This window comes from Saccopteryx leptura, chromosome 13 (genome assembly GCF_036850995.1).
Source record: "Saccopteryx leptura isolate mSacLep1 chromosome 13, mSacLep1_pri_phased_curated, whole genome shotgun sequence".
NCBI lineage: Eukaryota > Metazoa > Chordata > Mammalia > Chiroptera > Emballonuridae > Saccopteryx > Saccopteryx leptura.
The window spans coordinates 23,413,099-23,963,634 of NC_089515.1; the positions used below are offsets into that span (position 1 = coordinate 23,413,099).

The window sequence follows — 550,536 nt, forward strand, 5'->3', positions numbered from 1 at the left end:
TTGTTTCTATTAAAAAAAAAAAAAGTTAAGAGCTCAACAGCCTACAATGCTCCTGGATTAAAAAATGACATGTTGCCTGACCTGTGGTGGCGCAGTGGATCAAGCGTTGACCTGGAATGCTGAGGTCACGGGTTCAAAACCCTGGGCTTGCCTGGTCAAGACACATGTGGGAGTTGATGCTTCCTGCTTCTCGCCCCCTTTCTCTCTCTCTCTGTCTCTCTTAACTGAATAAAGAAAGATTTTTTTAAAAAAATGACATGTGCCCTGGCTGGTTGGCTCAGTGGTAGAGCATCAGCCTTGCATGTGGATTTCCCGGGTTTGATTCCTGGTCAGGGCACACAAGAGAAGCGCCCACCTCCTCCACCCCTCCCCCTCTTGCTTCTCTCTCTCTCTTCCCCTCCTGCAGCCATGGCATGGCTAGACTGGAGCAAGTTGGCCCCTGGTGCTGAGGATGGCTCCATGGCCTCTGCCTTAGGCACTAAAAGCTTGGTTGCTGAGCAATGGAGTAGCCCCAGATGGGCAGAGCATTGCTCTCTAGTGGTCTTGCCGGGTGGATCCCCCTCCAGCCAAACCAACACTTGCCAAATGATGCTGCCGAGTGTCTACCAACCATATCAATGACAAAAAGAGGTTATTTTTTTTTTTTAGCAAAAGTGAGGTCATATGGCTTGTGAAATGCTTGGTGAGGTAAAGAATCCACCCCAAGGGAAAAAAAGAAAAAATACATACATATGCGTATGTTGGTGGAAATATTTAAAGCACCTCTAACAAGTCTGAAAGGGTCAGAAGTCCTAAAGGACTACAAGTGTGAAAATATCACTAGGACCAAAAAAACAAAAAAAGCTGCACAATGTTCTCATGCATGACAATCCAGTTTCAACAGTTATCAATAAAAGACTGCTTCTCCAAATAGATTAAGAAATAACTTTATTTTTCATTTGTCAATCACATGATTGAAAAGACACGCTGCTCCCAAGTAGACAAGAGGCATAATCTGAAACAAAATTCTTTCTGAAAATTTAGCTTGTTATTACACTGCAAATCAAGAGGATCACAAAAAGCTGCAGCCAACATTTAAAACTGTGTAACATTCTATCCGAAGCTTAGTAGCAGAAATTTTAAAGCTATATCAAACCATGTCAGCCACAGAAAAGGAACAATAGAGGCATTAACTGTTGTGCCTTCAACTTAAGAAAAGCATTTAAAATATCCCATTTCCTATAAAAGATCGTTTCCCAGAAAAGAACTGATTTATTTAATCAGAAGACTATTAGAACTAGAACTAACTCTCCTCTTTCATTTCAGTTCTAGGTTTTCCTTTAATCAACACTATCTCTAGCTAATCATTTGACAGAATTTGGCTTCTCTGAAGACTTTGTCATTTAAGCATAGTGTGGAATAGGGGAAAAGTGTGTAGTTACAAGGGAACTTAGAAGAGTACAAAAGACAGTCACTTTTGAAACTCGCTGATGCTCAAGAAATCAGAGACCGTCCATTAAAGAGGGTCTCATATGCCTGAGAGCTTTGTGCTTGAGGAAACACTACTTAGAGGTAGCTCTGGTTCTGGTTTATATTTAATTACAATTTGCTGTATCCTGTCAGAAGAAAATTCTAATATTCTCAGCAACATAAAAGCACTCAATTTCCTCCTTCCCCACCCTATAGCTTCCCCACAGAAAAGCTTAATTGTGACTCGTACAGAATAGCAGCTAATTCAGCAATCAACACCCAACTCTGGATTGACAGGACTAGGAAAGGCAACCTGGTGCGACAGCTCTAGGAGCTAGACCTGCAGAAGTGTGGCGGTCTGGTGTATGCACAGCACGCAGGGAGAAGAGGGGCAGGTGAGTAATTAAGGTATACATAGATAAAGAATCTTTTATGCATTTCATAGCACATTCTGCCACAGCAACAACAATCAAATCAGAAATGGATTTGATTGTATTTTCTCATTTCAAAAAAGTCTGCACCCCTCCCCCACGCCCCACCTACACTTCATGCAAGACAGAAAGACCACTATCAACTACTTGAACAGAGGGCCTAAGAATAAGTGGGCAGGGATGGGTACAAATAGCATATTCTATAGTAAAAAAAATTGAAAAGATTTATGTAACTGTAAGTATTAAAATGAACGTTTCACCTCTATCCATGTGTCACTCTGTAGTCCTGCACTCACATGGATATGGCCATATTTGAAAGAGGACTCCAATATAAATACTGAATCCAAAGGGCAGTTTTGAGGGAGATGCAACAGTCGCAAAAAAACTTACCAGAGTGTCAATAGTTCTACTCTGAGCCTCTTTCCCTTACTCAGTACTCTGAATGTCAAGTTGAAAGGAATAAAAAGAATCAAATATTCAGACCAAATGAATTATGTGCCACAAACTAGCACACAAAAAATGTCCACTGCTTGAAGTATTAACTTTTTAAAAGCCAGTAAACTGAAAATTTCAAAGTGGTTTGACAACCTTCCTCCTCTCTCCCTCTTAAAATAAATCATTAAATACACTGAGTAACTTTATATTGTCATTTTTATCATAATATAAACAATTTCCATCATCATCCTGAATATTACTTTATAAAGATATATACTTTAAAAGGCTTTCAAAACATTTTCAACCCAACATTTGAGAATAAAGCATTACAGGAGCTTAGTATACAGTAACACATTCATGTGATAAGTGTATAAATTTACAACCATATATAATATATATGTATATATATATATTTATATAAAAAACAAACTTGGCCAGAACTTAAGGCTACCTACAAAGCTGTCCAAGTAAATTATACTTGTCAAAACAATTACAAAATGAAAATCATACATGCACTTTTAAACCATCAAAACCACTGGCAAAATAAGGTTCAGCAATCAAAATTTTCAAATTAACTATAAGAAAATGCTACAGACATTTACATTTTCTTAATGTGAATAAGTGTTCCCACAGTTACATTTAAAATTTTCACCAGCATCATATATATGTAACATAACAAAAACTGAAACTTGTACAATTTGGTACTTAGTACTCTTCAAAGAGAACAGGTTGCAAATGGCAGGCAGCAAGCATCACGTACAAATGTGCTCTCACACCACAACAGTACAGTTCATAATACTGTTTGACCTGACATGTGCTTGAAATTCTAAGCCTCAAGAGGGACTAAGAGTGAGCATTTCATTAATAATTACACATATCACTAATCACATGATAAAGGTTTCAGGCTTTTCCCACTCAAATCAAAGTAAATAATTTAAACATGGAACAAAATAAAACCAAAATATAAATGACTTTATTTCAAAACAACTAAATCATTTCCAACTTTTGCCTAAATATTTTATTTAATTTTTTAAAGTATTCTGAACAAATGCCTCTTTTAAGATCAATTTCAGAAAATACGTTTATAAATATAATTCAGAGCTATTAGGCCTCTGACAGTTTTCAATGAACAGAATTTGCTAAGATGGGAGAAGTCATTTAACTAGCACACGTACTATTTTAAAAAATAAGCTGGGATAGCTAAATCTATATTTCTTTTAATTTGCTGAGTTTTATATCTCCAATTTGGACATGCAAAAGCTACCTTTTCTTTCATGTTTTTAACTTTGTACATGTATGTTTTAGGATAAAAATTCCTATCAAGTGGTAATAGAAGGAAGATTTATAAAACAATAATGCTTTAATGCTAAGGACGGTTTGTTCCTGTTGAATCAAAACAGAAAATCCTATTTTAGTCTCAATTGAAATTTAGTGTTTTAGGCACTATCTTAATAAAATTAGCACCCTTTATTATTAGGTCATGCCTAAACAGGTAATTATTTCAAACAGATTATTGAAATAACTTTTCTCTTTTAAAAAAATGTGTTGCTATTTAAAGATTAAATAGATGTATTTAATGAATCAGTATCATGTTTTGAGCAACTTATACCTTTTTCATGACAGTTGATTCACCAAAAGGAAATTACTTCAACTCTACAGTAGTTTCATTGAGAATTCAGGCAATATTGAGAAAAAAGATATTTTTAATACTTAGTGATATAACAGGATTTTTTTTGTTTTTGCTTTTTTAGTAACTTTAACATTGTATTTTTAAGAGTTTTTTAGGTAACAGTGTCTCAAAAACACAATTCTCAAGATTAATATACAAAATCACCTTAGGGAATTACTGCAAGATGCTCTACACCAACATGGCCCAGCATCTGTCTTAGTTCCTTTCCCTTCATCTTTGCTAAACAAACAAGACAAACAAAAAACACCTAGAAGGTGAGGTGGGTGATTGTCTTCAAGCACTCTCTAATGTAGACTGTGGCAGAAGATGAAGAGAACAAAATGACATATTTTAAAAGCCAAACCAGACCACAGTACGCTTCCCATTGTTATGATCCGGTGGAATGCAAGCTAGGAATAGGATAGAATTTGGAAATTCGGCTCTGTGTTGATGGGTTAAGGCATTCAGACTCCCCAGTCATTTTGAAGAACACTTCCTGTTCCTGCAGTTTCCTGGCAAATTCTTCTTCCAGTGTCTTAAAAAGGAAGGGAAAAGTAAATTATGTACTGGTATTACAAATAGAATTTACTCTAACAGCCAAGAGAAAACTATTTGTCCCAAAGATTTTCTCTGCATATTATCCTACAGAAGACCAGACCACTCAACAGTTAAGATCAAAAGCTGTGCACAGCCCTAGGGTCAAGTCTTGGCTCAGCCATACTAACAGTGGACTTAGATCAATTAACTTAACTTCTTTATATTACAGAGTCATTTCATTCTTTTGTTATAAATAGGGATAACACCACTTACCTCACTGGGTTGCTATGTGAGGGTTAAATGTGATAATAATGTATTGAACACATACTAAGTGCTCAATAGATGGCACCTGTTATTAACTAGCATCTGTCACTCCCACATGAAACATAAACATTTTTTATTTTCTATTTTGATTAGTGATGTGCATGTCTTTTCTCCCATAATGGACTAGAAATTGTCAGAGGTAAAACCTAAACCAGATTCCTCTTTACATCCTCACAATACAAAGCAAATATAAGTGCTTGATAAGCATCTGAGCTTTGCGGACAAGTGATTCAGGAATGAGAGAAGACAGAAGGATTCAAGAAGATTTTTCAGAAGAAATGAACTATGAGCTTAGTCCTAAAGGAAAACTAAGAACCTGATAGACAGGATGGAGAAGCCATGCAAGACAAAGGGAACTGGAACAATACAGAGCAGGAACCTGCAAAGCCGCTGTGAGTATGTGATCATACCCAACACAGGGAACAAAGTGATTAGTGGGAGACAGAGCTGAAAAGGTTGACTGTGGCCAATGCATGGCACTATCAATGCGTAAAAGTCAGACTGAGGCATTTACACTTCTTTCTGATAGAATTAAAAATTTATCAATACCACTATGACAGTATCAGAGATGTTCTTGAAGATTAATACTCTGGTGATGGCCCTGGCCATCGGTTGGCTCAGCGGTAGAGCATCAGCCCAGTGTGTGGAAGTCCCAGGTTCTATTCCCAGCCAGGGCACATAGGAGAAGTGCCTATCTGCTTCTCCACCCTTCCCCCTCTCCTTTCTCTCTATCTCTCTCTTCCCTTCCCACAGCCAAGGCTCCATTGGAGCAAAATTGGCCTGGCCACTGAGGATGGCTCCATGGCCTCTGCCCCAGGCGCTACAATAACTCCGGCCACAACGGAGCATCACCCCCTGGTGGGCATGCCGGGTGGATCCTGGCTGGGCAAATACTGGAATCTATCTGACTGCTTCCCCACTAACTTTGGAAAAATACAAAAAAAAATACTCTGGTGATGGTAAGCAAATAGGGAACTCAAGACCAAAAAGCCTATTAGGATATTACTGAACAATTTTAAGCAAGGATGACAATATGGAAAAAAGAAATATTATCATTGAATGTGGGGTATCATGAAAATTAAAAATAATTCGTTTCTAACTTAGATGTCAATTAAGAGAAGACAAATATGGGGAGAACATCTGATGGAACTGGAGAGACGGAAAAGGTGAGATACACATGAAAAAGAAAAAGGATGCTGAGTTTAGTTTATCTCTACTGACTTTACTATCTATAGTCAACATTCAGTGGGTGTGTCACAATCATTTACAATGTGCAGGAACGATTCTAGAAGTTAGGTACATATCAGAGACCAAAGAGATAATGTCCCTTCTTTCAAGGAACATATTTCTTGGGAAAGAAGACAAACAGTAAACAAATGTATCTAGTGGTGATGAATGTTATAAAGGGACAGAGAGTGTTTGAGGTGGGCATGGAGTCTATTTTATATATAGTGATCAAAAAATGGAAACTTTGGATGGGATGGTACTAGAACAGAGGTCGGAATGCAATGAGGAATAGAATATCCAGGTAGAAAATAGGAGCTCTGCCCTGGCCGGTTGGCTCAGCGGTAGAGCGTCGGCCTAGCGTGCGGAGGACCCGGGTTCGATTCCCGGCCAGGGCACATAGGAGAAGCGCCCATTTGCTTCTCCACCCCTCCGCCGCGCTTTCCTCTCTGTCTCTCTCTTCCCCTCCCGCAGCCAAGGCTCCATTGGAGCAAAGATGGCCCGGGCGCTGGGGATGGCTCTGTGGCCTCTGCCTCAGGCGCTAGAGTGGCTCTGGTCGCAATATGGCGACGCCCAGGATGGGCAGAGCGTCGCCCCCTGGTGGGCAGAGCGTCGCCCCTGGTGGGCGTGCCGGGTGGATCCCGGTCGGGCGCATGCGGGAGTCTGTCTGACTGTCTCTCCCTGTTTCCAGCTTCAGAAAAAAGAAAAAAAAAAAAAAAAGAAAAAAAAGAAGAAAATAGGAGCTCAGAGAATGAACCAGTAATAATAAAATAAACAATAACAGCAATAGCAACTATTCACTGAACCCCGACCACATCCAAGTACTGAAACTACTGCTGTGCACACATCTCTTTTTTTTCCCTTTTTTTTTTTTTGAGAGAGACAGACAGAAGACAGAAAGGAAGAGACAGAGATAAGAAGCATCAACTCGCAGTTGCATCACTTTAGTTGTTCATTGATTGCTTCTCATATGTGCCTTGACCAGGGGCTCAAGTTGAGCCAATGACCTTGGGCTTCAAGCCAGTGACCTTGGGCTTCAAGCCAGTGACCTTTGGGCTTCAAGCCAGTGACCTCTGGGCTTCAAGCCAGTGCATGGGGTCATTTTGGTAATTCCATACTTAAGCTGGCAAGACTGCAGTCAAGATGGATGAGCCTACCCTCAAGTTGGCAACCAGCATCCCGGGTCAACACTCTACTCACTGTACCATCACCTGTCTCACCAGTCAGGCCACATCACTTCTTTTAACTGTCTTAACCTCATTAAGATATGTAGTATCATCCTTGTTTTACAAATTAAAACACTGAGCTTAGAAGCATTAAATGACAAAATTAATCAGTACTGGCACTGAGATTTGAACCCAGATCTGTTTACTCTAGAATTTGTCCTCTGTATAACTCCTACAAATTTTGGGATTGTTCTTAAATATGCAGCAGTTAAAGCTATAACCAGCTAAGAGATCATCAAGATAAAGAACACAGCTAAGCATGTAAAACTAGGAAATGTCTACATTTCAGGAGGCTGGAAGTTAAAGAAAAGGTGATAAAAGGCACAAAGGAGAGAATATGTCACAAGAGTCAGGCAAGAAGAAAATTTTAAGAAACAAGATTTTTAATGAGAACAGTTAGGTAATGCCATAGGATCTGGTTATTAACAACTTGCTTGTGACCCATTCAAGTTCAATTTGGGAGTGTGAGGTGAAAGCTAGATTGCAAAGTTAAAAGAAACTAGACAAAGGGACTTCTCACTGTTCACCCTTCCATACCTTTTAAATTCTGAACCACATACTCATGTGGTAATATATTCGTATTACCAATTCAAAAATGTAACAATAAATAAAATTTAAATTAAAAAGCCACACTATCAACTGAGTTGGTCACCTCACTTCCTCTAGAACCCTTTAACACATAGTAAGTGCTAAATACATATTTCTGTAATTGACTGACTGGAGGAATAGAAGAAAGGAATGGCTGAAATGTATAGCAGACAAGAAGCCCAAGAAAAAATAAAGGCTTAAGTTTGGGAGTGAACAAAGAGAGAGGATTGTATACTGATAGCAAAAACTGAAATGATCTATCAATTGGACCTGGCTAGCAGGGAGTCAACTGCAAATAAGGAAGATGGCTGGCTGGTTAAATTAGGAAGGGAAGCCATTCCTAGTTCATTAGACTGCCAATTTATAGAGCACACATGGCCTTGCAATCTGGCTCCCATCAGCCTGTCTAGAGTCTAGACCAAGCTGTCATTACTTCCTTCCTTCTCTCTCGCCCTAATGCCTTCACATAGGAATGCTCTCCCACGAATGCTCCAATGATGGGGGGCTACTTACAATTCCTCTACACATTCTCTTCTCTATATCCCACCCCAATCTGTCTGTCCACCTAGCAAGCTCTCACTCATCCTTTCAGCCTCGCTTGACTTACACATCACCTCCTCTCTAACACTTCCCTGACTCCCCCAGGAAGATTTAAGCACTCTTCCTCTTCTGCTTACACATTGTGCCCCTCTCCCCTGTACCTCGAACTCAGCTCCTTCAGAGCAATGGCCCTACTGCTCTGACACTGCTTGTCATCAGATTCTGAGCCTCTGGAAGACAGGGACTTTGTCCTCTCACCTCTGTACCTCCTGTACCTGACATATATTAAGTAAAGAGCCAACACGGGAGGATGGGTGGATGGGTAAATGGATAAAAAGAAAAATGGATGGCTAGATGAATGGATGAATGAATGGGACGTAAACATATTTTAAAGCTTTTAAAATTACCTTTTTCCTAGGTCTCAATTTCTCTCTCCATTCCTTTAATTCCTGGCTGTGTTCCTCATCTAATTCCTTTAGTTTCTGAGTCTCATGCTCAACCAATAGGTGGCATTTTTCATTCTGAAAATAAAGTTTGGGTTAAAAAACTTCAGATTAACAAAGCAATTTTTACAAATACAAATATCTTCCAAAATAATAAATTATTCATTAAACACTAGGCTATTACTGTGATTCAAATTCTCCTCTAAAAACCAAGGGCCACGAATTATAAAGTTAAGTCACAGGTTTATTTTTGCAAGTTTAGAAGCTAGGTCTATTACCACATGAAAAATACTTAAATAGAAAGAATTAGTTTGATCCTGTTTTTCCTTTCTAAGGTTTGCTCATAAAACTGACACTTTAGAAGGCACTTTGTATGCATTTTACCTGTTGATACCAGAATGTGGGATTCAGAATTCTTCCACTGTAATAAATTAAGCAAATATGTAGAGTATCTACACTGTATTCACTACTCTGAAATTTTAAACATTTTAGTTTATATACTAGATGAGCTGCATATTCCAATTAAGATCCCAAAACAGTCCCCTCTAAAGTAACCTTTCACTTCTTAGGAGAAAAATTCTCATGTTTAGTTTATCACCTTTTTCATAAACCTAGAAGAAAATGAACTATTTCTCCCTAAATGAAATTTCAAATTCAGAATTTAATAACAGAACTATCTATATCATTTTAAAAACTTCCTCATTTTTGCAAAATATACTAAAACTACTCAATTCTGCTTTGGAAAGACTCAACTACTTAGATTATAATTTAGCTTCACTTTATTAATCATAGTTATATAAAATCCCAGTGCCTATGATAATAAAGTGATCTGCATTCGGGTCTACGCAGGAAAGGAATCCCAGCCTTCTCAGGAAGGGTGTGCAGCCTGCTTGGGTTGGCTACCGTTTCCTCCCAGCCTGTGCTGCCCACCGCCGCCAGCCCAAGTCCGCGCCCGCAGCTGACCTGCAGCTGATGCAGCTCACGGACGTTGGCTTCACACTGCAACTGCAGATCCCGCATTTGATTTTCATGTTTTTGATGCTGAGCCAGTCTCTCATTTTTCTGCCTCTTTTCTTCTTGAGCAGCAAACTATACATAAGAAAAACAAAAGGAAATTTGGCTAACAATGTAATTATTGCATCTCCAAAGTATAACTAAGGAATCTAACAAAACATAGTACAATAAGTTAAAGCTGCAAGTAATATGCTGGGACTCGAAGCTGGAGCCTGGAGCCTATATCACAGGGAAAGGGAGACTTCTGATGAAAACCTTGTTCCTCTTATCTGCTTAGTGACCTCAGTAGTGTGTGTGTGGAATCTGTGATTGTAGAAATATAGTGAGGTCAGCCTGGTCTGTGGTAGCACAGTGGATAAAGCATTGACCTGGAAATGCTGAGGTCGCCAGTTCTAAACCCTGGGCTTGCCTGGTCAAGGCACATATGGGAGTTGATGCTTCCTGCTCCTCCCCCATTGTCTTTTTCTCTCCTCTCTAAAAAAAAAAAAAAAGAATAAAGACTTTAAAAAAATACTTAAAAAATAGGAAATATAGTGAGGCCATATTTTTTCACTTAAAAAGCTGTCCAAGTCACCTCATTCCCAGGGCTGGTCAGATGCTGGACCAGCCTAGGCCACCATCTGGTATGGGCATGGGAGGGAGGGAGGGCGCTGCCCGCTGTGGCCACCACTCTCAGCACACACCATACATCCAGCCCCAACCCACAGAGCCAGAGGGAACACCAACAGCGCAGGGTGGCTCTAAATTCAATGTGTACAACACAATTACAGGGCCTTTCTACAGGTCATTCAGATTTTATTAACCTCAAAGAGAAGAGAGTGATTTGCTTATTTACCTGTTTAATTTTTTCACGGTCCTGATCTGGTGTGGCTGTTGAGTTAATTCTCAAACTTTTCTTAAACATGGCCATTCGAGTCTTGGCTTCACTGCGCTGAATCTTAGGCAGCCTTGCTCTTTCTTGAGTCTGTCTGTTTTTCAATTCCTCAATAAGTCGCTGATTGTAACGCTGCATTTGTTCTGTTTCCTAAGAAAGTTTTAACAGAATTCAGTGATGTAGATGTCAGTAGCCACACATATGCTCAAACATGCCATTTTGCTGCTGTTTCCCAAAATTACTCTATCCCTTGTTGCATACAAACCAGCAAAAAATATTAGGCAAAAAAAATTTATAAAAAAAAAATAAGTCATAAGAGTTTTATGATAAAACTCTCTTTTACAAAGTATAGGGAATTCAAATTTTTATGATATTTGAACCATAAAAGGAGCCTCAATATGTACTTTGAGACCAAGATGAAGATTAGCAGAGGCCATTAAGCATTATAATTAGTTACTTTTGGAATTTGTATGAAATTTGCAATCATGATCAACATACAATTAATTACTCCAAACTTCATCAAAGGCATTTTAGCATAAAATTTAAAAATATGAAATGCATTCTTGAAGAAATATAAGTTCAAAAATGAAATTCTCAGTCTGCAAACTTTAAAATGAACAAAAAACTAAATAAATTTTTCTTTCATTAACCTTCTCATGGCGCTTAAGTAACTGATGTCGTTGCATAAAATACTGATCTTTAAGTTGCTGTTTGAGCAGCTGGTGTTTTTCTTGTAAGTGTCGTTCTTCAAGCTCCCAAATTGCAGCTTCTCGAGCTAAAAAAAGCAAATATCAAAATGTCACTTTGATCTTTTTGCTAATGTACTTTGATCTTCATTTTAAAAATTACACACATTTACATAAAAGTGTTCTATATACACTGACTTATACACATACTGACATTCTGAGCTATAAATACAGTGTGTCCGTAAAGTCATGGTGCACTTTTGGTCAGTCACAGGAAAGCAACAAAAGACGATAGAAATGTGAAATCTGCACCAAATAAAAGGAAAACCCTCCCAGTTTCTGTAGGCCACACCAGATCAGGACCGTGAAAAAATTAAACAGGTAAATAAGCAAATCACTCTCTTCTCTTTGAGGTTAATAAAATCTGAATGACCTGTAGAAAGGCCCTGTAATTGTGTTGTACACATTGAATTTAGAGCCACCCTGCGCTTGTTGATGTTCTCTCTGGCTCTGTGGGTTGGGGCTGGATGTAATGTGGCAGCATGTGCGCATGCGCAGATGATGATGTAACACCATGTATACAGCGGAGCAGCCCACGGCCATGCCAGTCAAGATGTAGACGGTACAGAGGAAAGTTCAGTGTGTTCTGTGGCTCGCTAAATTCGAATCCATGACCAAAATGCAACATGAATATTGGCACGTTTATAACGAAGCGCCACCACATAGGAATAACATTACTCGGTGGGATAAGCAGTTGAAGGAAACCGGCAGTTTGGTGGAGAAACCCCGTTCTGGTAGGCCATCAGTCAGTGATGAGTCTGTAGAGACTATACAGAATAGCTACCTAAGGAGCCCTAAAAAAATCTGTGCGTGAGCCCACATCGAACTGCACTGAATAGGTATGAAACTGGGCAAGTTTTCCTTAAATTTCGTAGAGATTTCACATTTCTATTGTCTTTTGTTCCTTTCCGGTGACCGGTCAAAATTGCACCATGATTTTACGGACACACTGTATTACCAATGTAAAGATATTATCTATTGCTACTTTCAGTTCTGTTCTCATGTCCTATAATAGAGAATGCCCACCCCATACAAAAATTCTTTTTAATCATCTTCATGAGAAATTAAAAAAAAATCTAAGCTATTTCTTAGAGAAAATAAGTGCTTAAAATACCATTCTATCATCTAGCCATTAAATATACCAACAATTATAAGACATAAAGAGTATATAAAATTACTCAGGTATATTATTAACATCATCTGAACAAAAAGATGTTTTAATGATTATATGTTTATATCATTTATACTGTCAAAAAGGAATTGTGTATTTCATAGTATTTTTTTTTATTCATTTTAATGGGGTGACACTGATAAATCAGGGTACATATGTTCAGAGAAAACATCTCTAGGTTATTTTGACATTTGATTATGCTGCATTCCCATCACCCAAAGTCCAATTGTCTTCCGTCACCTTCTAACTGGTTTTCTTTGTGCCACTCCCCTCCCCCAAACCCCTCCCTCCCCTCGCCCACACCCCGTAACCCCCACAATCTTGTCCATGTCTCTGAGTCTCATTTTTATGTCCCACCTATGAATGGAATCATATAGTTCGTAGTTTTTTCTGATTTACTTATTTCGCTCAGTATAATGTTATCAAGGTCCATTCATGTTGTAAATGATCTGATGTCATCATTTCTTATGGCTGAGTAGTATTCCATAGTATATATGTACCAAAGCTTTTTAATCCACTCGTCCTCTGACGGACACTTGGGCTGTTTCCAGATCTTCGCTATTGTGAACAATGCTGTCATAAACATGGGGGTGCATTTCTTCTTTTCAAACAGTGCTATGGTGTTCTTGGGGTATATTCCTAAAAGTGGGATAGCTGGGTCAAAAGAAAGTTCGATTTTTAATTTTTTGAGGAATCTCCATACTGTTTTCCACAAAGGCTGCACCAGTCTGCATTCCCACCAGCAGTGCAGGAGGGTTCCCTTTACTCCACATCCTCACCAGCACTTATTCTGTGTTTTGTTGATGAGCACCATTCTGACTGGTGTGAGGTGATATCTCATTGTGGTTTTAATTTGCATTTCTTTAATGATTAGTGATGTTGAGCATTTTTTCATATGCCTATTGGCCATCTGTATGTCCTCTTTGGAGAAGTGTCTATTCATTTCTTTCGCCCATTTTTTGATTGGATTGTCTTCCTGGTATTGAGTTTTACAAGTTCTTTATAAATTTTGGTTATTAACCCCTGATCAGATGTATTGTCGAATATGTTCTCCCATTGTGTAGTTTGTCTTTTTATTCTGTTCTTATTGTCTTTAGCTGCGCAAAAGCTTTTTAGTTTGATATAGTCCCATTTGTTTATCCTGTCTTTTGTTTCACTTGCCCGTGGAGATAAATCAGCAAATATATTGCTGCAAGAGATGTCGAAGAGCTTACTGCCTATGTTTTCTTCTAAGATGCTTATGGTTTCACGATTTACATTTAAGTCTTTTATCCATTTTGAGTTTATTTTTGTGAATGGTGTAAGCTGGTGGTCTAGTTTCATTTTTTTGCAGGTAGCTGTCCAATTTTCCCAACACCATTTGTTGAAGAGGCTGTCTTTACTCCATTATATGCTCTTACCTCCTTTGTCAAATATCAATTGTCCATAAAGGTGTGGGTTTATTTCTGGGTTCTCTATTCTGTTCCATTGATCTATATGCCTGTTCTTATGCCAGTACCAGGCTGTTTTGAGTACAATGGCCTTGTAATATAACTTGATATTCGGAAGTGTGATACCTCCCACTTTATTCTTCCTTTTCAAGATTGCTGAGGCTATTCATGTTCTCTTTTGGTTCCATATAAATTTTTGGAATATGTGTTCTATATCTTTGAAGTAAGCCATTGGTATTTTAATCAGTATTACATTGAAATTATAAATTGCTTTGTGTAATACAGATATTTTAATGATGTTTATTCTTCCTAGCCATGAGCACAGTATATGCTTCCACTTGTTTGTATCTTCCCTGATTTCTTTTATCAATGTTTTATAATTTTCCAAGTACAAGTCTTTAATCTCCCTGGTTAAATTTATTTCTAGGTATTTTATTTTTTTGGTTGCAATAGTGAAGGGGATTGCTTCCTTAATTTCTTTTTCTGACTGTTCATTGTTGGTGTATAAAAATGCCTCTGATTTCTGAGTATTAATTTTATATCCTGCCACCTTGCTGAATTCATTTATCAGGTCCAGTAGTTTTTTGACTGAGACTTTAGGGTTTTCTATATACAATATCATATCATCTGCAAATAATGATAGTTTTACTTCTTCTTTTCCAATTTGGATGCCTTTTATTTCTTTTTCTTATCTGATTGCTGTGGCTAGGACTTCCAGAACTATGTTGAATAAGAGTGGTGAGAAGGGGCAGCCCTGCCTTGTTCCTGATCTTAAGGGGATTGCTTTTAATTTTTGCCCATTGAGTATGATGTTGGCTGTGGGTTTGTCATAGATGGCCTTTATCATGTTGAGGTATGTTCCCTGTATTCTCACTTTGCTGAGAGTTTTGATCATGAATGGGTGCTGGATTTTATCAAATGCTTTTTCTGCATCTATTGAAATTATCATATGGTTTTTCTCCTTCCTTTTGTTTATGTGATGAATCACATTGATTGATTTGCGAATAGTGTACCAGCCTTGCCTCCAAGAATAAATCCCACTTGATCCTGGTGTATGATATTTTTCATATATTGCTGGATCCAGTTTGCTAATATTTTGATGAGAATTTTAGCATCTGAATTCATCAGGGGTATTGGCCTATAATTTTATTTCTTTGTGTTGTCTTTGCCTAGTTTTGGAATCAGAATTATGCTCACCTCATAAAAGGAGCTTGGAAGTCTTCCTTCCTCCTGAATTTTTTGAAATAGCTTGAGAAGGATAGTAGTTCTTCTTTGAATATTTGGTAGAATTCACTTGTGAAGCCATCAGGCCAGGACTTTTCTTTGTTGGGAGTTTTTCATAACTGTTTCTATCTCATTTGTTGTAATTGGTCTGTTTAGGTTTTCTGATTCTTCCAAATTAATTTTTGGAAGATTATATGTTTCAAGGAATTTGTCCATTTCATCTAGGTTGTCTAATTTTTTGGCATACAGTTCTTCATAGTATTTTCTTACAATATTTTGTATTTCTGTTGTGTCAGTTATTAGAAACTCTCATTTCTAATTTTTTTTTTTTTCATATTTCTGAAGCTGGAAACAGGGAGAGACAGTCAGACAGACTCCCGCATGCACCCGACCGGGATCCACCCGGCACGCCCACCATGGGGCGACGCTCTGCCCACCAGGGGGCGATGCTCTGCCCCTCCGGGGCGTCGCTCTGCCGCGACCAGAGCCACTCTAGCGCCTGGGCCATCTTTGCTCCAATGGAGCCTTGGCTGCGGGAGGGGAAGAGAGAGACAGAGAGGAAGGCGCGGCGGAGGGGTGGAGAAGCAAATGGGCGCTTCTCCTGTGTGCCCTGGCCGGAAATCGAACCCGGGTCCTCCGCACGCTAGGCCGACGCTCTACCGCTGAGCCAACCGGCCAGGGCTCGTTTCTAATTTTATTTGAGTCCTCTCTCTTTTTTTCTTGGTGAGTCTGGTTAAAGGTTCATCGATGTTGTTTACATTTCAAAGAACCGGCTCCTAGTTTCATTGATCCTCTGTATTGTTTCTTTAGCCTCTATGTCATTTATTTCTGTTCTGATCTTTATTATTTCCTTCCTTCTACTACCTATGGGCTTTACTTGTTGTTCTTTTTCTAGTTCTTTTAGATGCAGGGTCAAGTTGTTTATTTGAGCTTTTTCTAGCTTCTTAAGGTATGCCTGTAATGCTATGAACTTCCCTCTCAGGACTGCTTTTGCTGTGTCCTATAAATTTTGAATTGATGTTTGCTCATTATTGTTCGTTTCTAGGAATTTTTTTATTTCTTCTTTGATTTCATTGTTAATCCACTTGTTATTTAATAACATGCTATTTAGTTTCCATGTGTTTGAGTATTTTTCAGTTTTTCTGTTGTGATTTCTAGTTTCATTCCATTGTGATCAGAGAAAGTGCTCGATATGATTTCAATCTTCTTAAATTTGTTGAGACCTAACATGTGGTCTATCCTAGAGAATGTACCATGAGCACTTGAAAAGAATGTATATCCTGCTGCTTTAGGGTGAAAGGTTCTGAAGATATCTATTAAATCAAGTTGATCTAGTGTGCCCGTTAAGTCTGCTGTTTCTTTGTTAATTTTCTTTCTTGAGAATCTATCTAGTGATGTTAGTGGGGTATTGAAATCCCCTACTATTATAGTATTGCTGTTGATCTCACCCTTTAAATCCATCAAAGTCTGCTTTATATATTTAGGTGCTCCTATATTAGGTGCGTACATATTTATAACAGTTTTATCTTCCTGTTGGATTGCTCCCTTTATCATTATGCAGTGACCTTCTTTATCTCTTACTATAGCCTTTGTTTTAAAGTCCATTTTGTCTGCTATAAGTATTGCTACCCCAGCTTTTTTCTCATGTCCATTTGCGTGAAATATTTTTTTTCCATCCTTTTATCTTCAATTTATGTGCATCTTTTCTTTTAAGGTATGTCTCTTGTACACAGCATATGTATGGGTCCTGTTTTCTTATCCACACAGCTATCCTATGTCTTTTGATCGGATCATTTAATCCATTTACATTTAAGGTTATTATTGATATGTAGTTGTTTATTGCCATTTTATTCTTTAAAACTATATTCTTCTTTTGCTATATTCTTTTTCTCCTTTGATCTGTTTACAACAGGCCCCGTATCATTTCTTGCAGCATTGGTTTGGTTGTAGTGAATTCCTTGAGTTTCTTTTTGTCTGGAAACCTTTTTATTTCTCGTTCAATTTTAAATGATAACCCTGCTGGATAAAGTAGTCTTGGTTGTAGGTTCTCGTTCTGCATTACTTTAAATATGTCTTGTCATTCCCTTCTGGCCTCAAGTGTTTCTGTTGAGAAGTCGGAAGTCATCCTTATGGGGGCTCCTTTGTAGGTGATAGTCTTTTTATCTCTAGCAGCTTTTAATATTTTCTCTTTATCAGTAAGCTTTGGTATTTTAATTATGATGTGTCTTGGTGTTGATTTCTTTGGGTTTCTCTTTAATGGAGTTCTCTGTCCTTCTTGAACTTGTGAGATGTTTTCCTTCCTTGAGGGAAATTTTCAGCTAAGATATGTTTGAACAAAGTCTCTATCCCTTGTTCTTTCTCTTCTTCTTCAGGAACCCCTATGATGCGGATGTTATTTCTCTTCATGTGGTCACAAAGGTCTCTTAGAGTTTCCTCAGACCTTCTGAGTCTCTTTTCTTTTTTCTGCTCTGCTTCTGTGCCTTTATCTTGTCCTCTAACTCGCTGATTCAATTCTCAGCTTCATCCATCCTGCTTTTAATTCCTTCCATTGTGTTCTTCATTTCTGATATTGTATTTGTCATTTCTGACTGATTCTTTTTTATTATTTCAATGTCTTTTATATTTGCTATCTCATTATTTAGGTGTTTGTAATGACCATCTATTGTTGTCCTAAGATCTTTGAGCATCCTAACAATCGTTATTTTAAACTCTGCATCTGGTAATTTGGTTATATCTGACTCTTTCAGGTCCTTTTCTGGGGATATCTCTTGATTCATTTGTGTTGCACTTCACTGCCTTCTCATTTTGTCTGTGTAAAAGAAGGTTTTGGCCACTGGAGTCCACTGGGTGTGGCCTCTGTATTCCGTAGGCATGCTCTGTCTGCAGGCCCGCCACCCCCTCTGCTGTTGCTGCCTAGAGCGTTTGGGTATGGGCGTTGCCGGTGCCTGCCAACGGGGGCTGTTGCTGTGGTTTCCGCCTCTCCTTCACAAGAGTGGCTATGATCACATGCTCAGGTGTACAAGCCTTGGTGGCCTCAGCCTTTGCCCCACCACAGCGGGTGGTGTTATGCTCAGCCCTGAGGGCAGGGGTGAGCACCTTTGCTCAGCTGCTGGTCTCCGCCTGATTCCGGGCTTTCGCCCTGCCACTGCAGGAGGAGCCCGCTTGTGGAACAGCTGTAAGCCTTGGCTCCACTGGCCGAGTGGGACTGAGTACCCATGCTCAGTAGTGCGACTCCGCCTGTTCTGGGCTTTTGGCTCCACCCCCACGGGAGGAGCTGGCTCCTGCGTCAGGCCACAAGCCTCGGTTCCGCAGGTGGGACAAGGCTGTGCTCCTGCGCCCTTGCTCAAGGGCGGGTCTCTGCCCCTTCCAGGGCTCCTGCCCTTCCCCCGCAGGCTGGTTTGCAGGCGGCTCGCAGCTAGGCTTGACCACTTTAACATGTCCCCTCCTCCCCAGCCAGGCAAGACCAAGCTCACACCTATGGCCAGCTGGCTTCTGCCCTTGCCGACAGAACCGCGCTTCCGCGTCCTGCCAACGCCTGCCCTCGGCAAGCCCTCAGCCATGTGGGTGGGGGCACTGCAGCTCAGACCCTAAGACTCACTACTGTAGTCCCGAAAGCTCCCTCTTTCTAAGTGACTCTGCTCTGAGTGCCGCAGGAGAACTTGTTTGGCTGGTGTCCTGCTTCCCTTTGCTGGTATTGCTGTTTCCAGGGGAAATATTTACTTCAGATTTGGGAAGTGACTCGTCTCAGGGGATAGGGTGGCTGTTTCTCAAAGTGTTTCTTCCTGTGCCTCCTAGATTACACTCTCTTCCTGCTACTCCAGTCCTCTCCTCTCTCCCGATCCTCCGGAGCCCCAGGTGAGTGGTTGTGAGAGTTTTTCTGTGCGGTCCTTTAAGAAGAATCCTGGGTCTGAGAAATCAGTCTCTTTCTCACAAACAGTATCCTGTCTTGTTTCCAGCTAAATACTGTCCATACGCCTCTTCTAGGCTCTGGGGCTGCAGGCTGGAGCTTTGTTTCTGGGACTCAGGACCCTTCCCTCTCTGCTAAACTCACTTCCGCCATGCGAGTCTCTCCTGGCTGCCTTTCGCTCCAGGGAGCTGGGCAGCCCTCTCTGCGTTTCCGCTTTTCCTACCAGTCTGTGTGGCTTCTTCAGTATTCCTTGGTTGAAGAGTCCTCTTAGTTTAGTCCAAAGTTGGTTTTTCCAGATGATGGTTCTTTTTTTTTATTTTTTTTTTTATTTTTATTTTTTTTGTATTTTTCTGAAGCTGGAAACGGGGAGAGACAGTCAGACAGACTCCTGCATGCGCCCGACTGGGATCCACCCGGCACGCCCACCAGGGGGCGACACTCTGCCCATCAGGGGGCGATGCTCTGCCCCTCCGGGGCGTCGCTCTGTCGCAACCAGAGCCACTCTAGCACCTGGGGCAGAGGCCAAGGAGCCATCCCCAGTGCCCGGGCCATCTTTGCTCCAATGGAGCCTTGGCTGCGGGAGGGGAAGAGAGAGACAGAGAGGAAGGAGAGGGGGAGGGGTGGAGAAGCAGATGGGCGCTTCTCCTGTGTGCCCTGGCCGGGAATCAAACCCGGGACTTCTGCACGCCAGGCCGAGGCTCTACCACTGAGCCAACCGGCCAGGGCCCAGATGATGGTTCTTAAAATTAGTTTGTAATCCACTTTGGTTCTGGGAGGTGGAAGTTGGTATGTCTGACTACTCCAGCACCATCTTGTCTCTCTCTCATAGAATTTCTTAATTTTATTTTTACAATTATTTTCCTCTCATTTACCTCAACTTTCTTTCTCTTTCCCTCTACCATTCTAGCAAAGGAAAGCATTCACATGATTTTCAGGGTCTAGTTCAGCCATGTTTTTGAGATGTCATTTTACACACACACACACACACATGCAGCATAATCTCGTATACCTCTCCTGAGCTGCTGTTTGTTATTCAGGCACTCTCTTTCAATATTTGCGAGCTCTGCCTTCTGCTGCTGGATGATCTTCTTCAGAGAGCCATCTAATTCTTGCTGTTGCTTCTGAACAAACTCTTGTTCCTATTAGACAGAGTTAACCATCAGTTAATAAGTATTTACTGAGCAAAACATCCATTTATCTATATGACTGCATATATTAGTAGTTAACAAGATTTTTAAATCAAGTTTCTAAAGTTAAATTTTAAAAAACCAAAATTATATATCTAAATGTACTAGTAAAGTCCAGAAAAAAAGTTCTAGAATATATATTATTCTAAACTTATTAAGAATAATATCCATAAAAGCAGTCCATTATCCATTCATATTATAATTAAAATGCCTTGTTACACTGACATCTTTGGGAAAATAATAAATTTAAATCTTCTAAAACTGACTATCCATTCCACTTCAGCATAGATAAAACAAGGACAAGAAGAGCCTTTTAGAAAGCAAGGTGATAAAGAGCAAATAAGTAAAACAGGTGTCAGAATTTTAAACTATTTTTCTAAGAAATAAAGAGGAAAAAATACCATGCCTACACTGAGAAAGATTGTTTCTGCATCAACAACCTATACCTAAAAAAAAAATAATAGTTTGAGGATTTACTAATAGTGCATTGCTAGAGAAATGTGAACTAGTAACAAGAAAGTGAGCTACATTCTATTAATCTGTTATCAAAATTCCTTATAATCAGATACTCTACTAACATGTTTGAGATCTGTTCATTCATTCAACAAATATATTCTGAGTACTATTTGCCTAAATGCCAAATTTATGCTTTAAAAATATCCTTTGGTTAATGTGTAAGAAAGGAAATGTTAAAAGTGACCTTTGACCTTTATGCTAGAATGTACATTTACAGAAGAAAAGAAACAATATCCAAATTGAAGAAGGGTAAATTTTGCCAGGAAATGTTTGGGTTTCCATCCCTCTCTTGGCAGCTATGGTAGTTTATGATTAGCTCAAGAGACATCTGATCAATTTGAGTGTGAATGTAAAAACTTGGGAGTTGAAGTGCCACTCCACCTATAATGCCTCCTCTTGTGCATCCTAGAGAAGATAAAAACCCCAAGACCCTTTTGGAACTATTTTTAGGCCTCAGACCAAGTCCATAGGCTCTATATCACCACCGATCTAGCCCTCAGTGCACAAAGGATAGTCCAGCAGTGTTCCTCGAGATGGTTGCCTTAGTACTCTGTCCCTGGAGGCAAGGATCATGTCTTGCCATTCATGACATCCAGTTAAAGTAATTAGGAGTCATGAATGCTGCTGTATCATTTGCATCATAATTTATATTTTAGCATAAATACAAATATACAGCAGCAGAAAGACTAATGAATTACCTCTATAAAATACAATTGTCATTTTGACTACAAACACCTATACAACTTTATCACAACAAAATAATAAAACTAAGTGAATATTTAAATTCAACTATATAGCAATAATGCCTTTTGAGTTTTATTTAGAGATGCAAAATTTCTATGTCTATCTTTTAAGCAGTTACAACAAAAAAAGTTGTTCAAATTTCTTTGTCCTAAAATATCACTTGTAATAAAAATTAAATTGTTTCTCTAATTTCATTATAAAATTTTGATATGCAAACTTGTTAAATAAATTTACTATAATCTGCATATACATCAAAGAGTTTTCTTTTGTTCAACATTTTTACCATTTGTTTGCATAAAATAATTTTTTTAATTATCCATGTGGGCAAAAACAATGGGTTCCAGTTAACTAGCATAAATATAAATATTACATTTAGGCTAAAAGAAATCAGTGTAGCCTGACCAGGCAGTGGCACAGTGAATAGAACATTGGCCTGGGATGCTGAGGACCCAGGTTTGAAACCTCCAGGTACTGATTTCAGCACAAGCTCACCAGCTTAAGCATGAGATTGCTGGCTTGAGCATGGGATCATAGACATGACTCCATGGTCGCTGGCTTGAGCCCAAAAGTTCCTGGCTTGAGCCCAAGGTCAGTAGATTGAGCAAAGGGTCACTGGGTTAGGTGGAGCCCCCCAGTCAATGAACAACTAAAGTGTCCCAACTATGAATTGATGCTTATCTCCCTGTCTGTCTCTCTTGCTTAAAAAGAAAAAAAAAAGAAATCAAGTGCACGAGATGGGGCGAATAAATTTTTATGTAAAAATTAAAAAGGTAAATATAAGCCAATACCACCAAAAAATAAATGTATTTCTTGTTAGTACATTACTATATTTATATTTGGTCACATTACTATATTTATATCTAGATAAACAATAAAAGAATTCAATTCAAAGAAAGCCTTTATTAAGCACTTGGTCAATGCTGGGCAGTGTACTAGTTACAGGGTTACTAAAACTAATAAAAGACAATATTGTCTTCAAAGAGCTTCCATGCTATTGGACCCAAATTGGTTTGCAGTTCACATAGAGTAGTGGGCCCCTTTTCTTAGTGTTGCACTTTCAACAGTTCAAAACCACAAAAAACTCAAAGCTGGGAAGGGTCCAGAAACCAGCCTACACAATGAAGGACTAAAAGAGCTCCAGAAGCATGCCCTAAAGCAGCTAATAATAAACGAGGGGAAAAGAAGAGCTGAGACTGTTTACAGAAGCAGGCAGAACTAGCACTGCTCTACTCCAGAAGGGAAAATATGAACCATCAGCTAAGTCAAGGTAGGCAACGTATGGAAGTGCTTCCTAACAATAAGAGATAGCAAAGACACCAGCTACTTTACAGGGCTACAGGGTTAAATAATTAAGAGTCTGGATAATTACATGGTCAAGGATAATGCACCAATAATTTTTTAGATTAAAGCTAAAAATTACCTGATAGGTCCCGCACATACTACTTAGTATATGTTATCACCTCAAAAGAAATAAAAATTTAATACTATTGAGATTTCATTAAATTTCCTAACTTCAAAAGCCAAGTACAATGTGTTCAAAATGGATTTTTTAATTAAAAATTACCCACAGGATGTAAATGAAAAGTGATGTTACATTCCAAAAAGATTCTACCAATTACACTCATCCTATAAAAAAAACTAACAGATGAATCTGATCACTAGGAGTAACAAATATTTTTAAATAGACACATAAATTATAAAATGAGTGCCCTTTAAAAGCACGTTTGAATTCTGATAAGTAATTTTATTATATTAATCAGGTAACTACGAACATGAAAAATACAACACTGGGTTCTAGAAAACTGTTAAGGGTTTTGATATACCCTTATTTACCTATTTGATATACCCTTATATACCTATTTGCACAAAATTTGATCATTTTAACTCAAAAGAAAAGCTAAAAATGGTAATGATCAGAAAAGTGATCGTAATTCATAATTTCTCCCTCTCTTTAATAAAAGTAATGTTTTGCTTACTCTTTTAGAAAACTAGAGTCCAACAGCTGCCAATGATAAGAAAAATAAGTCTAATTTCTGGAGAGGGGAAGGAAGGGTTGAAATCAAGCTGTATTCTATCTACTCCAGTTGTGTAGCAAACATCACAGACAAAAATTACAGTGTTAGATGAGCTAGGCGCTTCCCTATAGAAACTGTGAGAAAGAATACAGCCTGGAATTCCAGACTTAATTTAAAACTACAATAAGGAAAATCGCAACTCACTATTCATTACAGACAATTTGAATAGTGAAAACTAGAGTTCAATGAAACTAAAGTCACCACTTTTAATATGGCTTTTCTGACCATATCCATAATTAAAACATCTAAAGAAACATATATGCAATCAAAATGTCACTTCACACAAAGATAAAAATCTAATCACAGCATTCAATTTCTCACATGTGCAAAGCTCATAAAATACTACTCGGAAGATATTTCTTGAAAAATATGGAAATCTCCAGCTAAAATTTGTGGGGTAGATAGAAAAAGAACACAATGTATTAGAAGTGTTCTAACTCCAACTCTACCGTCAATCTCTTTGTGACTTTAGGCAGATCACTTAGACTTCTGTGCCTGATTCCTTCATCTGTAAAATGAATCCACTCCATCCCTGTGTTAGGATGATGGCAGTGAGAATCAAATGTAAAAACACTGAAGAGTACTGTACTATAAAGATCATGTCAAGTTAATACTGTTATTGTCATTACTGACATTATCATCTATCAATCTTCTAAGATTTTAACAAATAAAGCTAACAAAAAGGCACATGTGAGCCAAAGAAAAAGCAGGGAAAACAGGAGAGGGCATCCTCCTACAGGCACGTGGGACTTACATCCTGCATTTGGGCGTTGAAGACTGCACAAGATGACAACTGAAAAGACTGAATCATGACCTGAGCAACACCCTGTGAATCAGAATACAATGCACCTCCCAGGTGAGAATATGGCTTAATGACTTTTTGTAAAGGGAAAAAATAATTATACAAACGTTGAGTTTCTTGATGCCTGGAACAGAGGAGCCTCTTTCTCCACTGTAAAATGAAAGATTTGAACTGGATCAATGGTTTCCAAACTTTAGATTGCTGGTGGTGGTTTTTGTTTTTGTTTTTAAACCAGTCAAACCCTTTTTTAAAAAACTCATCAAAAATATGCATAATTTATAAAAGTTTTAAAAAGTGGTGCTCCTTGACTTGAAGTGGAAGCAGGGGTCCACAGCCACCCAGTCTTCGCTTTTAGAAGAATTCTTGAGGTGCTTCTTCCAAACTCAAGAGCTCCTAAATGCACAACTTGAAAACCACTGGACTAGATGATCAAATACATTCTAGCTCCATAACTATATGGCTATTATCTATAAACTCTCAAAAGATTTTAAAATAGACTCTGCAAAGTTATCAAGTTTTAGCACCTTAAAGCAGTAAAGAGAAATGCTTTTGAAATTTGTTAGGCTACTAAATTCTCCATTAAATTTACAAAAATAAATTTATTGTTGCTTTCAGCTTTCTTGGAAAATACAGGCTAGGCAATCAAAATTATGTGAATAATCACCAACAAAGTTTTATTAAAGCATAGCATCATATAATCTAATATACTACATTTTAAAATTTAAAAAGTCTATATTCCTTTATAAGGTAAAACCATATTGTTATCTAGTTTGAAATCCAAATTATCCAAAAATGTATGTAGTCAGTAAGGACCTCCTCTCACCTAGGAACAAGACATGGCCAACAATTACTAAGCTACGCTGGTAAAAGTTTAGATTTGGCACAGAAAGGACAGCTTGAATATGGGCAGCAGCATGGTATGGTGGTTCAAGTGTATGAAATGTGGAGCCAAACTTGCCCAGGCAAGAATTCTGGTTTATCATTGACCAGACGTATCACCTTGGGAAAAGTCACTCAGTCTCCCTGGGCTTTTATTTCCCTCACTGTAGATCGGAGGTAACAAGAATAATTCCCTCAGACATTGTGCAGTTAAAATGAGTTTATACAGGTAAAGCATTTAAAACAGTGTTTGACACACAGTAAATGCATGTTTGCTATTTCGTGATCTCCACACCAGCCAAGACAAAATTTTTCACTGGCTCACAGCAAAAACTAAATTTATTAAAATAAGCTAATTTTATTAAAATTTTAAATTCTTCCCTGGCTGGTTGGCTCAGCAGTAGAGCATTGGCCCAGCATGTGGAAGTCTCGGGTTGGACTCCCAGTCACACAGGAGAATAGAAGTAACCATCTGCTTCTCTACCACCACCCCCTCACCCCCCAACCCCCGCAGCCATGGCTCATTTGAGCAAGTTGACCCCAGGCACTGAGGATGGCTCCATGGCCTCACTTCAGGCGCTAAAATAGCTTGGCTGCTGAGCAATGGAGCAATCGCCCCATAGGGGGCTTGTCAGGTAGATCCCAGATGGGGAGCACGCAGGAGTCTGTCTCTCTACCTCCCCACCTCTCACTTTAAAAAATATTTCTTTTAATTCCGAGCCTGACCAGTAGTAGTGTAGTAAGAGTGTTAACCTAGGACACTGAGGTCCTAGGTTCAAAACACCAACATCATCGGCTTGAGTGCAGGATCACTGACATAATCCCAGGATCGCTGTCTTGTGCTCAAAGGTCTGGCTTGAAGCTCAAAGTCACTGGCTTGAGCAAGGGGCCACTGGCTTAGCTAAGGCACATACGAGGAACACTCAATGAACAACTAACATGACACAACTACGAGTTGATGCTTCTCATCTCTCTTCCTTCCTGTCTCTCTCTCGAAAAAAAATTCTGTCATATTTTTCATGGTGTTAAAATAGTCTCCTTCAAAATGATGGTGACAAGTAAATGAAAGTTTTAAGATATCTTTACTTGGCAAAAACAAAAAAATTCTGACGGGCAATCCATTCATCTTGGTCCCCAATATTTTTTGTTATTTTTGTTTCTTTTCATGGGTCTGTAAAATTGAAAAGTCTGGAAACCACTTTTTAAGTTCTAAAAAACCACATTAAAAAGATAATATAAAGCAAGAGTTAATATATAATCCATGCCTCTTCTTCCTTTCATTGACATACATAACTATAAACTGAGCTTACTTTTCTTTGCTTCCAGGCTGAGTATACACTTAATTAAAAGAAAGAAGATTCCTAGGATAAAAAACTTTGTAGTCATGAGAAATAATTCCTGAAGAATATGTTGAAAATACTAATTTATCTAATTTTATAAAGAATTCATCCGTCTTTATTGGCTCAGCCTTAAAACCTAGAATCAAATTTATACAGAAAAAAACTATTTTTTAATTGCTATATTCTGAACCAAAAAGAAAAACACACTTAGTATTTAAAATTAGGTTTTAAGTTGCTTATGTTCTTGAGTTTAACAGTAATAAATGTTTGATCTACCATTTAATATTAATATTGACCATTTTTCTTTAAACTTTGAATTTTTTAGAAGTAACAGCCTTTTATTAGGCATCCTTTTCATACTCACCCTTCCATATTTTTCTGTCCTGGAAGTCTTTTATCAAACACTGACATTACTACTTAAATATGCAAACTTCCAAAACGATTAAAATAAGACTACACTGGATTGTACATTAACATACTTATTTATTTCATCTGGAGTCAGTTTTCTAAACATTCCACTTAACTTCATATTAACAACTTGAATGTCATCATTAGAGTGAATTTAGTACTACAGAAAGAATGCCCTGGGTACCTTTGTATGAGGAAAAGTCAGTATCATATAAATACAGTTAGAATTTACCCTTTCAACCATGGTTTATTGAGCTGTGAGAATAATGCTGCTTTCTGTTTTAGTAGCATTAAGCTGCTGCTGTTACCTGAGCATGCTGGCTTTGTGCAAGCTCCTCTTTCCTGCGTTTCATGAGCTCTTTTCTCAGCTCTTTGGGTGCTTTCTCCACTTCATTTATAACCTACAGTGTATAAGCATGCAGGAGGTGGGGAAATAATACTTTCTCCACAGCAAGCATTTATGTGAGCAGACAAGCTACAAGTCAAACATGAAAGCTGTTAAAAAGTTTAACATGCATTAGCATAGGTGTTAGTTTGGTGAAAAAGAATGAAAGGACAGAACATGCTTAATCTCAGTGCAGAAAAGGGACATTATACCATGTAGAAGTTAATTAGTTGCTTAATATCCCTATATAAAGATCTGATCTGAAGACAATCAGTAAAGGATTAGTTACAGCACTGATGCTGAAGTAAAGTTAATAAACTGAACTGACCTTCTTGAAAGATCATAAAATTATAAATACATCTATTGACATTGTTTGAAGTATCAAGCATAAGGAAAGCTAATGTCACTTTTAAAAGTAAAACAATTAATAATTGGCTTGATTAAACCAAAGAAATAATTTTAAGTAAAATTCACTGAGACCAAAAAAACCCGAAAAGGGTAAGTAAGCCTTAGAATACACAAAGGAGAAATATTGCATTTTCTTTTTTTTCATAAAACACACCTTTTTACACACAGTGTGATAAAAATAAACATATCTGATGATTTTGTGTTGGATTCAGATAACATTCTCCTTCGCTGATAATTTAAGCCAAACTTAATTGTCAAGTTTAAAATCAGTAATACACTCATAAAATAAGTTTAATATGCTATGATTTATTATACCAGATAAAACATATTATGAAACAAAGTCTTTTCAGAGCTCAATCTCTTAAATCATTTCAAAAATCTAGATATGTACTCCACCTAAAAAGAGACCTGTAATCCAACTATGAAAGACAATCATGTGTTTACAAGTAGAAGCACCAAAAGCAACCACAGATTCCGAATCACCACATGCTACTGATGGTCCGTGAAGGAGACCGATTTTGATTAAACATAGTGTATTTAAAATTTTCCATCAGTAATTCCTCATGAAACCAAATCACCATTAAAAGGAAGAGACTCCCCAAATGCAAGAAGTTTAGTGATAAGGAAAAAAATACATAGTATAATTATTTAAAATACACATATCATGATCTCAAACATATTCACTGTCTAAAACTCTGCTACCCAAAACAGTAACAATAACTGGAGACTTTTATATATTTAGGATTAAATCATATATTTACCTGTAAAATTTGTTTTATTTAATCTGATATTAAAAATAACTTCTAATAGTACCCATGGTTTCAAGAGAATTAACGTGTAGCCTCAGTAAAAGTCATACATCATGACATACAGAACCATTCTATATAAAATATAATCATGTGACAAAACAGTAATTTTTAGAAATGGTAGCCACATCAAATAAAATTATATACCATTTAAGTCATCTTTACCTAAAGCAATCATACAACACAGTATATTTATTAATGCTTGATTCTACCCTTTTTAAAGTAGATCTGCAAGTTCAGCAATATGATGTTCAATTTTCTGCATAATTTAAATGTTGAAGTCAATGAAATTGGGTACTGAAACTTACAAATGTAAAAATACATTCACTAGTTTGGTTGAGATATTTTGGTTCCAGTCTATTAGAAATAAATCATATTGCTGTCCCTGGGGTAAATCATGAAAAGGTAAATTCTCCTCCTACACTAAAGGTACAGATAATTTTCATAAAATTACCACTGAAAACTCTAATATATAAATAAATTTCTCTTAGGTTTATTTTACTTGGGGAGAAAAAGATACACTAATACAATATGTGAATCGTCTTTCTCAATTAATGACTATTTTTCACACCATAAACAGATTCTACCACAATATGGAACAGTTTCAGGAAAAATGAAAAAATTCATTCTATTCAAATGACTTTACAAATATTCTTCTACCTGTGATTCTTCAAAGTATCTCGCAATTTGATGAATTTATATATATTATTGCAAATTTCAGGTTACTCAGCTTTTGTTTTGGTACAATGTCCAAGAAAGGTAATTAAGCTAATAAAAAAAAATTTAAGTATGAATTAAATATTACAAATAAATAATAAGGGGAATTATTATTGCCACCTGAAAACAAAACATTGTAAATTTTCTTGAAAAAATATTTCTATAATATGCCTTAAATGCTGCATTAATAAAAGAAAAATGATAGTCTGGAAGGAAAATGAAGACTTGGTTCAATGTTTAGCTGGACATTTAATGGTAGTTTGTGAATGTGACTAGGCCATTAAAACTTCTTCTACTCCAGCCTCCTTGGCAGTAAATGGGTAACACCTGACCTAACTACTATCCCACATGACTGTTGGGAACGCCAAAAAAAAGAAAGAAAGAATGAGTGCTATCTTACTAGTATTATTATCAAGCTTTATTCCTAATCCCTTAGTCTTACATATACATTAAAAAAATAGCTCTAGTAATTAAAAACAGTAGTTAACACCTACCTCCTTTTTTCGGTTCTTCAACATACTCTGAAATTTGGACAACTCTTTCTCTTGTTCTCCTTTAATGCGTTTGGCTTCATCTCGCAAGCGATTTGTGTGTTCCTGTTCTAGACGTTCAATAGTCTGTTTCTGCTGTTTTTCTAGATTCTCAATTTCTTGGTCATACTGTCTCTTTTTGCTCTGTAAAACATATAGCTCAAGATCATTTAACTTTTCTATCAATCACATTCACTCATTATAATGAGGATGTTTACTAAGAGTACATAATTAGCATTTGAATATACATAACCTTGTAGTACTGAACAAGTCAAATGAATATATGAAATTTTTCAAAAAGATGAGCATTTCATTTTCTCTAACATGGAAAATAAATACAGTTGACCCCTGAATGGCTTTGAGCTACACAGGTCCATATATGTACAGAATTTTTTCAATAAATATACAGTTGGCCCTCTGGATCCCCAAGTTTCAAATCCGCAGATTCAATGAACCTCAAACGGGAAACTGCAGCTGGGAATCTGTGGATGCAGAGGGTTTACAGTCTGCATTGTTCTACACTGTGTTATATAAGGGGCTGGAACATCTGCAGATTTTGGTATCCATGGGGAGTCTTGACAGCAATTCCCCGTTGATACCAAAGGACAACTGTAGTTAAGTTTTTGTTTTTTGGGTTTCTTTTTTTGTATTTTTATGAAGTTGGAAACGGGGAGGCAGTCAGACAGACTCCTGCATGTGCCCGACCGGGATCCACGCGGCATGCCCACCAGGGGGCGATGCTCTGCCCATGTAGGGCATTGCTCTGTTGTGACCAGAGCCATTCTAGTGCCTGAGGCAGAGGCCATGGAGCCATCCTCAACGCCCGGGCCAACTTTGCTCCGATGGAGCCTTGGCTGTGGGAGGGGAAGAGAGAGACAGAGAGGAAGGAGAGGGGGAGGGGTGGAGAAGCAGATGGGCGCTTCTCCTGTGTGCCCTGGCCGGGAATCGAATCCGGGACTCCTGCACGCCAGGTCGATGCTCTACCACTGAGCCAAACGGCCAGGGCCTGTAGTTAAGTTTTTGTTTTTGAGGAGTTAAAACTTAAACATGGATTTTCTACTGTACCGGGTAGGGGGGACCCCCTATCCCCTGCATTACTCAAGAGTCAACTATACTTTTTTCTATTATACAAGTAGTAGAATGTTCAAAATTTTTAGACAATCCACAAGAATATCCAGTTGCTGTGAAGTACTAAAGGACATTTTCAATATTTATACAACAAAATGTTTGATATAGCAAAGGTCTTATCTGAAGTCTATTTTAATTATGTACCACTGTCATTTTCAGATTTGCTCTTCTTCATTAAGATTCTTAAAATAAACATATTATTTCATTGAAACAAATCTTTTGGAATTATAAATCTACACTTTCAACAAAAGATTGCTGCATACATAAAAAATGAGTAACATTGCAATTTTAGATAAAGATAAAGTTAAATATTTGTAATGGGTGTAAACAAATTAAAATGCAGAACATTCTGAAAAATATTTTAGGGGAAAACCTCCCCAACTTTTATAAGGTTCTAGAAAACAGAATATAAGTACTATAAAAATACTCAGTGAGAAAAAAAGAATTCTTAGGAATTCTCAGTTATAATCCAACAAATATAATCAACAATACCATACTTCTCACAAAACAATTCTTTTGTTTGTTTGTTTATTTTTATCCATTTTAGAGAGAGAAAGGGAGGGGGAGAGAGAGAGAAAGAAAGATAGAAACGTTGATCTGTTCCTGTAAGTGCCCTGACCGGGGATCAAACTGGCAACCTCTGTGTTTCAGGACAGTGCTCTAACCAACTGAGCCATCTGGCCAGGGCCACACAAAATGATTCTTAGCACATATAATTAAGAACTATGTTCAAAGTATAAACAGTATAATATTTCCAGTTATCTTTTTTCTAACCTACCTTATGCGAGATGTTCAACATAAGTTATCAAAATCTTATATGACATTACTAATTCCTCTTTTAACTTTGGATACAAGGAAAAAACCAAGACTCAGTTACAATTACCCTTGACTAGTCAGAACTAATTTCTCAAGAAGCTGTGAATAGGGTATGTGGAAGCTTAACTGTAGGAAACAAGAGAAGTGTCTTTTGAAAAAGCCCCCAAGAAGTTCTATTGTAATACTTAGCAGGGTTTAAAGATGACTGCTCTAGACTGGCTTAAAATCTTGCATTCCAAATCTGAGAGGTCAAATTGTAACACTGAAGAATTATGCAGCACCAGGCACACCAAAGGACTCTGTACACCACCTACTAGCTCTCATGATTCCAGGTTTCCTGACAGATTTTAATCAAAGAAAAATGAGGATGCCCATCACACTGTAAGTCAGTGACAGGAATTCTGAGATGGAAGACCCTTTTGGGCAAAGGGAAAAAAGAAAAGAAAAAGACATCCAGAACACCAAAGAGATAAAGGCCAGAAACACATTACAAAGCCAGAAAAATGTAGTCATCAGAGAACAAGTTGTAAAACCACTCATGGGTTTTTTTCTTAAAGCACCAAATTTCATAATTAGCAAAAAAGTACAAATATCTAAGACTTTACCATCATTTCCTGCTCAAAGCGCCGAAAAATTTGTTCTCGTTGCTGCTGCAGTTTGCTATTGAGCTGTTGTTGGGCTCTTTGCTCTTCTTTTTGAAGAAATCTTAATTCCCGAAGTTCCTGGCGTCTAATAAAATTATTATCAATGACAGAGAAAAATAAAAATTACACCTTTGAAGTAACTCTTTTTACTTTAAGATATTTTTCAAATGTAAAAGTAATAAAAGGATAATCCAAAATTAGCCAAGATTTCACTTGTTTCTCTAGTCTTTAGACTTTGCAGAGACTGAAAAGAAATCACAAAACCAGTTTTAAGTATCATATGTTGTTTCTCTACTCACCTAAGAAACCTCAATTCTTCAGTTTTGGAATCACTATCTGTAACTATCTTTGATGTTGTTACACTCACTTCTACACCATCAACAACAAATTTGCGTGTTTTCTTCAGTGTTTTCTTTTGTCTCCTTGTTTCCTGAGTGAGATTTTATTTTAGTTAGGTTTTATATATGGGCAATACAAGAGAGAAAACATTTTCTTATGTAAAAAAAGAAAAGAAAAAAACAAAAAATTGAATAGTCATGCAGTAAGACTCACCTGTGGAACCAGTTATATCATCTTCTCCTCTGACTTTCAGATGACTTTACAGATGAAATAAAAATTTTTTCAAGTGAAATTATGCCTTTTGATGATGTGCATGTATAATTTTTATACCACATCATAATCAGGCACAGTGGTGGAGTAATTGAAGGAGCAATTCACATACTAATATTCATTCACTAATTAGTATAACTTACATTTTAACTATTTTTTATTCCTTCTTTTCACCTTGGAGTTCCTTTGCTTTCAGTTTTAGACCCACTGACAGGACCAAAATGAATTCCTGGGGCTCATCTCTTAAAGAATTTAAAGCAATAGGTCTCAGGGCAGCTGGGAGAGTGTATTTTGAAAAGGCTCCGACATATTTTTTTTTTCTTCTTTTCCCAATGAGAACAGCGGAGACAGAGACAGATTCCCGCATGCGCCTCAACCGGGACCCACCTGGCAACCCCTGTCTGGGGCTGATGCTCTGCCAATCCAGGGCCCCAAAAGTAATTTTTAAGCACTTCCAGGACTGAATATCAAAATCTATTTCATTGGCAACAATATCAATAGTTCTCCATCTCAGGACCGGGGACAAACATGTGATTTTAGAGTGACTAGAAAGATAGCATACTGCACCTCAAAAGAACCATATCTGCCTGCTAGTTATTGCCTACAATTATTTATTAAGACCAGACTCTTCATTCCTCAACTGGTATCCAAATGCTTTTTAAAGTAAATAGAAAAAACAGAAGTATAACACTCCTACAAATACATCTGGTATTGAGAGCAGATAATCACTTGGTTTGGATATGGGGGGAAAGGTTAAAAAGCAGAAGAAGCCCTGGCCAGTTGGCTCAGTGGTAGAGCGTCGGCCTGGCGTGCAGAAGTCCCAGGTTCGATTCCCGGCCAGGACACACAGGAGAAGCGCCCATCTGCTTCTCCACCCCTCCCCCTCTCCTTCCTCTCTCTCTCTTCCCCTCCCACAGCCGAGGCTCCATTGGAGCAAAGATGGCCCGGGCGCTGGGGATGGCTCCTTGGCCTCTGCCCCAGGCGCTAGAGTGGCTCTGGTCGCAACAGAGCGATGCCCCGGAGGGGCAGAGCATCGCCCCCTGGTGGGCAGAGCGTTGCCCCCTGGTGGGCGTGCCGGGTGGATCCTGGTCGGGCGCATGCGGGAGTCTCTGACTGTCTCTCCCCGTTTCCAGCTTCAGAAAAATACAAAAAAAAAAAAAAAGGCAGAAGAAGCGGCCCTGGCCGGTTGGCTCAGTGGTAGAGAGTTGGCCTGGCATGCAGGAGTCCCAGGTTCGATTCCCGGCCAGGGCACACAGGAGAAGCACCCATCTGCTTCTCCACTCCTCCCCCTCTCCTTCCTCTCTGTCTCTCTCTTCCCCTCCCGCAGCCGAGGTTCCATTGGAACAAAGTTGGCCCAGGCACTGAGGATGGCTCCGTGGTCTCCGCCTCAGGCGCTAGAATGGCTCTGGTCGCAACAGACCAATGCCCCAGGTGGGCAGAGCATCGCCCCCTGGTGGGCATGCCGGGTGGATCCTGGTTGGGCGCATGCAGGAGTCTGTCTGACTGCCTCCCTGTTTCCAACTTCAGAAAAATACAAAAAAAAAAGCAGAAGAAGCAAAAGTAGAATGTGAAAAAATTAAATGCAAAATGCATTAGATTTTCAAGGTTGTCTTTGGCACTTTCCAGTCACCTTTCTGCATCTTCTTACTGTTCTATTCTGCAAGCTTCCGCCATCCCCACTGCTCTTCTGAAGCCTGGGACTGGGCACCCTATCCAGACTTCCTCTACAACCTCAAGTGGGCACACCCCCAAAATAGATCCACCTCCCATTACCTCCGATCTTTCTACTTTTTCAGTTACTACTAAAATATTCATGTAACATGATCTTACCTCTCATAGAAGTACTTGCATTTTAAAAAATAATAGTATATTTTTAGTGTAACTTAAAAGTTATGGCCCTGGCCGGTTGGCTCAGCGGTAGAGCGTCAGCCTGGTGTGCATAAGTCCTGGGTTCGATTCCTGGCCAGGGCAAACAGGAGAGGAACCCATTTGCTTCTCCACCCCTCCCCGTCTCCTTCCTCTCTGTCTCTCTCTTCCCCTCCCTCAGCGAGGCTCCATTGGAGCAAAGATGGCTGGGCCGGCCGCTGGGGATGGCTCTGTGGCCTCTGCCTCAGGTGCTAGAATGGCTCTGGATGCAACAGAGCAATGCCCCAGAGGGGCAGAGCATCGCCACCTGGTGGGCATGCCGGGTGGATCCCGGTCGGGCGCATGCGGGAGTCTGTCTGACTGCCTCCCTGTTTCCAGCTTCGGAAAAATGAAAAAAAAAAAAAAAGTTACTACACTAAGTCAATGAATAGACTTCAGATTAATCGAATTTCAGTCAATGAAACAAAAAAAAACTGAAGACAATCTAGACAAGACGCAATAATCTGGGGCAGATGGGCAGGCCGCTCAGTCATGTCCCAGAGTCCTGTCCCTAAGGTCGGTTTTCCTAAGTTGTTTCTGCTTTTCAATATTTTGCTGTAAACCCTGAATCTTTAGTCCAAGGCTCACCTGTATCAGAATTCAATGGGATCTTTTGTTACAAATACTGATTCTTGGGCCCCACCCCACACTTCTACAGAGCTCCCCCTGCTAACTTTTAAGCACACTCATATTTGAGAATTATTCTGTAGAAACTACAGTGTTCTGGGTTTTAGTTTTGGGTTTTGTCTATCTTCCCACAATGGTTCTCCTGGCAGCAGTGACGGCTGTGACTGAGAAAGCAACAGTGGTCATCTGTATGAGCCAGTGGTAAATCAAGGGCTATTTATCCCTAACATGCTTTAGAAATCATTCTTGCCTGACCAGGCGGTGGTGCAGTGGATAGTGTTGGACTGGGATGCGGAAGGACCCAGGTTCGAGACCCCGAGGTCTCCAGGCTTATCTGGCTTGAGCAAAGAGCTTGCCAGCTTGAACTCAAGGTCACTGGCTCGAGCAAGGGGTTACTTGGTCTGCTGAAGGCCCACGGTCAAGGCACATATGAGAAAGCAATCAATGAACAACTAAGGTGTTGCAACAAAAAAAAACTGATGATGGATGCTTCTCATCTTTCTGTTCCTGTCTGTCTGTCCCTATCTCTGACTCTCTCTCTCTGTCCCTATTAAAAAAAAAAAAAAAAGAAATCATTCTTTCAATTTCTCTATTCTCTCAGATCTTATTGATTCTTGTTAAAATCCTATCTAGATATGTACAGTAAGAGAACCCAAATCACACTAAGCAACTATACTATATTGTGCATAGCAGGTTGGCAAAAAATAAGTATGGCCTGACCAGGTGGTGGTGCAGTGGATAGAGTGTCGGACTGGGATGCGGAGGACCCAGGTTCAAGACCCCAAAGTCCCCAGCTTGAGTGCAGGTTCATCTGGTTTGAGCAAAGCTCACCAGCTTAGACACAGGTCGCTGGCTCAAGCAAGGCGTTACTCGGTCTGCTGAAGGCCCACGGTCAAGGCACACATGAGAAAGCAATCAATGAACAACTAAAGTGTTGCAACAAAAAACTAATGATTGATGCTTCTTATCTCTCCGTTCCTGTCTGTCTGTCCCTATCTGACTCTCTGTCTCTGTAAAAAAAAAAAAAAAAAAGTATGTACTACCAAAAAAATTAAAGGTCACATCCAGACCTCTCTCTTTGGTTCTTTTTCATTGATTGCCTACATAGGCTGTAAGAATTTTATGGGGATAATACTATACTAACTTAGTGCTGTTTTATTTTCAAGATATCAGTTTCACATAAATCCCCAAAATGACCAAGAAAAACCCAAACAAGGACCCACGTACACTTACTTGTAAAGATATTGATCCACTGTCTTTAGTTTTGTTTAGAAAACTAGAGATAGATAAATTCAAGTCAATGCTGCTATTGTCGGCAGTGGAACCAGTGCCCGAGTCAGTATCATTTTCCTTTTGGTTCTCAGATTCTGGTAACAACACGGTTTCAGTTTTTGATAAAGCACCTATTTCCCCTTTATTTTCTGCATCTTCAGAGTTGATATTAATACTAGGAATTGGAACAGGCTGAGGTTCACTAGGCTGTGAAGCAGTAGTAACATCAGGTTCCGTTTTAATTGGCACTTCACATGGAATTTCCTTCTGCTCTGTATCTGTCTGAGAAGTGGCTTCATGAGCATCCTGCGTCTCACTTCCTGAAGCCTCTTGGTCAGTATGAATCACTGCACTTTTGATCTCTATTTCTTCAGTGCTACATGACTCAGTAATTTCATCAACTTTGTTTGTCCTGGGTTCCTCATTGGTCTCCACTCTGTTCTCAGAACTCGTGATTAACTGTTTGTCACCTTTACCTTCTAAAGATTTCTGATCAATCGCCTTAGTTTCAACTATTTCTGTAACAGAAGCTTCTTCAGTACCATCAACCTCAGGGCCCTCCACGGGTTTACTTACTAATTCCTGGCCTATGTCAACCATTTCTTTCTCATCACTACTCTGAACATCCTTAGCATTGTTTTCAACTGCCTTCTGAGCAACATCTACTGCCTCATTTGTTCCCAATGCATTGCTTGTATCACTAACCACATCTTTCTGAGTTTTCTCATCTTTTCCCAAATTCTCTTGGGTGTCTTCCTTTGTAAGCTCAACTTCATTGTCAATTGTCTGAATATCTGCCTCTTTTTCTCCAGTCTCTTCAGAAACTAAATCCATTGTTTGAACAGCAGTATCTTTAACTTCTTCTTCAGATTTTATAACCTTATTTTCAAATACCTGTTGCTTTTCCTGGTCTCTTTCTTCCTCAGGTTTCTGTTCAATATTTGTTTCTAAAGTTATGATATTATTCTCTTTTTCTTCATTGACTGAATTCATGTCTACTATTTCTTGATCTTTGGAGTCAGGCAGATTATCAAGCTTGGGTCTCTTCTCCTCTCTCCCATTTTCCTTGATTGTTATTGTTCTGTGACGGAGTTCAGCCACAGCTTCTAAATGAGTATCATTATTATGTTCATCAATACCCTCCACAGCTTTTTCAGGCTCATTGGTAGTGGATTTTTCATTAAGAACTCTGCTGTTGAATTTATCTTCCGGAACATTACGTTCTGTTTTTTCAGAAACAGATCCCAAAATGCAAGCATTCTGTGAAAGTTTATCTTCTTCAGAGCTGGCAATACTAAGATCAGAGGAGGCACGTTTACTTGCAGGTATTGGCTAAAAAAGATTTTATACATTTTTTAGTGTTAAAATAAGATGGTGACCAAAGCAATATTTTGTTTATTTATATTTAAAAATTAGTTAATTCATGTATAATGTTTAAAACATTTATTCAGTAAATCTGATGAAGTTATAAAAATAATTTTAAAAACTGACAAATCTTCACATAATATAACAAAAATAGCAAGAGTAAACTTGCTATTAACTTTCACCTCTAAAATTAAAAGGTTTGTGCTGCTACCCAATAATTAATGCTTAAATACAGGTGCAATCACTCTTCAAAGCCTAATTCTAAAAATTACCTAAATAAAGTTTCCTTTCTACTAAATACTCACCAGAGAATTTTCTGTTTCTTCGTCCTCCTCCTCCTCTTTACCGTCTTCAACTTCTTCTGTTACTTCAGCCTTTGCCTCTGCAATCAACTCTCGGATTGGTCTGTTGGTATCCACAGTAACAAAAGGATGCTGTTTGGTCATTAAAAAGAGCATGCTCAATAACATCTGGAATGCTTGTTTATAAAGTTTCAAAAACGTAAAACACATTATTATATGGTAAAAATATGAATATATAGGTAGAAAAAAAAATACAAACAACGTGAAATAATGTTCCATCTGGGAAAGAAAGGAGGTAGAGGAGGCTGAGCAGGAGTGGGGCTGCCTACAACCCCCACTGTACCTTTTGTCAAGGATCTGAAGGAAACATGCCAGAAGTAATAACACATTATATCTGGACAGTAGCACGTACTTTTTCTGTTAGAAAATTTCGTAATCTAAAATTTAAACTTTTTTAATTTAAAGTAAGTTTCAAGTTAGGTTTACATTACCAGTTCTTAAAAAGTAATGATACATGTAAGTCCAGTATGAAGCTTTATGGTTCTGTTAAAAGTCTACAAACACCTGCTTTTTTGACACAGTTCTAATTTTCTTAAGAGTAAAAAGATACATTATACACTCAGCAGTGTCTGTCACAGACTAAGGCCTTCAAATGTAGGGTTGTAAAATAATAAAAGTGTGTCCCAGGGATATAGTTGTTGCCCAGAAAAAGGAAATTTTTCCTGCCTGCCTCCCTCATATAAATACATCAACCTAAAATACTATCCTGCAGGAGTTATACAGCAACTCAGCCTAATAGTAAGTACCTCAAGAGTTGCCATTTTTTTTTTGTTTACCTCTATGTTTATTATTTGACAAAGTTTTATTTTAAATATTATACACAGTTCCTGTTATAAAATAAAATTAGCCAATCACTTTAACACCATTTGTTAAAATCAGCAATATTTACTGAACATTTACCTTCAAGAACATAAAAAAATGCATTAGCTCGTCCCCTTGCCCCCAAAGTACACGCTTTCTGCTAACTGGAGAGAAAATGGAAGCAACTAACAAAGTGCAAAAAATTAACGAAATGAAAAGAACACAAACTGAATAAAAAAAAGAACAGGAGGAATGACATAAGTTAAATGCATTTTGGCAATGGCAGCACATGTTTGCAAAGCAAAGCAAATGTTAACTCCTACAATTATTCTGAGTTTCCACAGGGAAACGCAAGTGGAAAGAGAGCACAGTGAATAAATCTGAAATTGTATTCTTCTTAAAAAGATGTTTAAAAAATTATATGGTTTGTTGTTGTCATATTACTCTTATCTTACTTGCAGTAACTGAGATGTTGTCCACCTGGAATCCACATTTTTTTCCAAGCATTTCTTTAGAAAGTCCTTAAAATTTGAAGACCTTCAAAATAAAATTTTAACAATGATATTCTATTTTACTTTCTTGTTATTTTAAAACCAAACAAAACTCTGATAAATTATGCTTAAGTTTCATTATGTATGCCATTGTATTACTTCTACATAAGAAAACTAGTTAATGAAAATATTAAGATTTTATAAGCTTTTCATTTATAAACATGTTAGACATATATATATACATATGTAAGTAGGTTCACAGTTTTAACCATTGAGATAAAACTATATATTCACAAGTATGCCAAAAATTCTTCTATATCAAATTCCACAATATAGGTCAAACATATATGCCTCACTTTCTCATAGTACAGTAAATACCCATTTCATGTAGAACTCGATCACTGGTACTTTCAAATTCATGGGGAAAGTCAGTTATAAGAGTTTATATGCACTTAAGTCTTGAAAATATATCAAAAATTTGTATTCTACTTCATAGAGTTTTTGTACCATAAATTTAAATACCCTTGGAAAGTTGGAAGAATAAAGCTTCAAGTTTGCTTCTTAAAAAGCTTTGTTTAGAATATTTTACCGACCCTGGCCGGTTGGCTCAGCGGTAGAGTGTCAGCCTGGCGTGCGGGGGATCCGGGTTCGATTCCCGGCCAGGGCACATAGGAGAAGCGCCCATTTGCTTCTCCACCCCTATCCCCTCCTTCCTCTCTGTCTCTCTCTTCCCCTCCTGCACCCAAGGCTCCATTGGAGCAAAGATGGCCCGGGCGCTGGGGATGGCTCCTTGGCCTCTGCCCCACGCGCTAGAGTGGCTCTGGTCGCGGCAGAGCGACGCCCCAGAGGGGCAGAGCATCGCCCCCTGGTGGGCAGAGCATCGCCCCTGGTGGGCGTACCGGGTAGATCCCGGTTGGGCGCATGCGGGAGTCTGTCTGACTGTCTCTCCCCGTTTCCAGCTTTAGAAAAATAAAAAAATTTTAAAAAATTAAAAAAATTAAAAAAAAGAATATTTTACCATTTTGATGGCTGTGCTAACGTAGGGGGCTCAGATTTTGCTATTTTTAGCAGCACTCGCATTGGATTTAATTCATGATGAGGTGGTTCTATCTCAGCCATTTCTATTAAAGTGATACCCAGGGACCAAACATCCGCTTTGTAATCGTAAGGCCTGTCCTTCGATGTTTCACACATGACCACCTCAGGAGCCATCCTATGAAAACAGAGAATTAAAAGTTAAGATGTTTAACTTAAGAATAGAGCTTGCAAACTACATAAAAGAATATCCTCAATCATATAAACAAATAATAACTGCTGACATAACTAACACTGCAAATCCATAAATATGAATACATACCAATATGGTGTACCAATAAAGGAATCTCTTCTTTGAAGTGTCCTTGTGTTTTTAGCTGATACTCCAAAATCCGCTTGAAATAAATAATCATACAAAAGTGTTAGTGCTAGTTTTAATGTTGTCAACAAAGGGAAAAGCATATCAAGTCTTTCATAAGGCCATTCTTATTCAAGAGTAAGAAAAATAACTTGTCTACCATTCTAATTTTGACCACTCTCTTTCTATAATATCACACCCACCCCAAAAAATTGCCACAGAAAAGATTCCATCATTAATACACTTAATACCACCATCTTTAAACATCTTCAGATCACAAGTTCTCCAGAATTGAAGAAAAAATAGTAACTTTAAAAGATCAGTCTATCTACTTCAAAACAAATGCCAAAACAATAAACAAACACATATTATAATTAAATCAATAAACATTTTTTTCTATAGTGTGAGAAACAAATTATACCAAAGCAGCCTTTATGACAGCATATGGCTTACTTTCTTATAAAATTATATTACAAAGAAAAAAATTAGAAACCACGTTTTCTGATTTCAATATAGCTTTATCAAATGTTAAACCCCACCATTTAGGCCAACAGCTCAGACAAACAAAAACAGCAACATAAAACTGCTACTGCTACCTAAATTACCTCATGCCATACATACACATATCTTTCAAAGTTTCATGTTTGACATGCCACTTTTGAGAATTTTAAGTCTCAAAATTAAATCATTATAAAAAATCCAGCACTTAGTGCTCATGCCCCAAGACCTGGCATAGAATATATATACTCAGTAAATGGTAGCTACTATTATTAACCATATCTCTAATTCTAACCTTAGTGATATTTTGTTGGTAGAACTCTTAAAACTCATTAAATCCTGCCTTGTATTCTAATTGTTTGTGTTTACTATATGGCAGTGGTCCCCAACCTTTTTTGGGCCATGGACCGGTTTAATGTCAGAAAATATTTTCACAGACCGGCCTTTAGGGTGGGACGGATAAATGTATCACGTGTCCAAGACAAGCGTCAAGAGTGAGTCTTAGATGGATGTAACAGAGGGAATCTGGTCATTTTTTAAAAATAAAACATCGTTCAGACTTAAATATAAATAAAATGGAAATAATGTAAGTTCTTTCTCAGAATAAATGGCCCACAGACCGGTACCGGTCCAGGGGTTGGGGACCACTGCTATATGGTACTCTTTTTTCTTTTTGACCATGTAGTTCTGCTTAAACATAAATAGGCAGTTAGCTATTGCCTATGAAATGACGTTCAATCTTCCTAACGTGATATATAACACTCTTTATTATATTAGATATTTAATTTTTTGTAATTAAATGTTTTGTAATTAAATTTATAAATGACTAAGCAAACAAAACATCTATATTTGAAATATTTTATTTACAGAAGATACAACATAAACAGATTTACAGAACTCCCCACCCCTATTACCCATCTCCATGCCTCCTCTACTTACAATCTTCCCCTGTATTTCTGGAGGAAGGAGTTGGGATCACGATATGCAACTCCTGCCAGAAGAGGTTCTGTTCTCAGGTCAAGTCAGCTCATTACTTACTCTAGTGTTTTCAGAGGACCCATTAACACTATTCGTATTAACTTTCTCCCTTAGAACAGGACTGCAAAAGGAGGTCCAGAAACGGGCCTAAACAACTGTCTACTGTCAATATTCATACCTCTCTAAGCACTCTAATGAGCAGGAGTTAAACTAAACAGGGACAGAGGGCATCTTCATTTTCTGTGCAAAGGGGAAAACTGTTTGCTATCTGCTATGGGCTTTGAATTTCTACCTATAAAGATGTGGTATGTACACACTGGTTTGTTAAAATAGCCTTTTACATACTTATTTCCATCTGCTATGACATGATCCAATAAGATCATAAAAATTTGGGTCCAGTGGTCCCTCATCTATCATGAGGGTTAGGTTCCAGAACCCCCTGCAATAGGTAAAAATCCACAAAGTAGCCACCTTATTTTTATTTTATTATTTATATATTTTTAAGGCTTTATAAACCCTCCCCACTCTTATAAACCTTTCCCGCACTTATTTTGCTTATCTGACCGCAAAAACAATTAAAATAATAAATATATTAAAATACCTATATACTGCAAAATCCCACAATATAGTGAAAAATCCACGATACAAAATTAGATATATATAACTTAAAAATCCGTGATACAGGCCCTGGCTGGTTGGCTCAGTGGTAGAGTGTAAGCCTGGCATGCAGGAGTCCCAGGTTCGATTCCCAGCCAGGGCACACAGGAGAGGCGCCCATCTGCTTCTCCACCCCTCCCCCTCTCCTTCCTCTCTGTCTCTCTCTTCCCCTCCCGCAGCCTAGGCTCCATTGGAGTAAAGTGGGCCTGGGCACTGAGGATGGCTCCATGGCCTCTGCCTCAGGTGCTAGAATGGCTCTGGTTGCAACAGAGCAACGCCCCAGATGGGCAGAGCATCGCCCCCTGGTGGGCATTCCGGGTGGATCCCGGTCGGATATGGGAGTCTGTCTGACTGCCTCCCCGTTTCCAACTTCAGAAAAATACAAAAAAAAAAAAATAAATCCACGATACAGTGAGACCGCGAAAAGCGAACAATATGGCGAGGAATGACTGTATTCTAAGATGGTTCTCGAGGACAGTATGGTTCTAGACTTCTGTGTACACTTAAGAGGGTGTGAAAGAAATGGAAGGTTCTCTGTATTTACAAATTAATAAAACAAAACAAAAATGAATAAAACAGAGACTGAAACTATTTTAAATGTCAGCCAACTCAAAACTAGTATTTGGCATTCCTAAATATTCAAAAGTATACTGATATTGCCTGCCTGGTGGCGGTGCAACGGATAGAGCGTTGACCTGGGATACTTAGGTCCCAGGTTCGAAACCTTGAGGTCGCTGGCTTGAGTGTGGGCTCATCCAGCTTGAGCATGGGGTTGCTGGCCTGAGCTGGAATCATGCCTTCGAGGCACATATGAGAAGCAATCAATGAATAACTAAGGTGCCGCAACTACGAGTTGATGCTTTTCATCTCTCTCCCTACCTATCTCTCTGTTTCTCTCTCTGCCTCTCTCTTACTCTCTCTCTCAAAAAAATAAATATATTTTTAAAGTATACATTATTTTACACAAAAGTATGTTCCTGTATTAAAATAAGATTTTAACACATTTACAGAAAAGCACCAAAAATGGATCAAAATTATAATACACTATTTCAAAATGAGCTATGAGACTTCAAAAATGATGCAAGATATAAAGTAACATAAGTCCGGATTACAAAAACTCAGAAATAAGGTGGCATAACTCAAGAAAATTAGAAATAAAAGATCATTTTAGAAAAAAAGGACTAAACTAAAAGGAATGCAAGAACAGATAAACAGGCCTGACAGGCGGTGGTGGCGCAGTGGAGAGAGCATCAGCCCAGAGCATGGAGGGTGCCGGTTCAATCCCAGGGTAGCCTGCTCAGTCCCGAGGGCACCGGCTCAGAGGCAGCTGGTTCCAGCCCCCATCAGGGAACATGTAAGAAGTAGTCAATGGCACAAGTAGAACAATGAGTTGATGCTTCTCTCCCCCACACACACACCTCTTCTCTCTCAAAAAATAGTTTTGGATAGTGGTGACAGTTGTAAACAGACTTAATGGTGCAGAACTGCGCACTTAAAATGGTTAAACAGTAAATTTTGTTAAGTATATTTCACCATAATTTTTTAAATGAGGCTAAAAGAACTTGAGAGAAAGTTACAAATATTGATGACAGGCAAATCCCACAAGCAGATAAAAATACCTAAAGAGCTCAGTGGTAGAGTGTCAGCCTGGCGTGCAGGAGTCCCAGGTTCGATTCCCGGCCAGGGCACACAGGAGAAGCGCCCATCTGCTTCTCCACCCCTCCCCCTCTCCTTCCTCTCTGTCTCTCTCTTCCCCTCCCGCAGCCAGGGCTCCATTGGAGCAAAGTTGGCCCAGGCACTGAGGATGGCTCTATGGCCTCTGCCTCAGGCACTAGAATGGCTCTGGTTGCAACAGAGCAACACCCCAGATGGGCAGAGCATCACCCCCTGGTGGGCATGCCGGGTGGATCCCGGTTGGGCGCATGTGGGAGTCTGTCCGACTGCCTCCCTGTTTCCAACTTCAGAAAATACAAAAAAAAAATCCCTAAAGAAAAAAGTCAATGCAAGGGGGCAGAACAAATACTCAAATAACAAGGAAGCTATCCAAGACTAGACTCAGGTCAAAAAAATTAACAAGCCAAAAGAAACACCTCATGGATACGAATAACAGTGTGGTGCCTGCACTGGGTGGGGAGGTGGAAGAGGGTATGGGGCATAAGTGGTGATGGAGGGATCCCTAACGTGGGGATACCTAACGTGGGGATGAACACACAATACAGTGCACAGAGCTGTGTTGTAGGACTGGACACCTGCAACCTGTATAATTATATTAATCAGTGTCACCCCAATAAATTCAATTAAAAAAACAAGATGAACAAGCCAATGTGAAGAAGCTCCCTGTCACCAAAGATGGTCCAATGTGAGCTTCAATAAAGATAAAATTGCCTGACCAGGCAGCAGCACAGTGGATAGAGCTTTGGACTGAGATGCAGAGGACCCAGGTTCAAAACCCTGAGGTTGCTGGCTTGAGAGTGGGCTCATCTGGCTTGAGCACAGGGTTGCTGGCTTGAGCGTGCGATCATAGATATGACCCCATGGACAATGGCTTCAGCCCAAAGGTCACTGGCTTGAAACCCAAGTTCATTGGCTTGAGCCTAAGGTCTCTGGCTTCAGCAAGGGGTCACTCACTCTGTTGTAGCCCCTCAGTCAAGGTAATATGAGAAAGTAATCAGTGAACAACTAAGGTGCCGCGACAAGGCATTGATGCTTCTCATCTCTCTCCCTTCCTGTCTGTCCTTATCTGTCCCTCTCTCTGTCTCTGTTGCAAAAAAAAAAGAAGATAAAATTGTAATAAATTTGAAACCTATAAAGTAAAACTGAATTCATAAATTAACAATATTTTTTAAAATACTGGTCACCAACTGATGGTATGAGAACCAATTCATTGTCTTAAGCTAAGTTGTATGTGTTATTTTCTGTATCTATTTATTTCATAATAAGAAGGTTAAATTTTAGTACAGGGAGGTCCTCTGGTTACAACAATCTTGACATATGACGTTTTGAGTTTACAACAGCGGTTCTCAACCTATGGGTTGTGACCCACAGGTTGAGAACCGCTGGTTTACAACACTCACTCCCATAAAAATGTTAAAAAACTGAGCCACGAGTGTTTCGGCTTACACCATTAGCATCATACTTATGGACTATGTGGGTGAACTAGTTTGGATGCACGTGGCAGAAGAATACGCAGTAACGCAGCAAACAAGTGAGGGAGTTGGCTCCCCCAGCACACTTACCTACACCATTTCTGACTGTTCAAAGCACAAGTGTTCCGTTTGTGTTAGGCTAGGTTGTGTTTTGACTTACACCAAAATTTGGGTTACATCACTGTCATAGGAACAGAACTGTGTCATAACCCAAAAACCCCTTGTATATTAAATTATACCTGTTTAGATGTCATAACAAAGTAATGTGAAATTACTATAATCACTATGTTTTTTTAATATATTTTGTCCTTTTAATCTCCTTCCAAAATCTACAAATTTAGACATCATTAAATTTTTTTCTTAATTGATATCTTGGAAGTACTTAAAGAGAACTATATTTTCCATTTGTATATATCTTTATAAAATTAATTAATTTCCCATTTAAATCTACATCTATATATTTTTAGAAAGTGTATTTATTCCCTTTGTAAAAAACAAAAGTAAAAACTAGACTCCTTATATTTATTTTTGGCATCTTTTTAGACTTACTTTGTTTAGTCAAGATACCATATGAATAGAATAAGTATAAAACTAAATATGGGGAAAAAAATTCACTAGACACAAGTTTTAGAATTAAAAATGAAGTTAGCAGTTTTACATACTACATCATATTCTAAATGTATTATATTAATAAACATTAAGTCTACAGATAAAAACTTAAGGAAAAAAAGAATTATTCAGTTTTTAAAAGCTTGCCTTTTTAAAAATAAACATCCAGCCCTAACCAAATAGTTCAGTGGGTTAAACTGTTGTCCCATTATGCCAAGGTTGCAGGATCAATCCCCGGTCATGGCACATGCAAGAATCAACCAATAAATGTACAAATAAAGTAGAACAACAAATCAATGTTCCTTGTCCTGAAGTGCAGAGATGGCCAGTTTGATCCTCCGTCAGGGCCAATACAGAACAGCTTGATGTTCCTGTCTCTTCCTCTCTTTCTCAAAAAAATAAAAAATAAAAATAATAATAATAATAATTGTTTCTTTCTCTCTTGCCTCTCCTCTCTCCCTCTAAAATCAATAAATTTTTTAAAAATGAAAATAAATATTTATCCTTTCTTACTTTCTTTTTAAAATGTCTTTATACCAGATGACTATACTTAGGCATTCTGGAAGTTAATAATTATTTATCCAAGGAAGTACTTTAAAAATTAATGTAGAGTAATTCTCGTTTCACATATTTGAGTCAAATAACAAAAGAGTATTAAGTCACATACATACACAGAGAAATCTCAGAGCATAAATTCAAACGTTTTATTTAAGGGAATAAACTTACCCAACTTAATATCTCCATCTAGGGTAAAAAGAATGTTGCCAGCCTTTAGATCTCTGTGGATGATTTTATTATCATGTAAGTAGTTCAATGCCTCTAAAGTCTGTTTACAAACTACTTGTATTTGGGACTCAGTTAATGGTCTCTCAAGTTCTGTAAGGAAAAAGCAAGCAGGTCTGGAATTTTACAGTGATACATGTCAGCAAGCTCTTTACTTTTACATTATCATCAAGGATCACAATACAGTGAATTTATTTTAGAAGCACTAAATATCTAGAGAGATTACTTTCCTCACATATCATCCACAACATTTAATTTTAGAGTGTTCTTACAATTATCCAAGAATATAAAAATATTTAAGCTGATTTCTTGATTTGAACCTCACTTAACAATAAGACATGTGTATAAATGTTTGAAATCCAATGATTTTTATTAAGTGTAATTTAAGATATAAATAGAAGGGAAAAAAGGCATTTACCAAGCATCACAGCATCCACTGCTCCACCTGCACAAAATTCAATGAGGATCTGCGGGCAAATAAATACAACACTGAGTCTGAGTATTTCTTCTACAATTTAGCAAAAAAAGATAAAGAATAGCTATCAAATAACCTAGGCTATGGAAAGAGTATTATGTTAACCATAAAGATGTTCTTTGTCAAAAAGTGTTAGGAGTTTTAATCATAAACATTTTAGAAAGTACAAAGAGCCCAGACCTGTTAGCTCAGTTGGTTAGAGCTTAGTTGCTATACACCAAGGTTGCAGGTTCGATCCCTAAACACAGCACATAAAGAATCAACCAATGAATGCATAAATAAGTGAAACAGCAGATCTAAGTTTCTCTCTCTCTCTCAAATCAATTTTAAAAATATTTTTTTAACAAGCAAAAAAAGGGCCCTGGCCAGTTGGCTCAGTGTTTGAGTATCAGCCCAGCATGTGGATGTCCTGAGTTCAATTCCCAGTCAGAGCACACAGGAGGAATGACCAACTGCTTATCCACCCCTCCCCCTTCTGTCTGTCTTTCTCTCTCTCTCTCTCTCTCTCTTTCCTTCTTGCAGCCAAGGCTCAATTGGTTCAAGCAAGTTGGCCTCAGGTGCTGAGGATGGTTCTGTGGCCTCCACCTCAGGTGCTAAAAGCTGCCTTGGTTGCTTAGCATGGCCCCAGATGGGAAGAGCATCACCCCCTAGTGGGCTTGCCGGGTGAATTCCAGTTGGGGCACTGTCTCTCTGCCTCCCCTCCTCTCACTAAAATTAAAAAAAATAAGCAAAAAGAGAACATATTCTGGAAGTACTGCACATGCATTTTTGTTAATCACCATTTTTAGTGTCCCTGCTTCTCTAAAATAACCAGCCACAGAATTTTTCTTCAGGAAAGTATTATCCGTTTCATCACTACTAAATGATTTTATTACTCTCACTTTTAAGGTAACCATTGTGATTTAAGTGATCAAATGTATTTTTTAGCTTTATGTTTTTTGTTTGTTTGTTCTTAGCAAGAGAGACAGACAGAGAGACAGAGAGAAGGACAAACAGGGACAAACAGACAGGAAGGGAGAAAGGTGCAAAGCATCAATTCTTCGTGGGGGCATCTTAGTTGTTCATTGATTGCTTTCTCATATGTGCCTTGAACAGGTGGCTCCAGCTACACCAGTGATATCTTGCTCAAGTCAGCGACCTTGGGCTTCAAGCCAGCGACATTTGGGCTCAAGCCAGCGACCATGGGGTCATGTCTGTGATCCCACACTCAAACCAGCAACACCGTGCTCAAGCCAGCGACTTTAGGGTTTTGAACATGGGTCTTCTGAATCCCAGTCCGATACTCTATCCAGTGTGCCACCACCTATTCAGGCTAGCTTTATTGCTAATAAAAATAAATGCTGAAAATAGAGACCTTTCTGAGTTTAAAAAAAGAACAAACAGAAATATATACACAGAAGCTCCATATACTAGCTCAATCATCACGCTCTGCTGGATGCCTTCCCAGACCTCCCTGGTAGATATCACCAAGCACCTTCCTTTCTTAACCCTTATCACAGCTGTAATTTTATATTTACTATGACTCTTTGGTTAATTAGTATTTATATCTCCCACTAGACTGTCCCTTCACAGTAGTCTTTTTATTTTATAATATTCTCAAGTAAAGATCTTATCTATTTATTAAATTGTCTAGTTCATTTTCATTATTATCTTTGGAAACATTTTGCTAGAGACCAGAACAACTATATTAGAAGATACTATGCTAACAAATATAGGTAATTTTTTAAATTACATATCTTAACAAATTGTATAGCTTCCTGTTTTGTTTTCCCTCTATATAACACCTTATTTTTTTATAGATGCTTATGAATTACAAGTTGTTTCCATATACATTATATCATTTGAAAAATAATTTGGAAGGTAGGTCATTACTTATCCTATAAGTGAGTACACAGACCCTACCTAGCAACACCAAGATAAAAAAATGTAGGTCTTTTGGTTCCAAGTCAGTTCTACTTGTACCGTCTACTCTTCTCATAGCACTCTGCTCCTTCCTTTAAGGAGAAAAGCAAAAACTGCACTTCAAAAAGCCCTCTTGATTTAATTAGTGTTGGTGCAGAGCAAGTAATGATAATGAATACTAATATTTTATTTCTCATACATTGAGAGGAGGCCGACTGTTGTCCAGCAGAGAGACTAGATGAAGGAAGTGGAGGGATAGAACATAAAAGGATTAAAAAAACTCCTGGATATGGATCAACAGTGTGGAGACTGTGGGGGGTGGATATGGGATTACACACAGTGATGGATGACACCTGACTTGGAGGGGTGAACGCAATACGGTGTACAGAGATGTGTTGCAGAACTGGCCAACTGAAACCTGAATAATTATGTTAACCAGTGTCACTAAATTCAATTAAAAAAATTATTTCTGGATCTATTTTCTAAAAATGAACATAATTTATACACACAACCTGAGCCACTTCTATCTTGTACTAAAGTTCGGCCTGAGTATATAAGATGAAAATTTAACATTTCTAGAAAGCATTTTATTATTTATTACATGATCTAGAAAAAGTTTAGGGTAAGAAAATTACAAATAATTTCTAGAAAAACAAAAGAAACTTTTTAAAGATTTTTAAGTATTATAAATGCTTAAATTTAAATTGCGAATAAGAGAAGGCTATCTAATTTCATAATTTAGGCAATTTAATGTTTGTAACCAAGCTTCTCCATTTGGGTCCAATGTCAAACAATCATGAAATACAGATCTGAATACAGGGATGGGCAAAAGTGAGTTTACAGTTGTGAGTATGTGAAACATAAGAGTTAATAAAGCTACTGTAACAACCATAACCTACATGTCTTTTCTCATACTGTAAACCTACTTTTGCCGACCTCTGCATCCATTGAAGCCAAAGGTAATTACGTGTTCAAGACCCTCTCATCAGCAGATCAACTCAACACAAGTAACTAAACAAAAGAGGGTTATACATAAAATAGACGTTCACAACAACTTATAAACTTCTTTAGGACAATTAACTCATTTTGACTACTCCGAGAGCAGTAGAAAATACTTACCCAAAGATTGTTCTCATAATAGAAGGCATCTAGAAGCTTGACTATATTTGGGTGATCACAAGATGCTAAAATATCAATTTCAACCATGTAATCTTCCAGTTCTTCTTCAGATTTGGTGTCAATCACCTTTGCAGCAGCTAAAACATTGGTCTCTTTATTCTGGGCCTAAAAATGTAAGTGTCAAAAAATGTGCTGATGCATATTTGTTTTTTTTATTTTCTATTTTTTAATAAATTTCATTTTTCAGAATAGTTTTAGGTTCACAGTAAAGTTGAGCAGAAAATACATTCCCAGCTTCTACACATGCACAGCCTCCTCCACTATCAAGATTCTGCACCAGAACGGTACATTTATTTGTTCCAACTGCTGAGCTATACTGACACATCATTATCACCCACAGACCATAATTTACATTTGGACTGATTCTTGGTGTACAGTCTATGGGTTTTGACAAATGTATGATATAATATTATGATATTATACAGAACAGTTTCACTGCCCTAAAAACCCTATATGGTCTACCTATTCATCCCTCCCTTCTTTCTAACCCCTGGCAACCACTGATCTTTTACTTCATAGTTTTACTTTTCCAAAATGTCATATGGTTGGAATCAGATATTATGTAGCCTTTTCAGATTGACGTCTTTCACTCAATAACATTCATTTAAGATTCCTACCTGTCTTTTCATAGTTTGACAGCTCATTTCTTTTTAGCACTGCGTAATAAATAGTTCATTACCTGAATATGCCATTTATTTATCCATTCACCTACTGAAGGCATCCTGTTTTCAAGTTTCAGCAATTATGAATAAAGCCACTATAAACACACATGTGCAGGCTTTTGTGTGGACATAAGTTTTCAACTCCTTTGGGCAAATACCATAGAGCACAATTACTAGATCATATGGTAAGAATATGTTTAGTTTTGTAAGAAACTGTCAAACAGTCTCCCAAAGTGGCTGTTCCACTTTGTATTCCCACCAGCAATGAATGAGAGTCTCTGTTGTGCCACATCCTTGACAGCATTTGGTGTTCTAAGTGTTTTCGATTTTCACTATTCTAACATAGCTGTACAGTGCTATCTCCTTGTTTTAATTTGCTATTATTTTAATGACATATAATGTCAAGCAGCATCTATCTTTTCATATACTATACTCATTGACCATCTGTCAATCTTCTTTGGTGAAGTTTCTGCCCAGATCTTTTGCCCATTTTTAATCAGACTGTTGGTTTTCTAATTGTTAAGTTTTAAAAATTATTTATATATTTTGAATAACAGTCCTTTATGAGATATCTTTTGCAAATATTTTCTCTCAGTTAGTAGCTTGTCTTCTCATTATTTTGACATACTTATTTTAAAAGACAGTCTAGACAGGGGTCCCCAAACTTTTTACACAGGGGGCCAGTTCACTGTCCCTCAGACCGTTGGAGGGCCAGACAATAAAAAAAAACTATGAACAAATCCCTATTCACACTGCACATATCTTATTTTAAAGTAAAAAAACAAAACGGGAATACAATATTTAAAATAAAGAACAAGTAAATTTAAATCAACAAACTGACCAGTATTTCAATGGGAACTATGGACCTGCTTTTGGCTAATGAGATGGTCAATGTCCGGTTCCATATTTGTCACTGCTAGCCGTAACAAGAGATAGGACGCGCTTCCGGAGCAATGACATGTGCGTCCAGCGTCGCCGGAAGTAGTACTGTACGTGAGCGACACCGTGCTTTGCTGACCACCAATGAAAGAGGTGCCCCTTCCAGAAGTGCGGCGGGGGCCGTAGTTTGGGGACTCCTGGTCTAGACCCTGGTTGGTTATCTCAGTCAGTTAAGAGCGTCATCCCAGAACACCAAGGTTGCAGGCTCAATCCCTGGTCAGGGCACATACAGGAAGTGACCAAGAAATACACAACTAAACGGAACAACTAATGAATGCTTCTTTCTCTCTCTCTCTCTCCCCTTTCCTCTGTCTCTCTAAAACCAATCAATATAGACTAAATATTTAACTAATGCATTATGCTAAGTGTGTATCTTAATCAGATCTTACAATACTAATTAAGCTTTTTAAAGACATTTCAGTATTATATATGTTATCACTTCAGCAACATTACATCTACCTTTAAAAAAATAAAAACTGAAAAAAATACCAAACTTTTAAAAGCTACTAATAAGTGTTTCAATAAATAAATTTCCAATCTCACTTTTAAGAATTTGTCATAAGGAAGTAATTTTTCAAAATAAAAAATATGCATATATAAAAATATTAATCAAATCATTATTATAATAAGGAAAGAAAACTGAATCAACCTAAATATCCACTCATAAAAACCTGCTTAGATCATGCAATGTTAATTCTACAATGAAACATTATGCAGTCATTAAAATTAATTGACCAATTAATATTTCTTAAGATGAAATAGTAGCCATAACACATCAGTGAATAGGAAAAAAAACAACTTATTATACATGAGAGGTATATAATTTTATAGACACTACACATACATTTTCCCATTCGGATAGATGCATAAGAAGTATCTATACTGCTCATAAAAATTAGGGGATATTTTAAAATATAAAGGACTGTTATTCAAAATATATAAATAACTTTTAAAACTTAACAATTAGAAAACCAACAGTCTGATTAAAAATGGGCAAAAAAGGTCATCAAGCTAAAGCCTGCCAGACTTACATGCCTCTGCTGTGAGGAAACAGGGACACTGGAAGGTAGGCTTCCCCCTCGCTCCTCTAAGGGAGGGTTCAGTCTCTTCTAGCCCTGCTCCAGCCACCTATGACCTAACCTTGCCCAGAAAGCTGGGGTTTGCCACTGAAGGCTGAAGGTGCCCAGGGCCATCGGCCCCATCTACGACTCTGTGGACGAGCCTAGGGTATTTCTTCCAAGAAGCAGGTAAACTGATCTCATTTCCACAAGGGCCACCTAACTATGTTTTGCCTGAATAGTCAGGTTTTTTATTCTTCCCTCAAAGATCTCTGTTGAGGGTGTTGATAGTCCTATTTTCTGTTGCTTTGTTTAATATATAGTGTTTCCTTTATCCCTCCTACCTCAATGCCCCACTCATATTTCAGGCTGGGACCTACTCCTAATTTAGAGCTCTCTTTCCCTTTTGCCAACTTCTATTATGAATCTACCTTTGCCACCCAGCTTAGTGTATCCCAAAATTCTCTTTACCATGCTACAGTCGCAAAGCTCCAGGGAAAAGCAACCTGGTCTCATCTCTCCAGGCAGAGGAGAACAGAAGCTCCATATCCACACATGCTGCAGATGGCTTTTCCAGTCTACCTGAATCATTACCAGCTAGAAGCAGCGGTCATTGGGACTTGGACATGAGCTGCAAAGTATAGAATGGTGACAAAAATTCCAGTGCCATGCGGACTTTTCCTGTATGTGGGCTTTTCCTGGACTCCTGCTCCCTGTGACAATTCCTAACAGACTGAACTGTGGTTGGGTTGCATTTTTCAGGGAATGGCATGGTGATGGGGCCAACTTGGACTTGGTGAACATGTTAAGGACACTACTCTTTTATGGATTCTTGCTGTATTGGCCAAGAGTTTGCTTAAAGGCTTTAATCACTGTAAAAAAAAAAAATAGAAGACTAGATAAAGAAGATGAGGCACATATACACCATGGTATACTATTCAGCTAGAAGAAATGATGACATCAGATCACTTACAACAAAATGGTGGAATCTTGATAACATTATACGGAGTGAAATAAGTAAATCAGAAAAAAACAAGAACTGCAGGATTCCATACATTGGTGGGACATAAAAACGAGACTAAGAGACATGGACAAGAGTGTGGTGGTTGGGGGGGGGGGGGGAGGGAAAGAGGGAGAGGGGGAGGGGGAGGGGTACAAAGAAAACTAGATAGAAGGTGAAGGAGGATAATCTCTCTTTGGGTGATGGGTATGCAACAGAACTAAATGACAAGATAACCTGGACGTTTTCTTTGAATATATGTACCCTGATTTATTGATGTCACCCCATTAAAATAAAAATTTATTTATTTAAAAAAAATGGGCAAAAGATCTGGGCAGAAACCTCACCAAATATCCCCTAATTTTTGTGAGCAGTATAGAAAGACATTAGTGAGGATGGTGGAATTTCATGTGCTTTTGACTTTTTCTGTATTTCATATCAGATTGTTTGAACTTTTAAAAATGGACATGTATTGTCTTTACCGACACAATAAGGTATACTGCTCACAAAAATTAGGGGATATTTCAAAAATGAATATGAAACTATAAAATATTCCCTAATTTTTGTGAGCAGTATACTATAAAAATCAGTATATGGGAGATTTTTTAGTGATCTATTATCTAACCTTGGAAATGATAAAGAATAAACAAAGTATATGGAAATTTTTGTGAAGAGAAAAATTCCAATATGCCCTAAATTAAATTACAGTGGACAGAAGAGTGAGAGAAAGAGACTGGAATAATTAACCAATCCATAACTGTGAGCCAACTAACAAAAGACTGCTCACATTCCTGAATGTATGTTACAGCTGTGAATCAACCTCCAGGGTCTATTAGCCAACCACTAGACACAAATGCGTGAACTTTCAGGACTACTGCCTGGAACCAATCAAAACTAGTAAATCTTTCTTCCTTATAAATTGTGTAACTACCACAAAGCTGCCCCCACTTCACCTTTTCCCACCCCCCATTATCTGTAGCAAGTGTAAATTCTTCCAAAACAACTTACATTTTTCTTCCTCAAAACAGAATGTATGAAGCCAGCCCCTCAATGCCAGTATAGGACACACGCTTATCTTTTCCATCTAGCCATGCTGCTGGTGGTCTAGCCTTCAAGTCCCAGGACCTGGGCCTTTAAACACTTGGCTCAATAAAACATTCCTTTCAAAAAAACTTTCCTCTGTGAAGTCTTTTAACCTTTTCTAAGTACATTATTGCTATGTGTTCTATTTTCTTAGGGAAAAATAGGGGCAAAAATACTAATTTACTAATTAAGAAATCCTAATGTTTAGGATTCAGAGAATATGTTTTACACAAAAATAACAATACTGATCATCACTACCACTCTAGTAGAATATTCTAAACTACCATATTTTAACAAATCTACAATGCCTTTTAAGATATGCCCTAATTGCCCTGGCCGGATTAGAGCATCTTACTGAAGTGCAGAAGTTGCCAGTTTGGTCCCCAGTCAGGGCACAAACGGGAACAGATTGATATTTCTGTCTTTCTCTCTCCCCTCCTCTCTCTCTTAAAATCAATTTTAGGCTCTGGCCACTTGGCTCAGTGGTAGAGCGTCAGCCTGGCGTGTGGATGTCCTGGGTTCGATTCCTGGTCAGGGTACACAGGAGAAGTGCCCATCTATCTGCTTCTCCAACCTTCCTCCTCTCTTCTCACTCTCTCTCTTCCCCTCCCACAGCCAAGGCTCCACTGGAGCAAAGTTGGCCCGGGCACCGAGGACAGCTCCATGGCCTCTCCCTCAGGCGCTAGAATGCCTCCGGTTGCAATGCAGCAATGGCCCAGATGGGTACAGCAACACCTCTAGTGGGCAGGCCAGGTAGATCCCGGTTGGGTGTATGCAGGATTCTGTCTCTCTGCCTCCCTGCTTCTTACTTCAGAAAAATACAAAAAATAAAATTAATTAAAAAAAATTTTTTTTTAAGATATGCCCTTGGCCCCGGCCGGTTGGCTCAGTGGTAGAGCGTCGGCCTGATGTGCAGGAGTCCCGGGTTCAATTACCGGCCAGGTCACACAGGAGAAGCGCCCATCTGCTTCTCCACCCCTCCCCCTCTCCTTCCTCTCTGTCTCTCTCTTCCCCTCCTGCAGCCAGGGCTCCATTGGAGCAAGGTTGGCCCGGACGCTGGGGGTGGCTCTATGGCCTCTGCCTCAGGTGCTAGAATGGCTCTGGTTGCAACAGAGCAATGCCCCAAATGGGCAGAGCATTGCCCCCTGGTGGGCATGCCGAGTGGATCCCAGTTGGGCGTATGCGGGAGTCTGTGTGACTGCCTCCCCATTTCCAACTTCAGAAAAATACAAAAAAAAAAAAAGATATGCCCTTATTTTATTTCCACTACAGAAGAAAAACTTCCAACCAAACTGTAACAACACTATCATTAAAAATTTTTATATCTTTATTAAAGAATTCTTTTGGACATTTTTTTTTTTTTTTTTTTACAGGGACAAAGAGAGAGTCAGAGAGAGGGATAAACAGGGACAGACAGACAGGAACGGAGAGAGATGAGAAGCATCAATCATCAGTTTTTTGTTGTGAGACCTTTTGTTGCGAGTTGTTCATTGATTGCTTTCTCATATGTGCCTTGACCATGGGCCTTCAGCAGACCGAGTAACCCCTTGCTTGAGCTAGCGACCTTGGGTCCAAGCTGGTGAGCTTTTGCTCAAACCAGATGAGCCCGCGCTGAAGCTGGCGACCTCGGGGTCTCGAACCTGGGTCCTCTGCATCCCAGTCTGACGCTCTATCCACTGCACCACTGCCTGGTCAGGCCGAACATATTTAGACAAAAATTGTTACTGTATCTCTATTATTCTTGTTCATACATAAAAAAATGATACTTTATATTTAAGTTCTACTCTTTGGAATCACTTTTTCACTCAGAGTTATTTAATATCTGTGTTTTCCACACTATCATTCTCTTGCCATTAAAAGCTTTGGTGAGGGGAGGGGGAGGGGGAGAGGCACAAAGAAAACTAGATAGAAGGTGATGGAGGACAATCTGACTTTGGGTGATGGGTATGCAACAGAATTGAATGACAAAATAACCTGGACATGTTTTCTCTGAATATATGTACCCTGATTTATTGATGTCACCCCATTAAAATTAATAAAAATTTATTAAAAAAAAAAAAAAGCTTTGGTGATACAGCACTGCTCCTTAACTACTGCCTCAAAAATTTTCTGTGAAGCCACTCATTTCCCATTTTGCAATTATAACAATGATGCATACTACTTTCCTGACCTTACCACAGGTGCTGAAAGATTTTAGGTAACAACCAGGACTCACATTCTTTCTTCAAACACTCTTTAAATAGGTTATTCATTAAAAGGGATTGCAACTGCATGACACCAGGGATACAACAGTTTACTGATGTACATCATAACCTCTTCCTAGCCAATAATAATACTAAAACATCAAACAATAAGGGACTTATCCCAGTTTCAGAGACATTGAAAAGCAAAAAGTCTGTCATAATTGGTGAAAATACATTAAGTTGTATCTCTAAGAAAGATACTGCAGTTGAGCCAATAATAATTAGAACTCAGCCTCCCCTAAGTCAGAGGAAATAAGCCAGTGAGAGATAAGCCCTTCTCTCACCATAATAATGTAACATTTTCGGAAGAAAAGAGACTAGAGGAACTGTCTTTGAAGAGAACACTATAAAAATGTAAGCCCTGGTAAGAGACCAAGGATATTGTGAGTGAAGTTAAAAGGCATCCTACTTCTGCATGTTTCTACTAATGTCCTGAGAGATTTTAAAGATGTGTCTTTTACTTGTGGATGGAATAAAATGAATTGAGGGGGGCACTAGATAATCTCTAAAATTCTTTATAGTAACAAATTTCATTACTCAATTCCCCTGACATACTAATTAAATCAATAATGGTACCATTTGATTTAATAAATAAGTTACATTAGAAAATATAGTACCGCCTGACCAGGTGGTGGCACAGTGGATAGAGTGTCAGACTGGGATGCAGAAACCCCAAGGTCGCCAGCTTGAGTGCGGGCTCATCTGGTTTGAGCAAAAAGCCCACCAACTTGAACTCAAGGTCACTGGCTCCAGCAAGGGGTTACTCGGTCTGCTGAAGGCCCGCGGTCGGGGCACATATGGAGAAAGCAATCAAGGAACAACTAAGGTGTTGCAATGTGCAATGAAAAACTAATGATTGATGCTTCTCATCTCTCTCCGTTCCTGTTTGTCTGTCCCTATCTATCCCTCTCTCTGACTCACTTTCTGTCTCTGTAAAAAAATAATAAATAAATAAAATAAAATAAAATAAAGTAAGTATAGTAGCTCCTACATTTTTGCTTGAAAATAACTTGATTATTCATCAGGATTAGTTCCAAAGAACTCTGAAAATCAAAACTGAAATAGACATTGATAAGCATGCAATACTATACTTTAAACAAGTATAATGGACATTAGTGTTAAAAAGAAAGTCTCAGCCCTGGCCGGTTGGCTCAGTGGTAGAGCGTGCGGAAGTCCCGGGTTCGATTCCTGGCCAGGGCACACAGGAGAAGCGCCCATCTGCTTCTCCACCCCTCCCCCTCTCCTTCCTCTCTGTCTCTCTCTTCCCCTCCCGCAGCCGAGGCTCCACTGGAGCAAAGATGGCCCGGGCGCTGGGGATGGCTCCTCGGCCTCTGCCCCAGGCGCTAGAGTAGCTCTGGTTGCAACAGAGCGATGCCCCGGAGGGGCAGAGCATTGCCCCCTGGTGGGCGTGCCAGGTGGATCCCGGTGGGGCGCATGCGGGAGTCTGTCTTACCCTCTCTCCCCGTTTCCGGCTTCAGAAAAATACAGGGAAAAAAAAAAAAAAGTCTCACCTATCTACCACCTGAAATCATGAAAATTCTTCACATAAAGACAATGAAATAACTAATCAAATGTTAATAAAAGCAAAAATGGAATACATAGAGATGTTACTTTAAATTGATAATATGTTTTCAGAGATCAGTCATGATCACTTAAAAATAATTGTTTTGGCCCTGGCCGGTTGGCTCAGTGGTAGAGCGTCGGCCTGGCGTGCAGGAGTCCCGGGTTCGATTCCCGGCCAGGGCACACAGGAGAAACGCCCATCTGTTTCTCCACCCCTCCCCCTCTCCTTCCTCTCTGTCTCTCTCTTCCCCTCCCGCAGCTGAGGCTCCATTGGAGCAAAGTTTGCCCTGGCGCTGGGGATGGCTCTGTGGCCTCTGTCTCAGGCGCTAGGATGGCTCTGATTGCGGCAGAGCGATCCCCAAGATGGGCAGAGCATCGCCCCCTGGTGGGCATGCCGGGTGAATCCCAGTCGGGCACATGCGGGAGCCTGTCTGACTGCCTCCCCGTTTCCAACTTCGGAAAAAATACAAAATAAATAAATAAATAAATAAATAAATAAATAAAATAAAAACAATTGTTTTTATTTTCATAAATCATGAATAGAGCTTACCCACTTTACATAAACAAATAGAGGTCTACAGGGAAACATAATTTATTAAGTTTCCTGTACTGGTTTCATGTTCTAAACAAAGCAAAGTAAAAATTACATCCTCTTATATTACTCTTATTTCAACAGTGGATACTTTCCTGAGTGGTGAGGACACAAGTAATTTTTAGATTTTCATTAATTTTCTTCCTACATTTTCTAAGACTATATATATGAGTTTCATAATGGAAATGTATTTTAATAAAATTACCATCTGTAAAATGAAAGACCAGCACAGAATATATAGATGACTTTAGTACCACAGAGGTGTTAGTCAATCAAAAAAGGAAGAAAAAAAATAGGATAAATACAAGAAGAATCTAAACGAGATTAATTCAATCACTTCGATAATCACTGTGATTAGCCTGACCAAGCGGTTGCACAGTGGATAGAGCATCAGACGGGGATATGGAGGATCCAAGTTCCAGACCCCAAGGTCGCCAGCTTGAGCGTGGGCTCATCTAGTTTGAGCAAAGCTCACTAGCTTGAGCCCAATGTCGCTGGCTCGAGCAAAGGGTCACTCAGTCTTCTGAAGGCACATATGAGAAATCAATCAATGAACAACTAAGGTGTCGCAACAAAGAATTGATGTTTCTCATCTCTCTCTCCCCTCCTGTCTGTCTGTCCCTCTATCTCTCTCTGTCTCTGCCACAAATAAATAAATAAATAAATAATAAAAGTTTATTTAAAAAAAAATCATCACTGGGATTAATTATATTAATTTGGATGATTTATTTGATCTCATGGTTGAGAGCTCAAAGGTGCTCCTCCTCCCACCAAGACAAGAGGTCTCTTCTGTCCAATGTATAAAGACATCCAACCATCAGAAAATACAAAAACTAAACAAACCAAAGCATAGTTCACGAACATCTACTACATACAAGACATTAGTTGAAGCTATAGAAACATAAAGACAAACACAGCACCCCACAAAAATCTATTCTCAGAAAGAAAGGCAATATAAAAGTCTACTAAAGTATGCTCAAGAATTGGTCTGCTAAAATTCAACTCATTCTTTCAAGAAATATTGAGGACCTGTGGTGGCGCAGTGGATAAAGCGTCGACCTGGAAATGCTGAGGTCGCCGGTTCGAAACCCTGGGCTTGCCTGGTCAAGGCACATATGGGAGTTGATGCTTCCTGCTCCTCCCCCTCTTCTCTCTCTCTCTCTCTCCCCTTTCTAAAATGAATAAATAAAATAAAATTTAAAAAAAAAAAAAAAAAAAAAAAAAAGAAATATTGAGTATCTTCTATGTATGTCAGGCACTATACAATATTTTGATAATATTTAAAAATATACAAAATCCCTGTCTTTATGACACTTATAATTGTAGGGAGAGGACAGTCAAAAGGCAAAATTTTAAAATAGAGAGATTAGTGAATAGTACCATGGGAAAATATTAAGTAAAGTAATGAAAGACGAGGAAATGGGGAGGTACACAGGGAAGGAGTTAACAATTTAAATAGGATAGTTAAGTTAGACTTCACTGAGAAGGCTATATTTGAACAAATCAGTGTCAATAAAGTTTAATGATCATAATGATTTTTTTTGAGCTATGTTGTTAAATTGGAAATTTCAGTATTTTGCAAAGAAATGGGGTATAAAAATCTCAAATTTCAAGTATGCTTTTCTATATAATAGTATCCATTCTGCTATTAGATGATATTTTTCATTGAGCAATTACCTTGTGCTAACTATTTTCCGCACTCTCTGTTTATTAGCTTATTTAATCTTTGTACCAACCAAGGTCCAGCCAGGAGAAAGACATCATATTATTTTAATAGAGAGAATATAATACAAATAATTATTGACTCTGTTGTTAACTAGGTAACTGAAAGAATAAAGAGAGATGGTGAAGGGTCTGGCAGGTAACAGCTATAGGAAAAAGCGACTACCCAAGGACCAGTGAAGCCAAAGGAAGGGACTGGAATTATTAAAACTCAGAAGCTTGGAGGGAAAGTTCTCCAGAGCTGTAACAGATTCCTGAGGAGAGAGTGCTGCTCAGCTGCTGCTGTATCTCTGAGCTTGGAAGAGAGAGGGGTCTTACAGGACTAAGGGTACCTTGGAGGAAGAGGAGAGCAGTCAATGGCAGCTGGTGTTAGGAAAGCTATGAGGAGGCTAGCTCTGCGAGTCCTGTAAAAACACAAACGGGATTCAACTCCTGTTGGCTGGGTGAAGGATTTCCACTCTGATGAGGGCCAGAGTAACAGGAAAGCAGACAGGAAGTCCACAGGAAACAAAGAGAAAGGTGCAAGTCCTCTCTTCCTTGCAGCCTCCCCTCGTGCTCCATAACTGTGAAAACTGAAAGTGAGCAGCTGGCGAAGTAGAAAAGTGACCCACAAAATGGTTAAAATCTAGAATATACAACTAAACAAGAGAAAGACACCCAACAGGAACATGAACAAGAGACTTGAACACAAAAGAAATACAATTAAGCAATAAACCTATGAAAAGAATTACTTATTAGCAGTCAGAGAAAAATGAATTAAAACCACAATAAAAAATATAACATCAGATTGTCAAAACTGAGAAATTCTGACAATATCAAGTGTTGACAAGGATGCGGGGCAAGGACATTCTCATATGCTGCTGGTAGGAGCAGAAATTGGTATTGTTTGGTATCATCTAGTAAAATTAAAGATACACTCACTACCCTATAACCCAGCAATTCTACTCCTGAGTTAAGTCTTAGTGAAAATCATGCATATATGCATCAGTATTGTGTATAAAAGCCACAAACTGGAAACAATTGATATACCCATTAACAGTACAATGGTAAACAGGAGGTATAACCATATAATGGAATTCCATGCAATAATGAAAACAAAGTAACTACAGTTCTAGGTGATAACAAATATGAGCCCCACAAACATAATGCTGATTTTGAAAGAGGCAAGACAACTCAATATGATTCTATTCATATAAAGTTTAAGTGCATTTAAAACTAAATTATATTATTTAGGAATATAGATGGTAAGCTATAAAGAAAAGCAAAGAAATGAATGACTTAAAGATAGGATAAGTGCTTTTCTTTAAGAGGAAAAGAGAGAGGAATCAATTCAGAAGGGATGAGGGAGGTTTTCTGGGGTGCTGGCAGCGTTCCTTAACTCTAATGATTCATACAATACAGTGTGTCATGTCCGTAAAGTCATGGTGCACTTTTGACTGGTCACAGGAAAAACACGATAGAAATGTGAAATCTGCACCAAATAAAAGAAAAACTCTCCCAATTTCATACCTATTCAGTGCAGTTCAATGTGGGCTCACGCACATTTTTTAGGGCTCCTTAGGTAGCTATCCCGTATAGCCTCTACAGACTCGTCACTGACTGATGGCCTACCAGAACGGGGTTTCTCCACCAAACTGCCGGTTTCCTTCAACTGCTTATCCCACCGAGTAATGTTATTCCTATGTGGTGGCGCTTCGTTATAAACGCGCCGATATTCACGTTGCACTTTGGTCACGGATTCTAATTTAGCGAGCCACAGAACACACTGAACTTTCCTCTGTACCGTCCACATCTTGACTGTCATGGTCGTGGGCTGCTCCGCTGTATACACGGTGTTACGTCATCATCTGTTCATGCGCACATGCTGTCACATCATCCTACAGAAACTGGGAGGGTTTTCCTTTTTTATTTGGTGCAGATTTCACATTTCTATTGTCTTTTGTTGCTTTCCTGTGACCAGTCAAAAGTGCACTATGACTTTACGGACACACTGTATTTGCTAAATGTACAAGTATATTTTTATACTTTTCAATACAAAGATTACATATTTCACTATTTCTTTAAAAAGGTGCACACTCATCAGGGCCATAAAAAGAATCACTCTCACTCAGCACACAAGTCAGCTTCAATTCAATATATAATTTTATTTATTTATTTTTTTTTTTCTTTCATTTTTCTGAAGCTGGAAACAGGGAGAGACAGTCAGACAGACTCCCGCATGCGCCCGACCGGGATCCACCCGGCACGCCCACCAGGGGCGACGCTCTGCCCACCAGGGGGCGATGCTCTGCCCATCCTGGGCATCGCCATATTGCCACCAGAGCCACTCTAGCGCCTGAGGCAGAGGCCACAGAGCCATCCCCAGCGCCTGGGCCATCTTTGCTCCAATGGAGCCTTGGCTGCGGGAGGGGAAGAGAGAGACAGAGGGGAAAGCGCGGCAGAGGGGTGGAGAAGCAAATGGGCGCTTCTCCTGTGTGCCCTGGCTGGGAATCGAACCCGGGTCCTCCGCACGCTAGGCCGACGCTCTACCGCTGAGCCAACCGGCCAGGGCCTCAATATATAATTTTATATCACTTTTTTTTTTCTTTAAAAACAGCAAAAAACCGCCTGACCTGTGGTGGTGCAGTGGATAGTGTTGACCTGGAAACACTGAGGTCGCCAGTTCGAAACCCTGGGCTTGCCTGGTCAAGGCACATATGGGAGTTGATGCTTCCTGCTCCTCCTTTCTGTCTGTCTGTCTGTCTCTCTCTCTCTCTCTAAAATGAATAAATAAAAAATAAAAAAAAGGCCCGACCTGTGGTGGCGCAGTGGATAAAGCATCAACCTGGAAATGCTGAGGTTGCTGGTTCGAAACCCTGGGCTTGCCTGGTCAAGACACATATGGGAGTTGATGCTTCCTTCTCCTCCCCCCTTCTCTCTCTGTCTTTCTCCTCTCTCTTTCTCTCCCTCTCTGTCTCCTTTCTAAAATGAATAAATAAAATAAATAAATAAACAGCAAAAAGCTGCCTGACCAGGCGGTGGCGCAATGGATAGAGCGTCGGACTGGGATGCAGAGGACCCAGGTTCGAGACCTCCAGGTCACCAGCTTGAGTGCGGACTCATCTGGTTTGAGCAAAAGCCCACCAGCTTGAACCCAAGGTCGCTGACTCCAGAAAGGGGTTACTCGGTCTGCTGAAGGCCCTCGGTCAAGGCACATATGAGAAAGCAATCAATGAACAACTAAGGCGTTGCAACGCGCCATGAAAAACTAATGATTGATGCTTTTCATATCTCTCCGTTCCTGTCTGTCTGTCCCTGTCTATTCCTCTCTCTGTCTCTGTAAAAAATAAATAAATTAAAAAAAAAAAAAACAGCAAAAAAACAAATGTAAAAAAATTGTAAGGTATATTACATATTTTCATTCATATGTCAAGTACTACATGAAAAAAAGAAAACTTAAAAATAAAAAATAATCAGACTTAAAAAAGAGAAAATAGATTTAAAAACCTTTGAACCAAGAAAGTAACTGTTACAGAGCTGTGTAGTGCTGAACTGAGTGGAAAGAATACAACTCAATGATGGAAAAATGTTTCAAATAAACTAAGGACACAAGATGATTGCCTGCTTATAATTTAATCTTTGTAACAGTTACTAATTTCCATAAGCAAATGATAGAATCAATTTTAGAAATAGTTTTCTACTGCATACACTATTAAGGTTTAATAGCTTCTTCCCTCACACAGGAGGAAGTTTATAAGTTTAAAATTTCTAGAGTATCTTAGAAAACAAAAACTTTCAGGAAAAACAGGCTAGATAAGTTTACATTTTCTTTTAAAGAAATCTCAGTCTTGGAAGCATAGAATAATGAAATGAAAAGATGCAAAGAATTCATGCTCTTCAAAAAGCACACTGAAATAGTCATCAAGCCCACAAAAATATCCTTGACACAATTTTATAGTGTTCAACTACATGGAGTAAGTCTTATTTTTCAGAAAATTTTCAATTGCTGTCTCACTATAGAAAGGTATGTTACACTTTACAGAAAGAGTCATTAAATAATTAAATCACAGAGCATTAGCATGACCACACAATCATCCTGTGCCATGGAAAATAAGGAAATGGTTCACTATTTTAGTAGGTCCCTTTTCCTGTCCCATCCTATATTTTGCTTCTGAGTTCTAAATATAATAACAGTAATTTCTACCATTGACTGAGCTCTTTTTATGAGCCCTGTATTTACTATCTCCTTTAATTTTCACACACTGAGGATCAGGTCTTACTGATGAGGAAAGTGAGACATGGAACGATTAAGTAATTTGTCCAAGCTCACAGACTGCTATTGAATTAGCCAAGACATAGTACAACTCCGGAGCCAGGGTCTTAATGCAACAGAGTTCTTATTCAGTAAAACATATCATGAAAACTGCCCATAATCACCTCCCGCCCTCTAACCTCCAGATTCCAGATGCCTTGAGGATTTATTTTTGCCTTTCTTAGATAACTGCATGCCTACAAAACGTTAATGTGTGAAGAAATCTAAACAAACATTTGGGGAAATCACTGATTTTCCAACTAAGAAAATGGAGGTCCGGAGAAGTGTTCTAAGACCACAGAGCTGGTCTGTGACAGCCAGCACTGAAGCACAATTCCCAGGAGTGATTTTCCCACTGCACTAAAAGCCCTTCCTTCCTACCATACCTTTACACTGAAAGCTCTCCCTGAAACCCACTCTCTACCCTCCACACAAGGACTGAAGTTCACTTTGCCAACTTTCACAGCACACAATAACTTCAACAGCACTCCCATGTAGGTAACATACAGTCTTTCATCTCAACAAATATATAGAGAGATGCACTGTGTGCTAAGGCAACTGATGAACCCAAATGTATATCCTAGTTCTGGCCCTGGTTTTATCATAAAAACATAAACACAGCCCTGGCCGGTTGGCTCAGTGGTAGAGCGTCGGCCTGGCATGCAGGAGTCCCAGCTCGATTCCCAGCCAGGGCACACAGGAGAAGCGCCCATCTGCTTTTCCACCCCTCCCCCTCTCCTTCCTTTCTGTCTCTCTCTTCCCCTCCCGCAGCCAAGGCTCCATTGGAGTGAAGTTGGCCTGGGCGCTGAGGATGGCTCTATGGCCTCTGCCTCAGGCACTAGAATGGCCCTGGCTGCAACAGAACAATGCCCCAGATGGGCAGAGCAGTGCCCCCTGGTGGGCATGCCGGGTAGATCCCGGTCAGGCAACTGCGGGAGTCTGACTGCCTGCCTCCCCGTTTCCAACTTGAAAAATACAAAAAAAACAAACAAACCCATAAACACATTAACTATGATATGTAGCAGTGCCACGTGAACAATGTGATCTGAAAGCACACAGAGGAGTGGATACTTCAGCCTAAGGAAGGAAGAAGACAAGGGACTGTGAGATGCATCTAAGGTAGGGCAAACGCAGAAGTGTGATGGTGTTCAGAAAGAAAGGGAGAAAAAATCTATCGTTTTTACCAATGGACATCAAAGTAAAAAACAATACTAAATGTGGGGTCAGAAGACCTGAGTCCAAATCTAGACTGCGACTTATGTGACTTTGAACAATTTCTGAGTCTCAGTGTCCTCATCTGTGAAATGTAGATACTACTGACCTGTCTTCTTCAAAGGACTGTCGTGGAGCCAAATTATGTGAAAGTGTTTTAAAAACTGCAGGAAAGTCCTGCATTGGTTATTCAAGTTTTCAATTCTAGGCAACACCTTGGATCTTCCCCCTTAACCTGTGTTTCATAAAACCTTACTCTTCAGGATGAAAATATCCCAATGACATCATTCATATACCCTTTTGAGGTAGTAAACGGTTAACATCAATGCCTTCAGGTGGAAACATCAAGCCTCTCTGTACTGAAATACATATATACACATAAAATATGTGTGTGTGTTTTTAATTTCTTCAGCATTGGTACTGACGTCTAGTCAATGCTTACTCTGAAAACTAATACCAGATGTAGGTTTTCTTCTGAAAATTTCCTATCAGAAATTCACTCCATTTTATATTATGTTGTCAGGTAAACCAACTCATGAATAGTCTGCAAGAAGCAATCACTAGGCTCTCATCCCACGACACTGGCTATGTGTTAGCCACAGATAAAACCAAGCATACGCCCTGGACCCTAAAAACTAAACCGTTTTAGTACAATCACACATAATGGTTGCCAACAACTAGTGGACAAATATAAATCCACTGAAAAATATGAGTTTCTATAATACGTATAATGATTTTAAAATCCTTGAAGGAAACAACCTGATCTCTGACGTCCCCATTTCCTTTAAAGTTGGACAGAGTCGCTCGTGGTAACCTCGCCGCCCTTTAGCAATCACTCTTGAAACTACATCCAGGCCCCATTTTGGTCATCCTTCACCCCTACTGTCTTGGCTGCTCCTTGGATGATCGCCTAAAGTTCCAGTGTACGTTCACGAAGTCCAGAGACCGGCACGGTCAGGACACGGGCGGGGGGGAGAGGGGATCCTCTCGCTTCACCAGGACAGGGGCTGTTTGATCTTACACGGGCGACTTCCCGTTTTCTCCCTCTTACCTTGTACACTTTCCCAAAGGCTCCGTCACCCAATTCTCCTATAATTTCCCAAAACTCTTCGGGGTTCAGGTCCCTCTTCACGTGTTCGTACTGCTTCTTCTTCTTCTCGCTCCCCAACTTAAAGATCTTACGGAAATTGAAAAAGGACATTTTTCTTTCCCACGAAGTGTCTGGCACTTAAGGACTAAAACAACAATAAAAGGCAAAGTTTCTCCTCCCTGCTCTCCCGCGCGAGCCCGGCGGGCGGAGGGCGGCGGGCGGCGGCGGGCGCGGGCTCTCCTGGCTCCCGCCGCTCCGGCCGGGAGTCTCCGGAGAAGGCGGGGCGCGACTCGGGCTCCGACCCACGGGGTGGGGTGGGGGGCTGCGCGGGCGGTCCTTCCACCCAGCCCGGCCCGCGGGCCGCGCGGTGGGTGCCTGGCGCCCTTGGCCCTAGGGGGGGCGACACCTGCCCGGACTCTTGTCCCAACCCGGCCCGGCCCGACGGGTTCGAGCGGCCAGTCCGGATGCCTGCGATCGCTGCGGCTTAGGCCCGTGTCACTGCGTCTCCAGGGGCGGCGGCCACTCCGGGCAAGGGACGCGGCCGGCGACCTCGGAGGCCAGCAGTCGACAAGCCGAGCTCTGCCGCCTCGGCCCGCGTGCCCAGGGTCCCCTCCGCAGCTGTCCGCTCCCGCGGCTCGAGGCCCGCGCGTCCCCTCCGCTCCGGGGCGCCGCCACCGCCTCCTCTCCCTCCCCAGCCCACACAGCCTCGCTCTGGTGCGCGCGCGGGCGCCGACGCCGACGCCAGTGCCGCAGGGCGCCCGCGCGCTCCCCCGGTGGCGCGCTCCGCTCTCCGCGCACTCGCGCGGGGGCGTGCCCTCTGGCCCCGCGCACGCGCATTGGGCTCCGCTTGCTGGCGGCCTTCTGGGGCTCGCAGGCGTCCAGCGCGAGGTGCGACGTGAGCTCTTGTTATTGTCGCTCCTTGTCAATCGCGCCCGATTTGCCCTCTAAGCCCTAAAATCCTGTCAGCCCACGGCTTTGGTGGAGTTGCCTCCGCGGGCACGTCCCTCTTGGTGTTGCTTCCATTCTGGATCTGGTCAAATTTGTTAAAGACTGAAAGCTGAGCTGTCCGGATTGGGGCTCTCGAATGGGTCCAAAGAGAGGAGAGTATGTGTGGCAGCTAGCCTAGGAGCTTTTGAAGTCAGAGATTACCAGCTCTGTGACCTTGGGCGGTAGCCTCTGCCAGACTCAGTTTCTTCATTATGGAGAGGAGTAAATGAGGTGAAGATATAAGCCCTTGGCGCAGTGCATGTACCAGCGGACGCTCAATTTTCCTTCTTGCTGTTGTTACAAGTGTGCAGGTAAGACAGACACAGATATATACAAATCGTTTAAGCCCCCTTCTCGGGTGATGACCACTAAACCACACTGTGGGTAATCTACCTTCTCCTGGCCAGTTCCACAGCCTTATTTCCGGTGCCACCCTTCGTGATACCATCGGAACCACTTACTAAGGCCTTCGCTTCCTGATCTGCCTCCAGCCTCTTGGATGGCGCTAATGGAAGACTGCCTGAGCAATGTGGGTGTTGGCTGGAATTTATCCGATAGTGACCTACCTTCCTATCCTCCACCAAGGAGGAAGCACTTTCAGGGCAGTGGATTGTTGCTCATCATTGTATCTGAGTACCTGACAACATTCCTGGCATATGATAGGAAGGCAGATGCCTTGAATGAATGAAGGTTATCTGGAGCATAGGCCATATACTCCTATAGTGTTGATATCTATATAATGCTCAAACATTTTGCCCTCCACCTCCAAAATGATCTAACAAAACCCTTCTTCCAGTAACAGGATTAGAATGATTTTGTTTCTCCAGGTCCCTCTAATTTTTAACAGTTTTATTGAGGTATAATTGATATATAATAAACTGTACATATTCAACGAAATCTATTTTTAATTACTATCATTTATGTAGGTGGTAGTAGATGTAAAGGCAATACATACTCATTGTGAAAAATTAAGAAATTCACAAAGGATAAAATAAAAAGTACTTTAATTCTGCCACCCAGATATAACCATTTGTAAGATTGTATTATATTTCCAAACAGGACTTTTTGGATGTAGATTAACTTTTTTTTTTTTGTATTTTTCTGAAGTTGGAAAGGGGGAGGCAGTCAAACAGACTCCCGCATGCGCCCGACAGGATCCATCCCGCATGCCCACCAGGGGGCAATGCTCTGCCCATGTGGGGCGTCGCTCTGCCGCAATCAGAGCCATCCTAGCCCCTGAGGCAGAGGCCACAGAGCCATCCTCAGCGCCCCGACAAACTTTGCTCCAGTGGAGCCTTGGCTGCGGGAGGGGAAGAGAGAGACAGAGAGGAAGGAGAGGGGGAGGGGTGGAGAAGCAGATGGGCACTTCTCCTGTGTGCCCTGGCAGGGAATCGAACCTGGGACTCCTGCACACCAGGCCGACGCTCTACCACTGAGCCAACCGGCCAGGGCTAGATTAACTTTTTTTTACATGGATTAAATTATACTGCATGTAAACGTTTGCATCCTACACTTTTCATATCCCCATACCATTAGTATTTTTTGTTTGTTTTTTTGTTCAAACATGGAATATTTAGATTACATAGGACTTTTCTCTATTTTAAATAAAACATTGATAAATATCTCTTTTTACAAATCCTTTTCCACATATGTGATTATTTCCTTAGGCAAATTACCAGAAGTAAATTTGGGCCAAAGGGTTTAAATCTTCCCTTTTTTAATTCTTTTCAAATTAGAAAAACTTTTGCTTTTTTTTTCAAATTAAAATATATATATATATATATATATATATATATATATATATATATCCTGTTGTAAATTAATTCAAATAATACAGAAATGATAAAACTAGGAAACTGTAATTCTCCCCTTCTTCCTTCCTCCTACCCAACTTCTGCCCCAACCTAACCACTGTAAAAGTTAAGCCTATGAACATGAGGGAACTTTGAGGAGGTAACAAACAAAGTTCTAAAACTTGATTGTAGTAATGGTTGCACAGCTATATACATTTACTAAAAGTCATTGGATTGTATACTAAGAGTGGGTAAATTTTATGGTATGTAAATTACAGCACAATAAAGCCACTTTGAAAAAGTTAGATATAGATATATAGATACAGATGGTTAACATGATTTTTTTCTATGCATAAATTTTTTTTTATTGATTTTTAGAGAGAGGGGAGAGAGAAAGAGAGAGAGAGAGAGAAAGAAAGGGGAGGAGCAGGAAGCATCAGCTCCCATATGTGCCTTGACCAGGCAAGCCCAGGGTTTCGAACCGGCAACCTCAGTGTTCCAGGTCGATGCCTTATCCCACTGCGCCACCACAGGTCAGGCCTATGCATAAATTTTTTAAATATGAAAATGGTGGGCCTGGTCTGGTAGCTCATTTGCTTAGAGTGTTGTCCCAATATGCCAGTGGTTCTCAAAGTGTGCACCAGGGCGCACTGGTGTACCCTAGAAGATTTCCAGGTGCACCCTATGGTATTCCAGAGAAATATTTGCCTGTTGGGGACCAGAAAACCCAACAGGGTTTTTGGAGTTTAGATTTTTGGGGGACAGAGGTGTGGGGAATTGGCTGTAAGCTGATAGTCTGCCCAACCCCCCACCTCACTTGCCTACTTAGGTTGCAAAAGGCTGTTAAGCTGTGGTGCTGGATTGTTTACACTACCCTCCCATCCATGTTCCCTGGAAAGACTGGAGGCAAGTTTCTTCTATCCTTTGTTTGGTGTAAAGTTAAGATGACATGTATGGTGGGGGTTTTCTGCACTTAGTAAAATTCTTGGGTTGCCTTGGAAATGTGATCAGAGACCATTGATTTGCTAATGGTCTCACTTTGCCCTATAAATAAAGCAAGATACAGTTTTAGGGCATGCTTTGTTCTTGCCAGCAGCAATTACAGGGCCCTACCAACCCCGTATTTTTTTTTTTTTTTATAGAGACAGGGAGAGAGTCAGAGAGAGAGAGAGATAGGGACAGACAGGAAAGGAGAGAAATTAGAAGCATCAATCATCAGTATTTTGTTGCAACACCTTAGTTATTCATTGATTGCTTTCTCATATGTGCCTTTACGGAGGGCGGGGGGGGGGGGGGCTACAGCAGACCGAGTAACCCCTTTGCTCAAGCCAGCGACCTTGGGTCCAAACTGGTGAGCTTTGCTCAAACCAGATGAGCCCGCACTCAATCTGGTGACCTCAGGGTCTCGAACCTGGGTCCTCCGCATCCCAGTCTGATGCTCTATCCACTGCACCACCACCTGGTCAGGCCCATATTTTCTTAATTACATGTATTTTCTTAATTCCACACCGTTTCCACTTGGGACCTGAAATTACTAGCTGCACTGGTTCACAGCATGTGCCCAGATATAAAAATAAATATAGTTATTCTGCCCTGGCCAGTTGGCTCAGTGGTAGAGCGTCAGCCTGGCATGCAGGAGTGCCAGGTTCGATTCCTGGCCAGGGCACACAGGAGAAGCGCCCATCTGCTTCTCCACCCCTCCCCCTCTCCTTCCTCTCTGTCTCTCTCTTCCCCTCCTGCAGCCAGGGCTCCATTGGAGCAAGGTTGGCCCGGGCGCTGGGGATGGCTCTGTGGCCTCTGCCTCAGGAGCTAGAATGGCTCTGGTTGCAACAGAGCGTGCCTCAGATGGGCAGAACATTGCCCCCTCGTGGGCATGCCAGGTGGATCCTGGTCGGGTGCATGTGGGAGTCTGTCTGACTGCCTCCCCGTTTCCAACTTCAGAAAAATACAAAAAAATAAAAATAAAAAAATATATAGATATATAGTTATTCTATTATACCATTTCACTACCGAAATACCGCTTTTTTTGTTAACAAATCATTATTATATTTATTATTAACACATCATTATATTATTTATGTTTCTCATAAACACAAGAATGAAAAATCGTAACACATTCATGCCGGAACCTGCTGAGTTTACTAAATCTTACTAAGAATGTATCTATATATATAAAAAGATAACTTTTTTGTCTTTTTTTTATTTTTTAACCCCTCTTTTTTACAAATTCTAAAAAGCATAACAAAAAATGTAACATAAAAATGTTTTATAATGTCAGAATAAATTTAATTTTGTTGTATTTATTTCATTTAATTACCATAAAAGCATGTTTGGACTTTATATTTTTTTCTTTAATATTTGACTTAATTATAATAACATAGTTCTCAGAAATTTGTATATAGTGCGCCTACAATTATTTGTAGGATTTTAAATGTGCCCCAACTTCAAAAAGTTTGAGAACCATTGCAGTATGCCAAGGTTGCAGGTTTAATCCCAGGTCAGGGTACATACAAGAATCAACCAATGAATATATAAATAAGCGGACAACAAATCGATGTTTCTCTCTATCTCTCTCTCTCCCTTCCTCTATCTCTAAAAAAAATCAATAACGTAGGAAAAAAAAATTTTCAATCTAGATCATTGAAATCTTCCATGCCAGCACTAATAGAGCTAATCCTTTTTAACAGGTGCATGTGGTCCCAGGGTATAGCTCTACCATAATTTATTTAATCGTTTTTCTATTGGTAGGCATTTAGATGGTTCCCAATTTTTTGTCATCATAAACAACACCACAGTGAGCATGCGTATACTAGCATCTTTTTGTATTTGTCTGATTATATTTCCTTAAGATAAAATACAGGAAGTGGAGTTTCTGAGTCAAAGACTATATTCAGAAATTTTTACCTATATTGCCACATTGGCCTCTAGAAAGGTTATACTAATTTATACTCCTACTAGCAATATATGAGAGAGTCAGTTTCACCACACCCTCAATAGCACCAAGGTATTATCTCATCTTTTGAAGTTTTATCAAGCTGATAGCCCAAAATAACCTCTCATTTACAATTCTCTTATTATTAGTGATATAGCACCTTTTCTTTTTTTTTTTTTTTTACAGAGATAGACAGGGACAGACAGACAGGAACGGAGAGAGATGAGAAGCATCAATCATCAGTTTCTCGTTGCGCATTGCAACTTCTTAGTTGTTCATTGATTGCTCTCCCACATGTGCCTTGACCGCGGGCCTTCAGCAGACCGAGTAACCCCCTGCTGGAGCCAGCGACCTTGGGTCCAAGCTGGTGAGCTCTTTGCTCAAGCCAGATGAGCCCGCGCTCAAGCTGGCGACCTCGGGGTCTCGAACCTGGGTCCTTCCGCATCCCAGTCCGACGCTCTATCCACTGCGCCACCACCTGGTCAGGCGCACCTTTTCATATGTATATTGGGCACTTCTATTTTGTATTTTATAAATTGCCTCATCATATCAATAATATCAAATGGCATTGTTAGTATATAAGTGAGCTGATCAAGTCTAATGTACTTTGGTGAAATGATGATGGAGTTAATAGTAGCTTATACATTTTTTTCATGAATTTATAGCCACATAAACTATTAAATAATACCAGTGAAATGTCATTTATACAGATTCAGATTTTCCCAGTAATGACTCTGATATCTAGATGTTTGTGTTATTTGTAAATCATAGTTTGGCTTCCTTGGATTTTTTACACCTTTAAAAGTAAAGTTTAACCAGTAGCCATGTGTAATATTCACTTAACACACAATTTTTTTGGCTCCATTCACCTTAAAATAGTTTAAGACATTCTCATTAATAGCTTGGTGACGGGAGAAATATCTTCAAGATTTCCCAGGTAACTAACCTACAATGAAAATATTAAGGATATCATTAAAAATTAAAAATTGAATATGTATTGAGTGCTTACTACATGCCAACACTGTGCTAAGTGGTTTACATGCACATCTCATTTAAACCTCATATCAACCCTACGAGCGAGGTACGTACTATGGTATGATAGCCCCCATAGCGCAAGGAAAACTGAGACAGAGTTACTCAGAGATAGCTATGAACTGGAATCCAGATCTTGGTAAACCAAACTCCTTAGCACTGAACAACTAAGACTATCTCCTTAGCCTTAATAAGCTTCTGTAATAGTTTATCCCAGAGGATTGTTGCCACGCACTGCTGTTTCTTTCTCCTTTCCTTCTTTTTTTTTTCTTTTAAGATTTTATTCATTTTAAAGAGAGAGACACAGAGAGAGAAAGGGGGAAGGAGCAGAAAGCATCAACTCCCGTATGTGCCTTGACAGGGCAAACTCAGGGTTTCGAACCAGCAACCTCAGCGTTCCAGGTCGATGTTTTATCCACTACGCCACCACAGGTTAGGCTCTCCTTTCCTTCTTAAGTTGAAAATGTACTCTTCTGTCCAGGTTAGATAGCTCAGTTGGCTGGAGCGTCATGCTGAATGCACCAAGGTTGCAGGTTCGAACCCAGGTTGAGACACATACAAAAGTCAACCAATGAATGCATGGGTGAATGGAGCAGTAAATCAATGTTTCTCACTCTCTTTCTCCCTCTCTACAAAACAATTTTTTTTTAATTTAAGAAAATGTACTCTACTCATGTCTTTCCTTTGTTCGCTACCACGTGTGTACTTGTGTAAGTTAAGTGTATATGTGTAGGTCTATATATGCTTATGTGTTTATAAGTGAATTTGTATATGTATGTGTGTGTGGAAGTGTATGGGAGCATGTATGTTTGCGTATGAGCATGTGTGTATGTGTGTGCATATATGTGTATATTGGTATTTGCGGGTACACTTGTGTACAGGCATGTGTGTATCTGAGTATATGTATGAGGGTATTATATGTTTCTCCCTCTAGACCAGGGGTCTCAAACTCGCGGGCCGCATGCGGCCCGCCCACCAATTTTATGCGGCCCGCAGACTAATCAAACTTCGTGGATTAAGTTTAATTAGTCTGCGGGCCACACAAAATTGGTGGGCGGGCCGCATGGCCGCGAGTTTGAGACCCCTGCTCTAGACTGAGAGTACTTGGAGGACGGAGACTGTCTTGCTCATCCCTACACACCTTGCATCCAGCCCAGTATCTTTCTAGTCCATAAATTTGTTTTGAATAATGAATGAAAATGAAAGCACTTTATACCTACTAAAAGCAAATACATGTCAATTCCTTTCCCTTCCTTATGTCTAATTTAGGCAGCAAATTTACTAGTAAGTTCTTTAAATGCTACTGTGTAGGTTACATGGAAGTAATAAATTCCTTTGGTGTTCAAGGACTGCAGTGTCAATACATTTGTCTTCCTTGTGCAGTTATATTTTTAGAAAGAATTTTTTCAGGTATTTTTAAAAAGTAACCTGCCATCATGACAATCATTCTCCTAAAATAGGATTGTGTGTCATTCAGAAAATTCCAAATCGGATTTGTGGTCATTTTTTTTTTCCTACTTTAAAAGTAAACAAATCACCTGGTAAGCTATTTTTGTTTCAAAATGGGAATCTAAAAATATCCTCCCTTCTCCTTCATGCCCCTTTCTGCGTCATACAGAACTGTTACTCTCACACTCCCACCCTTCCCTCATCCCTAGCTGCTTCTGCTGAAATGAATCATAAACATTTGGCAGTGTAATGGCAAGTCTTAACATATTCAAATCTGAGGAAATTAAAAAATAACAACTGTACAAACATAACTACTTTTATAAGTGGCACTCACACTCCAGTTTAAAAATCTAGCTACTATAATATCTTTTGAACTTTAAAGATATTCAGACATTAACTAGCTGCACCATTCAGGCAGTGGATCCTTTGAGGTTCATAAAAACCTCTGTGCTATTCTGTTGCCCATACTTCTATATATTGCAGTTCTTCTAAGGCAAACAAGTTAGATGTGACAGTTTTGAGCACTGGCTTAAAATTATTTGTCTGCCCTTACCGCTGTGGCAAGTCACTACTCTGCACTTTGAGGCTCACACATGAGTTTCACTTTAAACAGAGGTGGCTTCAGAGATGAAACAAGTCAGTATGACCCAGAAAATAGAATAACTGCTAAGGTACAATTTTGGTAGTAGATTGCTTCATGTGTGTATGTGTGCGTGCGTGTGTGTGTGTGTGTGTGTGTGTGTGTGTGTGTGAGAGAGAGAGAGAGAGACAGAGAGACAGAGAGACAGAGAGAGAGACAGAGACAGAGAGGGACAGACAGACAGGAAGGGAGAGAGATGAGAAGCATCAATTCTTTGTTGCGGCACTGTAGTTGTTCATTGATTGCTTTATCATTTGTGCCTTGACCAGGGGGCTACAACAGACCGAGTGACCCCTTGCACAAGCCAGCAACCTTGGGCTCAAGCTGGTGAGCCTTGCTCAAACCAGATGAGCCGGCACTCAAGTCGGCGACCTTGGGGTTTCAAACCTGGGTCCTCCGCACCCTAGTCCGTCACTCTATCCACTGCGCCACTGCCTGGTCAGGCAGATTGCTTCTTTTAATTTATTTTTATTTTAATTTATTTTTTTTATGGGAGACAGAGAGAGGGACAGATAGGGACAGACACACAGGAAGGGAGAGAGATGAGAAGCATCAGTTCTTTATTGTAGCACCTTAGTTGTTTATTGATGGCCTTCTCGTATGTGCCTTGACCAGGGGGTTCCAGCCAAGCCAGTGATCCCTTGCTCAAGCCAGCAACCTTGGGCTTCAAGCCAGTGACCTTTGGGCTTGAGCCAGTAACAACAGGGTTATGTCTACAATCCCCGTGCTCAAGCCAGAGACCCCGCACTCAAGCAGGTAAGCCCACGACCTAGGGATTTCAAACCTGGGCCCTCTGCATCCCAGGCCCACGCTCTATCCACTGTACCACCGCCTAGTCAGGCTAGATTGCTTATTTAACATGATCTCTAAGAGCCCTTGCAACTATAAAATTCTGTTTTTATTGTGCCCCTAACTTTAATTGCCTTGTACATATACTAGTAAATGTGTCCATTTTTTCTGACACAATTATGACTGAAGAGTAAATAAATGCAGCTAGGAACTTCAAAAAGAAGCACTTGGCTATCAAAATTCATTGAGAATCCTGTTTCCACCCAAAACTATTCTTTGGATAACCCTTCAGAAATGTATCTGTTAAGATAGGAAAGCCTGCCACGTGCCTTGGGGAGTGGAGGGGATGTTTTCGAAGTAATGTCAGTGGCTATTTTCCAAAAGAAATGTTCAGGTTTTCTCTGTTAGGAAATCACAAGTTCTTAACTATTGTCTTCTTATCTTCTTCTCAAACTCTTCTAATCATTCAGAGCAGCAAGTTTTCAATGAAAACCTTATTAGTGTGCATTCCTGTTTCACAAAGCTGCCAGAACAACTAGAAACCAGAATTTCTGGCTCATTATAGTCATGAGACACTGCCTATTTGTCTGCAAAATCACAACCTTTTCTATTTCAGTGGCTCCTGTTTCATGCTGCTGCAGGAGGAAATTCACCAACATAGATTCCTATTAGAGCCGTGTCTATTTTCGAGTTTTTATCCACGTGAACTTTGTAAAATGGCCATTTCTAACAAAAATGAACCAATTATTTGTGATTGTAGGTTCAGCTGAATAAAAAATATGTATTACAGAGCTGACTCTTCAAATAACTATTTAGAATTGCCACCTTTTGTCCACTCCTTCCTTCAACAGATGGTCCCAATTTTCTACTCTGTGCTAGGCAATGTCCTGCAATATACCCCAGTAGGGCCAACTGGAGAATCAGTCAGACTCTAAACAGACCAAAAAAAACAAACAAAACACTGTAGCCTTTTGGAACTTATATTCTCTATGGTTAAGTGGGATGTAAACAAATAATAAAAGACTGATTTTTGCCAACCCCTCCCCCCCAGGATATTTGTCCATCTCTGCAGACTTTTTTGGTTGTCACATCTGTGGGTGCTATTGGTATTTGGTAGCTGGAGGCCAGGAATTCTGCTAAACATCTTGCAATGCACAAGACAGCTCCCCATCCCCACCTCCAACAAAGAACTATCCAGCTGAGGCTAAGAAACCCTGTTCTAATCTTTAGTATTTAGCGATCAGGATGTCTGTTACTCCTGAGAGAGGAATAACTGAAAGAGGACATAGCAGGAGACCTCTGGATGCTGATTACATGGGTGAGTTTATTATGCAAAAATTCACTAAACTTTACTCCTATGATTTGTCTGTTTTTCTGTATATGTAATTTTAACATATAGCCACTTCATTTTTTTTTAAAAACTACTCCTGTCAAGAGATGAGGGGGTTCTATGAACTCCCCCCCCCCTTGAATCTTGGAGCTATGACTACTTAGCCAATACAATATGGTAAAAGTGACCCAGCCAGTTTCCAGACCCATTTCTTAATAAATTGGTAGTTTCCACTCCCTGTCACTTAGGACACTTAGTCTTGGAAACCAGCTACCATGCCCTGAGAAAGCCCAAACACTCCATGAAGAGGCCCACGTGGAAAGACATGCACGGAAATGGACACAGGTCCCAGGCCTTCAGTTCTGGGTGAGCTCCCACCTAACGTTCAGCTTTAACTTTCCAGCCAAGTGAGTGAAGCATCTTGAAGCTCTCTTCCAGCCTCTGTCAAATTACCCCAGCTGACATCACTTGGAAAAGAGCTAAGCCTTCCCCACCCAGCCCTGCCCAAGTTGCAGATTTATAAACTAAAGAAGCAATTGCTGTTCGTTTGAGGCACTACATTTTAGGGAAGTTTGTAAAGCAACAATCTATACCTAAACAATGTTAAGTAATTCAAATTTTTACTTTAAAAAGGAGTACCGTATTATAGCCATATAACTTGGGGAAATTCTTGGTTAAGTAGTTTTAAAGTTTTTCTTTCTGCAGAACTTTTTTTTTTCCTGCAGAACTTTTAATGGACTAATGTATTTTGTGTTTCTGTACAAGTATCTGTATTTCTCAAACATTTTTAACCCCAGAATCTGTATTTTAAAATGCCGTCTAGCCTGACCTGTGGTGGCACAATGGGATAAAGCCATCGACCTGGAACACTGAGGTTGCCGGTTCGAAACCTTGGGCTTGCCTGGTCAAGGCACATATGGGAGTTGATGCTTCCTGCTCCTCCCCCTTCTCTCTCTCTCTCCCCTGTCTCTAAAAAAAAAATCAATAAATAAAATAAAAAATAAAAAAAATGCCGTCTTGCAAGATTGGTGTTAAATGGGCCAGACTTGAAGAAAACCAGACTAATCTTTCAGTTTCAGTAATTTAGTGAACTGAAATTTTAACCCTTAAAATTGCAGAATTAACATCAGGATAGTTTTAACTGGAAAATTCAAGTGTAATATAGTTGATCCAGATAATCAGGTGAGATATCTTAAGTTTGCCTAATGGAATTTTTCTTAATTATGAAAAGCTCTAATGGCACTTAAAAAATTTAGATGGCATCTCAGTGTTTATTTTAGCATCCCTGAGATCAATGGCTCCATAAGTTAAAAAACAAACCAAAAAAAAATTAAAACTGCCTGACCAGGCGGTGGCACAGTGGATAGAGCGTCAGACTGGGATATGGAGGACCCAGGTTCGAGACCCCGAGGGCACCAGCTTGAGTGTGGGCTCATCTGGTTTGAGCGAGGTTCACCAGCTTGCACCCAAGGACACTGGCTTGAGCAAGGGGTTACTTGGTCTGCTGTAGCCCCACGGTCAAGGCACGTATGAGAAAACAATCAATGAACAACTAAGGTGTCGCAATGAAAACCTAGTGATTGATGCTTCTCATCTCTCTCCGTTCCTGTCTGGCTGTCCCTGTCTATCCCTCTCTCTGACTCTCTGTCTCTGTAAAAAATAAAAAATTAAAAATTAGCCTGACCTGTGGTGGCGCAGTGGGTAAAGCCTCGCTCCACCTGGAAATGCTGGGGTTGCCGGTTCGAAGCCCTGGGCTTGCCCGGTCAAGGCACATATGGGAGTTGAAGCTTCCTGCTCCTCCCCCTTCTCTCCCTCTCTCTCTCTCTCTCTCCTCTAAAGTGAATAAATAAATAAAAATAATTAAAAAAAAATTAAAAAAAAAAAAAATTAAAAATTAAAAAAATTAAAACTTTTTACTTGGAAGGTAATAGAAGCAATGTATATTTAGATGTTGAGTGTTATAAAATGCTTTCTGTGTTTCCTTACAATCTCACTTGATCTTGCTGACCAGGCAGTGGTGCAGTGGATAGAGCATCAGACTGGGATGTGGAGGACCCAGTTTTGAAACCCCGAGGTCACTGGTTTGAGCATGGGCTCATCCAATTTGAGCATGGGCTCACCGGCTTGAGCATGGAATTGCTGGCTGGAGCATGGAATCATAGACATGTCATGGTCGCTGGTTTGAGCCTAAAGGTCGCTGGCTTGAGCAAGGGATCACTCGCTCTGCTGTAACCCCCCTTCCCCTGGTCAAAGCACATATGAGAAAGCAATCAATGAACAACTAAGGAGACTAAGGAGCCGTAATGAAGAATTGATGCTTCTCGTTCCCTTCCTGTCTGTCTGTCTCTATCTGTCCCTCTCTGTCTCTCTCTCTCTGTCAAAAAAAAAAAATCTCACATGATCTTAAACTGAACTACACAACATATTCTAATATATTGATACAAATTTATTTTGTAGCATATTTATTTGTCCGGGCTTTAAAAACAACATTGGACTGAAGTGGATAAATTGCAACCTTATATCCTATCTCATGTCTAGTGAAATTCAAGTTTATTGTTTATTGTCATTATCTAAAATCAAGTGGAGGTTTTGTTTTGATTTTCTTATTAAAGACCAATTCCCAGTCACCACTCCCCACACATTCAGTTCCCCTATGTCTCAGCTCAGACGCATCTCGTCAGCATGAGGCAGTTTTGGAATAAAAACCTCAGCATCCGCCTGATCAGGCGGTGGCGCAGTGGATAGACCATTGGACTGGGATGCGGAGGACCCAGGTCACTGGCTCGAGCAAGGGGTTACTCGGTCTGCTGAAGGCCCGTGGTCAAGGCACATATGAGAAACCAATCAATGAACAGCTAAGGTGTCGCAATGAGCAACGAAAAACTAATGATTGATGCTTCTCATCTCTCTGTCCCTGTCTATCCCTCTCTCTGACTCTCTCTCTGTCTCTGTAAAAAACACACACACACACACACACACACACACACACACACACACACACACACACACACACCTCGGCATCCAAGCACAGCATTATACAGACTAAGATGCTGACCAGTTCCCCAGATACCCCTCGTCATAATCCTCCTTTCAGATCCTCTCCTAGAGCCTGACCCCTGGACAGAGAGTTCTCCAGTCAGTCTTGTTTCCACTCTGGATATACCCCAAATCCACAGCACCCTGATTTCCATCCCATGATGCCACTGCCAAGTCCTATCTACCCTGATCTATGCCAGGTTGCTAGAAAAGTCATTTTCTGTTTGAACCTTTGTGTTCAAACTGTGCTGAGTCTATTCACGTCACTCCCCAAACAACCAAGTTGGGAATTCTGGCTTCTGGATTTCTCTTTGGCTTGTGGAAAGACCAGTTGTTTGGCTTTGCTCACCACACAAAAGCATACCCCTGAAGGGGTCAGGGGAGGCTGAAATTCAGTCCACATTTTGTTAACTAGGCTGAGAGCCTGTCAGTCTGTCTACCCAAAGAGACACCATTTTCTTGTTTTAACAAATGATTTATAAAGTAGTGGTAGTACTGGCCTCTGAATTAGACCTCAGTGTTGTCATTTATACTTCTGGGATGTTCTGTTTTCTATATTCCCTGTTGTCTTAGGTTCTGTCCTATTCCATGGCATTTATGACATGTCCTTTAAATTGGGGAGATCTCCCCCCTTTATATGACTCTTCCCATAGTATGGAAGCACTTGGGGGTTTTCTACCTGTGGTTAGCACCAGCAATTATCCTCAGATTTGTAAATCATTTTGCTTCTAATTGATACTCACTGAAGTGCTCAAAACGTAGGCTTCAAGTGGAACCCTGCAAGTCCTTTGCATCCATTGAGCCTTTCTGCCTCACTCAGGAGGCCATCCTAATTCTATTCTACAGCTTCGCCTTTCAAATGTTTGCTGGTTCACATAACAACAGGGATTAGGGAATTACTGAAGGATCAAGGCTGCTTTGAAGCCAAGTAATACTGCCGTCCAACCCCAGAACCAATTTCACTAAACCAACAAACTCAGAAGCACTAGCTCCCTCCCAGGGGCTTTCCTTTGTCTTCCCCTCAAACTGCATGATTTACTTTTCCAAAGGGAGGTTATGTTCCATTATGTTTTGATAGCATCCAGATTCTCCAGATAAACTCATTTACTATGTGGTGCACTCCTGTACACTAGGCCAACTGAATTATTTTCACATTACTCACCCTATTGAGCTGGCAGATTATTAATATAAAAGCACTATAAGGTGATGTGCTTCTTCAGCTTCAATAAAACGTCATCCTTATTAAAGAACTGGGTTGCTGAATAGTCAAAGTATTTCTTACTTGTATGCTACACAGAAGAGGGGAAAAAATCAGTATTCCCTTAATTCCCAAGAGGAGGCGGAAAATTAACCAGAGGATTTAAAATTACTTCACTGACTCTTAAACAATGAGAGGGTGGAAGCAGAATTAAAAACAAACAAAGAAAGGACAGTGAATATTGTGACAACTATATATGGTGCCAGGTGGCACTAGAAATATCAGGGGGAACACTTTGTAACATATGTCTAACTACTATGCTGTATACCTGAAACCAATAAAAATAATATTGAAAGAAAAAAAAGGAAACAGTGATGTTTCTGATATAGAAGAGACATTTTACCTTTTACAATTTACTTGACCTGTGAAGTTAAGCACTCAGGAGGATCAGCAGTTAAATGATATTGGTCTTTTTTTTTATTTTTTTATTTATTCATTAGAGAGAGAGAGAGAGAGAGAGAGAGAGGGAAAGAGAGAGAGAGAAGGGGGAGGAGCAGGAAGCATTAACTCCCATATGTGCCTTCACCAGGCAAGCCCAGGGTTTCGAACCAGTGACCTCAGCATTCCAGGTTGGTTGCTTTATCCACTGCGCCACCACAGGTCAGGCGATATTGGTCTTTTAGTATAAGAAGCCAGCGCTGAGGAGTGAGAGCCAAAGCCAGTACTGTTCTTAGCTGTATCAGTTATCATTGAGAGGGCTAACTGGGGTTTTATTGACAAATTGTAAGTGTCATTGAGCACAATGACAGAAAATGGGCTTTGCTACAGAAGTGATGCTAAATGTGCCACCCAGGACCCCCTTCAGGACTGAATGATTTATTTCCTCGGGTGATGGGAGACAGTCTTCTCCAGAAATGACTCAGCAAAAGAGTCCCCACTCCCCAGGTCACATCCTCTTCCGCATCCATTGACTAGTTGATGCCGGGGTACATCAAGGCCTGGCCTTCTTGCCCCGATGCAGGGCAACTCTGAAGGGTCATCCCAGCTCCAGAGATCCCAGCAGACTTAGTGGAGGCCTCTGCTGAGACTGTTTCACAGTCCACCTTCTCCCTGCCCAATCTTGCTTCCTTCCTTCTCTTTCCACAGGTATTGGACCCAACCATATTCTCCAAGTAATAAACTTTCAGGATGCTGATCTCAGTCTCAGAGATGACTTTCCCAAAATCTCCCCCCCCCCCCAGGCTTTTTAAAGATATGATTAACATATATAATATTGTGTAAGTTTGAGATGTACAGCGTGTAGATTTGATACATTTACATATTGCAAAATGATGATCATCAGAGCTCTTAGCTAACTGCATCATATCATATAGTTACCATATCATTTTTGAGGTGAGAACATTTAAGATCTACTCTATTAACAACTTTCAAGTATATAATACAATATTATTCACTATAACCACTATGCTATATATTAGATCCCCAGAATTTATAACTGGAAGTTTGTACCTTTTGACCAATCTCCTTCCTTAACCACCCCCCGCCCCCGCCTAGTCCCTGACAGCCACTATTTTAGTCTTTGTTTCTATGAATTTGGCTTTTGTAGAATCCACATATAAATAATATCATACAATATTTGTTTTTCTCTATGTGACTTATTTCATTTAGCATAATGCCCTCAAGGTCCACCCATGTTGTCACAAATGGCAGAACATCATCCTTTCTCACGGATGAATATTTCATTGTGGCCTGACCTGTGGTGGCGCAGTGGGATAAAGCGTCGACCTGGAACACTGAGGTTGCTGGTTCGAAACCTTGGGCTTGCCTGGTCAAGGCATATATGGGAGTTGATGCTTCCTGATCCTTCCCCTTCTCTCTCTCTCTCTTTCTCTCTCATTCCTCTCTCTCTAAAAAAAAAAAATCAATAAATGAATATTTCATTGTGTGTGTGTTTGTGTGTGTATCACGTCTGTATCCATTCATCCCTTGACAGACACTTAGGTTGTTTTCATATCTTGGCTGTAGTAAATAATGCTGCAGTGAACAAGGAAGCCAAAAATCTTTCATAAAAAACAGCTCCAACTTAAATTACAAAATTTCCCAAAAATCAATACAAAAAAATACCTCTTTCTTCACATCCTCACTAACTACATGTATAACAAAATGTTTTAATCTTTGCCAATAATAGATTGGAAATATTACTTCACAGGTCCCCTAGACACGTATACAGCCTTTGTGTGAATTTTTAAAAGGTGTCCCCTCTGGGTGAATAAATTTTAAGTTTCCTTTCTCACCCAATGCCCCCCACATACCACCTCGTACCTCTTCCTACCCCCACCCCACCCCTAATGATCTTCTAGGCAGAGAGAGGCCAGAACACAGAATTTGTCATTCAGCACTCGCCCGTTGGCCAGTACTCCTTACACAGTGCTTAACCTGAGCAACTAACTGCATGGCAGCTCTGGAAACTCACTGCTAGAAATTGCATTTCTTTATGAGTTAAGTCTATGTAACCCTTAATATTTATATTGGCTATTTGTTTTTCAATTTTTATTTATGAAAACCCCATCAAGACAATATTTTCATGAACTTGTATAATACCCCAGTAGTAGTAGTTGACAATATTATTTGGTAACAAATGAGTGAATAAATATTTGATCCTTTGATATCCCATTTAGCATACCTCCAGGAAACGGGGTCATGCAACAGGAAAGTGACAGTGGGACATTGTTTCTCAAAAGTTTCAAATACTGAACTCCTGGAAATGAGCATTCCTGCCCCTCGAGGGATAGGTAGTGAGCGAATATACCTACCAAGTGACAACTGTATAGATTAACATTACTTTAAGCTTAAATTCAAGTCATAAAGAAAAAACAAAAGGAAGGAAATATTTTTTTTTTACTCTCTGCTAGCTGCAGAATAAATTAATATGTTTAGAGAGAAGTCCCTTCTCTCCGCAATCTCTATGAAATAAAAGCTGTTTGGGCATATGTGAAGAGCAGTGTTTCAGATGCATACCACACCACCCCAGTATGTGGTAATTTAAAATATCAATGTTTTATTACATCTCACAATGCTATGTGTTGACAATCTGGGCTTCTTTTTCTCAGGCTCAACTGGGGTCACGTATGACCACCTGGCTGGAGCTAGAGGGTCCAAGATGGTCTCACATGTCTGGCAGTTTGTTCAGGGCACACAAGCGAAGCAATCATCTGCTTCTCTTCTCCTCACTCTACCCCTTCTCTCTCTCTTCCCCTCTCATAGCTGGAGGAGAGAGCCACCTCTCTCGTGGCTCAATTGGTTCAAGCGTTGGCCTCAGGCACTGAGGATAGCTCCGTTGATTCAGACATCAGCCCCAGATGGGGGTTGACAGGTGGATCCCTGTCAAGATCCATGTAGGAATCTATCTCTCTAGCTTCCCTCCTCTCAACTTAAAAAAACAACACAAAAAAACCACCAGGATAATAGGTAGAGGATATATGAACAGGCACTCACAGAAGAAGAACCTAAACAACAAACAACAATTTGAAAAGATGCCCAGTATCCCTAATAATCATAAGTAAAATACAAACTAAAACAATGATTTCAATCATTAAATTGGCAAAAAAGCTTTTAAGAGCTGAGAAAACTCAATGTTGATGAAGATGTAGATCAAGGGAGATTCTCAAACACTGATCCACTTAGAGATATAGGCTAATGGAGGTTCCAGAGCCTTCAGATACCACCATTTTAAAACATGGCTTCCATGGTCTCTGCAACAGAAGAAGAGTCAGTCGTTCTTCTGTACTTACCTTGGATATAATACAACACATCTGCTTATACCCATTGGCATAACAAATCTCATGGTAACAATCCAACCACAAAGTAGGCTGGGAGATGCAGTACTTTTGGGTGCCCAGGAAGAAGAAAGTCAAGTAGAAAAAGAAAAAAGCCTGACCAAGCAGTGGAGCAGTGGATAGAGCATCGGATTGGGATGCGGAGGACCCCGATACGAGACCCCAAGGTCGCCAGCTTGAGCGCGGGCTCATCTGGTTTAAGCAAAAGCTCACCAGCTTGGACCCAGGGTCACTAGCTTGAGCAAGGGGTTATACTCGGTCTGCTGAAGGCCCACAGTCAAGGCACATATGAGAAAGCAATCAATGAACAACTAAGGTGTCGCAACAAAAAATTGATGATTGATGCTTCTCATCTCTCTCCGTTTCTATCTGTCCCTATCTATCCCTCTCACTGATTCTCCCTCTGTCTCTGTAAAAATAAATAAATAAATAGATAGATAGATAGATAGATAGATAGATAGAATTAAAAAAAAGAAAAGTCTCTGTCACACTTGAAAAACTATTAAAATTTTATAAAAGTTGGTGGTAGATAGACATTAATTTTATTATTCTTTCCATTTGTCTGTATGTTTAAATTTTCATAATTGTTTTAAAATAGAGGAAATAAAAATAATTTAAGTGATCAGTTCAGTGTTACAGAGGTAAGTGGTGAATTTGATTGACTAGAGCGGTCTCTAAGAAACTCTCTTTCTTAAAGAGTCATATCCAAGTACTAATTTCATATTATTCATTTAAAAAAGATTTATTGAGTTCTTATTTTATCCTTGCCCTTGAGGAGGGCACAGTTCAGAGGAAGAAGAGACAGACATGTAAACAAATTATTATAATATATTACAGCTATCACAATGTATTATGAATAAAAGTATGTTGAATATGCTCCTGATCTTTGTAGCTTGGTGACATAATAACTGGAAACTTCTTTATGGTGGTCTTGAGTCCCAGAAAGTTTTAAAATGTACATGAGCAGTTCATGAGGTCAATGTTATCTTCAACTGTGAGAGCCAAACTTTCGTGGAGAGTTATTTCAGGAAATTCCTGAAGTAAAACTTTGCCATGAACTCCACCCTAGTCATGCTCAGCCTGTACAGACTTGTTAGGGTGGTGCTGCTAAAATAATATATATAGTCTTGTTCAACCTCATGTCTTCAAATAAGAAGTTCTTTGCTCTTCTGCACAAAAGAACAAAGAGAAGCAGATTCCCAATGGAAAGGAAAATTGTTCAACTTTACTAGTATTGAAGTCTTATGCCTCATTGGAACATCTAAGTGGACAACTCTGAACGCACACTTGTGGAGGTTGGAGACTAAAAAGACTTAGCATATTTTCTAGACCCGTGATGGCAAACCTATGACACGCATATCAGCACTGACACGCGTAGCCATTTTTAATGACATGTGGCCACATGCGGCTGCATACCAGAGAAGTATGGGGCCACATGTGGAGAAGGACGTTTCATCCTCAGCTCCTACATGGCCAGGTGCAGTAGCCGAGGATAAAACATTTGCTGTAGTGTAGACACTCTGTGCCGGAGGTCTGTAGGCCAAAACAACAGAACTCCGGCACAGAGCATCTAGTTCTGGGACTTCCGGTTAGGCCGTTAGGGGATCTTGACCTCACTTCCCTCTGGTGGAGCAGGGAGCAGCGGAACGCCACAGGGGACGTATCTCTGGGGGCCCTGTGATCGCCATTACCAGCAACCACATAACCACAGCAACCATCATCCAATCTATTGTTCTGGGGTGTTGTGGATTTCTAATTGACCATCATTACTGAGATAAATGAGGGGGAGGCTGAGAGAAGCGAGGGCCTGTGCTATGGATGCCGTTTCCTGCCATTAGAAATACCAGCAGCCATCTTAATTTACATAAGATGCAACTTGCAGAATTTCAAGACAGCATCTGGGCTCAGGTGTTTGTCAACTTGAGGTCAAAGCTTGAGAATCTGGAAAGGTGCCACTTGGAGAATCAAGAGGAGTGCCACTACAAACAGGAAATCTGGAGTGCCTGGAACCGATTACCAGACACTTTTAGCACCCTGAAAAATATAGCAATGACTTTACTCACAATTTTCCCCTCTACATACTTTTGTGAAACCTTATTCTCAGCATTAAATAATATCAAAACCAACAAAAGAAACAGATTGGCCTGACCTGTGGTGGCGCAGTGGGATAAAGCGTCGATCTGGAACACTGAAGTCGCCGGTTCGAAACCCTGGGCTTGCCTGGTCAAGGCATATATGGGAGTTGATGCTTCCTGCTCCTCCTTTTCTCTCTCTCTCTCTCTCTCTCTCTCTCCCTCCTCTCTGAAAATTGAATAAAGTCTTTAAAAAATTAATTTTAAAAAAGAAACAGATAGATGAAGTTAGTAGCGCTTGCTTGGGCTTGAAGTGTACAAAATACCAACCTTCAATTGAAAATTTAGCCAATGAAATTTAGCAACAAAAAAGTCACTAGCCTGGCCAGGCGATGGTGCAGTGGATAGAGCGTTGGACTGGGATGCCGAGAATCCAGATTCGAGACCTTGAGGTCGTCAGCTTGAGCGTGGGCTCATCTGGTTTGAGCAAAAAGCTCACCAGCTTGGACCCAAGGTCGCTGGCTTGAGCAACGGGTTACTCGGTCTGCTGTAGCCCCACGGTCAAGGCACATATGAGAAACCAATCAATGAACAACTAAGGTGTCACAATGCGCAATGAAAAACTCATGATTGATGCTTCTCATCTCTCCATTCCTGTCTGTCTGTCCCTGTCTATTCCTCTCTCTGACTCTCTCTCTTTCTCCGAAAAAAAAAAAAGTCACTAATAGGCGGGTTAGTTAAAGAATTCCCCCTCCCCCTCACTTATCTTAGTTCATGGCACCCCACACAAGTTAAATAATATCAAGACCAACAAAAGAAACTGACTGACAGATGAATAAATAAGTCACTAAGCAGGTAAGTTAAATAATTAGTTTTTGGTTTATTAAATACAGTTATATATTACAATTATACATTTTTGTTATTTAAACTATAAGTATCATAAAATTATGGTTTTTTTTCTCGAAGTGACAAATCACCTGAGTTATGCTGTTTTTTGGCAAATTTTGACACACCAAGCTCAAAAGATTGCCCATCACTGTTCTAGACCATCCTCCAAGACCAAGGTCGCAATTGCTTCAAATAGCTTATCTCCTATTCTTCTCAATCCAGTTTAAAACATAGTCCTGTTCCATATACAACTATGTTTCTCAGTGAGTTCCATAATCTAGTTAATTCAATCATTTAATACATATTTTTGAGTTGGGGATATAGTGCTTAGCAAACAGACATTGTTTCTGACCTCATGAAGCTTATAGTTCAGTTGGTGAAGCAGACATTAATCAAACAAGTACACCCGCAAAGATTTCATATATGGATAAGAGTTATAAAGAAAAATAAAAGATGCTGTGAAAGAGGATAGAGATCAGAGAGATAGAGATAGAAAATAGAGAAAGAGAATAGGGGTTCTCATTTAGAACGGAATGATTGGAATACCAGTCTGGTGGCATGGACTAGGGTAGTGGTAGGTGGAAGTCTTTATTTAATTAATTTATTTTTTACAGGGAAAGAAAGAAAGTCAGATAGAGGGATAGATAGAGACAGACAGGAACAGAGAGAGATGAGAAGCATCAATCAGTTTTTCGTTGTGACACCTTAGTTGTTCATTGATTGCTTCCTCATATGTGCCTTGACCGTGGACCTTCAGCAGACTGAGTAACCCCTTGCTTGAGCCAGCGACCTTGGGTCCAAGCTGGTGAGCTTTCTTTTTTGCTCAAGCCAGTTGAGCCCGCGCTCAAGCTGGCGACCTCAGGGTCTCGAACCTGGGTCTTCTGCATCCCAGTCTGACACTCTATCCACTGCGCCACCGCCTGGTCAGGCTGGAAGTCTTTATTTTTGTGACATCTCTTGGTGACCAAATTGATAGAATTTAATGATTCACAGATATGCAGATGGTGTGACCTGTTTTGGTGCAGTGGATAAAGCATCAACCTGGAATGCTGAGGTCGCTGGTTCAAAACCCTGGACTTTTCTAATCAAGGCAAATATGGAAGTTGATGTTTCCTGCTCCTTCCCCCTTCTCTCTCTCTCTCTCTTCTCTCCAAAATGAATAAATAAAATCTTTCTTAAGAAAGAAAAATATGCAGATGGAGGGAGATGGAGGTCCAAAGCCCAATGTTCAAGATAAATATTTCCTTCTTACTTTTAAAATGTTTTCTTTCATGCGGTTTTGCAAAAACACCTGTAGTCATCTATGTATTGCATTCCTTGCATAGGGGTTTGAGCCTTATTTTTTTATTTAATTTATTGGGATGACATTGGTTAATAAAATTATACAGGTTTCAGGTACACAATTCTACAATACATCATCTGGATATTGCATTGTGTGTTCACCACCTCAAGTCAAGTCTTCCTTCATCACATCTATCTCCCCTCTACACTTCTCCACCTCCCTTCACTGCCTTTCCCTCGGTGTTTGATCCTTAGACACAAATATATATTTCCTTATCTAGCAGGGGAATCATTGGGATATTAGCCACCTTTAACCCTCATTCGATGTCACTTCTTTTTATCTTGTATCCAGAAAGATGCTATATCCAGAGATACAGGGTTCTCATCCCCTTACTACTCTCTGCAATTATTTTATACTCTTTCAGGATTTTAAATTTACACTTAGTTTATTATATCACATTTACATGTACATTAACATGGTACAAAATTTCACAAGGACAAAGGGTGCACAATGAAAATAGATCTTCCACCCTGGCATCTCATTGTCTACCTACTCTCCTCAAAGTCAACCAGCATTATAAATTTCTTGAGTATCCTTCAAGGGATAATTTTTGTATGCGCAAGTAAAGATTTTGTAAATAAATGAAAGAAAGCTATGGTAGTTAGTTTGGGCTAAGGATCCGTGGATAGCTGGTAAACATTATTTCTGGGTGTGCCTGTGAATGTATTCCTAGAAAAAATTAGAGATTGAATCAATAGATTGAGTAAGGAAGGTATCCCTTACTAGTAAAAGTGGGCATCATCCAATCCTCCGAAGGTCCCAATAGAGCAAAAAGGCAGAAGAAAGGCCAATTCACTCCCTCGGCTTGAGCTGAGGCATCCATCTTTTCCTGCCCTCAGACATTGGTGCTTCTGGTTCTCAGGCCTTCAGATTTGGACTGGGACTTACACCATCAGCCCCCTAAGTTTCAGGCGTTTGCATTTGGACTTAACAGCATTGGCTTCCATGATTATCAAGCCTTCAAACTTAGACCGAACCACAACCAGCTTCCCTGGCAGATCTTGAGACTTCTAGGCTTCCATAATCCAGTGAGCCGGTTTTTTATAATTTTCTTCTATCATCTATCTATCTGTCTGACTATCTATCATCCATCCATCCATCCATCCATCCATCCATCCATCCATCTGGTTCTGTTTCTCTGGAAAACCCTGACCAATACCAGTACTATGGTTCTCTTCTGTACCTTGCATTCTTCACCTAATAAATCTGGAAGATGTTTTCATATAGTCTTTTTAATGATGGCATACAATTTAAATCTATTTCATTTAATTAGTGCAATGTACTCAATATGCCCCTCCTTTTTTTAAGTGAGAGGAAAGGAGATAGTAAGACAGACTCCTGCATGTGCCCTGACCGGGATCCACCTCGGCAGGTGCTCAAATCAACCGAACTAGTTTTAGCACCTGAGGCTGAGGCCAAGGTTCTGACCAACTGAGGTATCCTCAGTACCCGAGGCCAATACTTGAATCAATCGACTGTAGGAAGGGGAGAGGGAGAAAAGGGGGAAAGGGAGGAGTAGAGAAGCAGATGATCACTTCTCTTCTGTTCCTGAATGGAAATCAAACCCGGGATGTCCATATGCTGGGCAGACACTCTACCCACTGCACCAACTGGCCAGGTCCCAATCTGCTTTTTATGATAGATATTTATGTTGTTTCTAATTGTAGGCCATTACAATCAATGCTGTAGTAAACAATCTTTACATACTTCCTTCACACATATGTATGCTTTGTAGGAAAAATTCCTACAAATAGAATATAGAACCAAAAGGTGTGTGTATTTGTAACTTTGATAGCTATGGCCATAATTTTTTATTTTTTTTATTTTTACGAGAGAGAGTCAGAGGGATAGACAGACAGGAATGGAGAGAGATGAGAAGAATCAATCATCAGTTTTTCATTGTGACACCTTAGTTGTTCATTGATTGTTTTCTCATATGTGCCTTGACTGTGGGGCTACAGCAGACCCCTTGCTCAAGCCAGCGACCTTGGGTCTAAGCTGGTGAGCTTTGCTCAAACCAGATGAGCCCGCGCTCAAGCTGGCGACCTTGGGGTCTCAAACCTGGGTCTTCCGCATCCCAGTCCAACATTCTATCCACTGCGCCACCGCCTGGTCAGGCCATGGCCTTAATATTAAGGGAGACTCCAGTTTATATTTCTATCTGCACTATAGTGGAATCCCTGCTTTCCTTCATCCTCATCCACATATTATGTCTTTGACTCTGATCTTTGATAATCTGAGAAGTATAAATACTATTGCATAATTCTGATTTGCATTTCTTTTAGAGCAAGATTGAATGTCTTTTTCTATAGCTGTAACAGCCATAATATAAATATTTTACCTTTTCTGTGAACTTTTCACGTTACTTTATGTGAAAAATCGTTTCAAAATTAAAATAAATAAAAAGTGTTTTTGATAAACTATGAGTCAAACATCCTTTGACTATAAAGAAGCAAAGATAATTTTCATGAAGTCATTAGCCAATTTGCAGAAGTTAATGTTATTACTCAAAAGAAATGTTATTACTTATTACAGAAATAGAACTAGTTGAGAATGGTCCTTGATTTTTGTGGTCTTTTTTGCAAAAACCCACACACCACAATAACCATGAGAAAAATATCAGATGAATCCAAATTGAGAGACATTCTACAAAATATCTGACCAGTACTCCTCAAAACTGTCAAAATCATCAAAATTATCAAAAACAAGGAATGTCTGAGAAACTGTTACAGCTAAGAGCAGCCTAAGGAGATAAGACAACTAAAATGTAATGTGATAGCTTAGATGGGATTCTGGAATAGACAAAGGATAGTGTAGAAAAACTAAGGAAATCTGAATAAACTATAGAGTTTAGTTAATAAAAATGTATCAAGCCTGACCTGTGGTGGCACAGTGGATAAAGTGTTGACCTGGAATGCTGAGGTTGCTGGTTCAAAGCCCTGGGTTTGCCCGGACAAGGCACATATGAGAAGCAACTACAAGTTGATGCTTCCTGCTGCTCCATTCGGCGTTTTTTTTCTCTCTCTCTCCCCCTTCTTTCTCTCTCAAATCAATAAATAAAAGCTAAAATAAAAAGAATATAAGGAATTATATATTTTAAATGTATCAATATTGTTTCATTACTTATGACGAGTGTACCATATTAACATATGACATTAGCCTGACCAGGCAGTGCTGCAGTGGGTAGAGCATGGGCCTGGGATGCTAAGGACCCAGGTTTGAAACTCAAGGTTGCTGGCTTGAGTTAGGGCTCACCAGCTTGAGTGCAGGCTCACCAGCTTGAGCATGGGATCATAGACATGATCCCATGGTCACTGGCTTGAGCCCAAAGGTCACTGACGTGAAGCCCAAGGTTGCTGGCTTGAGCAAGGGGTCACTGACTCAGCTAGAACACCCCTCCCCCAGCCCATCAAGGCACATATGAGAAAGCAATCAATGAACAACTGAGATGCCACAACTATGAGTTGTTGTTTGTCCCCCCTCCTCTCCCTAAAAAAAAAAAAAAGAACAAAAAAAAAAATATGATGTTAATAATAGGAGAAACTGGGTGCCAGATTATGTGAAAACACTCTGTACTGTGTCTTTGTACCTTTTCTGTAAACGTAACAGTATTTTAAAATAGTTTATTTAAATATATAAAGTAGCCTGACCAGGCAGTGGCGCAATGGATAGAGCGTCGGACTGGGAAGTGGAGGACCCAGGTTCGAGACCTCAAAGTCGCCAATTTGAGCGCGAGCTTATCTGGTTTGAGCAAGACTCACCAGCTTGAGCCCAAGGTCACTGGCTCAAGCAAGGTGTCACTCAGTCTGCTGTAGCCCCCGGTCAAGGCACATGTGAGAAATCAATCAATGAACAACTAAGGAGCTGCAGCGAATTGATGTTTCTCATCTTTCTCCCTTCCTGTCTCTCTGTCTCTATCTGTCCCTCTCTCTGACTCTCTCTGTCTCTGCCACAAAATAAATATTGTAAATAAATACATAAAGTAAAATTGGTAGATGGATAGAGGAATGGATGAATGGGAAACTGTGACAAAGCCAATATAACAAAATATTACTGATTCAATCTAGATGCTGGACATATGTGTTCACTAAAATTTCTTCAACTTTGTTTGGTATATGTTTGAAAAATTCATAATAAAATGTTAGGGAAACTATATTCATGTAATTAAAACTAATTTTATTTATTTTTCCCTTTTTTGTATTGTAATTTTTTTTTTTTTTCTTATTTATTTAACTAGCATGATTATACATACAAAGTACAAAAAAGATAATATTCACTGTTATAATTCTCTTCTGGGCATTATCACTATTCATTTTGTCACATAATTAATATTGAAAACAATTCTATCCTCTGGAAGGGTGTTAAAATTATCCCCTCTGAGTATCAAATCACTAGAACTACCATTGCCAAGTACAAGTGAGTGTGGGAAAGTCCGTGATGGAGGGAGGTCAAGACCGTAAAGGCAGTTTGTCTGGATTTTCTGTGGGGTTTGGAGAGCGCTGAGGGCAGCAACTGTAGGGGCAGCCTGGGGGCTGGCAGCCTCCACAATGGAGTCCCTGCCTTGGGGCAGCCAGGTCCTCGGCAGGAGACATCGGGCACTTTGGGCCCAGGCGCTGGCTGCCTCAGACGCAGACAGAATCCTGGGGAGCAGGCGCTGAGCCGGAGGAGGAGAATGATGAAGCCACCTGGTATCTGGGGGAAGAGCCAGACAAACACAATGTTAGGTCAGGATCCCAATTTTATCCCCTTTCTGGGATAATCAGGAAACATGGTTAAAGCTTCAGCAATTGTTTTACATTTTTCTATGCAAATTGTTACAGAACAACTGTGAAAAGCATTAATATTTTATTGCCTTTTCTTACTCATCAGGCTCATTTTTAACAGCCCCTCGCTACTTTCCCAATTTGTATAATAATGAATTAGATGTGCCACCCAGTTGGCAGCTGGGGCTTTCCTGCCTGTCCCAAATCTGGCTCAGTTTCCATGGTTGTCCAAAAGTTTTAGGGTACTTAGTTTCTTTGTGGCCTGGGGCTTTACACTTCTGCATTAGAGTCTGTTTGGCAGCACAGGAGTCTGGACAACCAATTCCACCTCCTGTTGTGACCACAGTGGGGAGAGTTACCTCTTCACTGAAGATTTTAAAAGCGTGATAGAGGGGGGTTTACATGGCGATGCCAAAGATGCCAAAATCAGGGTTCGGGAACCTTTTGGTTTTAAAACACCACATATTTTAAAATGTAATTCCATGAGCACCATATAATATGTTTAACACTAAATACAAGTAAATGTGTGCATTTTATGTAAGACCAACACTTTTAAAGTACAATAAATCTCTGAATTCTTTTTAATAACGTTGTTATGCTGTTGCTAACCAATGATGAATAAAGTACTTCTTACCATTAATGCGACTTCTGGTGCTGCATGGTTTTGCTGATGGCTTTGTAGTCTGGTTGATACGTGGTGAGGTTAAGCTTGATGCAGGCGTTGAGACTTACATCTGTTAAACATGATCGTAGGTTGGTCTTAACGTTCTTTAGATGTGAGAAAGACTGCTCACAGGCATACGTAGAGCTGAACATTGTCAGTACAGCAATACTCACACGCTGCAGTGTGTGGTATGTGACAGGAAGCGTGTTCCAAGTTTTGACAATCAGCTGGTCTGTGGGTTGAAGTTTTTACATTTCTCCCCACTTGTGTTTGCTCGCCAACTCTGCTTGCTGTCGTGCAAGTCTTTCCAAATCTTCATTCAGTTACTTGAACTTATTCACCCACATGTCTGAGGCCTTCAGGACAGCAGCTTATAGCTCAAAATCTCTGATGGAGACACCAGGGATGTAACTCAGGTCGCTGTTGTTGTGTGGATGGGTGATAAACTTAAAAAGACGAGTGCGCTCACGAAATTCTCCAAAGTGCTCTTTGAATGACTGCAGGAGATTAGATGTGAAGTCTGCTAGCTGCTGGAGATCAAGATGTTGAGCAGGGTCACTTGCTGTGCATGCATCTTTAAACTCTCCCAGTTTTTCAAAGTGTAGTAAACGACCTGTTTCAGTGTCAGCAATGAAGAGCTCCATTTGTTTTCAAATGCAAACACTGCTTGTTGAAGGGATAAGACTGTATTTCCAATGCCTTGCAGTTTCACATTGAGCTGGTTCAGATGTTCAGTCATGTCCACGAGATAGCAGAACTTCAGGAGCCATTCAGTGTTAGCTAACTCAGGATGCTCAATGTTTTTCATTTCAAGAAAAGTTCAGATTTCGCTCAGACAAGCCGCAAAACGGCTGAGCACCTTCCCTTCCCTCTTGACAACCAACGCACATTGCTGTGCAGAAGCAGACCAGGATAATTATTCCCAACTTCATCCAGCGGTGTTTTAAACTGGTGATCATTTAAAGCTTGGGCAACAACAACAAAAAACAAAACAAAAAAACAAACAAACAAAAAAAGCTTGGGCAACAATAAAGTTGACCACCCAAATGACCAGCGACATCACCTCACCAAGCTGCTCGCCACACATCTGAGCACAAAGCGCCTTCTGATGTAGGATGCAGTGAAAACTTAGGATGGGTCTCCTTTCATGTTCACGAAGAAGCGCTATGAATTCTGTTTTTCCCCACCATGCACGGAGCACCATCAGTACACACTGAAATAAGTTTATCCATCAGTAGATTTTTTTCTTTGGTGAACTCAGAGAAAGACTTGAATAAATCCTCCTCTCTTGTTGTCTCTTTCATAGGCAAAACAGCAAGAATTTCCTCACACAGTGTGTCACCGACAGCATACCTTGCGATCACACTGAACTGGGATAAATGGCTTATGTCTGTTGACTCATCCAAAGCGAGAGAAAAGAATGGTGCTGCATTTATGTCCGTCACTTGTGTTGCCTCAATTTGATTTGCCATCATGATGGTACGATTGTGAACAGTTCTTGCCAACAGAGGCATGTCTTTTATTCGTTTGATTATCTTGTCTTTATCCGAAAAGTCGTCAAAAAGTTCATTGGCAACATCAAGCATGAATGTTTTGGCATACTCCCCATCTGTGAATGGCTTTCCGTTTCTCACAATTGCTAAAGCACCAGCAAAGCTAGCCTAATTCCAGTTACCTTGTTGAGTCCAAACACAGAGTTGCTGCTGACTACCTTGCACTCTGCACAGTAGCTCTTGACATGCTTTCTTCCTGCTGTCCCCCGCTGGATATTTCGATGCAAATGTAGTATGGCATGTGTTGAAGTGCTGCTGCTTTATATTTGACCGTTTCATCGATGCAGGTTTATCATTGCGTTTTAGACAAACTGCAGAACCACAAAAGCGAATTCTCTGTCCATTCCTGCTGAAAAGTACGATACTCCTCATCTTTTTTTCTTTTAGCCATCTTCTTTGTCAAAAGGGTTTCTGCAATTAGCTAGCTACTTGATTAAAAGGAGGGAAGTTTACTTCCTGACCTCACAACGACCCGTGTACATTATGCATTATCCAATAAAAATTTGGTGTTGTCCCGAAGGACAGCTGTGATTGGCTCCAGCCACCTGCAACTATAAACATGAGCCGTAGGAAATGAATGGATTGTAATACATGAGAATGTTTTATATTTTTAACGTGTTTTTTTTAATTAAAGATTTGTCTGCGAGCCAGATGCAGCCATCAAAAGAGTCATATCCGGCTCACTAGCCCTAGGTTCCCAACCCCTGCTTTAAATGCAAACGTGTGCTTGTTAGAAAGGCCCAAGTGTCAGGGCTGCTGTCACCACACCCTGGACTTGCTTCAAAGCACCATTCAGAGCCAGACATCTCAGTTATAGCCAAAGGGCTGAAAAAGTATTTGAGTGTGGAAAATGCCGCTGGCGGTACCCTAATTGCCTACCCGGCATTGTGCTTTCTTCTTAGTTGTGGAAAGCATGAAATGCAATGATTTGGTCTTTAGTTTGGAGGTATGTCCCAGTGTAGCCCAGCCTCTATACCCCTAAAAATTTACTACCGCAAAGTCTCTAAGTAACAGAGCCTTGACTGTTTGTAGGGTTAACTCCCACCCTCTGAAGCACAAGTGTCTTACCAAGGCCTTTAACATATTTGGTACTTCTTGCTTGCTACCTAGTGTGATTAATATAATATCATTGATGTGGCAGACCTATTTGATGTGATGTGTTTTTTTAAAAAAACATACAGTATTTATTTCAATTATTTATTTTTTAATTTTTTAATTTTTATTTATTCATTTTTTAGAGGAGAGAGAGAGAGAGGGAAAGAGAGAGAGACAGAGAGGAGAGAGAGACAGAGAGAGAGAAGGGGGGAGGAGCTGGAAGCATCAACTCCCATATGTGCCTTGACCAGGCAAGCCCAGGGTTTCGAACCAGCGACCTCAGCATTTCCAGGTTAATGCTTTATCCACTGCGCCACCACAGGTCAGGGTGATGTGATGTTTTCTCCAAGCTTCCAAGAGCCATCCTAGCAGTGTGATAGCACTGTCTCGTTGGGTCCTCGCTGGAGTGGACTCCTCTATCATAGGAGAAGTCTCTCTTATCAGTGAACTCTTTCTTTTTCAGCTTCTCATTCCCCCCACTCCCCCTCCCCTTCACCATGCATACTGAGGATCTATACTTTTCCAACTTCTGCCAATACAATTCCTTCAATAAATAGTCTCCTTTCTCCTTAGCAGGGTCATCACTTATCTTGCGACTTAACTGTAGTTATTGGTTTGTGGTAGGAAGTGGGAATGATGGAGTGAGTTACGATTCTTTGAGAGAATTTTCTTGCAAAGCAAAAAGCTCTGTATCAACTTCAGAAGCGGGGAGTACAAACTTTTAACCTGGAAAGTGGCTCCCTTCTGCAGCCCAGAGGGTTCGGAGGAAAACTGGGGAGTTAAGATTTACAAGAACATCGACCTCATCCCGTGTCACAGAAAGTCAGTCCTTCCCAATGAAGGCCTTGACTTTGACATGGCCGACTTGCTGGGATTGACAGTTCTGCCTCTCCTAGAGCTCTGCTACCTCCTGATTTAAGTGCTGTGCCTCAACCTCGGGAGGTCTGGTTTCTTTAATTAGTGGTTAATCACTCTCTGCCTTTCTTGTGTCTCTTAGAGCCATTAAGTTACTACTTTCCCTGAATCTCTGGGTGGCCCAGGCTGCTGCAGCCTGCAGCTCATTCTCTTCCATTGGCATCCCGTCCCAGTTTGCCACTGCTGCAAGTTTTACAGTCACACTGCAACCTCCTCAGGGACTCTGCCTACCCCGAGTGAGGGGTTCTTGTTATCTACCAGTCAGCAGGTAATCCAGCTCCGAAATCTTATTTTAGAATCTGTTTTCTAAGAGCACCCCATTCTTGCCTGACCAGGCAGTGGCACAGTGAATAGAGTGTTGAACTGGGATGCGGAGGATCCAGATTTGAAACCCTGAAGTCACAGGCTTGAGCGCGGGCCTATCCGGCTTGAGCAAGACACAGGCTTGAGCGCAGGCTTATCCGGCTTGAGCAAGTCACAGGCTTGAGCGCAGGCTTATCCGGCTTGAGCCCAAGGTCGCTCGATTGAAGCCCAAGGTCACTGGCTTGAGCAAGGGGTCACTCACTCTGCTGTAGCTCCTACCCTCACCCCCAGTCAAGACACATATGAGAAAGCAATCAATGAACAAGCAATCAACGAACAACTAAGATGCTGCAACAAAGAACTGATGCTTCTCATCTCTCTCCCTTCCTGTCTGTCTGTCCCTATCTGTCCCTCTCTCTGGCTCTCTCTGTCTCTGTCATAAAAAAAAAAGAGCACCCGGCCCTGGCCGGTTGGCTCAGTGGTAGAGCGTCGGCCTGGCATGCAGGAGTCCCAGATTCAATTCCCGGCCAGGGCACACAGGAGAAGCGCCCATCTGCTTCCCCACCCCTCCCCCTCTCCTTCCTTTCTGTCTCTCTCTTCCCCTCCCTCAGCCAAGGCTCCATTGGAGCAAAGTTGGCCCGGGCGCTGAGGATGGCTCCATGGCCTCTGCCTCAGGCGCTAGAATGGCCCTGGTTGCAACAGAGCAATGCCCCAGATGGGCAGAGCATCGCCCCCTGGTGGGCATGCCGGGTGGATCCTGGTCGGGCGCATGCTGGAGTCTGTCTGACTGCCTCCCCGTTTCCAACTTCAGAAAAATACAAAAAAAAAAAAGAGCACCCCACTCTTTTTCCAATTATTGGAGGTTAAGTTCATCCAGGCTCTTAGACTTTAGACATGCCTGCAAAGTATATTAGGGAGAGCTTTCAGGGGCTGCTCCTGTGAGGGATAAAGGAAGCAGGATTGGGTAGAGGGAGAAGCTGAATTGTAGGGCAGGTGTAACAGGCCTCAGCTGACCCTACAGGGATCTCTGAAGCTGAGATGGACAATCAGATGTGTCCTGAATTGAAGATTGGGGCTGCACCAATGGGTTAGTCACCTGGGGACAGGGCATAATTTTGAGTAAGGCAGTTTCCTGAGTAGGGTCTCGACTGTGACGTGATGCTACCAGCATCTGGTGAAAATAGTGCCTTGGTCCTGTAGTGGGTCTGGGTGGCATACTGTGACATCTACTACAGATAGGATGACCAGGGTCAACCAGGAGTGAGGGTAGCCCAGGACATGAGGATATCAGTGCTAAAACTGGAACAGTCCCAAGCAAACCAGAAGATTTGGTTGCCCTAGCAGCTCTGACCTCAAAATGCTAAAAGGAGCTGCAAATTTGCCAACTATTATTTTCTCAATAACAGTGAATATGTATTAGTAGAAATTACATCAGTATTTAAGAGGCTGGGCCATTGGATGAATATTCAAAGAGTAGCTTAACTAGAATATTTGTGACAGTATTTGACTTGCAGTGTTTAGTGGGTGAGTCATGAAACAGGAATACTAATATCTCTTAAGGCAGGTCCCTGACATAAAAACAGAGTGGAAATTTCTTAAGTAAGGCCACTATAGGAAATAAAAGAGTACATCAGAAAAACTAGAACAGTATAGATATCAGGTCAGCTAGCAACAGTGGCAGAATTACCTCGGGATCTTATTGCTAATGCAGAGTCCCACCAGCAGAAATACTGATTGGGCACGTAGAGGGTGAGGGTACTAGACAGTAGGTAACTGCCTTTTTAATAGGCTTCGTAGAGGATTCTGATGGAAGTGACAGCAGATCACAATCTAAGAGACATTGTGTTATTTCTACCATCCATTTCTCTTAGCCAATCACGTGTTTAAGTTTCTAGCAAGTCAGATTGGCAAATAAAATACAGGACACTCAGTTAAATTTGCATTTCATATAAACAATGTTTTTTAGTATAAATATGTGCCATAGGAACATATAATAAAATTATATAAATATAGAACATCAATATAATGTTAAAATAGTATACCTGAATAATAATATTATAAATTATATTATTAAATTAAAGGGTATAAAATATATGTGATTTTAATAAAATATAAATTATAACAAAATATAAATTATTAATAGCTAGAACTTATTGTTTATCTAAAATTCAAATTTGAGCCTGACCAGGCGGTGGCACACTAGTAGTGCGTTGGACTGGGATGCCGAGGACCCAGGTTCGAGACCCCGAGGTTGTCAGATTGAGCGCAGGCTCATCTGACTTGAGCAAGATAAAAAATGCTCACCAGCTTAGACCCAAGGTCGCTGGCTCAAGCAAGGGGTTACTCGGTCTGCTGAAGGCCCGCAGTTAAGGCACATATGAGAGCAATCAATGAACTAAGGAGCCACAACAAAAAACTGATGATTGATGCTTCTCATCTCTCTCCGTTCCTGTCTGTCTGCCCCTATCTATCCCTCTCTCTGACTCTCTCTCTCTGTCCCTGTAAAGAAAAATAAAATAAAATAAAATAAACTTACTTAAAATTCAAATTAAAAAATAAATAAGTAAATAATCAAATTTAACTGGGCATCTTGCATTTTTATTTGCTAAATCTGCCAACCCTGCTTTCAAGGGAATTTTTCAACACAAATAGAAAGAATAGTAGAATAAGTCTATATGTAAGCATTCTTTTGCTTAGACAATTATCAACATTTTGCCTCAGTTATTATTTTTTTTATTTTTGTTCTTACCAGTATGTTCCATAATATGGGAAATACATAAATAATTATGTCCTTAAGTAACTTTTCATCGAGTTGAGGAAACATAATAAACATTCAAGAATTAAGTGCTAAAGTGTGTAATGCTGACTGTAAGTTCTACTGGCATTCAGAGAGGGAAACATAGGTATTCACTGGAGTAGATGAAGTGAGCTTGGAGTTGAGGTTGGATAAGGCCTATGAAATCTGTGTTAGTTGAGCAGGCTTTGCAAGTAGGGTAACCAGCATGACCAGGTTGAATTCACTGGGTCTATAAACATCTCTCTCCATTTAAAAGCACTCACCTCCCCCCACCATGCTTCCCACTTTAATCATCAGGGCCCATAGCAGCTGTCACCCATCCAGGTAATACACATCAAGCTCTACTGCAAATTACATCATTCTAGACCGATTCGCTCTTGAGCATGTCAGCACAGTGGCTATTCAATCTTCTCTGGGTGACTTGTTAATTAACCTCTGCAATGTGCTGTCTTTGACATCATTGAGGAGTTCAATTTTTCCTTGATTGAAAGTAGCCCTGGGAAGAATTATAAACTGATAAGAGAAAACAAAATTCCATTTCGCTGGCCAGCTTTATGCTAATGCTTATGAAATGCCATGGCTACTTGAGCCTATTGGGATACATCAAATCATTAAGAAAAATACAGGATGATGCTATACCTTATCTCTTAAACTGCATTAACATTTAAAGTGGCCTATTTTTCTATGCAAGTGACAATGACAGAAAATATAGGGCTTTATACATTTAATAAGTTTTAACTTTCTAATTTCTCTCAACTCTAAAAGCAACTAATTCAAATACTAAGGATAAAAACTTGGAAAGTTATTTTATTGAAATATACTGTAATACAGTTACAGATCAAGAAACACTAAGTGTCCTTAGAAGCCTCTTTCATGCTTCCTATTCTTGGTTAACACCCTCAACTAAAGGGTGTTAACTATCCTGACTTCTACCACCATAAGATAGTTTTGCCTAGTTTTGCATTTTATGTAAATAGACTCGTACAATATGTGCTCTCTTATATGCCTGGCTTCTTTCACTCAGCATTACATTTGTGAGATTAAGGGGGTGCTGATTTTAAAATGACTTTTTTTTTTGTATTTTTCTGAAGTTGGAAACGGGGAGGCAGTCAGACAGACTCCCGCATGCACCCGACCAGGATCCACCCAGCATGCCCACCAGAGGGCGATGTTCTGCCCATCTGGGGCGCTGCTCCGTTGCAACCAGAGCCATTCTAGCACCTGAGGCAAAGGCCATAGAGCCATCCTCAGCGCCCGGGCCAACTTTGCTCCAATGGAGCCTCTGCTGCGGGAGGGGAAGAGAGAGAGAGGAAGGAGAAGGGGAGGGGTGGAGAAGCAGATGGGCGCTTCTCCTGTGTGCCCTGGCTGGGAATCAAGCCCGGGACTCCTGCATGCCAGGCTGACGCTCTACCACTGAGCCAACCAGCCAGGGCCATAAAATGACTTTTGTTGTTTAATAAGTAATAGATATTCAACATTATTTTAAAATTAGAAAAAAATCACCTGACCTGTGGTGGTGCAGTGGATAAAACGTCGACCTGGAACACTGAGGTCACCAGTTTCAAAACCTGGGCTTGCCCGGTCAAGACACATATGGGTGTTGGTGCTTCCTGCTTTCTCCCCTTCTATCTCTCTCTCTCTCTCTCTCTCTCTCTCTCTAATGAATAAAGTCTTTTTTAAAATGTTTAAATAATGTAAAATAAAATTAGAAAAAAAATCATAATTTTCAATTAGTTTCAAAATTGTATATATGTATATATATATGTACACAATTTATTTGATCAAGATTATAAACTTTTATAAAGGTCCTGCATAAAAATTAAAAAGTTCTCATTTTTAAAAATTATTTTTATTTATTTATTCATTTTAGAGAAGAGAGAGAGAGAAGGGGGGAGGGGCAGGAAGCATCAACTCCTATATGTGCCTTGACTGGGCAAACCCAGGGTTTTGAACCGGCGACCTCAGCATTCCAGGTCGATCCTTTATCCACTGCGCCACCACAGGTCAGGCATGTTCTCATTTTTTTTTTTTTTTTTACATTTTTATTAATATTTTTATTCTGGCCTAGCTTTATGACTATTAATCCCATTTCTCCAAAATTTAATTCTTAGTTACCACCAACTGCCTTATAATCTTTTTTGGCATCTTTATAATAAAAATAGAAAAAAAAATAGAAAAATAAGAATAAGACACAGATGTTTATTTTCAAGCTGCTGTGCTCACTGGTAGCTGGTGGTCCCTAGAGAAGCAGTATCTTTCCAGCTCTGCCTCTGTAAAGACACTTATCATAACAATACTCTGGGATTTTTCTCAGAAAAGTGAATATGCAACCAAGACTTGAGGTGAAGAAGCAAGGTATGATTGTTTCCACTCAGCTCACTATGAGCATGAATCCAATTCAAAACAGCCCACCTACAGCCCTGGTCAGTTAGTTCAGTCAGAGAGTCATCTTTTTTTTTATTTTATTTTACTTATTTATTTATTTTTTTACAGAGACAGAGAGTGAGTCAGAGAGAGGGATAGATAGGGACAGACAGACAGGAATGGAGAGATGAGAAGCATCAATCATTAGTTTTTCATTGCGCGTTGCAACACCTTAGTTGTTCATTGATTGCTTTCTCATATGTGCCTTGACCTCGGGCCTTCAGTAGACTGAATAACCCCTTGCTGGAGCCAGCGACCTTGGGTTCAAGCTGGTGAGCTTTGCTCAAACCAGATGAGCCCACGTTCAAGCTGGTGACCTCGGGGTCTCAAACCTGGGTCCTCTGCATCCCAGTCCGACGCTCTATCCACTGTGCCACCGCCTGGTCAGGCGAGAGTCATCTTGTAGAGACCAGGCCGTGGGTTTGCTCCCCAGTCAGGGCACACACAGGAAGCAACCAATGGATGAACGACTGAGTGGAACAATAAATGAATGCTTCCTTTCCCTTTCTCCTCTCTCTCCCTTCTTTCAGTCTCTCTAAAAATCAATCAGTAAATAAAAAATAAAGCCCTGGCTGGATACCTTGATGATCCTGTCTCTGTCTCTCTCTCCCTGCCTTTCTCTCGGGAAAAAAAAAAAAAAGTTCACCTATCTCATAAACTACGCACAAAAACCTCCACCCTTGGCAAGATACCAAGTGGATTTGTGTCCTAAATGACCAGGTGATAATGTGGCGCACAGGTGACTGTCACATAAGTTTGCATAGTGCAAACCACAAGCCATGTTCAGCATTGCCCTGAGATACAACTTTTTTTCTTTATAAAATACACATAACATAAAATTTACCATCTTAATCATTTTATTTTTTTTATTTCTTTTAGAATTCACCATTCTTTGTTTTATTTTAAATTTTTATTTCTTTATTCATTTTAGAGAGGAGAGAGAGAGAGAAAAAAAGAGAGAGAGGGGAGAAGGGAGGAGCAAGAAGCATCAACTCCCATATGTACCTTGACCAGGCAAGCTCAGGGTTTCGAAATGGCGACCTCAGTGTTCCAAGTTGACACTTTATCCACTGCGCCACCACTGGTCAGGCAATCTTAAGCATTTTTAAATGTACAGTCCAGTGGTAGTAAGTACATTCACATTGTTGTACAATCATCATCACCATTCATCTCTATAACTCTTTTCATCTTGCAAAACTGAAATTCTGTACCCATTAAACAATGACTGCATTTTCTCTTCTTCCCAGTCCCTGGCAACCACCATTTTTTCTTCAGGATACAGACTTGTAAAATTCAAAATGCAAAATTCTCCTCCCTGACCAGGCGGTGGCACAGTGAATAGAGCATCGAACTGGGAAGCGGAGGACCCAGGTTCAAAACTCCTAGGTGTCTGGCTTGAGCACAGGCTCACCAGTTTGAGTGTGGGGTTGCTGGCTTGAACATGGGATCATAGACACGAGCCCCTGGTCGCTGGCTTGAGCCCAAAGGTGGCTGGCTTGAAGCCAAAGGTCGCTGGCTTGAGTAAGAGCTCACTCGCTCTGCTGTAGCCCCCCCCCCTCAAGGCATGTATGAGAGAGCTATCAATGAACAACTAAGATGCCGCAGTGAAGAATTGATGCTTCTCATCTCTCTCCCTTCCTCTCTACCTGTCCCTATCTGTCCCTCTCTCTGACTCCGTCTCTGTCAAAAAAAAAAAAAAAAAAAAAAAAGCAAAATTCTTTTTCATGCACTCAATCAAAGCTGTTGGAAGACAAGTGTTCCTAATGAGAAAGTCATTCTCTGCTCTCCAAGTTGAACCCCAGCCCATTACCTCCTGTTCTCTTCATCTTTGAAAAGGTCCTCACCCTCATCTCTGGATCCCCTTTGATTAAATCAGACCATTCGGGCAATATTTAATTGATTTAAATATAGGGACCTAGAAAGTATATCACCCTCAGCCATCTCTTGATGTCATTTCTGATTCTTGTCATTCCAAGAAGTGCTCCAGCAAATTATACCCTGGTTCACACCATGCATTCTGCTGACTAGAAATTGTCTTAAAACCCCATGAGGCCTGGCTAATTAGCTGAATTGGTTAGACTTAGAGCACTATACCGATACACCAAGGTTGTGGGTTAAATCTCCAGTCAGGGCACACACAAGAGTCAATGAATGACTGCATAAATAAGTGGAACAACAAACTGATCTCTCTCTCCCTCTCTCTCTTTCTCATCAATAATAAAAAAAAAAAAAAAATGATTCCATGAAGCAGGATGGGCTGTAAATAACTTCTTTCTTCAGCTGGGTAATTTCTGTCCTTGTTCAATAATTCAGTCGATCACCCCTTATTTGTTAAACTAGCACATTATGCCTAACCAAATTGACCTACTGTTGTTAACTATAAGCCCTTCCATTAGAGACTTTTAGCCATAGCTGATTGAGAAGACCAGTAAATAATCTCCCTAAAATACAACCACAAAACTAGACAATATTGACCAAAACAACCATTTTAGTACACTGAGACAAGATCAATAGTACATAACAATCTGAAAAGCTTCTATGCTTGAAAAATAGCTGCATCACTGTGGTGCAGTGGATAGAGCGAAAGACTGGGATGTGGAGGACCCAGGTTCGAAACCCCAAGGTCCCTGGCTTGAGCGTGGGCTCACTGGTTTAAACATGGGATCATAGGCCTGACCTGTGGTGGCGCAGTGGATAAAGCGTCGACCTGGAAATGCTGAGGTCGCCGGTTCGAAACCCTGGGCTTGCCTGGTCAAGGCACATATGGGAGTTGATGCTTCCTGCTCCTCCCCCCTACTCTCTCCTCTCTCTCTCTCTCTCTCTCTCTCTCTCTCTCTCTCTCTCTCCCTCCCTCTCTCTCCTTTCTAAAAAAATGAATAAATAAAATAAAAATTTAAACATGGGATCATAGACATGACCCTATGGTTGCTAGCTTGAGCCCAAAGGTCACTGACTTGAAGCCCAAGGTCGCTAGCTTGAGCCCAAGGTCACTGGCTTGAGCAAGGGGTCACTCTCTCTGCTCTAGCCCCACCCCCCAGTCAAGGCACATACGAGAAAGCAATCAATGCACAACTAAGATGCTGCAGCAAAGAATCGATGCTTCTCATCTCTCTCCCTTCCTGTCTGTCTGTTCCTATCTGTTCCTCTGTCTGACTTTCTGCCTGTCAAAAATAAAAATTAAATTAAAAAATAAACAATAATATCTAATTTCTTTTTAAAAAAAAAGAAAAATAGCTGTACTTCAGGTAAGAACAATGGGATTCTGTTCATTCTGGCCTGGGGCTGGTCTCATTCCCCAGAGCCACTCCCAATCCCAGCTTGCCACACACCCACCAGTCCCAGCTTGGTCAATATAGATGTTCTGTCAGGGCAGGGCAGGCCATGAGTACCAACAATACCTCTGCCACAGTCCAAGGGGCTCATTCAGTTTGGAGCATCTATACCCACAGGGAGAAATGAATGGCACCAGAAATGAAAATGATATGGGCTAATATAAAACGATGATTATCTTTTTCTCATTTCTTACTTTTTCTAAAAGATATATGACTATAAAAATAAATAATTATAACATTATCTTGTTAGGTTTATAGCACATAGAGATGTAATATATATTATGATAATAGCATAAAGAAGGAATGGAATAGAGGTATATTGAAGCAAAGTTTCTATAACTTTCTAGAGTTAAATTAGTATTAACTAGAAATAGATTTTGTGATAAATTAAGATGAATATTGTAATTCTTAGATGATAAGCCTGAGAAACAACCAATTTCCCCCCAAAAAATCTAACAGTAATTTAAACGTCATACTGAAAATATTTACCATAAGAGAAGGCAAGTTGTGAGTGGTGGCCAGGCCACAAAAATCCTGGTATTAAATATTAAAAAATTTGAACTTTATTTTGCACATTATGTAAAGTCATTGACAGGTTTTAGATAAGGGAGTAATATTGTCTAATTTGCATGGTATAAGGATCATCTTGGCAACAGCATTGAAGAGAGGTCAAGCTAGAGGCAGAAGGACTCTTTGGAAGGCGGTAAGAATAATCCAGGCAATTAATGATGAAAGACCATGGCAACAGGAAGAGGGACTAAATTAAGAAAACATATTTAGGCCCTGGCTGGGTAGCTCAGTCAATTGGAGCGTCATACTAATACACCAAAGTTGCGGGTTCAATCCCTGGTAAGGGCACATACAAGAATTACAAGAATCACTCTCGATTCCTGAGATTAGCATTAGAGGAGAGAGCAGAGAGGAGAGCAGAGAGAGGCCATGAAAAGGAGGCCAGGAGAAGCGGCCAAGATGGTGGAGTGCTAAAAGAGAAGTCAGTTAATGCAGAGTTTGTGCAGAGAGAAGGAAGGAGATGTGGAACAAAGGAGAATAAAGCTGGTGAGGTAGAAACCTTTGATTCTAGGAAACTCGGATGAGTCAGTAGCTTTGTGAGCGCTGAATGAGTGGGTTTTGGAGCCCAGTGTGCGTTTTTACTTGCCCGCCGGGTGCAAGCTAGGATTAAAGATGATGGCCCACCAGTTTTTGGTTCCGTTGTTTCTTTACTGACTGTCCAAATCCAATGAGTGTAACAGCCACCGGGTACAAGAACAAACGTCGGAGACTTTCAGGAGTATAGATGTAACTTTATTGGCCAGTTTTACCTGCGCAGGGGCAAATTCCCGAGGTGTCTGGAGACACTGTACTCACAAGGAGCTGCAGATGGGAATCACACCTAGCGCTTACAGCTAAATCTTTTTATAAGCTAAGCAAGCAAGTCTAATACAGAAGCAGATGTGGCAGTAACCTATTTGCTAAGGGGCTGCACATAGCATAGCAACAGGGGCTGGGATCTAGCTCATTGGCGAATTCTAAACATAAACTTCTGATAAAGGTCTTTTAACCAATAGAATGCAAACGTTTGTCTTCTTTTTTTTTTTTTTTTTCTTCTCAGCCTCACAGGGTCCCTATCTGTCTCTGCTTCTTGAACGACCTTGGGCATGTTATTCCTAACAGAACAGGAGCAGGACCTGCCTGTAACCCTTAAGTTCCCTGTTCCATTAGTGCCTTGCCTATTTTCTGATCTTCTCTTGGTCCTTACAATGAGAACCTGCATGGATCAGGAGGCTGTGATGGTGACTGTGCCTACTGACTTTACATTTGGCGTAGTCTGTGGCAGAATTCAATATAGATCGGCAAGGAGCTACCACCGCCTTTGCGTGGTGGGGTAGAGGACTGGCTGCTGTTATGGTTCCCCATGGCTGTCCTTTTAGGGGCTGTAGGCTGGCTGACTTTTACAGCCATGCGTGAGGAAACCGAGAGCTCTGTGGAAGAGGCTGCCTGAGACCTGCAAACCGAGCAGTAGAAGGAGCTGGAGCAAACGTGAGAGAAAGAGATGCTGACCCTGGCGCTGGAGGAAGCGCTGGAGGAGGAGGCCAACCAGGTTTGTGAGATTCGCCTGGAAATGGAGCAGCTGCTGGAGAAGGATTCACAGGTTCATGAGTTGCAGATTGCCCTGAATGTTGTGGAGAGCCAGCAGCAGCGGGAGTCTGGGGCTGAGGCCGGAGCTGGGGCTGCAAGGCCTGCTGAGCTGAGCACAAGGTGGCAGTGGCCCGGGGCTCGAGCCCAGCAGTGGGAGCTGGTATTTGCAGTTCCTCTTTGGAGGATGAGGAGAATCAGACTGGAGTTGCAATCAGCAGTCTCCAGATGATGAGAGTCCAGCTGGATGGAACACCTACTACAGCCCTGGTAGGTCTGCGATTTTGGGACATAGGGGTAGATGCTTTCATGCTCTCCGGAGCAGAGATGGAAATGCTGACTGCCATTGCCACGTACTCCTCTTTGGGACAGTGTAAGACCTGCCAGGATGGCAGGAATGAGGGGGGTGGCTGACGTCCCATGTGCTTGGACTGATTCCTGTACTACAACCAGAGTGGGTACTGGCTCCTGTGTTGGATGGACTTACGGATTTTGGACAATGTGAAATACCCTGATTGGGGTGGGGGCAGCTTTGCTGGAAGCACTCCTCTGCCACAGGAAGCTTTTCCCGTGGCTAGAAAGAAGGCCGAGGACATTTTGTACTTTTGGCAAAGTGCTCAGAGACTGGTGAAATGTACCTTTGTAACTGTTGAAACTGTATGATTTGTGCTGTTGTAATTTGTGTAATGTGCTAATTTCCTTGCACAGGGATGCCGGTATTGTAGATTGTGGGTAGTAAAGTGAACATAGGGGAAGATAAAATATATTATCCTCACTTTGTTAAAGATGGCGCCGCCCACATGGAAGCCTGTCTCCCAGGTGATTGTTTGGGATGGGAGTGATTGTATTAATGTGTGTTGGGGGCGGGCTGTGGGCAGGCAGGATCCTTGTAGCCTGGGGCTTGGTTTTAGGATTAAGCCTTTCCCACCCTTTTTGATGTAGGGTGGTGCACTCATGAGGAATCCCGTCATGCTTCAGATAAGTGACTTTGTATCAGAGACTTCCTTATTTGTATATTAGATTAAAGGTTTTGATTTCTACACTATAAAATGGGGGCAGACCAGGAGCATTAGAGGAGAGAGCAGAGAGAGGCCATGTGGAGGAGACCAGGAGAAGCAGCCAAGATGGTGGAGTGCTGAAGAAGTCAGTTAATGCAGAGTTTGTGCAGAGAGAAGGAAGGAGATGTGGAACAAAGGAGAATAAAGCTGGTGAGGTTAGAAACCTTTGATTCTAGGACACTCGGATGAGTCAGTAGCGTTGTGAGCGCTGAATGAGTGGGTTTTGGAGCCCAGTGTGTGTTTTTACTTGCCTGCCAGGTGCAAGCTAGGATTAGAGATAATGGCCCACCAGTTTTTGGCTCCATTGTTTCTTTACCGGCTGTCCGAATCTAATGCGAACCTGCATAGGCTAGTCGGCTGTGATGGTGGCTGTGTATACTGGCTTTACAGGGATATTTTTGAATTGTGCTAAAATTGCTAGATGTTGCCTAGCTAAAGGGAGATCATAAATTTGCAACTTTCTTTTTGTCATTACTCCATTTCCCCAAACTTAAGAATTTTCCGAATAGCTTACTCTTTGCTTTATTAAAGTTTAATGAATTCTGTAAAAAAAAAAAAAAAAAAAGAATTACAAGAATCAACCAATGAATGCATAAATAAGTGAAACAACAAATTGATCCTCTCTCTCTCACTATCCCTTTCTCTCTAAAATCAATAAATATATTTTTAAAAGGAAGAAGAAAACATACTTAGGAAGCAGAATTGACAGGTCTTTGTGAGTAATTGCATCCAAGGATGAAAAAAGGGAGTGATCCATGAAACCTTCCAGTTTTCTGACTTAGACAACTGGTGGGTGGTGAGGACACTCATCTGACAGGAAAGAGAGAGACAGAATTGTGAGGGAAGACATTTAGCTTGAGGTATTCAGGAGGATCCAGTTCCAAATTCAGATGTGGAGCTCAGGGGAGACTTTCAGGTTAAACATGAACAGGTGAGGCCCTGGCCGGTTGGCTCAGTGGTAGAGCATCGGCCTGGCATGCAGGAGTCCCAGGTTTGATTCCCGGCCAGGGCACACAGGAGAAGCACCCATCTGCTTCTCCACCCTTACCCCTCTCCTTCCTCTCTGTCTCTCTCTTCCCCTCCTGCAGCCAAGGCTCCACTGGAGCAAAGTTGGCCCGGGCGCTGAGGATGGCTCCATGGCTTCTGCCTCAGGAGCTAGAGTGGCTCTGGTTGTGGCAGAGCGACGCCCCAGACGGGCAGAGCATCGCCCCCTGGTGGGCGTGCCTGGTGGATCCCGGTCGGGCGTATGCTGGAGTCTGTCTGACTGTCTCTCCCCGTTTCCAGCTTCAGAAAAATACAAAAAAAAAAAAAAGACCTTTTTTTTTATAAATAAATTTTTATTTTAATGGAGTGACATCAATAAATCAGGGTACATATATTCAAAGAAAACATGTCCAGGTTATCCTGACATTCAGTTCTGTTGCATACCCATCACCCAAAGAGAGATTGTCCTCCGTCACCTATCTAGTTTTCTTCGTACCCCTCCCCCTCCCCCTCCCCCTCCCCTTCCCCCTCTCCCTCTTTCCCTCCCCCCCGTAACCACCACACTCTTGTCCATGTCTCTTAGTCTCGTTTTTATGTCCCACCAATGTATGGAATCCTGCAGTTCTTGTTTTTTTCTGATTTACTTATTTCACTCTGTATAACGTTATCAAGATCCCACCATTTTGTTGTAAGTGATCCGATGTCATCATTTCTTTTTTTCTTTCTTTCTTTTCTTTTTTTTTTTTTTTACAGAGACACAGAGTCAGAGAGAGGGATACATAGATACAGACAGACAGGAATGGAGAGAGATGAGAAGCCGTCAATCATCAGTTTTTTGTTGTGACACCTTAGTTGTTCATTGATTGCTTTCTCATATGCGCTTTGACCGTGGGCCTTCAGCAGACCGAATAAACCCTTGCTTGAACCAGTGAACTTGGGTCCAAGCTGGTGAGCTTTGCTCAAACCAAATGAGCCCGTGCTCATGCTGGCGACCTCAAGGTCTTGAACCTGGGTCCTCCGCATCCCAGTCCAACGCTCTATCCACTGCGTCACCGCCTAGTCAGGCCGATGTCATCATTTCTTTTTTTTTTTTTTTTTTTTTTTTTTTTTTTGTATTTTTCGGTAGCTGGAAACGGGGAGAGACAGTCAGACAGACTCCCGCATGCACCCGACCGGGATCTACCCGGCACGCCCACCAGGGGCAATGCTCTGCCCACCAGGGGGCGATGCTCTGCCCCTCCAGGGCATCGCTCTACCTCGACCAGAGCCACTCTAGTGCCTGGGGCAGAGGCCAAGGAGCCATCCCCAGCCCGGGCCATCCCCGCTCCAATGGAGCCCTGGCTGCGGGAGGGGAAGAGAGAGACAGAGAGGAAGGAGGGGGTGGGGGTGGAGAAGCAAATGGGCGCTTCTCCTATGTGCCCTGGCCGGGAATCGAACCCGAGTCCCTCGCACGCCAGGCCGACGCTCTACCGCTGAGCCAACTGGCCAGGGCTTCATCATTTCTTAAAGACCTTTTGAATGTAGCTGAAATCCTAGTCTCTGGCTGTTTCCACTACAGCTGCCCTCTCAGGTCAACTGCTAAACATTGGCTTGCTCACCTGTCTTGTCTTCTTCTTACCCCCAGTGTCAGACAATGCTTGACAAATATATGGTATGAATGAATGAATGAACAACTCCTTCATAGTCTCAAACTTCAGTTTAAATTCCAGCTCCATAATTAATAATAATAATAGCTTTTATGTATTGAGAGCTTCCTTGCTCCAGTGGCTACATGTGTTATCTTATTGAATGATCCCCTGCCCCTGACTTTATCTCCTGTGACCCATATAGTAATTATTATCAAGGCCACACATTATGTATTTAATCACAATTTAGGCTCTAGCTTTGTTATTTATTATATTACATGTGTTACTCTTTTTGCTCCAGTGAAATAAAAATGCTCAGTGCTCCTCCACAGCACACGGAGAGTGCTCAAGGTACACCAAGTGACTAAAGATTGGTCCCCAGGGTTATAACTTTAACATCATAAGAATGTTGATAAGTTGTCTTTCTTACAAAGGTTGAAGACAAAATCTAATCTAACTTGCAAATGGGCAAACACTATTCTATCTGTAAAATGTCAGAAATGGTTCAGATGAGCTAGTTTAAGGTGCGAGATAGTTCAATCTCCTCATTTTCCAGATAAATTTGCAACTTTCTAGAAAGAATTGCCCAGGCTTGCAAAACAAAATTATTTCACATTGAGAAGCCATAAGAAAGGTTTCTAGCATTAAGTGTTGACTATTAGGTATCAGCTTTGCAGGGTTTTGAAAGCCCAAGCTGAAGAGCCCTCCAGCATTCATGGTTTTGGGAGTTCCTTTGCCCACCTCTAGGCAGTAGTTTGGAGAATTCTTCTAGATGCTTCTGCAGTCTGGAAATTCTGTTTCACATCTCACCTTAGGTTTCAGCTGCAAATGACTTCTTCATGTTTTGAGCTCAAATCAAAAGAAGCATTTCTAGACTCTAAGGAGCCTGGCCTTCCTGGTCAAAGATGATTTCAGGGTAGTCTGCTCTTCTCACCACCACCACTTCCTCCCACCCAGAGGTATGGCCCTCCCCAAGACTGGCAGTAAGCATAGAGCCCTCAAGGGCCCTTGTTTCTAGTACTCTGCCCCTGAGAGCCTTGAGTCATTCCAGATCTCCTCGGGCTCTGAGTGTACCCAACAGTGATTTTCTTCTTGGGTTCCACCCAGAGCAGATGTGTGTAGTCAGGAAAATATTACCCAAATGATCTCTCCCTATCTGACAGGTCAGCTGGAGGCACTGTCCTATGGGGCAGCCTCCTGTGTGTTGTTGCTGCAAGAGAGACTTCCCTACTACAAAAGGTGTCTTCTCTTCATTAAATCTTCAGTTCCACGGACCCATCTGTTCATTGCAGTAGAATCTAGGCAATATTGTACTTCACCAAGGATTCTGTTTTGTAGCTTCTTCAGTGGCCAGGGGTGTAATTAAATGCCATTGTTGTAATGACACACATTTTCCCGCCAGAGTGACCTGTACTTCTGCCATTTTAGTCCCTGTGTTGTAAAGTACCTCACTTCTCCAGGTTTACTTAGAGACACCAAGTCCAGTTGAGTTTTGAAGGGTTTTATTAAAAGGAGGAGATTTCTTAAACACGCTGGCTGCAAATGACTAACATGGGGCATTACAGACCCAAATCATGTGCATCAAATACATCTCAGAAGCTGGTTATATACCCTTTGACCACATACAGGTTGGGGAGAGCATGACATAATTATTAACAAGCTTATAACATTTGTAGAGGATCCATAAAAACATTAAAACTTTTAAGGTAATACAATCAAAGACATTTACAAATCTTTTAGTGTCTATCTTCCCTCCTTTGCCTAGAGGTACGTTACTTTCAGGATCCAGGAAGGGAGGAAGAGCCAAAATCAATGTAAGATGGTATATAAATTCTGTCTCCCACTGAAAGAGGAAAGAAGTTCCTCAGACAACCTATTATATAGTTAAAACTAAATGACCCTTTGTCCTTGTAAATCAGGAAGCTTCTACATTCTTCTCCCTCCCCTCCCCAAGGAAAGGATGGTACAGAAAGCCTGATCTTTCTTCCTAAAATATCAATATTAATTTTGCAACTTTTTGGTACCTTACCACACCTGTAAACTAGGAAGAACTCTTAACATCTCAAGTAATGTCATGATGTAACTTATTTATGAGAGTGGAATGTGGCTGTCTTTTCTCATTTTATTTACTTTTTATTTTTATTTTTTGTATTTTTCTGAAGTTGGAATCGGGGAGGCAGACAGACTCCCGCATGTGCCCGACCAGGATCCACCCGGCATGCCCACCAGGGGGCGATGCTCTGCCCATCTGGGGCGTTGCTCTGTTGCAACCAGAATCATTCTAGCTCCTGAGGCAGAGGCCATGGAGCCATCCTCAGCGCCTGGGCCAACTTTTGCTCCAATGGAGTCTTGGCTGCGGGAGGGGAAGAGAGAGACAGAGAGGAAGGAGAGGGGGAGGGGTGGAGAAGCAGATAGGCGCTTCTCCTGTGTGCCCTGGCCGGGAATCAAACCCAGGACTCCTGCATGCCAGGCTGATGCTCTACCACTGAGCCAACCGGCCAGGGCCTTGTCTTTTCTCATTTTAAATTAGGACTACTGGGCTTGACCAGGTAGTGGCATAGTAGATAGAGCATTGGCCTGGGACACTGAGGATGCAGGTTCAGAACCCAGAGGTCACCAGCCTGCGTACGTGTGGGATCGCCAGCTTGAATGTAGGATCATAGACATGACTCAAGTCACTGGCTTGAGCCCAAAGGTCCACTGGCTTGAAGCCCAAGGTCGCTGGCTTGAGCCCAAGGCTTCTGGCTTGAACAAGGGCTCACTGGCTCCACTGGAGCCTCCTAGTCAAGGCACGTATGATAAAGCAATCAATAAATAACTAAGGTGCTGCAACTATGAGTTGATGCTTCTCATCCCTCTCCCTTCCCATCTCTTTCTCTCTTAAAAAAAAGAAAAATAGGACTACTGGGAACAAGCACCATCAAGGTGGCCATAACTTAGCAAAATGCAGTTTTTCAGATATTCTTAAATGTATAACATCCCAGAATGCACAAAGTAAAAGGAGAACCTCACATTTACACAAGGGCTCAAATTTAGATACTGACAACTCCAAGAGACTAGAGTCCCAACTGATGTTAGATAATTTATCAAATGTAAATAAACATTTAAAATACGTCACAATATAATCCTGCTTTTGGTATTGCTTTATTTACTTCTTTTTTTTTTTTTTTTTTCAGAGACAGAGTGAGTCAGAGAGAGGGATAGACAGGGACAGACAGACAGGAACGGAGAGAGACGAGAAGCATCAATCATCAGTTTTTCATTGCATGTTGCAACACCTTAGTTGTTCATTGATTGCCCCCTCATATGTGCCTTGACCGCGGGCCTTCAGCAGACCGAGTGACCCCTTGCTGGAGCCAGCGACCTTGGGTTCAAGCTGGTGGGCATTTTTGCTCAAACCAGATGAGCCTGCGCTCAAGCTGGCGACCTCGGGGTCTCGAACCTTGGTCCTCTGCATCCCAGTCCGACGCTCTATCCACTGCGCCACCGCCTGGTCAGGCTTTATTTACTTCTTAATTTAATATATCAGGAATTCCTCTCCCCCTCCCCCCCCAAATTAATATGATAAATTAAAAAGTTGTCTGAATCAGTTCCAGCCTCTTGGAGGTCCTGGCTCAGGATCTCACCGCTAGAGGTATAGCGGGGAGTTAAGAAAGAGTGACGTGGCCTGGCCGGTTGGCTCAGCAGTAGAGCGTTGGCCTGGCGTGCGGGGGACCCGGGTTCGATTCCCGGCCAGGGCACATAGGAGAAGCGCCCATTTGCTTCTCCACCCCTCCCCCTCCTTCCTCTCTGTCTCTCTCTTCCCCTCCCGCAGCCGCAGCCGAGGCTCCATTGGAGCAGGGATGGCCGGGGCGCTGGGGATGGCTCCTTGGCCTCTGCCCCAGGCGCTAGAGTGGCTCTGGTCGCGGCAGAGCATCGCCCCTGGTGGGCGTGCCGCGTGGATCCCGGTCGGGCGCATGCGGGAGTCTGTCTGTCTCTCCCTGTTTCCAGCTTCAGAAAAATACAAAAAAAAAAAAAAGAAAGAAAGAGTGACGTGGAGCGTCGGGCTTATGTAGCAGAAATCAAGACCAGATCTCAAGGTCTCGGTGATTTGGACACTGCGTTCCCAGGAAGGCCCGCGGCATCTGGGCTGGTGCTGGGAACTGAACGCTGCCAGGGTCACACTAGAACCGCACAATCATCTGGACCCGCAGGGCACAGAATGGGCGTGGCCATCGGCAGGGCGGGGCATTATTTGGATGAGGCGGAGCCGCGGTGAAAAGAGGTGTGGCCACGGGCGGGTGGGGCGGAGCCGCGGGAGCGTGGAAGAAAGGCCTTCGCGCTGGGAGGAGTCGTTTTCCGCCGGAACTTCAGAGGGGAAGTTCCAATCCCGGAAGGGTCGGGTTTGCAGGCTCTGGGGACTTGAGGGCCAGCAATGCGGGTGCGGCGGGAGGGGCTACGAGCAAGACAGCTTTTCGGTCTTGCTTTTCGTTTCCGTTTTCCTCCTTTTCTCAGTCTCCTCCGGAAAACCGGAGTGTGCAGGAGCCCACCGGCCGACAGCCCCACCCACTGTGCCCCACCCGTGTATGGTCACGAGGGCGCCAGTTCCTCTCAGGGCTCCGCCCATTTAAAGCGGTTTCAGGGTACGCCTGTCTGGACCAATCTCCCAAAAGTGAAAATAAGGTGTTTAACTTTTGGGGAAGGAGACGCACCCCCGGGGGTCAGAGGAGAGGCCAGGGAGAGAGCCATAAGGAACTCACGTGTCCTCAGACGGAAACGCCTCTTAACTCAAGCCCGTGGCGTGCACTTTGACAGACCCTGGGCCCCTGGATTTACCCCTCGCAGAGTTCTGGATGCCCGTCCGGGAACAGCTGTGGGGCTATGCCAGTTTCACTCACTGTAACCGCCTTGCATCCTGGTTTTGTCTCCTTTTTAGATTCTCGACTCGGTGATGTGGATGTGAGACTTTGAGGGCTGGCTGAAGCCCCAACCCAGCCTCCTGATGCAGTCTGAATCCAGCCGGTGTGAAGAGGAGACCCCTTCCCTCTTGTGGGGTTTGAATCCTGTGTTTCTAGCCTTTGCAAAACTCTATATCAGGGATATCCTGGACTTGAAGGAGTCCCGCCAGGTGCCAGGTATGTGGCTGGTCGTCTGGTGGATGCCCTGTCCTGCACCTGCACCCCACTCTCTCCCAAAGCTGCAGAAATCTGGGGCTTCGGGGCTTTCAGGAAAGCCTTCCTTCTTGCACGCTTTTAAAATGACCTAGACTGGACCCTTTAATAAGTTCATTTCTATGCAAGTTAAAAACAGTCTAAATCTTTTTTTTAAGTGGATGTTTAGAGGAGTAACCTCTGTACTGATGAATTTTTTTATCAGGCTTTGAAGTCTTTCATATTGAAAAAGGCTCAGTTGTTTGTCCTGGGCCTGCTCTTGGTGGAAAGCTCACTGAATCCGGCACCTCTGGGCCTTGCTTCCTTTCCTAACTGTGCCGTTTTCCTGGCCTAAATGCGACTTAACTGTAAAGCTTCTCTCTAAACATGGGGATTAACCTGATTTTCATGTGGCATTTCATTTTGTTTTGAATTTATATCAAAATAATATAAACTCCCTGAGCAGAAGTGTATCATCTGCCTTGTTCACATGTGCCTGGCATGGGCCCCCAAGAATTAGTAACTGGGGCAACAAAACATTATAAGTGTAAAGTTAAATAAGTCACTTTTTTTTATTAGCTTGGTGGTCACTAAAGATAGGTTCTTCGTACCTAAAAATATAACAAATACAATGTAGGGTAGATTTAAATAATTCACATAGCTGTGGATGGATCTTCACATGTTTACTATGCTACAAGTTTGGTTAAACTCTCTTTGCCATTTTGAATGAATAACAAACTGAGTCAGAAGTAGTAAAGAATCTCTCAAGATTGTGGGTTCAATCCCAGGCACATACAATAAGCAACCAATGAATATGTAAATAAGTGGGACAACAAATTGATGTTTCTCTCTCTCTCTCTCCCTCGCCCTTCCTCTCTGTCTGAAAATTAATTAGAAGAAGAATCTTAAGCATGCACAGTTTTTTTTTTTTATTAGCATGCACAGTTTTAATGAGATGATGTGCGTGTTTCCAGTTCTGTGTACAAATATAATGTTTGGATGACCTTATTCTAAAGCCATTTGTACAGATTTTTCACCATACCTTTATTTCCTAATTGTTGGAAATGTTGTTGTTTTTTACCTTGGAAGGCAGCCATGCTCCCCATTTGTCCATTTTCCAGAACAGTCTGGTATTCTAAATAGTTCATCTCCTCAGGAAGAAATTAATTCACACCAAATGCCAGCCTTGCTTGAAGGTCTTGTGTAGATGCTCAAGGATCGATTGTCACTGGAAAGGGACCAGTCCCAGAGTGGGTCTGCCTCTGGCCAGCCTGTGATGTGTGCATTCTTGACTTGGTGCAGGGCTGTTTTGGCTCTCTAGAGATGTTACAGGAAAGAAGTGAGCCGGGGTGGGGCAGCTGTTAGCTCACTGAGGAGTAAAAGTCACAGTGACAGAAAGGAGCCAGGGCATGGCTGCTTTGGTTCACTGAAAAGTCAGAGAAAAGCGGGCCTTGGAGATAGGTTGCGGGGTACGGCCAGGATGAGCTGCTGCCGCTGCCATTGCTCCCCTACTTGCAAGTCTCCTGGGGATCTGTAGAGTTTAGAAGGAAGTTTACTGCAGAAGAAAGAAAAGACCTGGGTGGTCTTGATCTCTTTTTTTCCAGTGGGAATCTTAGGGGAGATCTCAGGTAAGGGTTTCAGAAGAATATTCCTTAACTTTTTGGATACAGTTGATGTACCAAAATGAGTGCATAGAGGGACTAGGGACATTTTCTGGTCAGCTTTGCCTCTCTCTTGTTTTTTTGTTATTTATTCCCCTGCCTTCATTTGTTCTTTGGTTTGGCTGGTATTAATGACACTAACTGGGTCTCTTATCTATCTCCCTGACCAGGGTGAGTTAAGCTCCATATTTACTCTTTGGTTAGGGAGGAGAGCTGTGAACCATTTGCTCTCAAGTGTCCTTGGTTAGGGAAGATAAGATTTTAGGATTTACTTGCTAGCTGTAAATTGCTTGACTTGTTTGGCCCTATTTGTCCTATGCTTCTTTTCATTTAGTTAGTCCTGGTTTGTATATTTTATTATAAAATCTGTGTCAGTTTCCCTTTTCCCACTTGTCAAAAAATTCTAACATCAAACTACCCTGCCTCAGTATCAGGGGCCTTAGGGGCCTCACTCTTCCTATGGGTGAAGGACTTTATGATGGATTAACAACAAACCAAATGTAAAGCCAGTAGCCAGGTCTACCATCACAGCCGCCTGGCCCATGTAGGTTCGCATTGGATTCGGACAGTCGGTAAAGAAACAACGGAGCCAAGAACTGATGGGCTGTCATCTTTAATCCTAGCTTGCACCTGGCGGGCAAGTAAAAACACACACTGAGCTCCAAAACCCACTCACATTCAGTGCTCACAAAGCTACTGACTTATCCGAGTTTCCTAGAATCAAAGGTTTCTACCTCACGAGACTTTATTCACCTCTGTACCCCATCTCCTTCCTTCTCCCTGCACAAATTGGCTTCTCACTCAGCACTCCGCCATCTTGGCTGCTTCTCCTGGCCTCCTCCACATGGCCTTTCTCTGCTCTTCTCCTGTCTAATGCTAATCTCAGGAACTAAGGGAGCAAGCTCCCGTTCTGCCCCCATTTTATAGTGTAGAGATCACAACCCTTAATCCAATATACAAAATAGGGAAGTGTCTAATACAAAATCACTTATCTGGGGCATGATGAGATTGCACCACCCCATAGCAAAAAGGGTGGGAAAGGCTTAGTCTAAAACCAAGCCCCAGGCTACAAGGATCCTGCCTGCCCACAGAGACACACATTATTACCTGGGCAACAGCCTCCACGTGGGCAGTGCCATCTTTTTTTTTTTTAATTTTTTTTATTTTTTCGAAGCTGGAAACGGGATGCAGTCAGACAGACTCCCACATGCGCCCAACTGGGATACACCCAGCATGCCCACCAGGGGGTGATGCTCTGCCCATCTTGGGGCGTTGCTCTGCCGCAATCAGAGCCATTCTAGCGCCTGAGGCAGAGGCCACAGAGCCATCCTCAGCGCCCCGGCAAACTTTGCTCCAGTGGATCCTTGGCTGTGGGAGGGGAAGAGAGAGACAGAGAGGAAGGAGAGGGGGAGGGGTGGAGAAGCAAATGGACGCTTCTCCTGTGTACCCTGGCCGGGAATTGAACCTGGGACTCCTGCACACCAGGCCGACGCTCTACCACTGAGCCAACCGGCCAGGGCCAGCAGCGCCATCTTTAACAAAGTGAGCATAATACATTTTATCTGCCCAACACCAAGGAGGTTGTTGGGCAGATAAAATGTATTATGCTCACTTTGTTAAAGATAACACGAGGAAGCCGTCGCCCAGGTGATATTAATGTGTGTTGGGGTGGGCTAAAGGCAGACGGAATCCTTGTAGCCTGGGGCTTGGTTTTGGGATTAAGCCTTTCCTACCCTTTTTGATGTGGGGTGGTGCAATCCAATCATGCCTCAGAAGGTGACTTTGGGTTGGAGACTTCCCTACTTTGTATATTGGATTAAAGGTTGTGAAGCTACACTATAAAATGGGGGCAAAACGGGACTTGGCTCTTGGTTCCTGAGATTAGCATGAGAGAGCAGAGAAAGTAGAGCCAGCAGCGGAAGGCGGCCACGTGGAGGAGGCCAGGAAAAGCAGCCAAGATGGTGGAGTGCTGAGTGAGATGCCAGTTTGTACAGAGTTTGTATCTGGGATAAGGCAGGAGATGGGGAACTGAGGAGAAGAAGGCTGGTGAGCTAGAAACCTTTGATTCTAGGAAACTCGGATAAGTCAGTGGCTTTGTGAGCACTGAGTGTGACTGGGTTTTGGAGCCCAGTGTATGTTTTTACTTGCCCGCCGGGTGCAAGGTAGGATTAAAGGCTATGGCCCACCAGTTTTTGGCTCCATGGTTTCTTTACCGACTGTCCGAATCAAATGCGAACCTGCATGGGCCAGAAGGCTGCTGTGATAGTGGCCCTGGCCACGGCTGCTGGCTTTACACTGGTCCAGGTAGTCTTTGCTCTATCACTGGTGATAATGTTTCAGATGTGGTTTTTAAAATGAAACCTCTTGGTTGAAGCAGATATCAACCTTAATTTCACGTAGTGATCTTTAGATTATACTGGAGGGTTCTAGGGGTGGGAAATGCCACTAGTCTAGGTTTTTATTTTTGTGTTATTTTTGTTATTGTTTTGGTTTGGTTTATGTTGGGCGGATAAAATGTATTATGCTCACTTTGTTAAAGATAACACGAGGAGGCAGTCGCCCAGGTGATATTAATGTGTGTTGGAGATCGTTGTAACCTGGGGCTTGGTTTTGGGATTAAGCCTTTCCCACCCTTTTTGCTGTAGGGCGGTACAATCCTATCATGCCTCAGAGAAGTGACTTTGTATTAGAGACTTCCCTATTATGTATATTGGATTAAGGGTTTGGATTTCTACACTATAAAAGGGAGGCAGAACGGGACTCGGCTCTTGGTTCCTGAGGTTAGCATGAGAGAGCAGAGAAAGTAGAGCCAGCAGCGGAAGGAGGCCACGTGGAGTAGGCCAGGAGAAGCATCCAAGATGGCGGAGTACTGAGTGAGATGCCAGTCTGTGTAGAGTTTGTATCTGGGATAAGGAAGAAAATGGGGAACTGAGGAGAATAAGGTTGGTGAGCTAGAAACCTTTGATTCTAGGAAACTCGGATAAGTCAGTGGCTTTGTGAGCACTGAGTGTGACTGGGTTTTGGAGCCCAGTGTGTATTTTTACTTGCCCGCCGGGTGCAAGGTAGGATTAAAGGTTATGGCCCACCAGTTTTTGGCTCCATGGTTTCTTTACCGACTGTCCGAATCCAATGCGAACCTGCATGGGCCGGGCGGCTGCTGTGATAGTGGCCCTGGCCTTGGCTGCTGGCTTTACAGTTTGCCATAAAGAAAAGACTCCTGTTTTTATTGCATAAAATTTAGAAATGTTTAATCAGCAAAGATGATCTTAAACAAAATTACGAAAGTTAACCAAAGAATGATAAAACAAGAAACAAATGTATAAGAATTTGCTTGGCCTTTTGTCTGGTTCCTGGGAGATCTTTGGATTTTGTGGAATGATTAGAGTGTCTTTTGTTATTCATGGTGGCCCCTTGAACCACGCCTGAGTTTATGCTAATGATGCCTCCTGCTGGGTCCCTGGGTAGTTTCAGGATGGGGGTTGGTAGTACCTGAAAGGGATAGGGACAGACAGAAAGGAACGGAGAGAGATGAGAAGCATCAATCATTAGTTTTTTGTTGTGCTTTGCAACACCTTAGTTGTTTATTGATTGCTTTCTCATATGTGCCTTGACCGCGGGCCTTCAGCAGAGCGAGTAACCCCTTGCTTGAGCCCAGCGACCTTGGGTCAAGCTGGTGAGCTTTGCTCAAACCAGATGAGCCCGCACTCAAGCTGGAGGCCTTGGCTTTTCGAACCTGGGTCCTTCTGCATCCCAGTCCGACGCTCTTATCCACTGTGCTATCTCTGGTCAGGCAGTTGGATTTTGAGCCATCACTTCAACCTGAGTTCTTGGGAGAGGAGGGGTGCTAGAGATTGAGTTGTCCTGTGGCCAGTAATTCAATCAGTCATGTCTATGTAATGAAATCCTAATAAAAGCTCTGGGCACTGAGGCTTGGGTGAGCTTTCATGGTTGGTAATCATACATAGATGTGTCCTGAGAACATAGAAGCTTTTTTTCTTGTGCTCTGCCAGACCATATCCTATGCATCTCTTTACTTGGCTTGTCCTAGTTTGTACACTTTATTATACAGTAAAATCATAGTTAAGGATAGCACCTTTCTGAGTTCTGTGTTCCATTTTGTGTGTGTGTGTGTGTGTGTGTGTGTGTGTGTGTGTGTGAGAGACAGACAGAGAGGGACAGACAGATTGGAAGGGAAAGAGATAAGAAGCATCAAGTCGGCTTGACCAGGTGGTGGCGCAGTGGATAGAGTATCGGACTGGGATGCGGAAGGACCCAGGTTCGAGACCCCAAGGTCACCAGCTTGAGCGCGGGCTCATCTGGCTTGAGCAAAAAAAGAAATAGCTCACCAGCTTGGACCCAAGGTCGCTGGCTCCAGCAAAGGGTTACTCGGTCTGCTGAAGGCCTGCGGTCAAGGCACATAGGAGAAAGCAATCAATAAACAACTAAGAAGTCGCAACGCGCAACGAAAAACTAATGATTGATGCTTCTCATCTCTCTCTCCGTTTCTGTCTGTCTGTCCCTGTCTATCTCTGCCTATGTAAAAAAAAAAGGAAGCATCAATTTGTTGTGGCACCTTTGTTGTTCATTGATTGCTTGCTCATATGTGCCTTGACCGGGGTGCTACAGCAGAGGGAGTGACCCCTTGCTTAAGCCAGCTACCTTGGGCTCAAGCTGGTGAGCCTTGCTCAAACCAGATGAGCCCGCGCTCAAACTGGCGATCTCGGGGTTTGGGCCCTCTGCATCCCAGTCTGAAGCTCTGTCCACTGCGCCACCGCCTGGTCAGGCCTATGTGCCATTTTAACAAATTATCAAACCTAATGGAATCATGGGAATTCCCGAATTCATAGCCAGTTGGTCAGGAGTGTGGGTGGCCTGAGGACCCCCAAATTTGGGGCTGGTGACTGAAGTGACATTAGTCTTGTGGGAGAGGTAAAATTTCACAGAATTGCTGTGCAAAATGGTTACAAAATGTTGACTCCTCTAAATTAACCTGTGATTTTGGGGTTAAACTAATAAAAATATTATGAAATTTGACTGTGGTGGTGGTGGTGGTGTTTATGTTCAGGGGGGTTTTACTGTTACAGTAATACAATGTTATAGTAATTAAATATATAGAAATATAGAGAATATATAGAAATAAGGATATAATATTAAAAGCGATTAAGGCAAGTGAATAAGGCTACACTCTCTGGGTGGGAGCTAATCTAGTGTGTAGAGATACGATAGGCAAGACTATGCCCTCTGCACAGGGCCCAGTTAGTGCGTGTGTGAAATTATATCAATACATAGATAAAAAGAGCTCCCTGAGAGGAACTCCCAGAAGTAGTTTGATTGATGATCTGGTAGATTAACATCTTTTAGAAGGCCAGAAAGGGTATTAAGCTGAGGTGGCTCCAGCTGCATTCAGTTGCCCAGACTCCAACATTGAATGTGGGTTGTCTCCACCTCACTCTGACCAAGGACAGCCGAGAGGAGCATGCCAACAGGTCCCCATTAAGCTGTACCTTGACATGCCTTAAGATCTGTGACTAATAAACTGCCTGTGTGATTCTTGCAACTAACTTGTGTGTCTTTCCTCCGGTGGCAATTGGTCTTGATACCAATAAGTAGAATCCTCAATAGCTGCCTCAAGAGTAGTCTCGAAGAGGACACCAGCCCTGCTGTTAAGCAGGAGTGTCCCACAGCATGAGGAAGTCAAATTGGGGATGCCTAATCGACGAACTCAGGCTCTACAGGAACACTTATTTTATTTTGTCTTTTTGTTTATAGCTCACAGCACACAGAAATGGTCTATTTTTCCAAATGTCTCTATCCATGTTAAACTTTAATGATAGGATAGTGACTTATTTATTTAAATCAAAATATAATGCTTATATTATCTAATTCTAGAGGGCCTAATGAAGTGGAAATGATGTATTCATAAGAATTTATAAACCTGACCAAGCTGTGGCACAGTGGATAGAGCATCAGACTGGGACGCGGAGGACCCATGTTCAAAACCCCGATGTCTCTGGCTTGAGCGTGGGCTCATCTGGCTTGAGCATGGGATCATAGACATGACCCCATGGTCACTGGCATAAGCAAGGGGTCACTTGCTCTGCTGTAGCCCCCCTCCCATCCAGGCACATATGAGAAAGCAATCAATGAACAACTAAGAGGCCACATGAAGAATTAATGCTTCTCATCTCTTTCCCTTCCTTTCTGTCTTTCCCTATCTGCCCCTCTTTCTGACTGTCAAAAAAAAAAAAAAAAAAAGAATCATAAGAATTATATTAAATAAATAAGTACTGTATTTAAAAATATTTTCTTAGGCATTTTAATGCTATCAAACTTCAATAAGAGCACTCGTAGCATCAATTAATTAACAGCAGTTAGACTACAAAGATGTAGGTTTAAACTACTTTTAAGAGAAGACACAACCCTTACTGGATAGCTCAGTTGGTTAGAGCAGTGGTCCCCAACCTTTTTTGGGCCACGGACTGGTTTAATGTCAGAAAATATTTTCATGGACCGGCCTTTAGGGTGGGACAGATAAATGTATCACGTGACCGAGACAAGCGTCAAGAGTGAGTCTTAGACAGATGTAACAGGGAATCTGGTCATTTTTTAAAAATAAAACATTGTTCAGACTTAAATATAAATAAAACGGAAATAATGTAAGTTATTTATTCTTTCTCTGCGGACTGGTACCGGTCCACAGCCCGGGGGTTGGGGACCACTGGGTTAGAGCATCGTCCCCACACACCATGGTTACAGGTTCGATCCTGGTCAGGCCACATACAAGAAGTGACCAATGAATGCATAAATAAGGGGAACAACAAATTGACGTTGTTCTCGCTCTCTTCCTGTCTAAAATCAATAAATAAAAATATTCTAAAAGAAAAAGAAACAGGCAAATGTTTGCTGTGATTGTGGCTTTTCAGGGGTTGGCTGCTATGAAAGCTCAGTCAGACTTGCCTGTGACCCTGGATTTGGAACCGTCCTGACCTGACCCTCCTTCTTCTAGGGGACCTAGTGATCCAGGGGTCCCCTAGTACATTTGGGCCTCTGGGCTGCATGTGGAACAAAAGGCAGCAGGAACAAAGGGGCCACTTGGGAAGGGCTGCAACTTTAATTCAACTTTAGCCAGTATCTGTTGTGGTTACTTTCTGTTCTCTCAGTCAACAGAGCTGCCATCCAATTTTCTTGAGCTCTTTCCCCAAAAAGGAGACCATGTGTTGATAGAAGGAAGTGGTTTTCTCCAATTCATTTTCCATGTCCTTGGCCATCTTCTTGTAGTGGTTGCACTTTTTTTTTTTTTGAGAGATTTATTGTTCCACTTATTTATGCATTCATTGGTTGACTCTTGTATGTGCCCTGAGCAGGGATCGAATACGCAACCTTGGCTTATCCGGGCAATACTCTAACCCAGTGGTCCCCAACCTTTTTTGGGCCATGGACCGGTTTAATGTCAGAAAATATTTCACAGACCGGCCTTTAGGGTGGGACGGATAAATGCACAAAATAAAATTATGCAGCCAGCCTGACTAGGCAGTGGCGCAGTGGATAGAGCATCGGACTGGGATGCGGAGGACCCAGGTTCGAGACCCCAAGGTCGCCAGCTTGAGTGCGCGCTCATCTGGTTTGAGCAAAAAAAGCTTGACAGCTTGGACCCAAGGTCCCTGGCTCAAGCAAGGGGTTACTCGGTCTGCTGAAGGCCCGCGGTCAAGGCACATATGAGAAGGCAATCAATGAACAACTAAGGTGTCGCAACAAAAAACTAATGATTGATGCTTCTCATCTCTTTCCGTTCCTGTCTGTCTGTCCCTGTCTATCCCTCTCTCTGACTTTCTCTCTGTCCCTGTAAAAAAAAACCAAAAAACACACACACAAAAATTATCCGGCCAGCGTAAAAACTGGGGTATTTTTAAATATAATTGTCGAACTTATGAGATAAGCGTCAGGAGTGAGTCTTAGATGTAACAGAGGGAATCTGGTCATTTTTTAAAAATAAAACATCGTTCAGACTTAAATATAAATAAAACGGAAATAATGTAAGTTATTTATTCTTTTTCTGCGGGCTGGTACCAAATGGCCCACGGACCGGTACCGGTCCGCGGCCTGGGGGTTGGGGACCACTGTTCTAACCAACTAAACTACCCTGCCAGGGAGAGGTTGCATTTTTTTTTTTTTTTCGTGGCAGAGGGAGAGAGAGGGACAGATAGGGACAGACAGACAGGAAGGGAGAGAGATGAGAAACATCAGTTCTTCGTTGCGGCTCCTTAGTTGTTCATTGATTGATTTCTCATATGTGCCTTGACTGGGGGGCTACAGCAGACCGAGTGACCCCTTGCTTGAGCCAGTGTCCTTGGGTTCAAGCTGGTGAGCCTTGCTCAAACCAGATGAGCCCGCGCTCAAGCCGGATAACCTGGGGGCTTCGAACCTGGGTCCTCCACATCCCAGTCTGACACGCGATCCACTGTGCCACCGCCTGGTCAGGCTGCACTTCTGATATGTATAGTTTATGTTTCTATACACTTTGGGAAATTTATTTCTATTCAGTGTATTTCATTTTCAGTTGATTTTCTCAGAGTGTTTCTATTCAACCCATCTGTTACTTTCTTCTAAATTTGTTCTCCATTGTTCTGCGATGCTTTTAAGATATTTTTCCATCAGTCACTTGGGATTGGAAGGACTTATTGCATCTTTGAGTGACTGTTCTTGAAGGTGAGCCATGGTGAGTTAATGAGATTAAAATTTAGCTCCCTTGCCTGACCAGGCAGTGGCGCAGTGGATAGAGCATCGGACTGGGATGCAGAAGACCCAGGTTCAAAACACCGAGGTTGCTGGTTTGAGCGTGGGGTCACTGGCTTGAGCAAGAGGTCACAGCTCTGCTGTAGCCCCCCCCCCCCTTAAGGCACATATGAATAAGCAGGTCAAAAGGTCATAATGCCTTTTGACTAGCTCTGTTTACCATTTTAAGTGTGTTGGCTGTTTACTACAACAACCACCATGGATAGCAACACATACCAAGGTGTCCCAAGGAAACTCCGAGTCCTGGGACTGTAAAGCTTTCAGACATCACCAGCAAAACACCCACTGTGGCTCTCACACCGACTGGGAAGACATTTTGGGGGCAGGCAGTAAGCTCGCTATAGGTCCAAAGGGTTCCCAACCCTGCTTCAGATTGTCAATGTCCTGTGGGCCACTACTAACCACAAGAAACCCTGTGGAGTGTTCCTGTTAATACAAACAGTTGCCCGGTAACCACGGCAGACCATGAGTTGGGCTTGGGAAGGGGGAGGCCAGTTAGGTTTTAGAAAACACTGCTCTCTAACTTTGCTGTGCTCAGTGCCCAACTAGACAGCAATTTTACCTATACAGTGCATTTAGGGAAGCAGAAAGGGCTGGCTCAGCCAAAGACCAGCCTGGAGCTCTGGCCACTCAGAGCCCCACCTGGCCCTATAACAAGCTTGGAGGTCCAGAGCAGTGCCGTGCCATATATAGCCCATCTCTGCACAGGAGCAGGGAAGGGCACAGTGAGGTAGACTTCACTGGAGGACTCCCATGTCCGTGGGTGAGGCTCATTCTTCTGATTTTAACTCTCTCCTGCAAGCAGAGAAGCAGGAAAGGTTGTCTGCAGAGATCCTACAGGGATACCCTCCTCTTTCCTTGGGTTTGGCCCTTGTAGGCACATAGTGGCAGAGAACTGAAGGTCTCACCACAGGTAGTAACTAAGACCTGGATTTTAATTATAAGAACTCAGAAGTCAATTTGAATTTGCTCTTAAAACTTCATGGATTTACTGTGAAGCCGATTTGTCCTTGTTCAATCCAAGTGTTCCTAGTTGAGGATGACACAGTGACCCTGGCTGTTTCCCTTGTGTAGCCCCCAAGGTTGCCCTGGGCACAGTTTCCAATCTACTAAGTATCTTTTGAAGCATGCCCCTAGGAGGCCCTTCTTTTGGCTAAATTTGTCACCTTTTCTTCAAACCACATCTCTTTCAGAATTTCTGGCTAACTGGGCTCAGAGCTTCCTTGCCTATTTCCTGGGACGCGGCTGGGAGTGACTCACCCCCAGCCCCTTTATCTGCATGGAAAACAAGAGTTGTCCGTGGGGGCCAGGCCAGTCTGGGTTTCTGAAGGGTGGTGGGGTTCAGGTCATGGTCCTCTGTGGATGTGGAAAAGAAAGGCCCTGACCAGACTTGAGGGTAGGGCGAGGTGGCCAAAGGCCTGAAGAGATAACTGATTCTCTGTTTAAAATTCCTATACAGTATAAACACACACACACACACAAAATATATAATACATATATATACACATTTACATATACATATATACATATATATTAAATGAAGGCAGCATTTAAAAGTTTATAGCTTTCTGAAAATAAAGAATTCATTCGTAGTGGAAAGAAAAAGAGGATTTCGCCAGGACTCAGCTGCAGTTGACGAACATTGCAAGTAGTTTGAGTAAGAACATGGGGTTGTACAGGACAGACTGGAACTGGGAGGAGCCAGGACAGCAGTGGGACCTGGGTCGAGTCAAGGGCTCTCGATTGCCAGGAGTCCCTCTGTTTGAGTCCAGTCTCTGAGTCCCAGAAAGGCCTCTGAGTGTCAGTGGGTCAGCTTATCCTCTCGGGTTTCTCCTCTGGCGAGAACCTACCTACTGGCATCTGTCATCTAGGTTTGAAAACAGTTTAAAAAATGTTTTGAATTGTAATGTGTAGGCCCCAAAGTGTAGTGTTTGGTGATCTAATTATCTTCTCCAAAATAAGGTCACTGCTCATTCATAGAAATGATGGCTGGTTTCCTAGAAAAGCACCAGTCAAAAAGCCAAAGAAGCCTTTCTCGTGGTTTCCTCGTTTTCCTTCTCCGTCCTTCACAATAGTGCTGTGTTTGGTTCCATAATGTAGTGACTGTGTTCAGGCCCCTAACAAGAATTGAACAGGGCGTTGCATTTCATTTTTACAAGTGGAAGGCAGATTAACCAAATCCAGTTAGGCAACATTAGTTTTCTTTACCCTGCACTAGAACAAGCTTCTTTAAAGCCAGGCTCTCCTTATGACCCTTGAGGAAAAGACATCTCATTTCTTGGGGCTTGGCATTTGTCAAGGGCCGATTCTTAAGTCTGGAATTTCAGCAAGCAGCATGCCACTGGTTTCTGACACCCCCATCCCCAGCCAACATTGACTGAAACTGAAAATGTAATCATAGTTATATGGACTTTGCTTTTTTTTCTAAATTTCAGGTATATTTTTTTACAATGGGCATCCAATAAAACAGGTCGATATCTTGGGAACTGTCATTGGAGTGAGAGAAAGAAATGCTTTCTACAGTTACGGAGGTAAGAACAATTGCGTCTGATGCTGAGTTTGAAACAACCCAGGCTTTCAGGGTAGCTTAGGACTCTCCCAGACCCCAGGCACTTTCATCTTTGGGAGCTGCTGACCTGGACTAAGTGTAAAATGAGGCAACAGGTAGGAATGATGCTGTGAATACTGGCCAGTGACAGCCGCTGCGGAATTAGGAGAAAGAAGAGTTAAAATACGGCAGTATGGGATCACTGGTTGATCAGAGACAGACACCCAAAACCTGAGGGCAGAGCTATAAATAGCAAGGGATGGTACTATGTGTCTGTGTTGAATCCTTTGAAAAGACAAGGCTAGATTGTTACAGTAGACCCTTTAAAAAGTCAGGGAGGTGTGAAAAATAATTTATAATTTATAAGATTTTTATCCAGAGAAGTTTAAAAAAAACCTTAATCAGAAAATTTTCCTTTCCTCATGATGATGGCAACGAAAGGGTTTCTATAGTTTGGATACCAGTGAATTGTTGGAAGATGATTTCAGTGTCAAGGGTCTTGATTTTTTTCATTGAGTTTAGTGTAAATATTTTAATACATTGCCTTGTGCAGCTGTAAGAGTCTTTGTAGTCAAGAAGCCCAGCTAGGTATTTTGTGGGAAGCCTGACTTTGAATTCCAAACCTCTGCTGTAATTGACATTGTCATTTTTTGTTGTGTTGCCTTAGATCCGTGTTCTTGCTCTACTTGGGGAATGACCGAGGCAGTCAAATTAGGTGACCAAGAAGATTTCATTGGTAGTCTGTGCATAATGGATAATTTTCAGATGCAGTTCTTCAACCTGTTTTCATTTTTCTGAGGAGGATTTGTCTAGTGGTTATAAAATAACATGTGAGATGAAATTTCTCATACCCTCTGCTTTTTACCAGCAGATATACATATATATATATTATATAATATATATATATGATTTTTGGGTTGTTTTTTTTGTTTGTTTGTATTTTTGTTGACAGACAGAGAGAGACAGATAGGGACAGACAGGAAGGGAGAGAGATGAGAAGCATCAATTCTTTGTTCTGGCACCTTAGTTGTTCATTGATTGCTTTCTCATATGTGCCTTGACTGGGGGTCTACAGCAGACTGAATAACCCCTTGCTCAAGCCAGTGACCTTAGGCACAAGCTGGTGAGCCTTGCTCAAACCAGATGAGCCTGCGCTTAAGCTGATGACCTCAGGGTTTCAAACCTGGGTCCTCCACATCCCAGTCCGATGCTCTATCCACTGTACCACCTCCTGGCCAGACTTGTTGGGTTTTTTTTTTGTTTGTTTGTATTTTTGTATTTTTCTGAAGCTGGAAACGGGGAGAGACAGTCAGACAGACTCCCGCATGCGCCCAACCGGGATCCACCCGGCACGCCCACCAGGGGGCGATGCTCTGCCCCTCTGGGGCGTCGCTCTGCCGCTTCCAGAGCCACTCTAGCACCTGGGGCAGAGGCCAAGGAGCCATCCCCAGCGCCCAGGTCATCTTTGCTCCAATGGAGCCTTGGCTGCGGGAGGGGAAGAGAGAGACAGAGAGGAAGGAGGGGGCGGGGGTGGAGAAGCAAATGGGCGCTTCTCTTGTGTGCCCTGGCCGGGAATCGAACCTGGGTCCCCCGCACGCCAGGCCGACGCTCTACCGCTGAGCCAACCGGCCAGGGCCTTGTTGGGTTTTTTTTTTAAGAGAGAAAGAGAAGGACAGACAGACAGGGACAAACAGACAGGAAGGGAGAGAGATGAGAGGTATCAACTCATAGTTGCGGCACCTTAGTTGTTCATTGATTGCTTCTCATATGTGTCTTGACTGGGGGTTCCAGCCAAGCCAGTGACCCTTGCTTAAGCTGTGACCATGGGGTCATGTCTACAATCCCATGCTCAAGCCAGCGAACTGGCGCTCAATACGGATAAGCCCGCACTCAAGCCTTGGGGTTTTGAACCTGGGTCCTCTGTTTTCTCAGTCTGATGCTCTATCCACTGCGCCACCACCTGGTCAAGCTAATTTTCTGTTTTTTTAAGTCAAATAAATGAGGCATTAGTACTGTCTCTAGAACTAGGCTAGATATTATTCCTGTGACCTAAAGGGGCATCACTAATCCCTTTTCCAATTATAAAAAGACAAAGGCATTATGTCTGAGTCTTCCCCAATACACATCCCCTTAGAGTAGATATCATAAGAGCATGACACCTCTGTGGGCTGTGGGAAAACAAAACGCATCTGAAGGCTGAAATAATTGAGATTTGAAATGCTTTCATGACTGGAATCCATGGGAGCCTTGTTCAAGGGAGAGCTGCCCTCTCTCTCCCTGCTGTCCTCAGGCCCAGCTTGGCTCTTGGGCCACCTGCCAGGTGACCACTCCTGCTGTTCTGGGTCCTTCTGCCTGACTCACTGCAGGCCTGTGCTGGGGCTGCTTCCTGCTCACTGACCTGTTGCATCGCTGAAACAAAAGGCCAGCAGCCGGCGCGGTCCTGCCCAGCTGGAAAGGACCTGGCACAACTCTGCAGGGATGCTCCCCTTCAGGGCATTCAGCAGCCAGACCTGAGGGCGCCAGGAGGGGGTCTGCAGTCAGAGGTTATAAACCAGGAAGGTCAAGGGTTTGGTGGCACTGCCTTGAGCACACAGAGCACCTGGCAGAAACTCAAGCTCAGACCTAGAATCCTGGGAGGTTATAGTCAAGATCAGAATGACCTCACATTTTCTAGAACAAATATTCACATGCTAACAATATGACTTTCTATTATAAACCAAGATTTTAAACTGGCCAGAGAGGTGGTATGCCTGGAGGTGTCATACATTTTTTAAAACTCAAAATGCCCTTATTAATTTTTTTGTTCTTTAAATGATACTTAACTCATTATAAGAGAAAATTAAAGCTAGAGAAATTTTTAGTAAGTACATAAAACTCCTGTGAAACCCTGTAAATCAGACAAAAAAAATGTCACTGAGTAAATATCCTTCCTAACATTTTTTAAAATTCATTTTAGAGAGGAGAGAGAGAGAGACAGAGAGAGAGAGAGACAGAGAGAGAGAGAGGAGAAGGTGGGGAGGAGCAGGAAGCATCAACTCCCATATGTGCCTTGACCAGGCAAGCCCAGGGTTTCGAACCGGCGACCTCAGCATTTCCAGGTCGACGCTTTATCCACTGCTCCACCACAGGTCAGGCCTCCTTCCTAACATTTTTAACATGTCCCTAATATTTAAGAATAATGCCTATTTCCTCATTACTATTATTCATATTTCTTTTATTAATAGTTCTGAAATTAGGTCCACAGTCCATGTATACATGGAATATTCCAAAAGAAACTGCTATTAACATTCTAATGTCTTAAAATCATTTCTGTGGAAATATACTATTTAATGTTTTATACAAATTAGATTATATATCAGATTACATGTACAATTTCTGTTTTACAATGAAGCATGAATATCTTTTTTTTTTTTTTTGCATGAATATCTTTTAACAGCAATAAACAATCTTCATTATAATTTATACTCATATGCTATGCCATTATAATTTGTTTAACCAATTCCATATTTGTAAATATTTAGTTTATTTCCAATTTCTAGTATTGTAAACTATTGCAATGAATTGGCTTATACAAGATACATATATCTGTGTATTCCTTCTATTTTCTCAGGATAAATTACTGGAAGGAAATGTTAAGTCACAAGATACACTGAATACATTTTAAAATTTGATACATATTTTAGAGTTTGCTATTTATAAATTTGATACAGATTTATAGTATCAGTAACAGCAAGCATATGAGGATAACAGTATTTTTAATATTTGTCATTCTAATACAGTGGTAGTTAACCTGGTCCCTACCACCTACTAGTGGGTGTTCCAGCTTTCATGGTGGGCGGTAGCACAGCAACCAAAGTATAAATAAAAAGATAGATTTAACTATAGTAAGTTGTTTTTTGGGTTTTTTTTGTATTTTTCCGAAGCTAGAAACAGGGAGGCAGTCAGACAGACTCCCGCATGCGCCCAACCAGGATCCACTCAGCAGGCCCACCAGGGGGCAATGCTCTGCCCATCCAGGGCGTTGCTATGTTGCAACCAGAGCCATTCTAGCGCCTGAGGCAGAGGCCATGGAGCCATCCTCAGCGCCCAGGCCAACTTTGCTCCAGTGGAGCCTTGGCTGCAGAAAGGGAAGAGAGAGACAGAGAGGAAGGAGAGGGGGAGGGGTGGAGAAGCAGATGGGCACTTCTCCTGTGTGCCCTGGCCGGGAATCGAACCTGGGACTCTGCACGCCAGGCCGACGCTCTACTACTGAGCCAACCGGCCAGGGCCTATAATAAGTTGTTTTATAAAGATTTATTCTGCCAAACTTAGTGAAATCCGACATAAGGTACTTGGTAAGTAATTATTATTATATGCTTTAACTTGCTATAACTCTGCTTTATAAATTTTATAAAGTAAAGTTACTTCCTTACTTTATAAATCACCATTACTGCCTGACCAGGCGATGGCGCAGTGGATAGAGCATCGGACTGGGATGCAGAAGGACTCAGGCTCGAGATTCTGAGGTCGCCAGCTTGAGCGTGGGCTCAACTGGCTTGAGGAAGAAAAAAAAAAAAAAAAAAAGCTCACCAGCTTGGACCCAAAGTCACTGGCTCAAGCAAGGGGTTATTCAGTCTGCTGAAGGCCCATGGTCAAGGCACATATGAGAAAGCAATCAATGAACAACTAAGGTGTCGCAACGAAAAACTAATGATTGATGCTTCTCATCTCTCTCCGTTCCTGTCTGTCTATCCCTCTCTCTGACTCTCTCTCTGTCCTTGTAAAAATAAAAAAAAAAAATTAAAAATCACCATTACTGTGGAACCGGTGGGTGGTTAGAAAATTTTACTGCTAACAGATACAAAAGTGGGCGATAGGTATAAAAAGGTTGACTACCCCTGTCCTAATAGTTGAGGAGATTATTTAAATTTGCTCCCTATTTTTCTGGTACAGTGAATTTAGTGTGCTGACATATGTTTACTGGCCATTTTTTTATCTTCCATGAATTGCATATACACTGCTCACAAACATTAGGGGATCAGGGAATGTGCAGATACTCCAGTACTTTTCAGCCTTTTGGATATGGTCGGCTAACTCATCAGTCAACAGAGCCAAATATCAACAGTACAATGATTGAAATTTTTTTTGAGAGCCAAATTTTTTAAACTTAAACTATATAGGTAGGTACATTCCTTATTGAGGTAGCGCCCGCACGTGGTATTTTGTGGAAGAGCCACACTCAAGGGGCCAAAGAGTCACAGTCTGACGACCAGGGGATGATAGTACATTTTCACCAATGAAATAAAAGTTGGTTTTGCATCTTATTTGCATAATTGAACAACTTTCTTTGACTTGTCATTTGCTTTTATGATGGTCTTGTTTAATTTAAAAAAATCAAATGCCTTTTTTATTCTTCATATTCATTTTGAAATACCCCTAATTTTTGTGAGCACTTTATGCCACTTATTTCCCTTGTGGCCTTTGTCTTTTCCTTTTGAATCTGTATGAACTCTTTATTAAGACACTAACCCCATAATTTGGAATGTTGCTATACAGTGTTAGTTTTTAGTTGGTCAAATATATCAGACTTTTAAAAATGAGTTCTGATTTTCAAGTCTGCTTAAAGAAGTCTCTCCTCACCAACTATATGCCAAGGTTAGAAAGTATTTACCCAGATTTTCTTCTCTTCTCAAGTTCATCTTTATTATACTTAGTAAAATAAAATCCATCTAGACTTTATTTTAGTATAAGAAGTATTCTTCTCAGTTTTAGCTTTAAACACAGATTTAAACCAGCAGTAAGAAAATTTTGCCTTACGTTTCTTATATAGTACTTGTGCTTTTTACAGCAGTATAGCTGGTGATTTTTAAAAAATCATTAAGCCCACTGACTCCATGTTTAGCAACCTCTGCTTTGCATTTGTCTGTAATTAAGCAGAAAGAAAACACCTATTCTCCCATAGCAAACACCTCCAAATACCTCAACAGCTGTAAATACAAGTGCAATGGGAAATCTTTGATTTTTTTTTTCATTAGGGATAAAATAAGCCAGACCAGTATTGTGTGCCCAAGATAGAACTATTTTTTACTATGTACTTAGCTTTCCTTATATCCCCTGCAGTGTAAGGACTGGGCAGAAGCTCTTTCAATGAGAAGCTCAGGCCCAAAGAGTGGGATGCTTTGTCCAGGTAAGTCAGCAAGTTAGTAGAAGAGCAAATGGTGACAGAAGGCTGTACCTGAAGTGCCTCTAACCACAGACCACGTGACACTCTTGTTGCAGGGCAGGAGAGCAAGGCTGATGTTCTGTGTTAGCAGTCATTGAGAGTTTTGCACTTCACTTCCCGAGGGTACCATTTGTAGGAGAGGCATAGACAAGAAGAATCATTAGTACTCTTGAAGTGTAGGGTAAGTGGGATGTGGACTACATTCCACTGGGCTCATGTATCACCTTGACATTGCAGACAAGGGTGAGAGATTATGTGTAAAGGCGGAAGGAGAATTTAATAAGGGATTTGCCCAACCAGACTTGGAAAAGGCCATCTTTCAGTATGGCCTAAATGCCATCACAATGGGCTAATTCACCTGCAATGTCTAAATCTGTTCTCCTCGCTCACACTTCTCTTGCAGTGGATGATAGCACTGGTGTTATAAACTGCATCTGCTGGAAAAAGTTGAACAATACCGAGTCTTCCTCAGGTAATTTCATTTGCAATGCCCCTTTGCTTTTCGGCTAACCAGTGGATTTTACTCAAGGGAGCTCATCAGAACAGCTGTAGGCCCAAATTGTCGCATTTACCATCTGATGAATTATATTGACCAGCTTGAAGCACTGGCCTCTGAGCTCTGGTTTCTCTGCAAACTGATACACCAAAGGGAAGACATTTGTTTCTCTTTCTCCCACCTCTTTGGTGCTCACTTCCTCCTAAGTCTACAGGAATGTGAGTGGGTTACCAAGAGTTCAGCGTTTCCCTTTTCCTGTGCAAGTTCAGATGTTTTAGCCTAGTTGCCAGTCAGGTCAGAATTCCCTTGCTCCAGGCATGTCACTTGACCGAAGAAGGTTTTGAAGACTTTTCTTCTAATGTGGTTGCCACAAACTTGATGCTACCATTCAGATCCAGATTTTTCTGAAATCTCTACATGTTCAACAGATATACCAAAAATTCTAAGATTGAGAAGGTGAGATAGGTTTCCTTGAAGTTAGCCATTAAGAAATATAAACTGAAAAAGAACTTTAAAATTATATGATATATTAAAGACTTTGACTATAACTGAAAACAGCATTTAGAATTTCTTGAGTATATTTTAATAGGTGGTTTTTTTGAGTTCATAATATTAAAAAATAGGGTACAATGTTGGTGATCATTTTTTTTATTACTGATGTTAGAGAGAGGAGAGAAAGATAGAGAAAGGCAGGGGGGAGGAGTGGGAAGGATCAGCTCATAGTTGCTTCCTGCATGTGCCTTGACCGAGCAAGCCCAGGGTTTTGAACTGGCAACCTCAGCGCTCCAGGTTGACGCTTTATCCACTGCGCCACCACAGGTCAGGCAGCGATCATTTGATTCTAAAGAAACTACAGGAAGTTGGACTGCCTGACTTGTGATGGCGCAGTGGATAAAGTGTCGACCTGGAACCCTGTGGTTGCCAGTTCAAAACCCTGGGCTTGCCCAGTCAAGGCACATATGGGAGTTGATGATTCCTGCTCCTCCCCCCTTCTCGCTCACTCTCTCACTCTCTCTTCTCTCTAAAATGAATAAAATCTAAAAAAATAAAATGAAGAAAGTAGGACCTTGTTTTCAGTCTGTTTTACGACACACACAGTGTGATACCATACACAGTGGGGTTGTATTTAGTATACAGTACATAGCCTGCTGTCAGATCTAACAGCTGGTATCTCTCTTGTGTTATACATGGTGAGAATGTAACACTTGGGATGATTTCTTTTTTCCTTTCTGCCATTTCCCTGTCAGAATCTCAAACCCCTACTTTGACTGTACTGACCAGTGAGTGCTCCTTTGCTTAGTTTTTTTGTTTGTTTTAGAGAGAGAGACAGACAGACAGGAAGGGAGAGAGATGAGAAGCATCAAGTTGTAGTTGCGGCACTTTAGTAGTTATTGTTTGCTCATACGTGTCTTGACCAGGATTCTCCAGTTGAGCCAGTGACCCCTTGCTCAAGCTGAGACCCTGGCCGTCAAGCCAGCAACCTTAGGGTTTCAAATCTGGGTCCTCTCCTGACCTGTGGTGGCACAGTGGATAAAGCGTCAGCCTGGAATGCTGAGGTCACTGGTTCAAAACCCTGTACTTGTCTGGTCAAGGCACATATGGGAGTTGATGCTTCCTGCTCCTCCGCCCCCCTCCTCTTTCTCTCCCTCTCTCTCTCTCATACTCTATACTCTCTCTCCTCTCTAAAATGAATAAATAAATAAAAAATCTGGGTACTCAGCATCTCAGGTTGATGCTCTATCCACTGTGCTACCACCTGGCCAGGCTCCTTTGCTTAGTTTTCTGATGTATTTACATTTAGAATTTAGCCATCATGTTCACATAACTTTTGTATTCCCATTTCCTAGTTTGGGAAAATCTAAATTAGTGGCACTGGAGGTTTGCTTAGGAAACTTTGTAGAATTAAAAAAAAATTAAGAGAGACAACAGGTTTTTATGCAGATACAGTATCTCATAGGCAAAAAATAAACCTATAAGACAATCAGATATTTGAATCCAGTGTATTAAAAGTCATTTGCAGATTTATGGTTGTTGTAATGTCATAATCTTCAGAAGGTGTAGTTTGAATATGTATGCTTGTCCCATACTGAGGGTCAGCAAATGTTTTCTGTACAGAACCAGATATTAAATGTTTTCTGCTTTGGGGGCTACATGGTCTGCGTCTCAACTATTCAGCACTGCCATGGTAACACAGAAGCAGCCACAGACTGTACATAAACAAAGAGGTATGGCTATGTCCCCATAAAACTTTATTTACAAAAAGAGGTGTGGATGTAATTGGGCCATGGGCCATAGTTTGCAGAACCCTGTTTGTTTTTTTTTAATTTTTAAAAAAATTTTTTTGTCTTTTTTTTTTTTTTTAAAGAAAGAGAGAAAGAGGGAATGCAGATGTTTTCTATGTACTGATTTGCAAAAGACTCCAAAATATATATTTAAAAAGCAAATGTAGAACAGTGTGTGTACATTATGCTCCCTTTTGTCAAAAATTTAAAAACAGAGGGAAGGGCTGAATAAGAACATATATTTGCATTTGCTGGTATATGCATAAAGAAATTGTGGAAGGATTCACCAGAAATAAAATTATTTACTCTTATTAGGGAGTGGGGTGGAGGAATGAGAAGGGAGACCTACTCCCTCCTTTTCGCTGTAAACTTTTTTTTTTAATTTTCCTTTTTTTTTCCTCCAAAGTTAGAAGCAGGGAGGTAGTCAGACAGAGTCCCGCATGTGCCCAACCAAGATCCACCCGGCATGCCCACCAGGGGGCAATGCTGTACCCATCTAGGGCATTGCTGCATTGCGACTGGAGCCATTTTAGTGCCTGAGGCGGAGGCCATGGAGCCATCCTCAGCACCCAGCCAACTTTGCTCCAATGGAGCCCTGGCTGCAGGAGGGGAAGAGAGAGATAGAGAGGAAGGAGAGGGGGAGGGGTGGAGAAGCAGATGGGCGCTCTCCTTTGTGCCCTGGCTGGGAATCGAACCCGGGACTGTCACATGCCAGGCCGATTGCAGAACCCTGTTTTTGACATTTTGTCAAAGCCAACTCTTTTTTAAAGAAATCACATCATCAGGAATATTATATAACTCTTTTAAAAAAATGTATTGATTGACTTTAGAGAAAGAGGAAGGGAGAGAGAGAGAAGGAAAAACACTGACTTAATTGTTTCACCTCTTCATGTATTCAGTGGTTGGTGCCTGCGTCTGCCATCACCGGGATGGAACCCACAACATTGGTGTGTCAGGATGACACTCCAGCCAACTGAGCTGCCCAGCTAGGGCTATCGTTGTTTTTTGGGATTTTTTAAAGATTTTTTGCCTGACCTGTGGTGGCACAGTGGATAAAGTGTTGACCTGGAATGCTGAGGTCACCAGTTCGAAACCCTGGGCTTGCCTGGTTAAGGCGCATATGGAAGTTGATGCTTCCTGCTCCTCCTCTCTTTTCTTTCTCTCTCTCTCTAAAATGAATAAACAAAATCTAAAATAAAGAAAAATAAATAAATCACTGGTTTCTTTAAAAAAAAATTTTTTTTTTAGCCCAACCTGTGGTGGTTCAATGGATAAAGCGTTAACGTGGAATGCTGAGGTTGCCTGTTTGAAACCCTGGACTTGCCCAGTCAAGAAACATACAGGAAGCAATTACTACAAGTTGATGCTTCCAGTTCCCCCAACCACCACTCCTCTCTCTAAAAATCAATAAATAGCCTGACCAGGCGATGGCTCAGTGGATGGTGCATCGGACTGGGATGCGGAGGACCCAGGTTCAAGACCCCTGAGGTCACCAGCTTTAGCGCGGGCTCATCTGGTTTGAGCAAAGCTCACCAGCTTGAACCCGAGGTTGCTGGCTTGAGCAAGGGGTTACTCGGTCTGCTGTAGCCCCATGGTCAAGGCACATATGAATAAGCAATCAATGAACAACTAAGATGCCGCAATGAAGAATTGATGCTTCTCATCTCTCTTCCTGTCTGTCTGTCCCTATCTATCCCTCTCTATGACTCTCTGTGTAAAAAAAAAAAAAATCAATAAATAAAATTCTAAAAAATAGAAAAAAAATAAAAAGATTTATTTATTAAGAGGAAGGGAGAGACAGAGAGACAGAGAGACAGAAACGTCAATCTGTTCCATGCCCTGACTGAGGTTCAAACCTGCAACCTCTATGTGTCGAGAGTATGCTCTAACCAACCTAGCTGTCTGGCCAGGGCTATAATTCAAATACTTAGTTGGTTTTTTTTTTTGTTGTTGTTGTTTTTTACAGAGACAGAGAGAGAGTCAGAGAGAGGGGGGACAGATAGGGACAGACAGACAGGAACAGAGAGAGATGAGAAGTATCAATCATCAGTTTTTCGTTGCGACACCTTAGTTGTTCATTGATTACTTTCTCATATGTGCCTTGAGCGGGCCTTCAGCAGACCGAGTAACCGTAACCTCTTGCTCAAGCCAGCGACCTTGGGTCCAAGCTGGTGAGCTTTGTTCAAACCAGATGAGCCCGTGCTCAAGCTGGCAATCTCGGAGTCTCGAACCTGGGTCCTCTGCATCCCAGTCCAACGTTCTATCCACTGCGCCACTGCCTGGTCAGGCTACTTAGTAATTTTTGAAGTAAAATGTCTATTAATATTGAGAGTGAGAGTTTAAAAAAATCTCTAAGTAGATGAATAGATGAATGATCGGGATGGATGGACTTAATTGAAAATTGCTTTGAGAGGGTGGGTGAACATATACAGTGTACAGAGATGCCTTATAGAATTGGGCACCTGAAACCTGTATAACTGTTAACCAGTGTCACTCCAATAAGTTGAATTTTAAAAAAATCAAAGATTTACAGTGTGACAAAAAGCAAAAAAAGAAAATTGCTTTGAGAATAAAAAGAGAGAGTGAGAGAACAAAGAGAAAGCCTGAAAACAATTCTCATCACATGATGTAAGAAGTGGTATCTTTAAATTGTTCCTGACCTGCCTGTTCTCTCCTTTAATTTAATTGCCCCAGTTTTAAAGCTTTCCGCTAGAAAATGGCCGATGAAGAATTTTTTTAAAAACAAAATTTTAGTCTGATTCAATCATGTTCCAGTCACTGGAGGTATAAGAATATGATATTAACTCTTGTAAATGTCACATTGAATGTACCATTTGGACTTAGCTTATGAGGAAAGTTAAAAAGCTTGGCTCTTGATATTAGAATTTTAAAGAGGGTTTATCTTTCAGCATGGAATTGGCTACTTAAACTAAAATTCTGTCAGGCTCCAGTCATCTCATTATATTCTTTAAATTACACAGCTTGAACCTTTTCTGGGGAGTTTCATACATCCTTTAAATGAAAGCTGGGCCTCTTTTTCTCAGACCAGCCGTCAGTCTGGTCATTTCAGCAGTGCTCTATGAAACATTTACCATCACCTATAATGTCTGAATAATGGCAGTGAAACTTATAAATACATTTAAAATTCAGGCTAAGTAGAAGACTTGGGAATAGGGACACAGATGGAAAACCTTTTAAATAGTAATACTTGGATATTTTCTGAAGAAACCCAGTAAGCTGAGTGACATTAATGCTGATTGTGTCTAGATTCCTATCTGTTGGTTACTGGATACACAGGCTTCTACACTTCTGAGGTTGCTGTTTCCCTTGGTATGGTAGATGTGTTAAAAGAAAAGTAATGTCTTTGCACATTATGAAGCCACAGTTATCTAAGCTGTATTAGCTTAAAGAGAATATTTTATTAATAGACCGAGAGATTCATTTCATTATAGGAAACCTACCATATGACAAACCAAAATAATACAATAGTAGGAAATAAATCAGCATTTAACAAATGTTGGTTCAGGTAGATAATGATATTAAAAAATAGATAATCTCCATCCCTACCTTGCAGCTTCTGTAAACTAGCCCCCAAAAGGTAGAATTGTGTATCTGTTCCATTAAAGAGGGGAGTATATACATTGAGGTCTCCTGAGTCTTTGTGTGTTTTTTTTTTTAATTTTATTTATTCATTTTAGAGAGGAGAGAGAAAGGGAGGGGGGGAGGAGAGAGAGGAGAGACAGAGAGAGAAGGTGGGGAGGAGCTGGAAGCATCAACTCCCATATGTGCCTTGACCAGGCAAGCCCAGAGTTTCGAACCGGCGACCTCAGCATTTCCAGGTCGACGCTTTATCTACAGGCTCCTGAGTCTTTGGGGTTTTTTTTGGGGGGGGGTTGTTTTTTTTTTTCCATTTTTCCCAAGCTGGAAACGGGGAGGCAGTCAGACAGACTCCAGCATGCGCGCGACCGGGATCCACCCGGCATGCCCACCAGGGGGCAATGTTCTGCCCCTCTGGGGCGTCGCTCTGTTGCATCCAGAGCCATTCAAGCACCTGAGGCAGAGGCCACAGAGCCATCCCCAGCACCCGGGGCCATCTTTGCTCCAATGGAGCCTTGGCTGCGGGAGGGGAAGAGAGACAGAGAGGAAGGAGAGGGGGAGGGGTGGAGAAGCAGATGGGCGCTTCTCCTGTGTGCCCTGGCTGGGAATCGAACCCGGGACTCCTGCACGCCAGGCCAACGCTCTACCACTGAGCCAACCGGCCAGGGCCTCCTGAGTCTTTGTTAAAGCACTGAAAGCTATCATCAGTGATAAGACTAAAAGATTTTTTCAAACTTTTATGTAATAAAATGAAAGAGAAGGCCCTGGCTGGTTGGCTCAGTGGTAGAGCATTATCCCAGTGTGTGGATGTCTTGGGGTTGATTCCTAGACAGAGCACACAGGAGAGGCACCCATCTGCTTCTCCACCCCTCCCCCTCTCATTTCTCTCTCTCGCTCTCTTTTTTCTTTTCTCCTCCCACAGCCATGGCTCGATTGGAGCAAGCTGGCCCTGGGTGCTGAGGATGGCTTCTCGGCCTCCACCTCAGGTGCTAAGAAGAGCTTGGTTGCTGAACAACAAAACAATGCCCCAGATGGGCAGAGCATCACCCCCTAGTGCAGTGATTTTCAACCTTTTTTTTCATGGCACAAACACACACTAATTACTAAGGTCATTGTCCCTGACTAAATACAACCATTTTCATCTCATGGCACAAATAAATTAGTTACTAAAGAAGAAGAGGTCAGGGCCCCTTTTTCTTTATTTATTTACAGAGACAGATGGATAGATAGGGACAGACAGACAGAAACGGAGAGAGATGAGAAGCATCATTCATCAGTTTTTTGTTGTTCATTGATTGCTTTCTCATACGTGCCTTGACCATGGGCCTTCAGCAGACTGAGTGACCCTTGCTAGGGCCAGCGACCTTGGGTTCAAGCTGGTGAGCTTTGCTCAAACCAGATGAGCCCTCACTCAAGCTGGCAACCTCGGGGTCTCGAACCTGGGTCCTCAGCATCCCAGTCCAGTGCTCTATCCACTGTGCCACCGCCCAGTCAGGCCAGATGTGGCTCTTTTGATGGCTGCATCTGGCTCGCAGACAAATGTTTAATAAAAATAATAATAACATTAAAAATACAAAACATTCTCATGTATTACAATCCATTCATTTCCTACCGCTCATGTTCATGGTTGCGGGTGGCTGGAGCCAATCACAGCTGTCCTCCGGTCGTTGTATGGTTCTCACGGGATTACATTTTAAAATATGTGGTGTTCAAGGCCCTGGCCAGTTGGCTCAGTGGTAGAGCGTCGGCCTGGCATGCAGGAGTCCTGGGTTCGATTCCCGGCCAGGGCACACAGGAGAAGTGCCCATCTGCTTCTCCACCCCTCCTCTTCTCCTTCCTCTCTGTCTCTCTCTACCCCTCCTGCAGCCAAGGCTCCATTGGAGCAAAGTAGGCCCGGGCGCTGAGGATGGCTCCATGGCCTCTGCCTCAGGCGCTAGAATGGCTCTGGTTGCAACAGAGCAATGCCCCAGATGGGCAGAGCATCGCCCCCTGGTGGGCATGCCGGGTGGATCCCAGTCGGGCGCATGCGGGAGTCTGTCTTGACTGCCTCCCCGTTTCCAACTTCAGAAAAATACAAAAAACAAACAAACAAAAAAAATTATATATGTGGCATTCATGACTCTCTCAGCCAAAAAGGTTCCCAACCCCTGCTTTTAAGTGTTATTGAGAGCTATTGCCACCAAACCCAGCTGAACCCATACAGAATTCAGCTCAGGACCACACAGAGCCCTTTGCACTAGACTCTGATCCCTTCACCACCCTGCTTTTTTTTTTTTTTTTAATTTTTTCTGAAGCTGGAAACGGGGAGGCAGTCAGACAAACTCCCGCATGCGCCCAACCGGGATCTACCCGGCACACCCACCAGGGGGCGATGCTCTGCCCATCCGGGGCATCACTCTGTCGCGACCAGAGCCACTCTAGCACCTGGGGCAGAGGCCAAGGAGCCATCCCCAGCTCCCGAGCTATCTTTTTGCTCCAATGGAGCCTCAGCTGCGGGAGGGGAAGAGAGAGAGGAAGGAGGGGGGTGGAGAAACAGATGAGCGCTTCTCCTGTGTGCCCTGGCCGGGAATCGAACCCAGGACTTCTGCACGCCAGGCTGACGCTCTACCACTGAGCCAACCGGCCAGGGCCTACCATCCTGCTTTTGAATAATTGCAGCTTAATGCCTTTTATTCAGTTGAGAATTTTAAGAGGTTATGCAGATTTCCTGTAGTAGAATAACTAACCCAAAGTAGAATAAATAAATGTCTTGTGTTGGCATTACCCAAAAACTATTTCACAAATGTGGTGGAGTGATCATGCTATGCATTTCTCCCTTTCCTTCTGGCCCTGACAACTACAGCTGCTCCAAGTGCAAGAGAACTGAGCTTAACTTCACAGCTTAAGAAGCTGCAAGAGACCATTGAGCTGAGAACAAAGATAGAAATTGGGGACATTATCCGGGTCAGAGGCTCCATCCGCACGTACAGAGAAGAGCGAGAAATTCATGCCACTACTTATTGTAAGCACAAGATATTTCTGCCAGATTGTTTCTTATTCTGGGTGTGTGTCTGGTAAACTTGTTTAACTAAAAGTCAAACTTCTAAAGTTCAAATAAAAAGATTAACTTTTTTTTTTTACGGAGACAGAGAGTGAGTCAGAGAGAGGGATATACAGGGACAGACAGACAGGATCAGAGAGAGACGAGAAGCGTCAATCATTAGCTCTTCATTGCACGTTGCAACAGTTTAGTTGTTCATTTATTGCTTTCTCATATGTGCCTTGACCATGGGCCCTCAGCAGACCAAACAACCCCTTGCTGGAGCCAGTGACCCTGGGTTCAAGCTGGTGGGCTTTTTGCTCAAACCAGATGAGCCCACGCTCAAGCTGGCGACCTCAGGGTCTCGAACCCAGGTCCTCCGCATCCCAGTCCGACGCTCTATCCACTGTACCACCGCCTGGTCAGGCAAGATTAACTTTTTAATGGAAGAAACTATATAACATGCTTTCTTTGGGAAAGTGTCATTTCTTGAATTTATTTTAAAAAGAGGTAACTATTATAACTAAATTGAGAAAAACAAATTATTTATTATGTTTAGCTGGAAAATTTATTTGGACACCATAGTAGTTTCTAATGTACTTTAAATTTCCAAGTGTGAATCCATTTCAGGCAGAGTGTTCATATTCTTCAAAAATAATGGAGATTTCTTGAGCACCATTATGTTCATTAACTTTGAAAGAAAACAGCTATTCACAGATGTACGATAGACCTGTGTCACCTGAGTGACGCCTTTGCTCTGCTTTGGCTGGCTTTTGCTTGGGAATCTCTAGGAGGACCCCCACTGCCCACCACTAACAAGATGAACGAATAAGTTGATGTGCTCGCCCTAGTCCCAGGCCACTCGGCCAGGCGTTGGCATGCATTCCCTTTGCATGATGACTAGAAACTATTGAGTTCATGTATTGTATGATTCCCGGACACCCACAGGGAAGGAGACCCTCTGAGTGCCTCATTTACTATCATACTAGTAGCAGTTTGGACATGGGAAAGGACTGATCGCCATGTAATTTCTGTGACGTGTTTTTCCCCGTTGGCTTCTTAGATAAAGTAGACGATCCAGTGTGCAACATTCAAATTGCAAGGATGCTTGAGCTGCCCGCTATCTATAGGAAAGTTTATGACCAGCCTTTCCACAGCCCAGCCCTAGAAAGAGAGGCACTAAGGTAAGTTGTGGCCAATCCCTGCTGAAGATGTAACCTCAGCAGGTAGGCCAAGCAAGGGGAGCCCAGATGCTGGCGTGGCCCTGGGTTCAAGTCCTGACATCATTATCTTACGTCTGCACACCCTTTGTGTACCTCAGTGTCCTCATCCATAAAGCAAAGAGGACAGCAGTACAGGTGGTATTGGGTTGTGGTGAGGAAATTAATGTGCATCTGGGAGGGGTCCCTGAAGGTATGGAGGGAGCGGAGAGAAAGTATTTGAAGAAATGATGACTGAAATTTTTCCAACTTTGGTAAAAAATTAGAAACAGATCCAAGAAACTTAAGCTCCAAGGCCAGAAACCCGAGGGAAACTGCAGCAAGGTGCATTATAATCAAAGTCTCTCAGCATGACACATCATAATGAAATACTACAAATGTGATGACTACTGTTCTCAACTAGGGCTGATTTTATTTTTTATGTGGGGGAAGAAAGGAGGAGTGAGATGAGATTATCTGCGTTATTTATTTATTTATTTATTTATTTTTGGTGAGCGAGACAAAGATAAGGACAGGTAGGGACAGACAGGAACTGAGAGAGATGAGAAGCACCAATTTTTTCATTGCAGCATCGTAGTTGTTCATTGATTGCTTTCGCATTTGTGCCTCGACTGGAGGGCTCCAGCCGAACCAGTGACCTCTTGCTCAAGCTAGTGGCCTTTGGGCCCAAGCCAGCAACCATGGGATTGTGTCTATTATCCCATGCTACAGCCAGCGACCCCTCGCTCAAGCTGTTGATCCCGCACTCAAGCCGCAACCTCAGGGTTTCGAACCTGGGTCCTCCACGTCCCAGTCTGACTCTCTACCCACGGTGTCACCACCTGGTCAGGCTCTGTGTTTTCTAGTATATGTGTACATCAAAGAACTCCAAGGGAAGACAGAATCAGTAGTAGTGGTTGCCAAGGGGGTGGGAACTGGGAGGAAGATAGAGTGGAGACTTCACTATGTACACTTTAATATTTTTTAATGTGTATATATGACTTTTTTTTAAGTGAGAGGAGGAGAGATAGACAAACTTCTGTATGCATCTCAGCTGGGATCCACCCAGCAATCCTTGTCTGAGGTCAATGCTTGAATCAACCAAGCTATTCTCAGTGCCCAGGGTTGACACTCAAACCAGTTGAGCCACTGGCTGCAGGAAGGGGAGAGGAAGAGACGGGGGAGAGAAGCAGATGGTCGCTTCTCATGTTTGTCCTGACTGGGGATCAAACCTGAGACATCTGCATACCAAGCGGATGCTCTATCCACTGAGCAAACCGGCCAGGGCCACATATTTTTGTAAATATTTTTAAAAACACCCCAAACTATAGACCTGTATAAAATAAAGGGTGAATTTCCTCCATTGTCCTGTCTCCCACTTCACAATTATACCCTGAGGTCACCGCTATCCATATGTTGGTGTGTATGTATGTACCCTTTTAGACATTTTTCTCTGTGCATACACAGCAGGAATATCATTTTGTGGGTTGTCATTTGCTTTTTGACAAAAATGGGATCATACCTTACATACCATTCTGCAGCTTGACTTTTTTTAAAAACTGTTATTAATATCTTAGTTCTTGTAGTTTTGCCTTATCCTTTCAAATAATCACACAGTGTTCGTAACGTGACTTGTCCTTTATGTCAGAAACAAATGTCAGTTTAGTGTTGTGTTTCCTAGCCAAGTTTCTGTTTTATGCTCACCAAAAAGGAACAGAGGTGATCGTTTTCTTCTTCTTTTTTTTTATTTTTTACAGAGACAGAGAGTGAGTCAGAGAGAGGGATAGACAGGGACAGACAGACGGGAATGGAGAGAGATGAGAAGCATCAATCATTAGTTTTTCATTGCGCGTTGCAACACCTTAGTTGTTCATTGATTGCTTTCTCATATGTGCCTTGACCGCGGGCCTTCAGCAGACTGAGTAGCCCCTTGCTGGAGCCAGCAACCTTGGGTTCAAGCTGGTGGGTTTTTGCTCACATCAGATGAGCCTGCGCTCAAGCTGGCGACCTCGGGGTCTTGAACCTGGGTCCTCCGCATCCCAGTCCGACACTCTATCCACTGCGCCACCGCCTGGTCAGGCGAGGTGATTGTTTTCTACAGGGCTTTTTAAAAACTTTCCCCAGCAAAAATCCAGGTGCCCTGGATCTTGCCAATCTCACATGTTTGCTAAGTGAGAAAGCCAAGGAATTCCTCACGAAGAACAGAGTGCAGACGTTTTACCAGCAGGAGTTGGAAACGGTGGAGTCTCTGCTGTCCCTGGCCAATCAGCCTGTGATTCACGGCGCCTGCTCCGAGCAAGTACGTTCAGCATGCCCACGTGAGGGGCGCAGTCCCCTGCCCCAAATCTGCAGCTGAAGGGTGTGAGCGAACCGACTCACAGGGCGGACCCAGCAAGTAGAGCTCATGGTTTTGTCACATGTCCTTTCTATTCAGGGAAGTCACTGACCTCTAAGAATTTGAACTGAGAAGGGATCTGCCCTTTTCTGCTCACTTAATCTCATTAAGCTCCATCTTTGGATAGAAAAAAATAATAGTCTAAGCTTCATAGTACTTAGAACTCACTGAAATGAGTAATCTCATAAGGAGCCAAATGTGGGGGGGAATGGATGAGAAGAGGTAACTAATTAATTATCCTTCCAAGATTGTTGAAGTTGAACAAAAGCTTCTTACTGACTTGCTGTCTCTTCTTTAGAGTAAGGTTAACCTATCATGTTTTAGGAGTTTGAATAAAGACCAAGTTGTATTCATTTGGGTTTATAAGTAGAAATTTCAAGGAACATTTTAAGTCATTTTTATTTCTCCTAGAAATAACTGTCCCCACTTTTCACCCCTAGTGTTACAGGTGAATGTAAGTGGTTGGTGTTTCCATATTCGCTTGGAATTCAGAATTATTTGAGTCTTTGGCATTGCAACTTCGTTGCAATTCTTGGGGTTTTTTTTGTTGTTGTAACATGACTGGTGTTGGTTTGTTTCATTTGTTCCACCGGAGGGTGATCTGTGCTTCAGTGTCACCTTCTTGCCTCCCTATCTGCTCTGAGAGCCACTTCCTCACTCTGTTATCACCCTGTTTTCGGATCTCATTATGTCACTGGTATTTATTTGTTTGCCAGCCTGTTCCTCCACCAGAATTTAAGTTCTCTCACAGCAGAGAGATTTTTTTTTTTTTTTTTTTTTTTTGACAGAGACAGAGAAAGAATCAGAAAGCGGGACAGACAGGAAGGGAGAGAGGTGAGAAGCATCAATTCTTTGTTGCGGCTCCTCAGTTGTTCATCATTTGCTTTCTTATTTGTGCCTTGACTGGGGGGGCTCCAGCAGAGTGAGTGACTCCTTGCTCACACCAGTGACCTTGGGTTCAAGCCAGCGACCTTGGGCTTTAAACCAGTGACCTTTGGGCTCAAGCCAGCGACCATGGGGTCATGTCTGTGATCTCACACTCAAGCTGGTGCAGAGCAGAGATCTTGTCTGTCTTATTCTCTGTTCTTTAGAACCAGGGCCTAGAACAAGTTTGTCATAAAGTAGATTTTTGTTAATTATTAGTTAGTTGAAGAATGAACGGTTTTAAAAAATTCAAATAGTCCCTGAAAATATCTAGTTAAAAGTAAGTTTCCTTACCATCCTTCCTTCCACCGCCTTTCTCCAGAGACAAGCACTGTTACGAGTGTCAGAAGTATCCTTCTGGACATGTCTGAGCATATAGAAACTGGAAGTAGTTGTATCCCCCTTTTTTACGCAGATGGTATTGTTTAAGCTAGCTAAACACTAGTCCATCCCTAGCTTTTCATTGAACAGTATGTCTTGTAGATCATTTCTTTTTTTTTTTTTTTTTTTTTTTTTTGTATTTTTCTGAAGTTGGAAACAGGGAGGCAGACAGACTCCCGCATGCGCCCAACCAGGATCCACCCGGCATGCCCACCAGGGGGCGATGCTCTGCCCATCTGGAGCGTTGCTCTGCTGCAACCAGAGCCATTCTAGCACCTGAGGCAGAGGCCACAGAGCCATCCTCAGCTCCCAGGACATCTTTGCTCCAATGGAGCCTTGGCTGTGGGAGGGGAAGAGAGAGACAGAGAGGAAGGAGAGGGAGAGGGGTGGAGAAGCAGATGGGCGCTTCTCCTGTGTGCCTTGGCCAAGAATCGAACTCAGGACTCCTGCACGCCAGGCCGACGCTCTACCACTGAGCCAACCGGCCAGGGCCTAGATCATTTCTTAGCATACATAGATTTGCCACTATCCAATAATGTTTTGTTACATGTACTATAATTTAAATAATTAGCCTTTTCATTCTTGGACTGTTCAGATGTCTTCTAGTCTTTTGCTATTATCAACAGGGCTTGCCCTTGTTAGGTAACATAAGTTGTTCTTCATGATTCTGTTAGAACAGATACCAGGTCCCCATCCAACTTCCTAGGCACGACCACTGCTTCTCAGTTTCATTCATGATTCTAATTATCTCTTCCTGGCACCAGGCTGTGTCCAGTGACCCATGATTTCATACAGAGAGATGAGGGATATTGTTTCAGGAAACACCAAGGTGGAGAGGGTCATGACTGGCCGCTTTGTCCTGTGCCATTGTCGCTTCTAAACAGTTGTAGCACTCCAGCTGTCCCCTGACAGCAAGATTGACCTTCCTCCATTTAATCACTTAGAGGGGGCTCAATGCCAAGTTAGCCTCCTGGGACTTCTGACCACTCTTGGCATGTCTGGAGGGAAACTTTGAACCTTAGCAAAGACCACATTCTTCCCGTGAACCAGATCTTCAGGGATGGCTCTGATGTAAGTAGAGAGACTTGAGGTCTCTGAGGACTCAAAGCGTTCTTCATTCAAAACCATGGAGAACTTTTGCCGTGTTACCTTTTTGAAAATGCTTAGAGCAGAAACGTGTGTCTCCCCAGTGCTGGATGTTTAAAAAGAAATGAATATGGCACTTTATTTGTTTTGTCTTTGGAAACTGTTTTTCCATCAATTATGAATTATTCCCTCACATGGCTCTGCTTGGGGAGGTCAGTGTCATTCAATTGAATCCTGCTTAATTGCGCCTGGGAGACCAAGGATGCTTTACAATGGTGGTGAAACCCTAGCTCTTTCCGTACTTTGTGTTGTCATACAGATGAAAGCTTCACAAGAAATCATTGTGATAGTGCTATAAGCAGAAGGAGAGGGCTACGAATGTTTTCCCCTTTCTTTATTTTCATCCTGGCCCTTAGCAAATCCAGAAACCTGATAAGCAGGCCTTGTGAAAGCATTGTTTCTTTGACAGCTGGATAAATGTTGAGTTTGTTTGGGAATGAAGACTATATATATTTCAGAGATCCACCCAGTTCCTGACCTGCCGCGAGAGAGGCCTGCTAAGGCTCAGCTCCTCCAGCCAGTCAGTTATTTCCTCTGAGCAATTTCGGTTTCCTACATCGGATGAGTGTGTCATTGCTCTTTAGAAAAAGACAAGAAAGACACAAATCCCAGAGCAGGAAGAGCTACTGGCTAGAAGAGATGATTAGAGGTTTTACCCTTGAGACTGTCTTTCTAACCAGCAGAGAGATACTATCCGGAGGTCAGCTGAGGAAATGTTTTTGGAAAGGAAGCTTCACATGTTGTTGATGTTTACAGAGAGCCTTTTCTGTTGGGTCTGCCTTGTTCACAGCTAAAACTGTGCCTTTAAGCTCGCAAGCCTAGCAGCCCCTTCTGCTGCTTGGTCTTCCTGAGATCCGGGAGGAGGACCAGGCTTTATGTATGGTCAGGGGATAACCAAGAGTCTTTTCCAATGACATGGATCATTCTGTAACAACACTTCTGGTTAGTTTCCAATTTAGTTCTATCTTGATAAAGGTGTAATAAACTCGACCCTTAGGATCTTTATATTTGACTAAAGAAGGCTAATCTCTTTAGGAATATGAAGAGTAAGTGGTTATAAAGTTTTGTGGAAGAGCCTATATTGGATTGTGTTTCCCCTAAGTAGGAGTACTCCTGTATGAAATTGAAACAACTTTGTTTGAAGGTCCTGAATAAAGAAGATGTGTGGTTGAGGATTGTTAGGTGAGGTGCTTATTCTAAACACACCCAGAAAACTTTTCTGCCTGGGGGAGTCGTCAAATATTTCTGAGCCTTATTCTCCCTTCAGAGAGTGGGTGCTGTCATAACCTAGAATGTTTGTCAGCTTTTAGGCCCTGATGTTTTAATGACCAGGTTCCCCAGCCTTTTTTGTTAATTCAGACTATAATTTCAGAGTCTCAGACTCGCCTCTGAGCCCAGGAGAGCACATTTGTGAAACATTTTCAGGATCTAGCAAATTGAAACAAAGCCTGTTTGGGCGGCCTCTTCTAGAAAGAGAAGGTTTCTTCAGGGATAGAATTGTCAACACTTGAGGCAATTGGGGGATCTCTTTCTTCTCCCTGTCTCTTTGAGGAAGTGTTGTGGGCAGATCTCAAATACGGTCTCTTTTTCAGCAGCTTTGGGTGCTGCCCCAGACAGCCTTCATAAGTGCCTTTCACTGCAGGTGGGAGTTTGCCTTCAAACCCTTTTTTGGACGCTTTGCCGTGTTTCTTTGGTGCTCTGATCTTTTTAATGTCTTGACAAAGTTGTGTCACATTAAAAATGGATCTGTACCTTGAAGGACAGTTGTTCACTTTCTTTGTTTTAGTAAAGAACTGATAAATCCCTAATGGAGTAATCAGAAGCATACAGCCTCTATAATAGTTCTTTGATTACATGAATGTTTTATTGATCACCCTCCATGTGCCAGGAAGAAGGTGGCCGGGATGAAGTGCAAAGGCTTCGACTCAAGAACCACACAGTCTAGTTGACCGTGGACATAGCGGAAAACTGAGCTTCCTTGGGAATGAGAAGTGGGATGAGCTGGTGACCTCTCTAGGCAAACCTGTCTCTTAGAGAAGGGAAGAAATACTGAGATTGAGGAGGCAGCCACCCGACAGCAGCTGAGTTCCTTCCATAGGGTGGTCTGGCTTTACCCCTGTCAACCTTTAGCCCACATACTCACCTTTGACAGGTCTCTGCAGACCTATTTGCTGTCATTGTTCTTTTAAAATTATTTTATTTTATTTTATTGACTCTAGAGAAAGGAAGAGAGAGAGCAGGAGAGAGACAGGAACAGTGGTTCCTGTATGAGCCCTGACCGGGGATCAAACTGGCAACCTCTGCGCTTTGGGATGGTGCTCTAACCACCTGAGCTATCCGGCCAGGGCCATTGTTCTTCATTTAAATTAAGGAGACTATTTAATACTTTCTACATGCTGGAATCCCTAACTTACTTCAATGTGTGTAAAAATTCTTTGAAGTCCTTAGGAAGAGATTGTATATAGCCATGATTTTAATTAACAAAAAATGGGGGAGGGGGGCTAATATGTACACAGTGTTTTATAGTTCTGTTTAAAAAATAATAATAAAGCTTGTCCTTTTGAGATGTCCAAAATATGGGACAGTTATCAGGCATGATCCTGCCAAAGCAAATTCCCAGTCCTCCTAAATACCACCCTGCTGGGCTGGTGCATCCTGGATCTTTTGACTCAGCAGATAAAAAGCTTGTTGGATGAACTCATAAACCAGTTGGTCTAGGGAGTTGCTCTCAGGTGCTGTAAGATGGGACTTACTTGTTTTTTTTTCTTTTCCTTTTTTTCTTCCCACAGGCTGATTTTCAGAATGACACCACTTCCAAGGCAATTCACAGTATATTTAAGAACGCTCTAAAGCTCCTGAAGGAAAAAGGATTCATTTACCAGAAAGATGGTGGTTTTGATAACCTCTTCTATGTAAGAGACTTGCAACTTAATGTTTTTCCTTCTTAGCTTTAATTACAAATATATTTATTTAAGAATACCTATTTTCTTCTTTTTAGATTTTTTCTAGTTATTCCTTTTTTTTTTTTTTTTTTTTTTTTGTCATTTTCTGAAGCTGGAAACGGGGAGAGACAGTCAGACAGACTCCTGCATGCGCCCGACCCGGGATCCACCCGGCACTCCCACCAGGGGGCGACGCTCTGCCCACCAGGGGGCAATGCTCTGCCTCTCCGTGGCGTCGCTCTGTTGCGACCAGAGCCACTCTAGCGCCTGGGGCAGAGGCCAAGGAGCCATCCCCAGCGCCCGGGCCATCTTTGCTCCAATGGACCCTCGGCTGCAGGAGGGGAAGAGAGAGACAGAGAGGAAGGAGAGGGGGAGGGGTGGAGAAGCAGATGGGCGCTTCTCCTGTGTGCTCTGGCTGGGAATCGAACCTGGGACTCCCGCACGCCAGACCAACGCTCTACCACTGAGCCAACTGGCCAGGGCCTCTAGTTATTCCTTTTTAGAGAGAGAGAGAGAGAGAGAGAAAGGGGTAGGAGCAGGAAGCATCAACTCCTATATGTGCCTTGACCAGGCAAGACCAGGGTTTCGAACAGGTGACCTCACTGCTCGAGGTCGATGCTTTACCCACTGCGCCACCACAAGTCAGGCCTCTATTTATTGTTTTTAAGAATCAGTCATTAAGAGATATATAAAATAAGTACCCCCAAGGTACCACTTTTAACAGTATATCCTTCTAGGCCAGGGATCGGAAACCTATGGCTCGCGAGCCAGATGTGGCTCTTTTGATGGCTGCATCTGGCTCACAAACAAATTAAAAAAAATAATGTTAAAAATATAAAACATTCTCGTCTGACCTGTGGTGGTGCAGTGGAAAAATATAAAACATTCTCATGTATTACAATCCATTCATTTCCTACCGCTCATGTTCATGGTTGTGGGTGGCTGGAGCCAATCACAGCTGTCCTCCGGGACAACACCAAATTTTTATGGGATAATGTGTAACATACATGGGTCGCTGTATGGCTCTCACGGGATTACATTTTAAAATATGTGGCGTTCATGGCTCTCTCAGCCAAAAAGGTTCCCGACCCCTGTTCTAGGCATTTATGCATTTACAAATACACACATATAAATAAATATTCCTTTGGCTTTTTCTGTTTTCCAAGAAAATGTGATCATTTTCTAAGTCAGGATTTCTCAGCTCACCACTGTTTGAGCTGGATAATTCTTTGTCATGGGGGCCGTGCTTTGCATTGTAGGATGTTTAGCAGCGTCCCTGGCCTTCACCCACTAGATACCAGTAGCAGCACCCTGGTTGTGACAAATAAAATGTCCCTAGACATTGCCAAGTGTCCCTTGGGACAGTTAAGAACCATTGCTCTAAATAATGCTTAAGAGCTTTTTTTGACACCAAAATCGCACATTATACCATCTTTCCATGTAAATACTTACAAATTCACCTCATTCTTTTTGACATCTGTATGATATTCCATTTTATGGGAACTTGCCATAAATGTTTTAACCCTTTCTCTCTGCTGGACATGTATGGTATTCCCAACTTTTGCTCTCACAAATTGTGTTGCTATGGGTATTTTTACACAACTATTTCTTTGAACTTATGTTAAGTATTTCTATAAGGTTGACTCTTAAAAGAGGAATTGCTGGAACAAAGGCATGTACCTTTAAGCTTTTAATCAACACAGTCTGACTGGTTGCCCAGCGTCTTGTCCCAGTCGTCACTCTCACTGGGGGTATAAGTGCCTGCTTGTCTTGTACCTTCGGAGTAGGTCACTGCTCCTTGCCCACCTCCAGGGATGTTAACATTGGAGGAACCAGTCTGGAGTCGGGCTCCTCATGACCATTGGTACCAGTAGCGTAGATGTGACTTCAGCTACAATAATTGTCCTGGAGACGGATCACAACTTGGAAGCATCCCAGAAGTCTCACTGTTTACAGGCATGATTCCTGAGGGAATGTTTCCCTTAATAGAACATTTTCTTTTTTTTACAGAGAGTCAGAGAGAGTCAGAGAGAGGGGTAGATAGGGACAGACAGGACCGAAGAGAGATGAGAAGCATCAATCATCAGTTTTTTGTTGCGACACCTTAGATGTTCATTGATTGCTTTCTCATATGTGCCTTGACCGTGGGCCTTCAGCAGACCGAGTAACCCCTTGCTCGAGCCAGCGACCTTGGGTCCAAGCTAGTGAGCTTTGCTCAAACCAGATGAGCCCGCACTCAAGCTGGCAACCTCGGGGTCTCGAACCTGGGTCTTCCGCATCCCAGTCCAACACTCTTTCCATTGCGCCACCGCCTGGTCAGGCAGAACATTTTCTTGATATTGACTTACTCTAGTGAGTCCCCATTTTAGAGCATTTTTTAAAATTAAGAGATTTTATTATTATTTTATTATTTTGATTTTAGAGAAAGAAAGGGGGGGGGAGGAGAGACAGAAACATCGATCTGTTCCTGTCTGTGCCCTGACCAGGGATTGTACTGAAAACCTCTGTGGTTCAGGACTATGCTCAAACCAACCGAGTAATCCGGCCAGGGTGAAAATTAAGAGACCTTTTAAATAATTTTTGAATAGTTTTTGAAAAGGGTATTCCAGCCTGTGCAAGGGTGAGTGCAGTCCACTCCCTCCCAGGATGGGAAGACTTAGTGGGAGTTGGTTGCCTCTTGTGGGATTGGAGAAGTTTGTGATAGGCAGCTCACATTAAGCTCGCCCCCACACACACCAGCACCCACCCACTCCCAGTCACATTGCCCCTGGCAGGCTCGGGGTTGGCCAACTGAATCTGTAGAAAGCAGCTCTTCCTGAGAAGCAGCAGGCCCACGGCTGAGGCGTGGCAGGGGTAGGGCACTTCCTCCAGTGAATCAGTATGAGCTGGAATGGGGTAATCAAGCAATAATTGCTGTCTTTTCCTCAGTAAAACCATTCTTCTTTCCTGACTTCACTCTTCCCCTTACAGCTTAGCTGCCTGGCCTTGTAGGTGTCTGTTTCCTGGAGGGTCTGGCCTGGTTGGCCTGGGTGATGGAGTGATCACAGGATGTAGGTACTTCTGTTTGTATAGCCCTTTCCAGCATTCCCCTGCCCTTGGCCCCATTACCTTATTACTCTTTACAATAACCTTGTGAAAAGGAGGGCGTTATCAGTGCCCATTCTTAAATCCAGTTACTCTCAAGTCCTATTAAACAAGCACTCCTGATATATGGGGCAGGGCAGAAGCAGGTTTACAGTTGTGAGTACGTGAAACACGGCGTTTATTCTTGTGTTTTTTGTTAATTATTGTATTATTTTTCATACAAACAACTCAACCTACTTTTGCCTCACCTTGTATGTGTTTGTTTGCATGCTTTTTTTGTACTTTCTTCCTCTTTTCCTTCCTTCCTTCCTTTTTTTCCATTTCTATTTTTTTGTTTGTTTTGTTGTTAGATTTACTACTGAACATGAAGGGGTCCCCAGTTGGTTGCTGCTGTGCTCTTACCTAAGCTGGTTGAGAAAGGAACTATTTAGGTTTGCCTTTGAAGACAGAAAGGGTCTCAAGGAATAGGCTAGATTTAGTCTCTTGCTAGCTTTTCCTTACAGTTTTATTTCTTTTGTTTTTTTCTCACGGTTAGGAGAAGGAATAAAACTGATCAAATGTGACCAGGTGTCAGAGCCCAGAGAAAAGAGTCCTGGGGTCAAGATCAGACATTGGTCACTTGTATCTCCCTCAAAAATACAACAAATAAGGGCCTGACCAGGCAGTGGCGCAGTGGATAGAGTGTCGGACTGGGATGCAGAGGACCCAGGTTTGAGATCCTGAGGTCACCAGCTTGAGCGCGGGCTCATCCGGTTTGAGCAAAGCTCACCAGCTTGGACCCAAGGTCGCTGACTCAAGCAAGGGGTTACTCGGTCTGCTGAAGACCCATGGTAAAGACACATACGAGAAAGCAATCAATGAACAACTAAGGTGTCACAACGAAAATCTGATGATTGATGCTTCTCATCTCTCTCCATTTCTGTCTGTCTGTTCCTATCTATCTCTCTCTGAGTCTATCTCTGTCTTTGTAAACAAACAACAAACAAACAAACAAACAAGGCCCTGGCCAGTTGGCTTAGCAGTAGAGCATTGGCCTGGTGTGTGGAAGTCCTGGGTTCAATTCCCGGCCAGGGCACACAGGAGAAGTGCCCATCTGCTTCTCCACCCCTCCCCCTCTCCTCCCTCTCTCTCTTCCCCTCCCACAGCCAGGGCTCCATTGGAGCAAAGTTGGCTTGGGCTCTGAGGACAACTCCATGGCCTCCGGCTGAGGAGTTAGAATGGCTCCAATTGCAGTGGAGCAACGCCCCAGAGGGGCCGAGCATCGCCCCCTGGTGGGCATGCTGGGTGGATCCTGGTCAGGCGCATGCAGGAGTCTGTCTGTCTGCCTCTTCCCCCTCCCCCCACCCTCCACTTCTCACTTCAGAAAAATACAAAAATAAATAAATAAAATTATATATATAACAAATAGAAATTTTATGAATGTGTTATGAATATTTAAGATGAAAGTTTTTCCTTAAAAGTATTACGTTCTCTTGCCCTGGCCTGATACCTCATCCCAAAGCACAGAAGTTACTGATTCGATCAATCCCTGCTCAGGGTATATGCAGGAATAGATTGATGTTCCTGTCTTTCTCTCTTTCCCTTTCTCTCTCTCTCTGAAATCAATAAAATGAACATTAAAATATATATATATTCCAGTTACTCTTCATATCATGGCCCCAGTGAACTGCCCCCTGAAGAACATACCTCTGAGTCGGTACAGAGCAGTGAGCTGCTGAGGGACAGAGCTGGTTTGACAACAGGCCAAGTATTAAAAACCACATTATTGGTGTAGGAATGATGATTGTTATGAAACTATCTTAAATACTAATTTAGGAGTCAGAGTGACACAACCTCCGTGTTCCTTAAGGACGCTTTCTCTCCGAACTTCTTTTCCTATTTAGGTAACCAGAGAAGACAAAGCACTGCACAGACAGATCCACCGCATCATTCAAGAAGACTGCCAGAAACCAAATCGTAAGTGGTGTGGGCGGGTGTCCTGCTGCCTTGGCAACAGAGGCGGAGCCGGGGCTTTCCCCAGTAGTGACTCAGAGTATGACTGGTGGAGACACCTGCCCCTCAGAGCCTCAGTTCCCTCCTCTCCAAAGTGAGTGTTAGGCTCATCTGGACGTTGGCTCCACATAAAATTCAACCTTGAAGGTTTTTTGAACATTCGGTGCTCAGATCCCACTTGTGGGGATGCTGCTTCATGGAGTTTGGGGGCACGACAGGTGAGCTCCTCAGGTGATCCTGATGGACTGAGGCCTGCCCCTGGGCGCAGGCTTTCTGATGTCCTGCTGGCTCTCACGTTCTCGCTGGTTTGTGGTGTTTCTTGTTCTACTCTTGCCCCTTGTCTTTAAACCAAAACCTGAAATTTCCTTCTCTTCTGACCTCAGGCCCTCAGTGTTGACAGGAATGGTTCTAGACATTACAGCTGGTGTAATTCAGTTGTCGTGAAACCAAATAATTTGCAAAAGAAATGGTTTAGAAAATAATTGGTTTTAGTGGAGCTAGATCAGCCCCTAGTGGTTAGAAACTCAAACTGTAGCTGGTCTAACACAGACATTAAGTCCTGTCTTTAAATCCTGTGTAAACTGATCAGTCTTTTTCTTTTTTTTTAAATGATCAGTCCTAAAGGTGCCATTTTATTTAAAAAAAAAAAATTTTTTTTTTTAGATTTTATTCATTTTAGAGACAGGAGACACACAGAGAGACAGAGAGAGAGGGGGGAGAAGCAGAAAGCATCAACTCCTATATGTGCCTTGACTAGGCAAGCCTGGGGTTTTGAACTGGCTACCTCAGCATTCCAGGTCAGCGCTTTACCCACTGCGCCACCACAGGCTAGGCCTAAAGGTGACGTTTTAAAGTCTGTCTTTTGCACACCACCTAATAACAAATGTTAGCGTATGTTAACAAATGACACTAGAAGAAAAGTGAAGAGCCTTGTTAATGACCACAAGTCTCCTCTTGCTTGCTTTCTCTCCGGAGAAGTCCACCTCCGGTCCTTTTGGCCCATATATCCTGGGGCCTGGACCAATTCCAGGCTGAGTCACTGGGTAGAGCTGGACCAGGTTTCTAGCCCGGGTGTTTGATATGCAGCCCTATTTAGCCTTTAAGAACTGATGAGGTGAGAGCCCAGAGTGCCATGATGACAGATCTTAAAATAAAGCAACCGGTTATTTGAATACAAGGTTTCTGGCTTTAGTTCACTGCATAAAGAACAGTAAGAACAAGTATCCTGTAGTTGGGTTAAATACCTGTCTACCCACAATTTAAGGAGCTTTTAAGAGCTGTGAAATGTGGGTTTTTCAACCAGAGAGACAAGAGGCTGCTCCCCGTGTGACACTCCTGTACTCTTCCCAGTCCCGGGCCACCTGTCAAATACTTATTTTGATCTGCATTAGGGACAGGATGAATTGAAATAATCCTGGGGCCTGGTAAAGTAAATGAAAGGAACTCACACTTCATTTCTGAGGAGAACCAAGCAGCCTCAGTGACATGAGGGTCTGTAAAGTGGCGGGTTTTATATCCACTTCTAATTCCCAGGCCAGCTCCTGCATTGGTGAGTGTGTGTGGCACAGCGGACAGTCTCTCACTCAGGCTCTAGGTGGGAACCTCTAACAGCCATAAACCAATTCCCTGGAACTAGTAAATTCCCAGGAGCTGAATTCTGGGGCTTGAGTAACTGACAAAACCAAGAAAAATACCTTGTAGGGACTGTCTGGGAGTCTACTGTGACCTTTCCTTCTCACAGGAAACATCTATGACATTAGAAAAATTATTCTGAATAATAATGTATGCACATGATGAAAAGTCAAGCAGTGTAAAACTACATGCAGAAACGTTCGACACCCTCTGTAAAGCCAGTAGCCACGGCCACCATCACAGCTGCCTGGCCCGTACAGGTTTGCATTTGATTCGGACAGATGGTAATGAAACAACAGAGCCAAGAACTGGTGGGCCATTAGCTTTAATCCTAGCTTGCGCCTGGCAAGCAAGTAAAAACACACACTGGGCCCCAAAACCCACTCATTCAGTGCTCACAAAGCTACTGACTTATCCGAGTTTCCTAGAATCAAGATTTCTAGCTCACCAGCCTTATTCACCTCTGTTTCCCATCTCCTTCTCTCTGCTCAAACTGGCTTCTCCTTCAGCACTCTGCCGTCTTAGCTGCTTCTCCTCTCCTCCACATGGCCTTTCTCTGCTCTCCTCTCTAATGCTAATCTCAGGAACCAAGAGAGCAAGCCCCGGTCTGCCCCATTTTATATTGTAGAAACCCAAACCATTAAGCCAATCTACAAATAAGAAAGTCTCTGATACAAAGCCACTTACCTAACGCATAAATGGGATTCCTCATAAGAGTGCATCACCCCTATCATGCAACAGTCAAGGGTGTGGGGAAAAGCTTAGTCTTAAAACTAAGCCTTAAGCTATAATGACCCTGCCTGCTTACAGCCTGTCCACCACACCCAATGCAAACTATAAGTGAGCAAACATATGTATCATATTTACAAACTTATTTGACCAACACCCTCCCAGCATGAGACCCAAGCTCTGTGTTCCCCTTTCCAAAGGCAATAATTGTTACTAGTTTCCTGCATATCTTTCTATAGCTGTTATATACACTAACAAACATATTTATATAGTTTATTTTTAAAAGCACAAGTTAAGATTAGCATGTAACAGTATTCTACACCTTGTATTTTAAATCTAACATTGGTTTCTAGAGGTCATCGGCAATAGTACATATAAAAGTATCTCAACCTTTTTAATAGCTGTACACATTCTATTGTACATATAAATAGATATTTGACCTTTATCTAACCATTATTCCTGGACCTTTTGTTCATTTCTAACCTTTCATACAGAATAGAGCATTCAGTTTTTCCTTGTCAAGGTGATTAGTGGCATACTTTAAAATCTTTAGTCATGTATAAGTATTTAAGCAAAGGTCAAAGCTACAATAACAAAAGGACTGTAAACCTGAGGCTTGTTTTAGGTCCCTAAAGCACCAGTACTGGGCTTATCTACAGACGTGCCCCAGCTTGCCTGGGGCCACCTTGCCTAGGTTTGAATCCTAGCTCTGCCACTTTGCTGCTGTTGACCTTGGATAAGTCCGTGCCTCTGTTTCTTTACATGTAAATGTGGATAATATTGCCTATATGATTGATTGTTATGAGGATTAAGTAAATTGGTGTTTTATAAAACTATTATGAAGATGGCAGAGTAGGAAGCACCAGGAAACTGTCTCCCCACTTTGGCAACAGTTGCATCTGTCTGATGTAACTATTTTGAAACTCTGAAGTTCACTGAAGGTTTGTAACTTCCAAGAGACAGTAAATTGGTGTTAATTTCAGTCAATTTTCAACTCTTAGTAACAGCTACCTATCCCTCACCCCAGCCATGTGCACTTGTGCCTGGAATAGCTTGCACAGAGATTGTGGGAGCTCAAATGGGCAAAAAGGAACCTGTCCTCAAAATATCAGGGATCTGTGTTCTGATCGCTGATTGCTGCTTCTCATTTCAGAGGAGCTGGCACAGAGGCACGTAGCCATTGTTGTTGCACCTCCTCCCAGTGTTGCAGCCCCCCCCCCCCCCCCCCCAGCTGAAGTGACTTCCAGGGAATTTAAAGTACTAATGCATACAAAGCTACTGCATGGATGGGAGAAATTAGAAAGTGATCACACATACCCAGGGAAAGGTGCCGGCTCAGAAAAAGACCTGAAAAGACCATAAATTTATATCTCAAGCTGATCTTTGGCACAGAGATAGCCTGCAACAATAAAAAAATAATAACATAAAACAGCAAGCCATGGGGATGGGGGAGAATCTGATCTCCAAAGTTACCACATTATTAGATTCAAATGTTTTTAATTAAAAATTATAATACATAGAAAGAAACAGCAAAGTATGGCCCATTCAAATGGAAAAATATATACATTAACATAATAATAATATAAAATAAATATATAAATTAATATAACATAATAATAATATAAAGTGTCCCTGAAAATACCTAATGGTATATGCTAGACAAACACTTTAAAGTAACTGTCTTAAAGATGCTCAGAGAAGTAAAGGCAGATCTGGAGAAAGTCAAGAAAATAATGAATGAACAAAATGGAAATATAAAGAGATAGAAAACCTAGAAAAAAATTAAAAATAAAAATTTGGAGCTAAAAGTACAAGAACTAACTTGAAGAATTTACTAGAGTGATTTAAAGTCAGATTTAGACAGGCAGAAGAATCAGCAAACTTACAGTGAAGAAAAGTGAACAGAACTTAATGGTCCAATGGGACACCATGAAGTGGACCAGCATATGCATTGTGTGAGTCCCAGAAGGCAATGAGAGAAAGGGGCAGAGAGAATATTTGAAGAAATAATGGCTGAAAAATTTCCTAATTTGATGAAAATCGTGAATATAAATATCCAAGAATTTCAGTGAACTCCAAGATGAACTCAAAAAGAAAACAGTGTCTGACCAAGCCGTGGTGCAGTGGAGAGAGCGTCAGACTGGCACGCGGAAGACCTAGGTTTGAAACCCTGAGGTTGCTGGCTTGAGCATGGAGTCTCTGGCTTGAGCTTGGGATCATGGTCATGACCCCACAATCACTGGCTTGAACCCAAGGGTGCTGGCTTGAGCAAGGGGTTACTCTGCTGTAGCCCCCTGGTCAAGGTACATATGAGAAAGCAATCAGTGAACAACTAAGGAGACTAAGGAGCCATACCGAAGAATTGATGCTTCTCATTTCTCTCCCTTCCTGTCTGTCTCTGTCTGTTCCTCTCTCTGTCTCTGTCAAAAAAAAAAGAATATATCAAGACATATAATAATCAAACCTTTGAAAGACAAAGAGAGAATCTTGAAAACAGGAAGATAGAGCAACTTGTCACATACAAGGGATCATCAATAAGACTGGCAGAAGATTTCTCATGAGGAACTCTCACTTCCCCTATCTCTCTCTCAAATCAATGGAAAAAAGTAAAGGAGAAATCAAGACATTCTACAGTAAACAAAAGCTAAGGGAGTTTGTTACCACTAGACCTGCTCTGCAAGAAATACTCAAGGAAACCCAGCAGGGTGAAATGAAAAGACACTGGACAGTAACACAGAGTCTTATGAAGAAATAAAGTTCTCAATAAAGGTCGATACTTGGGCGACTATAAAAGCTAGTATTATAACAATGGTTTGTAATTCCACTTTTTGTTTTATACCTAATTTTAGAGATTAACACAAATATTAGTCTAAAAACTTGTTATTGTGACTTAACTACACAGTTTATTTTCTTAAGCATAATTTAAGAGATTAATACATTTAAAAGAATTACTAGTTTATGTCTTAGGCTCACCATGTATAAAGATGTATTGCAGTTTTGTGGCATCAACTGAAAGGGGTAGGGACAGAGCTACAAAGGAACAATTTTGATATGTTATTGAAGTTAAGCTGAAATAAATTCAAATTAGGGTGTTAGAACTTGAGGGTGTTAAATATAATCCCCAGTAGATAGAAAATATATGCAAAGGGAAATGAGAAGGAACTTAAATGTTTCACTACAAAAAAACAACTAAACATAAAAGACAATAATGCAGGAAATGAGGGACAAAAGGATGTAAGACGTATAGAAAACAAATAGCAAAATGACAGAAGTAAGTCCTTTCTTATCAGTAATTATTTTAAATGCAGACAGATTAAACCCCCAATCAAAAGACAGAAATTGGCAGAAAGGTTAAAAACATGCTGCAACTATATGCTATCTATAAGAGACTCCCTTTAGAGCCAAGCACTAATAGATTGAAAGTGAAAGGATGGAAAAGAATGTCCAATGTCAATAGTAACCAAAAGAGAGTAGGGGTGGCTATATTAATATCAAATAAAATAGATTTTAAGTCACAAAACATTGTACATTAATGAAAGAGTCGATACTCCAAGAAGATATAGGAATTATGAACATTTATTTACCTAACAACAAACCATCAAAATATATGAAGCAAAAACTAACAGACTTGAAGGGAAAAATATAGACAGTTCTACAATAGTTGGAAACTTTCAGTACCCCACTTTCTAAAATGTATAGAACTACCAGACAGAAGATAAGGAAGGAAATAGAGAAATTTTCACAATAAATCAACTAGGCCTACCAGACGTATACAACACACTACCCAGTAACAGAATGCACATTCTTCTCAAGGGTACATGGGACATTATCCAGGATAGACAATATGTTAGGCCACTAATTAAGTCTCAATAGATTTTAAAAGATGGACATCATACAAAGTATCTTCTCTGACCACAACGGGATGAAGTTAGAAGTCAGTAACAGGAGTAAAACTGGAAAATTCACACAAATTGGTGGAAATTAAATAACACTTTTAAACAGCCAATAGATCAGAGAAAAATCACAAGGCAAATTAGAAAATATTTAGAGATGATTGAAAACGAAAACAGAACATATCAAAACTTGTGGACACAGCAAAAGAGGTGCTAAGAAGAGCTTTATAGCTATCCGCTTTAAAAAACAAGAAAGATCTCAACAACCTAACTTTACAATTTAAGGAACTAGACAAAGATGAACAAGTTAAATCCAAAGAGCAGAAGAGTGGAAATAATGATTAGAGCAAAGATAAATGAAACAGAATAGAAAAACAATAGAAAAAATCTTTGACACCAAAAATCGGTTCTCTGAAAAGATCAAAATTGCCAAACCTTTAGCTAGGTGGGCTAAGAAGTAAAAAGAGAAGACTCAAATACTAAAAGCAGAAATGAAAATGAAGACATTAGTACTGATTCTTCAATACTAAAATAAAAAGGACTATAAGGGAATACTGTGAACAAATGTACACCAGATGAAATGGACAGATTCCTAGAAACAAAACCCACCAAAACTAAATCATGGACAAACGGGAAATCTAAATAGATCTATAATTAGTAAGGAGATTGAATTGGTAATTTAAAATCTCCCAAGAAAGGAAAGCCCTGGACCTGATGGCTTCACTGGTGAATTCTATCAAACATTTGAAGAAGAACTAACTAGTTCTGTCTGTGTAACCAAAAGGACACTTAGTGAACAGCCTTACCAGACAATCTTAGGCAGCCAAATGGCCTTCCTGAAGAAATGGTTTAAGGCCTTTGGGAAGAGTTGAAGATTCTTTTGAGCAGGGACTAGGTTATGAGCATCTTCTTAGGTTATGGCTTTGATGATAGTCATGGTCGTGTAAGAAGCACCTAGCACAGGTCTCCTTTCATCCACACGACTACCAGTGAAGTAGGTGATTTTGTTCGCACTTTACAAATAAGGAAACTGACTGAGATGTGAACCACTTTGTCCCAGTCATAGAACCTGGACTTGATTTGCATCTGTTGGACTCCAGAGTCAGCTCTCCACCTGCACTCTTCTCTTTGTTTTGTTTTGTTTTAGTAGGAAAGAGACAGGAAAGAAGAGAGATGAGAAACATCAACTCATAGTTGTGGCACTTTAGTTGTTCATTGATAGTTTCTCATATGTGCCTTGACTGGAGGGCTCCAGCTGAGCCAGTGACCCCTTGCTCAAGCCAGTGACCTTTGGGCTTAAGCCAGCAACCATGGGTTTCCAACCTGGTCCTCAGTGTCCCAGGTCAACACTGTCCACTGCAGAAGCACCTGGTCAGCAGCTGCTCCCTTTATTTCGACACTACACACATAGTAGGTGTTCAGGAAATTGTTATCAAATGAATGTTGAAGAAACTGGAAATGTGGAGACAAGTGAAGATGACAAGTTTTCCAACAGTAATCCCAACTGGGAGGAATAATGAGTTGACAGAGCCACCAGAGGTCAGAATTTAGCAAATCTTTGTTAGCCCAGGCTGCTGCCTGGGATAGTCTCTGAGCCTTTGAGCTGGAAAAGACCTCACAGGTGCCCCCCACTCCCCAGCCTCCCTTTCTGTAGGTGAGAAAACTGAATCGTGAAGATACTATGACTTGCCCAAAGCCACAAAGGTACTACACCAACTCCCAAAACATGATTTAGCCAACAGCACAATACCTCTTTGGGCACCTTCCTGGAGCCCAAAACGTTTTGTCATTCAAAGACATTCAGTGACTGTGGAGAGTGAGAGGCTGAGCCTGGCCTTGCCATGGGGCCATAAAGGGAAAGTTGGGGAGGGTTTGTTTTTAGTAATGTGGTTTCACTTTGACTTGCAGTTACAGCATTTTTACATCATGACCCAAAAAGTTCTATCATTGTAGTATAACAAATAGATAGGTATAAATTACATACTTAGAAATAGATAGATAGGTGTAAATTATATACTTAGAAATAGTTTGGGCCCTGGCCAGTGGCTTAGTGGATAGAACATCGGCCCAGTATCTGGATGTCCAGGGTTTTTGAGTCCCAGTCAGGGCCCACAAGAGAAGCAATCATCTGCTTTTCCTCCTCTCCCTCTCCCCCTTCTCGCCCTTCTCTCCTGCAGCAACTGGTTCGATTGGCCCAGGCACTAAGGATAGCTCGGTTGGAGTGCTGCAGCCTCAGGCACAAAAATAGCTTCATACTTGAGCATCAGCCCAAGACGGGTTTCAGGGTGGATCCTGTTCGAGGCGCATGTGGGAGTCTGTCTCACTATCTTCCTCTCACCCAAAAAGAAAAAAATAAAATAAATAGTTTAACAAAATAAGATCTATCTGACCTATAATGCAGTACATTCTGTAATTTTCTAGTTTAGTCTGTTTGGTAAGAAAGGAATGCTAATCACAACCCACTAAATTGATTTCATGATCTTCTGATGGTCACAACTTGAGTGTGCATACTACTACTCTAAATCATTGATTTCAACTAGGAAAGAAGTCACTAACCCTGAACTTTTATCACTGTATATCAAATGGTCTTAGCTTTGAGTGGAGGGTAAGAGTTGACTAGAACTGTCACAAACCTTCTTGGAAGCCTATGCCAAGACTAATGAAACAGACCAAAGTTAGGAGTTCCTTCTTCTCGTAGCAATGCCATCAGCCAGGAGATAAGAGAGAACATGGAGGCTGTTATAAACTGGCTCTGCTGTCACAGTCTCAAGTGGGACCCACCTGGGAAGCTAGGGACTCTGCACAGAATACACGCACTTATACATGTAATGGCATTGGAGAAAAAAGACTATCAAGCAGTAAAAATCCATTTGATGCCTGACCAGGCGGTGGCGCAGTGGATAGAGTGCCGGATTGGGACATGGAGGACGCAGGTTCGATACCTCGAGGTCGCCAGCTTGAGCGCGGGCTCTTCTGGTTTGAGCAAGGCTCACCAGCTTGAGCCCAAGGTCTCTGGCTCGAGCAAGGGGCCACTGAGTCTGCTGTAGCCTCCCCTCCCCAGTCAAGGCACATACGAGAAATCAATGAACAACTAAGGAACCGCAACGAAGAATTGATGTTTCTCATCTCTCTCCCTTCATTTCTGTTTCTATCTGTCCCTCTCTCTGATTCTGTCTCTGCCACACATACACACACACACACACACACACACACACACAAAATCCATTTGATTATGGATATAAAATTGTTGATTGGGAATCCTTGCAAGTTGAAGGCCTGAGTCCCTGAGCAGTGGGTCCATTGACGGGCCTGAGAACAGGTTTTTTGTTTTGTTTTTGCTGATAATCTAGGCCAGTGCATCTCTGACTTTATGTGCATAAGAACCATCCAGAGATCTTATTAAGGTCCAGGTTCTGATTCAGCAGATATGGAGAAGGGCTTTGACTTTGAGGGAGAGAAGAGAGAGGAGGGTCTGACAGGAATGTCTGAGCTTAGCCAACTGCCTTTTACCTGCAGACATGGAGAAGGGCTGCCACTTCCTGCACATCTTGGCCTGCGCTCGTCTGAGCCTCAGCCCAGGCCTGAGTGAGCCCGTGCTGCAGCAGGTGCTGGAGCTGCTGGAGGACCAGAGCGACGTCGTCAGCACGATGGAGCAGTACTACATAGCCTTCTGAGTGCAGGCGCTGGCAGCCCGCTGTGGCTGGCCAGGGAGGAACACCAAGTGGTGCTTACTCCCAGGCCTGAGTGTGAACATTGTTCAGAAGCTTGTATGTTGGGAGGCAGTTATCTTACAATCAACTCTGAAGTATGGCCATTTGAGGAATGGAATTTGGCATACATTCTATAGGCTGCCTTCTACCTGCTGTATTCTTGGGATAAAATAACTTTAATCTCAGTCATGACATACAAGAAAACCCTCTCTGTTGACCTCCTGAGTGGACTGGGCATCCTTTGCAAAACAGAAGGGGAGGAGACAGTGTTGGTGGCTGAATTGGTGCGTGTGGATGGGGCTCTATCACAGTAAAGGGCCATCACGTGGTAAAGCAAACCCATGGCCGGTGGGAACTGAAGACCATGCAGCCAGACCACAGAGATCTAAAACTTTTTAAATCTTCAGACTATTGGGAACATTCTTATGGGTCTGCTTCAATGGTTAAGAACCCGGTATAGGGAACTAGCTCTCCCTGAATGAGTTTTGCTGAACTGCAATTGTCAGGGGTCAAGCAGCAGCAGCGGATCATGAAGCCTGGGGTGAATGCTTTTCACAGACCCGCCCAGAGAGTCAATAAACGGATCCAAGGCATGGCTTTGTCATTTTTTTTCCAAGTCAAAAGGTGTCTCTGCTTTTCTCTGCATTGAGGATAGATGTGACTAAATACATTGCCATTACTGCCCTGAAGTTCCTGGAGGTTTTCAGCCAATCATCTGGTGGTGGTAGATGTTACTTTCAAGGCTATCACTGAATGTGCAGCACATCCTGACACCGTTTAAAGATTCAGTACGTGCCCAGACAGGTGGTGGAGTCATGCTGCTGCTCAGAATGGCAAGGTAAAGGAAAAATCTGAGGCATGTAATGGGCTTGTTTGAACAGCAAGATGACAAATCCAGCCTGCAAAAATAAAGTGGGGAAAGATTTGGAGTTAATTACAGTCATTTCACAAAAGGCACAGCTGCTTTTGTCTGCTACATTTGCTCTTGGCGTAATAAGCTCTTATTGGCTCTGCTGGAGAGCCTGTGGGCCTGGAGAGTTTTTCTATTCTATGTAGAAATGGCATGTTTTTAAACTCAGAAGTCAGCTGCAGCTCCATATGTCAGGCAGAAGGCTAGTACCAAAAGATGGCTTCCTGTCGTGGACTTTTCTGATTTGACCCAAACCTCCTCTGCCTTATTTCTAACAGCGATAACCCAGATGGCTGTCCTGAACCCTCCCTGTCCTGTAGAACAGGATCTGCCTGGATTGCCGTCCCAGTGGTTCATCCTTGAGGTCCCTGGCTGTTCCATGTTGAATCATCTCAGGTTTTAAGAACTGCCAGGAAGGAGTCTTGAATCAGAGATTAAAAGAGCATACAGGCCCTGGCCAGTTGGCTCAGCAGTAGAGCATCAGCCCAGTATGTGGAAGTCCTGGGTTCAATTCCCATCAGGGCACACAGGAGAAGTGCCCATCTGCTTCTCCACCCTTCCCCCTCTCCCCTTCCTCTCTATCTCTCTTCCCGTCCCACAGCCAAGGCTCCATTGGAGCAAAGTTGGCCTGGGTGCTGAGGACGGCTCTGTGGCCTCTGCCTCAGGTGCTAGAATGGCTCCTGCTGCAATGGGAGCAACACCCCAGATGGGCAGAGCATCGCCCCCTGGTGGGCATGCCAGGTGGATCCTGGTCAGGTGCATGTGGGAGTCTGTCTGACTGCCTCCCACTTCTAACTTCGGAAAAATACAAAAAAGAAAAAGGCATACATACCTTGCATGTGGCAACCCCACATCTAGGGTTTATCCCACAAAGATCACACAGGTGTGAAAGGATGAGTGCACAAGATGTACATTGTTATATAATTTAGAATTCTATAATTGGGGGAAATGTTTATAGGGAAAATTTAATGATGGTGCATATGCACAATGAAATACTATGCAGCCATTAAAATAATGGAGCAAACAAATACTATTGACATGGAGTGCTCTTCCCAATAGACTTAGTGGGAAGAAAGTCAAGTTACAGATCTATTTATATTACTACTTATCAAACTACCTGTGTATATATGTATATCTCTGTAGAGACTATTGCTGTATATACATTTATATAGATGTAACACATGTATACTCTTAAAGTTGGCCACTCCTCCCCCTAGAAATACTTTCTGCACTTGGCTTTCAGGACACTGTACTCTGGGAGTTCTTTCTCGGTCTCCTTTACTGAGACTTAACCCCACTAACTTCCCTAATTCAGGAAAAGGCAGCTTGATTTTTTCCCAGGTGCTTGGGCCAAACCCATTGTCTTCTTTCTTTCTCTCCCGTCCAGTCTGCCCACAAATGACCTTGGTGCTACTTTCAAAATATTTCTAGAATCTACCGCTTCTCTCTTTCCCACGGCCACCACCTGGAGTGTCGTGGCCTCCTCGCCATCCCCCTGCTTCTGCCCTTGCCCTCTGGAGTTCATTCTCTGCGGAGCAGCCAGTGGTTCTGTTAGCACTTGAGTCAGACTCCGTCCTCCGCTCTGGCTCTCCCACGGCCTGTCAGTGTCCAGACGGGAGCCTGAGGCATCACAGTGTCAGCAAGGTTCTGCTCTGCCTGGCTCGGCCCCTGCCCCTCACCTACTATGCTCAGCTTCACAGCCCTGCTGGTCCTTACGTATACTAGCCATCGTCCCGCCTTAGGGCTTTGGCCTGAAATGTTCCTCACACAGATAACCATGTGCTGGGTGTCGCTTCCCTTCCCTTGGGTCTCTCCTTGAGTGTCTCCTTCTCAGTGGGGCCTGCCCTGCTCTCGCTTTAGCGAGTTGCATCCAACCCCTTCATCCTCCTCAGAATTCCTCAGTACTTAATTTTCTCCGCAGCGCTTGTAACACACTCCATATGCCTCCTACTTGCCCTGTTTATTATCTGTTCCCCCAACTGAAGGAATGTCCGATGAGGGCAAGACTCTTCCTCTGCCTTGTTTTCTGCTGTGTCCTCAGCATCTAGAACAGTTCCTGGTTCGTCTTTCAAACAATCCCAGCCTTGAGTGTGTGGGTGTGGCTTTCCTCCACCAGCTAATACCTTCTGGTCTATCCCGTGGGACTTTCTTTGCAGTCTTACAAGGCTGTTCAGACTGGAAGTGCTCAGAACTAACACCCCCTGGGAGCAGTCTGAGCCCGTGGGACCTGAGGTATAAATACTCCAGCTCCCTTGCTATTTAAGTGGTCTATCTCTGAGGCAGGTGTTCCACACCATGGCCCAGAATTTCTGTGTGGAATTAAGCTCCACCCACAACACTACCAGCTGATGATGGCCACTGTTGACTGGCTGCCTCACCCTCCCTTGCTTCCGCACTCCCCATTCCTGTTTGACACTACTCCCAGCTGAACTGCTTCCTTTCCAGTCCTTGTTTCAGGGTCAGCTTCTGGATGAGCACAAGTGAACACCATGCTCACAAATGTATTTAAGAAGCACTGTATGAATAATTCTACACATCGAACAAAGACTACTAAAAATGCTCAGCAAAGGGATACATCTGTTGCCTCAGAATGGGGCAATGTTTAATGCTATTTAACTACATGTCTGTACTTTGATATGTTCACAATTAGCAAGAGTCACAAAAGTAAAGCTGTTTCTCCCTCCCCGCCCCACACCTGCATTACTTGAATCATGAATGAACTAAGAATAAGATGGACTGTTAACCCCACAGCAACATCATAACTCAGGTAAGATGGGGGACAGCTCTTGGACATTTCTCTGAGGCTAACTACAGCTGGGTCACTGCTCATGTAAAGAGCCAGCAAAGGGGTCCCCTGAAGAGGAAGGAAACTGAGTAAGCAGTCCACTGTCTCAGTGTACACATGTTTCAAAAGGTGTGGACACATAGAGCTTACGTCAGCAAGAAGACAGTGCTACTGTCTGGTCAAGGATTTGTTTGAAGATCCATGATTATGCCCATCTGGTAAGCTACTAGTGCTTCCCTTCCCTGTGAGACACTTCTTTCTAATTATTTTCCCCTCTGATAGTGTGCCAGGACACTGGCTGAGAGAAAGCCAAGTGGAAAGAAGGCTATTCTGTGATGAGGAACTCAAGACTTGGTGCCAACGATTGAAACCAAGCAAACTTGTAATTTTCCTTTGGGGTAAACAACCACACTTTCTTATTAGTGTGGCTTCTTCTCTGCAAGTGGCCTCTACAGCAGCTGCCCCAGAGTATCTCGTTTCCAATTAAATGTACGTGAAGCACATGGGCAGACTCAGAAGCATCCATGATGGTGCCTGCTGGCGAAGCCGGTGGCAGGCACTGGGAGAAGAGTGGGCGTTCTGAAGGGGAGCGGTGCCTGGGAGTGGCAGGAGTTCTTATTTGCATGATGGTCTACTGGTGGAGGAGCTAAATGTGAGCCCTCACTCCCACATAAGTGAGTTCTTATAGAATCCAGAATTTATTTTTTAAATGCGTCCTGTTTTTATTGAACTTTTATTAGGTAAAGCCAGACAGGTAAGTCACAACACAGCCCAAGGTTCTAAATTCACAAGAATTCTAAGTCCAGTTCCACATTCCTAAAGAGACAAGTCCCTCCCTGTGTGTGAAAGTAAAATGATAGGTTTTCATTTGGGAACATGAGGAGGGGAGTTTTGAAGACCGCATAATAGTCCTAGATATTTTTAGATAGAGACAGTAGAGTAGTGATTCAGACTGAAAGGTTTGTGCAAATTAGCAGGAAATCCAGGTTTGAAATAGCGCCATTTTATTACTTAGGTCTGCCAAGTGTTGTGTGTTACATTTGAATTCTCAGCAGGAAACAGGTTTGCTGCTCTTAGGGAACCTGTTGTAATGAATAAGAAATATCTTAATCATGTATTATTATTATTTAGTGTCATATAATTATTATGTATCATTTAATATTAATGGGTGATTTGTAAGTACTTAAACTATAAGAAATTTAAAAACATAAGTCTGTGCAAAAACTTGGGCGTGAATGTGCATAGCAGTATTATCCCTAATCACCAAAAATTGGAAGCAACCAAATGTCCATCAGCTGATGAATGGATAAAAATAAAGTGATATAGCCATACAGTGGAATATTATTCAGCCATAAAAAGGAAGTACTGATACACCGTGAAACAATATGCTAAGTGGAAGAAGCCCGATACAAGAGGCCACATATTGTATGGTTCCGTTTATATGACATTTCTAGAATAGGCAATTCTGTAAAGACAAAAAATAGATTCGTGGTTGCCATGGCTTGGGGGAAGGAGGGGAGCAGATGGTATAGGAGGTCTTTGTGGGGTCACAGAAATGGTGTGGAATTAGTGATGTTTGCACAGCCCGGTCAGTGGACTCAAAACGACTGGACTGTGGGTTAAGCTGGGATGCCTCACAGCATGGTGGCCGAGTTCCAAGGGCAGGCATCCCAAGAGAGCACAACCCAGACAAGCTGTATGGACATTCTGTACAGAGCCCCGGAAGCCACACACTGTCACCTCCATGGCATTTAATTGTTGAGGTTGTCAGAGTTCCACCCAAGTGCCGGGGAAGGAAATAAAGCACCCCCGGATGGGGAGTAACAAGGTTCTAGAAGGGCATGTAGAGTTGGCAATGTTGTTCTGGCCGTTTTGGAAAAATACAGTCTATCAGACACCTTTCAACTTTATGTACACACAATCTTGTTTTTTAGTTCTGTTTATTTATATTTATATTTGAGAAAGAAAGAGGAAAGGAGAGAGATGAGAAGCATCAACTAATAATTGAGTTATTTTAGTTGTTCATTGATTTTCTCATATGTGCCTTGATGGGAGGTGTGGAGAATTAGGCCAGTGACCTTGGAATCATGTTGACCCCATGCTCAAGCTGGCAAGCCTGCTCTCAAGCCAGCAACCTTGGGGTTTCAAACCCGGGACTTCAGCGTCCAGGTCAGCACTCTTTCCGCTGCACCACCACCAATTAGGCCATACAGCCTTGTTTTAAATTTTTTTCTTAATGTCAAAAGTATAAAGAGCCCTGGCCAGATGGCTCAGTTGGTTGGAGCATCATCTTGAAGCGCAGAGGTTACCAGTTCAGTCCCCAGTCAGGGCACAGAGAGGAACAGATCGATGTTTCTCTCTCTCTCTCTTTCCCTTCCTCTCTCGCTAATATCAATCAATAAAATTTTTTTTAAAAAGCATAAAGAGGCCCTGGCCGGTTGGCTCAGCGGTAGAGCGTCGGCCTGGCGTGCGGGGGACCCCGGTTCGATTCCCGGCCAGGGCACATAGGAGAAGCGCCCATTTGCTTCTCCACCCCCCTCCTTCCTCTCTGTCTCTCTCTTCCCCTCCCGCAGCCAAGGCTCCATTGGAGCAAAGATGGCCCGGTGCTGGGGATGGCTCCTTGGCCTCTGCCCCAGGCGCTAGAGTGGCTCTGGTCGCGGCAGAGCGACGCCCCGGAGGGGCAGAGCATCGCCCCCTGGTGGGCAGAGCGTCGCCCCTGGTGGGCGTGCCGGGTGGATCCTGGTCGGGCGCATGCGGGAGTCTGTCTGACTGTCTCTCCCCGTTTCCAGCTTCAGAAAATAAAATAAAATAAAAGTATAAAGAAAGGGAAGATGGTCTGTCATTTTCCAGGTACTCAATATTATTTTTTTAGATTATGTGTATATTGTTAGGAAAATAACTTAATAATATTTTGTCTATCCTTCCAGAAAAATATGTCGACACATTGTATTCCCCTTACTTTTTTTATTTAATGCTGTATCTTAAAGTTGTTATTGTTAGTTTTTACTTCAACATACAAAATTGACCTTATTCTTTTAAATGATTGCATAATTCCATTGTATGGCTGTCCCTTAATTTTTTTAATGAGATCCTTGTTGAGAAACATTATTGGTTTCAATTTGTTGCTATTCCAACCAATTCTGCAGGAAACATCTTTGTACCCTTTCCTTCTCTTGACATAACATCTGTGAATATATTTGTGTGATACATTTTTAGCAATGCAACTGGTAGGAGAAAGCATGAGCATTTCAAAGTTTGAATAGATGCTGAAAAGATTGATTCGTTCCATATTCCTATCAGTGATTTACAAGTCTGTGTCTGCCCACAAACTCACCCACACTTCGTATTATCAGGAGTTATTACTTTCCACCTCATAGGTAAGAATGATTCCTGGGTTTTATTTGCATGTATATTTGTTTAGGTATGAGTGGTGTTAAGCATCAGTTCATTATGGACGACCTTTAGACAGGCAGAGTTCTCACCTGGACAGGAGCCTTGCTGGTAGCAGAGGCTGGGGCAGCCAGAGTCAAGTGCGCCAGCAGGGGTATCAGCTACAGAATCAGCCCAGAGGCGGACCACTGAGGTCCTAGGTAATACACAGTTGGAGTAAACATCCTGAAGACCTTGAGGGTTACCGATTTGCTGCTTCAAGTGCTTACATCCCTGCCCAAATATTATCTATAATAGTACATGTAAACAATAATCTTTTATTTAAAAAATATTTATTTTTAATTTATTGATTTGAGAGAAAGAAAAACATTGACTTGTTGTTCCACTTGTTTATGCGTTCATAGGTTGATTCTTGTATGTGCCCTGACCAGGGACTGAACCCAGAACTGTATATTGGGATGATGCTCTAACCAACTGAGCTATCCCCAGGGATAGACGACAATCTTTTATATATCTTTTTTCTTACCTTTCATTTCATTTTTTCTTTCTTCATTTATTTCTTTCTTTCCCTCTTTCTTTTTCTTTTTTTCTTTTTTTCATTCTCTTTTTTTGAAAGAGAGAGAGAGGTGTCAACTGATTGTTCGACTTAGTTGTGCCATTGATTGCTTCTCATAAGTGCCCTGACATGGGCTTGAGCTGGCTACCCCAGACTGGAACACCACCGGCCCACCTGCCAGGGCTAGGCAACAATCATTGAAAACCAGTCACCATGTACTTGACCAGGCGGTGGTGCAGTGGATAGAGCGTTGGCCTGGGATGCTGAGGACCCAGGTTCAAAACTCTGACGTCACTGACTTGAGCACGTGTTCACCAGCGTGAGTGCAGGGTCTCTGGCTTGAGCATGAGGTGATAGACATAACTCCATGGTCACTGACTTGAGCCCAAGGTTGCTGGCTTGAACAGGGGATCACTGAGTCGGCTGGAGCCCCCAGATCAAGGCACATATGAGAAAGCAATCCATGAACAACCAAGATGCTGCAACTATGAATTAATGCTTCTCATTTCTCTTCCTTCCTGCCGGTCTGTCCCCTGTCTGTGTGTCTCTCTAAAAAACAACAACAACAACAAAAAAATCACCATGCCCTGGCCAGATAGCTTGATCGGTTAAACCAGTTGGTTGGCAAATTCATTAGCCAACAGAGCCAAATAACAATACAATGATTGAAATTTCTTTTGAGAGCCAAATTTTTTAAACTTAAACTATCAATATATAGGTAGATACATTATTATTAACTTCATTAGGGTACTCCTAAGCTGGCCAAAGAGCCGCATGTGGCTCAGGAGCCTCAGTTTGCCATCCACTGGTTAGACTAGACTAGCATCATCCCAAAGTGCAGAGAGGTTGCCTGTTCATTCCCCTGTCAGGGCACATACAAGAACAGCTCAATGTTCCTGTCTCTCCCTCCACCTTTCTCTCTCACTAAAATCAATAAATAAAATTTTAAATAAAAAGCAATCACCATAGGCTGTGGCTGGGTGGCTCAGTGGATAAAGCGCTGCTGAACGCATCAAGGTCGAGGGTTTCATCTCTGAACAGGGCACATATGAGAAGCTGTGAGTACACAACTAAGTGGAACAAGTTGATGCTTCTCTCTCTCTTCCCCTCCTCCCCTCATCAATGGAAATAAAAGAAACAACTAATTACCATATTGTCAACACAGACCTCAAACCAGATTCCATTCACTCTAGTTCAGTGACTCTGTCCCCAGTCAGATTAATGTAAAAAACTAAGGTTGCTTTTAACAAAGCGCTCGGTGAGTGGTGACGATAGTTTTAGTAACAAGTGTTCTTAATGCTTTTCCTGCTTTAATTAACATGGCCTAATTATAATAAGGCTATACTTGCATACTCATCATTGACTGGGTTTGGTACAGTTAATTAGAGCACTGGGCAACACTGCTTTTGATTATCTGGCTAGAAATTGCTTCCTCTGGGAGAAGAGTTTTTATTTTTTTGTTGTTCTGAAGATAATCAGTGAAGGAGGAAATAAAGCAGGAGTGGGGATAAAGTATCCTTCCATTTTTTTTTAGCTAGTTTAGAGCTACCATGTGCTTTATTTAGATCAGCGATTTTCAACCTTTTTTATCTCATGGCACACTTAAACTAATGACTAAAATTCTACAGCACGCCAAAAATCTATTTTTTGCTGCTCTGACCAAAAAAACAAAGATATTTTGATTCATTCACACCAGACCACTATTGTTGTGTTGGCTGTTGTCATTTTTTTATTTGGCAATCTAAGAGGAAAGATCTCAGTGACCCTGACTAAATAGCAGGTATTAATTACATTACATGTACTTTTTTTTTAATTAAAAAATATTTTCCAGCCTTGGCTGGGTAGCTCAATTGGTCAGAGCAACATCCTGATACCCAAGGGTTGCTGGTTCGATCCTTGGTCAGGGCCCATAAAGAAACATTGATGTTTCCATGTCTCTCTCCCTCTCCATTGATTTGAGAGAGAGAGGAAGAGAGAAGAGGGAGAGAGAAGCATCAACTTGTCTCACTTAATTGTTCCATTTAGTTGTGCGTTCATTGATTGCTTCTCATTGTGCCTACCTGGAATTTGAACCCACGATCTCTGGGGCACCAGGTCGATGCTTATCCACTGAGCCGCCTGGCCAGGGCCAGGTATTGCATGTCTTAAAAAGTCTTGCAGCACACCAGTTAAAAATTGCTGCTTTAGAGCAAAGCAGCAGTGATGTCTGTCTCATAAGTCGTGATGTGCAGCAGAATTAAATTGTGAAAAGTCCTGATTTGTGTGATGTGCTAGTTTGTGAACAATTATTCAATTATAAATTAGGTGGCAGGATAATCTATCAGGCTATTAGCATGAGGCTGGTTGTTCCTGTATTTTATTCTTCTTTTTGAGCAGGAAGTCAGCCTTGCCTTGGGGAGGTTTGGTTTGGGAGCCAAATGCAGAAGTTGTTTGTGCAGAAAAGCTGGCTTATATTTTCTGGAAGCCTGGAGCCTGGGAGGGAATGGAGATGGGGGGGCTGCAGGCATCGCAGGCTGGAGTGCGCTCCCGACGGTGCTTGCGGCAGGTGGCAGGTTGGCAGGACTTCTGTAGAAAGGCTTTGTGGAGTCTCTTGGCGTGACTTAGAACTGTGGCCTAGGACTTCCAGCTTCAGCCCAGAGTCCCAAGCTTGGAACGAAAGCTTCCTCAAGCCTCCTCCGAAGGAACACGCTGAGGGTGTCAGCAAAAGACTTAATCTCAGGACAAGAATGGCCTTGTCCCATTTTCCAGGTACCTACCACAAAGCCTCCTGGACTTTCACACATCCCCAGAGAGGAGGAGAGCCTGCCCCACCCTCTGCCACCCAAGTTATTTTCCTGCCAGCCCAAAAGATAAGGTCTCCATGCCTGAGGTAACAAAATAAAGAAAAAACAAACAAATATGACAGGTCTCTCCCACTTGAGTTTTGGGAGTAGTATTCATATGGCACTACTATTAGAATAAATTTAAGGTGAATATCAGAACAAGGTCAGTTTGCATTCCAGAATATTCTCTCGAGTGGGAGAGAAAGGGACGCCGTCACAGCACAGTTCCAGGGAAGTTGCTTATGACCGTCCTAGAGGAGCAGAAACCCTTGGCCATCAGCACCTCAAAGGGTGAGGAGAGAATATGTGACAAGCGTTTGTTTCCTCAGCAGGGTCCACTTATATGAACTGAAAATGTCATCGTGTCTCCACCCAGTGCGCGTGCTGACCAGCCAGGGCACAGGCAAGGGTGCAGATAGAACCCAACTTCGGAGAGGGCGTCAAACCATCTGAGCAGTGAGCCTTCCTCCAACATGAAGAAGCATGAAAAGGCCTTACTCAGCCAGCTGCCAGCCCCCGCCGGGGGGGGGGGGGGGGGAGTTAGCACGCTGCCTGTCCTGTGGTTTCTGTCCCGTCCGGGCTTGCCTTGACCTGGCAGAGGGCAAGAAATGGGAACCCTGCTCCTGGGAATGACAGCTGACTCGGGAATGCTGGAGTCAGCACTCAGTCAGGGGCTGGGCTGTCAGCACAAGCAGACAGACACCCTGCCAGGGCGAGCCGCAAGCAGGGAGTGATCTGCTATTTCTGTCCATGTGTTAGAGACCCAGGTAACCAGGAGAGGTGGGGTGAGCGGGTTCTGAACCTGTAGGCCGCTGAGTCCTGCTTATGTTCCCACAGGGCTGGGGACTAACTGAACTGAACTGTTCCCAGGTGTTTCCTGAAGGTTTCCACTTCACAGTTCACTGGGCGTCTGTCCAGCAGCACACACAGAATGGTGCTTAATAACTGCCAGTGGAAGGGCAGTGTCCTTATTGAGTGCCTACTGTGTGCAAAGTGTCAATCATGCCAGGAAGAAAGGGGGCACTATGACAAAGCACCGCCCCTGTCTTCAGGGAACTTTGTCATGCCTAATGATTTATAACCCACAGATGCAAATGTGTCTTGTTTGACCCTCAGTTTTAAAACTACCAACATAAAAAGGTTGGCCTCTATCTGCATAACAAAAAGGTACTGGTGTATGTGTGTCTGAAGGTACGCTCTGTGTCTGGAAGGGGACAGGAGAAACTGGCAACAGGTGGACTCTTCAGAGGAGGAATTGGGGCCAGGAATGGGTGAAACTACAATGTTTTATAATATTTTTAGTGTGTAAAATGTAGTAACTGTGAATAAACAAACAGAAAGGATGTGGGAATTCACATAAAACTCCAGATTTCTGGCTTTTGAAACCCAGAGTTCTGGCAGTACTGGGAACATGCAGCCTGGACACATCTTGTGTGAGGAGGGCGGCATTGAAGGATGTTGAGTTGAGAGCTGCAGCAGCGTGGAGCAGAGCAGGAGGGCAAGTTCAGGGGCAGGTGGTCTGCTGCGGGGGTCCAGCGAGGGGCAGGGAGAGGGTACACCGCGACAGCGGCAGGGAGACGGATGTCAGACATGAAATAGAACCCAGAGGTGGGTGACCGAGACAGCGGGAGCGGCCAGGGTACCGCCCAGGTTCCGCCCGACACCCCGGTAAGGACCATGGGAATAGCAGACTCCCGGAAGGGAAAAGGGCTGGGCAGACGCGGGCCCTTCTGGACTGGAGACGGCGGAGCTGCTGAAGGAGTGCATCTCCTGCGGTGCAGGGCAAGGCCCTGCCTCTCCTTCCAGCACCAGTGGTGCCTCAGGGATTTACCAGGGGAAGTGGCCTCGCTTGGAGAACTGGAATTTGGGGCGGAGAAATTTAATGCTTGTGGCTTGAAAGGCAAAGAAGCACCCACTGAAAAGTAGTTGAAGCCCTTAGGGAATGGATTTTCTTGCCGCCCTCCTCAGGGACGGGCCTGTGCCCACCCGAGGCTGAGGCAACGCCCTCCTCAGGGACAGGCCTGTGCCCACCCGAGGCTGAGGCAATGCCCTCCTCAGGGACGGGCCTGTGCCCACCCGAGACTGAGGCAACGCCCTCCTCAGGGACGGGCCTGTGCCCACCCGAGGCTGAGACTGACGCAGGCAGTGAGGGAGCCAGCTTGGAGCTGCTGCGATTCTCTTTCCCCTTGAGATTAGCAGTCTGGGGTCTTTCTCAAAGGACAGAAAAAGGTCGTTCCCTGATGGCAGAAAGGTGAGTTTTAACTGCCGGGTCTACTGCAACAGTGGTGATGACAATATTTGATTGCTTTTGCTATTTGAATCAGAGTTGAAAATATTTTCCCTTTGAAGCTACCAATTTAGTAATGCCGTGGCCTCATACTTAGTCCATGATGTAAGAAAGATATTGAAAGTAAAATCACACCAATCGATATGATTATTGAACAGTTATGCATGTCACTCAGCAGACTTAAATCTTCCTATAAACCCAAATAGGTAGGTACTATTGTCATTCTCACTTTACAATAGAGAAATTGAGGCTTAGACTAACTTGTCTAAGTTAGTAAGTAACTGGAAGAGCCGGTTGGTGCCCACTGAGATTAACCACTAGGCTATATTGCTTTCAGGGTCAGGTAGCTCCAAACTGTGAAGCCATCACAGAGTGTCTTCAAATTTGGGTTGATGTATAAACATTACTACAGCTGAGGCTGCACTGAGAATGCCCCTTCTGGTAATAAAGGTCAGGTGGGACTTTGGGCTGAGTGGAAGGGGTGACATCACCCCCCTGGCCAGGAGGTAGCAGGTGTTTACTCAAGCATGCAGAAGAGCTAGTCAGGGCCACAAACATTCTACCTGAACAGCAGGACCGTCCCAGAGGGAGACCAAGGAAGCGGCTTAGTCACCTCCAAGGGTTTGCTTTGGCCCAGGCATTGTGGTTATCCTCAGGCTTTTAAAAATACATACATCTATATTAGAGATGTCTATAAAATATCTTAAACAAACAAAAAATAATAAAGCAAAAAACCTAGATTCCACTAAGAAGAGACAGCTCTTAATATTTTCCCAGATGTGCTTCAGTTTTATCTCTTTAAAGAAACAATGTTGGAGATACAGGCCAAGCCGACACCATTCCTGCCCTGTATCTGCCCCCACAGGCAACAAGTACCCTGAGGGAACTGGTGTCACTCCCATGCAGAGTTTTAATGATGGCATACCCCACCAATAGTAAATCATACAAATCTGGGTTGAATAGCTTGCTAAATTCTTATACATGGATCCTCCCCAAACATGATACTGATCAAGAACACGTTCAGGACCTCAGGACTCCTTCACATTTCAAAAATAAATTGATGGAGTTGCCAACATTTAAAAGTTGAGAAACCTAGAGATTTAATGTACATATCCAAGTTTCTACCTTCTCTTGAAATTTTAGAAAATCTAAACACATATTCCAGCTCAGAGACGGAGCATCTGTCCATTGTAGACAAGGCGTGAGTTCCCTGGTTTAGCTACTGCACCCTATTGTTATCCCCAGCCCACTTCATTCATTTACATAACCTCACCTGTGACTCATCCCCTGAAAGGTGCCGCCATATTTATAATATGTCCTAAGTGCTGCAAATAGAAAAAGGCTGAGAATAATAGCCTCAGCCATCTTAAGGAAGGCAGAGTTTGAGAACAATTGTCCTTTCCTACCTGTGAGGTGATTTGGAAGCTGCTAATAATGCCATAACACAAGAAACCAGGTTCTTCGGGTCTTTGCTGCTCAAAGTGTGGTCCTTGGACCAGCATCATCCAGCAAAGAGCTTGCTAGAAATGCAAAATCTCCATTCCCTCCCCCAACCTGCTGCGTTAGTCTGCTAGGGCTACCATCACAAAGTCCCACAGTCTGGGTGGCATAAGCACAGACATTTATTTTGTCACAGTTCTGGAGGCTTAAATTCCAAGATCAAGGTGGCAGCAGGGTTGGTTTCTTCTGAAGCCTCTGTGTTTGGCTTGTAAATGGCCATCTTGTCCCTGTGTCTTCATATGGTCTTTCCTCAGTGTCTACGTTCTCCTCTTTTATAAGGAAACAGTCATATTGGACTGGGACTCACCTCAGTGATCTCATTTAACCTTAATTACCTCCTATGAAGACCCTCTTTCCAAATACAGTCACACTCCTGAGGTACTAGGGGTTAGATTTCAACGTAATGAATTTTGAGGGGACACAATTCAGCTCCTAACACCTACTAAATCAGAATTTACATTTTGATGAGCTCTCCAGGGGACTAAAGATACCACATGGTGGTCCTCCCTACTCTGCACAGGCTCCTTTACCACCTCTGTCAGGCCTGATACTATGGTGACAGTTACCATGGAGATATTCCTATGCATGGTTGAAGCTATCCCAACCCATACTGTCAATCATATGCTTTAAACTAAAGATTTTCAAGCTGTGATCCATAAAACTATAAGGTGCTTCCAGGTACACAAACATTTTATTTAAATCTCAAAAATATATTTAAAAAAATTTTTTAAGCAAGAGAGGGAGGGACAGACAGGAAATGAGAGACATGAGAAGTATCAACTCATAGTTGCGGCCCCTTGGTTTTTCATTGATTGCTTTCTCATATGTGCCTTGACCTGGGGGCTCCCACTGACCCAGTGACCCCTTGTTCAAGCCAGCAAACTTTGGGCTCAAGCCAGCAACCATGGGGTCATGTCTATGATCCCACACTCAAGCTGGTGAGCCAGTGCTCAAGCTGGCAACCTTGGAATTTCAAACGTAGGTCCTCAGCGTCCCAGGCCAACACTCTATCCACTGTGCCACTGCCTGGTCAGGTATTTTTACATTTTTTTTATTTTTAACTTTTTAGAGAGGAAGAGAGAGAGAGAGAGAGAGAGACAGAAACATTGATCTGTACTTGTATGTGCCCTAAGGATCAAACCTGCAACCTTTGTATATTGGGATGATGTTCTAATCAACTAAGCCATATCCAGCCAAGACATCAAATATCAAAAATATTTTAATTCTTTTTTAATTACAAAGAGTACGGTATATACTAAAAAGTGAATGTCCAAATTCTCATGTGACAGAGTGGTTTGTTTAAGGCTAATCTCTACTCTTAATACTTATATATTCTGTATACCCCCAAAAAACCTGTTTGATGGCATTGGAGAGCATACAGTAAGGAAGGGAACAACTCTGGGTGTGACCCATTTTTGGATGAGATTCACATTTGTACAGCTTTTGCCCTAAGGTAGTCATCCTCAAACTTTAGTGTATATTAGAATCTCTCAAGAGCTTGTTAAAATATTGATTGCTGGGCTCCACTCCCAGAGTTTCTAGTTCACTAGGTCTGAGTTGAGACCCAAAATTTTGCATTTCTAACCAGTTTCCCTGTGATGCTAATGCTACTGGCCCAAGGACCACACTTTGAGAGCCATAGTCAGCTTGCACAGGGTAGAGGGGCATTGAGGGACTACACCTGATGATGCTGAGAAGGAGTTTGCAACCAGAGTGGCTGGAAAATGAGGAAATTCTGCAAAGGAGAGAGTCATAGAGTGGGAAGCCCCAAATATGTGTATAAATTCTCAAATTCTTGGCTGACCCTTGAACTGAACATGTCCAGGTGAGATGCCAGGAGTCCAAGGGTAGAATAAAGAGATGACAGATGGAAGAGATTTAAAAGGATTTCAGCAATTGCCACCACAAGGGAGACAGAGCTGAAAGCTTCACCAAGTTTTAGGGTTTTGGTAAACAGCCCGAGCTTTCAATAGAAACCATGGAAGAGCCACAATCTAAAAGTAAAGACTAGGTGACTGACTAAGGCATTCACCTAACACTAAAGTTAAAACTAAAATAGACCCACCCTAACAAAACCTAAAAGCAAGCTTTAAGTGATGTGATCCACCTGTAATTTCCCTACCTACAGCAAGAAAACACTGGTCAGAGGAAGATTACAGAGTCCAGCCTCTAGAACAGATTTGCAATGTTCATTATACAAAAATTACTAGATATGTGAAGAAAAAGAAAAATGTGAGCCATAATCAAGAGGTAAATCAGTCAATAGAAACAGACTCAGAAACAGCCCAGATGTCAGAATTTGCAGACAAGAACTTTACATAGCTTTGATAACTATGTTAAAGATTCTATAGTAAATGATGCATAGTTGGGTGAAGAGATCAGAAATTCAGGTGAGATCTGAAAACTGTAAAAAAGAATCAAGTGGAAATTGTAGAACTGAAAAACAGTATCTGAAAAATGATCTTCCTGCTCCACATCCTTATACCCAACCCAACTTCCTGCCCCAGAATTAAACATCAGTAGTAGGATTCTTTGGTTGTAAATGATAAAGACTTGACTGTAGATAACTTATGGCAAGGTGGTGAGATATAAGGAAGCCAACATAATCAAATTGTGGGGACAGAGTGGAGCTGGTTTAGGATCAACTGGTCCTACGCATTGAGATGTCATGAAGATGCCCTGTCACTCATCTCTTTCCTCTCTGTGAGAATTCACTGTATACTCTCACTGTAAGCAGACTTCTCTGTGTGGTAAGAGAGTTGGCTGAGGTCAGTGCTGGGCTCAGAGCTTCAGAGCTCTGAGAGGAAAGAAGAGGTTCTCTTGCCATAACACCCAGGAAAGGCCTCTGATTAGTCCAGTGTGAGGTGCATTGTCTGCATGGACCAATCACAATTGCCAGGCTTGGGTCAGATACCTGACCCCAGCCAATCACTATGGCCAGGGAGGCAGTTCCCTTGGGAGGGAAACAGTTCTTTGAAAGGAAAGAGGTAGCATATAGGTCAGTAGTCCCCAACCTTTTTTGGGCCACGGACCAGTTTAATGTCAGAAAATATTTTCATGGACCAGCCTTTAGGGTGGGACGGATAAATGTATCACGTGACCTAGACAAGCGTCAAGAGTGAGTCTTAGACAGATTAACAGAGGGAATCTGGTCATTTTTTTAAAAATAAAACATCATTCAGACTTAAATATAAATAAAATGGAAATAATGTAAGTTATTTATTCTTTCTCTGTGGACCAGTACCAAATGGCCCATGGACCACTACCAGTCCATGGCCAGGGGGTTGGGGACCACTGATATAGGTGATAAGTGGGAGAACTATTTTGAGTTGGACTCCACTTCCATTCACACCCTTATCAGTTAGGTTTGAATCCTTCCACATTATTTCATGTGCATTACACAGTGTCTCACTGTGGGCTCCCCTTAAAGCAGTACCCAGGTCAGTGATTTAAATGCAGGTAATTTTGGAGGAACATGACCCAAAGAAGCATGGGAGAGGGAGTGGAGAAATGAGACAGGAAAGGGAGAAAGCCAATGAAGGTGTGTTAGTGAACAGGCTAGCACTTTGGGCAACTGGAGCTCAATCCCATTGTGCCCTTTGAAAGACAGTGAAGAAGACATCTCAGGCCTGACCAGGCAGTGGTGCAGTGGATAGAGGGTCGGACTGGGATGCAGAGGACCCAGGTTTGAGACCCCAAGGTCGCCAGCTTGAGCGCAGGCTCATCTGGTTTGAGCAAAGCTCACCAGCTTGGACCCAAGCTCGCTGGCTTGAGTGAAGGGTTACTCGGTCTGCTGTAGCCCCATGGTCAAGGCACATATGAGAAAGCAATCAATGAACAACTAAGGTGTCGCAACAAAAAACTGATGATTAATGCTTCTCATCTCTCTCCCTTCCTGTCTGTCCCTATCTATCTCTCTCTCTCTCTCTCTCTCTGAAAAAAAAAAAAAAAAAAAAAAAAAAAAAAAAAGACATCTCAGAATTGTCCAAGGAACAAGGAAGGTGAGGGAGCTATTCACCAACTGCAGTCCCTTGTTGGTTGCAGGTTGCTCGTAGGAACATAACAGCCAGAGAAAGTCCTCAAACACAGAGAGAAGACAGGTGCTTGATGGAGGAACGCCACTGTGTAAGGAACTCCACTGAAGCGTCAGGTCCCTGGGGCGGGCTGAGGGGAAACAGGCAGCACACTGACAGTGCACGATACACATCTATAAATCTCTTTACATAAAAAGGATCCTGTTACACAGTATTATGTAAAAATTATTCTAAGCTATGTTTTAACTATACTTAAAACTCAAATAATATCCACATCCAAATGTGCTGTAATTCCAAATGGGAATACATTGGTGACCACAGAGCTAATTAATAGTTCTGCAAAAACTAGTTTATATGTTATACTTCTCGAGAGACATCATTCCACTATAGTTATTAGATATGAGTGCCTGAATAGCTAATGCATATTTTCTTCAAATGGATTTGCACAAGTACCCTTAAAACTAACAGTGAATTGCACTGGTGAAAAGTAGGACATTTAAGAAGAAAATTTGATGATGGACATGATGAGTTTAATCAGGACCTAGATATCGAATATCCCATCTGAGACCAATTCTCCAAAGCAGCAGCCTCACTGTTGGTGAGAATGTGCTGAAAATGCTCATGCAAAGCCACTCAAGACAAGAGAGCATCATGACTCTTAGTTGTTTTGAGGAGTCACCTTTTATGGCAATAAAAATTACCCAAGTCCTAAATATGTTTTGTGTAGTAAATTTTGCAAATTAGTTTTATAGATCCTGCCAAGTTGCGATGCCATTTTGAGACTAAACACAGTGGAGCCAAAAACAAGGCTTTCCATTTCATCCCATGGGAAAGGAACAGCTTAAGTTTTTGTGAAAAAAAATATGCAAAGAAGTCTGGTGATGAAAAAGCACTGATAGCGCCGCACATAAATAACACAGTGCACATGAAGAAGAACAACATACTTCTAAGGAAAAGGTTAGGAAACCTCAAGCCATGGTTAATAAGATGCGAGTAATTGAGCAACAAGAACATCAAAAGAACAGTCTACTGTATAGAAGCAACAGGAACCCCTGCCTGATCATTCTGCCTGGAGGCAAATTTGCAAATGCACAAATCGCACTATAAATGTAAGTTCCTTGAGGGCAAGTCTATCCTAGTCTACTCTCGAAGATTAGAGTTATGTGCATCTTTACAAACCAGCAGGAGCAAATGATGCTTCTTTTAATAAATAATAATGGCTAACATTTACTGATGACTCACTGTGTCCCCACAGTGTGCTGAACATTTTACATGGAAGGTTGAAGTGAATGGATTTGGTCATACTGGGAGTCTGGTCTTCAGGGTTGCTTTTAACTCTGGCAAAATGATTATTGTCACCTTCAATGACCCCTTCATTAACCTCAACTACATGATCTACATGTTCCAGTATGATTCTACTTATGTAAAGTTCAAAGGCACAGTCAAGGCTGAGAACGAGAAGCTTGTCATCAATGAAAAGTCCAACCTGACTTGTGGTGGTGCAGTGGATAAAGCCTTGACCTGGAACACTGAGGTCGCCAGTTTGAAACCCTGGGCTTGCCTGGTCAAGGCACATATGGGAGTTGATGCTTCCTGCTCCTCCCCCCTTCTCTCTCTCTCTCTCTCTCTCTCTCTCTTTCTGTCCCTCCTCTTTGAGATGAATAAATAAATAAATAATAAAAATAATTTTTAAATAAAGAAAAGTCCATCTCCATTTTCCAGGCGTGAGATCCCCCCCAACATTGAATGAGGGTGATGCTGGTGCTGAATATGCTGTGGAGTCCACTGGTGTCTTCACTACCGTGGGGAAGGCTGGGGCTCACTTGAAGGGTGGAGCCAAGATGGACAACATCTCTGTCCTTTCTGCAGGTGCCCCCATGTTTATGATGGGTGTGAACCATGACAAGTATGTCAACAACTCCCTCAAGATTGTCAGCAATGCCTCTTACACCACCAACTTCTTGTGCTCCCCCCCCCCCCCCCCCCCGCAGCTAACGTCATCCATGACAACTTCGGCATCGTGGAAGGATTCATGACCACAGTCCATGCCATCTCTGCCACCCAGGAAACTGCAGATGGCACCTCTGGCAAGCTGTGGCGTGATGGCCAAGGGGCTGCCCAGAACATCATCCCTGCTTCTACTGGCGCTGCCAAGCTGTGGGCAGGGTCATCCCTGAGCTGAACTGCAAGCTCACTGGGATGGCCTTCTGTGTCCCCAGTCCCAATGTGTCAGTTGTGAATCTGACCTGCCACCTGGAGAAAGCTGCCAGATATGATGACATCAAGAAGGTAGTGAAGGCCCTGGCCGGTTGGCTCAGTGGAAGAGCGTCAGCCTGGTGTGCAGGAGTCCCGGGTTCGATTCCCGGCTAGGGCACACAGGAGAGGCACCCATCTGCTTTCTCCACCCCTCCCCCTCTCCTTCCTCTCTGTCTCTCTCTTCCCCTCCCACAGCCATGGCTCAATTGGAGCAAAGTTGGCCCGGGCGCTGAGGATGGCTCTGTGGCCTCTGCCTCAGGCGCTAGAATGGCTCCGGTTGCGACGGAGCTGCGCCCTAGATGGGCAGAGCATCGCCCCCTGGTGGGCATGCCAGGTGGATTCCGGTTGGGCGCATGCGGGAGTCTGTCTGATTGCCTCCCTGTTTCCAACTTCAGAAAAATACAAAAAAATAAAATAAAAATAAGAAAGTGAAGCAGGCATCAGAGGACCCCCTCAAGGGCATCCTGGGCTACACTGAGGATCAGGTTATCTCCTGTGACTTTAACAGTGACACCCAGTCCTTCACCTTCGATGCTGGGACCAGCATTACCATCGATGACCACTAAGTCAGGCTCATTTCCTGGTATGACAATGAATTTGGCTACCCGAACAGAGTGGCAGACCTTATGGTCCATATGGTCTCCAAAGCGTGAGCCCTCTGGACTACTAGCCCCAGCGAGAAGAAAAAGAGGCCCTCAGCTGCTGGGGAGTCCTTGCCCCAAACTGATTTCCCAACATACTGAGAATCCTCTGCTGACCTCCACGGTTTCCATCCCATGCCCCCGAAGAATGGGAGGGGCTTAGGGAGCTCTACCTTGTCATGTATCATCAGTAATGTTCATTGTGCCCAAACCAAAAAGACAAAAGATACAGTAAGTGCCCTCAGGATCTTTTTTTCTTCTCTTCAACATTCTGTTCAACATTGTGAGCTTCATCTAGTTTATTGCAAATAACATTTTTTATTCTTTAGCATTGGTTTATAGTATTTGTTGTATAAATGTAGCATTGCTTATTGATCCACTTAGCATCAGTGGGTGCTAGGGTGCCTTTCGGTTTTGAGTTATTATGAATAATGCTGCTGTAAATATTTTTGTACATTTTTTGGTAAAGATACGCACTAATTCCTCTTGGATCTTTACCTGGGAGTGAAATGGAGGGTCATAGTATAGGCAGAGTTGAGTAATTGCAATAGAGATAATATGGCCCAAAAAGTCTAAAATATTTACTATCATTCATTTAACAAACATTTAGTGAAAACTTGTTAGGTGTCAGACATTGTTCTCAGCACTGGGGGTGTGATCAAACAGACCAACATCCCCTGTGCTATAGAGCTGGCATCCTCATGTTTTAGTAATATCATGAATTAATAATCAGACATTACTTACATGTTTTTGTTGGCTATTCATTGGTGAGATTTTTAAATTTTGTTTCTAAAAGTCTAAGCAGTGGCAACCTCTCATGTGTTAAGCAGGGTAGACAAATGGCTAAGAGTTTTGGCTTAAAAGAGTGGGATTTTCCACGGATCTCTTGCCACAAATAGTCCAGTTCCTACTACAGTCAACAGAATCCGCAAGCAGAAATTCAGAGCCCCTTTTCGCTGGCCCCTCCCACCTTCATGGAGAACTCTTGCAATGTGCCTGAGCAGGACGCCTTGCACTTGTAGATTGGGCTGGGCCAGCTCTGACCCCGGTCAGCAGACAGCCCTGAAGTTGGCAGTAGTCACCCCAGCTGCAAGGTAACAGTGCAGTAATGCATGACCTAAAGCTATTTCCTTGGAAGAAATGATTAGTTTTAAGCTCCAGTCTTTTAATATGCTTCCAAAGAAGTTAACTATTCAGAAAACTTCCTTCTCACCCCACCCCCAAAATTAAAAAGAAAAAAACCCCACAAGAATTCCAGAAAAATAGGTAACACTTGACCTCTATGAAAGTAAAAACAAGCACAAGAAAACCCCCCAAAAACCCTCTCAAAGTATTTTTTTTTTTTTTTTTTGCATTTTTCCGAAGCTGGAAACTGGGAGGCAGTCAGATAGACTCTCGCATACGCCCAACCGGGATCCACCCGGCATGCCCACCAGGGGGCGATGCTCTGCCCCTCTGGGGCGTAGCTCTGTTGCAACCAGAGCCATTCTAGCACCCGAGGCAGAGGCCACAGAGCCATCCTCAGCACCTGGGCCATCTTTTGCTCCAATGGAGCCTTGGCTGCGGGAGGGGAAGAGAGAGACAGAGAGGAAGGAGAGGGGGAGGGGTAGAGAAGCAGATGGGCGCTTCTCCTGTGTGCCCTGGCCGGGAATCGAACCCAGTACTCCTGCACGCCAGGCTGATGCTCTACCACTGAGCCAACCGGCCAGGGCCTCTCTTAAAGTATATTTTAAGGTTTCAAGCTATAGCCACGTAAGTTACTGTTACCTATAGTAAGCATGTGAGTGACATTATCCAGCCATGAAAACCCATGAAATAAAAGACAATTTAGGAAAAACATTGCTTTTAGTCTATGTAGTAAATGCTTTATTTATTTATTTATTTATTTATTTATTTATTTATTTATTTATTTATTTATTTTTACAGAGACAGAGAGTGAGTCAGAGAGAGGGATAGACAGGGACAGACAGGAACGGAGAGAGATGAGAAGCATCAATCATTAGTTTTTCATTGCGCGTTGAAACACCTTAGTTATTCATTGATTGCTTTCTCATATGTGCCTTGACTGCGGGCCTTCAGCAGACTGAGTAGCCCCTTGTTGGAGCCAGCGACCTTGGGTTCAAGCTGGTGGGCTTTTGCTCAAACCAGATGAGCCCGTGCTCAAGCTGGCGACCTTGGGGTCTCGAACCTGGGTCCTCGGCATCCCAGTCCAACGCTCTATCCACTGCGCCACTGCCTGGTCAGGCATAAATGCTTTATTTTGAATGTAGAAAAAGAAGTGCACACTTAGTAGAAAATTTAATTCTTCCAGCCCTCAGTAAATAGATGCTGAACAAATATTTTTAAAATTGAGAATTGAAGGGGCCCAAAAGTCTTGGTTTTTCCTAGACTAATTCATAGCTCCTTCCAGCTAGACCGTGAGCTCCACAGAGAGGACAGTTCTGTTTGTGACTGAATTCCTGTTTGTGACATAAACATAAGCAGAGCGATTACACAGCACAATCCCTAGCACAACACACAGAAGGGGCTTAATAAAAAAATTGTTGATATTACTAATTACAGTATAGTTGTAATAATAGTAACAGTAACAATCATTGTCACTATATTGTTATCATGATCTTTATTATAGCTAAAAACAACTTTTGATACTGACTAGATCAGCCCTATACAGTATATTACAGACTAAAAAAATGAGAAAACTGAGTAGCACCACCATGTTCCTAGTTATGCAGACCAAGGACCTACAGTTGTCCTCAGCACCTCCATTTTCCTCCCTGACTGATGTCACCAAACAGAGGTCTCTCTACATTCTCAAGTTCCCTTTGCTCCACCCAAGACCATCATCCTAGTCCAACCTGTTGCCACCTCATATTCCACTGCAGAACATCTATTGGTCCCCTCATTCACCAGGCCCCTTCACCAGAGGACCACAGTGATGCTTTTAAAATGTGAATTAAAAAAAAAAAAAAAAGACCGGCCCTGGCCAGTTGCTCAGTGGATAGAGCCTTGGCCCAGTGTATGGACGTCACAGGTTTGATTCCCAGTCAGGACACACGGGAGAAGCAATCATCTGCTTCTCTCCCCCACCCTCTCCCCCTGCTCTCCCTCTTCCCTTCCCACAGCTAGGGGCTCAGTTGATTCAAGCACGGCACAGATACTGAGTATAGCTTGGTTGGTTTGAGCGCTTTGGCCTCAGGCACTAAAAATAGCTCCATACTCAAACAGCCCCAGACAGGGTTACTAGGTGGATCCTGGTCCCAGCCTCACTATCTCCCCTCCTCTTGCTTAAAAAAAAAAAAAAAAAGGACCAAACAACACTTTTATTATAGAAGTACACATGCACTATAGAATTTTTAAAGACATGAATTTTAAAAATGTAAAACTTGACATTCCCAACATCATTTATATTTTAGTATATGTTTGCCCCACCCTGATAATATTTGTCACAATTATAATTTTACATTTTTTTGTATGATTTTTAATGCCCTGGACAGATAGCTCAGTTGTTGCAAAGCACAGAAGTTGCCGGTTTAATCCCTGGTCAGGGCACATACAGGAACAGCTCGATGTTCCTGTCTCTTTCTCTCTCACTCCTCCTCTCTCACTAAAATCAATTTGATAAAAAATAAAAAAGTGTCTATTTTCTCCAAAGGTAATATAACTAACTCCTTGAGGGCAAGGAATAGCCCCAAGTATATCTCCAATTGCTAGCACAGTGGGGAACACATGTTATAACTTAACAAATATTCATTGAGTGAATAAATAAACACAGTAAACTTGACAGAGTAAACAATAATTTAGTACATATATTTTGGGGTGTGTGGGCCACAAACCCTCTTTCTTAGAATTAATTTTACAACCCAATGAGCTGATTTATAATAGTTTCATTTGGTCTGCCCACAGAGCATCGGACTAGGACGCAGAGGACCCAGGTTCAAAACCCCAAGGTCGCCGGCTTGAGCGCGGGCTCATCCGGTTTGAGCAAGGCTCATCAGCTTGAGCCCAAGGTCGCTGACTTGAGCAAGGGGTTACTCGGTCTGCTGTAGCCCCCCAATCAAGGCACATATGAGAAAGCAATCAATGAACAACCAAGGTGTCGCAACAAAGAATTGATGCTTCTCATCTCTCTCCCTTCCTGTCTGTCCCTATGTGTTCCTCTCTCTCTCTGTTACAAAAAAAAAAAAAAAAAAAGTTACATTGTACTAACTCCATGACTCTATCCATGATAATTAATTGGGTCAGGGCAGACACTTGACCCTTTGTCCTGGGAACTAGGATCTGGACTCCAGAGACAGCAGAGAGAGTCAGGTATGTGGGAATTGAGGGACTGCTGGATACTTGGATGGCTGGGGATCCCTTGTACATGGGTGAAGAAGCACAGAAAAACAGTCTACAGGTAAGGAGAATGAAACAGACACAGAGTGCTAAGCAGAGATAAGAAGTGGCGAAAACCATCAAGTTCTCAAAGATATGCTACTTATTGGCTCTACTCCAAGAAGCCCAGATACCTGTGGATCAGAAGATATCATTCTGTGTTGGAAATAAAGCCCCTCTCCTTTTTTAGCTGGTTCAGCTCAATTTCTAGTACATATTTGTAAACCAAAGTGTCTCAACCAAGACATACATTATTCATATACAGTGGTCCCCCATCTGTCGCGGGGGTTAGATTCCAGAACCCCCCATGATAGGCAAAAATCCGCGAAGTAGCAACCTTATATTTATTTTATTTATATATATATATATTTAAGGCTTTATGAACCCTCCCCACACTCTTATAAACCTTTCCCCACACTGTTATTAACCTTTCCCTCACTCTTACAAACACTTTTAATTTTTTAGGCTAGAAAATCCTTACTTTACCACAAAAATAATTGAAATGATAAATATATAAAAATATCTATATACCACAAAATGCCATGATATAGCGAAAAATCTGCAATACAAAATTAGAAATATATAATACAATTTAAAAATCCACAATACAGTGAGGCCACGAAAAGTGAACTGCGATCTGGCGAGGGACGACTGTATTATAAGATTCATCAAAGTGACCATAGTAAATCTGCCTAGGGCAATACCTTTTTAGAGAGAGAGGGGTGAGAGAGAGACAGAGAGAGAAGGGGGAGGAGCAGGAAGCATCAACTCCCATATGTACCTTGACCAGGCAAGCCCAAGGTTTTGAACCGGCGACCTCAGTGTTCCAGGTCAATACTTTATCCCACTGCGCCACCACAGGTCAGGCGGCAATACCTTTTTGATGTTCGTCCAAATCCCAGCATTTCACCTACATGGGCAAACTCATCCTACTGCGGCTTCCTCTGCCTTCTCTAGCCTATTGGGTAGTAAAGGAACCAAGGATGGGGTACCTTCTGCTTGAAACAGAGAGGACAGGATGTGGGCCGGAGGCAGACTTGACTTTGAGAGTCTTGAATCTTTCACCTGAAATAGACATATGCATTCAAAGAGGACAAAAACCCAGTAATTTCTATGACATTTCAGAATAGAGAACTGAAAAATAAAAAGGGTGTGTGTGGGGGGGGATGTTAAGCTAAAACCAGACTCATTTTGGATTGTTTGGGTTGTAGCTTCGGGCTATTTAAAGGAACTCCTTTGAATTCCCCAAAGGATTTTTTTTTTTTCTGTTCTTTTTGTCATTCAGTGGCCAACTCAGAGTTTGCTGGTTTCTGGAAAATCCCGGGGATTTTGAAAAAGAAAATCTAGAGTCGCTTGTGGTTACAATGAAACTATGCAGAAACTATGCAGACTGATCCAGGCAGGGATACACTTGAAAGTGTGTGTAGTAGTTGAGAGAGATGGTATGAACCATCCTCCCTCTCATCCCTGAAGATCTTAAAACACAATGTACTAGTTTGGGGACCAGATGTCTGGTCAGTGTTAGGGATGCAGGCTAGAGTTATATTTTTTCCTCTGTAAAACTAAGGGTGCCCTTGGCCTCTTTGGCCATGCATGTCACCAGATTTCCCCCTGTTATTCCAGACCATAGTCATTTGGTAAGGCTGAAATTTCATTTGTTTCTATTTTATAAAAAATCTGTTGCATAATGACCCTCACCAGAGTCAAGGCTAACACAGGAGGTGCAGACTCAAAGCACCGTGTACAGAAATCTGTTGAGATTTTGCTGATGATCTAACCATTTAGGGAGTCAGAGAGAGGTGGCAGAAGGAGAAAGGGGGGGGGTATTATTACGGCCCTAATTAGTGAACAGTGGGGCTCAGCACACAGGGCAGTTCTGGGGCCTCATCCTGTTCTCATTCCCCAGCAACCAAGAAGAGGAGTCTGGCCAGCGATACTTCCCTCTGGGGAGAATGGAAGTTGGCCTCGCTGTCTACTCTCCAAATATAGGAGGGACCTTTCTCAAGACACTCCCGTACATGTCTATTGGGGCTGATCTGAAAGAGAGAGACTGAGACAGAGAAAGGAAAGAAGAAAGAAAAGAAGACAGAAGCATGAGCACCCTGGACTGCATATAGTTTAGAAATTAGCAGGTTATCTGTGCCAGGCCCCCCTGCATGTCTCTACCATAGGTCAGCCAGGGACTGAGAGGGATACAACTGGGGCCAGCTGCTGGTGTTAAAGATGCTAAAACTACTTTGGCCAGGAGGGGGCCCCAAATTTCACTCAAGTTTGCACATCTCAGGGTAATAGTCCAGTTAGATAGACCTCACTTTATGGAATAGTTATCCACTATGCTAGAGCATGGAAGGGACCAGAAAGATCACCAGAGACTCAGATGTGGGAAGTGACTGCAAGATCACAAGGCTGGTTTGAGCAGAGCTAGAACCCAGGCTGGGTAAGTCCTGCTCCAAAACTGTTCATTTGACATCACTATTTTTTTTTTGAATTTTCAACAAATTAATGAATTTGAAAGTTTAGTGATACAAACACATATAATCAAATTAAGTAACTGAAATAAGTGGTCAGTTCAAGGAAACACAATGAGTAAATCCACTTACTTAATGAAAAGAAATGGCCAGCTTATTAAATACGATCAATTGTCAGCAATCCAGAGACTTAGCAATGCAATTACACAATTGTTTGAGAAGTAAAAAAATATAAAATCATCGAATAATTCCTTTTATTTAACTTGAAAACAAATGTTGATTGTTAACTAAATGAATTCTTTTATCATTATTTATTTGTTTGTTTGTTTATTTTGTATTTTTCTGAAGTGAGAAGCAGGGAGGCAGAGAGACAGACTCCAGCATGCGCCCACCTGGCATGCCCACTAAGGGGCGATGCTCTGCCCATCTGGGGCATTGCTTCGTTGCAACTGGAACCCATTCTAGCGCCTGAGGTGGAGGCCATGGAGCCATCTTCAGCCCCTGGGCCAACTTTGCTCCAATGGAGCCTTGGCTGCGGGAGGGAAAGAGAGAGAGAGAGAGAGCAAGGAGAGGGGGAAGTATGGAGAAACAGATAAGGCGCTTCTGTGTGCCCTGGCTTGACATTACTTTTATCAGCAGCACCTACAAATATCTGTTGAGATCCCAGAAATTTGAAAATGTGTGGAGAGGGAAAGGATGGTGCCAGAGCCTAAGTTCACAGTCCTCAAGATCCTCACTGGCTTCTTACAGGTTTAGAAGGCACAACCTGAGCAAAGCAAAGTTCAAGAACAATTAAAGATGTCAATAAGCGTTCGATACAGTAGCGGCTGAGCCATCACAAGGCAATGTATGGCTAATAGCCAAACGAATGAATTGCAATTGCTATAGACCTTCTGATGAGGAAGAAGAGAATTATATATACTATGACTTGTTTAGCATTACTGTTTCCAATGCTTTCCTGTATATGTTCTTTGGGGTGGTCATGAAAACTACATGGGAGAGGAGGCGGGTGGGCTCTGCATATAAGGAGCGGATAGGATTTGCATGTGCACAGACCTCCATGGAGACACATACATGGTCCCCGCCCTTGAGGACTGTTCTACTTCATGGAGGTCTCCAGAGAGTGTCTGATGCTTGTGTGAATGGAGAACTGGAAAGAGGAACCCTGAGTTAACAGGACAGCAACGTGCTGGATCTGTAGGTGTTTATAGGTCCGCAAAGCATGCTCTTTAAATGAACTCTTCTTGCCTGTGAATAGGCTCATGAGCGTGTTGGTGGACAGACGGCTGGTCTGGGACCACCTTGTTGTGTGGCGTCAGGCAACCTGCTTAGTTTCTCTAGGCTTCAATTTGCTTCTCTGTCAAATTAAGGGAGTAAATTACCTCTCTGGTCCCTTCCAGTTGGAAAAAAAGTCTTTGGTTCTAAACATCCTACAGTTATGTGGTTGAAAAATTAGATTTTTATGTATCAGTCAGTGTGCATCTTTATTTTGGGTCCCTTTCCCTTTATCCTCATTTTTTTCTTTTGGTACTTTTATGATTATATTTTGTCATTTGAATTCATACAAGGTCCTTAGATTGGAGTCATACCCAATGAGGATGACAGAATAAGGGTTTACCTGGTCCTCTCCAGCACTATTAGCTCCTTGAGCTGATCCTTTCAATATAGGCCACCCAGTGTACCTACTATGTGCCAGGCATGCTGGGGGTTTGAACGAATGAAACAAAGCCTGGTCTCCAAGGAGACTTCAACTGGTCTCAATCATTTCTGGATCATGTCAGGCACATGTGATGCAGGTGATCAGTAGATATTGTGTAGAAGAGCTAGAAGGCTTAAGTCACTGTTGGGAAAAAAGAGTTTGAAACGTACCCAGGAAGAAGGGAGAGGCTGTACCATTTCATACTTAAAGCCTCTTGGGCATACGGCCCCAGGAAGGAAAAGAGATTTTCTCCCACAGGTATAAATAACTTCTGCTCAACTAATCCCCAGAGACCTGGCACCATGGGGTTGGAGTGAGGGTTGGCACTCAGTTGCTCCCTCCAGGTGAGGTAATTTGAGAGCTCAGAGGGAGTTGAAAGCATTCAAGCTGTGCTTGGAGACTCAATTTAGGAGATGTCAGTTTGTCTGGAGTTTCTTAGTCTGGAAGAAGGCCATCACCTTGTAGTCAAGCACTGAATCACTAGGATAGCAGGGGAGCATGGAATATATATAGGAAAGAATCTTAAAAGACCATCTTGTTCAGCTTCCACATTTTTCAAATGAGAACATTAAGGTGACTAAATATTCTGCTCACAAAAATTAGGGGATATTTTATAGCTTCATATTCATTTTGAAATATCCCCTAATTTTTGTGAGCAGTATATTTACTCAAGGTCAGATATTCAGATAGGGGCATCGCTTGGTGTTCTAGCACCCCTCCGTACAGAGGGAGGAACAGTGTGGGACTCTGTAGCAAGCAAACGTGTGAATAAAGCCTTAGATTGGTACATGGGTTCTGACAGTGCAGAGGAGAATATATTACTAGAACAAGGGCATAAAATTCTTTGCCCCATTTCAGATGTTTCACCTTGGTCCATAGTCACAAAGCTGTATTGTGATTGTGAAGCAATAAGATTCATTGTGAAAACACTACACTATCTCTTTAAATATGTTTGAAACTAGAATGGGAAAAAATGTTGAAGTAGATGGGGGGGGGGGTGTAAATTGAATTAAATTGTAATTGTGCTCTGGGTCCAGGGACAGACAAGTGGCTTGGAAAGTCAGTTTTCCATGCCTGAAGGAGAGGTTGTGAGAAAGCCAGAGCCTGGGGCAATGATGAGCTGGCCCCCAAGCCAGTGCATTTTCCCACCATTGTGTGCTCCCTTCTTTCCTCCCCCGCTGGAGGAGGGTCCCAGGGGAGCCCTGGGCTTAAGGCAGTGGTGTTCTGCAGAGTCTTGTAACCTTACTGGTAAATGATATCACAGGTTAGTTACAGAGGCCCAGATCAGTGGACAATTCAAGCAGCGGATCGATCACATTTCCCGGGAGAATTCATCCTTTGTGACCCGCAGGGGTGGGGGGCAGGTGGTTTATTAGAAGAGGCTCAGGCTTGAAGGATTTAATAGAGGGCCCCTTCCCCATTCCTGTCTCTTCCTCGGGAGGCCTGGGGAGTAACAGCAGGGTAATAAACTATATTTCATTAAAGAGATCTGGGGTATAGGAATGAGAGGGATACGTAAAAGTGGGGGGACAAAAAGACACAAACCCGCTCCAAGACTAAAACCAGGTTGGGGGCGCGCTGGCTTCACAACGCCCCCCCCCCCGGCCCCTCCTCCCTCGGAAGCCACCCAGAGTTTCTGAGCCCCGCAAAGTAGCCCAAGGCCGCGCCAGGCCGCCGACTGCCCTCTGGGGTCGGTGGGGACGCGCCGGCCCGCCGCGGTCTCTCGGGCTGGGCGGCAGCCCCCTCCCCGGTTCCCCGAGCCCCTCCCCCAGGCCTGGAGCCCCTCCCCGCGCGCTTCGCCTCTCTTCTCTCCCCTCCCCTCCCTTCCCTTCCTCGCCTGCCCGGCCCTGCCTCCGCCTCCAGCGCCCACAGCCTCCGCCTGCGCGAGCCCCCCGTTGCCGGAGCACGGCGAGGGGGCGCCGCCTGCCCCTCCCCAGCGCGCTGACAGCAGGCTCCGGGGTCCCCGCCCCGGCGGGACACACCCCCGCCCCTCCCCTGCTCCGCCAGTTCCCGCCGGACCCACCGGGCGGCGGCGGAGACAGCGGGCGGACGAGCCGGAGAGCGGCGGCGGCGGCGGCGGCGCGGGAGGGAAGGGGAGCGCGGCAGGCCCAAGGGGAGCCGCCCCGGGCGCACGGAGCCGGCGTGCCCTCCGGGACCGCCCCCGTCCCGGTGCCGTACCTGTGGGCGCCTGGAGCCGGGGCAGCGGCGCGCGGGGCCGAAGTGGCTGGGTGGCCCCAGGGACCTGGGAAGCAGGAGAGAAAGAACCACAGCCCGGCCGGGATGAGAAGGTGACGTCGCCGGGGGGCGCTACTCGCTTTGTGGGAGAAGATGCTCGCCTACTGCGTGCAAGATGCCACCGTGGTGGATGTGGAGAAGCGGAGGAACCCCTCCAAGCACTATGTGAGTACTGCCCCAGACAGCTCTGCGGAGGTCTGGCCAGGGACCCCGGGTGGTCCCTCGCCCCTCTCCGCTGTTGAGTCTCGGAGCTAAGTGCCCACTGGGCAGCCCTCGCTGTGGAGTTTCTCTGCAAGCTGTGATCTCCAGGAAAGTCTTTTCTATTCTCCCTCCACTCGCTGCCTCCCCCAGCCCCGCGTTTTCTTTTTGGCTTTGGAATTGGCAAGTGGTTGCCCTTGTCTGTTACAATGGTGAAGTCATCTGTCCGCCTGAGCGTTGATGGGTGGTGGGGGAACGTTGGTCAAACCCTCATTGAGAAGCTCTATTGGGCGAGAGCATCTTCGCGGCCCTCCCTGGGGGCTCGGGTCGCTCTCGCTTACACAGACCAGGATGCCTTCTGGGGCTCGCCTTGGGGACGGAAGCCTCGCGCTCCCCTTTCTGCCTCCTAGACCTGGGTCTGGGGGGCAGAGGGAGCCGCCGCGCCCCCTGCCCCACCTCCACCCTCTGCCCTGAGCTTTGATTTTCTTCTTAAAATCATTGTGTTTGTCGGTGTGAGGAGAATTGTGGCTTTTCCTTTTATCCCTACTCTGGACGTGACCCTTAACCGGGTTCATTTCCTCTGGAGTGATGCTCCATCTCCAGACACGAGGAGGCAAATGTTTGCTGTGGTCTCCGAGGAACAGCGGCCCCTCCCCCTTTCTTCCCCAAACTTAATGAGAAAGGACTAAGGTTGATTGACTCGAGCTTGGGAGTCTGTGTGACATGGCCTCCTTTCATCTCAGCCAGTCCTGTCTTCCCATCCTTCTCACCTTAGGAAGTAAACTCGGTGTCCTTGACGCCTGAGGACTCCGACTGAGCAGTCAGTGCGCCTGCACTTGAGATGGAAGGGACCGACAGCCGGGCATCCAAAGCAGGACTGCATCTTATTTGCAAATTAAGCACTTAAAGGACTGCTTTAGCAGGACATTTAGACTGCTCAAAGCATTAATTTTAACAATTAAAACAGGCTGTTGGTTGCTGCCCTAGACTGCACATTTGAAATGCCTTTTATTTCCCCCTTGGAAGGGAACTGGGGTTTATGCTAATGTCAGCTGCAGGGGACTCTTTCTGCCTTTGTCACCCTTAGCTCTGAACTTTGGGTTTCTTATGGGAGCAAATGGGGCTGAGCTCAGGTTGGGGAAGAGGTAAACCAGGTAAACCGAGGGGCTGGTTCCTGACTAGACAGAGAGGTGGGTGCCCAGGGGGGACATTCCCTGACATGGTTGTAGAGTTGTTCCTTTTGCATTATTAGGCTTAGCAGGCAACTTCCGCTGCTTTTCAAGAACGCTTTTTTAGAGGACTTGGGTCACCAGGTGGTCATCCTGCTCAGGTGGCGATGTCCATTTGTACATCCCAGTGCTTATGATCAAGTCAGCCTTCCTAACTTTTTTTCTCAAACGTTGCAGGCTGTTAGGGGTCCTTTTTCTAGTCCCGGGTTAAGATTGGCACTGCTTTCAACAGATGGCACTCTCTACTCTGAGACTCAGGCTGGTACTTTTCCAACTCTGGATTTAAGGTAAAACATCAAATTTTACCAATCTGATAAATAATGTCCAAGATTACAGATGTAGGACATACTGGCAACAGGCCAGGAGTGTTGCTAATGCGACCAAGGACCCCCTGCAGAGTGTTGAGGGGGTGATTCAGTGCTGGGGCTCTAAGTAACATTGGGCGAGTTACTTAACTTCTGTGGGCTTCAGTTTCCTCATTTTTATAGTGAGGATAATAATAGTACCCATCTCATAGGGTTGTTGGGAGAATTAAATGAAATCATCCATGCAGAGCCTTAGCCCAGTTCCTGGCCCATAACAGGCAGTCATTAAATGGTAGCTTATTTTTGGTGAGATTCTGACTGAGAAAGCACTTTTGAAAAGCAGCTATTAATGGTCTGGCAAAAAGGAAGAAAGATTTTGGGTTTTAAGATTGATAATAACTTGTTTTATGTGAAAAATACAAAAGAAGTCTTGTCCAATTCCCTTGAAATGATCATTTCCTCCCTTTTTACAGACAAAAATGTTTCCCAGGACATCTCTGCTTCCCGTGTAAAAATCGACATTATGTTTGGGGCAGGGAATGATGTCACTGAACAGATGGTATCCTATAGAGCCATGAACGAATGTGGTGGAAAACAGTTCAAGGAGAAAGTGTTACATGTTGTGAAACTGTGGAGCTGGCGGGGGCCTGAGGACTTACTAGGCTGGACCCATCATTTTACAGATGAGGACACTGAGAACCAGAGGGGATCAAGTCACTTGCAGCATAGCACCTGGGTCTAATGGTCTTTTGTGTGTGGTGTGGGTTTTGTTCATTGAAGTGTCCGAAATCTAGTTGGGGTTGACCAGGAAGACAAATACCTGATGGTAGCAAACGGTTCCTCACATATTCGGGACATAAATGCATAGTGTTTAAAGAGAGGGTGACGAGTAATAGAAAGTGTAGGTGGGGTCCCCAGAAGCAGGAAGAGCATGTTGGGGTGGGGGCTGTGCCTCTGAGGCTTAGGATTTCCTTTTTTCTTGGCCCTTGCACGGTGGACTCCGTACACCAGAAGGTGAAGTGTTTGGGTGAGGCACTCTGGTGCGGGTCGCTAGCAGGACACACTGTGCCCAAGTCACATATGTTCTGGAAGGCTCTGGGCTGGAGAAACATACCTTCTTCCCACCTCTCCTCCACGGATGGTGAATCTGAGTTTGTGTTTTGGCAAATTGCAGAGCAGAGAGGTTTTATGGGACATGCGTGTTAGCCAGAGGGAGCTGATGAGAGGCCTGGGGCCCAAGCAGGAGGGGCTCTGCTGCCTGCAGAACGCTGGGAACACAACGCAGAGGTCCTCTCAGGACACCCAGCGAAGGGCGCGCTCTTCCCCAGGCTGAGGGGAGCTGCCTGGACACTGAGGGTCTTGTGCTTTCGGTCTGTTTATGAAAGGCAGGCATGTGGTCTCCATCATCTGGATGGTGCTGTCAGCCCCTGGCTGCCTTCGTCTCTGCCAGGCCCCTGCTCAGGGTGGAGTTAGGGGAGGGTGGGCAGCTGCTGCTTAGGCCGGGCTCCCTGGCATGGAGTCGGGCTCCTCTATTAGCTTATAGGAGCTGCCTGCCACTGGAGAGACCTTAGGTACACTGGCTTTGGCCCCAGACCACTTGAGTTTAAAATGATCCTGATGATGTTGGGTGAAAACTGCATATGTCTTCATTTACAGGTTTTCCACACGAATATGGGTCCAGGTCCACAGAATTCTTCACACTCACAGGCATGTGTAGATGTAGGTCAAGTCATGTGGTTGTGGAGAGAAGCTTGTTTATCTAAAACAAACAAGGATTTATTTGTTTGGATTTGGGAGACATTGTGCTCTCACTGTCGTTTCCTTTCCTAATTGTTGAATTCGGACAAATACTAGTCATGAGTGCTCTGATCCTCGACTCTATGGGAATGAAATAATAGCCAGCCAGTGTTAGCATTTGCTATTGATGGTGCTTCACGTGCATGAGTTCATGTGATTTCTACCATTCATTGAGTGTACCCTAACATGGGGTTGGTTCTTTGATGCCTTTATACAGATGAGTTAACTGAGTCTTGGAGAAGTTAGAGATTGCTCAGGGTCTCCTAGTTAGTTAAGGCAGATCAGAGTAAAGTCAGGTCAGTTTACCTCCAAAGGGGGGAATGCACTTAAAATGGGGCCCTTCCCTTCATTTGGAGTCTGGCTGGGGAGACCAACCTCAGGCCTGCACAGCAGCAAGAGAGCAACGCAGGGTGGTGTTTGAGGACTGCCTCCTTGTGTGGGACGTTCACCTCGTGCCATGGAGGACAGTCACCATGAGGCATGAGGAGTGGAGCAAATCCAGGATGACAGCTGGGCCCCAGTGATACTTTTGAGATGATAAATGAAGAATTGACACAGCGGAAATAACATATTCTCTGTGTGTTTAGATCATTACAGATTTTTGTCTTGGGAGCTACATCTTTAGGAATTGGCCCCAGACCTGTTATTTCTCAGCCTTTCAGTTTTCCTCCAGGCCCTTAGCCTGTGGATCCAGCCCCACAGGAGGGAGGATGTGCAGCTGTGGCATGGAAAGGTCTTCTCAGGGCCTGTTTCATTAGGGGATGAGTGGTGTTGGCCAGATCAGGGTTTGAATCCCGCCTCTGGCTCTTTCTAGTTGTACAAGCTGGAGCCAGCCACCCTGGGCCTCAGTTTCCTCACCTGTACACTCACAGAGCTTTGGGGAAATTGATCTGAGATAATTTGGGTAAAGCTTCTATTTGGTACCTGGACCCCGTCACGAGCACTCAACATATGCTAGTTTCCATCGAGTGTTCCTGTTCACCAAAACACTGGAGTACATTTAGGAGCTGATAGGTGAAGCTGAGAGAAAAGGAAAGATTGAGGCAAAAAAGGGAGGCCCAGCTGTTCATAATCTGCTGGGAAATTGGGCTACATGCCCTGTGGAAAACACCCAACGTACAAGAGGAACACATAAGCAAGGGGCAGCTGTTCAGACCTGGAGGGCTTCCTGCAGCTGAGCTAGGGATGGCTTCCCGGTCAGTTGGGAGAGAACCCGAACTGGGGTAAAGCAGTAGAGGGGTGCTCCAGGGAAGGGCAAGGTCAAATACGATCCTAGCCCCAAGGTCAGCACCAGAGAACAGTTTCTTCCCCTTCTCCAAGAAGGGAAATGATCTAGGGGTGATTCACAGGTCTGACAAGGCTCCCTACTTATGGAACAACCAACCACATCCTTCAAGGCCGTTGGAGCAGGGAGCACAACCAGCCATTTATCATAGCCCTTTTTAGAGCTGAGTGAGGGTTTGCGGGGGTACAGATCAGGATTGGAATCACTGTGTGTGGTGGCAGGCGAAGGGGAGGGGAAGGGAAGGGAAAAATAAACCTATTTGATGTCATAGGAGACTGGTTCCAGTTCCAGAAATATAAGTGCCAGCTGCTGCATTTTCCAAAGAGATGTTCCGGGGCCAGCATGAGTTAATGGCCAGTGGAGGCTCTGAATTAGAGGAGCGTTGTTAGGACTTCTGACTTTGGGTTTGCACAGCAGTCCCCTGGAAATTGCCTTCTAATTTCCTCAGCTTGAGTCACTGACCAGGCTCTTTCTTAGCCAGAAAATGTCTAATAGGCAACTCTGTTCTCTTTTGCCTCTTGATTGAACGAAATAAAACAAATAATAGCATTATACATATGGTAGTTACGTTTTACTCCTGCTGAGTTCTGAGAATCCAGGAAAGGGATAATGGATTAGGACAGGGATCCAAGGAACAGGAAGGGCAAGGGGTGTGTGTGGGAAATGAGGTGGAGATTCTGGCTTCAGACATAGGTTCTGAGCAAGGGCCAGAGGTTTACTCTGCCCTGGCAATTGCCAAAAACAATGGAAACATCCAGTAGGGTGGCTAGCATTTCAAGAGTGGATTCCCAGAGCTATGTGTGATTTCTCGCAGCTGCTACCTGCAGTCAAGTCTGTCATAGGAAGGCAGGTGAACGGAGAGGTCAGGAGCCTTAGAAAGGAGGGCGGGAGTGTGAGCCATCAGAAGGCTGCCCGCATGCCCCTGAGTAACCGCCAGGCAAGTTACTACATCAACAGAGTTGCTGAGCAGAGTCCAGCGAGGATAAGACGCACAGTGAGGCGAGAAGGGCAAGAACTTATATATACTTACATATACGCACCTACTACGTGCCAGGCAGTGCAAAATGTACCTTTTTAGAGGTGATCTTATTGGACCTTCCTAACAACCACGTGAGGTTTTTTGTTGTTGTTGTTTTGTTTTTTGTTTTTTACAGAGACAGAAAGAGAGTCAGAGAGAGGGATAGATAGGGACAGACAGACAGGAATGGAGAGAGATGAGAAGCATCAATCATTAGTTTTTCGTTGCGCGTTGCGACTTCTTAGTTGTTCATTGATTGCTTTCTCATATGTGCCTTGACCGGGGGGCTACAGCAGACAGAGTACTCCTTGCTGGAGCCAGCGACCCTGGGTCCAAACTGGTGAGCTTTGCTCAAACCAGATGAGTCAGTGCTCAAGCTGGCGACCTCAGGGGTCTCGAACCTGGGTCCTTCCGCATTCCAGTCCGACGATCTATCCACTGCACCACTGCCTGGTCAGGCCCACGTGAGGTTTTTATCCCCACTTTACCTATGTGGAAATTGAGGCCCAGAGAGTTTATGTGACTCTTCCTCAGGGTAACTCAGTGGCAAAGCTGGGATCCTCACTTTGGTCTCTGACACCCACGTCTGTGAACTTGTCGCTGTCTTCCCTAGTAGAGCAGTCAGTAAGGGGGGCATGGCAGTAACTGAGGAGTCTAGGCAGCACCTGGGATGACATGCATCTGGAAGTCCGCGTGGGCAGAGAACACCTGGGCTCTGGTGCCCCTGGGCTGGAATCCTGTCTCCACCACTTACTGCCAGGGGACCCAGAGCAAGGTACTGATAACCCTGTGTCTCATTTTCCTCACCTGTAAACAAACAAACAAACAAATGAGTGGAAAGCAGGCCCTCAGCATAGGGTTGTGGCGAGGATTACTAAATTAATAAACATGAAGAGTTTAGAACTGTACCTGGCATGGATTAAGCACAACATAGGTATCTGACATAATAATCAAGTTCAGAGGCAGAGGGCTTGCTGGGAACTGAGTTTCAGGGAAGCTGGGCTGGAGACGGCAGGCTTCCTGAGAAGCCGTGAGGAGTCCCTAGGATATGACGGCAAGGAGGAGGATTCAGGAGGGAGAAGAGAGAAGGGCATTCCAAGGAGGGAAAAGCGCAGGTGCTGGAGGTGGGCCTCACAAGGAAACTACAGACAGAACCCACGGGGGGAGAGGGGTGCAGGAGAGGCCAGGCCCGCTTCTGACAGCCTCGAGTGCCAGCTGCGGGAATTCGGTTTATTGTGTGGACACCTCTGAACCTTCCCTTTCTCTCAAGGCTTGTGGGGTCAGGGGAGCAGACTGTCACGATGGGGTCCTTTTGGTGCATTCCAGTGCTGGCCCTCGGGTTGTTCCTGCAGCCATGGCCGGGACAGAGCTGGAGCAGGACTGGAACCTTTTTCCAGTTCTGCACCGGGGACTCGGGTTGGCAGCTAGAGCCCAGGTCCTCTCTGTTTACAGGTCTGACTTGGAGGGGTCAGGCCGCCTCATAAAAGATGATTGCACCCCGGGGGTCTTTCGAAGGGAGGGTGTGGAGGAGGAGGAGAAGGGGAGCAGCAGGCGTGAGGCATGGCTGTGCTTGGGGCCTTGCGTTGCCTCACGGTGGAGGACCCCGGCTGGCAGAGAGCCCCAGCTGGAGGAGGGCCCCGGCTGGCGGAGGACCCCGGCTGGCAGAGGGCCCCGGCTGGTGGAGGGGTGGCGGAGCCTGTGCAGCCGCTGAATGTCACAGGGAGTGCTCTCCATCCACATTCCCAGACACGGCGGCCACTGCAGCACCCCACGGGCAAGAGGGAGGAAACCCTGATCCTTGCAGGGTCTGGGGGCTGATACTGAACAGCTTTCTGGGGGCCCATGATGTCTTTGAAGTCTCAGCGTTACCTGAAACAGTCCGGCTAATGTTGCCTTCTCCCTCAACATCTCTCTGAACTTGTTTTACTTTTAAACACAGTGCTTCAACTACGTCTTCCTGTATTTAACCCTCGCCACGCTCCCAGACTCTCCAGTGAGCCCGATTATTTAGGGAAAATGCAATGCTAAAAGCAATAGCTAACGTTTCTGAATGCTTTCTCCGGGCTCAGAGTTTCATGGAAACACTCAAAACTGCCCTTGAATGTGTCTTTACCGCTGGCCTCCACGCTGTCCAGGCCAGGATACTGGGGCCCACGGAGCATAAATGGTTTGCCAAACGCCACACAGCCAATAAGCCGCATGTAGAGAGGTGCCTGCCCTGTCAACACAGAAACCTCACAGCCCCTTAATCACCTGATATACCTGGGAGACTGAACCCCAAGGCGATTCCACCCGAGGCTTGGCTGGTGTCACCTTCCCCGTCCTGATCTCCATTTGCCCATCTGGAAAATGGGCTGATTGCTTCCTTTCCGGCCTGCCTTGCAGAGGAGAGGGTGGGTGGGAGAGATGCTTTGATAAGTGCCAAGCCCAGAGAAAATAGTTGTGTGAAGGAATGATTCCTAAGCCACTCAATGTTGTTTCTTAATCGTTTGGGGAAGGGGATATTTTACAAAAAGGAGTTGTTCCTGGTGCCCTTCCCGGGATCACTTTAGTCCTGAGTGTGGCTCCAAGAAAACTACCCTGGGACTTACACTTGCTGCTTTCCGAGCCTATCATTTTTGTGAATGGGAAGACACAGATCTCTGTCCAGTCCCTTCTCTGCCTGCTGTTACCTGAGGGGAGGAAGGGACAAGCCTGGAGGCTGAGTTAGCAAAGGGGAAACAGCTGTGCTTTCTGCTCCTCCACTGGGCTGCTTTCTCTGGCCCTTTGCTGTCATTTCCCTTTGGCTGGTGAGGAAGCCACCCTCCCCAAGCCGGGGTGGAGGTGCATGTGGGGTGGGGGCGGAATCCCTTCCTGTGTGTGTGTGTGTGTGTGTGTGTGTGTGTGTGTGTGTGTGTGTGTCGCTGCAGCATGAATTATGCAGTGGAATGTGTGGGGCGCCCTCTAACCTGCCTCTGGGATCCCTAGATCGTGAACTTCAGACCTGGCAAAAATCATCACTCTTATCAGATCTGACTGTAACTCCAAGGAGAACGAGGTGGGGGTGGTACCCAATGCTGGTAGCGTATGGGTGGGGGTGTACCAGGGGAGTATGCCAGGGGGATGTATATACATGGGGGGAGGGTAAGGGATTACGTGGGTGTGGACTGGTCTGTTGGTAGAAAGCCGTCGTTTTCCTTTTTCCGGGAATATTCTCACTCAAGGTAATAAAGGAGACTTTGACCTGTCTTACCTGAGCACCATCATCAGAGGGCTGCCACGTATTGAATTCCTATTTTCTGCCAGGACAGTCAGGCCTTTTACTTATAATCTCTGATCTTGACACAGCCCTGAAGGTATGCATTTTTAAGCCCCACTCTACTCACGGGGAGACTGAGGTCCAGAAAGTTGAGGGTGCATTGTTAGTCAGTACAAAGCCAGGTGTGTTTGGCCCCGCCCCAGCCTGTGCCTGTTTCACACTGACTGCTGTCTACGCTGGCCCCGCCCCAGCCTGTGCCTGTTTCACACTGACTGCCGTCTACGCTGGCCCCGCCCCAGCCTGTGCCTGTTTCACACTGACTGCCGTCTACGCTGGTCCCGCTCCAGGCCTGTTCTGGGGTCGTGGGGGCTTTTGCCTGCCCTACGCATTGTCCTCCTGTGGAATAATAGTCTTTGTTGAGGAAGCCTGCCTCTCACCCACCTAAGGGTACTGAACGTGAAGGGATTGTCCCTTCTGTTTGAAGTGACTGCTTTGTAAACTCTTTCATGGTAGGCCCCATCCCGACCAGCTTTATTCCATTTCCTCATGGCTCAGACCCAAACGGCTATTTTAAGGGACTTGCCTGTGTGGGAGAATTTCTTTGTAACAGCAGAGAGGGAGGCCTGGCTGGCTTGGCATGGGGCTGGCAGCGGGGCTCTGAGGGAGGGCAACCCTTTCCCGAATTCTGCCCTCGGGGCTGGGATCCACTCACTGAGCTCTCAGCACGGTGCCTGGCACCCGGAAGGGGCAGCGTCACTTGTCAGTGAGGGCAGCTGGCTGCCCAGAGATTTCTGGAGCTCCAATCCCCAGGGGATTGGCAAATGGATCCTTCTCTCACAGAGTTAAGGTCTGTAGTAGAACAATGGCCCGGTTTCAAGCCAGGATTAATTATTTACTTTCGTCATCACTCATTGGCAGCTGGAGAAGAGCATCCTCGTTCTCCCCACGTTGCTGGACGTGGCAGGTTCTCGGCGGGGGCACGGGGGGGGGGGGAGCTGAGTCAGAGAATGTGAGCGATGTGAGCGGAGCCCCTCGTAGGTGCAGGCACTGGGCCAGGGCTTTCCGGCCCCGGCCCCGCCAATCCCCACAGCGTCCTGGCCCACTGTCCCTGGTTTGTAGACAAGGAAACCGAGGCTCAGAGAGGTGCAGTACCTTGCCCTCTATCACATGGCAGGAAATGGCGAGAGTCAGGATTTGAACCCAGATCTCTGCAGCAACAAAGCCTGTGAAGATTCCACTGTGCTCCCTGGATATTTGATGGATTCTCCCCTTCCACGAGCTGAGGTTGGGGGTTCTCTTTTTTTTTCTGCCTCCAGCTGGAAGCATCCACCCAAGTCAAACTCCTCTATCTCTTCTACCATCTCTGCACTCCATCAGACTCTGTTCTCCCTGGCTGTATTTCTCCCTCTGCTGAGGGGACCCCATGAGGGTCTCTGCCCTGGTTTGTGGCTCTGTTGAGGTATAGAATGCTGAGAGCACTCCCCTGGGCTTAAGAAAGGGAGCAGGCCCAGAGGGAGCGTGTGCAGGACCCATGGCTACATAGATGGCTTTATCTTCAAGAGCTTTCTGAGAGGCTAGGGGGCTTGGGAGTGCATCATGTGGGTTTCCAGATAAAACTTCAAGGGTCTGGATTAAACCCCGGCTCATCTGCGGACTCTGACCTTTCCTCCAAACCCCTTTATTAACATGTGATGTGGTTGGAGCTGGTGGTGGCGATAAGATAACAAACCTTCCTTACCGAGAATGGGCCCTGGCAAGGTCTGGCCTCTATTTAGGGATTCACATTTTTATTCCCTTTGAATTCTTCTTGTCCAGAGCCACTTTTGAAGGCCTGGCCCTTCAGAAGCTTTGGCTGCTGGGGTTCTGCCTGCTGTCCTTGGGGCTAGCAGCTCGCATGGCATTGTGTTTGGGAACACGGGGATGTGGGCATTTCCAGCCGGCCGCTTGCCCAGGCTAAAACAAGGCTTTTGCAACTGGAGTCGGCCCCAGAGAGGGCCTCAGGGCCAGAAGGTGGAAGTTGAGGACAAGAGAATGAAGGCAGGGCACCAGTAGCCTCTGCTACATGGGCTCAGGTTCGGAAGCCTCTTACTAGCTTGTTTCACTTGGTCAAATTTCTCTACCTCCATGGGTCTCAGTTTTCTAATCTGTAAAATGGGAATAATCATAATATTACCTAGCTCTTTTTTTTTTTTTTTTTTTTTTTTACAGAGGCAGAGATAGACAGGGACAGACAGAGAGGAATGGAGAGAGATGAGAAGCATCAATCATCAGTTTCTCATTGCGCGTTGCGACTTCTTAGTTGTTCATTGATTGCTTTCTCACATGTGCCTTGACCGTGGGCCTTCAGCAGACTGAGTAACCCCCTGCTGGAGCCAGCGACCTTGGGTCCAAGCTGGTGAGCGTTTTGCTCAAGCCAGATGAGCCCGCGCTCAAGCTGGCGACCTCGGGGTCTCGAACCCGGGTCCTTCCGCATCCCAGTCCAACGCTCTATCTACTGCGCCACCACCTGGTCAGGCTACCTAGCTCTTATAATTGTTACTGTACATAGTGCTTGCCGCATGACAGCTGTTCAGTAAATGACAGCTATCGTTACCATTATTATCGAGGCCATCCTTCATGGTTTGGCTCAGTTTCTGCCACCTCCTGGAAGTTTCCAGATTTCTCATCTTACAGTATTACCTGTTGTGAATTTTTATTATTATTGTTTATTATTATTATTATTATTATTATTAACTGATTTATTTTTTTATTTTTTTATTTTTTAATCTCTCCTGTAATACTTATCAAGAATGGCATTGGGTTGGTTAGCCTCTGGCAAGCCTGTTCTAGTGTGCCTGGTTGATGGACCTTCATCTGACACTCATATTCATTCGTTCCTTTACTCAGTCAATCAACATTTGAATGTTTACTCTGTGCCAAGCACCGGGCACAGAGCAGGGCAGCTAGCCATCTCCGTCCTTTTGGAGCTTCCATTGGAGTAGGGAAGGGAAACAACAAACAAACAAACAATGTAGTTTGTTAGATGGGGAGAAAACTAAGAAGGGTGAGAGAGATAGGGAACCATGGTTCTGGTGGGGGTCGCCATGCCATTTTATAGAGTATGGCCAGGGATAGCACACTGAGGAGTGACTTTTGAGTAAGACCTGAGGGAGTGAGGCATGCAGATATTTGGAGCAAAAGTGATTGAGGGAGAGGGAACAGCATGTCCAATTGCTCTGCGGTAGCACTTTGTCTGGCCTTGTAGGGAAAAGCAAGGAGGCTGGTATGACCTAGTGGAGTGAGCAATGGGAGAGCAATGGGTGATGAGGTCAGATGGGTAAAGGGGTCAAGTTGGGCCTGTGTCTCTCCCAGCACTGAACAGGGTGGTGTTTGGCTCAGCAGCAAGGCCTCTTTTCGACTGAAGGTGGATATTGGCCACAACACTGCTGGAGAGGTTATTCTGGGGATGTGCTTGGGGTTCTGATTCCCTCCCTACGAGGTACTCTCTGGGGAACTGCAGCCTGTCCACAGCATCAGGGATAGGAACTCCAGGACCCCAGATACGGTGTGCATATTAGGGAATGCCACTAAGTGAACATTATTTTTTACCTGCTGTGTGCAAGGCACTGTGCTGAAAGCTGGTCCTCCAGCTGGGGGCTGAGGCGGCGAGCTGCTGCAAAGCAGTGGCCACCACATTTTTATTGTTACTGATTTTACAGAAGGAGGAGAGAGAGAGGTGGAAGGGGGAGGGAGAAGTATCAATTCATAGTTGCTTACTTTAGTTGCTTGTCATATGTGCCTTGACCCGGCAAGCCCAGGGTTTTGAACCTGGCGACCTCAGCATTCCAGGTTGATGCGGTAGTCACTGCGCCACCACAGGCCAGGCACTGCCACATTTTTTCATCATGTTTTTCAAATTTATTTTTACAGGGACAGAGAGAGTCAGAGAGAGGGATAGATAGGGACAGACAGACAGGAGCGGAGAGAGATGAGAAGCATCAATCATCAGTTTCTCTTTGCGACACCTAAGTTTTTCATTGATTGCCCTATCATATGTGCCTTGACCACGGGCCTTCAGCAGACCGAGTAACCCCTTGCTCGAGCCAGCGACCTTGGGTCCAAGCTGGTGAGCTTTTTGCTCAAGCCAGATGAGCCTGTGCTCAAACTGGTGACCTCGGGGTCTCGAACCTGGGTCCTTCTGCATCCCAGTCCAATGCTCTATCTACAGCGCTACCGCCTGGTCAGGCAACATTTTTTTCATCTTTAACACCCCCTTCCCCACACTAGCAGAAGGTCTGGATCACCTAGGTCCTTGATCAATGGATTAAATCCATGGATGAAAGCTTTCTTTCTTTTTTTCTTTCTTTCTTTCCTTCCTCCGTCCCTCCCTCCCTCCCTCCCTCCCTCCCTTCCTTCCTTTCTCTTTCTTTTTTTTTTTTTTTTTTGAGAGAGGGACAGACAGACAGGAAAGGAGAGAGATGAGAAGTATCAACTCATAGTGGCGACACCTTAGTTGTTCACTGATTGCCTTCTTATATGTGCTTTGACTGGGGGGCTCCAGTCAAGCCAGTGACCCCTTGCTCAAGCCAGAGACCTTGGGCTTCAAGCCAGTGACCTTTGGGCTCAAGCCAGCGACCCTGGGGACGTGTCCATGATCCCATGCCTAAGCTGGTCACACCGTGCTCAAGCTGGATGAGCTCATGCTCAAGCTGGCGACCTCAGGGTCTCAAACCTGTGTCCTCAGCATCCCAGGCTGACACTATCCATTGCGCCACCACCTGGTCAGGCTGAAGGCTTTATTTCTATTAAAGCCCCTTTCTCTTACCCCACTATTATTTTTTTAAAGGATTACAGCCTTTAACTTACAGTTGTGGAAACTGGCTTTTTGAAATTCAAAATATATATTCCTATAGAGAATATTATAAATGGTGTTAAGATTCTCAGGCCAGTCCTTTCTTATCTGCTGAGTAGATGGAATTGTAGCACCAAAAACCAGATGTCTCTAGTTTACCACACAATGGACTAGCCTGGGAAACTAAACTCTGAGTAACATCCAGGAAAACTGTCTTCCAATATTCACAGTGAGAAGGAACCTTCCAGGCTAAAATGATGGTGGTGATGATGACAATAGTAATTACAGCACTAATTATGTGTCAGTCACTCTTTCAAGTGCTTTATTCATTTAATCCTTAAAATAAACTGATGAGAAAAGCACTGTTATGGTCTTCACTGATAGGAAATGGAGACACTGAGAAGTTAATTTATCAAAAGTCATAAACTAGGAGGAGGGGTTCCGAGCTGGGCAGTGGGTCTGCACAGTCCTTCAGGAAACCTCTTACTTCCTAGCCTTCCAGGGAATACTTCCAGCCAGCCTTGCCATAGCCCAGACTAAGGCCGTCTGTAGACCTTAGTCTGGGGGACCGTTGTCATTAGCTGTCCTCCACAAGTGTGGAGTTAACAAATGTCAGAGTCTGGGAAGCAAAGCCATGGGTGGCAGACAGGAGCAGCCCTTCTTTGTCCTCAAAGCAGGAAAAGCCATTTGTTCCTGGAACCCGACACGCCAGGGGGTGGGTTTGCTGTGCTGGTTGTCTTCCTAGGCCATTTACAAGTCCAGCACATGGAGCTGGGGCGGGGGCGGGGTGGGGGACAGTGTGTTTGTTGGGAGAGGCCAGATTTAGAGCATCTGGCAAGATGTTTCTGACTGTCCTAGACCATTCAACTCTCAACAAAACCCAGCAGGTGGCTGGGGCTGTTGCTTTAGCTGGGGGTGGGGGGTGGGGGGTGGGCACCCTCCCCACCCTGCCTTGTTCAGTTTATTGTTGGAATGAGGTGGGTCCTAACCATTCCTTCCCCTCTTTCTGCACCCCAAAATAAACAGCAGCTGTTGACTCTACAGTCTCTGCCACAGGTCTGTCAACGGCCCCTGGCACTTGCTTGGTCCTGCCCCATTTGGGTTTAATGTCATGGGGTACTGGGGGTCCTTTCACTTTGCTCTACAGAGCCCACCATGCTGGCCAGCTGGCATGCCCATCTCCAGGCAGTGCTGGCCTGTCGATCGTCCACTGGCACTGTCCCCTCCTGCCCTACAGGTCCTCATGGTGGTCACAAACTCAGGCGCAAAGTTCGACATTCTGGCTCTGCCACTAAGCTTGTGACTTGGGCAGATGGCTTAACTTGAAGCTTCAGTTTCCATCTGGGTCAAATCAGGTAATGGTAGCTATGTCACAGTATGCCGTGAGGATTAAGACCAGTGCTGCAGGCGAGCTGGAGGGGTGTCCCTGAAGTGGTGTCCCTGAAGCCAGACTGCCTGATTTCAATCCCGGCTTTACCACTCAGGAGCTGCGTGGCCTTGGGGGAGGCGCTGAAGCTGTCCGCACCTCAGTTTTCTCATCTCACAGCGTGTGGATAATAAAAACATCTCCCAGGCTGGTGGTGAGGATTAAGTGGGTTAATACATACAGAGCCCTCAGGACAATGCCAGGCAGCATGTGAGAGCTCAATGAATGGAGTAGCGTGTGCGGCCCTTTGCAGATAAGGCAAAACATCCCCTAAAGAATCATTCATGGGTGCGGATCTGAGAGATGACAGGATTAACTCTTCCTCTTTTGGGTCTGTGTGGCTGAGCTAATTTGCTTGGCTTTGTTTCTAGCCTGCGATCAGAACCTCCACTTATGGGGCCAGGGTGGTGGTAGAACTGGCCAGAAAGCAGGCTGGAGGCATGAGAACGGAGCGCTGGGTCTCTGTTCTCCTTGGCCGTGGTTCTGCTGATGTAATACATGGAAAGGAGACTGCCCGCCTGCTGCCAGAACTGCCTTCAGCTGGGGGGCAGATCCCCTGGGGGTCGGCCAGTTATCTCTGCTGATGTGTGAGCCCCAAGATAGTCTTCAGTGCGCGCTCCACAGCCTCCTCATGAGCCAGCTCGCTTTGACTTCGCCCCGGTTCTGTACTCTGGGAAACTAGCTATCTTTGACTTTTCTTTGCATGTTCCCTACCTCTTGGAAAGATTGTACTGGGAACCCCCGTCAGAGCATCCAGACTGAAAAGTCATCATTCTAAAAATAAAGTGCTTGACCCTAATTGTGTTGGGCCACAGCGCCAGATGCCACCGTCAGCGTCTCCTCTCCTGTCCCCGGGAAAGAGACCCTCGCTCAGGATGGAACATTGGCCTGTCTTCCCAGGAGCCTGGCCCGGTGAGAGAGGCGGCTGGGCGTGCCATCCTGTCCTCCCGTGCTGCCTCCGTCAGTGCTTGTCCAAGGGAGGAGGTCTATGGTACTGTTCCCAACATTCGGGGGATGTGGTCTTCTAATAGTGAAGAGAATGCAGCCCACACTCTACAGGGGGGAATGTAGCAAGTAGTGTAGAGCAGGGGCTCTGGAACCAGGCTGCCTACATGTACATTTGTGCTCTACCATTTTTATTGTATTTCCACGTGACCTTGGGCAAACACTGAATCTCACGGCAGTTTCCTCTAGGGTAAAATGGGAATAACAGTGCCTTCCTCATAGAATGGCTGTCAAGATCACATGAGATAATGGTGAGAAAAACACTTATAACAATGCCTGGGGCAGAGTCTGTGCTCCCTAAGTGTTACTGTTATCTGAGCCTGCAGCACAGCAGGTGGAGTCCCCTCTGGGGCCTGAGGGGTGTATATTTAGAACCCTTGGGAGGCCCTTTCACTGCTTGGGTTGTGACAGTGGCATTTTGGATGGAGCTTGTGGCATGTCCTAGAGCAGGGGTCCCCAAACTATGCATGCGGCCCCCTGAGGCCATTTATCCAGCCCTCTGCCACACTTCCGGAAGGGGCACCTCTTTCATTGGTGGTCAGTGAGAGGAGCACATTGACCATCTCATTAGCCAAAAGCAGGCCCATAGTTCCCATTGAAATACTGGTCAGTTTGTTGATTTAAATTTACTTGTTCTTTATTTTAAATATTGTATTTGTTCCCGTTTTGTTTTTTTACTTTAAAATAAGATACGTGCAGTGTGCATAGGGATTTGTTCATAATTTTTTTTATAGTCCGGCCCTCCAATGGTCTGAGGGACAGTGAACTGGCCCCCTGTGTAAAAAGTTTGGGGACCCCTGTCCTAGGGGAAGGGAGCGTAAAGATTCAGACGGGACAACTCCAGCATTTCCCAGCTGATAACCCTCTCAGCTCAGCTACCTGTGCCCAAGAGTCCCGTGCAGGGAACTGGGAGAACTCGACTCAGCCTAAGCATCCAGCAGTCACTCCCCTTCACAGTGGTCATCTAAACAGCCTGGTGACTTGGCAAGGGGACCAGAGGATGGTTGGTGGGCTCCAGCCTGACTTCTGGCTGAGGGCTGTGAATTATACCATATTTCCCCAAGTATAAGACACACCTTAATTTGGGGGCCCAAAATTTGAAAAAAAAAAAAAAGTATTACATAAAGTTATTGAAGTCAGGTTTTATTCATCATAAAATTCATACAACTCATCACTGTCAAAGACTTCCATCCATTATCTTGTCCCCATCTGTGTCTGACGACGAATCACTGTCTTCAACAATGACTGCGAAAACAAGCACGAAAAAGCAGGAAATGCAAGTAAAAAAGTCTACATCCCTGTATAAGACTCACCCAGGTTTTTAGACCCCAAAGTTTTCAGGAGAAGGTACGTCTTATCCATGGGGAAGCACGGTCCTCTTTTCCCTCCTGAGACCAGCAGCCTCTGGCTGTCACTGCTGCAGGGCTGCCCTTCCAGACTGTGCGGTGCCTTCTGCTGGTATCAGCAGGGTCACAGCTTGCCAAGCACCTCACAAATCTTATCTCTGCCTTTGAGGGACCCCCAAGAGGTGATATGAGTCTCCTGCCTGCTTCACAGATGAGGAAAAGCTTGGAGAAGCACCTGACTTCTCAGTGTGGAGGACACCGGTGGTGCCCTGCTGCACATCGCCTGGGCTTACCTGAGTTCACCTGCAGCGATCTCCAGCCCGCTGACACCGTCCCCCCAAACTTGCCCCTCTTCACCCCTCTGCCCACCTCATCTTTCTGGGCGGGGGTTTTCTCCAGCCCCGTGGCACTGTGGAAGCTAGCGCTGCCCCTGCAGTTGCACCTGAGGAAGGCCAGGGGAAGAGGTGGTGATGAGTTCTCCCAGGATGTTGCCTTTAAAAAGTGGGGGATAGGATGTAAAGCCAGTAGCCACGGCCACCATCACAGCTGCCTGGCCCATGTAGGTTTGCATTGGATTCGGGCAGACGGTAATGAAACAACAGAGCCAAGAACTGGTGGGCCATCATCTTTAATCCTAGCTTGCACCCAGTTGGCAAGTAAAAACACACACTGGGCTCCAAAACCCACTCATTCAGTGCTCACAAATCCACTGACTTATCCCGAGTTTCCTAGAATCAAAAGTTTCTAGCTCACCAGCTTTATGCACCTCTATTCCCCATCTCCTTCTCTCTACCCAAACTCTGCACAAACTGGCTTCTCCTTCAGCACTCCGCCATCTTGTCTGCTTCTCCTGGCCTCCTCCACATGGCCTCTCTGCTCTCCTCCCTGCTCTCTGCCCTCCTAGAATGTAATCCCTCTTCTCCTAGAACAATGTGATCTCTCTTCCTTTTAAAACCTTTTGGCACAAAAGCCCTCCCCCAACACATATTAACATAATCACGCCCATCCCAAGCAAGAAGGGCAACTAATATCATCACCTGGGAGACAGGCTTCCACATGGGCAGTGCCATCTTTAACAAAGTGAGCATAATATATCTTATCTGCCCAACAATCCACCCCTATGCTTACTTGACTACCCACAATCTACACCACCGGCATAAGGAAATTGGGCACATTACACAAATTACAACAACATGACAAATTACACAATTTCAACAATTACAGAGGTACATTTCACCAGTCTGAGCACTTTGCCAAAAGCGCAAAATGTCCTCGGCCTTCTTTCTAGCTATTCGAAAGGCTTCCTGGGACAGGGGAAGGGTCTCCAGCAAAGCCGCCCCCACCCCATCAAGGTATTTCACATTGTCCAAAATCCATAAGTCCATCCAACAAAGGAGCCAGTGCCCACTCTGGTCATATTCCAGGAAATCAGTCCATGCACATGGGGCCTCAGCCACCCCCCTCATCCCTGCCATCCTAGCAGGTCTTACACTGTCCCAAAGAGGAGCACGTGGCAATGGCAGTCAGCATTTCCATCTCTGCTCCGGAGAGCATGATGGAATCCACCCCTATGTCCCAAAATCGCAGACATACCAAGGCCATAGCAGGTACTCCTTGCTGCTGGGCTCTCACCTTCTGGACACTGTGGATTGCAACTCCAGCCCAATTCTCATCCTCCAAAGAGGAACTGGAAACACCAGCTCCTGCTGCTGGAATCGAGGCCTGGGCCACCGCTGCCTTCTGCTCCACAGGTTTTGCAGCCGCAGCTCCAGTCTCAGCCCCGGCCTCCTGCTGCTGCTGGCTCTCCACAACGTCCAGGGCAATCTGCAACTCACGAACCTTTGATTCCTTCTCCAGCAGCTGCTCCATTTCCAAACGAATCTCACAAACCTGGTCGGCCTCCACTGGAGCTTGCTCCAGCTCCAGGGTTGGCATCTCTTTCTCCCATATTTGCTCCAGCTCCTTCCACTGCTCAGTTTGCAGGTCTCGGGCAGCTCTCGGTTTCCTCACGCATGGCTGTAAAAGTCAGCCAGCCTATGACCCCCAAAAGGACAGCCATGGGGAATCATAATAGCTGCCAGTCCTCTACTCCACTGCTCAAAGATGGTGGTGGCTCTATACTGAACTGTATCAAATCCTGTCACAGACTATGCCAAATGTAAAGCCAGTAGGCAGGGCCACCATCACAGCCACCTGGCCCATGCAGGTTCGCATTAGAATCGGGCAGACGGTAATGAAACAACGGAGCCAAGAACTGGTGGGCCATCACCTTTGATCCTAGCTTGCACCCGGCGGGCAAGTAAAAACACACACTGGGCTCCAAAACCCACTCATTCAGTGCTCACAAAGCTACTGACTTATCCGAGTTTCCTAGAATCAGAGGTTTCTAGCTCACCAGACTTATTCACCTCTGTTCCCCATCTCCTCTTTGCACAAACTCTGCACAAACTGGCTTCTCCTTCAGCACTCTGCCATCTTGGCTGCTTCTTCTGGACTCCTCCACGTGGCCTCTCTGCTCTCCTTCCTGTTCTCTGCCCTCCTCCTAGAATGAAATCACTCTTCTCCTGAAACAACATAATCTCTCTTCCTTTTAAAATCTTTTGGTGCGAAAGCCCTCCCCCAACACATAATCATGCCCATCCCAAGCAAGAAGGGCAACTAATATCATCACCTGGGCGATGGGCTTCCACTTGGGCAGCGCCATCTTTAACAAAGTGAGCATAATATATTTTATCTGCCCAACATAGGAGTTCTGTCCCAGACACCTGCTCTCTAGGGGGAGGGTTATGATTCAAGTTCCAGCCAGAACCTCAGAGGATAGATCCCTACCCGGACTGAGCCCCAGATGTCTACAGGGGTAACCTGCCCATTAACTTTGACCAGCTTTTATCCTTTCTTGGTCTGACTTTCTATACTTCTTCACTTGGACTTTGTTGGTCAAATAATTTGTAAATACGATATATATGTTTGCTTGCTTATAGTTTGTATTGGATGTGGGGGACAGGCTGTAAGCAGGCAGGGTAGTTATAGCCTAAGGCTTAGTTTTAAGACTAAGCCTTTCCCACCCTAAGTGACTTTGTATCAGAGACTACCTTGTTTGTATATTGGATTAAAGGTTTTGATTTCTACACTATAAAATGGGGCAGAGGAGCCCATGCTGTAAGAGAGCAGAGAAAGGCCATGTGGAGGAGAGGAGAAGCAGCCAAGATGGCGGAGTGCTGAAGGAGAAGACAGTTTGTGCAGAGAGAAGGAGATGGGGAACAGAGGTGAATAAGGCTAGTGAGCTAGAAACCTTTGATTCTAGGAAACTCAGATAAGTCAGTGGCTTTTTGAGCACTGAATGAGTGGGTTTTGGAGCCCAGTGTGTGTTTTTATTTGCCCGCCAGGTGCAAGCTAGGATTAAAGGTAATGGCCCACCAGTTCTTGGCTCCGTTGTTTCATTACCGTGTGCCCACCAGGGGGCGATGCTCTGCAATCTGAGGCGTTGCTCTGTTGTAACCAGAGCCATTCTAGCGCCTGAGGCAGAGGCCACAGAGCCATCCTCAGCGCCTGGGCCAACTTTGCTCCAATGGAGCCCTGGCTGCGGGAGGGGAAGAGAGAGACAGAGAGGAAGGAGAGGGGGAGGGGTAGAGAAGCAGATGGGCGCTTCTCCTGTGTGCCCTGGCCGGGAATTGAACCCGAGACTTCTGCACGCCAGACTGATGTTCTACCACTGAGCCAACCGGCCAGGGCCTTTACATATTCTTACAATAACTCTTTTTCAATATTTCTCTGGAGCCTCCTCTGTGGCAGACCTCATTTTACTCTTGTGACAGATCGTGTTTTTCCCATTTTACAGGCAAGGAAACCGGGAATCAGAAGGTTAGATCACTCACTCACAGTGACCCGACTCGACTCGTCAGTGGCCAAACTGGGATCTGACCACCCTGCTAAAACTCCCGTCCTCTCTTTGCTTGCTTGGCCCACGTGGGGTGAGCTGGTGGGCTCTCCTGTGGCCTTGCACGTGCAGAAAGAGCACTTTCTCTAGAAGCGTGACTTCTAGCTTAAGTGGAGACCTTGGAGGAAGTGCGGGAGCAGGAAGGCCATGAGGCTGGACTGCAGGAACGAGGCTGCTATAGGCAAGCCTGGAGGACCGGATTCTAGGGAAAAGTTGTTGTGAGACAGAGTGGGGTGCAGATAGAGCAGGACTGCAAGGAAGCAAGGGAGAGTGGAGGAGGGCCACAGGGGAAGCTGGAGGGGTCCTTGGGTTCCTCCCCTGGGCCTTAAGGAGAGGATACTGGACACATTTTAGTCGGGTAAGGAACCTTATGCCTAGTTTTAATCCCCCAGGGGCAAATGTCAATCTCCCTTGTTTGTTCCTGTGCAAAGGTTACCTGTCCAGGTGTGTGGGGATGGGGCAAGGCAGACATTTTCCTGTTATCTGTTCGGCGACTTAAAGTCTAAGAAGAGCTGAGTACAGAAACAGGCCTTTCCAGTCCGGATTCCTGGAAGGAATAGAGAGAGGGTGGACATTTCGTCAGCCTGCGTTCTTGGTTGACAGAGGCAGCGGAGCCATGGGGTTGCCTGGCTGCTCCGCCCATGGGAGCTCACGTGGGGAGTGAGAAGTCCCCTGGAAGCTGCGGTCCCGACTCGACTCTGCGTGGGGCATTTGGATTTACTCCTGGGGCTCAGATGACCTCTGGTTCCCAGAGTCACTGGGACAGGGCCCCTGGCACCCACCCAGCTTGGTGATCCCAGCTTCTCCAGAGCAGGCAGTTCCTACCAGTGCCCCCAGAACCTTAAAGGGTGACCTCCGCCTGCCCACGGGTCCCTCACATCAGCCAAGGTGAACCCTGGGAAGTGAGCAGATGCATGCAGGTTGGCCCGAGCAGCAGGAATTTTCTCATAAGTTCCCAGCTGTAATACTATTCATGTTTGGTGTTAACTCGTGTGGATTTGACTGTGTTGATTTGGGTGAGGATGTGATATGGTACAGTACATATACAGGCATGTCAGAGTCCTCCTCAGCCATGTGACATTGGGCATGTTATTTAATCTCCCTGAGCCTCAGTTTCCTTATCTGCAAAATGGGGATAATAAAAGTAACCCAAATTTCATGGAGTTGGTGGCTGACAGAGAAGCAGTATTAGTGGCTTTTCTCTCTTACCCTTCCACCTTGAAGCTGACTGAGGCTGGTCTTTTAGGCAAGTGTTGAACTTGTCTGCAGTTTATTCCCATCACTTCCTCTGGCCTGGCGAGCAGGGTGGGGGATGGGTGGAAACTGTGAAAAGCCTCTACTGATCTCTCCCCCAGGGACTCTCCTTCCGGGAGGGGATGGGGAAAGAAATAAAAAAGCATCTTTATTTGTTTTTTAATGTTGACTAACTCCCCAACTCCCTTACCAGTTTCTGGTGAAAGTTTTTGGGTTCCCGGTCAGGCTGCCTTCCCTCGAGACGCAGGGTCATGGGACCTCTCTCGGGGGCAGCTTGTGCGGAAGTCGCCAGGTGCTTTGGAGCTCTCTGTGTGTGGAATCAGACTGCATCTATTTCCTCTCTCGCTAGGGCTGGCCCAGTGCAAAACTGGTGAGTCTGTTAGGAGACGTCCACCTGACACTGTCTTTAAACCACCTGGGAATTTATTATACTTTCAAGGTAGTTTGTAAGTACAGAGTAAGGGATTATCATTTTTAAAAAAACTGTGCCCCTATGAACATTTCTATTGTTTCCAACTTTTTCTGTTTTTGCCACTGTACACAGTGTTGCCCTAAGCATCCATATATATGTTTGGGAAGTTGGATTACAATTTTTGTAGGGTAAATTATTGAAGCAATATTGATAGGTGAGAGAGCCTGGGGTTTCCGGCAGAGGAAGAGCCCACGTGAGAGTGGCGCTTGTCTGTCAGTGCCTGGCGGAGCTCACTGCGTGTTAGGAAGAGGGCAGCATCACCGGATGTGGTTCTTTCCTTTGGTGTGGAACCCCACTGCTGCTGCGGTCAGCTGGGAAGTTGTTTTCTCCTCTTGTCACTCCTTTAGCCACCACTCGAACTCAGGCCTTCCGCTGGAGCCCCCTAAGGGGTCGCAACCCTTGTAGTCAGTCCAACTCCCAATTGACCTGGCAGATCCACACCAGATAGCCTTCTGGTGGTACTGTTTTACTTGGGTAGCTCTCTTGCTCTAAAACCCTCAATGGCTCCCTATTGCTTGGCAGATTGAATTAAGCTCCGTTGGGAGTTTAGGGCTTGAGCAGTGTGGGCAGACTGGATGGCGGGAATGACATCAGGTCTTGCCCTCGTAGAACTACAGTCTAAGAGAGAGACTCCCACGTGAGCTAAGTGGGAATGGAGTGAGTGCTCTGTGGAGATACAAAAGCAGGTGGTATGGAAGCTTCCAGAAGGGAGCTGTTTACTTTCATAAAGGGGATAAACCGTCAGTCCCCTGAGGACCTGGTGCATGTGCACATTAGTATCTGTGCATGTGTATGTGTGCTCATGAGCACGTGTATATCTGTTTTAAAAAATTTTTTTTAATCTTTAGAGAGAGGGGAGAGAGAGAGAGAAGGGGGAGGGGAGGGGCAGGAAGCATCAACTCGCAGTAGTTGCTTCCCACATGTGCCTCGACTCGGGCAAGCCCGGGGACTCAAACCAGCAACCTCAGCGTTCCAGGTCGACGCTTTTATCCACTGAGCCACCACAGGTCAGGCCGTGTATATCTGTTTTAATGGGCCACTTACTGTGTACCCAGCACTGTTGAGTGCTTTTTTCTTTTTCTCCTATTTAATACTAACAGCAACCGGATGAGTGAGGTATTAACCCATCCCTATCTTTTCAAAGAGGGAAGAGACTTAGGGTCGCAGAGCCAGTGCTTGGTGGGGCTGGGAGTCTGAGCCGGCGCCCCGGGCTCCTCCTGAGTGTGTGCTTTTAATCCTGAGGTTCCCGAGGGAGGGAAGCAGGAGAGCTAGGCCCTGGGGGGGAGGACAGGGACCGAGCAGACCCATGGTGGGGAGTGGTGACGAGTCCAGGAGTGGCAACTTGGGGCGCGAGGAGACACTGGGGCTGGGGCTGGAACGCCGAGCTCGGGAGTACAGACTTCCCCGCGAGCACGCAGAGCCTCTGGAGGTGTTGCTTGACACGACCCAGTGTGTGTTTAACGACGAAACCCCACATGCAGTGTGAAGGATTGATTGAACTCAAGAGACCGGAGGGACCTCCTGGAAGCCTAGCTGGGAGGTGAGGGCCGTGTGGTGCAGTCTCATCTGATGAGTGGGCTGGGCTGTCAGGTCAGCAAGGAGGGTCAAGTATCACCTTTAAAAATCTCTTCAATGGCTCGTCCAGCTCAGTGTCGAGAGCACTTCGTATTTGACTCTGTGCAGTGTGAGAACCACTGAACTGGAATAAAAGAGAAACAAAAGGCACATCAGTAGCCCGCATCAGCATCCAGACTGTCCGCCTGTAACCCAGAGGGGGGAGGGGTGCTCAGGGTCGCAGCCTGTCTGCAGGGCTGACTCCATTCCACTTTAAGATTAAGCCTCTGTATCCTGACCAGGCGGTGGCTCAGTGGATAGAGCGTTGGACTGGGATGCCAAGGACCCAGGTTCAAGACCCTGAGGTCACCAGCTTGAGCCCAAAGTCGCTGGCTTGAGCAAGGGGTCACTTGGTCTGCTGTAGCCCCCTGGTCAAGGCACATATGAGAAAGCACTCAATGAACAACAAAGGAGCCGCAGCGAAGAATCGATGTTTCTCATGTTTCTCATCTCTCCCTTCCTGTCTGTCTGTAACTCTCTCTGTCTCTGCCACACATGCACACACACAAAAGATTAAGCCTCTGTAACCTGTGGTCTCCTTAGGAGGTTTGCAATCATAAGAATGGACCCACCAGAGAGTGACGTTAGCACCGGAGGTGTGCTCCACGCAGCTGCGAGTGGAAATTTGGCTCCGAGGCCTGTCTCTGTCCTGTTTCCCCACTTCGCCTCATTCCTCTTACCTCCTCGGATAACCCTTTCCCACTTCCTAAATGAAGGTGTTTTCTTGTCCTCATGCTCCCATTTTCTTCTCTGTATTCTTTTACTCTGCACCCTCTTTCTATTTAGTCTGGGACCTCTGGGCAGGTTTAGTGTCCCCAGCAGGACCTTCCCCTGTCCCCAGCCAGTCAGCACCTTCTCACGAAAGGCAGTCCCTCCCCGGCCACTCACCTCACCTTACTCTCTGACTCTCTGGTGTTTAAATTCATGGCACCACCAATTTCCCAGTCCCCGGAGTCAAAATCTGTGAATGACTTTTGACTTCTCCTCCCGACATTCATTTGGATTCTGTGTCCTACTGCTGATGAGTGATTCACCCCGCTTCGAGCCCGGAGGCTGATTCAGTATTTGGTTAGCCTGATGTAGAGTCGAGACCCAAAAGTTCGTGTCATTTTCCAAGCTGTGCAGGGGCTTCTGAGGCTGGGCCGGGTGCTGGAGCTGTGGCCCAGGGTCTGTTTCTGCCCTGTTGCATAGATTCATTAGCTTTTCATTTCCATTTTGCACCCCTTTCTTCGTGACCTCAATTCTAAGCCACGTGGTAGCCGAGATGGGCTTGTGCAGGTCACTGCAGCCAGTCTAGACCAGGGCCATCACTTTTTGGTCACCCACCATCACTCTCTGCACAGCCATTTTCATTGCCTGGAATATGGCCCCTTACCTGCTGACATCCTTGAAGGCTCATCTAAGATGTGTCTCTAAAGGGCTTTCCAGATCTATCTCAGGCATTCAGACTTCCTCTGCTTGCATCTTGTAATAATGATTAGGGTACGTATGTCTTTCCTCTGCAAGATCAGTTGAACAAGCATATTTGAAGCATCGTCCCAGACACGTGGGATGCGGAGAGGACAGACAGGGTCCTATTCTTGAACTCTGGGCTACTTCCCAGAGCCGTGCTAGGAAAGGGCTCCGGTGCACCTTGAGCATAACACTCCTGTAACGTTTGCTGGTCCTGCCCTGGATCACGGCCTTTTCTTCTTAAAACAGTAGGTCTCATGCTGATTTTTCTGACCTCGGGTGCAGCAAGTTACCTTAGTCGTTGCCCATTGTCATCATTGTGAAGCCCTCCTCCCACTTTGCTTTTATTTTCCCCTTCATCCCTCATCCTCACTCCTATCCCTTTTCCCTCTGTGCATCCTCTCTGACCTGTTTAATATAAACCCATGGATCCTCAGAAAATAGGTTGTGCCGTTTATGGTATGGTTTGTAGGCTACATTCGTGTTGTGCTGTAGCTTTTATTGTATTTGGTAATTTCTCTTTTACGCCATGATGTTTATAAGATCTATTTACACTGTGGTAGGCACCTGTTGGCTTCTGGCTGTGACAGGGTGTTCCATAGTGGCTTCCAGCACAGGTTACTTCATCACTCCCCCTCTCAGTGACACCAGGGCTGCCTCCAGTGCTCTCTACGACAAACTGCTGCAGCCGACACCCCGCAGACTGCACCCCTGGCAGACTGCAGACATCTCTCCAATATGTATCCCCTGTGTGAGTGGGGAGCGCTAGGGTACAGGGCATGCACAGGCTTAGTGTAAGTCGACACCACCATATGGCTTCTCAGAGTGGCTGTGCAGTGTATACGCCTCCCAGCAGGGGACCAGGGTTCCCGTCTTCCTACATCACCAACACTGGGTCTAATCCAGGAGAGCAGGTCAGCTTCTTCTCTCCCTGCCAGAGAGGACCTGCGAGGCTGCTGGCACTTCTTCCCAAGGACCAATCCAAGTGAGGCTGGAAGACCTAGTGAATTTTAATGTCTTAATATCATTCCTTCCTGGCCCGTCTCCCTTGCTTGTCGTGAAAGTTCTCTTAATAATTCCCTACCTAGTTCTCACTAACGGGGCCAGAAACCTAAAACCTCTCTCCATTATCTTAAGAACTCAGCCAGCCTTTCAAAACTAAACCTCCTTTGTTTTTCAGCTTAATCTGAAAGAAGCCCTTCTTATCTTGTTTCCCCCCTCTGCTTAGCTCCTGGAAGCCTCACTGGTCATTTTTGTGGACTGCAGCACAGAAGGACCCTGACGGGTATTGCTTCACCTGGGTCTGCCTTGGCAGACCCCTCCCGGGAAGTTACCCCTCTCACAGAAGCTAGGTTTGGGATGTTGCTCCGTTTACATTGTGGCCTGCAGCCTTGTTTGCAAATGGAAGTAAGCTGGGCTTATTTGCTGGGGATAATTATAGGAAAAAGAATCCTACCTAATACTAGCTAACGTTTGGCTTCACCCGTTTGATTGATAAAAATTATAGCTGCCCTACAGCAGGCGCTAGAGTGGGCTAATATTGAAGTCTGATCTTTTCTGGTTCCAGAGAGACATAAATGTGGCTTGAGGTCCTATGTTAGGTACACCTTCTGTGTTTGCCCGATTTCTCCAGTTACACTCTGAGTCCCCTCCCCCTCCCCCACCTGGCTCCGCAGAGCCTCACACTTAGCAGGTGCTCAGTAAATACTTGTTGGGTGGTTGACACAGGATTACATGTTAATCCATCATCCTCAAAGGCTAGAACCAGACCCATTTAAAAAAATAAACAAACAACCCTTACTTTAAAAAGTGGCATTACCTTCTTACCCTCCCAAGTGTTCATTTTAGTCTCATTTATTGCTTGTTGGGGAGGGTGTCTTGGGGAGCGACTCAGAGAGCCTTTTTAACTTAGAAGAGGCACAATAAATTACACTCTTTAGAGACGCCTGGATGCCTGCGTGTGTCCCAGAACTGGGTTGGGAGCACCACATTCTAGATGGTTCCTTTGCTCACCCGACCCCCGCCTGCAGGACTTGCCTCCCATAGCAGCGAGTGGTATTTTACAGATCGCCATTAAATAAACAGTCCCTTGAAAACACAACAGTAAAAATGGACCGTCTGTGTATTGTATCAGGAGAGCTGAATATTATGGAAAAGGCCAAATATTTCCACTGTGTTAAGAAAATAAGAACCCGGCCTCATGGAACTTCCCACTCAGTGGGCAGAAGATGTGGTGGAGACTTCAAAAGAAGGGAGAACTATCAAGACAGCATGAGCTGTAACGGGTGACCGCTTCATTGAAAAGAGAAAGTGTGTGTGTGTGTGTGTGTGTGTGTGTGTATTCCATAAGTGGCTGCAGAAGCTGCAATAGCGCCTTTCACCTGGGAAATAAATTAATGCACCAATCTATGTATCATGGTTCATGCAAGAGATTGTCCAACTGTGGCTTGGGCTGGGTGAGCTTGGGAGGAAGCGGGGGTGCAGAACAGAGACACTCTTTGTTCTCTCACGACCCAGAGGCAGATTCACAGGAAGAGGCTCCCCATCCTGGGACTGAAATGAAGATGGACGCTCTGGCTGTCAGGCTGATGGCTCTAGCAGAGGCCCTGCCCTTGGGCTGCGGGCAGTGTCTCAGCCACGGAGGGGCCTCCTGGCCCAGAAATGGAATCTCTGAGTGGTGGGATTCTGGCTTCTCCAGCCCACCTCCCTTCACCAGGGTAAGCTTGTGACACCAGGCCAGACAGGTCTGACTTTCATTGGAAAGAGACCAGGAATCATCTTGCTTTTATTAAAAAAGTTAGGCTGGGTTATCTCAGGGAGGGCGATGCTTCAAAGTGAACCAAGTTCTAAGCATCCAGCCAGCCCGCTTTAATGAGCTGGGGGAAGCTCATTTGAAGAGTGGCAGTAAAATCGCTTGCTGGACTTGCAACATGAGAACGTTGTTCTTAAACCCGAGACTGTTGTCCTTGAATCATGAGGAAGAACTCCCAGGCATGGAGAATGGACTCTTTCCTTCTGCTGGTTTGGGGCGTGACACTCTTACCAGCTTCCTGGCTTTCTCTTCCCTGGCACACGCCTGCTCCTCCTGCCGGTGTGGCTACCTGGATGGTGCTGCATCAGCTCAGCGGCCCCGCCCTTACTCAGAGTGGAGAAACAGCAGCGCAGCACCTTCTTACAGACTTCCCTCCCTCACTCCCGAGTCATGTGCCTACACACCAGGCTGGGCCCTGCTGGGGTGATCAGCGTGGTCAGCAGCTTCTGTTGAATTCTCTGCCGGGGACTGTGTGATGCTGTGTATACGGAGACCTTCATTTAAGCCTCCCACCAGACCTCTACGAGGCAGGATCATTGCCATCTATCTTGTGATCCCCATTTTACAGATGAGGAAGCAGAGGCTTTGGCAAGCATAAGAGCATTTGTCCATGGTCACATAGACAGTCCATGGCAGAGCTGGGATGCAAACCGAGGCCTTTGCTTTTCAACACTGCCCTCTCTGCCTGAGGACTGTGCGGCGATGGCCAGGACATAGCTCTGTCCTCAAATCTCACAGTTTAGGTGTAGAGAGAACACTTCCTTGTGTGGGAAGATAATTCTCGGGCCCAACAGAATTGGGTACCAAAAACTTCATGGGCATTGTGAGGAGGGCCTGGAAGGGGCCTGTGGTACATTGAGCACCCTGTGAGCCGGGCTCTGCTGCGTGCTTTGCACCCATGACTTATTTTATTCTCACAGTAATCCTATAAGGTTCATCTTACAAATACTGGACTGATGTCCAGAGAGGTTATATAGCTTTCCTAACACCACACAGCTCATGGGAGGTGAAGCAGGGCTGACCGCCATGTCTAACTCCAAAACACGTTCTCTTTACCCAACACCGCGATAGACTCCATTTTAGTAGAGTTGTCGGGGCGGAACATCTTGAAGGGGTCAGAGGTAAGGAGGGAGATAGGAAGGAGCAAGTGCACAGGCCAGGAGAAGCGGAAGGACCCAGGGAATAGCAGGAATCCCCACAGCTCACCCGTGAGTGAGCTGTTGGCCCAGCCTTCATCACCATTCCCAATCCATTGCCTCTGCGTTATAGCTAATGACATGTCGTGGCTGCTGAAGGCCAAGTTTTCCTGGTTCCAGGGGAATGATGTCCCTTTTCCACCCCTCCAGCTCTTCCTGTCCCTCTTCTACCCCAAACTTTCTGGGTAATTCATTAGATGTGGTCATCTACAATGGATGTGAACCTGTCAGGATGACAGATTAGCTGTGGGACGTCTCGTTTGGAAGGACCTGGATTTATGCCTTGATCACTTCCATGCTCCCTGCTTCTCTCTGCCTCTTGCCCATTCGGAAACACTCCCTTTAGTTGCCTGCCCCTCCTGCACCCCAGCACCTTCCAGGCAGTATCTCCCAGTTTCCTAATGGTAACCTGCTGGCCTTGTGAAAAGCATGCCTATATCCATTTTCTCTGATCGTCTTTTATTCATCCAACAAGCTTCGTTAAGTGCCCACTGTGTGCCAGGCACCATTTCAAGTGCTGCAGATTTCTGGGTAAACTAAAACAATTACATGCCAGGTGAGGGAGGGAGCTTATAGACTGGCTAGGGTGGCCAGCAATGACCAGTCACATATGTGAATGTGCAGAGAAGGACTGAGATCAGGAGCCAACTCGAAGGGAATAGCATGCTCTGAAGCATGGACAGGCGAGAGCTGTGCAAATTTGGAAGTTGGAAGAATGGTGTTCCGGGTAGAGGGAACAGCATTTGGCAAAAGCTCAGTGGTGGGAGAGAGTGGGATGCTTCAGGATCTTCATCACAGTCTCATGTAGGCGGGTCCCTTTTATTGTTGTGATGCCCATTTTACAGGCAGTTAAGGTGAAACCCAGGGATGGGCTTTCTCCTGAACTCAGGGCAGGGCTTGCTTTGTTGGTAGACCCTAAACAGAAGTGGGCCAGGGTTGCTGCCAGGTTGCAAAGTATGCATGAGGGACTGGGAGGCCCCTGCTCTCTTAAGAAAAAACATCCTTGCCTTGGGAGCTGTTCCACCAGAATCCTGGCTCCTCTCTGTTTCCCAAGGTCTCCATGTTCCCAGTAGGTCTGAAGCTGTCTGATTGCAAGGAGGAGCTGGGACGCACACCGGGGGCCTGGGACGGGTTCTGAGCTCAGTCCAGATGAGATTCATAACTGAGTGGAGACTTTTTAAATTTTTATTTTATTTATTTATTTATTTTTTACAGAAACTGAGAGTGAGTCAGAGAGAGGGATAGACAGGGACAGACAGGAATGAAGAGAGATGAGAAGCATCAATCATTAGTTTTTCATTGCGCGTTGCAACACCTTAGTAAGTTGTTCATTGATTGCTTTCTCATATGTGCCTTGACCGCGGGCCTTCAGCAGACTGAGTAACCCCTTGCTGGAGCCAGCGACCTTGGGTTTAAGCTGGTAGGCTTTTGGTCAAACCAGATGAGCCCATGCTCAAGCTGGCGACTTCGAGGTCTCAAACCTGGGTCCTCTGCATCCCAGTCCAACGCTCTATCCACTGCACCACCACCTGGTCAGGCCATTGATTTCTTTCTTTTTATTTTTTTATTTTTATTTATTTATTTTTCTTTCATTTTTCTGAAGCTGGAAACAGGGAGAGACAGTCAGACAGACTCCCGCATGCGCCCGACCGGGATCCACCCGGCACGCCCACCATGGGGCGATGCTCTGCCCATCCTGGGCGTCGCCATATTGCGACCAGAGCCACTCTAGCGCCTGAGGCAGAGGCCACAGAGCCATCCCCAGCGCCCGGGCCATCTTTGCTCCAATGGAGCCTTGGCTGCGGGAGGGGAAGAGAGAGACAGGGAGGAAAGCGCAGCGGAGGGGTGGAGAAGCAAATGGGCGCTTCTCCTATGTGCCCTGGCCGGGAATCGAACCCGGGTCCTCCGCACGCTAGGCCGACGCTCCATTGATTTCTTTCTTATACGTGCCTTGACCAGGGGGCTCCAGCTCAGCCAGTGACCCCCTGCTCAAGCTAGCGACCTTTGAGCTTCAAGCCAGCAAACGTGGAGCCATGTTTGTGATCTCATGCTCAAGCCAGTGACCCCACGCTTAAGCTGGCAACCCTTTGCTCAAGCTGGCGACCCTGTGCTCAAGCTGGTATCCTGCACTCAAGCTGGTGACCTTTGGGTTTCAAACCTGGGTGCTCAGCATCCCAGGTCGATACTCTATCCACTGTGTAACCACCTGGTCAGGCCTGGGTGGAGATTTCTCTAAGGAAACCCAGGAGACAGCAGCATTGAACAATGGAAATAGCAGAAGTTTTGGAATCTGACAGACCTGGGCATGCATCCAGATTTATATCTACGTGACATTAAGCAAGTCATGCAATTTCTCAGTGCCCAGGTGCCCTTGCCTGCATAATGGGAGTGATGATACCACTGATGCAGCTTCACATCTGAAATACTCAGCTGGGAGTCTAGCATGTGGTGGCTCTGAGCAAATGCAGGTGCCATATTAGCTAGATTTCATGAAACTGTCTGGGTGTGCAAAACATATTGATTTGTGTTTAATTTATAGGAGGATTTCTCATTTTGTGAAAATTCTTCCTGATGATCCTTTTATACAGAGAACTTCTCTTATGGCTTAAAAAATAAACTGATTTGTTATATGTAACTGTGATTTACTCAGGAGCACCCCAGTTCTCATCTTCATACAGAACTAAGCTAAGTATGTCCGTGTGGACCTGAAGGAGTGTCTGTCGGAGGGCCACAGGGCTTTGTTCTCTCTCACCAAAACATGCTTGTCGTGACTTGCATGAGATTTTGACGGCATCCTGCTCACATTTACAAGGTGACACAGGGAGAAAGGAGAAAGAGTGCTTCCAGACCTACCTTGAAGAAGACTGGAGTTCCACAGGCATAAATGTAATGGGTTTTTACCCAAGACATCAGTAGCCCAAGTCCAGGCAGCAGGTTTGGTTTTCCTGGAAGCAGGAGTGCGGGGTGTCAGGGTTCAGGTTGCCTGTGGGCTCAGTGGAAGTCGGCAGTCTGAGTGAGGACTCCGCAGATCCTGGGCATGCATTCATGGCATTCACATCTCTTCGGATGCACTCACAGAAGTTCAGGGTTTAGAAAGTTGAGAGGGAGGGAGGTGGTGGGAATCTGCTTCCGTTCTGCCCTCTCAGTCTGTCTGCACCTGGAAGGGCAAGGGTGGGCTCGGCTCTGGGGCACACTATGAGAGTAGGCTCCAGGAGGGCAGCCTCCATGGTGGAAGACCCAGGAGGCAGCGGGGAGGGGAGCCTGGCACACAGGGGACACTGGGGGAGGGTGTGTGTGAAATGCCTTCCTTCAGGAGAGGAGTTCGACCTGTTCTCTGTGGTCCAGGGCAGAGCTAGTGGGTATGGGCAGGAGCTGGCAGGAAGTCGATTCAGATCAATAGACAGAAGATGTTCTGGTGATCAGCTGCCCAGGGAGAGAATGGACTGCCTTACCTGTGACCTCTCTATCACCTCGGGACGTCTGCAAGCGCAGGGCAGGGCTCGGTGACCTTTCAGGTCCTTCCAGGTCCTGAGAGCCTCATTCTCTTGTTGTTTGGTGCTGACCAACATGGCTCCTTGCAGTGGTGTTGGAAACTCCTGGGGCAGCACTTTTGTGTCCTCCGCTCCTCTGTTGAGATCCCCAGTTCTGTCATTCAGAGGGGTGGTGTCAGGTCCTAGAGGGGTGTGGAGACAGTGAGTGGCTGTCACCCACTGTAGCAGGCTGCTCTCAGTCTTGCTGAATCTTTTCTCGATACCCAGAACTTCCTCTGGTACCTGAGCACTTCTGGTCCAAGTTGAACATGAGCCCCAGCCTCCGACTCCGAGTCCCCCTCCTCTCCCAGTTGACCCAGCCTCGGTGCGGGAAGTGGAGTTACCGGCAGCGGGGGCCATGCTCTGTCCTGCCGCAGCATCCCTCCAAATAAACCTCCCCCAGCCATAGAAAAGCCAGTGGTGGGATTCAAATAATTGAACAATCAGTTCTCTGCCCTAATGACTGTTTTGAGTATAAAAAAACAATATGCCGAAATGTAGTTTATTATTTCATGCATTTCATACTTTTTTTTTTTTTTTTGTATTTTTCTGAAGCTAGAAATGGGGAGAGACAGTCAGACAGACTCTCGCATGCGCCCGACCGAGATCCACCCGGCACGCCCACCAGGGGGCAACGCTCTGCCCACCAGGGGGCGATGCTCTGCCCCTCTGGGGCGTCACTCTGTTGCGACCAGAGCCACTCTAGCGCCTGGGGCAGAGGCCAAGGAGCCATCCTCAGCGCCCGGGCCATCTTTGCTCCAATGGAGCCTCGCTGCGGGAGGGGAAGAGAGAGACAGAGAGGAAGGAGCGGGGGAGGGGTGGAGAACCAGATGGGCGCTTCTCCTGTGTGCCCTGGCTGGGAATTGAACCCGGGACTTCTGCACGCCAGGCCGACGCTCTACCACTGAGCCAACCGGCCAGGGCCTTCATACTTTTTTTTTTTTTGACGGAGACAGAGAGAGTGAGAGAGAGGGGCAGATAAGGACAGACAGACAGGAAGGGAGAGAGATGAGAAGCATCAATTCTTCATTGCGGCACCTTAGCTGTTTACTGATTGCTTCTCATATGTGCCTTGACCAGGGGGCTACAGTAGAGCGAGTGACCCCTTGCTCAAGCTGGATGAGCCTGTGCTCAAGCTGGCAACATCGGGGTTTTGAACCTGGATCCTCTGTGTCCCAGTCCAACACTCCATCCACTGCCCCAATGCCTGGTCAGGCTCCATATTGCTTCTTGATTGGTGTCCTCACTTGCAATTTTTTTTACCTGTGGACAGAATGAACATTACTACAGGTGCTTAGGATACAATGTTGCGCAGATGAACATTAGAAAAGAGTAAGAAATGTAAAATTGTGATTTCCACATTGGGCGGCTGCCCAGGAGCCCACCTTAGAGAGAACCCTGATTACAAATGCCATTTTAACAACTGGTTTTTGAACTCAACAAAAAATTAGGTATCGGTTCTGCCGAACTGGTGCAAACTGGTTGAATCCCACCACTGGTCATATTCCAACTCTGCCCTTTTCCTTATCTTCCCATTTTAAAAACAAGGAAATTGGGGCCAAAAGGCATGAATTGAGTTGGCCAAAACCACTGACAGAACCAAACTCCATCCTTACTTGCTCTCCCCTTAGGGCCCTCTGGACATCTGTGTCCTCTGAAGAAGAAAGAAGGTGTCTGGTCCTGAAGGGTCAATGGGGGAGAGGTCACCTGGGAGAGTGTCGTATTGAGCACAGTCCACAAGGCTTCATGCTTTCTTTTTTTTAATTTTTTTATTTTTTTTTGCATTTTTCCAAAGCTGGAACCGGGCAGGCAGTCAGACAGACTCCCGCATGCGCCCGACCGGGATCTACCCGGCATGCTCACCAGGGGGCGGTGCTCTGCCCATCTGGGGCGTCACTCTGTTGCATCCAGAGCCACTCTAGCGCCTGAGGCAGAGGCCACAGAGCCATTCTCAGCGCCCGGGCCATCTTTGCTCCATTGGAGCCTCGGCTGCGGAAGGGGAAGAGAGAGACAGAGAGGAAGGAGAGGGGGAGGGGTGGAGAAGCAGATGGGCACTTCTCCTGTGTGCCCTGGCCGGGGATCGAACCTGGGACTCCTGCACGCCAGGCCGACGCTCTACCACTGAGCCAACCGGCCAGGGCCTGTTTCACGCTTTCGAAATAGCCTGGCAGTGCTGTGTGAGCTTCCTCCTAGGGGCCGGGGAGTAGCCTCCAGCTGGCAGGGGGACAGCCCAAGGGAGCAGTGCTGGGTGGGGTGTTGGGGTGTGGGTTCTGCGATGTCTGTTTTCATCACTGCAGTAGTGAGCGAGGCCTTGGCAAGCCGACTGGCTTGGCGCGGCTGCCCCAGCAGAGGCCTGCCCCCTAGCCGCTTGCCTTCCTCTGGCCAGCTCAGCCGCCTCTGCACACTCCTCCCTGCCTCCCACCCCGGGGGCTCCTCAGGCTCCCTCCGTTTTCCAGGAGTCAGGTGTCGTGTGAGGCTGTGCCATGACTTGGAAAGAACACAAGGATTGCAACCCAAACCTGCCGCTACATCCCGACTGTGTCACCTTGGGCAAATCACTTAACCTCTCGGAACCTCAGCGTCTTCTTCTGGAAGACGGAGGCACTTGTGCGCAGGCACGGATGGGGTTTGTGTCTTTGTTCGCTGAGCTTGTGTATGGATGACCGCCTTCGGCATAGAGCCTGCTTGGAACTTGCTAGTGTGGCTTCTGTCCCTTCCTCAGGTGCCATGAAAATTGCTCTGCTCCGTGACGTGGCTGACCAGGACCAGGCGCCCAGTCCTGTACGGGAAGTGGTTAAAGCCAGACAGATAAAGGCTGGAGAAGGACATGACACCTTCCTAGACAAAGCCAGCACTGCCTTAAAGGGTGTTTATGCAAAAAGAAGGGATTGTTCTGCACCTCGCTCTTCTCACCTCTCAGCTTAATGCTTCTACGGGCAAACGCAGACAATCTAGCTTTGGTGATGGTCGCAAAATCTTTAATTCTGACAATATTCTTAAACAACGTGATGGATACTGCCAAGAATGTCCTTGAACGTAAAATTTGACACACTTTTGTGAGTTTATCCCAGACTCAATTTCTAGCAGGGGAATTGGTGAGTCAAAGAGTTTGCATTTCTCATTTTGATATATGTTGGCAAATGGCCTTCCTAAAAGAATTCGTCTCCCTCCTACAGCGAATGAGAGGTCTCTCTTTCCTCAGGCCTTCATCAGCCCTGGGGCTCACTGAACATGAATGTTTTGCCAGTAAGCTAAAGAAAAATGGTATCTCGTAGTTCTGATTTCTTTTGTCAGTGACACATGAGGTTGAGTATCTTTTCCTGATGGGTCTGCCATTTGTATTTCTTTTTGGATAAATGCTATTTACATTCTTGGCTCATTAAAATTTTTTTTTATTGGGAGGTTCAGCTTATTACTTTGTATCTAGAGGGCTGTTCCTCTAGATACGAAGGGCCTGGGAGTGGACTCCAAGGGGGCTTGGTGGTGGTTAAGTCAGCTTTCTCTGAGGCTACCTCCCCGCCCCCAAAGGGCCATCCTGAGCTCTCTGGGAGCTTCTTCGGGCGCTCAATGTTAACAGGTGTAGAAGTCCCAGTGCTAGACAGTACACCAGGGCAGGGCCTGTGATCAGATGGCATTGCTGGGGGCTTGGACCCACTGCTTCTGGGATTAGAGGAGGGGGTGCATGGGGGGAAGCCGGAAAAGGACATCTGTATGTGTGCAGCGCTGTGAGAGTGCCAGGATTTCTGTCGGGAGCTCGGGTTGCAGGGGGTTATAGCTGCGTAGGAAGCACCCCATGAGAGAGGGTATTCCAAATAATGCGTTTACGAAAGTTGCTTGTGGCCACAGTAGGTATAACTTCCAGAAAAGGTCAGTTGTCTGTTTCCCTGGATAAATAAATATAAAAGTAAATAGAGATAAAATCAACAATAAAATAATTACAGATTTACCACTTGTATCTGGAGCATGCTGACAGAGACTGTGCCTCCCCCGGCACAGCCAGGAGGAAGCGGGGAAATAAAAAGGATGAACTGCCATTGTAGGGTGTTGGTTGAGGGCCTGCACATACATGCTAAGCACCTTGCGTGTGTTTCCCCATTTAATTCTTATGCAAACTCCCAAGCCATGCGCTCTTATTAACCTCCGTTTATAAGCAAGGGCATGGCGCCTCAGAGAAAATTAGATAATGTGTCCGAACTCTTAACGCTAAATAAGGGACAATGCTAGGGTTTAGTTCTGGAAGTTGTGAGATGCCACGCATTGGGTTTCCCTGTCTTTCCTCCCCTGCCCTGACCCCTTAGTTAAAGCTGGAGGCAGATTCCATGTAGAGGGCGGGCGAGGGGACCGTGGTGTTCTGGCTAAGTGCCCCGAACCCCAGCCCCCTACTCCCCTTAACAGCCCAGCTGGCATCTCAGAATGCAGGGCTGGGAGAGGGGGCCCTTACTGGGGGCTTTGCTGTGCGGCCTGGGAGGGCTGGAATCTGTAGCTCACGCCTTTCCCTGCGTGGGCCTGGGTGTGAGCGGAGGGCTGCGGAGGGGGCCCGCTCCCTGGGGGTGGGCTCTGGCCAAGTGAAACAGGCTGAGGTCAGAGGAAGGGGACCACCCTCCCCAAGGGAATGCCTGGTTGACGTGACTTGGGGGGGGCCCAGGGGGAGGACATCGGCTGTATATTTCTGTCTCACCTCTGTGCTTGGCCAGATGGGGAATCGGTGCGGGAAGCCCGGCCAGATGCAGCCGCTGGCAGGCTTCCCTGGCCGTGGTGCGAGGCTCTCCTCCAGCCTGCTGGGCAGGCCCCTCCTCCCACTCCCAGAGAGGACGGGAGCAAACGATGTCCCAGACTGGCTGTGGCAGAGCAGAAGGTGTCCTCTGGCCACGCAGCAGGAAGGGGCAAGGAGATGTGGGCTGGGTACCCCCTTCCTCCTTCCAAATGGCTCTGGATTCTGAGCCAAGTTTGGGGAAGGGAGGAGAGGTGTATAGGGTTTGCTTGCTCTCAGATCTGGAGAATGGGAGTGAATTGAGCATAAAACAAAGCCTCTGACTTGCAGCGCTTGGTCCTTTCCGTTTGTGAAGTTGCTTACACTCTCCTGGCAGCGAGCATCTCAGGTCTCAGTCACTCTGCACTGTCCAGCAGCAAGCAGTTCAGCACCCACGCACTGCCAGGAACTGGGTCCCCCCACTCCTGACTCTGAGCTCTGTCCCAGTCATTCCATTGCATCCCCAGTGTAGTCCGTCTGAGGTCCCAGAAGCCTTTGGGGAGAGCCTTTCTCAGTCTTCAAGCACCTTCTCCTAAACTCCCCGTCTTCCCTTCTCTCCTTGCCGGACCCCACGCATTTCACTGCCTGCGTGCTCCCGTCGCGGGGCCTGGCCTCACCTCCATGCCTGCTCCTCACTCAGGTGCCCTTCTTCCTCATCTCTCCTTCTGTTCTTCTGTCTCCCCACATGCTGGTCTTTCCTCCTTCTCTAATCCCAAACCATCCCAAGCTTCCCACTCAAGAGACTCTTCAACTATGACGTCTGCTTCTCTGCCTTCCTCCCTCCGACTCTCTCCTGCCCTGTCATTCCCACAACTTCCGAGCTAGGGCCTCTTCTGCTCACCTCCTGCCACTCGCTGCCTTGGGCTTCAGGCTCAGGACACGAATTCCACCCCCAGCTCAGGCCATTGGACCCCCCTACCCTTGTGCCCTTTCTTCTGCATAGGACACCCTCCTGCCACTGTCACCCCTTCGTCTTTCCCTCCAGCATCACCTCCTCCAGGAAGTCATCCCCACTCCATGCCTCTCTTCTGTGTTGCCCCAGGATCATGCCCTCTCTCTATCTAACCTCCACAGCAAATCACCCGTTAGTGCTGACCCTTCTCACCAGCCTAGGAGCTGCCCTGGGGTCAGAACTGTATTTATTTGGCTTTGAATTCACCAGAACCCAGAGCGGGCACAGCACATAGTAAGCACTTCATGCTTCTTTACTGGACTGAATTGAATTTTATCAGACGGAAGTGATGTGTCTTTATTGAGGATCTATCTCATGCCCAGTATCCTTAGACATTGTAGGGTAAACAAGGGAAGTCAGGATAAAATCCTTGCTTTCAAGGAGTTTGTGGCACAGTTGAAGACAGTTGCGGGCGTGGGTCAGGGGACTAGACACACGTGAAGTTGGCGATCTGGGTCTCTGGTGCTGAAGTGGGTGCTGTAGCTATAGGTGCCCTTAAGAGTTTTAGTGGAAGAGGGAGCAGGCAGTGAGGCCCTGAGGAGGGCCTGGGGGGGGTGTGTGGGCAGGGCAGATGAAAGGAGGCTGGGCAGGGCTCCGGGCTCGGGACCATGAACGGAGGAACGGAGAACCAGGCTTAGAGGTGAGCAGATTTTACCCAGCTCTGCAGTGACCTCTCCTGTGTGCTCCACCATCAGGGCAGGGTTAGCGGATTTTCAGTGCCAGTTTCTCAACCCTGGAAGCCAAACAGGAGCCGGTGGCGTCCCCAGTTTTACCTCTTGATGGGGAAAGCTTGACTACTCGCCAGGCAGGGAGAGCAAGATGTTGCCGGCATCATTTCTTTCCAGTCGGCAATGGAAGAGAACACAGTTTCTTCCTAATGAGCCTGGGAAGCCAGGTGTGTTATCAGCCAGTCTTTCTCCTTAATCAGCCAGATATATATACCTACTATGTGCCAGTGTTGGTGATCTACAACATGGGGATCTCAGAGGCCCAGGATAAGTTTCCTCCAAGACTAATGGACATCACATGACCCCAACCTACACAAGCTTGTTGTGTACGAGATAAAGGGGCAGAGGGAGCTTCAGGGCTGAGGCAGTCCAGGGAGGCTTCTAGGAGGTGGTGGGTCTTGATTAGAATTAAGCAGGCTGAGAGAATGGAGAAATGGAGTCCTTCCTGGCAAGAACTTCTTGACCAAGAGTGACATCTTTTCCCTTCTAATATTTTAAAAACAGCTTTATTGAGATTTAATTCACATACCACACAATTCACCCACTTAACACATACAATTCTCTTTTTTAAAATAAGTTTTGAAAAATTTATTGGTTTTTAGAGAGAGGAAGAGAGAGAGAAAGTGGGGGGGACAAGCAGGAAGTATCAACTCAAAGTAGCTACTTCCTGAATGTGTCCTGACTCAGCAAGCCTGGGGATTCAAACCAGCGACCTCAGTGTCCCAGGTTGATCTTTATCCACTGTGTCACCACAGGTCAGGCACATACAATTCAATAGTTTTTTAGTACAGTATATTCACAGGTAATGTGCAACTATCATGCCGGTCAATTTTAGAACATTTTCATCATTCCAAAAAGTAACACCATGGGCAGTCCCTTCCCATTTTTTCCAATGTCACCACCCCCAACCCAAGACAACCACTAATCTGCTTTTGTCTCTATAGATTTACCTATTCTGGGCATTTCATATCAATGGAATCATATAATATGTGGTTGTTTGTGTCTGGCTTCTTTTACTTAGCATAATGTTTTCAAGTTTCATCTATGTTGTAGCATGTACCAGAGCTTCATTTCTTTCTGTAACTGAATATTCTGTTGTATGGCTATCATATACCATTTTATTTACCCATTCATCACTTGGTGGACATTTGGGTTTCACTTTTTGGTAATTATATAACATAGATATATATACAATTTTTAAATTTATTTATTGATTTTTAGGGAGAGGAGAGCGATATGGGGGGAGTAAAGTGGAAAGCATCAATTCATAGTAGTTGCTTCCCATATGTGCCCTGACTAGGCAAGCCCAGGGTTTCTAACTAGTGACCTCAGTGTTCCAGGTTGACGCTTTATCCACTGCATCACCACAGGCCAGGCAGATACATATATGATTTTATAATATAATGCCACTATGAACTTTAGCATACAGTTTTTTTGTGTGGACACAAACAAGTGTTCACCTCTCTTGGTTAGTATGCTGGAACAGAATTGCTGGGTTATACAGTGACTCTATGTTTAATCAAGAGGACCTGCCAGACTGTTTTCCATAGTGGCTGCACTATTTTACATTCCCACCCACAATCAGTGTATGGAGGTTCCAGTTTCTATACATGACAACACTTGTTATTATCTGTCTGTCTGGTTATAGTCGTCTTAGTGGATGTAGAGTGGTACTTCATTGTGGTTTTGATTTGCATTTCCCCGATGGCTAATGATGTTGAGCATCTCTTCTTGTGCTTAGTGGCCATTCATATATCTTCTTTGGAGAAAAGTCTGTTCAGTTTCTTTGCCCATTTTTAAATTGGGTTATTTATCTTTTTTTATTAGTGAGTTGTAAGAGTTCCTTATATATTCCAGATGCAAGTTTCTTATCAGATATATGATTTGCAGATATTTTCTACCATTCTGTAGATTAGCAATTTTTTAAAAATTTTATTTTAGTGAGAGGAAGGGAAGCAGAGAGACAGGCTCCCACATGTGCCCCAACTGGGATCCACTCAGCAAACCCACTAGGGAGCAATGCTTTGTCCATCTGGGGCCATTGCTCCATTGCTCAGCAGTGGAGCCATTTTTTAGTTCTTGAGGCAGAGGCCACATAGCCATCCTCAGCACCCGAGGCCAACTAGCTCGAACCAATTGAGCAATGGCTGTAGGAGAGGAAGGAAGAGAGTAAGAGAAGGGAACAGATGGAGAAGCAGATGGTTGCTTCTCCAGTGTGCTCTGACCAGGAATTGAACTGGGATACCTCTACCCCAGGCCGATGCTCTACCCCTGAGCCAATAAGCCAGGGCAGATCAGCGATTTTCAACCTTTTTCATCTCATGGTACACATGAACTAATTACTAAAATTCTGGGCCCTGGCCCATGGCTCAGTGGATAGAGCGTCAGCCCAGTGTATGGACATCCCAGGATTGATTCTTAGGGCACACAGGAGAAGTGACCATCTGCTTCTCCCCTACTCCCTCTCCCCCTTTTCTCCCTCTTCCCCTCCCACAGTCAGTGGCTCAATTGGTTCAAGCTTGGCTTGGGTTGGTCCAAGTGCATCAGCCTCAGGTGCTAAAAAGAGCTCAATACTCAAGCATCGGCCCTATATGGGGTTGCCAGGTAGATCCTGGTCGGGAGCATGTGGGAGTCTGCTCTCACCTTAAAAAAAAAACACAAAAATTCTGTGGCACACCAAAATATATATATTTTTGCTGATCTGATGAAAAAAAAAGTAGGTATAATTTTGATCCATTTGTACCAGATGGCTATTGTGTTGGCTGTTACCATTTTTATTTTATTTTATTTTTTACAGGGACAGAGGGGGGGGGGGATAGACAGGGACAGACAGACAGGAACGAAGAGAGATGAAAAGCATCAATCATCAGTTTTTCGTTTTGACACCTTAGCTGTTCATTGATTGCTTTCTCATAATTGCCTTGACCGCAGGACTTCAGCAGACCAAGTAACCCCTTGCTCAAGCCAGCGACCTTGGGTCCAAGCTAGTGAATTTTTGCTCAAACCAGATGAGCCCCCGCTCAAGCTGGCGACCTCGGGGTCTCGAACCTGGGTCTTCCGCATCCCAGTCCGACGCTCTATCCACTGTGCCACCGCCTGGTCAGGCGGCTGTTACCATTTTTTTTATTTGACAGTCGGAGGAAAAAGAGGTCAGTTCCCCTGACTAAATAGACAGGTACTGCATGTTTTAAAATTTTTTGAGGGACACCAGTTGAGAATCACTGGTGTAAGTTGTCTTTCCAGTTTCCTGCTAGTATCCTTTGAAGCCCAAAAGTTGTTCATCTTGATGAACTCCAATTAATTTTTTTTCGATTGCTATTTTTGGTATCATATCTTAGCAGCCAGGGTCTAATTTAAAGTCATGAAGATTTGTGTCTGTTTTTTTCTTAGACTTTTATCGTTTCATTGCTCACATGGAGGTACTGGATCCCTTTTTGAGTTGATTTCTGTATATGAGGTGAAGTGGGGTTCCCTTCTGATTGAGTCAAACCGAGGTCACCCACCATCCCGCTGCCAAGTCGGGCCTTGCTCTCTGAATCTAGGTCCCCACTCAAACATCCTCTCCTGTACCAGGCCTTCCTTGATCATCTGTCCAAAGTAGGTAGCCACCTTCACTGCAGTCAGTTTCTGTGACTGTAACCCATTTCATTGGACCCTCAGACATGACTGGATGTGTGTCTGACACTCCCCATGCAAGATTCATGAAGACAGACTGTCTGGCTCCCTGCTGGTGGGGCCAGCACCTAGTGCAGGGCCTGGCGCTCAGCTGCTGCCTGGTCTAGATCTGGTGAGAGCACACAACTTTTCGTTAAAGGAGCTGCATTCCCAGTGGATTTTTTTTTTTTTTTTGGTATTTTTCTGAAGCTGGAAACGGGGAGAGACAGTCAGACAGACTCCTGCATGCGCCCGACCGGGATCCACCCAGCACGCCCACCAGGGACGACGCTCTGCCCACCAGGGGGCGATGCTCTGCCCACCAGGGGGCGATGCTCTGCCCCTCCGGGGCGTCACTCTGCCGCGACCAGAGCCACTCTAGCGCCTGGGGCAGAGGCCAAGGAGCCATCCTCAGCGCCCGGGCCATCTTTGCTCCAATGGAGCCTTGGCTGCGGGAGGGGAAGAGAGAGACAGAGAGGAAGGAGGGGGGGTGTGGAGAAGCAAATGGGCGCTTCTCCTATGTGCCCTGGCCGGGAATCGAACCCGGGTCCCCCGCACGCCAGGCCAACGCTCTACCACTGAGCCAACCTGCCAGGGCCTAATTTTGCTAAGACTTTATCAGTGTTTCTGGCCTGAGGGATTTTCCAGCAACATCACAGATAGGTGGTCACTCATCCCCGGCCCTGACGATGCTGTTACTTCATAAGACAGCCCCTTCCATCCAGGCGCAACTCTGGTTGGAAAGTTCTTCCTAACGCAGGCAAACACCTGCTTTCCCATCATTTGCACTTAGTATCCAGTGCTTTCCTTTGTGTACAGCTGGAGCTGAATCTTCCATATTGATAGTCCTTTAAATATTTGAAACCAGCTGTCCTGTGTCTCCTGCAAGTTTCTCTGGGCTGAGCACCTCTAATTCTTTCAGCTGTTCCTCCTGGAGCCAAGAAGGGCTGGACTCTGACCCTCCATCCACTGACGTAGGCCCCACGGAGCTGGGGACGGCCAGAGGCTGCCAAAGAAAGCAGAGGCACGGATGGCTACAGCTGAGAACTAGGAACTCCAGCCTTCGTGTTTTCTCGTCTTCATTTGAGCTGGTGAATTCCAAACCTGGAAGCAGAACTTTTTTTTTTTTTTTTGCGTGTGTGTGTGTTTTTCTGAAGCTGGAAACCGGGAGAGACAGTCAGACAGACTCCCGCATGCGCCCGACCGGGATCCACCCGGCACGCCCACCAGGGGTGATGCTCTGCCCACCAGGGGGCGATGCTCTGCCCCTCCGGGGCGTCGCTCTGCCGCGACCAGAGCCACTCTAGCGCCTGGGGCAGAGGCTAAGGAGCCATCCCCAGCGCCCGGGCCATCTTTGCTCCAATGGAGCCTTGGCTGCAGGAGGGGAAGAGAGAGACAGAGAGGAAGGAGGGGGCGAGGGTGGAGAAGCAAATGGGCGCTTCTCCTATGTGCCCTGGCCGGGAATCGAACCCGTGTCCCCCACACGCCAGGCCGACGCTCTACCACTGAGCCAACCGGCCAGGGCCTGGAAGCAGAACTTTTGAGAAAAAGCACTGACTACAAACCCCCTAACAACACCTCTTGAAGGGAGAACTGACTCTTAGTAATAAAAATTACACTATAATATTGCTTTCTATTTAAAGAGTTTTCTTTTTTTTTTTTTTTCCCCCCCCAGCTAGTCCAATGATCTCTTTTGGGATTGGTCCTATTTAGCAGTTCTTAACTGGTCACCTGGGGAGCTCTGAACACCACCACTGTCCACCTCACCTTCCAAGATTCTGATTTAAATGGCATGAGGTGGGACCTGGTGGTCGTGTTTTAAAGTGCTCCGGGTAATTGTACGTGTAGACAGGGTATCAGTCCTTGGCTTCATGAGCTCCTCAGAATGAGCAAGTGTTGGCCGTTACCAGACTATCTTAAGCGCTGGCATTAGCCAGAAGACAGGCTAAGGGAATATGATTTTTTATAAGATGGAATCTTGTTTTAAATTGTGAAAGCCATACACGTCCAAAGGAAAGAAAATAATACAGAAATGTATAAAGTGAGACTATTGCATTTCTTCCTATCTTAACCCAAATAACCACTATTATCAGTTTGTTGTGCTTTTCTCCAGATTTTTATAATGTACACATATGTGCGCACACACAAATCCTCATACACATACTCCCCCTAATCTAATCATAGTGTTTACATACTGTTTTGTAACCTGTTTTGCTTTTTTTTTATTATTATTAAAGATTTTGTTTATTGATTTTAAGGAAGAGATAAAGGGGAGAGGAGTGGGAAGCATCAACTCATAGTAGTTGTTTCTCACATGTGCCTTGACCAGGTAAGCCCAGGGTTTCAAACCAGCAACCTCAGCATTCCAGGTCAATGCTTTATCCATTGCACCACCATAGGTCAGGCTTGTAACCTGTTTTTACTATTTTTCTTTGTTTGCTGTGGGCATTTCCCCATAATAATGCAGAAAGACTTATCTTATGTTTAACAGATATATGAATCATAATTTGACCATTTTTTACACATCAATAGACATTCAATATTCCTCACTCTTTGTGGTTACAAACAGTGCAGCAACAAATACCTTTACATACATAAACACACACATGACACACACTTGTATGGGTAAATTCTTAGAGACAAAATCGCTTAAGTGAAATTTGAGGTAGAGATTGCCAAAATGCTCTCCAGAAAGATTGTTTCGGTCTACCCCATGCAACAAAATGCCAAATGACAGCTATTTGCCTTGTGTCAAAAGCTGAGCTTTGCTGAGCATAGCAGAGTGGAAGGTGTGAGTGTGGCAGCTGGTGGGGAGGAAATGGTGGGGTCACTTCCCCTGCGGGGCTGTGTGGAGGAGGCACTGGCCTCTGGCCTTGCCTGGCCGATGTGTTTCCCAGGAAGAGGAAACCAGGCTGTGTGTGTTAACCTTTGCCTTGCTCACCAGGGTGTGACGATGGAGCCAGGCACGTTCACAGGATGTGCGCGTCCAGGTCAGTGGGCCCGGGGGCAGTCATTGATTTGGGAGTGTGTGGGGTGACAGGCCTCCTTCCAGCCCTTTCCTAGATTCACTGGGCTGCATCCAAGCCCATCAAAGTCCAAGAGCGTGATTCTTTTTATGTTTCAGGAGAGGATACTATGTTTAAGGTTTCTAGGACTCTAGCTCCTGAATGGCAATGTACATCTAGAGTTTTTCTCCATTTCCATAGTAGGGTGAGCCTTTTTCTCCTAGCCTCGGCACACTGCCACCCTCTCTGGGCTGCTAGGCATTATCCTAGATACCCACTGCCCATTACTGGGCCTTTCTACTGTAGCACCTGCTGGTTCAAGGTGGTCAGACCCGTGTGCTCTGATAAGCTGGCTTGAGACCAGAGGGTGGAGGCACAGTGGGAGGGACGAAGGTACAAAGTCCAGCCATGGGCCTGCCCTCAGGTACCATGCCCAGAGCTCTGGAAACCTGAAATGGGCTTCTCTCTAGAACCAGGACTAACTGGTGACTCCAGAAACTTCTAGGGGAAAGGCTAAAATTCCAAGAGTGCAGAAGACCAGGCCAGGCAACTTGAAGGGGAAGATGGGGAAAAGTCTCTTTATTTATGAACTGGAGATAAAATAATACCTTTTTTCCTAGAATCATTGGAAGGATGAAATACGATTGAATGAAGTGCTTAGCAATACCTGAACATTGTAGTGCTCGGTCAGTGAGCGTGGGTATTGTTATTCCTAATGAAGTGGATAGTTGGTGCGCATAGAAGGAAGTTTGTAAAAACTGACTCTTCTTGCTGTTTCTCTCCTAGTTCTGGTGACGGGAGGGCAGAGCTTTGACAGCTGAACCTTTTCTTCAGGTTCACGTAGGGCAGGGGTCCCCAAACTACGGCCTGCGGGCCACATGCGGCCCCCTGAGGCCATTTATCCGGCTCCGCTGCTCTTCTGGAAGGGGCACCTCTTTCATTGGTGGTCAGTGAGAGGAGCGCAGGATGCGGATGCTGGAGCACTGTATGTGGGGGCCCACAAAGCGCGGTGTCGCTCACGTATAGTACTACTTCCGGTGACGTGGGATGCACGCGTCACGACTCCGGAAGCGTGTCATATCGCTTGTTACGGCTAGCAGTGACAATATGGAACCGGACATTGACCATCTCAGCCAAAAGCAGGCCCATAGTTCCCATTGAAATACTGGTCAGTTTGTTGATTTAAATTTACTTGTTCTTTATTTTAAATATTGTATTTGTTCCCGTTTTGTTTTTTTACTTTAAAATAAGGTATGTGCAGTGTGCATAGGGATTTGTTCATAGTTTTTTTTATAGTCCGGCCCTCCAACGGTCTGAGGTGAGGGACAGTGAACTGGCCCCCTGTGTAAAAAGTTTGGGGACCCCTGCCATAGGGTTTGGAAATCCTGGGAGCTCCTACTTTTTTCACGCACTTCTCCTCCAGGAAACATGAAAAAAAGTAAAGAGAAAAAAGCCTCTGACTACAAGGGGCCGGCCACAGCTCATAGTCCTTTCGGAGGGTGCTCCTGAGGGGACCATTGTTTTCCCTGCCTGGGCAACAGAGTTATTTTTGCTCTTCTACTTTCCCAGGCTGGCTTGTTATTCAGTGTAGGTCCACTCCCACCATGTGTGCGTGTGTGTGCGTGTGCACGCACATCTGTCCCTGTCCCTGTTTCCCGCTTCCTGCTCTTTTCCAACTCCTACGGCCAACGGAAAGAAGTCGGTTCACTGTCTCCCTCCCTCTTCCTGGGTGTCTGAATAGCTAATATGCTCTGGGCACTTAACTGTGTGCCAGGTCCTGTGCCAAGCATCCCATGTGCACTGGCACATTCAAAGGGGAGCTTCCATTGTGAGCCACGCTTTGCAGCGAAGGAAACCCTGACTCAGAGAACCTAAGACACTTGCTCAAGCTCACACAGCAGGGAAGTGTCAGAGCTAATATTTGAACCCATCACATGCTTTTGAAGCCTTCTTCCTCCTCTGCCATCCAGCCCTGCCTTCGGTCCTTCTTGAGCCTCACTGTTCGTTCGGTGCCCCACCCCTCCATCTTGCACCACGGCCTGTTTGCTTTGTCAGTGTGAGTCTGGCTGCCCAGCTGAGCTGTCTGGGCCTGGAGGCTGGGGACTTGGCCTCAATCCTTAGCTTGTCACCAGGTAAGCACTCACTCAACATTTGTTGCTTGCTTTGTATTCTCACTTATTTAGCGGGACATGAGGTGAGCACTTATTAGGTGTGAAGTGTCTTGCAGAGTGTGATTTGTCATGATCATGCCATGATCTGCTTTCAGGAAGCTTTCATTCTAGTGAGATATACAGGGTTAGCTCACAACATCCTCACCACAGCCCAAAGGGAGCTAACCGTGGTTATCCCCATATTTAAGGGTAATAAACAGAGGCATCAGTGATGTAGAGCAGTGGTCCCCAACTCCCAGGGCCACGGACCGGTATCGGTCCGTGGGCCATTTGGTACCGGTTCGCAGAGAAAGAATAAATAACTTACATTATTTCCATTTTATTTGTATTTAAGTCTGAACGATGTTTTATTTTTTAAAAATGACCAGATTCCCTCTGTTACATGCATCTAAGACTCACTCTTGACGCTTGTCTCGGTCACGTGATACATTTATCCGTCCTACCCTAAAGGCCGGTCCGTGAAAATATTTTCTGACATTAAACCGGTCCGTGGCCCAAAAAAGATTGGGGACCACTGCTGTACAGGCTTCCTCCAGAAACCTTGCCTGCCCTCCGAATTAAATAAACACCCGAGGCCCGTGATTCCTGCAAACAACAGCAGGCACTGCGTGTGATGGGGGCCCGTGAGACTCTCGGGGGTGTTTGGTACTGCATAGGGGCCTGATGACTATCCCCTCCTCCGTGTACCCTGCAGCTGCAGGGCCTGGGTTTGGGAGGTGACCGCTGGACACGTGGTTCTGGAAGGAGCATTCTGCCCGCACACACCCCGCCCCTCCCAGAGCTCATCTGGGGTTCACTTATACTGTGACTGCTCCATAAACACGAGGTCCAGAGGGATCCTGGCATTGGATGGTCTGAGGACTGAAAGGGTCTGCCACCTGGTCAATAACCCTTAGTCAACCCGTGTGTGTGCGTGCTGGGGTGGAGGTCGCCCTCCAAGTCCAGGCTTCTAAGTAGGGTCTCGTTCCCTAATTCAAGAGCCCTGGTCCTAGCCAATTGATTCCACCCCATGGTGGTGTGAGCAGGTGAAGGGAGGTTGTCATTAAATTAACATTTGGCCTGGGGCCAGGGGCAGCTGGCTGGGGTCCAGGAAAGAGATGGCCTTCCTTAAACTGAGCCACGGTGCCGCAAAGACGCACCATTTCCTCCGCAGTTCCCAACTCCTCCCTCTTGATGCAGCAGAGTTGAATCAAGTACTTGCTGATTAAATACACTTTCTTGTTAAATACAGGCAGGTCCTAGGCCTTCCAGAGCTGATCGGGCCATAACTTTGGATTGTTAACTGGTCGCAGGCCAGGTTTGATCATGGACATCCCGCCACAGGAACTGGGCTGGGCTCATTATCTGTGCTCTGGAGTGGAGCTGGGGGTCTTGATTTGCATCGAGGCTGCTTTCTTCTTGAAAAGAGCAAGACTTGGAAGCTGTGGAAGTCTCGGAAGCCTCAGACATTTTGGGGGCATAATGAGCTGAGCAGCCCGAGACGGCCTCAGAGTGGGTGGGCTGGTAGGACCGGGCTTCTGTGCAGGTGTCAGTGGGAGTCCCCGTAGCCGTGTCTGTGGTGCAGATCCTCCCCTGTGCAGGCTGGGAGTCCCCGTAGCCGTGTCTGTGGTGCAGATCCTCCCCTGTGCAGGTGTCAGTGGGAGTCCCCGTAGCCGTGTCTGTGGTGCAGATCCTCCCCTGTGCAGGTGTCAGTGGGAGTCCCCGTAGCCGTGTCTGTGGTGCAGATCCTCCCCTGTGCAGGTGTCAGTGGGAGTCCCCGTAGCCGTGTCTGTGGTGCAGATCCTCCCCTGTGCAGGCTGAGCGTGGCAGGAGGACATCGCTCCCCTGTGCAGGCTGAGCCTGGCAGGAGGACATCGCTCCCCTGTGCAGGCTGAGCCTGGCAGGAGGACATCGGACGCTGGGGCTTCCTCTCCAGGGAAGCTGGATGCAGTTGCTGGCCTGTAGCAAGGCTTTCTAGACACCTGCCATCTGCCTAAATGGCCAGAGATGGGGGAAATAGAATCCACGGGTTTTTAAAATCCAGAAGGAAGGGAAACTCCATCCGGGAAACATAACCCCAAAGTGTGTGGATGTTTAATTGCAAACCTTTCTGGAGACACAGCTGCTCGGTAATGTTATCTGGGCCGTTCCTGTGACCAGAGAAGTTTATCTGGGCCCCAGTAAACAGAGCTGGCTTTCTCAGATGACCTCTGCCCTGTCCCCATTCTCCTCCACCTGCTCTTTCTCTGTGGTTTATCGCTAGGGTTTCCAATGTCACCAGCGCCAGCTCAGAGAGGCTGGAGAAACTCTAATGGGGATGGGGGGGTTGGGGATGGAATTTTGTGTATCCACTGCTCATTTGGAGGGCTGATCTGGGATGTTCAAGGTTTGGGAGAAAGCAGAGGTGCTGACTGCTCACATGGAGAAAGGGGCCTGCAGACGGGCTCAGATCGCTGGGCTCATCTCCAGGAAGGTCTCTAACCATTTCTTCATCTCCAGGCACCTCTGGGAAGTCCCAGAGATTGGAACGAACCTGGGAATATGGGTTTATCTCCCCATCCCCACCCAGGAGTTCCCCTCATGCCCTGAGGAAGTACAAGATGTTAGCAGGAGAAGTACTTTCTTTTTAAAAAAATTTTATTGAATTTATTGGGTTGACATTGGTTAATAAAATTATGTAGGTTTCAGATGTACAATTCTATAATACATCATCTCTATATAATATTGTGTGTTCACCACCCCAAGTCAAGTCTCTTTCCATCACCATTTATTATTCCCCCTGTACCTTCTTCCACCTGCCCCCACCCCCCTCAGTGGGAACAGTTCTCTGTTCAACAAAGAAAGACATGTATTTGAGGGGAAGCATGGGCCTGTCTTGTCCTGTTGTCTGTGGCTGACAAGGGTCACATGGACAGTCTCCCCTCACCCCTGTCCTCTGGCTGTTTCTCTACTGGGCTTATCTTTTGTGTGGGTTGAAGTCAAGGCTTAGATCTAGATGACTCCCTGTGACTCTTCAACTATTTTGAAGACTCAAAAGGAAAGGCCTTTTCCAAAGGTGGCATGCTCTGGTCGTGCGCCGGGGAGTTGTAGACTAGAAACTGGGAGGTCTGGGTTTCTGTTTCCGCTCTGCCACTAATGGGGTGAGCACACCTGCAACGGTAACCAGTGTAGTTTACCAGCCTGGGCAGCCCGGAAGGTGTGCCCATCTTATAGGGGAGGAGTCTGAGGGCCTGCGATGCTGAGCTGAGGTCTCACAGCCGCTAATGAGAGTGAAACCCATGTACTACTGATTCCAGACCTTGCCTCTTCTTTGGCAAATCCACCTCCTGGATCCTAGGTTCCTCCTCTGCAAAAGGAGAAGCCTCCCAGCTGCCAGAGGCTGTGTGCCTGCCTGTGATGAATTCTCCTTGGGAGGTGAAGGGAAGCCCCTAATGACTACAGAGGATGGAGCATGGGTCAGTTAAGTCCCAGTGAAGCCCTTCCTGTGGGCCCTACTTAGTTGGCCAGGGAGATAGGCTACTGTCTAATGGCCTACAGGTGAGTGCAGGCTCTCTTTTGGGAGGGCATGGCCACTTGGGACCTCCTAAAGGTCCGTCCACCTAGACAAGGTCGGGAAGGCAGCAGCCAGTTGTGCCCAGCATCTGTCCCCTGCCCAGGACCCGTGGGGAGGGCAGATGCAGGTGGGAGGGGAGACGCAGCTGGCAGGGTTTGGGAGTCAAGGAGCTGAGAGTCAGTGACGGGCTGGGGTGGGGGGGTTGAGTGGGGGGAATGGGCGGATTAGAATCCATGTGAGAATTCCAGAGCATCCTGCCATAGTGAGCCGGTTGTATATTGTATATTTCCTCTGTGTCGGGCTGGTTTTGTAGCATTCCTAACTGTTGACTTCTGTCTGGGCCCCGAGTCCTGTCTCTTTTTTGGTCTCAGGCTCTCAGAATTAACATGGCTCCCCCCTAAGCAAGGGGGTGTACAGACTCTTCAGGCCATCTAAAGTTTTATTTAAAAAGATGTCATTCGGTTCTGATCAAGTAGTTTGATTTAAATATCCACATTCCTAAATCTGCACATAGGGAGATAGCCCAGCGTGGTGAAAAGCACGGGGCTGGACTCAGCTGGACGCAGGTTCAAGTCCTCTGCTCTGTACTTTGCTACCGATTGACCTCGTGCAAGTTACTTAGCTTCTCTGAACCTTGGCTTCCTCCTGTACAAAATGGTGATTGCAGTGGTAGCTACATCACTGAGCTGAAGAGTCAATGAGCTAGTGCTTACTAATGTTTTACACTGTGCTGGCACGTGGTAACCAGTACCTAAGTGGTTTCTACAGTTTCTTTTTTTTTTTTTTTGTATTTTTCTGAAGCTGGAAACGGGGAGAGACAGTCAGACAGACTCCTGCATGCGCCCGACCGGGATCCACCCAGCACGCCCACCAGGGGCGACGCTCTGCCCACCAGGGGGCGATGCTCCGCCCCTCCGGGGCGTCGCTCTGCCGCGACCAGAGCCACTCTAGCGCCTGGGGCAGAGGCCAAGGAGCCATCCCCAGCGCCCGGGCCATCTTTGCTCCAATGGAGCCTTGGCTGCGGGAGGAGAAGAGAGAGACAGAGAGGAAAGCGCGGCGGAGGGGTGGAGAAGCAAATGGGCGCTTCTCCTGTGTGCCCTGGCCGGGAATTGAACCCGGGTCCTCCGCACGCTAGGCCGACGCTCTACCGCTGAGCCAACCAGCCAGGGCCTTCTACAGTTTCTTATGGATACATATTTACAGGTTATAAAGCACAGCATATTCCTATCATAATAATAGTTGATAGTTTATTTTGGGCTTATGAAGATAGGAATGGCCTTTTATTTATGTTCTTTCTTATCAGGATCACATAAAACATACCATAAATACCCATTCTCAGGCTGGCATCACTCAGCTCTGTTTGCTTTGCTTTGGGGCCATCTCCTGGGGTGCATTCCAGAACAAATACTCCACCCTGCCTGAGGCTAACTCTGTGCCTTAGAGATCAGAGGGGAGAAGGGGCTGGATTCAGAGCTCACTTTCTTGGCTGTTAACTGATCAGCTAAGCAGAAAGCCTCACACCCCTGTGTGCAAAACCCTTGCTAGGGGCTGAATGTGTCCTCCCCCCTCAAATCCACACACTGAAGCCCTAATCCCCAGGGGGATGGTGTAGAGCTAGGGCCTGTGGGAGGTGATTAGGTTTAGATGAGATCATCAGGGTAGAGCCCCAATGCTGGAATGAGTGCCCTTATAAGAAGAGGAAGAGACCAAAGCCCCCTTTCTCCATCATGTGAGGGCACAGCAAGAAGACAGCCACCTGGCAAGCCAGGAAGCGGGTTTTTAGCAAGGACCTTGAGCTTGGACTTGCAGCCTCCATGACTGTCAGAGTCAATATTTGCGGTTTAGGTCACCTCGCAGATGGTATTCTGTCATAGCAGCCCAACCAGACTAAGACAGCGCTGCTTCACGGTGAAGTCAACTACCCTGATACCAAGGTGTCTAAATGATCCCCGTTGCTAAGCTTCCTTCCTTCTCACAGCGACCAAGACCCCCACCTTCTCCGCCCACCTTGTCCTCCACGTGGGCGGGGAGCCTCCAGACCACTGAGTCAGAATTGCGAGACAGAAGCCTGAGAACGTGAATTTCAGCAAGTTTCCCGGTGACTCTCATTTAGCAGAACAGCCCTGAGGTTGTGTGAGAGGACCCCTCCTTCTAACTGAGGCCTCTCCCAGGAGGGTGTGCCTTTGGTGTGACAAAGACGGTGGAACAGTAGGCCAGACTGGGTGGGCAAAGGACTTTCTCTCCTCCTCCAGCCAGCAGTCCTGCCCACCTCCTGGGCTAGGGAACCTTCCAGAGCCACCAGAGGCCACAGCCCTGGAGAGCCTGATTGAGCTTGGTGACACTGGAAATGGAGTCCTGAAAGGCCTTCATTTCTGAAAAATCTTCTATGCGCCAACATCTCTCCTACAAATCTACTTTCATCCAAGGGGTCGGTTTGTTTGTTCAACAGGGTGAAATGTTTTCTGAGCTCCCGCCCTGTGCCAGCACTGAGCTGAGACTTAGGAGTAGGGTGAGTCCCACCTCTCTGACACGCTGTGGTCTCCTGAGTGGGTTTCGGTTCTGAGGATCACCTGTGGCAGGATAACCTGGAGTCGTCTGTTAAAACTGCAGATGTAACGGCCATGTCACGGGGGTAGGGGGTGTTGGTAACGGGAGAGGCTGTGCGTGCGTGTGTTGGCGGAGGGACAGATGGGAACTCTGTACTTATTTACTGCTCAGTTTTACTGTGAACCTAAAACTACTCTGTGAAAATAAAGTTTTTGAAAAATAAAATAAAATGTAGGTGCCTGAGCCCCCCAAATCTAAGTTTACTTCTGCAGAATTTCAGAGGGAGGGGCCTTGGCACTTGTGATTGTGAAAGGCCCCTTGCAGAACCTCATTCCCCCTGAAGTTTGAGAACCAGTGGTAATTAGCTACTTAAATTTTTTTTAACAACCCCCATTTTATGTTCATTGAATAAAGAACATATAAATAAAAAAGAGGAAATTAAAACCATTTGAAATCCTACCCTCCTAAGATAATCATCCTTAGCATTTTATTGGATACCCTTCAAGATGTGTGTGTGTGCTTTGTATATACTTAGACAGATGTGCGGCAGTCATGTGTACCTGACACTGTGCTAGGCCCTGGGGACAGAGATGAGAAGAAGAGTCCTGGCCACAGAGCACCCACAGTCATGTCAGGTGGTGCCTGGTAGAGCTTGAAGCCCAACTTCAGTCACCCGCTCACCAGCTCTTCCTTCTACCCCACAGGTGTACATCATCCACGTGACCTGGTCTGACTCCACATCCCAGACCATCTACCGGAGGTACAGCAAGTTCTTTGACCTGCAGGTGAGTTGCTCTGAATTCAAACGGTGCCCAGTTCCATCTGCAGCCCTCGTCTCTGGTGGGCTGGCCTCTCTCATGTTCTCCCTCATCCGGAGGAGCCCTGCAGAGCTCTCAGGGTCAGAGTCGAGGTTAGAGCAGAGGGACAGAAGAGAGTCTTGAGGGTCCAGCTGGACTTGGCTCGGTTTAGGACACTGCAGACAAACACTCAGGGCTTTGTTCGCTTCCTCAGATGGTCTTAACAGTCGTGCTCTGTCACCCTCCTCTGCCTGGCTGGTAGGAAACCAGGGTGGGGAGGCAGGAAGATGGCTGTGGGTGCCATGTGCGTGAGCAGACATGTGTATAAACATCCAGGGTGACACACAGCCACCACATCATTGCAGGCAAAGAAAAGCAAACATACAGAAAAGACCCAAACAGAAAATAAGCAATTTCTTGAACCACAGACACAAACTGGCCATACCACTGTGTCTGTCTAACCAAATAAGGCTCTTGCTGCCCTGTTTGTACATGTGGACAGTATGTGTGTATATTACACAGACGTGTTCACACGGGGATGGGGATATGGATCCCACAGCTCCATCACGAACACCTCCCTTGATGCCCACTAATCGGGTTAGGCCTCTTTGGATTACAAGTGATAGCTTTACACTCATACCAGCTTAGACAAAAAGGAGACTTGGTTGGCAGGCTATATATACCAGAGAAGCTTATGCAGTTGATCAGATGGAGAAAAGGGGATATGAGGCAGTGGCTCCAGGAATACCTGAAACCTGAGTTATTCTTCCTGTCTTATCTCTGGTTCTCTCTTTATCTTCTATTACCTCATACCTTGAGGAATGTGGCTGTCAACAACTCCCAAATTTCATATTTTGTGGTTTCCAACAGCAGAGAAACTGATGGTCTCCCACTTCCAAATTGAAAAATCCCAGGGAAGATTCTGATTGGCCCAATTTGGTCAGATGCCCTCTGGACAAATCAGTACGGCTGGGGGTGGCGTAGAGGTTATATAGCATAGACATGGCCACTGAGGGGCCCACCCCTATGTATGAGCAGGCACCAGACGAGGCAGAATCACTGTGAGTTGGGCAGTGACCCTTTCTATACCAGGAAAGAAAGCCAAGAGAGACTTCCTCAGGACTATGAGCCAAGTTTAGGTCAATGAAAACTCAAAGAAGAGATACCTACTTCTGGTCCTCACAACCAAGGTTCATCCCATCCTTTGCAAGCCTTTGGAGGTGAGTCATCTTGGAGAAGCCAGGCCTGCATGTTTACCCCCACGTACCTGATTTTATCCCATTGTCCTTGTCACGTTACCTATGAGGTGAGCCAGCTTCCTGTATTACAAATCCTCTCAGAATCCAACAATATGGGATTGAATATCCCATTGAATCTGGAATGAAAGCCACTTCTTACCCTCCTGCCTTCTTCCTCTTTCCCCCTCAATTCCTGTCCAATCTCCATGGGTCCTTCCGGCATAAGCTGGTGGGATTTGCTGATACCCCATCAATGGGTGTAGTGTGCCGGACAGGAAATGATAACTTAGCTGGGGAGAGGGGACCCTGAAAGAACTCATTGATGAGACCGAGGGGGTCTGAGAGTCAGCAGAAACTCTCAAATCAGAACTTGTCTTCCTCCCTTTCTGTTCTGTCTCCCCACCCCCTTCCTAGTTACAGACTCTCACAAGAAAGGAATGCAGCTACCCCCACTTCTCCCGTGCCTAGAGTGTCATTTCCTGTGTGTTGGGAGGGGACACACGGCACGGAGTGCCATGTACGACATGCTGGTCCTAGCCATGAGCGTGGCTGGGCCTGTACACGGACGTCATCGCCGCCCTGTCGATGCAGTTGGGAAAGGGGTTGGGATGGTTCTTTGGAATTTAACCTTTGAGCCAAGTGTAGCATCTTGGTGAACCCATTTTATCAAACTCATGGCATGATGACTTTGTGGTGTGCATTTTGGGGAGGCGTTCTTATTTATCCGGGTCACTGGTTTTAATATGGCAGCTCCTATAGAGGAAGAACACACAGCATTGCTAACCTCGTCTCTGGTCACTGGTGGCCCTCGGAATTCAGTTTTCTGAGAGGCTGTGTGAGAGAGTGGCTTAGAGCTTAAAAACTGGGGACATATTGCCTGGGACTGGTTACTGGTTCTGTCGCCATGTAACTCCAGACAGGTTCCCTAACTTCTCTAAGCTCTGTTTTGTCATCTGTAGAATGAAGGTTCAAATAGTACCACCCAGTAGGGTTGTTAGGAGGGCTAAATGAACGAATCTACATTTTTCCGGACACGGACACGAGGTTGTCTATAGGGGGTTATCCGCTAGGCTGTCTAGTAGTGCTAGCAGGTGGCAGGGCCTCTGGGCCGTGGCGGAGTGGGTCTGGGGCTCACCCCCTCCTCTCCTGTTGTTGCTGTTTCCCTCTCTGGGCTTCCCTCTGTGCGGAGGAGCTGCTCTGCCCTGGCCTCCGCCAGCGTGCTCGGAGTCCTGGAAGCCACGGGCTCTCTCTGGGCCTACCCCTGGGCAGGACGGCAGTGCCTGCCCTGGCCTCCGCCAGCGTGCTCGGAGTCCTGGAAGCCACGGGCTCTCTCTGGGCCTACCACCGGGCAGGACGGGACTGTGATGGAAGTGTGTGTGGGGGGGTGGCCCACAGGTGGCTGTTCTGAGAATCGTTTTGCTTCTCCAGTTTTTGGCGGAGCCCCACCTTGGAACCCTGCAAGTCCTGGGCTGCTAAGCTGGCCTTGTCATCTCAGGGTCCTGGGCCTCTGGGGACCACAGATCCTTTTGTGAATCTGGTGGCTCTCCCCAGAAAAAGAGCATGTATGTACAATCTTACCTATAGTGTCAGGTGTTCTCAGACACCCTGCAGACCCCCCAGGGAAGAACCACTGAGCTGAACCAGTTCAACTCATGAATCACGCAGTCACATCTTGTACTACTTGGGGGCGCTGTTTGGGGTTTATGCACAGTATTCGGATAGTGGCAGCGAACCTGGATACCCCTGTGAGGGACCCCTAGGTCTCCTCCCTGCCCCTAGTTGGTTTCCCTGGCCCCAGCATGGGTCTCCTCACACTTCCCTCTCTTATTTCTCCCTCTTTAAACAGTACCTTTTGTTCCTGGGTATCATGAGGAGGCCCTGGGCTCCCAGCTCCCTAATATAACCCGGGAATCATGTGCAAAGTGATACCAAGTAGCCCGACCTCCTTACCCTGAGCTGAGGGCCATGGGCTGTGTGCGGATCCAATTCCGCTCAGAATAGCACAGGTACCTCCAATGTCCTTCTCCCTCTGTGGGGCCAACCTGGAGACGGACAGGCGGGCCCCGCCCTTCACACCCCACTGCCCAGAAGCACCTGAAGGATGCTGTCATAGGTCTTGGTTTTCCCATCTCTTTCCACCGCAGTGTCCCCATTGGCACAGCCCATGTCCCCAGTCTATGTGCAAACTAAGATTTGAAGCTGAGCATCCCTCTGGGTTATCACCTTCAAAGCTTCTGCCAGAACCTACCTGCTTAGCGTGTGGCGCTCTCAGGAGATCTAGGGAATGGAAAATCTCAGGCATACACTGTGGCAACCCGTGCTGAGGGAGGGGACAGCAGGCAGAGGGGAGGCAACAGGAGGAGGAGAGTCAGTGTGTCTGACCTATGGCGTCGATGAGTCCTCCGCAGGGTACTTCGAACTCGGGCGCAGCCCTGGAGAGCTGTTTTGGTGATGGGGGAGGACAGCCACAGATAACCCGACAGCTGTCCATTCCACATTTTATCTGCAACCTTCGGGCTGTACGGGGGAGATCATTTATCTTGGTATTCCCTTTCTACCCCCACCACTCACACTTTTTTTTTCCTTTTTTATTTGGTGATTATAGTCACCAGGTAAATATGAGATATTCAATTAATTTTGAATTTTCGATGAACAATAAATCCTTTTTCTAGTATAAGTGTGGCCTTAATATTTCATAGGATATACTTATCTGAAATACCCGTTTTATTGTGTGTCCTATCTTTCCACTGGCTGAATCTGGCAGCCTCGCTGTGGCTGGAAGTGGTGGGGGTGGAGGTGTGAAGACGGGTGAGCCAGGCTGGCTCAGATTGGGCTGGCCCGTGCCAAGGCCGCCGGCGTATTTGCAGCTCTGCAGGGCAGACACGGTGCTGGCTGGGGAACACTCCGCTGAGGACAAGGTCCCTTCCTTCAGGAGTGCATATCTGGTGGGGAAAGCAGACCAAGCAGTTGAGTCCGCTGTAGATGAAATAAATGCTAGCCTGAGATAGAAGCAGAATGCTCTGGGGGGAAGAGGAAGGAGAGAGCGTTCTTCTCGGGAGGGGGCAACGAAGAAGATGCCACGTGGTTTTGATTGGTGACAGCAGCCTAGAGTGATAAAGCCACACACTTCCATCCAGTTTGAGGAAAATGTGGCTGTTTCTTGAGAATTATAGTTAGCAGGGTAAAGTCTGTCCCTGATTTATTTTTTAGTTAGTTCATTCATTGATGCCTGTTTGCCGGCTTCCTTTTGTCTGTCCATTCGTTTGTTTACCCTCAGTCTGTCTAGTCGTAAGAGCCTGCCTTCTATGGCCCAGGCAGCATGCCAGGTTTTGGAGATTTATTGATGAGCAAAAGCAGATCTGGTTACTGCTTTTATGGGAAGTATAGCTTAGTGAGGGAAGGCAGATTTTAGTTAAAATGTGTATATTCTTTTATGCTATTCCAGATGCTACAGAGAAAGGTACCATAGACGTATTATGGGGAAACCTTATCCTTGGGGATTGGGGCAGGCTTCCCTGAAGAAATAAGTTTTATCTGACAGATCAATGAGTTGTTTTATCTTATTTTATTTTGGGGATCAGGGATGCTTTTATGCTCCTAATGAAAACAAGACGTTCACCCCCAGACTAATGCATGAATGTACACATACAATTCTAACAGCCTTTTCAGTCATTCACACTGCCCTGAAATCCTTCCGTGGGCACCAGGATAAGACTTTCTAATCAGGTAAGACGTTCTACTTGACCCTGAGCCTTCTCCTCTCCCCATACCTCTGCCTTGAGCCTTCAGACCCAGTGATTCTGCCTCTCCTACAGTCAGTGGGTGCCCCACTTCCTGCCCACTGAGAGGCGCTGGGTATGGAGGCTTTAGACCTGTGTCTTTGGTACAGTTAGCCACTGTACCACAGTGGAGCTATTTGAGTTTAAATTTAAATTAGTTGAAAATCTTAAAAGATAAATTTTAAAAATTAAGTTTAATCACTGTTTTTTTTTTTGGTGTTTTTTTTTTTGTATTTTTCTGAAGCTGGAAACAGGGAGAGACAGTCAGACAGACTCCCGCATGCGCCCGACTGGGATCCACCCGGCACGCCCACCAGGGGCGACGCTCTGCCCACCAGGGGGCGATGCTCTGCCCCTCCGGGGCGTTGCTCTGCCGCTACCAGAGCCACTCTAGCGCCTGGGGCAGAGGCCAAGGAGCCGTCCTCAGCGCCTGGGCCATCTCTGCTCCAATGGAGCTTTGGCTGCGGGAGGGGAAGAGAGAGACAGAGAGGAAGGGGGGGGTGGAGAAGCAAATGGGCGCTTCTCCTATGTGCCCTGGCCGGGAATCGAACCCGGGTCCCCCGCATGCCAGGCTGACGCTCTACCGCTGAGCCAACCGGCCAGGGCCAATCACTTTTGAAAATTAAATTAAATTTAGTTTCTTGGTCACACTTGCTACGTTGCAAGCACTCAGTAGCCGCAGTGACTAGTGGCTAGGTATTGAGCAGCTAGAGAACGTCGTGTCTGTCATCCCTGAAGGTGGTGTGGGACTGTGCTGCTTTAGACCGTCTGAGACACACGCAGGCTTGCTCTGGCCTTATGCTCGCCCCAGAGTACTCTGCCCACCGCCTAGTCCCTTCCCAGTTGGCCTCGGCAGGAAGAGAGAGACTAAGTTCCGTCATGACCTGCCCCATCGACAGAGCAATTCAAATTCAACTGTATTCCACAGCCCTCTTGGAAACCAGGTCAGTTACTAGAGAGGGCCTCTAAGGGCATTTTAGATGTCAAGCTGGGGACAGGGAGAGGAGAGGCCCTTGGTCTTTGAGTGGAGATTGGTTTCTTCTAAAAACAACCCACCACTCAGCCCTATCTGACCAGGAAAGAGACGTTGTCCCAGAGGGCGCTGGCCAGGACAAGGCCTGATGTTGAGGCCTGTTTGGATATACAGGGTTTAGATTATTTGGAGGAGCAGTTAAGGAGAGGAGGAGGAGGGTGAAGGGCCACAGATGCTCTTAAGTTGCCTTCCCACTGGCAGCTGGACCACGTTTCCAACCTCGAAGTTTCCTTGCACAGCTCCTTCACTGTTAAGTATCTCCCCCAAGGCCTGGCCCCACCGAGGAAGGGCCGGAAGGCTCCATCGAAGGTTGTTTCACAATCTGACCTACAAGGCAATTACTGCATCAGTAATTACTCTGCAAACATTGGCTCCGCGGTGCTGCTGGCCCTTTAGTCTGAACTCCGGCCAGGGAGTGCACAGGGTCAATATTTGATCAGAGGCACGAGAGGCCCCTTAGCTCCCCCCACACTGCTTGGAAGATGGAGTCCAAAAGGTTGTTTAGGTTTGCTTATTTGCTTAAAAGAACTTAACCTATTCTGGAGAGCTTTTCTCTCTCTTCCTTATTCATCTCTCCAGTTTCTCCGCCCACTTACCCCACCCAGGGTCACACTCACTTTCCAGCTCTCCAACAGCCAGGCTAATGATGGGCGAACAAACTATAATCCTGAATTGCTAATAACCAGCCTTGAAATAGATGTTGTGTATGTTTCTGTGGGTGTGGTATGATGTCATTTATGGAGAGTTATAAGATCACTGCATTTTTAGGATTAGAAGAGTTCTATCCCAAGCTGCTTACTTTGTAGTTAAACATTTGTTAATTTTTCTATTCATCAAATTTATACAAGCTTTAATTTGGTTTGCTGTCCAGAGCAAACCTCAGCGGAGGTCAAACTGGTGTGATCTTGGGGTATGCCAGGGATCAGTCTGAGAGTAGAGAACGGGGGGTGTCTCTCCCAGAGGCTCTGTCTTTTTTTTTTTTTTCCCCCTTTTTTTTTTCTTTTTTTTTTTTCTCCGAAGCTGGAAAGGGGGAGAAACAGTCAGACAGACTCCCGCATGCACCCCACCGGGATCCACCCGGCACGCCCACCAGGGGTGAAGCTCTGCCTACCAGGGGGCGATGCTCTGCCCCTCCGGGGCGCCGCTCTGCCGCGACCAGAGCCACTCTAGCGCCTGGGGCAGAGGCCAAGGAGCCATCCCCAGCGCCGTGGCCATCCCCGCTCCAATGGAGCCCTGGCTGCGGGAGGGGAAGAGAGAGACAGAGAGGAAGGAGGGGGGGGTGGAGAAGCAAATGGGCACCTCTCCTATGTGCCCTGGCCGGGAATCGAACCCGGGTCCCTCGCACGCCAGGCTGATGCTCTACCACTGAGCCAACCGGCCAGGGCCTAGGCTCTATCTTTTCATCACTGAGGCAAGCTCTGTGCTGTTCGGGATCATTGACCTGAGACTAATGGCAAGGGGACCAAAGTCTAGGGAGGTAACTTGTCAAGTTCTGAGAACAGTTTTGTGCCAAGCATTCTAGAGAGTTCTTGTGCCTGGTTTGGCAGTTCTAGCTCCAGCAGTGTGGTTAGCTGTGGTCACTGTGATTGCTCACCCTAGACAGAGGAGAATTTGGGCCTTGGCTGAGGTTAATCACCAATCCCCGGAGGGCACAGAAAGCCATGTTGTTTGCCATGGTAAAAATGGGAGACAACTTCAATGAGTAGCCCTAGAGGATTGTGAGCTGAGGAATTCTCTGCCACTTTGTACAGTAGTCAGAACAAAGGAGACTGATCTCTATTTTTTGGCTGGATTTCCAAGAAATGTTAATGAATGTCTAATGCAAATTTCAAAACAATAATATTATAGTATAATAACAATTATGCAAAAACAACAAGAAGAGATATGTTTTGCAAGTACATTTACAGTGTATGAAGATTTTTCAAAGATCTGGAAGGATGCCCTTCAGCTTGGTAGCAGAGTTATCTCTGGAAAGGGTTTGGGGACATTAGTGGGAGAAGGGACTTAGAGAGGAACTTTAGCCGTATTTGTCATGTGTATTTTTAAAAAGCAGAAATTCATATATAATTTGCAACCTTAATATTTAATATTCAAAAAGACATTCGCCTGACCAGGTGGTGGTACAGTGGATAGAGCGTCGGACTGGGATGCCAAGGATCCGGGTTTGAGACACTGAGGTCACCAGCTTGAGCGCGGGCTCATCTGGTTTGAGCAAAAGCTCACCAGCTTGGACCCAAGGTCGCTGGCTCGAGCAAGGGGTTACTCGGTCTGCTGAAGGCCCATGGTCAAGGCACATATGAGAAAGCAATCAGTGAACAACTAAGGTGTTGCAATGCGCAATGAAAAACTAATGATTGATGTTTCTCATCTCTCCGTTCCTGTCTGTCTGTCCCTGTCTATCCCTCTCTCTGACTCTCTCTCTCTCTGTCTCTGTAAAAGAAAAAGACACTGATGGGGGAGGTATAAAATAAAACGTTTCTCACTGTCCTTACTGTATAATGAGACAGAGAACATACAGGTTAAAAAAGTAAACATTAAGAACATATCTAAAGAGAAAGAAAATGAAAATAAAGATTAAAATCTCATTGCCTCAGATTTCCTGAACCATCGTTCTGGATCCTTCCTATGGAGTGTGACTGATTAGAACCTCATTACAGCAAACCCCAGGGGCCTGTCCATATTTTATTGTCAAACTGGAATCTTGCATTCAGATATTGCTCAAAACACACGGTCTGGGGATTGGGCAAGAAGCAGGTGGGCAGTGGCTCTTGCATCACAACAGAGCAGAGCAGGCCGAGTAGCGTGGCCATGGAGCGCAGTGCTTAAGGGCACGTACTCCAGGCCGGGACAGTCGGGTTCCAAGCCCAGTCCTAGCACTTGCTAACTGTGCATGACCTCTCTGCACTTTGGTTTTCCCATCTGTATTATGAGGATTTAAAAAACCTGCCTCATGGTAAGTTTTACAACCAGAAAAGCTCCAAAGTAGGTTAAGACTAAAACAAGACATCTCATATATTATATAAAGAAAGTCCTTAGAACCATGACTGTCATGGAGACGCTTGACAGGGAAGCTGAAACCTCCCCAGTTAGGCTTCTGGAAACTTAACTCCGAGAGGAAATCGCTGGACAGCCCCTCTCTGTCCAGAGGCACAGGTCCTTCTGCTGCCCCATTTATACAGACTTCACCTGTACTACGCGTGGTCAGCCTCCAGGCCGGGGAGGCAGGCAGTGCTGTTAGGGGATTTCCAGGCAAACATTTTCACCTCCAAAGTGTGATTATCAACCCACCTTTCTCCCTGCAACACTATTAGGAAAACGCTGCTTTTTAAAATGTAATTTTTGGTCGACAGTGTCTCCTTGCTCTTGAAAACAGGCACCTTCCAGATTCCTGCTGGAACACGTGGGGTCCCAGGGGAGCCTGTGGGTATCCCAGTAGCTCCTGGACATCCTGGGACAGATTTCCCCTCCCCACCCCCCTTGGGAGCAGCTCCTGCCTCAGCTACTCCCTGTCATCTGTTCCCTGTGGAACTTCAGCCTTCTCTGGTTTCTCCTGATAGAGAGAACCCCTCTGGGAGGTCCTGCACTGGGGTGGGCAGGGGTAGGGTGGGGAGGGCTGAGGGGGTCTGCTCTCCAGGGAGAGTCAGGAGGGAGGGCCTGGTGCAGTGGTGCCTCCAGGCTGCTCAGGACGGAAAGCAGTTCCGCTGAGCGGGAATCCTGGGTTTCCTTGGTGTGCAGCTGGAGCGCTCTCGAAGTTGGTCCCTCCGCCCCCATCCAAGCAGATAGGGTTTGCACGGTTTGTACAGTGACCCCTTCTTGTGTAGTTTCTCCAACCCCGTGGGTGTCAGAGCAGCCTTGTACACCAGGGGCCTCGCCGGTCCAGAATAGATGGACAGAGGTGGCGGGAGGAGGAGGGGTGGTGGCTGTGGGCAGAGGACGTTGGGGAGGGGCTCCCCTCATCTGTGCATAAAGGGAAACGTGCCCGAGAGAAGGGGGCAGGGATGCCACCAGGAGAACTTCCCGTGGGGAGGAGCCCAAGGATACAGAGAGGAGAGAAACTTGTCTGATAGTCAGCCTAGAAATCAGTCTTCCCCTGTGCAGACGAGTTCTCGATCTATGAGCACTTTTTTAGGTTCCTGTGTGCTTTTGGCTAATTGTGGCCTGTAGGTGATCCAGGCTTATGCCTCTGAGGAGTTCCTAATGACATAAGGCCCCGTCAGATGAGACCGCTGCTTGTGCACCAGGATGTCAGGAGCCATCTCTGCCCTTTGCTGATCACTCAGCCTCTCCATGGGGCCCAGGTGGGTGGGATTTTTACACAGTGGAGAAGCCCCTCTGTGGACACCGGGAAAAATTGTAAGAGAAGCCGGAATGTCCTCTGGTTATTAAACCTTGTACACTCATTGGCTCTGACCTGTGGGTGAAGTCCTGTGAGTGTGGGCATGGGGGCCCAGGGGGCAGCCTGCGCCCCCACTGACTGTCCTGCAGGGCTGATAAAAACACCATTTCAGGGAGAGAAGTCAGCTGTGTGCAGATATCACAACAGGGGAGGTACATGCTTGCCAACTAGCGTTATAACCTGTCCGCTGGGCGGTTAGGGGTAGAATTGTAAGTTTACAACCAGAAGACTGTTAGAGATTATGGAGCAGGATGAGAAGTATCTGGCATTAATGCTGCTGCTCTCCAGTCTCATGCCCACAACAAACATCACTGATTGATCATGGCACATTTCCATTCCGTGCTCATGGCAGAAATTGTTCACCAGTCGTGAGCCCCAGACATGGTCTCAGAATTTTTCCAAAAGAAAAAAACAAAAACTAATTATCAGATACTGAGAATCAATTGGCAATGGCATCTTGAGGTGACACTTATTGACCACCCTCTGATACAGTCCATTTTCTTTATTTGACAGATGAGGAAATGAGGCCCTAGGAGGAGAAGTGGCTTGTCCAAATTACAGGGCCGGCAAGTGACAGCAGGACTGAACTCAGATAGTCTAGCTTCTAGATCATTCCAGTCTGGAGCTCTAGCCTCCCATGCCAAAGTCCTCTTTCTGTTTTTGGCTGAGGGCCAGAAACCCCTCTTGCATCATCCAGGGTGGGGGTGGGTGGGGTCATTCACCCTCACAGGAAGGAAGATGCCTGTGTAGAGAGCAGAAGACTCCTCTCCGCTCCTAGAAAGGTCAGATGGCTCTTTCACAGGACTGGCTGCTTCCTGGAGCTTAGCGCACATGTCCTGCCCACCAGCGCCTACCTCTCTCACAGGGTAGTGCCCCAGCTTTGCCCGAGGCAGCCGCTGAGTCAGGCCACACTGCCTGCATGACTGCCAGAGCTGCGCACCTTGTTTCCCGGCACAAGGCTGTCCTGTCAGAGTGTGTTTGAGTGTTACATCTGGGAGGCCCAGAGTGCAGTTGCTGCTTCTGTCACCTCCCTCTTCCTCTGGTCCCAGGTTAGTTCTGCCTCTACTGGGCCCCGTCTACCCTTCTTTGGATAACCAACAGGAAAGTTGGCTGGAAAGTGGGTGGGGGCAGTGTCCCCCTCCAAACTGGAGAATGGAGGGAAGGAAGACCTTTGGTGGTGGCCAGGTGAGTGGTGTGTGTGTGTACACAGTATGTGCTGTGAAGCCTTCGGCTGTGACTAAGTCACTCCCTAACCGCGGAAAGGAATTTTAAATCACTTTGGTGGCGTGCCAGCTACATGCCTGGCACCGGGTCTGGTACTGGGGACCCTGAAAAGAAAAGCCAGGGTCATCCTGTGCAGGAAAGCCAAGCTAACAGCCGTGGCCTGAGCTGGACCCCCAGCTGGTGGAAGGACCGGGGGGAAGGCGCAGGATGGGTGAGCTGCCTGGGGTGCAGACCTCTGCCATCGGGCCCGCATGCCGGGGCATCCCCACCTGCCTGTGGGTCTGGGGCCTGGCGGCTGTGGCGTCCTTGCGTCCCCCTCCCTCACGATGGAAGCTGCTGGGTTAGCTTTGACGTGTGTGGGACAGCCGGGGTGAGCCGTGGGCGCCTGGACTGTGGGTTGTTTGAGGGAAGAGTGTGTTCTGCTCTGCAGCAGGTGAGCTGCCACCAGCCGGGGGGCAGAGTCCGCTGCAGGCGTTCCCTTCCCCAGCGGCCCATCGCCCCAGCGGGACCGCAGCTTCAGGTGACGACAGGGGCTGAGATCCTGCACCTCGGGACGTCCCTGAGACCAGGCCCTCATAGCTGTTGGAGAACTGGCACCATTTCCTTCACATTCTCACGTTAGCTGGAGGCAAGGAGAGAGGTTTTAGATTCCTCCGAGACCCCCACGGATGGGTGACAGCAGGCTCTCAGGAGAGCCTGTGGGACTGTGGTGCCAAGTTCCCACGTTTCTGAGTGGGGCAGTGTCTCACAGTGATGGAAGCACAGGCTTCATCAGACGATTTGTGGGTGTGTGCCTTGGCCCCACCTCTTACCGTCCGTGTGACCCTGGGCGATTACTTAACCTCCCAGAGTCGCAGCCTTCTTATCTGTGAGGTGGCTCTAACTGCAGAAGCTGCCCAGAGCAGTTGTGAGAGGTCCAGGATGTAAGGAAGGCTCAGGAGCCTTCCCCACCGAGCCTGGAACAGCTAGGGAGCATTATTAGGATGGTCATCATTCCCATTGTCGCCTTGGGCCCCGCTGGAGGGGGGAGGGAGGGGCCCCAGGTGCGCCCCTGCGCCACTGTGTCTGTTTGTTCAGCCTGGACTAGGGGGACATTGTCCCAGCCAGGAAAAGGTCTTAGGCACCTCTGAGCTGCAGTGAATAAATACTCCTGGGCTGGCCAGCAGACAGCCCAAAACCCAGGCCAGGGTTTGGCTCCGTCTGCTAATTAGGGAGCGTTTATCTGGTGCCCGCAGAACAAAGTGGCCAGTTCAGCTATGCTGGAAGTCTGAGCTCAGTGCTGGTGGGGGCCTGAGGAGGAGACTAGGAATGGGCCTGGGGGGAGTGGAGGGGTCCCTGGGGCTAAATGGATCACATTCAGATATACCTTAAAAAAAAAAAACAAGAACAACCAAACAGGAAGCATGAGGCTGGTGTACGCGTTGGAGTTGAGATGCCCACAGAGAGGACGGTTCTGGTGCACAATAAGCGGCCATTCTTCCCGCTGAGATAGGGCCCGCTGGTCTCCCGAGGGGTCGTCTCTGCTGAAGGCTGGCCTGTCTGGCTCCCCAAGGAGACAGGGCAGTTGACCCTCAGGTCCCCAGGGCTCTGCTCCTTATCTTGGAGCCTTGTAAGAAGGAAGCCCAGTGGGAGGGTGGAGGAACCCCTCTGCGGGAGCGCTCCCCTCATCCCTCATTATGTTGGGGCGAGACCAAGATGGGGGAGAGGGACTGGGAAGTCTCTACGTGTAGGAGGACTCAACAATGTGAGAGTTTGTCCTTTGTTTTACGTATTTTGGAGTACAGTTGGGAAAATGGACTAGTTCAGAAAACTTAGGTTTTTTTGACCATGAGGTTCAACGTGGGGGAGGGTGGAGCCCCAGAACCACCCTCCCTGCCAGTGAGGGGCCAGGATTCAGACTGGGCAGTCTGTCTCTGGAATCCACTTGCTAAACCCCTTTTGTCCCTTGCCAGTCAAAACTTGAACGTGGCCCCTACATGAGCCAGAGCACCGCAGAGGCAGCCTGGGAGGCCCTGGCACCTTAGAGAAGGGAGGGGTGCTTCCCTGTCTCACCAGGAAAGCTTCAGAGCAGGTGGGACTGGACAGGCCTCTGGGGAGGGTGCTGCCCTGCCTCCAGGTGATCCGTGATGGCCAGCCATTGGCCCTCCCTCGACCCAGAGAGACGTGACTGCAGTTTCCTTCCCTGTGCCGGCCTGTGCATGGGGCTGACGTGCTCCCAGCCCTCACCCAGGCTGCCCCAGAGGGGAGGGCCCAGGGTGTCTGTGGGTAGGGCTGGGCACGTGGAGGGCAGGAACCTCCGGTGGTTCTTTCTCCTCTTCCCCTTCTCTGGCTGGACGGGGGGTGTTCCGGGTCTCATCTGTCTGTTCTATTACCTGATCCCTCCCCAGCTCATGCTAGCTGTTCCTCTACGGCCTTGCCTGCCCTGCCCTGCCCTGCCCTGCTAGAAATAACTGAGCAGTGGGCATTTGCCCAAGGAAGGGAGTGTCCTTTGTACGGTCAGACTGGCCTCCAAAATACCCCACCAGCTGTTTCAATCTGGGTCAGGTAGGACATCAAGAATAGGCTTGGGGAAGGCCTCTGGTCTCCCTTGGGCATCTTCTCCCAGTGAGGGGCAGTTCTCTCTGGTCCGAGCCTCTGTCATCAACTGAGGGTGGGTGGCCGGTGAGCACCTGACCACATTTGTTGAACACCTGCCATGGGCAGGTCACTTGGTCTGGGGTGGGGCTGAGGGAGTGGAGCAAGATGGAATAGGAGCTGACCTGCAGGCTGACTTTTTTTTTTTTTTTTTTTTTTTTTGTATTTTTTCTGAAGCTGGAAACAGGGAGAGACAGTCAGACAGACTCCCGCATGTGCCCGACCGGGATCCACCCGGCACACCCACCAGGGGGCGACGCTCTGCCCACTAGGGGGCGATGCTCTGCCCCTCCGGGGCGTCGCTCTGCCGCGACCAGAGCCACTCCAGCGCCTGGGGCAGAGGCCAAGGAGCCATCTCCTGCGCCCAGGCCATCTTTGCTCCAATGGAGCCTCGGCTACGGGAGGGGAAGAGAGAGACAGAGAGGAAGGAGAGGGGGAGGGGTGGAGAGGCAGATGGGCGCCTCTCCTGTGTGCCCTGGCCGGGAATCAAACCTGGGACCTCTGCATGCCAGGCCGACGCTCTACCACTGAGCCAACCGGCCAGGGCCTGCAGGCTGACTCTTAAGGCCTTTCCAGCTGAGTCACACATGTGCTTGCCCCTCAGCATGCTCTAAACCTGGCTCCTGTCTAGACCCTGCTCGTCCAACCCCCGACCCCACCCCCACAGCCCTGTCGCAGTCACTCTTCCCACCCCCGACATCCCGCCTCTCAGCCCCTCCTGACTGTGCGCCTGGAACCGCAGCACTCCCACCTGGACCCCCCACGCTCCAGTCCAGCCCCTTCCAGCTGCTTGTCTTCCCTGAAACCAGCCACCTTTCCTCTTCTATTTATTTTTACTATGAAAAAATTTAATCCTACCGAAGAGACTATGGCAGGCATCAGTGGACCTACCCCCAGATTTAACAAATGTTCATGTTTGCTACCTTTGCATCAGCTACTTTGTGTGTGTGTGTGTGTGTGTGTGTGTGTGTGTGTGTGTGACAGAGACAGAGAGAGTGACAGATAGACAGGAAGGGAGAGAGGTGAGAAGCATCAATTCTTTGTTGTGGCACCTTAGTTGTTCACTGATTGCTTTCTCATATGTGCCTTGACCGGGGGCTACAGCAGACTGACTGACCCCTTGCTGAGCCAGTGACCTTGGCCTCAAGCTGGTGAGCCTTGCTCAAACCAGATGAGCCCGCACTCAAGCTGGCAACCTTGGGGTTTTGAATCTGGGTCCTCTGGGTCCCAGTTCAGCGCTCTATCCACTGTGTCACCGCCTGGTCAGGTGCTAGTTTTTTAAAAAAAATAAAAGAAAGAAAGAAACACCGTGGTGCCGATAGAGGAGGTGTCACATAAACACTAGGTTCCCCGCCTTCTGCCTTGGGCTTTACTGAGAAGGTGGGAGCAGAGGTGGGTCTAGAAGGGTTTCCGCAGAGGCAGTGGTCCAGGCAGGGAGCTCTGCGTGGGTGGAAGTCTGGAGCAGGACTGCGGTGGGCGCACCCAAGGTCGGGAGACCTCTGCTCTGGTGGATGGAGCCCGACAGGGAGGTACCTGCACACAGGCACCCACCTGATGGTGCCCGAGCAGCCAGCCCTCTCTCCTTGCACCCCCTCTCCCTTCTGCACGAGTCCCAGGTGGGGAGCTAACAGCTGGGAGCCCGGGGGGGACGGGGGACGGGACTGAGGACACCAAACTCTATGGAGGAATTTTCCCTGCTGCCTTTCCCTGTTCCCTGGGAGGAGTCAAGTGCCCCCCCCCCCAAGCCTGCCTAAGAAAATCCTGGGAAGCCCGAGGCTGGCCCTGGGTGGCTTGCCTCACTACGTGGGTTGCTTTACAAGCCCCCCCCTTCACTCCAGCAACTCTGCCCAAGTTTTAGTTTTTACTTTGCGGCTTTTCCCCTTTTCCACCTAGGCCCCACCTTGTCCTCCCCTTCTGCAAATGTAAAGAGACACTAGAATGTCCTTGGCCTAAGGGGCCTCCAGAAAAAAAGATGTAATAGGAAAAGCCTTCTATGGGATTGGGAAGGAAGGCGCTGAGGCAGTGGGTGCCCAAACCGGCCCTTGGTGCCACCAGGCAGGACTGCGGCCCGTGGGCTGCTCGGGTTGGCGATTAGGAGCACCGAGTCCAACCCCAGAGCAAGTCAGCTGGTCCTCTCAGACCTCCTCAGAATGCAGCCTGGATTCGCCTTCTTCCTCTCCGTCCCCACCCTGGTCCAGCCCCGTCACCTCCCACGTGGGCAATTGAATGGCTTCTTCAGGGATCTCCCCATTTACACTCTTGTCTTCCCACCAACTAGAGCATCCTTTTAAAACAAAGCAGACCACATTACTCTTCTGTTTATAACCTTTGTGAAAGACTTCCTTTCTTTTAGGAATGAACTCCCAATTCCTTGCTCTGCCCCAGGCCCTGTGTGGTGGGCCCCTGCCCATCTTTCTGGACTTGTCTCCTGCCATCCTCTCTTCATTGGCTTTCAGCTTTCCAATCACTTGCCTGTTCCTGGAATACCAAGCATAGTGCCGCCTTGAGGCCTTCGTCATTGCTATTCCCTCTGCCTGGAACTCCCTTTTTCCTGATCTTCAAGTAGCTGACTCCTGGGCACTTAGGCCTCAGCTCATGTGGACTCTCCCAGAGGGGCCTTCTTGACTGCTTCCTCACAGAACTCCCCTCAGAGAGCCTCCCACCCCCAGCCCTGTCACTCGTGGTTAAATTCTTCATTCTATTGTCTTCTACACTTATCAGAGCCTATCATCATCTTATTTAACAATTTGTCTACATGTTTACTGTCTTATCCCTGCTGGGATGTGAGCTTTAGTAGAGCAGGACCCTGCCTGCTTGCTAGCTTGTTTTCCCGGTGCCCAGAACAGTGCCTGACACATAGCAGGTGCTCAAGAAATCATTGAGTGAAGAAATAAATGCACAGCCAGCTGGAACTGAGTACAGAGGTCCCATATTTTTTTCTTCTTCTTTTTTTCCAAGTGAAAGGAGGGGAGGAGAGAGACAGATTCCTGCACGCAGTCCAACCAGGATCCACCAGCAACCCGTGCCTGAGGATGATGCTCTGATCATCTGGGGCCATGCTCGCAACTGAGCCATTCCTAGCGCCAGAGGCAGAGGCTTCACAGAGCCATCCTCGGTGCCCAGGGCTGATGTGCTAGAACCAGTTGAGCCATTGCTGTAGGAGGGGGAAGAGATATAGAGAGAAAGGAGAGGGGGAGTGTGGGGACACAGATGGTCGCTTCTATGTGTCCTGACCAGGAATCTAACCTAGGACATCCACACGCCAAGCCGACGCTCTACCACTGAACAAACCGGCCAGGGCTCAGTAGTCCCATCTTATCTCTGGAGGATACATTTTCTGAAACCACGGAAAGTACCGAATCCTATATGTATTATGTTTTTTTTATATACATACATACCCATGACAAAGTTTAATTTATAAATTAGTAACAATAAGAGAATAACAACAATAACTAACAATCAAATAGAATAATTACAGCAATATACTGTAACAAAGGTTCTGTGTATGTGGTCTGTCTCTTTCTCTGATAACTGATCTGATGACTAAGATAGCTACTAAATGACTAGCAGACAGGGTATATACAACGTGGGTATTCTGGACAAAGGGATGAGTCACACCCAGGCAGGACGGAGGAGAGTGACAAGAGATTTCATCATGTTACTCAGAATGGCGTGAATTTAAAACTTATGAATTGCTTATTTTTGGAAGTTTCCATTTAATATTTTCGAGTTGAAGTTGACTGAGGGGGGTTTACTGAAACTATCAAAAGCAAAAAGGCTTTTGATAAGGGGGAATACTGTATAAGGGAATGGGTGAACAAGACTCACCCCCTCCTTCTCCACTCTAAAAACAAGTTCTGCTGTTTAGCTCTTGTTCCTCCTGTGTGCTTGTCTTTGCTTATAGGCTAGCTTTGCTATTTATTGGGAGCACTTGTTAAACACTGGATGGAATCCTTGTGGCAAAGAATGGTGAGGGCTTTTAAGTGTTAATGGGCACACCACCTACTTAGTAATCTTGTTAAAATGCAGATTCTGATTCAGCAGGTCTGCATGGGGCTTGATATTTTGCTTTTCTACCAAGCTCTCAGGTGATGATGAGGCCAGTCTCATGAGCACACCTTGAGTAGTGAGGGCATAGACTTTGCAAAGACATTTGAAGTCCTCCTTCATTCTTTTCTTTTTCTTCCTTCTGTACAAATGTGATCTTTCTCTCATTTGGCCATAGCCCTTTGTGACCAGACGGGAACTTGGCCTGGCAAATTTGGGCTCTGTGTGAGGAACACTCCCCAGAGGTTGCCAATGGGAGTGTGGGTTGTCTCAAAGAGATGGTGGCTTCCCACCATTGGAAGGGCTCCTGTGAGCTTGGATGGTCACGTGTCAGGGGTGTTGATGCCTGTGTGGGGAGGAGCAGGTCCCTCCCTATGATTCAACTTTGTGTCTTTGTGTGCCTTCTGTAAACTTGTGGAACCAGGATCTCAAGTTGGGGCTCATTCGTTTATGGTGGCTTTTATATGTCATCTGGCAAGTCCTCAGTCCTCACCCTTTTCAGTCTTAACTGGGGAATGCTTGGCGCTCTGTATACTGTGTGTGTGACTGGGTGGATAGTACAGGGGGATAGAGGTGGTGGCCTCTGCTTTGGGAATAGTTCAATCATATAGGAATGTGATGCCTGACTTGGTTGTATCTAGGTGATCTTGCATTTTATATTGTCTTCCCTCTTTCAGTTTGATTCAACAGACCTTAACTGAACTCCTTTGTATTAGGAGAGGCTAACAGACTCTCAGTGACTCACAATAATACAGGTTTATTTCCTGCTCATGTCATAGACCAAAACCAAAACAAAGTACTGGAGAGCTGTACTCCAGGTAGACATTCAGGAACGTAGACTCTCCCATCTGGTCACCCTATCCCCCATGAATCTCTGTCTAAATCTCTACAGGGAGATCTTATAGGTTTTCTGAAGGATGCACACGTCACCCCTGTTCATATTCCATTGGTCAGAATTTAGTCACACGACTGTACCTCCCAGCAAGGGAGCCTAGGAAATGTAGTCTTATGCGCCCAGCTATGTGTCAGACCCTGTGATGAACAGTGGGAATGTCAAGTCACAGATGTTGCTTTCAAGAAGCTCACAGGCTTTTGAAAGGAGGCAGATGTATAAACAAGTAATTACAATATAGCGGTAAGTGCAGTTTTAAAAGTGTGACCAAGTAGCAGAAGCAATCTAGAGGAGGGAGTAAATGAGGGATAAACCTATACTAAGGCCTCAGAGGTGGTGACAGCAGAGGTCATATAAGGTGGGGCATTCCAGTTAAGCGGAACAGAATGTGCAAAGGCATAGAGCTGTGGAACAGCAGTGAGGGCTGGGTGACCTGGCTGACAGCCCTCCAAAAGCAGAAAGGGCTGTGTTATATCTGGGTGTGCAGTATGTGGGGAGATGCAGCCGGGGCAGGATATACAACTGGAGAAGTGAGTCAGAACAGTGTCTTAAATGAGACTTTGTTGGCAGAGAACCAACAAAGAGCGCGAATCCAGAGATGAAACCATCAGACGGGAGCAGATTGGAGCAGCATTAGAGATGGTACGTGCTTAGTACTCTCCTCACCGGAACCTTCAAAGAGGTTTCATGTTTGTTTAGGTTTTTTTTATCCTGTGAAGTTTCTCATGGGAGAGAGTGCTGGGGGTGCGGGCAGGTGACCTAGCCACGTCACCTGGTGCTGCAGTGCTCCTGGCCTGACAGTGCGGGGTCCAGCTGACAGCATGGAGCCTCTCCGGCAGCTCCCAGAGTCTCAGACTCTGAGCACCTGTTCCTGAGTTTAGGGTGGCCAGCCGCTGTTGGTGCTGAGCAGCAGCTGCAGGGTCACTCCCAAGCAGAGGAGAGGTGAGCTCTTGGGAAGAGAGGGTTCCATGTTGACAGGCAAGGCCACAGGGAAGATAGGGACTCTGCCTATGACCCCAGCCTTCTTCTTTAGCCTGTTCTTTTGTTGTTGTTTTCTCCTTTTGCACAAGACCTGGAGGGGTGGGGGAAGGAAGGAGGTTAGGGCCTGGAAGCACCCTGACCCATTAGGAATCGAGAAAAACTGGGGAAAGGAAATGCTTGGGAGAGGGGAAAGAAGAAGGCCGTGATGTTGGATTGTCCCACTCGGCTTCTGGCCAAGAGGCGGCAGCATCAGGAGAGCAGGCTGGGGACCAGCTCTGCCGTTTCACTGGCCCCAACAGCAGCCTGGGCCCGGGACCACTGAGGGCCTGTCTTGGCCTCATCTCTGCCAAGAATGTGCTATCTTTGTCCCAAACTTTGGCCTGAATTTCATCCCGTAGTGGCTGGGGCACTTTGGGCAGCACAGTCCTGTGCCCTTGGCAAGGATGATCAGGGTGAGAAGGATCAAGAAACACTGGCGCTGGGGGTGTGGTTTAGCTGGAAATGAAGGTGGAGGCTCAAGTCTCTTTTATTCCCTCTCCGACTTCTTCAGGCCTTGTGCTCTTTGTCTGTGGTCCTTGGAGGTCCCTGTGGAAGAGGAAATTGTCGGGCAGCTTCGGGGGTAGGGGTTTAGTAACTTTGGGGGGTTTGGCGAGGCTGAGGGAGAGCTCGAGACCCTCCAGGAGGGAACAGGAGGGGGTGTCTTTAGCTGGGACCCTGCTGGAACATACACCGCACGCGCACGCGCACGCGAGCAGAGTGTCTCTGGCTGGCCTCTTTCTGTGGGGGAGTGTTACTACCGACGCCCTGGGCTGGTGCCAGCATCTTTCTGGAGATCTGTCCCACACGCAGATGTTTCTTGCACCGCTGTTCCGTCTTGTGTACTGGGCGGATTGCTCTTCCTAGGACTCCACTTGCACAGATTACTCCTGATCACCCTCCTCCGGGGGCTCCCGTTGCCAGAGGAGGAAGCCCAGGCTCTTCCTCCAGCCTCAGAGGACCCTCTGGCCCTGCCCCCATGCTGCCCAGCTTCCCTCTCCTGCCCCCCGCTCCTCCAGCCCCTACTTGCCCGGGGATGAGAGGAAAGAGGGGTCAGCAAGCAGCCGGGAGATGACACTGGGGAGCTAAGAGGATTGTGTTCTAACCCCAGTCCCACACGAGGAAACCGCATTTCAGGCTCTGTGTGTCCAGGCGAAGCTCTGCCTCTTTACCCTGAAGCCAGGCTCGGAGCTGACTGAATCCAGGATCTGATACAGGCCTCTAGGTCGCTAGCTTTCCAGGTGGTCGGCTGCCCTAGCATCATGCCCTCCCGGCCCCTCCTGGCCAAAGGAGACATGAAAGTCTTGTGCTAAGACAAAGAGCAGGAGCCTCACACCAGTGCAGGCTATGAAGAGACAGGTGAGGGCCCTGAAGTTCTTTCAGCCATTGACAGTGAGGGCTGGTGACCTGGCCGACAGCCCTCTGAGAGCCAAAAGGGCTGCGGGAGATGGGAAGATACTGCTGAAGCCTCTTGACCTTGAAAAAGGTGACCTCCCTGGTCAAGACACATATGAGAAAGCAATCAATGAACAACCAAGATGCCGCAACAAAGAATTGATGCTTCTCAAGTCTCGTCATTCCTGTCTGTTTGCCCCTATCTGTCTCTGCCACACACACACACACACACACACACACACACACACAAGCAACAAGGCAATGCAGTTTCTAATAAAAAAAGAAAGAAAGAAAGCAAAAGGTGACCCCATTCATCAAACAGTGTGCTCACCTGTGTTACCTCATTTGATCCACATACCACCATGGGGTGGCTGCTTTTATTCACCCCCACCTTACAGATGAAAAACTGGGTCCCAGGGAGGTTGGGTGATTTGGCCAAGGTCATGTAGCTAGGATAGAATTCTGACGTTACAGATCAAGAGTTCTATCACTAATTAGAATACTCAGTGGCAAAACAGTGAGAAGAGAGGCATCTGTTTTTGATGGTTTCCCCCATGCCTGGTGTGTGTTGAAATGCTTTACATCAGGGGTAGTCAACCTTTTTATACCTACCGCCCACTTTTGTATCTCTGTTAGTAGTAACATTTTCTAACCGCCCACCGATTCCACAGTAATGGTGATTTATAAAGTAGGGAAGTAACTTTACTTTATAAAATTTATAAAGCAGAGTTACAGCAAGTTAAAGCATATAATAATAATTACTTACCAAGTACTTTATGTCAGATTTTCGCTAAGTTTGGCAGAATAAATCTTTATAAAACAACTTACTATAGTTAAATCTATCTTTTTACTTATACTTTGGTTGCTCCGCTACCGCCCACCATGAAAGCTGGAGTGCCCACTAGTGGGCAGTAGGGACCAGGTTGACTACCACTGGCTTACATCTTACATCTTCCCTTTTTAGCTTCTCAGTCCCCAGGAAGGAGAAAATAAGCTTGAGCCCATTTTACAGATGAGTAGACTGAGGCTGAGAAAAGTTAAATGGGAATAATGGCAGCACTTTCTCCCATGTCTTCTCCCTGGACTTCACAATACCCATGGGGACAGGGCAGTTATTTCACAGAGGAGGCCACTGCTACCCAGAGAGGCCAAGTCACTTGCCTCATTTGCCCACCAAGTCTTTGCAGGCTGGAACCGGAGTCTTCCTCTCTTGACTACCATTGAATGTTATTCCTTGGAAGGCTCTGGGTCAGTGTGGTGGGGGTGCACGGAGTGAGCCCACTGGTGGTTTCAGGGGAGGACGTGTAGTCACTGGCGGGGACACCTCCCAGGCTGGAGGAGGCTCCCCCAGGACGGCACTGTCCTGCACACTCTGCTGGCCTCGCTCGGTGTACATCTCACTGTGCGTGGTTTCAGGGGACACCTTCCAGGTTGAAGGAGGCTCCCCCAGGACGGCGCTGTCCTGCACACTCTGCTGGCCTCGCTCGGTGTGCATCTCACTGTGCGTGGTTTCAGGGGACACCTTCCAGGCTGGAGGAGGCTCCCCCAGGACGGCGCTGTCCTGCACACTCTGCTGGCCTCGCTCGGTGTGCATCTCACTGCGCGTGTCGGGCTCGCCTCCCAGGCGCAGTGTGTTCATATGAAACATGTCCTAGCCACCCCCACGCACCTGATGGGCTGCTGGACGAGCCGCAGGCCTCCTTCCCAAGCCAGCCCACGCACACCAGCTGGGCAGCTGCCCTGGGGTCCCTGGACACTCGTAGCCAGGCCAGGCCTGGCCAAGACACCTCTCCGGCTCATCTTCCCCCATGGCTCCCTACTGCCTCTCTGACCACAGGGCTGGAGCTTCCCAAGCACTTGCGCTGGCATTAGGGACACCATTTGGTATCCTAACAAAAGTGAGGATGATGATAGTAACGGTAATAGTAGCTAGTGTGTATGGGACACTCAGTGGCTCTGGCCAAGCACTTTGTGCCCATTATCTCATTTAACCTTCTCACCCACCCTGTCACAGCAGCTCCTACCACTGTCCCCGCTGTGTGGATGAGGAACCTGGTTTGAATCCAGATCTGACCAGCTAGGCACTGTTTATAGTTATTATTCACATTTTCCAAAATGTTGTATAGGCACTATAGTGAGTTCAGGAAGAGACTCTGGTAGTAGAACACAGGCAAATGTTTTCTCTTTTAACAGCTGGTTTTGTACAATGTACATTGGTGTTTGAGGTTGAAGTCTTGTGTGTCCCCCTCAAATTTATATGCTGAAGTTCTAGTCCTGAGGACCTCAGAATGTGACTTTATTTGGAAATAGGGTTGTTGCAGATGTAATTAGTTAAGATGAGGTCATACTGAGGTAGGGTGGGCTCTTAATCTAATGACTGATGTCCTTATAAAAAAAGAGGGAATTTGGACATAGACATACACACAGGGACAACGCTGTGTGAAGATGAAGGCGGTGATAGAGGTAGTATTTCTAAAGCCAAAGGATGCCAAAGATTGCCCGGAAACCATCAGAAATTAGGGGAGAGACATGGGACAGACCCTCCTAAGGAACCAACCCTGCCGACACCTTGGGCTGGGACTTCTAGCGTCCAGGACTGAAATAAAAATTTTCTGTTGTTTAAGCCACTCATTTTGTGGTATTTTGTGACAGCAGCCCTAGTAAGTTAATACAGTGAAAACCACACACACACACACACACACACACACACACACACACACACACACCCTCACTTAATGCTGTTGATAGGTTCATCTCAGACAGTAAAGCAAACGACCAATCTGTCACCCGGCCCGGCTGCTGTAGACAGCAGTTTAGTGAGTGTTACTACCTGAGTAAGTATCTGGGGCGTGTGACCTGCCCTCCCACTCCCCACCCCACCCCCACCCGAGATTCTAACCACATGCAGCACAGTCTTCCAGATGAGTTCCAGAAGTAACTCTCTGTTTGTCCCACTGCCAGTGGTGCTTTATGGTGCCCTAATTCCACATGGGGGTATCTGTTCTTATCCAGCTGTGATGCCAACCATGTCATCCTCCCCAAATCACTGGAATAAATTATCAAGAGCCTCCACCCTGGATCCCACCACTTTCTCTGACACGTGGCAGCATTTCATGGGATTCATGAATAAGTCAGTTCACTCCGATCGGACTGCTTTGTCCAGCAGTCCTGACCCTCCCACTGCCAGGCGACTGTATTCGCCTTCCCTGCCTGTGTAGTCCCTTTTCCACAACTACCCTTTATTCAAGGCCCAGCTCTCCTCTGTCCTCGTCTGAGAAGTCTGCTTTGCTCGTCACAGCCACACTGACCCGGTCCTTCCCCGAACTCGCATGGCACGGCTCTTTGTGCCTCTCAGCAGGCTGGTGTTCATCTAGGTACATCCTGACTCCTTGGTTCTCCTGGCCCCCAACCAGATCACAGACCGTGACTTACACCCTGACTCATACTCACACAGTGCATAGGATGTCATGGGTCATGGCTTTTTTGGAAAGGGAATTGAAGTAGTTGAAGGCTTGCATGTTTTCTAGAAAATGATCGAGGAAGACTTCTTTGACTTGATAAGGTCTTTTGGAAGCTGGGTTGGGCTCCCTCTCAAAGTTGGGGTGTCCTCCAGCATTCTGTGTCTTGGCTTCAGCGTGGTGTGGGCCCCTGCCCAGAAACCAAATACATCCAAAGTAGGCAGTTCCTTGCCCTGCCTCCTGTCTCTCTCCGTGGCTACGGCTTCGAGGGTACTTGGAGTGTCAGCTTTGTAGGTGGCAGTGGTTTTGCCGAGAAAGTCTGTGTTCCTCCCGTCCACCATCCTTCACCTTGCCTCATCCTGGGGACTTTGAGCAGCTGCCACACAACCCCCTTCCTATACTGCTCCTTCTTGTTCGTAGAACACACCGCAGTATCTTCTCGGGGTTCTTCTGTCTTCCCTGTAACTGCATCACCCTCCCCCACTGTGTGGATGGGGGGGGGGGCTCTGCAAAGGGCCACTCGGCCAGCCGGCCGGTGCCATGTGGAGCCCAGGGCTCCAGACTTGAGTCTGGAAGGCTCTGCTTCAGGTTCCTTGCATGGCCGCTGCGGGGGTGACAGGGAGGGAACTGGAATCATTCCTCCTGGCCCCCGCTCACGCTCTGCTGGCTCACCACGCCTCCAGCCCTGGGATCTAATTCTTTCTCTCTCCTTCTCTCCCCCTCTCTCTATTATGGTAAAATGTATGTAAGATAAAACTTAATATTTTTAAAATTGTGGTAAAATATACATAACATAAAATTTACCGTTTTGACCTCTTTTAAAAAGTGTATACAGTTCAGTGGCATTCACATTGGTGTGTAACCATTATCACTGCCCTTTTTCAAAACATTTTCATCTTATTTTCTCTTTTAAGCCTAGTGTTTTATAGCTTCTAGGAGTTCATCTTTTTTTTATTTTTATTTTATTTTTTTTATTATCAAATTATTTTTATTTCTTTATTCATTTTAGAGGAGAGAGAGAGATTGAGAGAGGGAGAGAGAGAGACAGAAGGGGGGAGGAGCAGGAAGCTTCAACTCCCATATGTGCCTTGACTAGGCAAGCCCAGGGTTTTGAACTGGCAACCTCAGCATTCCAGGTCAACACTTTATCCACTGCACCACCACAGGTCAGGCCTTTTTTTTTTTTTTTTAAATAAGAATGTGAGAGCCCTTTAGGTCCAAAAGTGTCCATCTCTTGAGGGTTCTCTTTGGTCTTGTACATAAGTTCCTAGTGGTTGTGAATACTGACAGTTTTATTTTTTCCTTCTCACTCAGCCTGTCCACCTCTCATTTCATTTCCTTATGTTAATATCTTAGGAAGAATCACTAGTACCATAATGGACAGAAATAGTGATAGTGGGCGGCATCCTTGTTTTGTTTCTTCACTGAGGACTGTTTTGGGTAGACAAACATTTTCAGAATAAGAAAGTTTACTCCTGCCTGACTGGTGGTGGTGCAGTGGATAGAGCATTAGCCTGGGGCACTGAGGTCTCAAGGTCACCAGCTTAAGTGCAGGCTCATCTGGCTTGAGTACAGGCTCACCAGCTTGAACACAGCGTTGCTAGCTTGAGCATGAGATCATCGAGATGACCCCATGGTCACTGGCTTGAGCCCAGAGGTCACTGGCTTAAGCCCAAGAGGTCATGGGCTCAGCTGGAGCCCCTGGTCAAGGCACATGTGAGAAGCAATCAATAACCAACTAAGGTGCCACAACTATGAGTTGATGCTTCTCATCTCTCTCCCTTCCTGTCTTTGTCTCTGTCACTCTCACTTAAAAAAAAATGTTTACTCCAATTCTTCTTTGTTAAATTAGAAAAATATTATACATGGATATTGAGTTTTATAAGATACTTCATCTATAATGTGAGAATGATAATATAGTTTTTATCCTTTATTTGATAATGGGTAAATTATATTAATATCTCTTCTAATGATGTATCATTCTTACATCTTGAGTGAACTTTAGTAGAAATGTATTCCTAATGGTGGAATTTCTGCCTTCTTTATTTCTTTCATTGAATTTATTCATTCAGACTGTGGTATTCAAGGGGCCAGATTGCCTGGGTTTGAATTCCAGTTCCACACCTTGCTAGTTTGGGCAAGCTATTTAATCTCTCAGTATTATGGAAAATAGTATAATAATAGTACCTACCTCAAAGAGTTGATATGAAACGTAAATGTGATAAGCCATGTAAAAATTCTTAGCACAGTACCTAACACAAAGTTCTCAGTAAATGTTATTTTTACCATCAAACATTTACTGAACACCTGTTTTATCCCAGGACATGGGCCAGGAGCTGAAAACTCATGGTCAGGTGACCCACAGGACTGCCTTATCAGGACAATCCTGGAAGTCTTATTTTACACATCTTATCTTTACATAATTCTTACTAGCACTGACTTTAGCTCTGAAAAGTTTCCCAATTTGGATAAATTATTTGTTCACCAACTGATTGAGGAAAAGGTCTTTGTGTTGTAGATGTGGAGGACTTGGCTGGACTTTGTTCATAATTGAGCTTCTCAAATGTAAAGCAAAATTATGGTTGGAGTCAATATAGAGATCCTACAGGACTTCACAGGTGTCATAAACTTTCCCTTCTTCTTCTTCTTCTTCTTTTCCTTTTTAAGTGAGAGGAGGGGAGATAGTGAGACAGACTCCTGCATGGCATGCACCCAGACCAAGATCCACCTGGCAACTCTCATCTGGGGCTGACGCTCGAATCAACTGAGCCACTGGCTGTGAGAGGGGAAGAAGGAGAAAAGGGGGAGAGGGAGGGGAAGAGAAGCACATGGTGTACCCTGACTGGAGATTGAACCCGGGAAATTCACACACTGGGTTGATGCTCTACCACTGAACCAACCGCCAGGGTTCTTCCCGTCTTCTTGTTTACATTTATTTCTGACAAGAAACCTTCTGTCATCATTATCTTTGGTCCTCTGAAAGTAAATACATCTTTTTTCTATGGCCACTTTTAAGATTTTTCTCTTTATTACTGATTTTGAGTAATTTGCTTATGATGTGCCTTGGTATAGTTTTCTTTATGTTTCTTGTCTTTGGAGTGGGTTAAGTTTCTTGCGCCTGTGAGTCCAAACAAGAAATCACAAAGGAAATTTTAAAATATTTTGAACTGAATAAAAACACATTGAAACACATATGAAAATTTGTGGATCACTGCTAAAGCACTGTTTGAAGAAAAATTTATATCTTTATATTTGTAAATTTAAAAAGAAGGTTTAGCCTGACCAGGCAGTGGCGCAGTAGATAGAGCATCGGACTGGGATGTGGAGGACCCAGGTTCGAGACCCTGAGGTTGCCAGCTTGAGCGCGGGCTCATCTGGCTTGAGCAAAAAGCTCACCAGCTTGGACTCAAGGTCACTGGCTCAAGCAAGGGGTTACTCGGTCTGCTAAAGGCCCACAGTCAAGGCACATATGAGAAAGCAATCAATGAACAGCTAAGATGTCGCAACTAAAAACTGATGATTGATGCTTCTCATCTCTCTCTGTTCCTGTCTGTCTGTCCCTATCTATCCCTCTCTCTGACTCTCTCTGTCCCTGTAAAAAAAAAAAAAAGTTTAAAATCAGTAATCTAAATTTCTACTTTAAGAAAAAATTTTAAACTAAGTCTAAAAAAATTAGAAGGAAAGAAATCATGAGAACAGAAATAATAAAATAAAAAGCAGAAAACCATAAAGAAAATGAACAGAGCTCAAAATAAGCTGTCTGAAGAGATGGATAGAATTGATAAACTCCTTCCTAGGATAATTAGAGAGAAGAAGAGAAAACACAAATCACCCATCTCAGGAGTAAAAGTGAAGCTGTTACTTCAGGTTAATCAATAATAAGGAAATGTTGGTAACAATTTCCTGCCAGTAAATTTAATAAGTTAGATGAAATGGATAAATTCTTTGAAAAACTCAGCCTGCCAAAGTTGACTCAAAAAGAAATAGAAAAATATTAAGCACCTTTATATTGAATTTATAATCAAATATTTTCCTGCAAAGAAAGCTCCAAACCTATATAGTTTTACTAGTGAATTCTATCTAATATTCAAGTATAAAAAAATACCATTTTACACACAAACTTTTAGGAGGAAGGAATGTTTTCCAACTCATTGTGTGACACCAGCATAATCCTGCTATCGAAATCTGATAAAGATTTTACAAGGAAAGATAATTCAGAATAATATCCATCATGGACATACCTATAGATGCAAAATCCCTCACAAAAATATTAGCATATTGCCTGACTGGTGGTGGCGCAGTGGATCAAGCACCTACCTGGCTTGAGGTCGCTGGTTCAAAACCCTGGGCTTGCCTGGTCAAGGCACATATGGGAGTTGATGCTTCCTGCTCCTCCCCCTCTTCTCTCTCTCTCTCTCTCTCTCTCTCTCTCTCTCTCTCTCTCTCTCATATCTTTAAAATGAATAAATAAATAAAAATAATTAAAAAATATTAGCAAATCAAGGCCAGCAGCTTATAAAAAGGATAATACCTCCTAACCAAGTCATGTATAGTCCACTGATTCTCTACGAGGTGACAATGCCGGGGAAGCGCGGGAACTTGTACCAAAAAGTCATGAAGTGCTGTGAGGTACTAAAACAGGGAATTTAAACCAGGAGAGCTTTCGGAATTCAATGAAAGGTGGCAGGACCTTAGACTGGAAATGGTCAAAAAAGGCTTTCCAGAGTAGATGTCACTTGGTAAGGTCACCAAAGAAGGAAGGGAACTGGCAAGTACATTTCAAGTCACAATGGAAGAGAACTTTAAGGAAAGCCACACATATATCACTACTGTCCCTCTCTGTCTCTGATTCTCCTTGTTGTGTCCCCAGTGTCTAACACAGGGACTGGTAATGGTAAGCCTTCAGGCGGAGAATGGATGGAACAATTCAGAGATTTCCCTTACTCTATCGGGTCCCCAGGGAGATTGGGTGGCCTTGCTTCTTTTGTAAGGGGCATTTCTGGGTCAGGGTAGCACCAGGCTCTTGTAGTAATGTTCCCTTTGTTCCGGAGCTGGAAAAAGTGGAGTAAGGTTTGAGGATTGGGGCCTCAAAGCTGGAGGCTGGGACCTCCACCCTCTGGGAAGGCAAGAAGTTGGCCTCTTGGGTTACAGATGTGCCCCAGCTGGCCTTGGGGGGCCCCCGCCCCTCTCCCCAGTGTTTATTGCTGTTTAGTCCTACCACTGAGGGGCTGCTGAGTCAGCTTTCTGCAGCTCCTGGAGCCAGGCTGTCCTGTATCTCTCACACTATCCACCCCTTAGATAAACAGCCCGGCATCCTCCGCACACTGCGACTGTCTGATGTGGTTGCAGAGGGCTCCATTAGCCAGACGCCTCTCTCTCTAAGAAGGACCCTGGCTATGGGCCCTGCTTTTCTTCCAGCCTGAGTCAGGCCTTTGCTGGAGCGACAGGAGAATCGACTTCCTGCCTGAAAAGGTGGCCGCAGCAGAAGTCTCTGCCGGGCGGAGCCTTCCTTCCTCGCTGCCCACGCACCCAGGCTTCCTCCTGCCGGAAGGCCTGGCCGGCCTCTTCACCAGACAGCCTCCCTTCCTTAGCCTTTCACGCCAGTGTTGTATCTACCAAGCCCAGCCCTGCACCTCGGCACCGACCAGGTTACAGACCACTTTGCAGCCTGCCTGGCCCCCTGGGTGGGGTGACATTTGGATTGTATATCAAACATGGCCCCAGATGTTTATTCCACCACCCACCACTCTGCCATAGACGCTGAACGGTGCCGCTTTGCAAACCCCCACGCTGAGTAAACTCAGCTGGGCCGCCTTTGTTTGGTTTGCTCTGGAGCCTGAACAAGGGGATTTGCTTTCTTTGAAAGGTGACCTGTGGGCAAAGAGACTACCACCGGCAGCTGATTCTTGGTGGGCCTTGGGAATGACAGAGAGGGCAGACACCAAGACTGCTGCCTCAGCAGTGGCACTGGGATTAGTGACACGTGTGGCTGGGCTTAGCACCTGACAGCTAGGGGTGGAGGGGAGCAGACCAGCCGGGCACTTGTGGGCCTGGACAGGACCCCTGACCTAGTACTCTCAGTAGACGGGCTTGTCTCGGCCCCAGGAGGCCTTGGTTTGGGCCAGCACTGAGGAAAGAGAAGAAGCGGAAACAGGAGGAGAGGTCCCCACAGAATACCCTTCAGGAGGCCTGTGGAGAGAAAGCTCAAACCTGCAGGGCCAGCAGATGACCCTGGCCTTCCAGGAGGCACGTGAACCCATTGAGAGAAGCCAGACTCCCCTTTAGCGGGAAAGGCACAGGGAATGTGACTGTCACTCTGCCACGCTGGCTTTACCTCCTCCAGGAGGCCTTCCCTGACCTCCCCCTTCAGCTTCCTCGTCCCCTGTCCTCACCACTCCAGAGCTTCTTGTCTCTAGCACCAGAGTAAAGGTTCACTGCATTGTTAACAAGCACCCCTCGCCCCCGTGACTCAGGGATGGGCAGACTTCAAACCATACTTTGAGAACCATCTCACCTTAGAACAACCCACCCAGATAGAAATATGAGCCACATATATCATTTTAATTTTCCTAAGTGCCACTTAAAAATGTAAAAGACAAAAGGTGAAATGATTTCTAAAGTATTTTTTATTTAACCTGAAATACCTAAAATGTCATTTCCACATGGAATCAATACACAAATTTTTAATGAGGTATTTCACATTTCTTTTTTAAAAACGTCGTCTTTGAAACCTGGTCCACAGCCCAGCAGCTTCAGCATCATCTGTGAGCTGAAGAGGTACCTGCATTACCTGTGGAAATGCAGGATCTCAGGTAGCTCTAGAGCCGAGCTCCTCCCTGTAAGGCAGCCATTCTCAACCTGTGGGTCGCGACCCCGGCGGGGGTCGAAGGACCAAAACACAGGGGTCGCCTAAAACCATCGGAAATACATATTTCATTTAAAAATGTATTGTATATGTATTTCCAATGGCTTTAGGCGACCCCTGTGTTTTGATCGTTCGACCCCCGCTGGGGTCGCGACCCACAGGTTGAGAACCGCTGCTGTAAGGGCTGTGACTTTACTTACCCCTGGTACCTACAGAGGGCTGAGCTATAGGAGGTACGGACGTAGTATATGTTTTTGGAGGACAGGAATGAATGCTTGAGTCCTGCCTCCTCCCCCTCACCCACTCTTGGCACTGTACTTCCTATGTTAATGAGAATCTCAGAATCTTAGGTCTGCAAAAGAACTTGGGAGTCAGAAGACAAATGTGAGTCAGAGCTGATAGAAGATTTAAAGTTTCTATAGCCTAATTCCTTAGAGCCCCAAGTTAGGTAAGTCCCACGGCTTGTTGGGCACCTTCTTTCAGGAGAAAAGTGGTTTGAGGGGGCAGATCTCACCAAGGGGTGTTGCTGGGTCTGCCTGGCCCTTCAGATATCTCTGTTCTCTTCCTCAGGAATTGTGGAGCCATGGCTCAGGGGCCCAGGTCTGACCTGCTCATAGTAGTTATCCATCTTCTTCCAGAATGGCTTTGAGGCACCTACAAATATGCATAGATTTCAACAGATTGAAACAAAAGTAGAAAATACAGTAAAGAAGTGTGCATGGATGTGTGGACTAGGATCCTCACTACAGTAATACATATAGTAGCGAAAAGTCAGAAAGAAACTAAATATCCAAAAGGAGGGGAGTAGCTGAATAAACTGTGGCCCATTCAAACATTGAATTCTGTCATAATTAAGAGTGCTGATCCGGACGTGGTCAGGGACGTGGGGATGTGTTTGCTACATAGTGGAAGAGTGCTGCCTCGCTCGTTTTATTTACATGCACAGAAGAATGTCTGGAAAGGATATCTATCCCCAAGTATTAGTATTGCTTTTGCAAGGGAAGACTTATTCTTACTCTCTTTTGCACAAACCACTGCTTCTCTAATTTTTAGGGGTTTTTTACCCCCTCAGTGAACAGGAATTCTCTTAAGTGATACAGAAATAAAATTTACAAAATAGAATACGGGTAAGGAAAATGGGAAAAGGAGAAAATCAGAGGCTTACTCTGGGTAGAATTTATGTAATAATGTACTGATTTTTTTTAAAGTTCTAAGTACAAGTTTATGGCATTATGGCTCAGTGGCCCTTCTTATAGCTCCAGGCAATCACTGAGTGTCAGCGCGATGGACTTACAGCATTCAGGTTTGAAAATTCATGAGCTAGCATTCCTTAAATCTCAGTCTGTATTCAGGGAAGTGAAAATTAATAACGATGCAGTCTCTGTTTTGTTCTGAATGGAATCCGACCACGGGCCGCCCTTCATGTGTGGGATCTAAATAGCCTGTGTATGTCGGATAATGATTGTGCGAGAGAGAAGCCTAAAGTGATATGTTGTAGCTGCGTGGATGGGTGGGTGGGTAGGAACATGCGCACAGGCACACACATGGGAAATCAAACACAAGACCGCTTTCACCATCTTCAAGGCTTGCACTTTGATCCAAGCCACCATCAGCAGGATCCCGACTGGTTTCCTGCTTCCACTCTGCGGCCCGTTCCTTACCGTGTAGCCCGAGCCATCCTCTTCCTGATCTGGCCCCTGCTGCCTCCTAGTGCTCGTTGCCCACCCCTTAGCCCAGGGGTCCCCAAACTACGGCCCGCGGGCCACATGCGGCCCCCTGAGGCCATTTATCCGGCCCCCACCGCACTTCCGGAAGGGGCACCTCTTTCATTGGTGGTCAGTGAGAGGAGCACATTGACCATCTCATTAGCCAAAAGCAGGCCCGTAGTTCCCATTGAAATACTGATCAGTTTGTTGATTTAAATTTACTTGTTCTTTATTTTAAATATTGTATTTGTTCCCGTTTTGTTTTTTTACTTTAAAATAAGATATGTGCAGTGTGTATAGGGATTTGTTCATAGTTTTTTTTATAGTCCGGCCCTCCAATGGTCTGAGGGACAGTGAACTGGCCCCTGTGTAAAAAGTTTGGGGACCCCTGCCTTAGCCCCTCACTCACTCCGCTCCAGCCGGGCTGGCCTTTTCAGGCTCTTTGCACTTCCTGTTCCCTTGGCCTAGAAACACTCTGCACTTCCCTGTCCCCGTCCAGTGCGGCTTCGCTTCTACAATCCTTGTGGGTCTCTGCTTGATTGCCATCTGACTCGCCTCTCTCGGCACCCTGTATAAAATAGCCACCAGGCTCTTTCTCAACACTGGTCCTAACCCATCTGTCTTCTTAGCACTTGTTCCCCCCGCAGAGCACGCATTGATGTGTTTGCTCTTTGTCTCCTTCCGCTAGAATGTGAGCTGTCCGCAGGCAGGTTTTATTTCTTCTCTTTACTGCCCTTGTCTTAGTGCTCAGTGCACCAAGTAGGTGCTCACTAAATATTTGAAAGACAGAATAGACTTCAGATATCATGTGACTGACCTTCCTCATTTTACCAATGAGGCGCCTGAGGGTCAACCGATAGAGCCCCAGGGCAGGCCGAGGTCACACAGCTGGGCGCACAGGGCTGGCCCTGCCCTCTCCACCCTGTTCCAGCTCCGCTTGTGCCTCTGAAGGGAGAGGAGCCACACGCACAGGGGCCACGGCCTTGGCCATCCTGTCTCCTGTGTGTTTTTCCAGTTTACACAGAATTTCAGCCCAGAATAGCAGAAGAGAAAAAAAAAAAAAGTTGTTCCCCCAGAACCCTGGAAGCTCTTCCAGTGGGTCTGTCCCTGGAAAAACAGCAGTGATCTCAGGGAAGGTAGGAAACGGAGCCGAGGGTTCTTCCATCCTGGGGTGAGGGGGGGGGGGGGGCGCTGGATTTGGTTTTGCAATTAAAATAGCATCTGGGTCTGTTCACTCGGAGCCGGTTCTGGAAGGTTTATCTGCAGTCTCAGGCGGGGCCTCCCCGCCCCCCCCGGCCCGGCCCAGGAGGGTGTGAGATGGCAGGTGGCTAAGGGCTCACCCAGCATATGACAAAGAAGCCACTTGAAACCCCACATGCAGCCTGAAAGCCTGCCTGCCCCTATCCCGGCCTCGCTCGCTCGGAAGCCTCTCCAGACGCCTCCCCCGGGGCCCTCGTCCCTCCTTGACATCACTCAGACACCCGCTTTGATGCCCGGGGAGCTCTGGCCTCCTTCCTCTCATGCCCCATGTGGCTTGGTAATCGTCTGTGAAATGAGGGATTTGAGGCACCACTCATCCATGTGAGGATAGCGGGGCCCGGAACGGCTGAGTGGAGGGGGGGGAAGGATGCTGAGTGCTGTTGCCGTCTTCTCAATCCTGTCCCTCTGTCTGGCTTCTCAGATGCAGCTTTTGGATAAGTTTCCCATCGAAGGTGGACAGAAGGACCCCAAGCAGAGAATCATTCCCTTCCTCCCAGGTAAGCTGTGGGTGGCCCGGTTGATGGGATAGAGGAGCGCCCTGGGGAGGGGCACTCCTTAGGTCAAGAGAAGACTGGGTACTAGGCCGTACATTCTGGGCAGGGTAGTCCCAGGGGTCTGCATAGTAACAATTCTCCAGGGAACTGGAAGTCCCTGAGGTTGAGGCCATCGTCCGCACAGGGCTTCTTCTACCGTCCCAGGGCCTTTCCGGGCCTGTAACTTCTGGAGGAGTTCTCGAGCCCTTGGACTTAGGGTCCTTTTTACAAAAAGCACAGAGATCAAGTTCTCCTATGAAAGGATAAAAAAACGCAGGCTGAACTTTTCACTTGTTCCCGCTGTGATCATGGATCCCACTCCCTGTCTGATTGCCTCCAGGCCTCCCAGCACCATGATCATGGAGGGGCTCCGTGCCCTGCCTGGCTTTGCGCTGGCTTGGGGTTTAAATGTCCAACAGCCAGGTTTGTAATGACCTTAGATGCTGCTCCAATAGAGTCCAGATGCTCTGCCCACCAGGGGCCTGAGAGAGCCCAGCTGGGACGCTGTGGACACAAGTGTCCCAGAGCCAACAGGAAGCCAGGGGGTACCCTGATGCTGGGGTAGATCTGGCCACGGGCATGAAGGCTGCCTGTTTGCTCAAGAAGAAGGCACGCCAGGGAAAGAGTACCTCGTTATTGTTCAATCTGTGAGTGCTGATGAGGGGCTCAGCCTATGCTAGGCCCAGAGTAAGTACCTGGGGGTGGGTGTTGGGGTGGCCTGGTCAATCAAGGGGGATCTGGACTTGTTTCTGTCCTCTAAGCATCTCAAGGTAGTGAGAAAGACCTGCTCCCTAAGGAGAGAACCAGCTGAGGCAGGATGGGACCCTCCTACGAGGACTGTGAGATCCCACTTTTTTTTTTTTTTTTTTTTTTTTTTAGAGACAGAGACAGTCAGAGAGAGGGGTAGACAGACAGGAACGGAGAGATGAGAAGCATCAATCATTAGTTTTTCGTTGCGCGTTGAGACTTCTTAGTTGTTCATTGATTGCTTTCTCACATGTGCCTTGACCGTGGGCCTTCAGCAGACCAAGTAACCCCTTGCTGGAGCCAGCGACCCTGGGTCCAAGCTGGTGAGCTTTTTGCTCAAGCCAGATGAGCCCGCGCTCAAGCTGGCGACCTCGGGGTCTCGAACCTGGGTCCTTCCACATCCCAGTCCAACGCTCTATCCACTGCGCCACCACCTGGTCAGGCAGATCCCACTTTTGATCGGAGAAGGAGCTCATAGCTGAGGAAGGCAGCAAAGGCCTCCTGAAGGGGGTGGGCTGGAGCTGACCTGGAAGCCTGTGGTGTTGGAGGGTGGGGTGAGTGCAGGGTTCTGTCCTGCTGCTGCTGCTGCTGCTGCATGACCCAGTATCTCGGGTATCAGACTGCCTGGCTTCACCCCTGGAAACCCCGGCACTGGTGGTTATCAGATGTGCTTTATGCCTCAGTTTCCTCATCTGGAAAGTGGGGATGATAATAATATCTACTTCTTGGGGCTGATATAGGATAAAATGAGCACTCAGGTGCCTAGAACTATGTCTGGCCTCTCGTTGGACCTAAATAAATGTTAGCCTTTATTATAACTTACTGACCATGCCCGGCATGGTACACAGCACAGCTGCATGTTGTTTATTTGATTCAGTGAGGTTCTATCCCCGTTTCACTGACTGGGACACTAAGGCCAAGGCAGGCTAACAGACTTGCACAAGCCACCCAGCCAGGAAGTGTAGCCAACACCAGAGCTCTCACCTCGGGCTCCTGGGCCAGGGCTGCCCTCCACCCCAGCCACCCCGGGGGAGGCCGAACAGCTGCTGAAGGACCAGGGGCCTCCCGTATGGGGACTCTTATAGGAGTGTGGTGAGGATGAAAAGAAGTCATGTAAAGCACTTTGCACAGTGCCTGTAGTAAATGCTCAATAAATGACAGCTATTCATAAGTAGTCACCTGACCCATGCCACCCCCAACTCCTGGGAAAAGGCAAGCATAGGACCCCTTCCAGCCCCCAGATACATGTGACCTGTCCCTAGGGGCGATCCTGTCTAGAAGAATGAGGTTGGCTGTTCCCCCACTCTCATTCCATCCCGAAGGAAGTTTAGCTGTCTTCTCCCACCCACCTTGAGTGGGCTTTGTATCTCCATGGTTCTGGATGGTTGCTCACTGGCTCTCCATGACATTGCTGGCAATTTGGAATCCCACCCTGGGGCTCCCAGGCTCTGTTCCTGGCTCCCTGACCCCCAACTAGAAACTACCTTAACCGTATGATACTCTACTCCTTAGCTTGGACAGGACAGAAAAAGATTTGAGTTTTTTCTTTTTTGTCCTTTTTTGCTCAATCCCTCCATCCCTCTCACCCCGCCCCCACCTCCGACGCTATCTTCCTGCTGTCTGTGTACGAGCCTGTCTCTGTTTTGCTTGCTAGTTTGTTTTGTTCATTAGATTCCGCATATGAGTGAAATCAGATGGCACTTGTCTGTCTTTCTCTGACTGCGTATTTTACTGAGCACAGTGCTCTCCAGGTCCATCCATGCTGTCGCAAAGGTAAGATTGCCTTCCTTTGCACGGTGAGCAGTATTCCATTGTGTGAATGTACACATCTTTTTTATCTACTCATCTACTAATGGGCACTTGGATTATTCCAGATCTTGGCTATTCTAAGTAACACTGCAATGAACATAGGGGTACATTTAGTTTTTCGAAGAAGTGTTTCAAATATATGCTTAGGATATATTCCCAGAAGTGAGATTGCTGGGTCAAAAGGCAGTCCTGTTTTTAAGTTTTTGAGGTCTCCATGTTGCTTTTCACAGAGACTGCACCAATCTACAGGCCCACCCGCGGTGCACGAGGGTTCCCTTTTCTCTACACCCTTGCCAACACTTGTTGTTTGTTAATTTATTGATGATAGCCATTTGGGCAGATGTGTGCAGTAATAGCTCATTGTGGTTTTAATTTGCATGTTTCTGATGACCAGTTATGTTGAGCATCTTTTCATCTGTCTATTTGAGGACTGATCTCAGCTAAAGATCCCTTAGACAGTTGGCGGGGATGGGGGAGGGCACAGGGTAGATGGCGCCACAGACTTGTGCCATCTTACAGGACTTCTATACCTTCTGTGTAAGTCATCCATTGTCTGTGGGCCGCCCCCTCCCCCAGACAGTGTGGCACGCTGGCTCCTGGCCGTTGAAGGCCAGCGTCTGGAGAAGGGGCAGCCGGGAGCCCTCAGCAGCCAGCACCCACAGCAGGGAGGGATAGACGTGCCAGCTCTAAGGGGCTCAGGGCGGGTCCTCTTGATCTTCTGTATTACCTAACACCAGCTTGAGTCTCTGTTTCCACCTCCCCCGAAGGCAGGCTGTGATCACCTGCTGATTCCCCAGGTCAGTCCCTATGGCAGTGACTCAGCAGAACCTCAGCAGGACCGCAGAGAGCTCAGCCCACCAAGCTGACCCCCTGCCTACTCTCTTCCGACCCATGAGCAGCTCTGCCAGCCCTTTGCCTTGTCTGGAATGGCAGAACAGGAACAACCCAAGGATAGGGAGCAGGGAGACCCTGTTCGTTATCTCCAGGAGAGTCTCAGTTTCAGCATTATTGAACCCAGAAAGATGATGTTGGCGTGACTCAGTTCGTTAGACTACAGACCCAAGTGATTACTTTGGAAATGCTGGGACGTGATGCACATTTCCGCTCCCGGGTCTGGGGTCTGGGGGAGGTGGTTGGAGTATTAGGCTAGTTGCTTTGCTTTGGCCTGCCTGGCCGCAGGCTCATGGTTGGGGACTCACAGAAGTTTGACTGGCCGGTGAAAGTGACAGAGAAACAGAGGAGAAAGAGAATCCAGGCTCACATGGTTATATGCTTTTCTCATCCGCCAGTCAAACCCTGGCAGAAAATTCTGCACGTGAGTCGTAAATCTTAGGATCTAGGACCCAGGCTGTGTCTAGGGGTTTATGGTGAGTTCAGGGTCAGCCTGTGGCTTTGAAAAGTGGTGAGGGCCGGGACTCCTGTGGCCAAAGGCAGAGGCTCCATCCCAGGTGAAGCTCACCCTGGGCATGCTGTTGTCTCACAGGGCACAGATGGAGTTCTGCAGCAGTGCTGGAGAGGGGCTTAGGGTGTGGATGGCTGTGAGCAGGGCCACCAAGCGGCAGAGAGGGGATCTAGTACATATCCGTCACGTCCTATATACAGGGTTTTGGGGGGAACTTCCCTTGTCTCCACCCCCCCAGTTGTCACCAGGGCGGAACTTGCTTCTTGAGTCCTGGTGATGCAAATCCACTGTGCCCAGTTCATCAGCTCTCCCCCAGCAGAGCCCACCAGAGGGGTGAGGAGCTGTTGTGGGCCCCGTGTGGGACAGGCAGTTCTCCAGCAAGACATCCCAGGAAAGGAAGCCCAAGTGGTTTCTTGGGCAGGACTTTCTATTGTGGGGCTGGACATATAGGAGGTGCTTAGTTAAGACTTGCTGACTGATCACGAATTGGGCATTCTCCCTTATATACAGGTTCCTCTTTATTTACTTATTTTTGTTTGTTTGTTTGTTTTTTCTGAAGCTAGAAACGGGGAGAGATAGTCAGACAGACTCCCGCATGCGCCCGACCGGGATCCACCCGGCACGCCCACCAGGGGGCCACGCTCTGCCCCTCCGGGGCGTCGCTCTGCCGAGACCAGAGCCACTCTAGCACCTGGGGCAGAGGCCAAGGAACCATCCCCAGCGCCCGGGCCATTTTTTGCTCCAATGGAGCCTTGGCTGCGGGAGGGGAAGAGAGAGACAGAGAGGAAGGAGAGGGGGAGGGGTGGAGAAGCAGATGGGCGCTTCTCCTGTGTGCCCTGGCCGGGAATCGAACCCAGGACTTCTGCACGCCAGGCCGACGCTCTACCACTGAGCCAACCGGCCAGGGCCTATACAGGTTCCTCTTATTGAGCTCCTACTATGGGCTTTGTCTTGTTTTAGGCACTCTACAAATCTTCTGTTCATTTCTCATTGCAGCATTTCCTCCATTTTAGAGAGAAATCAGATCCCTTCCCACCACCATTTAGCTACACAGCGGCAGAGCTGGGCTCCTTCCTACCGAGCCCCGAGCCTTTCCTCGGGCAGGGACGAACGGCCACAGCCAGCTGCGGCGAGACCGCCTCTGCACCTCCTTGCCGGCCTCCACATCTCCCAGGCTAGGGACCTGGGAGGCCCTCCCGCTGCCATCGCTGTGTCTTGTGCTTCGGGAGCACACAGTGTGGGGCAGGATGGTGACCCCGCCCCTCTGTTCCATGGAGTGGCTGAGGTCACCTACACTAAGTAATTGATTTTTTCTATTTTTTGCCAGGAAACCTTAGTTAATTATTAATTTAATATGCTTGCAAATAGGATCACCCCAAGGGTTTTGGAGGACTACCTTCATTTAATTATACATCTAATAAGGTTGGCTAGTTGGTTTTCTAAGTCACAGGATTTTTTTTTTAACTTTTCACTTGGAAGTAATTACAGACTCACAGACGTTGCAGAAGTCCGAGGCACTTTGCAGGCCTCCCCTGCAGCCCTGCCACCGTCCTGTAGGGTAGGTGGCGCGTCACTCCCAATCCAGGGAGCAGTCAGATCACTGCCACCATCCCATAGCTGTGGAGTGGTGAGCCCATTGGCCCGCTAGAACCAGTGGCAATATCTAATGTAACTACAGTACATTATCGAACCCAGAAAGATGATGTTGGCGTGACTCAGTTCGCTAGACTACAGACCCAAGTGATTACTTTTTATTTTAAGGGGGTGGAGAGTGCTGTGAACAGGCATGCCAGCTGGCCTGTAGGAAGAGGCAATGGTTTGATGACAGTCCCTGAGAAGCTCCACTCCCACGCCTGAACTCTTGGCATTCCCACCTCCAGCAGAATAGAATTCTTCCGAGTTTGCCGGAAAGAGGGCAGACCTAGAGCTTGAGACTGGGCATCAAACCCGGTAGGAGCAGAACTACTTTGCGCAAGAACTGGAAAAGAGCTGAGCTTTCACCCTGTTTGCAAGCCAGTGAAGTTAGCTTTCCCTGGTTTTGTGAATGTTAGCAGAAAACAGGAGACTCCTGGGTCAGAGACGCAAGACGATTGCAGCACAGCAAGCAGGGTGAGGATCAGCCCATGCGCCTCAGTTCCCTTCGCCCCCAGGTCCCACTGCCTCCAGTTCTCATAGCCTCCATGTCCGCAGCGCCCAGATGAATGCCTGCTCAGTTAGTGGGCTACCTTACAAGAGAAGTACCCAGATCTCAGGGAGCTGACATCCCTTATCACAGAGAGTGTTTGCTCGGGAGAGAGACACTATCTCGGTCTTTCAGGGCTAAATGCAAACTTGCTGTGCACGGCAGAGCGAGACACTGCCTCTGTCTTCCGAGGCTGTTTGCTATATAAAACCTTTGAAGAGATAATCCAGGACAAAAGGCACTTAGTGCCTTGTAGGCAAGACATAACATAACAGAAATGAAGGGAGCCGGGGCGCATTATCTCAGCAGTGTATCTTGTGCTTTCTGGGGTCTCCTGCTTTGTGGGTAGACATGAAGTTCTTCAGGACACTGAGCCAAGCACGGTGGGGTGAGCAGCCTCTCGAAGCAGCCTATTGTTTACATAGAACTCTCTGCCTTGTTTTAAAAGACTATTGTGGAAAATTCATCTCCTGTTGCCCATCCTGGGATTGGAGTAGATTTCCTGTGTATCCTGAGTTTGCCAGCCCAAGGAAGCTCCCTGGGAGGAAATGGCCATTGCAGAGCGACCTGAAGTGTGTAGCTGCTGATGTAAAAAGCAAACAGCTGCAACCAGGGGCCGAGGGACTTCAGAAGCCAGGCAGCGGCGCAGAAAGAGATGAACTCACTCTGCAAAGGAAGGCTGTGCGAGGTCTCCCTCCCACTCCCACACCCTCCGAGTCCCTGTGCAGCCTGGTGCTGGCTGTCGGGGCCTCCAGAAAGCCCCTTCACCCTAATAACGGAGTCGGTCCCACCCATAGGTATCTGTATTCCTGGGTTGATGAGTCATGGAGAAACTAGATAGTTGAGGAAGAAAAGTGAGCCTAATAATCCAAGTAGGTGCTGTCAGCCTGCCAGCAGCCTCGTGACCCTATGGGCTTAGAGGTGTGTATTTTTAGACAGCAGGCGTGCTTGGTTCTTCTGTACTGGCTCACCAGTTTACATACCGGCCCCATCGTGAAGAGACGGTCTGGAGCCACAAGGCAGGGGGTGCTGAGGGAGCTGTAGCAGGGTCTCCGGGGCCTTCCTCTCCCTGCCCCCTGAGCCCTGTGCAGCAGATCCGGTGTTTGTTCCAGGGCAGGAGGAAGCAGGGGGAAGGGAGGTGTCTAGCTAGAGCTGGTCCCTGGCGTGGGGGAGAGCGGCCCTCTCCCTGGGCTCCGGGCGTTTCTGTGAGACTCCACCAGGCGACCCCTGAGAAAGTCCTCCCTGGGGACCTTGGAAGCGCTGAGGGAGGGGACTGGCAAATACCGCAGCCCCGAAGGGAGAGGGCCCGAGAGGTCTCAAAGCCCCACTGATGACCTCAGATGGCAGGAAGAGGCAAACCTACGTGATGGAGAAGCAAAAACAGGGTCTGCTGGTAATGCCAGGGTTTTAAAAAGATAGACAAGATTATAGGCCTGAGAGGGACCGGGTGCTGTTTTCAAAGCGGCTTCCTCTAACCACCTCTGGAAGTGCTGGGTCTTCTCTTGCTGTAATTACTGCCCCCACCCCCCAAATCATTCTCCTGCTCTGTAATCTGGGGCGGGAAGTTCTCAGGGCCCGCTGTCGGCAGCCGGCTCTGAAGACGTCGTGGGAGCGTGTCTACTCCTGCCGGAGGTCTTTAGTGAGCACCTGCTTTATGCCCGGCCCAGCTGTAAGTGCTGATGACGTAGCTGAGAGCAAGGCAGACTGGATCGCTGTTCTCAGGAACTATACCTTCCAGTGGACGAGTCTGAAAGCAAACAAATCAAATCCGGTAGTGATAAGTTCCAAAACAGAAAATAACCAGGTCACGTGGCAGGTACCTGGCCTCCGGGCTCCTGAGGTTGGTCAAAAAAAGGCCTGAGATTGCAGAGGTGACAGCTGAACTGAGTCAGGTGTGGGGAGATCAGGGCCCAGAGTGCCAGGCTGGGGAGACAGCAAGGGTAGTGACCTGAATGGGACTAGGGGTGTGTATTTGAAAAGCGGCAGCAAACACTGAAGCCGGAAGACTTGGCAGGAGCGGGGGTTAGCTACCCAAGAACAAGAGGGCTCCACCCGTGTGCATGAGCTCTATGACTCTGTCTCCGTCACATAGCCTCCAGCGTCAGTTTCCCCATCTGTTAGATGAGTTAATCATGATGTCCAAGCAGGTAAAACAGTCGGTGCCGTGTGAGCCACACAGAGAGGTGTGCTGCAAGCCCGTGCGCCCCTCACAGGGGCTTTGCTGCGGGACACGAACGTCGGGTTTCCTTGCTCCGCCCTTTCTGCCCATCCCACTTCCCCCTGCTTTCAGCCCCTGCTGCGCTTCTGCACTTCTCACTTCTCCTTTCTTGCCTGTGGTCCCCTGCAGAGCAGCAGGAGCTTGTTTCTTTTCTTTTCTTTTTACAGAGACAGAGAGAGAGTCAGAGAGAGGGATAGAGAGGGACAGACAGACAGGAATAGTGAGAGATGAGAAGCACCAATCATCAGTTTTTCGTTACGACACCTTAGCTGTTCATTGATTGCTTTCTCATATGTGCCTTGACCGCGGGCCCTCAGCAGACCGAGTAACCCCTTGCTCGAGCCGGCGAGCTTGGGTCCAAGCTGGTGAGCTTTTTGCTCAAACCAGATGAGCCCTTGCTCAAGCTGGCGACCTACGGGGTCTCGAACCTGGGTCCTCTGCATCCCAGTCTGACGCTCTATCCACTGTGCCACCGCCTGGTCAGGCAAGGAGCTTGTTTCTGAAGAGTTGATGACTCAGAGGGCTGACCTAGGAGGAGCAGTGGAGTGAGGACCGTGGAGCCCCGGCCCTGTCACCATGATAACCCAGCAGGCCGCTGGCTCCGCAGCTCAGCTCTGGAGCTGCCAGGTCTCTCTGGGCAGAAGGAGCTTTGTGGGAGGCAGCCACTCAGGACCCATTTGCTTTGGAAAGTAAATGGGCTTTGTGCCCCTGGCCCTTCCCCGTGTCATTCCATTTCAAGACCAGGGAAAGAGTCAGGTCACTCTCTTACAACTTGCTCTGTGCCTTCTTTACCCGGGGGTAATTCAGCCGTCTAGACACCCACCCCAAGTCTCCAGCCCTGTGTGGAGTGTATCCTGGGGTGTCTTCCCCAAGAAGCCTCTGGTCTCAGCAGAAATGCACCTCTTCATCTAGCGTGCAGAACTGCGCCCAGGACGGCGCTCTAGTGCACACTGGGGCCTGGGGAAATTCTTGCTAATCGCTGTGGCACAGAATAGAGTAAGTTAAATTAGAGCAATTTGTGTGACCTTTCAGTGTGGCTGCCCCACAGGGCCAGGCGGGGCAGTTGTCACGGCCACCCTAAGGGGTAAGGATTTGTCCTATGTGCATTAAGGTCTCCGAAAGGTTCTAGGCTGAGTGAGGGGCCACACGACCGGATTTCTGGTTTTTTTGTTTTTGTTTTTTTAATAATGTTAAATTGTTCTTGGCAAGGGAGAGAGAGAGAGGAGAGAGAGACAGGGGGGAGGAGCAGGAAGCATCAACTCCCATATGTGCCTTGACCAGGCAAGCCCAGGGTTTCAAACCGGCGACCTCAGCATTTCCAGGTCGACGCTTTATCCACTGCGCCACCACAGGTCAGGCCGGATTTCTGTTTTGAAAGGACTCCTCGGCCCACACATGTCACACATACTGGAAGGACAAGGGAGGGAGCATGGAGCAGGAGGACCAGCTGGAGGTAGGAGCGGTCCAGCAAGAGATGACGGGGCCTGGTCACTGCTGGGCAAGGGAGTAGGGAGAGCAGGCTTGAGATGTATTTTAGAGGAATGGGCAGGAGGCCTTGCTGATGGGTGGGAGCTGGGATGAGGGAGAGGTTAAGAATGAGGGTGCCCAGGTTCTGTGGGGGCAGCCCCAACCAAGATGGTAGAGCCAGTGTTTCCCAGCACCCCTCCCCCACCCCACCTTGGACACCACCCACCCTGGGGCTGAAAAAAAAATAACTTCTGCCCTCCTCCCTGAGATAGCTGAAGCCTCTGGCTCCTATGAAAGATGCCTTGTGGTGGGGCGTCCCTGCCACCAGCCTCCCTCTCCACGGGCCTCCAGCCCTGTACATTCTGGTTTTCGGATCCAGGTTTCAGTGGGGGGTAGGAGGGGTGGCTGTGGGTGGTGATGGAGGAGGGAGAACACTCGGGTCCATTGAGAGGGAGCTCAGCTCCCCTCCTGCTCAGGAGGTGAGGGACCCCGTGGTAGGTCTCCACAGTGTCCCTGGCCTGACCCCTCCATTGCTCATCAAGTCACCCCAGCTGGACTTAGGAGGTTTAAGGACAGAGCCCCACGGCAGAGCGCTTCTCTGGCTGGACCAGAGCTGCCCCTTGGAGAAGCCCCAGGCCCGTGTGCACCGATGCGCCATTCATCCCGGGCAGTACCACCGCTCTGAGCTCGGAAACACCTCCTCCCTCTTCACCTCCACAGTGCTGAGGACTGATGTCCACTGAGGAGGCCCAGATGCCAGGCCGCCTGGCCTCCAGACCACAGCGGGCCTGAGGAGCTGGCACGGCCTGAACATGGAGTCTGTTCATCTGAATACCCCTTCAGAAGGCAGGAGAGGAAGCGAGTGGGGGGTGGTTGGCTGGCAGCACCCACCCCTCTACCCTTCAGGGGCACGGTGTGAGAGAAAAGGTTACATTGGTTCCCCCCAGGACAGCGCACAAGGGCCAGCTGATCTCACCTTTGTGAGAATGAATCAGGCAGAGCTCAGGACGCATTTCTAAAGCTGCCAAGGGAAGCTGTGTGACTCGGCTCTGTCAGCCCCAGAGCATGGTGCTTCCGCAGACCTGGGCCTGGCTTTGGGCTCAGACAGATCTGGTTCACACTGGACCTTTCTACTTAGTGCCGGCTGTCTGACTCGAAGCTCTGTCTTCTCTGTGCTGGAGGCAGGCAAGCAGTGCATTTCAGCACCAGGGCCGTAGAGCCCGGCAGCCCGGAGTCAGACCCTGACTCAGCCGCCCGTAGCTGAGTGCCTTGTTCAGCACCCCCGCATCTCCTTCGTAATTCTCATCTGTGAAATACCCCCAGAGCTGTCGGCAGCACTGAATGAAATGTTGTCTGTGAGGCACACACGAAACACTCCATACATGGTGATGATTTGGTGATTATCAGTATTGAATGAACTCAAAAAGTCTAGAGGCTTCGGCTAGAAATAAGTGGTAAAGGCCCTGGCTGGGCAGCTCAGTGGAGAAAGCATCGATCCAGCATACCCTGTGGTTGTGGGTTTGACCCCTGGTCAGGGCACGTGCGAGAAGCAATCAGTGAGTACACAACTAAATGGGATGACTGGCCCTGGCTGGTTGGCTCAGCGGTAGAGCGTCGGCCTGGCGTGCGGGGGACCCGGGTTCGATTCCCGGCCAGGGCACATAGGAGAAGCGCCCATTTGCTTCTCCACCCCCACTCCCTCCTTCCTCTCTGTCTCTCTCTTCCCCTCCCGCAGCCAAGGCTCCATTGGAGCAAAGATGGCCCGGGCGCTGGGGATGGCTCCTTGGCCTCTGCCCCAGGCGCTAGAGTGGCTCTGGTCATGGCAGGGCGACGCCCCGGAGGGGCAGAGTATCGCCCCCTGGTGGGCAGAGCATGGCCCCTGGTGGGCGTGCCGGGTGGATCCCGGTTGGGCGCATGCGGGAGTCTGTCTGACTGTCTCTCCCAGTTTCCAGCTTCAGAAAAGTACAAAAAAAAAAAAAAAAAAAAGGAAAAAAAAAGTAAATGGAATGACTAAGTGGAACAGCTAGTCAATGCTTCTCTCCCCCTACCCTTTCATCTCTCATTTAAATGGAAAGAAATTTTAATTAAAAGAAGAAATAAGTGGCCTGATCAGGCAATGATGCAATGGATAGAATGTCAGCCTGAGATGCTGAAGACCCAGGTTCAAAACCCCAAGATCACCGCTTGAGTGTAGGCTCACCCGGCTTAAGCACAGGGTTGCCAGCTTGAGCATGGGATCATAGACATGACCCCATGGTTGCTGGCTTGAGCCCAGAGGTCACTGGCTTGAAGCTCAAGGTCGCTGGCTTGAACAAGGGGTCACTGGCTTGGCTGGAGCCCCCCAGTCAAGGCACTTATGAGAAGCAATCAATGAACAACTAAAGTGCTACAACTACGAGTTGATGCTTCTCATCTCTCTCCCTTCCTGTCTGTTTGTTCCTGTCTGTTCCTCTCTCTCTCTCCCTAAAAAGAAAGAAAGAAAGAGAGAGAGAAAGGAAAAAAGGAAGGAAGGAAGGAAGGAAGGAAGGAAGGAAGGAAGGAAGGAAGGAAGGAAGGAAGGAAGAAAGAAGAGAGAAAGAAAGAAAGAAAGAAAGAAAGAAAGAAAGAAAGAAAGAAAGAAAGAAAGAAAGAGAGAGAAAGAAAGGAAAGAAAAGAGAAAAGAAAGAATGAAGACTTATTCAAGGGCCTTAGAGTTTGCAAACAGGGAACAAACTGAGGCAAAACCATAGAAGTGTTCTGAAGAAGAAAGAAAAGTTATGTTTTTTTGTTTGTTTGTTTTACAGAGACAGAGAGACAGAGAGAGGGATAGATAGGGACAGACAGACAGGAGCGGAGAGAGATAAGCATCAATCATCAGTTTTTCGTTGTGACACCTTAGTTGTTTATTGCTTTCTCATATGTGCCTTGATGGGGGCCTTCAGCAGACCAAGTAACCTCTTGCTCTTGCCAGTGACGTTGGGTCCAAGCTGGTGAACTTTGCTCAAACCAGATGAGCCCGCGCTCAAGCTGGCGACCTCAAGGTCTTGAACCTGGGTCCTCCGCATCCCAGTCCGATGCTCTATCCACTGCGCCACCACCTGGTTAGGCAAGTTATGAGTTCTTATTGTAAAAAGTGCATTCTTGAGAATAACCAGTCCTGCATTCGTAGTGCTAGGACAAATCCAGGACATCTATCAGTCAGATGTCAGGGTCTGGATGATGGATGCCAGGTGGCCTGGAGGGTTGGTGTCAGGAGGACTGGTTACATCCAGTGGTTTGGAAAATGGATTTAGGTGGTCTGAGTATGTAAGTCCTTCAGGGAGGTGATAGAGGGTTATCTGGAGGTCTGGTGTATGTCCAGATGTATATCCAGACAATGAATGATACAGACTGGAAAGTTCAAAATGTTTAAGTTCCCAAGCTAGTGAGGACAAGAATGGAGTCTTTCTTTATCCCCAACATTCATAATGTTAATCATTGCAGCAATTCCATTTTACATATTCCCTATCTTTGCTCTTTCCTCATTAGTATCGGGCTCATCACAAAATGGTGAGCTGTCTCTCTGTAATCCTTCCCAGAGTGAGATCTCATTTCTAGGTTTGCCGCTCAAAATGCAGCTTGCAGATCAGTAGCCTCATGTACGTCATCTGAGAGCTTGTGCAAAATGCAGTCTTGGCCCCAGCCAAGAGCTGGAGTCACGGTGTGCAGTTTAACGATATGCACAGGTGATTTGTATGCACAGGCAGGTTTGAGAAGCACTGTTCTGTCCATCTACATAATGCAAACCACTAAATCTGTATTGATGAGCCAATTTCTGACCTCAGTAGAGGCACTTCATGAGACAAGGCTTCATGCAAGTAACTCGGGGGGGGGGGGGGCAGGGCTGTTGGCCTCATGTGGCACCCTACGGAAAGAGGGTATAAGTCACAGCACTACCCTCTACCCCCCCCCCATCACCAGCCTAAGCAGGAGGCTGCTTGGGACCCCGGCCAAAATTTCCCATTAGCTATAAATCAGAAAGTCTTTCTCCCCTCCTTTCCAAGGTGGGGTGAAGTTCGGGGCTAAGGCAATTGCTGAGGTTTTTAATTTCAGAAACCTCTCTGATTGAGATGGGAGAGATTGACCTATGAACTCCCTGTGGTTTTGAAGATAGCATGGCATCTGTCCATTATTGTACTTTTAGGAGGGGGAAAGGTTTGAGTCTTTTTAAAGGAGTCTCTGGCAAAAGATTAAAACCAAGAAATTAACAGATTTGAAAGAAGTATCGTTTGCTCTTCTGTATAAAGCAATTGCCGACCTCGGCTTCAAAGGGAGGGAAGCAGGGAAGGAGAGTTGAAAGCCGGTGACTGATAATTTGGTGCCTTCTCTCATGGGCAGGGTTTTCATCCTGGCTTCTTGTCTTTGATCTGAAAGATGAAGTTACAACTTTGATAGTGATCACCGATGAAGATGACTTAAGTAAGACTTGCTCCTGAAAGAGAGAGAGTGAAATAGCCATTAGCACATGAGCCGTGTGGCCCAGAGATAACTTCGAATTGGATACAGGGATAAAGTTTCAAACAGTTTTCTGAGGAACTGTGTGTAAGGCTTGGAACTTTTTTTTTTTTTAATTTTTTTCATTGATTTGAGAGAGAAAGGGGAAGAGAAAGAGAGAGACAGAGAAAGATAGGGGAAGGAAGAGAGAGAAAGAAGCATCAACTCGTTATATTTAGTTGGTCTGTTTAGTTATATACTCATTGGATTGCTTCTTGTTTGTGCCCTGACCAGGGGTCAAATGCACAACCTCTGGAATGCTAGGTCGACACTTTATCCATTGAGCCACCTGGCCAGGGCAAGGCTTTGAACTTTCAACAATTGCAAATGAGAGAAGACTTCTGCTTAAGCATTATGGCTACTGTTTATTAAGTACATACGTTTGCCAGATAATGTACAGAGGTTTTCATGTGCTTATATCAATTAATTACAGCAACCCCACTTTACGGATGAAGACTCACAGGCTAGAAGGGGTATATGCCTTGCTGAGGGCCACCCAGCTAGTAAGAAACAGAGGTGGGATTCGAACCCTGGCCCTAACACTTCTAAGTCCAAGTTCTAGGCCACTATTTTCTATGTCCTAGTAGTGCTGGCTTCAGAGTGAGGTAGACCAAAGATGTCTTGCGTGGAAATGAACAGTTCAAGTTTGATATAAAAGGGTGGATACGGTACCTTACGACAGGGTGTTTACATTTCTTTAAACTTTGCTTCGGCCCTGGCTGGTTGGCTCAGTGGTAGAGCGTCGGCCTGGCGTGCAGAAGTCCCGGGTTCGATTCCCGGCCAGGGCACACAGGAGAAGCGCCCATCTGCTTCTCCACTCCTTCCCCTCTCCTTCCTCTCTGTCTCTCTCCTCCCCTCCCGCAGCCGAGGCTCCATTGGAGCAAAGATGGCCCGGACGCTGGGGATGGCTCCTTGGCCTCTGCCCCAGGCGCTAGAGTGGCTCTGGTCGCAATAGAGCGACGCCTCGGAGGGGCAGAGCATCGCCCCCTGGTGGGCAGAGCGTCGCCCCTGGTGGGCATGCCGGGTGGATCCCGGTCGGGCACATGCAGGAGTCTGTCTGACTGTCTCTCCCCATTTCCAGCTTCAAAAAAATACAAAAACAAACAAACAAACAAAAAAAACTTTGCCTCAACTTTTGTTATCATTTTTTATTTTATTATGTCAATTAAAGGGTGCTCAATAGCCTTTTTTAAAAAGAAGTGTCTGATTCCTAGAGTAAAGGTCTAGATTACATTATTTTCTGCTATCTTCCCCTTAACCTACGTAACTTTAACCAGCCACCTAGTGGAAGATGCTGGAATTGCAGGTATAGCGCCCAGAAAGAAATTGACTTCTACAAGGCTGGCTTTGTAAACACAAACCTAGAAAGTAACCATGTACTGACAGCTACCACAGATAGTATGTACTAAACCACAGCTCAACAAGGGACTAACGTGAGGAAGAAAGAAGTCTCACTTTTCCTTTATTTTTCTATGTGATCCTAAAATCAGGAAGTTTTTATTTGGGGGTACAGAACATGGTTTTACTTAGTGCTTCCTAAAATTTGGTGAGAGAGACATTCTGAGCCTGGTATCTGCAGTTGCTTTTGCCATGTCCGACACTTCTTCCTCCTAACATTGGGACGGTCTCCTGTGCGTTGTAATAGGTTTCCACCTCTTTATTCAGATTCCCCCACGAGGACAGGTCATAGCCTGCTCTCTGAGCCTGAGTTTCTCCATATATGAAATTCAGGGATTGGTCTTCATACTGTCTAGGTTTCCTCATGGTCCCAACATTTTTCTGACCTCATAGATAGTAAGACCAAAGGAATAAATGTCTAATGATGAAACATCATGCAAAAGGGAAAATATTTTAGGGGAACAGAGGTCTTCTAGGCCCACCTCCAATCCCACCGCATGGGCAGAATGTGGCTGCCTCTGTATAAGGCCAGCTTTGTGCCCTTCCCCGCCCCGCCCCCCATTTCCTTTGGAAAGTGGAGAAAGCCCCCTTGTCCTGACTGCTTCCCTGCAAAGAGCTCCTGCTGAAAGATTGCACACATAGCCAAGGCTTTGACCTTCACCTTTGCCCCCTGACTTACTTGGTAAAAAAGAGTTCTTATCCTCCCCTCTCTAGGTTTCTTGGGGGGAAATTGAGCTAGGGTTAGCAAGAATTAAATGAAAATATAAATACAATATGTTCTATAAATAACACTGCCCTCCAATCTGGAGGCATAAAACTGGTGGGGCAGCAGACGGTCACAAATCATGATGGGCAGGACAGCCAGTGAGCCTTGGCCGGTTGCTTTGGTGTCTCTTGGGTGGGATACTTCAAGCTTGCTGGTGGGGCCTGCAGAAACTCTCTCTCTCTTTGGGCTCTAGAAGCCGTCCTTGTGCCTGTCTTCTGTAAACAGACCCACACGGTGGGACAAAGTAACTGCCCGGCGTCAGACCTGGCTTTTAGTCCCAGCAATGTGTGACTTGGGGAAATTTAAAAGATAGCTCCGAGCTTCAATTTCTTCTTTTGTGGTCTTGGGGATTTTAAAAACTGGAATTTTTGAAGAGAGGAATCATACCTTATTTTATCTTGGTTAGCAGGGTGATGTCCAGGGCCAGATTGCCTGGGTTCTAATCCCTATAATTGCACCCTACTAGCTGTTTGGCCTTGGGAATGTTACTTAACCTCACTGGATGTCGAATGCCTTGTCAAATAGGAAGAATAATGGTAACTACTTTATTGGCTGGTGTGAGATTAAGTGAATTAATGTTTGTAAAGAGCATGCCTGATCTGTGGTGGTGCAGTGGATAAAGCATCGACCTGGAACACTGAGGTCGCCGGTTCAAGACCCTGGGCTTGCCGGGTCAAGGCACATATGGGAGTTGATGCTGCCTGCTCCTTTCCTCCTCCTCCTCCTCCTCCTCCTCCTCCTCCTCCTCCTCTTCTTCTTCTTCTTCTTCTTCTTCTTCTTCTTCTTCTTCTTCTTCTTCTTTTCTCTCTCCTCTCTAAAATGAATAAATAAAATCTTTTAAAAAATTTGTAAGAAGCTTAAGCCAGTGCCTGGCACATAGTAAACATATGTAAATATTTATTAAATAAAGAGCCCATATGTCCCCCATGCCTTGAGTATTACCTGGCACATAGTAGCTGTTCACAAGTGTGTTGCGTGAATGACAGAACGTGTACTAGGCCTGCCTATCTTGCCGTCTGCAAATGTCATTCAACGAGATTGTGTGCGTTCTTTCTAACCTTCCAGATGCTGTGCAAATGGAATTGGGAATATTATTTTTACCTATCTGGGTGACAGCTTGGTGGAGGTGAAGGCAGGCACCCTCGCTGTCCTCATTCATCGTCCCTGTCTGTGCACACTGCATTTTGTCTGCCTGGGGGAAATGCGTGGGCTGAGGCATCTCCGTGGGAGAAGTGCCTTTTCCAATGCAATGTGCTGTGGCAGTGCCAGGCTGGCTTCCCAGCCTAGTATCCTCGACCCTTCTTAGCATGAAGCCCACCTTTTTGGTAGTGCTGATATAGTCCTTCTCAAGCAAAGCAAGCTCTTCAGCAGATCCGTGATTAACTATGTAGCATTTTGCTACAGGCAAGTTTTAAACATAAATACAAAAGAAAAGATAGCCCATGCCTCCCCCCAAAACAAGCTGAAATGGAGAAAGGAGAAAATAAGTGGAAAAAGCACTGAATCAGAAGTCTGGTGCTGAGTGTGGGCCCAAGCCTACGTCAGCTTAGAAGTATGGTAACAATCAAACCATCAGCTCTCTGAGTCTTTCCAGCTCTGTCCGGTGAGTTAGATTTGCTCAATACTTCTCAGCCCCAAAGGTACATGAGAATCACTCAGGGGGCCTTATTAAAAACGCAGCCTTTCCCCCTGCTTCCATTCCCTTCCATCTAAGATTCAGGGGATCTATCTGCATTTGTAACTAACACCCCAAATACCTCTGATCCAGGTAACCCAGGGACTCTCACTCTCACCAGCAGTGTTGGGCCTTGTATTAGTGACCTATTGCTGTGTAACAAGTACCCCATCCCCAATTTAGCAGCTTAAAACAACAGTAAGCATTTATTATTTCACACAGTTCCTATGGGCTAGGAATTCAGGAATGTCTTGACTGCATGGTTTTGATTTGGGAGGTTATAGTCAAGAACCTTCTAATATCTAGACTCACCCCCACCCACCCATCTTCTGAAGCCCTAAAAGGGCTTTAGAAAGGTCTGAAGGTGCTGTCTCCCCTTTAGAATTGTGATCCTCAGCCTTGTAGGTTCAGGATCTCAGGTGTGTATTTCTGAATACAATTTTAATGGCTTGGCTTGGCTTTTTGTGGCCCATGATATCAAAACTCGGCTACCCATTCAGTCTCTTCTAGCACCACTCACAGCCCACACCCACACCCTGTAACCTCCCAACACCCCCCCACACACACACACCTTCACACACACATGTTCTCTCTCTCTCTCTCTTTCTCTCCCTCCCTCCCCCACCCCTCCTTCTAGCCACACTGATCTTACTGTAACTTATCAGATGTGTCCCATTCTTTTTTATCTCTGGAACTTTGCTCAGCTTCTTCCCTCTGCCCGGAACATTTTTTTCCACTTCCTCTCTCCTGGCTCGTTCCTACCTGTCCCCTGCCCCCTGCCCCCCACGGTGGGCCACGCCACAGGGAGAGGCTGCCGGGAAGCTCTGCCCAGCGCCCCGCAGTCCCTTTCCTGAGGGCAGCCTCCCCGGCAGGGAGGGATCTGAGGCTGCGCTGACTGAATAGGGCCCTTTATTCCCAGGCTCTCACAGGAGGGTGCTGAGCCACGGCCCACCATGCCCGCCACACCCGCCACACCAACACCCACACCAAATGGGGACAGCCTGGCCCTGGTGTGGCTCTGAGTTAACCACACTCTCTGGCCCCACTCTGTCTGGGCCCTGGAGGGCGAGCCCATCCCTCCCACAGCCCCGCTCTGAGCCAACGCTGGGCTCAGCATGTGTGTGTGTGTGTGTTGACATGAGGGAGACAGTCTAGAGTGAGAACGTGTCAACACACACACTCGCACATTTATCCACTCAGCCGATGTCAGCGCAAGGCCACGGTGCCAGTCCTTGTGCTGGGCCCTGAGGGTACAGTAGTAAATGAGCCGTCATGTAAGATAAGATCTCGTATAAAGAGACAAGATCCTTACACATCTTGGTGAATTCTAGGAGGGAAACCACCACCACGTGGGAGGGAGGGGAGTGGCCTGCTAAGGCCTCCCCGGGAGGTAGTGACCTGAAGGATAGAAGGTGTCAGCCGTGCACAGGGCAGTGGGGACCGTGTCCTGGGAGAGAGGACAGCGTGCACACAGGCCCCGGGGTGGGAAGGCCCGGCTGTGGTGGTGGCACTGACTTGGGCCCAGCGTGGCTGGCCTGTTGAGGGGAGGTCAGAAGTTGGGAGGCGTGGCAGACCCTGCAGGGCCTGGCGAAGGAGTTCGGGTTTTATTCTCAGTGCACTGTGAGGGGTGAAGTCACTGCAAGGGGTGATCGAAGGTTTCGTTTCAAGAACGTATTCTGGCTCCTGGGCGGAAAATGGAAAGTGGATTGAGAGTGGCAAGTGGGGGAAGAATTGGGAATCAGACAGACAAAACGTCATCATACAACTCACATGGGCTCCCCGTGACAACGGGCATCTTGTGTCCAACCCTCCTGCGTGCCCAGCTCTGTGCTGTGCTTGTCCCATGTGCTGTGTCTCAGCCACAGCCAGCCCTGTCATCACAGTGGCACATGAGACGAGTGATACCCAGGACACAGGGTTTTAAGGGCTGAAGGCCCCTCACTCTGCAGTTCCCCCTGTTCCCACTGCCAGCAGCTGAATGGTCCTAGATTTTGATTTTTTTTAACCTTCCCACTGGATCAAGAATGGAAACCACAGCTCAACGGTGAAATCAGACTAGTGTGACCATGACCATGAAGGCCGGTGCCCTTAACCGTTGCCACTTGTCCCACCATCAGTGCACATATCACATGGATTTACTAAGCCCCTTCCAGAGTGTGCTCAGCCCTGTCCGCGCCCAGCTCTGACTGAGACCACGACCCGTGCCCTAAGGAGCCCCAGTGGCACCCGAGTGGCATTTGTCCCTAGCTTGGCCACTGTGAGGACTGTTCCATTTGATCACAAAGCCTCTCCCTTCCCTGGGGCAAAGGGCCACCCCAGCGGTCAATTACAGTGCTCCGCTGCTTCCCGGAGTCGGGCTGGGACGGCCCACGTCTCCTGCCAACGCACACGGTGCCGTTGTGGCCAACATCTTCCTCTGAGTTGATACCTGTTGCGAATCCCTGGATGCCGGCTACCGCATAGGTAATTCCGGAGACCTGGGATGCTCTTGTGTGGCAGCCTATAGTCCAGAGTTGATCTTACAACTGAGGAAATCCCTCCAGTCTGGGCCGGGGCTGAAGACCAACCCTGGGCATTCACCACAGCCGGGGGAACAGGGTAGGCAGACTCGGGGGTTTTGTTTCTGTTCATACTGCTCTAACCAAAGCTAACCCTATAGGTAAGCATCTACCCCTGTGTACCACAGTTAATCATCAAAAGTGTGTTCACACCTCACAATTAAAAGGGACCTCGTTCCAGGGATCCAGACTCACGTGCACTTAAATTTGCGGCCACTTGAATCAAATCATAAAGCATGTAATTTTAAATAAGCCTGGAGAAAATAAAAGTAAATGGCACTAAAGTCAATAAATGTGTGAGTGGCCCTGGCCGGTTGGCTCAGCAGTAGAGCGTCGGCCAGGCGTGCGGGGGACCCGGGTTCGATTCCCAGCCAGGGCACATAGGAGAAGCGCCCATTTGCTTCTCCACCCCCCCCCCTCCTTCCTCTCTGTCTCTCTCTTCCCCTCCCGCAGCCGAGGCTCCATTGGAGCAAAGATGGCCCGGGCGCTGGGGATGGCTCCTTGGCCTCTGCCCCAGGCACTAGAGTAGCTCTGGTCACGGCAGAGCGACGCCCCGGAGGGGCAGAGCATCGCCTCCTGGTGGGCGTGCCGGGTGGATCCCGGTCGGGTGCATGCGGGAGTCTGTCTGACTGTCTCTCCCCAGCTTCAGAAAAAAAAAAAAAATAAATAAAATAAATAAATAAATAAATAAATAAATAAATAAATAAATAAATAAATGTGTGAGTGCCCCTTCTCTGCAGGAGGTATCACCCAGTCGGTGTCGAGTTCTCACATCCACAGCAGACAGACATGCTGTCAAAGCCCACCTGTCGTCTGCGCCTTCACAGCGAAGGCCTGGGGTGCAGGCAGTGCTCCATTTCTGGGTCTGGATGCTAGTTACATAGATGGCTTCAGTTTGTGAAAATCATTGAGTTATACACACGTGTGTGCGCTTTTCCACACGAATACTTATACCTAATGCAAAAAAAAAAAGGTGTTTGTTTTTTTAAAAAGAAACTGTTCTGTCCCACAGCTCTGTTAGACTGCTCCAAGCCTTCAGCTGCATTTGGTTCAGTAAAGATGGGCGGATGTGCCGACAGTAGGTGCTTTGTCTTAGCAGACTCCCGTAAATCCCACCCAACCCCAGCGAGGATGGGGAATGAAGGATTTTGTACCTTTAAGCCTGGCTCTGTGCAGTAGGTACGGGAGCTTCCAAACCAGAATTTGGGAGACCGTTTTCCCCAGTTAGGTATGTGCTCATTCTTACTGTAAGCCTTCTGTGGCTATGAGAGAGTTAAGGTTCTGATCTATGGCGAAACCCCAGCGGGTTTTTGCAAGTCTTTTCCTGCGAGTGTGGGAGAGGAGATGGAGGGTGCCAGGTCGGGAGACTCACCTGGGCGAGTCACCCTGGCGTGCCCCAAGGCGGGCAGATGGAGTGAGTAATCACTGCCACTCCATCGTGTTCTGTCCTCTTCTCTCTGAGTTGGGCTGACGGAGGAAGAGCGCCCCTCAAAGGAGGCATGGGATCCATAGGGGAGACATGCTGTGTGCTGGGGGCGGGAGTTTGAATCAGGAAAGGCTGCTACAGGCTGAGGGGAGTTAGAATTTGGCCTTAAGCCAGGTGGAAAGATGGGTGCCTGGAGTCCACGTGCCCAGTGAGGAGGAGGTGGGCAGGGCCAGGTTGTACCCTACCTTTACTTGACCTGGAATTGTCAGCTCATAAAAGATCCCATTTGTTCCAACATTTATGATGGGCTGGGATCTGTGTTAAATTCTTTTATACATTAGTTCACTGACGCCTCACAGTAACCCTTTGAGTCAGGCATTACTATGCCGTGGTGCTGTTTCAGGACTCTGAGGCTCAGCGAGGGTGTGACTTGTTCCAATCACACAACAGTCAATGTCAGAGCCTCATGTACTAGTCAGGAGCCTTCTAGTGACAAGGATGAGACCTGTCTCAATCTGGTGTATGTAAAAAATGGGATTTATAGGCCTTCATGTTGGAAACTTTAAGGGCAATGGCTTCAGGCACGGCTACATCCAGGAGACCAAATCATGTGCCGCTCTCCCTCTCAGCTCTGTTTTCTTCTGTTGACTTCGTTCTCAGGCAGGCTGTCCCCAGTGGTGACAGGTGCACACAGAGGCTCCCTAGCGACTTGGAGCTTACTACAGTTTATGAGTTAGTTCCCCGCAGAAAGAGAGCACTTCTCTCTCTGGTTGTTTCAGGAAATGTCCCAGGCTGATTCTCGTCGAACCAACTTGTGTCACGTGCTCATCACTGGACTGCACTGATTGGTAACCCCAAGAGGTGTCCCACTAAAATCAGACAGACTGAGAATGAAGGAGGGATGGTTCCTCAGAAGAAAATTAGACCCGCTGTAATATAAATGCCAAAAAGCAAAGCCCACAGATGCTTCCCGTGCTAACCCAGAGACAGAGCGTTCTTGGCATGGATCTTAGAGAGAGAGAGATCTGTGGAAGCCAGAGCTCAGAGCACGGAGTGAGGACCTCTGAGCTGTGGATCTTCTCACTGGGACCGTGTTCTTCCAGAACCTACATGTGCCCACTGCCTTAGCATCTAGGCCTCATCCCTACCCTCCCCAGCCATAATGGCCCCTTGTCTCTACTTGGCAAGGAAGGCCAAGTAGCACAGGTGAGAAGCAGGACTGGGTGGCAGGGTGTAGTCTGAGCTAGGCACAAGGCTATCGATAGTGCGGGGTGTCGGCTCAGCTAATCAGGGGCCGAAAACAGGTGAGCTGGTGGCCTGCCGTTCCCAGGTGGCTGCAGGTCAGAGGTCTTACGTCTGTAGAGAGCTGTGGGAGTAGAAGACGGAGGAAGACTGATTATTCCTCTCTCTTCCCCATGGGCATTGCCTGTGCCTTGTCACCTTGTTTAGTCTGTTTGGGATGCTGTAACAAAGTACCACAAACTGGGCAGCTTATACACAAGAGAAATTTATTTCTTACAGTTCTGAGGCTGGAAGTCCAAAACCATGGTGCCGGCATGGCCAGGTGAGGGCCTCCTCTGGGAATCGGACTTCTACTTGTGTCTTCCCTGAGGGAGGAGCTCTGGAGCTCTGTGGTGCCTCTTAAAAGAGCACCGATCCCATTCTTGAAGACTCCACCCTCATGACCTCCTGCCTCCCCGAAACCCCGCCTCCAAACACTATCACGTTGGGCGTTAGGATTGCATTCAACACAGGAATTTCGAAGGGGCAGAAACATTCAGACCATAACACACCTCGAGAGCGTACTTGTCCCTTTGGTGGGGGGCTGAGGGTGTCTTTCTAGTCACCCTCACATGTTTCCTCTAATTGGTCTGGGAAATTTGTCTCTTCTCTCCTGGGTGCCACATCAGCCAGCAGAGCCAGAGGGGACCCTTCCACCCCGACGCCCATGCCACGCTCAGATCTCACAGCTCTTCTCTCCCCTCTCAGCCACAGAGACCCTGACCCATGCTCTCCGTGCACTCCCCTGTCCCTCCTGAGGGCACGGGCGGCACCACACTCACTACACCTGGCTCCGTGCTGGGCATGGCCAGGGACGAGAAAAGCACAGAAAGTCATCCCTGTCCTTGGGCGCTTGCAGCTCAGGAGTACAAGACCCCTTCAGGTGCCTGCCAGTCCTGTGGACTCTTCCAGAACCCCCAAATGGGTTGAATAGTGGTCCCAAAAGAGATATGTCCACATTCTAACCCAAAAGGGTCTTTGCAGGTATGTCTAAGTTAAGGATCTCAGATTGAGATCATCCTGAATTAAATCCAATGACAGGTGTCCTTCTAAAAGAAAGGCAGAAGGAGATTTGAGACCAGACAGGAGGAAGAGGGAGGCAGACAGAGCCATGTAATCCAAATCCAGGAGTCCCCGGAGCCACTGCAGCTAGAACAGGCAATGAGGGGTTTTCTTTCTGAGGGGTTTTAGTTTTTTTGTTTTTGTGATGGAGACAGAGAGAAGGACAGATAGGGACAGACAGACAGGAAGGGAGAGAGATGAGAAGCATCAATTCTTCATTGTGGCACCTTAGTTGCTCATTGTTTTGCTTTCTCATATGTGCCTTGACTAGGGGTGGGGTAGGGGGTTCCAGCAGAGCAAGTAACCCCTTGCTCAAGCCAGCGACCTTTGGGCTCAAGCCAGCGACCATGGGGTCATGTCTGTGAGCCCACGCTCAAGCTGGCAACCCCACACTAAAGCTGGTGAGCCTGTGCTCAAGCTGGATGAGCCTATGCTCAAGGTGGAGACCTCAGGGTTTCGAACCTGGGTCCTCTGTGTCCCAGTCCTATGCTCTATTCACTGCATCACCGCCTGGTCAGGCTCCTGTATTTTTTTTAAGATTTTGTGTACAGACTTTACAGAGGAGGAGTGGGGGGAGCGAGAAGTATCAATTCATAGCTGCTTTGCTTTAGTTGTTCATTGCATACTTGTAGCTTCTCTCATATGTGCCCTGACCAGGCAAGCCCAGGGTTTTGAACCAGTGACTTTAGCATTCCAGGTCGACACTCTATCTACTGCACCAAGTTTGTGGTATTTTGTTACAGTAGCCTAGGAGATAAATACAACCCCCTCCCTTTTCCATTTTGTCCTCCTTTGAATTAGATGGGCAGGAGTGTCGTTTGTTTGTGGAGAACAAGGCCTCTGCTCCACATGGTCTGTGGGCTTCAGTGCCCTTCTGTGATCTCTTCTGTTTCTTAGGCGTGTCCCCTGTGACATTCCAGGCTGTCGGGGGCTGCACGAGGGGGGCGGGCCGGGAGCCTCCATGTCCTCAGAGGCCAGGGTGTCTGGGGAGAGCTGGCCTAGGCATGGGGGGTGAGCTAGGAAGACCAGAGGGGCCCTGGGGCTGGTGGCTCCCTGACACGTTCTCCAGGACAGCAGGAGTGGGGGGAAGAGTGGGGTGACGTCAGCCAGAGGGTCCAGGGGCTGGTGAAGAAGGGGAAAGCAGGCACTTAAGGAAGGCTTCATGGGGAGGGATTTAGGTTGGGAAAACTGTGCCTTAGAACTGAGAAGGATTTGGGTAGGCAGACCCAAGGGCACTTAGAAGAAAACCAGACTCCTTTTGGCTTATGGGACCCCTGCATGGCCTCTTTCCATTTTCTGGCCTGGCTCTGGGGCTGCCTGCGGGAGAGCTGCTTTGCCCCGAGTTTGCATGACTGGCGCCTCCTCCTCAGGGACCCCCTGGCACCAGAGTCGTCCTGACCACTGGCCGCTCCTCCGCACCCCAGGCACGTCCTTCCCCACCCCCCTGCTGTAGTTTCTCTCTTTTTAAATTTAAATTTTTTATTTTATTTACTTACCATTCTGTTTTTTTAATTTTTCAATTACAGTTGACACACAATATTGTATTAGTTTCAGGTTCACAACATAGGGATTAGATGTTGATATAACTTACAAAGTGATCACCCCAGTCAGTCCAGTGCCCATCTGACTCCATGCATAGTTACTACCATATTGTTGACTGTATTTCCTATGCTGTACTTTACCTTTACATCCTCATGACTTTTATAAACAGCAATTTTTATAACATCTTAATTTCTTCCCCTTTTTCACCCATCTTCACCAACCCCTTCTTATCTGTTGTTTTATTCTATGTATAGAGGTGGGGGGACACATATATGTGTGAACAAATGACTTACTAGATAAAAAATTGTATACTGTATCTCTAACATGCACACCCGCCCCCACTTAAAAAATAAACACCTTGGCCCTGGCTGGTTGGCTCAATGGTAGAGCATCGCCTGGCATGCAGGAGTCTCGGGTTTGATTCCTGGCCAGGACATACAGGAGAAGCGCCCATCTGCTTCTCCACCCCCCCCCCTCCTTCCTCTCTGTCTCTCTCTTCCCCTTCCGCAGCCAAGGCTCCATCGGAGCAAAGTTGGCCCGGGTGCTGAGGACAGCTCCATGGCCTCTGCCTCAGGCGCTAGAATGGCCCTGGTTGCAACAAAGCAACGCCCCAGATGGGCAGAACATCGCCCCCTGGTGGGCATGCCGAGTGGATCCCGTTCGGGCACATGCGGGAGTCTGTCTGACTGCCTCCCTGTTTCTGCCTTCAGAAAAATACAAAAAAATAAAATAAAATAAAAAAATAAACACCTTGAGAACAGGGCCCCCATCTGTCTCATTCAGCACCTGGAGCAAGCCCTCCATCATGACAGTGATGGATGGATGGATGGATGGATGGATGGCATTCTAGGTGGCAAAATAAAAGCAAGGAAGAGGGACTTACATGAAGATGTGTACATTCACACAGAGACACTGCAGACTGCCTCTCCACTGCAGAGGAGAGGCTGCCAAGGACAGATGAGCTGGGATGGACCAAACGGGGTCTCGAGGCCAGCCCACTGCGATGACCCCATGTCGCCAGTGCTCCCTTCTCGCCCCGGCACAGTAGTACTTGCCCATTTGTAAGAACACATATCCAGTTTATGGCGGTTGCTCCAGACCCTTCATGGCTCCGTGGGGTGCGGGTGGGCTGGTTCCTTGGTGCTGTGCCTGGTGTTTCTGTTCTTCCCGGGCCCTTGTTCCCCTACTTCTTTTGTTGTTGATTTGTTTTATTTTTTAATTTTTTTTTATTGGTTTTATTTATTTTTCCTTTTCCAAGTGAGAGGAGGGGAGATAGAGAGACAGACTCCCGCATGCTCCCCAACCAGCATCCACCTTGTGACCCCCGTCTGGGGCCAATGCTCTGCCCATCTGGGGCCATGCTCATAAACGAGCTGTTTTTTAGTGCCTATGGCAGAGGCTCCACAGAGCCATTTTCAGCACCCAGGGCCAATGCACTCAAACCAATCGAGCTATGGCTGCAGGAAGGGAAGAGAGGGAGAGAGAGGGAGAAAAGGGTGAGGATGAAGGGTGAAGAAGCAGATGGTCACTTCTCCTGTGTGCCTTAACTGGGAATCAAACCTAGGACATCCACATGCCAGGCCAATGCTCTACCACTGAGCCAACTGGCCAGGGCAGGAGGAAGGGTGCTTTAAAGGATAGGGAGGTTTGCCGTTTCATCTCTTTCTCCCTTAAGTCTACTAGACACTGGGTCGTCTCTCCTTCCCTGCTTTGTTGGTCCATTCATCCTTTTACTGTCTTTCACCCATTCATGCTCAGCCATTCATTCAATCAGTCATTCATTCACTTAGGCAGAGAGCTCGGGAGGGCTGCCTGCGTAACATGGCATATCCCACCCTCCGCGATTACTGCTTGCTTAATTCTCAGTCAGCCCCTGACGTGGCTGTTCCCTGGACCGTGGCACAGCACCTGGTATGGAGGAAATGTTAATAATGTTCCCACCACACACACATAAAGTTCTAAGTCCTCCCCATGGCTCTGGTTCTCAAGGTGAGATCGGAACCCACAGAACTCTTTGAATTCATGCCTTCTTTCTCCTCCTCTCCATCCGAGCTCCAAACCCCAGGTTGAAATGCCAACTCGGCCACTTAATAGCTGTGTGAGTTTGGACAAGGCCTTTAAGCTCTGGGCCATCATCTCCTTCTGGGCAAAGTGGGGATAATAAAAGTACTTGCTTCAAACTTGTTGCAAGGGTGAAGGAGAGAACCCAGTGAAAAGCTCCTGGCATGTGCCTGGCACGGAGTCAGCACATAGCAACTATTTCAATCGTCTCACTCCTCCTCTGCGCCTTTCAATTCCAGCACCCCCACTAAACAGATCTGAGAACCTCTGCAGGAAGAGCTGTGAGCGCCGGCCCCTCGGGCTCCAGATGAGAACTGTGGAGGGCCCAGCGGAGGAGGGACCAGCTTCGGGTCACGCAGCCAGCCAGTGGCCCAGGCAGGCCTTGAGCCCAGGACTCCGGCCGAGGCCCCTGCCCTTCTGCTGGTCCCACCTTCTCAGCCCAGCCCAGAGTAACATTAAGAAGGGTCCTCCAGCCTGACCTGTGGTGGCGCAGTGGATAAAGCGTCGACCTGGAAATGCTGAGGTCGCCGGTTCGAAACCCTGGGCTTGCCTGGTCAAGGCACATATGGGAGTTGATGCTTCCAGCTCCTCCCCCCTTTCTCTCTCTCTCTCTCCCTCTCCTCTCTAAAAAAAAAAAAAAAAGGAAGGGTCCTCCACTTCCATGCTTGGACCCTGTCGGGTTTGGCCGCGTTCTTTTCCACTCAGGAAGAGTTAAGTCCTGAGGTCTGTTTCATGCCCCATGTGTAATCTCCTTACAACACTTATCATATTTCTGGGGCAGCATCTCTTGGCTTTGAAGACCCAGGCAGGAGCCTGGCCTCGCCATAAACGGACTGAATTACATTTACAAGAGTCCTTTAATGCCCTGTGGTCTCGGCTTCCTTAATGGGGATTTTCCTTCTCTTTTTTTTTTTTTCCTCTTTCCCTTTTAATACGGTCACCGGTTTGGCTTTCAGAGTGCGGTTTGGATTCTTAACAGAGAAGTCAAGGCCGTAGAATCCCTTCCAGATCTTTCCTCCCCCTCCCCCTTTACCCCTGCTGCCTGTGCCAAAGCCCCAAGAAAAGAAAACGTTGCTGCTCTCAGGATTTCAGCAGGAAAGAGAGAAGCCCTGTTGGGATTCTAAAACATCATCCAGGGAATGGCTTGTCCAGAAATTCTCCTCTGGCTCTGCACCTGAGCGCCAGACCCCCGAGCCGTGTGGGAGGACGGGGGACCCAGCCCAGAGGCATGGCCGCCTCACTGGCCGAGGGGCTCCAGGAGCAAGGTGGAGGAACCCTGCCAGCGGGGACGAGGGGCCCTTGCCCCTGTTTCCCAGCCTCGTCCACCCCCATCCCTCCCTTTTCAGAACCTTCTGCACTTTCTGGAGGCTTCAGTTCTTTTTTTTTTTTTTTTTACTTTAAATTTTTTTTTATTTTTTTTTTCATTTTTCTGAAGCTGGAAACAGGGAGAGACAGTCAGACAGACTCCCGCATGCGCCCGACCGGGATCCACCCGGCACGCCCACCAGGGGCGACACTCTGCCCACCAGGGGGCGATGCTCTGCCCATCCTGGGCGTCGCCATGTTGCGACCAGAGCCACTCTAGCGCCTGAGGCAGAGGCCACAGAGCCATCCCCAGCGCCTGGGCCATCTTTGCTCCAATGGAGCCTCTGCTGCGGGAGGGGAAGAGAGAGACAGAGAGGAAAGCGCGGCGGAGGGGTGGAGAAGCAAATGGGCGCTTCTCCTGTGTGCCCTGGCCGGGAATCGAACCCGGGTCCTCCGCACGCTAGGCCGACGCTCTACCGCTGAGCCAACCGGCCAGGGCTACTTTAAATTTTTAATGAAAATTATATATACGATTACTTTATTCTTTCCTCTTCTCAATGGCTTCTTCCTGGTACTTGCCTTTTCCTGACCTACTTGGTAAGATTTGGCTTTACGATCCAAGATCTCTTTGCGGTCTCTCGTCAGCTTTGGTCTAGTTGCTCCATTAGCTTTCTCCCATTGTTCAGTGTGGAGGACGTATTTCTTTCTGTAACCCCGGACCACTTTGCCAACTTGCTTCCCTTCCTTGTGCCCTCGCACAACTTGAACTTCATCGTCCTTTAGGGTGGGCATGGATTGGACGCTGTACTTCTGTCTCAGTTCTTTGGAAAGAGGAGGAGATGTACTATTCCTGCAAATGTGGGGAGGTGCATTGAAATGCCTCTTACAGTTCTTGCTCTGGTCAGAAGTCACAAAGGTGTTGAACTTGATTTTGACTGCTGGAGCTTCCGCGATCACAATTGTTCTTTAACTATTGTGGGGTTTTTTGTTTTGTTTTTTTTGTTGTTGTTGTTTTTGCTAGTTCTGTCTCTGCAAATGGATCAAGTCATATGTGATCTATATATCTATATCTCTGTGTCTAATCCTGAGGTGCCAAACTCAGTCAGAGGTATGACTGGCCTTGAGTTGGGATCTGGGAGGGGCCTCATACAGCTCCCTATTCCCCTCCTTTCTTCTTAGCCCTCTCACAGGGTGAGAAAAGGAAGGAGTGCGATTTTGGGAGAATGGAAGTCACATTTTATTTCCTTTCAAAAGGAGCATGTGGCAGAGCCAGCTCTATGGGCCCTGGTTCCTCCAATGGTGTCTCTTTTGGTTTTCTCTTTTTTGTGGATGACTCCTTCAGGTTCCTGCAAGATACCTCTTGACTGCTGGTATCACTGGGTCTGGGTCACCCCCAGCTCCTGATGGATAACTGGCTCAGGGCGAAGGCTCAGAAACCCAGCCCCAGGGCTGCCTGTCCTCTTGTCAGTCGTGAGGGCGGGTCTCCTCAGGCTGTGTGTTTGTGTTTACATGCTGTCCCCATGGCTGCACATCTAAGAATCACATGTGCTCCTGCAACATGCGGGCAATAAAGCGACAGGCAACCAAAAAAGGGTAGAAGGCAACAAGGCCAGGAATACCAAATCTGTGACATCTTCCCCCAAGAAAAAGCAGCCGTCTCCGGTGTCTTGATAAATCACGTTTTATCTCCTTTCAAAGGAATACATGGCGGAGCCTATTTATCTTGATGACATTGTCCAGTCTGCACAGTGTTGTCCCTCTGGTGGGGAGATGGCCCCCTTTGCCTGGCTTCAGAGAGAAAGGGAGGAAGGAGAGCTTGAGGGAGAGTCTAGGAGAGAAACGGGAGTGGGCCGGCAAGCTGTTGGGCGTCTGCTGTATGCAAAGCCTCGTGCTAAGTGCAGTGTGTGCTGCCGAGAGAGGAAGGAGCTGCAGATGGGCCTCCGGTTCACACCGGATGTGGAGAGATGAGAGACATGAATGGGAAACAAGTCACACATGATGTGATGCTTTTGATGTTCCCCTGAGCAAGGCTGGTGACCGGTACCTGTGGTGACGAGAAGTCGGGATGGCTGTCGCAACTGATGTCTGCGCCTCCCAGCTCCCCTCACCATTCACTTCTACCTGCCAGAGGCTGCTCACGGGAGCAGCTGGGGTCTTTGTTCTAGTTATGGGGGTGGGGGCACACAGCTAGAGGTACCGTAGAGTTAATGCTCTCCGAAGCTCTGTGACAAGCCAGGGGGCGGTGGATAAACACATGAGGCCTCCTTGCCCTCAGTTGGGTTTCCTCTGAGGTGTAGTCTGCCTTGTTCCCCCAATAGAACTGAGCTCTGGAGACCCACAGTAATAACTGGCTCTGTAACTCATTCCCCTACAGGTACTTCCCAAGCCAATGACTTGCCCTTGACTCCTTGTTTCTGGGTGTGCTTCTGGGGAAACACCTGGGGGAGCCGTGCCTTTCTTTGTGCTTCAGCTGGACCCTGACAGAGGAAGCTCACGTGGTTAACATGTGCTCCACGTGGTTGTTTGCACACAGTGGCGGTTATCTCAACTAGAATGTCTTCTTTTTTTAAGATTTTTAAAATTAATTTTATTTATTCATTCACTTTGAGAGAGAGGGAGAGAGAGATAATGAGAGAGAGAGAAGTGGGGGGGGGGGGGGCAGGAAGCATCAATTCCCATATGTGCCTTGACCAGGCAAGCCTGGGATTTTGAACTGGCAACCTCAGCGCTCCAGGTCAGCACCTTAGCCACTGCACCGCCACAGCTCAGGCTCAGCTAGGATTTCTTTAATGCAAGTGATGAGAATCCATCCCTAGCTCTGGCCTGGTGGCTCAGCTGGTTAGAGCGTTGTCCTGATATGCTAAGGTTGCAGGTTCGATCCCCAGTCTGGGCACCTATAAGAATCAACCAATGAATGCATAAATAAGTAGAACAACAAATTGATGTTTTTCTCTCTGTCTCTCCCCTCTTCCTTTTTCTCTCTCAAATCAATAAATTAAAAACTTAAAAAAGAAAAGAAAATTCATCTCCAACTAATTTAAATATAAAAAATAATAATTGTATTATTTTATGCAAGTAAAAGTACCAGGTAAACTCTGGGTTCAGGAACAGCTATATCCAGACGCTCAAATGATGTCAAAGAAATCTGCCCTTCACTATCTCTTGGCTCTGCTTTTCAATCATTCAAGAAACATTTACTGAGCACCTAGCTTATGCCAGGCACAAATTCTTTCTCTCAATTGGCTTCCTTTCTCAGGCAAGAGTAAAGATGGCTACTGGAAGCTCCAGGTTTTCAACTTGCCAGCCAGGAAACTTTGGGAGAAAGAGGGTACCAGCAAAGTTTCAGGGCTGATCCTCATTGGTCCAGATCGAATTCCCTGCCCATCTCTGAGCCAATCACTGTGACTTTGGTTTTCTAGGTGGGGTCACATGCCTACCCTTGTTGCCAGGGTATGTGGTTAGCCCCATCTGAAGCACAAGGACTAGGAATGGAGGAGGAAGGCTCTCCAGAGGGAAGTTGATGGACACAGGCAACAGCTGCCTGTTACAGCAATGTGTGAGCACTTCACAGTGTACCAGGCTTCGTGGGCCTTCAGATGAGCCAGATAGGCCCTGGTGGAAGGGGACCCACATAGTTGCAGCACACAGCACAATGTGGTGACTTCCTTAGAAAGAGACAAAATATGCGGAGAACGGAAATGACTCCCAGCTCAGCCAATCAAGAAAGGCCTCTGAAAGGGGGCATTGGTCCTAGACATTGATCGTCTTTGGGCACAGAAATGTCAGCTCTGTCAGGCCTTGAGTGTCAGATCAAAGAGTTCATTTTTCTAAATTAATGACTGTAAGAGGACTATGCATTGATCTATTTGTTATCATTGAATTTGTATCGCTCAGAGGAGCATGCTGAGAATGCTGAGGGGCTGGTATTTCCTGTAAGTCTTGGCCATTACCTGTTAAAGGGTATATCAGCCCAGCTGTGCACTGGCCAGACGCCTGGAGGCTGTGTGTCAGAGAGGTTGGGGAACAGTCAGGCTGGGGCAGCCAAGCCCCCTTGGTGTTGGCCTGTGCCTGCCCTGGAAATAGCCACCCACCTAAACTAAGAATAGGAATTCCTGTCTGGCTGGCAGGAACTAATGCCAATTTCTCAAGGAGGGATGGGCCTGAAAACAAAATGCGGCATGTGGGTTGGGCCACCCTTTGTATTTATTTGTGAAGTCACTTGAGAGCTGCGCCCACGTCCGGGCATTGATCCTGCCATTAGACCCAGACAAGGTCACCTGGACAAGATGGCAGCTTCCAGGGCTCCTCATCTACCTGAGAGGTCCTGGACTCTTAGCCTTAGGTGCCTCCTGCCCCCTGAAAGAGGTGACCACTCACTTCCTGTTACCTTGACCACAAGCAGAAGCGCTAGCCAGCTGAGATGCTGAGAAGCCAAGGGACAGAGGATTGAGGATGGGGGGGTCCCCAGTCCCTATGGCAGCTTCACCTGGAATCACCTGGCTCACGGGTATTTCTCTTCCAGGCAAAATCCTCTTCCGGAGAAGCCACATCCGGGACGTAGCTGTGCGGAGGCTGAAGCCCATTGATGAGTACTGCCGGGTAAGGCTGTGTCTGAGGGCTGGGGAGTCGCCCCTTCTGTCTGTCTGTGAAGGGAAACTGTTTGTACGAAACCCCCTGCTGTGATTTAGCACATGCACCCTGAGGCCTGGTGTTTCCTAGCCAGCGAGATGGATATGGCTGTCCCTTAGGGAGGGGCCACCCATGCCTGGGCCACCCTCTAGGGCAAAAGCACTCGGGCTCACAGCTGAAACTCTGCTCCTTTTGGACATGTTCATGTTTACAAAATGCTATTTTAAATCACTTGCACTGTCTTGGGAGCTCAGTTAAGAGGCTTCCTAGTGAAGGGATTCTCCACGTGATATTTTGCTGGACATCAGAGGACTATTGCTTTCAATTCCTTTTGGGATGTTGTTGGAATCTGTTCTAAGTTCAGGAGAATCCAAAATCCGTATTTGTTTACTTACAGAAGTCTTGATAGTTACAGATGTTCTTGGAGCACGCATGCGCGCGCGCGCACACACACACACACACACACACACACACACAAAGCGTGCATGCGCACATGCATGAAAACACACACACACACACACACACACACACAAAGCGTGCATGCACACATGCAGGAAAACAGCCAGTGCCCAGCGGGTGGGGGCGTGGCGGGAAATGGAGCCTCTTTGTGCTCCTACTTGGATTAGAGCCTGGGACCCCTGTGATGAGAACGAGGGTTCTCTGGATGGTTTGAACTCCTCACTAGCTTTGCCAACTTGGGCCAGTTACTTCTCACAACTTCAGTTCCACATCTGTGCCTTAAGGAGAATAGTACCTCTGCAGAAGGCAGCTCTGAGAATGAAATGCACTGATATAATTGAGATAAGTGTCGTGTCTGGTACAGAGGAAGCATTGGGTAGATGCTACCTTTTTGTTATTGTTATTACAAGACAGAAGCAATTGAATGTTACCATTGGGCACCACTGGCTTCGACGGAGATGGAATTTCTTAGTTAAAGGATACCTCCTGTAGAGTCTGACTCAGGAATCTTGAGCAGAGGCAAGTGGAGTAACATTTTGTTGCGAGTGCTAGCATTAGAGCTGGGGTCATCCACTGCCCCGCCTACTAGCTCTGTGGCTTTAGAGAGTGCCTTTGCCTCTCTGAGCCCCGGTTTCCTCATCTGTACAAGGGGGATAAAAACAACTCTTTCACGGGGTTCATGGAAGGGGCTGCGTAAGGGAATGTGTATCAGTGTTCGTCACTTCTGAAATGCCCTGTCCCTACACAGAGTTGTTGCCATAAGGTTCCTTTTTGCACTAATATTCGATCATTCTCGATCACCATGTCTGGCAATAAAAACACTTAAATAAGAAAAAAAAAAAGCTTAAATAAGAATCATGCGGCTAACTTTAATAATGGTCTTCTCAAGGCTGTAGGAAGACAGACACTCCCACACACTCTCCATTACCCTACGCCTGAATTTCATGACTGTGCAGATCGTACTGGTCACATCTGCTGCCTGAACCAAAAAGGACGCCCCCGATGATGGATCCCCTACACCGTGAGCTCCCTCCCTCCAGATCAGTACCGGCAGACCTCAGAGGTTCTGCGGTTTCGGTTCCAGACCACTACCGAGCAAGCGCAGTGATCTTTTCACTGGCGGAGGGTCTTGCCTTCAATTTATATAAAAAAAAAATTAAAATAAATAAAGGGAGGCAACATCTATAGCGTGATAAAGTAAAGCACAGTAAAATGAGGTGTGCCTGTATTCATTCTTCTCTTTAAAGGGCACTCGCCATTTCCAGTGAAACTGATGGCTGCAGCCTGAGCTTTTATTTCTCTTTATTCCTCTCCCAAGAAGTTAAATAAATGGGCAAAGCTAATGGAGGAGGGGCACAGGGCGGGAGGAGGCATCTGCCAGCTGGGATTCATGGTTCACATCAGCCTCGGTGGTGGAGCCCAAGCATCTGCAGTTGGTCTCTGTGGAGACACCGCCTCCCAGATCATCTGAGGGGGCAACCGATAACACCGTATCTCCTGATATCAGGCTTTGCACAGGAGTCCTGAATTGGGATGAGATTCAAGGGGGCTGTGGGGCTGAGGGAGCCATGTAAGTGGGGTCTGCAAGAGGTGGAGCCTCCTAACCTGATTAGCTCAGAGGAGGCCGGCTCAGAGCCAGGCAATGAGGGCAATGTCATGGGTTCACCAAGCAGTCAGGCATCTCTCACAGGCCATAATTTACTCTGAGAATGGTGGGGGAAGGGGCAGTGCAGAAGTGACCTTTAATTCCACCCAACTTGAAAGCTGGGATCTGGTCTGATTGTCTGAGACCTTAGAATGACCTTAGAGTGGTCGTTAGGGATAAAGCAGTTGAAATAGTCTTGATTTTCAGAAACTCAGTGAGCCCCCAGCTTCCTAGAAAGTGATTTAGGAGGAACAGTCGGGGCAGGAGAGAGGCAGCCACAGGAAGTGGGGATGGGGGCCGAGAGTCGAGGGCCAAATGGTCGTAACTCTAATCCCCACAACATACCCCCCACCCCAGCCAGAGTCACTGGGATTTTACCCATAAAGTGTCTATTGATTAGAAACCAAAATAATGCTGCTAAAAGGAGGGAAATGTTTGATCCTGAGTAAAGAGCAAGGCACCCACCATTGTTTTGCCAAATGCAGAACTTTGCTTTTTGTCCTGGGACAGGCCTTCCCCAGAGCCGTGGGCTTCATGGGGGAGGGTTAGTTTCAGCCTGACTAGGGCCCCCACCAGTGCTGCTCCCCTTGCAAAGACCAGGCTTGGGCCCGCTGATCTGGGAGGGGGTCCCAGAGACATGCAGTGTGCCACCCTCTCCCTTATTAGAGCTGCACCACTTGGAATGACGACATGGTGCCACGTGGTGGCCCATGTCACTGGCTCCCAGAAAATGGCCTTAGGGGCCAGGAACTGGAGACTTCCAGGCAGGTTAGGACTGGGGGTTGGAGGCACTGGGAGTACTGGCTGAGGGCAAACCTGGATGGCTCTTTCGTGCCTTTGCCAGTCCTGGGTACCCACTGCCCTCAGCCCCTTCCCTCACCCTGTTTGCCCCGTCTGCTGTCAGTCAGGTCACCCACCCCCTGGAGCACAGCATGGCAAGGTTGCCCCATAGGCCAGCGGCTCCTCCCTGGATGCTGAGGGCTCTGAGGCCATGGTCATGCCGGCCCTTCTCCAGCCTCGGGGCCTTGCAGACCCTCCACCCTCACCGGAGTCAAAGCTCTATTAGAAAGGCTCAGTAAGATTGATCGATAGACCAGCACTGAATTCACACCCTCACCTGAGTCAAAGCTCTATTAGAAAGGCTCAGTACGATTGATCGATAGACCAGCACTGAATTCACACCCTCACCTGAGTCAAAGCTCTATTAGAAAGGCTCAGTACGATTGATTGATAGACCAGCACTGAATTCACGGGTAGTGGAACTGGTTACAGGCCTGGAGCCGACTGTTAGATCTAGAAGAAACTTTAGAATGTCTGCTTTGGGTTTGTCCCAGCAGTGTTCCATGGGCTGTCAATCAGAATTGTTTGGAAACCTAACTCTACAGCCCGAGACCTATGGGTAATGGTGGAGGCAGGATAGAGGAGAAGATCAGACAATGTAGGCTTGCTCTGGACCAGTGGCCTGATCTAAAGTCTTGGTACTTATTAGCTGTGCGACTTTGTGAAATTACTTAACCTCTCTGTGCTTTACGTCTTATACAAAATTGGAATCAAAGTCACACCCATCTCTTGGAGTTAATGTGACGATTAAATGAGGCAGTCCCCCAGGATGTCACTATGATTAATAAATGCTGGCCTAACCGAAGCCCCTCACGTTTCTTTCTGCGGGACTTCCCAGAGCCTTGCTATGATAGATAATGAACAGGGTGACTGATCTCCAAGACCAGGCTGGGGATCTATCTGTAAGACATCCTTTCACTTGTGCCCACCAAACTCACTTTATGTCACCAAACAGGTGTTCCTTGAGACATAGTTTGAGATTGTAGAGCTAGTCTACTTTATCCTAAGAGAAATGACCACCAGAGAGGCGAGGTGAGCCACCCGAGGTCATGCAGCAAGTCCACAAAGGCAGACTTGGAACTAGCGTTGAGGTCTCCGGCTCCCTTCCCAGTGTCTGATACGCATCCTTGCTCTGACCTACAGAACAATGGCAACACAGACAGTAGTGCCACAGCTACTGTTTACTGAGTGCTTACTTGGTGCCAGGCTCCTCATTTTCATGAGCTCACTTCTCCTCCTAACAGGTAGGTGCCACATCGGATCCACTGCACTGAGCTCAGAGAAGGCAAATAATGCTTTCAGCATCACACAGCCTGTGAATGGGAAGAGCCAGTACTCAAACCCACATCTGCCTGGCCCCGAGGTCCTGACCGAACCACCCCCCTGAATACATCTTGATTGTCCAGTGGCAGAATTTTAGGCCTGAGCCAGGGTGGTGCCCCAGGAGTCTCAGAGCGGCTGGGTTGGGGTTCCCTGGCTCTGGCAGTCTGGGTTGGGGTTCCCTGGCTCTGGCAGTCACCCCAGCCCAGGTCTCCAGGACCGACTGCTCAGCACCGGCTCTCCTGCCAAATGATTCTGGCCAGAGATGGGCTTGGCAGCGGCTCTGGTGGAAGCTGCTCTGAGCTGAGAGCCTCTTGTCAGCCTGAAATCAGGACGAGCCCTCAGTGCAGCTCCCCTCGGGGCTCCCTATTAAATAAAGATGTCTGCAGTGTTTCGACCAAAAGGCCCCTTTGTCTGAGGCCCTCACAGCCCACGTGTCCTCTGCCCCAGAATGGCGGTCTCTGTCAGCGTGAAGAGCTGCTGTGTTCGCCCTAGTGCTGGGTGAGCCGTGTCCGGGCCAGGGCATGAGCCTGGGTGGGTGGCAGTGTGCTGAGCTGGCAGGGGGCTAGTGCTCTGGGCTGCCTGGAATCCTGTCCTGCGCCTCCTCCCTGTCCCTGTCGGAGGTGACCCTGGCAGCAGCTCTGCACACAGCCTGGGTCCTGGGGAATTCGTTCCTCCTGCCCCCTGCCCATCCCTGCCCATTAGTGCTCCCTTCTGAAACTCCTGCCTCCTGCCAGGAGCACTCGGTCTGCACGCACCTGATTCCCACTTCTCTCTGTCTCTCTCTCCTTCTATCTCTCTTTTCTCTCTGTCTCTCTCTATGTCTCTATTTCTCTGTGTGTGTGTCTCTCTATCCTCCATCTCTCTGTCTCTCTGTCAGTCTCTCTCTCTCCCCCACAGTCTCTTTATATCTCTGTCTCTTCTTTTCTTCCTTAGTTACTCTTTTTCCTTTTCCTTCTACCCTTCCTGGGGGAAGGGAACAGTACATACCATGTGTGTTGAATGAAAACTTGAACTTTGTGGGGACAAGTTCCACCCATCCTACTGGTCTGAGCACAGGGCTTCCTTCTGCTACTTACTTTAGTTGCATGTCACTCCCCACCAGCCTCAGTGTCCCCATCCTCTCTGCCTGTCCAAACCCTGTGAACCCCTCTGTCTGGCTTGTGTCCACTCCTCTAAGAAGCCTTTCCGCGTGCTTCAGCTTACCCTGCTCTTCCTGGCATCCTCCACACAGCCCAGTGAGACACTGCTGGGTCAGTGCTGGCCCCGGGTCAGTGTGCCTGCAGGGCACCCCGCCCACACTCAGCACCTGGAACCACCCACCCCATCTCTCCGCCTACCCCGACCAGCTACGTCTTACCCATCCTTCAGAACTCGGTTTCCAAGAGTCTTTCTAAAACCCCTCTCTCTCCCTTTTAAACTATGTAGGTCCTGTCCATCTCCGTGGCAGCTCCCTGCATCTTGGTAGAATTATCAGTTTGTTATGGTTAATTGTGCAGTCAGTGTTTAGGGACTGTGAGTGCCTTGTGCAGCTGGACTGGGGCCAGTGGGAGGCACGGCTAGTGGGATAAGACCTCAGATTGTCAGGCTAAGGGTTTTGGACTTACTCTAGGCAGAGGTCTCAAACTCGCGGCCCGCCGAACAATTTTGTGCGGCCCGCAGACTAATCCACGACTACAGTTTCTGGTCGTTTTGTGACACTGAAAAGTGTTGCGTAACAGTTGCCTTTTGTAGACCTAGTGCGGCCCGCCAAACAGCTGTGATCTTGCTCTGCGGCCCACATGCTGAGTTGAGTTTGAGACCCCTGCTAGGGGCACAAGGGAATTGTTTCAGGGTTTGTGCAGAATGAGTAGTTCCTGAGGGCCCTGAGACCTAGGGTTTAATGATCATTGTTTTTGTTTGATTAACTGATTGTTTAGTTGGTTGACTGGCTAGTTGGTTGGTTGATGATTGATTGTTGGTTGGTTGAATTATTGGCTGGATGATTGATAGGTTGACTAATTTTTTTAGTTATTTTTATTAGTTGATTGGTTGGTTAGTGATCAATTGGCTAGTTGCTTAGTTGATGGGTTGGATAGACAAATGGATGGATGGAGAGTTGTTTCATCAACTGGTTAATTCATTGGTTGTCCGGTGGATGGGTGGGTGGCTAGTGAACTGTCTTGCACAGCACAGTGATTGAGCCCCCCTATTTCTGTTGGACCACGCTGGTTCCGCTTTTGGTTTTCCTGGTCCCAGTTCCATCAGGCCTAATGCCCTCTCTTCTATCTTTCCACAGGCGCTGGTCCGGCTGCCTCCCCACATTTCACAGTGTGACGAAGTCTTTCAGTTCTTTGAGGCCCGACCAGAGGATGTCAACCCCCCAAAAGAGTAAGTGGCAGCTCTGGCCTCTCCTGTGTGTTTGGCAGGTGTGGGCGAAAGCTGAGGCATCGTGGAGGTCAGGGTGTGGGGACACAGGAGAGGGCGAGCAGGCTAAGGAGAGATGGCCCAGAGGAAGGGGGGCTGTTTCCCAGACTCCTCTTGCCAAAACTCCTCCTCCTTTCCTTTCAGCCCGAGGTTGGAAGCAAGGGTGTCTGCAGCTGGGGAGGAGGTTTTCCTGCAAACGCTTTCTAGCTCCCAGGTTATTGTAAGGGGCAGGTGAGATAACAGAAAATAGACAGGTCATGCCATTCAGATACCCAAGCTAAGCGGTCATTGCTCTTAATTGTCGATGCTTCCAAACTCCCAGTGGAAATGCAGGCTGGGAAGTCATGGGCTGCCCAGGCTGGAAACCCACCCGCTGAGTAACTCAGCAGTCCTGAGCTGCTGCTGACAGATCATGCAGTCATCAAGAATAACAATGAATGTGCATGGAGTGTTCACCAAATGGCTTTTACCTGTAGCATTTTATGATAGACATTAGTAGCGCTGTTTACAGAGGAGGAAACTGAGGCCCAGTGACGTTAGGTAATTTTCCCAACATCGTACAACTGGTTGGGTATGTAACAGGTGTGAGACTTGAGCCAAAATCTCTGATTCCGAATGACCCAGGGCTGGCTGCTGTTTCCGTGTTTGGAGAGAAATAGGGAACCAAGCAGGTCTTTCTTCTCTCTGGAAGCAAGATACTCTGGAGCTAGTGGTCAGCTTGGCCCATACAGGAAGGTTGGCGTCTCACACACACAACTGAACTGCATCCCAAGGGCCTCCCTCTTTTGCTCAGAACACTTCTCTGACCTATATCCTCTAGGGCACGGTCTCAATGGAGAGAAACATCTGGTCTGCCCCGAGGAGCTGGTGAGCGGGAGGCGGCAGGGACGGAGCACAGTTTGCTGTGTCAGGCGGAGGCCTATAGTCTTTCCACTCCTCCCATCTGCCTCCCCCGTTTGGGGAGGAGTCGGGGGACCAGACTGTGGGCCTGATGCCTCTCAATGTGGCCTCTGTGTCCTCCCCTCTGTGCCCCTGCCAGTCCTCCTTGCTCTCCCAGGGCAGAAAAAGGCTCTTGAGTAGCAGTGCCCCCCCCAGTCCATACCGGGCTCTGCTGCTCCCCACTGGGATGGCCTGTTGGACCCACCGTTCTCCTTCCTTCCCTGGGGGAGAGATGCTTCTTGCCAGGAGGGTTGTCACTGTAATCACCCGTGACCATGTGCCCACAGGACAGGAGAGGGATCATGGCTGGTGGGTGAAGTAGCAGCTGTATCTATCTACTCAAAATCAACTGACCCTGCCTTTGCTTTGTGCCTCTGCATCCCACTCTCAGCCAGTCAGCTGAATAAATTGGTTCTGTGCCACCTGTTGGCCTGCACATTGTGGGTTCAAGTCCTGGCTTCATGGACTGAGATGTAGGATAAGGGTGTAGAACTCCCCGTGCGAACTCTCAGGAGCTGGCACGTAACAGGCACAGTGAGAGGGGGATGCACTAATGGCAGGTTAGCCCTTGGCCCGTTCCCCCCAGGCGCTCAAGGAACGGCAGAAACCAGGCTCAGGGACACAGGAGGGTGCTGGCGAGGCAGTGGACGTGGCTTTGCAGGGCCAGGCTCAGGGGGTCAGGGCTGCCATTCACCTCCGTGATCTCTGACCATTGCTCTACCGCTATGCCTTTCTGTTTTTCCATCCCTCAAAGGAGACAGTGCAGAACTCAGAGCAGGGGTCCCCAAACTTTTTACACAAGGGGCCAGTTCACTGTCCCTCAGACCGTTGGAGGGCCGGACTATAAAAAAAACTATGAACAAATCCCTATGCACACTGCACATATCTTATTTTAAAGTAGAAAAACAAAACGGGAACAAATACAATATTTAAAATAAAAAACAAGTAAATTTAAATCAAGAAACTGACCAGTATTTCAATGGGAACTATAGGCCTGCTTTTGGCTAATGAGATGGTCAATGTGCTCCTCTCACTGACCACCAATGAAAGAGGTGCCCCTTCCGGAAGTGCAGCGGGGGCCGGATAAATGGCCTCAGGGGGCCGCATGTGGCCCGTGGGCCGTAGTTTGGGGACCCCTGACTCAGAGAGTGGTCTTACACAGGTTAGATGCACTAAGGTGACCCAGCCAGGTGCCACTGGCTCGTCAAAATGCTGTGCAGTTTTGTCGAGGAAGGTTGTGGGACTGACCAGAGAGCGGCTGTGTGCACGCCCCACCCTGCAGACCGTGACCTGGCTTTTGTTGGGTAGGGAGTAGTTGTAATGCATTGAGCCTCCAAGTCACCATGGCAGTGGGATAATCTGCCTTTTTCTTGATGTGGCTCTCATCACCTGGGCCGGTTCACGGAGCCCCTCCAGCACTAAGCGGGCCTGAGGGTCAGGGGTGGGGCCTGCTGCGGCCAGACAGGCCTAAAGGGTTTCTCCTCCCCTGTCCCTACTCAGCCAGCAGGACCTACCTAGAAAGACCCACGTTCCGCAGCGGAGTGCGCTCCCGTGAGAGCCCAGCCCCGCAGGGCACCCTGGGCTGGGAAGCCAGTGAGCTCTCTGATCCGGCTCCTGCCTGCACCCCCTCCGCCTCAGAGCTGCTTGCACCTTCCCAGGCCACCATCCCGAACATAAACACAGGATCGAGTAACAGAGTATTTTGACTCTGGGGCGACTGTGGAGTGGCTTATCAAACAATCAAAGCCTGTGGATTGAACTGAAAACTCGAAGATAACCCCAGTCTTTCAAGTATGCTGCTGCAGGGGCGCTGAGCATTCAGGGGGGCAGCAGGGGGACCGCGTCCCTTTCCACGTTTCAGGGAGCGGGGAGGCCTGCGGTAGCCCAGGCTCAGTGGGGGAGGTGGGCAGCAGGCCTGAGCCCCTGGGCTTTGATCCCAGGCCACCCACCGGCTTCTGTGGCAGACCGTGGGGCTCACCCCCGACTGCTGGAGGCTGTTCTTCTAGACCACTGGCCGAGCACAGAGAGGATGTTCTTCATAGACACCTTTGGGGAGCCTGCCACGCAGCCAACAGAGTGCTTTTGCCTCCTTGTGCAGCTGCCTCAGGAGAGTGGCTCTCGGGCCCTGTCCTCCTGTCCTCTAACTACCAGTGCTGGCCGCTCTGTAGCTGCTGTGTGTGAGCAGTGCTGAGGTCTGCTGGGGCCGCTGGCCCAGGTCCCAAACCCAAACATTATTTTAGATTCATCTCTTTCCTTCACACTCTCCACCCAACTTGTCAGCACACCCTGTGGGCCCTACCTTCTATACCCAGACCCTGACCACACTGTGCCATCGCCCCACTGCTACTTACCCCTGCGCCATCGCCCCCGCATCGCCCCCGCTGCCACCCCGCACCATCACCCCACTGCTACTACCCTTGCGCCATCACCCCCACATCGCCCCCGCTGCCGCCCCACACCATCTCCCCTGCCCTGCGCCATCGGTCCTGCTGCAACCCCAGCCAACCCTTGCCATCTCTCACCTGGACTCTGGCCTCCTTGCTGGTGCCCCTGCTTCTGCCCTTGCTCCCTATGGAACATCTCAAACCAGCTGAAGGAATGATCGTTTGAAAGTACACATTAGTTCATGACACTCCTCTGCTCAAAATCCTCCCTGCTTTCTGTGTCACTCAGAGTCAAGGCCTACTCTGCCTGCCTCCTTCCCTCCCCTCTGGTGACCCCACCTACCGACCTGCCACCTTCCCTGCTCCAGCCACCCAGGAAGCTGGCTGCTCCTCACACCCGCCGGCCGTGTTCCTGCGTTGGGCCTTTGCCTTTGACCCTTCCCTCCGCCTGGCACACTCGGTCCCTCCCCAGGAGAGCCGCGGCCCGTGCCCACACTGCCTTTCCATCTTGACTCGCACAGCTGCCAGTGCGGCTGTCCTGGCCTTCTTGTTTAAACCCCCCTGCACTCACTGTCCCCTTCCTGCTCCATCTTTCTTCAGACCTCACTGGTGACCTTTCCACTCACTGCGGTTATTGTTGGTCCCTCTCACTAGAGCACAGGCTTCAGGAGAGGAGGAGCTTATACCTGTTCTGTTCACGCTGTAAGCCAGCACCCAGAGCACGTGCTCAGGAGACATCTGCCAAGTGAATGACTGATGTCCTTCAGGCCTCACTAGAGTCTCCCAGGGGAGGTAGTTTGTGACGAGTTTTTACAGAGCAGATCGAGGCTCAGAGCTGAGTAGCTCACTTTGCAAGTGACAGAGCCAGGGTCTAAGCCCAGGCAGGCAGGTGGGTAAGAGAAGTGGTATGATGCCTCTTAGCGTCTCCTGTGTGGATTCTGGGGCAGCTGTGTGGCTGGCTTAGGGTAGGGAGAGCCCTGGTCACTAAGGCCCAAAGGAGGGGCATAGACACAGCCCTGGAGCTGGAGGGAATTCAGTATAGGACAAATGCTGGGCAGTGCTAGGCATCCACTCTGACAACCAGCTTGGCACTGTGAAGCCACACTCCAGCATCGCTGATGCACCCCGCGGTGACCCACTGCTGTTCACGAGTTCTACCCGGCACAGCGTCCTGGGGCCCCATGTGCTGTCTCAGCTCCCCCTGGCTTTGCAGTGTTTGAGTGCCCGAGCTGAGAGTCCCTTGCTGGGCCACTGGGCTGGGAGCCAGGTATTGCCGCCATCACTGCCCTGGGTTCCACATGGGAGCCCCCAGCCGTCGGTTCCTCTGCTCTGATTTTCACATGGTGTCCCGGATGGCAGACGGGGGCTAGGGCAGGCCCAGGCTGGCCTGGCAGGACACAGAGCCCAGTCAACCACATGACCCAGCAAATGCCCTTTTTATTCAAGTTTAAATTTACATCCCATTAAACAATGTCCTCAGATGCCCAGGTGATGCACATCCTTCTTGGAGAGGGGTCTGGTCTTTGGGGAAGGTCCAGCCCCAGGAGGCCCCAGGGTCTTTAACCTACCTTCCCGTCTCTCCAGCCTCTTGGCCCACCGGCCACCCTCTCATTCTTAGGTGCCTGTCATAGGAATGCCATCTGCTGTGCCCAGCCTCTGAGCCCATGCCCTGCTGTTCCCTCCAGCTGGGGCATCCTCCCCCTCCCTCTCCCTCTGCCCCTCCCCACCTAACCCAGGACTGATTCCTGCTCAGCCTCCCTAATGCCCCAGCCTGGCTGCCTCAGGAGTGGCATAGGGGTGGCCCACATTCCCCCCAGGGGCCTGGCGCCTGCTTACTGTTGACTGAGCCAAAACAGTTGGGGCTGTTGAACAAGATAGAAAATTGAACTGCCCGCTGCTGAGGGAGCAGAATGAATAGCACTGTGGACCCCTCTGGAGTTAAGTCGTCCAGATTCAGAGACCAGCGCTGCCTCATGCCTCTCAGAGCCTCAGTTTTCTTATCTGTAGAGTGGGAACAACTAAAGCTGCCCCCCAGGCTGTTATATGACCTCTTAGTACACATATCTGAACAGACCTGGAGTGTGGTCAGCACTGCCCAAGGCCAGCACTTATTGTCATCCTGGTGGCATGCCTGGGTGAGGAGGGCACAGCGGCGTGAGGCCCCCATCACCCCGCAGTCACCCCGGCAGGGGCTGCAGCCTCCTTCTGTCACCTGACCACTGTTGGCTCTCTGCTCTCAGCCTGGTCAGGGTGGACACACGCATTAGGCCCCCGTGTCATAGAGGGGAAAGTGGAGGCCAGGGCTGGGCTGGTGTGTCCCCTCTCAGCACACAGCGGGCCCTGCTTGCTGACCGGCTGCCTGTCCAGTGGCACGTGGTGTGCTCACGGAATGGGCTGAGGTTGTCCCGCCCCTGCCACCCCTCCCGGCCTAGGCCTGGGCCTGTCTCCTCAGAGCCCACTTCCTCCCGCTGAAGCCAGCAACGGTCCTGGTTAAATTCTTGAAATTGTATGGGTGGAGCAGAGCCTTGCTAAACAGGTTTTGTTCTTTAGCCCCAGGGCCACAGAGCCACCCTCTAATGGCCTAGAACAATGGTCCAATGTTCGGAGGGACTTGGGGTGAGAGGCGAATGGGCCCGTGGCCAGCTCAGCGCTGTCCTGCCCCAGCCTGCTGGGACAGCCGCCTTCCATCTGGCCCAGAGAGCCACCCTGAATGCCCCTGCCACCTGCGGTGCCCGTGGGACACCTGGACAGACAGGCCAACAAGAAAGGGAGGCTGTGGTACCTGTCTAGGGTAGGGTTTGGGTCTGGGCCAGGGGCTTGTTGAGGTGGCCCAGGAGCTAACTTGGAGGGTGCTGAGCGAGGCTTGCGGGAGTGCAGAACCAGGGCCCAGGGCAGGTAGCTGCGCTGGGTCTGGGGTGGGCACAGGTCAGACCTGAGAACAGCGTTCCCCTGCAAGGCCTCCCCAGCCTCCCCATGCATTTGTTATTCTGGAAGTAGGTCGAGGCTGAGGCTGTCCTCCCTGCAGAAAACAGTCCAGAAGGACAGAGGGGATGTGGCCAGCCCTGCCTCAGGACCCAGCAGGAAGATGGAGGGGTGTGGCAGTGCAGCTGGGGTGGCCCTGAGGATTTGGGGAGGCTGCTCGGGAGCCTGACCCCAGATCAGGATGCAGGCTGCCCTGCTGACAGCAGGGCAACCTTGGGCTGGTGACAAAGCCTTCTCTATAAGTCACAGCCACCTGCCACGGCACTAAGGAGAATTAAGTGAGGTGACGCACACAATAGGAGCTGAACAAAATGACCCTCTCCTCTCCGTTTCCCTTCCCTGGGAAGCAAATGGAAGATCCTGGGAAGAGCACTGGAGAGAGCTTCTGCTATGACCTTTCTTCACTGGGCAGGTGTTCCCTGAGCACCCACTATGTGCCAGGGACTGCCTGGGTCAACGAATGCAGGCTCAAGGCTACCACTAGGCTGAAAATGTTCATTTAAGTTGTTTATTGATTTCACAGCGGGGAGGGGAAGCAAGAAGTATCAACTCATAGGTGCTTCACTAGTTGTTCATTGCTTGCTTGTTGCTTGTCATATGTGCCTCGACCGGGCAAGCCCAGGGTTTCAAACTGGCAACCTCAGCGTTCCAGGTCGACACTCTATCCACTGCGCCACCACAGATCAGGCACTAGGTTGAAATTTTGAATTGAATTTAACTAACTTCAGAGACAACAGTCAGAACACCCAGCTCGGCTGGTGGCCTTTAGTGAATTATTTCACCTCTTTAAATGTCAATTTCCTTCTCGGTGAAAGGGGCCAACAGTACCCATATGGCGGTTTGAGTTTCAAGGGCACTAATGCATATAAATGCCTCGAGAGCCCCTGGCCCTCAGATACTCGGTGAACAGGAACTTTCTCTTCTGCCCCTGTCCTCCAGCAGCGCAGGCTGCGTGCAGAGCGGCTCTCAGAAATACTGGGTGTGTATAATTGGGTCCCGCTGAAGACAGGAGCTGGGCTAAACCTCCCTGAGCCCATCTCGGCTCTGGGAGTTCTCACCATGTTGGGTGTGGCTGTGGGGTGAAGCTGGTCCTCCACCACCAGGAAGCCCCCTGGCTATTGGGAACTGCGAGGCACCTGTGTCCCCACGCGGTGCTTCACTGAGTCCCGGTTAGACGTCTCTCCACAGCCAGCGGTCCTGGCCACCAGCCGTCCTGGACGTGGCCCACACTGTCCTTCCAGCCCCGCTGCCACTGGCAGCTGCACAAATAGCCTCTTCATGCTGGTGGGCGAGAGAGCCAGCTGGGGGCAGGGACTGGGTCGCGAGGAGCTGAAGCCAGAACAGTGCTTAACTTATGTAAGTAGACCCTGCCCACCCGTGCCACAGCCCCTGTAACCTGGGTGGGCAGGTGGGAGGAAGGTGCCCACAGGAAGTTGTGTCCAACCCACTTGAAAGGGGCACCCGCTCCAGGGAACAAGGACTTCTGAGGGCGCAGCTGCTGAGCTGGGTGAGCAAGCTGGGGGGGGGGGGGCAACTCACCCACCGGTCCGGCCCCAGCCCTGGAGCAGAGGCCTGGAGCGGAGGCCGCGTTTTGGGAGAGAGGCCTGCTCTGTGTGTTCGGGGCTGGCAGGGGCCCTGCGGCTCCTTCAGGCAGGGGTGGAAGGGAGGTGGTGAGTAGGGAACAGTGTCCTGGCGCCGGGGCGTGGGGATGGGCTGAGTCCCCGCTGTCTCCTCAGGCTTGTGCTTTGTGTTTCTGTGTCTCCTCGGCCATGGAAGAGGGTCATGGTTTGCAGGTACCCAAGGCCCACAAGCCCACCCTTTGCTCCCGAGGCCATGGCACCCTTTGGGGGTGTCAGCTGGAGGGTTGGGCCCCACAAGAGCCCCTGAAGCCAGCTCTGTTGTTATGTCATGTGCAACGGGAGTGTTTGTTCCCATGCCTGTAATGACCACCCTCCATTATAACCAGTCCCCTGGTTTGCTGCCCTTCTAAGGAGCGGATGTGGCAGAGCTACTGTATTTCCCCATATATAAGACGCTCCTATGTATAAGACGTACCTTAAATTTGGGGCCCGAAACTTGGGGGGAAAATGTATTACATAAGATTATTGAACTCGCCTGACCAGGCGGTGGTGCAGTGGATAGAGCATCGGACCGGGATGCAGAGGACCCAGGTTTGAGACCCTGAGGTCGCCGGCTTGAGCACGGGCTCATCTAGTTTGAGCAAAGCTCACCAGCTTGGACCCAAGGTCGCTGGCTTGAGCAAGGGGTTACTCAGTCTGCTGTAGCCCCACCAGGTCAAGGCACATATGAGAAAGCAATCAATGAACAACTGAGGTGTCACAACAAAAAACTAATGATTGGCCTGACCTGTGGTGGCGCAGTGGATAAAGCGTTGACCTGGAAATGCTGAGGTCGCCGGTTCAAAACCCTGGGCTTGCCTGGTCAAGGCACATATGGGAGTTGATGCTTCCAGCTCCTCCCCCCTTCTCTCTCTCTGTCTCTCTCTCCTCTCTCTCCCTTAATGTCTCTCTCTCTCTCCTCTCTAAAAATGAATAAATAAAATAAAAATAAAATATGACCTATGCTTAAGATAAAATTTAAAAAACAAAACAAAACTAATGATTGATGCTTCTCATCTCTCTCGGTTCCTGTCTGTCTGTTCCTATCTATCCCTCTCTCTGACTCTCTCTCTTTGTGTTTAAAAAAAAAAAAAAAGATTATTGAACTCAAGTAAAAAAATCTACAGCAATGAGTGCAAAAACAAGCGTGAAAAAGCGGAAATGCAAGTAAATAAACCTATAACCACTGTAGAAGATGCACCCAGTTTTTAGACCCCCAATTTTCGAAAAAGGGTGTGTCTTATACATGGGAAAATATGGTAAATCTCAAACCCAAGTCTGTGGCCTCTTAGCCCAAGGCTTCCTCTGTTGGCTTCCAGGCCATTTTTGGCTTTCATCTATTTTTGATCATCTTCTTGGTGTGAGGCTTGGGTTCCATGCAGTGTCATGGGTCACTGCTGTCTGCAGGGGGCCACGGCCAGTGGGGAGAGACAGACACACAGGCAGGCCTAGCCAGCTGCTGTGAAGCCCCCGCTGCTCTATGGCAATCCTGGCCCCTCCCCTACCTGCTGTGCGGCCTGGGTAACAGTGGAACTTCCAAGGCCTCAGTTTCTTCACCTGTAAAATGGGGCTTATAAAAACTGCTGCTGAGTTTATAAAAGCTGCTGAGCCAATGGAGCTACAGCCACAGGCCAGGCTGGTTGGGTGGTCAGGGAGGTTTCCCTGAAGAGGTGGCATTCAAGCTGAGAGTGAGGTGAGAGCCAGCCCCTGATGGGGAGTGGGAGAGACGGGTAATCAGGTTAGAGAGAGTCCCTGAGACTGCAGCAGTTTTAAGGAATTGAAAGAAATTGTCTTCCTGGAGAGGAGAGGATTGACTTTGGCTGGGCCGAAAGGAAGGGGCATCCAGTGTCCAGCTGGTGACTTTGAATAGTCATCAACCCTTTCAACACTTCAGCATCAGGTGAGGGGAAAGAATTTGGGGGTCTCTGGGATCCCTCTTGGCTCTGAAATTCTGTGATCCTATCAGAACCAGATGGCTATTGCAGTGATCCAAGCATGTAACAACCAGGACCTGGAGTGGCGGACATTTATAGCTACAGTATGATGTGGAAAAGATAAGCATTCTAGAGATCATGTGACCTTTTCCCCTTCACAGGCCCTGTGAATAAATAGTGTCTTAAGGTTGATTGGAGTTAGGCACCACTATAACTCCCTTCAAGTGCCTTACTTCATGAGATCTGTGTATTTCTGCCTCCACCTTGTGTCAACATTGGGTATTACAACTGCCAGCATCCTGGTGAGTGCCTGCAGACTCAGCTGATACTGCTGGAAGCTATGCTGGACCCTTGAGCGTGATCTTGATTACCTATCCTTACAGTCCTGTGAGGTTTGTGCCTCCTTTTGCAACTGAGGAACCTTGGGCTCAGATTGGTCGAGTTACGTCTCCACTAGTAAGTGTCAGAGGCTGGTTTCAACCCCTTCCAACTCTAGGTCTACACTTCAGCTAGGTTGTGACAAAAAAGCACAAGGGCCGATTGCAACATGGAGCCCAGGACCCTGTGGTCTCTACGGTCAAGGGGTTGGGGGGGCAGCTGAAGGTATAGTTGAGGGCACTTTCCGCATTTGAGGATTCTTCTTCATATATATATATATATATATATATATATATATATATATATATAGTGAGAGAGACAGATAGGGACAGCCAGGCAGGAAGGGAAAGAGATGAGAAGCATCAATTCTTTGTTGCAGAACCTTAGTTGTTCATTGATTGCTTTCTAATACGTGCCTTGATGGGGGGTGGGGGGCTACAGCAGAGCGAGTGACCCCTTGCTCAAGCCAGCGACCTTTGGGCTCAAACCAGCAACCATGTCTATGATCCCAAGCTCAAGCTGGTGAGCCCACGCTCAAGTCAAATGAACCCATGCTCAAGCCGGATGAGCCCACACTCAAGCCAGCAACCTTGGGGTTTTGAACCTGGGTCCTCTGAGTCCCAGTCCGACCATTCACTGTGCCACCGCCTGGTCAAGCGTATTTGAGGGCTCTTTAAGGGGAATTCAGGCTTCTCGCCAGCCCACATCCCTGGTGCCCTCCCTGAGACCCCTCCCCCAGCCTCAGGAGCTCCCACAAGCTTTGCGGTTAGATGTCTGAAGAGGGTTGCTGCCTGACTTCCCTGACAGGACAGACATAATGAGGCTGGTTCTGGAAGCACCCAAAAAAGCCGGTCTCCCTTCCCCAACCAAACTGAGACTGGACCTTGGCCTTGGGTCCAGCAGAGACCCCAGCTCCCGACCAAGACTTTAAGCCCTTTATCCCAACACATGGCCCATTGTCACATGGGGAAACCCCAGCCCCAGCACATCCCTTGATCCTGAGACTCTTGCTACCAGAGGTTGTTTGGGCAAGACCTGCCCCAGGACTTAGGGCCAGAGAGAGATTTCTCTTTCAAACAGCCTTATTGAGGTATGGTTTACAATCAGGCGTCCCCAAACTACGGCCCGGGGGCCGCATGCGTCCACCCTGAGGCCACTTATCTGGCCCCCACCGCACTTCCGGAAGGGGCACCTCTTTCATTGGTGGTCAGTGAGAGGAGCACTGTATGTGGCAGCCCTCCAACGGTCTGAAGGACAGTGAACTGGCCCCCTGTGTAAAAAGTTTGGGGACCCCTGGTACATAATACAAAATTCAGGCGTGTTAAGTATGCAATTAACCCTGTGATTATTAATAAATTGACAGAGTTGTGCAATCATTACCACAATCTAAGTTTAGAAATTTTCCATCATCTTAAAGAGATCCCGGAGGGAGGTGAATTCTCCCCAAACTCCCGGCTCTAGGAGCCCTGTGGGCACCCCTTCCCTCCTCTCCTGCCTGGGAAGAGACAATGTGTGCTCTTGGGCACTGAGTTCTTTCCCCACCCGTGTGTGGCTCTGATTTCTAGACCATTTGGTAGTTCCGGCTAAATGACCTTTGCACACAGTGCCTAACAAGCCAGGAGCGAGGCCTGCCTGGTTTTGTTGTTGCAGCTCTGAGGTGGACGGGCCACTGAGAGAGGGCCCGAGGCAGAGGGACAAGGGCACCCATTTCAGTGGGCACCTTCCCTACCTATTGATTCCGGTAGCCCACTGGGTGCCACCTTGGACTTCATCCCACTCCCAGAAGGATGTACACAGCTTGGCTTGTCTTCACCAACATCAGTGCTTACTTTCCACAGAGCAGCTCAAAAGGCCAGTGGGTACTAGCAACATGGCGAGGGCCCGGCCACCAGATGCCCAACTATCTACCTGGGCAAGTTTCAGGCAGCCTAGGTTTTTAGCAGGAAGCAATTTCTATGTTTTAGCTTATTGAATTTTTGTAATCCATCTATAAAGGTGGGTACAGTTATTTCTCCCAACTTACAGATAAATCGACTTGGGCACCAAGTTGTCATATGACTCTCAAAGCTGATGAAGTGGCAGAGACAGCTCGAACCCAGGCAGTCCATTATGGGAGCCTGGCTTGTACCTGTCCTGCCCCTCAGTGAAACTTGTCAGGTATTTAGCACACTGCCCCGCGCATGCTCGGAATAGATGGGACCTGTCATTACTGTTGCTGTTGTTGAGGGGCTATTACGTGCAGGAGGAAAAGCCAAAGGCCTGACTAACTGACACCCACACAACACTGACCTGGCAGCAAGGTGCGTCTGCAGTGCCTGGAGCCATCAAAGGTGCCTCTCTCATCCTGGCTGCATCCCATTGAGAGCCCCAGCCTTCAGAGCCCAACATTCCTGACATTCTGCAGCCCACAGTGGGGACATGATTTGCCTGAAGTCACCCAGAAAACTGGATTAGCACCAGGTTTTTTGACCCAAAATTCAGTGCTCTTTGCCCTGACCAAATCACTCATTTGGTTAAAGTGTTGTCCCGACATGCCAGGATTGTGGGTTCAATCCCTAGTCAGGGTGCATACAAAAATCAACCAATAAATGCATAAATAAGTGGAAAAACAAATAGATGTTTCTCTCTCTCTCTCTGAAAATCAATAAATTATTATTATTATTATTTTAATTCAGTGCTTTTTCTGGCTCTCGAAGCCTTCTCAGAAGATTTTTGAAGCATCCCAAATACTGGTGAGTAGAAAAAGAGTTGAACCCATATGGAGACTCGAACAGGAGCCTGGCTGACAGTCAGAGAGGAGGGGCCGGCTGTTCTCAGTGGCCGGGGAAGCAGGAACTGGGCTGTGGTCAGCTCTGATTTAATTAGGCAGAGGCAGGCCACTGATTAGGAAAGGCTCTGCCCGCCAAGCTGGAGAATTAAAGCTTAATAACTGGGAGTGTTGTGCTTCCCACCCCAAGAGGGGAGAGGGCACCTGTGAGCTGGTCTCACCTGGCCAGGGGCACGTGGAGACCTGCCCCGCTGCAGGCAGCTGTCTCAGGTTTAGCCAGAGGACACGGGTTAACCCCACGTTGACCCACACCCAGCATGTGTGGGTAAAGCTCCCACTGTGTGTTGGGCACTGTGCTAGGTCCCGCGGGCTACTAAGATCTTGAGGGGCCAGAGACAGGGAAAGGTAGGTGTCTCAGCTTAGAAACCTTCAGAAGCCCATGTGGGGCTGAAGATTTGAGACCTAGTAGTTTCTTTGGGAGGCGATACCAGTGAGGAAGTGAAGGAAGGCAGGGGAGGAAAGGCAGCCCAAAGTGGCACATTATCAGCCAGCTACTGGGGCTTCATCGCTGGGAATTCTGGGGATCAGTGAAGGCCTCTAGGCCACAGGGCTGTCCCCTCCAAGGGTGGGTGTGGGCACTGCGGCTCTTTCCTCTTGCTCTCATCCTCCCTTCCCCTCCCCCAGCCAGCTCCAGAGGGAGCGCTCCAGAAAGCCTGCGTGAGCAGCCCCAGCATGGCACTCCACGGGCTCAGGGCCACTGCCCAGAGCTTCCAGGCAGCCTGTGCCTCCCGCCGCCTCCTCTGCGCCCAGTCCTGCCCTTCCAGGTGCCCACAGGCCTGCCTTTAATCCTCTCTTCCTGGGGAACTCCCTTTCTCTCTTCTGGGCTGCAACCTTTTCATTTTCCTCACAGCTCCTAATCCAATGATCAGTTTGCTTTATTTGGCTTTGTTCATTGCCTCCCAGCCTCTGCCCAAGGCTGTTTTACTCAACCTTGTGACCCCAGGGCCTGGCACATAGTAAATGCTCAGCAAATACTCGTTGACAAAGTACAGCAGCGAATCAGAGGACAGAGCCCGGCAGCTGCAGGGAAGGTCCCCCGAGCTGGGGGTCCCGGGGCCAAGGCTCTTTCTTCTGCACGCCCTGAGTTTCTCTAACAAGGGTGACTGGACTGTGCAGGTCTGCTCCAGGCTGATGTCAGCCCTGGTTGAAGTTCTCAGGAAGGCCTTGCCTGGAGGGGCCAGTCCCCTGTGCTCCTCTTCCCAGGAGTGTGGGACTGACCAGTACACCGGGGACAAGGTGGTTAAGCCCAATGGACATTGTAAAGCCAGAAGCCAGAGCCACCATCACAGCAGCCTGGCCCATGCAGGTTCGCATTGGATTCGGACAGTCGGTAAAGAAACAATGGAGCCAAGAACTGGCGAGCCATCTTCTTTAATCCTAGCTTGCACCCGGCGGGCAAGTAAAAACACACACTGGGCTCCAAAACCCACTCACATTCAGTGCTCACAAAGCCACTGACTTATCCGAGTTTCCTAGAATCAAAGGTTTCTAGCTCACCAGACTTATTCACCTCTGTTCCCCATCTCCTTCCTTCTCCCTGCTTCTAACTCTGCACAAACTGGCTTCTCACTTAACACCCCGCCATCCTGGCTGCTTCTCCTGGCCTCCTCCACGTGGCTTTTCTCTGCTCTCCTCTCTGCTCTCTCCTCCAATGTTAATCTCAGGAACCAAGAGAGCAAGCTCCCGCTCTGCCCCTATTTTATAGAGTAGAAATCCAAATCTTTAATCCAATATACATAATAGGGAAGTCTCTAATACAAAGTCACTTATGAGTCAAAATGGGATTGTACCACCCCACATCAAAAAGGGTGGGACGGGCTTAATCCCAAAACCAAGCCCCAGGCTATAAAGATCCTGCCTGCCCACAGAGACACACATTAATATCACCTGGGCAATGGCCTCTACGTGGGCAGCGCCATCTTTTTCTTTTTTTTTTTTTTTTCATTTTTCCAAAGCTGGAAACGGGGAGGCAGTCAGACAGACTCCCGCATGCGCGCTACCGGGATCCACCCGGCATGCCCACCAGGGGGCGATGTTCTGCCTCTCTGGGGCATCGCTCTGTTGCATCCAGAGCCATTCTAGCGCCTGAGGTAGAGGCCACAGAGCCATCCCCAGCGCCCGGGCCATCTTTGCTCCAATGGAGCCTCGGCTGCGGGAGGGGAAGAGAGAGACAGAGAGGAAGGAGAGGGGGAGGGGTGGAGAAGCAGATGGGTGTTTCTCCTGTGTGCCCTGGCCGGGAATCAAAACCGGGACTCCTGCACACCAGGCCGATGCTCTACCGCTGGGCAGCACCATCTTTAACAAAGTGGTCATAATATATTTTATCTGCCCAACAGACATGCTCAGACCAGGAATACAGGGGAACCTTGGAGAGGGAGGAGACCCATGGGGCTGTGGCTGTCCACTTGGACTTGGATGCTGAGGGACAGAGACAGGGAGGAAGGGGGCTGGGCCCATGGGCGCTGGTGAAAGCATGCTTGGAGGCTTCTGAGCAGAGGTGGGCGGGCAGGGCAGGGTGTGTTGATGGAGGTCTGTAAGGTGGGAAGGCCAAGAAAGAGACAGGAAATTGCTAAGCATGTCTTAGGAATCAGCCGGCACTGGCTTCAGATCTCAAGCTCTGCCACTGTCTAGTGACTTAACCTCTTTATGTTTCAGTTTCCTCATCGGGACAATGGACAGTGAGAGTACCTTGTTTGGGGCGGTCAAGAGAACTGAGATAGTGTATGTGAAGTACAGAGCCAGTACCTCCGGCACACGCACGTGCCCTTGTTCTCAGACGTGGGCGCACAGGGCAGACAGGCAAAGGCGGCAGTGCGCGTTGTAGCCCCAACTGGGGCAGGGACAGGGACGCCCGTGAAGCAATTGTGCAGGATGCCAGGAGGGCATGCCGGCTCCCTGCGAGGCCACAGCGGTTTCCTGACGACTCGGGGTGATGTCACAGAGGAAGGAGCAGGGGGACCAAGGCCATCCTCATATATGGACAGGAAGTGCCTCGAGTCATCAGAGACTGTTCCAGCCCTTTTGTATTTGCACAAACTGACATCTGTGCTTGCTGACCCATCTGTAATGATCAGGAGGACCTGCTGGAGGAAGTGGCACTTCCACTGAGCTTTCCTGGGGAAAGGAAGGGAGGGCAGAGACCCAGAGTCTGTCTGCAGCACAGCTCAGGATAACACCGCAGGTCTGACCAACCCCCAGGACCATGGTGGCCCTGAGCCTGGTGGCCATACTCAGGGCTTTTGTGCATTCATTCAGCAAACACCGACTGTGCCCAGCCCTGTGTGAGGCCTGGGGAGATGTCATAGTGCCTGCCTCATGGAACCTAGAGTGGAGGGGAAGAAATGACGAATTCATAATACCAAAGGCAAAAGCTACCACGGGAGGGGACAGGGCGCTGCTCTAGGCTGGGTTTGGGGGTGGGGTATTGGGAAGTGGCCGTAGGCTGGGAGCTGAAAAGGGGAAGGAAAGAAAGTCGAAGGGGCACAGAGCCCAGGACAGCATCAACCCAGCATCACTGTCCCCAGAATTGACAAAAACTGCTGACACCGCCTTTCTGGAGATGGTGAAGCCTGCCCTGGTGAAGCAGGCAGTCCTCGGGCTGCAGACCCAGGAAACAGGTCAGCTCTGGACGTGGTGGGGACACATTAGAATCAGAAAGCACTGTGCCTGCCTGACCTGTGGGCACAGATACTGCTGTGTGTCAGAGCCAGTTTCCCTCTTCCTGGAAGCTGTGTTCACTCACAGCAGATTAAAAGCTGTGACCTCCCTAAGAATGTGTCGAGAACTGGGTGGTGCAGCTTTGATATTTCTGGCCCTGACCCTGCCTTCCTCTTACCTTTCTCTTCCCCACCTATTCCTAATTTAGCTTATCTGTCTGGATTTTACAGGTGTCCTTATCAGACACAAGGTGGTAAATGATTTGAATGCTAGGGCAGCTTGGGCTCAGATCCTGTCCCTGTCACTCACAAGCTGTGTTACTTTGGGCAACTTACATGCCCTCTCTGATCCTCCATTTCTGTCCTGTGAAATGCTACATTGGAGTATTGTGAGGATAAAATGAGCTGATGTGTCAGGGCTTAGTTTGGTACCTTTATAATATAAATCCTTGAAAAATGTACCCTTCTTGTCAGTGATATATTAGTAATAATAATGACAACAGCAATAACAATAGTAGCCATATAACACCCTTTGGGTAAGAGGGGATTACTCAGGGGGGAGGGGCTTCGCAGTGGTGACTCCCACCAAGGCCTGACCCACGGGCTGTCCCCTCCCCATTTCCCACCATGCTCTGGGGTTCGAGAGTTACACCTGCTCCAGGGCCTCAGGGGACTTCTCCGTGGCAGAAGCTCAGCTCTCATCACATAGTGGAAGATGGAAGTGGTGGCCCTGGGTAGCCCGCTGGGATCTGGAACAGGAGCCCCGGTGAACAGCGACCTGACTGGGTTAGAGCCAGGCTGACTTGGAGGGGACAGAGCAGGCCTAGTGCTGACAGTGAGGCTGGCTTACCTCTGCTACCTCTGTAATTTTCTAAATAAACGTTCTCTTACAAATTTGAAAAAAAATTAATAAAATTTAAAAATAGTAGATAACAGCATAGGGAATCAAGTCAGTAAAATTATAGTGACTATGCATGGTACCAGGTGGGTACTGGAAGTATCGGGGGACACGACACTTTGTGAAGGGTATGATTGTCTAACCACTGTGCCGTAAGCAGGGAGCGCTTGGGCCAGCCTCCCGGCCTCCCAGCCCCTGCTTGAAGTTCAGCCAGGGCTGGGGGGTGAGGGGCCGTGGCCAGCGAGCAGCCTGGAGGTCTGCTCGGCAGTGGGGCCTGGTATCTGTTTGTTATGCACACGGTCTGTTGGTCAAATAAGTTTGTAAATATGATATATAGGTTTGCTCGCTTGTAGTTTGCATTGGGTGTGGGGGCCAGCTGTAAGCAGGCAGGGCCGTTATAGCCTAAGGCTTAGTTTTAAGAACAGCAGAGGCACTTCCCACTCTAAGTGACTTTGTATCAGACTTCCTTGTTTGTATATTGGATTAAAGGTTTTGATTTCTACACTATAAAAATGGGGCAGACTGGGAGCTTACTCTCTCTCTCTGTTCCTGAGATTAGCATTAGAGGAAAGAGGAAAGAAAGGAGAGCAGAGAAAGGCCTCGTGGAGGAGGCCAGGAGAAGCAGCCAAGATGGCGGAGTGCGGAAGGAGAAGCCAGTTTGTGCAGAGTTTGTGCAGAGAGAAGGAGATGGGAAACAGAGGTGAATAAGGCTGGTGAGCTAGAAACCTTTGATTCTAGGAAACTCGGATAAGTCAGTGGCTTTGGGAGCCCTGCATGGAAAGGGAAGTGTTTTCCCACTGTGTGTATTTCTTGCCCGCCGGGTGCAAGCTAGGATTAAAGATGATGGCCCACCAGTTCTTGGCTCCGTTGTTTCATTACCATCTGTCCGAATCAAATGCGAACCTGCATAGGCCAGGCGGCTGTGATGGTGGCCGTGGCTACTGGCTTTACACGGTCTCATAGCCATTCCTGCCCTTGCACCTTTGCTCACATTACCCCTTCCACTTCAACCCTCCTTCCTGCCTCTGCTGTTCCTAAATAGTCACCTTTCAAGGGTAGCTGCAGCGCCCCTCTTCTAGGCAGCCCTCCCAGACCACTTTGAACTCCCTTTCCTGGCTGTCCCTGTACAACATCCGCTTTTGACGGGCCTCTGAGGCACCTAATTGCAGGATGATTTCCATGGTTTCTTTTCCTTGGGGGGGTTATCTTGTCCCTCCAGCTAGTCGCGTGCTCTGCGAGGGTAAAACTGGGCTTTCCCTCCCTCTCCTGCTCAGACTCAAGGCTGGGTCTACAGTAGCCCCTCTGCTAAGACATCGGTTGGTGGGTGGGCGGACATGGACTTGGAGAGAGACAGGGACACGGAAGACCCTTTTTGTCCTCCTCTCCAGGGACTTCAGAGTTGAACCTTATCACTGCATATTGTCACTGCCCCTCCTGTGGTTGCACAGACCTGGCATGCAGTCCCCAGCACTCCCGGGAGCCCCGTGGCCGGGAGCAGCCTGCAGAGTAGTGAGCAGGAGTGGTGTAGCCCGTGGGGAGCTCACCCTACTCCATGGCCAGTGAGCCAGACGGCTTCCTTTCCCACCTGGAAAACCAGCTTTGTGCCCCCCCCCCCCCCCGCCATCGGGGTGGGACTCCTTAGAGTGCACACAGGTGGGAACCCAGGCCCGTTTGTTTCTATGGTGCCAGGTGGCCGCGCTGGGCCACAGAGCCAGTCTTGCAAAGTCCAAAACCAGCGCAGCTGTCTGCACTTCCTACATGGTGGCAACCGTCCACGCTGCGAGTCTAGCCCCACAAGAGCCCAGGCTGCTGTCTAGGGGCTCCCTTCAAGTGCCAGATGTGGTTCTGAGAGCTTTGTACATTGTCATAGGTAACCCTCCCCACAACAAAGGTAGGAACTGTGTTTATGCCCTTTGACAACCGAAGGTCCGGAGAGGTTAAGTGACTTGCCTGTGTCATGAAGTAGTAAGTGGCTGAAGCACTCACCGGACTCCACCCACATTCTTAACCTCCTGCTCCGAGGCCTGGGCCTGGTGGAGCTGTCCCCAGGCTAGAGACACACTCGGGACATTTGCCCAGAACCCTGAGGCAAGTCAGAGGAGATAGACAGATATATAGTGCTTTGTTTTTTTGCTGTGGATGGAGCAATGGCAGAGGCCGTCTGGGATGTTTGGGAAACAAGCCCAGTGCCTGGGGTCTGCAGGGCCATAGCAGTGGCCTCTCTGGACACAGCCTAGGGGTACACGAAACCCCTTCCCTCCCCAGGAATTCCGCTTTTTCACCCCGGGCGGGAATTCCAGCCTCTCTGGACTGTCCACACGGCCACAATGAGGCCCATTCTTAGAACCCTGGAAAACACAGCCCCTGAGGAGAAAGGATGAATTCTTGTTGGACACAAGGGCCTTCAGTGCCACAGTGTAGATCAGGGCGCAAATGGGGGCAAAGCACAGCATTCATGCCCCCTCCATCTGTCTTCCCTGGAGGTCGCTGGCTGCTCGAGAGCATTCTGGCAAAGGCTCTCAACAGCCAGAACAAACCCCAGCTCGGGGCTCTGTGGGGGGGAACCCCCACATTCTCCAGACCTAGGCTGGCCTGAGCCCCTGTGCCCAGACCCTCCTCGCCCGCTTTGGGACCAGCACGCTCTGTCTCGCTGGGTCGGTTTCAGAGAACCAACTGCCCATGAGGATACACAGGGTAGCCTCATTTTGGAAGGGAAAAAACTGACGTTCTGAGAATTTGTCAGTGTTTTTAAAACTTCTTCCACCACAGTAAGAAATTTCAAATCACAACCCAATACAGCTAGACAGATAAGACAAGCAGGTAGATAGACATCTGAAGCAAGTTTCACAAAACAATATTTAACCTTACTAGGGGTGACTTGACTACTCAGTCTCTTCTTGTTTAAATGCTTGTTGGGACACAGTTGATTTCAGAACTCACTGATGGGTGATGGGCTGTCGTTTGGAAAACACGAGTCTGAAGCCGACTGCTCAGGTCCACCAGCCACGGAGGGGCAGAGCCAGGCCCAGAACCTGGGGCTGGTGACATCACTGCCAGACTTGTCACAACCTCTCTCCCACTCCACCCCCTACCTACCTACCTACCTACCTCGCCTTCTAACAAAAATCTCCCTTCAGTGCACCCAGACATTGCTTCCTGATTCTGAGACCTGCTGGATTTCACCGCCAGACATCACAGTCCCTCTTCTCTTCCCTTCCATCCTGGCTTTTCCCTGGCTGTTCCTCTACTTGCTCACCCTCTGGGTAGGGCTGCTTGTTCCTGCTTCTAGAGCTTGACCCCCTGCCCTCTCCCCCCGATCCTCCACAGCCGAGGTCCCGGTTCCCTCCGGCAGGAAGCTGCCTTGGGTGACCTGCTGCCCAGCATCGTTCGGTGCTCTTGGGGCTGTAACCATCCCTGTGCCTCCTGGAATATCTCGGAATGTAAGATTTCCCATTGTGCTAGGCGACTTCGTTCCTTCAACTTCCCCCCAAACTTGCAGGCCAGGTCCTCCATTCCTCCTGCGCCTGCTCAGGCCTTCTTGAGCTGGCATACAGCAGGAGCGGAGAAAGTGCTTATTAGCTGAGAACAGCAGTCACAATCATCATGACATACCTCAAGGGCTCCATGTCACTTCCAGGGCCAGGGTTGCATAACAGCTTCCCCAGCCCCCATATTCTAGGCACCACCCATGTCCCGAAGACCACGAGGCTCTCAAGGTCACCCAGAGCCATCTGGCAAACTGGCCAGCTTCTCCAGCAGTTCTCAGCGGCAGCAGACCCTGCAGACAGGTGTCCTGGGCCGAGCAGCCAATGTCAGCCAGCAGACAGCGGGTGAGAACATCAGGCTGGAAGTTTGTGCATGCGTGTCCTCCCCTGCCAGGACACTCGCTGGCGGGAGCAGGAGTGAGAGGGGGTGGCAGGTGTGGAGGGAAAGGCCCTGTAGCGCTCACAATTCCACCTGGCAGGACTCAGAGCCTCCCACAGAACTGGCCCAGGCCGACGGGGCTCCCTTTCTGCCTCCTCCCTCGCCTCAGTGGCTCTTCCTGGCGCTGCCTCTCATTCCGGGAACGCTGCCCCTGCCCCGCAAGATGGTTGCCTCCTTTCCCCAGCAGCAGTCTGCTCCCGCCGGATACGGTGTCCTCTCCCTGCAGCCTGATTCCTGGTGGGCCTCAGCGTGGGGAGCACGCAAGGATAGGACTGTCAGTGTAGCTTCCTGAGCCTGGGCAAGCCACATACGCCCTCAGGACCACAGTCTCCTCATCCAGAATATGGATTACCACCACCTCTGCCTGCTTCAGAGCACTGAGGTCAGGTGCCTGCTGGGAGCTGTCAAGGGAGGGCAGAGCGTGGGGAGCGTGTGCGGAAACGGTGGCTAACACGCACAAATTGCTAAGTGCCTTTCCCATTCCCTCTTTCTAGCCTCTCCCCCTTTGCTTTCTCCAAGGCCAGCAGCTCCTTCACCAGGATGTCTGTGGCAGGGACACAGCCCGTCTCACCAAGAGACATGAAAGGGCTGAAGAAATAAAAGAAAAGCTGACTTTTCTGGGTGCCATTAGCATGAGAACCCCGGGCCCTTCGCATCTCTTAGTTAGGGGCTCTGAGAGTTGGCCGCTCTGTGGGAGGCCGGTTCCAGTCTGTAAGTCTAGAGCAGGTCAGCGGCACCCTGAAAGGACGAGTGTTGCCAGAGGAGCCAGGATCAAACATTCTGTGTGTAGAAACAGGCTTTTCCCGGGTGGACAAGACTCGATAGAGACCCAGGTTGTGTCGGTGTTTGTGAAAGCCCAAAACTTGGAAAATGAGGCTGGAATTGCCCCCATCGGGCACTGTGCTGCCAGCATCATGGTGAGGTCCTTAAGAAGAAGCCACATCCCTTTGTTTTAGGGGGCTCTGCAGGCCTTTGCCATTTGGGTAGCAACTAAGGCAGGCCAGGTCCAGGTATGAAAGAATAATAACAAAGACAAGTTACACACATCTTCTTCAGTGCCGGGCCCTCTGCGAGCCGCTTTATGTATGTATGTATACCATACATTTCTTCTCCCCCAAACCCTGAGGGGTTGGCATTGTCATTATCTTCATTCTACAGAGAAATAGAGGCTCGAGGTGAAGCAAGGAGCTCAGGGTGACTATCCAGCAAGCAAATAGCAGAAAAGGGGGGTCTGTCTGCTTCCTGAACCTGCCCTGTGAACCTCGTCCTGAACCTCATCCAGTGAGGATGGGCCAAGAGATGAACTATTTGTATCACGTGGGGTGGATGGGGCCTCAGCAGTCCTTGTTCAAATGGGGGAGGGGTGGAGCTGGGTAGGTGGAAGTTCTCCCATGGTTTCCAGCCCGGCCAGACCAGTGGACTGCAGGGTAACCAGCGGTCCCAGTTTGTCTGTGACTTTCCCAGCTTGAGTTCTGAAAGTCCCATGTCCTGGTTTGCCTGGGATGGTTGGTCACTGTATCCATGGTCTTCGTCACCTCTGGACCAGTTGGAGAGAAAGCCAAGCGGCCTGATGTGAGGACACAGTGAGGACACAGCCCGGGAGGCCTTTTCAATTACATTAGCTTCTGGCGGCACTAGAGGGAGTCGCTGGCTCTCGCCTCCCTCCCTCCCCTCCCTCCCTCCTTCCTTCCCTTCCCTTCCCTCCCTTCTCTCCCTGCTCCTTCCTGTGGCTCCCTGGGAGATAGTGATTCAGCAGCAGGTCGGAAGCAGGCTAGACTGTGACCTACCCGAAGTGAAATCACTCACCGGTGGGTGGGGCTGTCAGCACCAGCTCAGGGCAAGAACCAGAGCAAGGCAGGGAGGTGAGGGCAGTCTTGACTTATTTGGGACCTGGACCCCAACAGAGGGCTTGCAGTCTTGCAGGAGGTAGGCATGCCAGAGACAGGGAGCCCTGCCCCCCCCCCCTGCCGCCTGTGATACGTGGGGAGTCCCAGTCACTGGATACCTAAGCTGCTTCTCAGCACATTCAGCAGCTAAAAATACAAAGGGGCTTGCTCAGAGGTGCTCTCCCGTAAACTGCTAAGGGGCTGGAGGCCAGATCCCGTGAAGGACGGGTTCCCGCGCCTGCCTGCGTTCCCTCCATTCGTGTGGCTCTGCTGCCCGCCCCGCCTCCAGGATTCCGCCTCCACCCTGTTCACTCTGTGTGCTTCTCAGGCCCAGGGCCTTGCGTCGTCCTCCCTCCCCTGCACCCAGTGCTCCAGGGGGTGGCAGGATTTGGGGATTTGCCTTGAGCCCCCCTGAGTAAGGCTTAGGTTCTCAGTGTCCAAGCCCAGCCTCGCCTACTCCCTGGAAGACCTTGAACAAGTTGTCTAGTTTGTCTATGTTTTGCTTTTCTCACCTGCAAAATGAGGGACCACACCACCTGCAGAGGTCTGGGAGTCTTTGGTGGGAAGGGCTCCACTCAGGCTGAAGTGCAGGCCAGCCAGAGGATGCACCACAAAGCTGATTTGACACTGCAAGCACAGTGTTCTGACCAAGCAGAACCGTTTCCAAGCGGCGGCTGAGTCTGATGGAAACTAGGGTGCAAGGCCTGGCGCGCCCCTGGCCACCACTCCTGCCTACATGTCAGGGTGGTAGCAAAGGGGGCAGCAGCTGTGCTGGCTCCCAGGTTCTCAGCCAACACTGGCCCCGCCTCGTAAGCTTGCTTGTTGGAGATGCAGACAGGTTGGGGTGGGAGCCCACATCCGAATTTGTAACCGGCTCGCCAGAGGATCCCGTTGTGAATGACCAGGTTGGGAATCACTGACCTGGCCCTGGCACAGAGGAAGCACTCAGCTTCTGGGAATTATGTCCCTCTCCCATTCCGGAGCCTCGGTGTACTCCTTTGTCACAGGAGAATGACCCGTGTGCGTCCCCCTCCCCCAGGGCTGTTGACAAGCTCCAAGAGAATCCTGGGCAGCCTGCAGCTGCACAAACAGGGAGAAGGTGGCCATCACTGTGAGGAAGGTACCCCCTGGCTGGACTACTGGCAGCCAGGGAGTGGTCAGTGGGCCATTGTAATCCCAGGCCCAGAGGGCTTCCCCTGCAGGACCAGTGGGAAAACGGAGAGGGGGTGCAGGGAGGGGCAGCTCCTCATCACCGTGCATTCTCTGCCCTTCCCTGGGCCTCACTCCGCAAAACAGCCTGAGAAATGAATTCCCCCTTGGGAGCGGCAAGTCTGCTGGGCAGGACATAGCCACCATTCCATGCTCTCCTCTTCCTCAGTGGGAATTCTCCACTGAGCTTCAAGGGGCACAGCCAGGCCCTCGTGGACAGTCTACCTGTCTGCCTTCCGCCCCAAGGACATGAAACTGCCAGGCTGAGGAAGGGGCACATGGGAACTCATTTTCTTAATCCTTGGGAGACAACAGATTCAACAGATCCCTCTCCACCCCGTCCACCCTGCGTCTTCATTTCTGCAGGTGGGCTCGTGAACCGCTGCCCTTGCCCAGGTTGGGTGACCTTGGGCTGAACCTCTGTTTCCTCATCTGTGAAAGGGAGCGATAGGACCTTCCTGTGGGATGTGAGGATGGAAAGAAGCATGGAATTAGAAGGGGGTTCTCAAACAGGGGAGCGGGCCTCGGTTCCAGCATTCCGACTCACTGAGTCTGAACCCAACTTTAGGAAACGTACAACTCGAGGAGCGGGGGAGCCCCTCGCCCTTCGCTGTGCGGGCCAGTTACCTCGGAACTTACCAAGCGTCCCCAAAGCCCAGGCTACCCTACCCCCAGATTTCCGGAATTGGAATCTCGGAGAGCCTCCCTGAGGTCGACACCTTCCTTGTAAACCTGCTGTCCCTTTTTACTGAGTCCTCTCTTTCCAGCAGGCCGACCTAGCTGGCCAGTTGGCTTTGACCAAAGCCCGAAATGGGCATTTTTATTTTTTCCCAGGGGAAATCAAAGGCATTTCCTCTGGTCTCCAGATATATCCCTACCCAGCTCCTGAGCACTTCACAGAACCTCCAGCAGCACTGTCTGGGCTCTTAGTCTTCCCTGAGGGTTATGAATGGAAGGAGTGGTGGCAGGGGCCAATGGCTGGTGAGCACAGGAGGGCACCTGGAGGCAGGAGTTGGGAAACAGCCTGATCCTGAGGCTGGGTTAATTAATTCCTAGCAGGGAGCGTGGGTCTAGCGCAGGGGCAGACTTTATTCAAAGGATCACACAAATATATAATTATTTGGAGGCCAATTTGAAGAGAGGAAAATGTGGAGGAAGATAGGTTAAGGAGGGAACATTTTAGTAGTGACTTAAAAGTTGAATGGGCATGAGCTGGCAATGCCAAGAATTGGGAGTGGAAGGCCTGCCGGGGTGAGGAGCAGGCCTGGGTCCTAGCAACCACCTTCGTCCAGAGCCTCAGTTTCCCTATTTACGCAGTGCGTGGGAACCTACCTTGTCCCCCTACCGAGGAGGAGGGAAGGTGCCTAGGGAAGGGAAGAGCGGCCCATGGAGCCCCTCCTGTAGGGCTGGTCCAGGGCGGGGCTGGGCGGGGTTCGAGGACGGGCGGGCGGGGCGTGGGGGAGGAGCGGGATGGAGGAGTCGTGCCGAGGCCGGACTGGCTGGGGACCCACGGGCGGGCGCAGCGCGCAGTGCGTGCGGCTGCGGAGCGCGCGACTCGCCAGCCGCGGGGATCACATGAGCAGCGGTGCTGGTGCCGGGACCCACCGCAGCTCGCTCGTGGGCGCCCTGCAGCCGCAGCCACGCAGCCTCGCGCCCGCGTCCAGCGCTAACCATGTCTATCTGTTGTTGCTTCTTTTTCAGGGACTATGGCAGTTCCAAGAGGAAATCAGGTAAGGGAGCCTCCGGGCGTTTTTCCCTCCATCCTCCCCTCCCACTTCGTGCATGCACCTCTCTGATCCTGCGGAGGACTATCTTGGGGGTTGGGGGTCCCTGCCGGTCTGCCCTGTGTGTCCTGTGCGGTTGGGGTACTCCCTTCATGCCCCTAAGATCTCTTGTACTTGCGCTTTCTCTGACCATTGAGTCCCCCGGCTGTCCCTTGTGGAAATGGGGGGTGGGTGCATGCGGAGTGCAGGGGTGTCTCTCAAAGGGCATAAGCCCCCACAACATTGGCAGCCAGTCCTTTCCCTCGTCCCCTGGCTGCAGTGCCCACTGCTGGGCCGGCTGTGACTTTTCCTTGGCTCCTCCTTTCAGTGGTGCGGTGGTGTTGGAAAGGTTAGGACGCAGGGTGTTCCCCGTGGGAACGTGACATGCAGGACTGGAAAGGGGGGTCGTACTTGAGTGACTGAGTTTTTAATGGGTGCAGAGCAGACTTCCCCTCCTCCTCCAACTCTGAGTGTTCTTGCTGCGGTTGTGGAAGCTCTGCGTGGTGGCAGCAGGAACATGAATGGGAGGGGGCACACCAGCTCTGGCCTTGGCCTGACGGGTGCCAGGGCTCACGCGCAGAATGAGAAGTGGCTGGAAAAGGGAGAGAGGAGGAGCTAGCCCCCTGTCCACTGGGGTCAGAGAAGGGTTCTCTCCGGGTGGGGCAGGCTGGGCTAGGCAAATGCCTGAATGTGGGTGGGGTGCAGTTGATTGGGGAGGGTGGTCCCTAGGAGTTAGGGCTCTGTGTGTACGGATGGGGGTGGGGTGGGGACTGGAGTGATCAGTGTTGGCACGTGTGTCGCCTGTATTTATGGGGGTGGTGAGTTAGGGGGTGAGCAGCCATCTGGCCCTTGTGGATGTGGGAAGTGTGTATAAACACGTGGCTCACATTAATGGCTCTTGTGGGGAGGTGTCTGTGTCCAAGTGCCTTGGCCTGTGGATCAGTAGAGGCATGTGTGCCTGTGTGTGATGGGTGGGATGTGAATTGGGGGTGTGGGGGGGGAGAGATTGCATAATGTGTGTTTCTGAAAATGGGTTCCTATGCTTAATGTGTACAAGTGTTGGCCTGTGTGTTCATTAGGGTGTGGAAAGTTGTGTCCTGGTTGATGTATTAGGCATGTGTGTATGTGGAGCTGAGGGGGTCTATACAGTTGTGTGCTATGAGGCTGTTCCCCTTGTTTGGGTGCACAGATGTTGGGTCTGTGTGCCAGTGTGTTGTGGGTTGGAGTCTGTGTTCATGTGTGTGTGTCCCTGTTTGGGGTATGTGTGGCTGTGGGATAAGATGTGTGTGCACATCAGAGACTGGCTCCAGGGAACCTGAGGGGTCGTGTGGTCCAGCCCTTGATCAGCTGGGCGTGGGGTGTCCCAGGTATGCCCCCCCTCTGGGACAGAAGGCCTTTCCTCGGTGACCAGGAAGGTGAGCTGCCTTATAACCCGAGGACTTGCAGCACCACCTCAGCTGTCCTTTGCTGTCAGAGCCCCAGGGGGAGAACTGGGAAGGAGCTACGAACCTGAGACTGTGCTCTGTCGCAGCCCCACCCCCAAGAGACTTGCCCTGGGCCTCAGAGGTGTAGTGTGTGGTTGAGCCTGAGCTTAGATTCTGGCTGTGTGTGACCTCTGGCAAGTTCCCTAACCTCTGCTTTACTGTCCTCATTTTCTTTAAAGCAAAGATGGTGACTATCTCACATGTAGCACATAATAACTACTCTAGAAGTGTTAGTTTATCTTCATGATTACTTTCTGAAGCCAAGAGACCTTGGGTGACTCCCTTCTCAGCTCTGAGCCTCATTTTCCCTCTGTAAGATCCAAGGGCTGGACCGCATGACCCCTCAGGTTCCCCGGAGCCAGTCTCTGAGTCTCTGAAGCTCAGGTTCTGTTCTGCAGCTTAAGCGATGTAGGGCCGCACCCCGGGCAAACCTCCCCCAGTTTCTCTGCTTTCCACCCTCAGGCCCGGAAAGTATGGATGGAGGAGTTTGATTTACACTGGTGTGCTTATGATAATGGCCACTTAGTGTCGTGGTTGAAAGTGCCAGCCTGGGAGCCAGACAGCAGTTTAGACCTGGTTCTTCTCCTCTGAGACCCTCTCCGTGCCTGTTTTCTTGTCTGTAAATTGGGGATAATATTCACACACATTGTAATGATTAATATTATGTGTCAACCTGGCTGGGTCGTGGTGCTCAGCTATTTGGTCAAACATTATTCTGAATGTTTGTGTGAAGGTGACTTTTGAATGAGATTAACTTATTTTTTTATTTTTGAGAGAGGAAGGGAGAGAGAGACACAGAAACACCCATCTGTTTCTATATGTGCCCTGACTGGGGATTGAACCAGCAACCTTGCGTATCGGATTGATGCTCTAACCCAGTGGCCCCCAACCCCTGGGCCGCGGACCGGTACCGGTCTGTGGGCCATTTGGTACTGGTCCGCAGAGAAAGAATAAATAACTTACATTATTTCTGTTTTATTTATATTTTAAGTCTGAATGATGTTCTATTTTTTAAAAATGATCAGATTTCCTCTGTTACATCCATCTAAGACTCACTCTTGATGCTTGTCTCGGTCACGTGATACATTTATCCGTCCCACCCTAAAGGCCAGTCCATGAAAATATTTTCTGACATTAAACTGGTCTGTGGCCCAAAAAAGGTTGGGGACCACTGCTCTAACCAATTGAGTTATCCAGCCAAGGCTGAATGAGATTACCTTTTAAATCAGTGGATTTTTGAGTTAAGCAGATTACCTTCTATAATGTGGGTGGGCCTTATCTGATCAGTTGAAGGCCTTAATAGAACAAGGACTGACCTCCCCTGAGCAAAAATGTAATTCTGCCAGCAGACTGCCTTTGGGCTTGAACTCTTCCTTTGGACTTCCAACTCTCCCCTGAGTCTTTAGCCCGTCAGCCTACCATATCAGAGTTTGGCTCACCATACCTCTGTGATAGATGATAGATAGATAGATAGATAGTTCTTTGGAGAACCTTAATACAGACCTCATATGGTTATAACGAAGATTCGATAAACATATATATAAACATGCTTAGAACACTGCCTATAACCTGTAAAGCTCTCTCAAAGTGCCAGATAGCTACTATTACTATTTAATGAGCATTTACTATGCGCTGGCAACTTTACATATGGTTCTCCATTTGCTGCTCAGAGCCACCTTGCATTGTGGGTAGGATTCCCATTTTACAGATGAGAAACTAAGTTTTTGAGAGGAGTGGCTACCCAAAGTCTGAGCTTAGATTCTGTGAGGATTTGAGTCCCAGTTTAGGGTTTTACCTTGCTCAGTTACGAAGCTCACAAAGTTTCCCAGGGTCACTCCAGCCAGGGACATTTTTTTTTTTTTTTTTTTTTCTGAAGCTGGAAACGGGGAGAGACAGTCAGACAGACTCCCGCATGTGCCCGACCGGGATCCACCCGGCACGCCCACCAAGGGGCGAAGCTCTGCCCACCAGGGGGCAATGCTCTGCCCCTCCGGGCCTCGCTCTGCCGCGACCAGAGCCACTCCAGCGCCTGGGGCAGAGGCCAAGGAGCCATCCCCAGCGCCCAGGCCATCCTTGCTCCAATGGAGCCCTGGCTGCGGGAGGGGAAGAGAGAGACAGAGAGGAAGGGGGGGTGGAGAAGCAAATGGGCCGAACCCGGCTTCCCCCGCACGCCAGGCTGACGCTCCACCGCTGAACCAACCGGCCAGGGCCAGAGCCAGGGACATTTGCACGAAGGAATGGATGCTGTTCCCTGGTCATTCCTTTTTTTTAAAATTTTTTTATCATAGGCACGTAGGACGTGCCCCCACTAATCAGGTAGTCTGCCATGGCCTGCGCACGGCAAGTCCCGAGTCTCGGAGGACCACGCCGCAGAGGCCTCCTGGTCATTACTTTTCACGTTTTAGTCCCCAAAGCCCCAGCTCCCCCTGGGAAGATCTCTGGAAAGGATCTCTTATTGAGCAGAGCCAAGACTTGAAGCCAGGCCTGGGGAGAGAGTTCTCAGGCCGCACACAGCCTTAAGGCGGAGGCAGGACCAGTGACCTTGAAAACAGCCTCAAATTTCTGCTCCTTCCTACACCTTCCCCCTTCCTCCATCCACCCTGTTGCTTAAGCCCAACATCCCGAAGTCACCCTTCACTCCTCCCTTTCTCTCACCTGCCAACCTGACCTCCAGACCCCTGCGGTTCTCCCGCCTCCAACCCTCCCCCCTTGGAAAGCCCCCTCGTCTCCCCAGCTCCCTCCGTGGCCCCTCCTCCCACCCTTGCCCTTCCATGTTCTTATCTGCACCACAGCTCAAGTGAGCGCTTTGAGACCTGTATCCAGTAAAGTGCTTTTCGCTTAAATTTCCCCAAAAGCCTTTGCGTCCCAACCAAAATAAACTCTATCCCAGCCTACGAGTCCTGTGTGCTTTGCTCCCCACCTGCCTCTGTCCTGGGCTCCTACCCTCTCCTGCTCCCGTCACCCCGTTCCCATTCCAGCACTTTCTGCTCATCCATACCTTAAGCACATCCAGTTTGTTCTCTCCACATGGCGTTGGCACTTGCTGTTCCCTCCGTCTGGAATGCTGTTCCCACATGACTGGCTTCTTGTTAGGATTTCTCCTTAATCATCACCTCAGAGAAGCTGCCCCATTCCCTACTGTGCAGCTGCCCCCTCAACTCACCCTGCTTCCTCTCTGCACACCGCTGGTCACTCTCTGGTTATCTCTTGGGTTTTCTTTATTATCTGTGTCCCGGCACAGGAGCGAAGACCTTGCCACAGGCCTCGCACCAGTAGCAGCCCCATCCGCACCCACCCCTGCTCCCCACCCTGTGCTTGTTGAATGGGTGGGTGGATGGAAGGCTGCATGCACATGCGTATGTAAGTGAACACTCAGGTCAGGAAGGGGAGGTCACTGCAGCCTCCAATCGGGGATGTTATCTGGGAAGAGGATGATTTTTCTTGTTGGGGACAGTGAGCAAAGAGCTTTGGTAATCAAGAGACTACTTGCACAAAGGTGGGACAGTAGGACTGAGCGTGGCTTGTTTGGAGACCAGAAACTTCAGCTGATGATCTTATTGAGCACCGGCTGTATGCCAGGCACTGGGTCAGGGACATTGTCACAGGAATGAGTCTCTCTGCCTTTGAGGAGTTTGCAGTCTGCTATGGGTTGTGAGGGGTTGAACTGTATTTGCAAGAGTGTATGTTAGACAGGGAGTGATGTGGTTACCGGAGGAGAGCAGTCCAAGCCAAGGGCATAGTGTATGCAAAGGCCCTGGGGTGGGAGCATGCTGGCCTGCTTGAAACAAGGGCAGGGAGGCTTGTGGTTGGGGTAGGAGGCAGGGGAGGGCAAGGTGGTAGGAGGTGAGAACAGAGAGGAATCTGGGGGTGGAGGTAGCAGCACAGACCATTGTAGGACTTTGTGGGTCATTTTTAAGTATTTAGACTTTCACTGTGAGATGAAAAGGCACTAAAGGGCCGTGAAGCGAGGGGGACATGATGTGACAGCCCTTAGCATTCTCCTGACTGGTGAATGGAAAGCTGCGTCACGAGGAGGCAGGTGAGGGACAACTCCAGCAGCAGCAGAGGGGCTGGCTTTTGGTGGCTGGGTATGGCCTGGCAGGGGAGTTGATCTGGGCGCTGGGGAGAGTCAGGGCGCCTGGGCCTCCATTCTTAGTCCCTCGTGTCGCTGGTCAGTGACCTTGGGCAGACCCCTTCACCTGAGCTCTGTTACCTCACCTGTCTGTTGTGTTGGTCAGGGTTCAACTAGAGAAACGGAATCAGTGGGAGCTATCGATGAGAGATTATTTGCAAGGGTTTGGCTTACACGACTGTGGGGGCTGGCAAGGCAAGTCTGAAATTCAAGGGCAGTCTGGGCTTGTGGTCCACAGGCCATAGTTGCCTCTCAGGGAAGCCTCAGCTCTGCCCTTGAGGCCGTTCAGCTTATTGATTCAAACCCCCCAGCCCCTCCCAATATCTATATAATGTCACTGAAAATATCAGTAAATGAATTATGGACTTTATCACATCTGCAAAATACTTTCCCCAGCAGCTCCTGGGTTAGTGAGTGTGTGGTCGAATATCTGGCGACTCTAGCTGAGACAGATTGACAGATAAAACTGTCACACCTGTATAATGAAGTAGGTATCAGAGCAGCTACTTGCAGGAAGGTACAGAGGGTTCAGGAGGTGCTGCTACCGAGGACTTTGTGCCTGGCAGTAGGAGGCGCCTGTTGCTGTTAGCTGTGATTGGCTTTCCAAAGTGAGCTCTGCTCCGCAGACCTGGGAAGAGGGAAGGGTGCTCTTGGTTCTAGGAAGCTGCGTGCTCCAGAGCCCATGGCTGGGGAGTTCTGAGTTGGCGCCACTAGGGAGCGCAGGAGGCCACAGAGCCTGTGGAATCAACTTGGCTCTGGGATTGGCTGAGGGGCTGCTGCTCCATCCCACCCAGGAGTTCTGTGAAGCTGCTGCTGGCTGCCGCTGGTTTAAATGCAAATAAGGTTGCTCAAGAGTGTTGAAAGTTTGTTCTTTTGGGCACGTGTTGATGTTCCTCCTGAAATCCTGTTTACTTTATACTTTTTTTTTTCTCTTTTTCTTTTTACAGAGACAGAATCAGAGACAGGGATAGATAGGAACAGACAGGAACAGAAAGAGATGAGAAGCATCAATCATTAGTTTTTCATTGAGACACCTTAGTTGTTCATTGATTGCTTTCTCATATGTGCCTTGACCGTGGGCCTTCAGCAGACCGAGTAACCCCTTGCTCGAGCCAGCGACCTTGAGTCCAAGCTGGTGACCTTTGCTCAAACTAGATGAGCCCGCGCTCAAGCTGGTGACCTCGGGGTCTCGAACCTGGGTCCTCCGCATCCCAGTCTGACACTCTATCCACTGCGCCACCGCCTGGTCAGGCCTTTATACTTTTCCTTGGAAAAATTGGTGAGCTCAGTCCAGCTTCCATTTTAGTGATCATAAATCCTGCATTATTATTGTTGGACAGAGTTAATGAGATCAGTGTTACTGTAGTTATAATCAAGGAGAAGCAGGTTTTGCTTAGAGGTGAGAGTTTAGGTTTTGGCATCAGACGGACAGGGTTTGAACCCCTTCTTTGCCATGTATCTGCCCTGTAACTAGCAACTTCCTTAACCCCTGACCTTCATGCTCCCATATGGAAAATGGGGGTAAAAGTTGTGCCCACATTGATTAAATGTAAGGATTGAATTAGCAGAGGGCCTGACACATAGCAAGCTCCAAATCATAGTAGTTGCCATTGTTATTTTAATTACTGCTGGATTCTGAAAGGAGGGGAGAATTTGACCTTCTAAAAAAAGACCCACTTGATAAAGCATTCATTTCCATTCTGTGTGCCCTGAGCCTGGACCCGGCCTCAGAGAAAATGGGACGTAGACTCAGCCATTGCAGAATATTCTGTATAATTAAGAACACAGACCCCGGAGCCAGAATGCCTAGTTTCGTGCCCCAGCTCTGCTAGCTGTGTGATCTTGGGCAAGTCCTTAGCTTGCCTGTGCCTCAGTCTTCTCAGCTGTGAAATAGGGTAGTGATAACACTTCATCAGGTTGTTTGAGGGCTTGCATATGAGTTAATAGATAGGAAGTGTTAACTGCAGCATTGTGCCTGGTGGGCTAAACAGTCACTAAGGGTTAAGCGACTTTTATTATGATGGTGCGGTAAATACTCACTAAGGGTTAAGTGACTTTTATTATGAATAGGAGGCAGCACCTGAAGGTATCCAGTTCTCAACCACAAGAGACCACTGGCCGAGGCACTTGACTTCCTCCACGAGTGACTCCCTGGTCAGACGGGGGAAGGCGGAGTGTGCACCCTCTCATAATGGCCAGTCAGCCTCAACCACCCAGGCAGGTGATCTTGTCCCCCATTTTATAGACCAGGAAAGGTAGGCTAAAGAACTTACCCAAGATTCACCTGGCTGGGTAGGCATAGGATTCGAATCTGGTCCTTCTGCTCCAAAGCTCTTTCTGCGGAAGTCTGTTCTTTCCTGAGCCAAGACCTATAGGATTAAGAGATGAGCAGTACTTGGGCCCTGAAGACCTCTAGCAGGCAGTTCCTGGTGGGGTGGGGTGGGGGCTGCCCCAAGAAGAGACCCTGAGGTTTTATTTATTTATTTAAAAAAAATTTTTAGTGTTTATTTTATTGATTTTTAGAGAGAGAGGAAAGGAGAGAGACAGAAACGACAGAAACATTGATCTGTTCCCGCACGAGCCCTGACCGGGGATCGAACTGACAACCTCTGTGCTTCAGCATGATGCTCTAGCCAACCAAGCTATCTGGTCAGGGTGCCCCTGAGGTTTTAGAAAGAACCCCTTACTCATGTGTGATTCCTAAAAACCTGCGAAGGGTCCCTTTGTAGAGTATGACTCATATGCCCTTAATTTCTCTTTGTATGAATTTGATTCCTAATGAAGTGGATTTTCTTAAAGCAAAACCCACTCATAGGTATTGTCTACTATAGAAGGTTATTAGTCTGCCTCCTCCTACCTGGCCAAGTAGATCAGTTGTTTAGAGCGTCATCCTGATGTGCCCAGTTAGGGCACATACAAGAATCAACCAATGAGTGCATAACTAAGTGGAACAACACTCCCTTCCTCCCTCCCTCCCTCCCTCCCTCCCTCCCTCCCTCCCTCCCTCCCTCCCTCCCTCCCTCTTTTCTCTTTAAAATCAATAATTAAAAAAAACAAACACCTTATTTAAAATATTAATGAAGGCCTGACCTGTGGTGGCGCAGTGGGATAAAGCGTCGACCTGGAACACTGAGGTCGCCGGTTCAAAACCTTGGGCTTGCCTGGTCAAGGCACATATGGGAGTTGATGCTTCCTGCTCCTCCCCCTTCTCTCTCTCTCTCTCTCTGTCTCTCTCTCTCACTCCTCTCTCTCTAAAAAATCAATAAATAAAATATTTTAAAATATTAATGAAGCAACTAAGAGAGGGGCTGCTGCCTGCCTAAGGTGAGGGGAGGGCAGAGCATGAGTCCTGCTGTCACACTCCCACGGCCCTGGGACAAGGCGAAGGTGTGAGCAAGGCCATCGGTAGAGAGAGCAGCTCTGTAAGACCTCCAGCACCTCATCTTCCCCGAAGCTGATGCCCAGGAAGACACAGCAGAACCAGCTGTCATGGCCCCTGGCCTGCTGCTCACCAGCCAGAGGGAGACGGACAGAGACAAAGCAGACGGCAGCAGCCTTCACTCCTCTCCAGACTGCAAGGGTCCCCGAGGCTTCATTCCTCTTAAGTGGTTGCTAGTCCCTGGCCCCTTGGAGAGCGCAGCTCAGCTGAGACAGCAGGGCATTCTCAGGTTCGTTAACAATGAATACAAGACCAGGTGGCTGTGATCCACCAGCTGTGGGAGTCACATCAGTGGGGGCTGGCCAAGGCGCAAGAGGCAGAAGAGGTGTCCTGGAGGACAGGAGAGACTCAGATGAGCAGAGGGGGTGGGCAGGTCCCTGGCTGGCGGATGAGCAGGGACATGGAGGCTGGATTGAGCCTGAGACCTTGAGGGAAGGAGAGCTGTCCAGCCTGGCAGGAGAGAAGGGTGAGGGAGTGGGAGGTGGGAGATGAGCCCGGAAAGGAAGTTGTGGACAGTATGAGCAAGACTTTTCAAAACAATATCCAAGGCTTTCTTGTCTGCCTGGGCCAGAGCCACTCATCCGCAGTGAGGAAGGCCCAGGTTGCTCTGCAAACATGGCCAGGATATCGCTGGCACGGTCCAACGATTGGTTCCAAAAGCGGATGTGTCTCATGAAGGCATTGCCTCTGGCACATCTCTCCCGGGCTGATGTTTTAAAACAATATTTAATTTTCATGGCTCCAGGTCCTCAGCCTGATGTCACCCTGGATTCAAAGCCAACTAATTGGCAATGAAAGGAGGCTGATTGATTAGGCAGCACCACGGCCAGCCCACATGGCAGTGATGCGATGGAGAAAGGGAGTGTGCTGCTCACGTGTGCGTGTCTGTGCCACGCTCCCACAGCCGGGGCCCCCTTGCTCTGCTGGCCCGGACGCACCGAGCAGGGGTGGGCGAGGAGAAGGCTCCCAGGATGTGGGCAGCTGGCTGGTAGCCTCGATGCTCAGCCCCATTTTGTTTCCCTCTGCCCCCTCGCTCCTGTCCCAGCTTCTCCTGCTGGGAAGTTAGGCAGGTGGTCTGGAAGGGAACAGCGTGCGCGAAGCCTGGAGTTGTGCTTCAGAATCCTGCACCTACTCACTGGCTCCAGGCTCCCAGACCCTACCCTGCCCGGACCCAGTGAATCAGCATCTCTGGGGCTGGTACCAGGAAAGAGCGTTTTTTGCCAGGCTCCCCAGGGATTCTGAGACCAAGCCTTTTTGGAATTTTGGATGGATTGCCCGTAAGGGTTGATGGCAGTGTTCAGGGTAGATTGGCAGTGACTAGACCGGGCTGCTCATTGCAGATGCATGTGGTTGTCTCCCAAGCTGGGGAGGTGGGCCAGCATGGGACAGGGGAACCAGTCACTGGACTGAGGACACTGGTGCAGCATTTGGGGTCCTGGAGAATGGCCGTCGAAGGGGTCTGCGCAGCCCAAGCCTATCTTCTCGCCTCATCAGGAGGCAGTGATGAGACTCCATCTGCCCTTTATTTCCATTAAGGTTTTCTTCTTGGGGGAGGAGACAGCCATGTTGTGGTCCAGCAAAGAAATGCTTCCCACTGCGGCCCTCAGCCAGAAAATAACTTGTTTCTCGCTTCAGTTTTTGGTTTACAGACATGTGACAAAAGAGGTAACATTTCCAGTAATGATGAAGCCAATGGAAAAACAAAAATCTGGGGAAATGCGCATTACTTATTTTTTTAGCACCTTTTTCTGATCTAAAGTTACTTTGTTTAGAAATAGGACTGTGGCATGTGTAACTTAGTTGGCTTGCGGCATTTTTATAATTGGTCAGTTTTGAAATGTGAAGGCAGAGAAACATTTTCCAGAGTTTCAGTAAAACTTAGATGTTTGCAGGGAAAAAAGTGGTTTTCCCTGGCTCTTTCGTCTTTGCCCCCTGGGTCTTGTCATTGCCACGTGTGACCCCAGCAGCTGGTGCAAAGATGTGTTTTGTTCATGTTAGACCTGAAGTCTTGAAGAAAATGGGACCACATCAGAGAGTCCCTTCACGTCCCTGTGCCCAGAAGAGACACCACTCTGTGCTGCTTCCCGAGTACTGCTCCTGGCTCAGGGGTGTGACGTGCAGGAGAAGCCCTCACAAGTGTCTGGGCACCGCCTTTCCCATTATGCCAGTCTCCCCCGCTCGGCCCTGGAGTTGGCTCTGGGTCAGGGTTAGGTACATAACTGTTCCTGGCAGGAGGGTGAAGTCCTTTCATTTTATTTATTTATTTATTGTATTTTTCTGAAGTGAGAAGCGGGGAGGCAGAGAGACAGACTCCCGCATGTGCCTGACTGGGATCCACCCGCATGCCCACTAGGGGACGATGCTCTGCTTATCTGGGCTGTTGCTCTGTTGTAACTGAAGCCGTTCTAGCGCCTGAGGCAGAGGCCATGGAGCCACCCTCAGTGCCTGGGCATGCCCTCCAGCTGGTACGGGCCACCTCGGGAGTGAGGATGCATTTGCGTAGCAGCCCCAGCAGTGCCAGAGAGATGGACGAGGGAGCCACACTGCCTCCCCAAACCGACGTAACTCCTGACGCAGACGGGAACACCTAGGAAAGCGTCTGTGATCGGGAATATCTGTGCCCTGTCCTTAAAGCTCAGAGACAGATGGAAGAGTCAGTTGGTCATAGCTGGGGCCCCAAGCTGTGCGTATGGTAGATGCTCATTAAAGAGTTAGCAGTAGATTCACTGATGATCTGATAGCAAGAGTCCAGTCTTGAGAGCCAAGACAATCCACTTGCTGCGGCCCTGGGCTAGCAATGCCAGGTCTCAGGTCCATTGCTGGTGCTGCCATCAATCACTCCCGGAGGGATGCAGTGTGGAGACAGCCAGGGAGGGAGACGGACCACAGAGCCGGGGACCCGGAGACCCAGCAGCTGCTCCCTCCGTCCTGCTTCGCTGGCTCCTATTTCTGCTGCCGCCCCCTCTCCACAGCTAAGGGCTTTGGCTGGGGGATATCCTAGTAAGTGGGGGAGGACCACCAGAGCAGCCCGCCCCAGGGCGGGGGCGGGGGGGATCCCGGAACTCTGAACAGAGTTGAGTTTGTCTCGTCTCTGCACATCAGTGCCCCGGTACGGGGAGAGGGGAGAACCTGAGAACTGAGGGGGAGGCTGCAGCCCACGGGGCCTCTGTGGGGTCAGGCAGCAGCTGCCAGCAGCAGGGGCTCAGAACCCTGCCTGCCTCCTCACCCAGTGTGTCTGGTTAGCCATAGGACCTGTCTGGAACCGGGAAGCTCCAGGTCTTTCCAGCAGTTGGAGGGAGGAAGGCAGCCCGCCCACTCCACACCTGCGTCATCCCCTCTAGGTGGCTGCGGTGCCCCTGGCTTCCTTGCCACCCTGCCCATACCCGCTGTGGCTGGGCTGTCTCTGCTGGCCGCAGCCATGGCCCAGGCTGGTGCCTTTGGACTTAGTCCCTGATGGGCTGTGGAATGGCTCTAGGCCCAGCCCACCCCCAGCCCAGCCCAGCCCAGCCCACTCCCCACCTGAGAGGGGAACTGACTGTTCTCTGACTGCATAGCTGAGTGGCCAGAGGGTCAGGGGTGCATTCCTAGCCCGGGTTGGGCTGCCCCCACTGTGAGTCTGGATTCTGGGAACAGCAGCTCCTGGGGAAGGAGGCAGGCCCCTTCTTCCTGAGAGCAACATGAATAGGAATATGGCCGCGTGTACAGAGAGAAGCCCGGCAGAACAAATGAGCCTCCCTTGGCCAGTGGCCAGGGAGGATCCAGGGAATGTAGTTCCCTGTGTTAGGCCCCTTTGTTCGCGGTTCCCGGCCAGCCTGCCTGGGCTCGAGTCTGGCTCATCACTTCCTTGCTGTGGGGCCTTCGGAACAATCTTTACTTCCCTGGGTCTCACTTTCTGCATCTGTAAAAAAATACAGATTGTTGTGAGGATTAAATTAGATAGGGCTCATAAGATGTTTGGCTCAGTGCCAGCATGAGTGTTAAGAAAGTGGGAACTGGTATAATTGTTGGAGCCCAGTCCTGACACTCACTTGCTGTGTGATCTTAGGCAAATGTCTTCCTTTCTCTGGTCCTGAGTCCCCACATGCTTCTTCTAGCCTTTGGGTTACCACCAAGAAGCCAGAGATGTTAGGGACGGAGGGGACCCAGAGACAAACAGTGGCCCATCTTTGCCGTCTGTCTTGAAGGTGATACCTACCAGAAATGTCAGCCCTGCTCAATTCCTTCTTCAGTACTTCCATTTATTTAGCTCAGAATTCTGTGACCCAGAAACCTCTTGCAGCACCGGTTGTATTATTTATGGGGCCTCTTGTTCATAAATGATTAAAGATTTCAAAGGGGGCCGCAAGAACATTAAACCAAGTGAGGGTGTGATCCTGCATGACTGCCCAGGTTGTATCAGCTTCATGCCCTGCCTTGGAGTCCGCGAGTAGAGGAGGCAGGGCCAGGCTCTGAGCTGCTGCTGTAGCGGCATTAACCCCTCACCCCTCCAGGCCACGGGCATGGTTTTCACGCCGTAAGTATTTATGACAAGCTACATAGCGTTGCCCATGTGAGCAGCAGCTCACACACCTCAGAGTTGTACACTTCCAGACTTCTGCCTGTATGACTCTTGATAGGAAGTTATGTTTGACTGTTTCTTGCTTGCTTTCTTAGTCGCCTATTTTTAGAAAGAGGGAGAAGGGAGAGAGATCAGAAGCATCAACTCGTAGTTGTGGCACTTTAGTTATTCATTGATTGTTTCTCATATGTGCCTTGACCAGGGGGCTGCAGCCGAGCCAGTGACCCCTTGCTCAAGCTGGCAGCCTTGGGCTCAAGCCAGTGACCTTGGGCTTCAAGCCAGTGACCATGGGATCAGGTCGATGATCCCATGTTCAAGCTGGCGACCTTGGGGTTTCGAACCTGGAACTTTAGCATCCCAGGTCGACGCTCTAGCCACTGTACCACCACCAGTCAGGCTTTCTTAGCCATCTTAACCTGGCCATCCTTTTTCTCCTCTATGGCTTTCATACCACTTTCACTGTGGATGCCTCTCTTTCTGCTGCTCTGAACATGCCGACCCATTTCAGGCTCCCTAAAGTAACTATATCACGCAAACCAGACTACTTCTTTGTGAAGGACTCTAGCCCTGCAGGGCTGTTGGAAAGATTTGAGCCACTGTATGTCTGTAGCAGCCCAGTTCCTACAAGGGATGTGCTCATGGAAGAGCAGCTTCTCCCTTGACTACATTTCAATAGCAGGGCTAGCAGCCGGCAGCCCCTGATTAGTTGATGTCCTGAAAGCAGTGGCCGAGTTTCCTGGTGGCCTAGTCAAAAAGGAAAAGAAACACACGATGTCTGTAGGAAACCTGACTTCCAGCCCTGTGCAAAGTCTAGTTGTAGAAAAGGAGAGAAAAGACTCGAGTACAGCAGATCTTTAGAAACTCGTTCAAGGCTGCAGTGAGGTAAGAACAATAGAATTCCCAAAGAGGGAGAGGTCCCGAGTAGAGGTTGAAGAATGGAAGGATGTCAAGAAGAAAGGGGTGGGGGTGGTGTGTTCATTCCATGCAGGGCCCCTGGCAGGGTCTTTGCTTCTCCTCCCCTCCCCGGAGCCCAGGGCGGGGACTGTGTAAGCTGATAAGGAGGGTGACCCTGCCCCAGTCCCTCGAGCCCTTGGTTTGCTTTAATTCTCCGAGGATTTTGTGCTGTTGGCTGTTCTCACTCCCGTCTCTCCCACCTGGGCTTGCAGCCCACTCTGGATTTATTAGTTTGGATGGGTGGGACTTGCTTTACACCAGGGAAGAAAGGATTCCTGGAAGCATGGTTTGAGACGAGATTTGGGTAAATTGAACCCAACTCTCACTGCTCTGGAGTTCCTCAGAGCTAGAAGAAACCTTAGGATGCGCCAGGAAGAGTCTCCAACCTAAGTTAGGACTGTGCAGGTGTTTGTTTGTTTTTTGTTTTTTGTTTTTATGTAGCACTTGGGTGCATGTGTGTTTGGGGGAAAACTTTCTTACTATCAAAGTAGTATTGTTCTCTGACTTCTCATAACCACTTGGACCTGACAAGAGTCAGGTTTAGAATCTCTGTCCTCAGGTCACGGTATTTGGCCAGGGCCCGCAGACACCGGCTTTTCTCTGGGCGTAGATGCCTGCTGGTTTTGCAAGCCAAGAGGATGGACTGTGGCAGGGACAGAAGTACTGGAGGATGGTCAACAGGGGGACCCTGTCTCCACACCTCCTGTCTCCCAGGCACTGCTTGAGTCACCAGCTCTGTCCCCACCCTCCGTGCCCCTTCTCTGTCCCCCACCAGAACCTTTTGCAGGCATTGGGCTATTTCACTCTTAAAACAACCCTACAAAGACACAGGAAGTATTTTTATGCTCGTGTTACAAGGAAGAGAGGCTCAGATATTTGCTACGTGCCCAGAATCTGAGCTAAAAGGCAGAGGAAGCACAAGAACCAAGACTTCTACAACAACTTCTTGCTCCAGTTTTCTGCCCTCCGTACCTCTTGAGTGATTTGCTTTTTTTCACTTGAGTTTCCATATATTGAGCATGTGTCAAGTGTTTTTCTCGGGAAAGATTCTTTTTAGCCATAGTGCACTTGTATTGCAAAGACTAGGCGGCTTCTGCTGGAAGAGTCTAGAACATCAGAGAAGGACTGTGGAGAGCTGTGGGCCCACATGTTTGATTCCACAGATGTCAGCATTGGTCCCAGAGAAGTCAGGCCACTTGCTTAAGGTCTCAGAGCTCATTCTCAGCAAAATCAGTTGTGCAGCTTCCTGGTCGGATGCGCCTCGATTTCCACCAGGCACCGTGACTCTGCTCCGTTGGGCTCTCGGTTGTGTCACCCGAGGAGAGGGAGGCAGAGACAACAGGGAGGGCAGGAAGCAGTTAGTTTGTGTCTGTCACAGCTGCTCATTTGGCTGCGCTGGCCTCTCGATCCTTCACCCCATCTCTCTGTCTCTCCATTTTCCCAGCCCTGAGCCAGCAACCTTGTCTGCCTCCTGGCCGGAGGGCCGGGGTTTGTGAGCCAGGGGCTCTCCGTTCATTGTAATGAGGCCGGGGGTTCTTCCCACCCTGGGAGAGGGCTTGCTCTGGTGGGCCGGAGAGAACGCACTCCAAAGAGGGGGAAGTTAGGGGTGGGAACCGTGAAACTGGATTAATTCTGCGGGTCCAGGGGACTGGGAAATAAATCATGTTTTAAAAAGACTTTCTTTTAGAAAGACAGGCTCATTTCTGGTTCGCTTCCCATTTTCCTTTGGAAAGAGAAGGGAAGGCCTGCTTATGGGGGATGAAGGGGGTGGGAATGGGCTCGGGCTGTACACTTAGTAGGGGCTCAGCTTCCTGTCCACCCCCACAACCCGTCTTCCCAAAGGCCCAAACCCCCAAACCCCAAGGGCCTGGAAGGGCATCAGACCCTTTGAGGTGATTTTTGTGTGTGCATGACAGAGAGAGGGACAGATAGGGACAGTCAGACAGGAAAGGAGAGAGATGAGAAGCATCAATTCTTCATTGCAGCTCCTTAGTCTCCTTAATTGTTCATTGATTGCTTTCTCATATGCGCCTTGACCGGAGGGCTGCAGCAGAGCAAGTGACCCCTCGATCAAGCCAGCAACCTTGGGCTTCAAGCCAGCAAACTTTGGGCTCAAGCTAACAACCATAGAGTCATGTCTATGATCCCACACCCAAGCCAGTGACCCCCGCGCTCAAGCTGGTGAGTCCGCGCTCAAGCCTGCAACCTTGGAGTTTCGGACCTGGGTCCTCCGTGTCCCAGTCAGCACTCTATCCACTGCACCACCACCTGGTCAGGCTGAGATGATTCTTGAAAAAATTATCCTAGCAGCCAAGACCTTCTGAGCATTTAGTCTTTGTGGGTTAAGGGTCCCCGCTTCTCTTTCCTAGGGTTTTGGGGCATCTCCTCCTCACTGATGGCCTCATCTGCTAGCATAGGGGTTGACAAACTATTGCCCACAGGCTATGCCCAGCCCACCAGATGGTTTTGTAAATAAAGTTTTTCTGGCACACCAGCTATTCACAGGGTTGAGTAGTCTCAACAGACACCACATGGCCCACAAAACCTGAACTATTGACTCAGGCCCTTTGCAGAAAAAGTTTGTCAACTCCTAATCTAACAGAACAAGTCTTCCTGGCTTCTCCAGGCCCAGGTCAAATAATATCCCTTGGCTCACAGAGAGGTGTTAGCACTTCCCAAATGGTTTCCTTCTGAAGAACCCAAAAGAAATAAAAAAGAAGGTGTGCAAAAGAACAAAGCCGGCAGAGATGGAGAGAGATGGGGTAACCTCTTAGCTGGGTTGGCTCAGGGCTAGGCAGGGCCAGATGGGGCAGGATGGGCCTGACACGGCTCGGGGGGGGGGGGCAGTCCATTTGGCCACATCTGGGGTACAGCCCCAGGAAGTTCTGACCCCAGCAAGATGTAGCAGCAGGCAGTGAAGTCCCACATTCTGACTCAGCCCCCCACTTGGCCAACCCTGCTTAAAGCCTCAGAGGCCCCACGTGCATCTAGCTTGTCTCAGGCCTGTGGGACCAGTGTAGCTCTTTCTGCCCACGGAGGCTTCCCTCTGCTAGGCCTGATGGACGCTGTGGCCACAGAAGGTTTGTCTCTAGTGCCCCAGAGCTGACTGGACCGTGCTCATGGGAGACGTCGCCGATGGTGGCTAACAGTACTGAGCACTAACTGTGTACTAGGCACTGTGCTGAGTGCGCACTTACTGCATATTACCTTTTTTAATCCTTGCAGCAGCCTAGAAGGTGATTGTATCCTTTCATGTGGATTTTTACAAGTGAGGGAACAGGTTCAGAGAGGTTAAGTAACTTCCTCAAAGGGGCAGAGCCTGGATTTGAATCCAGATGGTCAGACTCCTGAGTCCTTACTAAACCTCTCCCCCAGAGCCCCCCTCTGTTGGTTTTAAAGTAAGAACTGGGAGGGCCTGGCTTCCCAGCTCTGCGTGGGGGGCAGCCTGCAGCTGGAAAGGCGGCTTGCTGAGCAAGGGAGAGTTAAGTGCGTACAACAGTCAGTGGCAGAATGATCACTTGAAGTCTGTGTCCCCACAGGAGATGGACACTGGGTTAGCTGTGTGACCTCAGGCAAGTTACTTAACCTCTCCATTTCATTTTCCTCATCTATAAAAGGGAGGGAATACCTATCGTTGTAAGTTTATTGTGAAAAACAAATGAGTAACCATCTGTGCATGCGGCTCGATGCTTGGTGTGTAGTGAATGCTGTGTAAATGTCCCTGCCGTTAGGATTAGATCACTCTGTCATTGGGTCAGGCAGCAATCCTGGCCAGGGCTGGGTGGATGGGCAGGCAGTACAAGGGCTTTTGTTTTTTGTTTTTTGTTTTTGTTTTTTATCTCAACGTTTACGTGAGGGTTTGTATCTCCGATTTCATCCCAACGTTTCCTCCTCATTGTCCCTGCTGCAGCCAACACCACGCTCCTCTGGAGCAACGAGCAGTTCAGCAGAGAAAGCCTCAGTTGGTTTGTTCCCGGACCTGGTTCCATTCCTGGCTCCACCACGCTGTGCTTGTGGGAACTTGGGCTGGTTACTATCCCTACCTGAACTCACACTGCTTCTGTGTATTATCAGGCAAAACATGCACACCCACCTCAGAGAATTGTCAGGGGGAGTAAATGAGCCACTGTGTGTCATGGTAGACTTGTCAGTGTTTATTCCGTGTTGATCCTCTAGAAATATTCACACCATTGATTAGGCTAAGAGCTTTCTGCTGCGTGATGTTATTATATCACATCTCGTGATCGTATATACATAGGTTTTTTTGTTTTGTTTTGTTTTTTACAGAGACAGAGAGTCAGAGAGAGGGATAAATAGGGACAGACAGACAGGAACAGAGAGAGATGAGAAGCATCAATCATTAGTTTCTCGTTGCGACACCTTAGTTGTTCATTGATTGCTTTCTCATATGTGCCTTGACCGCGGGCCTTCAGCAGACCGAATAACCCCTTGCTTGAGCCAGCAACCTTGGGTCCAAGCTGGTGAGCTTTGCTCAAACAGATGAGCCCGCACTCAAGCTGGCGACCTCGGGATCTTGAACCTGTGTCCTCTGCATCCCAGTCTGACGCTCTATCCACTGCGCCACCGCCTGGTCAGGCATATACATAGGTTCTTTTAGGTGCTTTGACTTTGCTTCTCCCTCTTGTCAGGAAGACAACTTTTTTCTTTCTTTCTTTTATTTATTTATTTTTATTGATTGAGAAACATCAGTTTGTTGTTCCACTCATTTACGCATTCATTGGTTGATCTTGTATGTTCCCTGAAAGGGGATTGAACTCACAACCTTGGCAGATCAGGATGATGCTCTAACCAACTGAGCTACTGGGCCAGGATCAGGAGGACAACTTTTAACCTCATTTCACAGATGAGAAAACTGAGGCCCAGATCAGACATGACTTTTGAGCCTGGGCTAGAGCCCTCCTCTCTTCTGGTCACTAAAGGTCCCTGTCCTTCTGGGTTGGAGTTGAAGTGTGACTCTGAAAGGAGGCACCCTCCCATTCTGCCAGGACCCATCTTCCTAGCGGGTGGGTCTGGGGTCTGGGGCAAGGGCTAGAGAAGACATCAAGGCCCAGTGGTATGGTCCCTGAGCCTGGAGACTGACCTGGGGCTCTCCAACCCTGATGTTTGGAGTTCCAGGTTCAGGCTGCTGAGCCTGCTGACCTGGTGAGGATCCTTAGAGCCAACAAGCTCTGTGGGGCCAGCCACCCACATGGCCAGAGAGGAAGGTCCAGGCTGCCTCCTCCAGGGCAGAAATAGCCCACGGGCCCTGTTCCAAGTTAGCATTATGTGGGCTTCTCAGTGCTCCAGAGGATGCCTGCGTTTCGGCAGACACCTCATTATCCCCATCCTGGCCGGCCGTGTCCCAGCGCCTCTGTAATCACTCCTGCCCACGCCCAGCAGCCAGCCCAGGGCCAGGAAATCACTCCCCTCCCCTCCCCCGCCTTCCGCCAGCTGCTCTGCGGGCGCCTGCAGCCACTCACCCCGTGGACCTCCTGCCTGCCTAACGGTTCTCTCTCCTCTGATTCTCCTCTCCTGCTGCCTCCTGCTCTCACGGACTTGGAAGTGTGGCTCTCCAGCTGGGCTGAGTCTCCCAAAAAGGACGTGACAGGTACTGCCCAGCGTGCATGTGCGTGCATGTGTGTGGACACGTGCGTCCCAGGCGTCCGTGTGGGAGCCGGCCCCGCTGGCCTTTGCCGCATGCTCCCTGGAGATGTGTAGCAGCCCTTTGTCAGCACGCCCAGCATCCTCTCTGCTTTCTCTTGCTCCTTTGCTGCCTGAACTCTTTGCCTACCTTTCCACCCTTTTTAGGTCTCAGATCCAGCCTTGGAGCCTTCTGATGGGCAGTGCCCACATAGCTCAGTGTGTAAGCAAATGCACCCCAGTCCCGGAGCCTGTGGGTTTGAATCCCGGCTCTGCTCCGTCCTGGGCCGTGCTGCCTTGGCTGGGTTATGTAACCTCCCTAAGTGGATGCGGTGCCACCTCATGGGGAGCCTGGCACACAGACAGTGAGTCCCTGTCATCATCTCCGGCCATTAACTCAGTTGGCCATCCCTGTGAAATGGGCCAGCCCAAGATTACTGATCTCATCTCAGGCAGTTACCCTGAGGCAGAGAGCAGAAGCCAGGCTCCCAGGGAGCCTCCCAGGAGGCTGTGGGGGCTGCTGTGGGACTGGGGCACCTGGGATGCAGGCCACAGCCCCCAGGCTCCTGGGTGCAGAGCTTGGAGCTGCCTCTGGCCCTAGGAGGCTCTCCAGGTTGTGGGCTGCCTAGCCCAGGACGGCCCTCAGAGCCCTGGGCCTGTGTCCTGTGGCCTCCTGGGCGGAGCTGGGCCAGGTCAGGGGCTCGCCTTTAGTCTTTGATCTTACTGGATAATTGCAGAAAACCTTGGACGGCAGAGTTCTCGGCTGCTAGAGGGAGATAGGAGCCGGCAGAGGATAGGGTTTCCAGAAGGCTTTTCTGGGAACCCCTCCATTTCTGTGAGTGCTGCCTGACCCCTCTCACCAGCTTCTCCAGCCCACCCCTGAGGGCTGAGGTGCAGGCTTGGAAGTTGGGGAACAAGGCAGAAGGGTCAGGGGGAGCTGGGTCCGTCCCTCCCACCGCAGCTGTGGGCGGGGGGGGGGGTGCCTCTTGGGAGGAAAGATCAGAGAAGAGGGCAGCAGTCAGGAGGACCCCTTGCCTGTCCCCAGCCCCTTCCAATCATCCTTCTGCTGTTGCCTATGATGAGGGCCTGGACCTGAGCTAATAGCTGGGCTCCTGTCCCTTTTTCCCCTCTCCTCGAGCCAGCGAGCCAGAGCCCACTTGGCCCACAACAATACATTTTATTCACCAAACGTATAGCCTGGCCGCCCAAGGGCCTGTGGAGAAGCCGGCAGGCCGAGGCAGGCCTGGGAGGAACCAGTTGTGAGGGACGTGGGTGGACTGCCCAGGGTTTCGGGGGGGGGAGGAGGCTATGGAGAGTGTGGGGAGCCCGGGGCAGGGGCCACCACAGGGCTTGGCTTCTCAGGATGAGCCCAGCTGTTGGGAGCAAGAGGCTGAGGGGAGGGAGAGGTGGGCCAGGGGAAAAGCAGCCAGGGTTGGAGTCTTGAATGAGTGGCCAGGTCTCTCTGGGCTTCAGTTTCCCCATCTGGAATGTGGGAGTATTCGATGAGACAGGACACTGGGGCAGGGGCTGATGCTGGATCCTTGTAGACGAGGGTCTTAGGGTTGCTTTACCTGGTGTCCCCTCCAGAGTGGGCCTGGGGCCTCTGATCTACCGCTCTAGATGGCAAGTGCCCGCTGCCTGCCAGGACGCAGGATCTGAGAGGGTCACATTGCAGGGACAGGGCCTTGGCCACCCTTCTCCTGGCCCCTGTGGCCCTCGCCCTGAGCTGCCTGCTGGTTCTGCAAAAGACCAGCTGAGGCTGCAAAGGAACCAAACCCCTCCTGCTTCTCCCCGAATTTTCCACTTCTATTTGCTTTATAAGCACTGTCTACAGGCGTCCCCAAACTACAGCCCGCGGGCCGCAATGCGGCCCCCTGAGGCCATTTATCCAGCCCCCACTGCACTTCTGGAAGGGGCACCTCTTTCATTGGTGGTCAGTGAGAGGACCACTGTATTTGGCAGCCCTCCAATGGTCTGAGGGACAGTGAACTGGCCCCCTGTGTAAAAAGTTTGGAGACCCCTGGTACAGTTTACCTAGGGCATTAAGCCTGTCACCTCATACCATGCTTGGAACAGTCCATGAGGCTCCTGTTTACCGGTGAGGAAGCTAAAGCTCAGAGAGGCTACTTGTCCTCCCCAGGGTCACAGAGCTGGTAGGGGCAATGCAGGACTGGATCTTGGACCCTCAGACTCCAATTTTATGCCTTTGTGTCAGAAATCTCAGGCAATTATTGTCTCCAGTGCCGTGTCCTGGGGCACCAGTCCTGGGGCATCTGTTCTTCGCAGGGGGACTCTTGGTTAGGCAGCAGCGCCCCAGGACAAGTTCAGTGCAGGATAGGGGCGAGCGCTGTGGCGAGTATGAGCCGGCGACTCCGGGAGGGCAGCGGTGGTTGGGGAGAATGGGGGTTGGTAGAAAGGAAGGCGTCCCAGGCCGTGGGAACAGCTACAGCAAAGGCTCGGGAAGAAGAACCTGCATAGAACAGAGCGGCTGGCCCGGCGGTGCCAGAACACACCTGGGGAATGATGAGTGCTGCCTGGAACAGGAGGATTGTATGTCAGGGAACTAGAACCTGCATAGGACAGAGCGGCTGGCCCGGCGGTGCCGGAACACACCTGGGGAATGATGAGTGCTGCCTGGAACAGGAGGATTGTATGTCAGGGAACTAGAACCTGCATAGGACAGAGCGGCTGGCCCGGCGGTGCCGGAACACACCTGGGGAATGATGAGTGCTGCCTGGAACAGGAGGATTGTATGTCAGGGAACTAGAACCTGCATAGGACAGAGCGGCTGGCCCGGTGGTGCCAGAACATACCTGGGGAATGATGAGTGCTGCCTGGAACAGGAGGATTGTATGTCAGGGAACTAGAACCTGCATAGGACAGAGCGGCTGGCCCGGCGGTGCCAGAACACACCTGTGGAATGATGAGTGCTGCCTGGAACAGGAGGATTGTATGTCAGGGAACTTGGGGAGCTCAGATTGTCAGGAAAGACCCAACTTGAATTTAGCCTTTATTCTATAGGCCACAGGGACCTGAAGGTGTTGGAGCAGGAGACTGACTTGGCAAAAGCCTCGTTTAGAAGTTTAAGTTGGCAGCCAGGACCAGGCAGGAGCCAGGGGTCCATCCAGGTGGTAGCTGGAGGAGTGCAGGTGTGAGGCAGGGGTGGGGCCGCGCTCCAGCGAGCGCCCAGAGCCCCCGCAAACGGAGCCAGAGGCTCTGGGGACCGCACAAGGGCCCAGCCCTGGATGAGACTCTTGCAAAGCCTTCTTCCAACCTGGGAGGGGCTCTCCTCTCTAGAAGGATCCACTCCTTCTCCATGCCCCTGCCAATCCCTTGCCATCTAAAGACAGAAGTCTCCCTCTGCCACCCCTCCCCCTCGCTAGGGCCAACTCCTTCAGCCCCTGATTTTCCAGGCCTGGGCTGGGAGGGGATCCAGCCTCCGGGATGACGTCACCCGCCGGCCAGCCTGTAGAAAGGTTTTTCATCGGATACCTGCTCCCAGCTCACGCCCACCCTGACGGCCCTGGGCAGGCAACACCCTCAGGGGCAGATGCCAGAGTGAGCTAGCGGGGGGTCTGCATGTGCTGGGGGAGGGGAGGGGAGGGCAGCCAGGAGGACAGAGTGTCCGTGCGTCCATCTGTCCCAGCCTTGCGAGTAGCCTTTGAGATGTGCCACTGCCCGTCTTCTGTGCTCTGGAATGCCTGGGGGACATGTCCTTGACTCTTCTCCCTGGACCCAGAGTGTCAGTCCTCAGAAGGCCCGGGCCAGTATTCCAAGGGGCTGGGGGGAAGGAGTATGTAGATTTTTCCCCTCTTTGAAATCTGTCTCAGATTTCCTTGGCTTGCGTTAAAATGAGCTGATGTCTCTTTATTCCCAGCACCCCTGCTTGTCCTCTCTGGCAGCTCTGGCTGCCTGCTCCTCTGTGCCTCTGTTTCCCGTCTCCCCTTCCTCCCTTCTGCAGTGTACTTGTCTAGTTTCCCCAGATTTCAGAAGTGAGGCCCTGCCTGATTGTCTGTATTGGCTCAGAACAGACCATTAAGTCACTTCGTTCATCTGTCTGCCTGTTCATTCATTTCACACTGAGTGCCAACCACCTAAGTGGGCATGGTGGTCTGCTCAGTACATGTAGCAAGAGTCAACAAGGAACCCACACTCCAGTCCTTGTTCAGCTCCAACCACGTGCCAGGTGCCTGGGGGTAGAATGAAGCAGGGTCCTTTCCTGGGAACCAGCGATCAGGCTCTCTGTCGGCCGGGCACAGAGCAGAAGTTCAGAACACTAACGCCGGTGTCAGGTGGGCTTGGGTTCAGCCTCAGCCAGATGACCTTAGGAAAATTGCTCACTCTCATGAGCCTCAGTTTGCCTGTGTGTAAAATGGGGCTGTAATAAGACCTACCGCATAGGGTTGTTGTGAGATCAAACCAGACAGCAAGGTGACGCGGTCAGCACTTGGCATAGTACGGCCCACGAGTGAGCGCTAACAAGGCTCACGGTTCACTCTGTCCAATCCAGTGCTCTCAGGATTTGGAAGCTCTCTAATCTGTTGCTGGGGAACTCCTCTTCTGTTTATATTTTCCCCCACAAACTGGAAAGGGAGCCCCTTTTGGTGCTGGGTGCACTTAAGAAGTGCTCTTAGCCACAGAGGCACTGATGTCCCTCCGGGGGCCACAGGGGAGGTAGTCTCCATGAGCACTGTGCCCAGCTCTGCCTCCGTCCTGCTGGCAGGGGCAGGTGCAGAAGCCGACCGCGTCTGAGTGCAGAGCCAGGCTGGCCCTGCTGCCCAGCTGTTGGTTTCTTTTCTGCCTGAAATACAATCCTGCTTTGGAGGGGCTCCCTGGCCTGTGCGTATGCATGTGGTGGGCTTAGCTGGGGTAGGGTCTCTTCTGGGTCTCCAAAGCGCTGAGTTGGGGTTGCAGGGTCCACTCCTCAGGGGAGAACACTGTCAGGGCCCGGGAGTTTCTTTCCCCTCCACGGCTCCCTGCCCTCACTTAGATAGATCCTCCACTGAAAAGACCCAAAGATCTAAGCAGCGCTTCTCACCCCTGCCTGTACATGATCACGGGGGAAGATGGGGTGTTTAAAAAACACCCCAGACCAATTAACTCTGGCTCTCTGGAGGTGGGACCCAGGCACCTACATTCTTTAAAAGCTCCCCAAGTGATTTTGGGGGACCAAGTTGAGGATCATGGTGCTAGAAGAACGGGATGTCTAGAAACAGAAACCAGAGGCAGTTCTGTAATTGAAGGAGCGATGGGTTTGAACTAAAACACAGTGAATTTGGTTCCCTCCTCAGCAGCGCTGTGGATGGGGACGAGCCCCTGGGCTTCTCTGAGTGGTCTTTGGGGAGATGGGAAGGGATGAGGGTTGTTGTTAGGGTAACGTGGGACAGTGTATGTGCCTGGCACGGAGCATCAGCCAAATCAAACTTGAGGATATAGGGAACGTGGCTATAGGCTGAAGCACCAGGGGGCTGTGTGGAGCCTGGGAACCCTCAGCTGTTCCTATAGGCAGATTGGTGGGATGGAGCCTGCAGCCTTCAGGAGATTGGCAGATGTACAGTACAGAGTGTACAGCAGGGGTCCCCAAACTACGGCCCGCGGGCCACATGCGGCCCCCTGAGGCCATTTATCCGGCCCCCGCTGCACTTCTAGAAGGGGCACCTCTTTCATTGGTGGTCAGTGAGAGGAGCATAGTTCCCATGGAAATACTGGTCAGTTTGTTGATTTAAATTTACTTGTTCTTTATTTTAAATATTGTATTTGTTCCCGGTTTTTTACTTTAAAATAAGATATGTGCAGTGTGCATAGGGATTTGTCCATAGTTTTTTTATAGTCCGGCCCTCCAACGGTCTGAGGGACAGTGAACTGGTCCCCTGTGTAAAAAGTTTGGGGACCCCTGGTGTACAGCGTAGTTCAAGAAGGGTACTGGGAATTCGTTTTGGTCCGGGAGGACCTCCTGTGGGAGGTGACCAGTGGGTCTCCGGCTTGTGGCTCCTCTGAGCTCCTTGCAGGGCATGTCACGTCTTAGGTGTTTTGTCCCCACCTTCATCTTGGTGATGGTGATGGTAACAGTGGAGCACAGAGAGGTTTAAGCAACATGGTCAGAGCTACACAGCCAGTAAGCAGAGAGGGGCACCCAATCTGTCCACCTTCTAGTTCGGCGCTAGCTAAGTGAATGTTGCTCTGGTCCTGTGGCTGAGGCCAGAGAGGGTGCTTGCTCTTTGGGAGCCTGCCCTCTTGCACCTCTGACCCCACCTACCCACCTTCTGACCCCTCGAGCTCCACGAAACTGCCAGAAAAGGGCTTCTGGGCGCCTGAGTACACACCTCGACCAGTAGAGGCAGAGGGAGACTGAGGCAGTCTCCGCGTGGCCAGTGGGCGGCAGCCAGGCCGGACCAGTGCCCTCTCTGGAAGCCGGTCTGGGAGAGCCGACCGGAGGCTGCTCGGGGTGCCAGGCCCTGGGCTCGAATGGCAGCACCCTGGTGAGCCCCAGAGGCAGGCGAGGAGCAGAACTTCAGGAAAAGCTGGCGGGGAGGGGTGTGGGGGGGCGGGGGGCTGGGCTGGCCTGCCTAGGGCTTTCTTCTTGGGTTTCAAGTAAACAGTCTCGGCCCTCCTCCCCCTCCCCTGCCTCCACCCCCGGCTCCTCATTCGATGGGTCTCATGTGTTTCTATTTAAGGGTTGCGAGTAAACCCCAGTGATTGGCGGCCTCAAACCCTCTTGACTTCTCGCCTGGGCCTGGGCTGTGGACCGGTCTCTCCCGCTCTCTCCCTCTCCCTCCTGAGGGGAGGACTACCGGTTCTCTTTCTCCGGGTTTCCAGGGGCCCGGGGACAGGCAGGAGCCTCCTCCCGCCTTGCCTTTCTCTCCGCTGCGCTCCGCTCAGCCTGGGCCCCAGCCCTCATGGGCCGCCCACCCGCAGCCCTCTCCTCACGCCCCTGTCGCCCAGGGGTCTGGAGAGACCCCGTCTGCCCCGGGCCTCTCCTCTGCCTCTCTCAGGCCGGGCTGTGACTAACGCGTCGCAGCAGCAGGCTCTGCCTCCGAGTTTCCTTGACCTCGGTCTCCGTCTGCCTCTCTCCTGCCCCCACCCCCCCTCTGCCCCTGGCTCCCCATGTCCCCTGGCCCCCGCGGTGCAGCGGGCCGTGCGGGGCCTTGCTATATGGCCTGGCCTTGGGGCCCAGCGAGCTGCGAACCCTGGCTGCAGGCGGCCCCTTGGAGCGGCGCTGGCGACCGAGCAGCCTCCGCCGAGGCCGATGGACAGGGGGCGCCCTGGCCGCGGGGCCATGGCTGGCCGCTGGCTCACCGCGTGCTTTCTGCCCTCACCAGGTGCCGACACCAGCGCCGAGCCCATGATCCTGGAACAGTATGTGGTGGTGTCCAACTATAAGAAGCAGGAGAACTCGGAGCTGAGTCTCCAGGCCGGGGAGGTGGTGGATGTCATCGAGAAGAACGAAAGCGGTGAGTGCCCTGGCCTTCCCCTCGGGGTTCCAAGCCCGGCTCCTTGGATGGACGGCTGGTTTTTGTTCCCTTCCTCCTCCCCCACCTCTGCAACTATACGTTATTTGCATCTGGCAGGGAGAGGGCTGAGGAGGCTGAAGTTTCCCCTGTTGGTTTGGGCTGCAGGCCAGCAGTTTGCCTGGTGGTAGAAGAATGTCTCTACCGCTCTGGGTGATTAACCGGCTTGTGTTCATGCAAGGCTGGGGTGGCAGTGTGGGTGTGACTGTCCAGCCCACGTTGAGGAGCCCTGTGCCCTCTTGGGCCCCTTGGGAAGGTGGCTCCCAGCTCAGGCGCACCCTACAGCAGCTCTCCCCTACGGGGCCAGAGTAGAAGCCAAGGCCCAGGCAGGGGTAGGGGAAGGCAGGCCACGACATCACTGTGGGGTCTAGGGTCCTTGGGTCCCTGGCATGCTGTCTGAGAAAAGGCCAGGCCTGTAGGGGTTGGCTGGTGTCTGGGCAGTGAGCTGACTGCCCCCTGCCGAGCTGAAGGCTGCCAGGACCTGGGAAGAGGGCCCAGACAGGGGGATGGAGCCAGGTCCTGGGGCCAGGGAGGGTCCTGCGGCAGTCACCCTGTCATTGGGAGCTGAGCTGTGTCTTGTCTGGGGCTGTCCAGGGCACTGCTGGTTCCCAGGTTCTGGCCGGGCACACCTGAGAGCCTTGGTGCCCTTGGCAGCAGGAGTCTCTGTAGGTGGAGAAAGAGGGCCAGTTGGAGGTGCAGGCCCCTGTGGCCGCCAGCAGGGCCGGGGCCGACTCTGGCCCAGGACATTCATCGGCAGCTTGTCCAGGGTCTGCTGGGCTTGAGTTGGTTCCTGGGGTGTTCTGTTTCGATTTGGGTTTGTCGCAAGGGAAGGCCCCTGGCCAGGAACCTCTGCGGGCTGTGCTGAGAGGATCCTCTGGAGGGGAGGGGCCGGTTCGCCTTTTCCTGTCCCACTCATTTCCCTTCCAGTACTTAGAGCGCTGAAAGGACGGCAGGCCAAAGGATGACTGTGCCCATTTTATAGATTAACTGACACTCAGAAGATTTGAGGGGAAGTGAGTCATCTGAGTTAAAAGCAGAACAGAACAGGAATGTTCCTGCACCCCTGATTCCTAGGCTTGTGGGCCGCAACTAGCTACAGAGATGCTAAGAAAATCCCAGCAGGCCTCCTGGGGAGGGGAGCTTAGGCTGCGCTGCCCATGTAGGTCTGACTCATGGCCCCACTGGATTTGGGGTCTTCGGAGCCTGTTCCCTTCTCAGAGCGGTCAGGCTCGGCCTGTGTGCCTGGAGTCACTGCCAAGGTCGACAGCAGCAGTCCCCTTGGCAGAGCCACGTCCCCAGCATGAGGCCTGGGTCCTTCACCCCAGGAGCCCACATGGGTCTCTTTCCTGCACAGCTTTACCTTTAGCCTTTTTCCCAGTATCAGCCCCAGCTCCCAGCCCCCCAGGGAAGCTGTGTTGTCACAGGACCTAGCTCTGGAAACCCACAGTACCCAGCGGAGGGGATCTGTACTGGTGGATGGGAGACACCAGCTGAGGACAGAGAGAGAGATGTTTGTTTTGGAACTTGTTCCGAAGGAAGGCGGGCCCACTTCTCCGTATAAGGTCAAGTCTGCTCAGAAGCAGAGTTCTAGCGTAGGGACCCTTCTGCCACCTCCCTGCCTTGGAGCAGCAGGAGGAGTGGGTACCAGCCACTGGCCAGGATGGCTCAAGACAAGATCCCAAACAAAAGAAAGCCTGCTGTATAAAGACTCTCTGATTCCCAGGGACGGGTGTGTCCTCTGCCTTCCCATCCCGCATCCAGGCCCCTGGGACCGTGTGGAGTCCGGCCTACAGTGGAGGAGGAAGATTCTTGACAAATTGGGGGTTCCGTGTTAGGCCCGGAAAAGGCATAGAGGCACCTCCTCTTCTGAGGAGTCCGATGGCCGAGCGGGCACGGGCAGCCTGGGTCCCCAGAGCCTCGCCTGGCAGCCCTCTGCGGGAGCTGCTGTCCCTGCAAGCAGGATTCCTCCCCCCAGCTACTGGCTGGGTGGCTTCGGGTCCCTCGGTTGTTCCTTCTGTAAATTGGAGGTAACTGGTGGCAGCTGGGAAGCAGGGCCTGAAGAGGATGACCTCCCTGAGCCCTCTCCCTTGTCTCAGCTCCGTGGCCGAGAGACTCCGTAGAGCCCTGGGTGTCAGGTGGGGAGAGCCTTCCGGAAGTGGCTTCCCCACTTCTCTGGGAGTTTCGTACCTTGACCCTTGAGGGAGATGGCTCCCTGGCGGCAGACGTTTACAGTGAGGGCTGTGTTCACTGTGCAGACCCACACTGTCTGTCACCATTGAAAACCAGGAGGTCTGGACTGGGCAGCCAGCTTAACCAGAGAAACTAAGTGGGTGGAGGGGAGAAAGGAAGAGGGCCGAACTTCAGATCCTTGGGTGGGCAGTTTCCCAGTTCTCGGAAACTAGATGTCTGGTGGTGGTGGTGGTAGGGGGGTATGTTGTACATCCTGTAAACTGGCTTTGTAAGGAGTGCTGTGTGAGGCTTTTGAACTCTAAAACAAAGACCCAGTTGTGATGCCTTTGACCTTGGGGCTTGGTGGGTATGTTGAGGCATTTTCACTCAGTAGTCCCAGTTAGCACCAGGGCCTGGCCTTGCCCACTGGGAGCCAGGACCCTGCCTGTGTTCCCTTCTCACTGGACTGGAAGTCCCTTGAGTGGAGTGTCCATAGAGGGATCCGGCCACCACTGGCTTCCCCTGCTCTTCCGAGCCCTCTGCCTGGGACCATAGCCACCAAGCGATTTGGAGGCATGGTTGTGCCAGTGCTCTATTATCTTACTGGTCTAAAGAGAGAGAGATGTGTCTGGAAGGCAACTGGGAGTCAGTCAACAATCAAATCCAGTTTTAGGTCAGACCTCACATGTGTCATTTTACTGCAGTCATGGAAAGACCCCACGAAGTAGAAGGTACTTTAACCACTTTGCGGCTAAAGTAACAGGTTAAGTCATTCCCCTAGAGTCCAATAGCTGAACTCTGTCCCTGTACAGAGCATGCAGGGGGAGAGTGAGTAGGACTATCCCCGAACTGCTGACACTGTGGGTCGGGGAAGCAAGGGCCGGTTGGGATGACTGCAGGGCTTCCATGGCGTGTTGCTGGAGAAGGATGCCTCTGTGTCCCTCCTTCCAACCTGGTGCTCGTAGGCAGTGGGACTTCCTGTTCATTGTTTCTTTGAACTCGAGGATAAGCGACAGCTGAGAGGAGTAGCAGAGGAGGATGTGCACTCAGCTCTGAGGACAAGCCTATTCTAGGGAACAGGGGTGGACGAAAGTCAGAGACAGCCAACGTGAAACCTGAGTGGCTTCAGGGGAAGCATTTTTGATCAAGCAATGGGCCTGGAGCCCAGCCTGGAGATGCTTCTTTTTCTCCATTGACGAACAAATCCAGCAGAAAGATGCAACAGCTCTATTGGCTTTACCAACCAGCAGAGCATGCACCTGCCATTGTTGTCTTGTCTTGACACAAAAAGTGGTGCCTGAAATGCTTCCTGAGTAGGACATTCTTAGGCCTCAAAGACTACATTGGCTTCACCTTCCAGCAGTCGTAATCTGGTCTGAGTTCTGGCAGAGCAGTGACGACGGCAGGGTCCCAGTTGCTCTTATTTCTGAGTTGAGCAAAGCTGTATGCAACCTTCGAAGATTGTTTCCTCCTCAGGACCCGGAGCCAAGGGCGGGTGTGGGGAGATGAGTCAACAGATGCTCATTCTTTTCCTGCCTCAGCTTTCCTTCTGAGTCTTTGCTTCTTTCCTGGTACTAGAGTGATAACACTGATAGTTCTTATACTTCCTTGGAGGCACATAACTATGGAATCTATGATCAAAACCTTGTGCTAGCAAGGAATTTCGAGCTCCACTGGTCCACCCAGGTAAGAAATTATGCAGGTGAAAAAACTAAATCTTGGACAGACATCTACTTTGACTTGTTCATTATTGAAAGGATTAATGAAGATTATTGAAAGACTGCAGGAAAATCTCATCAAACCCAAGGGTGGGAAGTATATCGCAGCCTCATGGGACTAGGAACCAGAAAGTCAACACAAGAGCAGCTACTCTTGTCTGCCTCTCTCGGGCACCATGTGGATTTAAAGCCCAGCTTCGAACTTCTTCTATCAGTCATCCTTCTCTTCCTGTTCACTCATAACAGCAGCCTGTTCTCCTGCTGTTGGTTTGTCAGGACTAGACTGACTTTCAGTGGAGATAACCACCACCAATTGACAATGATCTCTGGTTCTCTGAGTTCAAAATTTGATGTTTGACTCTGATTGGTTCCTGGCCAACCAATAGATTGACAGACCTTACGTCAGGTATTCAGCCCTGGGCCAATCAGCTGTAGAAGTGTCACGGGGTATAAACATGGCTTTCTAGCCAACGTTTTTGTAAGAATTTTTATTTATTGATTTTTAGAGAGAGGGAGAAACATTAACATTGATTTGTTGTTCCACTTATTTATGCATTCTTTGGTTGATTTAAAAAAAAAAATTTTTTTTTAATGTGCCTTGACCGCGGGCCTTCAGCAGACCAAGTAACCCCTTGCTTGAGCCAGCAACGTTGGGCTCAAGCTGGTGAGCTTTTGCCTAAACCAGATGAGCCCACGCTCAAACTGGTGACCTCGGGGTCTCGAACCTGGGTCTTCCACATCCCAGTCCGATGCTCTATCCACTGCGCCACCGCCTGGTCAGGCTTAAAAAAATTTTTAAAGACTTTATTTCTTCATTTTAGTGAAGAAAGAGAGAGGGAGAAGGGGGAAGGAGCAGAAAGCACCAACTCCCATATGTGTCTTGACCAGGCAAACCCAGGGTTTCAAACAGGCGACTTCAGTGTTCCAGGTCGATGCCTTATCCACTGCGCCACCACAGGTCGGGCACTCATTGGTTGATTCTTGTATTTGCCCTGTCTGGGAATCAAACCCACAATCTGATGTATCGGGACGACATTCTAACAGCTACCCAGCTAGGGCCCTAGCCAGCTTCTTCAGTGGTGGCTGTTGGAAGGCAGGTTTTAAAGAAAGCAGCTCTAGAGGGGTAAGGTAGCCCAAAAACACTGACTAAAACTGTTTTGCTTGTATTTGCTCTGTGTGTGTAGTGGAGAAAACCAAGAATCAGGAGTCTGAACACTTGGTTTGTGTGCTGTGAGTTGGGGTCACTTAATTTCTGTTTCCACATAATTCTCAAATACCTCCTTTGTCCAAGGCCCTGTGCAGATTGGGTATATGCCCGTAAGGGTCCTACTTTGATGGGGCTTAGACTCTAATGGATGTGAGCATTCTGAGTACTGAAGGCATAGATTGTAACATGAGGCTGAGGTAGTTTTGCACACTTTCTGTTGTTTTAAGTAGATTATGAATATCTCCTATGTCTTTTTGCTTAGTTTATGTGCTTAAGGAACCATCTGCTTGCTAATTCAGACTGCCAAGTTACCCCAGAAAAGAGACATTCCAATAAAGACAGGCTAGGCATTCCAATAAAGGCAGGCTTATTGCAATCTGCATTGCAGATCAGTGAACTAACCCTCTTAGCTCTGCAACAGCCTTTTAAGAGTTTGGTTCCGGTGAGCCAGCCCCATTTGGATGAGGTGACTGGCCTCCATGAGGTCCTCTTCAGCCATCAGAAGGCCTGGGTCTCTGACAACATTTCTTCACGTGCAGCACATGTATGTTCCTGCTACAGCAGCCTAACCAGCGATTCCAAAGTCAATTCTGGTCCAAGACTGTCTTTGGTGTGCACTTGTTATCCACCTCACGGAGCCAGCGGGCAGGGAAAGGGCCATAGAGCATAAACCCAGGGGCAGAAGTGGGCACTTGATCCAGCCGTGGGCCCTTCACCCAGCTTTATCCACCCCAGGCCACAGATTGTTTTGAGAAGGAGATTGCAATGAAAAACATGGGCTCCAACTGAGGTAAGCCTGGTTTTAATGTCGACTTTGTACTTCCTGGTGACCCTGGGTCCTCTGAACATCAGTTTCTTTATCTGCAAAATGGGGATAGTTGTCCCCACAGCTGTAGGTATACGCTGATTCAAAAGGAATTCTGTGCTTAGCTGTGGGCCTGGCACACTCTGAGGACTCAGTACCCGGGAGTCGGGTAGGACGGCTGGACTGGGGCAGCGCTGCCACAGTTTGCCCTTGAGGCCCCCCGCAGGCCAGTCTCCCTCGCGGGGCCTTGGTTTTCCCGCCTGACAGAAAGTGGATTCCTCTCGGCAGTGCTAGAGGGTCTCCGAGGAGAGTAAGATGAGCAGGGGGCTTCCTGCAGGGGGGTGGAGGCAGGAGGGCGTGCTGAGGACCGGAGTCGCACCCCTGCAGCCCTTGCTCAGGCAGCTGCCCTCGCCCCAGGCTAGGAGAGATGGAGACAGAAATCCAGTTTCTGTTGGTGACCCAGGGACAGTGCCCTTATGAGGCAGGGGGCTTCATGCAAGGCTGGGAGAGGAGTCGCCCACCTGGGCCGCCCTCAGTGGCTCTGTTGCCTGGCGCAGTGCTGGCATTCCAGGGGCAGGTGCGGGTGGAGAGCCTCGTGCTGCTAGGGAAGGTGCGTGCAGGAGTTGGATGCATTGAGCTGGGGCCTGGAGGGAGAGGAGGGGCAGAGAGGCAGAGAGGGAGGGAACTCCAGTTCCAGGTGAGTGGGGTGCTAGGTAGAGGTCTGGGCTCGTTGGGGCTGAGATAGCAAGGCAGGTAGATGGCTGCTTCAGGTGAGAGCTGATGGAGAAGGTGGAAGTTTGGCAGCAGTGGATGGAGCTCTCAGAATTTGGTGGGCGGGAGCAGGACCTGAGAGTAGTGGTACTCGGAAGCAACGACCCTGGCTGCGGGAGCAGTGTGGCGGCGAAGATGTGTCCAGGAGCTGGAATCGCTCTTTCCTTTAGCCAGATCTTTGTGGGCTGTTGTTAAGGAGGTTTCCAAGGGCTGTCAGCACTGAGAGCTGCCGGCTGCCGGTCCCTGGGGCAGCTGCCAGGTGGCTAGGTCAGGCAGTGGGCTCTGGGCACTCTCTGCCTCATCTCCACCTGCTCAGGTTGGGCCGGTCACTCTGACCTCACGTTGCCTTTGTGGGTCTATCCTGTCCCAAACTCCTCCAAAGATCATTTTCCTTAGACAATTATTTCTGAGCAAAAAAATAGGGTGCAGTGGTGACTTTGGAAATCCCACTGAATTGCCAGAGAATCATGCCTGCCTTCCCCTTTGGAGGAGCAAACCAGTCTGCTCTGGGTCTGTTCATAAGCACCACCCAAATGCCACTGTTCCGGGTTCGAACACTAGGGGACTAGGGGAGCACACACTACTCAGACCCCAGTATGGCCCGTCTCCAGCGATTGGTCGTCCCGAAACCATATTGCGTAGTTGACCAAGTGCCAGGCTGGGGCCCAGAGATGACGGTGCCCTTTGAACAAAGCCCACCCCCTCGGGGCTCACATGTAGGAGAGACAGTCACAAGGGAAGCAGGAGAGGACTCGCAGAGTTTGAGTAAACGGCGCGGACAGCAGGGGAGGAGGGACAGTGTGGCTCGGGAAGGCCTCTCTGAAAAGGGGCCGGTCGGGCTGAGCAGGCATGGAGTGTGGGGAACGGAGGGAGAACCAGAGGCCAGCTGGGCCCGGGGAGAGTGGTGGGGAGAGCAGAGAAGAGGGACAGGCCTAGTGGCACCAGACCAAGGCATGTTGTTCTCGGTATGACAGCCACCACACACCAGTGGGAGCCAGCAGGTGACCTCACTCCCCTCCCCAGACACAGCTCAGCCCAGGTGCCCAGGGAGCAGCCAGCACTGGAGACCTGCCTGCCCCCAACGCACATACAGGGCCCTGGTCACCAGTAGAAGTGACAGGTCCCACCACGAGGCTGAAGCTCAGGGAAAAGGTCTCCCCGCTCGGCGTTTCCTCCACTTTTCCATAACAGATTTCCACCCTGGAGTGGGCACTTTCTGGGTGTGTATGATTTGTCAGGATCAGGGAATGCGGGTTGAGAAGTTGCCCCTCGCTCTGTCCCCAGATTATCCCACTGTGGGGGTAGCAGGGTTACCCAGGGTAATCACTCCCCTCTATCAGCAGCTTTTCAGATTCCACAACCTCATCCTCTGCGTGCCCAGCGCTGACTTGTATTCCCTGCAGGAGAACGGTCAGGCTGACCCAGTTAACCCAACTGCCCCCAGAAGCCTTGTGGGAGCCCGTGTTCACTGGGGCTCCCCATCCTGGGCACTGAGCTGGCAAATCCCCGTAAGTGAAGGGAAGCTTCCGGCTCTCGTCACCCTCAAGTTTATTTCTGTGTACATTTGACACATGCTATATGAAATTATCGGGGTTTTTTGGTTTCGTTTAGTTGCCTCGGCCCAGCTTCTACATTTCCCTGCTTTGGCACCTCTCGGGCTCATGCAAAAATGTCTTTGCCTCCCCTAAGCTTTTATTGGACTGGATTATAGGGAAGTGGCCAGGCACCACGGGAGGTGAGAGAGCCAAGCTTGGGGAGAGAGAGTCTGCCAAGGAGGGGCCGTAAAATGAGCGAGCCACAAGTGGGTGTGAGATGCTGTGCTACGACAGTATCTCTCCTGTTCCGTCTGGCCTGTCGGCATGGCCACAGTCCGCCCTTGGATCGCCGTGTCCCAGAACCGTGTGTTTTAAGGAACGTTCTAAGCACAGTGGCCTGAACACGCATGGCATGTTTTCTCAAGACTCATGCTGGCGGGTCATCGGAGAGGTCAAGGCCACCTGGGGAGTGCCTGCTCATGCCAGATAGTAAGGAGCTTTGAGACCTTTTCCAAGGTGACTTCTTTCTGAATCAGAATATTTTGATGATAAGACATGAAGCTGTAGTTTATAAAGTGTGTTGGTAAGAGGAAGGGCGGATGTTAGCGTTCCATCTTTCTGAGGCAGAAACTGAAGCCCAGAGTTGTTAAGTGACTGTCTCAAGGTTGCACAGCTGGGAGGTGAGGCATGGCCTCCCAACATATGCTACTTATTTATCCACTGTTTGGAAATGGGGATGTTTGGAAATCTCTTCCTTGTGGATTTCTTTGGAAAGCCAAAGCCAAGAGCGTTCTGCTGCGTGGGTTGCTCAGGCTACAGAGAACAGGAGAGTAGAGGTCAGGCAAGCTGCAGCCCTGGCTGAGGTAGGAGAAAGGCCAAGGGGAGGATCGGAGGGAACATGAAAGGGGATGGGAGCCTGCTGACTCAGTTTCCTGCAGAGGAGTTGCATGAGTGTTCCAGCCTTGGGGCAGCCAGGTCCATGGGCCGGACCTGGTGGGTGGGTGGGTGGGCAGGGGCACTTGTGGTGTCCCCAGAGATCTGCTCATCAGGGCCCTGGCAGGCAGGGCTGAGGGTGTGAGGGCAGAGCCTGGGCTGTGCCTGGGCAGCGCTGGGCAGCCCCCCTCCCAAACCCACGGGATGCAGGGAGGAGCTGCCCTCCGGCCTCCGGCCCCTCCACCGCGTCCTTCAGCAGTCTCAGCCCTGCTTGAGTGACTGCTCCCATAGGATGCAGTCTGCGTCTCTGGAGGTGACGGCATTCCAGCCCTCGCTCACTGCAGGATCCAGGCCCAGACGCAGTGGGTCAGTTGTTCTCACAGTGTGCCTACCACCTGCAAGGCAGATAGCACAGTATTGCTGGGCTGGGCGGTTCTTCCTTCCTTACCAAGTTGAGGGCGACATTTCTGATCGTCTGCTGTACTGCTCCTTCGTCAGAGGAAGAAGGGAGCCTGGCAAAGGGAAGGCACTTGCCCAGTGTCACACAGCAAGTTCATAGCAAGGTTGTCACCCAGCTGCGGGCTGGTGGTACAGAGGGTACCGTCTCCTAGGGCTGTTGTCTCTCCCAGCACCACCCAAGCCTCACCGCCCGCTGAGGGTGGGTGTACCCCGGCTCAGCCCTGACTGGCCGAGGCCCGGCCCCCATTCAGGTGCGGTAAGGAGGCGAGCTGACTCCAGCTCCCGACCCGAGGCCCCTCAGCCTGGTGCTGAAGCGGAGCCTGGAGACAGACAGACGGTGCAGAGGCAGGCCCCAGACTTGGAGGCGCTTCCTGCGTATCATTCAGACAGACTCCTTTTTTCATACATAGCAGCTTCCCCCTTTAAGATCACGATCAGAGGCCCCAACTTGAGGAAGCAGACTCCCCTGTCTAACAAAGCCACTTCTCGGAACCAAGGTGGGGCATTCCCACTGGCCGGCTCTGGGCCTACCCCCCGACCGGAGGCGCTCTCCGGACTCGTTCGCTCCTCCCTTCCCCCAGGAAGGTGATGAGGTCGCTGTCGAGGTTGGCTCGATGTCCGGTCCCGTGTTCCTGGACACTGTTTTTCTCATTTATTGTCTATACTTCTGTGGATGCCCCCGCGAGGCTCTCACCTTCTCTGCACTCATCATGCCCCTATTTTCGGGATCGAGTCCTGCCATCCAGGGGCTCCCACTGCTGGGTCTCCGGCCCTGCACCAGGGCCTGCACTGTTGGCTTCAGACTTCTCCCAGCCTGGCCAAGTGACCTCCCTGTGCTCTGGGAGGCTTTCTGCCACTTTTAGCCGCCCACTTTTTGCCAGATGCTTTGGGTCAAGGGATTGCCACTTAAGCAGGGCTCAGGGTGTCATCTCAATGGGCAGAGCGACAGTGTGCCCTCGTGGAAGGAATGCCAGCATTTTAAGAGGATCTTGGTCAATCTAAGTTCTAGGCCCAGCCACACATGAACCAGGTGACCCCGGAAAGCTACTCTCTCTCTCTGAGCATCAGCCTTCCCCACCTGTAAAACAGGTGTGCTTGGCAGTGCAGACGGTGGCCTCGGCTGCTTGCCAGGTACCAAGCTCTGCACTCCCCTGGTCGTGCTGTTGGCCAGGTGAGAAGCAGTCTTTTCATCATCATGGTTCTGGAGCTCCTTAGATCCCCTCTAACCTCTGGGGCTCTGAGAAAAAGCCAGTGTCAGCTTAGAGGGAGCAGGCAAGGGGAATTTGACCATGTTGGCAAACCTCAGCCGGCTCTCCCTAGCAGCCAAATGGGTCACTGGCTGCAAACATTCCTGGGTTTGTAATGATGATCACAGGGGACTCGTGGGCTCCTGGACACCTTTGGCATGGATTTTGTGAGGCCAAATGCTTTGCAGATTAAATTTCCGGAGAAAGAGCAGCTGAGAAATAGTCTTGAGCTTTGCTAAGCCACTGCTGGGCTATGGCAGCAAAAGCTGTGTGTGTGTGTGTGTGTGTGTGTGTGTGTGTGTGTGTGTCCCCTAATAGAAAGGAGGGGTGTAGGCAAAAGAGGAAGATAGTCCAATCCCCAGCCTTCTTCTCTCCTTCAATTTGCATCAGCCAATGGGACTGCTGGTGCTGCATGTTTTCCAGGATGGTGCTGGTAACAGAAGAAATGATTAGTGCTGTGGAATTTCGTGGTAGGGGTTGGGGGTGACTTATTCCCCCCTTTTTTAAAAATAAAGTAATGTTTTGAAGAGTTGCCCTGGAAAACTGCTGAGAGCAGAGAGGCTGACGGACGTTGTTGGTCATGTCAGACGAGGACAAGATTATCCAAGTGAGCTCTGAGGGTGTCTCTCCCCGTTAGTCGTACTGCGGGGTTCTAGGGAAGTCCTGCCAGAAAGCAAGCAAGGGGCCGTAATCACAAACAGGCTGGGATCAGTTACAACCAGAAGTATTACTTTAGACTCTTGGCTTTGATGGGGAAGAATGCAGTTTCCCTTGCCCCTCCTCCTCCGTCCTTCTCAAGTTCAATAGGAGATGTGAAAGCAATAGCTCTGGGGCTTAAAGAGAGGCCAGAATTCAAGCCAGCGAGGGGTCTCAAAGCCCAGCATGGGAGGGCTCCACCAGCCTCTGCAGGAGTTGGGGGGGGCTATTTGCTGTCCCCATTTCTCCTTGAGGTAAACTGGAGAAGCCCATTTCCCCAGGGTCTCTCATGTCTGCCTAGGGTGTCCTTACCCCCATCTTGCCCATTAGCCAAGTGTCCTGATCCTCTACATGTTTAAACTGGCACTGTTTTCATGTGTGCTTTGTGCCTAGCAATCTGAGGAGGGGGAGGAGGAGGTCGAGTGGGGATATAATGAAACTGGCTCAGCACTTTGGAGCAGAATGACCCGCCCTTGAAAATGAAAAAATAGCCCTGGCCAGGTAGCTCAGCTGGTTAGAGCATCACCAGGGTTGCAGGTTCAGTCCCCGGTCAGGGCACATACAAGAATCAACCAATGAACGCATAAATAAGTGGAATAACAAATCGATGTTTCTCTCTCTCTTTCTCTCTCCCTCTCTAAAATCAATCCATCAATAATATTTTTAAAAAAGAAAAGAAAATGAAAAAATAATGGGCTCTCACCCCTCTTAGCCCCAACACCGCCCTGGGAGGCCTCCTTCCGATTCCGTTCCTCCGCGTCCTCAAGCACCCCCTACACGAGCCTCAGAACTGCTCCTGCTTTGGTGTAAGGAACGCTGCTCCCCAGAGTCCTGCGAGGGTGTGCGCACCCTGGCATTGATAACGAGAGCCGGACCAGGGCTGGCGAATGCCTAGGCCTCTTTGCCAACAAAGCAAGGATTTTATTCTTGGGAGGAGAGGAAGGAAGTTGATCTCATCATCAGGGCTTTGCACAGGGAAGGAGAGCATCCAGAGCTCCTGCCTCAATGCCTCCCATATGAGTAGTTAGCTTCATTCTTCTGCTTCTGAGCCCAGCCCTGTGTCCCAGCTTCACTAAGAGCCAGACACAAAGTGGCCTTCTTGGACTTAAAAGGCTTCCACTTTTTTTTTTTTTTTTTTTTGTATTTTTCTGAAGTTGGAAACAGGGAGGCAGTCAGACAGACTCCCGCATGCGCCCAACTGGGATCCACCCGGCACGCCCACCAGGGGGCGATGCTCTGCCCATCTGGGGCGTCTCAATTCATTCTTGAGATGGTTTAAGGGTTGGGGGTCCTGGATAGTCACAGGTTGAGTGGGAGCTCTGATCCAGAGACCAGAACAGAGTGGAGATGAAGACATCCACATTGCAGTCTAGAGGACAGGCCAGAGCTATAGGGAGTTGGAGCCAATGACCATATTACTCACTTCCTGGGGAATGAAGTTATGGCCTGTCATGGCCAAGGGCTGCAGCTCAGCTGGGGGGTCTTAGGCCTGTCACTGCTGAGGCATAGTTAAAGGAGGGGAATCTTCATGGCCCCCATCAACCCCCAGACATCTGTTGTCTATCCAGGCCTCCCACCTTACAACCAATTTTAGAATGGAGTGTCTCTGGAGCCCTGGCTGGTTGGCTCAGTGTTAGAGTGTCGGCCCAGCATGTAGAAGTCCCAGGTTCGATTCCCAGCCAGGGCACACAGGAGAAGTGACCATCTCTTTCTCCACCCTTCCCCCTCTTTTTTCTCTCTATCTCTCTTCCCTTCCCACAGCCAAGGCTCCATTGAAGCAAAGTTGGCCCGGGCGCTAAGGATGGCTCCATGGCCTCTACCTCAAGCACTAGAATGGCTCCAGTTGCAATGGAGCAATGCTCCAGATGGGCAGAGCATTGCCCCCTAGTGGGCTTGCTGGGAGGATCCCAGTCGGGTGCATGCGGGAGCCTGTCTGTCTCCCTCCTCGCTTCTCACTTCAGAAAAATACAAAAAAAAGAAAAAAAGAATGGTGTGAGAGTCTCCTCCCAAGGGTTAAGCCATGGTGGGATGACTTCATGGAGGCTGGGAGGTGGGTATATGAAGGGCAGACAAGATCAGTGACTTCCTAGCTTCCTATCCCATCTCTCTGCCATCAGGTAAGAGGATCTTCCTGCTGATCATAGTGGGGTTTGATCAAAGGTTGGGCCTCATTCAGAGCGTAGAAAAGCAAACCAAGCAAACAAGCCAGTGTGTAGTCAGGAGCTGGAGATTAGGCATTCATTCGGTCCCCACCCTATATCTCCTGCTGTGTGCGTGTCACCGAGGCGCAGAGCTATTAAAGGAAGACTTGTTCTCCATGTTGTGGAGCTGACAGTCTCATGGGGGAAGTAGACAGTTACCCTCTGACCTGGCAGAGGGGACTGCGGTTGATGGTGTGTTTTGAGGCAGGGTGGTGACTCTCTGAAGACCCCTCCACACTGGTTGTTGGGAGTTCTAAGTACCAGAGATTGACTAAAGTTAGAGCTCCATCACTGATTGGTGTTCATGGGTGTCAGTCACACTGCCTGACCAATTATTGTAACTGTGGCAAGTCTAGAATGAGGCATGTGGACTTGGGGTGTATCTTGTTTGAATGTATCCTGTTCTCCTTGGATTGAGACAGGATCTGTGTGTAAAGTAGCTCTCAGGAACTAGGAAGACAAGATGGTGTCCAGAGGCTAGAGACACACAAACAGAAATGGCGCAGGAAAAGCTCAGAGAGATCTTCTGCTTAACTCACAACCCAGTGGGGGCTTCAGGATGGTTATTTCAGGACCTGGGTATTCAGGGCTCAAGTTAAGACCATTTGCTGTTTTCTGTATGGGAAAGGCTAGAAAGGGGTTACTGAGGGGCCTGTGTACCAGACAGCAAGCCCAACACCATCTGTCCTGTAACCCCACCACTGCCCGAGAAAGCCCAGTCAGTGTGACTTCCGTTTTACAGATGAGAAAGCCGAGGCCCAGAGAGTTCTTCCTCACACACCCCGCTGCCTTGTGGTTTAACCTCCGCGGTTCCCTAGGCCCTGAGTGGGGCACCTTGATGGGGCAGCTCTCTTCCCACCCACCTTTTGGGGGTTGGGGGCAGCATGTCTCGGGCTGCTTGTTCCAGAGCTCCAAGTTGCACTGACCAGACAGGAGGGCTTTGTGCTCCTGGAGCTGGCCAGCAGGAGTCCCTGTGGAGGCCTGTGGCCAGTAGGGCTGCTTTGAGTGAGTTTGGGGAGGGGCCGCTAGTCCCTCTGCATTCCTCCAAGAACCTCACCCAGGGTGTGGGCTTGTCCCTGCTGCTTGGCCTGTGGGACCTCCCTGAGCTTGGCCTTTCCATCCCTGTGAGGGGAGAGGCCCAAATGAAAATGGCCCAAGCAGGTATACGAGCAGACTGAGAGCTGGCTGCTGGGAGTATTAGCTTACTGGGTGATTTCCAGCAGGTTACAGGATAAGCAACAAAGCAGTCCTGGCCTCAGGTCCCTGTGTGCAGATCCCTAGGTGAGCTGTGAGTCAGAGGTACCTCTTGCCTTCCGGTGAAGGGAGGAGGGAATACTGCCCGAGGCTGACTAGCTGCCCGGATTCTTAGCAGGGCCGGGCCCTGGGGCCATAGGGTGAGTCAGGAGAATGCCCAGTGCTGACTTCACACTGACCCCTGCAGCTGGGCTCTGCAGTACTGAGGCAGGAGGGAGTGGGGTGGACAGAGACGGCCAGGGAAGGAGGAGGGAGCCTATCTATGCTCATCCTCGGTGCGTTTCACTCGCAAGGGCTGCTCACTGAGCCTCTTCTTTGTCTGAAACACCGAGCCAGGCAGGGGGCTCGACGGGATGCCAAGATGAGCAAGACTTGGCTGTTGTCCTCAAAGAGACCCTGGTCAAGCTGGGGGCAGCAGCTAACCCAAACCGAAGGCCAAGATGCCAGGTCAGCGCAAGGGCGGGAGGGCAGAACCCCAGCTGTGGGGGTGGCTTTGAAGGATGAGGCCTGGTGCGATGATGGATCTAAGAGTAAATCCCCCCTGGGGGCTTCTGAGCCCTGCTGGGTGTGCACAAAAACAGGGTAGATGGCATTTCCCCCAGACCCTGTGAAAAGCTGGTACAAATCCTACTTTCCCACAGAATAGCCAGTTAGTGGCCATTTTGTTCCTCAGTTTCCGTATCTATAAAATGGGGATGATATTTTGAATCCCATGTGGCAACATGTTGGGAAGGTTAACTGAAAGTTGTCACATGGCATATTCATTCTCTTTTCTCTAAGGCCCAGGGATGAGCTACCATCCAGTCTGGGCAGTAAGTTGTATGCAGGAGGGTAGCTGAGTCCAGCAGGTTCCTGAAATTACTCAGAATAATAACCCCGCCAGCTTCCTCTACCTCCAACCTGGAGACTTTTCTTTTTTTTTTTTTTTAATTTTTTATTTATTTATTTATTTATTTTACAGAGACAGAGAGTGAGTCAGAGGGATAGACAGGGACAGACAGACAGGAACGGAGAGAGATGAGAAGCATCAATCATTAGTTTTTCATTGCGCATTGCAACACCTTAGTTGTTCATTGATTGCTTTCTCATATGTGCCTTGACCGCGGGCCTTCAGCAGACCGAGTAACCCCTTGCTGGAGCCAGTGACCGTGGGTTCAAGCTGGTGGGCTTTTCCTCAAACCATATGAACCCGCACTCAAGCTGGCGACCTCGGGGTCCTGAACCCGGGTCATCTGCATCCCAGTCCGACGCTCTATCCACTGCGCCACCGCCTGGTCAGGCTAACCTGGAGACTTTTCAAAGCATTTCCCCCATTGACCCTCTCAGAGTAACTGCAGGGGCCAGTAGGGCAGGTGCTTTGTTTCCATTGTTCAGAAGAAACTGAGTTTCAGAAGGGTAAGTGGTGTGCGCAGGACCTCGAAGCTTGAACTTGAACCCCAGGGCTGCGCATTGTTAACCCAAAGCTCCTTCTGCAAGATCAGCATTTCCTAGAGAGGGGGCCATACAAACGTGTGTTGGGCACAGCATTAAATAGCCTTGACCCCCATTGTGAGAAGGTTATTTCCTCTCTGTTCTCCTTCTCTCTAGGCTGAGTCAAGGAAAGGCCTCCATCTGGGGCTTTTGTGTTGTTAACACTTGCTGATGTTGCTTGTTAGTTTGACCCAGAGAAAATCTGGCTCCAGCCTTAGTTTCTTGCTAGAATTTGCCGTAATACCATGTCAGAGGTCCATAGTGTTGTGGCTTCACTGTATGTATTTTTCTAGTTATCTTCTGTTTATGCCGAGCGATACTGGGTTTCCATCTAGGATAGCGTAAGAAAACTTTTTTAAATACTTAAGTATTTAAGGTTTTTTGTTTTTGTTTTGTTTTTTTAAATAAGAGCACTAGTACAGGTGCTACTTGGCTAGCTTCATTGGCTCTCTGGTACCCTATAATGCCTGAAGTTTGGGAACTGCAGCTACAGGACCCCAAGCAGGACATTCCGGGTGGCCTTCCTTCTCCCACAGACTCCTAGGGTGACACCAGTGGCTCCCAAATTCCAGCTGGGTAAGGAGCCTGGCAAAGCACCAGCAGTCGTGGCGGCTGCTCCCCACACCGCCTGGAAGAATCCACGCTGTCAGAGGGCTGTTGACGTCAGGCGGTGCAGGATTTTGCAAGGCCTCTATTTAAAATTCCCCAGAAATTAAATAAGGAGGGTTTAGGGGGAGGAATGCCCTGGACAAATTGTGGGGTGGGTTCATTTTGTTTATGGAGATGGTCTTTAAAGTTGAAATTGCCCCCGTTTTACTTCTGCCCCAATTGAAGAAGGGCTGAACTCAGCTGGAAGGGAGGGGAAGGTTATCGGCCTAAGGCTTTCCATTGGAAGCAACTTAATTCTGGGGCCAAGAACTCTGTTTTTAGCAAAGAAAGGAACAGGAAAAAAGATACCATACTCATATAGGTGTACTTCTTTTTTTTTTTTTTTTTTTTTTTTTTCATTTTTCTGAAACTGGAAACAGGGAGAGACAGTCAGACAGACTCCCGCATGCGCCCGACCGGGATCCACCCGGCACGCCCACCAGGGGGCGACTCTCTGCCCACCAGGGGGTGATGCTCTGCCCCTCCGGGGCGTCGCCATGTTGCGACCAGAGCCACTCTAGCGCCTGAGGCAGAGGCCACAGAGCCATCCCCAGCGCCTGGGCCATCTTTGCTCCAATGGAGCCTTGGCTGCGGGAGGGGAAGAGAGAGACAGAGAGGAAAGTGCGGCGGAGGGGTGGAGAAGCAAATGGGCGCTTCTCCTGTGTGCCCTGGCCGGGAATCGAACCCGGGTCCTCCGCACGCTAGGCCGACGCTCTACTGCTGAGAGGTGTACTTCTTAAGCACTAGACTAAGCTAATTAAAAGAGAAAGACTAAAATCCTGAATATTTCAAATGACTAGTCACGCCTACAGAAGGTACCCTCAGCTCTTTTGTGTAGACTGGACATTGAAGGCCCCAGACACCTTGCTGGGCATTCTCTATTCTTTTTTTTTTTTTTTAACTTTTTTTTTTTTTTAAAGGGCACTCTCTATTCTTGTCTCCAATTTCTCGTCACAATGTGGTTAGTACGTGCTGTTTAATATTGTCATCTCACGAATTAGGACACTTCCGCCTCTTTATGTAACCATTCTTAATGGCCAAGTATCATTCTCATCCAGAGTCGGTTTCCTAAAAATGTCATCCATGCAACACCACGGTACACGGGGTGGTTTTAGATGGTACAGAGAAGCCGTGTTAAATACTTCTGCTACACACAGCGAGAAAAGTTTGTCCCATTTTGGTTCCCTTCCAAGCCTTCTGATTTATCTCAGCGTGACGGTTGGCTATCTCTAATAAATCTCCCTTCATAGCCAAGAGGGCGCAGCCTACAGGGTCGCCTCTTCTGCCGCACAGCTCAAGCTGACTACATTGCTTTTTTGTTCACTATAATTTTAGGGTTGGTCCTAGCTGTTTATTCATGGTGGCAATCTGGAGTTTCCTAAACAAATTATTTTCTTGACGTTAAAAAAAAAAAAAGATGGATTGTTTTAAATATGTATTTACTACGCCGACCACAGTGTACGTAGTTCAAGGATACGGCAGAAGTCCTGCATGGTATGGAATATCTGAGGTTTGAGAAATGCTGAACCAGTCACTCTCTCCTGGCAAAGTTCTTGGGTAATATATTGTGCCAGAAAACTGTTAGATGGGGTGCCGCTGCCTCTCCCCGCCACGTGGGCTCCGAGAGGGTGTGGGAGAGGGCACCTGAAATCACCTGTCAGCTTTCTGCTTTCGGTGGGGGGGGGAACTCCTGTGACTCTCCTGAGAATCGGGGCTGCTTTGGAGACACTGATGGACAGAGGAGAAGCAGGTAAAGGACTGGTTCCCCAGCTCATCTGTCAGATTGAAATTGGGAGGACCTAAGAGAGAGCATGCGTTCCCGGCCTCTTTTAGCAAAAGTCCGAACAGCCGGAGTAATTTTTAAGGGACTTAGACGGAGGCACTAATCCTGGTGCTGCCCCTTCTTAGCCTGGCACCTTGGGTAAGTCACCCAATCCCGGTGTGTCCTGAAGCAGCCTAAGACTTCATAGACTTGGGGACAACTTACTGGACTTACAGTCCCCCAAACGCCAGGAACCTTCTCACCCGTGCTGCCAAATACGGTGATCCAGCCAACCTGATTGCCCAGGACATGCCCAGTTGGCACCTGGTATTTTGGCAATCCTCCCCATTTATTCCAAAAAGTTCGGACAGCAAATTATAAAAGGTCACTGTACTAAGCCACGTCCTTTCGTCTCTATTTACAACTTCTCATTGTTAGATTTGATCTGTCATTACCATCTGTTCAGACCTTCTTTTTTGGCTCCTGATCCTGGCACCGTTTTTGCTAAATGAGATGGCACCACCCCACGGCACCTCTGTCCCTATCCTGGGACCGATGAAAACATCCAACAGGCTGAGCCCCCAGTAGAACGCCTGCTCTAGGCTGTAACCAGTGAATGGTCACACCCTGTTTGGAGGTGGCCAGCCATCGGCTGTGACTCTGTCAGAGCGGCCCCAGGGGGATCATGAGAGCCCAAGGCCTGGACAGCTCAGCCATGACACACGTTCCAGACCTGCCAGCAGCAGCTCACTCCTTATCAGCATCCAGCGTGGCCTGGCCCCTTCCTTCCTGGGAGACTTCCCGTCCAGTACTGCCTCGGTAGCCAGCTGCTTTCCCGGCTCTCTCACCATCCCTCGGGGAGCCCGCATGTCCCTTGATCAGAACCAGGCTTGAGGTGGCTGGTCTCTACTCTGGAATTCACCTTCCTCTTTCTCTGAAAGTCAGGACCGTTGCCCGTTCTGTGTCCTCTGGCCTTGCTCCATATCTGTGTCTCCCAGGACTTCTCATGGTAGCCTGGCAGGCTCTTGTCAGCTGCTCCCCAGACCTTTTCTCACGGCCAGCTGATGGGAGCTCGTGGAGGGGTCCCACCAACGCTCCCTCCGCCTCTGCCCTGGGTCTGTTTGCTGCCACCCTGCCAGGCACCGCCTTCCAGTCTGCCCAGCCCTCTTCTGAGCGAGAGCCCCCCGCCACGGACAGGAGTCCGGCAGACCCCCACCCGGGAGCCGGCCTCACAGCGCAGCTCCCTCTGTGTCTTCCGACCTTCCTCTTTCTCACTCTTCCTCTTGCCCAGCACATCAGGAGACATGCCTGTTACCCTGAGCATTTCTTCAGGGGTCCGCTTACGAGACTTGACGCTTCCTGATGTGATTCTTAGAGGGTCTCACCTCCTGGTCTCTGCGCTTCCTTCACAAGGACTGATCACCTGCGTCCCGTCACCCCCGTCTGTGTTCCTGTGCCTGAACCTGTCGCCACGTCTCACATCTGGAGCCTTTACGGTCCTGCTTGAGAAGACCATTTTGCGTCTTCTCTCCCTCCTGAGCCACCTTCTGTGAAGGGATCTGTGGCTCTGCTGTAGGAGGGGGTAGGTGGAGGACCGTGACCTTGAAGGGGAGCGCCCCCCACCACGCGGCATTGTGAGCATCCCTGCGCTGGGCCACAGTACTCCCCCCATTCTGCCTGTCCTGTTCCTCCCCCCAATTGCCCTCTCCCCTCCCTTCTCCTTTGGATTTGACCTAAGGTTCAACTCGGGTCTCCTCTCCTCTAAGAACCCTTCCCTGACGACTCATTTCCATCTCTGTGACTGTGGCACGGGGCTGTCTGGGTCACCCTACCTGCCGTTCCTGGGCAGGCCCCGTGCCACCTCGTATTGTCGACTCCATCCTGCCCCTGCTCCCCACCCGTGGCAGGCACAGAACGAGACCCACTGTTTTCAGTGGAGACTTTCCAAGGTCAAGGCCAGATGACAGTGACACCAAGAGGCGCTGTCTCCCTGAGACTGCAGGCACCTCAGACCCCCTTGTCCAGCCCTGGCACCAGTCATTGAGGGGCACTGAAGTCCTAGCCCCATCTTTAAAATAACCACGGTGAGCACTTAGACTTTAATAATAATAGCTCTTTGGTGTGCCTTGAGAGGAACCAGGCACTGTGCAGAGTGCTGTTCCTAGATTAACTTTCTACTCCTTATAATGCTATGAGATATAGTTACTACTGCAGGTCCATTTTACAGGTGAGGAAATCGAGGCAGTTGCCCAAATTTGTGCATCTAGTAAGTAGCAGAGCTGCAGCTTAAACCCAGGCAATCCGGCTCTGGAACCCTGGCTGAAAACCACGATTCGCTTCAGGCTCTGTCACATGCCCCCTCTCTGCCTGCAAATGCTCATTAGCCTGGCCTTCTCCTGGGTGCTTCACGCATGGCCTCAGCATGCCCAGACCCAGCACTAGGCCTGTCCAGTGAGGTGGACAGGCTGAGACGGGGTTGGGGGAAGGGTGGCAACGGCCCAGTTCTTGCTGTCATCTTGCCATGGACTCCACGGAGCCTTCCAAACTGTGACGTAGCAGCCTGTGCTAATGGTCTTGGAATCCAGGCCTCAGGCGCCCAGGGAAGGTTCTGGGGCCCTGGTGGCCTGAGAGCCCCGTCTGGGAGGTGGGGAGGCTGTGAGCAACAGAGAGGGATGGGGGGAGCGGAAGAAGGGGTCAGGCAGGATGGCAGGGACTGCGGGTGTGTTCAGGAGAGGCTGGGGGCCCTCTCACCCACTGTTTGCTTTGGACTGTGGAGGCCGCGTGCTGTGAGCTGGAGTATGTCTTGGCAAGAGGTTCGGTGACAGCCTTCTGACCAGGGGAGGCCTGGCCGCGGGTGGGCCGCCTTTCGTTGTTCTTAAAGGCACAGCATGCCATGGGCAGCGTGTGTTTCCAGGCCTCTGGGCCCTCTCGGGCAGAAGCCTTAGATCTGTCCTAAGGTCATGGGAAGGAGGTCTGGCTGGGGCCAGGGCAGAAGCAGTTCCTTAGGCCCCGCCTCGTGCCAGGTGGGTGGTGTGGCCAGGTGAGCAGCACTGGTGGCATGCCCTGGCCAGGCCCCTGTCAGCCCCTTCTCCCTCTCAGCATCTCCCCACCTTTGCCCTTTGGTGCTCACAATTCCTCACCCCATCCTCTCCAGAAAACTGCTCCAGGGAAGAACGTGGGAATGCCTGGACAAGCGCCTCCCAAAGGGGTCCAGCCCGAGCCAGGGCGGCTTGTACCTCATGAGTGGAGGCAGGTGTTTGAGGCCAGGGGCTGGGCCTCCACTGTCCCAGCTCCATCTCCCGCCCTGCCCGCCCGGAGGCCAGGGCGTGTCACAGCACCCCTCAGAGCCCCGCTCTCTGTTAACTGGAGTTATGCCACATGCAGGAGGACCTGGAGGGAAAGAAAGGGCGAGTCTGGGAAGTCGCCTGGTGGCTGCTGGGTTCTCCCAGACTCCAGACTCTGACTCCCCTCCTGCCCGAGGCCCTCTGGATCGGCACCGAGGGCTGTGGCAGCAGCGCTCGCCCCTGCTGACCTCGGTGCCAGGGCACAGGTCGTGATCACACCCTTCCCGTGCGCCCTGCAGGGGGGCAGGAAGAAGCGCCCGAGCCCTGCTGCGGCGTTCTCTGCAGTGTCCCCTTGCCTGGCGCAGTGCCTGGCATATACCAGGTGCTCAGGAAGTCCTCAGTTATTGAGAACACCTCATGTCCCTGATGCTGGGCAGCTCTGTAGGCAGATCATACTGTCCTGGGATGGGGAGGCTCGAGGGGGGCCGGTGACCAGCTGCAGGCCACCCGGCTAGAATGTGGTGAAGCCAGGATCAGAACTGAGGTCTGTCTTGGAGGAGGAGCTAAGCCAGGGGTCCCCAAACTACGGCCCGCGGGCCGCATGCGGCCCCCCGAGGCCATTTATCCGGCCCCCGCTGCACTTCTGGAAGGGGCACCTCTTTCATTGGTGGTCAGTGAGAGGAGCATAGTTCCCATTGAAATACTGGTCAGTTTGTTGATTTAAATTTACTTGTTCTTTATTTTAAATATTGTACTTGTTCCCATTTTGTTTTTTTACTTTAAAATAAGATATGTGCAGTGTACATAGGGATTTGTTCATAGTTTTTTTTATAGTCCGGCCCTCCAACAGTCTGAGGGACAGTGGCCCCCTGTGTAAAAAGTTTGGGGACCCCTGGGCTAAGAGGTCCCCGTGGGCTGAATCCTGGGGGGGCAGGACCAGAGGGTGGAGGGAGTCAGGGAAGGCTTCATGAAGGACAGCACTCAGAGGATGAAGTGGGGGGCTTCGGAGGGAGAAGAGGGGCAAAGTCCCCCTCCCCTATCAGCTTTTTTACCCTAGGCTGAGTTGTGACCTCAGAAGGCTTTATTGACATCCTAACTGTGTGCAGCTGGTCTCCTCTGGCCCTAATGAGCTCATTATCCTCTCTCATTAAGGAGGCCATTGTGGCCTGGTCACCCTAGGGACAGCAATGGCCTTTGAGTGCCTATCACTTCCTGCCACTCTCGGCCAGACTCGGGCCCCTCCTAGAGAGACCAAGGCCACCAGCCCCTCCCTCTTTCAACCCCTCTCACAGCTCATTCATTCTCTCTCTCTCTCTCTCTCTTTCTCTCTCTCTGTCCCTCCCTCCCTTTCTCCCTCCCTTCTTTTCTCTCTCTCCCTTCCTCCCTCCCTTTCTCTCTCCCTCTCTCCTTCTCTCTCTCTCTCTCTTTCTCCTTCCTTCCCTCTCTCCCTCCCTTCTTCTCTCTCTCTCTTTCTCTCTCTCTCTCTCTCTCTCTCTCACCCTCTCTCTCTGTTTCTACCCTTCCCACACCTCCTCCAGTGCCAGCTTTGGGAAGTCCAAACTAGAGTCAGTTTGGGAGGGCTTTGACATTGGCCAGAAAACCGAAGGTTATGCTCAGCCTAGAAAGAGAGATCTGGACCCTGGCCGGTTGGTTCAGTGGTAGAGCGTCGGCCTGGCGTGCGGAAGTCCTGGGTTCAATTCCCGGCCAGGGCACACAGGAGAGGCACCCATCTGCTTCTCCACCCCTCCCCCTCTCCTTCTTCTCTGTCTCTCATTTCCCCTCCCGCAGCCGAGGCTCCATTGGAGCAAAAGATGGCCCTGGGCGCTGGGGATAGCTCCTTGGCCTCTGCCCCAGGCGCTAGAATGGCTCTAGTCGCCAGAGAGCGACGCCCCGGATGGGCAGAGCATCGCCCCCTGGTGGGCATGCCAGGTGGATCCCAGTCAGGCGCATGCGGGAGTCTGTCTGACTGCCTCCCCATTTCCAGCTTCAGAAAAATACAAAAAAAAAAAAAAAGAAAAGAAAGAAACAGAGGTCTGGCTCCTGGGCCTGAGCTTTCCTCTCTCGGGGCTCGGGGGCCTCTTCTCCCCACCTGGGACGGAGGCCCCCTTCCCTGCCCCGAGCTGGGAGTGCTGGGCAGGCCACCTCAGTGTTGCTGCCTCCTTCCCTGGGCCCCTGGGCCATTGTGAAGTGGGTTCTTACTGAGGCCTAGCGAGCAGGGCTGGCTGCTGTGACAGGTGACGTTGCTGTTCTTTCTGGGCCTCTGCCTTTTGGAAAGGGCCGGCCCTGGCCTGTCAGCCAGCCTGGCAGGATGACCTTCTTCTCTGGCTCCGTGGAGACACAGGAGAGGAAGCCAGAGCGAGGCAGCTTTCAGTGGGTTGGCCAGTTTGGGATTCTCCCAGATGATTCCCCCAGTCTGGGGGGCCTAGCCCCAAATACCAGGCCTAGCCCCCACAGTGAAGGTTTCTCCTGCTCGTCTAGCATGTGTGGCTCCTCTCTCAGGGTTTCCTTACAGTGGTTCCCCTTCAAACGGGTGAACATGGTAGCCCCTCGCCTGCCCTGTCTGAAGGGGGCATGTCAGCGTAAAGGCTGTCCAGGTAGGAAGACCTGTTGGGCACGGCTACCAGGTGCGGGCTTGTGCTGAGGGGTCTCCCAGCCGCTTCAGCCCCTTGAGGGTTCCTCACCATTCTGCTCTACCATGTCCCCCAACCCCCAAAAAGAACACGCTTCCCTTCCACCTAGAAACCAGGCGACGGCTCAGGAGGAGGCCAGTCTGGTGGCCAGTTGGGGAGCAGCCGCCTGTCTGGGCACAGGCAGGGCCACTCCGCAGCTCTAAGCTCAACTCCTTCAGCAAAACCTCGTGAAGTTTCCTTTCCCAAGAAGGGAGGTTGACAGGACGGAGGAGGAAGGCTGGCAGAGGCCAGGTTGGAGTTTGGACCCATCTTCCTGGGGACATGAAAAGTGCAAGCCTGGCTCGGACTGGTCCCTGAGCATCCATGAGTGATGGCCACCTAGCCACCCACCCTCCCCCATCCTATGACTTGAGTCCTTCATGCAGCAAAGCACATGGCTTTCCTTCAGTGGGTGCCTGCTGTGTTCTTTATCCCGTCCGATCCTCACGCCAGCCTGCAAGGTAGAAGGCGGTCTTCCCATCTTACAGACCAAAAAGGTTAAGTCACTTTCCAGAGGGCACAGCATGGAAGTGGCAGGGTCGGGATTCAGATTCAGGTCTTTGTCTCCAGAACCTGGGCTCTGTGCCTCAGGCTCCTCTCCTGCTGGGCTGCTTTCTGCAAGCTCGCTTCTGCCCAGAGACAAAGCAGACGTGGACTGATTTGTAGAGTGCACGAGCTGCTGTGAGCCCTGGGGTTGACTGTCCAGACACTTTGGGGATTTGGAGGTCAGTTCGGAAGGGCTTCCTGGAAGAGGTTAGGACAGGAGAGGGGAGGCTGCAGGACCGATGTCCAGGGTAACTACCGTATGTGAGCGGAAGAACAGGAGCTAGCTTGAGGATGGCTCTGAGACATGTTAGGCAAGGAGGAAAATCCCAGAGACAACTTCCTTTTGGCACCATTTCCCACCATGCTTTGCTATCATGTCAACGGAGGAAAGAGCAGGCCAAGTGGCAAAGATAGTGCTTTCTATTCTTCTGGAGCCCTTGAAGGCAGCCCCCATACTCCATAGGGAGTGCATGGGTGTGTGCGTAGACGCAGACACACACACACACACACACACACACACACCCCGGGTCAGAGACACACACACACACACCCGGTCAGTTCACCAAGCCTTGCTAGGACTCCTGGTACAGTCCTCAGGCGCAGAGGCCTCCTGGCCACCCTTGGGTGCTGACTCTTCTAGGAGAATACCAAACCACCACCACGTGCAAGGCTTTTGAGCTCCTCCTCTGTGCTGAGCTGCTTATATCTCACTTAGTCACTTCAACAACCTAGGGAGGTAGGCTTCATTAGAACTCCCTATCTGAGAGGGGACATGGAGGCTCAGAGAGGCTTAGTGGTTTATCCATGGTCACACAACTAGGAAGTAGCAAGCCAGGACCTGAATTTGAAGTGTTCTCCCCTCAGACCTTTAACTATTACCCTCCACCCCAGAGGACCCTCGCCCATACACGCGGACACTCAGGTTGCCCGGCCCCGCATGACTGCGCACAGTGTACAGACACAGTGTACAGACGTGCCCAGCAGTGTGGACACGCCCACTCACAGACAGGTCCGTACATAAAGCACCAATCTTCAAGGACACGTGCTCTCAGGGAGCCACCTCCGCCCTCCTGCACGCAGCAGATAGGACCGTGTTCATTTCTGTGATGGTTGGGAACGTGGGTCCTGGAGTCTGAGTGCCTGGCTTTGAAGTCCAGCTCTGTCTCTTCCCAGTTGTCATCTAGTTCTGCCTCAGTTTCCTCATCTGTAAAGTGGGGATGATGATGATAGTCACACTTATTTCATAATGTTCTTGAAGATGAAATACAGTCATGTATGTAAAATTTGTGCCTGGTACCAAGTGCTCTTCCTAGGTCTGACCGCAGTCACCATTATGTGTGATAAACGCACAGACACACCTTTGTTCCAGGTGTACATAGATATGTGCATGGATGTCCACCTCCCGTGTCCTCAGAAATACATAGCCTTGCCCACCCCCCACCCCCCACTCACCCATACACTCTTAGTCTCCACGGGGGAGAGGGAGCCAGGAGCCCCCGGGGTTGGCTGACACCTGAGTGCTCTCAGGCAGCTGGGCCACGCCCAGGGGTTCAGGCTCTTTTGCTCCTTGCTGCTGGAGCAGCAGTGACTTGACTCGGAAGCCCTGGTTGCAGCAATTGACCTCTGAGCGGCTGGCGTCTAGGACAGGCCTGTCAGCAGCTGTGGGTGCGCTCAGCCCCAGGGAGCCTCCCACAGGAGCCCAACTCTGTGACGCATGCCAGGGCTTCCGGGAAGTATGCATGGAGTTGGGTGGGCGCCTCTGCCCATGTTCACTCATGCCCACCTGGGCAGTGTTTGCGCCTGTCCATTTCTGCTCAGTGAAGGTGCCCAGAGCCAAGCCAGCAAGTTCTTCTCTGCAGGGCCTGACACAGGAGTGACCTGAGACTTAAAGCCACACAGCCTAGCTCAGAACATTTTAGGGCTGGAGTGGAAGAAGCCCAGGCCAGTGTTCTCAGCAAGGTTGGCCGGGACCATCAGGCCTTGAGGATGATGAGGGTCAGCAGGAGAATAGGATCCCAGGGTGCTGCCCTGGGGTGGGGAGATGCTCACGGTCAGCTGATAATGTGGCCCACGCTCCCCAGAAGCGCCTGGTGCAGCAAAGATTTTGAGGTGGAGAGGACTCGGAGAGCCCTGGCCATGCACGGGGCACACAGGCAGTGGGAGGCGCAGAGCATCGTGCTGCCCGATCCACTAGGCACCTCAGCTGCCCATTTGGCCCCTTAGCAAGTCCCTGCCTGGCACCTCCTGCAAGCCAGGCGTGTGCGGCAGAGGTGGAGGAGGGCCCGTCAGGTCCTGCCGACAAGTTCAGATCCGACCCTCCACCCCAGATTCCTGGCTCCTGGGGGATGGCAGGGAACAGAATGTACACGAGAGGGTGAAGTAAGGGGGAGAGCGGATAATGCCACCAGCAGGGAAGGGGCCTGATCCTGGGATTGTGAGACCTTTGGAGTCAGGAGGCAGTTCCCCAGATGGTCCTGGGAGTGGGAATTTGAGCAAGGACTGCTTACCCTGGGGGCTCCATCCTCATCCGCTGAGGTCTGTGGTAGCGGTTGCCTAGTGGACTTGACTCACAATGGCGGACCTTCAGTCGTGAACCTTGGTGATTGCTGGGTAGGGATGGCATTAATTAGGACCATCTTAGTTCCAGTGATTAAAACCTGCCTTGGCTAAGTTAAACAGCACAGGAAGATCTTTGGCTCATTGTAATTAGGAAGTCCAACAGGGTATTCTAGTTGATGGCTACCTGGAACCCAGAGCTCAAATGATATTAATCAGAACTGACTTTCTCCACCTCTGAATTTGCTGCTTCTGTTTGACTTAACTCTTGGGCCATCTCTTCCCACACACCCCTGCGATTCCTGGTTAATGTGGGACCTATCAGTTCCTGGAAAAGCCCCTGAACCATTACAGTATTCAGGGAGATGACAGGCCAGGTGTGCTCTATCCTGTGGTCAAGGAGGCAGAGCCACCGGGGGAAGCCCTCTGAGGTGGGGGTCCCTGTTCTGTGGCTTCCACTTGCCTCTGTAGAAGAACACCCGGGGCTGGTGCTTCTTGACAGAACCTGTTGGGGTTCCTGAAAGTACTCCCCCAGAGGCTGAGAGAAGGGCGGAGAAAGTACCAGGCAAAGAGCCCTCCAAGTCCATGCTTTCCGGCGTCTTCAGAGATTGTATGAGCCACAGCCTGGGCTCAGGGAGTGTGGCGATGCTAATCAGGCAGCCGGTCGGTGGCCCCTTCGGTGGTACGCCCAGAATGTGCAAGTGGCAGTTTGTATAGTGAAGGTGCCCCCCACCCATCCCGCCTGGAGGAGAGACAAGGAAATTGACCTGAAGCTGGCAGAGGGGGGAAGGAAGGCATCTCCCTCCCCCTGGTTCCAGAGGAGTAGGCACCTAGCTAAGGCCCCTGTGCCAAATAGGCCTGGGCTCCAGAGTCCAAACTCTTCATTGAGGGATTTCTTTTTCTTTTCTTCTTAAGACTTTGTTTTTGTAGGGCGTAAGGTGCAGAGGCGTATGTCCTCACACATGCGTGACTCCCCGGTGTCCATAGCCCCATCAGGGTGCCACATCGTCACTATTGATGAGCATATACTGGCACAGCCTAACCACCCAGGGTAGGTTTACCTGAGGGTTCGCTTGGTGCGATACATTCTGTGGTTATGAACAGACACATAATGACATGTGTCCCTCATTACGGTGTCATATAGGTGTTACCACGTTTCACGGGCGGGGCAGAGCTGCTGAGTTGTGGAACTCCCCAGAAAGGGTGGGCGCAGGGGGCATTTAGGACTAGGTCACAGGCTATTTGCTAGCCCAGGCCTGTCGCTCAGGGCGGTGAGGACCTAGTTGAAGACCCGGGTGACGACACTGGGTTCTCAGTCCCGTGCAGTGGTGGGAGTACTTGCCTCTGTCCCTCTGCGTTGTCACCGTGTACTTGGGCAGCTCCTCCATCTCCCAGTGCTAAGCCCAGCAGGGAACACCTGGGAAGTCCAGTGTGCCCCCTCCTTGGGTGGCCACTCGCTGCTGTGGGCAGTGACCGGGCCTCAGTACTGCCCAGGTGAAGCCCTGGGTCTCTGGACAGGGAATAGTGCCAATTTAAGTTGGTGAACTCTGTCGTGGGCAGAACTGGTGGCTGCTTTGAGGACAGAGAAGGATCAGAAGACCGGATCCTGCGAAGAGGACCTTCTAGGAGGGGATGAAGACATTTGGCAGACTTCCAAGACCTGGGTACTCAGTGTACTTTGCTTAGTCAGTGTTTGTTTGAATGATGAGTGAATGAACCAACAGACAAAGCAAGAAAATGAATGAACCCTTCATGGCATTTGGCCATGGCCGTCAAGGGTCACTCAAGGGTGCTGTGCCCACTTAACTGTGAAGTGTCAACACAGTTAAGGGCAGCTGTAGTAGCACAGATGTGGACATACCACTGACCCGTGATAGGGAAAGGGGAATGGTGACCGTTAGTGTCCATGAGGCAGTGATGCCTGAATACCTTTGAAGCAGAGAAAGCAGCCACACTAGTGGTCCTGATCTACAGACTAGACGGTCTCTGTGCATGGCCTTTCCTGCAAGGTCACCGTCACACATTGGGCATATTAGTGTTTCAACTTTTAAGTTAGTTTCATCAAACATTTGTGGAAGGGTGCATTGCAACCCATCGGGCCCGGTTCTCAGGGAGCCCGCTGGTGCCCTTCCTTAGCCAGGTGCGGGCTCCTCGAGGTAGGACGTGGGCCAGGCATTTGCCAGGCTCCCTGGCGTCTGGCTCTGGGCCTTCCCCTTCTCATCCAGGCCCCCACCCCACCCCACTTCTGCCACCCCTGTGGGTTCTCATGGCCCTTCTCTCTCTTGTCCCCTCTGCAGGCTGGTGGTTTGTAAGCACCTCTGAGGAGCAGGGCTGGGTCCCTGCCACCTACCTGGAGGCCCAGAATGGTACTCGGGACGACTCAGAAATCAACACCTCCAAGACCGGGGAAGGTAAGGACCTACAGGTTGTGGGGGGCTGGCTGCCTCTGGGGTCCCTGGAGACTGGTGCCTACCCCATCCCTGGCCCAGGACTGAGCCCAGCTCCTCCTAGAGGCGGCTTTCCCACTCTTCTCTCAATCCGACTAGCTCACCTCCCATCCCAGGCCTGGCTGTGCCGGGCCCATGTGGGGATCAAGTTAGAGGGGAAACTCCTTTGCGGTGTGGATCGCAGGGTTTGGCACCTTTGGGGCAGAGACTGGGAAGAATAGCCTTGGGGCTAGAGCCCTGAAGCTCCGTCTTCCCCCACAAGCCCTGCGCTCTTCTGGAGACCCCGCAGAGACCTGCCTCCGCCTGTCCCTGCCCCACACTGTGCTCCCTGCGCGGGGGCATCCCCAGGGGCTTTGTGCACACAGTGTGTTCTGCTCAGAGGCCTCTGCTCCAGTGTCTGTTCGTCTAGCTGAGGGCGCAGGCGCAGAGGGAAGGTCTGAGAGTCATTTCTCAGTGTTGGCAGGCACCCAGGGGTAGCTCCGGCCCATGCACCGGCAGCCTCTCCGATGAACTCTGGTGCGGTGTGTGGTGTTTCTGGGTCTTCCTCGTTGCGTTTCACAGAGCCTGCCCCCAGGCCAGCCCTGGACTGGAGAGCTGTCTGTGGACTCAGGTATTCCCCAGAGCAGGCTGCCAGAGCCCGGCGAGTACGAGGAGCCCCTAGTTCCCGCTGCCTGCTCCTAATGACTTCCAAACCTCCCGTGTCCTGGCACCAGGAACTCTTGCTCTGACAGTCAGTGGGGACCGTCCAAATGGGCATGTCTGAGAGCCAGGGGGATGGAGGCCTGCCACCTGGGGCTCGGGCCACCTCCAGGGCTACCTCCCTGCTGCCCCCGCCCCTTCGCTCAGGCCAAAATAAGCAGCCCGCCCAGCGCCAGCTCCTTACTCATCCTTCCCTTGAGTGCGCATTACTCGACAGGCAGTTGGAACCCCACCCTCCTCCTGAAAGACTTTCTGCAGTCCCAGCAATGTGTGAGCCCCTGGGGCAGGTTTGCAGGGACTAGGCCCCGCCAGGACGGGCTCCCGTGTCCAGGCCAGGGGCTCAGTTTCTCCTGGCTGTCTCCTAAGCCCAGGGACGGAACCTGCGCCCCTTTCCCCCCTGCTTCCATGATACTTCAGCAGCGACGGAGGGTCGTGGCCCCTGGTCTGGGTCTGGTCCAGGTTGTTGGCAACCACCAGGCCTCAACTCTGACCCAGTCCCCCATTCGGAGGGGAGGGGGCGTCCCAGGCCTCTCGGAAATAACGGTGCCTCGAGTGTACTGAGGCGTTGGCTCACTCCTGGTGTTCAGCTGGGGCTTCCCATGCCCTCCCCACCGCCCTGGGCACCCGCTGTGGGTATCCCCAGTTTCCCGATTCCGGAGCCGAGGCTTCGAGGTGGTCAGCTACGTGCTTGTCGCCCTGAGGCTTCAGCCCTGGCTGTCCTCCTTTGCCCCGTGGTCCTCACCACTGGGCCACACGCATCTCCATGGAGCATTTTGCTTGTAAGAATCTCGGGGTGGGGGTAGGGGCTCAGAGCCCCTCCTGGAAAGGCTGTGCTGAGAATGCCAGAGCGGAGATGTGGCAGATGATGGAGGAGCAGGACACAGGGCGGGCAGAGAAGTCCAGCGAGGGAAGAGCCCGAGAGGTGTGGGCACAGATGCCAGCCTGGTTGGATGAGAGAGCAGTGCTTGGCACAGAACAAGCAGTAGCAGGTTGTAGATTTTGACCTTAATGAAGAATCGGGAAGCCAATTGCAGGTTCTGCATTCGGGAGGGGGGTGTGTGCGCATGTGCAACACGCAGCAACCTGTGGGCAGCTACAGAGCCATTCAGGCCCTTGCCTTGTTTCACATCAGGGCAGGTGGCGTCAGCCCCAGTGACAGATGAGGAAACAGAGGCTTAGAGCGGGACAGCAGCCCGCGCAGGGTGACATCGAGACCTGGCCGTGGGGCCTGGACTGAATCCACACCTCCTAACCTTTTGTTCGGGCCTCCTGCTTACAAGAAGCAGGTCCAACAGGCCACTGTCCTCCTTCCAGGAAAGCAAATACTTCCCAAGAAGCTTTGATGGTATTTGGCTCAGGTATGTCCAGACAGATTTGCTGTGACCCAAATTGCAAGCCTCCCGTCCCAAGACGCGGGCAGCCTAGCACTGTCCTCCCGCAGTGGAGAGATGGGGGCTCCTCGGCACCCTGGAGTCCTGGTCTCCACTGGTCTGGTGTCTTTACCACCTGGTGTCCCGTGGGAAGGCAGGGGCATCTGGAGCTGGGCAAAGCAGCCAGACGACCAGTGTAGGACGCTGCCCTAGGTGGGGTGGTCTGCCCAGAAGGGGTCTGGAGCAGTGAGGGGCCGGGGAGGCAGCTCTTGTCATCAGGAATTCAAATGGATAACATGCGGAGAAGCAGCAGAGCCACGGCCCGTGGCCACCCCCCCCCCCCCCGTGTGTGCACTTCACTCGGCACCATTTCTTAGGGTCGGCCACGTGCTCGGCCTTGTGCGGGGCCCTGGGCATGCCGTGGCCTCCCCCCGTGTGTGCACTTCACTCGGCACCATTTCTTAGGGTCGGCCACGTGCTCGGCCTTGTGCGGGGCCCTGGGCATGCCAGGCTCAGTCTGTGCTGTGAGCAGACGTGGTCCGGTGGCGATGACAGTGAAAGCAGAGATGAACGCAGAGCAGTAAGAGCTATGAGCCCCGCGAGGAAGGGACCCCAGGTCTCTCTTGAACGTGTGTGTATTCTCACACACACAGCCTGGCTCGTGGTCGCAGGGTCACAAGCAGGACTTGGTGAGTTAGCGGTGGGGCTATGAGCCCCGGTGTGATGGGACCCCAGACCACCCCGGGAGCCGGCACTGCCCGGCAATGGCGAGAGCAGTGGCCTCTCTGGGGCTGCAGCAGAAGGGCATCCTTGCACTTGCCAGAGCCAAGGACCCTCTTCACCTCCCAGGAACTGGACTTCTAAATGCCCGTCCTTGGCTCAAGGGCATAACCTCTGGTTTTGACTGGATTTCTTCCCACATGCCAATGATGTCACTCCTCAGGTCTGCCCCCACCCAGCAGGTGTGCGTCGCCGAGCCAGGAGCGTGAGCCTTCCCTCTCTCCACCCCTCTCCTGCCCATCCCATCTCACCTCATCTCCATTCTCTCCGCCGGTTCCTGTTGGCCGCGTGTCCCATCGTCATCTCCCACACCAGTGTCCAAGAGACGCAAGGCCCACCTGCGGCGCCTGGATCGCCGGTGGACCCTGGGCGGGATGGTCAACAGGCAGCACAGCCGAGGTGACCGGGAGCCGCTTCTCCTCACTCACAGCTGCCGCCTCCTCCTCTCTCTCACTAACCGCTCTTCTCCGGGCTCTGCCCTGTGGCCGCCCCACCCAGACCCACTGGCCTGACTTCTCTCGCCTCCTGCCGCTTCGGGGGGAGGGTGTGGGGACAGCTTTGGGAGCTGGGATGACACTTGCAGGTGGCTCTGGCTTCTGTCAACGTCCTGGGGTGGGGGTCATGGGGCCTAAGGCACAGTTGTTAGGGAAGTTGGACTCAACAAAAGGCCACATTTGCCCTGGGAACTGCAGATTAAGAAAAATGAGTGTTTCTGAATCTCTTCATGGGCCGTTACACACACACTCGCACACACACACTCTCTCTCTCTCTCTCTCTCTCTCTCTCACACACACACACACACACTCACATACTCTCTCTCTCTCTCTCTCTCTCTCTCTCACACACACACACACACACACACACACACTCTCATGCACTCACACCTCTCTCTCTGCTTCATTGCCTTCCTCCTCCGAGAAGGTGCTCCCTGGGCCAAAGCGCTGCTCCAGCACTGCTTAGGGACAGAGTGGGAAAAAGGACCGGCCCACAACCCGCCTCCTTCAGCCAGCGCCCAGGAAACTAGAAAGGAAGCCAGAGCCAGACCCAGCCTGCTTCCTCTGATGGTGGGGTCGGCCCACCAGGAGCCTCCCACATCTCCACACTAGCTATTGGGGCCGGGGGAGGTGCCAGGGAGGCCCGTGGTCTGCGGCAAAGGCTGGTGGAGAACCAAGGCATTTGCAGGTTCAGGGCCTTTCCCACATCCAGGAGCTGGGGACCTAGGGTGTAGGGGTCTGTGAACTGAACCCTAGACATTTCCAGAGCCCTCAGGTTGTGAGCGGCCAGTTTCCCCTGTGTCAAGGAGAACACACCCCGTATGCTCCAGGCAGTGACGGTACAGCTGAGAGGGTGTGTGACAAACACCGACCTATCTAGAATGGCAGGGGTGCCCTGGGACTTGCACCCCCAACCCCAAAGCTTGTTTTTGAACAATTATAATACTGTGCTTGGTGTCTGCCCCCAAGCCCGAAGCAGCAGGAAGCCTGGACTGTGGGGTGGCCTGTGGCCTGTGGCCGTGAGGAGCCAGCTTGCCCTGAGGATGGAGTGTGGAGTGGACCCTAGGTTGGCACAGGACAGAGGGCCGAGGTGTGGAAATGGCAAGAACAGGTGGAATGTAGAGCAGCAACACCCTAGAGCTAGGAGAGGTGGGACAGCATTTTGGGGGGAGCCTTGGCAGCAGAGGATAGCAGGACACTGGCTTGGAAAAAGCAGCAGAGAGGAAGGCTTGGACCTCCCCGTCTCCTCGGACATCTGCTCCAAGCACCATCACACACTGAGCCCCTGAGACAACTCTGTCTCCACAGCCACATGGACACATGCAGCCGGCAAAGCCCCCACCCGTGCACAGTCCCCATTCCTGGGTACACGTGCATAATTCCACCTGTGCAGCCACATGTAGACTGTTCCGTGTCTAAATTGTTCATACAGTCACAAGTAACATCCACACAAACTGCTCGTAGCCACACCTGGACAGACAGCTCTGCAGCAGCACCACGTGTACCCATATAGCTTCGTAGACACTCATCTACGTTACCCCTGTGCCGCATAAACACAGGCAGTGTAGTCACGATCCCAAACATGTATTACATATATGTAGACACAAATGCCCAGTCAGACACATAATTCTGCGGTCACCCATAAGGATGCAAATACAAGCCCACAACTTCTTTCTCTCTCTCTTTTAAATAAGATCTAAACACTATTTCCCAGCGTTAGCCCTAAGTTAAGTCAGGCAGCCAAGAAGAACTGTGGGGAGTTGGCTAGGAGACACTGCTGCGAGGAGCCGAGCTGATGGCGGGAGGGGGGGGGGGGAGTGCGAGGGGGGGCTGTGGGTCGGGCTCAGCCAGACAGGAGAAAGGCAGCGCCTCCCCAGGGCCTCCACTCCCCACTCCCCGGGCCAGCCAGGCCTTCGGAACCAGAAAGCCCCTTGCAGTGGGGTTGGGTACGTTGTGGGGGCCGGGAGGGGAGCCAGGGAGACTGCTGACAGAGGGGAAAGTGTTTGGAAAGAGGAGGCATCTGTGGTTTGGAAACTTACAGGGTTCTCCATCCCCTGCCTCCAAAACCAAAATAGGCCTGTCCACCTCCCTGCTGCCACCCACCCACTCACCCGGTGGGAGGCCTGGCCAGCCCTTCCTGGGGCAGGGTTGCCACCGTCCTTGGATGGTGTGTCGGAGTGACCATGGCCTCAGGGCTTGGATGGTGTGTCAGAGTGACCATGGCCTCAGGGCCTCAAGCCCTGAAGGCACACCCCCCCCCCCCCGCCCCGCCAGAGCTCATAGTCCTCATTCCCTCAACTCCAAAGGGGTATCTCTTCTAGAAACCCCACCCAACCAGAATCACTCAGTCACCCCCTGAGGCCGTTTCCATCTGACTGGGCCTCCTCCCATCTGGTCCCCAGGTGAGGTTTGTGGCCCTGGTCCTGCAGAAGGGGCTAGCTGAGCTTCTCCCTAGGGGAAACCTGTGAGTTGGGGGCCTGAGTCCCACATAGCACGTGGAGGTAATTCACACCTCCGCAGACCGAGCTGACCATGGCAGAACAGCAAGGCTCCCGACAGACCAAGGGGAAGAGTTGTGCTGCCTGGAACCTGTCAGGGCTCTGCATTTTCATCACCTGGAACCTGCACAGCGACAGGGCAGGACAAGCTCTGAGCCAGCCAGAGAGGTCTTCCTAGGAGTCCATAATCTCCCAGACATCTGTGTTCCCATCACACCCAGGGCCACCAAGAAAAGGGCCTTTAGCAGGAGCAGCTCTGTGAGCTGACATCCTTGATTCCGCCCGGGTCAGGGGAAAGTGAGGTGGTGCCATGACCCGTGGGGCTCTGTCCTTGGCATTCACCTCGGAGGGGGCTGTGGAGGCCGGCACGTGGGCCTGGCGGCTCAGAGCCTGAGCCCACATGACACGGTTAGGCCTTGCTCTCTGCCGCGGCCGGGCGGGGCTCCTCTGATCTTCCCCAGAGAAGGGCTGTCATTTTTCTCTGCAAAACCAACTTTGCCTAGGAAAACTTTAATGATGGCTTCCTGCTCGAACCACAGGCTTTTAAAAATAGCCTAGCTGAGCAAAGGCAAAATGTGGAGTCCAGGCCTTGCCTCACCCTAGCCTCAGAACTGCAGATTCGCGGGGCCTGGCGCTGTCCCTCTGGCCACCGCCCGGGCCAGGTTATACCGTGCCCCACTGGAACGTGGAGCTGGACCAGGAGCAGCAGGAGAGTGGAGGGTTGGCCTGAGGAACACTGAACACTCACAGGCCCAAGCCGAGTCAGAATCTGGCCGAGGGAGGTTCTCAGGCGGTCTTGGCGGTTCTCCCCTGCGTGGCTGCCTTGGAATCTGGAAGCTTCCAGGAGCTAGTGGACGCTGAGAGAGGCTTGCAGTGCAGGAGACTCTCCTTGGTCGTCACCCACCTTTTCCTTCCGGCAGCCTGTCGGAGTTGGCTGGGTCAGCTCTGCCCTCACAGCCTGGCAGGGCCGCTGCCTCCATCCCAAAGGGAGCTGCTATCTCCACCCAGGACAGGGCCGCAGACAGGACCCGATAATCCTGGGAAGAATGAACAGATGGCCCTCCCATCCCAGGGGGGTGGGGTGGCAGCTGTCCCCTCCTCCCCCACTGCTGCCAGAGGCTCTGGCAGGCTGCCCACCGAGGTCCAGCTGAGGAGTCCGGGAGGGGGGGGCAGGCGTCTTAGGGACCAGGGTCCTGTGCCAGCGTCCTGCTATTCTGAGCTCGCTGAAGGCCTCCCAACCCAACGCCCCTGCTCGGCCCTGCCTGCCCCTTCCTCCCCGCACTCCACAGTCCATGTGGAGTTCCTGCTGTGCCCCGGGCACTGTCCCAGCCCCAGGGGCACCCACAAGGTAGGAAACACATGGGTTCAGGGGGTCTCCTTCGGTGGGCGTGGTCAGATGGCCAGTTCTTCCCTCCTGTGCTCTGCACCTTCTCCCAGAGGGTGAGGATGGGGATATGTACTTCCTCCTGAGACCTAAACAGTCCTGGGAGGCTCTCCATGTAGGAGGCAGGGTTTCTGGGGCCGGCCAGCTGTGGTCGAATTGTCAAGGGCTTCCTGGAGACAGGCAGAGCTGACCTAGTCGGCACAGAAGGATCAGCTCCCTGGAAGCCTGAGCAAGGAACCGCATGGAGGCTGCAGGGCCCCCTGCCAGGAGAGAGGCGCAGGAGCCAGGGAAGATGCATGTGGCCCAGGCCCCGAGGCCTGCCCCTCCCCCCCTGAGCTTTTCCTGAACTCCCACAAGATCCCTCTTTCCCAGAGCCTGGGGAACCTCGAGCAAGGCCCACAGTCAGCGAGACCCCAGCCGGCAGCCCCCCGAGGGGCTCTGCTGTGCCACGTGGTCAATGCCATGCTGTCCCCCAGGTGATATGTAGGCACGCAGGCTCACTCAGGACACCTGGAGGCCCTGCCTGATTGTGCTGCCCTCGGCATCGCCTCTTCTCGTCTGGCCATTGGACCCTTGTCTTAACAAGACACACATAACCTCTCCATTGAATGCATGCTCCCCAGAATCCTCTTGGGGAAATGACACGATCAGGGGATCAGATTGGTAGTCAGATAAGGCTTCGCCAAGCACAGGCCTGTGGAGCGTTCCGAAGATCAGACAGGAAGGATCTGAGGGGTTGAGGTGGAGAGGGCTGGGTGAGCATGTCCGGGACAGAGACGGAAGTGTGGCACGTTTAGGGCAGGGGGAGGCATGTCATGGGGCCTCAAGGCATTCAGGGGACGCCCAGGGTCAGTTTCACATTTCCTGACACGGGCCCTATGAGGGGCAGGGAGCTTCTGGGGCCCTAAGGACCCCTGGCCCCGGCAGCCTGGCTCCTCTTACTGGGCTGGGAGCCTGGGAGAGTCTCTGTGTTGCCCAGGGTTTTGCCAGACCACTGAGGCCCTGGCTGGCTTTGACACATACCAGGAGCCACAGTGAAGCCTGGTTCCTTCTCTTTCCTTCCCTGGAAAAGCCAGAGGCCAACCCACTGCACCTCGGCAACCAGCTAAGCAAGGCCGGGCAGGGGGCTGGGAGGGGGGAGACAGGAAGGAGGAGCCCCTTCTCAACCTCAAGTAATTGTGCTTTCTTGCTCTGCCTGACACCCACAGAGGAGAAGTATGTCACTGTGCAGCCTTACACCAGCCAAAGCAAGGACGAGATTGGCTTTGAGAAGGGCGTCACCGTGGAGGTGATCAGGAAGAATTTGGAGGGCTGGTGGTACATCAGGTAGGAGCCCCAGCAGAGGAGCGAGATGGCCTGGGCAGCAGAGCAGGTAGACGCTGCAGAGTGGCCAGGACCGCGGATGGCAAGCAGATACCGACAGCAGCTTTGCGCCCACAGCCCGGGCCTGGCTGCGCTGTCTGCACAGCTGAAGGGCTCGAACAGAGAGTCCTCATCCTGCAGAATCTCTCCTGGGACACGTACAGCGGAGGAGCTGGAGCTGTCACCAGCCAGCAGGGCGCAGGGGCCCCCGCTCAGCTCATGGGCAGTGAGGCAGTCCCTTCCCCTGCGGCTGCCAGGAGGGTCCAGCACATCTAAATTGGGTTTTCTGTGTCCGGCCTTGGCTGCCTGGTGTGCTCAGCAGCCCAGGCCGCCTGGAGCACGGGCGTCCACGGGCCTTGCTGAGGTCTCGGCAGGCCGCCCCCGCTGCCCACGCCCCAGTGCTCTGGCTCTGTCCGGCTGCCCCACTGCAGGGCTGGCTCCCAGGGCTGTGAGAGCTGAGGCAGCAGGGAGGCCTCTTCCTTCTGCCCCTCCCTCTTCCCGGGTCTGTCCCATGGGCTTCCCAGCTGAGAAAACTGGGGAGTGTGGGGAGCAGAGTGGGGAGCTTTCCTGATGGTCCTGGGAATGAGCACGCGCTCTTCCCCCACCAGGCCCTGCCTCTCCAGTCCCTTCTGCCTGGGTGCTGCATGGCCAGTGTCGGCCTCGGGGACGCTTGCTCTCAGGAAATGTATTGGTTGGTTCCTTTGGGACCCACTCAGCTGTGATCATTTTGCCCAGTTTCTCTTGTCCCTGTCCAGAGCTAGGCTGGCTGAGGTAGTCCCACACCTGTGGGTTCTGGGGACCACCGCGCCAGCCCACCACACCTGGGGACCCTAGGTCCACTGTGGGCAGATTGCATGTTCCAGGCTGTCTCCCCCGGTGGGGACAAGATTGGCCAAGGTGATGAAAGCACACAGAGGGTGGTTGCTCAGACCACGGCCGACCAGCCAACGCCGATGCTGTTGAGACTGGTCTGTGCTGATGGGTGGGATGAAGGTCACTGGCCTCACGGGATTGACACTTAGCGTGGCCTGGCAGGACCTAACATAGCTGCCCTGACCTTGTGTTACGCCAGTCAGGAGGGCTAAGGTGTCCCTTCCTGCCCTGTTAGGTGGGCCGGGACCGTGTGCCTGGACATGTGTTGCCAAAGCCACTGCCCCTGGACTGGCGTGTTCTCTCTGCCGTGGAAACTAGAGCCAGCCCCGAATCCAGCCACCACGTGTCTGGCACAGGAAGGCCAGCAAGCATTCTTGCAGGCTAGATACCTAACCCCTTGCCTGGAGGTTATTTACAAAGCTGCTGGCTTTTCGTTTGGTTTTTTAAGTTTTATAAAATAACCAATAAAGCCACTTTGTGCTGCTGCTTCCAGTCAACTCTTGTCCCCATGGTCTGGCCCTTTAGCCAGCGGGAGCTTCAACTGAGAAAACCCTGCTGAAAAGGTTCCACCTTAAGAAGATTGCCAGACACCCCCTTAAATATGCCATTTCCCAACATTCCAGGCTCTGTGTTGATCCTCATTTCCTGTCTTTCTTCTCCACCCCCAGCCTCTCCCCCCCCCTCCCCCCACCTCCCTCTCTCTCCATCTCTCCTTTTCCAGTTTGCTTCCCTCTGGAGTCATTCCATGCTCCAGAGCTGGAAAGCAGATGTGAGCAGAGTTGGACCCAGACCCATACACAGCTGCTCCTGGTTCCCTTGCCTCTTTCGCCTGGAATCTAATTTTATCCATGTAACGCCGGAGGAGCACACGGGGTTCAAAATGGGAAGCAAGCTGGCTGGACCATCCCTCCCGCGAGACCCTGCTCTCCATCTCTCCACCGCGTTTTCATAGAAAAGCCCCTGTAGCGGTCAGCTGTTTCCTTTTCATCTTTTCTCTTGAGATACAGGAGCACCAGCTTCTGAACCAGAGGCTGCCACCAGCTAGCTGGGTGACCCTCCGCTACTTGCTCTGCTTTTCTGAGCCTCGGTTGTTGTCTCGTATGTGAGATTAGGCATCTCAACTAGTTGCTTCCATCCACCCCTGAAATTCTGTGCTTCTGTCTGTCAGCAACCTGAGTTCCATCCATTTGTTCACCGATGTCTGCCTTCCAGGCCCTAAACGGGCCAGATGGGCGAGCTTGGGTCAGCCTGGCTCCTGTGACGTGCACACAAGAAGCCACCCCTACATGAGCTTTCCAGTCAAGCTCAAGACACATTGATAGAAGCTTAAACTTTCACATTCTTTTTTCCCACCTAATGTGTGCCCAAGAATAAGGTCAGATGGGGAGGCAGGGCAGGGGGGATTGTCTGACATCTGGCATGGAGGAGCCATTCCAAAGAGCCAGATGTGTCCCAGGAAGTACACAAGGATATTACAACCCAGACTTGGGGACATTGACAGCGACTGGACCAGGAAGTAAGCCCTCAGTGGGTTTGGGCAGAAGCTCAACACCGTGGGGGGAAAAAGGGAAAAACTTGTTTTCAGAAGCCATCAAATCCCCTAAAATTAAGTCAGCCCTGTCATTTGCCTTTTCTCTTGTTTATGGGTTTTTGGTTTTGTTTCCTTTTGTTTTTGTTTTGCCATACCAAAGATTTTAATTGTACCCAGTCATGTGCTTTGGTATTTTCATTTATGGTTTCAGCTCTTGGGATCCCATTTAGAAAGGTTTCTTCAACCCCTCGAGGTTAGGCAAGTATTCACAAGTTGCATTTTTTATTTTGTTATACAGTGTGAGGCCAGGGTCTCATTTGTTTTTTCCTAACTGGGTAATCACTCATCTCCAAATCATTCACTGAATAATCCATCCTTACCCCACTGATTTGAAATGTCCACTGGGCCATTTGTGAACTTGTTCTGTGAACTGGATCCATCTGCTGTGTCTGCACAGGACCGATACTTTTCCCCACTCAGTCACTCTTCTTGAGCGCCATCTTCCTGTTGGTCTCAATGTGTTCCTACTGCTGGGTAAATGTTTGCAGTTACTCTATCCCTGTATTTCGCCAAAGAGAGAAAAAAAATTGAGCTCCAGTGTAGAGACTTGTCCAAGGTACTGTAGACTGGGACCCAGCTATCCTAACTCACCTGGGCTACTCTCCACCTCTCTGATGCTACTTCCCTTTCCAATAGGACGTTCGACTCGAGACACCCCCTCATTTCTTATCTCTGGAATTACCCACTACTTTCTGCAAGGTGGCAGGCTGTTACAAAGTCTGCCTTTGGGGCAACCCAAAATGTAAGGACTCTTTCAACCGGAAGGTCCCTCATTTGCCTGACTTTGCAGAGTACGAGAGCTCACAGAGGCACTGGGCGAAGAGAGGAGAGAGAAAGAAAGGGTGTCCTAGGTGTCTTTTCCACCTGCCCTCAGTCCCTCTCCAGAGCAGCAGGGTTGTCGTGTCTGCTGAACGCGGTAGGAAAGTCTCAGCTGGGCAGAGCCAGACGGAGCCTGGGCCAGGCAGTGGGGCCTGAGGTCAGGACTCCGTGCTCTAGTGACCCGTGTGCCATTCCTCCCCCACAGATACCTGGGCAAGGAAGGCTGGGCGCCAGCATCCTACCTGAAGAAAGCCAAGGATGACCTGCCGGCCCGGAAGAAGAACCTGGCGGGCCCAGTGGAGATCATTGGGAACATCATGGAGATCAGCAACCTGCTGAACAAGAAGGCGTCGGGGGACAAAGAGACTCCACCAGCCGAAGGCGAGGGCCCAGAGGCCCCCGTTGCCAAGAAGGAGATCAGCCTGCCCATCCTCTGCAACGCCTCCAATGGCAGCGCCCTGGGGGTCCCCGAGAGGACCGTCTCCAAGCTGGCCCAGGGCTCCCCGGCCGTGGCCAGGATCGCCCCTCAGAGGGCCCAGATCAGTAAGAGCCACGCCCAGCCCCCGGTCCTTGCTGCGAAGCTATTTATAGAGTAGGCATGGGGTGCATCTCATTTTCTTCCTGGGATGTAGACTGGCCCCTGACCCCAGCCTCACTCTGTCAACTTGTGCTAATTGCAGGAGCAGACAAGGCAGTTCCTCCCAGCTCCTCCACTGAAGATACATGGCAGGAGTGTGTAAGCCGCTAGCACTCCCTCTAGTGGAGAGCCAGGACCGCTCACTTGGTAGACAGCTGTTGTCCCCCAGGCTGGGATAGGCGCAAGGCCACTTTGCCAATAGAGGAACAGAGGAACATCTTTCTGGGCCTTTCCCCTTGCTTCCTGATGGCCTTCCACCAGTGACTAGAATCCTGAGACACGGCTGGGGTGGCTTTACCTCTCTGAACAAGCATAGGCTTAAGGGGAGTTCTTCAGGACTCTCCTTCATTCTTACAGGAGAAACCTGGCTCTCGGGCATCCACCGAATCTCTCTGCATCCCTGGCTCACAGCGCCTTCGGCTGGGGGTTCCACTGTGCTCTGTTAGGAGAGGCAAGCTTTGTTTGTGTCCAGCCAGCCTTAGCATCAAGAGGAAAGCTGTTTTTTATTCTGACCTTGGTTAAGTGAGCTCTGTGCCTGAAAATCTATATATAAGGTCTACCGGAAAGTTCTGTCTGTTTCTATCACAAGTTTCAACACGTAAGCACATGTTTATTTGGTGCATGTGTGCCTGTTTTTTTTTATTCATTTTAGAGAGGAGAGAGACAGGGAGAGAGAGAGGAGAGAGAGACAGAGAAGGTGGGGAGGAGCTGGAAGCATCAACTCCCATATGTGCCTTGACCGGGCAAACCCAGGGTTTCCAACCAGCGACCTCAGCATTTCCAGGTCGACGCTTTATCCACTGCGCCACCACAGGTCAGACCTGTGCCTCCCTATTTTTATCACTTAATGTATACATACTGACGTAGCAAATTAACTAAAACAAAGTTGATTCACGTTAGTCTTATGTGTGAAGCAATAGTGTACCCATGGCTACTGATAAAGTTCATTTACGCCACTGTAATTTTTACAAATTTCAACAAGGAAGAAATGCTACAGAAGCACGTCTGTCACATCTACCATATTCCCCGGACTTAGCACCCTCCGACTATCACTTGTTTTTGTCCTTACAAAATTTTTTGAAGGGCAAAAAATTCAAAAATGAAGAAGATATCAAACAAGCACTGGTTCAATTTTTCGCATCAAAAGATAAAAACATTTTTCAAAAATGGGATATACAAATTGCCCTCACGTTGGCAAGAAATCATTAATAATAATGGCAATTATATTATTTAATAAAGTTTATTGACGGTAAGAAAAATTTGTATTTTGTTTTATTCCAAAAACGGACAGAACTTTCCGGTAGACCTTATAATTTGATAAAACTATATACCCATTCTCCAAAAAAATGGCTCCTCTCTGTCTATACATTTTGCAATATGCACATCACTTCAGAGTGTCCATAGACACACACACACACACACACACACACACACACACACGCCGCCAAAGCACAGCCATAGAAGCTTAGAGGTCTGTGGTTTACCGACAGCAGTGCCTGTTTGATGGAGAGCAGGGGTCCTTCATGGGTTTGGGACAAAAGCAGGAACTTCCCAGGATCTGGAGGCAGGCACACCCACGGAAGGCAGGTGCAGGCCATGTTCTCCAGCGTCTGGCTGGCATTTTAAAGCCATGTTTCTTCTTCTAGGCTCCCCGAACCTGAGGACAAGGCCTCCGCCTCGCAGAGAATCCAGCCTGGTATGTGTGCATATCTCTTCTCCCTATTTTGTTCCTTTTCTGGGGATGCCCCGCTTAAAACTGGCTGTCTCCCTGCAGAGCCTGTTGGTCCAGAGGTTTCCCAGGGCCCCGCTGGGGCTTCCAGCTCTGTGGGGCTGGAGGCAGAGAGGGAAGTCTGCAGATCCCAACCTTTTGGGGGTCAGGGGGATAGCTAGACAGTTTATAATCAAAAACACTGTGCAACCCAAAGCTAAATAAACCCATCCCAGCCACTGCACTGGCAGACATAAACATTTAGACTGGCCGGCAAGAAGTGTCCAGCCAGGGCATTGCCACAGGCTGGAAACGCAGCTGCTGTCCATGTGAGCCTGGACACCTTTCAGCTTTGTCTTCCTTGCTTGGGGAATGCCCGGTGGACATGGTGGATGCCCGAGCCAGGAGGGCAGAGGGCAGACCTGAGAGCATCCTCCAGGAGTGGGTCGATGGCCAAGACTGGCTTGTGCTGCAGCTTCATGCTGCTCAGTGCCACTGGGGTGCTGGGCTCCTGTGGGTGGGGCCACCTGGGTTCCAGACCGTTGGAGGCAGAGGTGCACTCAGGGTGCTGGGCTTGGGCCAGCAGTGATCTGGTGGCAGTCCCGGAGCCCCAAAGCAGAGAGCTGTTACCAGGGGCAGTGGATCCCCTGGAGAGAATGGGGCTCTGAGTCTGCCAGGCATGGGTTCACATTTCACCCTGACACTTAGTATCACTTCCCCCAGGCAACCTGCGTACCCTCCACAAGCCTCAGTTTCCTCATCTGTGAGATGGGACAGTACTAGCCGTCCCTAGGGCTGTTGTAGGGATGAAATGAGATGATGTATGTTGCAGGCAGGCCATCAGGTTTCCATTTTCTGTGTCAGCTGGGACTGTTGGAGGGATTACCTGTAACACCGTGTGGAAACGGATTTCTGAAGTCACATCTGGGCTAACAGCAAGGGTTACTGTGATTAGTGATGTCTGCCCAGAGGGGGATAGCAGCTCCTGGAAACACGGGCCTTTAGTATTCAGGCTGATTGAAGGTTTGGCTCCTGGGAATGAGACCATCCCTGCCATGGCCACCAGCCCCAATGGGGTTTCTGTCTCCTTTTCCCCTTGTGTTCTGCACAGCTAAGTAGCAAGTTCTTTCCTGCCATTCCTCTCAGCCCCAGCTAATTATTTTCAGGCAGACTTGATTTTGGCGAGACTGGGGTAATTCCTTCCACACTTACCGAACACAGGGCTTGCTGAGGCAGGGCTGTTTCCAGCTAGGCCCGGCTGAATCCCACTTGGCCAGGGGTCCGGGCTGGGCTGAGGCCTGGGCCACATTTGCTCACGTGCACGGCTGCAGGGCCAGCCACCAGGGTAGGGAATGCTGACTGAATCATACCCGGTCCCACAACCCAGCTTCCTCCCACCCTTCATGCACTGTGTGACCCCAGACAGCTGAGCCGAGAGGGTAAGGATGTGGAAGGTACAGAGGCTGAGATGTTGTCTCAGGAGGAGTGTTCAGTTTGGCTTTTATTCATGGAGCTCTTCTGTGGCCCTGGCTGGTCCAGAATATATTATCTCAGTAATCCTCTTGTGGCCCTGCTTTAATTCCATTGTATAGATGAGGAAACTGAGGCTCCAGAGAGGTCAAGCCCAAGGCCGTGCAACTGGTGAATTGTTGAGCTGGGTGTGGAGCCCATATGAGCCCAGCTGCAAGGCAGAGAGGTCTCTCTTTCAAGGTCTTGTTACATCACAGCTGCTTCCCCTCCCTAGTCTCCCCCGCTTTGTATGACCCCAGGACATACTGGGTGTAATAGGGAGGCACGAAGTCCCTTTTGGCCACTCCTTAAGGGAGTCCATGTGAGCCTGGACACCTTTCAGCTTTGTCTTCCTTGCTTGGGGAATGCCCGGTGGACATGGTGGATGCCAGAGCCAGGAGGGCAGAGGGCAGACCTGAGAGCATCCTCCAGGAGTGGGTCGATGGCCAAGACTGGCTTGTGCTGAAGCTTCATGCTGCTCAGTGCCGCTGGGGTGCCGGGCTCCTGTGGGTGGGGCCACCTGGGTTCCAGACCGTTGGAGGCAGAGGTGCACTCATCCTTCTGGTCATCCTTCTGGTCATCCTTCTGGTCATCCTTCTGGTTCACTGTTGGATGCCCAGTGCCTTAGACCAGCGTCTGACACCCAATAAGCACACAGCAAACATTTGTAAAATAAATGAACGACGCTCACAAGGCACAGGCCGTGGCCAAATTCTAAGTGTCCTTGAATGTTGTGCTTTGGTCTTGATGTGCCAGCATCTTAAAACCATTAGGTCACCCACTGTGTTCCGCTGCCCACAGAGCAGAGGCCCTGGGTTCTAGTCGGTGCTCAGCTGGCATTTGGCAGCATTGTGATGTCCAACCAGGGGTTCTTCTCAGCCAGCCCCATGCCCCTCCCACTAGACCCCGCCCCAGAGACGGCTGTGCCCCCTAGCCCTGCCCCTGCAGCCAGGTGTCACTCTGGCAGCCATCTCCCTGAGACTTCAGGACAGTGACAGTCCTCTCCCACAAGGCAGTGTGCACAGACTTTGTTACAATGATTTCTGTTTTTTATTTTTATTTTGGGACCTCGCTGAAGAGGCATCAGAAAACGAGCTCCAGAAATGGAAGGGTGTAAATTACTGTTACTAAACAGTCATTCTGAAGGCTCAGACAAGTCTCAAGTGAATCCTAGGTATTAGAAATCCTTGTCAGGCCTGACCAGGCGGTGGCGCAGTGGATAGAGTGTTGGACTGGGATGCGGAGGGCCCAGGTTCAAGACCCCGAGGTCGCCAGCTTGAGCGTGGGCTCATCTGGCTTGAGCCAAAAAAAAAAAAAGCTCACCAGCTTGGACCCAAGGTCGCTGGCTCAAGCAAGGGGTTACTCGGTCTGCTGAAGGCCGGCGGTCAAGGCACATATGAGAAAGCAATCAATGTACAACTAAGGTGTCGCAATGAAAAACTAATGATTGATGCTTCTCATCTCTCTCCATTCCTGTCTGTCTATCCCTCTCTCTGACTCTCTGTCTCTATAAAAAAAAAAAAAAAAAGAAAAAAAAAAAGAAATCCTTGTCAGGAGAGTGACTCAGGTGATAGATCTGTCCTCAGGTCAGCTGCGGTCCGGCTGGTGGAAGTGCCACACTCAACTACCATGACTATTCTGATCAGGTGGGTTTTGCTCACTGAGTGCTTCTCTACCTTAGGGGTTCCAGCTGCCAAAGCCACCGGAGCCCCCTTCTGTTGAGGTGGAGTACTACACCATTGCCGAATTCCAGTCATGCATTTCTGATGGTATCAGCTTCCGAGGTGGACAGAAGGCAGAGGTGAGCCTTGGGCTATGAGGCTGAGGGTTTTAACTCACACCAAAGACCTGCTGCGTCTCCCTTTTACGTCTGGCTGGCACTGTTCCTTAAGGGCAACAGGAATGGTGCAGAAACAAGACCCACAAAGCTAGTAAGTGTCATTGTGAGGACTAGAACCCAGGATTCGTGTCTGCCCAGTGCTCCCGGTGTGTCCCTCACGGCAGCAGTTCCCACGGTGCTTTGCAGGAGCCTCTAATGGGTCTGCCTTGAGACAAAGGGCTTCTGCGGTTGGATGAGTTTGGAGGACATTGGGCTCAACAAAATCCAACCAGTTTTGTTGTTTTAATTGCAGAACTTCTCAGAGCCTGTGACATGGAGACGTCATGGTGCGTCTCTAAGGGGGATGAGTTAGGCAGCATTGCCCAGGCCCGTTCGGCCCAGGAGCACCTGGGGGGCCAGCACAGAAGGGAGTGCGGTTGTTGGGAAGAGTGTGGTCCAGGCTGCTACAGTCAGAAACCGGGAGCCAGGTTCTGGCCGTGTCCACACCACAGACACCTCTGGTGTTCGCCTCTGCCCGCCCCGCCCCGGCCTTGACCATTTCTCTCTGCAGACTGGGGCCAGTGCACCCTGGGGTGCTCCCTCCTGGCCTGTCTCCTAGCATTTATGAAACTGCTTGGTAGCTGGTGCTGAACATGGCATTCCAAGGGACAGAGAAGATCCCTGACTCTCGTTTCTCTTGAGTGGCTTTGTGTAGTAAAGGAATTAAATCCAATTCATTCTTATAAAACTGTCAGGAGAGAAGCTGGGCAGGCTCTGCCTATTGAAGAGGTGATATCCCCAGGGGGAATGTTTTTAAATTTCCAAGAAAAGTCTGTCAGTGGTGCTCAGGTTTCCAGAAGAACCTAAAGAGCTTCCCATGTAACAGAACTGTCACACTTGGGAGCTGCCTAAGCTCGGCCTGTGGGTGTTGTGGTGGGCGGGGGCGGAGGAAGGAGAAGCAGCTTTCTGGAGTGATCCATTGCAGGGCCTGGTCTCAGGCAGAGCCCACCTTTGGCAGCCTGTGTCCTCCCTTCCTTGCCCCTCTTCCCTCCACCCATCTCCAGGACCTCTTCCTCTAGGAATGCTCCACAACCCCCAATGCTCTTCCCTTTGTGTGCCCCGGTCCAAATGAAGCCCAGCACAACCCGTGACCACACCCCTGGCCTTCAGCAATCTCAGATAGCAGTTAAGAATGAAGCTCCTTGAACTATACAGTTGGTAGTAACATGGAAATGACTGAAATCCTTCGCACAGGAAACCATTCAACCCAGGGAAACTCTGTCAGCTGGCAGGACTCCTCCAGGCAGTGAAATGCCCCTGGCAGTGGGGAGGACAGGGGGGTGCTGCGAAGCAAGGCTCTGGCCTCAGGCCGTATCTCCCAGGTCAACCCACCTCCATCTTTCCATTCTCTTCTGACTGGAGAACCTTCCTGGCCACCAAGGGAGGAACTAGTGATAGTGGAGGGCGGGACTGGTGGAATAGTTTTTTTATACACACGGGACCTTGGTGAGTGAGGTTTTTGTGGGGACTGGGAACAGTGCCTCTTCTGATGCAGTAGCTTAGGAGGAAAGAAGCAGGGGTCTGCAGAGGAGGCCAGCCCAACCGGGGTGTTGAAAGAGGTTGGAGGGGCAGGGGAGAGGGACTTGAATAGTGGGATACCCCCCTGCCCCCCGACTAGGAGATGATAGAGACCTGGGTTTGCATGCTGGCCTATCAGATACTACACTGGAGCCTGGGCCACTTACTCGGCTACAGTGTGCTTATCTGTAAATGGAGATAGTGTCTCCCAGAGCCAGAGCACAGCTCCTAGCCTGGCACGTCACAGGGTCCCTGGGACCCTCCCAGCTCACCGGCCTGTCCCCCTTTCCTCTAGGTTATTGATAAGAACTCGGGCGGCTGGTGGTACGTGCAGATCGGGGAGAAGGAGGGCTGGGCCCCCGCATCCTACATTGATAAGCGCAAGAAGCCCAACCTGAGCCGCCGCACAAGCACACTGACCCGGCCCAAGGTACCCCCACCGGCGCCCCCCAGCAAGCCCAAGGAGGCCGAAGAAGGTCCCGCCGGCACCGGTGAGAGCCAGGACTCCCCGCTGAAGCCCAGGTACGAGGAGCCCGAGTATGACATCCCTGCCTTTGGCTTTGACTCGGAGCCGGAGCTGAGCGAGGAGCCGGCGGAGGACCGAGGCTCGGGGGACAAGCGCCCCGCCCAGCCCCACAGACCCTCGCCTGCCTCCTCCCTGCAGCGGGCCCGCTTCAAGGTGGGTGGCTCCTCAGAGGACGTGGCCCTGGAAGAGGAGACCATCTATGAGAACGAGGGCTTCCGGCCGTGTGCAGAGGACGCCCTGTCGGCCAGACGCTCCTCCCGGGACAGCGACTCCCCGGGAGGCTCCCCGCTGTCCCTCGCCAGGAAAAACTCCCCCAAGTCAGGCTTCCCCAAGTCATCCTCACTCCTGAAGCTCAAGGCAGAGAAAAATGCCCAGGCGGAACTGGGGAAGAACCACTCCTCAGCCTCCTTCTCCTCATCCGTCACCATCAACACCTGCTCCTCCTCCTCCTCCTCTTCCTCCCTGTCCAAGCACAGCAGCGAGCTGAAGCCCCGCTCCGCCTCGGACGCAGGCATCCGTGGCACTCCCAAGGCTGGGGTGAAGAAGGATGCCGACCTGAAGGCCGGGCTCACATCCTGTGCTCGGGCCAAGCCGTCGGTCCGGCCCAAGCCATTCCTGAACAGAGCCGAGTCGCAGAGTCAGGAGAAGATGGACATCAGCACTTTACGGCGCCAGCTGAGACCCACCGGCCAGCTCCGGGGAGGCCTGAAGGGCTCCAAGAGTGAGGATTCAGAGCTTCCCCCTCAGACGGCCTCCGAGGGTCCCAGTGAGGGGTCCAGGAGAGGCTCAGCTGACCTTATCACCCTCCCAGCCACCACGCTCCCGTGTCCCACGAAGAAGGGACGGGAAGGGCAGGCCGCCTTCTACACGACATGTAGCGCCTACCAAAAGGTCCAGGACTCGGAGATCAGTTTCCCTGCAGGTGTGGAGGTGCAGGTGCTCGAGAAGTTGGAAAGTGGCTGGTGGTATGTGAGGTTTGGGGAGCTGGAGGGCTGGGCCCCTTCCCACTATTTGGTGCTGGGTGAGAACGAGCCACCCGACCCCTCCAGCAAAGAGCTGGATGTGGGAACTGCCAAGAGCAAGCAAAAGGAAGGCAAGTCAGACAGCCTAGAGAAGATCGAGAAGCGGGTCCAGGCGCTGAACACCGTCAACCAGAGCAAGAGGGCCACGCCTCCCATCCCCTCCAAGCCCCCCGGGGGCTTCACCAAGACTTCAGGTGCTGGGGTGGTGAAGATGAGGAATGGTGTTCGGCAGGTGGCAGTGAGGCCCCAGTCGGTATTCGTGTCTCCACCACCCAAGGACAACAACCTGTCCTGTGCCCTTCGGAGGAACGAGTCCCTCACAGCCACCGATGGCCTCCGAGGCGTCCGCCGGAACTCCTCCTTCAGTACCGCCCGCTCCGCAGCTGCAGAGGCCAAGGGCCGCCTTGCTGAACGGGCCGCCAGCCAGGGCTCAGACGCACCTCTGCTGCCCACCCAGCGCAATGGTATCCCCGTGTCCCCTGTGCGCCCCAAGCCCATCGAGAAGTCACAGTTCATCCACAACAACCTGAAAGATGTGTATGTCTCAATCGCGGACTACGAGGGGGACGAGGAGACGGCTGGCTTCCAGGAGGGTGTATCCATGGAGGTCCTGGAGAGGAACCCCAATGGCTGGTGGTACTGCCAGATCCTGGATGGGGTGAAGCCCTTCAAAGGCTGGGTGCCCTCCAACTACCTGGAGAAAAAGAACTGACGGGGGGCACGGGTCCTTCAGTCTGAGTGTGGGTGAGTGGTGAGAGGAAGACAACGGGGAGAGGGAAATGGGAGGGGTTGGGGGAGGACAACACTAAACCCTGCAGAACGAATGATTCCACAGATTCTCCCCTCCAGGCTGTTCCCCCAGCTGCAAGGGAGGGTCTGGTGGGGGCTTACACTGAGCAGGAGGCCTGGGACCAGAGGCGAGACACCAGAGCCCGTGGGTGCGTCTCGGTGACTTTGCTGATGGACTCAGTGCCATTTGGGACAGGCCATGTGGGAAACCCCAGTTGTGCCTTGGCTGTCAATCTTGAAAAGGTGTGGTTATGGGGGCCTCCCATGCCCTGCCCCAGCCTAGCCCTGGTCGGCTGCCGGCATCTTGCCAGCAGAGGTGTCCCCTGTATCGTCCCCATCTGTAATTGTGAGTTGTGCGGGGGTTTCCCAGGATTGCCACCACCCACCATGGGCAGTGTGCAGAAGACGCCTCAGGCTTTGGGGCTTGGAGGCATCTCCTGCACGCTCAGCCTGTCCTTGGCCAGGCCACTGCCAGTGTCTATTAGTTTAAGAAAAAGCAGTTCCCCAGGTGCCAGCAAGGACCACCTGTCTTAGTCATCACTAACCTTGAGAAGAGCCTGCGCTGCCCGGGGCGCCCCTGGAGGACCACCAGCCCGATTTACAGGGAGGATGGGCAATGCCAGTGGTCTCTTCAGCGTCTGCACAGACTTTATTTTGGATGTTTCTGGGTGGGCAGTTCCTTTGCATGTTTTGGGAGAAGTTTATTGATTTGGGTCTCTTCTATGTTGGGCCTTGGGTTTTGGTCTTATTTTAGGGGTTGTTTGGGGGCCTAAGGACGGTCAGCCTCACGGGGAACGGGACGGGTCGTGGGTGGGCGTTTCTGTCGCCCTCTTGTGGGGAGGTCGTGTTTGTGTTGTTTCACCTGCTTCCCCCCACGAGCCAGTCATTGCGTTTGGTTTCCACTGTGTGGACAGGACCGGAGCCTGGTGCTTGCTGGAGGGTAGGGGCTGGAGAAGTCCGGCCCCCAGAGAAGCAGGGACACGCTCTCCTGGTTTATGCCCAGGCCCAGGAGGGAGGCGGGGCTTGTTCAGAAGAGAAGGTGACTACCATTCGGTGTACGTCCGCCATCCTGGGTAGGACCGAAAGCCTTACATGTGAACTATGGAGATGTGGCTATCGCCCCCACCCTGGGTGGAGGGGAGCCCAGACCAGACTGGAGCAAACACCCCCCCCCAGTGGGTAAGCGATTCCACAGGTATCCAAGAAGATGAAGGACCCCGGTTTTCGAGGGGCAGTGCCCCGTGAAGAGAAAAGCGAGAGAACAAAGTCCCTGCCCATTTTGGGTCTTTGAATCGTTGATGTTTCAGAGGGGACCCTCCAGAAGCCGAAGTGGCTTCCCAAGGACTCACCCTTTTTTGGGAGTGGATTTCCACACGTGCCTTTGATTTCGGACAGATCGGGCTTCACGGCCACCGATTCAGCTGCCAGAACCCTGGACTAAGGGTTGGTGTTTTCCACAGAGGAGGACAGGCCCTCTCTCCACCCCTGCTTCCCACCCAGGAAGTACATGTTGCCTGACGATCAGCATGGGACCCAGTGTCTTGTGCCTTCACTACCCTGTGCCCCAGACCCCGAGGCCCTGCTTGGGGTCTCCCGCACTCCTCCCTGCCGTACACTGACGCCCGGCAGCTATAGCAAACTGCTCCTGTTCTTTGTTAAAGGGCCGTGGTGAGATTTTGTTTCCTTTTGTTTTGTTTGTGAGTTTAAAATTGAAATTAGTTATTTTCTTCTGCTGGACAGTATTAAAAATAGAGCAGGATGTTGAGTTAATCTGCTAGATTGCAGTACTAATGGTAGTGGTTTAGTTCTTCGTATTAATATTATTTGGACTTATTTGAACAATAATGATAAAGAAGTGGTTCATTATTTTTTAATTAATGCACTTTAATAAGGTGGAATGGAAAGAAACCCAGAGAGCAAAGTGCATTACTTAAAGATGCAGTATATACTTTTCTCATTTTTAAGCAGCACATATTTATTAAAAGAAAAAAAAGTAATTTATGATTATTTAAAATAAAATTTAAAAGTAGAGTGACTGTCGGGTTAAAGGACCTTCCACGTAGCTATCTTCCAGGGGGCGGGCCCCAGCGGCCTCACTCCTCAAATGTCTGCACTGAGCCAGTTCAATCAGTAACATGACAGCCAGGCCAGGAAGGAGTGCAGGACACATCTGCCAAGCACAGCATCTCAGTTGGACTGGACCCCAGTGCTCCCCAAGAGCCTGCCTTGCCCCGCCCTTCCTCACTGTCCGCACTGCCCTGTGGGGTCCTCTACCACCACCAGGGCCCACCTTCCCCCAGACCACCCCAAGGACCCTCTCTCCTTGATCCCCGGTGCTCAGAGTGATGGTCATTTAGAGTGATGTCCAAGGTCACTCCAGCCCGCCCCCTCCTGCTATTGCAGCCCCAGGACAGGAAATGACTTTCCCCAAATCACAGAGCTCAGTTCAGTGGCGGACCTCCTCACTGCAGCAGTCCTTGCACTCCTACCCAGAGTTTCTGGTGCGGTCATGTTTACATTGGGACGTCCAGCCCCAAGGATGGCTGGGAGTCACTCAGGCATCCGGGAAGAGTGGGGAGCGCTGCCCCCTGGTGACAGCATGTAGATTCGGGCAGTGAACAGGGATCACCGTGCCCCATCTTCTCACCGTACCCCTCTCCATCACCCCCTAATTCACAGCACAGCACAAACCCTGCAAACCGAAAGAGAATGTTAATACTTGAAGCAAAAAGGGTGCATGCCAGTCCCTCTTAGACACGGCCAGGGGATGCCAGGCCTTGTGTCCCTGGACTCCTAGCCCTACCCAGGGCGAGAGGGCCTTTCCCTAGAGCTACTGAGCTGCTTTGTGATGGTGGAGGGTACTGCTGGCAGCACGTGGAGGAGGGAGGGGCCTGGGGCTCTGACCCGTCTGGAGGAAAACCAGATCGGACTAAAGAAAGGAAAAAAAAAAAAAAGAAATCTCAGCAGCATCCAAACCTAGTTTTCCATTACTTGTGATTGAAAATGTGAAATGACATTGTATGGCTGTATACTGCAACTTTAATCGTAATGAGCCCTTCTGAGGTCATTATTGAGCTTTATATAATGCCCGAAGATGCAGCATTGGTGCTTTTTCTTTCCGTTCAAAGACTTTCTTTTATTACAAAGGGGGAAAAATGTCTTCATCTCTTTCCCACTTTATCCCAGCAGCCCTGGCTGGGCTTCCTGGCCCCACCATGCTTTTTCCATGGGGCCAAGGGACTGCGGGGCAGGGGGGAGCCGGAAGGGGTAGCCCTGCACAGCAGGTGTGCCATCTGCTCCTAGGTGGCAGGGCGCTGCCTTGCCAGCCCTCGGCCCCCTCCACCCCCAGCCCAGCCCCACAGCCTCTCTTTGTTCCTCTCCCACTCCCCATCTTGACGAAGGCATTATATAGAACCATTTTAATCACTGTCAGATGTTAGAGCAGCGTATTTTACTGGCATTTATCCGTCGCTTTCCTCAGCAAGGCATGTTACTACTCTTATCATCTAAGGAGAAAAGACAAGGGAATTTTGGTCAAGCATTATTTTCATATTACTAGTATTTGCAGATTAGGCGTAGAACTATTTAAGTTTAGACCTTGGTTTGGTAGTTTGTTTTGTTTTTAAGGGAAAAAAAAAAGATAAGGTAATCCCTACTTTTTCTGTTTTTGTATTTAACTAATATATTATTTCTTTAAGGTTACTCACTTCCCCTATTCCCTCCAAATACTTTGCATTCTCAATCGAAAATGAAAACAGCCTGAGAGACAGGAAACGTGCAATATTATCAAGAAGGATGCCAGGGCTTGTTTGGACAGTGGCGGGGACCCAGGGCCCAGTCCGTCGATAGAGGCGGGGCTGTTGGCAGAAGTCGGAGCTGTGGAACAGACAGGTGGCCTCGTGGGTGTTGATCTCCCCCCCTCCTCGCCTCTCCCCCTTCCCTGGCAAGGTGGCAGGGGTCCCCGCCAGAGGGCTGCCCGTTTTTCTGTTGGGTGTCACCCACCCAGAAGAAAGGGATTCAGGGAAGTAGCAGGGGCTCTTGACCTCCTGGGCCCCCAGCCCTCAGAGCAGAGCAAGGACATCCAGGAAACTGTTCCTTGTTTTCATTTCCGTTGTTTTTCAGCCAGCTGCTCAGAAAGACCTGTCCTAAAAATCACTCAGCAGCTCACTCACCCCAGTCTCCTGATGTTTGGGCCATGATCCTTTTGATGTATGACCATGTTTGATGTTTGAGTCTTCCTAAAACTATGTAACCTCAGTTCAGTTTATGGGCAGGAACCCTAAATGTAACCAAATCCTTTGGGGGGTATGTGGGTGCCCAGCCTTATGTACATCCCCGTGAGACACCAGTTTCCACAAGCCTGCAGTGTACTCTGCCCAAGCCACCCATTCATCTCAATGACTTCGGCCAAGGAGTGAGCCTGCCTTTGCGGAACTCCCCAACAGTCCCCAGGGGGTCTCGGAGAAGCATCCAGGGGGCCTCCTCAGGTCTGTGTGGACAGAACTGCCCACAACAGGTACCGAGACGGCCTCCTCCTAACTCGGCACAGGTAGATAAAGCAGCAGGATGGGAAGGCTCTGGGTCCACGCCCTCAGAGCTCTGCTCCTTGGCCCCAGGGACATGCTTGCTGGCTTGTCCCCTCCACCTCCAGTACTGTACACTTGCTGCTCCAGCCCCTCTGCTTGGTGAATTTGTATCTACGTGCCAAGTGGGACTGTGTCCCCATGTGTGGGTGTCTCTCCTTGGAGTGTATACATCTATCTCCAGTCTTTGACCATTTTGACACCGAGTTCTCTGGAAAGAGAACCATCCACATAACTAAAAATTAAGATTCCCTCACTTTTTTGAGGGCTGTGTGCTAAGTGTGTGTGTGTGTGTGTGTGTGTGTGTGTGTGTGTGTGTGTGTGTGCTGGTGTGAGTGTTGATGATTTCCCACTTGAACTAAATACAATGGGGTTAGAGAAGAAATCCCGGGCACACTGTCTCCATTGTACAGTCCTTGGCTTTGGGCAGGCCCCACGGGACTCACAGCTTGCTTCTGGCAGCAAGTGTGTGTGTTATTCACACATGTAATTCTGGCTGGAGAGTGCAATGTGTCTTTTTTATATTTTTTGTAATTATTTTATTAAGTATTTAGTTGGAAACCACACTGGCATTAACAGATCTAGCAGAAGCAGCCTAGGCCACCGTCCCGGGCTCCCAAGTGAAGGTGCGGAGACGCCGCAGGTGTGGAAGGGGTGAAGCGGCCCAGCGGGCCCCACCTGCGTGTGAGCTCTGCAGCAGGCCGGCTCTCCCCCCTGCCACGCACGTCATCACCGTGGGAATCCCCTATGATCAAGGAGCTGCCGGACCTCAGTTCTTGTGTTTCCGAGGGCCTCAGTTCTTGTCAGCAGACCTGCTCGTGCACGTCCATCAGTCTAGACTTCGGGCCTGTCGGACACTTCCTAGGAATGGTGTGGAGGGTTCCCTCTGGACCTTCCTGAGATTTTTGCCTAAATTATGAACCCTGTTGGGGACAGCCCATGTGGTTCTCATGCTCCATGATCAGAGAAGGATGGGGCCAGTGACCTATTGCCTCATTTCAGAAAAAACAGCCCCGCTGAATTTAGCTTCCATCCTGTTTTGTCCTTTGCACCTGGGTTCCTAGACAAGAAGTTGGGCACATTGGTGCTTAAAGACTGGGTAGAGGGCTCTACCTTCCAAGGCCTGATCCCGCCCTGCCTATAAGGTTGAAATTACCATGTGATCTTCCTGTTCCAATCCTATCTTATTACTCTTGAGTTTGCACTTGACCTTGACAATCAGCCCCCTCTCCCATCCCAGTCCTAGAACTTAGTGGTCTTAGAGAGTGGGTCCCTGTGCTAAAGGTCCCTCCTTTGCCCCGTAGTTACCTCCTGGCTAATGGGGCTGGACTTCAAGAGGCAAGAGAGAGAGCAAGGGAGCAAAAGGATGGATCGAGCATGTTGGAGGCGAGCTAGAGGCATGTTGGCAAAACGAGTATGTGCATGTGTGTGTCTGGGTGTCGGAGACTTCCTGTCCCTTCCCTGGGAAGGTGGCTTTCGGAAGAGGATGTCTTCTAGGAAGAAAGGGAGAAGTGTGAGAAGGCTGAGAGAGAGTTTGAAGTCCAGAATTTTGTCTTTATTAAAAAGAAGGAAGAAGTCGATTTTGAGAGTTTTCAGAAAGAAGAGAGCAGGTAAGGAGGGAATTTAGTGGTTCAACATCCAAGGGTCCAGCCAGAGCAGGTTGGAAAAGCCCCAAGATTAAGCCATAAAAGCAGCTGGCCAGAGGAAACGGCTACTTGCTGTGCCACAAGCTGGGTCCCAGCAGGTTTTTAATGAAGAGTTATTGATTGATTTAGTGAAGAGGGGAAGTCACCAGCAACAAATTTTATTTGAGTTTGGAGGCCCTGGCTCCGGGATGTTCACCCATCTCCCAGGTTCCCGGCTGGTTTTGCTCACCGCCCTTTGTCCAACACAGAGCTAGCCTCACAAGCTGCTTGAATTAGAGACTTGTGACCAAATAGGTCAAGCAGTTAGGACCCACCGTGCCCAAACTGGATACCATCAGGCTTATCTGGGAGGAGGGCAGCCTCGTTTGTTCTTCTGTCGACCCGTTATTTTACGAGTGTCCCTGATGATACCTGTGGTGGTTCAGTTTGCCGAGCCTGCCCGCTGGTGTGACTTCGAAGACAGGGTACAATGCACGCTCATCCGTGGATATGCCCTTTTGTTTCAGTGGCCTGTGATCAAGGCGCACTGCTCTTGTGTTGATTGCAGAGAAAAAAGGGTAAGCAGAGCCAACATTCTTGAATCTGCATCGTTTCTTTAACTGCAGGACACAGGATGGGACAGGGTGTCACTGCTAGTTACTGAGAGGTCCACAGGAAGGTGACTTGTGCGTGATGCGGACATGAATGGAAGTCCCTGAAGCGTGGGCTTGTAGACTGCGTGGTTGCATGTGAACTGCTGGATGTCTGGGCTCCCGAACTTCTGGGAGTTCCTCGTGGTATCCACACCCCTCCCAGCTCCCAGTGGGCTCTGTGGGGGCCAGGAGGAGGCTGTTCCCTCTATGCCCCCTCAGCTGAGAAACCGAAGAAAAGGACATTGAATTCAGTGCAGTCAATTTGAGTGCTAAAAAATTTCCAGGATCAATGATGGTGCTAAACTATCTCCATGTTTCTAATAGTTTTAATAGTGGGTTGTTGTTTTTTTTAATTCTCATCACAAAAATGCAGTGTCCTTGGGGAAGGGACCCAGCCCCTTGGCCTGCAACTTTCCAGGTGTCCTTTATCATTTTGATGGGACTCTTTGGTCTGCAGAAATACTCTGTCTTGGCATGCTTCTAGACTGTAAGATTTGGGTTGTTTTGTTTTGTATTTTGTTTATGTTTACATGCATCTTCTTGTATTTCCCTGAAAATTAAATAAAGTTTTTGGCCTTTTTAACTGAACAGAATCACTCGTTAACTCTCCCTGATGCCAGAAAACCCACCCAGCTGAATAGCAAAATTATCCCCCTTGCAGAGTGAACTGTAGGATCTGGGGTCCTCTGAGGACACGTGGTGTGTGTGTGGGGGGGGGGGGGGGCAGGTGAGTTCCCGCCATTGTTGGTGAGAAAACTGCTCATGCTCCTCCCCTCTACTGCCTTCACTTTGGGGAAGCTTTCTGGGCAGTGGCCATGGCTTTGGAAGAAATTAGGGGCCGAAGGCCCACATCCAGCAGGCCCAGCCTCTGCAGCCAGCTATATATGCAGATCTAGAAAGCTTCTCTAAAGATCTCTGGCCAGAGGGCTCCCTTTGCTGCCCAGCTGTGTATGGTATTGGCTTTAGCAACCAATGGGAGCTCAGCTGAGGGGCAGAGGGAGGGATGGGGAGGCCCTGTTCCTGAGCGCAGTCCCTGCTGATCTGAGGACCTGTCATCCTTCCATTAGCCCCTAGGTGGCACTGCTCCATAAGGGTTGCAGGCCAGGTTTGGGCTCAGCTCAGCCAAAAGCTGAACAGGCCTCCTGTTCACACTGCTTCTGCCCCAACAAACACCATTCCTCAGCAACCCACGGGCCTGAGGTTACCAAAGGGCAGGGGCTTCTTCCTTTCAACTTACAAGGTCACCTGGCATTCTGGCTCCTGCTGTCCAGCCCCAGGTCATGCTGTAGCCCCCTACCCCAGGGACTCAACCCTCATTATATTGACTCCTCTCCATACCCAGGACACCTGGCCCTCCAGCACCAGCCCCCCCACATACTGCATGCACGCACGCACATGCACACACGCACACACACACACACACACACACACACACACACACCCCTACACACACTGACCCCACGCCTCCACACTGCACAGCGCAGTCCTCAGGTTGGTACAAATCACCTTTATTCACGACTACAGCGACCCAAGTTCACAAAAGAGGCAGCAACTACCCCCCACAACAAAGACAATGGGACAGTTGGCTTTCCCCCACCTTCAGGCCAGGCACCCCTGCACTTAAGACCTAGCCTTCCCTTTGTAATGGGACCCTTGACTGGATGGAGCCATGGGGCCACCACCTCCCCCACCTCCCCCTCACAGAAGGGGTCATCAGGGTCAGAGGCTGGGGAGACCCAGAGCAGACCTATGATTCCTCAAAGGTTCGCTGCAAGGCAGGGACAAAGGCCTATCGTGGCCTCCTGGACCCCAGTGCTGTTCCGCCACACCACACCACCCATAGCAGCCCCTCATCACAGGCCGCCTAAGAGTCACATACAGTCTTCCCCTCCCCAAGTAGTCATCTCACAGTGGTGGCAGCAGAGCCACAGAGGGGCTCTGACCTGGCCAGACCACACTACTGGGGAGTCTCAAGTCCAGAGTCCGCTGCTCTGCCAGTCACAGGGAGAAGCAGTCTCGAGTGGACATGAAAAACCATCTGAGGGGGCAGCGGGCTGGACTTGAGAGCCGGCTAAGCCACGGCCTATCAGGACAGCGCGGCAGGGCAGGGATGACCGAGATGACCGGGCAGGGCAGAGATGACCTAGCTTAGGAGCGGGAGGGAAGGGCAAGGGCCATCCTTCACCCCAACAGGAAAAAGAACCCAGAGGCACTAGGACCCCACTCATCTGTCCTGGGGATGGACGCCCTTCCTAGGAGCAGGCTCCCTCGCTCTACTCTCCCCAGGCTCCTGCCCCAACCCCCGTCTTCACCCTTCACACCGGGCTCCCCTCCTTCAGCCTCCCCAGAACTCCTGTCCTGGGGGGGGCACTCCTGGGCCTCCTGACGTATCTGAGCCAACTGATCCCCGGATTCCAGCCACAGAGCAAGGGCACTTGGTGGCTCTGGGGGATCCACCAGCCCCAGGGAACTAAGGGGCCTCAATCTGCCTCTGGGTAAAATGGATCATTTGCCAGGAGGTGTCTCAAGCCCCCTTTTAAGGAGTTCTAACTCACGGTAAGCAGAGCTAACTCTGGACTTGTGGCTGGAGTCTGAGAAGTGCTGCCCCCCTCGCCAGACATCTGCACACCAGGCAGCATTCCTAGGGGGCTGAGAAATAGGAACTCACCACCACCACCTCCAAAAAACAAATAAATAAATAAATAAGAATAAAGGAATAGTCTGGTCTTACTCCAGGACACGTCCCTGCCCCCAACCCAGGGCCCGGGTGCTCCGGCATCTCTGAGCATCGGCCAGGCCCAGGACAGCACTGAGATGTCGGAGGACGGGTCACAAGAGAGTAGATGGAGACCTGTTCTTAGAAGCCTGACAGGAGACGGACCCCGCTCTCCAGCCCACACCAAGGGGCGAGACGCTGGGGCAGAAAGCTATGGCCAGGAAGTGGCCTTCCGCATCTCTGCCAGGGCACAGGGCCAGGACTCAGAACCAGGGGCCTCCCGCGGCCTGCGGCCCACCCACGATGGGTGAGGGTGAGAGGGGCACAGCATGGAGGCCACAGCCAGCCTGGGAGAAAGGTGTCCACTGGCTGCTGGGCCCAGGGACGGGAGAGGAAGCAGGCCGGGCAGGCAGAGACACCGCTGTCGAGCAAGCCGTGCACTGCCCGAGGGCAGGTGGCCGGCCATGGGAGCAGATGGAGGCTGCTGTCCAGTCCCTACCCCACTAGCCACCCATGTGCCCTGGCTCAGGGCCACATCTGCCCAGAGGAAGGTGCCACATGGGCTAGAAGGAGCTCCTAGAAGCGAGTCCTAGATGGGGACCCAATTTAGTCCCTCGGCATGAAGGGCAGAGCTGGGTGCAGAGAAAGGAAGGGGACAAAGGAGACTCCTTCCCTCCCCTCTGCTCTGCTGGGCGATCCGTTTCTGCCTGGCACTGCCCCGCACCGTACCCCCTTTCCCCCTCAAACCTTCAGGGGCCTCGGCTTCCCGTGTTTAATGGAGAAGGGAAAAGAGTTTCCAAAATGAGGAAAAGGAGAAGGGGCTCCATCGGCCTGACCCGTGGCCGGAGCTGGGCCGAAGTCTGAGGCGTGGGCGAGCGAGGTGGGGCATCGCGTCGGGCTAGGAGCTTCGGTAGGTCTTGATGATGTCCTTGATGGGGCGGCGGCAGATGGGGCAGCAGGCGTGCAGAGCCTTCTTGAGGCGGAGACCGCAGGCGTAGCAGAGGCACATGTGTCCACATGTGTAAATGACTGTGTCCACTGTGTGCTCATAGCAAATGGTGCAATCATCGCTCCACTGGCCCGTGCCTGGGGTCACTGGTGACTCTGGCAGACTCACTGGCGAGTTGGGGGCCGTCCCTGGGAGAGAGGGGACACCAGTCAAAAAGAGACTTGGTCAGGCCCCGTCCCAGATTCACAGGAAGAGAGCCCCTTGGCCTTCTGTCCCCCCAGCATTGATCAGATCTGCCTGTTTACTCTGACAACCCAACTTCATAGACACAAGATGGGAGAGGACGCATTCTAGGCAGCCCCACTGCTGGCCCCTCAGCTCCCAGCCCAGGGGCCAGGGTGTCCATGAAGCAGTGACAGAGGAGGAGCAATGGAGGAAAAAAGGAGACCCAAAAACTTTTAAGGCAGGCCCAGCCTGAGCTATCCTTCGGTGTTCCCTGTGTGCTTAAAAAAAAAAAAGTTCTTTGGAGAAAGGTTCCCAGCCAGAGGAGAGGATGGAGTATACCCCACAAAGGACCACCCACCCAGGGTCCACCTGGGCCAGCTCCAGCTCCTCCAGAGCTCCAGCTCCTCCAGAGCCCCGGCCCGGACACAGGGCTACATGCCTTCCCTAGCCAGGCAGACGCTATGGCACAGACACCATCGACCTGGAGGGGCCCGCTTACCGCCAGCAGAGCTCCCCAGCGGTCCCAAGCTGCAGGTGCTGAGCAAGGGGTCAGAGAGGCGGCTGCCCACGGCACTGGGCGAGGTTGGCGTAGAGGCAGGAGAACAGGGAAGTGATGGGATGCCCCGCTCTGCAAGGATGGTAGAGCCTGCAGAAAGGGGGGGGGGGATACACTAGCAACCTAAAGGCCCACTGGGAGAAAGCTTGAGCCTCCACCCCTCCAGCAGGTTCCCAGGAGAGAGAGTGGGTACCACAGTCTGACCACCCAGCCCAGCCACTGGGCTCAGGGCAAGATTCCCCAGGCCAGCTCAGCATCCTTCTCCAGCTCTCTGTTCTCACCTACAAGTTGGAGGGCCATATGTGCTCTGGTGTCACTACATCAGCAGTCTCCAAACAAGCCCCCCGCCCACAAGCCCGCCTCACTCTTCCCCTGCAACCTTTGGCACTGACCAGCCACACACACCACATGCAGAGGCCTAAACCACCACAGATTCTGGGGAGTTATTTGTCCTTTGTCCAGGCATGCAGCTTTGTTGCCCCAGTTAAACCCTGAGCTTCCCAAGAGCAGGAAATCTTATTCACCTGTGACTCTCCCACGGGCTCTAACATAACGCCTACATACAAGTAAGTACTCAAAGAGATCTTTTTATATTATTAGTTATTTGTTCTAATCCAGGGGTCAGGAAGCTTTTTGGCTGAGAGGGAAATGAACGCCACATATTTTAAAATGTAATTCCACGAGAGCCATACAACAACCCGTGTACTTTACGCATTCTCCAATGTCATTGACTTATTTTTCTTTTGGAGTCAGAATCCCCTAACACCAATTTGCTAATTGAGACACTCAATTCTCCAAATAGGAGCACCCTATTTAGTATACATTGAATTCTGAAAGATTATTCTTCAACACCCATCTTGGCCCACTTACCTAAGACATTTAAGTCCTGTTTTTTTTTTAAGCTTCTTCTTTGCTCAGTCTAGTAAGCCTCTTTGGGCAACAGAGGCCTCACTGGAAAGCTACTGAACTATTATTAGATGATGCTGAAGCAAGACAGTATCTTGCCCTAATGTAATTTACTTCACCTGAGGAGCAGCGTCTCCTGGTGAATGTAGCCAAGTATCTTTTTTACCTCAGCCTGATTTTTTCTGCACCCAAGTCTAATTTCTTTTTAACTAGCTTGATTTCTAGCTGTCTTTTCAACTAGCTTGATTTCTTTTCATTCCTTCCTGATTTATCTTCCCTCTCTATCCTAACTTCTTAGCATCCCAGCCTCATTTCTTTTCATTCTGTTTAAAATGTATTTTTAACTCCATCTCTTCATTTGGTCTCTGGAACAGAGTAGGAAGTTCCCACTGATTTTATCTGGTTTCTCACACACTCCCACAATCACCAAGAGCACACATCCACAAATACAAGTATGCATCTACTCACACGTGCCTCCTTACACATAGTATGCCAATCTTACCGTTTAACTCAGGAGTCCCCAAACTACGGCCTGCTGGCCGCACGCGGCCCCCTGAGGCCATTTATCGGGCCACCGCTGCCCTTCCAGAAGGGGCACCTCTTTCATTGGTGGTCAATGAGAGGAGCACAGGATGCATCCGCACAGTACTCCTGTGCTCCTGGAGTACTGTGTGTGGCAGCGCCGCAAAGCACAGCGTCGCTCACGTACAGTACTACTTCCGGTGATTCAGGACGCAGGCATCACGGCTCCGGAAATACGTCATATCACTTGTTATGGCTAACAGTGACAAATATGGAACCGGACATTGACTATCTCATTAGCCAAAAGCAGGCCCATAGTTCCCATTGAAATACTGGTCAGTTTGTTGATTTAAATTTACTTGTTCTTTATTTTAACTATTTATTTGTTCCCGTTTTGTTTTTTTACTTTAAAATAAGATATGTGCATTGTGCATAAGAATTTGTTCATAGATTTTTGGGTTTTTTTTTTTGTATTTTTCTGAAGCCGGAAACGGGGAGAGACAGACAGACTCCCGCATGCGCCCGACCGGGATCCACCCGGCACGCCCACCAGGGGCGATGCTCTGCCCACCAGGGGGCAATGCTCTGCCCCTCCGGGGCATCGCTCTGCCGCGACCAGAGCCACTCTAGCGCCTGGGGCAGAGGCCAAGGAGCCATCCCCAGCGCCCGGGCCATCTTTGCTCCAATGGAGCCTTGGCTGCAGGAGGGGAAGAGAGAGACAGAGAGGAAGGAGGGGGGGGGGGGATGGAGAAGCAAATGGGCACTTCTCCTATGTGCCCTGGCCGGGAATCGAACCTGGGTCCCCCGCACGCCAGGCTGACGCTCTACCGCTGAGCCAACCGGCCAGGGCCTCATAGTTTTTTTATAGTCCAGCCCTCCAACGGTCTGAGGGACAGTGAACTGGCCCCCTATGTAAAAAGTTTGGGGACCCCTGGACTAGGGGCTTTAAGGCCCAGGGGTTTCTAAACTTGTCTAAGCAAACTTGCTAAAAAAAAAGATGCCCAGGACCTATCCAAGATCTACAGGATCAAAATCTCTGGAAGTCTCAAGAATCTGCACTTTAGTGGGTTCTCCAAATGAGTCTAATGAAACTAGCCCAGTCTACTGCAGGTGGCTAGCAGACCAGTACTTGGAAAGCATGAATACCTGTTGACTCTGAGGTAACAGAGGTCCTAGGAGATGCTTTGTGAAAAAAAGATTTCTGGTCAAATTTGTTTGGAAAAGGTGCACACCATAACCACCGCCACTTCCTCCTTAAAGATTAACTCTGCATATTAAAAGTTCTGAGAGGTTCTGCAGTAAATAATCCTGACCTCTTTTTTTTTTTAATCCTGTTTCTTTTTTTTTTATTTTTTTTATTTTTTTTATTTATTCATTTTAGAGAGAGGGAAAGAGAGAGAGAGAGAGAGAGAGAGAGAGAGAGAGAGGAGAGACAAAGAGAGAGAAGGGGGGAGGAGCTGGAAGCATCAACTCCCATATGTGCCTTGACCAGGCAAGCCCAGGGTTTCGAACCGGCTACCTCAGCATTTCCAGGTCGACGATTTATCCACTGTGCCACCACAGGTCAGGCAATAATCCTGACCTCTTTAAAAATTTAGTATTTCCCAAGTTTTTCAACCCAAGGACACTTTTTCAATGGACACCTAACCCACAGAACACTCTGGGAAACATGGCTTACCCAAGCCCACAGCCAAGTCTGTCCATTTAAACCCAGGAGAGCAAAGCTCAGACTTCTGCAACTCCATTTCCTCCAGGGCCCTCGGCTCAAGGATTCCCCTCAGGCCTCCAACGCAGGCGCCAACCTGCGGACATCGGGTACCCACACAGCAACCCTTTTCTTATTTGGACACACAACCATACTTAAATTTAGGCAGAGGCATTTGGGAGAAATGGAAACAGCCCCCAAAAGTTAATTGCTGGTAGAAACAATATTTTCTCATTCTAAGTGGCCTCTGAGTGTGTGTACCTGGGCTGTTTATCGTATTACCATGGGAATGCGGGTTGATCAGACTCAGAGAGCGGCCCCCTCTTCCAGGAAAGGCTCGGTGCCCTCGGAGTGCTGAAGGAGGCGCGCACGTGGCCGGGGACACTCACCGAGGAGGCGGATCTGTGTGATGGCCCCATGCAGGCCGAAGAACATCCACAGCGGCTGCGAGGCGTCCACGCACAGCTGCATGCCCGCGGCCACGCCGTTGTGGCTAAGGTGCAGCTCACCGTCGGAGTTGACCACCACGCCCAGGATGTCGCCGCTGTGCAGGGGCGCGGGCACGCGGCACACGGCCCAGAACTCCTTGCGGTCCATCAGGGCCTCGGGGCTGAAAGGCAGGTCGGCAGGCCGCAGCGTACCGGGGTCGCACGTGGTGACGCCGAAGGAGAGCGCGCCCGGCCGCGCGCCGCTCGCGCGCGTGACCTTAACGAAGATGGTCTCGGCCACGCGCACGGGCCGGCTGGTGAAGACGAGCGCGCGCTCGTCGCGCCCGTGCTCCAGGCGCGCCACCGTCTGCTCGTCCAGAATCCGGACGTGCGCGCCAGCGCGCAGCGCGTGGAAGCGCAGGTCACCGTCGAGCTGTGCGGGGAGTGCGCGGCTGTGCTGCGAGTTGAGCGAGTTCTGCGGGATGGGGCAGCCGGCGGCCGGCGGGGCCTCGTCGCCTTCCCCCGCCGGCACGTTGAGGTCGCACAAGCTCACGGAGAGGCGCGCGTCGTCGGCCTCGCGCCGCAGCGACGGCCTCCGCAGGGCGGTGAAGGAGCGCGGCCGCAGGCAGTCCGGCAGCACCAGCTCGCTGTCTGTGGCCGGGGAGGGGAGAGACCCGCAGCCGTCAGGCGGGCCGCGACGGGGCCGGTGCCCGTCTGTCTGCGCCCGTCCCCGACTGGCCTTTAAAGTACGCACCATCAGAACATCAGAACCGCATAGAAATTGCTTAGGACATAAACTGACGAGCAAATCAGCAACCAAAGTTGTGTAGAACATCTATTTGCATAAGCAAAGGATTAAGGCTGGAAGGAAATTGAAACCAAGCATCCTTATGACTTTGATTAAATTTAGCTTTGAATCCTAGCTCTAGAAATCATCTTCCTCTCTCACTCTACATCGCTCATAGACCTCGCCTCTCCCCTCAACTCCCTCAACCCCAGCAGAAGACAATAGCCAGGACCTAATAATGGTCACAAGGTCGAGCACTGACAGGCTAAAGACAACATTTTGACCTAAATGATGTTTTCAGCTCCTGAGCCCTAAGGTGGAAATACCCACTGGCTACTTTCCCATGAAACCAGATAGAGGCTCACCACAACAGACCTCAGCCCTGTCCACAAGGCCTGAAGAAATGATTTATTACCCTTACCTCACTTCCAACCAATCAGTTTCCAGAACAACCTGGCACCCCTTAACACGTCCTGTGATTTTTGCTGTATAGAATCTGTAACTTAGATGCCATTGGGAACTTGGGTCGTTAGAGTATTGGCCACTGTTAAACATTTTCTCTATATACTGCAAATTCCTGCTCATGCATTTATTTTGAGCCAGTGTGTGCAGAGGGACTCAACTATTGGGGTCTCGTTAACAAAATTAAAAACATGACTGCATCTAAATGGTAGGTTTATAAAAGACATTTTTAAAAAAATTAACTCCTGAGGCCTTCTCTCTTTATCCTCGGCGGCTCCGAACAGCCCAATCACTTAGCAGACAAACAGTAAAGAAATGTTGAATGCACTGCTGACATCCCCAGAACTCTGCATAAATTGCCTCATCTTACCCTAACAATTACCTTTTAAAGTTGTTGCCACCGTAGGAAACTGCAGGCTGAGAGAAATCGAACAAATTTATCCAAGCTATCCTTTTTGAAAATGACTTAACAAGAAATCAAAACCTGTCTCTTTTTAATCATACAAGTCGCACAGGCTGTATTATGTAGAATAGACAGTTCAGCAAAAGGAAAAAATAATTGTCAGCCCACTATCCAAAGAAAAATACTATTAATATTTGGATGTATGACCTTGTAATCTTTTTTCTTTTTTTTTTTTTTTTTTCTTTTTTCATTTTTCTGAAGCTGGAAACAGGGAGAGACAGTCAGACAGACTCCTGCATGCGCCCCACCAGGATCCACCCGGCACGCCCACCATGGGGCGATGCTCTGCCCACCAGGGGGCGATGCTCTGCCCATCCTGGGCGTTGCCATGTTGCAACCAGAGCCACTCTAGCGCCTGAGGCAGAGGCCACAGAGCCATCCCCAGCGCCCGGGCCATCTTTGCTCCAATGGAGCCTTGGCTGCGGGAGGGGAAGAGAGAGACAGAGAGGAAAGCGCGGCGGAGGGGTGGAGAAGCAAATGGGCGCTTCTCCTGTGTGCCCTGGCCAGGAATCGAACCCGGGTCCTCCGCACGCTAGGCCGACGCTCTACCGCTGAGCCAACCAGCCAGGGCTTTGTAATCTTTTTTCAATATAATTTTTGCTTACTATATTTTTAATGTTTACTTTATTGATTTTAGACTGAGAAGGAGAGAGAGAGAAACAGGAACATCTATCTGTTCCTGTATATGCCTTGACCGAGGATCGAACCGGCAACCTCTGAGCTTTGGGACGATGCTCTGAACCAACCGAGCTCTCTGGCCAGGCCTGGTTATTGTCTTTTTAATACAAAAATTGAATCATGTTATATAAACAGCAATAGTTTTTAACCTTGTGTGGGTAACAAATCCCTTTGAAAATATGACTTTGACCTATCCCTCTTCAGAAAAATGCACATTCTCCCTAAATTCTGTGGGTAATTTTAGGGGATCCATGAATCGAGTCAAGCACGGACTCCATGGACTCCAGACTAAGAAGCCCACAAAACAGATTTCCTTTTCAAAACTAGCTTTTCCACTTACCATGTCCTCAACACCTTTTCAAACCAATGACTATGTTTCTAACACCTATTTTTTCAATGGCTGTGTCATGTCCAGCTTTATGGAGTCCTGTAATTTCTAATAAAAGTCTGTGCACGATGGATTATTACCCTGCATTTCATCCCGAAAGCTCCCCGTGGCGGTGTTCCCGGTGTGCAGAGAAAGCTCAGGGGTGTTCTGTGGCAGCCCCCAAGTGGCAGATACAGGATTGAAGCAAAGTCTGTTCAACTCCTGACGCCTCAGTCTTCGCTTCAGGCCCTCCTTTCATTGAACTCCTTCTTTGGGAGTCCCCAAATTTGGCTAGTGCCAACACAGGCCACATCACGGGCCTATCCCTCCCAGGGAGCCTGTACTCTGAGCACCCCGCAGAAGAAACTGTGCTTTCTCTCGGGAACTGGGTGAGGATGGCTGGGGTGCTTGGTGTGAGAGCTGGGCTTGGGGGCTGCACTGGTATGGCCAGCAGAGGCCAGAATCTGGCTCTAGCTCAGGGGTCCCCAAACTACGGCCTGCGGGCCGCATGCGGCCCCCTGAGGCCATTTATCCGGCCCCCGCCACGCTTCTGGAAGGGGCACCTCTTTCATTGGTGGTCAGTGAGAGGAGCATAGTTCGCATTGAAATAATGGTCAGTTTGTTGATTTAAATTTACTTGTTCTTTATTTTAAATATTGTATTTGTTCCTGTTTTGTTTTTTTACTTTAAAATAAGATGCAGTGTGCATAGGAATTTGTTCATAGTTTTTTTTTAATAGTCCGGCCCTCCAACGGTCTGAGGGACAGTGAACTGGCCCCCTGTGTAAAAAGTTTGAGGACCCCTGCTCTAGCTGAATCTAGAGAGGGTCCTTCAAGCCTCCGTTTTTGTTCTCTCCCACACAGCCACCTGCCCCTGCCAGGAAGAGCGTTATTTGGGCTCAGGCAAGAAGAGGGTGCTAGGCCCTCCCCCAAGTCCCTTCTCTCTGGAGAAGCCTCTTGGGGCCTGGCTGGTTGGGATTTCCCAGAATCGTGCTTGGCAAGGAGAAGGGAGCCGACCGGAAAATGCGATTATTCCAGGGAATTGACTCCGTGACAGCAATGGTGCAGAGACGCTGGGGGGCTGTGGGCGGGCAGCAGCAAGGTGGGCCCGAGAGGAGGGGAGGACAGGGACAAAGTGGGGACCTGGGGATGGCTGTGGGTTGACCTGGACCCCAGAGAACAGTCCCTTCTCCCCAGCCTCAGGGATTCCAAGCAGTGGCCTTGAGGACTCCAGAGGGTTGGAGATAGAGGAGAAGGAACAGGGACAGAGGGCGAGGAGGAAACGGTGGCTCAGAGCTACCCAGACGGGGCTACAGGCACAAGGCTGTCACAGGCGCCCATAGCGTACGCACCCCATACATAGATGCACGCGAAGGCATAACTCCTCTCCCCACTCCATACACACTCTGGACAATCAGTTGGAGCCCATGGAGCTGGGCAGACCCTCAAAACAGATTTCTAGATGGGACTAGCTGTGCATTCTCCTGGCCTTTGCCCCTTCTACTTGCATATAGAGTCCTCTTCTACTTGAATATACCCATTACTGGGCACTCACTACCTCCCAGGCAACCTGTGCTGTTGTTGAGTTTACTCGGACTTTAAGAAAGTATTTCCTTCTCTTAAACGGAAATATACCTCTTTGTATTTATACCCACTACCTCAGCCCCATGCTGAAGACAACTCTCCCCAGGGAATATTCAGACTCCCCACATACCTTCCCATCTGTCAAGACAGTGAACAGAACCAGACTCAGTATACCAGATGTGTCCTGAACAGCTCAAAGCACAGTGTGGCCATCACCTCCCTTCACATATACACTATATTTCTAATAATGCAACCTAAAAGTAGTTTAGGGTTTTTAGTAACCAGTCTCCAAATACTGGTAAGCAAAACAGGAACAAGAACTCTGAAGTCATCAGCTTGGGTTCAAATCCTGGCTCTGCTATTTCCTAGCTGTATGACCCTGGACAAATAGCCTAACCTCTCGAGGCCCCTCTTCTTCAGCAGTGAAGTCGGCATTTACTGAATAGTATAAAATCTGTGCTCTACTACTCCCCTCGGCAGGGGTGCTGTGAAGAGGAAGTGGAATGAGGTAAATAGGATACCTAGTAGATAACCTGGCGAATATATAATCACTAAGTTAAAATGAGCCACTGTTACTACCTTGTACGTGCAACGTGGCTCAGAAGAAAGTACATAGGCTTTGGGGTGATGCAGGTATGAGTTTAAATGTCTGATCCAGCACTTGGCTGGTGGCCTGTGGGTAAGCAACCTTCCTCCAGCCTCAGATCACTCACGTAGAGAACAGGAGTAATAATACCTGCTTTTCGATGCTGTTACAGGGATAAGAGATAGAGTAAGAAGCCCCTGGCACCTGGGTACCTGATAGATTCAGATACTAGTATTTTCTCAGGTTGAGTTTGCCAATTTGGTCCACCTGCACTCAGGCAACTAACTTTATAGCAGTCATGAGGGACACCCAAGACATAAGCCCTGAATGACATCACTTACTAAAGATTAGAAAGGAGAAGCTACAACTGGAGATTAGAGGAGTAAGAAGAGAAGGAAGGAGAAACAGTGGGGGACAGAGAGAGGAGAAAAGGCAGGGAAATGACCCCCTGGGCCTCGCTGGAAATACTGCAGGAGTTGTAAGATGCTGGGAAACAGCTAAAAACGGAGTCCCTGGGGCCAGTGCCCAGCCCAGCTATGTCTCCTCTCCCACCCCCTCCACCCTTGGGGTCAGGAGCAGCTGCAGGCCACCAGCAAGCTCCAAAATAACAATCTCACTGGTGTGCCAGGCTGCGCCAGGACCCTGAAATAGATGAAACTTGAGATTGAAGAGCTGGTCAGAGCTCCCTCTGAAAGAGTAGCAAGGGTCACAGTGGGGCGAGCTGACATCAAGTCAGAGGTGAGGGAAGGCTCCTCACTCCTGAAACTCGGGCAGAACACCACAAGAGCAATCATAGCCTTGTACTGCATCCAGGGAGACAGTTTGGAAAAACCAGACAGGCAACCTATAACCCCAAGCAGTGGGATGGCCCCACATTTGGAAGCAACAAGTTATGTAATCTGTGCCTGGGACACACGGCTGCCCACTCTGGAGATGTTATGATGGGAGATGGTGGCACAGGCCCCGGGAGAAGCTGCTAAGCTGGCCCCCCTCTCCTGTCCCCTTTTTCAGGAAGGCGTTTGCTAGTCTTCAGCTTCTAACTAATCTGGTCTAGGCGGTGGCTCTGCAGGTCCCCTGGGCAGGGCAGAAACAGGTCCTGCAGAGGCAGGGAGGCTGGGCCAAGGGTTTCTTCCCCTCAGGGTGGTACTTGGGGCCCGACTCATTGGCCCACTGTGTGCCCAACTCTGGGCAGGGGTTAAGGAGAGAGGGAGAAGCCAGGACATGGGCCCTGGAGAGCCAGTAACCCTTAGATAGTTCGAAGCTCAGAGGCATGAAAATACCTGAATATGATTTCATTACAAAATTCCTAGTGTCCTGAGTGAGACGGGACCTTAAAGGTAAAGAAGAAAATCTATTTATCTCTGCCAAGTTCTCATCCAGCTTTGGCTAGATTGCCCCTAGGGACAAGAAGCTCACCACCTCCCTATCTCTGAACAACTATGACTATTAGAACATCTTTCTTGCTCTGGCCAGATAGCTCAGTTGGTTGGAGCATCGTGCTGATACACAAAGGTTGCTGGTTTGATCCCAGGTCAGGGCACATATAGAAACAGTTTGATCTTTGTCTCTCTCTCTTTCTACCTTCCTGTCTAAAAAAAATGAAAATTTAAAAAAAAAGGAAAACCTCTCTTTGCATGGATCCATATGTGTGTACTATATCTACTCCTTGGGGCCCCCTGTAGAAGAAGAAGAGCCTTCTCTTCTTTAGGATAAATAACCCTTTTAGAGTAATGCTCTCCGACTTATGCTGAGGCTCCCCTTCCTGGTTCAGAGTGAGTCAGAGACAGCATCTTGGAAAAAACATGATTTGACCTGGGCCCTGAAGGACAAGAGGGTTTAGATTGACAGAGAGAAGTGATAGGCACTTGGGTAGGAAAAGCGCGGAAGCAAACGCCTGGAGAACAGTGTAAGCGAGGCCAGTGAGAAGGGAGAGAACGGCTGGAGACCCAGCGGGCCCGCCCCCCTGCAGCCAGGGGGCGCAAGGGAACCAAGGCAGGGCTGGGCCCTGGCACAGGGAGCCTCGGGGACAGGTAGGGGGCTCCTTTGAAGCAGGGCCTGCCATCAGCCCGAGTCTTGTTTGTTTAGATTCTCACATCCGGAGCTCTGGATAATCTTTAACCACAGGTCAGCCAGCAGCCTCCAAGCTGGCTGGTGAGGACCTGAGGGCCGTTTGGAGGGTGCTGCCAGCCCATTTACTGTCTCCATAAACATCCTCCTGCCAGTCTCCATCTGGCGCGGGGCAGGGGAAGGAGCCAGGAGGGAGAGTGCCTGACTTGGATGGGCGAAGGGTTCTCCACCCCTCTGGGCAGTACCCCGAAACTGATACCCACCTCCACCCTCTCCATATAAACCCAACCACAGGAAGCCTGGAGAAAAAACACACACACTTCCCAAGGCTCACGGACAGAAGGCAGAATGTCCCAGAGTCACACACTCTTAAGAGTTATAGGACCGGCCCTAGCCAGTTGGCTCAGCGGTAGAGCGTCGGCCTGGCGTGCAGGAGTCCTGGGTTCAATTCCCAGCCAGCGCACACAGGAGAAGCGCCCATCTGCTTCTCCACCCCACCCCTCTCCTTCCTCTCTGTCTCTCTCTTCTCCTCCCGCAGCCAAGGCTCCATTGGAGCAAGGTTGGCCCGGGCGCTGAGGATGGCTCTGTGGCCTCTGCCTCAGGCGCTAGAATGGCTCTAATTGCAACAGAGCGACGCCCCAGATGGGCAGTGCATCGCCCCCCGGACGCATGCGGGAGTCTGTCTGACTGCCTCCCCGTTTCCAACTTCAGAAAAATACAAAAAAAAAAAAAAGAGTTATAGGACCTTCAAGCCACAGAATCTTAGACATATAGTTCCAGAACCATCTGGTCTGGTGGTTCTCAAGCTTCTTTAAAGCAGTAGAACCCTTTTGTCCAATGGAACCAGAAGTTCTGGTTGAAGTCTAAGCGGTGGCCACAGATCCCTGCTGCCCAGCCACCAAAGAGATGCCTCTGGTTCCAAAGACCCTGCTGGAGAACCACGGGTCTTATTCCAAGAAACAACGTAGATGTCCCTGTTTGACTTTCATCCAGATACAGGGACTTGGTTTTAGGCTCCCTCTTCCAATGAGAGAACTGGCTTGAGGATTTGTCTATTTTGGTGATGTTTCTAAATTAGGTATTCCTGTTTAATCTAAAAACAATGGCCCTTCCCATTTGGGTAAATGTTTTTACATATCCATGAGCCTCACAGACTACCTATGAGGTTAACGGTGGGTGTATAATTATGTCCAAATAATAGATGAGGTGGTTGAGACACACAGGAGCTGAAAGACTCACCCAAAGCTAGTGAGTGGCTGAGTCAAGTCTTGATTCATTCAAGGGCGGCTGCTTCTGAAAGGAGGGCTTCGTCCCTAAGACTGCCAAGCCCTGGCTCCTTACCTACATACACAGCCCACCCTGGGTGCCCCAGGTCTCTTCAAAGTCCCTGAAACTACATTGTGGGCCACAGACATACTAGGTGGAAACATCTGGAACTGCCATTTTTGGACGTTAGAAACAATCCAATGTTGGCAAGTATATATGGTTGCACTTTGTATACACTCGTTACGATGGAAAACTAGGGCACACCACAAACAGCAGAATGGATGAAGCCCTCAGGAGCTTTCAGGGAACTAACTCCAAGGCGGGCAGCCTCACCCTCACCGCTGAATCAGGCTGCTGGGCACCCCACTGCCCCCCCTTCAACCATGCTGGGACCTGGTGGCCTATCCATACCCAACATATACAGCTGATCCTTGATGGTTTGCACTCTTGTAAACTCTATTCTAGAAGACAAAAGAGGGCCACAGTCCCCACACTTGGAGGGAACCCAGACTTCATAGAGAGAGCAAGTGAACTCATGTAGAGAAGGTGGAAAGTAACACAGCCCACACACTCTAGCTACACCACGCTGTGTGACCTTGGGCAACTCACCAGACCTCTCTGGGCCTGTTTTCCTATCTGCAAAATGGGTACAATAATAACTTTCTTTATAATATATACAAAGAGGATTTAGGCTGTCTTCTTAAAGAACAGGACAATACACGATGCAGAATGCTGGTACCACTTTGACCTACATGAGCTTCAAATGGTCTGGAGGAGGAAGAGTCATTGAGAACAGAGGAGGTCAGAGAAGGCTTCCTGGTGGAAGGGAGGGTTTGGGGGTGGACCTAGACATAATTGGCGGAATTTAGGGTGAGCAGAAAGAAAGTGCCTGGAAGAGTCTCTGAAGCAGAGGGACAGCAAGATAACTACGAATCAAGAAGAAGCAAAAACTGTCAAAGAGGAAGAAATCACAATCAGCATCCTCAGCTCTTTTCTCCATCCCAAGAGCTTGGCTCGGGCTCCTTAAACTAATATTTGCTTCTCAGCCCCTGGCAGCCACAGCCAAAGGTAAATATTGGTTTAGCCTGGGAAGCGGAAGCCCCAGATGGCAGTGTGGTCCTCAGCCAGCCAGGGATGGCTCACACACTTTGTGCCACAAAGCCTGGGCATACCCTGGAGGGCGTCCTGACCCAGGGCCTATCTGAGAGAGGCCCCGGCCTGTCCCTGCAGGGCGGCCAGGCTGGCCCACCTCCCCGGGGACTGGTTTCACAGCAGCCTGGCCCTCAGAAAGCTTGCTCAGAGAGTTTCCATACATCTCTCTCCTCAGTAGGCAGTGGGATCTTTTACCAAGACCTGGGAACCTGGGCGGATGTTGGAAAGATGCAGACTGCCACATACCTTGGGAGCCCCCACCTGCTGGGCTCAGCCACTACCATTTTGATGTGACAATAAATCTTCTCACATTGACCTGATGCCCAGACCAGCCTGGGAGATCTGAGTTCCCAGCCCGGCCTGTCTTCTGACTGGCTGGGAGCGTTCAGGCAGGTCCCTCCCCATCTCTGGGCCACATTTCCTCTTCCTGAAAAACCTGACAGCACAGAGCTGCTGGAAACTTTCTATTTTCAAGTATCTCCCACCTTTGCACACCCCTTCTCCACATGTCACCCATTATGTTTCCACCTCACCCCTCCTCTGAAGGATCTCCCTGAACGACTGCTAATCCCCCCACCCTGTGCCTATGCATAACCTGCTGTCTGGCCTAAACTGTTCCTCCTCAACCAGTCCATTCTTTCCACCTCCTACGGTTCCTAACTTGAAACTCATCTCCTACAGGAAGTCCTCCTGGGTTCCTCCCTAGCTGCACCCACACACACACCCCAATTTTTCTCTGTAGCCACACTTAACTGCAGAATTGGATTTAGGTCACAGAACCGTTATTGGTGTGACCCTCCCCTCAATGTAAACACTCTTCAAGGAGACGGGTTTCTAATTCCTGTATCTCCCCCAATCCCTGCACAGCGTCTAGGCCAGGGGTCCCCAAACTACGGCCCCCTGAGGCCATTTATCCGGCCCTCGCCGCACTTCTGGAAGGGGCACCTCTTTCATTGGTGGTCAGTGAGAGGAGCATAGTTCCCATGGAAATACTGGTCAGTTTGTTGATTTAAATTTACTTGTTCTTTATTTTAAATATTGTATTTGTTCCCGTTTTGTTTTTTTACTTAAAAATAAGATATGTGCAGTGTGCATAGGGATTTGCTCATAGTTTTTTTTTATGGTCCGGCCCTCCAACAGTCTGAGGGACAGTGAACTGGCCCCCTGTGTAAAAAGTTTGGAGACCCCTGGGTGCCCAGGAGCACCCTGTTAGCTTTCTGCCAGGACCCATGGCTGCTCTTCCTGAGCCAACATTTCTGAGAGGAACAGGGAGAGTTTGAAAAACTGGGATAGGATCTTATCTCTCCAAGTATTAATCACCTCATAAAACTTGTATTTATTTAGTTGCTGGCGGGTCCTTTTTCCTGGAGGTAGGAAGCTGTTATTCTTGGAGATACCAGCCAGGCTAGGGCCAGGACACCCCGAGGGAAGAGGGTAATCTGCATAATGGGAAGCAGGCCATGGCGTGGGCACCAGCGGACCTGGGTTATAGTTAGGGCAGCGGAGGCAGGATGGGGCACCCATCTGGAGGTGTCCGTCAGGGAGAGACACCAGCCCAGCCTCCACTCTGTCAGGGGAGATGGCCGATCCGTCCATGGCCTAACTTTCAGCCCTACTATGTGCCAGGTACCCCGGGGTGTTTCTGGTCTGAGGAGCAGACACGAGCCAGGTGGGGTTTGGAGGGCTTTGGCCACAGGTCCCAGAAAAAGGCAGGAAGGGAGCAGGCTTGGCAGGAAATCTCTAAAGTGAGGTACTGGTTTAGGGGACAATCCACCCCAGGAAAAATAGAGCGATGTCTTCAAAAGAGGGAGAACAGGGAAACACGGAGGAGCCAGAGAGACCTGGGTTGGTGGAGGGGGGCCCGGGAGGACACAGGGGCAGTGAATGGCAGGCAAGGAGAGTGGGGGACGTGGGACGTGGGGAGGAGAGGGAAGAAGAGAGGCAGGAAAATGGACCCTGAGACACTACAGGGTGGTGGGCATACCCACCGGGCAGGGGCACTGCCTGAGGGCTCGGAGCAGCACGCCCACCAGGGAAGAGACCCTAGACGGACCGCGTTCTTAAAAATCCACTTAAGAGAACAAAATGAAGAGATATTTTAATTTGCTAATTGAATTTAGGGGCCATAATCAGTGTTTGAAAATGCCCCGGGATTATGGTGGTTTACAGCTGGGACAGGAATCAGCTGGGGCCTCAGCCTTATCAGGTGTATAGAGAGGAGCCTGCCAGGAAAGCCAAATGAAACGGAAAATGCTGCATGAAAACCCATTTATAGTCAAAGAGAGGGAATGGGGCTGGCCCAGCTCGGATATCTGGGCTCTGCCCCCCCCCCGGGGGGGGTCTTCACTCTACTTTCCAGGCCCCTCCTCAGCCCCTGAGGTTTGGAAGCCCAGTCTTACCAGGCATGTCCCCTTCATCTCCACTCTATCTATTCTCCACCCCACCCCCACCTTGCTTCCTGGAATTTGAAGATCCAGCCAAAGCCTCCTCTTCCAAGAAGCCTTCCTGGACTCCATCATCCCTTACTGACCTCAGCCTCCACTGACTTCCTGCCTCCCTTCATGCTTAAACCCACTGGAGGGTAACGGGAAAGGCACTGTTCCTGGCATCAGAACACCAAGCTCAAGTCACAGTTCTGCCACATCCCTACACGGGCTAGTCAGGTCTTCCTTGGAGCTCAATTCACTCCCAAATGAGGATAAAAAATACCCCCTCCAGCCTGGCTACTGTGAGGTTCAATGAGATAACTGGAGGGAAACCATCTTGGCAAATGGGAGGGATCCTATGACCACACCATTTAGTTAGTGACTTACTGTCTTCTCTCAGGTTATGCCCTGGTCCGTCTGGAGTGCTTGCTTTGCCTTCCCTGATTTCCAGCGAGCCCGGGGCTGACTGTGAGCAGGGCTGGGCCTACCTCAGCTCCCCACACCTTTCCCTTCAGCTCACAAGTCACCATCCACCCCAGCTCTCTCCCCTCTCCGCCCTGCAAATACTCAGCATCCTCCACAGGCCCCACACAAGATTCCACTCTAGAGAAGAACTGGCTGGTTGAGATGGGTTCCTCGCTCAGAGCCCTCCCTGTTCGTGCGTGGGAACAGGCATACGGATGGACCAAGGCTCAGTCAATGCCTTAGCAGAGAAGTGCAGGTGCCATGATGTGGGACACTAGGAACAGAGAAGAGAATCCCATCCGGAAGGCTTCAGGGAGGAGGTGGCTTATGAACTGGGCCTTGAAGCCTGAGTGGGATTTTGATCTTTGGAGACTATGAGGAAAAGCATTCTTCACTTAGAGAAAAACAAGAATGTTGCTCCCTCATTCTTTAACCCCCTCCCCGGAACAAGACTGTTACTTTCTCAAAAGCTGAAACAGAACAAAAACCCTGAGCCATTCTTCTGTCTCCTGCCAAGCCTTGGGCTATCACAGTATTCCCAACCACTTCACAAATGAGAAGACTGAGGCTCAGACAGCTGTTTGGGCTGGAGCGCAAACTCAGGCTAAATGACCCCAGTGCCCGGAAGTGTGGGGCCCTGAGAATACTAGAGCAGCAGGAAGGAGTTCACTTGAACTTCAGGTGAAGCACTGCCCACTCCAAGATGGGGCGAAATGACTGACAGTCACTGAATGCCTACTGAGTGCCACAGAACTCAGCTCTTTGAGCCTTCAAAAGAACCCTGAGAACAATTATTATTATACCCATTTTAGAGATGAGAAAACTGAGGTCTCATAGCACTAGCTATATGAATAGGGTAAGGCGAGAGTCTAACCTGGGTGTGTCCGACTCTGGAGCCCAGGAGCATGACCACTGCCCTTCCTGCCCCTGGCATGTGCAGGTGCACCACTACACAGGAGGGACGGAGGGCACACTGGGCTTGGGCAGCCTGGGCTTCTGCTGCGCTCGCTGAGACCCAGAGGAGCCTTACTACATCCGTGTGAATGTAGAAACACTTTTATTCAGCTGAAAACCAGAAAGTTCCCAAACTATTAATAAAAACAGCCTCCTTGGTTTTGGAACTCAACAAGCAGGCTTCTGATGACGACTTGTTTCTTTGTTTTTACATTCACAGCCTTTCTACCCCAAGTTTCTACTCAAAGGTGTTTTGAAAAGAAAAGCTTCATTGCTTCGAGGCTCTGAAGTCAGAAAGCAACCACCTCCGCGGCATCTGGCGATGGGAGAACGGGCGCTGGCTGAGCGTTCACGTGGTGCCAGGACTGTGATGGGCACTTTACTCACAGCCTCTTGAACTGAATTTCATCTTCCCACCAACCCATTTTACAGATGAGAAAGCCAAAGCTAATGCAGGCTCCTTCTGGACACGCAGCCAGTCTGCCAGTGGGCTGATTTGTGCCCAGAGTCTATATGCACAAGTGTAGCGAGGCGAGAGGGATCAGGGGGCCCAGGAGCAGCCAGAAGAATATGGCTCCCCTTCAAATCACAGCACCCGGAGGTGTGCCCTGCACATAAGGGGCCGAAAGAGCGTGCACTCACCAAGCAGCTGGACACCCCTCGTGAGGCCGTAGACGTCCACCAGGGCCCAGAGTGGGTCCGCCGTGCGGACCCCATTGAAGAACAGCATGGCGGCCGAGTCGTTGATGCGGTAGAACACACGGCCCTTCTTGTCCACCCAGAAGGCAATGATGTTGCCCTCGTTGGCAAATTCCTCGGGCAGCGCTTTGGCCCAGAAGCCGCTCTGGGAGACCAGGTCGGGGCAGGCGTACTTGGGCAGCGAGTCAGGGTGGATGCGGGAGGGGTCCTTGCTCGTGAAGCCCAGGCGCAGCGCCCCGCTCCAGCAGCACTGCTTCTTGGTGATCTGGATGCAGGGGGGTGGCCTCAGAGAGCCCGCAGCCCAGCCCAGCCCAGCCCGCCCGCCCCCACATCAGTGAGCCCAAGGCAAAGGGAGTGTGCCTTTTCTGCAGCCCAGGGCCAGGCAGACAGCTGCGGAGGGTCACGCTGCCCAGCTTGCTCACCATTTGGGCTCCTTTCCCTCCCCAGGAGCCTTCCCACCAGCCTTGCAAGAGCTAGTGGTCCTCATGGCCACCCCCACCCCCTTCCTTCTTTGCCATGCAGGGAAAGCTGGGAAAGGAACAAGGAAGAGGGAACAGAAAGAGGAAGGACGAGGAAGAGCAGAAGCAGCCGCAGAGAGGAAAGAGAAGGTGCAGGGTGGAGTAATGGCCAAAACAGAAGGCAGTGGCCAGTGGGTGGGGTTGAGGGGCAAAGGTCAGAGGCCCAGGAGGAAGCAGTGACAGAGAGCAGGGAGGGAAGCCCCACCTTCAGCCTGACTTGCTCATAGATGAGGACTGGGCGGTTGCTGAAGGTGATGGCGTTGCAGAAGCTGGCCTGCCTCTTGACAGCCTTGTGGCTGAGGTCCATGAGGATCTGGGAGCCCTTGGTGTGTGGGTGGAAAAGCAGCGGTGTGGCCAGGAGCACCCCGCCGGGCAGCACCGGCAGGCAGTGCTTCTGCTTGTGGTGGCATCGGTGAGAGGTGACAGGGAAGGGACCCCCGATGGAGTCTGCAAAAAAAAAAAAAAAAGCCACAGTGTCAAAGAACTTGGCAGTCCAAGAGCTGGACTAGGACCTCCCAAGGAAGGGCAGATGGATGGGACACAAGCAAAAGTCACCCACTGACTCGCCATCATGGCAACCTACCACCACTGCCACCTTTTGCCAACATCCTTCTCCTGCTACCATCTATGCGACTTTGCACTTCACCATCTATCACCATTTATTATCCACCATCACTACCCTCACCCTTCACCCATCCCCTCCCGCCACCACCACCTACAGCCATCCTTCACCCGTCCCCTCCAGCCACCACCACCTACAGCCATCCTTCACTCGTCCCCTCCCATCACCACCACCTACAGCCGTCCTTCACCCGTCCCCTCCCGCCACCACCACCTACAGCCATCCTTCACTCGTCCCCTCCCATCACCACCACCTACAGCCGTCCTTCACCCGTCCCCTCCCGCCACCACCATCTACAGCCGTCCTTCACCCGTCCCCTCCGCCGTCCTTCACCTGTCCCCTCCCGCCACCACCACCTACAGCCGTCCTTCACCCGTCCCCTCCCGCCACCACCATCTACAGCCGTCCTTCACCCGTCCCCTCCGCCATCCTTCACCCGTCCCCTCCCGCCACCACCATCTACAGCCGTCCTTCACCCGTCCCCTCCCGCCATCCTTCACCCGTCCCCTCCCGCCACCACCATCTACAGCCGTCCTTCACCCGTCCCCTCCGCCATCCTTCACCCGTCCCCTCCCACCACCACCCCCTACAGCCGTCCTTCACCCGTCCCCTCCGCCGTCCTTCACCCGTCCCCTCCCGCCACCACCACCTACAGCTGTCCTTCACCTGTCCCCTCCGCCGTCCTTCACTCGTCCCCTCCTGCCATCACCACCACCTACTGCTGTCCTTCACCTGTCCCCTCCCGCCACCACCACCTACTGCCGTCCTTCACCCGTCCCCTCCTGCCACCACCACCTACAGCCGTCCTTCACCCGTCCCCTCCCGCCATCACCACCTACAGCTGTCCTTCACCTGTCCCCTCCCGCCACCACCATCACAACCAACAAATACTACCATTTATTGTTTCTCACTGGTATTTACCACCATCGACCTTCTACCATCGAAAATTTGTGACAAATCAGCATTAACTACCAACAGCCACCACCATACACTGTCACTCACTACCACCGTCATTTATTTTATTCAACACATTCTTTTTTTTGGATAGACCGGGACAGACAGACAGGAACGGAGAGATGAGAAGCATCAATCATTAGTTTTTCATTGCGACACCTTAGTTGTTCATTGATTGCTTTCTTATATGTGCCTTGACCGTGGGGGTACAGCAGACCGAGTAACCCCTTGCTCGAGCCAGTGACCTTGGGTCCAAGCTGGTGAGCTTTTGCTCAAACCAGATGAGCCTGAGCTCAAGCTGGCGACCTCAGTATCTCGAACCTGTGTCCTCTGCATCCCAGTCTGACGCTCTATCCACTGCGCCACCGCCTGGTCTGGCAACACATATTCTTATGTATCTGCTGAATACCAAGCCCTGTCCTAGACATCCAGTCCTCAGGAAGCCAACGGGCCAGGGAGGGAGATGAGACATGGACAGAAACCACAATACAAACAGTAGGCAGAGCAGGCAGTGAGAAGTGCTAAAAGGCCATGCAGGCAGGTCACTTCTAGAGGCAGGGAGGAGGAGGAGAGAGAAGGCATTGGAACTGGACCAACCAGACAGGGCTGCAGTGAGCAGGTGACCAAGGGGCTGCCATTGGAGACCAGGAAGGTGGGCAGGGCAGGCTTCACAGCCCTAGGACCACGCCCATCTCTCCCCTCCTTCAGAGCCACTTCCTTCCACCCCAGGCTGCCTTCCTACTTGATCTAGGTGTGTCTGCATCTTGGACACGGATGGCCTCTCTACCCAGGCTTCCTAACAGAACTCAGATCTGCCTCAAGACCCTCTGGCCAGAGAAGTACAGCTCTTCTACAGACAGCTTACCACACCCTGAAGTGGACAGAGGAGGGGACAGGGCTTGGTCCAGGGAAAGGCGCTTTACAATCACGTGAGGCTGGTGTCCAGGATACAAGGCAGAGAGAGGAAAGAACACAGGACAAGGTGTCAGATGGCTGGTGTCTGTCGCCACTGGCCGTGACCATGGGCAAGTCACTGCGCCTCCCTGGCCCAATGGGGCCTCTAGGCAATGGCTCTGAGTCCTGTATCAGCAGCACTGGGCAGCATTAATGCACAGTCTGGTTAGGTGGGGGTGGGGGGCTGTTCACTGCCTCCCCAAGATCTGAGCACTATCCATCAGGAAGGGGAGCCCCCTCCCACCCATCACCTCAAGGAGAAACATGGAGGAGGAAGACGGGGTGAGGAAATAGAAAGCCACAAAATATGACAGAGGCCTGGGATGTTTCAAATTTTGGTCCCTTCGAGGCAAGAATTTAATAATGCAGAAAACTTGGTCAATGTCAGGCCCATCCAGAAGCCTGTCACTCTCTCAAGGGGAGGAGTGTTTCCAGGAAGGAGAGGGAGACAAGGAGGGAAGACAGGAGGAGGGAGGACTCCCTGACTTGGTCCAGGCCGTGTCTGCATCACTTTGCATGTTTTGTTTCCTCCTTCCCAGAGGGCCACAGACAGCAGCGCCCACGGCCCAGGGCTGACTGGATGCCTGTGAGTCAGCCCCCAGGTCTCTCTGGAGCAGCTGCCTGCAGGCCAGGCCCGTACGGTTGGTGGGGGCAGCACACATTGCCACCTTGCTCTTATCAAGGGGACAAGACTGGAATCACCAAGCAGTACCCAAGGGCTTTGAAAGCCATCAGGCAGTGAGGGCTGGAAATGCTCAGTGTCTGGGAATTGCCAGACAGTCTGGGAAGGCCACCTGGAAGAGGCTGAGTGGCCCCTGGACAGTGCAGAGCAGGGGAGGTCATTCCAGGGAAAGGGACAGTTGGGGTGAAGGGCAAAGGGTGGCACTGGCTTCAGGTGCCCTGCCTGGAAGAGGTGCCCACGGGGCAGACACAGCTTGACTCCTGATTTCAAAAACCACCTCTGGTAAAAGCTAATGTTACATATTATTCAAGGATGTATACATATGTAGAAAGGAAAGCTTAAAGGAGAACACAACATGTGGTGGGTGAACATATAACACATGGTGGTACATCTATACAGTGGAACACAACCCAACGCTAAAAGGAAATCAATCACTGATACGGGCAGCAACATGGACAAATTTCAAAATAATTATGCTGAGTGAAATAAGCCAGTTTAAAAAAACGATGGGTACACACTCCATGGCACCTCTATTCCTTTCCAAACCCTTCCTCTCCCTCCACCTTGTCCCGTTTGCATCAAGTCCAGGAAACGCACACTAAGCTCCAGTGGTAACAAGCAGACTGGCTGCCGAGGGAGGTGCAGGGGAGAGGGAGGGATGACCATGGCCCCAAGCGGGCGTTTAAGGTACGGATGTGTTCACTATTTTGAACGTCGTGGTGGCTTCATGAGAGAATACATATGTCAAAACCCATACAGCCTGGCCTGTGGTGGCACAGTGGATAGAGCGTCAACCTGGAATGCTGAGGTCACCAGTTCGAAACCGGTCAAGGCACATACAACAAGCAATCAATGAACAACTAAAGTGAAGCAACTATGAGTTGATACTTCTCATTCTACCCCCTCTTCTCTCTCTGTAAAATAAACAAAGCCTTTTTAAAAAAAAAAAAAAAAAACCATTCACTTGTACACTTTAAACACGTGTGATTTAGTGTGTGGCAAAAATACCTCAATAAAGCATTTTTAAATGCCTTCTGAGCCCAGCAGCTGAGCAGAGCCTCTCCTATGCCCCACCCCGCCCCTGCCTCCACTCAGATTCCAATCCATGGACCAACTGCAGGACCACAGATTTTCAGAACGCTTCCTCTTATTTCCACCCATTCCACCCGAGGTCCTGGGGCCCTGGATAAAGGTACAGAAATCAACGGCTCTGAGCAACTATGGTGGCTACCCCCAGGGGCCAGAGACCCAAGCCCCAGAAGGATCGTGTCCAGGGGCCCCCTTCCACGGGGGAATGTGGGATGGGCAAGGGCAGCAAGAGCCCAGTCACCCTGGCTGACAGCAGAACGGATGGAGACCAGGGACAAGGGAAACCTGGTCCCTTGGAGGCACGATGTGCACCCAGACCTGTGGCCTCAAAATGCACGCTCATGAATGCACACATACACCTGTGAGCACAGGCGAGTGTAACCCAGACCCTAGAAGACAGAGGAGAGAGACTTATCCTTTCCCTTATCCCGGAGACCAGGAATCGCACATTTCCATGTGCATGTGCACACACACCTGGATTCTCATACACGTGGATGTACACATACCCGTCACACGTGGGCTACATGTATCTAATAATAATGGCAGCAATTTATCAAGTGCTGACATGTGCCAGTTCTGAACTGGGAGCTCTACATACACTTAACTGGTTTTACCCTCTTAGCAAACTTAGGGAACAGAGAGGGACATTACCAGACCATTTTACCAACGGTGAATCCGAGCCTCAGAGAGACAGAGTGGCTTGCCCCAGGTCACACAGCCAGAAGGCAGGGGCTCTAGGAGCCAAAGCCAGGCAATCTGACTGCAGCGCCTGTGCTTTGGCCACTCAGTAGTAATAGCCAAGAAAACATGGGTTTGGTGTGCTGGGCACATTTTTAAAATGTGCATTAAAATATGGTCATAGCTGCTAAAATACAGGAAAAGATGTTCATCCATGAACCACCTATAAACATCACAAGTAGCACGTCAGCATTCTATTATATTGCCTTCATGATATGTGGATTACCACCAACACACAGACACGCAAACCAGGTTTTCATACACTGCCCTCGCACACGGCTGCTAGGACACGAGATAGTGCAGCCATCGTGGAAAATGGCTGGGCATTTCCTTAGGAGGCTAAACACTCACAACACAGCCCAGCAGTCACACTCATGGGCACTGACCCATGAAAACACACGTGCACAAAGGCCAGCTCCTACATGTACAGCAGCTGCATCTATAATAACCAAACACTGGAAACAACTCACACGTCCTTCCATTGGCGAACGGACAGAGGACAGGTGGCGCGTCTGCACCACGAAGACTGCTCTGCAGTCAAGTGGAAGGAACCACAATACAAAAAGGAGGAACTTCAAAAGCATGCGAAGTGAGAGAAGCCAGACTCAAAAGGCTACATCAGTCCAAAAAAAGGCAAAACTACTGAGGTGGGACGACCGATCGGTGAGGATCAGAGTCTGGGGAAGAAGAAGAGAGACACAGCAGCAAAATGAAGTTTCTATGGTGACAGAAAAGCTCGATATTTTATTGTGGTAGTGGTTATACAACTTACACATTTACCAGATCTCGCCAAACTGTTCACTTAAAACGGTGAATTTTATTGTCTGTAAATGATACCTCAAAAGGAACCACGACACTAACAACCCAGCTCTGCATTAAGACGGAGGAAAGGGAGGCGGAAATCTCTGACTAAGCCAGCCCTCACCACCCCACTGCAGGCAGTGCTAGGATCTGGACACCGAGCAGGAGACCCCAAAGCCTGGTCCAGCCTGTCACTCTCATCCCGCAGCTCCCTCCACATCTGTGAAGTGGCGTGCTGTTCCCTGACCTCCCTGGGTGTGAGCAGAGTGCTCTGGCAGCTGCGAAGCACCTTCGCTGGTTCCTGGGCCTGCCAAGGCCCGCGCCAGCCTCCGCCTACCCCACAGCATGGTCTCCGAGGCTGTCAGGACAGCCCTGGGTACAGGGACTGATCCAGGAGCTGTCCTCAGACCCCTCTCTCTTTACTCAAAATCTCTGGGTGATCGACTCTCACCAAGCCACTTCTGTGGGGACAACGTGAAAACCCTCTCTGTCCTGCTGGGTATCTCCTGCCCATGGACCATGGTTACTTGTCACTTGGCAAGCCCCAGCTGAACTGACCCTAACCCTCCCTCCAGTACACCACGCTCTGGGCCCCATGGAATCTCTGAGTATACAGCCCCCAAGCTGGCAGTTCCTGCCCAGAAGTAAACAACCCTGGGCTCAGCCCCCCCACCCCCGTATGTCCCCCCTGCTGCGTGGCCTCAGCCCAGGCCTATTCTTTCTCTTTGGACAAGAGTGAGGCCACCATGTAGGCTCTGCCCTGCACGCCTCCAGGGGGCACCATTCTCATGGATTTCAGTAGGAATGGTGTCCTCAGAGATGTCCAACATGGCAGCCCTGCCCGGGGATCACCACCTCCCCAAGCCCTGCTGTCCCTTCTTCTGCTATCTCCCCCCTCTGTCTCAGATGGCTTGTGATCTGGGGGGAGGAAGGCAGGAAAGCAAAATGAGACTAACCCTGAGAACAGCTCAGATACCAAGGGCCGGCAGCTGGGGGCAGGGCTTCCTTCCTATACCTCCGAAAGGACTCCCTCCCTGCACTCTGACACACACTATGAGCCCTTAAGGTCCCCATTCTATGGATAAGTTGACCAAGTTGTGTAAGGTCACACAGGAACTAAGTGGACGAGCTGGGACTTGAACCCTGGTCTTCCAATACCATGCCCAGGGTCCTTTACCTGACTCAGCATCTATACTAGCGCTCATCCCCCCCCCCCCTCGAGTCCAAGATGACAGGCATAGTGGGGAAAGGCTAGTGGAGGAGGTGCTGGCCAGTCCCAGAAGGGGAGCAGCCTCAGCATGTGGCCTCAAGGTATTGGGCCTGTGTGCTGTGCAACTGCTCCCCAGTGGCCAACGGTCCTGGGCAGAACCCCAAGCTTGCCATCTGGCTCCCAGCAGAGCTCCCAGCGAGCCCTCCTACTTAGCGACAGCTTTACAAGCTTCTCAAGAGCCACAGTGGGGACACCCCCCACAGGCGAGGCTGATGCTGACACAATGGAAACTGCCCACCCCCAGCCCATTCCTCCCGAGCATTTATGAGCTGCCAGACAGACACAAGCCTGGCCAGCCCTCCAGGTGACCCTCAACTAGCTCCAGCCCACATTCCTGCTTCCCAGGGGGGTCCCAGGGGAGACGCCCAGACACAACGTAGCCCCCAGAGTGACCTCTCACTGCCCCTGCCAAGCTCTGCCCCAGAACCATCCTGGCAGAGCCCCGGAGGCTCAGGCTGGGCTGAGCTGGGCTGCCGAGAGACAGGGACAGAGCAATACTAATGACAATGACCAAACTTTATGTGGCTTAACAAGCAGTGTCTTCATACGCCCTCAGGGCCGCTCTGACACAGGTCCTCAGATGAAAAGTTACTTGACGAGGTCACCCAGCCAAAGTAAAGAGCCCAGATTGGAGCCTATACCTGCTGCCTCCAAACCCAGCAGCTCTGTCACTGTGCGACCTTTGGGAGCTTCACTTTTCTCATCTGTAAAATGGGGGTATGACAGACTTTCTTCATGAAATAATATATGTAAAACTAACCCATTAAGTGGTTGCTATAACAATAATGATAGTTATATATAATTATAGTTATTAAGAATTACTAATTAATGTTATTATATAATAGTATTGCTATTGACATTAATCTGTGCTGTCCCACCCTCCACCCCTTTGCTCAAGCCATTCCGCTAGCCCCCTATCTTCCCTGCCCCATCTCTCCAGATCTCAGCCATCTTTCAAGCCCAGCTGGCTCTCGCTGTGTTCAGGATCACCTTGTTCTGAACCCGTCATGATGCCAGAGCTAGCATGACCATCTGCATCCCGTATGACAGAGGCTGTCTCACTCTCTGGATAGTGAGGCAGAGCAAAGAGTTTGAACATGGGAGGCAGGCAGCCCTGGGTTCAAACCCTTACCATGCCACAAACTTGCTGTGTGACTTTGGGCAAGTCACTTTACCTCTAAGGACCCTGGTGTCTTTCTCTGTAAAACGAGGTCATCATAGCTGTCCTACCCACCTCTCTGAGTTGTTGTGAGGACCCACTGGGTTCACAGATATGAAAGAATTTTACAAACTTGAACACCCGGCCCCAATATAATGTCTTATTTTTTCATATAAAAGTAACAATCACACCAAAGGAAAGCTCACTTCAGCCCAGACACTTCTGTCTTATCTTATCCCCAGTGCCTTGATCTCAGATTGCCAGGGTGGTTCTGACTCAGACTAGCTTACACGCATGCCCTGAACAAGGGTATCTAGGGTGGAAAGACTTCGGGAGCCAGGTGAAGGTGGGAGAGCAGGTGGGGAGAGGGCGTGGAGGAGGGACTATAAAACTGGGCAGATCTGAACATCTATGGATTCCGTCAAGGGGCCCATTTCCTGTCTTCTTGCCCGTAGGCTTGGCCCAAGCCCACCTGTCTCCTGGGAACTCTACCTTCCTCCTTCTCACCCATATCCGCCCTTCTCTCACACATCCTTCAGGCCTCGATGGTAGACCCCTCTTCCTCCCAGAAGTCTCTCTTCCAGGCTCGGTTAGGGACCCTGCTATGGACCTCCAGCGGCCCCCACACCCCCTTTACAAAGCATCCAGCACCCAAGCAGCCTTTCTCAACTCCGAGTCCTCCACGGAACTAAGCCCAAATGTCCCGAGGTATCCCCTGCATGCAATGCACTGACGTGCCTTCTCCATACTCAGAGTGGTTCAAGCGACATGCCACCCATGGGACAGCTCGGGAAGAGTCACTCAGATCATTTTCTGTGTTCTTCAGTAAGCCTTCAGGGTTACTTGTGTGTCTCCCTGGTGGACTGTGAGCCTCCCAAGGACAGAGAACATGGCCTTTTCTCCTGCTGTCACCCTGAGCTAGCTCAGAGCACATAGCAGGTGCTCACTGAAAACTACTGAATGACTTGTCATTGTTCAATTCTTCAATCTACTGATCACTCGGCAAGTGTCCAAGGAGTGCTCACTTTGTACCTTTTCCTTTCTGGTGTCCTGTGGAGAAATTAAAGAGAGGACTAAAGGGACAGTTCCTTCACTGCCTGACACCAAGATGCCACACTCCCAGCCTGACGACAGCCTGACTGCTCAAGAACCTTCAATAGCTCCCACTTGTCTATGGGAGAAAGGAGAAAAGGAAGGCCGCGAGGGGTGATTTTTTTCCTTGTGCACCAGACGCCGCACCAGATGCCTCCAGGTACAGCTGTGCCTCACCTTCCCAACCCCTGAAAGGCAGGAATCATGGGAAGCAGCCTCAAAGATGGCCCCAGTGAGCCCCCCACTCACGCCCTGGCAATCAAGCCCTTCCCTTGAGTGTGAAACTGACCTGGTAACCAGCTCCTAACAAACTGAACCCAGCTGAAGTAATGGCATCACTCCTGAGACTGCCTTTTAAAACGCCTTCGGTCTCTGTGATGGTTACTCTCTCTTGCCTCTCTGGGGCTGCTCCCTCTGGGGAAGCCAGATGTCATATCATCAGATGGCCCTAAGGAGAAGCCCACATAGGCAGGACCGAGGACTACCAATCGCCATGTGAGTAAGCTTGGGTATGGACCCCCTCCAGTCAAGCTTTCAGGTGAGACCACAGCGTAGGCCCTAGGCCAACAATTTGGCTGCAACCTCACAAGGCAGGAAGCTGGAGGCACCTATCTAAACTGTGTCGAGATTCTTGACCATAGAAGCTATAAGATAATTAAATGTTGTTTTAAGCCACTAACTTTTGGGGTAATTTGTTATGCAGCAATAGATATGTTATGCAACAATACAGTATCAATTAGTCCCATTTTATATTGATAGATAAGGAAACAGGCTCTGAGCGATAATAACCTGCCCAGAGTCCACACAGCTAGTCAGTGGTGGGATGATGCTGGACTCATGTCTGTCTCACTGGGCAGGTATCCTAACTGGGCCGCCGCTAGCTGGCCAGCACGTTAGGCGCCCTCTCCCCTCCATGACCACCACACCTTGCTCAGTTTCCCAGGACCTCTGCAGCCCCCAAGCATACACCTTTGCCATTTAGGGATAGGGGCCATCTAAGCACCCCATCGCCTCCCCCAGAATGCCCACGCGTATGGCAAGTCCTGCTGCTCCCTGGAAAACTGAACAAATCCATGATGACAAGGCGGGCAAAGGACAGTGGCAGGGAGCAAGCAGGATCGGCACCCTCCATGCCAAGTTAATCTCCACACTGAGCCTCCTGCTCTCACTCACTCTGCGACATCCCAATCTCTGATATTGCCAGCAGTCAGATGTGTGTACAGTTGTGCCTCCCCGTATCCTCGCTGCTGGGAGGGAACCAGACTTCCTCCTCCCCCTTTCCCAGCCCAGGATTCCAGAAGGGGATTCCAGATGGGAACTACCCCGGGTTCAAGTCCCTCTCCCTGTCCTCCCAGCACTGCCCCAAAGCCCCCGGTCCAGGCCTGAGAGAAAGAGAGGGAGCGCGTTTCAGTCACATAGCTCCACACACCACGCAGACATCACCCTTAGTCCCCCTTACACAAATCCACACTCACTTGTGTGTACATGCGTGTAACACACAGCCAGTGTGTGTCTAACGGCAGACAGAAGCACCTAGGAAGCATTCTGTCCTGGGACCCCCCAAGGCTGGAGAGGCAGAAGATGCAATCTTGGTCCTTGGAGGCAGCCAGGTGCACGTGGTGTACACACTCGCAAGCACACGCAGACCTGGAGAAGCTTCCGTGGAAACTCACAAAAGCACATCCATTTACTGAGCACTTATTATGCGATAGGTACGCTGACCCTGGGCCCCTTAGCTCACTCAATCCTTTCTACAACCCTTCAGGGTACACTTTATGTGCCCAAGTTATGGAAGTGGACACTGAGACTCAGATAACGGAACTGACCCAAAGTCACGTGGTCACTAAGAGAGAAATGGGATTCAGACTCTCAGCATGGACACCAGCCCACTTCACCCTTCCTCTCCAGCCTTTCTAGTTTTCAGGTCTCACATCTTCTGAAATGGCCCTGAAAGCTCCAACTCATCTGCCTCCAGGCCACCTGCAGCTCCAACTACCATGAGGTCCAGAGGCCCAGGGCCTGTACCCCATACTCTTCCCTCTTAGGCAGCCGCTGCTACCCATGTGTGCCAGGCACTGGCTGGGTTAAGAGAATACAGAGATGGGTGAACCTGACCCCTGCCTTCCAGGAGCCCATAACCACAGTGGGTGTGATACATGTGTGTACATATGTTCTCAGACACATCTGCCAGGCTCACCTCGACCTAAGCCTCCAGAGCTGCCGCCAGGAGACAGGCAGCTCCTTCTGCGCTAATCCCAGAGCTCACGGCCCATCTGATGCCCCCTCCCGCTGCCTGTTTGAGAATGAAGGAACTGGAGGAGAAGTAGGGAGTCAGCTGCAGAAGAAGCAAGGCCTGGCTTCCGCTCTGAGCCACCAGCCATTTCCTTCTAGGTCACAGCAGCCCCGTCTGTGACAGGACAGAGTGGGAACCGATCTCTCAGGTCCTTATACCGCAGGATCTAGGGTCTGTTAGTCCAGAGACCAACCTGGGGGTGACATGTATGTATGCCTGGGTGCCTGTGGGCATGTCATCCACTCATCACATCAACCCTTCAACATCGGGTCACTTTCTTGCCCTTGGGGGAACACTGAGGGACATAAAAGAGGAGAGGGAGAGGAAAGGAGGGGAGGGGAGAGGAGGGGAGAGCTCCCAGTATTCAGCTGCCTCCCTCTGTGCTCCTCCTATCCCTCCATCCAGCTCTCTGGATGGGGGAGCGGCTCTGGAAATCTGCCCAATGAAAGAGATCAAGCATGTAAGTGCCAAAACCATTTTCCAAGTGGCAATTAATTTCTCCCATGGGTCCCCTGCCAGGCTGGTCCCAGAGGAGCTCGACTCCTCACTATCAGCCACACACACACACACGCACACACACACACACACACACACTCACTCAACTCATGCAGAAACACTGACGTCTATAGAATAACAAGAACATGTCACAGAGTTCCACAAATGTGGCTGCTCACTGATAGAAGCACAGGCATGACCACACTCAATCCCTAAATATTATACAGATAAATACACGTCACGTGAGTATACACAGAGAAGCCTAAAACACAGATACCCAATCTGCAGATGACAGAAACACAGATAGACAAGACAGCTCCACAAGCCCCCTAAACCACCCCCCCAAACAGTGCGGTGTCACTCTCGGTCACCTCCCCCTCAGGGCTCACTATAACCCAGCAACCCAAAATCCTCAGCTTGAAGCAATCCGAACCCCAATGCGCCAGTGAAACGACAATCAGAAACTATATAACCATGCCTTCAGCAGTCGGGCTGCGGGCTGAGCAGCCCTGGAAGAAACAAGGCCCCTGCACCCCTCACTTTCCCCAACTCACCTCCCAGAAGGAAGGAAGCAAAACCGGAGCCACGGGGATGGCCGTGCACAGGTATGGGCACACGCAGATGTGGGTGGGAACATGTGAGGACATTCTCGCAGGGGTTCTGTTAAGGGGTTGTGTGGATACAGGCAAACACCCCCCTCCACAACCCCCAACTGCCACGGCAAGGGGGTGGGGGCCACAGCGGATGGGACATGTGACTAGCACTCACAAAGGGCCACCCAGCCTAGATGCCCAACTCCTGAAGTTCTCAGCACGCCCAAGCTAGCCCCCTGTGCCCGGGGGAAGAGGGAGGGAATGTAAGGGCCCTGCCTCAGAATGCCTTTGGGTATTCCCCACGGACGTCTTTCCATCGCCTCATGCAGTCCTCCCAGCACTCCTGGAAGAGGGTGCTAGGGTTAATCTCACGGACAAATTAGACACGAGGCTCAGGGAGACACTCGCCGTCCCTACAACATGTCTATCTACTCCAGTGCATGAGCTCTTGATGGCTATGCCCCATGGGATGGTTGGGGGGTCCTCACACCCTCTGAAGCCTGTGCTCCAAGGCAGCTGGAGGACAGTATGCTGCATCCTGAGCTGTCTGTGGGCCTGTCTGTCCCTCCCAGGCCACGGCCTTGCCCAAGTCTGACTCCAGTGGAAAATGTCAGTCCGCCTCAGCCCTTCTGCCAACCCCGCCCACTAGGGGCCAATGGGCCCTGAGAGAAGCCCCCACCCCGCAGGTAGGCAGGGCCAGGTGCATGTCAGCCCAATCCGAGTCTCGGGCCAGGGCCCAGGCCACCGGCACTGGCTCTGGCTGTCTCCAGATTATGTGTCCTGCAGAGCCTTCCATCTGCCACCTCGCCCTCCAAGCCCAGGACAAAATTCATTTCCTTTTAGGAGAGCCAATGATTTGCTCTTCCCATGTCTTCTTCCTTGACTCTTTATTTTTTAATTAGAAATTACTCTCTCAAAGTCCAGAGCCCAGAAGGGGGAAGCCACCCGGTCAGCAGTCCTAGCCACAGCTTGCCACCCCTTCTTCCTTCCTGTGCCCTTCCTGGTTCCTCAGTGCCCACTGGGCTCCCAGGTGGAGGCCACCCCAAGGAGGAAGGGGCACAGAGGGCGTGGGGCGGGGCTGGCCATGGCCTGCCCTCATTGTTCTGCCACCAGCCAGTCTCATAGGAAGCCCGGTTCCTGGGTCCCAGCAATGACAAACCAAGTCCCCGGGAAGGCTTCCCCCTCCTGGGTCTGGTGCCACATCAGCCATGTTACTCCCAGATCACAACACTCGAGCCTGGTGGCCGAGGGGACAGGAGTGGGGCAAGCAGGAGCCCTATGCCAGTGCAGGACACAACTGGCACTTCTCTCTCTCGCCCCTTCACCTGCTTGCCGGTTTTTTCTGTCTGACCGTGGACATGAACCCCAGGGGTCAGAAGTTCATTGACCTCCCTGCGCTTTGAGAACCGAGGTCAGACAATGCGGGAGCTGTCACTTGCACACCCATGTGCTTAGGCAGCAGCCTGCACAGGTGCAGACCCACAGACACCCCTAATGCACACTTATGAGCACAGGCACGCACACACACTCATGCACACTGGCGTGTGCCCACACATCTCTCCATAGCTCCATCATTTAACTCGGTGCTCACCTCGAAGGCCCACATCCCAGGGCCCACAAACAAGTCCCCCAGCTGCCAAAATGTGCTTTCCTTCAGTCCTGGGGAAAGGGGGACACCCAGGACTTCACATCCCACTTGGGGGTTTGTCAGCCCCCTGGGGAGATAAGAGGACAGGGAGACTTTGTGGGGAGACTTGGCCGCTTGACTTCTCACTGGTTTCCAGGGAAAGCCCCCTCTTCCTGCTCTGCCAAGCCCCTCGCTCTCCTCCACCCCAGCTCCTGCTAGCCAAAAAGAGTCCCCCAAGGAGTGAGGAGCAGGGGGATGACTGTGCCTTCAAGCACGAGGGCCTCTCAGCCCCGGCCTCCCCAGGTGGTCCCCGGGCTGGGGGTGGGCGGACCCCCAGGCATCAGCTGGGGCCTTACCATGGAGAGTGCTCCGGGTGATCTGTCCCCCCATCACGGGCAGCAGGCAGCTCAGCCACCTCCGTGTGGCTAGCCAGCCTCGTCACCAAACCACCCTGGCTGCCAGTTCCCCTCCTCCTGCCCCCTCTCCTCCCCTGTGGTTGGCGGCTGGCATGGCAGGGCTGAGCCTGCCCCTCCCGCGCCCCCAGGCGCTCCCTGGCGCACACAGCAGCCGCCCGCTCACCGGCTCACCGCTGCCTCCCAGCTCCCCCCACCCCAGCCTCCCCCACCTCCCAGCGCTGGTACAGGCAATGGGATCTGTCATGTTTATTTACATAAAGAGGAGGAGACTAAAGGCTTCCTGAAATAACCAGCTCAAGACAGCGATAGAGATGCCCCAGCCTGAGCACTCACACACACACACACACACACACACACACACACACACACACACGCGCACACACACACGCACACACACATGCACATTCCCATTACACACCTTTTAAATACACACACACACACACAACCTCACCATTTACCAAGGCCTCCAGCCGTTCATGTGTTGTTATGCACCTACTACAGGAAGACATCAATTGAGGCAAGGATACCCCGATACCACGGCAGCACCATCGTTGCCCCTGCCCGTGAGGCCCTTGCAATCTGGCTAGTGGAGCTTAATAACAGAAAGCCTCTTCCAGGCGCTGCTGCAAGCGCTTTAGGAGCATTAACCCCTGCGGTCAGCATGCGCCCAGTGATGAGGTCAGTCGTACTGACAGGTGCCATCATCGTGATTATTATCTTACAGATGAAAACACGGAGATAAAGCGGTGGCCCATCTTGGAGGTGGCAGGGCTGGGATGCAAACCCAGGCAGACTGGCACCCGAACCCACACTTTTACCGCCACACCAAACTGTCCCTTTGATCATAAACATACACAAACACACACCGATATACACAGACCGCAATAGCCATCCACACCATGTCACATGTACAGACACAAGCAGGCTCACAAACGCTCGCAAGCACTCGCTATTGTGCACACTTAGCCACCGAATGCCCATCAGACACACGCTCACCCCGACACAGACACACCTCTCAATGTACACACTCAACACACGCACATCCCCACAGATCACGCAGTCTCTGGAGAAACCCAGAGCTGTGGAGTGCAGCCGCCCCCACTTGGGGCAGAGGGAAGGGTACAGAGAGGGCAGAGGGCAGTGGGAGGGCAGGGCCCCCAGCTCTAGGCAGGCATTCTGGGGCAGATAAGAGCAGCCCCGGTGCCCCGGCGCTCCCTGCCCACCGGCACTGCACGCACGATCTGCTTCACACTCCAGCAGCAGGGACTTACCGTTCTGTTCACTTTACAGAAAAGAAACCGGGGTTGGGGGGGAGCCTGAGAGACTCAGGAACTTGCCTGAGGCCCACTCAGCAGGTCTGAGGCAGAGGCAGGACTCAAGCCCAGGTCTGTGGGACAATATCACAGTTTCAGACTCTCTGCAGGACAGGGGTCTCTCCCAGGAAAACAGGACAGCTCCTCTTCCTAGGCCCTGGCCATCCCCAGCTTCTGTCCTCAGGGTTAAGGATCAGGGTTCCTAGAGAAAGAACTGGGTGGGGAAGGAAGGTCAGCAGGCAGAGAATGGAGGCCTAGGGAAGGAGCTGTGGGAAAGATGGGGGCTGCTTCCTGTCAGATGGAGCTCAGAGGCCTGGGCACTGTGAGGGGCTATGCTGGGCCCTGAGCCCAGGCTGGGGGAGAGGGGGAGAAGGGGAGAAGGGGAGGGGCATCTAGGGTCATCAGCCCCAGGACTGTGCAGGCCCTGCTTAAGAGCGGCCGCAAGCCCAGCACGCTAATCCACCTCCCAGACCAGAGGCACGCCCCATCTTCTCCCCGGGGAAAGCAGGGACACACAAGGCTGCCCCTTTCCACAGGCACAAGCTGGCTCACGACTGGGCACAACCACGTGTACATGTACACACATGCTCCCTGACACACACACCCTGTTCCTCTGGGGGAAGGAGGTTAAGTCAAAGTCTGACCAAGAGGAAACAACCCAACGTCTTTCTGTGGGGTAAACAATCATAAGAACCGCAAACACGAGGCCCGACTACGTGCCTGGAAATTTTAAGCACATTACACATATTAACTTGTTCTGTCCTCATGACAATCCTAGGAGGCAGGCCACATTTTTATCCCCAGTCTACAGATGAGGAAGCAGGCACAATGAGGCCGCTCTGAAGGCAGTTCCTGCAGAGGCAGAGGCAGCCCCTCGCATCCCGCCTGCCTTCTGACACACCTGGCTGCCCTTCCTCAGCACCCCTTCCCATGTCTGGCACCTCTTCTAGGGATCCTCCCCAGGGCCCTGGATAGAGAAGAAGTCCCCTTTTCTTGGAGCTCACCTCTCCTCTGAGCCCAAGCCAGGCCTCTCCCAAGCCCTGTCCTAGTCTGCCCTCGCTGCGGCATTGGCTTCTCCTGGGCACATTTTCTCAACAATACAAGTTAACCAACATTTACTGAGCACCTATCATGTACCAAACACTAAGTAAGCTACATACTAGAAATGCAATGATGATCAACCACAGACAGACCCTGGCTCTTGTGGACTTAAGAGTCCAGAGGGAAATAGACATTGATCAAGAAGTCTCACTAAGGAATATCGTCACAATCCTAGGATAGTATCCGGACACACAGGAGCAAGGTTCTGGAGGACTCAGGGTAGGCTTCCTGCAAGCAATGGTAAAGCAGGCCTGTCTGTGTGTTCCGCAGGTCAGTTGGGGACAGAGTGCTCCAGAGCGTGAGCACAACACGTGCAAAGGCCCTGTGACTGGAGTGAGACCCACAACTCCAAGACAGCAGGAGGATCCTGGGAAAATTTCTAGCTCAAGCCAAGGTGGGTTGAAGACCCCAGCCAGCAGAAACCCCCCAGGCTGGGAGGCCCCTTGCAGCCCACCCTCCCAGCTTGTCCTTCGGTTCTCCTGCTGCCTCCCCCCACCCCCACCCCAGGTCTGGCTTACAGAGATGGCAGAGCCCAGGGCCAGCTGACATGGCTCCCACCTCTGCTCCCAGACCCTGCCTTCTGCCCACTGCTGGGGCCTCTCCCATCAACACTAGGGTTCAGACATGGAGCATTAGGGGACACAAGAGAGTGAGGGTGCAGTTCTCCACAGGGCCAGTCCCTAGGGCTGGGACACTCCCAGTAGAGCCGCTGACAGCCATACCAGGTGGACCCCAAAGAGCAGAGTGAAGAACCTGGTCCTTTTCCTGACGGGTTTCAGCAGGGAGGCAACAAGACCAGACTGCATTTCTAAAAGGTCATCATGCCATCTGGTGTGGAGAATGCATGGGAGGAGGCAGCAGGCACCAGAGGAGAACGTAGGGGCACCCGGCAGGGTCGGGCCTGTCCCTGACTTGCCCACACTCTCCTCGGGCCTAGCGTCATGCCTGCCCAGAGCCGGTGCTCAGAAAATATCTCAGATAAAACTGATAGCACATACTTTTCCAGAAACAGGACTTGGGGAAGTAACTAAGCAAGGATGGGGGCAGGGTGAGGGCTCAGCAACCGGGAATCCTTCGGGAGGGCGGCACCTCCCTCTGGTCACCTGAGCGAGAATGAAGCAAAGGACAGGACACAGCCTAGGCAGCCCCCGGGCTTCCCACAACCTCTGTCTGCAGGCGGTTACCAGCAGACTTCCTTAGGTCCTGTTTTCCACTAGCCACTTCCCCAATTTCAATAGGAAGTGGCAAGGTCTCATGTCTGACGGGTCTCCTCCCCGTCACCTCCCGAGGCAGTGGTCAGGCCTCCACAGATGATGTGTCAGCAGCACTGCACTCCCCCTCTCTTCGACTGAGGCATCCCATTAGGCTCCATTTGGCTCAAGAATTCAGTTACGAAAAAAGCTAAGAACACCGCCAACCCACATCATTCATTCATTCCTTCACTCACTCATTCATTCATTAAGCATTCACCGAGGCCCTGGCCAGTTGGCTCAGTGGTAGAGCGTCGGCCTCGCGTGCAGAAGTCCCGGGTTCGATTCCAGGGGTGGAGAAGCGCCCATCTGCTTCTCCACCCCTCCCCCTCTCCTTCCTCTCTGTCTCTCTCTTCCCCTCCTGCAGCCAAGGCTCCATTGGAGCAAAGGTGGCCCAGGCGCTGGGGATGGCTCCTTGGCCTCTGCCCCAGGCGCTAGAGTGGCTCTGGTCGAGGCAGAGCGATGCCCCGGAGGGGCAGAGCATCGCCCCCTGGTGGGCAGAGCGTCGCCCCCTGGTGGGCGTGCCGGGTGGATCCCAGTCAGACGCATGCGGGAGTCTGTTTGTCTCTCCCTGTTTCTAGCTTCAGAAAAATACAACAAAAAAAAAAACAAAAACAAACAAACAAAAAAAAGCATTCACCAAGTGCCAACTAGGACCCACTGGTGAGTGAGACCCAAGCAGGAGCCATGCTGATGAGATCAAGGAATTAGGTTGAATGATTTCAGTGTTCTGTTCTGTGGAAAAGGAGGAGGAGGAAAGGGAACGAAAGGGGATGTGACCGGAGGGAAAGCCTGTGTAAAGGGAATGGAGAATCTCTGAGCAAGGCTGCCACTAACTGAACACAGCCGTGTGTCAGCACGGTGCTATTTCACACGCATAATCTCACCCAGCCCCACAACATCCCTGCAGAATTAGAATCACCCCCACCCCGCAGGCTACAAAACTGGGGCTCCGAGGGGTGACAGTGAATGCAAGACAAGCCAGGGTTCCATCCCAGACCTGTCTGACATTCAAACCCACACTCTGGACAGGAAAGGCTCGAGAGTGGGGACTTCCTGCTTGGGGAAGACAGGACAAGGGGGTCACGGACCTTCTTTTTAAGGAAGCATAAGGGTTCTATGTAAGGTCAGAGCCTAGGGGTTTTCCAGGGGACAAAGGGTGACAACCCAGGGATGGAGCTTAAATGAAGGCAGGGAGAGTGCAGACTGGCATAAGAATGCACTTCCTGTCCACTAATAGGTGGCCCATCCTGGAAATCTTGCAGAAGGTATCCGTCCGTCGGTGAGCTGGGCAGGGACTTGAATACCTCAAAGCCTGAGGTAGAAAGCAGGACTGGGTAAGTCCCTGGGGAGCACTCGGTCTGACAGAACCCCGCCAGGCTCCAGGAAACCAAGCCCTCTCTCTGGCTCTCCCCAGCTGCGTCTGCTCTCTGACCCTATCCAGGGAACCGCTGTAGCCTTGACTCTCTGAACCCACTCAGCTTGCGACCCTCCCACCAAGGCCCTCCTCTTTCTGTCACCTCCGGTCTCCCGAGCCCTTGCCCTCTTGGAGGCCATCTTGATCTCTATGTGGGCTACCCAGCTCACCTCTCTCCTCAACGAGTCCTGTGTCAGCAGCGACAGCTGACAGCCGCCCAGGGTGATCTCATTCATGTTCCCCAGCCCAGCACCTGCATCTCCAGGCTGAGCCTCCTCTCTTAGAACTTAGTCTAGGGCAGACCCAGCAACCGCAGAACAGAACATGAAACAAGTTCACTGGACAAAAAAAAAACAAAAAAAAAAAATGGCCCTGGCCGGTTGGCTCAGCGGTAGAGCGTCGGCCTGGCATGCGGGGGACCCGGGTTCGATTCCCAGCCAGGGCACATAGGAGAAGCGCCCATTTGCTTCTCCACCCCCACCCCCTCCTTCCTCTCTCTCTCTCTTCCCCTCCTGCAGCCAAGGCTCCATTGGAGCAAAGATGGCCCGGGCGCTGGGGATGGCTCCTTGGCCTCTGCCCCAGGCGCTAGAGTGGCTCTGGTAGCGGCAGAGCGACGCCCCGGAAGGGCAGAGCATCGCCCCCTGGTGGGCAGAGCGTCGCCCCCTGGTGGGCGTGCCGGGTGGATCCCGGTCGGGCGCATGCGGGATTCTGTCTGACTGTCTCTCCCCGTTTCCAGCTTCAGAAAAATACAAAAAAAAAAACAAAAAAAAACCTGCTGGAATCAGAGACTCCAAGATCTCTGAAGGAAAGCAGCCTCAGGAGAGCCCTGGGTCCACCGCTGCCTTCAGGCAGGCCGAAAAGCCATGTTCCCATTTTACAGGTGTAGCAAAGGAGGCCTAGTAAGTGTCAGACTTTCCCACGGTCACACAGTGGGTAGAGAACAGGAGGACCTGAACTCAGTGTAACGTCTTCTGGTGCTTAGCCTAACACACAGGTGTGGGCACCGGAAGGCGGAAGGCATGGGAGACAAGACTGGACCACGGGAGGAGATGATTCTCTTCATAGGCAGAGAGGACTGGTATCCGGAGCTGTCCAAACAGGGCAGTTGGGAGGGGAGGCGGCCCTGCTGGGGAGGACCTGGCGGGGAGCTCCTGTTTGCTGTCATGTCTTTTTCATGAAGAATAAGGGCTAATACAATTGAGCTGGTGGGTCAGTGCCATCCTCCCTGCCCCATTAGACTGGGCCTGGCACTGGAGAATGGGGGACAGAAAGCCTGCCCCTCCAAAGCTTTCTCTCCTGCCCAGAACCAGGATGAGATGGAGGCTGCTGCCTGGAGTCCGGAAGAGAGGTGTGTGCGTGGAGATGAGGACAGAGACGCCCAGACACAGAGTGTGCTGCAGCTGCAGGGAAACCGGAGCCAGCGAGCCCACAGGGCGTCCTCTGGGGCTGGGACAGGTGCCCCAGCAGTGACAGCTGACAGCCGCCCAGGATGATCGGAACACAACAGGTGCAGAGGCGGGGGCGGAGACTGAAGGGGAATCTGAGAAAACAGTCTGGGCTTGGGCGCCCCTCCCAGGCTGTGGGCCCAATTCCAAGCAGCCCTTTCTCAACCCTCCTGGACACAAACACACCTACTCCTGTCTCCCCCGGTCTGGGCCTCGGGGCCACCCTGGCCAGCCGGGATGGACAGGGGTCACCATCCATGCCAGGCAGGAAGGACAGAACAAGGAAGGAAACGGATTTCGATTCCCAGGACAGAGTGCCAGATGGAGCCCGCACCCACAGAGCCCCAGGCTGACAGCAAACATTTGCCTGTGATAAGATCTATGTATCTGACCAGGGAGGGTGGATGGATGTGCCCACCCCACCCTTGGAGAGGTTGGAAGCTCTGGTCTTGAGGTCAGACAGGCAAGCTCTAAGCTTCTCTGAGGCCCAGTGCTTGGCTCAACAAATAATAGTAACTTCTGATGTCGATATTGTTGCCCAGAGACCCAGAGAACTCAGCAATCCAGGTAGAACCTAGAGGGGCTAAGATCTCTGCCCGCCTCAGAAGGGAGTGACTTGGGGTCCAGGACATGAGCATTGCGCTGAGCATAAACGCTGCAGCAAGGAGAAGAAAGGGAGGACCAGCTTTACGGGATAGTGGCCACTTCCTGCGAGCACCATTTCCTCACACCGCCTACCCTGCACCACTCACTGTTCTAGACTCTGCATGCATCGCCGCATGTGTGCCTTATATGCAAACGCCATTCCAGGGTGCCGGGTAACAGCAGGTTCTTCTAAGTCAGCAGATGAAACATCGCCCCTGTCACCTGGTTAGTGCCCAGGTTTTGTTTGTAGGTAAACTGAATTTTAAACTTGAAGCCAACCCTCATTTCAGCAGTCACAAGTGAGAAATGACCTAAATTATAACCTGGCTGATGAGTGTCAGTCAGGGTGGACAATGAGAGACATTGATGGAGGAGGTGAGGTAGAGAGATGAGGAGACCCAGGTGATGCAGGGGACAGGACACATGTACTGGGGCAAGACCTGAGCCTCATCCATTGTCCACCAGAGATGAGTAAACCCACTCGACTGATCCTGCTGGGCCTGCCCGGATTATAGAAAAGCTGGCAGCTGAGAGCAGGTTAAATCCCTCCTCTTCAGGCAGGACTGCTCTTTCTCTCTCTCTCTCTCTCTCTCTCTCTCTCTCTCTCACACACACACACACACACACACACACACACACACACACACCCCTTCAGGCTCCATGTTCAGCCAGGACTCCAGGCACTCACCCAGACCCCAGCCAGCAGAAACCCCCCCAGGCTGGGAGGCCCCTTGCAGCCCACCCTCCCAGCTTGTCCTTCGGTTCTCCTGCTGCCTCCCCCCACCCCCACCCCAGGTCTGGCTTACAGAGATGGCAGAGCCCAGGGCCAGCTGACATGGCTCCCACCTCTGCTCCCAGACCCTGCCTTCTGCCCACTGCTGGAGCCTCTCCCATCAACACTAGGGTTCAGACATGGAGCATTAGGGGACACAAGAGAGTGAGGGTGCAGTTCTCCACAGGGCCAGTCCCCAGGGCTGGGACACTCCCAGTAGAGCCGCTGACAGCCACACCCAGTGATCCGAGAGTACCCCCTACGATGCATTGCCTCCTTGCCGCCTTCAGGGTGTATTACACAAGGTGCTGCCTAGGTGGTGGTTAAGAGCAGGCTCTGGAGTCACGTGCCTGGGTTCAAATCCCAGTTCTAACGCCTCGTCAGTGTTTATGTCCTCTTCTGAAAAATGGGGTTGATGATAACAGTGCCCAACTCATGGGGCTGCAGGGGGATGGAACGGGTTCGGACCAGGTGTGTTCAGACAGTGCAGGCCGCGTGGGACGTCCCACCTCCGTGCGAGCACTGCCGATGGTACACAGCCCTGACTCCACACAGAAGCCCTGACTCCACACAGAGGCCCTGGCTCCACACAGAGGCCCTGACTCCACACAGAGGCCCTGGCTCCACACAGAGGCCCTGACTCCACACAGAAGCCCTGACTCCACACAGAGGCCCTGACTCCACACAGAGGCCCTGACTCCACACAGAAGCCCTGACTCCACACAGAGGCCCTGGCTCCAGGAGCCAGAGCCTTGGGCCACACACGTGTCCAAAGGGCAAGGCGGCTTAGTGCAGTGGGGTGCCAGCTACCCAGGCCCTGAGACACAAATCTGGAAAAGCTCTGGCAAGAGAAAGAGCATGGCAGGTCTTTTTAGGAGTGGGAGGCTCGCTGGGCTCTGAAAGAGCTTCTCTTCTCACAGAGCAAGAGCGGCTGCCCTGAGGTCCAGCCACTGAGCCATGCCAGCTCTGTGTCCACCACCAGGGGCCACAGCCTGCAGCACAGCGAACGCTGGCCATGCCGGCTGCCGAGGCGAGGGTAGGACCCCCAGACACAGAGGCACCTGTGAGTCCTGGGGTCCACACGCAGGGTCTCTCAGAAGAGGCTGGCAGCTTGCATGACCACTGAGCTGACGGAGGAGGGCTGTCCCCTGTCACCACATCTCCAGCCCCGGGCCCAGACTGAGGCCCTGACCCCAACCACAGACAATCACACATCCCATCATCAAGAAGCACACAGATAGGGGCTTTCAGTCCCTAAAGGCCTGGGGACCATGAGCAGGTGGCTGGATCAGTGGGGGCTTCCTCTCCCCTTGGAGCCAGAACTCAGGTGGCTGTTGAGACTGGTTCTCCTGCCCAAGGAACAGCCCCAGAAGGGCTGTTAGCACGCTCTTAGCCGCCTCCACAGAGTGATGGCAGTGACTGAACACCCATTTCCCTCCCCACAATGGGCCCATCTCCCAATTTACAGGTTCAGCCATTGCTCCCACCTTCCTTTCCCGACTTTCCAGTAACATCTCAGACCACGCCCCAACAATGCCACACCCTTCGGGGTCACTTTCTCCCTTCTCTCCTCGCTCCAGCTGTGGGCCCCCGGGTCAGACACACTACCAGAGACCCCAGCAGTGCACAAGGGGGTTCCCCAACATCGAAGCTCGGAGGCCAAAACCTTCCCTGGAGTCCGGACTCCTGGGCTCCAGGCAGGTTCTGTGGCTCATGGTCAAATTCAGCCAAGGCGCGGGAAGGCCTATGGGAGCCTGTTTGGGTTTGGCAGGACTCAGAGGGCAGTTTCTCTTCATGTCTGCACAGGCTCCTCCGTCGTGGAGCTGGGGTCGGGGAGTCGGTCAGGACTCCAGAAAGTGGGTTAGTGCCGCTCCTGGGCTGGAGCAGGGATAGGCAAATAGAAGCAGGAATTTCTCCCCAGGTTACCCCTCCCTGTCTAAAACAAATGCCCCCCCTTACCACCTCAGCCCCCCCCCCCCATCAAACAAACTTCTGCCCAGAGGAGGGCTCTGTTCTCAGCACCAATTAAGGGAGGTGGGCTGCCTCAGCCTTTGTGTGGGCATCTGTTGTTACTGGTCAGGATACCACCTCTATAATTTTGCTGTGTGACCTTGGGCAAGTCATTTTCCTCTGTGGGCCTCAGGTTCCACGGCTGTGAAATGAAGGTCTTGGACTTCCGCACCTTTAGCTCTGTACCAGAGCTCCCTGAATCTGGGGTGTGGAGGGGAGTCATCTGGGGAGAGGAGATCAAGAATCCTCGCCCTGTCTTAAGCGGCAGACCCCTCTTCTCACACCCCTTCCACAAGGTCAGGTGGGAAACCAAGGCTGAGCAAGCACGCTCTTAGCTGAGGTCACTGCTTCTCGGTCCTCTTCCTGACTCCACCGAACATGGGCATCGCCCCAGGTGCCATGACCTGGTTTATGCCTTGAGTGTTATTACCAGGCCAGAAGTCTGGTGTCAGCTGGACTCCCCCACCTGAGCAGTCAGTGTCCTTCTCAAACCCAGCCCCTGGCTAGTCCCACAGTTCAGACCACCAGCATCATCTATTTGGACAATTTTTCCCACAGTTTTTGGCCGCCTGTCCCCTTCCTCATGGCTGCCAGGCTGACCTGTCTGCCGGACAGATCGGGCTGGGTCACTGCCCAGCTCAGTGGATAAACCCCGCCCCTCCGGTTCCTTTGGGGAACACTCAGGTCTCTGTGAACTGGCTTTGGTCCATGTGTCTGGCCTCACCAACCACCCCAAGTACTGACACTCCATGCCCAGGAATCATGTATGACCCAGGACATGCCCACATCGCACATGCCCAGGGCTCTTTGAACACAGTTCCTTTACCTGGAATGCCCTCCCCCAACACTGGTCACTCAAAAACTCTTACATCACCTTCATTGATCAGCTCAGTCATCTTTCTGAGGTTATCCCAATGCCCAGGGCAGACTAGACCTTCCTTCTCCAAGGCACACACAGCCCCCGCCCTGCAGTAATGATAAGGGTCCCCTTCCCATACTGGGAGTGACCTGAGAGCAGACAGGTACCTTTCAGCTCCGAGTCACCAGCACCTAACATGGCGGGCACTGGGAAGTGCTCAAGCATATTTTATGAAAAAAGCAAGAAAAGGAGAGAGGGGGCGGAAGGAACAGAGGCTGGGTTGATGGTGGGTGGTCTCTACTTGGCTCCCATCTGCCCTTTCTCCAGGCTCCAGTCCTCAGACCTGAGGGCACCCTCCCAGCCATGATTCCCCTGGTCCCTGTGGACCCAGTGGTACCCAAAGGCAACAGACTGCTTCAACCATGACTTCACAGCCCCCCGCTGGCCTTCCTTGCCCCCTCAGTACCACTGGCGTCACCAGCCAATGCTCACTCAGGTAGAAATGGCTAAGAAGCCAAGCAGCCAGGTGTGTCCTGGAACACTGAGGAGCTGCAGCCTTATCTGACCATCTTCCCTGGAGTGGGCGGGAGCAGCCACCAGCCCCCAACAGCCCGCTGCAGGACCACAAGGAGGAGATGCTGAAAACACGTGCCAGACTCCTTCCCAGCCTCTGCTGGATAAAGGCAGTAGGAGGAAGAGCCCCTCCAACTCGTCTGCATAAACCATTTCTTTTTTTTTTTTTTTTTTCTTTTTCTGAAGCTGGAAATGGGGAGAGACAGTCAGACAGACTCCTGCATGCGCCCGACCGGGATCCACCCAGCACGCCCACCATGGGGCGACGCTCTGCCCACCAGGGGGCGATGCTCTGCCCCTCCGGGGCGTCGCTCTGCCGAGACCAGAGCCACTCTAGCGCCTGGGGCAGAGGCCAAGGAGCCATCCCCAGCGCCTGGGCCATCTTTGCTCCAATGGAGCCTTGGCTGCAGGAGGGGAAGAGAGAGACAGAGAGGAATGGGGGGGGGGGGGGTGGAGAAGCAAATGGGCGCTTCTCCTATGTGCCCTGGCCGGGAATCAAACCCAGGTCCCCCACACGCCAGGCCGACGCTCTACCGCTGAGCCAACCAGCCAGGGCCCATAAACCATTTCTATAGCAGCACCTACAAACCCACACCTTCCAAGCAGAAAGCCCACTACACTGCCTGTGGTTTCCTCATCTGTCATTTTTCCTTCTCTCTTATCTTTTATTTTAATGGCAGGAAGCTGTGATCAGGAGGAATCTCTCTATCTAGGCTGCTCCTGGCAGCACAGAAGTAAAATTTCCCTCCACACTGAAGAAGGATGGCGAGCAACTGTCCCTCAGGGGTCAGTGACTTACAGCTCTTTGAACACAGTTCCTTTACCTGGAATGCCCTCCCCCAACACTGGTCACTCAAAAACTCTGACGTCACCTTCATTGCTCATTAGTCCACAAGCATCCCAGCTCATTAGTCTTCCCAGTAACTGCAGGAGGGAGCGCTCGCCAGCCCCCATTTACAGATGAGAAAACCGAGGCTCAAAGAGATTAAGTGACTTGCCAATGCCACACAAAACTAGTAAATGATGGTAAGAGACATGTGGCCGACTCCCCAGAATGTGTTCTACTCCAAGATGGTAGTGGTTCTTTACGCTGGCCGCACATTAGCGTCACCTAAGGAGGTTATAAAACTACAAATGCCCAGTTCCCATTCCAGACTAATCAATGCAGAAACTCCGAGGCAAGGCCCAGGCACGGGCTGCCGTCCTCTGACAGAAGCCCATCACAAAGGTTCCATTCCCCTGGCCAGTGATTGTTCAACAGTGGCCACAGGACCCCCTTCTGGCCAATGAAGCATAGAGGGAAATCTGCAGAGACCCCTCTGAGAAAGCCTTCCCTGCTCCTGAGAAAGCAGCACAAGAGAGAGGCCGTCCTTCCTGCAGGTATTTTTGTGTCCGTCTGTGATTCCATGTCACTACCAGTCCAGAAGAAAGGCCACCCATGGAGAGCAGAGGAGAGAGGTGGAAAGAACCCCACCCTTGACCTTACCATAGAGCCCTGATTCAACCATCCCTGAAATCCACCCAACCGTGGACTTCCTGTGATCTGAGTTCGTTCAGCTCCTCATTGTTTGAGCCGATCCAATCAGCATGTGTTACTTGCAATGAGTCTTGAGATGGCAGCAGTCACCGTCCTCATAGCCCCACTCCACGTGTCCCCCCTTCGATCTTCCACCACGGGGAGAGCTCTCAAGTCCATCCCAGTGTTCACTCCAACGCCACGCTTCCCACAGCTGCTCTCAGCCAACGACCGAGTGGGGCAGGGATATTGAGGCACACCGGCTCCTGGGGGATGTGAGAATCCTCTGACCAGAGCCTGTGCCTTGGCCTTGGGGACTCCCCAAAGGCCTAACCAAACTTTCCTTCGAATTGCACTGCAGTCTAAAATGTTTCCACCAACTTCCTTCCTTCCTTGTCTCCTTGGCTTGGGGTCACACTGGCTTTCAGGTCTGAGGGTTCACCAGCCTCTCCCTGCTTCTTCTCTCCTTTTCCTCATCCAGGCATTTCCTCAAGTGATTTCACTGTCTATCTATTTAGTTATTATTTGTGAAGAGGAGGTTAATAAAGGTGAAAATGGTTGGGATGATGGAGAAAACAGTAGTAATGATCAAAGTAAGTATGAAAAACAGGAATGCAAATATTCTAACACTATAACCTCAATGATATAAATATATGTGCAGAATAGACTTCTCCTTGACCCATTGCTGTATTAACCAAATTCCTTCAGGAATTGCATTTGGTCGCTAGTAACAAATACCAGAAATATCATGGATTTGTAAATACATTAGGTGTTTTCTCTCACATAGAAAGAAATCTGTGGCAGCTCTGCAGTCATCAAGGACCTGGGCTTCTTTTATCTTTCTGTTCCACCATTCCTGCTTCATGATCCAAGATAGCTGCTGAAGCTCTAGCCACCTCGTTCACATTCCAGGCAGGAAGCAAGAGGAGCATGGAAAACTAAAATCAAGGGACTTACTCCAGCTAGGTGTCCCTCTTTAAAGGACCCTTATGCAGTCCACCCAACAATTCTAATTTACATTTCACCAGCCAGAATGTAGTCACATGTCTATACCAAGCTGCAAGGGAAGCTGGAATACGTAGTGCTTCATTGGACACATTGCCACTCTGAATAAAAACAGGGTCCTCAGCCATAATGATAAGCTCCATTCCCCCTGAGAAACATTATGCCTGATGCCCACAGCACATAGAATCTTCAAAACTGGAGGGGTCTTCTCTTTTGTCCCCATATACCCTTCTGTTCCCTCCACCTGAACTGTGTGGTCCATATTAGAAGTTGTCCCTTAACTTGTTTATGATTGGTTGGTATTCCAGGAAACAATATAATTTATTTGACTACTATATTACATATAAAGTATCAAAAGTCTCTTTTAAGAGAATGAAAGACAAGCCATAGACTGGGAGAAAGTCATTGCAAAGTGCGTATCTAGTACAGAATCAAGGATATATTGAAAACTCTCAAAATTCAAAAAATAATAATGATAACCCAATAAAAATGAGCCACTGAGAAAGAAGGAAATCCTGCCATTTGTGACAATTTGGATGAACCTTGATGGCATTATGCTGAGTAAAATATAGTCAGGCAGAGAAAGGCAAATACCATATGGTATCACTCATATGTGAAATCTAAAATAGTCAAACTCTGTGAAACAGAGTAGAGTGGTTGTTACCAGGGGTTGGAGGGAAATGGGAATATATTGATTAAAGGGTATCAATACCCTTTAATATCAATACCGTTTTAATCCAGTTATATGATTAAAACGCTTGGGGGTCTAATGTACAGCACAGTGAGTACAGTTAACAATACTGCAACATATACTTCAATGTTGTTAAGAGAATAGCTCCTAAATGTTCTCACTACAAAAAAAAAAGAGAGAATTGTGTGACAGGGTGGAAGTGATAGTTATTAATGGTGCTTATCATTTTACAATACATAAATGTATCAAATAGGCACAGCCTAAAATGAAAACTTACACAACAGTGTGTGTCAATTATATATCTCAATAAAGCTGGAAAAATTAATTGGGGAAAATTTTAACAGACATTTCACCTAAGTAGATAAACAGATGAAAAGTAAGCACATAAAAATGCTCAATATCATTATTCATTATGGAAATGCAAATTAAAACCACAAAGAGATACCACTACACACCTATTAAAATGGACAAAATTTAAATGACTGACCATGCCAAGTGTTGGTGAGAATGTGGAGAAATTAGAACTCTCATTTACTGCGGTGAAAATGTAAAGTAGTACAACTATTTTACAAAATAGTTTGGTAGTTTCTTTAAAAATCAAACACGCACCTACCATATGACCTAGTAATTGCATGTCTAAGTTTTTACCCAAGAGAGAAGGAGATCCATGTCTATCCATAGACTTGGATACAAATATTCTTAGCAACTTTATTTGTAATAGCACAAAACTGAAAACAACCCAAATGTCCATTAACAAGTGAATAGATAAACAAACTGTGCATCTATACCATGGCGTACTACTAACCCATAAAAACAAATGCGTTAACCCTGGCCGGGTAGCTTAGTTGGTTAGAATGTCTTCCCAATACATGAAAGTTCAATCCCCAGTCAGGGCACATACAAGAATCAACAAATGAATGCATCAATAGGTGGAACAATAAATTGATGTTTCCCTCTCTCCCTTTTTCTCTCTCTAAAATCAATAAATAAAAATTTTTTAAAGTAACCTTAAGAAGAAAAAGGACTGCACTATTAACACACACTACACCATGAATGAATCTCAAAGTAACTATAGTGAGTGGAAGAAGCCAAAGGAAAAGAGATAGTATATTCTGCATGATTTCATTTATAAGCTAATCTATAGTGACAGAAAGCAGATCTGTGGTTACTTGAGCATGGAAGGTAGTGGAGGGAAGAGCAGAAGAGAGGGATTAATAAAGGCAAAAGGAAGTTTTGGAGGATGATATAGATGTTCTCTAATTTGATGGTGCTGATGGTTTCATGGATGTATACATAGGTCAAAACACATCAAATGTACATTATGAATTGTTCAGTATATTGTATGTCGATTATACTTTGATAGAGCTGTTTTTAAAAACCATTAATATGGTTGTGAGAGGAGGGAATAGAGAAAGAAAACTGTTTCTATAAAAACTAATTAAATCTGTTCTTTGAAAAATGAAAAACAGAATTACCATATGATCCAACAATTCTACTTTTGGGTATATATCCAAAAGAATGGAAGGCAAGGTCTTAAACAGATATTTGTACATCTATGTTCATAGCAATATTACAAAACCAAAAGATAGAAACAACACAAGTGTCCATCAACAGATAAATGGATAAACAAAACGTGGTGTATCCATGCAATGGAATATTATTCAGCTCTAAAAAGGAAGAACATTCTGATATATGCTACAACATAGATGAACCTTGTAGGCATTATGCTAAGTGAAATAAACCAATCACAATAGGACGAACACTGTACACACTTATGTGAGAACCCTAGAGTACTTGAGTTCACAGAGACAGAGAGTAGAATGGTGGCTGACAAGGCTGGAAGCAGGGGGAATAGGAGTTATTGCTTAATGGGTGCAGAGTTTCAGTTAGGGAAAATGAGAAAAGTTTTGGAGATGGAGGGTGGCTGATGGTTGCAAACAATGTGAATGTACTGCACTTAATGCCATTCAACTGTGCACCTAAAAATGGTTAGTATGGTAAATACTACACGATGTGTATTTTACCACAATTATTTAAAAAACAAACTAAGTTGAATGCTTTGGAGGGGTCACTGAAGGCTGGCCAACCATACATAGGCAAAACAACAGCAAAGTGCTATCAAAAATTAAAATAAAAGATTAAGAAAACAATCTCATTTACAATGTCATCAGAAAGAATGAAATACTTAAGGATACACTGAACCAAGGAGGTGAAAGAACTGTACATTGAAAACTATAAAAGGCCAACGAAAGGAATTAGACACAAAGAAATGGAAAGATAGCCTGCATTTGTGTACTAGAAGAATATTGTTAATTGTTCGTGCTACCCAAAGCAATCTACAGAGTCAATGCAATCCCTATCAGATTTCCAGTAGCATTTTTCACAGAAATAGAAAAACCACCCTAAAATTGATATGGTCTATAAAAGATCCTGAAAAGCCAAAGCAGTCCTGAGGAAGAAAGCTAGAGGCATCACAAACTGCCTGGTTTCAAATGATAACAAAGCTACGTTAATTAGTACGGTACTAGCATAAAAGCAGACATATAGACCAATGGAACAGAATACAGAGTCCATAAATCAGTCCAAGCTTTCATGATCAACTGCTCTCAACAAGGATGCCAAGAACACACAAGGGAGAAAGGATGGTTTCTTCAATAAATGGTCCTGGGAAAATATCCACATGGGAAATTATGAAATTGGACCCCTAGGTCATACCATATACAAAAATCAACTCAAAATGGGTTAAACACTTAAACATAAGACCGGACACTGTAAAGCTACTAGACAAAAACAAAAGGAAAAAGCTTGACATTGGTCTAGACAATGATTTTTTTTGGATATGAACCCAAAAAGCACAGGCAACAAGAGCAAAAATAGACAAATGAGATTGCATCACACCAAATAGCTTCTGCACAGCAAAGGAAGCAAGCAACAGAGTTAAGAGACAGCCTGTGGAATGGGAGAAAAGATCTGCAAATCATACACCTGATAAGGGGTTAATATCCAAAATATATAAGAAACTCAAACAACTCAATAGCAAATAATAATAACCCAATTTTCTAAATGGGCAGGCATTGAATAGACATTTTCCCAAGGAAGACATACAAATGGCTAATAAAACAATGAAAAGGTGTTCAACATCATTAATCATCAGGAAAATGTAAATCAAAACCACAATGGGATATCAGTTCACACGTGTCAGTGGCTATCATCAAAAAGACAAGAGATAACTGCTGGTGAAAATATGGAGGAAAGGGAATGATTGTACACACTGTTGGTAGAAATATAAATTCGTACAGCCACTATGGAAAACAGTATGGAGGTTCCTCAAACAATTAAAAATAGAACTACTATATGATCCGGCAATCCAACTTTGGAGTATGTAGACAAAGGAACTGAAATCACTATCTTTTTTTTTTTTTTTTCATTTTTCTGAAGCTGGAAACAGGGAGAGACAGTCAGACAGACTCCCGCATGCGCCCGACCGGGATCCACCCGGCACGCCCACCAGGGGCGACGCTCTGCCCACCAGGGGGCGATGCTCTGCCCATCCTGGGCGTCGCCATGTTGCGACCAGAGCCACTCTAGCGCCTGAGGCAGAGGCCACAGAGCCATCCCCAGCGCCCGGGCCATGTTTGCTCCAATGGAGCCTTGGCTGCGGGAGGGGAAGAGAGAGACAGAGAGGAAAGCACGGCAGAGGGGTGGAGAAGCAAATGGGCGCTTCTCCTGTGTGCCCTGGCCGGGAATCGAACCCGGGTCCTCTGCACGCTAGGCCGACGCTCTACCGCTGAGCCAACCGGCCAGGGCCTTTTTTTTTTTTTACAGAGACAGAGAGTGAGTCAGAGAGAGGGATAGACAGGGACAGACAGACAGGATCGGAGAGAGATGAGAAGCATCAATCATTAGTTTTTCATTGCGCGTTGCAACACCTTAGTTGTTCATTGATTGCTTTCTCATATGTGCCTTGACCGCGGGCCTTCAGCAGACTGAGTGACCCCTTGCTGGAGCCAGCGACCTTGGGTTCAAGCTGATGGGCTTTTTGCTCAAGCCAGATGAGCCCGCGTTCAAGCTGGCGACCTCGGGGTCTCGAACCTGGGTCCTCTGCATCCCAGTCCGACGCTCTATCCACTGTGCCACCGCCTGGTCAGGCTGAAATTACTATCTTGAAGAGGTATCTGCACCCCCATGTTCACTGCAGCAATATTCACAATAGCCAAGATATGGAAACAACCTAAGTGTCTATCTATGGATAAATGGATAAAGAAAATGTATATATAAGTAATGATATCATTCAGTCTTAAAAAAGGGGGGGGATCTTGCCATTAGGGACAACATGGATGAACCTAGAGGACATTATGCTAAGTAAAACAAGCCTGAGAAAGACAAATCCTGCATGATGTCACTTATATGTGAAATGTAAAAAAAATCAAACTCATAAAAGCACAGAGTAGAATGGTGGTGTCTAGGGCCCAGGGGTGTGAAAAATAGGGAGATGTCAGTCAAAGGGTATACTACTCCTATAATATTTAAGCAATAAACTGTTATTACAGCATCTGTTACTGGTGGCAATAGTAGTTTAAAATGATAATGAAAGGAATGAGGAGGATGCAGTGTGATTTCTGAGACAGGAGATCCAAAATCACACACAGGCAGCCCTAGCCAGTTGGCTCAGTGGTAGAGCGTCAGCCTGGTGTGTGGAAGTCTCGGGTTCGATTTCCAGTCAGGGCACATAGGAGAAGTGCCCATCTGCTTCTCCACCCCTCCTCCTTTCCTTCTCTGTCTCTCTCTTCCCCTCCCACAGCCAGGGCTCCACTGGAGCAAAGTTGGCCCGGGCACTGAGGATGGCTCCATGACCTCCGCCTCAGGCACTTGAATGGCTCTGGTTGCAACCAGAGCAGCACCCTGGATGGGCAGAGCATCGCCCCCTAGCGGGTTTACCATGTGGATTCTGGTTGGGCACATGTGGGAGTCTGTCTCTCTGCCTCCCCGCTTCTTACTTCATAAAAATACCCAAAAAAAGAAAAGAAAAATCACACACAGGCTTAAGGAGGATTTGGGGGTCTTCTGAATAAGAACTTAAGGGGTTCCTTAATCTCTATAGTGGGGGCCCTTTTCCAAACAGCCCCCAGGAATAAGAGATGGCGCACCGGAATTGACTCCCAGGGACTCCCAGTAAGGCAAGTGAATCAGAGTTTGTTTGAATTCCACCCATTTTTATTACGCACTTTGGATACCTAACCCTGCCCTGGGCACGGAGGGGAAGAATCAAGAGGGGAAAAAGGGAATTTAAACTTAACTAAGCAGTAGGCACAACCACTGGCTATTACATACCAAGGACCACATTCCTTCTTCAATACTACTTGTCAAACCAGGGACTTCACTCTGTAGACTACCCTCTTCTGGGAGGAACAAGGATATGAACGTTCATTTTTTTTTTTTTTTAAAGTTCAAAGTATAAAAGCAATACATGCTTATTACTTTTTTAAAAAATCTTTAAAAATAGTGCCAAGTAGTAGGGAGTAAAAAATACAAGCATCCCATTCCCCCACACCACTCCATCCCTGGCCTACCTCCCGCAGGTGGCCCCTGGGAACAGCTGGTTGGCATCTGCTCTGCCGCGCTCTGTATTTGTACAGACAAAGGGAAGAGGATGAGTGATGAGCAGATGCACAGATGAATATTAAGGTATCACACCCCAGAATAGAGAGTTGTTTCCCAAATATCTGCATCGCTCATTCCCTCACCTCCTTCCAGTCATTTTCAAAGGCCTTCTCTGGCCAATCTATTTAAAAATGTAAGCACAGATCCCCACCCGCCTCTAATCCCTAGCCCTGCCACACCCTGTCGCTTATTTCTCTTCATAGCACTTATCACCATCTGACATCCCAGATGGCACCTTTTTTTTTTTTTAAGTCTGTCTCTCCTGGCCCTAGCTAGGTAGATCAGTTGGTTAGAGCATTGTCTTGATACATGAAGGTTGTGGATTTGATTCTTGGTCAGGGCACATATAAGAATCAACCAATGAATGCATAAAGAAGTGGAAAAACAAATTGATGTTTCTCTCTCTGTCTCTCTGTCTCTTTCTCTCTCTCTAATATCAATACATTTTTAAAAAATAATAAAGTCTGTCTCTCCTAAGAATTGTAACTTCATGAGACAGGGAATTTGTTCCCTCTTTTATCCTAGTGTCTAGGAAAGAGTCTGGCACTGAATCAATATTAGTCGGAGGAAGAAAGGAAAGAGAGAGAAGGGGAGGAGAGAGAAGAGGAGAGGAGAGAAGGGGAGGGGAGAGGAGGGGAAAGGAGGGGAGGGGATGGGGGTGAAAGGTCCACACGGCCCATCATAGGTCAGAAAGGTGAAATATAATATTCTAAATATAAATAGGATCATACCATGCACATTATGCATATCATGCAATTTGTTTTTTTCTCTTAAAATATGGTGGACATTTTTTAAAATCACAGTACCTCATAATATTAAAAGTTACAAAGTATTTCTGTGTATGGAGGAACCATCACTGACTAATATCACCCCCTCCTTTATGAAAGCCTGTGTTGGCACTAAGTGGGGAGGGGGCCACATTGAAGTGTCCCCCATGGCACTTGGCAATAAGCCTTCTTCTAATTTAACCTATGAGACTGGTCGTGGATCGAGCAGTTAAGTTGCTCTCAGGAGACAAAACAGCCTGAGACCTGGTGGAACTTAAAGAAGACCTGACTGGTATAGTAACAAACCTAAAGATGTGTGGAGCGGATGCCAAGGAATCAGAGAAAAGGGGGTTACACTGAGGCAAACTGTGGTAGGGACCATGGAAGCACAGCCAGGGAGAGGTGCCCTGCTAGGCTGGCCCACGCTGGGTCCACCCGGCAGACATTTCCCTCTTGGTAAAGTGGCCAGGGCAGGGCTCAGAGGCATTAAATCTTCAGGTTGTGTCTCCAACTCCCTTGCCAGCCACCAGGTTCTCCCAGCACTGGAGTAGCCTCTTGCATGGGGAGAAGCTAATGCTCTGTCTAGTCCATCTCACAGTAAATCTCTCACCAAGAAGTAAATTGACTCCTGATCTGATTCCTGAGTCTGTGGACTTGATTAGACAAGCCCCCAGTTCTATCATTTCAGATGAGACACATTGAAGATGGAAATTTGGGACCAGCTCTGCCAAGGGCCAGACACTGGGCGTGGCATCTCCACTGGGGCTGAACCATCTGTGTGGTCAGCATAACATTTAGTAATAAACAAGAAGCGCATACTGTTTGCTGAGCTCTTACTATGGACCAGGTTCTGAGCCACAGGACCTGCAGTGATGACCTCAATCCACATGATGGCCCTGTCAGCGGGAACTGGTACGCCTCCTTACTGATAAAGACACTGAGGTTTGGAAGATCAAGAGTCAAGATTTGAACACAGATCTGACGCCCAGGTGAGTGTTTCACAATGGGTGGTCCATGGATCCCTCCCACCAGTATTGCCTAAGATCTTTTTTAAAGCAGACCCTAAGAACCCAACCCCAAATTCACTAAGCCAGGTTATCTGGAAGTGGGCCCCAGGAGCCTGCATTTTTACCAGCTCCAAGTCGATCCATAGGCCCCGGAAGTTCTGAGAACCACTGCACTATGCCATCTCACAACCTCTAAACTCAACTCCAATGGCCTCCCTTGGCCTCTCTGGCCCGACTGTTCTTGGTTCTCCTTGTACTCTTCCAATGACTCCTTCATGGTTTTGTTCTGTCCACCATGGGACCCTTCATTCACTCTCAAGGTCTAAGTGGCGCCCACAGCTGACCAGCGGCAGCCATGACCTCCCCCCTGAGCTTTGAGCTCACACCAGGCATTGACAGCGCAACATCTCCCTAAGAATGTCTCCGAGCTCCTCTAACACAACCCACAATTCCACCCCCCAGCTCCTCCTCCAACTGCCTCTCCTGCCTGGGGCCAGGAATCAGCATCCTCCCAGCCATCTGACAATCTGAGCACCATCTTGGACCCGCCCCTCTCCCTCACCACTCCACCCTTTACCAGTGGTTCCAAGCGCACCTCCGCAATGTCCCCAATGTGTCCCTTACTCCCTCTCCCCAAAATTAGAGTTCAAGCTTTGGCATCCTTCCCCCGGACAGCCACATTCCCATCATAACTGCTCTCCCTGATGCCACCTTGTCCCTTTTTTTTTTTTTTTTTTTTTTGGTATTTTTCTGAAGCTGGAAACGGGGAGAGACAGTCAGACAGACTCCTGCATGCGCCCAAACGGGATCCACCCGGCACACCCACCAGGGGCGACGCTCTGCCCACCAGGGTCCTTGTCCCTCTTAAACCCATTCTCCACAGGGCACCTAGACTAATCCACCCATAAAGCAAATCTAAAACCTCCCATGACTTCCACTATCCTGAGATGTTCAGGATCGGTGTGGACGCTGGTCCATATATCATCTCCTTTCACTTTTAATACTGCATTTAATGTTCACTTGGGGGTGGCTTTCTCTTGACAACGAGGTGATCGTTTGTAAACAAATACCTCCCGAAGCGTGCAGAGGCAGACGACTAATGCACCTTTACAAACAGCCCTGGACATTACTAGTTCCAGCACTACTACTGACAGAGCAGGGACTGGAATATACACAGTGCACAATGCAATGTCTCCTGCCCTGATCTCCCCAGCACCAGGGCCTCCCAGTCAGGATTTCTCAGGCCTGCACTTTCTAATATCTCTTCCCTTTTCCAGGCTCAGGAATTCCTACATCCTGGCTGGGTGTTCTCTGTGAAAAGAGAGAACAAATGAGAAATTATTTTTTTAATGTTAAATGGGAGCTTTCTCTAGAGAAATTATCTAAACATGCACTTGCTGCAATTTGAGTAGGGGCCTGGGATGGAGCTAAGGATAGGGGGTCAAGGTTAGAGCAAAGGAAAGAGGGTCACAGAGAGCCCAGGGCGGGCCCAGGGAAGCCGTGTCTGGGCGGCTCCGAGGTCGGTGGCCGCTGTGCTTGTCTGCTTCCTGCCCCCACTCCCCACTCTACATACTGGGCGCTCAGGTACAGACGCTTCGGATGCATGAGTTGAAGTCATCCTTGCAAAGATCCTCACTGTGCCCTCTATAGCCCCAGGTTTCGGTCACCTGCTCAGCGATCTGGATCATACGGCCCATCATAGGTCAGACATGTTCCCTGACCTCAGTTTCCCCTTCCCTTCTTCCCCTGCCGCTTCCCCCTCCGCCCTCCCCTCGGTTCACAACCCCAAGCCTCTGTACTTAGCCCCAGAAGCCATGCAGGATTCCCAGCCTGCAGGTCGCTTCTGCCCAGATTCACCAGCGCCCCACCCTGCAGCCCACCCCCACCAGGTCCTAGGCCAGAGGCGCCCTGGCCCAGCAGAGACCTGAGAGCCAGGGAGCCAGGAGCCTCCATCCACTTCAACTCGCCCCGTGACTCTGGGCAGGCCCCTTCCCTCTGAGCCCCCGTTATCCCCGTAAGAGGACAGGGTTGGACAACACGACCTCAGGCCCTCTCCATCCCTGAGGCACCGGTGTGGTTGCTGTGCTAGGACCAACCTCGATGTCACAGACACCTTGGCAACCTTTGGAGGGACCACTCAGGCCATACCCTGGGCAGGGGGTCCAGCAGGGTCTCCCCAAAGCACCCCCTGTCTCTCAGTGAAAAACAGTGAATTTCATTCCAAATAAGGGAACTTACAGCACAGTCCGCGCCACGGCCCAGTTCCGGCTGGTTTATGTTAACGGATAAGATTAAACAGACCTTCACATTCTCAGTATTGAGCACTAAACGTGGAAAAATGACTGTCTCTGGGTCAAGGGCGAGGGAGAGGCCAGGGCTGCCAAGGCCCCCCCAGAGCTCGCACACCTGTGTGTGGGGGGGTTTTGAGAAGGGCACGGGGAGGGAGAGGCGTTCAACAAGCTACATGGGGCAGGAACGGGGTAACTGCACCAAGGGGCACGGGCCTGGGGGTAGAGGGCAAGGGGTCCTTCATGTGTGCAGGGGTGGCAGTGTGAAGGGCGCCGGCCAACGGAACCGCGAGGTGCAGGGACGTGGTGAGGCAGCGGCGACAAGAAGACCCTAGAAGGTCTTTCTTACCCTCACCCCACCTGCCAGGACCAGGAGGCCAGGAGGGAGGGGTCAGGGGAGGGAAGGGACGCCACCACTGCCCGGACAATACAGCTCCTTGTTCCCAGCTGCCCCACCTGCCTCCTGCAGTATGGACACCACAAACCTGAGATAAGAATTTAATTATTTACAAAACAGAGCAGCCTAAAGCAGGACTGTCTTCCTGTTTCCCCAGGCGGCCCCTCCAGACACACCTGCCTCTGGCCTAACCCAGCAGGCCCTGCCTCTCCAACCCTCCACGACCCGGGCCTTCTCCTCTTACAAAGTTCTTTGCCAATGTGGTCTGACAACACTGAGTGGCAGGCACCACAATTCCCATCTTAGAGAAGTGACATGATCTGCTCAGTGTCACTTGTGTGTGGATGGCTAGAATCAGTGGCACCTACAGCTTCTGAATCCATGTTCAGCCTGACAGTCAAGGCCCTCAGACCCTTGGGCTGCACTGTCGCCAGCCAGCCTTGTCTTAGGGCATATACGAGCAGCTCCATCTCCTCCATCTTCCCTGCCCAACCCATGAGAAAGCCCATCCCTATCGACCCACACTTCTCCTCCAGTCTCTAAACCAACCCCTCCTCCTGGGAGCCGTCCCTGACTCCACTCAGCCTAACGACCGCCCTCCTCCCCTCCGGGATCACTCAGCCCCCGCCACCAGCACCACAAGTGCTCTGAGGACAGGGGCATGTCTGTCCCCAGAGGCCAGCACAGGCCTGGCACCTCGAAGGCACCCAAAGAACATCTGTGCCATCAGGGAATGAGTGAGTTGAATGAGTGAACCAGCAGGTGCCTCCTGCTCTCACTTCCTTTTGTCTCGGCTCCAGAGTCCGGTATTCAAGAAATGCCATTTCAACAAAGAACACAACAGGGGCTGCAGCAACCCTGAGGGCCCGTGGAAAAAACGTTTGACTTCCCCGAAATCAACCCATTCTTGCATTCATTTCAAAATATTTGTCAAGTGACTGCTGTGTGCGCTGAGTACTGATGGTGGAGATACAACGGTGAGCAAACCAGGTAGGTAAAAGATAATGACAATTAAAGGTCCTGACAACTGCTATGATCAGTGCTATGCAGAGAGCACAGGGAGGCTGTGGGAGAGGGAACACAGGTCATCTAACCCAGCCGGGGTGGTCAAGGAAGACTTCCTGGTGGAAGCGATGTCTAAGACCAGGGGGAGTCAACCTGTTTATACCTACCGCCTACTTTTGTATCTCTGTTAGTAGTAACATTTTCTAACCGCCCACCAGTTCCACAGTAATGGTGATTTATAAAGTAGGGAAGTAACTTTACTTTATAAAATTTATAAAGCAGAGTTACAGCAAGTTAAAGCGTATAATAATAACTACTTACCAAATACTTTATGTCAGATTTTCACTAAGTTTGGCAGAATAAATCTTTATAAACAACTTACTATAGTTAAATCTATCTTTTTATTTATACTGTGGTTGCTCCACTACCGCCCACCATGAAAGATGGAACACCCGCTAGTGGGCGGTAGGGACCAGGTTGACTACCATTGTCTAAGACGAAGGTTGAACCTAACGGTGACAATAATAACTAGTGTTTATTTCTAGCCGAGCACTATCTTCAAGAAGGAATTAAGGTAGAGAGAAGGTGAGCCTCTGGCTCCGGGCGCACAGGGAGCAAAGACCTCTGACTCCAGAACTCATGCCTCCACCAAGTGCCTCCCACCCTGCCTGCCTCTCCTTCTCCCTCCTCACACCCAGGGCACAGCTGACTGGCCACGCCCTCCCCAGACGCCCTTGGGAACTCCAGAGGCCTGTTGGGCCACACCAGAGTTCAACATTTGGGTTGGGTTTGCAAAGCCCAGTAGGACCCAGGCCTCTCAGTCTCCCATGTACCTTGGCCAGACACAGAGTGTGGGGCTTGGGGGGTCCATGAAGATCCATACAGAGCCACCCTAACTCCCTGGGATAGAAAACTTCCTCATCTTCTTCAGTGCCTGAGTGTCCTGGGTCACAGGGAAGGGGCTCCGTCCAAAAGAACAGGCTCTTCTGGAACATTAGGAAATTGCCCGAGCTGGCCACTCTCTGCATGGCCTCACTCCGGCAGCCCCGAGCCTTTCACTGCTGTGTCCTAAACAGGTAGAAAGGAAGGGCAGCCACCTGCAATAGGCGTAGGTTAGGAGTCAGGAGGCCACAAGGCAGGAACTCCCCATTCAAGGCCCGCAGCCAGTATGTGACCCTGGGCCAATGGGTATAGGCAACCTTGAGGTTGCCCTGGAAATGTCCACCCAGCTGTTCCTCAGGGTGCTCCTCCGGGAAATAGGGCCAACAGTGCCCGTCTCAGCAACCTCTAGGAGATCTGGAGCGAGACCTGGGGGACGAGGCACAAGGGCTTCGCCAGGCGGAAAGTCTGGAACAAAAGTAATGGAATCTTTTCTTTCTGGTAGTTCTGGTTCTCTAAGAGGGAGGTCCACAGTGAGGTAACAGGAGAAAGAAGTGAAAGAGGGGAGTAGCGCATGGCCCTTTATAGAGGCAGATGTTTCTCAGCTGGGTACCAAACGGGCTGAGGCCAGAGGACACAACCACCCCCCTGCATGCCAGCCACTCTGCGGGGCACAGAGAGCCAGGGCCCCACAGACCACCATCACAGCAGGGCCACACCCACTGCCGGGGCCATGCGAGCACTGGTCCACGGGGGAAGAAGCTGATGGCCCAGCCCAGCCCAGCTCCTGCCCACCCGAGCTACAAGCCAAGCCTCAGGGACCCACTCAATTGTGTGTTCCCTCCCCCCAGGAGCCCCTCAGCACAAGTTAAGATCTGATTGGCACTAACAGGACCAAGCCAGCAGTGCCCAGAGGAGCCTGAGGACTGTCGCTGGGGATTTGACTCAGCAAGCAATGGCTGTCAGTGCCCATGGAGCCCATCATTAGCGTCACTTTGGGAGAATCAAGTAAACTGGGATGGTGCTTTGTGAGTCAATACCCCTGCCTGGCCAAGCCTTCAGCCAGAGACCTAGAGCTTACAAGTGATACTCCCAGTCTCACGCCCAGGCTGGGCTGACACACAGGCCTCCACGCACCAGGGAGGCTATAGGTCCATTCCTCTGTTGCTGGTCCCAGAAAATCTTCTCTGCAAGCAAAAGGGGTCCAGTTGCATAGACATTTCCAGAGCACCCTCTCAGGGGTCTCAAACTCAACTCAGCATGTGGGCCGCAGAGCAAGATCACAGCCGTTCGGCAGGCCGCACTAAGTCTACAAACGGCAACTGTTTGCAACGCTTTTCAGTGTCACAAAACGACCAGAAACTGTAGTTCGTGGATTAGTCTGCGGGCCGCAAAAAATTGTTCGGCAGGCCGCATGCGGCCCGCGGGCCACAAGTTTGAGACCTCTAGCTCATCCCTTCCCCCTGAGGTAGAAAATCTCCAGTTTGATAATCAAACTCACGTCCAAGAAGAAAACCTCAACCCAATCCTAGACCAGGGAGCCCCAAAATGGACTCTTGGCCCCAACACTCAAAACTCAACCGCAATTATGAATTCTGGTCCCTGAAGTGAAAACTCCTCTCCCGGAATGGACCCTTCACCCCAGCATGGAACTCAGACCCCCAAAACAGGCACCTCAATACCCGGCCGGACTCTTGTCTACAGGAATAGAAGCTTGTGCCCTGGGAATGGAACCTTCACACCAGACAGTAAATCCCCACTTTCAGACCAAGCCCTGAATCTTGGGGAAACTTCTCAACAGCTGATCTAGACTCTTCTTAGATTTTGTTTCTTTAACACAACAACTTGACGACCAGACGAGGCAACCCAAGTTCCCTAAACAGTTTCCTTCACATTTTGCAGTGGCTTTGATCAAATTTAGTTTTAAATACTAGCTAAAAATCTTCTCTCTCTTTATCGAGCTCTCCCCTCCCCCCAGAGACTTGGCCTTTTGCTCAGATAATCAGCAACCCCCTAGGCAGCAGTACACAGTAGTCCGGACCATGAGTAATGGTCTCATGGTTCGGACCTCTGGCATAAGATAACAACCTGACCTATATTTCAGCTCCTGAGCCATAAGGTAGAAAGACCCCCTCGCCCCCGGCTACTTTCCCATGAGACCAGACAGAGGAACACTGGAAAAGACCTCAGAACTATCCTCAATCAGAACTATCCTCAAGACCTAAAGAAATGATTCATTACCCTTACCTCACCTCCAACCAATCAGCTCCCAGCATGACCTCAAACCCCTACCCCACAGCATCTTTTTTTAAATTTTTTAAAATTATTATTAATTTTAATGCAGTGACATTGATAAATCAGGGTACATGTTCAAAGAAAACATCTCCAGATTATTTTGACATTTGATTATGTTGCATACCCCTCACCTAAAGTCAAATTGTCTTCTGTCACCCCCACAGCATCTTTTGATATCACCCTATATAATCTGTAACCTACACACCATCAGGAAGCCCAGGCCTTTGAGCATTAGCTTCCCATTCTCCTGGATGACGCCATTCATCAATAAAACAGCCCATATCTGTCCAGTACAATCCTCAGTGTTTAGTGTTCAGCTCTGCCAGCGCCAGGTGGATGGACTCTTTCTGTTCAATAACAGAGCCAGAGGAATGTCATGCGAGCAGAGCGCCCAAGTCTGGGAGAGCTCTAGTTCAATGCAGAAACTCCCATGTGCACCGCATGCTGGTCACTCACAGCCTTGCCCCACAACTTCCTTCATCCTCTTGGCTCCACACTGGGGTCTTGTGTCTGGCTGGTCTCCTCAGGCCCAGAGGTCTGCCAGCCCCAGCCCAGGACAAGGTGCCCACTCTTGCCACTTCTATTTGACATAATACTGGAAGTCCTAGCCACTCCGGCAAGAAAAAATAAAAGGCAATTGAATCAGGAAAGAAGTAAAAATTTCTGTTTGCAGATGACATGATCTTTTATGTAGAAAACTCTAAAGACTCCACCAAAAACAATCCATGGACTTGATAAATGAATCCTGTAAAGTTGCAGGATAGAAAATCAACATATAAAAGTCACTAACAACAAACTAGCCAAAAAAGAAATTAAAAAAATAAATCCATTTACAACAGCATCAAAAAAATGTACATATTTAGGGATAAATTTAGCCATGGTGGCAAAAGATCTGTACACTGAAAACTATAAAATATTGATGAAAGACAATGAAGAAGACACAAATAAATGGAGAGCTATTCTGTAATCATAGATCAAAAGAATTAATATTGGCCCTGGCCCATTGGTTCAGTGGATAGTGTTGGCCCAGTGTATGGCCACATTATCCAGCAATCCCACTTCTGGATATATTAATATATCTGAAGGGACATCCTGGGTTTGAAACATGATCAGGGCAAACATGAGAAGCAACCATCTGCTTCTCTTCCTCTCCCTCTCCCCCTTCTCTCTCTCTTTTCCTCTCACAGCCAGTGGCTCAACTGGTTCGAGTGTCGGCCCCAGACAAGGGTTGCCGGGTGGATTCCGGTCGGGGCACATGCGGGAGAGTCTGTCTCACTATCTACGCTCCTCTCACTTACAAAAAAAATTGATATTGTTAAAATGTACATAATGCCCAAAGCAATCTAAAGATTCAATGCAATACTTATCAAAATTCCAAAGCAGTTTTCACAAAAATGGAAAAAACAATCTAAAGATTTGTAAAAGACCACAAAATATCCTGAATAGCTAAAGCAATCTTCAGCAAGAAAAGCAAAGCTTGGATGCATCACATCACACGTCTTGATTTCAAACTATATTTCAAAGGTATAAGTAATCAAAACAGTATAATATTGACATAAAAACAGAAATACACATCAACAGAACAGAACAGACAGTGCAGAAATAGACCCGTGTACATATGCTCAACTAATTTCCTTTTTTTTTTTTTTTTTTTTTAAATTTACCTTATTTATTCATTTTAGAGAGGAGAGGGAGAGACAGAGAGAGGAGAGACAGAGAGACGGGGGGAGGAGCTGGAAGCATCAACTCCCATATGTGCCTTGACCAGGCAAGCCCAGGGTTTCGAACCGGTGACCTCAGCATTTCCAGGTCAACGCTTTATCCACTGCGCCACCACAGGTCAGTATGCTCAACTAATTTTCAACAAAGGTGTTAAGTATACACAATGGGGAAAAGGTAGTTTCTTAAATAAATAGTATTGGGAAAACTGGATATTCACATGCAAAGTAATTAAACTGGACCCTTATCTTATACCATATATAAAAATCAACTCAAAATTAATTAAAGACCCGAACATAAGACCTGAAACCATAAAAATCCTACAATAAAACAGGGGAAAGCTCCTTGACATTGATCTTGGGCAATGATTTTTTTTGGACTTGACACCCAAAGGAAAGGCAACAAAAGAAAAAATAAAGAAGCAAGACTACATCAAACTAAAACGTTTATGAAAACCAAAAAGGCCTGACCAGGTGGTGGCGCAGTGGATAGAGCATCAGACTGGGATGCAGAAGACCCAGGTTTGAGACCCCAAGGTTGCCAGCTTGAGCGCGGGCTCATCTGATTTGAGCAAAGCTCACCAGCTTGAGCCCAAGGTCACTGGCTCGAGCAAGGGGTCACTTGGTCTGCTGTAGCCCCCCGGTCAAGGCACATATGAGAAAGCAATCAATGAACAACTAAGTTGCCGCAAGAAAGAATTGATGCTTCTCATCTCTCTCCCTTCCTGCTACCTGTCTCTGTCCCTCTCTCTGACTCTTTCTGTCTCTGTCACCAAAAAAAAGGCAATCTCTAGAATGGGAGAAAATATTTGCAAACTGTACATCTAATAAGGGGATACTATGCAGAATATATAAGGAACTCTCACAATTCAACAGCAAAAAAAATAACAATTAAAAATGGGCAAAGGACTTGAACATTTTTCCAAATGAGTGGTACAAATGGCCAACAGGTACATGAAAAGGTGCTTACTGTCACCAATCATCAGGGAAATGCAATCTAAGCCATTATGAGATATCATCTCATAGCTTTTAGGATGTCTATTATCAAAAAGATAAGAGATAAATACTGATGAGGATATGCAGAAAAGGGAACCCTTATACACTGTTGGGGAGGATGTAAATTGGTACAAGCATTTTAGAAAACAGTATGAAGGTTCTTCAAAAAATTAAAAATGTAACTAACACATTATCTAGCAATCCCACTTCTGGATAGATATCTGAAGGAAATGAAATTATTACCTTGAAAACTTATCTGCATATCTATGTCTACTGTAACATTAGTCACAAGAGCCAAGATGTGGAAACAGATTGTTTGTTTACAGATGAATAAAGAACATGTGACATATCTACAATGGAATATTATTCAGCCATAAAAAGGAAAGCTTGTCATTTGCAATAACATGGGTAAATCTAAAGGGTACTATGCTAAGTGAAGTAAGAAACAGAAAAGACAAAGAAAGATAAACACTGTACAGCAATGTTTTTCAACCACCAGTCGACCAGAAATTTCATGCCAGTCCGCGAAAGAGTTAACCACCCTGATGTTGTATGATGATTATAGACCCAATGATCTTAGTCAAATTCATTTATGCTCAGGGTGATTGCCACATATCAGCCTGTATCATTGATGAAAATACTATTGAGGTTGTCCTAGATATCTTTGGAACCTGTATACTCATTCAAACAAGCTTTTGCACCATGCAGAGCATTTACAAATCATGTGCAATAGACAAAAAGCATTCGGACAAACTTATGTAGTATCAACGCCTCATACATGTGGAGTTCGGAAATCAAACACCACCATGTACCATGTTGCACTGTTATATGCGGTAAGATAAAACCTTATTCGTTGTGTGTTTCTATTTCTGGCTGGCTAGGTCGCCAAGTGTAAAAAAGTTGAAAACTACTGCTATCTAGTATCACTTATATATGAAATCTAAAAAAAGAAGGAAGGAAGGAAGGAAGGAAGGAAGGAAGGAAGGAAGGAAGGAAGGAAGGAAGGAAGGAAGGAGAGAAAGAGAGAGAGAGAAAGAAAGAAAAAGAAAGAAAGAAAGAAAGAGAGAGAGAGAGAGAAAGAAAGAGAGAGAAAGAAAGAGAGAGAGAAAGAAAGAGAAAGGAGGGAGGGAGGGAGGGAGGGAGGGAGGGAGGGAGGGAGGGAAGGAGGGAGGGAGGGAGGGAGGGAAAGAATGGTTGAACTCAGAAAGAGAGTAGAATCGCGGTGCCAAGAGCTGCAGGGTAAAAGAAATGGGCAGAGGCTGATCAAAGTGTACAGACTCTCAGTTATAAGATGAATGAATTCTGAAGATCTCACGTACAGCATGGTGATTACAGTATACCTGAAATCTGCTAATAAAAAGTAACTGTGTGAGCTGACGAACGTGTTAGTTTGATTGTGGGAATCATTTCACAATGTATACATCTATCAACCCATCACATTGTACACTTTAAATATATTACAACTTTGTCAAAGCCCAGGGGACAAACAGCTTTTTATCTCTCCCCTCTTCCCCTTTCCCACCTGCTGCCTCATTTCTCAGCCCAATTTTCCACATTCTGTTTTACTAAATGGCTACCCACCCAGTCCCTCCTGCCTCTCTCTCCCTTGACAGTTTAATGATTTAACAAGTACTGAGCCCCAAGGTGAGGGTCTGGGGCTTTGATCTCAACTCTGGGAAAACCAGAGCAGCCTTAGCCAGACTCGCTAATTTATGGCCACCTTTTACGGTTCATGTGTGTATGTGGGGACCTGGCCCCCACAGGGAGCCAGAAGCCACCTGAGAAAGCCTGGGTAGGGCGGGACTGAAGGCCCCTGGCTTGGGGACCAGCAGATGTCAGATGCACATCAAACCGCAGGTGCCAAGGCCCTGCCCCTGCTCACACAGGAGCCACCGGTGAAAAGCAGAGGGGATATGAATTATTGATTGTGTCCCAAGGGGTAGAAATGGAGCGAGGAGCTCTGGGCCAGCCCTGACCTGCTCACCTGTCTTTCTTCCTGGCTCTAAGACCTCAAGGCCTTGGGCGGGACACAGCTCTCATGGGAACACACACACCACTGACCGGCCACGAGGCTGACCCTCCCCGTGTATCCAAGCTTTTCCATGCTAAGCCGCCTGGGTGCCTCACTGACCTGCCCCAGAGTCAGCATCTTCTCAAGGCTCTCCCAAACCAATCTACATGCCTCCCCGCTCGCCGCTCCGCTCCGCACTGGTAGAAGGCACACATCTCTCCTCTCTAGGACTGCCACAGCCTCCTGCCTGGTCTCTCCCCGCCCTTCTCTTGCCCCAGAGCGTTCTAAGACATGTAAGTAATCTTGTCACTCTTCTGTTTAAAGCTCCTCAATAGGGCCCCTCGGGACAGCACACATCACAGTGGAGGCCAGCATTCGTCCTAGGAGTGTCCCAGAATTAACTTTTGCCAGCTCCTGAGAGCATCATCTTGCAAGGTCTGAGCCTTGAGACCTTCCTACCTCCTGGTCCAATCCAGCTGTAAGATCTTGGGTAAGTCACATACCCTCTTTGGGGCTAAAAACCCCAGACCTGGGCTGAGAAAGAAGGGAAGACAAAACAATCTCTATGACATATCTGGGGCCATTCCACCAGCCCCATGCACGCACCTGACCACCTGCCAGTCCTCTCCCCTCAGGAAGAATGTGTTCAAAGCAATTTCTAGGAAGGTCAGCGGAGGAAAGGGGAAAGAAAGCAGACTCAGAGGCAGAGAAGGACACTGCTGCCAATACAGGCTGAGGTCGGAAGTGGATGAGGCTGAGCTCTGAGCACTTTAAGGGCAGAATGATGCCCGGTACTCACCTCTCAGTTCTCCATACCCAGCACCACACCCAGCACAGAGTGGGTGTAAAGCCAGTAGCCACCATCGTGGCCATTCACATGCAGGTTCGCATTGGATTCGGACAGTCGGTAAAGAAACAACGGAGCCAAAAACTGGTGGGCCAACATCTTTAATCCTAGCTTGCACCCGGCGGGCAAGTAAAAACACACACTGGGCTCCAAAACCCACTCACATTCAGTGCTCACAAAGCCACTGACTTATCCGAGTTTCCTAGAATCAAAGGTTTCTAGCTCACCAGCCTTACTCACCTCTGTTCCCCATCTCCTTCCTTCTCCCTGCATAAACTGCACAAACTGGCTTCTCACTCAACACTCCGCCATCTTGGCTGCTTCTCCTGGCCTCCTCCATGTGGCCTTTCTCTGCTCTCTGCTCTAATGATAATCTCAGGAACCAAGAGAACACGCTCCCTTTCTGCCCCTTTATAGTGTAGATTCATAACCTTTAATCCAATATACAAAATAGGGAAGTCTCTAATACAAAGTCACTTTCTGAGGCATGATAGGATTGTACCACCCCACATCAAAAAGGGTGGGAAAGGCTTAATCCCAAAACCAAGCCCCAGGCTACAAGGATTCTGCCTGCCCACAGCCCACAGAGACAAACATTAATATCACCTGGGCAACAGCCTCCACGTGGGCAGCGCCATCTTTAACAAAATGAGCATAAAATTCTTTATCTGCCCAACAGTGGGCACTGACACATGACACATAAAATGAATCTGCTAGGAACACCTTAGCAGTTTCATTCTACTCTGAGCAGGGCAGAGTGCCTTGTCACCCCACTCTCAGGGGCACCTGGACAGCCCAGCCCCACCTGGACACACACACTCTGGACTGGCCCATCCCTGGAGACGACCAGCCCTCCGGCAGGTGCCAGGCAGAGGCTGGGGCAGCCAAGGGGACAAGAGGAAGGTGAAAGCCAGCAGCATGTGGAACTGCCACCACCCGAATCATATGACAGCACCTTCCCTGGGCAATGCTCTTCCTTTTCTGTCCCCATCTCAACCTTGAAGCAGCCAGGATGGCATTCTGGGGGCAACAGAAGCAAAGAGGTCATCCAGGGAAAGCCAGCAGACATATTTCCCTTTCCTCTCCCTTCATCCCACAAAGGCTCCACTCTCCTCCTCCCGCCCCAGCCCCACACAGAGCCTTTGTGACCAGCAACTTCCTCCATGGACAGAGAGGCAAGGGAGCAGCCGCTTAATGATTTTCTGCTGAAAGGTCCTTGGCTTGAAGGGCTGGGTGACAATGGCCTGGACTCAGCCCCTCAGTGCTGAGCCAGCCCTCAGCTTTGTCCCGAGGCGCAGGGGCTGTGCTAGGCCCCTGCCAGGAACAACCTCCACCAATGCCCTCCACGCCCAGCGCAGTGCTCTCAGAGGTGGTAACTGCTCCCTCTGCGGTGCTTTTAAGAACATGGGAGAGCTATTTTTTTAATGTCACAATGACACTGAAGGGGGCCAGTGGCATTTCACAGGCAGGGGTAGGGATGCTAAATAAACGGCTCCATGCCCAACATGCCAGAAGCACCCCCCCTAGGCACATGAAGGTGACCCTTACTCATTTTCAGATCACTTTCCTAAGGAAACTTTCCCAGACCCTCAAGACCAGGACAAGTTCCCCCATTAGCTCCCTAGTCTTCTCTTTCACACCCCCTATCCAAATGTGCCTGCTTGGGCGAGTAACGAAAGAAATAGTCGAGTGGGGCAGTTAAAGCAGTGGGCAACTCCATCCACAAGGTAAGCGTCACTCTCCACCCCTAAGTGTGGGCGGCGCAGATGGACTCTCTTTCCAAGAGCGCAATGCAGAAACGGGGAGAAAAGTGTAACTAACTTTACAGGGGAGACCTAACAAGCACCACCTCAGCCGCATGATCAAGGTCAACATCATGTTGACAGCACACACCATTAATGTAGTGAGATGGAAATGGCCCTTCACCTCTACGGTCTTTTTCTCTGAAACCTATAACCACATCTAATCACGGGAAAAACAACAGACAAATCCCAACAGAGGGACAGAGAGACAGTTTACAAAATACCCGATCGGTAGTCCTTGGAACTGTCAAGCTCATCAAAACCAAGAAAAGTGTGAGAAATTGGCACAACCAAGAGGAACCTACAAAAAAACATGACAACCTAATATATACTGTGGTGACTAACAATAGAATACAGTATCCTGGGTGGGATCTTGGTACAGAAAAAGAACATTAGGGGAAACTGAAGAAATCTATCAATAAATGAAGTTGGAGTTAGTTAACAACAATGTATCGATATTCATTCATTGTCACAAATGTTCCATAGTGAGGATGTCAGATGTTAATAATAAGGGAAACTGGATATGGGGTATGTGGAAACTCTCTATGCTATTTTGTGAAAACTCTGTAAATCTGAAATGGTTCTAAAATTTAAAAAAAAGATTATTTTGAGAGAGAGAGAGAGAGCTCCAAAATCAGAGTGTCTAGAATCCCAGCTCTACCTCATACCAGCCATGTGATCCTCAGTTTATCTAGGCACAAACAGGGTTAATAATCATACATCACGTGGTTGTTTTACAGATTAAATGAGATAATAAGTGTAAAAAGCTTAGCAAAAGCTCTGGTACAGAGCATGTTAGTAATTATTACCACAGCCTGATTCGTTTTTGTTCATGTCATTGTCATTCCCATCTGCCTCCCCCAGTGGAGGGGAAGCTTTATGGTAGCGAACCCCTCATCTGTTCGGGTACCACTGCATCCTCACATCTAGGAGAGCATCTGGCCCAGTGCCGCTGTTTAGCATGCGTCTGTTAGACAAAGAATGAGCCCCTCCATCACGGCATCGCTGGAACCCCCACCTCACTCAGGGAGAACGTCAGTCCGGAGCCCAGTCCCAGAGCCCAGCGCAAGCTCCGCCTACCCCCAGACTGCAGCTACAGCAGAGAGCCAAGGCCTCCCACCTGCCTCCCGGTGACTCCATCTATTCCCTGCTCCTGCTGTCCCAGCCCTTCTCTTCCCTCAGCGGCAGCGCCCACAGGCCTCAGCACCTGCTCATTTCCCTAAGCAGCAGGATCCTGGTAATGACCTCTGATAAGCATCTTTTAATAAACCCTGGGGCTGGGGCTGCCATCCAGGGGCTCTAGTCTCCCCCTCACATCCTGTTACCACCCCCAGCCTCATCTCCTCCCACTTCATTAGTGCTTCTGGTCTCACCAGGCAGGCCCCCAGGGCCTCTGGACTCTGGCTTACTGGAAAATGGCCAATCGGCAGCCTAGGCTACCGCACAGCCTGACCCTCTTCACAAGCCTGAGTTCTCAGTGGCCTGGTCTGGGCCTGCCTGCACCACCCAGCCTGACTGCTGACCAGTCCACTTCTCTCCATCCCTGCAGGCAGCTTTCCCAGGTGTTACCAAGGAGACCACTTGCATCCTGCCCAGGGTTGCCAAAGCAACCGGTTTCAATTAGAAGCAGCCCCTCATCCTCTGGCTCCTGAGTGTGCAGGACCAGGAATGAGTGTCACAGACCAACAGGACATAGGCCCAGGCAACTGGCACAGCTGGGTGAAGGCATCCCGGGCAGTGACCAGCTCCTGCCTTCCTTCCTCCCCACTCCTCCTCTCTTACCTTTCTGGCTCGTTCTACCTCCATCTTTTTTTTTTTTTCTTTTTTCTTTCTGAAGCTGGAAACGGGGAGAGACAGTCAGACAGACTCCCGCATGCGCCCGACCAGGATCCACCCGGCACGCCCACCAGGGGCAACACTCTGCCCACCAGGGGGTGATGCTCTGCCCCTCCGGGGCGTCGCTCTGTCGCACCAGAGCCACTCTAGCGCCTGGGGCAGAGGCCAAGGAGCCATCCCCAGCGCCCGGGCCATCCTTGCTCCAATGGAGCCTTGGCTGCGGGAGGGGAAGAGAGAGACAGAGAGGAAGGAGGGGGGGGTGGAGAAGCAAATGGGCTCTTCTCCTGTGTGCCCTGGCTGGGAATCGAACCCGGGTCCCCCGCACGCCAGGCCGACGCTCTACTGCTGAGCCAACTGGCCAGGAACTCTACCTCCATCTTGAGTTCTGTGATTTAGAACCAATGCCTGGGTCTCAATGTGCACATCTAGGAAGTGGGCACACATCATCCCAGAAGGTCAGGGAAAAGAGAGGTCTCATATGCAGAAATTTCCCACAAGACCAATTTCCTCCTTTGTGGGCTTTGTTGTCCTCAGTAGGAACCCCAGCTCTGCCATTTCTTAGTTCAGTGTTTCTGGATAAAATTCTTAACACCCATTAATCTCAATTTTTTCACCTATAAAATGGGAATAATTATACCCACCTTGCATTCATTTGGAGATTAGATGAAGTATCCTACACAAAATGTACTTAGCATAATGCGAAGATCAGGATTTGGGCTCCCCCCAAAATGCTTTTTTTTTTTTTTTTTTTTACAGAGACAGAGAGAGAGAGTCAGAGAGAGGGATAGACAGGGACAGACAGACAGGAATGGAGAGATGAGAAGCATCAATCATTAGTTTTTCGTTGCACATTGCAACACCTTAGTTGTTCATTGATTGCTTTCTCATATGTGCCTTGACCGCGGGGTAGACTGAGTAACCCCTTGCTCGAGCCAGTGACCTTGGGCTCAAGCTGGTGAGCTTTTGCTCAAACCAGATGAGCCCACGCTCAAGCTGGCAACCTCGGGGTCTTCAACCTGGGTCTTCCGCATCCCAGTCCTACGTTCTATCCACTGAGCCACCGCCTGGTCAGGCCCAAAATGCTTTTTTATTCTGATGAGCAATGGCCCTGCTGACCACAGCCAGAGGTCAGAATGCTTCTACATCTGTCCATGGGCACCCTAGGCGAGGGTGTCAGCTTGGCTGCCCTCCCAGTCCTCTTAGCTTGGCCTAAGACAGAAGCCCTACAGCTTCCATTAACCTCCCAGGGCTCAAGATGCTTCATTCCCTCCTCCCCTCAGCCTGCCTGCCTGCCTGCTGCTGCTGCTGCTGCTGCTGCTGCTGCTGTTTAAATGAAATCACTATACTCTTCTGCTCAAAAGCCGTCTGTGGCTCCCACTGCCTACACGATGAAGTCTAAACTATTCATCCTGACATCTGAGGCCCTCCAAGATCAGGCCCCGGCCTGCCTTCAGAGACTGACCTGTTCGTCTCCCCAGTGGGGACCACACTCCGGGCGGGAGGAACTGCTCCCGCACACACCTTGCACTGTCCTGCCTCTGCGCCTTTGCTGTCATGCCCTTGGTGAGATGTCCTTGCAGCTCCATTCCAAAGCTTCCACATCCAACTCCAGGCTCCCCGCCTCTGAGATGCCTGACCTCACCCGCTCTAAGAGTGACAGAGTGGGTCTGTTCTGAGGCCCCATAGCCCTGATAGTTCTCGGACCTTGGGGTATATCAGAGTCACCTAGGGATTTTGTTAAACAAGCAGGTTTAGGGGACCTGTCCCCAAAATATTCTGAGACAGTGGGCCTGGCCTGGGGTCTGGGGACCTGCATTTTAGATGTGCTTCCAGCTGATGCTGATGTTGATACAGGCAGTAAAATAATCTCACTTTGAGAAGCACTGGGCCAAAGAAACAGAATGTTCCCTTGAACCAGGGAGGGGTAGGGAGCAGGGGCTGGGAAGGAGCATCAAAAACTCCATGGTACTCAGCGCTGGCCGGCTGGCTCGGCGGTAGAGTGTCAGCCCAGTGTGTGGAAGTCCTGGGTTCCATTCCAGGCCAGGGCATACAGGCGAAGCACCCGTCTGCTTCTCCACCTTTCCCCCTCTCCTTTCTCTCTATCTCTCTCTTCCCCTCCTGCAGCCAAGGCTCCATTGGAGCAAAGTTGGCCCGGGTGCTGAGGATGGCTCCATGGCCTCCCCCTCAGGGGCTGGAATGGCTCTGGCCACAACAGAGGAACGCTCCAGATGGGCAGAGCATCGCCCCCTGGTGGGCATGCCGGGTGGATCCTGGTCAGGTGCATGTGGCAGTCTGTCTGACTGCCTCCCCGCTTCTAACTTCAGAAAAATACAAAAACAAAACAAAACAAAAAAAAACTCCATGGTACTCCCTCTCGCTCTTCTGCGGTTCTGTCCAGAGACCAGGAGATTGATCCCCTGTTTCCTTCCCACAATGGAAGACAGAACTCACTATGCCTGGATTCTACGGGGACAGGTTAGTATATATATTGGTCACAATAGTGAACCCTCAACCCAGAGAGACCTGGGTTTCAATCCCAGTTCCATCAGTTACTAACTGTGTAGTCTAGGTCCAGGATAAGTTACTTAACCTCTTTGAGCCTCTCTTTCCCATCTATAAAATGCTTACAATGACACCTCCCCCAATAGGTTGTCAGAGCGATATTAATGCAAACAATCTAAATTTAAGTACATGGCACACAGTAACTGCCCAACACACGGTAGCTATAAATATTACTGTTATGATTAACAATACAGGATTCAAAGGTCAGATGGAACTAAAAACCAAGCCATGTGGAATAGATGTTGAGGGTTCAACATGGGAGCTGTCTCAGCCAGCCTCTCTGAAGTCTGGGGTGGTGGAGGAGATCTCCAGCCCCTCTCCCAGGTCTGTCTGCTGCACCCCTGATGGTGGAAAGCTGGACAAGCTCACCTACCTGTAAGCATCGTGACAACCAAGGAAGGAGCCGAGACAAGGGCTATGGAAACATCTGTGGGTCGGCCAAAGAGCAGAGGCCTTGAATATCTGATTATAGCAATCTCAGTCATAACCTTGAAGGCTGAGGCTAGGGGAGAGGCGTGATGAAAGGACTGTTTAGGCAGATCACTCTGGCAGCATCAAAGGAGGAACTGAAGGCAGATTGCAATTATCTGGCATGAGGACACAGATCAGGGAAGGAGCAGGAAGAACGGGAAGGCTGGGAAAACGGGCAGGACCTTGCCCTGAGAGAATGCGCCCCAACCCCCATCCTCAGAGCAGCGAGGAGGTTCAGGGGCTGCAGAAAAGTTCATGTGGCTCACTCTGGCCCTCCTCCAAGAGTCAAGGCTCCTCAGCCAACAGACCTTAGAGGCCCCTCCCTCTGCCTGTCCCCAAGCTTCAGCCAGCATGGAAAAGAGACTCTGGAAACAACAGGTGTCTTACTGGTGTCACACCCAGCCAAAGCTACAGGGGGACAATCTCCCTCCAGCTATTACAACCAGTAGCTTTGTGAAATGTCCAATTCAAGAAACATCAGCTTTGAAGAGATAGACAGTTCACTCCTAGGTAAATACCATAAAGAACTGAAAACAGGTGTTCCAACTAAAACATATACATACATCTCCACAGCAGCAAAATTCACCATAACTAAAAGGTGGAAACTATTCCAATACCTATCAACTGACAAGTAAGTTGATAAACAAAATGTGGCCTATGTACAATAGAACATCACTCAGCCACAGAAAGGAAAGACACATGTTAAAACATAGATAAACCTTGAAAACATTATGCTAAGTGAGAGAAGCCAGACACAAAAGGTCAAATACAATATGGTTGCACTTACATGAAATGTCCAGAACTGGCAAATGCAGAGAGACAGAAAGGGGTTGCCAGGGATACAGGGGAAGGGTTAACGGGGAGTGACTGCTTAATGGATACAGGCTTTCCCTCGGGGTGATAAAGATGTCTGGAACCGGACAGAGGTGTGGTGGCTCAACACTGTCAATGTACCAAATGCAACTGAATTGTACATTTCAAAATGTTAAAATGGTGCATTTTATGTTCAGTGAATTTTACCCCCCACACACACACATACACAGATGGGAGGTGGCTCAGCCAGTCCCCATGTATGGATGACCACTGGGGCCGAGGAGCCTTTCCCAAAGGTTTTCTAGTTACCATTCCCCTAACACTGAGCGGGCAGGCACTCAGAAAGAGCTGGGGAAGAAGAAAGAGCTTTATCCTCTATATTTGTCTCCAGGAAGCATGAACCCCCTGCCCGGTCACCCTACACCCGTCACTGAGAATACGTACATGCACTTACTCATTCCCACCTTTGCTCTATGTCCCTCTTCCTACACCTTTGGAGTCCTGATACACCCCTTGCCATCTACACAATTTCTGCAGTTCCCTCCATCTCCAGCTCAAATTCTTCCTTGATCCCCTGTGTCTGACCTCTGCCCACACAAATCCGGGATTTCAACAGTCCAACCCAGCACCTGATTGCATTCCCTCCCTCAGCCTTGCCTTCCACACAGATCTCCAGCCTATGAATGCACAGAGATGTCAGGAGTCCTCACCTCGGAGCCAGAAAAAGAGCAGCTCCTTGTAACTATCTGTTGGTCCTCAGCCCAGAGCTATGCCTTGGACCTCTCTCCCCTGGACACCCCTGGACCAACACCATTCAGTCCCCAGTGGGACTCACTAGCAGTGCAGTGAGGCCAGTGTTGTCTCCAGGAGGAAGACCAACATCTATGAACCAACAGGTAATGGACGCACCTTGTTTCATGTCAGCCTGACAGCCAGACCACTCTCAGGTCTCCACTGGGTCCCAGGGTCCCTATTACATCGGGCCCCTTCCAGATGTTTTCATCAAAATGGCGAGAAATCAATAGAGATTGCAATTATAGGACCGAAAAAAATCAAGAGTTCCCTGCCCCAAGCAAATTTCTGGACAGGTATTGCTAAGAATGAGGGCTAAATTCTGGGTGAGTACAAAAAGAATCCCAGCAGAACTCTGGGTGGACAGTCTTAGAATCCAACCAGTATTAAGGTCAACACCAATAAGAGTGGAATGGAATTCTGGATAACCATTGAAATAACACAGAAGACACCAGGTCAATGCTGATAAAATTAGAAGGGCATTAGGAGTGAACACTTAAACAATCAATCACAGCACGAAGCTGATGGCTGTTATTAGGGTGGGGAGGAGTCAGGCTGAGAAGGAGGATCAGTAGATCTGGATGAAGGATGGAGGGCATGCTCTAATCCTTCATCTCAGGCTTAGAAGAAGCAGAATCAAAATTCTCACGGCCACCTCCAGTAGGTGTGTGAGAGCTACATTCTGGTAAATCAAGCCTGAAGGGAGGTGAACGGAGAGAGGGAGACTGCTGGGAGAGAAATTCTCCACCATTTACTCCCATGGACGAAAAACTGATCCCTGCAAACCAGGGAGGCAGCAGAAGGGGGGTTTCCCAATCCAGATAAGTGGATAGTCAGGAAGAGGAGTAAGCTAGGATGGGATCTGGGAGGTGAGAGGCCTCAGACTCTCTCCCGTCCACTCCCTCCCTTGCCAAAGACCCCAGCCACACAGACCTCACATCTCCACAATCCCAAAGTTTAGGTAAAAAGAGGTGCAATTATCAAGGACTTGTCTGGGCTTCTTTATGGTCAAGGATAGAGCAGGACCTTTGGGGGCATTCTGCAAGCATTAAAGCACCAAGTCAGCTCATTGGCCCCCAGCTAACACCTGCCCTTGGAGGACTTAGCCTAGCTTTGCTACCTTCTCTTGACTGACCCATTGAGTAACTGGGCCAATCACTATCCTTTTCCCTCATTCTTCTCACTTGTCACTAAACTGGATGATATCCATAGCTTCTTCCATCATCAGGAATCTGTTTCCAATGCTCAGAAACAATCTTTATACATGCTAGTGCTTACAGCTTATTTCTGATTCTACAAAAGCCTTGCTTATTTCAGAAATGAACAAACTATAAAAAAGAAAATGTTATGTGATCCCATTACCTAGAGGAAACCATTGTTAACTTTCTCCATAGTTGATGTTTTTGGCATTTGTATTGTATTTGTTTATTTGTTTGTTTTATAACAAAATTGGGATCTTACAGTCTATACAACTTTGTATCCTACTTGTTCAACATGTTGCTGTGCGAATTTTCCCAAGTTATCAAATATTCTTCAAAAATACAACTTTAACAATTGCATAATACTCCACCAAGAGGATATACCATGATCACAGGGCTACTAGTTTGTTTTCCTAGTATAAATAACACTGTCATGAACATCTTAGCCCAGTGCATAAGTATCTGCTTGCACCTCCATGTTCTTAGGATCAATTCTTCTAGATGGAATCGCAAGGCCAATGAATATAATATTTTGAAAGGTCTTGACATGTACCACCATATGAATTTCCAGAAAGATAAAACAAACCCATTGATTTTCCTGAGCCGAGTGAAAGCTGAAGTTCTGAAAGGGTTGGAGTTAGAATGTAGGACGGTGGTCCCGCCTCTCCTCCTCTCCCCCAGTCTTGAAGGTTAACTGTCCAGCAAAAGAGAGGACAGAATTCCAAGTCAGAAGATACAGGTCTGCAGCCTTCTCTGCCTCTCCCTGCCTTTGGGAACCTGAACTAAGCATTGGTTCTCCTTAGCTGTAAAATGGGTCTGATCAGTGCTGCTGACTCCCTAAAGCCATTTCCTTGCTCACATGAAAGTTCTCTGCAAAAGTCAATGTGGTTGTTTTTTGTTTTTCATAGTTTTTTTTGTGTGTGTGTGTGTGTTTTTTTTTAATCAAAGGGCATTACTATTATCCTTCTCATAACCTGGGTTTGGTGGGGGGGAGGCTGAAGTAGTGGGTTATTTTTGTGAAAGCCCTCGGGTTTCTCTTCTTGATTCTTAGTCATCTGAATGCCTAGAATAAGTGCTGGGTAGTGCTGAGGGTGGTGGGAAAGCAGCTTCCTGAAAGGAATCGGTGGGATCTAAGGGCCTGGGAGGACCTAAGGGACAGAGACAGCACTGGAAGCTGCAGGACCGAGAACTGGGCCAAGGGTTTCCCTGAGGGTGCTGGGTGGGTCGGACACTCAGAGGCAAAGACTTTCCTGTTAAACGGTCCTCTGTTTCAAGCTTGCCAGCCTCTTTTCTAGGGTTCCACCTGAACATCTGGCTTTTGAGGGAACCAGAAAACAAGCTGATTCAGTGGATGCAAAATGTCAGCAGCTGCAGAGGACCCCAGAGGCCATCAGCTCTGACCCCTTCTTCCAGGTTGCTATAAATCAGTCCTAGATCTTTAAAAACCCTCCAATTGGAAATGCAACTAGTGCTTCCAGTGTGACCTCTCCAGCCGTCGGCAGATGAAAACAGAGACTATGATGCCTCTCTTGAGAAGCACAGCTGGCCCGCCTGAGCATCCTGCCACATTGCCCTATCCATCCAACAAATGCCCTTCCTCACGCCTGCATGCTCGTCAAGCATCATGACCTGAGGGGACTCTAGTGACGTTTCCAGTGCTGGCAGGGAGAACTGCGCAGACCCCGTGGAACGCCATCCTCCCGGTCTCCACCATCACCACAGGCCGCCCCCCACGCCTAGCCAACCTCCATGGCCATACAGAGGTACATCATCTGTCTCCAAATACGCACAACAGGTGGCACCTGCCCGTCCTCCCCAACCACACCTCTCCACCTCTCCCTGCCCCTCCACCTGCGCCCCAGTCCTTCAGCTGCGCCCACCCCCGGCGGAGCCTTACCTTTGAGGTTTTGGGGGTGGCCCCGCGGCGGCCGGCTCGGGTTTCCTCGGGGCAGAGAGGGGATACTGGAGAAGTTGTTACCCATGGCATCCAGCCCCAGGGGGTTCGGCACTCGCGGGGGCCAGGCGAGGATGGGCAGTAGCCGAGGTACAGTGCAAGTGGGCGCGCGCGCGCCCGGGCGCGCGCCGCCGGGGGAGGGCCCTGGTGAGGCTGCAGCCGGGGGCGGGCGGGCTGCTCCTCTCCTCCCTCTCTCTGGGTTCCGCGGTCCTCAGCGGGTCCTGCCCGCCGCGGGGGTCCTCGCGAGAGCCCGCTACCTGCCTGCCATTGCCGGGGGCGGGGGCCGCGGGCTGGCCCGTGGGTCGGGGCCGGCGGCGCCCAGGACTCCCCCCTTCCTCTGGCTGGTGTTCGGGTTCCGGCTGGTGGTAGGCGGCGCGGTGGCTCCGGCGCGCTCCCCCGGGGCCATAGAGTTAGGGCTACCGGAGCGAGCGCTCAGAGGCTCGGCCTGCCCGGCGGCTCGGCGGCTTGGCGGCAGGCTTGGTCCCCGCCCGCGGGGACGGCCGCTGCAGTGACGTGCGTGGCGCCCCGCCGGCGGGTCTTCATAGAGCGGGGCTCCGTGGAGCACGGAGCGTGCTGGGCGCTCCTGCGGTAGGTCTTCGGCCGCCGCGCTCCAGCCCGCGCCGCCCCCGCCCCTCGCCCCCAGCGGTTGCCAGGATTCCCTCGCTGTAGTTGTTATGGTGACAGCTGCGCTAGTGAATGAGCGTCTTAGTGACACGCGCGCGCCCGCTCAAGCAGATGTGGTTCCGAGGCGCGCCGCGTTCTCGGCTGCCAGAAGCTCGGCGCGGCGCCGGGGAGGTGGGGGGTGGTGTGTGTGTAAGATATACGACAGAGTTTGGCTCCAGGGGTTGGGTTTATTCCTCTAACGGATAGTGGACCATGGTCTTGAAAACAAGAAACTGGTACAGCAAGAACATTGAGCTTTCTGGGTACCAGGAGTGGGCTGAGGTGGCTCTGAGGTACAATTTCTCTAGCACCAGGTACAGGGCCTGGCACATAGCAAAAGCTCAAAAAAACTTTTTTTAAATGAATGAATGGATGATTGAATAAATGAAGTGAGGTAAGGAACCCCTCTAGTCTCAGATCCAAAAGGACAAGGCTCAGAATAAGAACCCCAGGCTATCATGTTACTGGACATGTAGTGTTGGGGACCTTTGGATGAATTCAAACCAGACCTAGGCCAAGCTGGAGAAACAGATGTCAGGGACTAATCATCATCAGAAAACCAGTGGTTCTCTCAGCCGAAGTCGGGGACCTTTTTTTTTTTTTTTTTGTATTTTTCTGAAGCTGGAAACGGAGAGAGACAGTCAGACAGACTCCCGCATGCGCCCGACCGGGATCCACCCGGCACGCCCACCAGGGGCGATGCTCTGCCCACCAGGGGGCGATGCTCTGCCCCTCCGGGGCGTCGCTCTGCAGCGACCAGAGCCACTCTAGCGCCTGGGACAGAGGCCAAGAAGCCATCCCCAGCGCCTGGGCCATCTTTGCTCCAATGGAGCCTTGGCTGCGGGAGGGGAAGAGAGAGACAGAGAGGAAGGAGGGGGTGGAGGTGGAGAAGCAAAATGGGCGCTTCTCCTATGTGCCCTGGCCAGGAATCGAACCCGGGTCCCCCGCACGCCAGGTCGACGCTCTACCGCTGAGCCAACCGGCCAGGGCCCGAAGTCAGGGACCTTTGTGGCCTATAGCAGCCAAAGAAGGTTTCCTGGAGGACAGGGGTTCCAGCAAACTGCCTGTCCGCTTGACACTTCCATCCTGTAGCTCAACACTGCTACCAGGAAGCCTGCAGGAAAGGAGAAGGGAGTCAAGTCTTCTACTTGCACATAGAACATTCCCTCTCCTGGTCTATCAGGAGTAGAGGAGCCAAAACTCCCCCTAACTCCCCAGAGAGAGAACCTGTCTTTGTGCTCCTCTAGGGTCACCTCCAGCCCTCTGGCTTCAACAACTCTGATCTGGAATCAGTGAGGATGTGAGCTGGCAACAAGCATCGTATCCATCCCACTATAGAAGTTTCTTCCTTCAAGTCTTCATATGATGGCTCCTCATTATTCAGGCACAGTCCTTGTGTCGCCTCCTGGCCTTCCCCCACTAAAGAGCCCCAGCACTCTCAGTCATTTTCATACCATTACATTATTCTGTTTTATTTTCTAGAATTAGTTTGGAAGTAGCCTTTCCCCCTTGTCTGTGTTCTGCCTCCCCCACTATAACATAAACTCTGTGAGGGGAGAGAGTGGGTCAACTCCATTCACCATGACATCCCCATCCCCTCAGAGAGTGCCTGGCACGTGACAGACTATCAAAAATATGTGTGGAGTGGATGCATCCCCTGCTGGCCAGCAAAACTCCACTGAGATCCCTGGGAGTAAAGCCTCCGAACTGCCTTTTATTTCCCTCCCTCCCCTCCACCCTACCGCCTTGCAGGCATCACATCCTTAAATGTCTGGGACTGCAGGCGAGCTAGAAATATCCGTGACAGCTGCTCTCTGGGGTCTAGAGGGCAAGGCAGCCCCCTCCCCCACCTCCAGCCTCGCAGATGCCTAGGATCATGTGCCCAGCCAGCCGCAGAATGGACATGAGGTCAGGGGTGCTGTCTTATTTACAGGCATATCTTCCCAAGGCTCACTCCCAACCGATGACTCATGTGTCAGAAATCCATGGGCTCTGAATGGCAGCACACTCACACATTTGCACACACGTACCTCTATAGAGTCTTGCACACTCTACACAAGTGAGTACACACTCAACACGCCCTTGTATGCCCCCTGAATTCTGCTGGAATGAGGTCACTGGGAGCTGCGGCTGGTATCAGAATAAATCTAAAGGCTCTGTAGAGACTAGACTAATTCCTTCGGGGTGTGTGTGTGTGTGTGTGTGTGTGTGTGTGTGTGTGAATTGTGAAGCCCTTGGTAGGATTTGAAGACAGTGGCTGAGGGGAGGCTCAGGCTCTTCCTAGAGCCCCACCCTCCCTTCAGTATGGAGGCACTGGAACATGGCCAGGGGAAGGGAGGGGCTGAGGCCCCCAGGGTGAGGACAGCAGAAATGTCACAGGCCCCATAGGGTCTAAACCTGGGGCTGTGGGCAAAGCAAGGGAGAGATGGAGAAGACCAAAAAGAAATGCGGAGCCCTGGCCGGTTGGCTCAGCGGTAGAGCGTCGGCCTAGCGTGCGGAGGACCCGGGTTCGATTCCCGGCCAGGGCACACAGGAGAAGCGCCCATTTGCTTCTCCACCCCTCCGCCGCGCTTTCCTCTCTGTCTCTCTCTTCCCCTCCCGCAGCTGAGGCTCCATTGGAGCAAAGATGGCCCGGGCGCTGGGGATGGCTCTGTGGCCTCTGCCCCAGGCGCTAGAGTGGCTCTGGTCGCAACATGGCGACGCCCAGGATGGGCAGAGCATCGCCCCCTGGTGGGCAGAGCTTCGCCCCTGGTGGGCGTGCCGGGTGGATCCCGGTCGGGCGCATGCGGGAGTCTGTCTGACTGTCTCTCCCTGTTTCCAGCTTCAGAAAAAATGAAAAAAAAAAAAAAAAAAAAAAAAGAAATGCGGGCCAAGACAGGTGTTGCCTGAGGATTTCAGAGGCAGCACCAGGCTCTGCAGCTCAGGGGAACCTGATCCCAGGGGCCCACCAGAAGGTGAGAGGCATTAGAGACTAAGACAGGGACCGTAAAACAGGACAAAAACTTCCTTTGACCCAGGAGGGTTGAGGATATCCTGGGAGCATCAGCAGGGTCAGGATTAGGATGAGGCAAGCGAGGCTTCACTGGTGCGGAACATGAGGAGACAGTCCTCGGGGTTGTGCTGGGCCAGCCCTGTGCTGGCCCGAGCCTGAGAATGAGTGCCTCTGAAATTCTGCACCCTGGCTCACCTCCCTCGCCTGCCTCTGACCCTTCCAAGGAGCTAGGTACTATGGGAGGAGACATCACTGTCAAGTGTCAGCTGGGTGCAAGTCTTTGGCTTGGCCAGGACCTGGAGAAGGTGTCGTGGCTGCATGGACCCCAGAGAAGCTGAGAGTGTCCTCTCTGAGGGGTCCTGGGCCTCAGAAACCCTTTCCTGGCAGGGACTATGGTTAGACCCAACTCAGAGGAGCAAAGAAGCCCAGCACCCTTTTCTCCCTCCCCCCAAACACACACACACACACACGCACACACACACACACACACACACACACACACACACACACACGGCAGAATCCCAAAGACCTTCAAGCCATCATTCACCAAGGTGGCTGCCAGCAGGCAAAGAAGTGGCTTTCGTGGCCATGAGGGCTCTTCCGAGCTCCATCCTGGAAAGGAGGAGGGAAAAGGAACCTGCCAGGGAAACGGGCTGGATGAAGTCACCCCTTTGTTGACTGCAAGGGAAGCTATTAATACCCATAAGGTGGTGCTCCAGCACCTGTTGCCGTGGCAACCCCACCTCCCCAGTAGTGTGGATTCTGAAGGCGGTGCCCAAGGAAGGGGTTGGTTGTGAGTGCAGCAGACGTGTTTGTGTGTGTGTGCACGTGTGTCCTGGTGTGTGTATGTATGAGTGCTCACAGCGACACGCAGGGGAGAGAGGACCCAGCGAGGACCCAGCCGAGAACTAGCAGGGGCTCTTTCAGCAGCATCTCTGGCCTCCACTCTTCCATCTCTCTTCCTCACTCTTCTCCCTCCTGCCTGGCTCCATTCTCTCCCTCTCTCTCTCTCCCTCTAACTTCTCCCTCTTTCCCTCTCTCCTTTTGTCTTCCTGCCTTTCTCCTCGCCCTCCTCTGCTTCCCTCCACCCTTGTCTCTGTTTCCTGGCTGTCTCTCTTCTCCTTTTGTTCCTTGCCCCGTCTCCTCCTGCAGGTTCACCTCCCTCTTGCCATTTGTTCTCACTCGCCACAGCTCCCAGGCCAGTTCAAGTCTTGGGAAGTCTCCGCATTGATAAAATAATAAAATATTTGACTGACAGTCTCTACTCTTCCTTCCCTGAGCTCCAGGAACCAGCCACAAGGATGACCCCCACACACACACACCAGGCAGGCAAGAGTGGGGTTCATCTAGGGCCTAGATCCTAGGCCAAGCTGGGCCTCCCCTAAATTTGAGACCAGCCTATTCAATAGCATAACACCTCCTTCCATGTCAAGAAACCTTAAAAAAGGAAACAGCCACAACCATCACCAGCCAGAACGTAGGGGCCTCCTGCCATAGGCAAAGCCCAGCCCATGGTTATCAGGGCGTCAGGAAACCTATACAGGGTTGTCCTGACTAAACTGCAAAGGGTCTCTGGACACGTTGGAGGGGGGATGCCTGGTACTCAACAAATATTTATTCAATGAATCAATGAATAAATAAATCATTGGATTAACCTATCAATACAGCCACCCAGTCAGCCAGAGAGTCTTGCTCAGTCCAGCCCACCTGGCCAATTTTCTTCTCAACAGTACCTTTCCCACAAAGTTGTCCCTGAGGCCAGGACTTCCTACTGAAAGGTGGGAGTCTGTGTTACCCTTCTTAGCATGGAACGGGCACCACACTGCCTTGTTCCCGGGTGCTTTGGAATTTGACATTGCTCGTTGTCCCCAATGACCATGTGTTGTGCACTACCTGCATGCCTGGCACTGTGTGAGATGCAGTCATCTAGTCACAGCGTGAGGGAACCCATCCTATGCTTTTGTGTACTCCAGTCCGGGTTCCCACCTCCCATGGCAATGTGAGGGCCGAACGCACACCAGCTCTCAGTACCGTCAAGATGTCAGGTCTTCCTACCGTGATCTAGAGAGTCAACACATACCAATTAAAATCCCAGCAAGTTATTTCATGAATACCAACAAACTAATTCTAAAGTGTATATAGAGAGGAAGAACAACCCAGAATAACCAATATAATTTTGGAGAACAAAATTGGATGGGTGACACTACCCAACTTCAAAAATGTAGCCTTGCCTGACCAGGCGGTGACACAGTGGATAGAGCATCGGACTGGGATTCAGAGGACCCAGGTTCGAGACCCCGAGGTCACCAGCTTGAGCACGGGCTCATCTGGTTTGAGCAAAAGTTCACCAGCTTGGACCCAAGGTCGCTGGCTCGAGCAAGGGGTTACTCGATCTACTGAAGGCCCAAGGTCAAGGCACATATGAGAAAGCAATCAATGAACAACTAAGGTGTCACAACAACAACAACAACAAAATGTAGCCTGGCTGGCAGTAGTGCAGTGGATAGAGTATCGACTTGGAACATGAGGTCCCAAGTTCAAAACCTCAAAGTCACCAGCTTGAGCACAGGGTCACCGGCTTGAGCATGGATCATCAACATGACCCCAAGGTTGCTGGCTTGAGCATCCCCCACCCTGGTCAAGGCCTGTATGAGAAGCAATAAATGAACAACTAAAGAGAAGCAACTATAAGTTGATACTTATCACTTTCTCTCTCTCAAAATCAGTTAACCCTTTGAATAGTACAAACATTCATGTATGTCCTCATGCCTCCTGACCATCCAGAGTACGATCATACATGTGTAAAACAACATTTAAAAAAGACAAATGTAGAGCCCTGGCCAGTTGGCTCAGCGGTAGAGCATCGGCCCGGCCTATGGAAGTCTCGGGTTTGATTCTGGGTCAAGGCACACAGGAGAAGTGCCTGTCTGCTTCTCCACCCTTCCTCCTCTCCTTCTTCTCTATCTTTCTCTTCCCCTCCTGCAGCCAAAGCTCCATTAGAGCAAAGCTGGCCTGGGTGCTGAGGATGACTCCATGGCCCCTGCCTCAGGTGCTAGAATGGCTCCAGCCCCAATGGAGCAATGCCTCAAATGGGCAGAGCATCACCCAGGTGGATCCTGGTCTGGTGCATGCAGGAGTCTGGCTCCCTCCCCACTTCTAATTTCGGAAAAATACAAAAACAAAAAAGGCAAATGTATGTTCTTCTTGTTTTCATAAATTGGTTATCAAACAAGCATGATTTTAAGTTAATAAAACTGTACCTGGAACTAATTTCATTTTTTGATAAAAAACTCACTCTCAGGGGTCAGTGAGCATGAAAAAACTCACTACTCAAAGGGTTAAAAAAAGAGAAAGAAAGAAAAAAAGAAAGAAAGAAAGAAAGAAAGAAAGAAAGAAAGAAAGAAAGAAAGAAAGAAAGAAAGAAAGAAAAGAAAAGAGCCTGGTCAGGTGATGATGCAGTGGATAGAGCATCGACCAATGACACTGAGAACCCACATTTGAAACCCCAAGGTTGCCAGCTTGAGCGTGGGCTCATCTAGCTTGAGCATGGGATCAGAGACATGACCCCATGGCCACGGGGCTTGAGCCTATTGGCTTGAAGCTCAAGGTCGCTGGCTTGAGCCCAAGGTTGCTAGCTTGAGCAAGGCCTTGGTCACTGGCTCACCTGGAGCCCCCTGGTATGAGAGCCCTACATATGAGAAGCAATCAATGAACAAGTAAAGTGTCACAACTATGAGTTGATGCTTCTCATCTCTCTCCCTTTCTGTCTGTCTGTCCCTGTCTGTCTGTCTCTGTCTCTGTCTCTCTCTTAAAAAAAAAAGAAACAAAGAAAAGAAAGCTACAGTAACCAAGACTGTGTGGGACTGGTGAAAGAATAGACAAATATAGGTCAATGGAACAGAACAGAAGGCATCTACGGCCATACCACCCTGAACGCGCCCGATCTCGTCTGATCTCGAAAGCTAAGCAGGGTCGGGCCTGGTTAGTACTTGGATGGGAGAACAGAGCCTAGCAATAAACTCACATAAAAGAAGTCAACTGGTATTTGAAAAAGGAGCAGAGACAATACTAGACAGCAAAGATAGTCTCTTCAACAAGTATTACATGACCAACTGGACATCCACATACAAAAAATTAATCTGTACATGAACCTTATACCTTTCACAAAAATTAACTCAAAATGGATCACAAACAGGAGAAAATCTAGATGGCCTTGGGTTTGGTGGGAACTTTTTAAATACAACACCAATGGTATGAACCATAAAAGATAGAATTGATAAGCTGGACTTTATTAAAATTACATTTTTTTGCTCTGCAAAAAAACCCTATTGAAGGAATAAAAAAAACCACAGACTGGGAGAAAATATTTGCAAAAGACATATCTGATAAAAGACTGAATATACAAAGAAGCCTTAAGGCTCAATAACAAGAAACATCCTGATTTAAAAAATGAGCCAAACATTTTAATAAACTCCTCACCAAAGAAGAAAGGCAGATGGTCAATAAGCATATAAACAGATGCTCCATATCTTATGTCATCACTGAATTACAAATCAAAACAACAGCGAGATACCATACACGCTTATTAGAATGGCCAAAATCCAGAACCTGACAACACCAAATGCTAGTGAGGATGTTGAGCAACAAGAAGTCTCATTCAGCCCTGGCTGGTTGGCTCAGCAGTAGAGCGTCGGCCTGGCGTGCAGGAGTCCTGGGTTCGATTCCCGGCCAGGGCACACAGGAGAAGCACCCATCTGCTTCTCCACCCCTCCCCCTCTCCTTCCTCTCTGTCTCTCTCTTCCCCTCCCTCAGTCGAGGCTCCATTGGAGCAAAGTTGGCCCGGGTGCTGAGGATAGCTCCATGGCCTCTAGAATGGCTCTGGTCGCAACAGAGCAACGCCCCAGATGGGCAGAGCATCGCCCCCTGGTGGGCATGCCGGGTGGATCCTGGTCAGGTGCATGTGGGAGTCTGTCTGACTGCCTCCCCGTTTCCAACTTCAGAAAAATACAAAAAAAAAAAAAAAAAATTAAGTCTCATTCATTGCTGGCAGGAGTGTAAAACGGTACAGCCACTTTGGAAGACAGTTTGGTGGCTTATTAAAAAAAAACTAGCCTGACCAGGTGGTGGCGCAGTGGATAGAGCATCCGACTGGGATGCGGAGGACCCAGGTTCGAGACACCTAGGTCTCCAGCTTGAGCGCGGGCTCATCTGGTTTGAGCAAAGCTCACCAGCTTGGACCCAAGGTCACTGGCTTGAGTAAGGGGTTACTCGGTCTGCTGAAGGCCCACCGTCAAGGCACATATGAGAAAGCAATCAATGAACAACTAAAGTGCCACAAGGAAAAATTGATGATTGATGCTTCTCATCTCTCTTTGTTCTTGTCTGTCTGTCCCTATCTATCCCTCTCTCTGTGTCTCTGTAAAAAAGAAAAGAAAAAAGAAAGAAAAAATTATAATAATAAAAAACTAAACATTCTCTTACTAACCAATCCAGCAATTGTGATCCTTGGTATTTTCCCAAAAGAGACGAAAACTTATGTCCCCACAAAAACCTGCACGTGAATGTTTGTGGCAGCTTTGCTCATAATGGCCAGACTTGGAAGCAACCGAGATGTTCTTACACAGGTACATCCAGGCAATGGGATAGTATCTGGTGCTAAAAAGAAATGAGCTATCAAGTCATGAAAAGACATGGAAGAACCTTAAAATGCATATTGTTAAGTAAAAGAAACCAATATGAAAAGGCTACTACTGACTTTATGATTCCAACTATCTGACATTTGGGAAAAGACAAAACAATGAAGACAGTAAAAAGATCATTGAGCAAGTGGCCCTGGGACGGGTCACAGGATGCTGGACTCCTTTGAAGTCACTACACGTTTCCCAGACGGGGATACTCGTGGTCCTTTCTCTGGTGTTGGGCATTTTCCTTTCTGTTCTCACAGGGACCTCCATCTGTCCTTTTAGAGGCAACCTGAGGAGTGCGTGGCGGTAGGCCTAGGTTTTATCGATGGGCACTACAGGCCCAGGACTTAGACCTGTTTAGGACTGAAAAAAGAATACTGATTCCAAATTATGATAGGAAAAATTAAAAATCAAAACCCATAAGTGTTGCCTCCTTACCTGCAAAACATAATGTGTCAATGTCATTAATCATTACATGAGCACTCATAAAGATTTCATTATATTTAAAGACAATCATATGTTTTCTTCACTTGGCAAGAAATCCAACACACGCATGATTGCTAGTCATAAATTTAATGAGTTCCTTGTAGTCTAATGATTTGAAAAGCCAAGTTTATAAAAATATTTCAAAATATTTGAGGCAGAAAAATTGTTTAATGTGAGATAAAGCACATTTTCATATGTTTGACCTGATAGGGTTGGGCTCCAAACATAGGAGTTTGGGGGTCTTACCATTGGTCCTGGACCTAGGAGTTGCCACCCAGAGGGTAAGTCTGTCTGTGGAGCAGAGGAGGGAGCTGGGATTCCCCCTCCCTGCACAGCCACCTCCTGCCCTCCTTCCGATGTGACTGTCCCTGCCTGGGTGGCAGCCTGCACTGGCCTGCCCCAGGCGGTAGCCACCTTTCCCCGAAAAGCTTGCAGGATTCTTCAAATATCATCCTCTAACTAGATAGAACACGTGTCTACAGGGAGTAGTTTCTTAAAGTGTGATCAATTAATTTTCTTCACCAGTTCTACCGAACCAGAATCTCTTGGGGTGGGGCCTGGAGATCTGCATTTTACCAGCTCCCCCTCTCCCCCTGCACCTTCCCCTGTAGACGATTCTGATACACACCAATTTGAGAATCATTAGTCTATAGAGCAGGGGTCCCCAAACTTTTTACACAGGGGGCCAGTTCACTGCCCTTCAGACCGTTGGAGGGCCAGACTATAAAAAAAACTATGAACAAATCCCTATGCACACTGCACATATCTTATTTTAAAGTAAAAAAACAAAACGGGAACAAATACAATATTTAAAATAAAGAACAAGTAAATTTAAATCAACAAATTGCCCAGTATTTCAATGGGAACTATGTTCCTCTCGCTGACCACCAATGAAAGAAGTGCCCCTTCCGGAAGTGCGGCGGGGGCCGGATAAATGGCCTCAGGGGGCCACATGTGGCCCACGGGCTGTAGTTTGGGGGCCCCTGCTATAGAGTGCGTGTGCACCCTAGGGGAGGCCAAGATGACTCTTTTTTATATTTTATTATTTTTCAAAATAGACTTTATTTTTAGAGCAGTTTTAGGTTCACACCAAAATTAAATGGAAGATATAGATATTTTTCTACACACTCCCTGCGCCCACACATGTGTCGTCTTCCCCATTATCAACAGCCCTCAGCAGGGTGGTACTTTTGTTACAACTGATGAACCTACATTGATACATCGTTATCACCCAGAGTCCATAGTTTTCATTAGGGGTCACACTTGCTGTACATTCTATAGGTTTGTACACATGTATGATGTCAGATATACACTATGATGGTATCTTGGAGTAGTTTCATGGCCCTGAAAGTCCTCTGTGCTCTGCCTCCTTTCTTTTTTTTTTCTAATTTATTCACTTTAGAGAGAAGAGAGAGAGAGAGAGAGAAAGAGAAAGAGAAGGGGGAGGAGCAGGAAGCATCAACTCCCATATGTGCCTTGACCAGGTAAGCCCAGGGTTTTGAACCGGCAACCTCAGCATTTCCAGGTCAACACTTCAGCCACTGCGCCACCACAGGTCAGACTCTGCCTCCTTTCCTCCCCATCCCTTCTGGCAACCACTGTGACAAGTAATGTTTATGGAGCACTTAATTATATGTACCAGCCTTGGTCTAGGCATTTCACCTGTATTCATTCACTTAAGCCTGATAAGAACCCTGTGAAGTAGGTACTATTATTGTTGTTGTTACTATTTTATTCTTTTTTTTTTTTTTTTTTTTTTTGGACAGAGACAGAAAGAGAGTCAGAGAAAGGGACAGATAGGGACAGACAGAAAGAGAGATGAAAAGCATCAATTTTTTGTTATAGCACCTTAGTTGTCATTGATTGCTTTCTATTATGTGTCTTTACCAGGTAGCTACAGCATAGCAAGTGACCCCTTGCTCAAGCCAGTGACCTTGGGCTTAAGCCAGTGACCTTTGAGTTCAAGCCAGTGACCATGGGGTCATGTCTATGATCCCACACTCAAGCCAGCAACCCTGTGCTCAAGCTGGTGAGCACACACTCAAGCCAGATAAGCTCAATTGGTGGCCCGGGGTTTCAAACCTGGGTCTCCGTGTCCCAGTCCAATGCTCCATCCATTGAGCCACCACCTGATCAGGCTATTATTTATTGTTATCATCATCATTTCCATTTTACCAGTGAAAATCCTTTGGCTTAGGGAAGCTAAGACACTTGCTTGGGAGCTGATAGGCAGAGCCCTGAGGTACAGTCCCAGGATGGTCTAAATCCAAATCCCTGCAATATTGTACCTGCCCCAGAATAAGAGTGCTTTAAGTGCCTGAGTTGAGGAAGATACCTGCCGCAGACAAGATGTCCTCCCTGAGTTCCTGTACCAGCCCCTCCTACCTGAGAGACCTTAGGAAATAATGAACGTGAAATAGATTTCAAATAATAAAACCGAAACCAAAGAAGAATGCTCAACCTGGTGGTAATACACCAGTATCCCTGTTCTCTCATTAATGTTTTAAATGACCTCTACTTGGCAAGAAAGCCTTTCTAAGACCAGAGAATCAAAAAGGAAAAGTGTGATAAATATGACTACATAAACATTTAAAACTCCTTCATGGCAAACATTGAAAGACAAATAGGAGTCAGAAGGCACATCTCCGATGAGCCACTAGCCTGTCAGTCATTTCAAATGTCCATCTATAGACCCAGAACAGGAAGGAAACAGACATTTCCCTGTTACTGTTGGCAATGTAACACCTCACTTCTATCTGCCTTTTCCAAGAGAGGTCCCAGAGTCACTATCGTGGTCTGACCTTCACCCCAAGGAGCCTCATGAGGCCAGTCTTCCCAGTGAGGGGCATGTAGAAAGTTTTCTCTGGGCAGATGGTGTGTCCCACCATCCCTCTCCACCGGGTCCCGCCCCTCCCTCTCAATTTCTCTCATCAGCCACCACTAGGTAGCGCTAGAACTCCACTAAAATCCCTATTGTCTCTGGCGAACTTTTTTGAGGAGCCCTTGAGTCAATCAAAACACATTTAAAAAATGTTTATAGGTTGATCTTTTCCTCCTTCAAAATGGAAAGAGCGTTTTGGGAAAATATATCATTCTAGCCTCCATTAGCTACTTCGTTGTAAAGAAAATATACCAACTCTTTAACCTCCCAGATATCAATCACCCTCCAGAGGTATCTCTCTGCTTATCCTTCTCCTGTTTCATCCTGAGATTGCGTCTCCAGAGGAGTCTTCTGCACCCCAGTGGCTAGAGCCAAGAAGGTCAAACACACCCACAGAGATCCTCCCAGGATTGAGGGAGGATCTCCCCAAACTTAAGCCAAGCTGAGGTCCTCTTCAGAGCCCTGCAGTTCACACGAGATGCCCCGCTGTCTCGTCTGTACTTGAGGTGGGCACTCGTGTGTGCCCAGATGCCCAGAACATCTGCAGCTCTGCAGACAGAGCTTGAGTACGTGTGGCCAATAACAGAGGTGCTTCCTGGCCTGGCTCTCTGAACACACAGTTAACCTCAGAACTGGGGCTTGCCACACCCAGCCCAGCCCTCTCCCACGACCACCTCCGCATCTACTCCACTGCGATGGGTGGGTGGTGCGCGGTCTCAGAACTCTCCTGAGTCGGTGCACGTAGGCAACCGGGGAAAGGGGAAGTCATCCTGACTGGTATTGACGGAATAGAAGTGGAATTCAGAAGATCCAGCTGGACGGGTGCTCCTCCTCCCAGGGCAACTCACCTGTTTTTGCCCTAGGTCTCTGCATTTGGCCCAACGTCCAGTGTCTAAAGCAGGGGTCCGGAACCTTTTTGGCTGAGAAAGCCATGAACGCCACATATTTTAAAATGTAATTCTGTGAGAGCCATACAACGATCCGTGTACTTTACGCATTATCCAATAAAAATTTGGTGTTGTCCCGGAGGACAGTTGTGATTGGCTCCAGCCACCCGCAACCATGAACATGAGCGGTAGGAAATGAATGGATTGTAATACATGAGAATGTTTTATATTTTTAACGTTATTATTTTTTTATTAAAGATTTGTCTGCGAGCCAGATGCAGCCATCAAAAGAGCCGCATCTGGCTCACGAGCCACATGTTCCCGACCTCTGGTCTAAAGCCACCCCTGGTGAGATCTCCATGTCAAAAAGTCAGCCCCCCTCAGCAGGGTCTAGAAACAACTTCCATTTCAGTTTAGTCAGAAAATCCATGTTTATAACTTGTTAGTTATGTTTGTTTTTTTTTATTTAAGATTTTATTTTTTATCCATTCTAGAGGGGGGGGGGAGAGAGAAGGGGGAGGAGCAGGAAGCATCAACTCCCATATGTGCCTTGACCAGGCAAGCCCAGGGTTTTGAACCAGCAACCTCAGCGTTTCTAGGTTGATGCTTTATCCACTGCGCCACCACTGGTCAGGCCTAGTTATGGTTTTTGAAAAAAGTGAAAATAGTATTATAAAACCAGGTTCATCTGTTTTTCTTTTTCTTTTTTTTTAAAGATTTTATTTATTCATTTTCTTAGAGATGGGAGAGAAAGGGGGAGAGCAGGCAGTATCAACTCCTATATGTGCCTTGACCAGGCAAGCCCAGGGTTTGGAAACGGTGACCTCAGCTTTCCAGGTCGACTCTTTATCCACTGCACCACCATAGATCAGGCAGCTTTATCTGTTTCTTCTTCTGAGAAAGGAGTTAGAAATGTATTGCGAACCAAGAAATTGACCCACATTCTATAACCTATGGGGTGAAGACCAAAAATTTAAGTGTAGAAGAGTGTTCAGGGTTGAATTTGGTCATTTTATTTTGTGTGAGTCATAATATTTTAGTCTTATTTTAATATTTTAATCTTATCTATCCATTTATATATGTATAGAAATGTATTACTTAAATTCATAAGCCCACTGCCCAGATAATATTTGTTGATCTTTTAAAAGTAAAATTCATATGTACATATTGTTTGAAAAGTCAAACAGCACAGGAAAGTAAAAAATGGAAAGAAAATAAGTCCCCTTCCCAACCACCCAAAGGTAGTAACTGTCCACATTTCTTGTGTGTCCTACAAGCAAAAAGAATATGCATAATACTAAAAATTTTACAATTTTTGTGTACTAAACTGTGCTTTCTTAATTTATCAGAGTCTAGAGGGTTCTTCCTATGAACACACATAGATTTGCTCATTCTTCTAGTGGCTGTCTAGATCTCATATTACGGCAGTGCCATAATTTATATAAGCTGTTCCCTGTTGATGAAATGTAGGTTGTTTTCAGTTTTTTTGCCATTTAAAAAAAGCTATAATGAACATCTTTGTTCATTTATCTTGGCTACTTCTGCATATCTATCCATAGGCCAATTCAGAGCTACGTAACTGTTATGTCAAAGGACATGTGTATTTAAAATTTTGCTTTAATTATATTGCCAAATTGTCCTAGAAAAGCCCTACAAATTTGTACTCTTATCATTGGCATTCCCCTAAGCCCTCATTGACACTAGATATTACCAATCTTTTAGTTTCTAACAGTGTGGTGAGTTTTAAAAGGCCCTTGGTTATTTAGTTTGTATTTAATTATGAATGTGAATTAGAATCTTTGCAGGATTTGGGACCACTTGTCTTTCTTTTTCTGTGAATAGCCTGTTCACATCCTTTAATCATTTTTCTCTAGAATTGTTCATCTTCTTTTATTGATTTCTATGCTCCCTCTACAAATTAAGGAAAATAGGCCTTTGTGTGGCGTGTGCATGGCCATACCTTTTCTAGTGCAGTTGTTCTCAAAGTGTGCACCAGGGCACACTGGTGCGCCCTAGAAGATTTCCAGGTGTGCCCTATGGTATTCCAGAGAAATATGTGCCTGTTGGGGACCAAAAAACCAACAGGGTTTTTGGAGTTTAGATTTTTGGGAGACAGAGGTGTGGGGAATTGGCTGTAAGCTGACAATCTGCCCAACCCCCCACCTCACTTGCCTGATTAGGTTGCAAAAGGCTGTTAAGCTGTGGTGCTGGATTGTTTGCACTACCCTCCATGTTTCCCGGAAAGACTGGAGGCAAGTTTCTTCTATCCTTTGTTTGGTGTAAAGTTAAGATGATATGTATGGTGGGGATTTTCTGCACTTGGTAAAATTCTTGGGTTGCCTTGGACAGATTTCTCAAAAAGAAGTGTGATATTGAAGAATCCAATTCTGGAAGAGAGCAAAAGTTAAGTGTAAATAAAATAGGACTTGAAAGCTGACGGGCAGAATTTAATTTATAGCACTTTCCATCACTTAACACTGAACGATACGATTGGATTAGAAACCCATTCATGGAAGCTTCAAGTGATTTTGGTTTAACATTAATAGAAGAAGAAGAACTGGTAGCTATATCCACTGATTGTGGATTGATGATTAAACATAGGGAGTTGTCTCTTGAAGCCTTTTGGATTTCTATAAAAGAAGAATATGTGGCAATATCTAAAAAAGCTTTGGACATTTTACTACAATTTTCAACATCCTATTTATGTGAATTAAGATTTTCTACCCTCAACACAAGAGTAAAAAGAGAGGAATTCTTCAATGTATTGACGAGGAAATGAGAGTTTGCCTTTCAAATATATGCCCAAACATTGAAGAAATCGCTAGGACACATCAGGCTCACATTTCTCATAAACACAAGAATGAAAAAACTTAACATATTCGTGCTGGGACATGCCGA

At 48.5% G+C, this 550,536-nt stretch overlaps 5 protein-coding genes and 1 pseudogene across 16 annotated transcripts; 3 read left to right on the forward strand and 3 right to left on the reverse strand.

Annotated features, from left to right (window-relative positions):
- Positions 1–910: 910 nt before the first annotated feature.
- SLK (STE20 like kinase) lies at positions 911–69,891 on the reverse strand. 2 transcript variants are annotated; one of them, XM_066354518.1, is made up of 19 exons: positions 69,086–69,891; positions 51,610–51,774; positions 48,532–48,580; positions 48,057–48,206; positions 41,407–41,479; positions 41,068–41,262; positions 40,014–40,095; positions 38,701–38,829; positions 36,992–38,362; positions 32,917–33,047; positions 32,579–32,702; positions 29,994–30,173; positions 27,492–27,584; positions 20,242–20,371; positions 11,405–11,529; positions 10,716–10,904; positions 9,830–9,955; positions 8,831–8,944; positions 911–4,519 (listed from the first exon to the last, which is right to left on the reverse strand). In XM_066354518.1, exons 1-19 carry the CDS (start codon positions 69,233–69,235, stop codon positions 4,373–4,375), a joined length of 3,723 nt encoding a protein of 1,240 aa, XP_066210615.1. In that variant the 5' UTR covers positions 69,236–69,891; the 3' UTR covers positions 911–4,372. The 2 variants fall into 2 exon arrangements, with proteins under 2 accessions (XP_066210615.1, XP_066210616.1); XM_066354519.1 differs by lacking the exon at positions 27,492–27,584.
- A 107-nt stretch (positions 69,892–69,998) lies between these two features.
- Positions 69,999–175,417, forward strand: STN1 (STN1 subunit of CST complex). 4 transcript variants are annotated; one of them, XM_066354529.1, is made up of 10 exons: positions 69,999–70,422; positions 121,010–121,208; positions 134,113–134,208; positions 140,831–140,899; positions 149,645–149,803; positions 150,885–151,005; positions 153,145–153,319; positions 158,656–158,778; positions 163,776–163,848; positions 173,655–175,416. In XM_066354529.1, the coding sequence occupies exons 2-10, from the start codon at positions 121,076–121,078 to the stop codon at positions 173,810–173,812; spliced, it is 1,107 nt and encodes a 368-aa protein (XP_066210626.1). In that variant the 5' UTR covers positions 69,999–70,422; positions 121,010–121,075; the 3' UTR covers positions 173,813–175,416. The 4 variants fall into 4 exon arrangements, with proteins under 4 accessions (XP_066210626.1, XP_066210625.1, XP_066210623.1 ...); XM_066354528.1 differs by lacking the exon at positions 69,999–70,422 and adding an exon at positions 120,401–120,756 and having other exon boundaries at positions 173,655–175,415; XM_066354526.1 differs by lacking the exon at positions 69,999–70,422 and adding an exon at positions 120,401–120,716 and having other exon boundaries at positions 173,655–175,415.
- Positions 175,418–193,107: 17,690 nt separating this feature from the next.
- Positions 193,108–205,862, forward strand: LOC136384427 (glyceraldehyde-3-phosphate dehydrogenase-like). The gene is given in 8 exon segments (XM_066354594.1): positions 193,108–193,125; positions 193,388–193,628; positions 193,855–194,099; positions 194,102–194,285; positions 194,288–194,421; positions 194,814–195,037; positions 199,305–199,425; positions 205,434–205,862. Coding segments are annotated over 8 exon segments (1,596 nt in total).
- Positions 205,480–446,980, forward strand: SH3PXD2A (SH3 and PX domains 2A). 5 transcript variants are annotated; one of them, XM_066354520.1, is made up of 15 exons: positions 205,480–205,970; positions 261,794–261,874; positions 297,252–297,327; positions 331,297–331,373; positions 337,946–338,037; positions 364,411–364,439; positions 384,603–384,647; positions 391,999–392,130; positions 422,415–422,528; positions 425,729–425,812; positions 430,998–431,115; positions 434,640–434,977; positions 436,718–436,767; positions 439,970–440,089; positions 441,981–446,980. In XM_066354520.1, the coding sequence occupies exons 1-15, from the start codon at positions 205,899–205,901 to the stop codon at positions 443,943–443,945; spliced, it is 3,393 nt and encodes a 1,130-aa protein (XP_066210617.1). In that variant the 5' UTR covers positions 205,480–205,898; the 3' UTR covers positions 443,946–446,980. The 5 variants fall into 5 exon arrangements, with proteins under 5 accessions (XP_066210617.1, XP_066210618.1, XP_066210622.1 ...); XM_066354521.1 differs by lacking the exon at positions 384,603–384,647 and having other exon boundaries at positions 205,481–205,970; XM_066354525.1 differs by lacking the exons at positions 205,480–205,970; positions 261,794–261,874 and adding an exon at positions 273,259–273,381.
- LOC136384893 (large ribosomal subunit protein uL24 pseudogene) lies at positions 327,313–328,296 on the reverse strand (annotated as a pseudogene).
- A 5,394-nt stretch (positions 446,981–452,374) lies between the features above and the next one.
- Positions 452,375–534,656, reverse strand: NEURL1 (neuralized E3 ubiquitin protein ligase 1). 4 transcript variants are annotated; one of them, XM_066354869.1, is made up of 6 exons: positions 533,989–534,656; positions 473,569–473,810; positions 472,789–473,110; positions 458,852–459,541; positions 455,273–455,419; positions 452,375–454,736 (listed from the first exon to the last, which is right to left on the reverse strand). In XM_066354869.1, the coding sequence occupies exons 1-6, from the start codon at positions 534,071–534,073 to the stop codon at positions 454,498–454,500; spliced, it is 1,725 nt and encodes a 574-aa protein (XP_066210966.1). In that variant the 5' UTR covers positions 534,074–534,656; the 3' UTR covers positions 452,375–454,497. The 4 variants fall into 4 exon arrangements, with proteins under 4 accessions (XP_066210966.1, XP_066210967.1, XP_066210968.1 ...); XM_066354870.1 differs by lacking the exon at positions 533,989–534,656 and adding an exon at positions 488,600–488,672; XM_066354871.1 differs by lacking the exon at positions 533,989–534,656 and adding an exon at positions 488,089–488,279.
- Between the last annotated feature and the right edge of the window lie 15,880 nt (positions 534,657–550,536).

What these genes read in the sequence shown, in the direction of transcription:
- SLK (XM_066354518.1), bottom strand. Translation starts at nt 69,235, where the DNA reads ATGTCCTTTTTCAATTTCCGTAAGATCTTTAAGTTGGGGAGCGAGAAG. An exon ending in TTTATTGGTACACCATATTG is followed by an intron (nt 41,263 to 41,406) that starts GTATGTATTCAT and finishes CTGTTTTCATAG; the next exon opens with GATGGCTCCTGAGGTGGTCA. An exon ending in TGAAGAACCGAAAAAAGGAG is followed by an intron (nt 27,585 to 29,993) that starts GTAGGTGTTAAC and finishes TATACACTGTAG; the next exon opens with GTTATAAATGAAGTGGAGAA.
- STN1 (XM_066354529.1), top strand. Translation starts at nt 121,076, where the DNA reads ATGCAGTCTGAATCCAGCCGGTGTGAAGAGGAGACCCCTTCCCTCTTG. An exon ending in CAATACCGAGTCTTCCTCAG is followed by an intron (nt 140,900 to 149,644) that starts GTAATTTCATTT and finishes TGACAACTACAG; the next exon opens with CTGCTCCAAGTGCAAGAGAA. An exon ending in GTTTTGATAACCTCTTCTAT is followed by an intron (nt 158,779 to 163,775) that starts GTAAGAGACTTG and finishes TTTCCTATTTAG; the next exon opens with GTAACCAGAGAAGACAAAGC.
- SH3PXD2A (XM_066354520.1), top strand. Translation starts at nt 205,899, where the DNA reads ATGCTCGCCTACTGCGTGCAAGATGCCACCGTGGTGGATGTGGAGAAG. An exon ending in GCAAGTTCTTTGACCTGCAG is followed by an intron (nt 261,875 to 297,251) that starts GTGAGTTGCTCT and finishes CTGGCTTCTCAG; the next exon opens with ATGCAGCTTTTGGATAAGTT. An exon ending in GATGTCAACCCCCCAAAAGA is followed by an intron (nt 338,038 to 364,410) that starts GTAAGTGGCAGC and finishes CTTCTTTTTCAG; the next exon opens with GGACTATGGCAGTTCCAAGA.
- NEURL1 (XM_066354869.1), bottom strand. Translation starts at nt 534,073, where the DNA reads ATGGGTAACAACTTCTCCAGTATCCCCTCTCTGCCCCGAGGAAACCCG. An exon ending in ATGAGCAAGTCAGGCTGAAG is followed by an intron (nt 473,111 to 473,568) that starts GTGGGGCTTCCC and finishes CCCTGCATCCAG; the next exon opens with ATCACCAAGAAGCAGTGCTG. An exon ending in CACACAGATCCGCCTCCTCG is followed by an intron (nt 455,420 to 458,851) that starts GTGAGTGTCCCC and finishes CCCTTTCTGCAG; the next exon opens with GCTCTACCATCCTTGCAGAG.